At 31.6% G+C, this 576716-nt stretch overlaps 17 protein-coding genes and 1 long non-coding RNA gene across 31 annotated transcripts; 9 read left to right on the top strand and 9 right to left on the bottom strand.

The window, feature by feature from the left end:
- Positions 1-18397: 18397 nt before the first annotated feature.
- LOC130898152 (zinc finger protein Noc) lies at positions 18398-21512 on the top strand. Its single transcript, XM_057807224.1, has 2 exons — positions 18398-18631; positions 19943-21512. Exons 1-2 carry the CDS (start codon positions 18545-18547, stop codon positions 21191-21193), a joined length of 1338 nt encoding a protein of 445 aa, XP_057663207.1. The 5' UTR covers positions 18398-18544; the 3' UTR covers positions 21194-21512.
- A 113490-nt stretch (positions 21513-135002) lies between these two features.
- On the top strand, positions 135003-160167 carry LOC130898155 (uncharacterized). The gene is made up of 7 exons (XM_057807228.1): positions 135003-135151; positions 135946-136213; positions 138443-138636; positions 147360-147608; positions 156988-157171; positions 157832-158004; positions 159821-160167. Exons 2-7 carry the CDS (start codon positions 136006-136008, stop codon positions 160025-160027), a joined length of 1215 nt encoding a protein of 404 aa, XP_057663211.1. The 5' UTR covers positions 135003-135151; positions 135946-136005; the 3' UTR covers positions 160028-160167.
- Positions 160168-244421: 84254 nt separating this feature from the next.
- Positions 244422-358731, top strand: LOC130898153 (lachesin). Of its 3 annotated transcripts, XM_057807227.1 has the most exons (11): positions 244455-244556; positions 272207-272370; positions 273187-273284; positions 329418-329625; positions 353880-354038; positions 354115-354243; positions 355441-355578; positions 356417-356566; positions 357333-357380; positions 357551-357652; positions 358421-358731. In XM_057807227.1, exons 3-11 carry the CDS (start codon positions 273219-273221, stop codon positions 358552-358554), a joined length of 1134 nt encoding a protein of 377 aa, XP_057663210.1. In that variant the 5' UTR covers positions 244455-244556; positions 272207-272370; positions 273187-273218; the 3' UTR covers positions 358555-358731. The 3 variants fall into 3 exon arrangements, with proteins under 3 accessions (XP_057663209.1, XP_057663208.1, XP_057663210.1); XM_057807226.1 differs by lacking the exon at positions 272207-272370 and having other exon boundaries at positions 244422-244556; positions 355453-355578; XM_057807225.1 differs by lacking the exon at positions 272207-272370 and having other exon boundaries at positions 244422-244556.
- A 3096-nt stretch (positions 358732-361827) lies between these two features.
- Positions 361828-397117, bottom strand: LOC130898148 (histone-lysine N-methyltransferase 2C-like). Of its 5 annotated transcripts, none has more exons than XM_057807217.1 (36): positions 396972-397117; positions 396446-396714; positions 395997-396330; positions 395641-395939; positions 395358-395579; positions 394350-394460; positions 394121-394287; positions 393873-394063; positions 393683-393819; positions 391481-392689; positions 390910-391418; positions 390455-390856; positions 390175-390398; positions 389006-389239; positions 388028-388139; positions 385567-385749; positions 381900-382056; positions 381435-381817; positions 381221-381377; positions 380373-380560; positions 380021-380312; positions 379485-379960; positions 379219-379369; positions 378973-379145; positions 376556-376763; positions 376211-376479; positions 375993-376151; positions 375106-375433; positions 369477-374701; positions 369035-369305; positions 368748-368971; positions 368275-368686; positions 366319-367456; positions 365689-365818; positions 364565-364747; positions 361828-363713 (listed from the first exon to the last, which is right to left on the bottom strand). In XM_057807217.1, exons 2-36 carry the CDS (start codon positions 396702-396704, stop codon positions 363621-363623), a joined length of 15210 nt encoding a protein of 5069 aa, XP_057663200.1. In that variant the 5' UTR covers positions 396705-396714; positions 396972-397117; the 3' UTR covers positions 361828-363620. The 5 variants fall into 5 exon arrangements, with proteins under 5 accessions (XP_057663200.1, XP_057663201.1, XP_057663202.1 ...); XM_057807218.1 differs by having other exon boundaries at positions 381921-382056; positions 396972-397116; XM_057807219.1 differs by lacking the exon at positions 385567-385749 and having other exon boundaries at positions 396972-397116.
- Positions 397118-397438: 321 nt separating this feature from the next.
- On the top strand, positions 397439-412491 carry LOC130898150 (cilia- and flagella-associated protein 43). The gene is made up of 20 exons (XM_057807222.1): positions 397439-397504; positions 397637-397905; positions 397967-398129; positions 399550-399763; positions 400832-400951; positions 401070-401342; positions 401400-401642; positions 402561-402872; positions 403047-403419; positions 404024-404331; positions 404385-404584; positions 404640-404871; positions 406579-406998; positions 407287-407588; positions 407642-407836; positions 408670-408901; positions 409362-409634; positions 409695-409838; positions 410105-410388; positions 412285-412491. The coding sequence occupies exons 1-20, from the start codon at positions 397479-397481 to the stop codon at positions 412436-412438; spliced, it is 4737 nt and encodes a 1578-aa protein (XP_057663205.1). The 5' UTR covers positions 397439-397478; the 3' UTR covers positions 412439-412491.
- Positions 412492-413520: 1029 nt separating this feature from the next.
- LOC130898151 (gastrula zinc finger protein XlCGF57.1-like) lies at positions 413521-415462 on the bottom strand. The gene is made up of 2 exons (XM_057807223.1): positions 414852-415462; positions 413521-414797 (listed from the first exon to the last, which is right to left on the bottom strand). The coding sequence occupies exons 1-2, from the start codon at positions 415234-415236 to the stop codon at positions 413611-413613; spliced, it is 1572 nt and encodes a 523-aa protein (XP_057663206.1). The 5' UTR covers positions 415237-415462; the 3' UTR covers positions 413521-413610.
- A 1210-nt stretch (positions 415463-416672) lies between these two features.
- On the bottom strand, positions 416673-418846 carry LOC130898156 (gastrula zinc finger protein XlCGF57.1-like). Of its 2 annotated transcripts, XM_057807230.1 has the most exons (4): positions 418617-418846; positions 418098-418190; positions 417660-418011; positions 416673-417597 (listed from the first exon to the last, which is right to left on the bottom strand). In XM_057807230.1, exons 2-4 carry the CDS (start codon positions 418155-418157, stop codon positions 416897-416899), a joined length of 1113 nt encoding a protein of 370 aa, XP_057663213.1. In that variant the 5' UTR covers positions 418158-418190; positions 418617-418846; the 3' UTR covers positions 416673-416896. The 2 variants fall into 2 exon arrangements, with proteins under 2 accessions (XP_057663213.1, XP_057663212.1); XM_057807229.1 differs by lacking the exon at positions 418617-418846 and having other exon boundaries at positions 418098-418535.
- A 325-nt stretch (positions 418847-419171) lies between these two features.
- LOC130898059 (Fanconi anemia group I protein) lies at positions 419172-428308 on the top strand. Its single transcript, XM_057807096.1, has 15 exons — positions 419172-419331; positions 419383-419834; positions 419889-420464; positions 420667-420890; positions 420952-421153; positions 422122-422387; positions 422446-422765; positions 424479-424670; positions 424732-424904; positions 424988-425313; positions 426127-426320; positions 426837-427004; positions 427064-427238; positions 427293-427509; positions 427749-428308. Exons 1-15 carry the CDS (start codon positions 419239-419241, stop codon positions 428245-428247), a joined length of 4077 nt encoding a protein of 1358 aa, XP_057663079.1. The 5' UTR covers positions 419172-419238; the 3' UTR covers positions 428248-428308.
- Positions 428309-429891: 1583 nt separating this feature from the next.
- On the bottom strand, positions 429892-431287 carry LOC130898061 (U4/U6.U5 small nuclear ribonucleoprotein 27 kDa protein). The gene is made up of 3 exons (XM_057807097.1): positions 431185-431287; positions 430911-431121; positions 429892-430527 (listed from the first exon to the last, which is right to left on the bottom strand). The coding sequence occupies exons 2-3, from the start codon at positions 431111-431113 to the stop codon at positions 430272-430274; spliced, it is 459 nt and encodes a 152-aa protein (XP_057663080.1). The 5' UTR covers positions 431114-431121; positions 431185-431287; the 3' UTR covers positions 429892-430271.
- A 478-nt stretch (positions 431288-431765) lies between these two features.
- Positions 431766-463646, top strand: LOC130898062 (protein hu-li tai shao). The gene is given in 12 exon segments (XM_057807098.1): positions 431766-432097; positions 449088-449302; positions 449363-449597; positions 449653-449933; positions 451409-451934; positions 452243-452369; positions 455695-455808; positions 455997-456282; positions 457236-457358; positions 457551-457622; positions 459637-459676; positions 461913-463646. Coding segments are annotated over 11 exon segments (3660 nt in total). The 5' UTR covers positions 431766-432097; positions 449088-449097; the 3' UTR covers positions 463564-463646.
- LOC130898068 (serine/threonine-protein kinase 3-like) lies at positions 434528-435964 on the top strand. The gene has a single exon (XM_057807110.1). The coding sequence runs from the start codon at positions 434528-434530 to the stop codon at positions 435962-435964; it is 1437 nt and encodes a 478-aa protein (XP_057663093.1).
- Positions 463647-474280: 10634 nt separating the features above from the next.
- On the bottom strand, positions 474281-475603 carry LOC130898063 (uncharacterized). Its single transcript, XR_009059828.1, has 3 exons — positions 475544-475603; positions 474610-475308; positions 474281-474374 (listed from the first exon to the last, which is right to left on the bottom strand). It is a non-coding gene; the product is annotated as an uncharacterized LOC130898063 (long non-coding RNA).
- Positions 475604-479446: 3843 nt separating this feature from the next.
- On the bottom strand, positions 479447-487534 carry LOC130898279 (alkylglycerol monooxygenase-like). Of its 4 annotated transcripts, none has more exons than XM_057807456.1 (9): positions 487177-487534; positions 483922-484049; positions 483222-483373; positions 483057-483160; positions 482830-482992; positions 482214-482365; positions 482023-482157; positions 481804-481917; positions 479447-479919 (listed from the first exon to the last, which is right to left on the bottom strand). In XM_057807456.1, the coding sequence occupies exons 1-9, from the start codon at positions 487180-487182 to the stop codon at positions 479650-479652; spliced, it is 1224 nt and encodes a 407-aa protein (XP_057663439.1). In that variant the 5' UTR covers positions 487183-487534; the 3' UTR covers positions 479447-479649. The 4 variants fall into 4 exon arrangements, with proteins under 4 accessions (XP_057663439.1, XP_057663442.1, XP_057663441.1 ...); XM_057807459.1 differs by having other exon boundaries at positions 487354-487534; XM_057807458.1 differs by lacking the exon at positions 487177-487534 and adding an exon at positions 485337-485906.
- A 2399-nt stretch (positions 487535-489933) lies between these two features.
- On the bottom strand, positions 489934-503999 carry LOC130898278 (tubulin-specific chaperone D). The gene is made up of 12 exons (XM_057807454.1): positions 503285-503999; positions 502958-503226; positions 501766-502016; positions 501493-501712; positions 501293-501441; positions 501009-501238; positions 500684-500953; positions 498767-499088; positions 498064-498712; positions 494813-495008; positions 494431-494745; positions 489934-490444 (listed from the first exon to the last, which is right to left on the bottom strand). Exons 1-12 carry the CDS (start codon positions 503645-503647, stop codon positions 490166-490168), a joined length of 3513 nt encoding a protein of 1170 aa, XP_057663437.1. The 5' UTR covers positions 503648-503999; the 3' UTR covers positions 489934-490165.
- Positions 504000-504140: 141 nt separating this feature from the next.
- LOC130898277 (disintegrin and metalloproteinase domain-containing protein 10) lies at positions 504141-559349 on the top strand. 4 transcript variants are annotated; one of them, XR_009059868.1, is made up of 11 exons: positions 504142-504508; positions 540053-540313; positions 541173-541370; positions 544670-545010; positions 545063-545227; positions 545295-545681; positions 550304-551059; positions 552253-552534; positions 552590-552737; positions 554912-556225; positions 556368-559349. XR_009059868.1 is itself a non-coding variant. In XM_057807453.1 (10 exons), the coding sequence occupies exons 1-10, from the start codon at positions 504448-504450 to the stop codon at positions 555010-555012; spliced, it is 2685 nt and encodes an 894-aa protein (XP_057663436.1). In that variant the 5' UTR covers positions 504141-504447; the 3' UTR covers positions 555013-559349. The 4 variants fall into 4 exon arrangements, 2 of the variants coding, with proteins under 2 accessions (XP_057663436.1, XP_057663435.1); XR_009059869.1 differs by having other exon boundaries at positions 554912-556493; positions 556768-559349; XM_057807453.1 differs by having other exon boundaries at positions 504141-504508; positions 554927-559349.
- Positions 559350-561285: 1936 nt separating this feature from the next.
- LOC130897951 (membrane-associated protein Hem) lies at positions 561286-567190 on the bottom strand. Its single transcript, XM_057806942.1, has 2 exons — positions 567077-567190; positions 561286-567022 (listed from the first exon to the last, which is right to left on the bottom strand). The coding sequence occupies exon 2, from the start codon at positions 567014-567016 to the stop codon at positions 563651-563653; it is 3366 nt and encodes a 1121-aa protein (XP_057662925.1). The 5' UTR covers positions 567017-567022; positions 567077-567190; the 3' UTR covers positions 561286-563650.
- A 227-nt stretch (positions 567191-567417) lies between these two features.
- LOC130898310 (F-box/WD repeat-containing protein 4) lies at positions 567418-569879 on the top strand. Its single transcript, XM_057807510.1, has 5 exons — positions 567418-567772; positions 567823-568107; positions 568161-568466; positions 569047-569329; positions 569584-569879. Exons 1-5 carry the CDS (start codon positions 567570-567572, stop codon positions 569749-569751), a joined length of 1245 nt encoding a protein of 414 aa, XP_057663493.1. The 5' UTR covers positions 567418-567569; the 3' UTR covers positions 569752-569879.
- Positions 569880-570423: 544 nt separating this feature from the next.
- LOC130898067 (transcription factor ces-2) lies at positions 570424-575063 on the bottom strand. The gene is made up of 4 exons (XM_057807109.1): positions 574940-575063; positions 570890-571027; positions 570646-570833; positions 570424-570579 (listed from the first exon to the last, which is right to left on the bottom strand). Exons 1-4 carry the CDS (start codon positions 575061-575063, stop codon positions 570424-570426), a joined length of 606 nt encoding a protein of 201 aa, XP_057663092.1.
- Positions 575064-576716: the final 1653 nt, after the last annotated feature.

Here is a 576716-nt window from a genome sequence, read left to right as displayed (position 1 = left end):
ATACAGTCTCTAAAAACAAACGTCGACTTGTTTTTAAACAAATACAGTCTCTAAAAACAAACGTCGACTTGTTTTTGAACAAATACAGTCTCTTAAAACAACGTCGACTTGTTTTTAAACAACTACAGTCTCTAAAAACAAACGTCGACTTGTTTTCAAACAAATACAGTCTCTAAAAACAAACGTCGGTTTGTTTGTTCATCCGATATATCAATTTATTCAATAATAAATAAACATTTTTTTCTATACAGTGACTCTGAGTAGTATATCCAACAGAATCTTGTTGATTTCTGATTGAATTCAATCGTTCTACGAAGGTTTCTTCAATAAAACATAACAGAACAAAGTCAAGTTTGGTCAACAGGTAATTCAAATAATATCCTGCCAATTGTACGATCAGGAAATACCAAAGCTCATTAAAATATTAGTTATTAGTAGCTAGCACCACCGTCTTGCTGAAGTAAACTTCATCAACATCCTAGTTTTTACCATTTTGAAATTATTTCTTCAGGACCTTCAGCAGTTACCACTTTTCTTTGTAGTTGCTTCAAAATTTGATACCAAAACCGTCTCCTTGACCTCCATTATTACATTTAATATTTGCTCTGAATCACTCAAGTGCTTAATGTCTTTGTTTTATTTTTAGGACAATCCGTATATCTTTTATTACAACCGCAAAATGTCACACAATCCATTCTATATATATATATACTTATATATACGTGAAGTATCCGTCCGTTTGTATCGGTAGACACCGTCACTGTGATCGATCACTTGACAGCGTGGTTCGTGTCTGGTAATCAATCAGAGCCTCGTATCCAACGGTATCCTGCTCATTAACAACTCCACTAATCACTGCGTAAATTAGGTCGGTTGACGTGACTCGAAAAATATTTTCACGTCCATTTAATTTCGGTGGCAGTTGACACGCCAACATGCATTTTATCATTTCGGTAATAGCGTCGAATAAATGTCGATTATCTCTATGACTGTCTCGATATCCGTCCACTTTTTATATTTTCTATATAATTAACACATTTCTTTTATATATGAATCGATATCGAGTTAATTCATTCCACCAAAAATATATTTCTATTATACGTAAACGATTGTTTCAAATAACACAAATAAAACTACGAAATAATATGCTTTCGAAGCAACACCGGGATTCGTATAGATTATATCTGAAATGGTGAGCATGAAGGCGGTGGTTTTATCCACAATTCGAATCGGTTAAAGGGGTCAAATCAAGCTGAAACAATATCCTCATGACGGATAAAATGTAAGGTTAGGATAAGTTATTTAGTAACTGTTATTTCACATAAAGTAACAGTTACACGTAATGACGGATACAAAATAACAGCGTTTATTACGTAATGGCGGTTTTCATATGTGAAAATTCCTACGCTTTAAATCAAATATTTCCTTATTTTCCATTACGTACATCTACGTGGAATATTGAGGTACAAACCAACCATTTGAACCTTCTCAAAATACATCGCCATTGAAACTTCAAGTAGAGGTGTGTGTGTCTGTCGAAAAATGATGGTTTCACTAGAATCATGGTTAATTGCGATGGAAAATGGATTCAGCGAAAAGTTTTGTAGAATTATGAAGCTTCGGAATAGTTGTCTGGTAAGTCCTGGCGTCCCGCAAGGCTCTAAATTATCCTCTATTATATATCATTAATCCGTACGGCACATCAATACTTTTAATCCCTTAATAAATGGTGATAACGACGTGATAACAATTTTTTCTTTGTTGGCGTGTACCTCGACGGATTTAACAATGGAAATGAGTATCCGGGCGGAACGTTTTGGATCGAAGCAGCTCTCTCAAGCGGAGCTACGCTGCTCATGGAGATTAGGCACGCGCAATATCAATATTTTTAGACTTAGACTAGCGCCCATAGAAACATCTAATTATTCATTTAATTACCTGTGAATTACTAGTAGACGACATCTCTTGTGGACTTGGAAGAACATTTCGTTGTACCTTGATGAATATGTTTATTAATGATTAAAATAAGAGAAGAAACCATCGTTTGATTAGGTGAAACGTTATTTTTTATAATATACACGTGACGAATACGAGTGTTGGTTGCCGTTCCCATCGCTAATAGAAGTAGTATCACTAACAGAGATCTAGAATTGGATCGCAGTTAACAGAGGGTGTGGAACATTGATAAATGGATCTATAAATCATCTATGACTCCTCCCTGGAGTTGAGTGGGCAAATATCTATAACAGTTATAATTTAAAAGATCGTTTATCAAGATATTTATTGCAATCGTGAACCCTTCTACCGGATTAAATTTATGGCGACAGCTTTTATAATGATATTTGACGTTAAATCACGTGCTACAAATAATAAAAGACAATTGACATTTCAAACTATATGAAATAAAGCAAAAAGTGACAGCTAATTCTTATTTTATATGTGTTGAAAAAATCTCCTATTATCTTCGAAGTCATCTTCCTTTTTTCTGATACACACGCTAGAACTATTAGGTGCTTCAATGCAGCTTTTCCTCTTTGTCCAATTGAAACAAATCTACGAATGGAACATGTACTTTAATCAAGAATACAGTTGTTTTTTTGCAACGACTGTCTCTAAATACCAATGACAGTTGTTTTTGTGAAAAAACTGTCTCTAAATACAAATTACAGTTGTTTTTTTTAGAAAAAACTGTCTCTAAACACAAATAACATGTGTTTTTTGGAAAAGACTGTCTCTAAACACAAATGACAGTTGTTTTTTTGAAAAGATTGTCTCTAATGACAGATGACAGTTGTTTTTTTAGAAAAAACTGTCTCTAAACACAAATGACAGTTGTTTTTTTGAAAAGACTGTCTCTAAACACAAATGACAGTTGTTTTTTTGAAAAGACTGTCTCTAAACACAGATGACAATTGTTTTCTTGGAAAAGACTGTCTCTAAACACAAATGACAGTTGTTTTTTTTGAAAAAACTGTCTCTAAATACAAATGACAGTTGTTTTTTTGAAAAGACTGTCTCTAAACACAGATGACAATTGTTTTCTTGGAAAAGACTGTCTCTAAAGAAAAATGACAGTTGTTTTTTGAAAAAACTGTCTCTAAATACAAATGACAGTTGTTTTTTGGAAAAGACTGTCTCTAAACACAAATGACAGTTGTTTTTTTGAAAAGACTGTCTCTAAACACAGATGACAATTGTTTTCTTGGAAAAGACTGTCTCTAAAGAAAAATGACAATTGTTTTTTGAAAAAACTGTCTCTAAATACAAATGACAGTTGTTTTTTGAAAAAGACTGTCTCTAAACACAGATGACAGTTGTTTTTTTGAAAAGACTGTCTCTAAAGACAAATGACAGTTGTTTTTTTGAAGCAACTGTCTCTAAAGACAAATGACATGTGTTTTTTGGAAACGACTGTCTCTAAACACAAATGACAGTTGTTTTTCTAGAAAAGACTGTCTCTAAAGACAAATGACAGTTGTTTTTTTGAAACAACTGTCTCTAAAGACAATTAACATATGTTTTTTGGAAAAGACTGTCTCTAAACACAGATGACAGTTGTTTTTTTGAAAAGACTGTCTCTAAAGACAAATGACAGTTGTTTTTTTAGAAAAAACTGTCTCTAAACACAAATGACAGTTGTTTTTCTAGAAACGACTGTCTCTAAACACAAATGACAGTTGTTTTCTTGGAAAAGACTGTCTCTAAAGAAAAATGACAGTTGTTTTTCGGAAACGACTGTCTCTAAAGACAAATGACAGTTGTTTTTTTGAAAAGACTGTCTCTAAACACAGATGACAGTTGTTTTTTTGAAAAGACTGTCTCTAAAGACAAATGACAGTTGTTTTTTTGAAAAGACTGTCTCTAAAGACAAATGACAGTTGTTTTTTTGAAAAGACTGTCTTTAAAGACAAATGTCGAAATGGTTTTGAAGAAAGGCAATTTCTGACGAGTCTAAAATCAGCTATAATTACACTAGTGGAATTATCGAAAAGAGTTGGAAAATCATTTCTTTTATAATAGATTCGACGAAAATAATGATAAAGAACGAAAAACGTAATAAAAAACGATAAAATGGATAAAGAAGTTAAACCAGACAATGATGTATCCATCGACAAATCAGGAACGTAAATTACTGCGCACGATGACGTAATTCACGTAATTCCAATTTGTCACCTGTCAATTGGAAATTAGAAATAATAAGTAACAGAAAACAAATAAGATATGGAAATAAATAAGAAAGGAAATGATTAGAAAACGAACGAGATAAACTGAAACGAAATAAAACACAATTTTAAAGTATATGAAAACAAGAAAACCCCATTACGAAAATAGTATTAGAATTTTCAATTAAGAGTATCCAGGAGTTCAAGGATATTTTGAATTATATCACGTAGTTTACACATCTCGGTTTGATACTATTTTTATTTTAAAAACAATTCATCTTGTATATAACAATTTTTATATTTCAAATAAATGAAAATCCTATGTTGTAATACAATATTTAATAAAAGTGAAACGAGGCCATCAGAACAAAACATAACGGTTAATATTGTCTGTATGATATAATCTTAGAAAGCCATGCAATTTACAATGCTACCACTACAACGCCAATATCCCTTAATTGACTTCGATAATGGCACAGAACGTGGTCGATATCAATAGAGTTGGCCGGCTATAAAGACAAGTAGCCATGTTGACACGGTCGATGCCTACTCGGATGACACTATGCAACTAATCGTTATGTCTTGCTGCCTTAACCGTTATCGTCCAATCTCATTGGTGTTATACAGTGTTGCTTATAATATTTTCTTCTCTTTAGTTTTATTTGAGGTTACGTCTATTATTGCTACGAGAAAATTAAACAATATAACTCGTTATATATCGGCTGGATTTATACAATTTCTGGCGAGTAAACGTTGACGTCATACAAAATTTTTGACATTTGACATTAAGTATAATCGAATTACTATTAATCGAGATAATTAGTGTCATTTAATTATAACAGTTGATAGAATTGGATACCGTTTCCTTTAATATAACTACGTTGGAATTTATACCATTTCTTGAACTATTAGAAGTAACTGCATATGAACTAATTTGAATCTACGCAAGGGACTTAATTAATCCCCAACAACCCACGATTGCAAGGAGAGGTTTATAACCACTGACTAGTTTCGACGGTATTGCGTATAATCAAAGTGGTATAACAACTCTCGAAGACTGAAGACAACGTCAAAGAGATTTGCTATTTGGTTCTTGCAGTTAAACATTATGTATAATTGTATTTAGTGTAATTATAAACCTAGTTATCGAGAACATTTCGTTCATTTTCCGTCCTGTTTTCACTCGAGATGTGGTGGTTATTAGCCCCGAAGGTCATACACAGCCAATGTGAACTAAATTGAACCTACGCAAAGGACAAGGTTAATAGAAATAAAAATTTCGTTCATAATATTGTTAAACATCTGAAAGGTAGTTATTGTACACTTAGGAATGGTTTACTAGTATTTGACTCTAAAATAATATATCCAGGCGTTTTTCAAGAGATAAAACAACTATTTTCCGGACCAATGCATCGACGAATGTTGAATTACATGCGTGATGTCAATTGACCTTTTTGTCGCTAATCATCCCCAATAACCCACGATTGCAAGGAGAGGTTTGTAACCACTGACTAGTTTCGACGGTATTGCGTATTATCAGAGTGGTATAACAGCTCTCGTTCGAGCTTCAGACCCGAACTGAAGACGTAAACGTAACCGTGCCACCTGTTCTGTGTGATTTTCTGCAGGCGCACTTGACGTTCATGGTCCACGTCTGCCAGTGGAGTAGGTGTTGTAAATACAGTTCTAGGTGAGATTATGCTTGAAATCGATGGAAGAAGTATCGATAATTTTCAATTGTCACTGCGATTTTTGAAATACTTTCACAGTTCAAATTGTAATAGAGTATTGTCAACAAATCGTAGATACAAATTTTATATTCTAGTTTCTTTTTTGAGCATAACTAAGCATCGAAGACGTTAAATTATTTCCACATAACCAAACTGTTTAGTTGATGTTCGTGTAGAGAAAAAGAAATGTAGATATGTCATCATTAATGATAAGGATCGCGCCTGCCAGGTCTTTTCCTCTAAGACAAATGAAGGTGCTAGTTGACAGCAGGCTCATTTAGTCGGCAAGTTGTAATTATAAGGCGTGGTGATTGCCAAGCTGGCACCATTGGGCAAACAAGAAATGACTGATACTCACCAACAGATAAATTGTTAACGAGAATAGATGAATTATTTCTTAGGGATAGAATTTAAAATATTTCTTCGACTATTCAACTTTTCCTTTGAAATATTTTCATTTAGTAGTAAATTAAACTTTTTTATTTACATCAAGGATCGTATGTATGTATGTACCTCCACTACAGATTTATGGGAATTCATAATTAAGATTGAAGCAGTTGTTGCAAGAATTCACAGAAATAGCATTGGATGATATATCGAAAGCTTTCGATAGAGTCAACTTTCTAAATAAAGATCTTACTGTTTGTCGTCTGCAATTTTCAACGTATTCGTGTTTTATAAATAAGATTGATTGCTAATTATTAACAAAACTGTGATGATTAGATCTAAAGTTCATGACCAGACTTTACTGGCACCAAACAGCAACAGTCAAAATCGAAAGGTCCACATCAGAACAGTCCAAGACCAAACTATTGATACACTCAAAAGATCTGAGACTCCATGGAGAGATCAAAGCTCGAAATGAAGACACTTCTGGCTAACTGCAACCTTAGCCTGGAACTCCGGACGTAAATGCTTCCCTGTTCTGCTGAGGATATCTTGGACTTAATATAGGACAAACATAGAGGTCCTACTGCAAATGGGTCTCACGACAACCAAAGAGATAAAGTTGTAGTGCCTGAGACATAGAAGGAAGCCCAAGTCGTCGTATTATTTTATTTTTTAGATGTTCTTTCTTATAATGACCGGAGATTTACTAGTTTAAACGTAAGTTTTGTGGACGATTTGTGGGTTTGAACTTATCGTCTTAAACTAACATTGAAATAAACTTATATTTCGTTTTATTCACCGCAAGTTCTAACTAAACAAGTCTAAACGAAATAAATATCAATATTAATGACATATCATTCAAAAAAAGTTGTTTGTAGATGTTAAATCACTAATCAATGATTTAAAGATTTTGTTTTGGATTTGTAAATATTTTAAACAATCCGACTCTGTAAAATCGCCGAAAAAAAAGATCCGCCTTCATCGAACAAACGATAAACACGTTTTGAAATTTATTTTACGAGTATAAATAATAAATTACGACTCGTATGCAGGTTGCGAGTGTTAGAGGGATGGGAAACTTTTCAAGATTATTGATTAAACTACGAAGTAAATGGTTATTAACGATTTGATTTACAGAAGATCAATTTTAAGTTAACTTTCATCTTGTAATTTATTACCGAGCTCGAAATATTAAACTGTCATAAAGTCACATGACTATGACGTGAACGATCGACAATTGACAGTTGACAGTTAGTAAATATGAAGATAAACAAGTTTTGAAATTTATTTTACGAGTTTAAATAATAAATTACAACTCGTATGCAGGTTGCGAGTGTTAGAGGGATGGGAAACTTTTCAAGAATTTGATTTGCAAAAGATTAATTTTCACATTAACTTTCATCTTGTAATTTTTTACCGAGCTCGAAATATTTAACTGTCATAAAGTCACATGAATATGAACGATCGACAATTGACAGTTGACAGTTAGTAAATATGAAGCATTACAAGTTCTATTTGTAAAAAATTATTATGAAAATAGGAAAAGTTGAATTGCCACTATTCTTAAAGTGCCTCGAAAGTACAGTACAGTACAGAAATTCCAATAATTCCAAATTTAGAGCTAGAAAATCCGACTAAATGGACAACTTCAACCATTAGACCTTAAACAGTAAAGATAATTTTGCAAACGAAATCATTTTCAATGATGATATCCACGAATGATTCATCAGAAAGCAATACATCCACAACGGGTTACTAATTGATGGGCGTTATGGTCTGGAGGTAGTTTCCTATGCCTCATTCGGAAGGTGTGGATCTTATCGACATGTAGTTTCAACGAGACGGTGCCACATGTCGTACCGTCCGTGAATTTTGTTCTTAGTCGTGTCATTTCCCGATTTGGTGACCAGAATTAACCTCTAAGCTCTTGCGATTCACCGCCTCTAGATTTATGACTGTAGGTTCAACTAAGACAAAAGTTTATACCAATATAACTACAATTTTCGAAGCATTAACTTTGTATCAATGAAATACTAATACATGTATTCAATGATTGTCCCAAAAGTCATTTACAATCCACTATCTTGAACACTTTTTGATCTCAGATCAATACAGTGATGAATCGATGTAAAAAAACCGAATCAGTTTACGTGAACTGCATCAATATGTTAAATGAAATGTGCTTTAGGTCCAGAATGTTCAAACACGCTACCCAGTACCATTTAGTGAACTTTTTTGGTATCTCTTGTTATCCATCTGGTGTTTTTTGATCTTATGTACCCTGCAGAGGAGGAATTCCTATATCAGGGCCCAATCCTACCAAATTCCATCCAACGAATCTCTTTCTGTCTATCTTCTTACGTATCCATATCTTAACAATCCTCAATATGTTCAAAATCAGTCTTCGTTTCTGGTTATTCGTTATTTTTTTAGAACTCGTCAAACCGCAATAAATTGTGGTGTATATTCTCCATTTGGTATTTTCCAAGTGCTGACATCTTCTTATACAACTCTCTTATAGCTCAAAAACAATTCTTGGATGATTAATTTTCAAAATTTTTCAAGAAGATTGAACAAACTTCACGCAGGAAGTTGTATTGCCATTATGACCACTTCCTTCCCGTTTTTTATCAATTTTAGTCTTCAATATCAATCTCAAGCTTTCCGAAGAGACTAACCAACTTTTCTTTAAAGCTCGCCCAATGATGATCATTGAAGGTAACTTCCCATTGATCATTTTCACTATTATAATACTTAATAACGTAAAATCACCCAAAATAAAGCCAGAGAATGGAACTTCCTCCATTAAGATTGATTAGAATACTAAATCAAGTCTCCAATACCCCAAATAGTTCGCTAACCTCATCCAAAAGCTTGTATATTTACCATTAGAAGACGTACAGTTACTTATTACAGTTACAGTTACAGTCTGACCATGAAGTTTTTGTTGTACCTAAGCAGCATTCAATGTTGTTACCACAAAATAGTACAAATCATTCTGAAATCCAACGATTTTCGTCCCTAAATTGAAGTTCTGGCGCACTCCATTTTAATACCGATCGATTATCACAAGATGGCTGACTTAACCATCCTAAATGAGTGCTACGACTTGAGCGGAATCAGACTTAATCAAGACAATCAGGCTCACCCAAAATAAAGCCAGAGAATGGAACTTCCTCCATTAAGATTGATTAGAATACTAAATCAAGTCTCCAACAACCCAAATAGTTCGCTAACCTCATCCAAAAGCTTGTATAAATCGTTTTTCATGGATATTTACCATTAGAAGACGTACAGTTACTTAATTACAGTCTTACCATGAAGTTTTTGTTGCACCTGAGCAGCATTCAATGTTGTTACCACAAAATAGTACAAATCATTCTGAAATCCAACGATTTTCGTCCCTAAATTGAAGTTCTGGTGCACTCCATTTTAATGCCGATCGATTATCACAAGATGGCTGACTTAACCATCCTAAATGAGTGCTACGACTTGAGCGGAAGCAGTATCCATTTGCAATTTAATCAAGACAATCAGATTTTGTATATTTGTTGACACTATTTCTAATCCGACGTTTTCTATGTCTTTTCGGTTATTGTTGGTCTGAAAGTATACGTCTTGAGGTAAAAGTTGTAACTCGTACCAACGCACGGCAACGAAAAACACTAAATTAGCGATTTACCTTCGATTTAATTAGTTCCAAGTCTTGTTCCACGTAACCCGCGCTATCTTTCGGATTAAGCAACATGGTCCAAAATATATGTACACTGATTAAACAATAATTAATTAGATATACTACGAATAGTTAAGGGAAAGCGAGCAGGCCACGATAAAAGCACTAATGAGATTAGCCAAACGGTCACTGAAACAAGTGACTGCTTTTAATTGATAGTTCAGTGGAAGTTGTGAAGATAGCCATGTTGGAACGTGTGTGCTACGAAACGTTTTTTTATGGTGTCTACTGTATTTATATCGTCTGATAAGAGGTTTAGTGTCTTTTTACTTCATTCATTTATATATACGAGGGGCGCTACTCAAGTTTTTACATATGGTTTAAAAAACATCGAACTTATGAATCATCCACCGTACAAACCTTGTTTGGCACCAAGTTATTTCTTCTTATTTGTTTTTTTTATACTAGAAAAATCGGTTTAAGCATTCGAATCGCGTATTTTGGAAGTACCACAATCGTCGAATAGGAATATTAACGATAAAACTTAGCAGCCCTTGTATACGAGTTTAAATATCGCAACGTGTGTGTGGCAACGTGTTTGTGGATTCGACGCAGTGTTCCCAACTCTTATAAATTACCAACTCTTAAAAATTTATCTCCCTAAAACCCCAATTTAACGTTGGACTGAACTATAACGATTTAATGAAGTTTTGATTGCTGATTTAGATATTCTATGGGTAGATACTTTTGAAGAATCTGGTTCAACGTTTAAATCATAAAAAAAACATTGTCTCGAAGATTTAGGATTGAAGAGACGGTCTGTTCCATATCAGTGGGTTCGTAAATGTACCGATAATACCGAACGCGATGTTAGTTTTTTGATTCCAGCACCTGGAACTTCAAGAATAATGATTTTCAAAAAATGAAGCTACTAGACATGCTAAATGACTTCCTGGTGGTCCAGATTTGACTAGGAATATCTCAAACACGAAATCTACGTGATATATCAATCAGTTTCGTGAAGAAATTGCAGCAATTAGCAGCAGATTTACTGAAGAATGTTTACGCACCAACTGATCCAAAATTAAAATGAATATACTTGAGTTAATACAAGTTTTAATTTTTTTAAAACTATAAGTTTTGTAAAAAGTAATAGAAAAAGGTTTTTATCTGACGAAATAACGAATGATTCGTCATTTTATTACTCTCCCATTCACAAAAATAGACTATAGAGGATTCACAATTCGTTCGTACATTTTATTGCGCCACCCTGTACGTTATTTGGCCTATATATTGAATAGATGTAACGTTAATTCGAAATGTCATTAAGAATTATAGCGATCACAAATTTCTATGGACATTTTGGAGTCATTCCAAATCGTTTCGTTTTAGAAACAAAATTTAGGAGTTGCGCATTTTGTTAATATAAATCCGCTATCATAAATTAAGTTTTCGAAAATCGGGTATGACCGAGAATTGTGTCAGAAAAAAACTATTTTTTGTTTAAAGCGTCTTTTATTTGAAATGAAAACGATTTTCCAGTGGTTTTTCCTCCTCATTTGGTCGACAATTTGTTCATTATCGTATAAATAAAAAAATCGAATGTTGAATTGAATTAGTTGATAACACCACTGTCATTTATCCAGGACATAAGTCGAATTTTATTAAAAATAATAAATTCAGTTAAAAGGAACCAGCCAAATACAATTTTAACAAATTCGGAAAATAATAAGTTTACTTTTCGGTTTACTCTGTATATATAAATGAATATACGGCGTGTTTAAAGAAACGTATGTAGGGTTTGACATCTCCTGAAGCTTTTTTAGGATTTATTTATACACTAAAACATCCCCCTGTATGTAGGGGTTATAAAAAAGGTCGTATACGACAATGGTTGACATTTTATTGCCGCTATAAAACAAAATTATCATTTTACAAATATTTTTCATGTCAATCGATCGCAATTCCATCGAATTTAAATAAAACTCAGGTAAATATTGTTAAGAACTTTCCGGAAACTAGATAACTAACAGCGGGAGGTGTGTTGAATATCAAAATTTAGTTGTTAATAACAAAATTGTTGATAATGCCGTTTCTTCATGGTTACTTTTCAATTTATCTACAATATTTCGAAAACATCGATTCCCGAGAAGGTTTTCCAGCTTTTATTGAAAACTTGAAACAGTTTACTCACTCGTATTTTGCAAAAATTAATCGACAAACTTCATAGATAGTCAACAGCGACCATTTTCGAAAAAGTCTGTTTCTCTCAATCTACTTTTCACTGTACAACTACTTTGGATGTAGTAATCTTGTGGTTTTTCGAAAATAAATTGATAGTTTTTTACCGCCAAACCTCCTGGGGGATGCATATTTTTTCACGATTCACGTTTCACGAACTCCCAGGCACATTTAGAAAAAATTTCGTGCAGATTCTCCAAAATGAGCAAATGTTCGATATTATGTAAAGTATTTAACAAAAATTGACACGCATTTTTGGTATTAAGTTCAAATTAATTAAAAATTGCAATTTTCCACATAAAATTTAAGAATGGTTAGGTTATGTTAGGTTATGTTAGGTTATGTTAGATTATGTTAGGTTAGGAGACTATGTAATAAACATTTCGAGCTAAATACAGGGATTGAAGATACCGTCTTTAAACCTGAAAATGTGCGTTCGATGCACGCATTCTTGTAGTCCAAAATACGTCGAAATATCTTAAATTTAGCACATATAGTGCGGGTATTTTTTATTTGCGATTATTGCACGTTTTTCAACCGATAATTTCTAGTTTTAACCCACTATTTGAAACGAATTTCGCAATAATACGCCTTGATTAGGACTAAACTACAATCATAAACATAGTTTAATGTTAGTAAATAGATCAGATTGTAAATGCAAGTTGTAACTTGTCGCTGTCACCGACAAAATCTAAACAAATAACTGAAACTATTATTTTGAGTTTGTAAGACTTTTTGACTTGCTGGGTATATGGAAATTATAGTGTTTGTGTTAATGTTAACTATTTTTTATCAAAATAAACTTTTTGGTACGAGATGTACCAGTGTCATAACTGTGTGTCATAACAAACAAGGAGGCGAAAAAAATTTTATCGTAAATTTTGTGTTATTCGAGACCAGAAGTTTGAAATGACTTTCCGTAAATTAGGATGTAAGTCGTAAAATTTCAAAATACTTTAAGTAGATTAAGCAAATGGGTACTACTATAAATAAAGTACGGTGACTAATCCGACATAAAAAAAAACGGTTTACCTGTCGTAAGAATTTCAGGTTATGTTTGTTTAAGATCTATATAAGGTTACAAATCGGATAGAATATATCATAAAATTTTTAGTGGAATTTTTCTTTAATATTTTACCGGGTGTGTGATAGAAAAACACTTCAATTTCCTCACTTATTAATTTGTTATTTACTTTTTATCTTACTGAACGTAATAATTCAATAATTCGATCATAAAACAAAATAATATAAATACGAGAGATTTGTTGCCAGTCAGACTAGATGGAAATTAGGGGCGAACGCCATTAATAACCATCGATGGGGTATTGTTGAACCGTCAGTTTTCTATTATGCGAGGGAGCATCATCAATCTTTTCTATGTGAAACGTCGTGGCATGGCTACCGCGACCGTACGGCTCCGGCTCCGTATGACAAATGACATCTGCTACGCTCTTGACAGCTGTCTATCAACGTTTATAAATGATACGAAAATGATTTCGGCGAACTTGATAAAAACTAACTCATAACTGTTTTTATGAAAGGTAATATTTCATTGTATTTATACTATTTTAAGCAAATGTACTTAAAAAATGCAATTATACAAATTATATAATAAATGTTTCATAATTTACTAATTATGTTGTTGATGTACCGCCGCCATCTATCAACAATGTTTCAAACTTTCGTAAACATAGATAAATAGGTTTGTTCCATCCTGCTAATCTGTACTATTCATGGAACGGTTATCGGAAGCGTTTAAATGATATTTTCTACGCAATATCCGGCTATTCACGGTTCCGGTAACGGTTCTTTCTGTCAACAAAATATCGATAAGAGCGTTCCGAAAACTGTTCACGAACGACACCAAAGTTGTGCTGGAGTACAAAACAGAAACGTTCGTTAGACGTAATTTCTATTGTACAGAATCGTCAATGACGTTTGACGTTTTCGTTAAAAGTCATAGATCTCTGAATACGCCGCCACTACACCAACATTTACAATTACACTGTTTGACGTACAATCCTAAGGATGAAATACCAAATCTGGAAAAGGATTGTCCGGTTTTAAGAGCACATAGCTCATTTAAAACAAGGACGGAGCGGAAAAACGAGTATTTTCATGACAATGTAAAATTGTTAAATACTAGAATAGCTTAAATAAGGACAAAGGGCCAATTAATTTTCGAGGGAGAAGGTTTATTGGTGGGAAAATTTATTATAAAACAGGTAAATCGAATTATTAGGTTTTATTGTACCTTTAGTCACTAAAAACGATAATTTTGTTATCGAAACGCGCCTCGGACGGTGTAATAGTGAGTGTTGGTGTAAATAGTGTAGGTATTTAGTATAAATATTACCAGAAATGCCAACTTAATAGATCTTCCTCCTCCAGAACTGTATAATCCAAGAGAAAATGTGGAAATTGGTCAATATTACTGAAGTTGATAGTTTTTTTCGTAGTAAATTTTTATAATGGAATGAATAGAATAGAATTTTATTATTTTACGATCTTTTCCTGGCAATTTTTCGGCGTTCGTTCCCAGACAAAAGCGGTAGGTCCGAAGCATTTCATTCATCCCTTCGGACGAATCTGAACTACTGAAATTTATGCATCGCATAATCGAATTTCATTCTTTCCGGAGAATTCGACTACGCGGTCAAAGCGACCGCCAATAATTGGCTAGAACAAGATTCAGTTTTCGCAAAAAACTAGTCGGAATAATATAAATAATTCCCGGTTAGTGTCACCGACAGTCTGATTTATTAGACGTACTCAGACAGTGATGGAAGTCGCGGCGAATAAAGAATCAAAGGGATGATGCCGATGCCGACTCCATCTTAGTTCGCGGACTGTATCATAATGAGGCTCGGCTGATACAAGACTTATCGATAATATCGACATCTGCAATCAAAAGTACCCGTACGATTCAGCTTAACACACTTTCTGGTTTCATTCGGACCTTATCGCACACATTATAAGACGTTTTTTTTTTCAATCTAAAACAACTTTTTCTTTTGCACTACTTCAAACGACAACCCGCAACTTTTCTTTCTTACAAAGTGACTTTTTAGTGTCACGCCAATATGGAAATATAAGTAAAATACGTTTAATACAAGGTGTTGAATAAAAAAACTCAATTTTGTATTCGAGACGAGCCCAACTTGTATATTTGGTAGCCTGCAAATATTCGTGGCTGTACAAAATTTACTTGGTGCAAAAATTGAAGCCTCATGATGCTGATCAGAGGCTTGATATATATTTTTTGATAGTGTAGAGTATGACGAATTTAACGGTACCCTTTTTTCTATGTGTTATCGATCAAAATCTGAAGAAATTTTAGTTAAAAATTAGTTTCTTTAACGTGAGATCTTATGGCAGCCATACTTAAAACATTTAAAAATCACAATGGCCGCCATATATATACTTTTGATTGGTAAGCAACGGCCATATTGTTTCTGTCACTCGAGGAAGCGCGCGAAATTTAAACACATTCTGTTTACAATTTCTTTTTGATTTTCACAGTAACAAACAACTATATATATATATATTTATTCATATAAATACCCAAAAGATCTCTGCACATACTTTATAAGTAGATATTCGACGACGGAATGATAATTTGAATAATAACACGTGACAGAAAACATGTTTCTATTGGTTACTGCGGTTGTGACGTAGAAAGTATGTAAATACTGGAACGTAGTCGCCTTTGAAACGTCATTCTGTTGTCGTGAGTGAAGTTAATTGGTTGTTTAGTGCGATTTGTATTTTTGTGAGGGTTTCAAAGACTATTCTAATTGAAATGATGGCCGAAATAGGATTTATCTACCTAAGGTAGATGCAATCATAGTTGGTACGTTATTTGCTAATAATCAATTATTTACTTCGGGTAAAATACGTGCAGTAAAAGCAAATACGTAATTACTAATAATTAGACTGTTTAAATGATAACTTTGAAGGTTTTTTTTGTCGTTTTATGGGTAAATTTGTTACAAGTTGTTTAAATACCAATACCAGCCATTGGGCTACCTCGCAAATCCTTTTTAATAACTTGAAACCTTGTTTTCGTCGCTTGTGTTTGTGTTTGTACATTCTGGTACAATGCACAACAACTCTGCATAAACTGTATTTATTTCTAACCTCACTTAAGTCTGTTTACTTACTTTCTACGTCACACTCAGTCATGTGACAACAACCTTTACAAAATCGTAGTTAAAACAATATTTTTTTCCAACGGATAAACTTGTGGAATGCATTTTCTGTAGCAAGTTTTAAATATTATTAGAAATAACTAAATAACATTTCAACTGAACGGAATAAAAATGTGGAAAAAGAGAGGCTCGTAAAAAGTAAATAAAATATAGTGACACGTTTATATAAGTTATGACAGGAATAACAGGCATATCTATCTATAAAATAAAATAAATAAAAGGCCAGCAATAACGTAGACCAATTTTATGATCGACCGTTGTAATAATTCCTTGCCGCTTTCTTTATCTCTCCATCGGCGTGTTGTTCCATCGGTATTTGTTATTCTATTTCATATTTTGTATGCTACTGATTAGTTGAAGACTTCTTGGGTACAGAAATGTCGGTAAACTTCAAAGTGTCCAGAGGGTCTGTCATCGTCACCAGCTTCATGGGTGGTAGGAGCCGACAGTAGAGAAACGTGGCGTGGAGTTAGCGCTTTACGCCACGGCTTCACGGCTAAAGACACGAAAATAGGCCAGCAACTCGGTTATATATAAATATAAACAATTATTTAGGTCACTTTTATTAATAAATTGACAATTTAAAAATGTACCGCTTTAAAAAAGTTTGAAGTATTGTTTGTATTGACAAACGCGGTTAACTTATAATTTGAATTTGAAGGTTATGTAACTACATCTCGTTTGCACAATTAATATGAGTGAAAAATCGGAAAATCGCCTCTATAAAGTCGAATTTTGGGTTAGCTAGGCGAAAATATTCAGGGAAAGTTTTGAAAATTGAGGAAAACTGTGACTATTTTGCGAAAATACTGTGTAATTTTGATTTTTTTCAAATAAACGCGAGAAATTAACAACTTTCGCGACTTTCCTGAAAGAATTTCACTTGGCTAACCCAAAATTCGACTTTTTTTGGATCAAAAATCATTACAATTCCTATTTTTTTTTTACTGGATATCGTGTCTCGTTTTCGAGGTAATTATATCGATACCTATTTCCAAAAGTTGGGTTAGGTTTAAGCATTTTGACGAGAGAACGATCTCCGTGGCGCTGCAATCTGACAATTTAGCTTTATTAGAGGCTAGAATAAAACGAAAAAGAAGAATAGAAGTTTTCGATATCTCGCTTCGTTTTCGAAATATCGATACTTGAAATCACAACCAAACTTTAGTTCCATATTCGATTTATAGAACAGATGGCGTTTAATACTTTGTCTAGAATAAAGATTTTATCGCTTTAAAATCGACATGAATCTTGTAACTTAATAAACAAAAGGTTTTTTATTAAATTTTTACATAATGTATCTTTCTATTCCAATGAACGGATTCCATAACATACGGTAAATACAGGAAAGTTTTCGAAAGAATTGTCTGTTGTGTATAAAATAAGAAGAATATTTAGCAATAATTTGAACATTTCATCGTAAAAAATACGCTTTAAATGCTTTCAAAAGTGGGGTTAAGTTAGGTTAGGATATGTTAGGTTAAGTTAGCTTCGGTTTTTTAACTTCAAATATCGATATTTCGAAAACGAGATATCGAAGCGAAAAATTTTATTTCCTATTATCGATTTATTTTAAATCGATTTTAGAATATAGTATAACCAAATCGTAGCGCCTCGGAAATCGTACTCGTGCCCACATTTTGGTATTTGAATGATAAAATAGACGTTTAGAAGAAAATAATTAGATAATTTAACATAATTTATTTAAATCAATTAAAATTCTTGAATTTCCAAGTCAAAACAAAATTTAGGTCGTTTTAGAAAACGACGAAATTTGTACTTGTAGTAGATATATGAAACAAGCATATCAGATTAAAAAAAATATATATTATTTTAATATATAATATAAATAAATTAAAATGTATATAAAAGTAGACATAATTTTTTTTTCAACACTCAATTCATGGCCTACAAAGTTGCCACAAACAAAAAGACGAAAGGAAACGTATCACGCATGCGTTACCACCACCGCCTGACACAGCAGCCTCTGTTTCCAACCTGCATTCACTTCCAATTGAGTCGTTGTACAACGTTCGAAAGTTATATCTCCGTTAGTTATACATAGTTTTTTAAAATAGTGATTTTTTTTATTATTAATATTTGAAATTATCGATTATAGTGATAAATTCGTTGCAAATGGTTGTGTTGGAAGGTGGGAATATGTTGTCCTCAACGGGCAATCAGTATTTACAATTAGATTACCTTTCACCTTTACCTACAACGGTAAGTTTTTCTATATAATTTCATTAAATATTTTCAAAAATGTATTATTAGTATATTTGATAACGTAAATAGTGTTTCTGTATTAAAATAAATGTGAAAAAGCAGCATCGGAGTATCGGATATAAATTAGTTTGACTATCTCATTTTTTTAAGTATTAACTTTTTTCTTTTTTATTTCAATGCGTCTTTCTACTTCTTATTTCTTATTTATAACTTTTTTATTACGGTTTTATTATGAATTACATGTATTTAATGTACACGGGAGAAAGCTGTCTTCACGTTACCCGTCGGATAACATCCACGTCTATTAGGACGTTTTTTCGTTTGTTATTTTGAAATAAATCTTTTGTTTTTCTATTAGTATCGTCTCAAGTTTATAAAGAGGATCAGAATAACGTGTTTTTTTAAATATTTTCATCAATTTTTTTATATACTTAGGACATTTCGAAATTTAGTGCTTCTAAAATAATATTATTCATAAATACCTATAGGAATTTTGGAACAAGTCATTTCTAGGGGAATAAATTCGTATTTTTATAATAAAAGAATGAAATTCTTATTAGAATTATAATGAGAAACGTCTGAAATTAGAAAAAAACTAAATTACCGCAACTTTAAGGAATAAAAACGATTGTTTTTAGATATCTTCAAGGGTTATTTTTATTTAATCTGACAGCTGTCAATTATATAATCCGCAAAACTGTCATTTTCAGCAATCGAATGGTTTACAAACCAATTTATTAATGGAATTTATAGATATTGTATAAAATCGATTATTTTCAGATCTTCTCAATAATTATTTTCATTTAATCTGACAGCTGTCAATTTTAAAAACCTTAAACTGTCGATTTTCAGCAATCGAATGGTTTACAAACGAATTTATCAATTGATTTCATAGATATTCTATAAAATCGATTGTTTTTAGATATCTTTAAGAATTATTATTATTTCATCCGATAGTTATCAATTTTAAAATCTTGATACTGCCTCCTTCATCCATTTTACACTTTACAAATCGTATCATCAATTGGATTTATATATTTGCAATAAAATCGATGACTTTAAAATCATGTAAACTGTCGATGTCAATTTTAAGAACCTTGAAACTGTCATTTTGATCAATAGAATATTTTACAAATCGTTTCATCGATCGATTCTATATTTTTTTATAAAATCGATTATAAATAAAAGCGATGTTGCCAGAATTCTATATATTCCATTAATTTCGATGAAATCTATGAAATTTTATGTTTGTAAGTTTATTTTTATTGCAGTTTTCGTATTTCCTATAATATTTTTTTTTTGTTTCAGCTTGACGCAAAGAAGAGTCCACTGGCTTTGTTAGCTCAAACTTGCAGCCAGATCGGAGCGGATTCTCCTTCGACGAAAAACCTCATATCGCCGTTGGATAAAGGAAAGAAAAGCAGTGAAAGCGCCCGTACGTCCCCGAGTTCCGCTAAAGAAAAATCTCCGCGTATAACACCGAGTGAACAAAAACTAGCGTTCAAACCGTACGAAACTAACGTGGTGTCAAAAAAAACCGACGAAATCCGCCCGAGTTCTCATAGTAGTGTACAAGACGATAAAAAATCCGAACAAAGTGCGGGTAGAAAAACGGTTTCCCCCTCGAGGATTTCCCCTCAAACCCCGAATACCGACGGGGGAAAATCGTCACCGGAACGAAAAAGTTCGACCCCCAGGGGTGCGAGTCCGATTATCAGATCCGGTTTGGAAATATTACAAGGACATTCAAAGGAAACCCATCTTGCCGCGTATAAAACTAGTGCTTTACCTTCGAGTTTGAACAATCATTTAAGTTCGTTGTGTTGTCCTCCTGGTCTGGAACCGACTAATCCGGCGTTTAGACCCCCGTTTCCCGGCGGTCCGTTCAGTGCTCAACACGCCGCTATGTTCGCCGCCGGTTACCACCCGAGTGCATCGCCCAACCCTTATCTGAGTTACGCTCGCGTCAAAACACCCTCCGGCGGAGAAGCCCTAGTGCCCGTCTGCAAAGATCCCTACTGCACCGGCTGCCAATTCAGCTTGCAAAACCAACAAATGTTGATAAACGGTCCTTGTCCGTCGGGTTGCACGCAATGCGATCATCAAAAGTACAATTTAGCCATGGCTATGTCTTTGGTGTCCCCCGGGCCGGTGCCGCAGTCTTCCTTAGGTTATCCGCCGCAGTTGGGGCGACCTTACGTGTGTAACTGGATAGCCGGGGATACTTACTGCGGTAAAAGATTCGTTACTTCCGACGAGCTGTTGCAACATCTCCGAACGCACACCAGCGGCGGATCGGATCCGGCTGCTTCGGCTACGTCGTCTTTGCTCAATCACCATTCGCTGTTTTCGGCGTCCCTTCATAGGTCCGGGTATCCGAATCCACCTTTGAGTCCTTTGTCGGCGGGTAGGTACCATCCGTATGGTAAACCTCCGACTCTGCCTTCCTCGTTGGCTGCTTCTCCGTATAGTGCGTTCAATCCCACTGCCTTGGGGAGTTATTATTCCGCGTATTCAATGTACGGACAGAGATTGGGGGCGGCCGCTGTACTCCAATAGTGATAATTAAGTCGTCGACAGTGCGTATATACAGAACGTCCTTTATTTTTATATATTTTTGTTACGGGTTGTTCCATTTAGTTTAGCAATGCGTTTTGGACGTCCTGTATATATTTATTACTGGGGTTTTGTCCGTAACTCAAGACTGTGATAATTTGTATATAGTTTGTTGCGATTCGGAGGTGAATGAAGTGCAATCTGAAAAGAAAAAACGTCTTTTTATAGACATTTGAGATTTTTTTCCGATTTCGGATATTCAAGTTACTTAAAAAAAATGTTGAGTTCATATGATGCTTTAATAAAACGTTTATAAATGTAATTTGTGTTTTATTTATTTGTTTTTTAACCAATATTGTTCGCGGTATATCAAATCCAGTGATTTCCAGCTTCTTCTCATATTTTATCTTCCATTTTTTATCGTAGCCATTTTGTCTTGAATTCTTTGATCAAAAATTCATCCTAACGCGTTTTATATACTCTATCCTTTTCTACTGACAAGATAGGCAAATACAATATGGTATGGCGTTCAACAGAGATGGCGATAAATAACATCAAATAGAATTCATTTTGTCATTTTGAATCATAGAATAGTTTACGAATCGTTTTATCAATTGAATTCATAGATATGATATTACATTTATTAGTTCTCATACGGTGACAACTGTCAATATTTAAAACCTTGATACTAAAATAGTTTTAAAATCATCACAAATTTGTTTTATTAATTGGATTCTTAGATATAAGCTATAAAATCGATTATTTTATCTGACAGGTGTCAATTTTACAAACAGATATTTTCGACCATAGAATTGTTTGAAAATCCTTCTACCAACTGAATTCTAACATTTTTCTGACAGCCATTGATTAGTTTACAAGATGTTTTAACAATTGAATCTATATATTTTTTATAAAATCGATTATTTTAAAATGCTAGAAACTATTATTTTTGCAGTTCTCAATTTCAAAAATCCAGAAAATCTCATTTTCAGTAATCGAGCAGTTTCGAAATCGTTTCATTAATTCGATTCAACACAATTCATAGAATCGATTATTATTGAATCCCCTAAACAGTTATTTATATATTTTGTGTCATCTGTCAATTTCAAAACCCTTGACATTGTCATTTCCAGAAATCGAGTGGTTCACAAATGATTGTTTTTAGATCTCTTTAAGAATTATTATTTTATCTGACAGCGATCAATTCTAAAATATTGATATTGCCTCCTTCAGCTCTTGATTAGTTTCCAAATCGTATCATCAATTGGATTTATATATTTGCTTTAAAATCGATGACTTTATAATCATGTAAACTGTTATTTCCATTTTATCTGACAGCTGTCAAATTAAATCGATTATAAAATTTTAATTTCATATTGTCAACGTTGTCAATTGAAACGTTTTTATATTAATTTGACATAGAGCTGCAGTAGAATTTATATCACGTGACCTAATTTGACGTTCTAAACCAACATGAAATGACACTTTTACATTGATCTGTCACTGATTTGTTTTTAATTCGATTTTCCCAATAGAGGTTATAATTAAGATGGTGTAGAGTTGTTCAAGTAGACCTAAACTGCTTTTAGAGGAAGAAAGAACTTTTGTACACTATTGTTTATCTTTCTCTACTATATTATGATTGGTTTGCCATGACATTGAAGTTTCTGTCTCTTTCTATACATTTCCATTTCTAATTCTATGGTTTTTCATTGTGGTTCTTTAAAATTTTTTAGTATCATATTTCGTAGCGATTATTTTATTTAAATTAGTAATAATTAATTTGTAAATTCTAATTTATTGGAGATAAGACAAGAGTATAAACATTAACACTGAAAATAGAAACAATTTGATAGATATTTGTTATTAAAATGATGTAGTAAACTTAATAATATATATGTATTGTAAAATGAAAGGTTTTTTTTCTAAAGATCGAAGGTTATTCTGCAACTAGAAATTCCACATAAACTATAAAGTATTTCTTAATGTAAATTACAAACAATCTGTCAACATTTCTTTAATTAATACCAATTAATAATATCAAGTCGTGAATTTATTTGTGAAATAATAATTATGAACAGAAATATCTATAAATCAATTTTAATTACTTTGACGCAATAAATTAAATAAGTGGATATGAGGTTCGAACATTCATCTTTATTTATATGAAAAGTATATGTAAAATAATACGAGGGTTGTCTTTTAAGTTTCAAAACATCATTTACAAAGAATATTTAAAACTATATTCGACATACACCTGATTTCTAGAACCTTAAGAAAAACGAAAGGAACTCCAATTGTCTGCGTACACACTCAAACCACCACACGCCACCCCACGCCACGCCATCCCACCTGAAACGATTCAAAATTCTCAGAAGTAACGCGTGTTAAAACAAGTGAATGCCTCTCTCTTGCCTTTGCTTGTTAGTCCACCATGTTTGTTGGTTTTATGGTACCTAACCTAACAAAAATTTTCTTTTTCTCAATTCAAAAATTTCAAAAATCTTGACATTGTCATTTTCAACTATCTACTATTTTACAAATTATTTTAACGATTGGATTCATAGATATTCCATAAAATCGATTATTTCCAGATCTCTTTCAGAGTTACTTTCATTTAATATGACAGCTGTCTATTTGACAAACCTTCATACTGTCATTTCCAGTAATCGAGAGGTTCAAAAATGATTTTAACGATTGGATTGATAGATATTCCATAAAATCGATTATTTCCAGATCTCTTTCAGAGTTACTTTCATTTAACATGACAGCTGTCTATTTGACAAACCTTCATACTGTCATTTCCAGTAATCGAGAGGTTCACAAATGATTTTAACGATTGGATTGATAGATATTCCATAAAATCGATTATTTTCAGATCTCTTTCATAGTTACTTTCATTTAATATGACAGCTGTCTATTTGTCAAACCTTCATACTGTCATTTCTAGTAATCGAGAGGTTCAAAAATGATTTTAACGATTGGATTGATAGATATTCCATAAAATCGATTATTTCCAGATCTCTTTCAGAGTTACTTTCATTTAATATGACAGCTGTCTATTTGACAAACCTTCATACTGTCATTTCCAGTAATCGAGAGGTTCAAAAATGATTTTAACGATTGGATTGATAGATATTCCATAAAATCGATTATTTCCTGATCTCTTTCAGAGTTACTTTCATTTAATATGACAGCTGTCTATTTGACAAACCTTCATACTGTCATTTCCAGTAATCGAGAGGTTCACAAATGATTTTAACGATTGGATTGATAGATATTCCATAAAATCGATTATTTCCAGATCTCTTTCAGAGTTACTTTCATTTAATATGACAGCTGTCTATTTGACAAACCTTCATACTGTCATTTCCAGTAATCGCGAGGTTCAAAAATGATTTTAACGATTGGATTGATATATATTCCATTAAATCGATTATTTCCAGATCTCTTTCAGAGTTACTTTCATTTAACATGACAGCTGTCTATTTGACAAACCTTCATACTGTCATTTCCAGTAATCGAGAGGTTCACAAATGATTTTAACGATTGGATTGATAGATATTCCATAAAATCGATTATTTTCAGATCTCTTTCATAGTTACTTTCATTTAATATGACAGCTGTCTATTTGTCAAACCTTCATACTGTCATTTCTAGTAATCGAGAGGTTCAAAATTGATTTTAACGATTGGATTGATAGATATTCCATAAAATCGATTATTTCCAGATCTCTTTCAGAGTTACTTTCATTTAATATGACAGCTGTCTATTTGACAAACCTTCATACTGTCATTTCCAGTAATCGAGAGGTTCAAAAATGATTTTAACGATTGGATTGATAGATATTCCATAAAATCGATTATTTCCAGATCTCTTTCAGAGTTACTTTCATTTAATATGACAGCTGTCTATTTGACAAACCTTCATACTGTCATTTCCAGTAATCGAGAGGTTCAAAAATGATTTTAACGATTGGATTGATAGATATTCCATAAAATCGATTATTTCCAGATCTCTTTCAGAGTTACTTTCATTTAACATGACAGCTGTCTATTTGACAAACCTTCATACTGTAATTTCCAGTAATCGAGAGGTTCACAAATGATTTTAACGATTGGATTGATAGATATTCCATAAAATCGATTATTTCCAGATCTCTTTCAGAGTTACTTTCATTTAATATGACAGCTGTCTATTTGACAAACCTTCATACTGTCATTTCCAGTAATCGAGAGGTTCAAAAATGATTTTAACGATTGGATTTATAGATATTCCATAAAATCGATTATTTCCAGATCTTTTTAAGAGTTATTTTCATTTTATCTGACAGATGTCATATAAAATCGATTATAAACTGTTATTTTCATATTGTCAAATGTCAAATGAGGTCACGTGGTACAATTTTGATTGAAGCGTCATCTCAAATTGATGCAGCGTCCAAATCCAAACATTCTCCAGCTTTTTAAAGCGGGTATTCAACTTAGTGACAATCAACATACTATTGACTGATGTGGTGTATTTCAAAGTTTTTATATTAATTTGACGTAGAGCTCCAGTAGAATTTATATCACGTGACCTAATTTGACGTTCTAAACCAACATAAGACGTTCCTGCAGTTATTGATAGTGAAACTTATTCGAAAAAATGGATATCACCCGATTGGAGGATTTTTTATGATTTTAAAAAAGACGTAATTCAATAGTTTCGTGCAAATTTTGGTAAAAAACAACATCAGAGAAGACTGTTTAGCGGACTTTTGTTACGAACGAACGTCCTTCAGTGATGAAAATCGAGAAGATTGACCAAAATCGATTATAATTGTTTTAGGATATCATAGATCTGTAATAGAATCGATTCTTCATCACGACTATGCTATTTCCATTAAAACACGTTGAACAACTGAATATTTGAAGGAAAATAACATCGAATTAACGTCCATATTAATCCGATTTCAGCAAAATCGATTTTCGTCACGTCAAGAAGTTTTTCCAGATTCAAAATTTTAAATAAAAACAACAAAAATTGCGTCGATTATACAACGAATTGTAGGTGAAAAAGTACATCATAAAGAGTTAAAAATATATTATAACAATAATATAATAAAATACGGTGAATGTGGAATTTAATGGCGTGGAATTAATTTAGTTGGGTCGAATTTCAATTTAAATATGAAATATTTCAAAAAGGGGGCTGGTGGTGCAGTAGGGGATCCAGCAACGTTCCCAAAACCAAACTATTATTGTAATAAATATTAATATTATCATATTAATATGAATATTTCAAAAACAAATATGTTGAATGAGATTTAGATAACATTCAGTATCAGTTACTGTAAAATAAATCTCATCCATAATTTATATCATTTAAGTTACTTCCGACATTATTTGGTAAATATTAACTGTTCCTAATAATTTCTGTACAAATATAAAACGCGGGGACGACATTTTGCATTATTTATAAGATTTTTTTGATCAACAAATTTATTTTATTAAACCATTGGTTTCCAAACTAATTGTTTCATTGACCACTTTCAAAATGTTGCTTGCATCTCGCAAAAAAGTGAAAATTAGATCTATCTTTGGAAACTTACGTTTTGGTTGGGTTTCAATGAGGAATTAACAGTTTTCGAATTGATAGGGTTAATGATTCGATAATAAAAATCAACTAAACAAATTTTCAATTAAATTCGTACGGAATTGATGATAGTGGAATCGATAGAAATTTGTTCTCACTGTGTAGTAGAACAGATTTTAGTTGAATTGTCAATAAAAAAAAGTATGACATGGAATGCGGATTTTTTCGAATAGACTTTTCACGTTATGGCCGAAACCATCTTCCTCACTGAAGAAACAAGAAAATTCTTAATGACGTTTTGTTTAACAGATTTTAACCACGATACTAGTATCTTGTCTTTACTTTTTGGAAGATTTAAGTCATTGAGATCTTGGATTTTGGATTCAGATTCAAAAACGAATTCAGAATGTACGGATACAGATGAACTTCGTGATTTCGGACTGCCTTCAGAGAGTAGTCGCTTTTCCAATGGCTTTTCTGAGTTTAGTTGTATTTACAAATGGCGTTTTTCGGTTTTTTATGTCAAAAAAGACTTTTCACTATCCCCAATTTTGAAAAATGGCTTTTCCAAATCTATTTTCCTGACGAATGGTTCTTATTGTATTAGAAAATGGTTTTTCCAAGTTTAATTTCCTGACGAATGATAGTTTTTGGTTTAGAAACTGGTTTTTGAGAAAGTTTTTTGTCAAAAAATTGTTTTTCTATATATGATTCATTCGGAAATTCGTTGAAAAAGTTTAATTTTACAAGAAAATGAATTTTCTCAGTTTATTTTTCTCTTCTGACTTTAGTATTGCTTACAAATCGCGTCTTTCAGTTTTTTGTATCAAAAAAGACTTTTCACTATCCCATATTTTGGAAAATGGCTTTTCCAAATCTACTTTCGTGACGAACGGTTCTTTTCGATATAAAAAATGGTTTTTCCAAGTCTAATTTTCTGGCGAACGGTATTTATTGGCTTAGAAATTGGATTTTTCTAAAATTTTTTATGTCAAAAAATTATTTTTCTTGATATAATTTGTTCGAAATTTGTTGACAATTTTGCGGAAAAATGAGTTTTCTCAGTTTATTTCGCTTTTCAGCCTTTAGTTTTGTTTTCAAAACGCGTCTTTCAGTTTTTTTATGTCAAAAAAGACTTTTCACTATTACCAATTTTGAAAAATGGCTTTTCCAAATATATTTTCCTGACGAATGGTTCTTCTCGATTTAGAAAATGGTTTTTCCAAGTTTAATTTCCAGACGAATGATAGTTTTTGGTTTAAAAACTAGTTTTTGTGAAAGTTTTTTGTCAAAAAATTGTTTTTCTATATATAATTTGTTCGGAAATTCGTTGAAAAAGTTCAATTTTGTGAAAAAATTAGTTTTCGTAGTTTATTTCGCTTTTCTGACTTTAGTTTTGTTTTCAAAACGCGTCTTTCAGTTTTTTTTGTCAAAAAAGGCTTTTCACTATTTCCAATTTTGAAAAATAGAATTTCCAAAATTTATTTTCGTGACGAATGGCTCTTATCGATTTAGAAAATGGTTTTTCCAAGTCTAACTTCCTGACGAATGGTTTAGAAACTGGTTTTTCCAAATATTTTTTGCAAAAAAATTGTTTTTCTATATAAAATTACAGTTTTTTGTTAAACAAAAATGGTTTCTCTATCCCCAATTTTGAAAATGGCTTTTCCAAATCTATTTTCGTAACGAACGGTTCTTATCGATTTAGAAAATGGTTTTTCCAAGTCTAATTTCCTGACGAATGGTTTAGAAACTGGTTTTTCTAAATATTTTTTGCAAAAAAATTGTTTTTCTATATAAAATTACAGTTTTTTGTGAAACAAAAAAGGTTTCTCTGTCCCCAATTTTGAAAAATGGCTTTTCCAAATCTATTTCCGTAACGAACGGTTCTTATCAATTTAGAAAATGGTTTTTTCAAGTCTAATATCCCGACGAATTGTTTAGAAACTAGTTTTTTTAAAAATTTTTCGTCAAAAAATTGTTTTTCTTGATATAATTTGTTCAAAAATTCGTTGAATAAGTTCAATTTTGTGAAAAAATGAGTTTCTTTGTTTATTTCGCTTTTCTGACTTTAGTTTTGTTTTCAAAACGCGTCTTTCAGATGTTTTTGTCAAAAAAGGCTTTTCACTATCTCCAATTTTGAAAAATAGAATTTCCAAAATTTATTTTCGTGACAAATGGCTCTTATCGATTTAGAAAATGGTTTTTCCAAGTCCAATTTCCTAACCAATGGTATTTATTGGTTTAGAAACTGGGTTTTCTAATTTTTTTTGCAAAAAAATTGTTTTTCTATATAAAATTACAGTTTTTTGTGAAACAAAAAAGGTTTCTCTATCCCCAATTTTGAAAATGGCTTTTCCAAATCTATTTTTGTAACGAACGGTTCTTATCAATTTAGAAAATGGTTTTTCCAAGTCTAATTTCCTGACGAATGGTTTAGAAACTGGTTTTTCTAAATATTTTTTGCAAAAAAATTGTTTTTCTATATAAAATTACAGTTTTTTGTGAAACAAAAATGGTTTCTCCATCCCCAATTTTGAAAAATGGCTTTTCCAAATCTATTTTCGTAACGAACGGTTCTTATCAATTTAGAAATGGTTTTTCCAAGTCTAATTTCCTGACGAATGGTTTAGAAACTGGTTTTTCTAAATATTTTTTGCAAAAAAATTGTTTTTCTATATAAAATTACAGTTTTTTGTGAAACAAAAATGGTTTCTCTATCCCCAATTTTGAAAAATGGCTTTTCCAAATCTATTTTTGTAACGAACAGTTCTTATCAATTTAGAAAATGGTTTTTCCAAGTCTAATTTCCTGACGAATGGTTTAGAAACTGGTTTTTCTAAATATTTTTTGCAAAAAAATTGTTTTTCTATATAAAATTACAGTTTTTTGTGAAACAAAAATGGTTTCTCTATCCCCAATTTTGAAAAATGGCTTTTCCAAATCTATTTTTGTAACGAAAGGTCCTTATCAATTTAGAAAATGGTTTTTCCAAGTCTAATTTCCTGACGAATGGTTTAGAAACTGGTTTTTCTAAATATTTTTTGCAAAAAAATTGTTTTTCTATATAAAATTACAGTTTTTTGTGAAACAAAAATGGTTTCTCTATCCCCAATTTTGAAAAATGGCTTTTCCAAATCTATTTTTGTAACGAAAGGTCCTTATCAATTTAGAAAATGGTTTTTCCAAGTCTAATTTCCTGACGAATGGTTTAGAAACTGGTTTTTTTAAATATTTTTTGTAAAAAAATTGTTTTTCCATATAAAATTACAGTTTTTTGTTAAACAAAAATGGTTTCTCTATCCCCAATTTTGAAAAATGGCTTTTCCAAATCTATTTTTGTAACGAATGGCTCTTATCGATTTAGAACTAATTTTTCTAACAATTCATTGTCAAAAATTTGATTTTCTTCATATAGTTGGTTCAGAAATTCGTTGAAAAAGTTGATTGGGCGCAAAAATCAAACATTGCCAAATCACTGTAATTTCCTGAAAGTCAAATATTTCTAAATTCAACAAATCAAATCAATATTTGACTTGATTTTCGTAACGAACAATCGCAAATCTCCCTGTACTGCGTTATTAAATCTACCCCTTTTTTTATTAATAAGTTTATAACCGCAGTAAAACTTTTTTCTACAAGATATAACGAGAAGAAACGCCAACGAAATTTTTCGATATTTTCGATATTTTTTGGATACTTCTACCTGTCATTTTCAACTCCTTATTAGTCCTAACCTCGAGGAACTCCTTTTGCAATATCACATTTTCCATTTTAACAAAAGGATTTATGATCCTTGGTGGTATTTCCACCTACAGAATATCTTCAAATTTGATTTTGATGCCGGAAAATCGAATACTGAACGTATAACAAGTTGGAAAACTGTGAAAATTCGCGCAGATCAAATTGTTACATCATAAATTTCAATTTACAAAATAAAACTAAAATTACACGGGGTTGGGTTTTGTTAAATTGGGTCATTTTATGTTGATGTTATTGAAGTTTTTGAACAAATCTACCAAATACTCGATGTCCGCTTTTAAATTGATCAGATTTTCCTTCGAATCGAAATCTTCTCTTTCCATGAACTTTATCTGTTCAATTTTCTCTTTTATTTCGCTTTACTCGCCAGAGGTCTCTCTATTATATTGTAAACGTGATTCTTTTGTAGTTTTAACATTGTCGTTAATCTCTTTTTCAGTAAAGATTCGTCAATTCCCATTTTCTATGCAATAAACATTAATAACTATTTAAAAATAATAAATAAACAAAAATAATGAATCGTATGCTTAATTATCGCGTTATAGTGACACACATTCTTGTCGTTAGAGATGGAAACGGTGATTCCGAGTAGGCAGACGACGGCGGAATGAGAAGTATGAGAGAAGAGAAAATGATAAATGGGCATTTGACGTGTTCAGGTGATCCATCATAGACAAGAGATTGGAGATGCCAAGGAAAGGTCACTAACTGGCAATCCATCATCGGCCGACGACGCCGCTTTCACACCCAACTCGTAAACTGCCTTCGTTTCCATCATCGAGTCAATACGGGGGGATAGTAATTGTTACCTGGCGATTAAATATATGAGATAGTGTCTTGGAATTGACGGTTCGGTGAGAAAAGACGTGAACGAAGACTTTGTTTGGAGAAAAATCGATTTATAAAATCATTAGGGGTGTTTTGTCGTAGTGATATTTGAAATAATTGTTATTTGTTGATCAAAAATTGTAATAATACAATTTTATATATAGAATGAAGGTTATTTATTATTTTTAAGGAATAAATCATCTTCTGATTGTGAAGATTTATATTCAATACACCTTATTTTCATGCTATCCCATTAGTAACAATGTTAAACTCTAGTTTTTAAGAATACTTCTTCAAAAAACAAGAAAATGTTCAATTTATGTTAAAGAAAAAGATGTGATTATTGTCTGGGCTGATTGGAGTTTGTTTTTAAAAAAAACTCGACCCTTCTGAATTTACTTTTTTTACCAATAGCTACTATTTAGGTTAAAAAAATCGTTTATTGTCTTAATTTCTGAAAAATGGCTTTTCCAAATCTATTTTCGTATCGAACGGTTCTTATCAATTTAGAAAATGGTTTTTTTAAGTCTAATATCCCGACGAATGGTTTAGAAATTGGTTTTTCTAAAATTTTTTTGTCGAAAGAATTGTTTTTTTTATATAGTTTGTTGGAAAAGATCAATTTTGTGAAAAAAAGAGTTTTCTTGGTTTATTTGGTTTTTCTGAGTTCATTTTTGCTTACAAACGGCGTCTCTCAGTTTTTTTTTGTCAAAAAAGGCTTTTCACTATCCCTAATTTTGAAAAATGGTTTTTCCAAATCTATTTTCCTGACAAATGGTTCTTATTGTATTAGAAAATGGATTTTCCAGGTCTAATTTCCTGACAAATAGTTAGAAATTGGTTTTTCTAAAATTTTTTTGTCGAAAAAATTGTTTTTCTTGATATAGTTCGTTGGAAAAGTTCAATTTTGTGAAAAAAAGAGTTTTCTTAGTTTATTTGGTTTTTCTGAGTTCATTTTTGCTTACAAACGTCGTCTCTCAGTTTTTTTTTGTCAAAAAAGGCTTTTCACTATCCCTAATTTTGAAAAATGGTTTTTCCAAATCTATTTTCCTGACAAATGGTTCTTATTGTATTAGAAAATGGATTTTCCAGGTCTAATTTCCTGACAAATAGTTAGAAATTGGTTTTTCTAAAATTTTTTTGTCGAAAAAATTGTTTTTCTTGATATAGTTCGTTGGAAAAGTTCATTTTTGTGAAAAAAAGAGTTTTCTTAGTTTATTTGGTTTTTCTGAGTTCATTTTTGCTTACAAACGGCGTCTCTCAGTTTTTTTTTGTCAAAAAAGGCTTTTCACTATCCCCAATTTTGAAAAATGGCTTTTCCAAATCTATTTTCCTGACGAATGGTTCTTATTGTATTAGAAAATGGATTTTCCAGGTCTAATTTCCTGACAAATAGTTAGAAATTGGTTTTTCTAAAATTTTTTTGTCGAAAAAATTGTTTTTCTTGATATAGTTCGTTGGAAAAGTTCAATTTTGTGAAAAAAAGAGTTTTCTTAGTTTATTTGGTTTTTCTGAGTTCATTTTTGCTTACAAACGGCGTCTCTCAGTTTTTTTTTGTCAAAAAAGGCTTTTCACTATCCCTAATTTTGAAAAATGGTTTTTCCAAATCTATTTTCCTGACAAATGGTTCTTATTGTATTAGAAAATGGATTTTCCAGGTCTAATTTCCTGACAAATAGTTAGAAATTGGTTTTTCTAAAATTTTTTTGTCGAAAAAATTGTTTTTCTTGATATAGTTCGTTGGAAAAGTTCAATTTTGTGAAAAAAAGAGTTTTCTTAGTTTATTTGGTTTTTCTGAGTTCATTTTTGCTTACAAACGGCGTCTCTCAGTTTTTTTTTGTCAAAAAAGGCTTTTCACTATCCCCAATTTTGAAAAATGGCTTTTCCAAATCTATTTTCCTGACGAATGGTTCTTATTGTATTAGAAAATGGATTTTCCAGGTCTAATTTCCTGACAAATAGTTAGAAATTGGTTTTTCTAAAATTTTTTTGTCGAAAAAATTGTTTTTCTTGATATAGTTCGTTGGAAAAGTTCAATTTTGTGAAAAAAAGAGTTTTCTTAGTTTATTTGGTTTTTCTGAGTTCATTTTTGCTTACAAACGGCGTCTCTCAGTTTTTTTTTGTCAAAAAAGGCTTTTCACTATCCCCAATTTTGAAAAATGGCTTTTCCAAATCTATTTTCCTGACGAATGGTTCTTATTGTATTAGAAAATGGATTTTCCAGGTCTAATTTCCTGACAAATGGTTTAGAAATTGGTTTTTCTAAAATTTTTTTATCGAAAAAATGGTTTTTCTTGATATAGTTCGTTGGAAAAGTTCAATTTTGTGAAAAAAAGAGTTTTCTTAGTTTATTTGGTTTTTCTGAGTTCATTTTTGCTTACAAACGGCGTCTCTCAGTTTTTTTTTGTCAAAAAAGGCTTTTCACTATCCCTAATTCTGAAAAATGGCTTTTCCAAATCTATTTTCCTGACGAATGGTTCCTATTGTATTAGAAAATGGATTTTCCAGGTCTAATTTCCTGACAAATAGTTAGAAATTGGTTTTTCTAAAATTTTTTTGTCGAAAAAATTGTTTTTCTTGATATAGTTCGTTGGAAAAGTTCAATTTTGTGAAAAAAAGAGTTTTCTTAGTTTATTTGGTTTTTCTGAGTTCATTTTTGCTTACAAACGTCGTCTCTCAGTTTTTTTTTGTCAAAAAAGGCTTTTCACTATCCCTAATTTTGAAAAATGGTTTTTCCAAATCTATTTTCCTGACAAATGGTTCTTATTGTATTAGAAAATGGATTTTCCAGGTCTAATTTCCTGACAAATAGTTAGAAATTGGTTTTTCTAAAATTTTTTTGTCGAAAAAATTGTTTTTCTTGATATAGTTCGTTGGAAAAGTTCAATTTTGTGAAAAAAAGAGTTTTCTTAGTTTATTTGGTTTTTCTGAGTTCATTTTTGCTTACAAACGGCGTCTCTCAGTTTTTTTTTTGTCAAAAAAGGCTTTTCACTATCCCTAATTCTGAAAAATGGCTTTTCCAAATCTATTTTCCTGACGAATGGTTCTTATTGTATTAGAAAATGGATTTTCCAGGTCTAATTTCCTGACAAATAGTTAGAAATTGGTTTTTCTAAAATTTTTTTGTCGAAAAAATTGTTTTTCTTGATATAGTTCGTTGGAAAAGTTCAATTTTGTGAAAAAAAGAGTTTTCTTAGTTTATTTGGTTTTTCTGAGTTCATTTTTGCTTACAAACGGCGTCTCTCAGTTTTTTTTTCAAAAAAGGCTTTTCACTATCCCCAATTTTGAAAAATGGCTTTTCCAAATCTATTTTCCTGACGAATGGTTCTTATTGTATTAGAAAATGGATTTTCCAGGTCTAATTTCCTGACAAATAGTTAGAAATTGGTTTTTCTAAAATTTTTTTGTCGAAAAAATTGTTTTTCTTGATATAGTTCGTTGGAAAAGTTCAATTTTGCGAAAAAAAGAGTTTTCTTAGTTTATTTGGTTTTTCTGAGTTCATTTTTGCTTACAAACGGCGTCTCTCAGTTTTTTTTTGTCAAAAAAGGCTTTTCACTATCCCTAATTTTGAAAAATGGCTTTTCCAAATCTATTTTCCTGACGAATGGTTCTAATTGTATTAGAAAATGGATTTTCCAGGTCTAATTTCCTGACAAATAGTTTAGAAATTGGTTTTTCTAAAATTTTTTTGTCGAAAAAATTGTTTTTCTTGATATAGTTCGTTGGAAAAGTTCAATTTTGTGAAAAAAAGAGTTTTCTTAGTTTATTTGGTTTTTCTGAGTTCATTTTTGCTTACAAACGTCGTCTCTCAGTTTTTTTTTGTCAAAAAAGGCTTTTCACTATCCCTAATTTTGAAAAATGGTTTTTCCAAATCTATTTTCCTGACAAATGGTTCTTATTGTATTAGAAAATGGATTTTCCAGGTCTAATTTCCTGACAAATAGTTAGAAATTGGTTTTTCTAAAATTTTTTTGTCGAAAAAATTGTTTTTCTTGATATAGTTCGTTGGAAAAGTTCAATTTTGTGAAAAAAAGAGTTTTCTTAGTTTATTTGGTTTTTCTGAGTTCATTTTTGCTTACAAACGTCGTCTCTCAGTTTTTTTTTGTCAAAAAAGGCTTTTCACTATCCCTAATTTTGAAAAATGGTTTTTCCAAATCTATTTTCCTGACAAATGGTTCTTATTGTATTAGAAAATGGATTTTCCAGGTCTAATTTCCTGACAAATAGTTAGAAATTGGTTTTTCTAAAATTTTTTTGTCGAAAAAATTGTTTTTCTTGATATAGTTCGTTGGAAAAGTTCAATTTTGTGAAAAAAAGAGTTTTCTTAGTTTATTTGGTTTTTCTGAGTTCATTTTTGCTTACAAACGGCGTCTCTCAGTTTTTTTTTGTCAAAAAAGGCTTTTCACTATCCCTAATTTTGAAAAATGGCTTTTCCAAATCTATTTTCCTGACGAATGGTTCTTATTGTATTAGAAAATGGATTTTCCAGGTCTAATTTCCTGACAAATAGTTAGAAATTGGTTTTTCTAAAATTTTTTTGTCGAAAAAATTGTTTTTCTTGATATAGTTCGTTGGAAAAGTTCAATTTTGTGAAAAAAAGAGTTTTCTTAGTTTATTTGGTTTTTCTGAGTTCATTTTTGCTTACAAACGGCGTCTCTCAGTTTTTTTTTGTCAAAAAAGGCTTTTCACTATCCCCAATTTTGAAAAATGGCTTTTCCAAATCTATTTTCCTGACGAATGGTTCTTATTGTATTAGAAAATGGATTTTCCAGGTCTAATTTCCTGACAAATAGTTAGAAATTGGTTTTTCTAAAATTTTTTTGTCGAAAAAATTGTTTTTCTTGATATAGTTCGTTGGAAAAGTTCAATTTTGTGAAAAAAAGAGTTTTCTTAGTTTATTTGGTTTTTCTGAGTTCATTTTTGCTTACAAACGGCGTCTCTCAGTTTTTTTTTGTCAAAAAAGGCTTTTCACTATCCCTAATTTTGAAAAATGGTTTTTCCAAATCTATTTTCCTGACAAATGGTTCTTATTGTATTAGAAAATGGATTTTCCAGGTCTAATTTCCTGACAAATAGTTAGAAATTGGTTTTTCTAAAATTTTTTTGTCGAAAAAATTGTTTTTCTTGATATAGTTCGTTGGAAAAGTTCAATTTTGTGAAAAAAAGAGTTTTCTTAGTTTATTTGGTTTTTCTGAGTTCATTTTTGCTTACAAACGGCGTCTCTCAGTTTTTTTTTGTCAAAAAAGGCTTTTCACTATCCCCAATTTTGAAAAATGGCTTTTCCAAATCTATTTTCCTGACGAATGGTTCTTATTGTATTAGAAAATGGATTTTCCAGGTCTAATTTCCTGACAAATAGTTAGAAATTGGTTTTTCTAAAATTTTTTTGTCGAAAAAATTGTTTTTCTTGATATAGTTCGTTGGAAAAGTTCAATTTTGTGAAAAAAAGAGTTTTCTTAGTTTATTTGGTTTTTCTGAGTTCATTTTTGCTTACAAACGGCGTCTCTCAGTTTTTTTTTGTCAAAAAAGGCTTTTCACTATCCCCAATTTTGAAAAATGGCTTTTCCAAATCTATTTTCCTGACGAATGGTTCTTATTGTATTAGAAAATGGATTTTCCAGGTCTAATTTCCTGACAAATGGTTTAGAAATTGGTTTTTCTAAAATTTTTTTATCGAAAAAATGGTTTTTCTTGATATAGTTCGTTGGAAAAGTTCAATTTTGTGAAAAAAAGAGTTTTCTTAGTTTATTTGGTTTTTCTGAGTTCATTTTTGCTTACAAACGGCGTCTCTCAGTTTTTTTTTGTCAAAAAAGGCTTTTCACTATCCCTAATTCTGAAAAATGGCTTTTCCAAATCTATTTTCCTGACGAATGGTTCCTATTGTATTAGAAAATGGATTTTCCAGGTCTAATTTCCTGACAAATAGTTAGAAATTGGTTTTTCTAAAATTTTTTTGTCGAAAAAATTGTTTTTCTTGATATAGTTCGTTGGAAAAGTTCAATTTTGTGAAAAAAAGAGTTTTCTTAGTTTATTTGGTTTTTCTGAGTTCATTTTTGCTTACAAACGTCGTCTCTCAGTTTTTTTTTGTCAAAAAAGGCTTTTCACTATCCCTAATTTTGAAAAATGGTTTTTCCAAATCTATTTTCCTGACAAATGGTTCTTATTGTATTAGAAAATGGATTTTCCAGGTCTAATTTCCTGACAAATAGTTAGAAATTGGTTTTTCTAAAATTTTTTTGTCGAAAAAATTGTTTTTCTTGATATAGTTCGTTGGAAAAGTTCAATTTTGTGAAAAAAAGAGTTTTCTTAGTTTATTTGGTTTTTCTGAGTTCATTTTTGCTTACAAACGGCGTCTCTCAGTTTTTTTTTTGTCAAAAAAGGCTTTTCACTATCCCTAATTCTGAAAAATGGCTTTTCCAAATCTATTTTCCTGACGAATGGTTCTTATTGTATTAGAAAATGGATTTTCCAGGTCTAATTTCCTGACAAATAGTTAGAAATTGGTTTTTCTAAAATTTTTTTGTCGAAAAAATTGTTTTTCTTGATATAGTTCGTTGGAAAAGTTCAATTTTGTGAAAAAAAGAGTTTTCTTAGTTTATTTGGTTTTTCTGAGTTCATTTTTGCTTACAAACGGCGTCTCTCAGTTTTTTTTTCAAAAAAGGCTTTTCACTATCCCCAATTTTGAAAAATGGCTTTTCCAAATCTATTTTCCTGACGAATGGTTCTTATTGTATTAGAAAATGGATTTTCCAGGTCTAATTTCCTGACAAATAGTTAGAAATTGGTTTTTCTAAAATTTTTTTGTCGAAAAAATTGTTTTTCTTGATATAGTTCGTTGGAAAAGTTCAATTTTGCGAAAAAAAGAGTTTTCTTAGTTTATTTGGTTTTTCTGAGTTCATTTTTGCTTACAAACGGCGTCTCTCAGTTTTTTTTTGTCAAAAAAGGCTTTTCACTATCCCTAATTTTGAAAAATGGCTTTTCCAAATCTATTTTCCTGACGAATGGTTCTAATTGTATTAGAAAATGGATTTTCCAGGTCTAATTTCCTGACAAATAGTTTAGAAATTGGTTTTTCTAAAATTTTTTTGTCGAAAAAATTGTTTTTCTTGATATAGTTCGTTGGAAAAGTTCAATTTTGTGAAAAAAAGAGTTTTCTTAGTTTATTTGGTTTTTCTGAGTTCATTTTTGCTTACAAACGTCGTCTCTCAGTTTTTTTTTGTCAAAAAAGGCTTTTCACTATCCCTAATTTTGAAAAATGGTTTTTCCAAATCTATTTTCCTGACAAATGGTTCTTATTGTATTAGAAAATGGATTTTCCAGGTCTAATTTCCTGACAAATAGTTAGAAATTGGTTTTTCTAAAATTTTTTTGTCGAAAAAATTGTTTTTCTTGATATAGTTCGTTGGAAAAGTTCAATTTTGTGAAAAAAAGAGTTTTCTTAGTTTATTTGGTTTTTCTGAGTTCATTTTTGCTTACAAACGTCGTCTCTCAGTTTTTTTTTGTCAAAAAAGGCTTTTCACTATCCCTAATTTTGAAAAATGGTTTTTCCAAATCTATTTTCCTGACAAATGGTTCTTATTGTATTAGAAAATGGATTTTCCAGGTCTAATTTCCTGACAAATAGTTAGAAATTGGTTTTTCTAAAATTTTTTTGTCGAAAAAATTGTTTTTCTTGATATAGTTCGTTGGAAAAGTTCAATTTTGTGAAAAAAAGAGTTTTCTTAGTTTATTTGGTTTTTCTGAGTTCATTTTTGCTTACAAACGGCGTCTCTCAGTTTTTTTTTGTCAAAAAAGGCTTTTCACTATCCCTAATTTTGAAAAATGGCTTTTCCAAATCTATTTTCCTGACGAATGGTTCTTATTGTATTAGAAAATGGATTTTCCAGGTCTAATTTCCTGACAAATAGTTAGAAATTGGTTTTTCTAAAATTTTTTTGTCGAAAAAATTGTTTTTCTTGATATAGTTCGTTGGAAAAGTTCAATTTTGTGAAAAAAAGAGTTTTCTTAGTTTATTTGGTTTTTCTGAGTTCATTTTTGCTTACAAACGACGTCTCTCAGTTTTTTTTTGTCAAAAAAGGCTTTTCACTATCCCTAATTTTGAAAAATGGCTTTTCCAAATCTATTTTCCTGACGAATGGTTCTTATTGTATTAGAAAATGGATTTTCCAGGTCTAATTTCCTGACAAATGGTTTAGAAATTGGTTTTTCTAAAATTTTTTTGTCGAAAAAATTGTTTTTCTTTATAAAGTTTGTTCAGAAATTCGTTGGAAAAGTTTAATTTTGTGGAAAAATGAATTTTCTCAGTTTATTCAGCTTATCTGAGATTAGTTTTGTTTTCAAAACACGTCTTTCATATTTTTTTGTCAAAAAAGGCTTTCCACTATCTCCAATTTTGAAAAATAGAATTTCCAAATTTTATTTTCGTGACGAATGGCTCTTATTGATTTAGAAAATAGTTTTTCCAAGTCTAATTTCCTCACGAATGGTATTTATTGGTTTAGAAACTAGTTTTTCCAAAATTTTTTCTTCAAATATTGTTTTTCTTGCATATATGTGGCTCTCACTTTTATTTCTTTTATTTCTTTTTCTATTTTAGCATCTCAAACCCATTAGTAGTAGCTAACTTCAATCATCTGTCCTAAGCCTTGATTAACCCGTCTATAAAAAGTCCTACACCCAATTTTTTTCTCCATATTCCATCAAAATTTGTTGATTCAAAAATTTAATATACTGTTACGAACAATCTCGCGAAATGTGCCTTTAGGTCGTCCCTGTACGACTATAATGGAATTTTGAAATTCGGCGAATTCGCGCGGCGTCTAAAACATTTTTAAAACGCCTTTAATGAGTCCTTTCAGAACTTTTTATTATAGCGGACGGTTTATTTATAGTATTTCTTCTAAATAAATAATTACCAGGAAAGTCTATTCATTTCTTTTGTTTCTTTTTGTTCTAGAACTTCTTAGAATTCTATTTGAGGTATATAAATAAGTTTACGTACTGCAGTAAGTTAGTTTTAAATAAATAGTCGTTTTGAAAAGAACAAATTAGTGAAATTAATTGCACAAATATCATCTACTTTTTTTATAATAATGCCCTTTGAATGAAATAAATCGTTTCAAGCATTGATCTGTGAATGAGTGATTACTTCGAGATTTATGCGGCATTTTATTTTAAACGGTACCCCACGATTGAACTCACCGACTCAAAAGTAGTAACATACGTTTCCTCAATGATAAATATACAGTGTCGAGTTTGAAAACTGACATATACTGTTTTGGGAAACAAATTACGTCCAAGCATCCGCCACATTTTCAACGATTCCCCGACATACAGGAAGTTGGAATTTATGTAAAGTTCACGATAAATTAGTGTAAATAATAGTTTGGTATTTTCAAATTAATAGTATTGATGTTTGTTATTTGTCTTTATACAACATTAAAAGTGAAAAAAAAAACAAATACGAGGGTTAAAACAAATACGAGGGTTTCTAATTTAACAACTATATAAAGCAAGAAAGAGTGAAGCCCGATTGTATTCATCACGAATCACACGTGTGTGAATTAGGCTTAATTATAGTTATAAAACCAATTTATGGGGATTTATCCAGAGGAGATTTGTTGAGGGGAGCTCTAAATCTACTCTAAAGACCTTGGAAACCATGGGAGTTAAAATTGACCCACAAGCTAAAGGATGTTCAACATCGTGCGAGATCTCGGATCGACCGTTTAGAAAACCGCACTAGTGATGTAAAAAATTCCCGTACCGCGAAAGGGGAAGACGTAGCAGCTCTACGTGACTTCCAAGAAGAAGAGGAAGATCTACTGTATGTTCCAGGCATAGCAGATTGATATCGAGATGAAATTTTTTGTATAAATCACAAGCGCGAACTTTCAAACGCTTTTTTCGAAACGGTATCCACGATACTTCCAAAACTACTGCTCCGACAGTACTTTAGAAGTGGGGCACAGCCTCGTATATATTTCTTTTATGTGGTTTGATACATAAAAGTACAAAGACTCAACTTGGCTGGGCATATAATGGGAAGAAAACCAACTGGAATTATCAAAAGAATAACGCAATGGACCCCAATGTCGCCAAGGAGAATGGAGGGGAACTGGAGGACAAAATACTGGAACCGGAAGGAATAGAAAATAATAACTAAGCAAACGACAAACTATGAAGAAAACGAGGTGTAATCCACCTCAAAAAAGGACTTTGAAGCGCTAAAAACGATAATCTAAAGGATTGAAAAACTTGTTGATGAGTAATCCACCTCAAAAAAGGATTTTGAAGCGCTAAAAACGATAATTTAAAGGATTGAAAAGCTCGTTGATGAGTAATCCACCTCAAAAAAGGACTTTGAAGCGCTAAAAACGATAATCTAAAGGATTGAAAAGCTCGTTGATGAGTAATCCACCTCAAAAAAGGATTTTAAAACGCTAAAAGCGAAAATCCAAAGGATTGAAAGCCTTGTTGATGAGTAATTCACTTTAAAAAAGGTTTGTAAAGCGCCAAAAACGATTATTTAAGGATTTAAAGCCTTATTGATGAGTAATCCACCTCAAAAAAGGATTTGGAATCGCTAAAAACTATAATCTAAAGGATTGAAAAGCTTGTTGATGAGTGATCAACCTCAAAAAAGGATTTTGAAGCGCTAAAAAAGATAATCTAAAGGATTGAAAAACTTGTTGATGAGTAATCCACTTTAAAAAAGGATTTTAAAGCGCTAAAAGCGAAAATCCAAAGGATTGAAAAGCTTGTTGATGAGTAATCCACCTCAAAAAAGGACTTTGAAGCGCTAAAAACGATAATCTAAAGGATTGAAAAACTTGTTGATGAGTAATCCACCTCAAAAAAGGATTTTGAAGCGCTAAAAACGATAATTTAAAGGATTGAAAAGCTCGTTGATGAGTAATCCACCTCAAAAAAGGACTTTGAAGCGCTAAAAACGATAATCTAAAGGATTGAAAAACTTGTTGATGAGTAATCCACCTCAAAAAAGGATTTTGAAGCGCTAAAAACGATAATTTAAAGGATTGAAAAGCTCGTTGATGAGTAATCCACCTCAAAAAAGGACTTTGAAGCGCTAAAAACGATAATCTAAAGGATTGAAAAACTTGTTGATGAGTAATCCACCTCAAAAAAGGATTTTGAAGCGCTAAAAACGATAATTTAAAGGATTGAAAAACTTGTTGATGAGTAATCCACTTTAAAAAAGGATTTTAAAGCGCTAAAAGCGAAAATCCAAAGGATTGAAAAGCTTGTTGATGAGTAATCCACCTCAAAAAAGGACTTTGAAGCGCTAAAAACGATAATCTAAAGGATTGAAAAACTTGTTGATGAGTAATCCACCTCAAAAAAGGATTTTGAAGCGCTAAAAACGATAATTTAAAGGATTGAAAAGCTCGTTGATGAGTAATCCACCTCAAAAAAGGACTTTGAAGCGCTAAAAACGATAATCTAAAGGATTGAAAAACTTGTTGATGAGTAATCCACCTCAAAAAAGGATTTTGAAGCGCTAAAAACGATAATTTAAAGGATTGAAAAACTTGTTGATGAGTAATCCACCTCAAAAAAGGATTTTGAAGCGCTAAAAATGATAATCTAAAGGATTGAAAAGCTTGTTGATGAGTAATCCACCTCAAAAAAGGATTTTGAAGCGCTAAAAACGATAATTTAAAGGATTGAAAAGCTCGTTGATGAGTAATCCACCTCAAAAAAGGATTTTAAAACGCTAAAAGCGAAAATCCAAAGGATTGAAAGCCTTGTTGATGAGTAATTCACTTTAAAAAAGGTTTTTAAAGCGCCAAAAACGATTATTTAAGGATTTAAAGCCTTATTGATGAGTAATCCACCTCAAAAAAGGATTTGGAATCGCTAAAAACTATAATCTAAAGGATTGAAAAGCTTGTTGATGAGTGATCAACCTCAAAAAAGGATTTTGAAGCTCTATAAGCGATATTCATAATCCAAAGGATTGAAAGACTTGATGATGATGATAATGATGATGATGATTATGTTAACCACACTGATCCCTTGATTGCGTTGGCTAATTCGCGATTTTCATTGTTGATAATTCATAATAAGAAATAAAATTGATGTATTAAGAAATTATGAAACATCAAACTAAAATTATGTTAAAAATGGAAAAGATTACCCCTTAAAAAATATTTCCCCTGCATGAACATAACTTATTTTAACCCTTGGAAGGAAGTGCACCAAAAAATTTATGAAGTAAGTTTGGGGTGGACCCCATTTTGAAACCCATATTACACATAGTTTCGCAAATGCTTCAATAGATAGATTTTCCTTCAAAAAAAAAACGGAATTTTACAAAAAAAGTGCATGAAAAACCATTTACTGATTAGTTTTTTCTGAGTATAGAATAAGCCAATATTAATATTGGATTTTGTAACTTATTCACCCGGTATATAAATATTTTTATCAGAAGAGTTTTGTTAAATATTTAAATTTTTCTTTTTTTAATTACTAATTCGTATTCAGACCTTTGGAATATTAGTCATAACTTTTTTTTTCTACTAGTTTGACAGAAATTTTGATTTGATTCATGATTAACGTTTTCGTTAATTACGTGATAGAAAATTGTGTAGTAGAACCGAAAATTTGTCAATATCTGCATCTTTTGTCAACAAATATTATATTTACGACTTTTTTTGACCATAAAGTAAAGCTTTAGTCGGCGAAGATCAATCGTTTCTATTCACAATAACAAGACATTGTGAAACCATTCACGGAACACCCAATGTGGCTAATCGTCACTAAGTTTACATAGAACGGTCTAGTAATAAAATTATATGGGGTTATAAATAAATATTTTATAGACCCTGTTTGAAAAATTGAAATGTTTATACAAAGATATCGAAATTTATTTAGAAAAATACGAAAAGTTGTATTGGAAAAAAGTTTCAAAAGTTACTATTTACTTTTAAAGTATCTATAACCCTGACAAAATAAGATTAAATACTATCTGTATCTACTTTATTTTCGAAATAGACAATACATGTATCAAAAGAAATAAATTCGGAACAAATATTTTTACATCACTCAATAATTCGTGTGAATGACACACAGATAGCGCTGCCATTGTCAATTTCATTTGACATTTATGAAGTAGCAACCTTCAGAAAGCTACGTGTCAAATTTTATGACATTTCGATTAGTCAGATAAAAATGACAGTCATTTAAGTGAAGCTACTTTTGTTATCAAATATTATTACATCACTCAATAATTCGTGTGAATGACACACAGATAGCGCTGCCATTGTCAATTTCATTTGACGTTTATGAAGTACCAACCTTCAGAAAGCTATGTGTCAAATTTTATGACATTTCGATCAGTGAGAAAAAAATGACAGTCGTTTAAGTGAAGCTACTTCTTTTATTTTCAAAAACATTTCGTGTGTTAATTTATGATTGGTTCCTGATGAAAAAAAAAATAGTGTAAAAGCTCAGTAATAGCTTGAAAAGTATTATTAGGACTTTGCTTCATCGAAAAGAATCATTTGTTATTGGTTTATTGAATTTAAACGTAGTAGTAGAGAAATCAATAATGGTGGACGTTCTGATCTTACAATTGAGGTAGTTACTCCAGAAAATATCAAAAAATCCACAAATTGGTTAAATCTAATCGTAAATTGAGATTGCGTGATATAACTGAGGCTCTAAAGCTATCAGAAGGCAGCGTGTTTACAATTATGTATGAAGATTTGATCATGAGAAAGTTTGTTTCAAAATTTATTCATAATCGATCAAAAATAACAACGTGTAGATGATTCAGAGCAGTATTTGGCCATGTTTAAACTTAATAAAGCAAATTTTTTGCGTCGATTTATAACAATCGATGAATTACTTCACTCCAGAACCAAAAAGATTCTAATCTGAGTTAACTGCAGCCGGTGATCCACGTCCAAAGGCGCAACAGTCAGCTGGGAAGGTCATGGCTTCAGTATTTTGGTATGCCCATAGATTATCTTCAAAATCAATAGCGAATAGTACATAGAGTTGTTGGATCTTTAGGATGTAAAAAAATCAAGGAAAAACAACCTCAGGTATCCACTATTTCACCAAGACAATGCACAGAATCACAAGCCGATGCCAACGATGGTTAAATTGTATGAATTGAGTTTTTTCATCCACCGTATAGTCCAGATCTCGTTCCCAGTGTCTACTGGCTATTCGTTGATCTCAAAAAAAATGCTTGTCGATTAAAAAATTCAGTTTAAATGAAGAAGCAATTGCTGAAATTGAAGTGTACATTGAGGCAAAAGACAAATCCTTCAACAAGCACGACATGGAGAAGTTGGAGAATCGTTGGAATGATTATATTGATCTCGAAGGAGATTTTTGGCAAGAATGACTTATTGAATGATGTCTTACTCCATACAAATAAAAGTCGGAATCAGATGAATCGTACTCTGAACTTCCACGTTGTTTTCTTTTCCTAGTTTTCAGTGTCGAATCAAATCTTTTGGTTGGTTTTTTTTTTCATATTAATCCGTGTAAAGTTATTGATAAAATAATGGCGCAAACCCTGTATATTATTTTGAGTATAATCGCAAATAAATCGGCAGCGGCGGATGATAAATGGCATACGTCATGAAGACTGAACATCCATTTATTCAACCGGTTCTGCAACAATTGATGATAGGAGATAATTGGATGATTGGCCATCATTATTTCTTTACAACGCTGGAGTGTTCTTTGACGGCCGATACTGGCAACTGATGGCTGTTGATCGATAATGTTATGGTTGTTTTCCCTGCGGCGATATCCATCCTCTCCCTATTATAACCTATAGAATAATAATTATTTTTTCGATTTTGTTCATTGTATTTAAGGCACTATTTTCACGTACAGCGTGGAAGAAAAATCAAAGAAACGTGTTCAATACAGAATAATATTATATTTTGATCAATTATTCTATCATTTCCAGCGAAAGGATATTGGCAGGACCAATCTCAACCGATCGTATGGAATTAAATCCTTATAGATATTTGGGAGGTTAGCTAAGATCATAGCAGTTTAAACTTTGGAATCTACGGTACTAAATGCATCAGATGATGTGATGTTAAACTATTTTCACATCTTTTTCCGACAGTTTTTCTCTAAATTATGAGCTGTAGGACCTCTCATGATGTAGTTAAATGGAATTTTCTTCTTTTACTTCATGAAGTACATAGCTACGTCTTTTTTAATTATTCTCAGAATTTCTACTTTGATCAGGCTTCTAGTATTCGTTCGCAAATGGCGAGGATTCGAGCTTCTGCACCATACAACAGAACTTCATCTTCAAAACCGATCCACTGAGATCTGGTTGTATGGAAAAAAAACTGACTTTCAAATAGTTTCGTATTAAGTTAAATAAACAAAGTTTAGCCTTGAAATTATTGACGGAAAAAAGTGTGATGAATTTATTGGAGTGTCATTTTTAGGCAAATTACATTCGGAGAAGACAATTTTTTGAACAAACTGGACTCAAAAATGCCATTTTTAGGAACATTGAACTTGAGGAAATTAGATTTGCACGCAATTAAATTCAGTGCATGAATTTTTGCTTGAATTTGGATTGGAAAAAACGATTTTTAGGCAAATTAAAGTCGGAAAAGACAATTTTTTGAACAAATTGGACTCGAAAATTCCATTTTTAGGCACATTAAATTCAAAGAAATTAGATTTGTATGCAATTAAACTCTGTGCATGAATTTTTGATTGAATTTGAGAAGGAAAAAACTATTTTTAGGCAAATTAAACTCAGGGAAGTCAATTTTTTGAACAAATTGGACTGGAGAACTTCATTTTTAGGCACATTAAATTTAAAGGAATCAGATTTTTACGTAATTAAACTCGGTGCATCAATTTTGGTTGAATTTTAATTGGAGAAAACGATTTTTAGGCAAATTAAACTCGGGGAAGACAATTTTTTGAACAAATTGGACTCGAAAAATGTCATTTTTAGGCTCATTAAACTCAAAAGAATTAGATTTATACCTAATTAAACTCTGTGCATCAATTTTTGGTTGAATTTGAATAGGAAAAAATGAGTTTTAGGCAAATTAAACTCGGGGAAGACAATTTTTTGAACAAATTGGACTCGAAAATTTCATTTTTAGGCACATCAAACTCAAAAGAATTAGATTTATACCTAATTAAACTCTGTGCATCAATTTTTGGTTGAATTTGAATAGGAAAAAATGAGTTTTAGGCAAATTAAACTCGGGGATAAGCATTTTTGGGCAAATTGGATTCAATAATTTCATTTTTAGGCACAATAAACTTAAAGGAATCAAATTCGCATCCAATTAAGTTCAATAAATCAATTTTTGGTTGAATTTGAATAGGAAAAAATGAGTTTTAGGCAAATTAAACTCGGGGAAGAGCATTTTTGAGCAAATTGGATTCAAAAATTTCATTTTTAGGCACATTAAATTTAAAGGAATCAAATTCGCATCCAATTAAGTTCAGTACATCAATTTTTGGTTAAATTTGAATAGGAAAAAATGAGTTTTAGGCAAATTAAACTCGGGGAAGACAATTTTTTGAACAAATTGGACTCGAAAATTTCATTTTTAGGCACATTAAACTCAAAAGAATTAGATTCACACCTAAATAAACTCTGTGCATCAATTTTTGGTTGAATTTGAATAGGAAAAAACGATTTTTAGGCTAATTTAACTCGGGAAAGAGCATTTTTGAGCAAATTGGATTCAAAAATTTCATTTTTAGGCACGTTAAACTCAAAAGAATTAGATTTACACTTAAATAAACTCTGTGCATCAATTTTTGGATGAATTTGAATAGGAAAAAATGAGTTTTAGGCAAATTAAACTCGGGGAAGACAATTTTTTGAACAAATTGGACTCGAAAATTTCATTTTTAGGCACATTAAACTCAAAAGAATTAGATTCACACCTAAATAAACTCTGTGCATCAATTTTTGGTTGAATTTGAATAGGAAAAAACGATTTTTAGGCTAATTTAACTCGGGAAAGAGCATTTTTGAGCAAATTGGATTCAAAAATTTCATTTTTAGGCACGTTAAACTCAAAAGAATTAGATTTACACTTAAATAAACTCTGTGCATCAATTTTTGGTTGAATATGAATAGGAAAAAACGATTTTTAGGCAAATTAAACTCGGAAAAGACAATTGTTTGAACGAATTGGACTCGAAAATTAAATTTTTAGGCACATTAAACTGAAAGGAATCAAATTCGCATCCAATTAAGTTCAGTACATCAATTTTTGGTTGAATTTGAACAGGAAAAAACGATTTTTAGGCAAATTAAACTCGGGAAAGACAATTTTTCGAACAAATTGGACTCGAAAAATGCCATTTTCAGGCACATTGAATTTAAAGGAATTAGATCAGGATATATGGAAAAAAAACTGACTTTCAAATAGTTTCGTTTTAAGTTAAATAAACAAAGTTACCTTGAAATTATTGAACGGGAAAAAGTGAGATGGATTTATTGAAGTGAGAAGACGGAATGTCACGTGACGTTAAGACTCCAATCTAAATCGCATTAAGAAGAAGCGATTTCCTCGATGTAAAGCTACGCCTTTGTTCGATTACATATTACGCATAATGTCATTTTCTTTTCCACCTACTCGAATCTAACGAAATAAAATCTGCGAGGGTGTCGAGTTTTACAGCCGGATTCACACAGCACTTTCGCCAAGTAAATAACAACAAATAAAAACCATACGATCGATTTTGGTATTTTCAAATTTGATAATCGTCGTCTATTTGGTGGTTCCATTCGTTTTTCAGGATAGAAACAGGACTCCGCGTTCTGACTTCCATGTCCAATTTGTCCTGTCTACCATTCGAATGATCCTTCGATGATCTTCCAAGAAAAATTTGATCTGCCGAAGTGATTAGTAGAGATGGTCAAACATAGAAACTTTTAAATAATTATTATCACCAAGACAAAACGAAAAACAATCCATTCCAAATAATCAATAAATTATTGTTTGAAGCTTGATCAGTTAAGTAAAATTTTTGCATAAGTACTTTTCATAACTGATATACGAATGTTATTTGACGTTTCCTAATGTCAATGGAGTGACGTACTTCAAGGAATAAACGAAAAAATCTTCTTTTTTACATATAATTATTACTTCAACAAATGGGTTATCTGTGTTTCATAAATCATGATATAATTAAGGAAAATCCTCGTGCAAATAGAAGAAATTATAACTGCATTTCTACATAATCTGAAACCTGTTCTTAGAATCCTCACTAATAAATTATAAAAGCAGTAAAAGTTTAAATTATTGCTTTGTAATTTAATGTTTTATTTATACAATCATTTTTATGGCATAATCACCTCAGAATGGTATTTAAGATGAGTTTAATTCAGTTGTAAATGATGATAATTCAAAAACCTTTTATGGCCGTCATAAATTTTCTCGTTTTATTAGATTCTATTATATACTGGACGTTGCGTTTCAAACGTGCAGTAGTTTTTAGGTACTTTCCAAACATAACCTCAATGAAACAACTAACTTCAGAGTCATTTATTGGAAACTAAGTAAAAAAATTATTTTTTTAATAAGAAAAAATAAAAGTCATTAAAATCGTGTTTATGTGGGTACCAAGACACGAAAATTGATAAATTAACTGCATAAGAAGTAAGGTTATGTCTTTTATAACTCTAAATACCAAATAATTTCATATCGGAATTGAGGAAAATCATTTTTTAAGCAAATTATAGCTAGGAACAGCTAATTTTTTGATAAAATTAGTCAAAAAAGTTATTTATTTGTCACGTGATTAAACTTAGAGGGAGCTGATTGTCAAAATTTAACCTAGAATTATCTATTTTCGACAATATTGAACTGGAGCTATTTTATGACGAAATTTAATCAAAAAAATGGTATTAGATTCGAACAAAATTAAAATCAGTGCATTAAAATTCATTTTTAAGCAAATTAAAGTCGGGGAAGACAATTTTTTGAACGAATTGGACTCGAAAATGTCATTTTTAGGCACATTGAATTTAAAGTAATTAGATTTGTACGCAATTAAACTCTGTACATGAAGTTCTGGTTGAATTTGAATTAGAAAAAACGATTTTCAGGCAAATTAAGGTAAGGGAAGACAATTTTTTGAACGAATTGGACTCGAAAATGTCATTTTTAGGCACATTGAATTTAAAGTAATTAGATTTGTACGCAATTAAACTCTGTACATGAATTTTTGGTTGAAGTTGAATTAGAAAAAACGATTTTCAGGCAAATTAAACTCAGGGAAGTCAATTGTTTGAACGAATTGGACTCGAAAATGTCATTTTTAGGCACATTGAATTTAAAGTAATTAGATTTGTACGCAATTAAACTCTGTACATGAAGTTCTGGTTGAATTTGAATTAGAAAAAACGATTTTCAGGCAAATTAAGGTAAGGGAAGACAATTTTTTGAACGAATTGGACTCGAAAATGTCATTTTTAGGCACATTGAATTTAAAGTAATTAGATTTGTACGCAATTAAACTCTGTACATGAAGTTCTGGTTGAATTTGAATTAGAAAAAACGATTTTCAGGCAAATTAAGGTAAGGGAAGACAATTTTTTGAACGAATTGGACTCGAAAATGTCATTTTTAGGCACATTGAATTTAAAGTAATTAGATTTGTACGCAATTAAACTCTGTACATGAATTTTTGGTTGAAGTTGAATTAGAAAAAACGATTTTCAGGCAAATTAAACTCAGGGAAGTCAATTGTTTGAACGAATTGGACTCGAAAATGTCATTTTTAGGCACATTGAATTTAAAGTAATTAGATTTGTACGCAATTAAACTCTGTACATGAATTTTTGGTTGAAGTTGAATTAGAAAAAACGATTTTCAGGCAAATTAAACTCAGGGAAGTCAATTGTTTGAACGAATTGGACTCGAAAATGTCATTTTTAGGCACATTGAATTTAAAGTAATTAGATTTGTACGCAATTAAACTCTGTACATGAAGTTCTGGTTGAATTTGAATTAGAAAAAACGATTTTCAGGCAAATTAAGGTAAGGGAAGACAATTTTTTGAACGAATTGGACTCGAAAATGTCATTTTTAGGCACATTGAATTTAAAGTAATTAGATTTGTACGCAATTAAACTCTGTACATGAAGTTCTGGTTGAATTTGAATTAGAAAAAACGATTTTCAGGCAAATTAAGGTAAGGGAAGACAATTTTTTGAACGAATTGGACTCGAAAATGTCATTTTTAGGCACATTGAATTTAAAGTAATTAGATTTGTACGCAATTAAACTCTGTACATGAATTTTTGGTTGAAGTTGAATTAGAAAAAACGATTTTCAGGCAAATTAAACTCAGGGAAGTCAATTGTTTGAACGAATTGGACTCGAAAATGTCATTTTTAGGCACATTGAATTTAAAGTAATTAGATTTGTACGCAATTAAACTCTGTACATGAATTTTTGGTTGAAGTTGAATTAGAAAAAACGATTTTCAGGCAAATTAAACTCAGGGAAGTCAATTGTTTGAACGAATTGGACTCGAAAATGTCATTTTTAGGCACATTGAATTTAAAGTAATTAGATTTGTACGCAATTAAACTCTGTACATGAAGTTCTGGTTGAATTTGAATTAGAAAAAACGATTTTCAGGCAAATTAAGGTAAGGGAAGACAATTTTTTGAACGAATTGGACTCGAAAATGTCATTTTTAGGCACATTGAATTTAAAGTAATTAGATTTGTACGCAATTAAACTCTGTACATGAAGTTCTGGTTGAATTTGAATTAGAAAAAACGATTTTCAGGCAAATTAAGGTAAGGGAAGACAATTTTTTGAACGAATTGGACTCGAAAATGTCATTTTTAGGCACATTGAATTTAAAGTAATTAGATTTGTACGCAATTAAACTCTGTACATGAATTTTTGGTTGAAGTTGAATTAGAAAAAACGATTTTCAGGCAAATTAAACTCAGGGAAGTCAATTGTTTGAACGAATTGGACTCGAAAATGTCATTTTTAGGCACATTGAATTTAAAGTAATTAGATTTGTACGCAATTAAACTCTGTACATGAATTTTTGGTTGAATTTGAATTAGAAAAAACGATTTTCAGGCAAATTAAGGTAAGGGAAGACAATTTTTTGAACGAATTGGACTCGAAAATGTCATTTTTAGGCACATTGAATTTAAAGTAATTAGATTTGTACGCAATTAAACTCTGTACATGAATTTTTGGTTGAAGTTGAATTAGAAAAAACGATTTTCAGGCAAATTAAACTCAGGGAAGTCAATTGTTTGAACGAATTGGACTCGAAAATGTCATTTTTAGGCACATTGAATTTAAAGTAATTAGATTTGTACGCAATTAAACTCTGTACATGAATTTTTGGTTGAATTTGAATTAGAAAAAACGATTTTCAGGCAAATTAAGGTAAGGGAAGACAATTTTTTGAACGAATTGGACTCGAAAATGTCATTTTTAGGCACATTGAATTTAAAGTAATTAGATTTGTACGCAATTAAACTCTGTACATGAATTTTTGGTTGAAGTTGAATTAGAAAAAACGATTTTCAGGCAAATTAAGGTAAGGGAAGACAATTTTTTAAAGGAATTGGACTCGAAAATGTCATTTTTAGGCACATTAAATTCAAAGGAATTAGATTTGTATGCAGTAAAGCTCTGTGCATGAACTTTTGGTTGAATTTGGAATGGAAAAAACGATTTTTAGGCAAATTAAAGTCGGGAAAGACAATTTTTTGAACAAACTGGACTCAAAAATACCATTTTTAGGCACATTGAATTTAAAGTAATTAGATTTGTACGCAATTAAACTCTGTACATGAAGTTTCGGTTGAATTTTAATTGGAAAAAACGATTTTTAAGCAAGTTAAACTTGGGGTAGCCAATATTTTTAAAAAAATATGATTTAAAAGTGCCATTTTAGGCAAATGTTTTTCAAAAGAACTAGATTTTACAAAATTAAACACTGTATCTTATTTTTGTTTGAAAAATGTCTTTTCGATCGAATTAAGCTCAGGGAAGTCAATATGTTGATCAATTTAAAGTGAAAACAGACATTTTTTATGCAAATTAACTTCAATACAGCTAGGTTCTCACAATATTAAACTCGGTACATTTATTTTCCACATGAATCTAATTTGAAATGGTTATTGATCAAATTAAATTGAGAAAAGCCAATTTTTTCTCACCGAAAGCCACTTATAAATCATTTTTTGATCAAAAAACTTTATAAAAGACTTTGTTCAGTAACCTAAACTGAACAAAACATGATTAATTGAAGTTTTCATACGAATGGATTTGGAAAAGTCATTTTTAATGTAATTCAACTCAAAAAAGATTATTTTTGTAGAAAATAAACTCAAAAAATTGATTTTATGACAATATTAAACTTAAAAGTTTATTTTTGTGCAAATTAGATTGGGAAAATCCATTTATTCGACAAAAGTGAATATGAAAAACCATTTTTGTCGAACAAACATTTTTCGTAAACTTTATATTTAACTTTTCACACGTATTGAATAAAATCAACGCCACTGGATATAAATATTAGCGATTTTAGGAAAGCCAGTGTATCTATATCAAAATTTAATTATTTTTTCTGTCGCCAATACGCATCTTGCTAAACGTTATCCCACACCGGCTCATTTCCTATTCTAATTAGCCATAAATTAAATACATAAAGCAGTCGCCTTTTGATCTCGAAGAACGTAAATAAGCTGCAGCCTGTCACTCAAAACAAGAGTTAAGGTAGATGAACGACGGAACATTTCGCAATGTTTATTACACCGTTAAAATATTTCTTGCTAGAAAGCAACTGGAAAAATATCAGATCGCCAGTCAGCTACCCATAATAGTACAGGTAAAATAAGATTAAACCCGAAATTAAATTGGGCGGTTCCGATTTTCTTTTCGAAATTTTGCAACGCTAGTTACTCGAAAACTAAGAGGAATTCGAAAAAGACTTTTAGAATAAAAAATGTAGAGCATAAAATTTTCTACAAAAAAGGTCCCTAGTAATTTTTTCGTTGGATCCACTATTTCTGAGTAAATCTCCCTCAACGTCGAAAGCCGGAGCATCCGCTCGCGAATTCCAGGAGCACATGGAAACTGATCTAACTTTTCGAAAATGGTTTGAGGTTAGGAAAAAAAGCCAGGGAAACTAATTTATAGAGAATTTTGTGCTCTACAGTTTTGGTTCTGGCACTTTTTTCCGAATCCTACGTAGTTTTCAAGTTATTCGCGATTCAAAATATTTTTGAGCGTTGAATCACATTTTATAATGAAAATTTTGGGGTTAGGAGAAAAAGCCAAAGGAACTAATGTATAGAGAATTTTGTGCTCTACAGTTTTGATTGTAGCACTTTTTTCCGAATTCCACGTGGTTTTCAAGTTATTCGCGATTCAAAATATTTTTGAGCGTTCAAACCCATTTTATAATGAAAATTTTGGGGTTAGGAAAAAAAGCCAAAGGAACTAATGTATAGAGAATTTTGTGCTCTACAGTTTTGATTGTAGCACTTTTTTCCAAATTCTACATAGTTTTTGAGTTATTCGCGATTCAAAATATTTTTGAGGGTTCAAACCCATTTTATAATGAAAATTTTGGGGTTAGGAAAAAAAGCCAAAGGAACTAATGTATAGAGAATTTTGTGCTCTACAGTTTTGATTGTAGCACTTTTTTCCAAATTCTACATAGTTTTTGAGTTATTCGCGATTCAAAATATTTTTGAGTGTTCAAACCCATTTTATAATGAAAATTTTGGGGTTAGGAAAAAAAGCCAAAGGAACTAATGTATAGAGAATTTTGTGCTCTACAGTTTTGATTGTAGCACTTTTTTCCAAATTCTACATAGTTTTTGAGTTATTCGCGATTCAAAATATTTTTGAGTGTTCAAACCCATTTTATAATGAAAATTTTGGGATTAGGAAAAAAAGCCAAAGGAACTAATGTATAGAGAATTTTGTGCTCTACAGTTTTGATTGTAGCACTTTTTTCCAAATTCTACATAGTTTTTGAGTTATTCGCGATTCAAAATATTTTTGAGTGTTCAAACCCATTTTATAATGAAAATTTTGGGGTTAGGAAAAAAAGCCAAAGGAACTAATGTATAGAGAATTTTGTGCTCTACAGTTTTGATTGTAGCACTTTTTTCCAAATTCTACATAGTTTTTGAGTTATTCGCGATTCAAAATATTTTTGAGCGTTCAAACCCATTTTATAATGAAAATTTTGGGGTTAGGAAAAAAAGCCAAAGGAACTAATGTATAGAGAATTTTGTGCTCTACAGTTTTGATTGTAGCACTTTTTTCCAAATTCTACATAGTTTTTGAGTTATTCGCGATTCAAAATATTTTTGAGTGTTCAAACCCATTTTATAATGAAAATTTTGGGGTTAGGAAAAAAAGCCAAAGGAACTAATGTATAGAGAATTTTGTGCTCTACAGTTTTGATTGTAGCACTTTTTTCCAAATTCTACATAGTTTTTGAGTTATTCGCGATTCAAAATATTTTTGAGTGTTCAAACCCATTTTATAATGAAAATTTTGGGGTTAGGAAAAAAAGCCAAAGGAACTAATGTATAGAGAATTTTGTGCTCTACAGTTTTGATTGTAGCACTTTTTTCCAAATTCTACATAGTTTTTGAGTTATTCGCGATTCAAAATATTTTTGAGCGTTCAAACCCATTTTATAATGAAAATTTTGGGGTTAGGAAAAAAGCCAAAGGAACTAATGTATAGAGAATTTTGTGCTCTACAGTTTTGATTGTAGCACTTTTTTCCAAATTCTACATAGTTTTTGAGTTATTCGCGATTCAAAATATTTTTGAGTGTTCAAACCCATTTTATAATGAAAATTTTGGGGTTAGGAAAAAAGCCAAAGGAACTAATGTATAGAGAATTTTGTGCTCTACAGTTTTGATTGTTGCACTTTTTTCCAAATTCTACATAGTTTTTGAGTTATTCGCGATTCAAAATATTTTTGAGTGTTCAAACCCATTTTATAATGAAAATTTTGGGGTTAGGAAAAAAAGCCAAAGGAACTAATGTATAGAGAATTTTGTGCTCTACAGTTTTGATTGTAGCACTTTTTTCCAAATTCTACATAGTTTTTGAGTTATTCGCGATTCAAAATATTTTTGAGTGTTCAAACCCATTTTATAATGAAAATTTTGGGGTTAGGAAAAAAAGCCAAAGGAACTAATGTATAGAGAATTTTGTGCTCTACAGTTTTGATTGTAGCACTTTTTTCCAAATTCTACATAGTTTTTGAGTTATTCGCGATTCAAAATATTTTTGAGTGTTCAATCGCATTTTATGATAAAAATTTTGAGGTTAGAAAAACACTGAAACCTTTTTTGTACCGAATGTTGTGCTCCACATTTTTTGTCTAGAGAGTTTGTATCGAAATCCTCATAGTTTTCGAGTTTTCCGTAATTCAAAGTGTTTTTGAGTACATGAACCCATTTTACGGTGAAAATTTTAAGGTTTGAAACAAATACCTGGGATACTTTTTTGAAGAGAATTTTGTATACTACATTTTTTTACGTCAATTTTTTTCAAATTTCTAATAGTTTTCGAGTTATTCGCGTTTCAAAACCGCCAGCGCAATCAATTTAAGATTTTAACTCAAAATCGGCTAATTTGCCTGTACTATAAATAATTTAAAACGAAAGCATCACGAAAAATATCGGGGCTATAAGTAGTTTATATCAGCGACTGTCAATATACATTCAAAATAACGATTTTATCGACCATCTTGTTTATTGAATTCAGAAAAAAAATTGTTTCAAAATAGTCAGAAATAGTCCTAACCGAAAATGCATATTATCGACAAAATTGAACTCAGGAATTATTAAATTTGATGAAGTAGTTTTTTGGCGAAATTTTTTAACAAAATAAACTCAGTGTAGTCACCTTCTGTTGAAATATACGAGGATGGTCCCAAAAATACCCGACACAACAAAGAAAACACAAAAATTTTACAACGTGGCGTATTCAAACTTGAAACTATCGCCATCTCTAGGTCAAACCATGGACTAATCTCGTATATATTTGCGAGTAGGAACGTCATGTCAAAATATGAAAATGGTTACAAGCTTCGTGAGTATTTTATTGTTTTGCCTTAAATTTCCCGGACTATTATACCAATTTTAACCAGTTTTATTTAGTCTTAACGTATTAAATCTAGTGCAATTATGAACTTTAACTATCAATTAGGCCAATATTATTAGAAAAACCAATAAATAAGCAACAAATTATATTGACAATACATTATAAATAAATGAGGTTATTTAATATGACACGTAGCTTAACCTTATTTTTACAACTGTCAATATTTGTGACAATACGAACTGAAACCTTTCTAATAGGTGAAAACGAAAGTAATTTACAATCGAATAAAGTAGTATCAGTCTTATTTGTGGTTGTATAATGATATAAACTAAAAAAATCATGTGAAAAAACTCAAATTCTTTAATAAATCACTTCGTTTGTTATGGGTCCCCATAACTTAATATCTAATCATTTAAGTACCAATTTAAAAACAAAACTAGAAGAAGAGAAAAACCAATTGAGCTTAAAAGTAGTAGTTTCGCCTCTATCGAATATTTTAAGGGATTAAAACAAATATTTATCGATAGAAACAGATAAAAAACTAGATTCGTAAGCAAAAAAATCGACCACAGTCACTGACTTGCAATTTTTTTAGTAAAATCTTAAAGCTGATGGTTTTATCTTCAAAATGATATGAAATTTTGTATTGTTTAATCAAGAATTTTGTCTGAAAATGGGCACAACAAGTGATAAAGCTGCTCAAGAGCTCAGAAAAACGCTATAATTGAAGTTGTAAGTGACTGGAGAGCCTCCACTGTCTAAAATGTCCTGTCCGCAAACTCAAAACCAATTTACCACATTCGTGAGCAAAAAAAATCGACTGAGACCAAACACCTGCATCCACAAGAAAAAAAATTGAGCACGGAGATGTCCTTTGGTGTTCAAGTCCAACCAGAGCTCAAAGACACTCGAGGATTGAAGCTGTGAGTGATTAGAGAGTCAAAAGAAAACTACGATTTGCCAGACAAGATATTGATTGACCTGAAGACCAATGGGGCTCCGATCTCTCCTCAGACTAAAGCAGAATGTGCCTGTAAGGTAAAAATAGAAGAGGACGAATCTCCAGATGACCTGGAGAAAGATTCGCGATTAAATTTAGATCTTAAGGAAGCTAATCGTTCAAATATACTTTTTTTCCATTGATTAGAAGTTTCAGTCCTGATTGTTTCCACTGCAAGATTCCGACTGCAATCACAATAAACAAAACTGATCACGGAGATGTCCTCTGGTGTCCAAGTCCAACCAGAGCTCAAAGACACTCGAGGATTGAAGCTGTGAGTGATTAGAGAGTCAAAAGAAAACTACGATTTGCCAGACAAGATATTGATTGACCTGAAGACCAATGGGGCTCCGATCTCTCCTCAGACTAAAGCAGGATGCGCCTGCATGGTAGAAATAGAAGAGGACGAATCTCCAGAAGACCTGGAGAAAGATTCGCGATTAAATTTAGATCTTAAGGAAGCTGATCGTTCAAATCTACTTTTTCTCCGTTGATTAGAAGTTTCAGTCTTGATTGTTTCCACAGCAAGACTCCGACTGCAATCACAAGAAACAAAATTGAGCACGGTGATGTCCTCTGGTGTTCAAGTCCAACCAGAGCTCAAAGACACTCGAGGATTGAAGCTGTGAGTGATTGGAGAGTCAGAAAAAAGCTACGATTTGCCAGAAAAGACTTTAATTGAACTGACGATTCCGATCTATCCTCAGACTAAAACCTGCGTGGTATTGATAATCTACAGAAGATCTGGACATAAAAGGAAACTGGTGGCTTTTGGTAGAGGTTTCTAGATGGTTTAGATCATCATAGAAGATACTTTAGGTGTATACGTCGTGCTCTATTCAGTTCCAATGACGAAAACTGCAAAACTATGTCCATACACATACTACAGATTCTGTACGGAAGAATTTACAGGATGTCGTTGCTATGGATTAACCAGCGCGAACTTAAATCCTATCAAGGGATGATCTAAAGAGAAAATTTTAGACTAGAAATCTTGTACCAGTGAAAAAACGATTGGAAGCTTTATTTGATATTTTTTATCACGAAAATAACTCAATAACAACATAGATTAATAGATTTTAAATCAGGGAAAAGGTTGAAAGCTACAGATTTTTTTACTAAAGACTTTTGACCACGAATGTACACTTGAAAATTATAATTTGAGAAACTATGAAAATAAAAAGGAATAATGAAGTTAAAAAACAGAAGATGTGGACTGGAAAAAGGCTCTAATAGAAAATCTAACTCAATCTTAAACCTCCTGTCAAAAATTTGAATAGTAAAATTCGCTAGAACATGTCTATTAAAGTTTAAAAGAAAAAATAGCACCGAACGGACGTTCTATAAACAATGGGGTGTTCTCGGTCGTCATCATAAAACCCCGAGGCAGTTCATTATGTAAGGATGAAAAGAAAATTCAATCTGCGTGACGGGTTCCGCCCTTCTGGTCTGACAGCCCGTGATTAGACATTCAACAACATGACCCGAAACAGAATAAAATAAAAAAGGTATATCTCTGAGCTGTTACCATAGACATATATATATATATATCATTCCGAGTCGAATCGAATTTAAGAAATATACAGAGTGTATTTCGCAATTTAATCGATTTTCATACACAAAAATTGGATCGAAGCTTTCAAAAATGGCCGCGAAACCGTCGAGAATTATCCGCATCTACGAAGGTGATTCCAAAAGTACCCGGACTGACCTAGAAATTGCTGTATTTGAACGTTAATAATCTATACAGCATATTTTTTAAGTTTGAAGATAAAATGAGTTTCCTGTTACATTCTAGAAAGCAAAAATGGAGGACCAAAGACCAAAACATCATCCGTACAATCCAGACAAGGAATTCCTCGATACCGGCATCAGAAAGGTCCTGGAGAGGTGTCAAAAATATGTCAGAGGTTTTGTCTCGATCATATTTGAACCGCCCTCGTATCTATCATGAGTTTTAATGATTTTGTTCGTTTTTCTCTTGATTATAGCTTGTTCATGAACTTCAATTCAACTACTAACGATCCCATTGAAGTAATATTATTTCGAAAATCGTAATAAGCACCGATGATAAAAAAGACGTTCCAAATCCACTCTAATTTCTCTTGTGTGTTAATCACCTTCACCTTATAATCTTGCGGTAATAAATCACTTTGATTGTATCAATAAATCATGGGGGCATTTCCATAATATCATGATTAATATTTACATATTACAAAGGCATGCAATTAGGTGTTTATATGTTGTAAGAAATGAAACCAATAAATTTATATTCGCTGATCTTTATCAATGAAAAATTACGTATTATATCTTTATAAATCACTTGTTCCATTGAAAGTTCATCACAAATATCAAATTACTTACCAATTGAGATCATTTGTGACAATTATACAAGAAACTGGTGCGTCAAGTCGAACAAAAACCTTCACTACGAAAAAATATACTTAACCTCAAGGTCATCAATCTAGGTTCGAAAACCTTTAAGTGGAAAACGAAGGGAAGGTATCAGGGACTCAATCTAAATAGGTAAGAAAAAGAAAATTACCTTTTTATAGGTTTTGGAACGCGCCGAAGTGGATGGAAAGAAGATCTATCTAAGATAGAAGTCTCCTTGGGGTATTGCAGCTTCAATGGACACCAGAAGACACTGGGTTAGTTTGGGATTACCAAATCTGTGAATACTCAACAACCCCAGGGTAACTGCAAGAAAAGAGGACTCAATAAACTCTGCGGGTAGCAACTGGTTCAGATATTTATCGGAAAGTAGCTGTACTGGATGTTAGACTGATCTGTTAGGAAGAGTTTTTTTTGGACAAAGAGTGGAAGGAAAGAAAATTTATTCAAAGATCGATCTAGGAATACTAATAGAAGTCTCGTTGTGGTATTGCAGCTTCAATGGACACCAGAAGACGTTGGGTTAGTTTCTAGCAAACGAAAGCTCAATCCAATGCGAAACAAATCTAGTGGTTTGATTGGGATTACCACATCTATGAATACTCAACAACCCCAGGGTAACTGCAAGAAAAGAGGACTCAATAAACTCTGCGGGTAGCAACTGGTTCAGATATTTATCGGAAAGAGGCTGTACTGGATGTTAAACTGATCTGTTAGAAAGAGTCAAATCAGCACTTCGAGGATGAATTACTCTTCAAAATTCGAGTGTTTGCATTAGTGCTGTACGTGATAAGGTTGAGGAATTGATAAATTATCAGAAAATTTCAACCAGAACAGAAATTTCGATCAGAAATTCGCACGCTAGGAAGTTTGCTCGCGTTTCCGCGAATTGAGTTAGGAAACATTCAAAAAACCTTAATTATAATCCTGATTTGTCGCCATTAGTGCATTAAAAAAGGCACTTGACTAACCATGATTCTAAAGCAATGCAGAGGTTCAATCTTTCGGATGAAAAATCCTTTCGAAAGTTTCCGGAGGAGTTGCAAAAGTGTGTACTGTGACAGGAACTAAAAAAATTGAACCACCCTCGTAGTTACAACACTGTGGTATCAAATATGTCGAGAATGAAACTTTTGTTGAGTCACATAATTATGTTCAACTACAGCTAGAGCTTGAAAAAAACTAAATTCGTTGAAACAATTATATTAACTAGGACTCAAAGCTCTCCAATATCAATTGCAGATTATTAAAACCCTTACCGACGATTTTGTTTGATCTACCATATACGTATATACCTAATTTAATAAATTTGACTTGCTACAACTGAACATTAAGTTATAAAACGTAAATAGACGAGTAAAATGTACCTGGCGTTTGGTTTAAACAGGGTACCAGACGTGTACTGAGTTCTTTTTGTACAACATTCCTTTATTTTTTAGGGAAACGACTTTTTAAAGCAAAAACCATAAAGAAAAATGTAAAATAATAAAAAGGAAACTTGTTTTTCTATGGAATTATATCTAAAAATAGGGAAATTATCGTTTCATCAACTCCTGTATCATTTTTATTACGAATCTCGACTACGAAACGCAACAAAAAGAATGTTATGACAACAATCAATGTGTCAGATTAAGTATGAGTTGTAGCACGTATAAATATTAATATTGATGTGTGTGAAGGGATGCCAGAGACAGTTCCCTTGATGCTCGTAACTTCATGTCGACCATTTGTTTCAATCTCGCAAGACTTTAATGACTGCATTAGTCTGGTGACATCAAATATTACCGGGTCACGTTCCATCTCTTTCTCTTCCTCCCTTTCCGAATGTCGTTTCAGCCCTTCCACTTTAATTTAGACAACGTAAACTACGGAGTTTTATATATCTGTCAATTTTTAACAAACTAGTTTCACGTACAAATAAACCCGAACTTGGAAAATCATTTAGATCAAAGGAAATCACCAAAACCTTTCGTAGAGTACTTAAAATCTATTCCAGACGGTTGAGCTATCAATTCCTTGGTATATAGTGGACAGATTTGTGGTTTTTATATAAAATATTCTGGTTTAGTTAAGTTGAATCAATGTATGTGACCTGGTTCATTCAACAACACTTTCTTTTTAACCAAACGCGGTCGTTTTTCCTTGATTCCTTCGATGCAATGATCGCCATCTTAAAAAACCGACGCCTACTGATGGAAGCCTGGTAAATTCATAGGATCCCCATCAAAACTACCCCTTAAGTGTCCGAAGGCAGCATGGAAGAAAGGGAATTGGTTCTGGCCACTTGTTCCTGAGCTTGGGCACAATGATAGTTCAAAACAAGCTTGTCGATAGTCTCAATAAGCAGGAAACCTCAAAACTCTCCAAAAACTACTCCTGAAGAGTCCAAGGGCACCTTAATAGGAGAAATTTCGGCCAGATTTACCGAAGCCTGGTACAAAAATCTTGGACACCCTCTAGGACTCCTGGGAGGTAGTTGATTTTGGTCAATTGTTCTTAAACTTGGCACAATGATAGATCGAGATGCGTTCCCAAATTTTCCTCACCTCAAAGTGATCAAATTTGATCAGACTACTTGAATCAGGTTTGATACGAATCAGAGTCTATTCAAGATTTTCCTTGAGGACTTAACATCAGATGTGGATGGTTTATGCAGCAGAAGATGTAGATAAAGAGGTAGATGTTGATGATGAAATAATATTAATTACTTCTCCTGGAAGTTTTGCTCTCGTACCAGCCACATTATGGTACCTGGAGTGATGAATTTTCATGAAGTGCAGTTCATTGACGACCCAGTTAGGTTGCTTCAAACTTTCATTGTGCCAAGTTCCAGGGAAACTGTTCGAAACCTCTTATGGTACCCTTGAACTCTTCAGGGATAGTTTTTGAAGGATTGGTAGCGATTTGGGGCTTCGCGTCCATTAAGACTTTCAACTATCATTGTACCAAGTTTTTCGAAAAACTGTTCGGTACCCTTGGACTATTCAGGGATTGTTTTGGGACGGTTGGTAGCGATTTGGGGCTTCGCGTCCGTTAAGACTTTCATCTATCATTGTACCAAGTTTTTCGAAAAACTGTTCGGTACCCTTGGACTATTCAGGGATTGTTTTGGGACGGTTGGTAGCGATTTGGGGCTTCGCGTCCGTTAAGACTTTCATCTATCATTGTACCAAGTTTTTCGAAAAACTGTTCGGTACCCTTGGACTATTCAGGGATTGTTTTGGGACGGTTGGTAGCGATTTGGGGCTTCGCGTCCGTTAAGACTTTCATCTATCATTGTACCAAGTTTTTCGAAAAACTGGTGGAAGCCTAGTTTCCATAAATATCGAGTGGGGTGTTTTTGATGATTCTATAACTGTCTGTACGTCTTAATCGGCATATTTTTTAATACTTTTCAATATTTTATACAAAATGTTTCGTATGTTACCGCACTATAAAAAGTACGAGACATTAACGAATGTAGTCATTATGTTGTAACTTATGTTAATATTATTTATAATTTGTTTTATAACACTAATAAATACAACGATTTAAGTAAAAGCTAAGCATTCAACATCATTAATAAATGACATTTAAGAATTTATTAGTAAATTGCTTCATATGACAAACGTTGAACATAAAACATGTTTATTAGTCATTTATCAAGCGAGTTCGCTTTTGCTTTTCTCGTTTATTCCTATACGAACAAAGCTGGTTTAAAGTGATTTGCCACTAACAACCATAAATTCGTTAAGATAAAGGTGCAGCTTGACGCTAAATATGGTCAAAGTGTACAAGGTGTACAACTACCAAGGAGTGAAACATTTATTTGTCGTTTAATCCTTTAATGTCTTTGTTTTATTATCTTTTTTTATTATTTCTATTCACAATAATATAAACGATACTGTTTTAAACAGTATCACACTGTTTTTTACTTAGACAGTCACACAAATTTGTTTTTATTTAGTCAGAGGGCGCTCACTGTTCTGTACAACGCACCAACAAACTAATCACGAAGAATTTCTGAACGAAACTGTCAACTGTCAATGTCAAAACTGTCACTCACTGACAGACATTCTTAGAACATAAACTTTTTTCGCGTCAGTCACATTTTATCATTTTGAGAAAATTATAAATAATCTAAATTTGTATAGACTCAATATTTATATGGATGATTTATTTAAAAATTTCTACGTAATTTATCAAAAAATATCAGAAGATAAAGATTTTTTTGAAATGAGTGTTGGCCAAAAGTGAATCGATTTATTAGTAAACACTTCAGAAGAATTTGACAACTTTAATTTCAGTTATAATTGAGATTACGATTTAAAAAAGATTGTAAATTAGTAATTGTGCGAAAAAATATGTATTTAAAACAATTAATTAATAAAATATTGTCCATTTTTCTAAAATACTGTTTAATATTCTTCATACACTCGAATACACTTTATTTCTTTTAAAAAAAGGTTCGCAATAAAGAAACCTTCGGAAAAAAATTACCATAAATTGTTGGTTACACAATCAAACATTTCTAATTGAACTGCATACTGGCAAACATCGTGTTAAATACATATAAGGAAATAATTTAGTTGGTTAGCCTACAACTTATCAAATAAAAATTAATAAACGTCCGAAATGCAGATTAAAAACACTGGAGGGAAAAGATTTCGACAGAAATTGTACAAAGTGAAAGTAAAAAGTATTCTCAACATAATGTGTTATCAATGAGGTTAGGTTAGGCTAGAATACTCTGCGATTCCAAGTGCCACCAAAGCACACCATGTAAAATTAAATAACAATTTTAAAAACTGTATTATTTTGGCCTTTATTAAATAAAAAAAAACACAACTAGTTTGTCCTGAAATCGGAGTTATCCGGTGCCCTCTTGTGGTAGGTTAATCAACGACATTTTTCATAACCTCAATTTTTTCTTTATGTAAAGAAAACGATGTTATCTTTTATTACCTTCTGTATATCTATTAAACCAAAAATATTATCGAGAATATGTCAAAAAATTCGTTTTTGCTTGCACTTATGAAAGTTACGGATTTATTAACCATTGGGCATGAGCCGCCCCTGGTTTCCAAAGAGTTAGTGCAGAATTATTTAATCCTTCAAACAAACTACAAGAATATACATCATTATCCATTAAAAAATCGAATGTTTTATTTAGAAAACATACTTAAATATAAATTGATGATTTCGCAACTTTAAAGTCCTATAACTCAGAAACGACGGGTTTTTATGAGAAATTTTTCACGTCACAGTATTATTCTGACGTCATCTACTCACTCCAAATCGAAATTAATCTTTTATCATCGTTAATTTCAGTATTATCACTTATTTCGTGATCAGTATCTGATTCAATTGATAAATCTATCAATTATCACTGAAATTTGTTCATTAAAAGTGTAAAAAAAAATCTACGTTGTTATGAAATAATTTTCCTACGAGATTTTTTCAATGCGACATATTTGGAGTCGATGAAATTTAACTCGGACCAAGATTAGCGATGGCGATATTCGAAATATTCGCTACCGTTCGTCGAGGCATGTCGCTTACAGAACAATCAAAGTTTTGGTCTCCATATCACGTAGTTGACATTCCTCGAGGACATCCGCGTCTTCTTATTCTTCGGCATTGTCCCCTTGTCAGCCGTTATTCAATCAAGTAGCTGATGCTTTCGACAGCTACTCGTCCGACAGCAGGTTTCGAACTAAATAGCAAAAATTCCGAATATGGGTGATTTCGTTCTAACTGTGATTTTTTGTATTCAAAATTTCAAGATTTTAAAATTTAACTTTTCTAACTTTTTTATGCATATTATTCATCTATTTTACTGTAAAAATAAAACTCTAAGAGGAATTTACTACAACTTCAAAGTATCACGAGCAAGACACAAATGTCGGATTTTGAGTTCCACGGTACTGACTCATTTATCCACGGTACTGACATGGTAACTTAAGATATTAAACAACAAGTGCATCAATTTTCCTCAGTTTGATCATAAACATTAGAATTTATAAGGTAATTAGTTTAAATCATTTGTTACGACAAAAAAAATTAATAATTTATCGGTAAATTCTAGGAATGGACATGACACGGTACTGACATGGTAACTTAAGATATTAAACAACAAGTGCATCAATTTTCCTCAGTTTGATCATAAACATTAGAATTTATAAGGTAATTAGTTTAAATCATTTGTTACGACAAAAAAAATTAATAATTTATCGGTAAATTCTAGGAATGGACATGACACGGTACTGACATTCAAGTGATGTAGTATAAGTTTTCTTTAAGTGGCAAGTTATATTGTATAAAAATAATGTTTAAATATCTTAAGAATTATTCAATTAACACAAAATTTTTATTAATTGATTATTAATTAATGACTAGTACAAAAAAACAATACAGGACATTGAATATCACAGTTATAATGGAATCACCCATATGTCGAAGGAATTTTTCCTCAAAACGAATAATTTTTATTAATCGTAGTTTGATACTTGATTTTATAGATGTCGCTTTCTCTTATTTTGCATTTAGAACACCCCGCGAAGTAAATCGTTATCTTAATTTTGTAGATCTAAAAGAAGCATTCGAACCCGTTCAGGATCCTTACATTTCTTCTTATTTAACAGTAAAACTTTTTAATTGATTAAAAATAGACGTCCACGACGATTGGCTCTTCCATATCTATATATGACGTATCTAAAAACGTCGTATATACAGGGGATAGATAGAAAAATGTGCAATACTACTTTGTATCAGACATTAGTCTGGTCACCCCTTTTTTTGAGACACTCCGTATATTTAGAATCGTAGTATATTTATTGGTTAATCTCGTCAATAACTTTTCTACAATATATGGTCGAATGAATAAGTTTATTGAATAAAATAACAATAAAGAAGATACCGAAGTGAAAAATGTATTAGAGAAGATGAAACGGCGTGGACTGTAAATAAAAAAAAAACCGCGATAAGTAGACCAATAAATGTAGTTATGGCGACGGGCGAACAGCGCGAAGCGGTGGCCGTGTCAAGCGGGTAACAGCCAGGATTAATGGGCCTAGAGAGACGGCGGAGGATAATAAATTCCACCAGCCCAAGAATTACCGGCTTGCAACTTGCGAAATATGACAGACTAATAAATCCGAAAGAGCAACGGCGAGAAACTAGGAAGGAAATAGCGATGCGCTGTTATTTTTACACCAGTGATTTTTTCACGGCTACCAAAACGAAATTAATTAAGCGAATACGAGGGTTGTTAATCGAGTTCGGGGAAGAGCTGCGATTGGTTTGCCTCAAACAAACAACTGATGGTGTACCGTTCAGAATTGACCTAATGGAATACCATCGATGATTTCTAGTACAACAACCGATTATTACAAAAATGGTGGAGATTTATGAGTCTCACAACCATAAATGATTTAGTTTTTTCATTTTCAGACACTCGCCAAGTACAAATGACAGTTTTTTCGTTAAGACAACCTCTAAAAACAAAATAACGATTTGTTTTAGTATCTAACAATCTCTGAAGATAAATATCGACTTCTAAAGACATATTATGATGTTATAATCAGATGAATGCTTGGTTCTAACTTAATATTTAATGTTTTCACCACCACTTCACCAACAACTTCTATCTGACGCGCGTTTCGATAACCGTCTTCAGAGACTGAAGACACTTGGATTGAAATCGACGCTGAATAGTTGAATGATGGAAAAAAAATCACAGTTCCTTTATTTTTGTAACCCGTTTGCATCTCTATTCGAGTTGATTTACGCGCGCCATATATCTGACTTGTTACAAACCCCAAGTTGGCTCGCGGTGCCGGCCTCCAGCAATCTCTCATTATTTTTCGTTTTCAAGAAGTGGGTAGTTTGGATACGACCATATTTTTCCTGTGGCATAGCGAAACCGAGATAGTTAATGTGATTTATACGAGAACAGATAACTCAAAAACGACTTGCGTATGATAACGTCAACTTCAGAAGGAACTTATCTCCGGGGGTTTGTTAAATCTTAAACTGCGATGTAGTATATATTTTAGAACCGCTAGGCTTTCGAATGCTCGCCTCCAAAACGACGACGAGGAATTTATAAACGTGTTAATTAACGTTATCATTTCCGTACACACTTTTTTCGAAATTACGAACACTCCTCAACATAATTAAAAGTTTTCTTGGGCAGAATCGTGAGTTAGATCCAGCATTTCTGAATATGGAACATATTTAACACAGAAGAATCAGTAAGATAAGATTTTAGCTGAAAAGAAAAAAAATTGGATCATCAGCTTTCCTTATAAGAGAAAATATTTGTATCCTAATGATCCAGAAGTAATTTGGGATAAATTATTATAACTATTGTTGAAGATATTGTTTATTTGTTGTTGCTGTCAATCAAAACTAGAACCTCACGAAGCTGATCGTTCAAATCTACTTTTTTTCCATTGATTAGAAGTTTCAGTCCTGATTGTTTCCATAGCAAGACACCGATTGCAATCACAAGAAACAAAACTGGGCACGGAGATGTCCACTGGTGTTCAAGTCCAACCAGAGCTCAGAGAAACTCGAGGATTGAAGCTGTGAGTGATTGGAGAGTCAGAAGGAAACTACGATTTGCCAGAAAAGATGTTGATTGAACTGAAGACCAATGGGGCTCCGATCTCTCCTCAGGCTAAAGCAGAATGTGCCTGCATGGTAGAAATAGATGAGGACGAATCTCCAGAAGACCTGGAGAAAGATTCGCGATTAAATTTAGATCTTAAGGAAGCTGATCGTCCAAATCTACTTTTTTTCCATTGATTAGAAGTTTCAGTCCTGATTGCTTCCACAACAAGACACCGATTGCAATCACAAGAAATAAAACTGAGCACGGAGATGTCCACTGGTGTTCAAGTCCAACCAGAGCTCAGAGAAACTCGAGGATTGAAGCTGTGAGTGATTGGAGAGTCAGAAGGAAACTACGATTTGCCAGAAAAGATGTTGATTGAACTGAAGACCAATGGGGCTCCGATCTCTCCTCAGACTAAAGCAGAATGTGCCTGCAGGGTAGAAATAGAAGAGGACGAATCTCCAGAAGACCTGGAGAAAGATTCGCGATTAAATTTAGATCTTAAGGAAGCTGATAGTCCAAATCTACTTTTTTTCCATTGATTAGAAGTTTCAGTCCTGATTGCTTCCACAACAAGACACCGATTGCAATCACAAGAAATAAAACTAAGCACGGAGATGTCCACTGGTGTTCAAGTCCAACCAGAGCTCAGAGAAACTCGAGGATTGAAGCTGTGAGTGATTAGAGAGTCAGAAGGAAACTACGATTTGCCAGAAAAGATGTTGATTGACCTGAAGACCAATGGGGCTCCGATCTCTCCTCAGACTAAAGCAGAATGTGCCTGCATGGTAGAAATAGAAGAGGACGAATCTCCAGAAGACCTGGAGAAAGATTCGCGATTAAATTTAGATCTTAAGGAAGCTGATAGTCCAAATCTACTTTTTTTCCATTGATTAGAAGTTTCAGTCCTGATTGCTTCCACAACAAGACACCGATTGCAATCACAAGAAATAAAACTAAGCACGGAGATGTCCACTGGTGTTCAAGTCCAACCAGAGCTCAGAGAAACTCGAGGATTGAAGCTGTGAGTGATTGGAGAGTCAGAAGGAAACTACGATTTGCCAGAAAAGATGTTGATTGAACTGAAGACCAATGGGGCTCCGATCTCTCCTCAGGCTAAAGCAGAATGTGCCTGCATGGTAGAAATAGATGAGGATGAATCTACAGAAGACCTGGAGAAAGATTCGCGATTAAATTTAGATCTTAAGGAAGCTGATAGTCCAAATCTACTTTTTTTCCATTGATTAGAAGTTTCAGTCCTGATTGCTTCCACAACAAGACACCGATTGCAATCACAAGAAACAAAACTGGGCACGGAGATGTCCACTGATGTTCAAGTCCAACCAGAGCTCAGAGAAACTCGAGGATTGAAGCTGTGAGTGATTGGAGAGTCAGAAGGAAACTACGATTTGCCAGAAAAGATGTTGATTGAACTGAAGACCAATGGGGCTCCGATCTCTCCTCAGACTAAAGCAGAATGTGCCTGCAGGGTAGAAATAGAAGAGGACGAATCTACAGAAGACCTGGAGAAAGATTCGCGATTAAATTTAGATCTTAAGGAAGCTGATAGTCCAAATCTACTTTTTTTCCATTGATTAGAAGTTTCAGTCCTGATTGCTTCCACAACAAGACACCGATTGCAATCATAAGAAACAAAACTGAGCACGGAGATGTCCACTGGTGTTCAAGTCCAACCAGAGCTCAGAAAAACTCGAGGATTGAAGCTGTGAGTGATTAGAGAGTCAGAAGGAAACTACGATTTGCCAGAAAAGATGTTGATTGAACTGAAGACCAATGGGGCTCCGATCTCTCCTCAGACTAAAGCAGAATGTGCCTGCATGGTAGAAATAGATGAGGATGAATCTACAGATGTGAGTTACTGAACAGTCAGAAGAAGGAAGCTCCGGATTTTTGAGTAGATAAATTGAGACTTTTACTCACGAGTGTATAATAGTTCTAGTTATAGTTTTATAACAATTTGATAATGAATTTTTTTCGTATATTCGATATTAAATTGAGTTTTACAAAGAATTAAACAAATATTTTATTAGTAATTAACAAGTATTCACGTATTGTGTCACGGACATTGAAGCAGATTGAATAATTATCGGAATCTAGTTGGGGGGTCACCGGCGGATTACTAGCGTATGCTATAGCAGCGTTTGCTTTACATACAATGGAGTCGAGTTGATACGTGACTTCTTTTCATAGCATGTGTTTTTATGTGATACGGCAAAACAGCGTCCGGCTACAAACAAACATTCTCGGTTGGTCTGATGAATGAAAATATGTCCAAGTATATTATTACAGTCGATAAAGATATTAAATCGTTGAAAAAACTCGTCAATATTGAGTATATTAACGCGTAGGACTCAAAAAATCATATAGACCACACTAAACTAGTGTTTTTTTAGTTGCTGACGATTCTATAGCATCTTGAATCTCTAAAAACTTCTTACGATCCCAATAAATGGAAAATTCGTTGAGAAGATTTTCATTTCCAGGATGCTACACGAACTGGACTCGTAGTAAGTTAGATCCAGGATTGAATCGAGTTCTACAACCTTCTAGAAGTTGAAATCTGGAGACTTGAGGGGACCGATGTTGTTACATTCTTCATCTTCATCATATCCTCAAAGAAAATCGTCATCAGATTCAACAATTTATAATGATGGGCAAAAAAATGACGCGGTGGTGTGGGTTAAAAAACAAAACAGGAATTTTCTCGTCATTATGACAGGAAACTTGACAAGGAAAAATTAAAATATGTTTTTAGTTAGCTTGGTAAACGTTTTTTGTTAAGTTCCAAGACTATCAGGTGCCTACAAAATGAAATATCTGAACTTGAGATAATATAAGGTGTTGGCGAATGTATTAGCCATAAAAAAATTGTTGGATGGTTATTTCAGCTCCATCTGCTAGGTCCTCAAAGTAGCCATTTACTGGCTACATCATTGTTGGTAAATCTTTTACCACCGAGTCATTTTCTTACAACTGGGAGTAGAAAATGATCCCAGGGGGCTAAATCGGCATGAGTTCGAGATTTGTGAGCTGGTGCATGAAACAACACTTAGCCAAATGCTTTTTCGCTTGATTTCTTCGTTCAAACGTTGTAATCAGTTAATAGTTTTTCCTTTTTCGAGATAGTTATCGAAAATTATCCCACGCGCATCTCAAAAAATCGACGCCATCACCTTGAAACGGTCTTTACCTTATTTGGAGTCGGTGCTTCGTCGTCAGTCCATTGTTTTGACTTGGATGTGAAGTGATGGACCCTTCCATCCAATGCCGCACATTCGACGCGGCGCACAACTTCCTCATGTCCTCATGTCGACCACTACGACGCTGGTCTTCGCAGATCGGTCAAACTACTACCCAATATTTGCAGCGGTAGTTTTCAAGCAACTACCGCCATCTATACGTCAGACCAGGTACTTCTAGAATTTTTTAGTTACGACAAAAAACGAGTTTTTTAATCGCGATAACGATTTGTTTTAATAGTTTTATCGTTTCCCGGACTATTTGACGTTACTAAAAAAACAGTCGGTGTGTTGAATGAAAATATGTCGCCGAAATTTTACCGTTGAATATCAATGGAACCGATACGCGATTCAACTTACGTTTAAGTCCAAATAGAACGTTTATTGCAGACAGATTCGATTTTAAATTATATTTCTGGGTTATACAAAGTTTTTAATGGTATTAATAAGACTAATATCCATCCATATCATTAAAACAACATTATATCTACAAATTTACTATTGATACCGAGACGTGGAAAACTTTCGGGTTTTAGACGAGCGCGAATCCTTCTGAAAAGAAACCGAAACAAATTTCGACTAAAAAATATGACGTAATTTACGGGAATTGTCTAATAAGTCAGTTGTGTTACGAGTCGGTGTTAAATCCCGGCTGCCATTTACGCCGTTCTTAACAAGGTTTCACCATTAGATTTATCTTATTTAATCGTGTTTGAATTGTACAGCTGTTCAGGTCTACAAGACAGTACACTGCAATTGAAGTGGTAATACATTATGACTCTATACGACTAAATTGAAGAAGGATAAGATTTAATCTCGACAGACAACTTATAGACAATGTGATTGAGTACATTACAAATCCCAGAAACATGAGGCGCAATGTTAGTTAACAAAGTTTATCAAGTACGAAAAACTTGTGTCTTGAGAAATTGTATAAAGTGTTGCCTATATTTAAGGGTATATTACACATATTAATCTTTAATATATTATCGTGTTTTTGAAAGTAAATTTATGTAAAAATACGAAATAAACATTTCTGATTATGTACAAGGCACGATACAGATTTTTTTAAAATTTTTAACTGTGTAAATTTACTTGCCATTGTTTAACGGTACTTGCTTTAAGATCTAGACGAACCGACAGTCTCCATTTTGCAATTTGACAATAATGACAGCTTTCTGAATTTCAATTAACCGACGAGGCATTGATTACACTTTTACTTCGACTCAAATTAATTATCGAATTATCTGTCAAAACAAAACAAACAACAAAAGTGTACATTTGGTTTAATCGATAAATTCGAGATGACGACATTTCATTTAATAATTCTTATTGTCAAATGTCACTTATAAAGAACGTTGACAGTGGGAATTTTGACATTTACCAGCCTGTCATACGAGATACTAATCGGTGTTGCCATAATGTGAATAATTCTTTGGCGGGAAATTTGAAATACGTATTCCTGTCTTTTTATTCGTATCAAGTGAATCCGGTTTAAGATTCAATATTCCTATTAAACGTCAATTGGAATATTGAATCTCGAAGTTGATGTTTTTTAAAATATACAACAAAATGTATCAGTCTTAATTAATTAATTCCGAAGCGACGAATACGTAGGTATTCTGATATCTTCCAAATGGATCCAAAATGCCCAATATCGAGCAAAATTCTTAAAGTTTTCCCATCCATTTCCTGCCCTTAACTTCTTAATGAATTACCAGGCGAGGGATGTCCGAAATAATTGATCTTTCTTGTTTTTATGGTGTCCTGGAGGTCTGAGTATTATTGGTATGCTGGATCCAAGGGATTTAGAGGATTCTCCAATAGTACCTCATCTCGAACGCTTCTATCTTCTTCATGATGTCGGCTTTCAACATCCAGGTCTCAAATCTGTACAATAAAATGCTCGATACGTACCAGCGATGGTTTCTATAAGTGAGAGCTGGTTTCCATTTGCTCAATACCATCTCTATCGCACGTTATGTCATTGTTCAACCAAAATATTTGGACCATGTTGTTGTATTCGTCGATCGCAATTAGTTTTCTTGATGTTTCAATATTAACTGCGTCTCTTACGTTGTTTATAATTACTTCCTCTCTTGCCATATAAAGCATCGCGAAATATGTGCTCTGAATAAAGATTGAACCACAAAGGTCAAGGTTGAGAGAGGCAGTGGACAAAACACGTTGCTAAATGATTAGTCCAGGAAACGGCGGCTAAAAACGTGGAATTTCGTTAACCAACATCGATTTTTATGAAAATTTGGATTTAAAATGTACTTACCCCTTAATCAAACCCTTACCGAAAAATGCTTTTTTTAGTTTTTACGGGCGAGAACTACCACTTATTATAAAAAATTCAAAAATCTTCGATTTCAGCATCTTTTTGAGTGAAATACAGTTTAAATGAATTATTTCGAAAAAGTTTATGATTAATTTGACTCATGCAACCCCTCCAAAAGCCATCCTCTGAGGGTAGTGATATTCAAATCTTTACTTACCCTTTTCTACGAAATTTTCCCTGTGCCGAATCGGGATTATTATATTCTGAGGGCTGTAAACTAACCCTTATTACAAAAAAAATTAAAAACTAAGATTTTATGCATGTTAAATGTGTTATTCATAAATCTATTGACATTCTCAGATACATGCAACCCCCCCCAAATCATCCCCTAATCATATGAAAAGCTAAAAAATAATATCAACGATTCTTTTTTTATTCAAAATTATTCAAAAGTGTATTTATATTGAATTCCGAATAATATTTTAATCCTTATAAAACCCCCCCTTCAATGACTGAATATTTCAAAAAATTGTAGTTAAATTTTTGAAATCGTTTCTCTTTTATCAATGTTCCAAATTTCGTGCTCCGAAATTTTGAAAATAAACAACATTTGGTTTTTCGAAAATAACTCGCTCAATTTTCAAGTTAGGAACTTTTTTGAAAAAGCATTTTGTAGGGGATTTCAAGTACTTCAATTTCATATCAATCAAAAATTTTTTCAACCGCCGATTTCGAAAAGGGTGCAGCTAAAAGGGGTACCAATATTTGGTACGCGAATGTAAACTTTGAACTAATGGATCTCCTTCAATTTTTATGACATACAAATTTAGAAAAACTCGAAATTTTTGGCAAGAAAAACCCTACAATTAGTATTTGAAACATTTTCTCGTAACTTCCATAGTTTTTGGTTTATTTAAGAAATTACGAAAATGTAGTGTGTTCAATTCAATCAATTATTTTGTCTAAAATCAAAATTCAAAATTGGTCAAATCACATGGATCGTATCAATAGTACATAAATAAAGTTAATTGCGAGTGGATTACGACCAATAATTTCAATTAGGGTAGTTGTGGCGAGGGTATAATTATCACATATTTTCAAAGAAGGAAAAATTTTATTTTCGTTATAAATCAGTGAAATCTCATGCAAAAGACTTTTGACAAAGCTCGTTTTAAAGGCTTTTCTTTGTGCTTTGGGAAAGCTCTCTTGACTTTTTTCCAAAAATTTCATCAATTTCAAGTTATTTGAGGTTAAATGTTTCCAATTTATGGGGGGGTTAGTAATACTTCAACGAGCAATAACTCAGTTATTATCGACTCTATGGAAGTCTGTAAAAAACGAAACTGTTTGTTTTTTTATTAGCTACAATTTTGTTTATAATCATTTTGGTGATAAAATCAGAAATTTCTGAGTAATTCATGAGAAACGATAAAAAAACATGCGAAAAATTACCAATTTCAAACGTTAATAACTCTAAAAGCACCAACTTCACAAAAAACTTTGTAGAGTAAAAGTTTTATCTTCAAGAAGGGACCCGTCGCCCTTATTGATATCGTATTTCGCGATTAAGCAGCGTCATTCTATACCAGGGTAATCAGAAAGTTTGTTTTTATGAAAACTATTTTTCTTTGTTGCTTAATCTATGAATATCCATTTATATGAATCAATATTCTCCAAGAATTGTTAATGTTTGATGTTATATGCAAAGAATCGTTTCTAGTATACCGTGGAGAACAGAAAATTGCTCGTGGGTTTCTTCAACCAAGAAATCGCAGCATTTTAGCCACCTCAGTAGTCAGTTCAATATAAAAATGTGTTTAGAGCAACATATGTAGTTTGTGATTGAAAATCTTCTCTAAATTTATAGTCATATACGTCGAATAAAGTTGCTAGTTCATTATTAACATTAACAATAAAATAATTTCTAACAATTCTACACATTTCCTCATGCCCGTATATAGTTAAAGATTACGTTTAATAACAGTGTTTAAGTTGGTAATAAATCAACATTTTTTAGTAATTTTAACGTTCAAGAAGCTACTAAGCTCGTATTAATCTAGATAAAATCATTTCATCAAAATGCAAATATTTCCATTTAACGTGTGTATAAACTAGTGGTAGTTAAACGAATAACCCACATATTTTATATATCAACATGAAAAATTTATGAGGCTACGCGTATCTCTTCATTTTCCTTCGATGTAATGAATAACTGGGAATAATGAAACGAATTAACCTCTACGTATGCACGATAGGCCAGTAATTAGAACCAACTTTCCTCTATTAATAATTTATGACATTAATAATGCGTTTTAGTATTTGTTTTGCACCAACCGAGCTGCTAGTTCGTTAATCTGGAAAACGGCTGGACCGATTTGACTGATTTTGGATTAATAAATACGAAATTGGTCGAAATTAACCGAAAACAACAAAATTTCTGAACGCAACTATAATATTTGACATTTGACAACCAACTAACATGTCGATCGATACGTCAAACAAAGAGTGTATCGCTCTATCTTTGTCATTTTTAATTATAATATTCAATATTACACATTTTCGCTTCTTCTAAACCCCCCCTAGAAAAAGAGAGAGACAGATACTTTCTACACGTGAAAACATACACACTTATCTACTTTTTATATAACCCCCGTAGACGCCACAATCGTTAGTTATCTAATTTTAATAATCCCTCTGGAAACTTCTTCTTTTTATCGACAACACCCCCATCTACAATCCACCTGTCAATCTTATTTAGTGTCATAGAACATAAACACACTTTTTCACTTTTTGTATAACCCCCGTAGACGCTACTGTCATTAATTGCTAACCATCTAGACACTTCCGATTGAGGTACCTCCGAAGCACGTTATTTGAACGCTTCTTCGGGTTCGATGTTTTGACGTATTGTCGTGTTGGAGAATGATTTGACTTCTACGATTGGTTTCCCTGATTTTTCACTTCTGGTGAACAAATGCTGAAGTACCATTCGGATTTTACCCTAAATGCTGTTTCATTATGATTAATCAACGGAAATCATTAAAAATCATTGAACGAAAATGATCGTTTCTGAATACGTTCACCATCGAACTCTATGATGGTAAATGTCAGATTTGACGCATTCATATCAGTGTTGCCATACCTAAAAACTTAAGTACCAACAAAAATACAAACGGACGACGGTTCAACAACCTAAACTATTGATGATAATATTTATGTCATTATTTTGTATAACAAAAAATAAGTTTACGTTCTGGCCTAATAAAAAGAATAATTCATATATTCACCTTTGTAAAAGTTGTTGCGTCCAGGTGTGAACAACTCAACAGTAACTAATAGGTTCACTCCACAGGGTACAGAAATACTTGTTAATAAATTATTATGAATGTCTCGTAGTTGTCAATTTAACATTGTTTAATAACGCCACCAGATTTTCCAATTGATTTACACAAAAAATATTTTATTAAACATTAAATAAAATGTCAGTTAATATATAATAATGTGTAATTCTTTCTCCCGTAACTTGGCCTTTGCCTAGATGTATATACAGCCCTTAAATATATTATGAAACGTTTTAGGTAAAAGAAATATAATAACAAATGTTGTATTAGATAAAATATATTCGAAATATACGGTATGTCTTACAATATATTATTAAAGAGACTTATAAAAACAAACGTTTTTCGTATACGTCATACGTCATACGAGTGTTTGAGACGTCGGCCTTATTGTCGTGGTAAAAAATATTTTATTTTATTCCTGTATAGAAAATTGATTACTTCGATCGTTTTCCTGATCTTTCGTCGAAAAAACAAGTAAATAAAAAACTTATATAACCTTAATTTTAATGTAAATAACGGAATATTTGTATCTCAAGACAATATGGCGGCTGGTTGTGACGTCATACCAAAATCACCTATTGTTTCATTCTTTTTGTTCGTGAGTGAAGCCGCCATCTCGCGGTACAATGGTTGGTTAATAGCCCAGTCAAATTGGCCGAAAAAAAAAATGTTATCGTCAATATAAAATTAAGAGTTTGCAGTGGGCTAAGCAACAAGAAAATCGGGCGCACTCGAACCGATCCAGCGCCCGATCTAAATATAGATTGAGAAAATGTCTACGCCACTGGAGCTAGTAAGATGGTGATTCAGTCTTAACTAATTAACGGTGTACAAAAGTTGAAAGAGGCCATTACTTAGAGCACTTTATTGGGGTCTAAATTATCTTTCCTGTTATTGAATAGTCCTTGGATGCAAGTTTTTGAAATATTTGTTTACAGTTCAGAGAGGATTCCGTTTTTACGATGTGACATCTATGTTTCAGCTGTCATCAAACATATCTTTTGACTCGGGAGCATGTTTATAGGCCAGGAGATTTAAATCTATAAAAATTATGTATCGAATATTTTTTCAATAATTCGGATCAGCCTCAAAGTTAAGTTTTAGTAAAAATACGAGAATGAACAAACAAAACACATAAAATTTTCGAAAAAAAATGTATTTTTTTCAATGTAATCTGCTTTTATACTGTTTTTAAAATAAGAATCGTCGAGCTCCTCGAACTATCCATTAACCGTCGACATTACTTCTTCATTATTGGAAAATCTTTCACCACCGAACTATTTCTCCAAGTTTGAAAACAGAAAATAATCCCAAGTGGCTAAATCTGGTGAATAGGGTGCATGAGGTAGCAATTAATTCATTAGTCATTGCAATTATGGATGAGTTGGTGCATTGTCTTGTTGAAAAACCTACACCATGACCTTACCTGCTGATGGAACGGTCTTCGCCTTCTTTGGAGCCGGTTCTCCCTTTTCGATCCATTGTTTTGATTACTTTTTTTCACTTAAATGTGAAGTAATGGACCCACGTTTCATCTATTGCCAAACACTCGATGAAAACACCTTCAGGACGCTGGTTTTGTTCCATTGTGAGCAAACGCGGAACCCATCTTGCGCACAGCTTTCTGGTGTTAGGTTGAATTATATAAATACGAGGTTTTCACAAAGTTTTCCGTATATTTGACCCTAATATAATGTCTCTAATCGATCCACGATCTCTAATAAATTCTGCTGGACTTTGAGACGCAGCTGGCAAGGACAGCACTCAGAAATTGTAACATTCTGTCAGTATTTAACGGACTTTTCCAAAAAATTACAAAAACCGTCACATTCCAGAGGTGATATTTAAGGCTTGCTTCAAAGAAAACCTGGTACAAGCACTGTACTTACAAACAGTGTTTGATAACATACAATTTCGTAAAATTTCTACTAAATATTATTCAAAAACAAACACTTTAGAGTTTCTACTGCCTTAAGATTTATAATTCGAAGAGGATTATACAAAGAAGTAATTAAAAACTAATCTAAGTCGCGCGTGCCGAATCTCTAGGGAGCTGCGTAGCTCCGTTGAGATTTAGACGTTCGAGATCTGATCTGATCTGATCGCTTCGTTGTCCCCGAGCTTCTTTTCGTCTTGCTTGGATTCGTGTGAATGTCTACCAGGTATATTGAACAAGAAAGAGATTATAAAAAGAATTTGGAATTTTCTGGGTCGTATGTATCTGTAGTTGGTATTTTTAGATGCTAGGGCACTAGCTTAGTCGCCATAAATTCTTTTAGAAATAAAAATAATTGCAAAGCAACCAATTCATGTTTGTATTTGATTTTACTGACATTTTCTTCGCTTGTTATATTAAGTACAACTGTACGTTTGTAAGCCGATTGTTGTTTTACATTTTCGATGTTTTTTAGCATCCTTTTCAATGATTGTTCAACTGAATATACCGTTTTCTAACCTCAAAATAAAGTAATATAATAAATTCTTCGGTTGTACTTGTACAAGTTGTGACTGGCCTAATGTATGTCTCAGCTGTCATCGCACATCGCCTCTGGAACACATTAATACACGCCTTCTCAATATGTTAGCTCCGTGTTTTTCTAAAGCAACTCATTTATTTAAATTTATGGTGTGTGGCTTATCGTTTCTAATTTCGAACGGCCCTACTGACTCCACTAAATTATTCTTGGCATGTATAAATATGTCTATTTTAAAGTTAAAAACGCCGTAATAAATTATACGGTTTTTCAAAGATACCGACACATTTTGAAATAGTACGATCATCTCACGAGAAATATTAAAAACATTTATGGTTGATGTTATCCTCGAAGCGAGATTTTAGGTGATGATGTATATGCCAACATCCACAAGTGTTGAATTCTTTTTTTCTCTACCATTATTTAAAATAAGTGAGAATATTTGTTTACTACGAAAATAAGAAAATCTACAAATTTACTATTTATTTTATAAAAAATGTTGATACACAGAAAGCGCTGTCATTGTCAAATACATATGACGTTTACGAAGTACCAACTTCTAAAAGACTATGTGTCAAATGTCATGACATTTCGATATGTCAGAAAATAGTGACAGCTATTTAAGTGAATCTACTTCACAACAAACCAATTTCGTGTGGTAATTTATCATTGTTTCTTGATAAAAAAATACTGTACAAGCTCAGGAATAGCTTCAAAAGTGTTATCCGGATCAGAACGAACGATTTTTCATTGGTTTGCTGAATTTAAACGAGGTCGTACACGCCCCGATGATGGTGAACGTTCTGGTCGTCAAATTGAGGTTATTACTGATCGTATATTAAAATTGCGTGAGATAACTGAGGCTCTAAAGATATCAGAACGTAGTGTGTTTACAATTATGGACGAAGATTTAATCATTAAAAAGCTTTTTCTAATTGGGTCCCGCGTTTACTCACAGTCGATCATGAACAACAACGTCTTGATGATTCAGAGCAGTATTTGGTCATGTTTAAACTTAATAAATCAGATTTTTCGCGACGATTTATGACAATTGATGGAATATGGATCTTTCAATTCACCTCGGAATCAAATCGATCATCATTTGCAGTCAGTGAATCACGTTCGAAGCGTCCAAAGGCACAATAGTCATCTGGAAAGGTCATGGCTTCAGTATTTTGGGAATATTCTTCATCGACTATCTCCAAAATAGAGAAACAATCAATAACGAATACTACATAAAGTTATTGGATACAAAAATTAATGAGAAACGATCCCATACTTCGAAGATAAAATCACCGTTTCCCGAAATACTGCACCGAATTCACAAATCGATAGTAACGATGGTTAAATTGAAGATATTGCTTCTTCATCCACCGTATACTCCAGATCTGACCCCCTATGATTACTGGTTATTCGTTGATCTCAAAAAATTGATCGCTGATAAGAAATTCAACCCAAATGAAGAAACAAATGATGAAATTGATGCTTATTTCGATATTAAAGACAAATACTGCTACAAACACGGTATTTTGAAATTAGAGAAGCTTTGGTATGATTGTATTGATCTTGAAGAAGATTACATCGATGAATAAAACGATGTTTGAAGAAAAACTCGTCCTGAATTCGCGACCAATAGAGAAGTAAGGCAAGAAGTCTCAAAATCTTCGAAGCTCTTCACAACAATATCGAAAAAAATATTGGAAAAAGGCAACAAAGATCTAAGAAAGATGAAAAATACATTAATCGTTTAAAAGTCTCTGATAGCATTGTTAATAGCCCCGAAGAGCTGCAAAGAAATGAACTCAACACAACGGCAATTGAATAATCGTTGGATCACGAGATGAATTTCAACATGGTACCCAAGAAACATCATAAAACCCAAAAGGAAACCTAGCTTAACATGGGACTATGGTATATGAAGCTAATAAAAACAACTCGGACCCTATTAACCAACGATAGACATCAGTGGACTCAAATGAAGGACAAATACTCTTAAACATGTAAAGAAGACTTCATCCCATGCGACTATAGGTCTTCCTTTTTTTTTTATTTCAACCTAATTGTACTTCGTAACTCTCTTCACTGATTTCGAGCCTTCCATTCTATGTAAAAGACCCACAAACTTAGTAAATGAAGTCCATAAGTGACACAACCTTCATATCCTGTCGTTTTATTAATCAGGCAGTTGTTTATGCTGTTCAAGGCATTTTTAATTCTTTCGATAACGTCTACGTCTTCAAAGGCTGCTGTCGCAAGGTATTTAAACGTTTTCTACACACATAGTTTTTATATCCGAGCAATTTCTTTGAGGTGATTGAGCATTGGTAAAGCAAACCACCACTTTTTCTTACTACTTGTGTGGTTAGAAAAGTCTCTGACTCTAAATCGTGAGTGGAACAGATAATTTTATCATTACATGTTTCAATAAACTCCTTCTATTGTAATATTTTCAATCCAATCCGTTTGCTTCAACTTCAATCTCCAATAATCATAGTTTTATGTTGTTTCGTTCTTATTATGTTTTCCCTTGTTACTTGTACAATATTTTGTAAAGGGAAACCGATTCTAAATGAAACAAAGACCGTTCCAGGTCCATGGCGTCGGTTTTTTCGGGACTCTGACGATTCTTATCATAAAAAGTGCATCGTACACTGGGAAAACTGTATGGAGCTGAAAGAAAATCTTTGTTGGACCAGGTATTTGTTGAACCATCCTCGTATCCTTTAAGGGCGTCACCTCTGGATACAATATTATATTAATTAATGAACAAATAACTTTATCTTTAGTTCGGGATTAAAAAAATTGTTACAAATAGAAATTTTTTTTGGTCTGATCGACACGAAACCTACGGAGCGAATGCTGGTAATAAAATCCATCTCCGCCCATGGACGTTGTGGGTCGGTGAATGTAATTAATGATGTGTAAATTAAAAGCCTGTAGCTGTTTCGAAAAGATTTCTCCGAGGATATGCAAATGAGACATTTGTTAAGGTGCGCATTGTAAACTGCTCTGTCAACGTCACTTCCCAGATGAAATAACATTCGTTTCGTTTGTGTGTACATCTAATTACATACGATATTTTCTTGTCACTTTTTAAATGAAATATCAATATGTCCATTGGACTACTTTTACTGTATCGATTTTAATCGTTATTAAAGAATATTAGTCGGGAAGATCATTACACGATTTATAGAGAAAACGGCTGGACCGATTTGGTTGATTTTGGTGTTGAATTAACGCAATTATAATATTTGACATTTGACAAGCAATTAATATGTCGATACATCCTCAATGTCGATCGATAACTCAAACAAAGGATGCATCCTTCTATATTCGATGACATTTCAAGTTATGTGCAAATGTTTAAAATTTCCAGTACGTCTGGCCATTGCGATAAACATAAATAAATCGCAAGGCTAGTCGTTGGAAGTTTGCGAAATCAACTTGGACTTTAAATTGATTAACAGACTGTTTTATAACTGCGTGTGTCTGTTAATATACAAGTTTGAGACATTTGTCGTATCTATGGACAATATTTTCAATAATCAAAAGAGTACTTGAAACTTCTAGAAATTCAATAGACAAAGCAGTAATGGTAAATCTGTCTTCTTCATTAACCAGGTCATTTAAAACGACAGATTTGCTTCCTTGACCTCTTTCAACATAAACTTCCGATACTCATGAAGTTTTCCCCATAGAGACTACTCATTCTTCGATGGATTTCTGCAGCTTTCGGCCTGTAGAAAACGAATCACGCTTCGTAATTCACACTTGGGGGGAATATCAATAATAGCGGATACGTTTACGCGGTTGTAGCATAACGCCGACTGACGATTCAATGTTGACAATGACGGAATGTGTAGTGCGAGAGCTTCGCATTCTTCTAAAGCTCGTTTCCGCTTTTTTTGCCCGTGTAGCGTCTGCACGGAGCGATCGGAGGTTGAAAAAAAAAAACAATTACACTGTTTTTTCCGCACGTTTTTTTTTTGTAACAACTACATACGTGTTTCGGATAGTTGAAACTGAAAAAATTAAGCTCAAGCTTAAATCACTAACAGCAGGTCATCAAACTGATCCTTTTGTGGACCTTTAAGGATATTTTTTTGCTACTATTGCACATAAAACTCGTTCCTAATCACCGAAGACTTTTGAATGAAATACCGTTGATTCAAACGGATTTACCATTCGATTTTAATCGTTTACAATTTCCGGTACGTCTGGCCATTGCGATGACCATAAATAAATCGCAAGGCTAATCGTTGAAAGTTTGCGAAATCAACTTGGACTTTCCCTGTTTCGCGCAACGAAAATTAACTTTAGAAAGCCTTAAATTGATTAACAGACTGTTTTATAACTGTGTGTGTCTGTCAACATCAAATTGAAACCTTATAAATTACTAGTATTTCAAGAAAATAATTTTTTTTAAATTGATTTCATATTCTGTTTGTTTTAAGTTTATTTTCTACAAAAGTTTAGGTGTTTTATTTATAGATTGAGGCTGTACGAAGCTAGTATATTATAAAAGTCCTTAAAAAGAGCTGTTTCTCTCTATAGTTGATCAGTTTCTTTTTATTTATTTCCAATATAGAGTTTTTTCAATGAACTGCACCATTCGATTTCAATCGTTTACAATTTCCGGTACGTCTGGCCATTGCGATGACCATAAATAAATCGCAAGGCTAATCGTTGAAAGTTTGCGAAATCAACTTGGACTTTCCCTGTTTCGCGCAACGAAAATTAACTTTAGAAAGCCTTAAATTGATTAACAGACTGTTTTATAACTGTGTGTGTCTGTCAACATCAAATTGAAACCTTATAAATTACTAGTATTTCAAGAAAATAATTTTTTTTAAATTGATTTCATATTCTGTTTGTTTTAAGTTTATTTTCTACAAAAGTTTAGGTGTTTTATTTATAGATTCAGGCTGTACGAAGCTAGTATATTATAAAAGTCCTTAAAAAGAGCTGTTTCTCTCTATAGTTGATCAGTTTCTTTTTATTTATTTCCAATATAGAGTTTTTTCAATGAACTGCACCATTCGATTTTAATCGTTTACAATTTCCGGTACGTCTGGCCATTGCGATGACCATAAATAAATCGCAAGGCTAATCGTTGAAAGTTTGCGAAATCAACTTGGACTTTCCCTGTTTCGCGCAACAAAAATTAACTTTAGAAAGCTTTAAATTGATTAACAGACTGTTGAAATTGAAACCTTATAAATAGACAAAAAAAACACGAAAAAAGATTTTTTTTATTTGATTTAATATTCTGTTTGTTTTATGAACTGCTTATATCCACCGAACTAAACTCGAGATTAGAATATATTTTTTTTTATAGATAAAATTATATTGTACTAGACTGGATCTTGATAACGAAGCGTATTAATACGTTCACTAAAATGTAACAGGTTATAAATTTAGCGACACAGCTGCCACGCCATTTATCTTTAACGTTTAATAACATACCAATTTGTTAATATTTTATATTTAAATAGTATGTGCCAAATCGGATTCGTATAATTTATCACCGAAACGTATAACTACGAGTCATTTCGGATAATTCCTAACGCAAAAAATCATGAAATTAGATGTCAAATATACTCCCACTCAATAGTTGATGGACATAAATCAATTTAGAAAACTTTCGATTGTGTCAATCATAATATTTTAATTAAAAAATTGGGTTACAAGTTAGCTTGTAAGAGTTGATGTCTTCTGGCAAGCCAATAGAACGTGGAGTGCCACAAGGATCAGTACTAGACCCTTAAATCATGGTGAGATTTCGTAATTCTTTGTCTCAACGTTTGTGGACAACTCCTTGTCTAAAAAATTTATTTGCTGTGAGATCAGTTTCCAAAGAAATGGACTTATCCACCTCCTCAACAGTTTATTATGCCCCTATTGAATCGCATCTTCTCTTTTGGGGTACGATCGAATCTTCAAACTACAAAAAAGAACTGTTAGATATTTACTCGGACTAAACAACAGGGATTTCTTTAAAAGATTAAAAATTCTGACTCCTACTAGTACACTGCACGTTCAGAATTAGTTAAGGGCTCAATATTTTACAATCCAAAAAAAGTGCACAATCACTTGCCAATTGGAATCATCGTTTCCCGCATTCTGTTTTACAAATTGTAACAAAAAAAATAGGAATATAAAAATGTGGACCAAAAGGGAATAACAAGTTGAGGAATTTCCATAATAATATCGAATAATTCTTGATTCTACGTCTCGCAAATGTTTCATTATGATATTTATCACTAAAGTTTTTTAAATATTTATTTATACAATGTAAATATTTCAAATTTGACATAGTTACCTCAAAGTTTCACTTTTTGATGTTAAACGTACCGAAAATTAGTTCTATAGTACAGGATAAATTTAGTGAAGATCCTCTAAAATCGATTATTGTGCCAGAAAACATCCTGATACTTCTCATATGACATACAACGAGATTGATTGATTGATTCCACTAGCATATATTCAATACTGCATGTTAATTTAGCTGTCAAAAAGATCGCTCACAAAAAAACTCGCGTGCTTCAAAAGATCCTGCGATGAAGCGAACCAAAACCAAGAAAAGTTGTTCGCAGTTGGTACATCAGCGTTTGTTTACCAAAAGTACAGTCAAAACATCGAAATTGAATCGTTCGTCACTGAATTATTGCCGTAGAACAAAAATAAATTGAGAGATCAACGTTTTTGATGTACTTGAGGTTCAACGAAACTCTATTGATCTTAGTGGATGTTATTTCCTTTATTTTTTTACTTCCTGGTACGTTTTGTATGGCTGGCCGTCCTAAAACTAACTTCCAAATGTATGTAATCATAATTAATGACCTACAAATAAAAGTTTATTTGTATAGATAAAAAAAAATAAAAGAATAACGTGACGTTGTCTGACAAATGGAAGGAATTACGTTGAAAAATAAAGCGCCAACAAAGATTGATACGTTGCATATGCCTCAAAAGTTTATTAAAGCTGACAGTTGTGTTTCATCAAACTACCGTGGGACGAGGGGTCATAGAAGACAGACGCGGCACCTTTTGATCACATCAAAGTAGGATGAACTTAATTACGTTATTTGTGTATATGTTTTACGGCTTTTTCGCAACCCGGATCGAATTTATGAAAGAAAACTGCAATTAGAAAGAAGATAATGTGCATAATTTTCAATTGAAGCTAAACAGTTTTATATTTAATCTTATACGAGGGCCGTTTTCTTTTTCAACCTCCGATAGACTATAAACGAAAGACTAGTTCATATAAAACGATAATTTTATTACCAAAAGATTGATAATCTTGTACTTTTCGACATAATCACCTAAGAAATTGGGATATTTGACAGATTTTCAAAGAAAGTTGCCGTTTAGTACCAAACAGACCTTTCAACTTCTGGAAATTCCATAGACAAAACGACTCCTTCTCCGATGGATTTCTGCAGCCTTCAGCCTGTAGAAAACGAATCAAACTTGGCGGAAATATCAATAATGGCGGATATGTTTACGTGGCTGTAGCACAACGCCGACTGACGCTTGAATGTGTGCGAGAGCCGCAAAAACAATTACACTGTTTTTACCGCACGAATTTTGTGATGTTTTTTTATTTATTAACAATATATAATAATTAAGTTTCAATCACGTTTTTTTTGTGACTGCTACATCGTGTTTTATTCGAGAATGGGATAATTAAAACAGAAAAAATCAAACTCAAGTTTAAATCACTAATTGAAGGTCATCAAAATGATGCTTTAGTGGACCTTGTTGGCATATTTTTGCACATAAAACTCGTCCCGAAGGAAAATTTTGTGATAACTATGCTAAAAAATCACAATTGAATTGTATATGTAGTAGAAAAGTTACCCAAATACATCGAGGTGGAAGTTACCAAGAATTTCTTAAAATTTAGAGGTTGCTTGACATGATGCAATATTTCTTGATCAAAAGTATGCAGATTAGTTGACTTCCGTGAAAGTTAGTTTAGTTATTTTCATTGTTAAACCATGTACAAAATATTAATAACAATATATCAATTTTTCTTGATAAATAGACCTAATTTTAGGTGTCTTTTGATTGAAAATTAGATGTTATTTTATTTTGATGATCTTTCATTCTATTTTCTAAATACCGGGATGTCTGTCCCACGTAAACAGCGTCATAATCATTATAAGGTACTATATATAATAGTATTTATTTTGGTTTTTATTAAAAAACCATGAAAAATGAAACGTTTACAGGAAAAAAAGAATTTGTAGAATTGGAGAAAACTAAAATTTTGTTCTTTAACTTTTAACTCTATGTTATATAACTCGCTTTGTATGATTACGAAAAAGTTGTTGTATTTTTTCTATTATGATATTAACTCTTCTCTTCAAATTTTCATGTATTACAACGTTGCCATTGTACAACTACGAATTTATAAACTGTTATTTTGCAAAAAATAATTTACTCTAACTTTAACCCTGTATATTTGAGACAAATAAAAAAAATTGATAGAATTCAATATATACAGTCACTTAGACACACATTTTCTCAATTAATTCATGTCAAAAATATTTCGATGTCTCAAATGGTTTGGAAAATATGGAAATTTTTATACAGTGATGTCATATATTTTTTTAATATTTCTGGATTTTTAGACATAATAGTTGAAAATACACGAAAAATTCAATGCAAGAAGTAGAAAATTTTCTTTATCCTCAAAGTGCACACCTTTAACAACGCTACTGCTCAAATTTTCATGTATTACAACGTTGCCATTATACAATTATAAATTTATAAACTGTTATTTTGCAAAAAATAATTTACTCTAACTTTAACCCTGTATATTTGTGACAAATAAAAAATTGGTGAAATTCGATATATATAGTCACTTAGACACACATTTTCTCAATTAATTCATGTCAAAAATATTTCGATGTCTCAAATGGTTTGGAAAATATGGGTATTTTTATACATGGATGTCAAATTTTTTTTCAAATTTCTGAATTTTTAGACATAATAGTTGAAAATACAGGAAAAATTCAATGCAAGAAATAGAAAATTTTCTTTTTCCTCGAAGTGCACACCCTTATCAACGGTACTTCTCAAATTTTCATATATTACAACGTTGCCATTATACAATTATAAATTTATAAACTGTTATTTTGCAAAAAATAATTTACTCTAACTTTAACCCTGTATATTTGTGACAAATAAAAAATTGGTGAAATTCGATATATATAGTCACTTAGACACACATTTTCTCTATTAATTCATGTCAACAATATTTCGATGTCTCAAATGGTTTGGAAAATATGGAAATTTTTATACGCGGATGTCAAATTTTTTTTCAAATTTCTGAATTTTTAGACATAATAGTTGAAAATACAGGAAAAATTCAATGCAAGAAATAGAAAATTTTCTTTTTCCTCGAAGTGCACACCCTTATCAACGGTACTTCTCAAATTTTCATATATTACAACGTTGCCATTATACAATTATAAATTTATAAACTGTTATTTTGCAAATAATAATTTACTCTAACTTTAACCCTGTATATTTGTGACAAATAAAAAATTGATGAAATTCGATGTATACATTCTCTTAGACACACATTTTCTCAATTAATTCATGTCAAAAATATTTCGATGTCTCAAATGGTTTGGAAAATATGGGTATTTTTATACATGGATGTCAATTTTTTTTTCAAATTTCTGAATTTTTAGACATAATAGTTGAAAATACAGGAAAAATTCAATGCAAGAAATAGAAAATTTTCTTTTTCCTCGAAGTGCACACCCTTATCAACGGTACTTCTCAAATTTTCATATATTACAACGTTGCCATTATACAATTATAAATTTATAAACTGTTATTTTGCAAAAAATAATTTACTCTAACTTTAACCCTGTATATTTGTGACAAATAAAAAATTGGTGAAATTCGATATATATAGTCACTTAGACACACATTTTCTCTATTAATTCATGTCAACAATATTTCGATGTCTCAAATGGTTTGGAAAATATGGAAATTTTTATACGCGGATGTCAAATTTTTTTTCAAATTTCTGAATTTTTAGACATAATAGTTGAAAATACAGGAAAAATTCAATGCAAGAAGTAGAAAATTTTCTTTTTCCTCGAAGTGCACACCCTTATCAACGGTACTTCTCAAATTTTCATATATTACAACGTTGCCATTATACAATTATAAATTTATAAACTGTTATTTTGCAAATAATAATTCACTCTAACTTTGACCCTGTATATTTGTGACAAATAAAAAATTGATGAAATTCGATGTATACATTCTCTTAGACACACATTTTCTCAATTAATTCATGTCAAAAATATTTCGATGTCTCAAATGGTTTGGAAAATATGGAAATTTCTATACACGGATGTCAAATTTTTTTTCAAATTTCTGAATTTTTAGACATAATAGTTGAAAATACAGGAAAAATTCAATACAAGAAATAGAAAATTTTCTTTTTCCTCGAAGTGCACACCCTTATCATTAAAAGTTCAATCAAAACGAAACTTTCGGTTCACTCTGTATCTCCAAATCCTCCTCTAGGAACAAGTCCATAAATTCACATAATATACTAAGAGTCCTAATGAAGTGTGACAAAGATATTTTCCGATTTGAATAATAAATAATGAATACATGCACATTAAGTCTGCGACAACAAGCCACCACCCACAGTTGCCAGTTTATCTTGGTTGTCAGTTATTCACAGTCGGGGTTCGTCCGTGTGGCCGGTCTCCTAACCTAATATTAGGCCAGTAAATTTATAATCATTTAAAATCTGCCAACTTTTATACGCCGATTTATACGTTTCGTGAAAATAACGCGGATGTGGATAAATTCGTTGAATCTTGCCAAATAATTTTTATTATATTGTCAACAGAGATTTTAATACACTCTATACATCATCCATTAAACAAGAACATGTTTATTACGTAGATATTTTCTCCATTTTGATAACTGTGCGGAAAACAGCAGCCGCTTCCCAACACGATCGGCGCTAATGACGTAATACTTATTTGGAACGATTCATCTGCGGTCTAAAATAGTTTAAAACTTTGTATCGCGTGTATATTGTATTTTTTTCGTTAATAGATTGATTTTTTCGAGTCCATTAATGATTTAAATGATAAAAAAACTAGTATGGAAGCTGGTACGTTCGGTGCTGGAAGTGACGGGCCTATTCTCTGTCGGGGTCCTCCGTTGTAGGCTACTATCGGTTGGACGGTCGGGTGGTCTCGACTGAGAGATGGATGGGGCTCGCAGCGGGGAACATGCCTAACTCTTCGTAGGTGCAGCTACAACCTTTTAATTGAATGAGAAGTGACAGTACTAGAAGTTAATTTCGTCTGAATCTTTTTTATCGATACAACCATGATGACTAGATAATTGTATATTACATAAATAGTAATCGATAATTTTGTTTTTTCAAATTATAAATTCGAAATGAGTTCTACGATATATTCGTTTGAATAACGAGCCATCCAATTTCCTAAGCTCTTGGTACAACTACATTTGGCAACATCGCAAAATTGGTATGCTTCTTCATATTAATTCTACGAATATTGTACATTTTCTAAGTTTCGCAACACCGTTATACCGTAATTCTTATCCGATTCTTTGCTTTCAAATATCCGCTATTCTCGACGAAACCTCTTTTGGCAACGCTGCCATTCTTATACGTTTTTTAGTCTGCAAATATCCGTCATTTTTTACGAAGATGCGTTTTGCAACACCGTAATATGTTTGTTTGTTCAATAATCTCCGCAATTCTGGACGAAAGCTACATTCGGCAACATCGCAGTCCGTTTTTCACTTTCAAATATCTGCAAATTTCGACAAAACTACTTTCGGCAACGCTGCAATTCTTATACGTTTTTTAGTCTGCAAATATCCGTCATTTTTTACAAAGATGCGTTTTGCAACACCGTAATATGTTTGTTTGTTCAATAATCTCCGCAATTCTGGACGAAAGCTACATTCGGCAACATCGCAGTCCGTTTTTCACTTTCAAATATCTGCAAATTTCGACAAAACTACTTTCGGCAACGCTGCAATTCTTATACGTTTTTTAGTCTGCAAATATCCGTCATTTTTTACGAAGATGCGTTTTGCAACACCGTAATATGTTTGTTTGTTCAATAATCTCCGCAATTCTGGACGAAAGCTACATTCGGCAACATCGCAGTCCGTTTTTCACTTTCAAATATCTGCAAATTTCGACAAAACTACTTTCGGCAACGCTGCAATTCTTATACGTTTTTTAGTCTGCAAATATCCGTCATTTTTTACAAAGATGCGTTTTGCAACACCGTAATATGTTTGTTTGTTCAATAATCTCCGCAATTCTGGACGAAAGCTACATTCGGCAACATCGCAGTCCGTTTTTCACTTTCAAATATCTGCAAATTTCGACAAAACTACTTTCGGCAACGCTGCAATTCTTATACGTTTTTTAGTCTGCAAATATCCGTCATTTTTTACGAAGATGCGTTTTGCAACACCGTAATATGTTTGTTTGTTCAATAATCTCCGCAATTCTGGACGAAAGCTACATTCGGCAACATCGCAGTCCGTTTTTCACTTTCAAACATCTGCAAATTTCGATGAAACCACTTTCGACAACGCTGCAATTCTTATACGTTTTTTAGTCTGCAAATATCCGTCATTTTTTACGAAGATGCGTTTTGCAACACCGTAATATGTTTGTTTGTTCAATAATCTCCGCAATTCTGGACGAAAGCTACATTCGGCAACATCGCAGTCCGTTTTTCACTTTCAAACATCTGCAAATTTCGACGAAACCACTTTCGACAACGCTGCAATTCTTATACGTTTTTTAGTCTGCAAATATCCGTCATTTTTTACGAAGATGCGTTTTGCAACACCGTAATATGTTTGTTTGTTCAATAATCTCCGCAATTCTGGACGAAAGCTACATTCGGCAACATCGCAGTCCGTTTTTCACTTTCAAATATCTGCAAATTTCGACAAAACTACTTTCGGCAACGCTGCAATTCTTATACGTTTTTTAGTCTGCAAATATCCGTCATTTTTTACAAAGATGCGTTTTGCAACACCGTAATATGTTTGTTTGTTCAATAATCTCCGCAATTCTGGACGAAAGCTACATTCGGCAACATCGCAGTCCGTTTTTCACTTTCAAATATCTGCAAATTTCGACAAAACTACTTTCGGCAACGCTGCAATTCTTATACGTTTTTTAGTCTGCAAATATCCGTCATTTTTTACGAAGATGCGTTTTGCAACACCGTAATATGTTTGTTTGTTCAATAATCTCCGCAATTCTGGACGAAAGCTACATTCGGCAACATCGCAGTCCGTTTTTCACTTTCAAACATCTGCAAATTTCGATGAAACCACTTTCGACAACGCTGCAATTCTTATACGTTTTTTAGTCTGCAAATATCCGTCATTTTTTACGAAGATGCGTTTTGCAACACCGTAATATGTTTGTTTGTTCAATAATCTCCGCAATTCTGGACGAAAGCTACATTCGGCAACATCGCAGTCCGTTTTTCACTTTCAAACATCTGCAAATTTCGACGAAACCACTTTCGACAACGCTGCAATTCTTATACGTTTTTTAGTCTGCAAATATCCGTCATTTTTTACGAAGATGCGTTTTGCAACACCGTAATATGTTTGTTTGTTCAATAATCTCCGCAATTCTGGACGAAAGCTACATTTGGCAACATCGCAATTTTAATATGCTTCCCTTTTTAAAAATTATCCTCAGTGAAAAAATGTACGATTGGCAACACCGCGATCTGTTTCTTTGTTATTAATCACTGACGAAACTACGATTGGCAACACCGCAATATTTTCAAATTTTTACAATTCTGCACGGAGTTAGATTTGCCAACATCGCATATCTTCAAATAATGGCAATTCTGGACGAAACTATGTTTGGCAACACCGCATCATGTTCTAATGTCTTCAAATATTTCCAATTCTGAATAGAGTTAGATTTGACAACATCGCGTGTCTAATAAATTTCTTTGTTATCAAATTTTAACGAAAACTTCATTTGACAACAGCGCAATTTTCATGGAATTAGTTTTCCACGACTCTAAGGTATCTGGAAAATCTAACGCGATGCGATTTATGTCATTGTGAACCTAATCATATCTGGGTAACCAATATTTAGATTGATATACACGACGAATTAAACCCTTAGTGAAAATACTATTTAAGGGTGAGATAGAGTAGATAGTGGGGTGTATAAATGGATAAACCTATCCCTATAATAATATTTAATTTATTTTGTATAATAAAATTTTGTTGAGGTTTCGTCTACTATATATATTTATATATTAAAATAACCCTGTATATTAAATAAGATATAAGTAGGATATTTCTAATTTCATGTTGTGTTTTATGGGTTTGTTTATTTATCGTCATCTCTTGTATATATAAACTCCATCAATCATCGCATTTTTCGTTCTCCAATTCGATAAAAATAAACGATCGATGTTTAGTTTGAAAAGCGGTACCTTTTGAGATTTTTCCAGACTTCTCGATGCGGTGCATTCGATTATATATGTAAAGCTGCGTAAAACGGGTTGCGGATGACACGCCGTCGTATATTTTATTAAGAGGCTCACCTGTCGCAGCTCGTTCGGTTGTGTTCCCAAGCAGAGTTCGTGTTCTCGTTCTGAGCCCGAACAAACGAAACGAACGGATGTCGTGTCTGTCTCACGCGGTGACGGGTAATTATACTCTCTGACAGTGACATAGTGTGCGGCTTGCTGTTGCATTTTTAAAACTTCTAACTCACTTTTCCATGATAAACTGAGACAGGCAGTGGTCCGGATGATGAATTAAATGATAAATGTTATGATTGTTTCGGGGTGGGGCCCATTCAACCTTTCAACTTTTACATTTTTATTTTATTCAACGTGATTAGATTGTTTATGAACGGCGAGGATTAAGAGGCTAATAACTTTTAAATTCGAGATAACGAATGGATGTAGAGAGTTGTTTTGTTTTTTATTTACTTAATTAAAAATAATTAGTATTCAATACTAATTATTCAGAAAAAATTAAATCTTGTTTTATGTATATAATGAATTCGACCATTTTACAAGCTTAAAATATATTTATGCAAAAATTTTCATGCGAGTTAATATTATACACCCATCTCCAAAAGTCTTGGCTCCCTATGTATGTTTTTTGGCTCTAGAAAATCGAAAAATCGTCCGATTTCGATGAATTTTTTTCCAAAATTTTCGTTTTTACGGCGGATTTTTGAAAAAAAATATAGGAATGGAAAAAAATGAAAACTTTTATTGGTTTCGGGGTTTTAAATGTTCATAAAAATGCACAAATTCACGTATAATTGTTTATAACTTGTTTCCAAATAATCAAAAAAAGTTGTTGTATTTTTTTTCATAATCTACATAAAAAACGGACAAAATGAAAAAAAAATATACAAAAATGTTGATTTATCATATCTTTACAATTAAAAATAATGTATCCAATACTAATTATTCAGAAAAAAATTAATTCTTGTTTTATGTACATGATAAATTCGACCATTTTACAAGCTTAAAATATATTTATGCAAAAATTTTCATGCGAGTTAATATTATACACCCATCTCCAAAAGTCTTGGCTCCCTATGTATGTTTTTTGGCTCTAGAAAATCGAAAAATCGTCCGATTTCGATGAATTTTTTTCCAAAATTTTCGTTTTTACGGCAGATTTTTGAAAAAAAATATAGGAATGGAAAAAAATGAAAACTTTTATTGGTTTCGGGGTTTTAAATGTTCATAAAAATGCACAAATTCACGTATAATTGTTTATAACTTGTTTCCAAATAATCAAAAAAAGTTGTTGTATTTTTTTTCATAATCTACATAAAAAAACGGACAAAATGAAAAAAAAATATACAAAAATGTTGATTTATCATATCTTTACAATTAAAAATAATGTATTTAATACTAATTATTCAGAAAAAATTAATTCTTGTTTTATGTACATGATAAATTCGACCATTTTACAAGCTTAAAATATATTTATGTAAAAATTTTCATGCGAGTTAATATTATACACCCATCTTCAAAAGTCTTGGCCCCCCTATGTATGTTTTTTGGCTCTAGAAAATCGAAAAATCGTCCGATTTCGATGAATTTTTTTCTAAAATCGTCATTTTCGCGGCGGATTTTCGGAAAAAAATTTGGAAATGAAAAAAAATGAAAACTTATATTGGTTTCGGTGCTTTAAATGTTCATAAAAATGCACACTTTCACGTATAATTGTTGATAACTTTTTTCCAAATAATCAAAAAAAGTTTTTATATTTTTTTTCATAATCTACATAAAAAAACGAATAAAATTAAAAAAACAATTATACAAAAATGTTGATTTATCATATTTTTAAAATTAAAAATAATAAAAATTTGTCTTAAAATTGACCTTTTCTCACATATAATCGTTTATACCATTCTTATTAAGTAATCATTAAAGATATATGGATAAAAACATCCATAAAATCATTTATTTTGATCAAGTGTACAAAATTAAAAGTCAACTTTGAAAAATTTAAAATTTTCACCATTAAAAAATGGTATCTTACTCAGATTGACTGTTAAAGAGAATTGGGAGTGGTGCCACTCTTCCCTAACCTGTCCTAACATAACCTAACATAACCTAACATAACCTAACATAACCTAACATAACCTAACATAACCTAACATAACATAACATAACATAACCTAACATAACCTAACATAACATAACCTAACATTACCTAACATAACCTAATATAACCTAACATAACCTAACATAACCTAACATAACCTAACATAACCTAACATAACCTAACATAACCTAACATAACCTAACATAACATAACCTAACATTACCTAACATAACCTAATATAACCTAACATAACCTAACATAACCTAACATAACCTAACATAACATAACCTAACATTACCTAACATAACCTAATATAACCTAACATAACCTAACATAACCTAACATAACATAACATAACATAACCTAACATAACCTAACATAACATAACCTAACATTACCTAACATAACCTAATATAACCTAACATAACCTAACATAACCTAACATAACCTAACATAACCTAACATAACCTAACATAACCTAACATAACCTAACATAACATAACCTAATATTACCTAACATAACCTAATATAACCTAACATAACCTAACATAACCTAACATAACCTAACATAACATAACCTAACATTACCTAACATAACCTAATATAACCTAACATAACCTAACATAACCTAACATAACCTAACATAACCTAACATAACCTAACATAACCTAACATAATCTAATATAACCTAACCTAACCTAACCATCATCCATGATTACAACGTCTTCCTAATACACGGCAGCATATTTAAATTCTACGCAACTGATTTTCAGATCTTCCTTTCTCGATGTTTCTTGTTTTCCTTCTTTGTCTTTAGTTCTCGATTGACGATTATGTGGGAGCCCAAAAATCGCCGAATCAACCTTCGAGTTGATGTTCCTAACTTGTTTTATACACATTCCACCAATCTAGTTGACTGGGCATTAGTCAATCCCACTTTTTGAAAGGTTTAGACTTGGTATTCTTAGTTTACTTTAAGTTATCATTTTATAAATCATCTAAAAAGTTGAATTGTATTCATAATATCAGTCTTCGACAACCGTCTAACTAAACTATATCATAAAATCATAAAATTGAAACATTTTTTTACATACTTTATTCTAAAACTAAAGTTATATTTAAACTTAGCGCCTATTTTTCAATCTGTCATCCGTCACCGTTCACTATTCTGCGTAGTAGACGGTCGACGGTCTCGTTAGTGAGAGACACAAGCTATCAGTGGATAGTGACGTTCCGAATTTTCAAAAATTCATTATACTTATTAAGAAAAAACTATTTTCTTCTTATTATTTGACGAGACTATTTATATTGTAAACAACATATAATTTCTCAACATTTTTTAAACTAATTTTCAATACGAAAACTGACAAGATATAAAAACGAAATTCCCCTAAAAAACCGGGCGGCAAATTCGATTTATTCGAGAGCTTATTTCGGATTATTATTAATGGACTCGATTTATAATCGAAATAAACGTTGGCAGTCCCAACGAACTAACACTAATCCATCTTGTCAAGGGCAATCAAGTGATCGCGTAACGCAAAGTGACAGGATGACCACTGAAATATTCCTGTAAGCTTAAAACCTTTACCGGGACAGCTCGAATAACCAGAGACGGACTAACACAACATCTATCATGATAATAATAATAAACTACAATTCTAAAGTGAATTATAAAGGAAAAAATCATATAAATTATAAAATTAAAAGTTTATATACATTTGATTTACGAAGAAATCGTCTTTAGAGACGAAGGAAATGATTCGATGACGAAAACTCGTTCAAATTAGGTGGTAATCACATGGTACCAGATCAGGGCTGTAATTTGACAATTCTGGACGTTTTTCTTTGATTGCTTCATCCGGTTTCGTTAATTGTTAATAGTTAACATCATAATTGATCGTTTGGTTCCTTGGAAACAGCTCAACAAACTCACAATCACACAAAACTGACACCATGAGTTTTTTTTGCTGTTTTTCATATTTCAATGCGGTGGTTTCGGTTCCATTTTGTTTAAGGTGCATATCGCAAGTGTTTTTCAATTAATGTTTGCGATACAAATAACATTTAAACGAAATTAAATATTTATATTTGTGTTGTTTCTAGGCTCGCGCCGGTCCTGTTGAAAACTCGTCGAGACTAGGAAGTTGTGATTGACTGGCAGCTTCAATACGTATACTGTGACATGTATTAATGATGATGCTTTGCGATTCATCACTCTTGCAAGTCAAACATAGGCGTCAGTTGCCAGAATTTTCAGAGTTATCGTTCAAAATGAAAAAATTTATCTTATTAAAATATCGGTATTACAAAAATATTAATCACGAAAACATTCGAGATACGATGATTGATAGAATTAATTTGTAATGTGTACTAAATTCAAAATTTGTGACAAGATTATTCACTAAAAGTCACTGAACGTATGTCTTGTATAAATTTGGAAACTTCATCTGTCAAATCTGTCAAAATATTCTGTTTAGATACTTATACAATTAGATAACCTCTAAAATGTTTGTTGTACGTGAAATTATTTATTACTAAACTCTTATTAAACCTGAGATTATTAAACAGATTGAAATGTGTACTAAATTCGATATTTGTGAGAAGATTATTGACTAAAAGGCATTGAACGTATGTCTTGTATAAATTTGGATACTTCATCTGTCAAATCTGTCAAAATATTCTGTTTAGATAGTTATACAATTAGATAACCTCTAAAATGTTTGTTGTACGTGAAATTATTTATTACTAAACTCTTATTAAACCTGAGATTATTAAACAGATTGAAATGTGTACTAAATTCGATATTTGTGAGAAGATTATTGACTAAAAGTCACTGAACGTATGTCTTGTATAAATTTGGATACTTCATCTGTCAAATCTGTCAAAATATTCTGTTTAGATACTTATACAATTAGATAACCTCTAAAATGTTTGTTGTACGTGAAATTATTTATTACTAAACTCTTATTAAACCTGAGATTATTAAACAGATTGAAATGTGTACTAAATTCGATATTTGTGAGAAGATTATTGACTAAAAGTCACTGAACGTATGTCTTGTATAAATTTGGATACTTCATCTGTCAAATCTGTCAAAATATTCTGTTTAGATACTTATACAATTAGATAACCTCTAAAATGTTTGTTGTACGTGAAATTATTTATTACTAAACTCTTATTAAACCTGAGATTATTAAACAGATTTAAATGTGTACTAAATTCGATATTTGTGAGAAGATTATTGACTAAAAGGCATTGAACGTATGTCTTGTATAAATTTGGATACTTCATCTGTCAAATCTGTCAAAATATTCTGTTTAGATACTTATACAATTAGATAACCTCTAAAATGTTTGTTGTACGTGAAATTATTTATTACTAAACTCTTATTAAACATGAGATTATTAAACAGATTGAAATGTGTACTAAATTCGATATTTGTGAGAAGATTATTGACTAAAAGTCACTGAACGTATGTCTTGTATAAATTTGGATACTTCATCTGTCAAATCTGTCAAAATATTCTGTTTAGATACTTATACAATTAGATAACCTCTAAAATGTTTGTTGTACGTGAAATTATTTATTACTAAACTCTTATTAAACATGAGATTATTAAACAGATTGAAATGTGTACTAAATTCGATATTTGTGAGAAGATTATTGACTAAAAGTCACTGAACGTATGTCTTGTATAAATTTGGATACTTCATCTGTCAAATCTGTCAAAATATTCTGTTTACATACTTATACAATTAGATAACCTCTAAAATGTTTGTTGTACGTGAAATTATTTATTACTAAACTCTTATTAAACATGAGATTATTAAACAGATTGAAATGTGTACTAAATTCGATATTTGTGAGAAGATTATTGACTAAAAGTCACTGAACGTATGTCTTGTATAAATTTGGATACTTCATCTGTCAAATCTGTCAAAATATTCTGTTTAGATACTTATACAATTAGATAACCTCTAAAATGTTTGTTGTACGTGAAATTATTTATTACTAAACTCTTATTAAACCTGAGATTATTAAACAGATTGAAATGTGTACTAAATTCGATATTTGTGAGAAGATTATTGACTAAAAGGCATTGAACGTATGTCTTGTATAAATTTGGATACTTCATCTGTCAAATCTGTCAAAATATTCTGTTTAGATACTTATACAATTAGATAACCTCTAAAATGTTTGTTGTACGTGAAATTATTTATTACTAAACTCTTATTAAACAGATTATTTTTTTGAAACGATTTATCTGCAGGGAGATCTAATTCGTACGCTGGTTAGTGGTTTCTTCTTCTTTTCTTGTTGACTTAGGCTTCAGGGTGTGCAGGGTAGGCTAAAAACTTAGCTTTGTCATATTTCAGTTAATTTACGTAATTTAATCACCAATTTGGTAGATTTTGGTTATCAGGTTCTCCGCCACTGATTTCTTTTCATTTTTCTTTTCTCTCTTTCTATTTTCGTCTGTTTTCCTTGTCTCCTATTCCAGATCAAAGGCATCCGTGTTTATCTGTCGTGATCAATCACTCGTGACTGCTGGAAAGGAGCTAATTTATTATCTTTTCTTCATATTCGAAAATACTGTTAGACGGTTCATATTAGAGCCAAATCAAATAATAATGTTTCGTATAATACAACATGTGGAAAGGTGATTAATGATCGAAATTTTATCATAATTAGTCATGTAATGTCAGAAGTTTTTTTTCAACCGCGTAATTTGTAGGGGAATTAATTATCCTTGATACAAAGATTTAATAATATTGTTAATTTTACCGAGCAGTTCATGGTTAAACGTCTATAATAAAAAACGATTTTTTTTTTATTTATGTTTTAATCACGATTTCATTGATAGTTGCATCCACTTTTCGAATTTATTGTTTCTTTCCTCGATTGGAGCTATCCAATTTTGAAGCTTTCGAATCCTTTTTCTTCGTCAGATCAAGCTTTAGAATCGCAATCCATCAAGCGCTTCTTTCAATGGACCAATTTTTGAAAGGACATTCGCAAAATTTACTCTGTAGCTAAATACGACCTTAATCGAATTGGAAAAACCAACGAAACACGCTCGAGATGATGCTTCATCACCAAAAATCGTTTTATATTTGAGCTACCCTCGTATATTCAATAAAATAAGTGCGGTTTATACCGGTCGATATGAAATCTTGTTTATTCAGTTCTAGTATCAAATTTGGATCTAATTTAAATAAACTGCAAATAGGGACATCGAAGGGATAACGTTTAGTGGAATATTTCACACGTAATGTTTGAAAATCTTCCATAGATTTGATATTCAGCAAGCGAAGAGTATTACCAACCGGGTTATACAAACATATTTACCTCATTCTAAGTATAATTTAATAGTTTCAACAAGATCCACGTAAAATGCTTTATAATTGAACGGGTTTTAACAAGATTTACTTTGATTTTTCTTCTGGTAAGATCGTTACTTCATAATGAACTTTTCTAACAAACACTTACGACGACGATGATGACAGATACTTGATTATCAAGCTTCCCACCAGGTCTACTATCTAGATTTTCCCCAAAAAAAGGACGAACTAGGTGTGGTGGAATCATACAAAAACAAAAGTAATCATAGATCCTTTCCTACGGAGACCGAGCTGATTGAAAACCTCATTCGTATGCAGCAGTACTGATCTGTATTTACAAAACATGACCACATGATTGAAGCTGATTCTGGGATGCTATAATATATATTGAACTATCTGGTAGAGCTGTTGATCTTGGTCTTCAGATATAGAGAGATTAGAGACAATGAAATTGACGATTACATGACAAATCTTGAAGATGCTGAAGAAAATTAACCTTCCAGATTGGAATAATAAATAAACAAAGTTTCAATACATTTAAGAGAATCCACCTAATAGAGAAGCTTCGAAAGCAGTACCTCCTGGAGAATTATCCACTTTAGGAAGCCTCTATGGACTAAAGTCTTTCAGAAAATTCGAAAAAACCAAGTGCATCTGGTTTGAAACAGACCAAAGCCTTCATAAATATGACCAGCACGTTAAACACAAGCAAGATCACTAATTCAGCTTAAATCAAAGTCTTAATAACATACGGAGGCAAATCTATCTAGTAGAGAAGCTTCGAAAGCAGTAACGCTTTTGGATAGCCTCAATGGGCTAAAAGGATCAAGGAGACTGTAGTCTTGAAATTTGCCAAGCAATTAGGACTGACAAGGCATTCCTAGATGCCCCAACTTCTTTTGAACTAGCAATCTAAATTTGGAATTAGAACGCTTCGAAATTAATGCTTTTCAAAATGTTTTAAAACACACTTTGTGCTCAAATTATAACCAAATGACATCTGCAAGTTCTATGTAGCTTGTTTTAGACCTAGATCACCCATATTAAGATGGATAACGATGATGTTGTTTGTTCTAACCAAATTGACTGGAAATCGAACCAAGAATTGCCGAAGATAACAACAAAATCAGCAAGATTATAAAGACAACAAGGTTGTCACCTAGGTCACTTAGAATGAATGGATGAAGACTTTTTGAAACGAGTTTCATGGAAGATACCAGAGATCTAAAGGAGAAGTTGTAGACCAAGAAAACAGTGGAGGAAAGGAGTGGAAGAAGACCTTAGGATGGGAGAGAAGATCAAATCATGACATTTACACACTTTTCAATGAGTTACCAATCAGTACGTTAATAAAGACAACAAGGTTGTCATCTAGGTCACTTAGAACGAATCGACGAAGACTCTTCGAAACGATTTGCATGGAAGATACCAGAGAGCTAAAGGAGAAGTTGCAGACCAAGAAAACAGTGGAAGAAAGGAGTGGAAGAAGACCTTAGGATGGGAGAGAAGATCAAATCATGACATTTACACACTTTTCAATGAGTTACCAATCAGTACGTTAATAAAGACAACAAGGTTGTCATCTAGGTCACTTAGAACGAATCGACGAAGACTCTTCGAAACGATTTGCATGGAAGATACCAAAGAGCTAAAGGAGAAGTTGTAGACCAAGAAAACAGTGGAGGAAAGGAGTGGAAGAAGACCTTAGGATGGGAGAGAAGATCAAATCATGACATTTACACACTTTTCAATGAGTTACCAATCAGTACGTTTATAGAGACAACAAGGTTGTCACCTAGGTCACTTAGAACGAATCGACGAAGACTCTTCGAAACGATTTGCATGGAAGATACCAGAGAGCTAAAGGAGAAGTTGTAGACCAAGAAAACAGTGAAGGAAAAGAGTGGAAGAAGACCTTAGGATGGGAGAGAAGATCAAATCATGACATTTACACACTTTTCAATGAGTTACCAATCAGTACGTTAATAAAGACAACAAGGTTGTCACCTAGGTCACTTAGAACGAATCGACGAAGACTCTTCGAAACGATTTGCATGGAAGATACCAGAGAGCTAAAGGAGAAGTTGTAGACCAAGAAAACAGTGAAGGAAAAGAGTGGAAGAAGACCTTAGGATGGGAGAGAAGATCAAATCATGACATTTACACACTTTTCAATGAGTTACCAATCAGTACGTTAATAAAGACAACAAGGTTGTCATCTAGGTCACTTAGAACGAATCGACGAAGACTCTTCGAAACGATTTGCATGGAAGATACCAGAGAGCTAAAGGAGAAGTTGTAGACCAAGAAAACAGTGAAGGAAAAGAGTGGAAGAAGACCTTAGGATGGGAGAGAAGATCAAATCATGACATTTACACACTTTTCAATGAGTTACCAATCAGTACGTTAATAAAGACAACAAGGTTGTCACCTAGGTCACTTAGAACGAATCGACGAAGACTCTTCGAAACGATTTGCATGGAAGATACCAAAGAGCTAAAGGAGAAGTTGCAGACCAAGAAAACAGTGGAGGAAAGGAGTGGAAGAAGACCTTAGGATGGGAGAGAAGATCAAATCATGACATTTACACACTTTTCAATGAGTTACCAATCAGTACGTTTATAGAGACAACAAGGTTGTCACCTAGGTCACTTAGAACGAATCGACGAAGACTCTTCGAAACGATTTGCATGGAAGATACCAGAGAGCTAAAGGAGAAGTTGCAGACCAAGAAAACAGTGGAAGAAAGGAGTGGAAGAAGACCTTAGGATGGGAGAGAAGATCAAATCATGACATTTACACACTTTTCAATGAGTTACCAATCAGTACGTTAATAAAGACAACAAGGTTGTCATCTAGGTCACTTAGAACGAATCGACGAAGACTCTTCGAAACGATTTGCATGGAAGATACCAGAGAGCTAAAGGAGAAGTTGTAGACCAAGAAAACAGTGAAGGAAAAGAGTGGAAGAAGACCTTAGGATGGGAGAGAAGATCAAATCATGACATTTACACACTTTTCAATGAGTTACCAATCAGTACGTTAATAAAGACAACAAGGTTGTCACCTAGGTCACTTAGAACGAATCGACGAAGACTCTTCGAAACGATTTGCATGGAAGATACCAAAGAGCTAAAGGAGAAGTTGCAGACCAAGAAAACAGTGGAGGAAAGGAGTGGAAGAAGACCTTAGGATGGGAGAGAAGATCAAATCATGACATTTACACACTTTTCAATGAGTTACCAATCAGTACGTTTATAGAGACAACAAGGTTGTCACCTAGGTCACTTAGAACGAATCGACGAAGACTCTTCGAAACGATTTGCATGGAAGATACCGGAGAGCTAAAGGAGAAGTTGCAGACCAAGAAAACAGTGGAAGAAAGGAGTGGAAGAAGACCTTAGGATGGGAGAGAAGATCAAATCATGACATTTACACACTTTTCAATGAGTTACCAATCAGTACGTTAATAAAGACAACAAGGTTGTCACCTAGGTCACTTAGAACGAATCGACGAAGACTCTTCGAAACGATTTGCATGGAAGATACCAGAGAGCTAAAGGAGAAGTTGCAGACCAAGAAAACAGTGGAAGAAAGGAGTGGAAGAAGACCTTAGGATGGGAGAGAAGATCAAATCATGACATTTACACACTTTTCAATGAGTTACCAATCAGTACGTTAATAAAGACAACAAGGTTGTCATCTAGGTCACTTAGAACGAATCGACGAAGACTCTTCGAAACGATTTGCATGGAAGATACCAAAGAGCTAAAGGAGAAGTTGCAGACCAAGAAAACAGTGGAAGAAAGGAGTGGAAGAAGACCTTAGGATGGGAGAGAAGATCAAATCATGACATTTACACACTTTTCAATGAGTTACCAATCAGTACGTTAATAAAGACAACAAGGTTGTCACCTAGGTCACTTAGAACGAATCGACGAAGACTCTTCGAAACGATTTGCATGGAAGATACCAAAGAGCTAAAGGAGAAGTTGCAGACCAAGAAAACAGTGGAAGAAAGGAGTGGAAGAAGACCTTAGGATGGGAGAGAAGATCAAATCATGACATTTACACACTTTTCAATGAGTTACCAATCAGTACGTTAATAAAGACAACAAGGTTGTCATCTAGGTCACTTAGAACGAATCGACGAAGACTCTTCGAAACGATTTGCATGGAAGATACCAAAGAGCTAAAGGAGAAGTTGTAGACCAAGAAAACAGTGGAGGATAGTAGAATAAAATCAACAAAAAACATTATTTCTTGGTCACAGTTGCTTCAGTTTTGATTTAAACCATATTATTAAATCATTAATATACTAATAATATTATCGGAAATGAGCAGTTCAAGTTTCACTCAAACATATTCGTAGTTTCACTTTCTTGCATACGATTTATCAATAGTCAAATTATTATACAGGAAACAATCTATAATAAGTCACGTTTGCAATAATAGTCATGAATGTTTAACGCGATATATAAATCAAATGATATGAAAGTTGGACAGGTTGTGATGAGCTGCTGCTCGGGCGCACCCTAAGAACATACTGTAACAAGATTGATGTACTGAAGATCAAACAGTGACGTGCAGATTGTACGTAAATAAAATACGAACAAGATTCACTTGAGGAAAATGAAGATGAAGACTAAGATAAAGATAAATAATTTAGTACCACAAATTGTTCGATATTACATTCATTCAGAAGCTCGTGGAGAAACACAACCGGATCTAGGCGACCTGAATTGGCCCTGAGTGTGGAGGTGGAGACTGCTCTGGAGGATCTACCGAGCAAAATAAAATGCAGTTGAAGAGATTACCTGTAATCAAACAATTCAAACGCAGGTGACTTGAATGTTTATCACTCAGAACATCAGATCCAAAACTAATTAAAGCAACGTGCTAACCAGAAATCCAAACTCAGGATCTAGAGGATTTCCTTGTTTCCTTGGAATGTTTGCTTCAATTCTAATGATCCTTTGGTACAAACAAGATTTCAGAAGTAATCTGGAAACCTTCAAGGGCTTCGTCGACAACAATCCAAAAAACTATACCAGAGCTTACACTCTTGTGATTGCTTCTTTGCTTTCTTTTATTCTTTCATGGATTTAGTGGATTTTGAAAAAGGAATCTACTTAATAACGTTGCTCCTTCTTTGTAATAGGAGGTCTAACTGGATGATATGATAGGTCTTCACTTCTTGTAATGTTCTGAAGGTTACTTCCATGATTCGCTTTTCAACTTTCAGTAGATCTACTAGATCCTGATGAACTAAACGGCGTTTACTATTTGCTTCAAGTTGATATTTTACTCAAGAGCATCTCCACTTTGTAGATACCTCGTCTTAGTCTTGTCCACCAAGTAATTTTCGTTTTTATTTCAATCTAGATCCAAAATGATTCCTAGGTATTTGGTCTGATGTCCAAGTTGTCTTCTGATGGATTTTTCGAAGTAAACAACTTGAGTTTCAACCGCGTTGATGTTGATCTACCTAGTTGTCGATTCGGTGTATGGTTTACTGAAGTTTTGGTATTACCATCGTTCGCTGGATGCACCTGGTGGTTATGGTATGGTATTGATCACCTTGAGGATTCATTATAATGACTGGTATTGAACTGTACGAAAAAACTAGCTATTTTCCAGTACAAATCGGCGACAAAACATATCTGAATTCGTACATTGTTGTACTAGAATGATTGCTTGGTTATTTCCCACAATTATATTTATATTTCACATAAAAATGTTGTGGTAACATTGATAAGACGTTGATGTGATCTATATCTTTGTTTTGAACCAATTTCCCAAACAATGGTTGGAGATAAATTGATTCTATTCAAATAGATTGTGTCCAAGTTTCATTTTGTTATTATCAACATAACATAATATTTTAATGTTGAATTAAATCGAGTTGATATCTAAATTATCTACGATGTATTTCAAACAGGATATAAAACTCGTAAAACAGTAATAAAATATTCTCGGTGGTGCTGTAATTGTGCTTAATGAATATTTATTGGCATCTCGTCGGTGTGTTATGTTACATTATACGGGTTTTGTGCATGAGCAACACCAATAAAAACTATCTACCAGGGACGTCACCTCGAACATGTTTCATTCGACTTTATAAAACGATTACAGGATGTCTTCTCGAAAAAAACACGTTTCTAAAGCTATTAGACCACTAGGTTAAGTCTAAACTGGTTCCATCTAGTTGTTTGATCGATTAACTTCGAGTGTGACTCTAGAAAACTTGAAACTTTAAGACCAAGATGTGCTGTTGCATCTTTTTGTTGGAACCAAACACTGCGCTCTAGTTTTTTCCTTTTATTTCGATTTGGAAATACCATAATGGAGTCCAGAAGTACTGCTATAGGATAATAAACCAATACAACTTCCTCTGACGATTTATATCCAAGGATAAACTATTTGGAGGCGCTGGATGAGTTAGAAATCCAGTGGTGAGTACTGACAATCATCTCCTGGGAGTTGATACTTGTATAGGTGCAGTCTTCCTAGTCTTGCAGATGTTGCAGTATCCCCATTTCAAGACGTCACCTCGAACATGCTTCATTCGACTTTTTAAAACGATTACAGGATGTCTTCTCGAAAGAAACACGTTTCTAAAGCTATTAGACCACTAGGTTAAGTCTAAACTGGTTCCATTTAGTTGTTTGATCGATTAACTTCGAGTGTGACTCTAGAAAACTTGAAACTTTAAGATCAAGATGTGCTGTTGCATCTTTTTGTTGGAACCAAACACTGCGCTCTAGTTTTTTCCTTTTATTTCGATTTGGAAATACCATAATGGAGTCCAGATGTACTGCTATAGGAAAATAAACTAATACAACTTCCTCTGACGATTTATATAAAAGGATAAACTATTTGGAGGCGCTGGATGAGTTAGAATCCAGTGGTGAGTACTGACAATCATCTCCTGGGAGTTTATACTTGTATAGGTGCAGTCTTCCTAGTCTTGCGGATGCTGCAGTATCTCCATTTCAAGATGTCACCTCGAACAAGCTTCATTCGACTTTATAAAACGATTACAGGATGTCTTCTCGAAAAAAACACGTTTCTAAAGCTATTAGACCACTAGGTTAAGTCTAAACTGGTTCCATTTAGTTGTTTGATCGATTAACTTCGAGTATGACTCTAGAAAACTTGAAACTTTAAGACCAAGATGTGCTGTTGCATCTTTTTGTTGGAACCAAACACTGCGCTCTAGTTTTTTCCTTTTATTTCGATTTGGAAATACCATAATTGAGTCCAGAAGTACTGCTATAGGATAATAAACCAATACAACTTCCTCTGACGATTTATATCCAAGGATAAACTATTTGGAGGCGCTGGATGAGTTAGAAATCCAGTGGTGAGTACTGACAATCATCTCCAGGGAGTTGATACTTGTATAGGTGCAGTCTTCCTAGTCTTGCAGATGTTGCAGTATCTCCATTTCAAGATGTCACCTCGAACAAGCTTCATTCGACTTTTTAAAACGATTACAGGATGTCTTCTCGAAAAAAACACGTTTCTAAAGCTATTAGACCACTAGGTTAAGTCTAAACTGGTTCCATTTAGTTGTTTGATCGATTAACTTCGAGTATGACTCTAGAAAACTTGAAACTTTAAGACCAAGATGTGCTGTTGCATCTTTTTGTTGGAACCAAACACTGCGCTCTAGTTTTTTCCTTTTATTTCGATTTGGAAATACCATAATGGAGTCCAGAAGTACTGCTATAGGATAATAAACCAATACAACTTCCTCTGACGATTTATATCCAAGGATAAACTATTTGGAGGCGCTGGATGAGTTAGAATCCAGTGGTGAGTACTGACAATCATCTCCTGGGAGTTTATACTTGTATAGGTGCAGTCTTCCTAGTCTTGCAGATGTTGCAGTATCCCCATTTCAAGACGTCATCTCGAACATGTTTCATTCGACTTTATAAAACGATTACAGGATGTCTTCTCGAAAAAAACACGTTTCTAAAGCTATTAGACCACTAGGTTAAGTCTAAACTGGTTCCATCTAGTTGTTTGATCGATTAACTTCGAGTGTGACTCTAGAAAACTTGAAACTTTAAGACCAAGATGTGCTGTTGCATCTTTTTGTTGGAACCAAACACTGCGCTCTAGTTTTTTCCTTTTATTTCGATTTGGAAATACCATAATGGAGTCCAGAAGTACTGCTATAGGATAATAAACCAATACAACTTCCTCTGACGATTTATATCCAAGGATAAACTATTTGGAGGCGCTGGATGAGTTAGAATCCAGTGGTGAGTACTGACAATCATCTCCTGGGAGTTTATACTTGTATAGGTGCAGTCTTCCTAGTCTTGCGGATGCTGCAGTATCTCCATTTCAAGATGTCATCTCGAACATGTTTCATTCGACTTTATAAAACGATTACAGGATGTCTTCTCGAAAAAAACACGTTTCTAAAGCTATTAGACCACTAGGTTAAGTCTAAACTGGTTCCATTTAGTTGTTTGATCGATTAACTTCGAGTGTGACTCTAGAAAACTTGAAACTTTAAGACCAAGATGTGCTGTTGCATCTTTTTGTTGGAACCAAACACTGCGCTCTAGTTTTTTCCTTTTATTTCGATTTGGAAATACCATAATGGAGTCCAGAAGTACTGCTATAGGATAATAAACCAATACAACTTCCTCTGACGATTTATATCCAAGGATAAACTATTTGGAGGCGCTGGATGAGTTAGAATCCAGTGGTGAGTACTGACAATCATCTCCTGGGAGTTTATACTTGTATAGGTGCAGTCTTCCTAGTCTTCCAGAAGCTGCAGTATCCACATTTCATTAAATTTTGCACAAATTCCGTTCACTAGGTTTCTAGTAGCTGGAGATGTTTCAAAATGTGTTAGATACAGCACACACCAGGCTTCAGATTTGAGGTAGACAAATAAAAAGAAATATTTACGATTGATGTGTAAGATCTCGCGTTGTCGTGGTGGAAATTCAGTACCCTTCTGCGATTGGTGGATTTTTTCGACAATTTCTGGTAAACAAATGCATTTAGAAGAGCGAGGTACTTGGTGGGCGAGCAGCTTTTGTTGGATTCGACCTGTTTTGAAACTAAATTGGAATTTCATCTGGAAAGATCCAGGATTCGTCGCTTGGTACGATCTTATAGACGTCCTGTATAACAAAAGCTTTTGACAGCTCAATGTTCGTGTAATATTGAATGTATGCGAGTGAAATTGATGTCCAACGTTCATTTTTCTTCGCGATCTATTCGTTTTGATTAATCGTAAATTATTTCGCATATTTTTCTTTTCCTTTAGCAGCGAACGGCACTCTATTCGTGAAATAGGGAACGAAAAGATCTCGAAGACAAAAGGAAATGGGCTTTCAAGAGCATTAACGAGCGAAACTTCTGATGAAGCGACAAAGTGCTGATTTGTAGTGAAAGACTAATGGCTCTTTGACTTACAAGTTTCCGCCCAAAGAATTCTAAGCGACTACGGTCGCCAAATACACAACAACGTTGCCGGATTTAATGGGTATTCTTTCCTAAAAATAATCTATTAAAAAACTTTATTCAAACATCACTAGATGTAGTTTTAAACATTTTGACAAAACTACTAGCAACGCGTTGTGATGAAATTCGATAAACTAATAACCGACTGTCGTAGAGGGCGCCAGTTATATGAAATTGGCAACATCGGCGAGGTATTTCCGACTTTATCGTTTTAGATTTTTGTGTTTCCGCCCTCACGTACCGAGTTAATTCAATTGCTTGCAGGCCACTTGATTAAACGTAACGCGCTGGAAATCGCCCGGTGCTCCACTATGAAATGCCAACCGACTCCGCCCATATTTCTTTGATTCTTCTAATGAAGGCGCTAAGATTAATGAGGCGAACATTTCACCCCTCCATCCCATTGATCATAGCGAAATTCTCAATTTATCACATGATTTTCAATTCAAATTATGTCGTACTTGAACACGCTTCATACAACAAGAGTCGAACGAAGAGACTTTTCAAAAAGGTAAATTATTCAATAATATAGATGGAAATATATTGTTTCCTTCGGTTTTATTTTATTCTCCGAAGCGATAGAAAACTATACGGGGTGTCCCACGACGAGTTAAAACTATGTGTATAAGGCAAAATACTAATTTCTACGTTTGGGTTGATGAATCAACTAAAATATTTTCGAATATAGCTGTAACTTTGTTATTTTATATGAAACACCCTATATATTAATACATTTTTGAAATTTACGTAAAATTTTGGTATACTTTTGTCTAAAAAGTTTTCTAGAAAATGCATAACTTTTTGAGTTATTAATTTTTTTGTAAAAAATTTGACAGTTGCAGACCCTTATAAATTATTTTTTTACGATGATACCCTTAAAGATATGAAAATAGTTTCTATTCGGTTACTTTTAGCAAAGTCAGACGTATTTGAATCTACGTTGAAAAACTTTTCATTTTATACAGGGTGTGTATAAAAAGTGTTCAAAGTTTAACTTTATAAATATCAAATTTCTTTATTTTTTTAAATAGAACCACCCCGTTTTTTCTATTTTAATGCATTCAGGGGTAAAAAAATAAGGCAAATTCATGTATACTTTCTTTCTATACCTAAACCTTACCGTTATCCAGATATTAAATGTTTTTTGTAAATTTTTAGAGATGCAGGTGTGGTCTAACTTTGAACACTTTTTATACACACCCTGTATAAAAAGAAAAATTTTTCAACATAGATTCGAATACGTCTGACTATGCTAAAAGCAACTGAACAGAAACAATTTTCATATTTGTAGGAATACTCTCGTGAAAAAATAATTTATAAGGGTCTGTAACTGTCAAATTTTTTACAAAAAAATTAATAACTCAAAAAGTATGCATTTTTCGAAAAAAGTTTTTAGACAAAATTATGTCAGAATTTCACGGAGATTTCAAAAATATATTAAAATAGGAGTAAAACAAGTTCCACGTTGTATGAAAGCATATTAAAAATTATCATGAAGCCAAAATAAACAATAAATCATTCAAATTCATCATTTTGTCTCACTAAATTTCATATTTTTGTTGTATTCGTCCTGATAACGGGGTTCGAAATCCATGATGTTTTAATGGAAACGTTTTTTTTAATACTCCTCCATTTTTTTTCCAAAATTTGTTTATATGTATAAACAGGATACTTTGAAAGACATCCTGTAGATCATAGTTTCAATTCATATTATTAAATCTTAATTTTCAACCCTAAAGATCCAAAAATTACTTATCCAAATCTGTTCCAACATTTTTTTGAACACTGGTAAACAATTTTGGAAATTCTCCACCAGCAAAAAGTTTTTTATTTGTGAACAAAAATTCAGTTCGTAATGTCCTTGATCGTTGAATATAATGTTGAGGATTCGCAAGCTCGGTACTAAACTACAATTTTCAAAATTGAAATTGATATAAACTGATATTTGAAAAATTCCATGGAAAAACAAAATTTATCGTTTGAACATTCCTTAGTTCGAATTTTGAACTTTGCTGATGTCTTGTGGATCTATAAACGCATCCTGGAGATACCCTGGACAAAATCGCCAACGACGAAGTACTAAGGTCGCAAAAAAAGCTGTTGACAATTATAAAGATGAAAAAAAAACATTTTACGAAACCGCAAATAGCTACTGCTACATACATTAAAGAAGAAATTGATATAATCGAGACTTTTGCTCAGCAGAAAATTCAAAGAAAGAAAATTTCGATAACAATAATTTTGTATTAAAACAACCTTCAATTTTCTTATTAATTTTTTTTATTTAGAATTACGAATCAAATTTTTCTTGTAATTTATTATTATCATAACTATCATACAACAAAATTTTCAAGGAATTTTCACAAGTCTAATTTCCTGAAGAATGATATTTATTGGTTTAGAAACTGGGTTTTTTAATTGTTTTTTGTAAAAAAATTGTTTTTCTATATAAAATTTCAGTTTTTTGTATCAAAAAAGTCTTCTGATTATTCACAATTTTGAAAAATGGCTTTTCCAAATCCATTTTTTTGACAAATGCTTGTTTTTGATTTAGAAAATGGTTTTTCTAAGTCTAATTTCCTGAAGAATGATATTTATTGGTTTAGAAACTGGGTTTTTCGATTGTTTTTTGTAAAAAAATTGTTTTTCTATATAAAATTTCAGTTTTTTGTATCAAAAAAGTCTTCTGATTATTCACAATTTTGAAAAATGGCTTTTCCAAATCCATTTTTTTGACAAATGCTTGTTTTTGATTTAGAAAATGGTTTTTCTAAGTCTAATTTCCTGAAGAATGATATTTATTGGTTTAGAAACTGGGTTTTTCGATTGTTTTTTGTAAAAAAATTGTTTTTCTATATAAAATTTCAGTTTTTTGTATCAAAAAAGGCTTCTGATTATTCACAATTTTGAAAAATGGCTTTTCCAAATCCATTTTTTTGACAAATGCTTGTTTTTGATTTAGAAAATGGTTTTTCTAAGTCTAATTTCCTGAAGAATGATATTTATTGGTTTAGAAACTGGGTTTTTCGATTGTTTTTTGTAAAAAAATTGTTTTTCTATATAAAATTTCAGTTTTTTGTATCAAAAAAGGCTTCTGATTATTCACAATTTTGAAAAATGGCTTTTCCAAATCCATTTTTTTGACAAATGCTTGTTTTTGATTTAGAAAATGGTTTTTCTAAGTCTAATTTCCTGAAGAATGATATTTATTGGTTTAGAAACTGGGTTTTTCGATTGTTTTTTGTAAAAAAATTGTTTTTCTATATAAAATTTCAGTTTTTTGTATCAAAAAAGTCTTCTGATTATTCACAATTTTGAAAAATGGCTTTTCCAAATCCATTTTTTTGACAAATGGTTGTTTTTGATTTAGAAAATGGTTTTTCCAAGTCTAATTTCCTGAAGAATGATATTTATTGGTTTAGAAACTGGGTTTTTCGATTGTTTTTTGTAAAAAAAATGTTTTTCTATATAAAATTTCAGTTTTTTGTATCAAAAAAGTCTTCTGATTATTCACAATTTTGAAAAATGGCTTTTCCAAATCCATTTTTTTGACAAATGGTTGTTTTTGATTTAGAAAATGGTTTTTCCAAGTCTAATTTCCTGAAGAATGAAATTTATTGGTTTAGAAACTGGGTTTTTTAATTGTTTTTTGTAAAAAAATTGTTTTTCTATATAAAATTTCAGTTTTTTGTATCAAAAAAGTCTTCTGATTATTCACAATTTTGAAAAATGGCTTTTCCAAATCCATTTTTTTGACAAATGGTTGTTTTTGATTTAGAAAATGGTTTTTCCAAGTCTAATTTCCTGAAGAATGATATTTATTGGTTTAGAAACTGGGTTTTTCGATTGTTTTTTGTAAAAAAAATGTTTTTCTATATAAAATTTCAGTTTTTTGTATCAAAAAAGTCTTCTGATTATTCACAATTTTGAAAAATGGCTTTTCCAAATCCATTTTTTTGACAAATGGTTGTTTTTGATTTAGAAAATGGTTTTTCCAAGTCTAATTTCCTGAAGAATGATATTTATTGGTTTAGAAACTGGGTTTTTCGATTGTTTTTTGTAAAAAAAATGTTTTTCTATATAAAATTTCAGTTTTTTGTATCAAAAAAGGCTTTTCACTATCCCCAATTTTGAAAAATGGAGTTTTCAAATCTATTTTCCCGACGAATGGTTTTTGTCGATTTAGAAAATGGTATTTAGATAAAAAGATAAAAAAAAACATTTTACGAAACCGCAAATAGCTACTGCTACATAACATTAAAAAAGAAATTGATGTAATTGAGACTTTTGCCGAGCAGAAAATTCAAAAAAAGAAAATTTCGATAACAAAAATTTTGTATAAAAACAACCTTCACTTTTCTTATTAATTTTTTTTATTTAGAATCACGAATCAAAGAATTTATTGTTGTCATAACTATCACACAACAAAATTTCCATGGAATTTTCACAAATTTTTATAATGATTTGAGTTTTGTAAGAAAAATTGTGGTGGGCTATTATTAGTTTCAACAGAAATATGGGGCATAGTTGTTACTATTCAATAATTCAAAATGATCCATGATTTAGTAGAAATTATGAAATTAATATTATATCAACGAGCCATTAATATATTATAGAAGAGAAACGAACGTCAAACGAAATGATAAATTATTCGACATGTGTGTAATGGGAAAGTTTATCTGCATTCAACAGAGCTGTTCATTCATCGTTATTTTATATCTATATTCGGCTTGACATTGATGTATGGTACGTGCACTTATTCATTTTACGACAGGCCGTCGGGACGCCCGCGTCGGTTTTTCGCCATAGGCGTTGCTTGCGATACAAAATCTCGTTAACATTTAAACCAAAAAAAAAAAACATCTACATACAACATGAAAGTACGTAAAAAATCCCCAAACAGATGATTTATTAGAACATATTCAAAATGTATCCCAGGATATTCGTGATTATGTCAGTTAGTACTTTCCAGCTCTATGGTTTCCAAGAAAACCATCAATTACTGTCTTAAAACTGATCCAGGCTTTTTTCTCTTTATTCCTGATTAATTTTACGAAAATATCACAATTCATAATTGTGTAACAGTCAATGTAATATTTAAATTAATCGTTGAAACATAACCTAACTTAACCGAACCTAACCTAACTTAACCTAACCTAGATACTTCTCTAAAAAATGAAATTTAATCACAATCAGGGGTTGCTGTTATCGACCACCTCATCAAGAAAAATTCATGGAAGAGTTTTCGATAAAAACAAATCCTGCTTTTGATTTTGGATTCAGATTCAAAAACGAATTTAGAATGTACGTGATTTCGGACTGTCTTCAGAGAGTAGTCGCTTTTCCAATGGCTCTTCTGAGTTTAGTTGTGTTTACAAATGGCGTTTTTCGGTTTTTTATGTCAAAAAAGGCTTTTCACTATCCCCAATTTCGAAAAACGGCTTTTCCAAATCTATTTTCCTGACGTATGGTTTTTATCGATTTAGAAAATGGTATTTCCAAGTCTAATTTCTTGAAGAATGATATTTATTGGTTTAAAAACTAGTTTTTCTAAATATTTTTGGCAAAAAAATTGTTTTTCTATATAAAATTTCAGTTTTTTGTATCAAAAAAGGCTTTTGATTATTCACAATTTTGGAAAATGGCTTTTCCAAATCTATTTTCGTAACGAATGGTTCTTATTAAATTAAAAAATAATTTTTTCAAGTTTAATTTCCAGACAAATGTTATTTATTGGTTTATAAACTGGTTTTTCTAAATTTTTATGAAAAAAAATTATTTTTCTATATAAAATTTGTTCAGAAATTCGTTACAAAAGTTTAATTTTACAAGAAAATGAATTTTCTCGTTTTATTTGGCTCTTCTGAGTTTAGTTTTTTCAACAAATGGTTTTTTGTGTCAAAAAAGGCTTTTCACTATCCCCAATTTTGGAAAATAGCTTTTCCAAATCTATTTTAGTAACAAACGATTCTTAAAGATATAAAAAATGGTTTTTCCAAGTCTAATTTCTTGAAGAATGATATTTATTGGTTTAGAAACTGGTTTTTCTAAGTGTTTTTTGCAAAAAAATTGTTTTTCTATATAAAATTACAGTTTTTTGTGGAACAAAAAAGGTTTCTCTATCCCCAATTTTGAAAAATGGCTTTTTCAAATCTATTTTAGTACCAAACGATTCTTAAAGATATAAAAAATGGTTTTTCCAAGTCTAATTTCTTGAAGAATGATATTTATTGGTTTAGAAACTGGTTTTTCTAAGTGTTTTTTGCAAAAAAATTGTTTTCCTATATAAAATTACAGTTTTTTGTGGAACAAAAAAGGTTTCTCTATCCCCAATTTTGAAAAATGGCTTTTTCAAATCTATTTTAGTACCAAACGATTCTTAAAGATATAAAAAATGGTTTTTCCAAGTCTAATTTCTTGAAGAATGATATTTATTGGTTTAGAAACTGGTTTTTCTAAGTGTTTTTTGCAAAAAAATTGTTTTTCTATATAAAATTACAGTTTTTTGTGGAACAAAAAAGGTTTCTCTATCCCCAATTTTGAAAAATGGCTTTTCCAAATCTATTTTAGTAACAAACGATTCTTAAAGATATAAAAAATGGTTTTTCCAAGTCTAATTTCTTAAAGAATGATATTTATTGGTTTAGAAACTGGTTTTTCTAAGTGTTTTTTGCAAAAAAATTGTTTTTCTATATAAAATTACAGTTTTTTGTGGAACAAAAAAGGTTTCTCTATCCCCAATTTTGAAAAATGGCTTTTTCAAATCTATTTTAGTAACAAACGATTCTTAAAGATATAAAAAATGGTTTTTCCAAGTCTAATTTCTTAAAGAATGATATTTATTGGTTTAGAAACTGGTTTTTCTAAGTGTTTTTTGCAAAAAAATTGTTTTTCTATATAAAATTACAGTTTTTTGTGGAACAAAAAAGGTTTCTCTATCCCCAATTTTGAAAAATGGCTTTTCCAAATCTATTTTAGTAACAAACGATTCTTAAAGATATAAAAAATGGTTTTTCCAAGTCTAATTTCTTAAAGAATGATATTTATTGGTTTAGAAACTGGTTTTTCTAAGTGTTTTTTGCAAAAAAATTGTTTTTCTATATAAAATTACAGTTTTTTGTGGAACAAAAAAGGTTTCTCTATCCCCAATTTTGAAAAATGGCTTTTTCAAATCTATTTTAGTAACAAACGATTCTTAAAGATATAAAAAGTGGTTTTTCCAAGTCTAATTCCCTGACGAATGGTTTAGAAACGAGTTTTTCTAAATATTTTTTGCACAAAAATTATTTTCCTATATAAAATTACAGTTTTTTGTGACACAAAAAGGTTTCTCTATCCCTAATTTCGAAAAATCGAGTTTCCAAATCTGTTTTCGTAACGAACGGTTCTTATCGATTCAGAAAATGGTTTTTCCAAGTTTAATTTCCAGACAAATGGTTTAGAAACTGGTTTTTCTAAATATTTTTTGCAAAAAAATTATTTTCCTATATAAAATTACAGTTTTTTGTGACACAAAAAAGGTTTCTCTATTCCCAATTTTGAAAAATGGCTTTTCCAAATCTATTTTCTTGATAAATGGTTTTTATCGATTTAGAAAATGGTTTTTCCAAGTCTAATTTCCTGACGAATGGTTTAGAAACTGGGTTTTTCTAAATATTTTTTGCAAAAAAATTGATTTTCTATATAAAATTTCAGTTTTTTGTGACACAAAAAAGGTTTCTCTATCCCCAATTTCGAAAAATTGAGTTTCCAAATCTGTTCCAATGGTTGTGCAGGTACAGGATTTTCTTCTGTATGTGTTATTGAAGTAGATGTGGATAGTAGATCAGAATGAGTTATAATTCACCTCTGATTGGATTTACAATTAAAAAATAACAATCAGTGTAAAAATCACTGGGTTCCCTCCAAATTCTCAGCACTGCAAACTTCGTTATTCTATTCTTGGAACAGCCTACAATAAAACTTACCTAAACCTACTTCATTGTATTATAAGATAGTTAATACAATAAAAAAAAAAAGAAAAAATTGACTTGTAATTACAAGTAGAGCCCATCTTTTGTATTGATTTTTAACTTGTAGATTACAGTAAGCTAGATATGCTTGACAAACCTTTAAATTTGTACTTAAATCATATTTTTTATCTCAATTTAATAAATTGAACGCAAATTTCCATTGTAAACAAACGCGCGCACCTTTCTAATGTCCAAATTTTCAATTAATACGTTCCGTTTCGTGGATTTTCTTCAGCATTTCTGGAAAACTCGACTACTGCGCTGCTAGTCTTCGTCTGGTCGTCCAGTCTCGTCTAAACTTCACTACTCAATATTTTACTGTTGTTAACGAATGTGGACTCTCAGCCAGAGACCTTTCAAATGAAAATATTTTTTATAATTACGAATTTTGATTCTATTGGAAAGATTATTTCCATGTTCAACGCCTATGTACGTCGTGTCGTGGTGCGGAGTTGTGCGGCGTCACTCCCCACTGACATGCTGATTGATTACACCCGCTACATTTACTAAATAACACACTTTACTGCTTCATTATTGTTTGCGTCGACTTAACGGACTGTGTGGCAGATATAAATTATATTTTGTTCTATCCTCTCTGTTCGTTTTATGTTTTTCTATTCGCTTAATTGCGTCGTCGAGGACGTTTTTACCACTTTACAGGAATAAAAGGGAAATGATACGAATATCAACTACGTTTTTCATCTATAGATTTTCTATGGAAACGTTTATATCACGAAAAAATGGCTTACGAAGAAATTTTTGGATGTTTCATTTGGAAAATATGTTTAAGAATATTTGTAGAAGCAAAACTACAACAATTTATTTTCTGAAAATCTCTTGGACATTCAACAAACTTCCAGGTTGTCACCAAAATGTCGAAAACGTGTCCAAAACTTTTGGAAATTGTTCCAAAATTCTCAGCATTATCTAAACTGTTCTAGAACCTGAGTGAATTGACGCTACGGACGTTGAAGAACCTCGTGCTCTCGGAAAACTGTCCTCCATTCTTCTCAATGCTGTACTTTTCCCCACAGCCATTTTAATTCCTATTCTACGTCGTCCTGCTTTAGCCAGTATGCAAGTTTGTCCTCTCAACCTTCCAGTATCCATTCGACGTAACCATATACCATTTTAGTCTCGCATTTTTGATTTCTACTACCAGATTTTCCTCTCCATACAATGTTAAAACGTATGCGCAAATTCTATTTGGTCTTGGCTTGAACCAAAGATGCGCCGAGGTACTTTCTTCTCCCAAAAGTTGAGTCTCAACTGGCTTTAATACTGCACGGTAGATCTTTTTTGGACCTGCTGAATCAGCATCTTCTGCTGTAACACAGTTTCCTATATCTCCAGTGCAGTCCAGACAGACCCAAGGTATTTGGAGAAGACATAGATTGGTTCTTCATGGAATATCATCTTTAAACTCTACGTCTTTTCTACTTAGCAGATCAACAAAGTCTATTTAGACCACCTTCTGTCTTAATAGGTTGTGTAGGGTTCTTCCAGGGTTAGTCTACAGTCATCAAGTACATCCCTCTTGCTTCAGACTTCTCCTGACCTTCACCTAGTAGTTGGTGTTGCACGACCACGTCTTAGTAACTTGTCTAGCTTGGGGCATAGCAGATAACATAAGCTTTGGAATAGGACTTCTTTTAGTAGATAGTTAAAATATTTTTTTACCTAATTAACCTGGTTATAACTTCCGGAATGGTTGAAGGTAAAATATTGGTTTTTGTCCAGTCCAAACTTTATTTTATTGTTGTGTAAAGCTTGGGGTTGTAGAAGAGCAATGAAATCCGGAAACCACCTGAAGAAATTTTCGAGTGTGTCGCATTGAATTTTTGTTTTGAAATGTTACAAAAGCGAATCGCTTATCTCGGGGAGAGAGAGGCGCTTCGGAGCTCCCTGCGGGACACGCCGACTCGACTAGTGAGTAATAGCCGTTGCCACTAGGGTAAGAGACTGCTGTCTGCTCTTCCGCCGCCACGTCCGTTGGCCCCTAACCCCAACAATTTATCTTCTCGGGAGCCTTATCCGCCACCCCCGAACGCTCAACTGCCGGCACTCTCAATCTTTCTATCGCATCACTCACAGAACAAAGATATATTATCATAATTTGTAAGACGTAACTTCGTCTCTTTGCCGGTGATGAATGATGTCACAAAATGAGGAACGGAAAATGAACAACATTATTCACGGACAAAATTTTCAAGTCGGCATATTGCACTTTCAAAAAAAAAATCTCGTACGACAGTTTTTCGTGGAGGTTTTTCTTTGTTTCGTAGTTTGAAAAGACTTGAGTCGAAATAAATATTCATTTAATCAAAAATATTATAGTCAGAATAAATGCGAAAGTAATAGAATTATCACATAATACAGATTGTCTTCTGGAAGTTTATAAAAGAAATTTTCTTCTCCTCCGAACCAAACACTTCATATTTTTTTGGTTTTAAAAGCCAATTATTATTAAAGTTTTTGTTTTTTGTGAAAAATAAGGTTATTAGAAAAAATACAAGGTTCAAATTCAATCAACTAATCCCTTCAGTAGACTTTCAGGATGAAAATAAATCATTTATGGTCGTAATCAACATTCGAAAACACTTTGATTCCTTATTGCTCGAGGGTTTAACTTGTAAACTTATAATTGTATTTGATAAATAGAAAATTTTGCGTTAAAATTTACTAAGATATAGCAGGGCCTTACCATATCAATGCTGGAGTACCGCTAGGATCAGTTTTATCACCTTTGTTCAATCCATATTTACTTTCAACTTAATTTGAATAAATTAAATTCAAAGAACCCCTATTTTGATCAAATAGATCCGTAAAATACCAATTTTTGAACAAGTAGACTTGAAAAGCCAATTTTTGGTAAAAATTCAATTCAAAGAACCCCGATTTTGATCAAATTGATGCGTAAAATACCAATTTTTGAACAAGAAGACTTGAAAAGCCAATTATTGGTAAAAATTCAAATCAAAATACCCCTATTTTGATCAAATGGATACATAAAATGCCAATTTTTGAACAAGAAAACTTGAAAAGCCAATTTTTGGTAAAAATTCAATTCAAAGAACCCCGATTTTGATCAAATAGATCCGTAAAATACCAATTTTTGAACAAGAAGACTTGAAAAGTAAATTTTTGGAAAAAATTCAAATCAAAGAACCCCGATTTTGATCAAATAGATCCGTAAAATACCAATTTTTGAACAAGTAGACTTGAAAAGCCAATTTTTGGTAAAAATTCAATTCAAAGAACCCCTATTTTGATCAAATAGATCCGTAAAATACCAATTTTTGAACAAGTAAACTTGAAAAGCCAATTTTTGGTAAAAATTCAATTCAAAATACCCCTATTTTGATCAAATGGATACATAAGATGCCAATTTTTGAACAAGAAGACTTGAAAAGCCAATTTTTGGTAAAAATTCAATTCAAAATACCCCTATTTCGATCAAATGGATACATATAATGCCAATTTTTGAACAAGTAGACTTGAAAAGCAAATTTTTGGTAAAAATTCAATTGAAAGAACCCCGATTTTGATTAAATAGATCCGTAAAATACCAATTTTTGAACAAGAAGACTTGAAAAGCCAATTTTTGGTAAAAATTCAATTCAAAATACCCCTATTTTGATCAAATGGATACATAAAATGCCAATTTTTGAACAAGTAGACTTGAAAAGCCAATTTTTGGTGAAAATTCAATTCAAAATACCCCTATTTTGATCAAATAGATCCATAAAATGCCAATTTTTGAACAAATAGACTTGAAAAGCCAATTTTTAGTGAGAATTCAATTCAAAATACCCCTATTTTGATCAAATAGATCCATAAAATGCCAATTTTTGAACAAATAGACTTGAAAAGCCAATTTTTGGTAAACATTCAATTCAAAATACCCCTATTTTGATCAAATAGATCCATAAAATGCCAATTTTTGAACAAGTAGAGTTGAAAAGCCAATTTTTGGTAAACATTCAATTCAAAATACCCCTATTTTGATCAAATAGATCCATAAAATGCCAATTTTTGAACAAGTAGACTTGAAAAGCCAATTTTTGGTAAACATTCAATTCAAAATACCTCTATTTTGATCAAATAGATCCATAAAATGCCAATTTTTGAACAAGTAGACTTGAAAAGCCAATTTTTGGTAAACATTCAATTCAAAATACCCCTATTTTGATCAAATAGATCCATATAATGCCAATTTTTGAACAAATAGACTTGAAAAGCCAATTTTTGGTAAAAATTCAATTCAAAATACCCCTATTTTGATCAAATAGATCCATAAAATGCCAATTTTTGAACAAATAGACTTGAAAAGCCAATTTTTGGTAAACATTCAATTCAAAATACCCCTATTTTGATCAAATAGATCCATAAAATGCCAATTTTTGAACAAGTAGACTTAAAAAGCCAATTTTTGGTAAAAATTCAATTCAAAATACCCCTATTTTGATCAAATAGATCCATAAAATGCCAATTTTTGAACAAATAGACTTGAAAAGCCGATTTTTGGTAAAAATTCAATTCAAAATACCCCTATTTTGATCAAATATATCCATAAAATGCCTATTTTTGAACAAATAGACTCGAAAACCCAATTTTTGGTAAGAATTCAATTCAAAGTACCCCTATTTTGATCAAATAGATCCATAAAATACCAACTTTTGAACAAGTAGACTTGAAAAGCCAATTTTTGGTAAAAATTCAATTCAAAATACCCCTATTTTGATCAAATAGATCCATAAAATGCCAATTTTTGAACAAATAGACTTGAAAAGCCAATTTTTGGTAAACATTCAATTCAAAATACCCCTATTTTGATCAAATAGATCCATAAAATGCCAATTTTTGAACAAGTAGACTTAAAAAGCCAATTTTTGGTAAAAATTCAATTCAAAATACCCCTATTTTGATCAAATAGATCCATAAAATGCCAATTTTTGAACAAATAGACTTGAAAAGCCGATTTTTGGTAAAAATTCAATTCAAAATACCCCTATTTTGATCAAATATATCCATAAAATGCCTATTTTTGAACAAATAGACTCGAAAACCCAATTTTTGGTAAGAATTCAATTCAAAGTACCCCTATTTTGATCAAATAGATCCATAAAATACCAACTTTTGAACAAGTAGACTTGAAAAGCCAATTTTTGGTAAAAATTCAATTCAAAATACCCATATTTTGATCAAATAGAAGCTTAAAATGCCTATTTTTGAACAAGTAGACTTGAAAAGCCAATTTTTGGTAAAAATTCAAGTTAAAATAATCGAAGGTATAGCAGGGCCTTACCACATCAATGCTCTAGTACCGCAAGGATCAATTTTATCACTTTTGTTGTATCCCTTTTTACTTTTAACTTAACCTAAGCTATTTGAATATTGAAGATGGTACGTCATTCTCGTTCATGGATAAAAAGTGAGGTTACGCGATCCCGGTTGTTTTCTATGCTATCTAACAGAGCAGTTTATACAAAAATTACAACTACCCTCGTATGAAATGAAAACCGAAAAGATGCGATGACGTTTGAATGTCTCTAACGCATCATTTTGTTAAGCTAAATAAAATCTCGAAAATGAAATGTACGAGGTTAGAGATTTACCAAAAATTATAGGTTTTATGAGTTTTACTTATACCGAACGGCGTTCGATATAAATTTTCCTTTATTCTGGTTGTGTCATACGAAATGGGGCAGTTTCCCCGATACCTAATGGTTATTGCTTCTCTCCAACGGACATATTGCTTTCCATCTACTGCAACGTGTGCTGGCCATTCATCACTGAATATACCTACAGCTGCACCGATATTCCGCGGTTCCCTTTCGAATACTTTCCTTTCGTTTTTCCGGAAAATGCAATAAGAATCACCTTGCGATTCCAATGATATACAATATGAAACTGTAATTCGGTAACAATTCATATACGGGATGTCTCAATTTAACGATGCGACTCTATCGTTTGTTTCAATTGATTATCAGAGATGGCGGTAGTTACGTGATATTTGAAAGGTCTCAGTCCGACCAATATAAAAGCTGAACTGGATTTTGCTCTGGATAAGACTATTCCTTAGATATCGATAGTGAAATATTGGGTAGCAGAGTTTAATCGAGACGAAAACCAGCATCGCAGTGGTCGAACAAATGGGGAGAGGATTTTTCTTAAAAACGCATCTAAAAGAATCAATTTTTGATTAAATTGAACAGAAAAAAGCTAATTTTTGACAAAATTATATAAAAAGCCATTTTTCGATCAAACCAAATTCATATCAACCGATTTTTAGATAAATGATACTTAGCAAACTATTTTATAACAAAAATGAATTTAGAAAACCAAACTTTTAAAGAAATTAGACTTAGAAACCTTTTTTGACCGCATTGAAATCGAAAAGTGAATTTTTTTGTTCAAATTAGTCGTAAAAATCCAATTTTACATGACGTTGTATTCAAAGAAGCCAATTTTCTATGAAATAAAACAGTAAAAACCAAATGTTACTGAACCAATTTTTGTTAACACCAAATTTGAAAAGCCGTTCTGTACAAAGCAATTTTTTAAAAATTCATTCTTAAAAAACCATTTTACGACCAAAATGAACAAAAAATAACAAACTTTCTATATAGGGTCCATTTATAACCAAATTGAACGCCAATTTTTGAACAAATAGACTTAAAAACCAATTTTTGGTAAGAAATTATATTGAAAAAATCCAAATTTTGATTAAATTGAGTCGCAGAATGACAATTTTTTAACAAATAGGTTTAAAAAGCTAATTTTTGATGAAATGTAAAGTGAAAAATTCAAGTTAGTGACAAAATTATAATTATAAAGCCAATTTTTGGAAAAAATTCAATTCAAAGAGCGCCATTTTTGATCAAATCGAACCACAGATTGCCAATTTTTGAATGTTATTCGTAAAAGTCAATTTTTTGAAAAAAATATAACAATAGAACCAATTTTTGAACCACGAAAACCCAATTTTTCAATAAATAGGCTTGAAAAACCTATTTTTGGTAGAAAATTCGATTCAAAGAACCCCAATTTTGATTAAATTGAATCGCAGGATGAAAATTTTTGAATAAATAGGCTTAAAGAGATAATTTTTGACAAAATATGAACCGAAAGATTCAATTTTCTGACAAAATTATAATTATAAAGCCAATTTTTGGTTATAATTCAATTGAAAGAATCCCAATTTTTATCAAATTGTAACGCCAATTTTTGAATTTGATTAGGAAAAGCTCATTTTTTAAAAAAATTATTATCATAAAACCAATTTTTTAACCACAGAATCCCAATTTTAGAGCAAAGAGACTTGAAAAGCTAATTTTTGGTGAAAATTCAATTCAAAGAATCCTAATTTTCTTCGAATAGAACCATAAAATGCCAATTTTTGACGAAAAGTTTCATTTTGTGACACAATTACAATGATAAAACCAATTTTTGAACCACAGAAATCCAATTTTTGAACAAATAGACTTGAAAAGCCAATTTCTGAACAAATAGTCTTGTTAAGCCAATTTTTGGTAGAAATTCAATCCAAAGAACCCCAATTTTGATCAAACAGAACCACAAAATGCCAATTTTTGAACGAATTTTATTCAAAAAAATCTATTTTGTGACACAATTACAATGATAAAACCAATTTTTGAACCACAGATACCCAATTTTTGAACAAATAGACTTGAAAACCCAATTTCTGAACAAATAGTCTTGAAAAGCCAATTTTTGGTAAAAATTCAATCCAGAGAACCCTAGTTTTGATCAAGTAGAACTTCAGAATGCCAATTTTTGTATTTTATTCGAAAGAGCTCATTTTTTGGAAAAAATATTATTATAGAACCTATTTTTGAACCACAGAAACCCATTTTTGGAATAAATAGATAGAACTGATTTTAGAAAATCCAAGAAAATAAAAGGGTCCATTTATTACCAAATTTAACGCCAACTTTGAACAAATAGTCTTGAAGAGCCAATTTTTGGTATTAATTCAATTAAAAAACCCCAATTTTGATCAAATAGAACCATGGAATGTCAATTTTTGAACAAATGTTTGACGAAAAATTCCATTTTGTGACAAAATCACAATTATAAAACCAATTTTTAAACAAATATACTTGAAAAACCTATTTTTGGTATTTATTTTATAAAATTTCATTCAAAGAACCCCAATTTTGATTAAATTGAGTTGCAGAATGACAATTTTTGAATAAATAGGCTTAAAGCGGTACTGGATAATCGTCGACTGAAAGTGCGCGATGTATTAGACATAGTATGCATTTCAAAAAGTGAAATACGTCGCATATTAACTGAAAATTTGGTAATGAGAAGAAACCTGTGCACAAAATACAAAAACAAAAGATGTTTCCATCGGGTGAACCGGATGAAACGTGGCTCTACGTGGATCTCCACACCCGAATCAAAAGAACAATCAAAACAATGGATTGAACCAGGTAGAACCGGCTCCAAAGAAGACAAAGACTGTTCCATCTGCAGTCCAGGTCATGGTGTTGGTTTTTTTGGGATAATTTCCATTAATCTTGGAAAAGGAAAAACTATTTTATTTATTCGCGAAGAAATAAAGCAAAAACGGCCGTTGCAAGATATGATAAGGTTTAGAAATGTATGGTAATTGTAATTTAAGGCCGATTGGATTGATATAATGATTGTCCATTAAAACCGAAATCTGTGTATATAAATCAAACTCCCACAGTCAATAACTTAAAGCTGTACTACCCTTATAAATATATTCATAGTAACATCAATCTTTTTCGTTATTAAAAACGAGAAATCATAAATAAATTTCCATTTTACAAACGGAACGGCAACAAACTATAAAATACGTTGCCGAATTTAAATTTACAGTCATCCTCCGATAGTGTTGAGGAATTATACGCTCCGGCGGGTAAATGAGACGTGTCTACGTACATACATATACATGTCATCTAGACAGATATAAATAGGGAAGATGAACGGTTTCTTTTAGGCACTCGCTTACATTCGCCGTTTCTCAAGCATTACAAGCGTGAGGGTGATTTTTCACAGTCCGAGAAAGACTCGGGTGGAAAGCCAAGACGTACGGCCTGCCTCATCGCTCTCAAATTCTGTCGGCCCCATCTTTTTACTTCTTTTAGTACAGGCGATAACAACATTTTATCGAATTTTTATATCAAATATAGTTCAACGAAAAAAACGGGAAACGATAAAACTTCTCCTAACGATTCTTGAACAAATATTAATTTTTCGGGGTGTTATTTGTGTTTTATCTGTATCTAATGGGGATTTTTCTAAGCCCAGAATCCCATTTGTCGAGCTCGTGCAATGTTTCTAAATCTTCTTGACCTAAAATCAATTGATTTTAGGTCAACGAATATAAAATCCGATGTTCCTCGTCATTTTTTCTGTGTACTCGTTCCAACTTTTCCTCGCACTTTATCCAAAATTTAATAGATCAAATCTAGGAGTGATATAATTTTCACGTTTTCTTAAATATTGTTAAACATTATATCGTCCCTCAAACAATGTTTCTTCGTCCCAAATTCTACATTAGTTTAAGTATAATTTTTGAAATTTTCGCATCTTCAATACTTTCTCGTTAACCCTCGTATCAAAAATCAGGAACTTGTGATGGAATAAAAGCTTCTTCTCCTTCAATTTTGATCAAATTCAACCACAGAATGCCAATTTTTGCACAAATAGACTTAATAAGCCAATTTTTGATCGAATAGTCTTGATAAGCCAATTTTTGGTAAAAATTCAATTCAAAAACCCCAATTTTGATCGAATAGAACCACAGAATGCCAATTTTTGCACGAATTTTATTCGAAAAAGTAAATTTTGTGACACAATTACAATTATAAAACCAATTTTTGAACCACAGATACCCAATTTTTGGACAAATAGATTTAATAAGCCAATTTTTGAACAAATAGTCTTGATAAGCCAATTTTTGGTAAAAATTCAATCCAAAAACCCCCAATTTTGATAAAATAGAACCACAGAATACCAATTTTTGAACAAGTAGACTAGAAAATTCAATTCAAAGAATCCCAATTTTGATCCATAAGAACGAATATAAAATCCGATGTTCCTCGTCATTTTTTCTGTGTACTCGTTCCAACTTTTCCTCGCACTTTATCCAAAATTTAATAGATCAAATCTAGGAGTGATATAATTTTCACGTTTTCTTAAATATTGTTAAACATTATATCGTCCCTCAAACAATGTTTCTTCGTCCCAAATTCTACATTAGTTTGAGTATAATTTTTGAAATTTTCGCATCTTCAATACTTTCTCGTTAACCCTCGTATCAAAAATCAGGAACTTGTGATGGAATAAAAGCTTCTTCTCCTTCAATTTTGATCAAATTCAACCACAGAATGCCAATTTTTGCACAAATAGACTTAATAAGCCAATTTTTGATCGAATAGTCTTGATAAGCCAATTTTTGGTAAAAATTCAATTCAAAATACCCCTATTTTGATCAAATAGATCCATAAAATGCTAATTTTTGAACAAATAGACTTGAAAAGCCGATTTTTGGTAAACATTCAATTCAAAAACCCCAATTTTGATCGAATAGAACCACAGAATGCCGATTTTTGAACGAATTTTATTCGAAAAAGTCCATTTTGTGACACAATAAAAATAATAAAACCAATTTTTGAACCACAGAATCCAGGAAAGTAAAAGGGTCCGTTTATAAGCAAATTAAACGCCAATTTTTCAACAAATAGACTCGAAAATCCAATTTTTCAACAAATAGACTCGAAAAACCAATTTTTGGTAGAAAATTCGATTCAAAGAATCCCAATTTTGATCCCTAAAAACGAATATAAAATCCGATGTTCCTCGTCCTTTTTTCTGGGTACTCGTTCCAACTTTTCCTCGCACTTTATCCAAAATTTAATAGATCAAATCTAGAAGTGATATTCAACATTAGTTTGAATATAATTTTCGAAATTTCCGCATCTTCAATACTCTCTCGTTAACCCTCGTATCAAAAATCAGGAACTTGTGATGGTATAAAAGCTTCTTCTCGTTGTATAAGAGGCCGATTCTGTGCGTGCGTATGCAAATCGCGTAGTTGATAAAATGCAGATCGAAATTTTTGCGGGCTATCAACTATAATCATGATGTCAGGCTCACGCCCGACAGACATGTAAACCAGACAGTTAACTGACAGCCTGACTGCGCCGTACGGACAACTGACAGGAACAACTTGCTCGATATATATATATACATATGTATTCAGCTGAAGCCGCAACGCAACACGCTGGAAGGATGAATATTAGAATGGATCAGACGATGGGAGAAAATTTATTAAACGCACCTGCGGCACCCTACTACTATCTCTGCGGAACTATTAATGATCATCAACTATAATATATATGTTTGTTTTTGCCGAAGTCTTATGAAAATAAATTGATGATAAATATATTAAGTGGATATAGGGGCTTTAGCAATAAATCCTATTTAACATCTACATAATTATCTTGTTGATTAGCTCTGTATTATACTTAATATATATAATCTCTTATAAATAAATAATAAAATACTTAGTATTCGAGAACTCATTGAATTAGTAGCGCCATCTTCAAGTTAACCACACAACTAAAATATAAACGAAAATAATTTATGTTAATATAATTAATATGAAGTGATATTTATAAAAACTATTTATTGTTTCTATATTTTCATAAAATATATGAAATATATAGTGCTTGATATAATATTTAATGAATGATTAATAAAATATTTCAGTTGACATTAATATAATGTGTAGCGCCATCTCACAAAAAATAGGATAACCTACATCTATTATAAACGTCAAAATAAGCAGATTTCTACCTCTATACCATCTAAAAATGATAATATTTATGTTTATGGTTTCATAAATTTTCCCAATTTATCACAAAATTTTTGAAATATATAGTGCATAATATAATATTCGAGAGACGTTTAATAAAATATTACAGTTTACATAACTAGAATGTGTATCGCCATCTTACAAATTATAGCATAACCTATACCTAATTCGTGCGTCAAAATAAGCAGATTTCTACCTCTATACCATCTAAAAATGATAATATTTATGTTTATCGTTTCATATAGTTTAACATTTTTCACAAAATCCTTGAAATATATAGTGCATAATATAATATTGAATGAACGATTAATAAAATATTACAGTTTACATAAATATAATGCGTAGCGTCATCTCGCAAAAAATAGCATAACCTACATCTATTATAAGCGTCAAAATAAGCAGATTTCTACCTCTATACCATCTAAAAATGATAATATTTATGTTTATGGTTTCATAAATTTTCCCAATTTATCACAAAATTTTTGAAATATATAGTGCATAATATAATATTCGAGAGACGTTTAATAAAATATTACAGTTTACATAACTAGAATGTGTATCGCCATCTTACAAATTATAGCATAACCTATACCTAATTCGTGCGTCAAAATAAGCAGATTTCTACCTCTATACCATCTAAAAATGATAATATTTATGTTTATCGTTTCATATAGTTTAACATTTTTCACAAAATCCTTGAAATATATAGTGCATAATATAATATTGAATGAACGATTAATAAAATATTACAGTTTACATAAATATAATGCGTAGCGTCATCTCGCAAAAAATAGCATAACCTACATCTATTATAAGCGTCAAAATAAGCAGATTTCTACCTCTATACCATCTAAAAATGATAATATTTATGTTTATGGTTTCATAAATTTTCCCAATTTATCACAAAATTTTTGAAATATATAGTGCATAATATAATATTCGAGAGACGTTTAATAAAATATTACAGTTTACATAAATAGAATGTGTATCGCCATCTTACAAATTATAGCATAACCTATACCTAATTCGTGCGTCAAAATAAGCAGATTTCTACCTCTATACCATCTAAAAATGATAATATTTATGTTTATCGTTTCATATAGTTTAACATTTTTCACAAAATCCTTGAAATATATAGTGCATAATATAATATTGAATGAACGATTAATAAAATATTACAGTTTACATAAATATAATGCGTAGCGTCATCTCGCAAAAAATAGCATAACCTACATCTATTATAAGCGTCAAAATAAGCAGATTTCTACCTCTATACCATCTAAAAATGATAATATTTATGTTTATGGTTTCATAAATTTTCCCAATTTATCACAAAATTTTTGAAATATATAGTGCATAATATAATATTCGAAAGACGTTTAATAAAATATTATAGTTTACATAAATAGAATATGTATTGCCATCTTACAAACAAGAGCATAAGCTGTACCTACTATATCCGTCAAAATAAGCAGATTTCTTTCTCGATACTATTTAAAGAAAATGATATTTATGTTAATCGTTTCATATATTTTCACAATTTTTCAAAAATCTGTGAAATATATGGTGCATAATATGCAATATATTTGATGAACGAATAATAAAATATTTCAGTTGACATAAATATAATGTGTAGCGCCCTCTTACAAACAATAGCATAAGCTATAACTAATATATGCCTGAAAATAAGCAGATATCTTTTTCGTTACAAAATGAAATTAATAAAAACTATTCATCGTTCCAAATATTTTCTCTGTTATACAAAAAATATTTGAAATATATAATGAGTAATGTAATATTCATTGAGATAAAATAATTTTAGATTAAATGAATAAAATATGCAGCGCCATCTTTGAGATTGTTCTATAATATCTATAACATTTTGTCAGAATTGTATTAGCGAAAACTGCAAATAATCTCAACAGGTTATAAAACTTGAATGTATTTATAGCCTGGTCAATTTTCGCAAATTTATAGAGTGGCAAAGAAAAAAGTTGTATCAGAAAATTTTTGCCATAATGAGTAGTTATTGGTTCGCCTATATGAAAATACTGAGATTTTTTTTATTATATTTTCAATAAAGTAGTTTGTTATTAAAAAATTTTCAACTATAAAAACGATATTTCCAATAAATTCTAAATAATTCAAGATAATAATGTTTTTATTTCCTCCAGGTTATTAATATTTTTTATTTTCATAACAAATTTCGACTGGCCTATTTATTTTCAATAAATAAAAAATAAAGAGAAGAAATCTGCAGCGCTATCTTTGAAATAATTATACTACTTCAAACAAAAAGAATCGTTTTACAGGAAATTGCGAATGTCTCATCTCAGTACTATTAAATCTGGATAGATGGCGGCTAAAACATTTTGTCACGTTTAATAACAGAAAAAATTTAATACTTTCAGACAATTCTCTACATAAAAATTTAAAACTCAATGTGTTTCTTCGAATTAATTATACAATCAGGATTTTAAAAGTGTTATAGTTCAACTGAATTAAAATTATTGGGAAAACTTCCGTGAATAATTATTTCATAGATGGCGCTAACGCTCCATTTGATTCATTTCAATATTATTCAGATTACAAAATCTCTGGTGATTCTTAATTCCATTATATTTAGTTTTAACACGATAAAAACGATGTAATTTAATAATTTGTGGCTAAATATATAGAGTGATAACAGTATCTACATATATGTCTATTCGAAGTTATGTAATTATATGAAAGATGGCGTTTTGTATCTTTTGAATTATTCCTACGATTATAAATTCTTATGGAATGTTTGATTTTTATCAAATATCAGTTGATTATTGAGTTTATTGATATAAATATTATATTTTGTAAAAAAGAGGAAAAAACAATGGAAGGAAAACAACCACCATTTTCTGTAGGTATGTGTCATTTAGTAGTTACGTAATTTTATCTAGGATGGCGTTACTACCTTTTTTATTTGTTTTTTTTTTTTTTAATTCTAAGACTTATTTTATATATTATGAATACTGTAATAACGTAATTTCTCTAAATATTCATTAAACGATGTATCTATTGTATTTATTCAATGATAAACAAAATATTATAACTGTCATTTTCTGTATATTATGAAGTAATCTGCTTATTTAGATATACGTCAGTTAGAGGTTATGTAGCCCTCTAGAAGATGACGCTACAAACATTTATTTTTTTTTTGAAATACTGAGAATTGTGTCTAGACTATAAATTGTTTAGTAACTTGTAAATTTTTTGTGCGTTTACGGAATGGAATAATTGTTTTCTACTCATAACGATTCATATGAATTATTTTAATATGAACTTTGTTACCAGGTTATCTCATATGCATTATAATATATAATTTTAGATAAGACAGTTAGTAATAATGTTAAATGTTACTTTGTATTATATGAAGTACTATACAAATTTATGTAGTACTACATATAATTGTATAGTTTTTTTTACATATGTACTGATAACGATCGATGTATGTTCCATATTATACTTTATTAAAAATTATCGTTCGAGTGGAATTTAGCGAAGGTTTTTATTGAATATTCTCGTTTCCCACAATTAATTGAAAATGTGGACAATTAGGTCCGAAGGTTATTCTTATTTTATCTCTAACCATTCAAGTATGCAAAGCGAAATAATCTCATACTTCTGATTTATAAAAAAAAAACTTATTCGGATTTAGATAAATGAAATTTATAAGGAAGATTTGAATCGCGACAGTGTGTGAACAGCACGTCGCACAATGGCGAAAAAAAACAGACAAAAAAAATATCAAAACAGCAACGGGGGGCACATCGAAGATAGTAGTAACGTAATATTCGATCCTATGTCGGTGACTTGGTTGGAAAAATACGATAAAATAGTTTCTAGAATATGGAATAAAGTACCAACTAGCGTTGGAAAGGTTATAGCGACAGTTGCTACTTTTTTAGTTGGAATATCAATAAATGGTAAGTACGAATCTTTGTTCGGAACAAAAAAAATTGACATCATTCAATTTTGTGAACAAAAATTATATTATAAACGATTGTTTATACTTTAAAACGCGTATTCTCATATAGAAACATTTTAAAATAACATCGTTGCCAAATTTATCTTTTGTCTTAGTCTATAGGGAAATTAAGTTTCATATTTAGCCTCTTACAAATAAAGAATCGTGAAAAAACCTAGGTTTTTGTTATTATTATATCAGGTATCATTTTAGTCGAGATTTTAAATCGAGGTTTTAAACTTTCCTTGCGAAAGCTTGTATTTTATGTATATGTCTAGTTAGAAACTTCTTCAATATTTCGTTTGATTTATCACCTTTTAAAAATCGCAATTTTATTTTTTTGATGTGTAGGGGGGTCAGTGTCAAGCTAAAACCAAGTTTGCGGGGTCGCCACCTTTGTCCCACGGCCGCCATTTTGAAAATAGGGGTTGAAATGGTTTTTACGATATATCTCTTAAACTATTTATTTGATAAAAAAAATTTGTTAACATTTTTTGTTGCAAATTAAATTCTCTACAACTTTGGTCCAGTAACTTTTTGTCGTAGATCTATAAATAAAAAAGTTATGTATATATATATAATAAAAATAATTAATTAATAATTAATTATTAATAATATTGCAAAATTTGTATAATAACAACAAAATAAAAAAATAAAAATAAAAACAATAACTGATGACATATTATTAGTACACACGTATAATATAGGTATTGTTAAGAGTACTGAAAAATAGTACTCACTTCGGAGCGCTGTAAAACTTTAGCTATTGACTTAATGAAAAAATGATGCAAATAAAAGTTGTTCCTCAAAAAACGATCTACAAAAATGGACAGATATCATTTTTTCGTAAAATTATAAAAAAAAGTTACATCGAAAAATATAAATTTTTTTCTGGAATTTCTCAAGATTTTCGCTTATAACTTTTTTATTTATAGTTTTACGACAAAAAGTTACCGGAGCAAAGTTGTAGAGAATTTAATTTGCAACAAAAAATGTTAACAAATTTTTTTTATCGAATAAATAGTTTAAGAGATATATCGTAAAAACCATTTCAACCACTATGTTCAAGATGGCGGCCGTGGGACAAGGGTGGCGACCCCGCAAACTTGGTTTTAGCTTTACACCGACCCCCCTAAACATAAAAAAATAAAAAATAACGCAACCCCAATTATAACTTTTCAATGGACTAAAATTTTGTTTCCCATAGCTCGGAGATGCTAAATTTGATATGCTGGAGCTAAAAATCTTAAATTTACATCAACATACATAGATAATTATTGAAATTAAAGGCACTAAAATCCGGTATTATCAAGATTGAGAACATGTTTTTACAAAATCTTCAACTCGGAACATCAATTTACTAAACCACCTCGTTTAGGAAAGATTTTTTCGCAACGAAAATTACTTAAGTTTCCCCAAACATTCCGTTAAGCTAGTGTATATCCATTTCTTGTGAAAATAACTCGAATTGTTTGTGAATCAGTAAGGAATGACCAGTAACTTTTACAACTCAAAATATTGGAGCGTAAATTTGAGAAAAATAAATAAAGAAAATCTTAATTTCTCGATCTCAATCACCAAACAATACATCAGTGAAATAGTTTTTTTTTATATATTTTCAAATTGTATTTGGTGCCTTTGATGCCTCGTACTGGACGCTTGGTAAACCAAGACCAAGAATCACCACCTCGCGTCTTTTTAGAAACGTCCTGTTGCGATATAATTATTCAAATACCAAATATGAATGGCCGAAGCTGTCGGAACGCGTTTGTACACAATTTCTTCGAAATATGCGTACCAGACAGTCTGCGATAAACAGTGACGTGGCTAAGTGAGATTCAAATAGTCTTGGGTGTCAAATCTCGTACACATTTTTAATCTGAACGTTTTAACTTCCTTTTCCGATCAAATTTTTGGATATAGATCTAGTAAACTCAGTCAGGATTTTTCTTATACAAATTCTAATAAAATGTTACGAAACTTCTGCTTGCCAGGGGAATTTCTACGGTGTTTTTTTTTCTATGTAAACTACAATAATGAATATTATTATTTAGTTCTAGTTTCGAATTGATCTAATTTATTTTCTGTGCCGTAACTAGAGCTTGAAACAAGTTCGTAAACTAATTTAATGAACCCCTAAAGATTGTACCTCGAACTTTGCATTAAGATGTTTTATTTTTTATTTTAGGCGACTGGGTAAATTTGTTCGTACATCTTAGGAAACAACTAGGTTATGCCACTGGTCGATCTCTAAGCGAGACTTCGATAATGTGGAATAGTATTTCTATAGAAAATCTGAGATTAACAAACTTTTCCTTTTATTTTATTTCGTCTTGCGTTGTTTCTTACACGATGTATTTCGGAGTCGGAGGATTTCTACACGTAAGTTACAACAAAAATCATCGAATCAATTCTACTTATTATTATCAGTATCATTAATTTATACGAGAACCACTCTGTATATTTTGGTAGTTATTACATCTTTCAAACCTTTTCACAAGAAACAATTTCTTGGGGTTGTTATTTGTGTCTCGGATCTCTAGTTTCAATATCTAGTCTGTCTTGATAAGAATCGAAGATTATTTTTTGTAATGGATGACATTTTCTATGTATACACCATCACTACACCATTACTACACCAATACTACACCATTACTACACCGATACTCACAATATTACACGCGCGTTTCGATAACCAAGTTAACGTCTTCAGAGACTGGCGGTTTAAACAGTGTTTCGGTTCCAGAAATTGTATACATGTCATTTATTTTTGCCGGGAGGGTTGAAAAAATAAATAATACAATAAGGCAATACCTCCAGTAATTTTTTTAAAAATGTGTTGAAATTATGAGTCACTCGAGACAAAACTAAAAACGACCCCGAAAAACTATTTCCGGAATTTTAAGCCTACTTCTAGAAGGCGAATTTGTAAATATAGAAAAACTCAATGAGGAAATAAATGAAAATAGTTCATTAAATAAATCATGTGCACGAAAGTTCTTTCAAATAATATCAAGTTTATAAAAATCGGTTAAACAGAACCGGACTTACAGACATTTTTTCATAACAATATTCCCACTCTCCCCTACGTCTTATTTGAAGAGATAGACTAAAATTTATAAAACAAAAAATGCGGGGAATTTGTTGCAGAATTCGATTAAATCATGAAAAATACTATTTAATTGAGTATACGTTAAATAATTTTGCTTGTTAATTTCATATTATTAAATATTTTAACGACGGCGTTTCTTAGTTGTCCACCCCGTATAAAAACTCAAATTAAATATTGTAAATGATCGTTTCTTACATTCTACAATAGATTGAGTTATTAATTTAGCAAAATAGGGTAGTTATATTTATAATATTTCAAAAGAAATCTTAATATCTATAAAATATGAAACAACGCCCTCTAGCACTCACGTTCCTAATTAAATTGCTTAGAATTAACATATTTCGTATTAATACGAAAAAGTTTTTTCAAACAATATCAAGTTTATAAAAATCGGTTAAACAGAACCGGACTTACAGACATTTTTTCATAACAATATTCCCACTCTCCCCTACGTCTTATTTGAAGAGATAGAGTGAAATTTATACAACAAAAAATGCGGAGAAAGTGTAGAAGAAATCGATTAAATATTGAAAAATACTATTTAATCGAGTATACGTTAAATAATTTTGCTTGTTAATTTCATATTATTAAATATTTTAACGACGGCGTTTCTTAGTTGTCCACCCCGTATAAAAACTCAAATTAAATATTGTAAATGATCGTTTCTTACATTCTACAATAGATTGAGTTATTAATTTAGCAAAATAGGGTAGTTATATTTATAATATTTCAAAAGAAATCTTAATATCTATAAAATATGAAACAACGCCCTCTAGCACTCACGTTCCTAATTAAATTGCTTAGAATTAACATATTTCGTATTAATACGAAAAAGTTCTTTCAAACAATATCAAGTTTATAAAAATCGGTTAAACAGAACCGGACTTACAGACATTTTTTCATAACAATATTCCCACTCTCCCCTACGTCTTATTTGAAGAGATAGAGTGAAATTTATACAACAAAAAATGCGGAGAAAGTGTAGAAGAAATCGATTAAATATTGAAAAATACTATTTAATCGAGTATACGTTAAATAATTTTGCTTGTTAATTTCATATTATTAAATATTTTAACGACGGCGTTTCTTAGTTGTCCACCCCGTATAAAAACTCAAATTAAATATTGTAAATGATCGTTTCTTACATTCTACAATAGATTGAGTTATTAATTTAGCAAAATAGGGTAGTTATATTTATAATATTTCAAAAGAAATCTTAATATCTATAAAATATGAAACAACGCCCTCTAGCACTCACGTTCCTAATTAAATTGCTTAGAATTAACATATTTCGTATTAATACGAAAAAGTTCTTTCAAACAATATCAAGTTTATAAAAATCGGTTAAACAGAACCGGACTTACAGTCATTTTTTCATAACAATATTCCCACTCTCCCCTACGTCTTATTTGAAGAGATAGAGTGAAATTTATACAACAAAAAATGCGGAGAAAGTGTAGAAGAAATCGATTAAATTATGAAAAATACTATTTAATCGAGTATACGTTAAAAATTTTGCTTGTTAAATTCATATTATTAAATATTTTAACGACAGGGTTTCTTAGTTGTCCACCCCGTATATAAACTAATATTAAATAATGTAAATGATCATTTTTTACATTCTACAATAGATTTAATTACCAATTTAGCTAAATGGGGTACCTAGATTTATAATATTTGAATAGAAATCGTAATATCTAAAATATATGAAACAACGCCCTCTAGCATCCACGTTCCTTATTAAATTGCTTAGAATTTATATATTTTGTATTAATGGACGAAAGTTCTTTCAAACAATATCAAGTTTATAAAAATCGGTTAAACAGAACCGGACTTACAGACATTTTTTCATAACAATATTCCCACTCTCCCCTACGTCTTATTTGAAGAGATAGAGTGAAATTTATACAACAAAAAATGCGGAGAAAGTGTAGAAGAAATCGATTAAATTATGAAAAATACTATTTAATCGAGTATACGTTAAAAATTTTGCTTGTTAAATTCATATTATTAAATATTTTAACGACAGGGTTTCTTAGTTGTCCACCCCGTATATAAACTAATATTAAATAATGTAAATGATCATTTTTTACATTCTACAATAGATTTAATTACCAATTTAGCTAAATGGGGTACCTAGATTTATAATATTTGAATAGAAATCGTAATATCTAAAATATATGAAACAACGCCCTCTAGCATCCACGTTCCTTATTAAATTGCTTAGAATTTATATATTTTGTATTAATGGACGAAAGTTCTTTCAAACAATATCAAGTTTATAAAAATCGGTTAAACAGAACCGGACTTACAGACATTTTTTCATAACAATATTCCCACTCTCCCCTACGTCTTATTTGAAGAGATAGAGTGAAATTTATACAACAAAAAATGCGGAGAAAGTGTAGAAGAAATCGATTAAATTATGAAAAATACTATTTAATCGAGTATACGTTAAGAATTTTGCTTGTTAAATTCATATTATTAAATATTTTAACGACAGGGTTTCTTAGTTGTCCACCCCGTATATAAACTAATATTAAATAATGTAAATGATCATTTTTTACATTCTACAATAGATTTAATTACCAATTTAGCTAAATGGGGTACCTAGATTTATAATATTTGAATAGAAATCGTAATATCTAAAATATATGAAACAACGCCCTCTAGCATCCACGTTCCTTATTAAATTGCTTAGAATTTATATATTTTGTATTAATGGACGAAAGTTCTTTCAAACAATATCAAGTTTATAAAAATCGGTTAAACAGAACCGGACTTACAGACATTTTTTCATAACAATATTCCCACTCTCCCCTACGTCTTATTTGAAGAGATAGAGTGAAATTTATACAACAAAAAATGCGGAGAAAGTGTAGAAGAAATCGATTAAATTATGAAAAATACTATTTAATCGAGTATACGTTAAAAATTTTGCTTGTTAAATTCATATTATTAAATATTTTAACGACAGGGTTTCTTAGTTGTCCACCCCGTATATAAACTAATATTAAATAATGTAAATGATCATTTTTTACATTCTACAATAGATTTAATTACCAATTTAGCTAAATGGGGTACCTAGATTTATAATATTTGAATAGAAATCGTAATATCTAAAATATATGAAACAACGCCCTCTAGCATCCACGTTCCTTATTAAATTGCTTAGAATTTATATATTTTGTATTAATGGACGAAAGTTCTTTCAAACAATATCAAGTTTATAAAAATTGGTTAAACAGAACCGGACTTACAGTCATTTTTTCATAACAATATTCCCACTCTCCCCTACGTCTTATTTGAAGAGATAGAGTGAAATTTATACAACAAAAAATGCGGAGAAAGTGTAGAAGAAATCGATTAAATTATGAAAAATACTATACGTTAAAAATTTTGCTTGTTAAATTCATATTATTAAATATTTTAACGACGGCGTTACTTAGTTGCCCACCCCGTATATAAAATGATATTAAATAATGTAAATGATCATTTTTTACATTCTACAATAGATTGAATTATTAATTTAGCAAAATGGGGTAGTTATATTTATAATATTTAATTTTTAGATTGTAAATTCCGTGTTTAAAAAATTGAAAATTGCAAATTTTGAATCTCATTGTATTTATACGTACATACGCGTACCTATGTTATAAAATATGTCTTAAAACTTTATGATAGACCTTTGTTTGCTCGCTTTCAAGCGACACATGTTTATACTGAATCGTAAAAAAGGTAATTGGCACCCTAGCACTCTATCTTTTTATTTCACCCGTCCGAGTGAAAAATCTGCGTGGAAACGAGTGTATACCCCTAATTTTCGCCACTTCTTCTTTTCTTTTTTGTGTGCATAAACCATTTTTCAATTGGACGATGTTTGTGATACCATGAAAAGGAAATAAAACGCTCATATCCTCAAATTTATACCTACAAAACACTTTCGTTGTATCTCTGCTCATTCTATTTGTACAAAATTGTTTGGAATATTAAGCGGCGTATATTATTTAGTCAAAAAAAGTACTAGAGTACAGAGTTTAAGTTTAAATTATGAATTATAAGAATTGTTTGTTGCTTATTTGGACAAAAAATGGCTTCTCGATGGATTTTCTTCCTAAAATGGCTGCTGAAACATTAATTTGGACAAAAAATGGCTTCTCGATGGATTTTCTTCCTAAAATGGCTGCTGAAACATTAATTTGGACAAAAAATGGCTTCTCGATGGATTTTCTTCCTAAAATGGCTGCTGAAACATTAAATTGGACAAAAAATGGCTTTTCGATGGATATTCTTCCTAAAATGACTGCTGAAACATCAATTTGGAAAAAAAATGGCTTCTCGATGGATTTTCTTCCTAAAATGGCTGCTGAAACATTAATTTGGACAAAAAATGGCTTCTCGATGGATTTTCTTCCTAAAATGGCTGTTCTATAATCAAATCGTACAAAAAATGGCTTCCTCAAATTGTATTATGACATAAGGAAGTCTTTGACATTTGATTTGGACGAAAAATGGCTTCTTCGAACTTCTTTTTGCCTAAAAAGCTCTTTGTGCCAAAATGATACTTTCCAATTTTATTTCGAGTACAAGTGGCTTCTCCAAATTTTATTTTGTCCAAAAGCAGCTTTTTAAATTTTATTTGTACAAAGAATGGTTTTTCCAAATATAGTTTGGACATAAATGGCTACCTAAGCTTTTAGTTTATCCTGATGAGCTTTGTCCAATTTACTTTGGACATAAAATGACTTCTGAAATAAGATTCTTTCAAAAAATATTTTTTTCAAATTTAATTTCGTCACAAAATGGTGTCCTCAAATTTAATTTGGATCAAACATTTCTTCCTTAAGTTACATTTGGTTCTAAGGAGTTTTTTCAATTTAGTTTGGACAAAAAATGGCTTCCTCAAATTGTATTATGTCATAAGGAACTCCTTGTCATTTAATTTCGTCAAAAAATGGTGTCCTCAAATTTAATTTGGACCAAAAATATGTTCCTCAAAGTTCTTAAAGAGCTTTTTCAAATTTAATTTGAACAAAAAATGCTTTTCTCAAAATTTTTCTTTCTTAAAGAACTTTTTGACATTTAATTTGGACAAAAAATGGCTTCCTCAAGTATTATTTGGTGGTAAAAAACTTTTTCAAATTTAATTTGAACAAAAAATGCTTTTCTCAAAACTTTTCTTTCTTAAAGAGCATTTTGAAATTTAATTTGCACAAAAAATGGCTTCCTCAAGTATTATTTGATGGTAAAAAGCTTTTTCAAATTTAATTTGAACAAAAAATGCTTTTCTCAAAACTTTTCTTTCTTAAAGAGCATTTTGAAATTTAATTTGGACAAAAAATGGCTTCCTCAAGTATTATTTGATGGTAAAAAGTTTTTTTAAATTCAATTTGGACAAAAAATGGCTTCTCGATGACTATTCTTCCTAAAATGGCTGCTGAAACATTAATTTGGACAAAAAATGGCTTCTCGATGGATATTCTTCCTAAAATGGCTGCTGAAACATTAATTTGGACAAAAAATGGCTTCTCGATGGATATTCTTCCTAAAATGGCTGCTGAAACATTAATTTGGACAAAAAATGGCTTCTCGATGGATATTCTTCCTAAAATGGCTGCTGAAACATTAATTTGGACGAAAAATGGCTTCTCGATGGATTTTCTTCCTAAAATGGCTGTTCTATAATCAAATCGGACAAAAAATGGCTTCCTCAAATTGTATTATGTCATAAAGAGCTCCTTGTGAACAAATTTAGGAGATTCTAGTTAAAAAAAAACTTCTATTCAGTCCTGTATGGCTGTAAGTAATATTCATATTGCTAAGAGAACGAAATTATTAACACTGTCACACTGAAGACCGTACAAATACATTTGTCCCACTCTGTATACATTATCTATGCAGTTACGTCATAAAATTAAAAATTTATTAATAACTAGGAACAAAATAACTTATATAATACCTCGTATATAACTGAAATAATAACACTGATTCCACTATTTCAAAATCGGTTTTGTGTCATTTTTATTGCATGAAAGTTGCAAACTAAGTACAAAATAATAGAGAAAATTTGAGGTTAGGAATTTGTTTACTTTTACTGTTTTGTATACACTTGCATGCAATTTCTTGCACGTTGTATTGCATTATGTCAAGCGGCCTTTATAAGTTTGTCATTTTCATTTTTAAAACGATCACAAAATATTAATAAATTGCAGGTTAGGAATCTGTTTAATTTTACTATTAAAGTTTTTGTTAGTGGCAGCCATGATGTAATGACAAGAGACACGTGACGTACAATATATATGCAATATTTCGATCTTGCAAGATAAATTGCTCGACTATTTTTTTTTTTCGTTTCGTTTTTGTATTTTTGTAATAGTTGTAATTATTTACTAATAGGTTGTTGGTCATTTGGAGTTGTGATAAATATTTGAATTTTGGTTTACTCGTTTATATAACACGTTGTTATAATTTTCTAATCGAAATTTCGATACAAATCTCACCTAAGAGAGTGATAGATTAGATAAAAAGCGTACGTGTAAATTTCACTTATTAATCATAATTATTTTGGATTTTACTATCTAATCTGAACCCCCCATGCATTTGCTTTGTTTATTTACATATTTAACAGATGATTTCTGTGAATATTTAGTTGAATAATTTCCTTAAGTAAACAAATTGAGAATAGATGAAGAGCTTTGGTAAAAACTTTCAAAGTAGATTCGTAGAACTTTAGCGAGTTCAATAGTACAAAAACTGGTTTCCCCAAAGTTGATTTGAACTAACAATAAGATTTAAATTGCTTCTCTTGATTTAATTTGGACAAAGAATAACCCTTCTGAATTTGTATCGAATCAAAAATTGAGTGCTTCTTCGAACTTTATTTTGCCTAAAAAGCTCTTTGATCCAAAATGATACTTTACAATTTTATTTTGACTAAAAATGGCTTCCATTAATGTTATTTTGTCCAAAAGCAGCTTTTTAAATTTTATTTGTACAAAAAATGGTTTTTTCAAATATAGTTTAGACATAAATGGCTTCCTAAGCTTTTATTTTGTCCTGAAGAGCTTTGTCTGATTTAATTTGGACAAAAAATGGTTTCTCGATTAATATTCTTCATAAAATGGCTGTTTTAAAATTAATTCGGACAAAAAATGGCTTCCGCAAATTGTAATTTTTCAGGAAAAACTCCTTGACATTAAATTTGGACGAAAAATGGCTTCTTCGAACTTTATTTTGCCTAAAAAGCTCTTTGATCCAAAATGATACTTTACAATTTTATTTTGTTTAAAAATGGCTTCCATTAATGTTATTTTGTCCAAAAGCAGCTTTTTAAATTTTATTTGTACAAAAAATGGTTTTTTCAAATATAGTTTAGACATAAATGGCTTCCTAAGCTTTTATTTTGTCCTGAAGAGCTTTGTCTGATTTAATTTGGACAAAAAATGGTTTCTCGATTAATATTCTTCATAAAATGGCTGTTTTAAAATTAATTCAGACCAAAAATGGCTTCCGCAAATTGTAATTTTTCAGGAAAAACTCCTTGACATTAAATTTGGACGAAAAATGGCTTCTTCGAACTTTATTTTGCCTAAAAAGCTCTTTGATCCAAAATGATACTTTACAATTTTATTTTGTTTAAAAATGGCTTCCATTAATGTTATTTTGTCCAAAAGCAGCTTTTTAAATTTTATTTGTACAAAAAATGGTTTTTTCGAATATAGTTTAGACATAAATGGCTTCCTAAGCTTTTATTTTGTCCTGAAGAGCTTTGTCTCATTTAATTTGAACACAAAATGGCTTCTCGATTAATATTCTTCATAAAATGGCTGTTTTAAAATTAATTCGGACAAAAAATGGCTTCGCCAAATTGTAATTTGTCAGGATATTTAATTTGGACGAAAAATGGCTTCTAAAATGATAATCTTTCAAAAAAACGGCTTTCTTGAAGTGTGAGACAAGAAAGTTTACATTCATACTTTCATATTTATTTCAGTGGTACTATTACGTACGTCAACGTGACCGACCGTACGAATGGAAGTGCCAACCGACGAAATGGTTGAGTCCAGAACTTGAAAGACACGAAATAATATTGGGAACATTCTCACTAACATTAAACATGACTGTATCAGCCATTTTAGCAACTTATATTGCAAACGGCGGTTACTGCACCGTTTATTACCAAATAAGTGACTACGGATGGTTCTGGTTCTTATTACAATTCCCAATCATCTATATCATTTTGGTAAGTAAGAAGAAAACACAATCATAATGAAATTCGAAACATTTTTAGTAATATTCGATGTTTGGTGTTGGTAATATTGTCGTAGTTTTCAAACCTGACTGTCTATTTGGAATTAACGTCAAACTTTGTTATTATAATGATGTTTCTATGTACTGAACTCGAGTTTTATGACGTTTCAATTCGAAACATTTTTAGTAATATGCGATGTTTGGTGTTGGTGATATTGTCGTAGTTTTCAAACCTGACTGTCTATTTGGAGTTAACGTCAAACTTTGTTACTATAATGATGTTTCTATGAACTGAACTCGAGTCTTAGAACGTTTCAATTCGAAACAGTTTTAGTAATATTCGATGTTTTGTGTTGGTAATATTGTCGTAGTTTTCAAACCTGACTGTCTATTTGGAGTTAACGTCAAACTTTGTTATTATAAAGATGTTTCTATGAACTGAACTCGAGTTTTAGGACGTTTCGATTCGAAACTTTTTTAGTAATATTCGATGTTTGGTGTTGGTAGTATTGTCGTAGTTTTCAAACCTGACTGTCTATTTGGAGTTAACGTCAAACTTTGTTATTATAATGATGTTTCTATGTACTGAACTCGAGTCTTAGGACGTTTCGATTCGAAACATTTTTAGTAATATTCGATGTTTTGTGTTGGTAATATTGTCGTAGTTTTCAAACCTGACTGTCTATTTGGAATTAACGTCAAACTTTGTTATTATAATGATGTTTCTATGTACTGAACTCGAGTTTTATGACGTTTCAATTCGAAACATTTTTAGTAATATGCGATGTTTGGTGTTGGTGATATTGTCGTAGTTTTCAAACCTGACTGTCTATTTGGAGTTAACGTCAAACTTTGTTACTATAATGATGTTTCTATGAACTGAACTTGAGTCTTAGAACGTTTCAATTCGAAACATTTTTAGTAATATTCGATGTTTTGTGTTGGTAATATTGTCGTAGTTTTCAAACCTGACTGTCTATTTGGAGTTAACGTCAAACTTTGTTATTATAAAGATGTTTCTATGAACTGAACTCGAGTTTTAGGACGTTTCAATTCGAAACATTTTTAGTAATATTCGATGTTTGGTGTTGGTAATATTGTCGTAGTTTTCAAACCTGACTGTCTATTTGGAGTTAACGTCAAACTTTGTTATTATAAAGATGTTTCTATGAACTGAACTCGAGTTTTAGGACGTTTCAATTCGAAACATTTTTAGTAATATTCGATGTTTGGTGTTGGTAATATTGTCGTAGTTTTCAAACCTGACTGTCTATTTGGAATTAACGTCAAATTTTGTTATTATTATGATGTTTCTATGAACTGAACTCGAGTTTTAGGACGTTTCGATTCGAAACTTTTTTAGTAATATTCGATGTTTGGTGTTGGTAATATTGTCGTAGTTTTCAAACCTGACTGTCTATTTGGAATTAACGTCAAATTTTGTTATTATTATGATGTTTCTATGAACTGAACTCGAGTTTTAGGACGTTTCAATTCGAAACATTTTTAGTAATATTCGATGTTTGGTGTTGGTAATATTGTCGTAGTTTTCAAACCTGACTGTCTATTTGGAGTTAACGTCAAACTTTGTTATTATAAAGATGTTTCTATGAACTGAACTCGAGTTTTAGGACGTTTCAATTCGAAACATTTTTAGTAATATTCGATGTTTGGTGTTGGTAATATTGTCGTAGTTTTCAAACCTGACTGTCTATTTGGAATTAACGTCAAATTTTGTTATTATTATGATGTTTCTATGAACTGAACTCGAGTTTTAGGACGTTTCGATTCGAAACTTTTTTAGTAATATTCGATGTTTGGTGTTGGTAATATTGTCGTAGTTTTCAAACCTGACTGTCTATTTGGAGTTAACGTCAAACTTTGTTATTATAAAGATGTTTCTATGAACTGAACTCGAGTTTTAGGACGTTTCAATTCGAAACATTTTTAGTAATATTCGATGTTTGGTGTTGGTAATATTGTCGTAGTTTTCAAACCTGACTGTCTATTTGGAATTAACGTCAAATTTTGTTATTATTATGATGTTTCTATGAACTGAACTCGAGTTTTAGGACGTTTCAATTCGAAACATTTTTAGTAATATTCGATGTTTTGTGTTGGTGATATTGTCGTAGTTTTCAAACCTGACTGTCTATTTAGAGTTAACGTCAAACTTTGTTATTATAATGATGTTTCTATGTACTGAACTCGAGTTTTAGGACGTTTCAATTCGAAACATTTTTAGTAATATTCGATGTTTGGTGTTGGTAATATTGTCGTAGTTTTCAAACCTGACTGTCTATTTGGAATTAACGTCAAATTTTGTTATTATTATGATGTTTCTATGAACTGAACTCGAGTTTTAGAACGTTTCGATTCGAAACATTTTTAGTAATATTCGATGTTTGGTGTTGGTAATATTGTCGTAGTTTTCAAACCTGACTGTCTATTTGGAATTAACGTCAAATTTTGTTATTATTATGATGTTTCTATGAACTGAACTCGAGTTTTAGGACGTTTCAATTCGAAACATTTTTAGTAATATTCGATGTTTGGTGTTGGTAATATTGTCGTAGTTTTCAAACCTGACTGTCTATTTGGAATTAACGTCAAATTTTGTTATTATTATGATGTTTCTATGAACTGAACTCGAGTTTTATGACGTTTCAATTCGAAACATTTTTAGTAATATTCGATGTTTGGTGTTGGTGATATTGTCGTAGTTTTCAAACCTGACTGTCTATTTGGAGTTAACGTCAAACTTTGTTACTATAATGATGTTTCTATGAACTGAACTCGAGTCTTAGAACGTTTCAATTCGAAACATTTTTAGTAATATTCGATGTTTTGTGTTGGTAATATTGTCGTAGTTTTCAAACCTGACTGTCTATTTGGAGTTAACGTCAAACTTTGTTATTATAAAGATGTTTCTATGAACTGAACTCGAGTTTTAGGACGTTTCGATTCGAAACTTTTTTAGTAATATTCGATGTTTGGTGTTGGTAGTATTGTCGTAGTTTTCAAACCTGACTGTCTATTTGGAGTTAACGTCAAACTTTGTTATCATAAAGATGTTTTTATGAACTGAACTCGAGTTTTAGGACGTTTTCTATGAATGTTAACGGGCTTCAAAATGTGCTGCATATTTTCTTCACGCTTAATGAATCTTTCATTCCATTTATTGCCCTATAAATCAGCGAATTTAATAGTAGAAATTTCCGAATCACCTAGTATAGTCATTAAACTATAACTAAATCTACTACCCAGCCGGGTAGGTAATTTACCTGGGCATATCTTGTATTAAAGGGTCCGTAAAAGAGGTTAATACCCATGGGCGAGTTCGCTACGGACTTTTTTACGTTTAAGAGGTTACACTAATTTTTACGAGAATATCGTGCGACAGTCGTAAAAACGAGGTAAGTTCTTTTTAATATTAGATATGTTGCAAGTATATTTTTAAAAGCGACGATAGCCCAACGAGATAACCGCATAAAATGCGCTTCTTTTTCATATCCAGACCAACTTTATGAGTCGTAAAAGTAACGCTAAACTTATAAAACTATGGATCTAAATACAGATCGTCCGTTCCAACCGTCACTAACAATCTCTGTGGTTTACTTAAAACACGTTTAAATTCGTTTGTCGAAGTTTTAATTAACGCAATTTGTACGAGATGGCGCGCGCGGTCTCTTCCTTTTCAATAGCTGTTCTAAGTACACGATTTTACACCGTCGGTGTAGTTTCTTTCGTTAGCGAGTGCAGAGACGGAAGAATTCGATTCAAGGGACTCGGAAGTGTGAATGAAACCGCTTCAAGAATTGTCAAACGAAGAAGAAGTTGAAGAGGATCCACTGGAATTGAATTGAAGATATACTAAACGAAATTGACCGCAAATCAAACACAGAAGAAGGGATTATGTGATAAAGTTGAAAAAATCTCCCCAATCAAAGTGTACACACTGAAAATTCAGCATCTTTTTCAGATGATCAGAGATACATTTCAGAGAAGATGAAAGCGGTAATGGTAAATCTGCAAATTTTCCTTATACACTCGACTCATTCTCCGATGGATTTCCGCAGCCTTCATCTTGTATAAAACGAATCACACTTGGCGGGAGCACAACGCCGACTGACGCCTGAATGTCAACAATAGCGTAGCGTCTACACGGAGCGATCGGAGGTCGAAAAGTAAACGCCACTCGTATCAGAGCAGTTGTTTAAGTTCTTCGGAATCTGTCTGGAGAGATCAAAGTCATCCAATCCATAAATTAGGTAAAGTTTTTTTTCAAAGGCACCAAATAGATCACTGGAGATGAAAAATGATAATTCAAACGGAATGTGGAATATAAGAGACTTGAAAACGTGATTCTGATATAGTAAAGTCGAAAAGTTTGTTCAGGAACATACGATAAATGACCCTAATGTTGATATGAAAATATATAAAGTTGTAGGAAATAATTTCATTAAACTTGCCCATAAAAGACGAAAAGCATTTTCCTCTATTATAGAGTAAATTATAGCAGCGAAATTTGTGAAATTGCTCGTCTGCAAAAAAGCTTAAATTAGTGTATAATCACAAAATTATGTTTCCACTTTTACACATTTTATTAGTCTCTCTGCTGTTTCTTAAGATTCGTTTAGGAAAAAAAATTAGGCCTGTCCAAATGAAAACGAATCTACATCGTTGTTTCTACGTTTTTCAATATATGATGTAGACTTGAGGACCTAGGAAGTCATGCATTCCAAATTAAAAACTTTATTCCACACACAATTAAATGGAATTTAACGAATGCAAAATGCTGATGAGGTCCCCGCACCAAATACCGAACAACTCGTCGGTTTCTGTGGGAACGGTCGAGGTAATTAACAAAACCAGAAAAATAGACAATCGATAAACCATTTATTGAGTGAAGACCTAGAGGAAATGCCATAAGAAGTAGACGTTTTCTAGGTACGGTATTTTATATTTTTGTTTTCCGAACTCCCGGTCTAAAAACCCATTTTAGTAACATAAAAGAAGTAAATTGCTGGTCGTTGACATTCCCTTTCCTGAAAGAAAACTTTAAATTTTGAAAGTAATTAAACACCTCATAGAATTCTTCGGTAAAGTCGCACTAAAGCCTCTCCGTGCTTGCCGTTCTGATTACTTGCAAATGATACTTCAGCGAAGGCATATTGCACTCGACGAAATTATATACGAGACTTTGTTAGAGAAAAAAACGGGGTAGACAAAAGATAAAAGGAAACTGTCTACAGAGAATTTGATAAAATGCGATTGATGATGATGTACGAGGATTGTACGAAACTTGGACCAAAATCGCGTATGAATTACCATTGAGAAAAAATACAGTTAGAACAGTCAAGACAGAAAAAATACAGTTGGCCAGCTTTTGCTGATGATAATCTGATCCACAAGTGAAAAGGATTGAAAAACCATTCAGGATATTCATAAAAACACAAGAAACAAAAAAAAAGGAGAAGGACAAACCAGGAAATGAAGGAACTGTATGATGTATAAGATATTTAAGATCCAGACGATTTGGACAAAGAAAATGACTGGCAGGAGGAAAACTCAAGGATTAACACAGGCGTTTGGTACTGGAAGGTAAAGGCAAGGATATAGAAAGGAATTAAGGAAAAAATTATTACTACGTAATGTGTATAGATGTCCTGTGTGTAGTATAACATAAATACTCAATAACAATAAAACCGGACAATCAGATTTGGCCTTTTAATTTCATTCATTTAAATAAATTGATGTTTTCATTTGGTTGATTCATTTATCAAAAAAAAAAACTGCCACTAATATCGGATATTTCTCTATTTGATACGAGAAAGGACTCTGACCTCTTGAAGGATAATTTAGAAATGTTTTAGAGGATTCAAATCGGAATATTGAGCAGGCCAGTCCAGAACATTGATTCCCATTTACTCCAAGTAACAATTCTGGAAACTTTTTACCATTTTGATAGCCGTTATCGTAGAAACATAGTTTCAAAAGTTTTCAACATCTTCTTGAAGGGATGATAATCGATGTTCGCGCATGTCGTTGATACTGGGAAAAGAATAAAAAGTTATCAAGAACTAGGAATCCATGTGAAGAAAATCATTCCCACAACTAAATGTTCATGCTAAATCGATTGTATTGCATTCTGCGATATATTAATGGTGGGTCTACACGATACAGACTTTTCTTCGTACAGATATCTGCACAGACTATAAAGTAAAAAATTTTACCCAAACATTTGGATAGAATGTCTGTACAGACTTTTCATTACTTCAGACTTTCGTTTTTTCAAAGTTTCAGTCTTCTAAAAATTTAAATTTTTTAGCTACGATGAATACTTATGGTGGGTCCACACGATTACAGACTTTACTATAGAATTTTGTCTGTGCAAACTAAACAGTACAGACAAATGTCGGTGCGATCCAAAAGTCGGAGTATTTATCGTAACTAAGAACTTTAAATTGTATTTTCGAACGAAAAGTCTGTACAGACATTCTATCCAAATGTTTAGGTAAAATTTTTTACTTCCATTTCAAAGTCTGTACAGATATCTGTATGAAGAAAAGTCTGTATCGTGTGGACCCACCATTACATGCATTTTCCAACTTTTGGATCGCACAGACATTTGTTTGCACTGTCTAGTTTGCACAGACAAAATTCTATAGAGTTTTATGGAAGTCTGTATCGTGTGGACCCACGATTACATGCATTTTCCAACTTTTGGATCGCACCGACATTTGTTTGCACTGTCTAGTTTGCACAGACAAAATTCTATAGAATTTTATGGAAGTCTGTATCGTGTGGACCCACCATTACATGCATTTTCCAACTTTTGGATCGCACCGACATTTGTCTGTACTGTCTAGTTTGCACAGACAAAATTCTATAGAATTTTATGGAAGTCTGTATCGTGTGGACCCACCATTACATGCATTTTCCAACTTTTGGATCGCACCGACATTTGTTTGCACTGTCTAGTTTGCACAGACAAAATTCTATAGAATTTTATGGAAGTCTGTATCGTGTGGACCCACCATTACATGCATTTTCCAACTTTTGGATCGCACCGACATTTGTTTGCACTGTCTAGTTTGCGCAGACAAAATTCTATAGAATTTTATGGAAGTCTGTATCGTGTGGACCCACCATTACATGCATTTTCCAACTTTTGGATCGCACCGACATTTGTTTGCACTGTCTAGTTTGCACAGACAAAATTCTATAGAATTTTATGGAAGTCTGTATCGTGTGGACCCATCATTACATGCATTTTCCAACTTTTGGATCGCACCGACATTTGTTTGCACTGTCTAGTTTGCACAGACAAAATTCTATAGAATTTTATGGAAGTCTGTATCGTGTGGACCCACGATTACATGCATTTTCCAGCTTTTGGATCGCACCGACATTTGTTTGCACTGTCTAGTTTGCACAGACAAAATTCTATAGAATTTTATGGAAGTCTGTATCGTGTGGACCCATCATTACATGCATTTTCCAACTTTTGGATCGCACCGACATTTGTTTGCACTGTCTAGTTTGCACAGACAAAATTCTATAGAATTTTATGGAAGTCTGTATCGTGTGGACCCACGATTACATGCATTCTCCAACTTTTGGATCGCACCGACATTTGTTTGCACTGTCTAGTTTGCACAGACAAAATTCTATAGAATTTTATGGAAGTGTGTATCGTGTAGACTCATTATAAGAGATGAATCTATATCTGTCTAAATCACATGCAGATCTTTTTTAATTTTGGATTTTGGATGATATTTAACATCAAAGTTTATGCTACAACTTATAATTTTTCGATTACAACAACCTAAAAATCACCCCTCGTATTATTTTTCTTTTAAATATTGAAAATTGTAGTTACCTTCAACAATAGAATTATCCATGTGTGTATGGAACAGTCGATAAATTTTCCATTTTATGACATCAACTCGATTCATTTATTTGTGAATAGAGCCATTTCATATTCATTGATTTTAGAAGTTGGGTTAGGTTCGAATATAGGGTTAGGCCGATACGATTTTCAGTTAACATTGTTATAGTATCAAAATTCATATTGATAAAGTGTTAATGGTTATATAAATATAAATAAGTTGGTATTCAATCTCTTGCGGACTATAAAATCGAATCCTAACGCTATTCACTTTATTAATTGATATATTCATAACCAGAAAGTTGCTATTAAAATTTCAATAATTGTTGATTGCATCCGTTTGTTCTTTCCCAATTAATATCAACAAATAATCCAACGCGGTATCCCAAAAACAATGTCGACCCGATAAGATAAAAGATGTCGTGGTTTTACCGAAACTACTGACAACATTGTAATAAAATATATTTTGTAAGCTTGTACATCCCATGAATTTGTCTTTATATATGACTCTTATAGAGGGCGCTAATTACAACGTTTCATACTAAATAGTTACAGTACAAATTATTTTACAGTTTTCTACTTATCGTAGAAACTTTTTTTGAAAACGTACCTTCGGTTATTAGAGTTTTTTTGAAAATGACAAAGTTTTATGCGAAATTACGACAAATAAGAGAAGTTTTAGAACCAAATTGTTCATGGTATGAAAGTGAAATTTATCGAATCGATAGATAAACAACTTCTACGATATTTTGAGGTTATGTCACTATTAATTAACCTCTCAGAAACTGTTTTTATAGAAGTATATTGCCCTAAATTGGGACAAACATACCCAAAATTAACAACATTATGATATTTAATATTATTAAATTATTAAAACAATCGATTAAGGCTGCACGCGCGCGTTCAAAAGTCTCTAGAAAAAAATCTGTAGCCTTTTTTCTTTTTCTGACGTTAGTTTTCAGTCTTAGCTTCATAATGAGTAATATTTGTTGATACCCGAGTCCAATTCATCGAGGAACCTCCTTCAAATACCCCGTTTTTCCTTATTAAACACTGCGCGAAATTTTCTCTTGGTATTCTGAAGACTTGTCGTCAGTCCAATCAAGTTAAACTGCTCGGGTTAATTTTCTATCCATGTCTTCGTTACCAGTCTTTTGGTAACGAAGGTAAACATCGGAAACAACGGACTAAACTCATGGTCAGCGTACTGGTCACTATTTTCAGATGGAATTCTTGTGGATTATTGAGGGAAATGTGTATCGGTTGACGTTTGATGGATAAAAAGCGAAAAAAAAAATTTTTATCGAAACGAAGGTTCATTGGAATTGACCTTGATACGCTCCAGATTGATTTTTTGTTTATTATTTAGTAGAAAAGCTTCATCAGTGAGTTTGCAATAGCAAGGGTATCGCCTGAGTCGGTTTTTTTTCTTCTAACGAGTGTAGTTACTATAAAATATTATTTTTTTCGTTTACAGGATTACATAACGTATTGGATTCACAGGATATATCATTTCCCATGGTTGTACGTCAGATTTCACAAGCTGCACCATAAATATAAGCAACCAACTGCGTTTTCAGTTACTGCTATACATCCAGTGGAATCCCTTAACATTCAATTGTTATTAATAACACCGTTATTTACGATTCCGGTACATTGGTGTAAGTTTCAATAATATTATTTCGAAATTTTCAACGAATTCGTAAAAAATATCGATATTTTCAAAAAATTTCTGTCATAAATATTTAGAGGTTATTGTTATTGTTATTTAGAGGTTATGTACAATTCTTTAATAATGATATTTATTATTATTTCAAAAGTTTTGGCCAATGCAAAAATCTTTGTAACTCTATATTAACTACAACAAAGTCTTCAAAATAATTATTTATCAATTTTAGCGACAACAGTAGTTTGTCTTAAATTGATTCAAAATATACGTTTTTAACTGTAAGGAAGAGAAAGAAGTCGTTGGGTGATAGATCCGGTGCATAGGTTGGACGTCGTTGCACTGATCTTAAATCTGTGTCACATACGTACAAAAAAGCGCGCAAGATTGAAATTGAGCTGCATAAAATCATTTTATGCTTTCCTCAAGTCTTCTAAATAAGAATTCAAAGATTTTCGTACGGAAATCATCCACCAGCACTTTGGATGTTTATTATAAACTATTTTCATTGTTTAATTAATTTTGTAATTCATTTCTAATCAATCTGTGTGCAAAATATGATAAAAAAAATCGCTTCTTTATCTAGTTTTCGAATAATTCTAACCTCAAAATATCATTATTATTATTATCTAGTGAGTTAACGATATATTTTTAGTGTCTTACTACACGGTGGTAATTTACAATTATTACCATGGAATAATCGACCATTCGGGAGTAAATTTTAAGGCTTATTGGTGGCAGCCGTGGCAACCAGATGCCATTTTCCACGATAATCACCATCAATATTGTCACGTCAACTTCGGCTTCAATTTATCAATATGGGATAAGGTGAAAGAATATGCCATATAATTGCACGGACTGCTACTTTGGTTAAAAAACATTTAAAACGACTAACTATATATTCGATTTCAATATTTCTTTCAATTGAGGATAATCAGAGGAGTAGCAATCCATGTAATTGTATTAACTAAGAACTGAAGACGTTTATCTATGGTATATCGTACAATATTTTATCTCCCGATGATTTTTTGAGTTATTTATGGAGATTTTCTAATAGTTCGAATCCTTCAAAACAACAGTTGCTTTATTTTTCATCAAAATACGCAAAAGGATTGGAAAGGAAGGTAGATAGTAGCAAAACCAATTATTGGAACCACCTACAAGGGTTGAAACAGGTAAATACCCTTCTGGGAAACTATAACCAGAGTAGATCTGCCTGATGTAACACCACAAGTGAAAACACCTGAAGATACTAGACCTAGCAGAGGACGAAACCTCCATCCACACTCTCTCGATGTTTAAAACACTAAGAAGCTCCAGAGCACTACACCTGGATGCGTATGAAATAGAAGACGAAGATCCCTGAAGTTTAACATCGAGATTAGGAGTCGCTAAGGATCAGATCAAGTGAATATAATGGAAACTTTTCGAATAACTATGATAGTTATTCAATAAATATGATGATTTTTGGTACAAAGTTTTTGAAGGATTCAAAATTAGTTAAAAACAAAATGAGACGTCTGGTTATTCTCGTTATAACTTACCAACTATTCATATTTGAAAAACATCAACAAAAATCCTTGAATCAGGACGAAATTTCAAAAAAGAAGCTTTGCACTCTCGGAGCTCAATGTCTCTAATTAAAAGCTAAATGTTGGGGCTCCAAAAGGTCGTTAAATAACATTTCTATAGTGTCAAATGTTGATTCATCTTATTTGGATAGTGAAACGAATAATATCCAGTAGAAAAAATATATTTTAATTCGATTTTTTTGAAAATTTACGCCGTAGCTTATTAACGAATCTTCTCCGGTCTAAATATTCTTAATCAAGGATATAAAAGATTGATTAATTGTTCTTTAACTATAGATCTAGAGACTCCCAATATTCGCTTTGAATTTTCATATGAAATTAATGCGAAAGTCATTAAATATCCACCCTATTTGTCCGATTTGGTTATCTGCGATTTCTGGTAAGTCTTCAGCATAAACGTGGTCGACGTTTTACTATCAAAGATGAAGCATTTCATCACTTTTTTGAAATCGATTAGAAGAAAATTCAAAAAGTACCCACCATATTTTCCTGATATATCGCTCAGTGATTTTGATGAAAGAAATGTTGGTTGCTGTCATTTTTCTTAAGAAAGATAAAGATATTATCGTGTGAGTAACGTTGAAATTGCCAACCAATCAGGGCACTTTGACTTGAAGTTTTTGACGTCAATCAAACACGTCAAGTGTCAGTCACTCACTGATGACGTGGTCTACAGTTTCTTCTTCTTCGTCCGTAAACTCCATCTATGTGTACTTTATCTTTATCTTCATCTTTATTTGTATTTATCTTGGTGTGTTTTCCACGAAAACTATTTCGGTTAAGCCATTCAATCTGGTGTCATCAAAATGGTTGGACATTTACTCGTGACTTGCGTTTGGATTTTCACATTGTCTGTAGATCTTTGAGGTTAGGTATCGTTAGATTCGAAGTTGAAAGACCTAGTAGGACGAAGTTGATGGTATTCAACTGTATTTGGATACTAACCTGACGTATTACGTGCTAAAAAATTGACTACATATTACAGATAAAAATCATCGGGAATAAATCGATTTATATTTTGTTTGTTATGATAATTATTGTGTATTTCCCAGTTACATGGTACGTTTAGATTGAAAGATCGCGTCTACAGGGAAGACATCTTCTTCGGAAACGGTAAAGCGATCCAAGAAGTTAGCGAGGCGGAACTTTTGGAAGATATAAAAGAAAGACAATCCGAAAACCCTTTGGCCTATAAAAATAATAAATTGGATTACGAATTATCGCCAGCACAAATCAAAAGACTCAAATCTAAAAAATAACAGCTTAGGAAGTATTTAAATCGGATTTCAAGAGGGTTAACTCGTTGAGAAACACGAGCTAGAAATCGATTGTGAATTTGTTATTTTATGAAGAGAATTATTTATGGTATAGGCAATTTTAAGTAAATATTATTCAAAAATTGTTTAGTTTTTTTTATTTTAATATTTAAAATGCTCGGAAACTAACCCTTATTGTTTTAAATTTGCGATAACGACAGATTGAATAAAATCTCTTTTACTAATTTACATAATCTGAAAATTATTGATACCATCGTCAGCTAGCATTAATTTTGATGCACCCCGTACCAATCCATTTCAATAGATCTTGTCACAGTTTGACATCCAATATTATACTGGATTTTGTTATTAGTTTTGGCTTTTTGGATTTGTTTTCAGCTTTCAATCTCTCTTCCCGAACCTTTGATGCTGCCGAATCTTTTTCTTCATCTACATCATCTTTATCATAGTTAGCAGAAGTTTTAATGGTTGAAGCTGATTTTTAAGGGACTTGCACACTAGTTCTTCGTCTGAATGAGATTTTACATAATTGTAGCACCTTAACGAATCTTTTTCTTCATCTACATCATCTTTATCATAATTAGCAGAAGTTTTAATGGTTGAAGCTGATTTTTAAGGGACTTGCACACTAGTTCTTCGTCTGAATGAGATTTTACATAATTGTAGCACCTTAACGAATCTTTTTCTTCATCTACATCATCTTTATCATAATTAGCAGAAGTTTTAATGGTTGAAGCTGATTTTTAAGGGACTTGCACACTAGTTCTTCGTCTGAATGAGATTTTACATAATTGTAGCACCTTAACGAATCTTTTTCTTCATCTACATCATCTTTATCATAATTAGCAGAAGTTTTAATGGTTGAAGCTGATTTTTAAGGGACTTGCACACTAGTTCTTCGTCTGAATGAGATTTTACATAATTGTAGCACCTTAACGAATCTTTTTCTTCATCTACATCATCTTTATCATAATTAGCAGAAGTTTTAATGGTTGAAGCTGATTTTTAAGGGACTTGCACACTAGTTCTTCGTCTGAATGAGATTTTACATAATTGTAGCACCTTAACGAATCTTTTTCTTCATCTACATCATCTTTATCATAATTAGCAGAAGTTTTAATGGTTGAAGCTGATTTTTAAGGGACTTGCACACTAGTTCTTCGTCTGAATGAGATTTTACATAATTGTAGCACCTTAACGAATCTTTTTCTTCATCTACATCATCTTTATCATAATTAGCAGAAGTTTTAATGGTTGAAGCTGATTTTTAAGGGACTTGCACACTAGTTCTTCGTCTGAATGAGATTTTACATAATTGTAGCACCTTAACGAATCTTTTTCTTCATCTACATCATCTTTATCATAATTAGCAGAAGTTTTAATGGTTGAAGCTGATTTTTAAGGGACTTGCACACTAGTTCTTCGTCTGAATGAGATTTTACATAATTGTAGCACCTTAACGAATCTTTTTCTTCATCTACATCATCTTTATCATAATTAGCAGAAGTTTTAATGGTTGAAGCTGATTTTTAAGGGACTTGCACACTAGTTCTTCGTCTGAATGAGATTTTACATAATTGTAGCACCTTAACGAATCTTTTTCTTCATCTACATCATCTTTATCATAATTAGCAGAAGTTTTAATGGTTGAAGCTGATTTTTAAGGGACTTGCACACTAGTTCTTCGTCTGAATGAGATTTTACATAATTGTAGCACCTTAACGAATCTTTTTCTTCATCTACATCATCTTTATCATAATTAGCAGAAGTTTTAATGGTTGAAGCTGATTTTTAAGGGACTTGCACACTAGTTCTTCGTCTGAATGAGATTTTACATAATTGTAGCACCTTAACGAATCTTTTTCTTCATCTACATCATCTTTATCATAATTAGCAGAAGTTTTAATGGTTGAAGCTGATTTTTAAGGGACTTGCACACTAGTTCTTCGTCTGAATGAGATTTTACATAATTGTAGCACCTTAACGAATCTTTTTCTTCATCTACATCATCTTTATCATAATTAGCAGAAGTTTTAATGGTTGAAGCTGATTTTTAAGGGACTTGCACACTAGTTCTTCGTCTGAATGAGATTTTACATAATTGTAGCACCTTAACGAATCTTTTTCTTCATCTACATCATCTTTATCATAATTAGCAGAAGTTTTAATGGTTGAAGCTGATTTTTAAGGGACTTGCACACTAGTTCTTCGTCTGAATGAGATTTTACATAATTGTAGCACCTTAACGAATCTTTTTCTTCATCTACATCATCTTTATCATAATTAGCAGAAGTTTTAATGGTTGAAGCTGATTTTTAAGGGACTTGCACACTAGTTCTTCGTCTGAATGAGATTTTACATAATTGTAGCACCTTAACGAATCTTTTTCTTCATCTACATCATCTTTATCATAATTAGCAGAAGTTTTAATGGTTGAAGCTGATTTTTAAGGGACTTGCACACTAGTTCTTCGTCTGAATGAGATTTTACATAATTGTAGCACTTTAACGAATCTTTTTCTTCATCTACATCATCTTTATCATAATTAGCAGAAGTTTTAATGGTTGAAGCTGATTTTTAAGGGACTTGCACACTAGTTCTTCGTCTGAATGAGATTTTACATAATTGTAGCACCTGAACGAATCTTTTTCTTCATCTACATCATCTTTATCATAATTAGCAGAAGTTTTAATGGTTGAGGCTGATTTTTAAGGGACTTGCACACTAGTTCTTCGTCTGAATGAGATTTTACATAATTGTAGCACTTTAACGAATCTTTTTCTTCATCTACATCATCTTTATCATAATTAGCAGAAGTTTTAATGGTTGAAGCTGATTTTTAAGGGACTTGCACACTAGTTTTTTATCTGAAAGAGATTTTACATAATTGTAGCACTTTAACGAATCTTTTTCTTCATCTTTATCATAATTAGCAGAAGTTTTAATGGTTGAAGCTGATTTTTAAGGGACTTGCACACTAGTTCTTCGTCTGAATGAGATTTTACATAATTGTAGCACCTTAACGAATCTTTTTCTTCATCTACATCATCTTTATCATAATTAGCAGAAGTTTTAATGGTTGAAGCTGATTTTTAAGGGACTTGCACACTAGTTCTTCGTCTGAATGAGATTTTACATAATTGTAGCACTTTAACGAATCTTTTTCTTCATCTACATCATCTTTATCATAATTAGCAGAAGTTTTAATGGTTGAAGCTGATTTTTAAGGGACTTGCACACTAGTTCTTCGTCTGAATGAGATTTTACATAATTGTAGCACCTTAACGAATCTTTTTCTTCATCTACATCATCTTTATCATAGTTAGCAGAAGCTAGCAGAATGGTTGAAGCTGATTTTAGGGGAATAAGTACTTTCGCTTTTTACTGATAGAGAGCGTTGCTTCATTTTTTGCTGTAAGTTGCGGGTGCAGAAACGATTCACAACATTTTTTACTGCTGCAGCTCCATTTAACTCAAATAATCAACATTTGCGACCTTTTCTTGAAAAGAATCATAAATGGTGATGAAAATTTGGTCCTGCACAGTAACATAGATTATGGAGCAAACACTAGGAATCAACACAAACCACATCGAAAGCTCAAAAACATCTAGGAAATCTCATGATGTCACTTTGGTGTGATTGTGAGTTTTTTTAGCTGCTTCCAAAGAACCAAACGATCAATTATGATGTTTACTGTCAACAATTGATGAAACTGAATGAAACAATAAAAAAAAAACGACCAGAATTGTCAAATCTGAAAGGTTTAGTGATCAACCGTGATAATGTAGAGTGGCAACTCGAGGGAAACTATTGGACTAGGCTGGGAAGTGATGCCACATCCCCTATATAGCCCTGATCTGGCACCATCTGATTACCATTTATTTCGAAGTTTGCAGTATTTTTCGAATGGTAAAAGTTTCAATTGCATCTGGTTCAGTTTTTTGTCGATGAGGACCAAAAATCTGATAAAAGAAAAATGAAAAAAGGTCATAAGGCAAAATTAAAAATATATAATTGATTAAAAACTATTTTTTGTTTTATTTTATACTACAAAACCGAAATTACCTTGTTACAAACCCAAATATCCGATAATTCACCTTTAGAATTTTGTCGTATAGTAAAAAATCATCAGATTTCGTCGATTTTTTTTAAAATATTAGTTTTTGTGGTAAAAATATCATGTACACATACTTTTTCAGGTATAATTTTTGATAATTTTCTACAAGTAGAAGTATGAAGTTTATAAAAAAGGATAAAAATGATAAAACTCCCTGTCAAAATTGACATTTTCTAACATATTAACTGTATCATCAAATAGAAATGAATAAAATAATTTGTAACGTAAAGTTGATGTTCCTTTAGATTTAAATAGTTTCTTCGATATTCTTCAGGTGGTAATTCACCGGAAAATTCCTAGGAAAGTTATTAATAAACTCTCCTTACCTTTTTTAAGCTCAATGAAAGAACCTTGGGGTAAAATCACACCCTACAACCTCTACTTAAGCTTTTGGAGAAGCGTCTCGAGATATTCAGCCTCTCCATATAAAGCAAAAGTCTACTGAACTTTACCCAACTAACTAAACCAGTATTTTCACCCTTTGGATCATTACTGGACGGCACTTTTCTCCTTTCCCTCTAGCAAGGGACTACGAAGAAGTTACCTCCCCAAATATGAGTTGGGTTTGGATCAAAACGTCTCGATTCCGAATCACTTTTTCTACGTTTCTCTGCGGAAAAAAAACATTTTTTCCAGTGTATTTACTGTATTTAAGTTAATAAAATGAACGCATTTATCTTCCTCTCAGGTTTTCTGGTTTCAAAACGGTTCTGGTATGTGTGCAATAATTGGTAATTGTAAAGAAACGGCAAGTCAAAATAAATAAGTGACTTGTATGCGAAGTACAACTCAACTACAAGTATTTTTTTGAAACACCGGCGGAATTCAAATTCGGAAAATTAATGTAAATTCACGACGCGTTTCTAGCGAGATTCAATATTTAGTTGATAAACATTCACCCCTTTTTACTCTTTATTTAACGTACAGGATGATTTTGCAATAATCGTTTGAAATAATTTGTTTAAAATATGCATTCGACAATATATTTATGGTGTTATTTTGAACAGCCCGCTATTTCGGTAACTGTCACTTTTGAAACTGTCATTTTTTGACATTTGACAAGTAGGCACTACGCCATTAATGAAAATGGAACGATACACGCTTCAACAACGCATTGAAATTATTAAAATTCATTATAAAAATGGTGAAAGTTTGGCGGAGACGGTTCGTAAAACTAAAACGTTTTTGGGTCGACGTGAAGCACCTTCTCGGACCCCAATACAGAAATTTGTGGAAAAATTTGAGCTGTTGGGACAAGTTAGTGATATGAAGATTAAAACCCGAGCACGTCGCTCAAGAACAACTGAGAATATTGCTGCTGTAGCCCAAAGTGTTGAAGAAAACCCAGGTTTGTCCATTCCTCGTCGTTCTTAGGAATTTAGCCATTCCGCAAACGTCATTACACCGTATTTTGCATAAAAACTTGGGTCTTAAGGCCTATAAAGTTCAGTTAACACAAGAACTCAAGCCGGCCGATCATCAACAACGTCGTGTCTTTACTGATTGGGTCCTTGAAATGCATTTCCACCTTGGTGGTTACGTCAATAAACAAAATTGTCGAATCTGGGGCTCGGAAAACCCAAGAGTTATTGTTGAAAATCCTCTCGGTGAATGGATTGCGCTATCGAGAGACGATTAATGATTTTTCATGGCCGGAATTGGATGGTATTGATTTGGACAACGTTTACCATCAACAAGACGACGCTACGTGCCACACAAGCAACGAAACCATCTCGATCTTTTACGGGAAGAGGTGATCACAATTGGCCACCGAGATCTTGTGATTTAACACCTTGCGACTTTTTCCTTTGGGGCCACGTGAAAGATAAGATCTACGCCAACAGTCCAGCATCGATTCGAGACCTCAAAGATGGAATTCGCGAGGCTATCGAGGACATAGGGCAGCCGCTTTGCAATTTGGTTACCTTCCTCTTTATAATGAAATAAACATCCGATAATTTATCTCAAAAAATGGCATTTTTCTTTGAATATCAAAATAACACCTCTTATTGGAAAACCCTATAGTTGGTTATAGAAAGAATTTTAGAATTTGGGCTACAAATTTGGGATGACAAGCAAAGAGGTTCAATCTAAATCTTTCCGTATCGAATCCAGAATCTTCACCAGCAGCAGAAAGTTAACAAGACAATAAAAATCCATAAAACATTTAATCAAAATAGTCGAAGGAACATCTCCAAGCCGTCCACTACAACACTACAACCAGATTCCAGAAGCCTGAAGATGAGTTGGTCGAAACTTCGAACTAGAACTTCTTTTAACAAGGAGAGAAAATAAATTTTTCAATAAAATGGAATATATAAGAATTAGACATTCCACGTTTTGTACATTTTTTTTTTAAAAATATATCTTCTGGTAGCTTTTTCTTTTCCGTATTATCTGAGAAATCCCGACACGACTGTAGTGAATAATATCGTGGGTTTCCTTCACTGTCCATGATCATCGAAATCGGATAATATGGAAATTCTACATTATTGTTTGGTCTCGATGACTCGAGCTATTCAACCCAGAATTGATACACTGCAAAGTTGGTGTTGATTTAAACGACAGGGGTGCGATTTAACAAGTTGGCGTGATGATTTCTGAGGGCTAAGATAGAGTGTTGACAAATGGTTAGGAAACGGGAAATAAACACAATTTGGGGCGTTTCTCGTTAGTCAATTATAAACAGAATCATGTTACGTCGTATCAAATATTCCTGGCAGCTAAACAGTTTACAGGACGATCTGGTTCAGGTTAAGGAATATTATTCATATTAATTCAGAATAAGATCGAGAGATTTTCCGGAATTGTATTCACTTTATTATACCTGGTGGGAAATTAAGAACCACCGTCGGCTTCGAAAATTATTTTCGCACTTTAAAGTCCATAGTTAATCGAAAATATAAAATTGGGAAAGCAAAATTTTTCGAAATTTACTTTTTAATTAATTCTGAGTATATTTCATTTCACAAGTTTTAGTCTATAGCTTCGAATAATAGATGGGGGAGAGTGGGAAAGTTTGTTAATCGAAAATGTGACTTCCAAATCAAGAACCAATCAATTCTCACAAATTTCCACGCTATTATTTATTATATGACGAGTGAAACGCTTTCAGAAGCTTCACTATTGACACCAAATCAATTTTCATGTACTCCAACTTACGATTGCGGACTCAATTTTTTATCAAGCTCAACGCAGATCTCTATCGATTCTTTCGCGGACCCCTGGACCGACTGGACAACTTCTAAAATGACAATTCGGCTTTTCTATTAACTGACTTACCCTGATGTTGGGTATTCTGTATTTAACGTGCCCTCATCCCTCCTTTTGTTATTTTTCTTATTCTTGAAGCTGCAGTATGATCTGTTTCTGAGATACGGTAAATTTTATCTAAAAAAACTTCAAATCAAAGTTGCAGATCTCAAAATTCTCTACAAAATTGGTTTTTATGATTTTCTTTCTAGGAGGTACCATTCCTGATACATGATAACACAAATTTCCACACCACTTGTGAGTTTTAGGCCTACTCCACTAACTGTAATGACAATTTTTGGATAATTTAATTGTTGCGTTAACTATTATTTCGATTTCTTCAGATATTTTGATCAAATCCCATACTCTACTTCAACGGTCACGTTTTCCATTTCCTGGATGTTTATAAATTGTTCAAATGTGACTCGAATTATTGGCCTTTTCATTCAAAATCACAGGAAACTTCCTCTACTTTTCAATTGGACATTTGAGCAAGTTTGAGCTTGGCAATTGGTACACAGCAACAAATCAATATCTTCAACTACGATTGTTGTGATTGTTGCGTCAAATTTTTCTATTGCTGTTTCGAAACTTTGATTCAAAGTTTTTTTTGATAAAACTAATTTGTAATGGCAAACCCGAGCTCCCTCCACTGATATTTTGTTTCTAAATTGACCGGACTATTATATACCCGATTCGATCAAAGCTTTCACCTCTCAGTTATTGAGATCTACTTGAATGTATAATGCGCGGTTTGCTGTAAACTAACTACTTACTATCCTATATATATATTTAACTAGTTTTCATTAATAATTATAAGTATCCTTGCCCTTGATTCTTGGAAGTTTGCGTTTGAAATTGATATCTCAAAGGGAGCTTGTTGCAGGCTTAAAATATACCTCGATTCAATGGAATTAATCAAAATTCAAATATCAGATTTAACTATACAAGGATGATTATGAAGTTATGATGTACGAGGTCTAGCTATTAAGAACTGCGCGCCTAGATGGCGCACTAAACGGGGAGGGGGGTAAAAAACGACTAGTATGTTGGGTATTTAGATATTTTGTCTATGCACGACCCAATACACGTTTCCGTCACTATTTTAAACGAACATGCTATAAATTGTTGCAAGAGGCTTACGGGGACGATTCTCTATCTCGCGCGCGTGCTTTTGAGTGGTGTAAGCGCTTTAGTTAGAGCCGAAAGAGCACTGAAGATGACCGGCGCTCAAGTCGTCCTGTGACTGTTTCAACATGACAAAAGTTTGTGCGAAAAAATCTGACTCCTGACCAAAAACTCTTTCGTCTGCTCGGATTTACTTGAAAGTTTAGAAAAAGATCTGCTTTGAAAGGGACCCGATTTGAATTAATGGAAAAAACAGCAAAGCTTCTAAAGCCACTCACCAAAGAAGACTTCCAGCACCGCTTCGATCAATAGAAAAAACGTATAGAAAGGTTTGTGGCCCTTTTTCGTAACCAGTCTCGTTATTTAATAGCCAGACCTCGTATTATCGAGCTTCGACAAGAATATTTACAAAGACATGTTAGGAAATCTACGGGCAATGTGGCGATTTTCAAATAGCACTTTAGGCTCCAGCAAAACTGACATTTTTTAATAAAAAAAGGACTATAAAATAAATGAGAAACCAAAGAAGATATATATTTTATTTAGATGAAACTTGGATCAATGAGGAATCATATACCAAATAAATTTTGTCAAATTTCTCTATTGAATCAAGTCCACCAATAAGAAGAAGCGCAGACTACTAAAATCGTCCTAGAAGTGCCTGGTTTGACCTAGAGATCATCACTATCACATGTGACCTAGTTGATAGTCCGGATAATCGCGAATCCATATAACTGAGGGTCGGATAATCGCGAATCCGTTTTACTGATGGTCGGATAATCGCGAATCCGTATTAATGAGGGTCGGATAATCGCGAATCCGTTTTACTGATGGTCAGATAATCGCGAATCCGCATAACTGAGGGCCGGATAATCGCGAATCCGTTTTACTGAGGGCCGGATAATCGCGAATCCATATAACTGATGGTCGGATAATCGGAATCCGTATAACTGAGGGCCGGATAATCACTAATTCGTATAAATGAGGGCCGGATAATCGCGAATCCGTTTAACTGAGTGCCGAATAATCGCTAATTCGTATTACTGAATGACGGATAATCGCGAATTCGTTTTACTGAGGGCCGGATAATCGCGAATCCGTATAACTGAGGGTCGGATAATCGAGTTTCTACTGTACTTTAATTTGAAAGCCTTTAGCCCAACCAATATAAAAGCTGAACTAGATTCTACTCTGAAGTGACGACTCTAGAAATGTTGAAGGAAATCCACAAAGCGTGGGGATGATGGTCGACTGAAATTCCGTGAGTTATTAGACTGAAAAAAGTGCGATACTTCGCATATTATTTGAAAATTAGGGCATGTGAAAGCTGTGCGCGGGATGGGTTCCGCGTTAGCTGACAATGGAACAAAAACAGCATCGTGGAGATGTTTCCATCGAGTGTTTCATAGAAATAAATTCGAATTTCCATCCATCACTCCACATCCAAGTCAAAATAATGGACTGAAAAGGGAGAACCGGCTCCAAAGGAGGCGAAGACCGTTTCGTCTGAAGTTTACTCTGGTTATAGTTTTCCAGATGAGTTTTTAGCCCAATAATTGGTTTTCCTTCTATCTTCGCCTCTCTTGGATCATGTTTTGTTAGCAGACTAGGCGGTCGAAGATTTTCCAACAATGAAGAGGTGATATCGGCGGTTAGTGGCTATTTTCAGGAGTCGGAGGATTCTTATTATAAAAAGTGTATCTGAACTTATCGAACATCGTTGGGAAAAGTGTTTTTCCAAAATATTTGTGTTGATCCAGATACTTCTGGGAGCAACTTTAAAGAATGGTTCGAACAAACGATAAATCTTCCTCCTCAGAACTGTATAACAGTAAAAAATAATTGTAAATTAGTTAAAAATATGTCTTGCAGGTTCAAAATTTAATTTTGGTGTGAGTATGGGGTTTTAGATAAGTCATTATAGAGTATTTTGATTAATTCATAATTAAAATAATCACTTTTATTGATTATAATTATAAAAAGTAATCTAAAAACACGGTAGCGGCGGCGTTGATGTAACGATTCTTATAGCCAAGACAGCGCGCGTCACCCTCTAGTGCGGTGACGGTGTCGACGGCGGCAACCGGAATAGTTTGCGTGCCGCGAACAGAATGTGTTTCTTGCGTGATTTTATTCGATTCGATTTCTCAAAATAAAAACAAAAGAAGTTCATCTGTGTGCTTAAATTATATTTTACCGAAGTGTTGCGAAAACTTTTCACACATATTTCAATTCATGATACCGCGATTTTTTTAAACGCGCGTAGTAGTTTTTCGAATATACACAATCATCTACCACATCTCCAAACACCCTCAAATCACTTTAAACACCCTTAAAACATCTAAGAAATCTCTGTGGATTTCTTTTTAAAGTATTTAATCAACGAACGTTGTTCCATACGATTCATTTTGATGCTGAAATCATTTAGATATAAAAATATGTTGTAATACTTGATAAACTATATATATTATGAATAAAAAATGTAAAACGAATAATTTTTGATATACGAATAACTTTATAACGACTTTATACGGTTTGTATGAAACTTTGAGAGAGAGAGAGAGAGTTAAATAGATTTTCTGACATTATTAAATAAGATTTGCTACTGTATATTTGTTAAGGGTTATATTCAGCGTAACATTCATTTGCTTATATAATTTGCAAATGATACTACTCCAGTTAAATTGGTTTATTTCATGAGAGAGGATTATGCGTTATTTGTTAAAATGCGCATTCAAGCCAATTTGAATAACTTCAGCTATCATTAGATTTGATGATAGCAGGAACGTACCTACTCGAATAAATCGTTTACTAAATGAATGTAGAGGAAAAAATATGCGGATTTTGTTGCACAAAGGACGAAACCTCCAACTCCGAAGCACGACTCCTGGGAGCCCTTGAAGTAGACGACGGCAATTAAAACCATTTAACATTCTAGACTTTTTAAAATGATCGATGGATCAGCCGTAAACACAGGAGGATTCCATGGATCCTTTGGGTCGCAGTGTATACGAGACCCCAAATTTAATTATACGTACAAAGGACAAAACAGATTCTACAGAAGGTGTTTTGAAAATAAGAACGCAGAAATTAGATTCTGCTTGATGTTTGATACAAACAAAATGCGTCGCAACCAAGTCCAAACACGCTGTCCAGTACCCAAATTTGTCATTGGACAACTGATCAATCCTACATAGTGTCCAAAGCCTCCAAATCAAGCGGAAAGTCAAGGATTCTGGTTCTAAGTCCACCCGATCTCAAGGATCTCGAGAGGACCCAAGCTATGAACCGTCCATTTCAAATTTGCTGAGCTTTTGTGGTCTAGATTAAACGAATTTACTTTCTCCTGGTAATAAAAACTCAAAAATATCAGTTTTTGTAGGAGTTCCACATCAAATTTTCCATTAACATTATGAAAAAAATTAAAGAATCGCAAGAAAAGGTACCACCGAAGACAAACAGATGATACCGAAGAAGTAGTTGATTTGTATCGAATCAAATAGAGTTGGGTGCAGCGTTTTTTCCGACTGAAAAGGAAGAACCGGCTCCAAAGATGGCAAAGACTGTTTTTTAATTGTTTTTCATTGATTATATAGAAAAAAAAAAAGGAGAAATAATACATTTGATTAAGAAGAAAGTGTTGTTTCATCAAGACCATACACCAGCTCAGAAATTCGTTGTTGCGATGGCCAAAATTGATGAAATAAAGTTTGAATTGCTACCTATTCGCCAGATTTAGCCTCCTCGGACTATTTTCTGTTTCCAGACTTAACAAAAATAGTTCGTAGTCAAAGATTTTCCAATAATGAAGAGGTAATATCGGTATTTAATGGCTATTTTGAGTTAAAAAGAGATTTCGTTGAGAAATAAATACATTTTTCCCGAAAATTTTTGTGTTTTCTTTGCTATGACCATCCTCGTACATCCATATAAATTCACTTAATTCTTAAAATCACTGAATTCCATGCTAGAAAAACTACTAAACTTCTTTTCGGTCTATAAACTACATTCCAAGGACTATTCTCTGTTTTGATTTCAAATTTAAAAGGATTTAAAATAAAATCGACGATATTAATTAAATAAATTAAAATTGAAACACCAAAAAACCAAAAGAAGTTATATATCAAGTGCCTTGTACTAATTTTGACGATGTCTACATAGGGCAGACATCACAATATTTAGAAAATAGATTAAGAGCTCATCAATACGATAAAAAAAACAGAATTGATTTAACGAACCATGAAATATCGAAAAAATATATAAAAATTCGATTATACAGATTCAAAAATTCTTGGAACGGAATCTAATACATGGAAAAGAGAATTTTTGAACGAAAAAGCTATAAATGATGAAATAATTTAACAAAAATTAATAGTTCTATTTTGTAAATCATAAAACTACAAATAATTTAATATTTGAGATTGAAGGACTAAGGAAAAATTAATTTTTCTTATTTGAAGAAAATTCTAGTTGGATTTAATACACATTTCGATATTCAGGTGATTGATTAATTAATATTAATACGCAAATAGTCAGTGTCGAATATTTTGACTTGAATAAAAGTCGAGACGTCAAATTTTATTCATATTTTAAAAAATTATCAAAAAGAAAACTAATTTTGAGAAATAAGAGACCTAAAATCAAGAGCATTAATATATCAAAAGGTCTAAAAAATAATAAATTAAAGAAGTAAATTAATATTGAGTTAATAATTTTATAATTAGAATTTTAATTACAGTTGACGAAGACCGATTCGAAGTTACTACTTCTGCGTTAATTATTTCTTTTTAAAAAATAGGATGGTGCTTAAAAAAGTCGAAAAAACATCTTCTAAAATATATTCGTTCGAATAGGTTCGAATTTCATTACTGTTAACGTTTCAAAATCCTTTACGAAGTGTTTGACCACTATACGTTACGAAAAAATGTTTAATCAAAACACTTTAGTCGTGTGGGTATTTTAAACTCGATTTAAAAGAAAAACCTCACAAAATAAAATAAAATGACGCCATAGGAATAAAATCACGAGGAGATAAATCGGGTTACCACAACTAGTACCTGATTGAGATTGAGGTTAATTCAAAGATTCCATTTTTTGGGTGTGTGGCGTTGCACAGAATTTTGTTGGAACTAAATGACTCTCAAGCTGGACTCTAAACGATTAGAGTTGTTGTAAATTTCTAAAAAAAAATGATTACGGTTCTGTTTAAAATCCGGAGATTTGCTGATGCTGCAAGTGATTCTGGTTATTACGAGAAAATGAAAGTTTCAATCAAGTTTGCGATTTGTTAAGACGTTTCCAGAGAGATCGAGACACTGATGAGTTTGTTTTAAACAGACGAGACGCCAAGAATATATTAACTCATTTCGAAGTTGTTTTCTCAACGTTTTGACTTCAAATGTCAGTTAATTTTCTTTACGCCGATATTTAAAGCAAATATTTTACAATGGTAATGGAAATTTGCGCTTAGATCGACATAATCGAGATTAAAATCAACGAAAGTTTATTGTCGATTAGGCTCGAGAGATTTTCGAACGGAAATATATATATTTGTTTGATGAAAATATGGAATTTTTCCATAAAACTGATTACAACGTTTCTTTGTAACAACGAAAACAAACAATATCTAAAAACTTCCTCCGTATTCTGATGGTGACAGTGTATTTGTTCAAATTTCATCTTTGTACGTTGTTTTCGTACCTTTCATGAAAGATTAAAAGCGTTTGTCAGACTCCCTTTTAAGTTTGTCGGTCTGTGAAAAATATTTACGTAGTTGACCAAATCCGTTTTATCCTTTCATTCAAAAACGAACGTTCATCTAAAATGTTTAACGTTACACAACAGGAGTTTTGTTTTTGTATTTGTTAATCGGACCGCGAACTTTAACTGTTTTAAATTACCGTTACCCCGGCATGAACAATAAGTTTGTTAACGTAAAAGTGAAACTTTGTTATAGTCCGTTCATACCAATTCATCGAAAAATTAATACGTAATAATTAAACAACACAAACGGCGTCGTGTAGATGTTTCTATCGGGTGTTTGGCGATGTTTCACATAATTAAAGCCGAATTTTTGCACAGTTTCATAACCATGGACGAAATATAGGTCCATCACTTCACAACAAAACCAAAACAATGGACTGATAAGAGAGAACCGGCTACAAAAAGAGCAAAGACCGTTGTATGTGCAGGCAAGGTCATGCTGCCGGTTTTTTCGATTGCGCGTTGGATAATTTTCATTGAAAAAGGAAAAACTATCAACGGAGGGTATTATACAAACTTTTTGCAAAGTTTCAGCCAAGAAATCAAATAAAAATTGTCGCATTTGGGTAAAAAGAAAGTGTTGTTTCGTCAAGACGATGCACCAGCTCAGACATTCGTCATTGCAATGGAATAAAGTTTGAATTGCTACCTATTCGCCAGATTTACTTCCTTCGGACTATTTTCTCTTGCCAGACTTTTAAAAATGCGTTTTTTCATTGGGCCAGGTACTTCTGGGACCACACACATATTTTTATATATGAATTTGGCATACAAATTCGTTTTTTTTTATTTTGAGTACGAAATTTTGGAATTCCATAATGCCGGCACGATTTACGAAAAAAAAATGAACGTTTATGTGGGCGCGGAACTTAATATTTGTATTTGATTATAGTCCGTTCATACCAATTCATCGCAAAACCGAATTAATACGTAATAATTATAAACAACAAAAACGGCGTCGTGTAGATGTTTCTATCGGGTGTTTGGCGATGTTTCACATAATTAAAGCCGAATTTTTGCACAGTTTCATAACCATGGACGAAATATAGGTCCATCACTTCACAACAAAACCAAAACAATGGACTGATAAGAGAAAACCGGCTACAAAAAGAGCAAAGACCGTTGTATGTGCAGGCAAGGTCATGCTGCCGGTTTTTTCGATTGCGCGTTGGATAATTTTCATTGAAAAAGGAAAAACTATCAACGGAGGGTATTATACAAACTTTTTGCAAAGTTTCAGCCAAGAAATCAAATAAAAATTGTCGTATTTGGGTAAAAAGAAAGTGTTGTTTCGTCAAGACGATGCACCAGCTCAGACATTCGTCATTGCAATGGAATAAAGTTTGAATTGCTACCTATTCGCCAGATTTACTTCCTTCGGACTATTTTCTCTTCCCAGACTTGCAAAAATGCGTTTTTTTATTGGGCCAGGTACTTCTGGGACCACACACATATTTTTATTTATGAATTTGGTATACAAATTCGTTTTTTTTTTATTTTGAGTACGAAATTTTGGAATTCCATAATGCCGGCACGATTAACGAAAAAAAAATGAACGTTTATGTGGGCGCGGAACTTAATATTTGTATTTGATTATAGTCCGTTCATACCAATTCATCGCAAAACCGAATTAATACGTAATAATTATAAACAACAAAAACGGCGTCGTGTAGATGTTTCTATCGGGTGTTTGGCGATGTTTCACATAATTAAAGCCGAATTTTTGCACAGTTTCATAACCATGGACGAAATATAGGTCCATCACTTCACAACAAAACCAAAACAATGGGCTGATAAGAGAGAACCGGCTACAAAAAGAGCAAAGACCGTTGTATGTGCAGGCAAGGTCATGCTGCCGGTTTTTTCGATTGCGCGTTGGATAATTTTCATTGAAAAAGGAAAAACTATCAACGGAGGATATTTTACGAACTTTTTGAAAAGTTTCAGCCAAGAAATCGAGTAAAAATTGCCGCATTTGATTAAGAAGAAAGTGTTGTTTCATCAAGACGATGCACCAGCTCAGACATTCGTCATTGCAATGGAATAAAGTTTGAATTGCTACCTATTCGCCAGATTTACTTCCTTCGGACTATTTTCTCTTGCCAGACTTGCAAAAATGCGTTTTTTTATTGGGCCAGGTACTTCTGGGACCACACACATATTTTTATTTATGAATTTGGTATACAAATTCGTTTTTTTTTTATTTTGAGTACGAAATTTTGGAATTCCATAATGCCGGCACGATTAACGAAAAAAAAATGAACGTTTATGTGGGCGCGGAACTTAATATTTGTATTTGATTATAGTCCGTTCATACCAATTCATCGCAAAACCGAATTAATACGTAATAATTATAAACAACAAAAACAGCGTCGTGTAGATGTTTCTATCGGGTGTTTGGCGATGTTTCACATAATTAAAGCCGAATTTTTGCACAGTTTCATAACCATGGACGAAATATAGGTCCATCACTTCACAACAAAACCAAAACAATGGACTGATAAGAGAGAACCGGCTACAAAAAGAGCAAAGACCGTTGTATGTGCAGGCAAGGTCATGCTGCCAGTTTTTTCGATTGCGCGTTGGATAATTTTCATTGAAAAAGGAAAAACTATCAACGGAGGGTATTATACAAACTTTTTGCAAAGTTTCAGCCAAGAAATCAAATAAAAATTGTCGCATTTGGGTAAAAAGAAAGTGTTGTTTCGTCAAGACGATGCACCAGCTCAGACATTCGTCATTGCAATGGAATAAAGTTTGAATTGCTACCTATTCGCCAGATTTACTTCCTTCGGACTATTTTCTCTTGTCAGACTTTTAAAAATGCGTTTTTTCATTGGGCCAGGTACTTCTGGGACCACACACATATTTTTATATATGAATTTGGCATACAAATTCGTTTTTTTTTATTTTGAGTACGAAATTTTGGAATTCCATAATGCCGGCACGATTTACGAAAAAAAAATGAACGTTTATGTGGGCGCGGAACTTAATATTTGTATTTGATTATAGTCCGTTCATACCAATTCATCGCAAAACCGAATTAATACGTAATAATTATAAACAACAAAAACGGCGTCGTGTAGATGTTTCTATCGGGTGTTTGGCGATGTTTCACATAATTGAAGCCGAATTTTTGCACAGTTTCATAACCATGGACGAAATATAGGTCCATCACTTCACAACAAAACCAAAACAATGGACTGATAAGAGAAAACCGGCTACAAAAAGAGCAAAGACCGTTGTATGTGCAGGCAAGGTCATGCTGCCGGTTTTTTCGATTGCGCGTTGGATAATTTTCATTGAAAAAGGAAAAACTATCAACGGAGGATATTTTACGAACTTTTTGAAAAGTTTCAGCCAAGAAATCGAGTAAAAATTGCCGCATTTGATTAAGAAGAAAGTGTTGTTTCATCAAGACGATGCACCAGCTCAGACATTCGTCATTGCAATGGAATAAAGTTTGAATTGCTACCTATTCGCCAGATTTACTTCCTTCGGACTATTTTCTCTTGCCAGACTTTTAAAAATGCGTTTTTTCATTGGGCCAGGTACTTCTGGGACCACACACATATTTTTATATATGAATTTGGCATACAAATTCGTTTTTTTTTTATTTTGAGTACGAAATTTTGGAATTCCATAATGCCGGCACGATTAACGAAAAAAAAATGAACGTTTATGTGGGCGCGGAACTTAATATTTGTATTTGATTATAGTCCGTTCATCCAAACGATATAAAAAACTTTTCATTTCTTCATTATCACGATTCCATTTGATTTAAAAAAAAATATTTTGTTGTAGTCGCTTAAAGAAGCATTTCAATCAGAAAAATATAATTTATCGATCTATGTAAGAGGTGAGGGCGCTGTTATTGTCTCCAGAGACTTTTTATGGCAACTCGGAGGTTGCCTATTAACCTTTTACAGCACCCTCCACAACGATATTTTACAAAGTAAATATCATAGGCCAGTCGTTTCAATTATAATTTCATATACCGTAATTGTTTAAATTATTTATTTGACCTCAAGTTCAAAGTGTCATTACATTTGTTATAAATTTTTTTTGGTTATACTATACGAATATGGTTCCAGAAGTACCTGGTCTAGCCTAGAGATGGCGCGGTAGTTGCTTGTACTATACACTGTATTAGTTTTAGTGAATTTGTAAATGTATACAATAATTTTAATTGGAAAGGTCTTAGCCCAACGACTAGATTCTACTCTGGGGAGACTGCTGATTCGATATCAACAGTAAAATATTGTGTAGCTAAGTTTAGACGAGACTGTACGGTTTACGAAGACCAACAACCCAGAGGTAACGAAATGTTGAAGAAAATCCACGAAACGGATCTGGATAATCGTCGAATTTCAAGTGGGAAAACAAGCAGAATCACTACTTCTGCGACCATCCTTGTATTTAGGTCCTGTGGTAGATTGTATAATGATCTTTCATCGTTGAAAGTTATTTTATGTCTTATAATCAATTTGCAATTGCAGTAGCACTAAACAAATCTGCTAGTATGAGATGATTGACTGCATCTGATGAAACAGCTACAACGTTGAGATTTAGATAGAATCTAATTCTAGTATGGAAAATTTGGGGAATTAATTTTAAACAAAACACTGGTCGATTTTTTATATGAACTATGCGCTAATTACAGTATATTACAAGACTTAGTTCTTAATGAATTTATCGGCTTTTTTCCTGGTCTATTAACTCACCACTAACAATATTTTATAGAGGACTATTAAGGTATAATGAAGATATTTACATGCGTAATATAATTTTTGCCAGAAAGCCCAATAATTAGGTACATGGAAATTTCAGTATAACTTCTTCATTATTATGAACGTTTTTGAGAACGAACTAATTTAATGGCCGGAATTATATTCGCCAACTAGTTCCCTAATAAAAAAAGAACAAAGTCTTTTCGTTCTTTTATTTTTTATGATTGTAACAGACACGAAGTTTCCATGTAATTATTTCTTTTGTTAAATAATAGATTTAACTAATCATCACGGTTTTGTAAGACATCGCCGTATGCGCGTAAACGTTCCGATCAACGTCTGAACGCCAGACGCAGCGTCAACTGTCAATACATCTCAAACGCGAACGTCGACGTCTCGTCCACAACACTAGTGTTAGGCAAGCAGCGTAGAGCCAAGTCTTTGGTGGTAATTATATGAAGAATCGGATGATTTGGGGTGATATTTCTTCCACATCAAACATTTCCTCCTCGATATCATTCGTTTCCGATCCAGAAATTCAGTTCAATAACAACAATTGTTTTGTTCGATTGCTGAAAAAGTCGCGAACTGCAAATCGGATCCAAACCCCACCGTTTGCTATTTGAAAATGCGGATCACGGCGAACTTAAAGAGAAGGTACAATACAAGAAAATCTCCTTCTGGGGTATGTTTGGTGCGACTCAATTCGAGCGAATCTTCAATCTACAAAATATAGAGATTTACTTGTCTAAACAGTAAGTCTCTCTGCAAGGACTTCTTCTGACACTTCCTGAAGCATACCTACCTACTTAAAGTTTAGAATCAGTTAAGGGCTCAATATTTTACAATCCAAAAAAATGCACAATCACTTGCCAATTGAAATCATCGTTTCCCGCATTTCGCAAGACATATTTTGTTACTGATTTGGGTTTTCTTCTGTATAATGAAATTTTATTATATTTGTATCTTTATTTAGTTATTCGTTTGTTTCTTTATCAAATTTCGACATTTTGTGTTGACGCCATATGCGACGTTTACGCTGCAATGGTTCGAAATAATTAAAGACGCGGCGTAAAGCGTTCGAATTGCGTCCAAGGAGTCCACACGCCAACGTCAGCGTCTGAAAGCCGACGGCGTCTATAGGCAATTAGAAAAATTCATATTAAACAATCAAAAATATGAAAATTCGGATCGGTGATGGTTTCGGGATGTTTTGGAGGAAAAATGACTGGAGATCTGGTCAAAATTGAAGGAATTTTGAAAAAAGAGGGATTACAAATATTAAAGGAAGCTTCACCACGCTCTGGTCAACCCCTGAGTGAGCTCTTTCAACTTTACATCGTTGGAACATCCTGAAAAACAAAAGGAATCAAATAGACGACGATTATTTATCGAAATTATCTTTTTGCTATCTGCTTTTAGTATCAACAGTGCTGTTTAACTTTGTATCAAAAATTATTCTCAGAAGTAGTTGTATCCGAACCCAGGGGATGATTTACAATAACAAAAAACAAATCCTCGCTTACGTAGAAGATGTTTGAAAGGAAAACAAAAGGATATGGACTGCGCATAAATGAACAAGGGATCTGAATAGCTGCAACCAATCAAAAGCGACGACAGAGCAAAACAGAGTCGATGAAGTCCAGGAGTTCGAATACCTGGAAGTGACAGCGACAAACGGAGGAGGTGAAACCAGGGAAATCGACAAAAGACTTACGGAAGGTAACAAAACGTTTGGAACCCTAGGAGGACTATTAAGAGCCGCCAAATTACGAATTTACTGAGAGAAGAACAAACGCAGAGATCAAAGTACTGAATGGTCAAGCTGAGATGGGATATGTGGTTAGAGAAAGGGAAGATAATTGTTAAGGGATGGATGAGCGAAAAGGAGAAAATGGATAGAAGCATTCAGAGAAGATTTAGAAAGAATTGGAATAGAGAAGCAGCCGTGAACAAAAATAGAGAGTGAAGTAGACTCCAAGCTTATAAGATCTGTTAAGCAAAAACTATTGACTGGTAGTGTATACTTTATGGAAATATATTGGAAGTTTTATGATGAATTTGTTGGTTTAACATCGGTTGGAACAAATAAATTCTACTAAATTCTTGTTTTCTTTATAGATGCATGCGACTAATTTTTTTACGTTTCGTTGGAAGCGAGAGAAAGGTTTTGTAAAAGGTTAATAGACAACCTCTGGGATACCGTAAAATGCCCCTCGAGACAATAACATCGCCCTCTGTTTTTACATCGATCGATATATTTTAGTCCTCTGGTTTCTACTAGCTTGTTATCGCAATAATAGAAACGTCTGTAAAATATCGATTATGAATTAGATATCAGACTCGATTATTTAATCAAAAACATTTTTTTTGATTCCATTCTGATCTCACAGACCGAAAGTTATCAATTACTACGATAAAAAAAGGGTTAATACGTCTTTTGAAGGAATGGTACAAATTGTAGTATCGAAGATAACGGCCGAAGAGAAACCGGCTACCATAATCGAGCAGAAACCCATGGATTTTCTATACAACACGTCAACATGTTCGAAAAATCCATACAAGCGGTTTATTTACAGTATTTCTTTTAAAGAATTACGAAGAAAAACTATGTATTTTGTTTCTTTTTGTTCTAGAACTTTGTAGAATTTTATTTAGGTATATAAATGTGAAAGTGACTAATTTAAGTGATATTTATAAGTAAATTATTGTAAGTTAAGTGTAAAATGAGTTAAGAGCGCAAGACTAGACTAGAAAGAGTGTAAATAAAAATATTATAGTATAGTCGAGGAGCTGAATAACCTCATTGATTCCAAGTTGTTGTAACCATGGAAATCACTTGATTATTACTTCTACTGGTTCAAACCTGTACATAGTATGACCAGACAGGTTTCAATATCTGTTTCTTTTCTTTCTTTGGAATCTTCGGCGTCTAATTCTAAATTTGTGATCTTTTGGAACAAGTAGAAATGTTGGAAGATCGTCGACTGAAAGTACGACTTAGTAGACATTTCAAACTGAAAATTTGAACAGGAGAAAGCTGTGCGCAAGATGGCTGCCGCGTTTCCAAATACCGTTTCATTTGGAGGTTATGGTGTCGGTTTTTTGGGATTATTTTTGATCGAATTTGATTATGTGGAGTTTCTTTTAAATTAATAATATAGAATAAGTAAATAAATGTCCTCTAACACGGTCCGAATATTGTCTATTTGGCATTGAAACTTTTCACATTAGATTTGTGGCGGATGCCATAAAAAGAAATTGGTATTTTCGAGTTATGTGGAGACTTTTCTTTGCGTTTATTCTTCGGAAACTTCGAAATAGACCAATCAAAACACACAACAAATAATTTCGTCATCAACGTTTTGAACTCGACAGTGTTAGAGTTTACATAAGATGTACAAAGTTAATGAACCTCTTCGTCAAACACAATCTTCTCAATCTTAATCCCATCGATATATTTTCGAAATACTAACATCATTCAATAAAGAAAGATTGATTAGGAGGTAAAGTAACACCGTCTACTCGTACTCTAAGGTATCGAAATTAACTGTGTTGCCCCGCGTTGATCAAACAACACCCGACTGACAATCAATCTAGTTGGCGCCTTGTTGAGCTGCGGCGAGGGCAAGTGACTTAATAATAAATCATAACTTTTAATTACGTAACCTCCTCATATTTCATTTGCTAATGGAGGTAATTGGATGGATGAACTTTTCATTTGGAGACAAGTCATTTGTCGAGATTTTCCCTTCGGAGGTCTCAGCTTTGAAATTTCATTTAATCGTTCATATTATTTTTATGTTTAGAAAATTTATGCGACTACGATTTTAATTACCGAGTTTCGAAAGTTTCGCGGAAAATTTTTAACAAGCACAACGAGCTTAAATTACAGTAATTTCTGACTGATTTATTACTCGTATCAATCATGATTAATGTTTATTTTTTAAAAGTAATCAAACAAGCAGAACGTTGTCGTTTGTTGAAGACGATTCGCGTCTATAAATTTTCGTAATACCGAGAATCAGTAAAGGTTTTTTCTGCTGGTGAGCAAAATAGTTTACCATACCAAAATCGATGAATACCTCTCCTCTAACCAAATATAATCAGCGATTATTCTTAGTTTGAAGACACGACGTGGATAAGCCCCGTATTTCAATTCCGATATTGAGTATCCGTTATCGCAATCTGCGGTTAGACGCGACTAACATCACAGCGGTTTGTCCTTGAACGTCTGCCCCAACCGCCGCATCTTCTACAATGTCTTAAGAATGTTAAGGATCGCAGAGAACAAGCTATTTACCTTGTTGACATAGATAATATATTTTCGTCTAGTATATATGTTTTAGAGTGTATCAATTTTTCAATATTCTCCACCTTTTTTAACATACGCCGTGTTTCAATTCCGATATCGAGTATCCGTTATCGCAATCTGCGGTTAGACGCGACTAACATCACAGCGACTTGTCCTTGAACGTGTGGCCCAACCGCCGCATCTTCTACAATGTCTTAAGAATGTTAAGGATCGCAGAGAACATGCTATTTACCTTGTTGACATAGATAATATATTTTCGTCTAGTATATATGTTTTAGAGTGTATCAATTTTTCAATATTCTCCACCTTTTTTAACATACGCCGTGTTTCAATTCCGATATCGAGTATCCGTTATCGCAATCTGCGGTTAGACGCGACTAACATCACAGCGGTTTGTCCTTGAACGTCTGCCCCAACCGCCGCATCTTCTACAATGTCTTAAGAATGTTAAGGATCGCAGAGAACAAGCTATTTACCTTGTTGACATAGATAATATATTTTCGTCTAGTATATATGTTTTAGAGTGTATCAATTTTTCAATATTCTCCACCTTTTTTAACATACGCCGTGTTTCAATTCCGTTATTGAGTATCCGTTATCGCAATCTGCGGTTAGACGCGACTAACATCACAGCGGCTTGTCCTTGAACGTCTGCCCCAACCGCCGCATCTTCTACAATGTCTTAAGAATGTTAAGGATCGCAGAGAACAAGCTATTTACCTTGTTGACATAGATAATATATTTTCGTCTAGTATATATGTTTTAGAGTGTATCAATTTTTCAATATTCTCCACCTTTTTTAACATACGCCGTGTTTCAATTCCGATATCGAGTATCCGTTATCGCAATCTGCGGTTAGACGCGACTAACATCACAGCGGCTTGTCCTTGAACGTCTGGCCCAACCGCCGCATCTTCTACAATGTCTTAAGAATGTTAAAGATCGCAGAGAACAAGCTATTTACCTTGTTGACATAGATAATATATTTTCGTCTAGTATATATGTTTTAGAGTGTATCAATTTTTCAATATTCTCCACCTTTTTTAACATACGCCGTGTTTCAATTCCGATATCGAGTATCCGTTATCGCAATCTGCGGTTAGACGCGACTAACATCACAGCGGTTTGTCCTTGAACGTCTGCCCCAACCGCCGCATCTTCTACAATGTCTTAAGAATGTTAAGGATCGCAGAGAACAAGCTATTTACCTTGTTGACATAGATAATATATTTTCGTCTAGTATATATGTTTTAGAGTGTATCAATTTTTCAATATTCTCCACCTTTTTTAACATACGCCGTGTTTCAATTCCGTTATTGAGTATCCGTTATCGCAATCTGCGGTTAGACGCGACTAACATCACAGCGGCTTGTCCTTGAACGTCTGCCCCAACCGCCGCATCTTCTACAATGTCTTAAGAATGTTAAGGATCGCAGAGAACAAGCTATTTACCTTGTTGACATAGATAATATATTTTCGTCTAGTATATATGTTTTAGAGTGTATCAATATTTTCAATATCCTCCATCTTTTTTAACATACGCCGTGTTTCAATTCCGATATCGAGTATCCGTTATCGCAATCTGCGGTTAGACGCGACTAACATCACAGCGGCTTGTCCTTGAACGTCTGGCCCAACCGCCGCATTTTCTACTATGTCTTAAGCAGACCATCATAGAATCTAGAAAATAGAAAATTTAGCAGATAAGAACTAAAAATATACGTCCCGCAGGATCCTAGCAAAATATGCCACCAGAAACAGTACAAATTATAAAATTATGTCAGGGAATGTTGTATGAAGTTATTAAGGTCAGAAATCTCCAGAGGAGAAAAGTTATTTCAACGTTTCATGTGAAAGCCTTCAAAAGTTATTTTACACAACAGGTAGATCAAGAAATTAAAACTAATAACGGCATTGGAAAAATTATGGGTGTAATGACAAACAAGAGATTGCTACAACAAAATTCTTCATGGGAAGACCACGGAGAAGCTGACGAGAAATCACAGATAAGAAGATAAGGCAGCTAGAACTAGAAGTTGGTGGATAGGATTAATGACGATGAAGAAGATGTTGAAGAATATTTCAAAGCGAATACATAGAGTCTCTTTAGTCTCGTTTTTCGGTGATAAAGAATTGATGAGGATAATTAGAACCGATGAACGTAGATTCTGCTTGGAGGAAATCAATATTTCATCTCGATATGGAATAACTCGTTATCACAAACTTATGCTTACATAAAATTGTTTAAGCCACTAAATTGGTCACAATTACAGTGCCTGATGCGCGTTTCGATTACCAAGTTATCGTCTTCAGAGATTGAAGGTAATTTTCTTTAAGCTCGTACAGATATTGAGACTTTTGAAACTGGAAAACGAGCTGTGAATGTAAATACAGGTCGCAATGAAGAAATAAACGAATACTGTCGGAATTTAATCCCAACAATAATAATTAGTGTTATTTCGAGGAATATATAATGTGCCAAAGCAATTAACAAAATATAGGTAATATATTTATATTTATTCCTCTTTGTTTTTAGTTACTACATTATAATTATTACTAGTATTTGCATACATTAACTTACTATGTGGTTTTACTTGATGAATTCATTAAAATTGATACGAAGTTAATGAGAAATTCGTTTGCAATTTAATTTATTTTCATTGGATGGTTAATGTTTATTGAAAATGACCAGTCACAAATCAATTTTGTCCTGACCAGGACGGAAATTTGCTGAAAATTATTATGAAAAAATATCTTCAACAAGACGTACGGATTGTAATTTATCTAAAAAACTACTAAAAAATTATTTGTTACTTCATAATACATTATTTAAAACTCGATGTTGCTTGATAGACATTCTGTGAGTACAAGATATCAAATTTTTCAATATTTGACAGTTTATGGGTGGCCAAAACGTCGTTTATCATATTTGTTAACTCTCTTAAATAATAAATATTGTTTACTTAAAATTGGCATCAAGAGAAACGTAAAAAAAACAAGTCACATGACTGTATTAGTTGTAAATTGCACTATCTACCATCTCGTGGAAAAAATTAGTACTACAAAATGTATTTATGGAAATAATTAGAGACGTTAATAATTTTCATATTGCCTTTTATTTGAATTAGAGTTTTATTCCACTCGACGACGACCATTCTTGAATACAGAGACATTGATAGCATTTTTTCGATATATCCTGTATAATATTCTGTATGTGAAGTGGACACAATGATGATTTTTTGACATCGATTTCTTACCCTGCCTTTTAACCCCCTTGTGACATCGACATACGCCTTGTATATACCTTTTTAATCCCTTTTTGAAATCGATAGCATTTTTTTACATACACCCTGTATATAACCCTTTTGATATCGTTAGTATTTTTTCCGATACGATTTGTATACGACTTTTTGATATCCTCGTGACATAGATGGTTTTTTCTCACTCTGTATACGCTTTTTTAATTCCATTTTAATATTGATAGTTTCTGTCGACCCTGTATAACATGAATGACTGTATAGAACGTCTCCCAGCCCACGGTCTTTTTGACGTCGATATCAATATTTTCAATATCCTCCATCTTTTTTAACATACGCCGTATTTCAATTCCGATATCGAGTATCCGTTATCGCAATCTGCGGTTAGACGCGACTAACATCACAGCGGATTGTCGGTGAACGTCTGGCCCAACCGCCGCATCTTCTACAATGTCTTAAGAATGTTAAGGATCGGAGAGAACAAGCTATTCACCTTGTTGACATGGATAATATATTTTCGTCTTGTATATATTTTTTTGAGTATATCAATTTCTTAATATTCTCCACCTTTTTTAACATACGCCGTAATTCAATTCCGATATCGAGTATCCGTTATCGCAATCTGCGGTTAGACGCGACTAACATCACAGCGGCTTGTCCTTGAACGTCTGCCCCAACCGCCGCATCCTCTACAATGTCTTAAGAATGTTAAGGATCGGAGAGCAAAAACTACTTAAAATAATTGTATTATAATTTAATATTTTGGGTTTGTATGGTTGTACATGGTTTTTATGACTTGTACATCGAAAATCTTGAAGTAAATCAGATTTAAAAATATAAGAAAATTCGGGGGGAATCATCATTGATATATAATAAGGTAAAATGAAAAAATAAAGAAGTAATCTACTTAATTCTATATAAAGTCTATATTTTTGAGAAGTAATAAATCTCGTAAACTTTTTAATGCTTTCGTTGGTTAGAGAAGAAGAGATAAGTGATAGATGACTCGATCTGTCCTTGGTATTATCTATTAAACAGACATCGGATTGACGTTTTATATAGATTATACCAGTACGAGATTATTTTTTTTTCGTTTTATTTAGTTCTTTGGAAATCGAAACTTTTCTGTCTCTGTAAACCAATACATTTCAATAAACTTCAATGCTTTTAGTAAAATTAAACAATCACAAAGAATTAGGCAATTTATCGCGAGCGGTCTCAAAAATTTTTGATTTTATATAATGCGATCGATGCGGTGTCCTTTGTGGGTCCTGTCCATTCACAATCAAATGCCTGAACGTTTTAATCCAGAAAAATATTTAGGATAACGTCTAAAACCATTCCAGCATTTATTTTCAACGATCAAAGATCAAAAAAAAAATCGAGAGTGAGTAAATGCCACCCCGAGTATATTTTTTAAATTATACTTTCGAAAATTTTGAATTATATTAATTACAGAATGTATTTGAACTGCATACTGTCAAACATCGTGTTGGATGGACCTCCCTGATCAATCCCCCTATCAGGAAAGTGGATAGAGGCTCAATCCTGCATGAACCACATGTCGCTGCGAATGTTTAGAAGAATATGGGCGGGAAATCATTTTGGAGCCATTATTGGTATCGTTATCATTAAAAAAAGTACTTTCAATACATAAATACAATTTATGATATTTTTCTTCAGAATGTTTATTTATAGCGAACGGTTCATTGGAATGTACAACGATCTAGATATCTACGTATCTCCTGAACCATAAATATCACCGAACTAAACATAAACTAATTTTCTGTTAATTTTCCATCTTTAGATTGTACAGGTTGTCCTTGTGAAAGTTACGGATTGTTAAACAACCAACTTTAAAGACTTATAACTCAGAAACGAGGGGTAATATCATAAAAATACTGTCGCAGTATTATTTTCACGCCATCTATTTACTCGGTACCAACTTAACATTAACGGTAGGTCCCAGGTTCAAGTCGCGCTGATGCCATTTTCCATTTTCCTATTTATGTAGAGTGATAATTATTTTTAAGTGGCATTTATACATACCGGAGAGAAGAATTGATACATTTAGTGACACAAATTCGTCCGTTAATTTGTTCTAATTGAATATTCAAAATGACACTTGAGGCGTTCAACATTTTTTGCGACCTCAGTAGTTATTTTGTTAATTTCTTCAATTATCCTAACTTTTAAATCAGCTATATTGTTTGGTCTATTAAAATATACTTTAAACTTTAAATAACGCCGTAAAAAGTAATCGATAGTAATCAAATCGGGGGATCTAGTCGTCCATTCGATCGTTCCACGTCTTCCAATCCACTTATTGCATCAATGGTTGCCTAGCTGCAGCTGGGATGATGAAAACCAGCTTCCATACCATCTTCTAGGTGAACCTGGTGGTCAAGATGTATTCGGTTATTCTTCCTTTGGAATCTTTGCAGTTCTCGGTTCTCTAGATACTGTAAAAGATTTGTTTTTCTTCAAGGATATTTATCTTCATCTTATTTGAGATAATAACTCCTCTTCCAGTTTGCTTTACCTTTTCTTAATGTTAATCTTCGTTTTCTTCAGTATAGTTGTTACATCCTTCGATAGGACTCTATCAAATGCTTGGGTGAGATCTATAGGGTGAGTTCTGAATCCCTGCTGTTCTTCGGAGATGACACTGAAGATTTAGTGGAAAGTTTTTGTATAGCATTTATCAAGCTAATACCTCAATAATTTTGCGGATCGTTCTTTTCACTTTTTTTGAAAATTGGAATCGGGATACTTTCTTCGTCTTGTTGGTAGTTGATAGATCGAGCTGATTCTCATTTGGATGATTATCATCTGGAATGTAGACACTAAGAAGTTAATTAAAAAATCTAGATAACTAACCTAAATGTTTAAATGTAGAAAAAACTATTTGGTTTATGAACTGCGTACATTTTGTCCATTATCAATTCGCAGAATTCTTGTCATCTATCCGGATCATCTTCAATCCATGTGATGGGCTCAAAAAATCGATTTTTGTTTTCATAGATTGCTTTCTTAACATATTTAGAATACTGTAGTAAAATGATTTTTGAAAATTCGAAGTCGTTTTAAAGATACAGCAGGTAAAAGAAAGAGCTGCCCCCCTTTTTACATATATACATTTATACAAGCTTAGACAAGTTTCTACAGGCTTTAAAAGAGTTCCAAGAGGAAGAGGAAGGAATAATCTATGGACCAGGCATCGCCGATTGATGGTAAATTGTGAGTTTCATAGTTTTAAATGGACTTGAAACTCTAAACTGTGTTTTTCAAACTTTCCTCCGTCGTATCTCAAAAACGGCTTGACGGAATAACTTGAAATTTCCAAAATTTCGATTTTTTTATAGCAAAAAACAAACAAAAAACGCATGTCTACCGAAAGTCCAAATTTTTTTTTTGTTTTTTCGATATTACGAGGCGGGGGTGTTCAAAACGTTGTAGCTCAAGTTCTACACAACATTTTTAGCTTAAAACTCTTGAACTTAACTGATTAACTTGAGATAACATTCTCTAGAAGTAATTTGAACATTTCTACTTATTTTTCACATGTCCAGAGTGTCATGAAACTTTTTTATGAAAAGAAAAACACATACAGTTGAAACTGATAGATAAAATTATAGAAAATGTTTATTCGAATGTCGGTTTTAATGGTTTCATTCGAACATTTGCGTAATCAACCACGTGTTGAAAATTGTAGAGTTTCCCTAAAACTGGTAATTAAGTCACAAGTTTCTTGGTTGTAAGTTAAAACATAGAAATCAATTAGGAAAATTCAAGGAATAATTTCTATCCTATTAAAAGTTATATCGCCGCTTTCTGATATAACTTCAACGATAAGGAAATATATTATATCCTCTCTAGAAGTTTAGATACAAGTCATTCAAAATGCGTTAATCAAAAGTTGGTGTAAGAGTGATAGCTTCGAAATACGTGAATGCCTCTTCCATTTGTCAACATTCATCCAATGTTATTTGCTTCCCTGAAGCGTAAAGTGTATAAAGTTGGGAAAATCAGCTAAGTGGTTCATTTTTACTACTTGAAAAATATAAATAGTCAAGGTTTTATGCGATGAACGTGAGCCATATAAATTTTTCAACTTTTACGAAACGTCGAGGGAGATGTGCTTACAAGCACGTCTACAACATCAACGAAAATTTTCTTCCCAGATGATTAATGAATTAGATAATGGAATATACAACATACTATACAAGGATGATCCCAGTTGCTTGCACGACACCGCTCCTTCTCAAATAACAGTAAAATATTGGGTAGCAAAGTTTAGACGAGACCGAACGATCTAGGAAGACCAGCAAAGCAGTGGTCAACCAAATGAAAAAAATCCTGGAAGAGCGCCATCTATTAGACCAAAAAAAGCTTCGTAAATATGTTTCCATTGAGTTCTTTGACAATATTTCACGTTGCATAAACGTGGTACCATCACTTCATACAAAAACCATCAAAACATACAAAGGAGAAGTAGCTCCAAAGGAGGCGAAGTCGTGGTGTGGGTTTTTTGGGATGCGAGTGAGATAATTTCTATTAAATATGTTGCAATGGAAAAAACAGCGTCGTGAAGATGTTTCCATGGAGTTTTTGGTACCCAAAACAATATCTGTTTGTCTAGAAGTAGATGCTTAATGTATAGTTTTTCCATTATCAATTGCAGACTATTAAAACCCTTCCCGAAAATTTTGTTTGATCAACCATAGGCGTAGAGACTTCATTTTATAATTAACTGTAAACAAATCAGTGGTAACGTTGATCATAGAGGTGGAATGGAGATTTACAGTGAATAAAGTTGATTCTAACAATCACCCAAACGATAATAGGTAAAAAATCGACGCGATTTTCCATTTCTAATTATTTATAGATTCATCAAAGTTGATGCAACGACTAAAAGTTTCGTTTAATAGTTTCCTGAAAGCCTGGTGAATATAAAAGATGTAATTGTATTTATATTTTAATTTCCGTTTCGTCCACGAACGAATTAAGAGATGACAGAATGAATAAACGTTTTCTTCTTAACACGATACCATCGATTGTTCGTTCTACTGTAATACACCAATTTACGATACTCTAATATATATTTCTATCATGAAAATTCTATTTTTTTTTTTCGTTTTAGAACGAGATTACGGGATATATTCTCAACTATATAATTTTATTGTTTCAAAATATAGAGCTACGTCTAACTAGTGCTTATCGCCGACCACATGCTACAGACTTAGAGGTATACAAAAATGGAAATCAACTTCATATTGTGCGCAGCTGATAATAATAACAGTATGATAAAGTTCTAGTAGTCGGTATATTACCCATTATTATTACTTGTGTTGCATGTTAAATTGGTCAAGTCGAGCTGTCGAAGTATGAGAAACGAAGATTGTTAAAACAGATTACGTAGAAATGGCCATGGGTATAACATAAAAAAAATTCAACGGAATAAATAACTTTTAAACAAAATTATGTCATATGAAAACTGAAAAAATTATTAATAATGATATACGTAACATAATTTACCGATTTTTTCAAATAAATCGTTTTTTAGTCGACGCCATCTGGAAATTGTTCGTTCTGTATTTGTTTAGTTGCGTTTTGAGTGTTCCGTGTAATGAAAGTGACAGTTCCGTACTGCAAAACACTTTCGGAACGCTCCGGAGTACACAACTTTAACACTTGACAGTTGACAGTTTCATTTCGATGATTTTGCATAACCTTAAATTTTTAATTTTCTGAAATTATTTGTTTTAATCGAAATTTTGTCTAAATTACATTAAATAAACAAATTCAACGGAATAAATTTGGATTTTTAGCCGAATTGACGTATTGGAGAAACTTTTAAACAATATTATGTCAAATAAAAATACTTAATAATGATATACTGAGTGTTTACGTAACATAATTTACCGATTTTTTTCAAATAAATCGTTTTTTATTCGACGCCATCTGGAAATTGTTCGTTCTGTATTCATTTACATACCGAAAGTTGCGTTTTTAGTGTTCCGTGTAATGAAAATGACAGTTCCGTACTGCAAAACAATTTCGGAACGCTCCGGAGTACACAACTTTAACAGTTGACAGTTGACAGTTTCATTTCGATGATTTTGCATAACCTTAAATTTTTAATTTTCTGAAATTATTTGTTTTAATCGAAGTTTTGTCCAAATTACATAACATAAACAAATTCAACGGAATATATTTGGATTTTTAGCCGAATTGACGTATCGGAGAAACTTTTAAACAAAACTATGTCAAATAAAAATAATTAATAATAATATACTGAGTATTTACGTAACATAATTTACCCTTTTTTTTTTCATTTAAATGGTTTTTTAGTCGACGCCATCTGGAAATTGTTCGTTCTGTATTTGTTTACATACCGAAAGCTGCGTTTTGAGTGTTCCGTGTAATGAAAGTGACAGTTCCGTACTGCAAAACACTTTCGGAACGCTCCGGAGTACACACCTTTAACAGTTGACAGTTGACAGTTTCATTTCGATGATTTTGCATAACCTTAAATTTTTAATTTTCTGAAATTATCTGATTTATCCGAAGTTTTGTCTAAATTACATAACACGAACAAATTCAACGGAATGAATTAGGATTTTTAGCCGAATTGACGTATCGGAGAAACTTTTAAACAAAATTATGTCAAATAAAAATAATTAATAATGATATACTGAGTGTTTACGTAACATAATTTACCGATTTTTTTTTTCAAATAAATCATTTTACATGATCGATTGATATATACAAATATACAATTTGCATTTTTACACCACCTGTATATTTTAATAATCTATCTATGGTTTCCGAACCTAACCTATAGATGTCACTATATAAACTACAATGTTTTTAAAACCCACAGTATAACGTTCGTTATCACTTGGTTAACATAGATTACTGATCCTAGACAGATATCATATTTCGTAACGCAGATCCTCACAGGACACGAATCGTCCGGTTCCCTCACGTGAGACGCCCGATGACTTGTGTATCCTCTGCGGGATTGGGGATGTCCCGTGGGAATTCCAGAAGTGGGAAAAGGAAATATAAGCAACTTGCCTCCAATAACAGAGACTGTTGACGAAATGATACAAGACAAAGAGAAATGGAGGGATATAACCTACATAACCCAAGTTATTAAAAGACAAGGATAAGGCATGTCCATGTTACGGCCCACTGCAAGGAAGGCATTACCTTCCACCCTATCTCATAGAGCAAAAAAAAACGGTTAGGTTAGGTTAGGTTAGATTATGTTTAGGTTAGGTTAGGTTAGGTTAGGTTAGGTTAGGTTATGTTTAGGTTAGGTTAGGTTACGTTATGTTTAGGTTAGGTTAAGTTAGGTTAGGTTATGTTTAGGTTAGGTTAGGTTAGGTTAGGTTATGTTTAGGTTAGGTTAGGTTACGTTTAGGTTAGGTTAGGTTAGGTTATGTTTAGGTTAGGTTATGTTTAGGTTAGGTTAGGTTGGGTTAGGTATCTCCGGTAGTAAATGTTGCCCGTATTATCAATAGTCTATGTATGGAGTTTCATGATGATGGTCGTGGGGGTGGTTTATCATTCTCTTACCAAATTTGTTTATAAATAAAAGAAATGTTCAATTCAATTTTCTACACGTAGAAATAGATACATAGTAGCAGATCTACGTCTATGAAAATAACGACTAACTTGAAATACTCAATTTTGAATTTCCAATCGTTTTTATTTCCTTTTTGATTTACGATTCTTTTGAAAAGTGTTGCGTTCCAAATTTACGGTTTTGCGAAGGTAAATACCTAAGCAACTATATTTACCGTGCTTTTAAAACGATTTCCACATTAATAAGGTAATTAATTCGAATTTGATTACCAACATAACCTATTTACAAAAAAAAATCGCTACTTCTTATATAACATTCCAATGAGTATATTAGAGTAATTGTCGCCTCTATTTGACACTTAAATAGAAAATTTAACATTACAAAATCAATTAAGTGTCATTTGTTTTCTCTATAAATTTATTCTAAGACATTTTCGCTTTGGCTCAAAGTCTTTCCGAGAAGCTCCGGGATTATCTTTAACAAGTTTGCCGTTTCTCTGGTTTCGTGTTTGTTGCAAACACTTTCTTTCTTAATACACTATAAAACATAATCCGTTCAGAGGGAAGAATTCGACGTATATAAGACACGAACCAAGAGACGGTGACTTTTATGGTCAAAATTTACAATTAGCGCCATTCGTGTCTGTTACGTTTTAGTAAAACTTACCTTGGGAAAAGGATAATTTATCATTTTAATCGTTTCCTTGAATTTATACGAAGATATACAAGAACTGAAATAACTTATAAATATACGGTGTGGAACAGAAAAAAACAAAATTAACAGTAGAGTAGAAGATGTTGAAAATGTTCAACGTAAACTTCTTAGCAACGAACGTGATTCGTCTTATAAAGTTATCTAAGTTAAGAGGTTTAACTTTGTACATAATACTTTCGATATTTTCTACAAAAAGTCTAATGGAATCAGATCAGGAGACAGAGATAGCTATTGTATCTCTTTATTTGCATCAATGGTTGCCTAGCTGCAGCTGGGATGATGAGGACCAGCTTCCATACCATCTTGAAGGTGATTGTCCTGGTAATCAGGATGTATTCGTTTTTTTCCTTTGGCAACCTGTCATCCAACAGTTTGTCCACGTGGTTTCTCCATTTCCTTCGCCGATTTCTCATCCATCTCACTACATCCTAGATGTCACATATCTTTCTAATTTCATCATTTCTCCAAGCAGATTTTTCATTAACAGATAAAAGGCTTTCAAACACTAAGAATCTTTTATAATTTTACGAATTTGTGGGCCACCAAATATCTGGGGCATGAGTGGTTTTGTCAAGCTGAAGTGAAGAATCAATTTGGAGAAACAGAACTGAAGAAACTGATAAGATCCGGAAGAATACAGTAGCTGGGTCACATGAAGAGATTTTAGAGCAACAAATGGTAGACATAGATCGAGGAGGGAAAAAAGATGGTACGCAGAGGTGATGGAAGACAGAGGACTGGAAAACGAAAGCAAAAAATAGGAAAGAAACCGAGAAGATCTGCGTTAGATCTTGATGAATGTGAATCCGTCATAAAATCAATTAATTCGGCTTGGTTGGTCGACTATAAAGTATTTTCTTGAAGTGAGAGCTTGTCAGAATCACTAAAAATCGATTTGATGTGGTGATGTGGATGTGGTAGATTTTCCGAATGAAATATGGGCTTGGTAACAACTCCATAGCATTGGTGAACCAAATAGAAGATGACCACTGGGGTAAGACGATTTAACGGTTTTCGGAAAACACCAAGGCACCCATTTTTTATCTTGATTTGCAGCAGGAGCTCCAAAATAATGAATTTACGCTTTTTTGAAAGAATCTACAACGTTTTAAGCTAAAAAAACTATAATACTGTTAAAGGAATGTTGATTCACATAAAAGCCAAAAAAAAATCAATGAGTTTTCAAAATTTCATCTACCAAAAAATGTATGTTGCCAATTCATCAGTATAGTATATCGAAAATTCTCAAACGTATATTACCAAGAGCTTTCCTAAACTGTACGTCTGTTAATTTGAAAGTTGTTTATGAACGTGTCTTGTAGATCATAAAAAATGTAGAGCGAATTAGAGAAGTTGTTGAAGAGACTCTTGACAACTACCTTGAGATGTATCACGATATATATTTCATAATAACGTTAAGCAATGACATAATCCTAAATATATCAGTCAAATAAGAAATAAAATATTATTAATTGCTTTCCGATACATTTTTGCTTAAATATCAAACAGTTCCTACCGATAAATTTCGATTTTTAAGTGACAAATGCAAATTATATCCCTCATAATAAAACTACGGCTTAAATTACAATTAAGACAACTTTTGTGATTTTTCTAAGGCTTTCGATTGTGTTAATTACTTACCAACAGATGTTAGCTTGTGATGGTTGATACAACGATGTCTTCTTTCAATCCAATACAACGTGGAGTGCCTCAAGGCTCAGTACTGGGCCCTATGTTGTTTCTTAGACATCAGCGTTGAAATTTTTCTCTTTGTGATCGATACTAGTTTCTTTTCATAGCATATCTAGTGATTTAACCTTTTCTCTGTCACCTATTTTGTAACCGTTTCCTACCTGCAATTTCCACAATTGCTTTTGGTCAGGAGTCAGATTTGTTGTCACCAACTTCGCACAGATTTTTTGTCACGTGTAATTCCTCGTGTAAAATTTTTCTTTATTGGCGTTTAGTCCATCCAGATGCTTATTCGACGATCTGCACGCACAATTTGGTCACTATTTCCGAAGTGGAAACAGTCATAGGACAACCTGGGAGCTGGTCATCTTCAGTGCCCTCTCGGCCATCACTACACCTCTTAAAAACACGCGCACGAAATAGTGAATTGTCCCCATGGGCTTTCGATTGTATTAATCTTAATATTTATCAACAAATTGCAGTACTATGATTCAAAGGTTCAATCCACACCTCACCAAAAGATGTTAGCTGGTAATGGTTGATACAACGATGTCTTCTTCCAATCCAATACAATGTGGAGTGCCTCAAGGCTCAATACTGGGCCCTATGTTGTTTCTTAGACATCAGCGTTGAAATTTTTCTCTTTGTGATCGATACTAGTGTCTTTTCATACCATATCTAGTGATTCAACCTTTTCTTTGTCACTTATTTTGTAACCTACCTGCACTTTTCACAATAGCTTTTGGTCAGGTGTAATTCCACGTGTAAAATTTTTCTTTATTGGCGTTTAATCCATCCAGATGCTTATTCGACGATCTGCACGTACAATTTGGTCGATTTTGGTCACTGTTTCCGAAGTGGAAACAGTCATAGGACAACCTTGGAGCTGGTCATCATCAGTGCCCTCTCGGCCATCACTACACCACTCAAAAACACGCGCACGTGATAGTGAATTGTCCCCTTGGGCTTTTGATTGTATTAATCTTGATATTTATCAACAAATTGCAGTACTATGATTCCAAGGTTCAATCCACACCTCACCAAAAGATGTTAGATTGTAATGGTTGATACAACGATGTCTTCTTCCAATCCAATACAATGTGGAGTGCCTCAAGGCTCAATACTGGGCCCTATGTTGTTTCTTAGACATCAGCGGTGAAATTTTTCTCTTTGTGATCGATACTAGTGTCTTTTCATACCATATCTAGTGATTCAACCTTTTCTTTGTCACTTATTTTGTAACCTACCTGCACTTTTCACAATAGCTTTTGGTCAGGTGTAATTCCACGTGTAAAATTTTTCTTTATTGGCGTTTAATCCATCCAGATGCTTATTCGACGATCTGCACGTACAATTTGGTCGATTTTGGTCACTGTTTCCGAAGTGGAAACAGACATAGGACAACCTTGGAGCTGGTCATCTTCAGTGCCCTCTCGGCCATCACTACACCACTCAAAAACACGCGCACGTGATAGTGAATTGTCTCCTTGGGCTTTTGATTGTATTAATCTTGATATTTATCAACAAATTGCAGTACTATGATTCCAAGGTTCAATCCACACCTCACCAAAAGATGTTAGCTGGTAATGGTTGATACAACGATGTCTTCTTCCAATCCAATACAATGTGGAGTGCCTCAAGGTCAATACTGGGCCCTATGTTGTTTCTTAGACATCAGCGTTGAAATTTTTCTCTTTGTGATCGATACTAGTTTCTTTTTATTATGATTCTAAGCGAATCTCATAATGATATTGACTGTCCCATCTTCTATTGTTGTGCTAGAGTTAATAATAATGAAGTCTGAGCTATTAAATTTCATAGTTTGAATAAATTGTATTTATATATATACAATTTACCCTTTGGAAGTCTTTTTGTACTACATTTAGAATGAATTTTCCTCAACTAATTATTTTGAAAAACTTTTTTAGCGTTAATTAAAAGTTACTAGAAAGGTTAGAGAAAACAAAGCGTTCAAATTAATTGAGAACCCTTTATAATGTAACCAATTATAAATTAATCCGGCCAGGTGGTTCAAATATATTTTATATTTTAACGAAAATACCTTTTTCTTATAACGAATTTACGAGGATGATCCCAGAAGTATCTGGTTCAACGTAATCTCCCTTTAGCTCTAAACAGTTTTCCCAGCGATGTTCAATAAGTTCGATTTTATAATAAGAATCGTCGAACAATGTTGTCCATCTAGGAACGGAAAATAATCAGAAGGGGATAAGTCTGGCAAAGAGGGAGGATGAAGTAGTAATTCAAACTTTAATTCAATAATTTTGGTCATGATAATAACGGATGTATGATGTCTTGATGAAATAACATCTTCTTCTTACCAAAATACATGCTACAACCGAATATTGAATTATAAAACGTATATAGACGAGTAAAATGTGAGGACGTTTGGTTTAAACAGGGTACCAGACATGAACTGGTCACTTTTTGTATCTCGTTCGTTTTTTTTTTTGGAAAACTAGATTTTAAAGCGTATGTTTATAAATAATAATGGTATATAGAATCGTCTGAACTAGAGACATCATTTGATTGAATTATAAAGGGTTGTAAAGAGGGTTTAACACAGTTTTTCCAAAACTCTTGGCGGTCTGCTACTAGGAATTTCTACAACCTCTTTACTCAAGTCTGGAGACTGATTTTACGTTTGTCTATATTAACCCTATGGGGGTAGTCTGAGAAAAGTTCTAATTTTTACTTTTAATAACAGTAAGTTTTTGTTTTTTGTTACCGTTTCAAATAATTCTGCCGTCAATCAGCTGCACAGTATTTTAGCACATATCAATAAATATTTCTGTTTATTTTAAGAAATTTTTGAATTAAATGAATCTCAATAAACCACGCCACTGTTTATTGCAGATGTTTTGGTTGGAATATTTCGAAGAAATTATGTACACACGGCTTCGGCCAATAGAAATGGATTTATGTTTACGATTCGATGTTTTGATTGGTAAACAGTGAAGATGATGAGTCCACGTGGACTGACCGTTTGTTATATGTTTAAAGAAGTTTATACGGGGGGTAAACGTTATTTTTCATCACTTATTTTGGTAATTGATCACGCGATCGTTTGGGTATAGACCAAATTCGACGGAAGCATTTCATAAATAAAATAAATTCATAACGTAATGGCCATTAAAACAATATGCATAAATAATGCGGATGACAATGGAATATTCAATATTATACATGGAGAGATTAAAACGGGCCAGAATTCGTGCTACAATACAGACATTTCGCCATTGAATGGAATAGATGATTTAGTGGCCGACTGGAACTCGGGTGAAGAGTTCCGGTATGCGCGGCCCTCCTTTACTCATTTACACCACCTCTTGGGACCATTATGTTCTTGCGGCCACTCTACACGACTCCCACGGTCTATTGTTCCCGGCATTCATTAAGATTACCGATAATCACAACTGCTATAACTTAACAACTCGCTACTCTCCACCCCGGTGTCTAATGAAGTACTTAAATCGAAACTGAGGGAAAATCTGCTATTTAAATGAGTCGTAAATATTTGATAATAAAAGGGAATAACTAATTACATACATTCGTTAGACTCCCTCGCCAAATTTATTCTTCATTCTGATGGAAATTGTAAGTGAAAATACGGGAAATCATCCTTATTTCATTTACCACACTAAACTGAAAAAGATTACGAGGGTTGTTTATATTCTCAACCCTCAGTTCAATACTCGCTGAGGGATAGATCTGATTAATTTACTTATCGAGCAATGATCCTCAGCACAACTTGGTATAATTTAACTTTTTGAAGATGATTGTCTTGAAAAAAAACTTTATATGCCGATGTCTTAACTGCTTTTTCATTTCAACAGTTAATGGTAGATACAAGGGCCGTTTTTTTTCAACCTCCCATTGCTCCGTGTAGACGCTACGCGGGCAGAAGAAAGCGCTGACATTCAGGCGTCAGTCGGCGTTGTGCTACAGCTCTATAAGCTTCCAAGTGTGAATTGCGAAGTTTTCTACAGGCTGAAAGTCATAGTGGTGCAGAAATCCATCGGAAAATGAGTCGAGTGTATGGGAAAAGGATCAAGGATGCAAATATTTCGTTTCGGATGACTAGGTAGACAGAGTGGTTAATAAAACCACAGATTGCTTTCCTTTTTTTTCTGAAATGAACCAAAGAGAGTCGAGGAGTACTTGAATTCATTGGAGGCAACTTTTTTTCAAGAAGGTATTGAAAATCTTGTCCACAGATACGACAAATGTCTTCGGTGATTATGTCGAAAAGTGTACCAATCTTTTGGTAATAAAATTATTGTTTCAGATAAACTTTTCTTTTATTTATGACTCAACGGAGGTTGATGAAAAAACAGCTCGCTTACTTTTGGAAGTGACAGCTTCTTCTGTATCCCTGACTTCAATATTTCGATTTTCCAGCATCATTTAATCAACTATTTCGATGATATCATCACTTGCGGCTGTTTTGGTCCTTCCCGAAAACTTGAACGCTTAATCCAAGTAGTCCAAAACGTTAGGATCGTAAATTATGATGCGTATACATGTTTTGCATTTGAAAAATAAATATTTGGTAGCTCAATTTTCCTGTTTCCGGAAAAATCGGTTGTCAAAGAAAAACTAAGCGTCAAAAATTATGAAATTTCACTTGGTGTTGACACGAAGCTAGCGGGAGTGGCCACCAGGTCGGCGTTGTCATCGAGGGATGGATTTAGCTACTTTCTCTTGGTGTTTGCTAAGAATATTCGGTATAGCTACGAGGTAGAGTCTAAAATTGTCATTTTCGAACGCCTTCTACGGCTGGTACTTATAGTACAGCGTTTAAGTATTTAAAGCAGACTTTATGTATCGCAATATTTCAAATATCGTCTCGAGTCTCGTCTCGAAAGCGAGACTCACAAACGAGATTGTACTGGACAAAACTTGTCGATATTCTCTAAATCATTCATAGATTATATTAAAATGAACTACGGACTATTTATTTGAACCTGAAAATTATAATTTTTCAATCGAGCACTTCGTGGAATATAAAATCAAAGGTTTTGATTCCATATTTTCCTTTATGAAAAATTAAAAAGCACCACTACGAGACAAACACGAATACAAAACAAATATTTTTCACTAAAACAGAAATAAGCGTATAATCGATTATAAATTGTTTTTTTATACCACCAGAAATTGTGATAAATAGTTTTCTATTTGAAGAATTCTTAAATCGAAAAAGCCGGAGTGAATACAAAGAAATAAAACAGTAATTTATTAGTTTATGTTAATTCGGAGCAGTGGTTATAAAATTGTAATTGAAGAAAATTATTTTAGATACAAATATATGAATGAATTTCAATTTCAAAATCACGAACCGCTTGGTTCTAGATTAGTTCGTGAAAAAAATCGATGTGACTAAGCACATATCTAAAAATTTGTAACTGAAATAACATCCAACCCCAAAAATTACAATTAATACAATTAATATCAAGAACGGACTAACAATTTTCATTCTAAAAGTTGTCAACAATAATTTGATTAAATTTAATCTTAATGCTTTTTATTTTGAAGAATATTCTGGAATTTTCTTCACGTAACTTTTTTTTATACATTTTAGTTGTTCAATGATGACATTATCGATGTTAATCCTGTGATATTAATCAAATTTGATAAAATAATAAACGAAACCTTTCCATACGTTTTTTCCATTGATGGAAGCGGTGCTGGAAGTCTTCTTTGGTGAAGGTCTTTGGGAGATACGCCGTTTTTTGCTTTACCGCTTCCATCGACTCAAATCGAGTCCCTTTTAAAGCAGATCTTTTTCTAACTTTTCCAGGAAATCTCAGCAGACCCCTTGAAGCAAGAGCTTTTGATTAGGAATCAGATTTTTTGGCACCAGCTATAATAGTGATGGAAAGTGTTTTGAGACGTTCGCACTACTCGTTTTTTAACCACCTCCTCGTCTAGGGCGCCCTCTAGGTGAGTAGTCTTGTTAGTTAATAGCCAGACCTCGTATAGTGTAACCAGAAATGTTTTAATTCACTCGATGCTGCATGGAATCAATATAGTTTATAAGCAATTACATAGCATGTGTCTTTGATTGATCCTTGAAGCACTTGTCTTTCATTTTCTTTCTATCGAAATTTTGCTTCACCGTATACGAATTCTTGCTAATACCTTAGCTAAAAACACTGACAATTTCCTGGTTTTGTGACCAAACAACAAGCTGTACCACCTCGAAAGTTATTTGATTCGAGTCATTACATCTTTGAAGCTATCTCAAAGAATTCTCGAAATTTTAGGTAATCAAGTGTCTGATTTGATGTATTCCGAAAGACACGACTCGAAAAAATCTTCCTGCGGTCCATTTGACCTTCTGGAAATTCTGTAATTGGTTAAATATGTTAAGAGCCTGTTAGATCTGGATTAATGCAGTTTGATTGTTCGTTAAATGATTTATGGTACTTGAAACAAATTGAGGGAAGCTTCTAGGACGTCGTTTGAAATGATCTCATTCGAAAATGATTCGTTAGCAGCTTCAATTACTTGTTTGAATGTATGGAAAGTGGTACTATCTCATCGGAACTTCGTTCTTGAATAAAAACCTTGAAAATTTTGCTACTATGGACCAAAAAAAGTTTCGTAGCATATACTAATCCATATACGGTTTTCGGATACAGCTCCATTACGACTAAAACTTGACAAAATGGCGGACACCACGCATTAGAAAATCTAGAACGTTAATTACATTGGAAAATGGGATATCTCCACTATTTTTTCATTGTAACTGGATTGAGGATGAAGTTTTAATATTGAAAAATTATTAGTACAAACCCTGCAATATGTTTTTGGCAGTTATATACAACTGTATTATTAGTGGCTTTATATACGTTGTCGTCTTGTGACATTTAAATCGACGAAAGACCTTTCAGACGTGAATAATGTCACTCTAGACAATAATTTCCCCGATATGCTCTTAATGGTATTGTGAATGTCACTGTTTCATCACATCCCTTCGATTTTTATTATTTAATTTTCCGTATAACAAAAAAGTTTTTTAAAACTACGATGAAATTTGTTTCGAATCTATTACGACTTGTACTCGCTACCCGAGTAATATTTAACAAATTCTGTGCAAAAATCGTTTCAATAGAACCTGGAGGATCCAGAAGTAAGACAGGAAACAAAATGAAGGTTCAAGGACGATTCTTCAGAGTAAATTCTAAACTTTACTGTATAATACACCAAGAAGCGCTTCGTGCCCAAACACTTTCGGCCAAAATAGTTGAGATGATGAATTTGATGATCAAAATTGTTAATAACGTCTTTCCCATACAAAAGATACTGTACCAGTTTCTTTTTTTGTCAGATAAATGTCTTCTTAAGGTCCAAAAGATGAATTTTTATGAGTGTTAACGCTCTAGGGACAAAATAGAAGGAAATATTTAACAAATTCCGTGCAAAAATCTTTTCAATAGCAACTGGAGGATCCAGGAGTAAGACAGGAAACAAAATAAAGGTTCAACGACGATTCTTCAGAGTAAATTCTAAACTTTCACTGTATAATACACCAAGAAGCGCTTCGTGCCCAAATAATTTCGGCCAAAATAGTTGAGATGATGAATTTGGTGATCAAAATTGTTGATAACGTCTTTCCCATACAAAAGATACTGTACCAAGTGCTTTTTTTGTCAGATATATGTCTTCTTAAGGTCAAAAAGATGAATTTTTATGAGTGTTAACGCTCTCGGGACAAAATAGAAGGAAATATTTAACAAATTCCGTGCAAAAATCTTTTCAATAGCAACTGGAGGATCCAGGAGTAAGACAGGAAACAAAATAAAGGTTCAACGACGATCCTTCAGAGTAAATTCTAAACTTTCACTGTATAATACACCAAGAAGCGCTTCGTGCCCAAATAATTTCGGCCAAAATAGTTGAGATGATGAATTTGGTGATCAAAATTGTTGATAACGTCTTTCCCATACAAAAGATACTGTACCAAGTGCTTTTTTTGTCAGATATATGTCTTCTTAAGGTCAAAAAGATGAATTTTTATGAGTGTTAACGCTCTCGGGACAAAATAGAAGGAAATATTTAACAAATTCCGTGCAAAAATCTTTTCAATAGCAACTGGAGGATCCAGGAGTAAGACAGGAAACAAAATAAAGGTTCAACGACGATCCTTTAGAGTAAATTCTAAACTTTCACTGTATAATACACCAAGAAGCGCTTCGTGCCCAAATAATTTCGGCCAAAATAGTTGAGATGATGAATTTGGTGATCAAAATTGTTGATAACGTCTTTCCCATACAAAAGATACTGTACCAAGTGCTTTTTTTTTGTCAGATATATGTCTTCTTAAGGTCAAAAAGATGAATTTTTATGAGTGTTAACGCTCTCGGGACAAAATAGAAGGAAATATTTAACAAATTCTGTGCAAAAATCGTTTCAATAGCACCTGGAGGATCCAGAAGTAAGACAGGAAACAAAATGAAGGTTCAAGGACGATTCTTCAGAGTAAATTCTAAACTTTACTGTATAATACACCAAGAAGCGCTTCGTGCCCAAACACTTTCGGCCAAAATAGTTGAGATGATGAATTTGATGATCAAAATTGTTAATAACGTCTTTCCCATACAAAAGATACTGTACCAGTTTCTTTTTTTGTCAGATAAATGTCTTCTTAAGGTCCAAAAGATGAATTTTTATGAGTGTTAACGCTCTAGGGACAAAATAGAAGGAAATATTTAATAAATTCCATGCAAAAATCTTTTCAATAGCAACTGGAGGATCCAGAAGTAAGACAGGAAACAAAATAAAGGTTCAACGACGATTTTTCAGAGTAAATTCTAAACTTTCACTGTATAATACACCAAGAAGCGCTTCGTGCCCAAATAATTTCGGCCAAAATAGTTGAGATGATGAATTTGGTGATCAAAATTGTTGATAACGTCTTTCCCATACAAAAGATACTGTACCAAGTGGTTTTTTTGTCAGATATATGTCTTCTTAAGGACCAAAAGATGAATTTTTATGAGTGTTAACGCTCTCGGGACAAAATAGAAGGCAAGGTATAACAAATTCCGTGCAAAAATCGTTTGAATAGCAACTGAAGGATCCAGAAGTAAGACAAGAAACAAAATAAAGGTTCAACGACGATTCTTCAGAGTAAATTCTAAAGTTTCACTGTATAATACACCAAGAAGCGCTTCGTGTCTAAACATTTCCGGCCAAAATAGTTGAGATGATGAATTTGGTGATCAAAATTGTTGATAACGTCTTTCCCATACAAAAGATACTGTACCAAGTGCTTTTTTTGTCAGATATATGTCTTCTTAAGGTCAAAAAGATGAATTTTTATGAGTGTTAACGCTCTAGGGACAAAATAGAAGGAAATATTCAACAAATTCCGTGCAAAAATCGTTTGAATAGCAACTGAAGGATCCAGAAGTAAGACAAGAAACAAAATAAAGGTTCAACGACGATTTTTCAGAGTAAATTCTAAACTTTCACTGTATAATACACCAAGAAGCGCTTCGTGCCCAAATAATTTCGGCCAAAATAGTTGAGATGATGAATTTGGTGATCAAAATTGTTGATAACGTCTTTCCCATACAAAAGATACTGTACCAAGTGGTTTTTTTGTCAGATATATGTCTTCTTAAGGACCAAAAGATGAATTTTTATGAGTGTTAACGCTCTCGGGACAAAATAGAAGGCAAGGTATAACAAATTCCGTGCAAAAATCGTTTGAATAGCAACTGAAGGATCCAGAAGTAAGACAAGAAACAAAATAAAGGTTCAACGACGATTCTTCAGAGTAAATTCTAAAGTTTCACTGTATAATACACCAAGAAGCGCTTCGTGTCTAAACATTTCTGGCCAAAATAGTTGAGATGATGAATTTGGTGATCAAAATTGTTAATAACGTCTTTCCCATACTAAAGATACTGTACCAAGTGCTTTTTTTATCAGATAAATGTCTTCTTAAGGTCCAAAAGATTAATTTCTAAGAGTGTTAACGCTCTCCGGACAAAATAGAAGGAAATATTTAACAAATTCCGTGCAAAAATCTTTTCAATAGCAACTGGAGGATCCAGAAGTAAGACAGGAAACAAAATAAAGGTTCAACGACGATTCTTCAGAGTAAATTCTAAACTTTCACTGTATAATACACCAAGAAGCGCTTCGTGCCCAAATAATTTCGGCCAAAATAGTTGAGATGATGAATTTGGTGATCAAAATTGTTAATAACGTCTTTCCCATACAGAAGATACTGTACCAAGTGCTTTTTTTGTCAGATATATGTCTTCTTAAGGTCCAGCAGATGAATTTCTATGATTGTTAGCACTCTAGGAACAAAATAGAAGGGAAGGTATAACAAATTCCGTGCAAAAATCGTTTCAATAGCAACTGAAGGATCCAGAAGTAAGACAAGAAACAAAATGAAGGTTCAAGGACGATTCTTCAGAGTAAATTCTAAACTTTACTGTATAATACACCAAGAAGCGCTTCGTGTCTAAACAATTTCGGCCAAAATACTTAAGTAATCATCTAATTTGTTGCGACAAACCATACAAATAGATAATTTTTTTATGAATAAAATATTGGTACGATTATGGCCGTTCAAAATTTTGGCTTAAAAGATTAGCGACACCTAGTAGAGATACAATCATATACTTTGATGAAAATAACGTTCTATTCATTAGATCGCGACGTTAAATTCATTCTTTTGGATTTAAATATTTTGTTACAAAAGCATTCATTAAGCGTGTGAGTTGTTAAAGCGGAATCGGGTATCTGATTGAATGATTATCCCGATTCATTCGTTGAAGAATGCCGAATATGAGAGAGTTAGAAAATTATCAACAAACGTTTCAGCTTACACTCGAATGTACAATGAATGTATTTATGGAATGTGTAGTTATTTACTAAACGAGAGGGTTTAAATGAGAATTTCATTTTTAAAACTTGAAACAATTAATTGTTTTGTAATAATAGATTAGATCTAGCATAATCTCGAAGGTTTTGGACATGTACTACTAACTAAAACATGCTATTGTGCTACAATCAATACCATATTAGTGCTATATATTGCTAACTGTAGTAGCTATAATATAAATTGCCATATATATTGCTAGATATCACAAAATATAGCTAGATATTGCTAGGCGTAGCTATAAATCGACGAGTACTGTTATTTTATCGCTATATATCGCTATAAATTGCTAAATAAAGATGAATATCGCTAGATATTGCTATATGAGGTAGGATATATACATATTACTGCGTATTGCTGCTCTAATAATACGAGGATTGCTATATATGAGGTTAAATATCGATATACGTCGTCTAATATCGCTAAGTATTGTCAAACATTGCTAAATAGGGTTACATATCGCTATATACTGCTATAAATACCGCTGTTATTGCTGTATATTACCAAGTATAGCTAAAACGAAGTAGATATCTCTATATATCGCTAGATAGAATCATATATTGCTAGACATAGCTAGAAATTGATGAGAATTGCTACACTAATAATAAAGGTTGCCACATATTGCTAAATATCGCTAGATATTGCCAAGAATTGCTAACTAAAGGTAAATTTCTCTAGAAGTTGGTAGATTAGATATATATGGCTACATGTCGCTATGTATTGCTGCTCTAATAATATAAATGGCTATATAAATAGCAAAATGTTGCAATACGTTGACAGACATCGCTATTTATCGCCAAATATCGCTAAATATCGCTAGATAGAATCATATATTGCTAGACATAGCTAGAAATTGATGAGAATTGCTACACTAATAATAAAGGTTGCCACATATTGCTAAATATCGCTAGATATTGCCAAGAATTGCTAACTAAAGGTAAATTTCTCTAGAAGTTGATAGATTAGATATACATAGCTACATATTACTATTTATTGCTGCTCTATCAATATAAATAGCTATATAAATAGCAAAATGTTGCAGTACGTTGACAGACATCGCTTTTTATCGCCAAATATCGCTAAATATCGCTAGATATTGCCAAGAATTGCTAACTAAAGGTAAATTTCTCTAGAAGTTGGTAGATTAGATATACATAGCTACATATTGCTATTTATTGCTGCTCTATCAATATAAATAGCTATATAAATAGCAAAATGTTGCAGTACGTTGACAGACATCGCTTTTTATCGCCAAATATCGCTAAATATCGCTAGATAGAATCATATATTGCTAGACATAGCTAGAAATTGATGAGAATTGCTACACTAATAATAAAGGTTGCCACATATTGCTAAATATCGCAAGATATTGCCAAGAATTGCTAACTAAAGGTAAATTTCTCTAGAAGTTGGTAGATTAGATATACATAGCTACATATTGCTATTTATTGCTGCTCTATCAATATAAATAGCTATATAAATAGCAAAATGTTGCAGTACGTTGACAGACATCGCTTTTTATCGCCAAATATCGCTAAATATCGCTAGATATTGCCAAGAATTGCTAACTAAAGGTAAATTTCTCTAGAAGTTGATAGATTAGATATACATAGCTACATATTGCTATTTATTGCTGCTCTATCAATATAAATAGCTATATAAATAGCAAAATGTTGCAGTACGTTGACAGACATCGCTTTTTATCGCCAAATATCGCTAAATATCGCTAGATAGAATCATATATTGCTAGACATAGCTAGAAATTGATGAGAATTGCTACACTAATAATAAAGGTTGCCACATATTGCTAAATATCGCAAGATATTGCCAAGAATTGCTAACTAAAGGTAAATTTCTCTAGAAGTTGGTAGATTAGATATACATAGCTACATATTGCTATTTATTGCTGCTCTATCAATATAAATAGCTATATAAATAGCAAAATGTTGCAGTACGTTGACAGACATCGCTTTTTATCGCCAAATATCGCTAAATATCGCTAGATAGAATCATATATTGCTAGACATAGCTAGAAATTGATGAGAATTGCTACACTAATAATAAAGGTTGCCACATATTGCTAAATATCGCAAGATATTGCCAAGAATTGCTAACTAAAGGTAAATTTCTCTAGAAGTTGGTAGATTAGATATACATAGCTACATATTGCTATTTATTGCTGCTCTATCAATATAAATAGCTATATAAATAGCAAAATGTTGCAATACGTTGACAGACATCGCTATTTATCGTTAAATATTGCTATAAAGGGCTACATATCGTTTTGTATTAACAAATATTGCTAGATAGATGCAGATAAGACTACGTATTACCAAATATTTCTAAATAAGGCCACAATATATTGCTGAATATTATTAGAAGTTGCTTGTGAGCAGCTGTCGCATATTTGTAGATTTTCCAAAGTATTATTATATATTATAATGTATATAATTGTAGCTATATTTAGCAAATTACACTAAATAAAACGTGGTGTTGTGTAAACAATATAAATTGAAAGTTTCTGTCGGTTTAACTCGATTTCTTTCACTTTGATCGTCGTTTATTCGTTTCTCATAAATTAATTGCCAATTAATACTAAAAAAAATGAGAATAAGCAAATTATTTAGACGTCCCGACATTGGAAAAGGGGAGGAAAATAATATTCGATCAAGTTAACAGACATCTTCGATCGAAAGAACGAAATCGGTTTTGATCATTGACCTTTGGATGAAAATTTAATTTTTGGAACCGTCGCCGAACGATCATATCTGTGGATATAACGTTTAGATATTTTTTTATTTTTATAAATTGTAAATATCCCCAGACGGTGAACAAAAAGCTCGCATACACAACTACCTGATATACCAAACAAACTTTTCGAAGAAGTTCCCCGGCAGGTAGTTTTTAATCCGATATTTCCGAAAGAGCGAAAGTTTCCGCGATGATTTAGCGCTAGCCCAAGAGAATGTATTTATTGATTTCGGTAGTTGTGTGAGTTTTCCCTTTGGAACAGCCACTATAAATTATATTGTTATCTGGATCTATACATGACATGTCTGTCGCTATATATCTTGCTAACACATTGTTATTCATCGTTATCATGAAAATCTTTCCACCGGAAAAAGTATTCTAATTTGTTGCCTAATTAAGCTAAATTGAAAGCATTGATTTAAAAACACTCTAGCTAGGGTGCTATAGTTGAAATATAAATATTTATTTCCCGAACAATCCTATAGACTGCGCCAAATTCAATGGCTGGAACAAAGCGAAACTTTTTCGGTTTTCACTATATTAACAGTTAATTCAAAATGCAAATCGTGAGAGAAAGAGATAAATGGAATGCAAAGTGAATATCAAATATCTGCGATGTATTTAGAGCAATATGAAAATTTAGTTGGTGGATATTTTCCTCGTATGTTTACGAGTTTCTACTAAAATTTGTCATGGAAACTATAAATTGGCAGGTATTTTCCCGAAACATATTGTTCATTGAATGTTTCAATGAATATTTGGTTTTATTGTGTGAATATCAGTACCAAAATGGATGTTTTATCTTTCGTGTTTGGTGGAAAATATAATCGAACGTGTTTTTTTTTGTTTTAATTTTTCTGCCACATCTGTTGCAGATATATTTGTGAGTAATTTTGAAAATATGCTGCGTTTTATGAAAGTTACGTTGTCGCTTTAAAAAGTATATTATTTAGTGGTGGTTTTGTGTTATAGGATGTCTCAAAATTTGCACTCGTTTTCACAGCAAATAAAATAATGTTGGGGCACCACGTTAATTTGTATTTTTAAATGCAGGACTTTCCTATTTCACCTGCAACCGTCCTAATTGAATTCTTTAGAAAATTCTTGACTTAATTCATGTACAATGTCATAATAAAGAAGGCTGGCATTGCACCTCAAGAGTTTGTCCTATCTGGACATAAAAATATCACCATCAAGTATCGAGGTTGGAAATTATATGTCCTGGCATAGTCACGTGACAGATTTAGCCAAGGTAGCTTCACAAAAACTTGGAGTTTCTTTTACGACCAAAAACTTTTTATCTCGCAACAGTTTCTAATCCACTACAAGGCCCAGATTCTAAGACATCCAAGTTGAGAGGCTTAGTTTTGACATATCCTCAAAAAAATCTCATGGTGTCAGATCGGAAGATCCTGTTGACCATTCTATAGTTCAGTTTCTCTAATGCATTGGCATTTTTTTTTTGAACAAGCAATACTGATTTTCTTTTTACTAATTGTTCATTATTTTGATATATTTTGTTGAATCAGCAAGCAACTTATGAATTGAAATGGTTTATATTCCCAAAAATAAATTTTTGGAGGTTAATTTTATGAAAACTGGCTTTCATAAGATCAGTTTTATACCAGAAATCAATTTTCCTAATACAAAAAATGCTTTTCTTAAGTTTAATTTGTAAGGAAAGCAATTTTTTGAGTGGAATTCCATCGTAAATGGTTTTTTTAAGTGTATATTCCCAAAAATTAATTTTTAGAGGTTCATTTTATGAAAACTGGTTTTCATAAGATCAGTTTCATTCCAGAAATCAATTTTCCAATTACAAAAATTGCTTTTACCAAGTTTAATTTTAAAGGAAAGCAATTTTTGAGTGGAATTTCATCGTAAATGGTTTTTCCAAATTGGATTAAGACAAAAATGGTTTTTTCAAGTTCATATTCCCAAAAATGAATTTTTGGAGGTTAATTTTATGAAAACTGGCTTTCATAAGATCAGTTTTATACCAGAAATCAATTTTCCTAATACAAAAAATGCTTTTCTTGAGTTTAATTTGAAAGGAAAGCAATTTTTTGAGTGGAATTCCATCGTAAATGGTTTTTTTAAGTGTATATTCCCAAAAATGAATTTTTAGAGGTTAATTTTATGAAAACTGGTTTTCATAAGATCAGTTTCATTCCAGAAATCAATTTTCCAATTACAAAAATTGCTTTTTCCAAGTTTAATTTGAAAGGAAAGCAATTTTTTGAGTGGAATTTCATCGTAAATGGTTTTTCCAAATTGGATTAAGACAAAAATGGTTTTTTCAAGTTCATATTCCCAAAAATGAATTTTTGGAGGTTAATTTTATGAAAACTGGCTTTCATAAGATCAGTTTTATACCAGAAATCAATTTTCCTAATACAAAAAATGCTTTTCTTAAGTTTAATTTTAAAGGAAAGCAATTTTTGAGTGGAATTTCATCGTAAATGGTTTTTCCAAATTGGATTAAGACAAAAATGGTTTTTTCAAGTTCATATTCCCAAAAATGAATTTTTGGAGGTTAATTTTATGAAAACTGGCTTTCATAAGATCAGTTTTATACCAGAAATCAATTTTCCTAATACAAAAAATGCTTTTCTTAAGTTTAATTTTAAAGGAAAGCAATTTTTGAGTGGAATTTCATCGTAAATGGTTTTTCCAAATTGGATTAAGACAAAAATGGTTTTTTCAAGTTCATATTCCCAAAAATGAATTTTTGGAGGTTAATTTTATGAAAACTGGCTTTCATAAGATCAGTTTTATACCAGAAATCAATTTTCCTAATACAAAAAATGCTTTTCTTAAGTTTAATTTTAAAGGAAAGCAATTTTTGAGTGGAATTTCATCGTAAATGGTTTTTCCAAATTGGATTAAGACAAAAATGGTTTTTTCAAGTTCATATTCCCAAAAATGAATTTTTGGAGGTTAATTTTATGAAAACTGGCTTTCATAAGATCAGTTTTATACCAGAAATCAATTTTCCTAATACAAAAAATGCTTTTCTTAAGTTTAATTTGAAAGGAAAACAATTTTTTGAGTGGAATTCCATCGTAAATGGTTTTTTCAAGTGTATATTCCCAAAAATGAATTTTTAGAGGTTAATTTTATGAAAACTGGTTTTCATAAGATCAGTTTCATTCCAGAAATCAATTTTCCAATTACAAAAATTGCTTTTACCAAGTTTAATTTTAAAGGAAAGCAATTTTTGAGTGGAATTTCATCGTAAATGGTTTTTCCAAATTGGATTAAGACAAAAATGGTTTTTTCAAGTTCATATTCCCAAAAATGAATTTTTGGAGGTTAATTTTATGAAAACTGGCTTTCATAAGATCAGTTTTATACCAGAAATCAATTTTCCTAATACAAAAAATGCTTTTCTTGAGTTTAATTTGAAAGGAAAGCAATTTTTTGAGTGGAATTCCATCGTAAATGGTTTTTTTAAGTGTATATTCCCAAAAATGAATTTTTAGAGGTTAATTTTATGAAAACTGGTTTTCATAAGATCAGTTTCATTCCAGAAATCAATTTTCCAATTACAAAAATTGCTTTTTCCAAGTTTAATTTGAAAGGAAAGCAATTTTTTGAGTGGAATTTCATCGTAAATGGTTTTTCCAAATTGGATTAAGACAAAAATGGTTTTTTCAAGTTCATATTCCCAAAAATGAATTTTTGGAGGTTAATTTTATGAAAACTGGCTTTCATAAGATCAGTTTTATACCAGAAATCAATTTTCCTAATACAAAAAATGCTTTTCTTAAGTTTAATTTTAAAGGAAAGCAATTTTTGAGTGGAATTTCATCGTAAATGGTTTTTCCAAATTGGATTAAGACAAAAATGGTTTTTTCAAGTTCATATTCCCAAAAATGAATTTTTGGAGGTTAATTTTATGAAAACTGGCTTTCATAAGATCAGTTTTATACCAGAAATCAATTTTCCTAATACAAAAAATGCTTTTCTTAAGTTTAATTTTAAAGGAAAGCAATTTTTGAGTGGAATTTCATCGTAAATGGTTTTTCCAAATTGGATTAAGACAAAAATGGTTTTTTCAAGTTCATATTCCCAAAAATGAATTTTTGGAGGTTCATTTTATGAAAACTGGCTTTCATAAGATCAGTTTTATACCAGAAATCAATTTTCCTAATACAAAAAATGCTTTTCTTAAGTTTAATTTGAAAGGAAAGCAATTTTTTGAGTGGAATTTCATCGTAAATGGTTTTTCCAAATTGGATTAGGACAAAAATGGTTTTTTCAAGTCCATATTCACAAAAATGAATTTTTGGAGATTAATCTAATGAAAACTGGCTTTCATTAGATCAGTTTTATACCAGAAATCAATTTTCCAATTATAAAAATTGCTTTTCACAAGTTTAATTTGAAAGGAAAGCAATTTTTTGAGTGGAATTTCATCGTAAATGGTTTTTCCAAATTGGATTAAGACAAAAATGGTTTTTTCAAGTTCATATTCCCAAAAATGAATTTTTGGAGGTTAATTTTATGAAAACTGGCTTTCATAAGATCAGTTTTATACCAGAAATCAATTTTCCTAATACAAAAAATGCTTTTCTTAAGTTTAATTTGAAAGGAAAACAATTTTTTGAGTGGAATTCCATCGTAAATGGTTTTTTCAAGTGTATATTCCCAAAAATGAATTTTTGGAGGTTAATTTTATGGAAACTGGTTTTCATAAGATCAGTTTAATTCTAGAAATCAATTTTCCAATTACAAAAATTGCTTTTTCCAAGTTTAATTTGAAAGGAAAGCAATTTTTTGAGTGGAATTTCATCGTAAATGGTTTTTCCAAATTGGATTAAGACAAAAATGGTTTTTTCAAGTTCATATTCCCAAAAATGAATTTTTGGAGGTTAATTTTATGAAAACTGGCTTTCATAAGATCAGTTTTATACCAGAAATCAATTTTCCTAATACAAAAAATGCTTTTCTTAAGTTTAATTTTAAAGGAAAGCAATTTTTGAGTGGAATTTCATCGTAAATGGTTTTTCCAAATTGGATTAAGACAAAAATGGTTTTTTCAAGTTCATATTCCCAAAAATGAATTTTTGGAGGTTAATTTTATGAAAACTGGCTTTCATAAGATCAGTTTTATACCAGAAATCAATTTTCCTAATACAAAAAATGCTTTTCTTAAGTTTAATTTTAAAGGAAAGCAATTTTTGAGTGGAATTTCATCGTAAATGGTTTTTCCAAATTGGATTAAGACAAAAATGGTTTTTTCAAGTTCATATTCCCAAAAATGAATTTTTGGAGGTTAATTTTATGAAAACTGGCTTTCATAAGATCAGTTTTATACCAGAAATCAATTTTCCTAATACAAAAAATGCTTTTCTTAAGTTTAATTTGAAAGGAAAACAATTTTTTGAGTGGAATTCCATCGTAAATGGTTTTTTCAAGTGTATATTCCCAAAAATGAATTTTTGGAGGTTAATTTTATGGAAACTGGTTTTCATAAGATCAGTTTAATTCTAGAAATCAATTTTCCAATTACAAAAATTGCTTTTTCCAAGTTTAATTTGAAAGGAAAGCAATTTTTTGAGTGGAATTTCATCGTAAATGGTTTTTCCAAATTGGATTAAGACAAAAATGGTTTTTTCAAGTTCATATTCCCAAAAATGAATTTTTGGAGGTTAATTTTATGAAAACTGGCTTTCATAAGATCAGTTTTATACCAGAAATCAATTTTCCTAATACAAAAAATGCTTTTCTTAAGTTTAATTTTAAAGGAAAGCAATTTTTGAGTGGAATTTCATCGTAAATGGTTTTTCCAAATTGGATTAAGACAAAAATGGTTTTTTCAAGTTCATATTCCCAAAAATGAATTTTTGGAGGTTAATTTTATGAAAACTGGCTTTCATAAGATCAGTTTTATACCAGAAATCAATTTTCCTAATACAAAAAATGCTTTTCTTAAGTTTAATTTGAAAGGAAAACAATTTTTTGAGTGGAATTCCATCGTAAATGGTTTTTTCAAGTGTATATTCCCAAAAATGAATTTTTAGAGGTTAATTTTATGAAAACTGGTTTTCATAAGATCAGTTTCATTCCAGAAATCAATTTTCCAATTACAAAAATTGCTTTTTCCAAGTTTAATTTGAAAGGAAAGCAATTTTTTGAGTGGAATTTCATCGTAAATGGTTTTTCCAAATTGGATTAAGACAAAAATGGTTTTTTCAAGTTCATATTCCCAAAAATGAATTTTTGGAGGTTAATTTTATGAAAACTGGCTTTCATAAGATCAGTTTTATACCAGAAATCAATTTTCCTAATACAAAAAATGCTTTTCTTAAGTTTAATTTTAAAGGAAAGCAATTTTTGAGTGGAATTTCATCGTAAATGGTTTTTCCAAATTGGATTAAGACAAAAATGGTTTTTTCAAGTTCATATTCCCAAAAATGAATTTTTGGAGGTTAATTTTATGAAAACTGGCTTTCATAAGATCAGTTTTATACCAGAAATCAATTTTCCTAATACAAAAAATGCTTTTCTTAAGTTTAATTTTAAAGGAAAGCAATTTTTGAGTGGAATTTCATCGTAAATGGTTTTTCCAAATTGGATTAAGACAAAAATGGTTTTTTCAAGTTCATATTCCCAAAAATGAATTTTTGGAGGTTCATTTTATGAAAACTGGCTTTCATAAGATCAGTTTTATACCAGAAATCAATTTTCCTAATACAAAAAATGCTTTTCTTAAGTTTAATTTGTAAGGAAAGCAATTTTTTGAGTGGAATTCCATCGTAAATGGTTTTTTTAAGTGTATATTCCCAAAAATGAATTTTTGGAGGTTAATTTTATGAAAACTGGCTTTCATAAGATCAGTTTCATTCCAGAAATCAATTTTCCAATTACAAAAATTGCTTTTACCAAGTTTAATTTTAAAGGAAAGCAATTTTTGAGTGGAATTTCATCGTAAATGGTTTTTCCAAATTGGATTAAGACAAAAATGGTTTTTTCAAGTTCATATTCCCAAAAATGAATTTTTGGAGGTTAACTTTATGAAAACTGGCTTTCATAAGATCAGTTTTATACCAGAAATCAATTTTCCTAATACAAAAAATGCTTTTCTTGAGTTTAATTTGAAAGGAAAGCAATTTTTTGAGTGGAATTCCATCGTAAATGGTTTTTTTAAGTGTATATTCCCAAAAATGAATTTTTAGAGGTTAATTTTATGAAAACTGGTTTTCATAAGATCAGTTTCATTCCAGAAATCAATTTTCCAATTACAAAAATTGCTTTTTCCAAGTTTAATTTGAAAGGAAAGCAATTTTTTGAGTGGAATTTCATCGTAAATGGTTTGTCCGAATTAAATTCGGACAAAAATGGCTTCTATGAGTTTTTTTGTTACATAAACAAAAACAAAAATAGCTTTTACAAATGTTGTAACGAAAAAATTTGGCATAAAAAAACTTTCTCTAGTTTTTTCTGAAAAATTGCCTCACAGGATTCAATTTTGTTTCTACGAGTTCAAATTTTCTGGTTAGGAAAAAACGCTCCAATCCAATCTGTAGAGAATTTTATGCTGCACATTTTTTATTCCTTTACTTTTTTTCGAATTCTTCGTAGTTTTCGAGTTATTCGCGTTCCAAAATATTTTTAAGGTGGAAATTTTGAGGTTAGGAACAAATATCTGAGACACTTTTCTGTAGAGAATTTCGTACTACATTCTTTGTTACAGCAGTTTTTTGAGTTTCAGGTACCAAAATTTCGAAAAATTCGTAATTTTGTTAAGAGCTACAAGACTTATTCAGTATCCCAAAATCTGTGAGAATCTATAAAATCAAAAACGCACAATTTAATTTAAGATTAATGCTCAAAATTCCCTGTAGACTAAAACAAGTTGTAGCTTGAATTATTTGCATCAAAATAGTCCTAGAATCAAGACAAAAAAAAATTATAAAAAAAGATCTAAGAAGTAAAATTCGTATCGCGATTTAATTTGTACGGTAAGGAATAATTTCAGCATGGTCGAAATTGAAGTACACGCGTCCGTTATAAAAAAATCCATCAGCAATACCTAGAACGGCACAACCCTAATATAATTTGGATAAAATCGTGTAGCAGCAGTACCCTTTTCGAATTGACACGTAACGGAGGAAAATCGATAGAAGTGGCAGTCAGGCACGCGAATCCAAAGGTATAATGATTATGGTAACAACGTAAATATAGTTTATTCTACATAAATAGACGCCGTGATTGGTTCGTTAACGATTTATCGTCATATTCTCTTCAGTCACTAACCCGACTCATTCGCTTTATCGTGTTTGCTGGGAGTGCGATTAATCAAATAACCAACTTTCTGTTTGCTCTTTATTTCTACCCCACTAGGCTCTCAATTATTTATGTTCAATCCCATTCTCACCGCATGAAATAATACTTAAATACTAAAGTACACACACACACACAAAAATATCTTGTTTCGAAAAATTAACTCCCCATCTTCATATCAAAAAAACGACTCTAAACATCTTCGAAGTTTGACTTTTTTAATGGTGAACGTACTCAGAACTTGTTGTCGTGCTATTCGAGTTGGTTACCAACATAAAATGACAATCGACCTCAATCGGATTATTCATAGACAAAATCTGACAAAAGTAGACGCCAGTTCAACTGAATATTCACAAATTGACATGATTCGGCCTCTATAGACATGAAAATACATCAATGCATTGTTAATGGACAAGATCTGACAAAAGTAGTCGCCAGTTCACCTAAATAATCACGAACTTAGAACTTGTTGTCGTACGAGTGCTATTCGAGATGGTTACCAACATAAAATGACAATCGACCTCAATCATAGACCAAATCTGACAAAAGTAGACGCCAGTTCAACTGAATATTCACAAATTGACATGATTCGATCTCTATAGACATGAAAATACATCAATGCATTGTTAATGGACAAGATCTGACAAAAGTAGTCGCCAGTTCACCTAAATAATCACGAACTTAGAACGTGTTGTCGTACAAGTGCTATTCGAGATGGTTACCAACATAAAATGACAATCGACCTCAATCATAGACCAAATCTGACAAAAGTAGACGCCAGTTCAACTGAATATTCACAAATTGACATGATTCGATCTCTATAGACATGAAAATACATCAATGCATTGTTAATGGACAAGATCTGACAAAAGTAGTCGCCAGTTCACCTAAATAATGACGAACTTAGAACGTGTTGTCGTACGAGTGCTATTCGAGATGGTTACCAACATAAAATGACAATCGACCTCAATCATAGACCAAATCTGACAAAAGTAGACGCCAGTTCAACTGAATATTCACAAATTGACATGATTCGATCTCTATAGACATGAAAATACATCAATGCATTGTTAATGGACAAGATCTGACAAAAGTAGTCGCCAGTTCACCTAAATAATCACGAACTTAGAACGTGTTGTCGTACGAGTGCTATTCGAGATGGTTACCAACATAAAATGACAATCGACCTCAATCATAGACCAAATCTGACAAAAGTAGACGCCAGTTCAACTGAATATTCACAAATTGACATGATTCGATCTCTATAGACATGAAAATACATCAATGCATTGTTCATGGACAAGATCTGACAAAAGTAGACGCCAGTTCAACGGAATATTAACGAATTGATGTGATTCGACCTCGATCATTCATCGTGGTAAAAAAAATTGGAATCAAATCGTCAACAATGTTTTTCCTTGACTTTCGACGTGGATTAAACCAACAGCTTTAACCCGATCAACCAGCTTCGAATGTCACAAGTTCGAACCCAAGTTCTTCCGGTGAATATAAGCCCAAGCACCATCATGTTGAAGTTAATCATTGTCTGATCCATCTGAGTGAAATGAACGCTTGAATGATTTTTTTATTGTACCTTCTGAAACCGCTGCCCACGTTCTGGAAACCCAGCACGTTCTTTCCCGATTCTCGCGATGTTTTCTATTCGGAAAAGCTTGTTAACCTATTCTTTGAACGTGTCTTTCTTTTTAGTGTTTTTTGACACTCATTTTCATTGCAATGTGAAGACTCTTCTTGAAAGTTTATCCATTTTCCAGGCTTCAGCTCCAAGGATTTTATTACTGACAGCTTTCGTCTTGCATCTGTTTCTTTCTCGAATAATTCAAATAGTTCTTCATCTATTAGTAGTGAGAATATGAAACGTTCTAAATAGGACAATCTACACCTTGAAATCGGCTCTGATTAGTTCTAAAATGTGTCTCAGTTTTTTTTGTATCTATTTCAAAACCGCACGAGTAGTAAAGCCTTTTAGAAAATCGACATGTCCGATTGACATAGTGAATGAATACATTTATGTAGACATATATAACGTTATGGGGATGCCTCGCGTTTGTTTGGTTCAAACTTCAAAGGATCAAAGCCGTGGTAGCTCTTAGCCAATTGGAAAGTCGAGGCTTTTGCCGGATTCGCAACGTCTCTGACGAATCGTTAATTGTAATATTGCAGTTATACCCTGTGGAGACTAATCTTTGCTACTCAATACATTCCAATTAGTTTTAAATAATTGATTTGATATGGGATAATTTTAATATGTGATAAAAAATAAAAGAAACAGAAAGAAAACTTTTGAAACCTGAATGAATTCACGCCTAAGTTTAAAATAGTGCGGGCCATTCAATTTCAAAATGTTGTCAAACCTCCGAATTCTTTAATGCAGCTCCGATTTGACTGAAAATTTATAATCAAGTTCATCTAACCCTCCATATTAAGATCTACGTGTTCGCAAGGTGTTCAAATTGTTTTTAAGGGGTCAAAACCATCCCTTATCGAAAAATACCAATATTATAGTTTTTCCTACATTTTTTCAATTCAAATGTTTTTCGTTTATACAGCATAAATATCTTATCATATTGTATAATAGAAAATTCATATATTTTGGAGTATCAACCCTTAAAAATCTTTAAAAACTACCCTTTTTTGTCTAAATCGTTTTCTTGGTTCAAAATGTTTTGCCTCGAATAAATTTAATAGTTTTTACAGTTTATTGAAACTTAATTGATCAATTTACTTCTTAATCTATATATATCTATCTATATTTTGAAGTATCAACCCTTAAAAATCTTTGAAAACTACTATTTTATATCATTAAGAAGACTAAACAATGAACATTAAGGTACTAGGTAAGTTAAATTGATTCGGCTGCCATATTTTCGTTAGTTGTTACAGATATCGGTCGTTCGGAACGCGGCGCGTCGGCAACAGAGCCCGTTTTTAGGAATTTCCGGTACGTCTTCTAAACTGTTGAACGATTTGTTGAACACGGGTACGAAAATTGTTTTATGTACGTAGATACTACGAAATTAAAAGAACTTTTTCTTGAAACGTGAAGTTTTATGTGTTATTCAAAACTGAAACATGCCACGTTTTAATCTTTCTCGACAGCGTTGTCAGACTTATGAGCGTCGCCGATTTTTCGAGATTTATCCCGATCCCTTTACCAAAAATTCAGTTTTAACTAAAAACCAACCACTTCCGATTGTTTTAAAGTTAATTAGATTTAAATTTGGAGTTAAAAAAAAACCCCGAGATCTTGATACTTTTGAGGAAGCAATGGAGTGAATTTTGAAATGACTTTATGCTTTTCTGCCGTCCCACAAAGCCCCTCGATAATAGATCATTATTCTATATTCTCTGGTGTCCGATTTCGTTTGTTCAGATTCCAAGTTGATAAAGTAGGTAACCATTTATAATACTGTCAAATAAAAAAAAAAAGAAAAAAACGATTGCTACGAGAAAAGGTGAAAATAACTTGAAATAACCACGCTTACGTTTTAATGTTGAAAAATATTCTAAAAATATTTAACAATAATAGTGATTTTGATGTACAATGTCTTCAAAGTCTCTGAAGACGATAATTTGGTTATCGAAACGCGCATCAAACAGTATAATTGCGAGTTTTGGTGTAGTGGTGGTGTAAACAGTCTTTAGTCTCGTCGAAACGCGCGTCGGATAGTGTAATTGTGAGTTTTGGTGTAGTTGTGGTGTAAACAGTCTCCAGTCTTGTCGAAATGCGCGTCGGACAGTGTAATTGCGAGTTTTGGTGTAGTGGTGGTGTAAACAGTCTTTAGTCACGTCGAAACGCGCGTCAGACAGTATAATTGCGAGTTTTGGTGTAGTTGTGGTGTAAACAGTCTCCAGTCTTGTCGAAACGCGCGTCGGACAGTGTAATTGCGAGTTTTGGTGTAGTGGTGGTGTAAACAGTCTTTAGTCTCGTCGAAACGCGCGTCGGACAGTGTAATTGTGAGTTTTGGTGTAGTTGTGGTGTAAACAGTCTCCAGTCTTGTCGAAACGCGCGTCGGACAGTGTAATTGCGAGTTTTGGTGTAGTGGTGGTGTAAACAGTCTTTAGTCTCGTCGAAACGCGTTTCGGACAGTATAATTGCGAATTTTGGTGTAGTGGAGGTGTGAACTGTCTTCAGTCTCGTCGAAACGCACGTCAGACAGTATAATTGCGAGTTTTGGTGTAGTGGTGGTGTAAACAGTCTTTAGTCTCGTCGAAACGCGCGTCGGACAGTGTAATTGCGAGTTTTGGTGTAGTGGTGGTGTAAACAGTCTTTAGTCTCGTCGAAACGCGTTTCGGGCAGTATAATTGCGAATTTTGGTGTAGTGGAGGTGTGAACTGTCTTCAGTCTCGTCGAATCGCGTTTCGGACAGTATAATTGCGAATTTTGGTGTAGTGGAGGTGTAAACAGTCTTCAGTCTCGTCGAAACGCGCGTCAGACAGTGTAATTGCGAGTTTTGTTGTAGTGTTAATGTAAACAGTATGAACTTCGTCTGATAATTTCAGTATATCGATTATTGAATGTGCATATAACGAATTTGTTCAAATTTTAACAATACTCGATTAATAGTTAAATGTAAACGACGCGTTTTCGATTTGCTGAAGGGTGTTTGCTTTGATTGTTATACATATTTTATATATACATATAGAGTTGGCCACAGAAAACTACCCACATCGATATTTCACGGTATTAATCACAATTTGACACGTTTTTACGATGTAGACAGCTGTCATTTGTCAATAACTTTTTATCGGTACAAGAATTCCTGACTGAATGAATGTCTATGATTTATTTTTATATTTAAACCGACTTTGTAAAAAAATGTGTCAATTAACAGAAAGTACGACGCCTACTTCTAAAAAAAGGCATCGATATTATGTATTAATGAACTTGTTAGTGACTGTTTACAATGTAATTTGTCTAGTCAGTATGTGTCAAATGTCAAATGTCTTTATTGTCATGTGTCGTCCCCTTTACCAAAAAAATTCAACTTTTATATATCTGAGTTGTTGTTTTATTTGATCGACTATCCATGGGAAGGCAAATAAGTTAAAAATTACGTGGATAGTGCCAAAAGTACCTGTGTCAATGAAGAAAATACAAAAATATATTTGTTTTCTATAACGTAATGTCCTTTTAGCTCCAAACAGTTTTCCCAGCGTCAAGCTTCTCATTTTTTCAAGTGTGGAAACGGAAAACAATCCGAGGGTGCTAAATCTGGCGAATGGGGTGCATGAGGTACCAAATCAAACTTTGATTAATTAATTTTAGTCATTGCAATAACGGATGTTTTTGCTGGTGAAACGACACTCGCACTTTAGTTTCACCTTTTTCAATTTTTCAATTATCTGTGTGTGAAAAACTAGTGATGAAATTGAAGACAAAAACAAACAAAAGGCAAATTTTGACAATATTCCATATTTAGGATTCATCTTCAACAGTCCCACAAACGATCAGTCGACTAATAAGAAATATCGAGGGTTCCATGGACCAGTAGAGGTTAGGTTAGGTCCTAATGCTTCCAAGAGAAAACTGTCAGATGTCAGACACAAATCCACCATAAAGGTATGTAGAAAGATATCCACAGCGAAAGAATGGATGAAGGAAACGCAAATCGAGTGATGAAGAGTTAACGCGAGTTCAGGATGGAAACTTTCAACCTTTAAATTGAAGAAAAAGGGTTTGAGTGGGTTGTACTGGTGTAAAATAGTCTTACACACGTACATCGATGGTGGGGATACGCATTTTTTTCTTGTTCGAATAAAAATGGAAACGGAATGAAATGAATGATTTCTGAATAAACGTTTGATTCAATTTTTGTTTATCAAATTAAATAAATCACCTTTTAAACAGTTTTAATACCCCTATTATTTCAATAAAATATAATCAACTCGGTCATAATTCTTCCAATTTAAAAAAGTAAATAGTGTTTTTTCTGTCGCATGTTCTTCCTCATTAAATTCTTTAAAGAGTTATATCACACTTGCACATTTGCGTTGAAACTAGTCATTAAAGGAAAATTAAGTAAAAAAATGGCCTCCGATAAAATACTTGGAAAAAAATGTTCGAGTCGGATGGTAAAATGGTTGATTTTAGTTGAAATAAAACCTCGTTAAAGGGATTTGATGATAGGGGAAAGGAATGTCGATTAAATTACACTTTGTTTACTGTATAACCTTCGTAAACGTATTTTTTTTCTTAAAAAAATTGCCGCTGTGAATATTATCAAATCATATCAAACTATGAGGATGAAAATCCACCGCTGCTATCAAAAGTTACATAGACGACAATATAAATAACAAACTAGAACCTACTTCTTGTTTTTTTGAGGTGTAGTTCCACACAAATTTTCATTTGATTCATGAAAATATTGATTGTTTTTTAAAATATATTACAACATACCACAATTCTTATCTAATTATCGCCCAGACGATGAAGAATACATAAGTATTCCAAGGCTCGGAAATATATTAAGAATTGTATACTTTAGTGCTTAATTTTGCCACAATTCCACTACGTAAACGCTTTTATATTAATAAATATTAGATTCATCGATTTCAACAATCTATATTCAAGCTTCAATTTGAATATTGATTTTTGAAATCGATGAATTTGATGCTTTAAACAAAAAACAACAAAATTTAAATCACCGCAATTCTTAACTAATGAATTTTTTTAAATTGAATACATAAGTATTTGAAAGCTTGGAAATATATTTAAATCACCGCAATTCTTAACTAATGAATTTTTTTAAATTGAATACATAAGTATTTGAAAGCTTGGAAATATATTGGAATTTGTACACTTTGATGTTTAATTTTGCCACAATCCCACTACGTAAACGCTTTTATATCAATAAATATTAGATTCATCGATTTAAACAATCTATATTCAAGCTTCAATTTGAATATTGATTTTTGAAATCGATGAATTTGATGCTTTAAACAAAAAACAACAAAATTTAAATCACCGCAATTCTTAACTAATGAATTTTTTTAAATTGAATACATAAGTATTTGAAAGCTTGGAAATATATTGGAATTTGTACACTTTGATGTTTAATTTTGCCACAATCCCACTACGTAAACGCTTTTATATCAATAAATATTAGATTCATCGATTTAAACAATCTATATTCAAGCTTCAATTTGAATATTGATTTTTGAAATCGACGAATTTTATACTTTAAACAAAAAACAACAAAATTTGAATCACCTCAATTCTTTATTTATTATTTTTTTCACAATGAATACATAAGTATTTGAAAGCTTGGAAATATATTAGAGTTAGTACATTTTGATGTTTAATTTTGCCACAATCCCACTACGAAAACGCTTATATATTAATAAATATTAGATTCATCGATTTCAAAAATCACTAAATCAAAAACAACTAAATTTGAAATACCGCAATTCTTAACTAATAAATTTTCTCACAATGAATTTGTAAGTTTTGTAAAACTTGGAAATATATTGAAGTTAGTACACTTTGGTGTTTAATTTTGACACAATCCCACTACGAAAACGTTCATAATCTAACGTATCATACGTCGAAAGTCTTTCCCTTCCAATCTTTCCCATTTTTTGCTTTAGTTTTCCAATCGTGAATTCCTCTCGATCTCTCTTGTATCTTCCATCAACTCGTACCATCTTTTCCTTAGTCTTCTTCTTTTTTGTTTGCATTTCTTGTTGTATGACCATCATTTTTTGTTGCTCCAAAATCTGGCATTCTCTATATTTTACTCAACCACTCTATCCTTTTGGATTTTATTATTTTCTTCAGTTTGACATCTCCAAATGAATTTCGCACTTCGTTGTTTGGTTTTTTTCAGTCAAAATTCTGTCTTTTTTAACCCCCCAGTATCCTTACGAGCTTCTCCCTTTTCCTCTAGGTCTTTCTGGGGATTTTCCTTGAAACTGATAATCCCTTAGTCATCCTCGCTTCTAAATTTCCTGCTTCATCACCCTCATCCTTGATTAGCAACCCAAGATTGACTCTGAACTCCTTCTAAGGTCATCACATCTTCTTTTCACTTTTTTTCAACTGTTTCTACGAAGCTTTCGCAATTTTCTTCTCAAGTTGTTTTATCCTGTTTTGATCCTGCGTTGGTTTGGAAACGTTTCGATATTGTTTGGTTTGTGTTTATCTTCGTTTTTGTACGTTCATTTTGGTAAGACCGATAATGTTGAACAAATAAGTTAAAATCCGTCAAGGGTCGCTTCAACTCTATATAAACAGAACACAATGATTACAATCATCAAAGCGACATCCGACAATATTTAACCGATATTACAAGAATAAAGTAGAACTCAGAGAGAGATTCTACGTATCGAGTTCTTCAATTTAGTGGTAAATAGCCGCATATGACGTTTAATTTCAAGAGCGGAATCCAGTTTCGATTTATGTTTGTATCACTCATGCAGCCTCTTCCGGTACAACAGAAACAAAACAATAACCTTTCTGTACATTTCGGAATCCATATACTGTGCCATGATTTTGATTAATGTGTCATTTTCGTCCTGCCGTTATAGTCGAGGACACGATCCGAGATTAAATTCTTATTCAACAATAACTCAACCAGTTTCGATTCCAAAATTAATCTATATTCTTCAAATAATACGAAGATGGTTTCCGGAAGTACCTGGCCTGATCTAGAGATGGCGGTAGCTGCTGGAAATTATTAGAAAGTTGTCAAATACCGTTCCGACTGCAAAGACGGTTTTTTTGGGATTCGCGTGGGATAATTCTAATTGATTATCTTATAAAAAGGAAAAACTATCAGCGGATTTATTTATTACAATGTTTTAGCGAATAAATCTAGTAAAAATCGCTATATCATGCATCCTATTCTCCAGATTTAACCTTTCGTGTTTTGTTAGTCGTGCCAGGTACTTCTGGAACCATCCCCGTATAAAATTTTTCCAATAATATTAAGGAAAAATGTGCTCAAGTTTTTATTTGAAAAACAAACAGTTAACAACTTTTACCACTCCATTTCAATAACATCAAAAACACAATATATACTCAAGGGTTGAAAAACCAGACATATTTTCCATATTCATCACAGAATGAACAGGGTCGAACTACCCCTTAAGTCATAGATTAAATAATTGACTGGATATTTCAGCATTCTAGAAAAATTACTTAAACCGCGTCCTTTAGTCCTGTGGAATGTTCACGTGACCCAACGCGTGAGTAGCTTCATATTGAAAATTCCCTTTCTGAGCTTAAAAATAGTAGAAAAAGGACAGCTGAATCGACGAGATATTTCTTGTATAATGGTCGAATCCTCTTCAGCATGAATCAAAATGTAGAAACTGAAAAAAGGATTCCACCAAATGCTGAAAGAAAGATGGTTACAAATAGTACACGTTGGTGTTTAATTTTGCCACAATCCCACAACGAAAACGCTTTTATATTAATAAATATTAGATTCATCGATTTTAGAAATCAATTATCAAGCGTCAATTTGAATATTGATTTTTGAAATTGGTAAATATATTAGAGATAGTACACTTTGTTATATAATTTTGCCACAATCCCACAACGAAAACGCTTTTATATTAATAAATATTGGATTCATCGATTTCAAAAATCAAATATCAAGAGTTAATTTGAATATTGATTTTTGAAATTGGTGAATTTCATGTTTTTTTTAAACAACTAAATTTGAAAAATATCGCAATTTTTAACTAATTAATTTTCTGAATAATAAATATGTAAATACTTGAAAGCTCGTGAATATATTAGAGATAGTACACTTTGTTATTTAATTTTGCCACAAACCCACAACGAAAACGCTTTTATATTAATAAATATTGGATTCATCGATTTCAAAAATCAAATATCAAGAGTTAATTTGAATATTGATTTTTGAAATTGGTGAATTTCATGTTTTTTTTAAACAACTAAATTTGAAAAATTCCGCAATTTTTAACTAATTAATTTTCTGAATAATAAATTTGTAAATATTTGAAAGCTCGCGAATATATTAGAGATAGTACACTTTGTTATTTAATTTTGCCACAATCCCACAACGAAAACGCTTTTATATTAATAAATATTAGATTCATCGATTTCAGAAATCAATTATCAAGCGTCAATTTGTATATTGATTGTTAAAATTGATTAATTTTATGTTTTTTTAAACAACTAAATTTGAAAAATATCGCAATTTTCAACTAATTAATTTTCTGAATCATGAATTTGTAAGTATTTGAAAACTCGTGAATATATTAGAGATAGTACACTTTGTTATATAATTTTGCCACAATCCCACAACGAAAACGCTTTTATATTAATAAATATTGGATTCATCGATTTCAAAAATCAAATATCAAGAGTTAATTTGAATATTGATTTTTGAAATTGATGAATTTCATGTTTTTTCTTAAACAACTAAATTTGAAAAATTCGCAATTCTCAACTAATTAATTTTCTGAATGATGAATTTGTAAGTATTTGAAAACTCGTGAATATATTAGAGATAGTACACTTTGTTATTTAATTTTGCCACAAACCCACAACGAAAACGCTTTTATATTAATAAATATTGGATTCATCGATTTCAAAAATCAAATATCAAGAGTTAATTTGAATATTGATTTTTGAAATTGATGAATTTCATGTTTTTTCTTAAACAACTAAATTTGAAAAATTCGCAATTCTCAACTAATTAATTTTCTGAATGATGAATTTGTAAGTATTTGAAAACTCGTGAATATATTAGAGATAATACACTTTGTTATTTAATTTTGCCACAAACCCACAACGAAAACGCTTTTATATTAATAAATATTGGATTCATCGATTTCAAAAATCAAATATCAAGAGTTAATTTGAATATTGATTTTTGAAATTGGTGAATTTCATGTTTTTTTTAAACAACTAAATTTGAAAAATATCGCAATTTTTAACTAATTAATTTTCTGAATAATAAATATGTAAATACTTGAAAGCTCGTGAATATATTAGAGATAGTACACTTTTTTATTTAATTTTGCCACAATCCCACAACGAAAACGCTTTTATATTAATAAATATTAGATTCATCGATTTCAGAAATCAATTATTAAGCGTCAATTTGTATATTGATTGTTAAAATTGATGAATTTCATGTTTTTTTTGAACAACTAAATTTGAAAAATCTCGCAATTTTTAACTAATTAATTTTCTGAATAATAAATATGTAAATACTTGAAAGCTCGTGAATATATTAGAGATAGTACACTTTTTTATTTAATTTTGCCACAATCCCACAACGAAAACGCTTTTATATTAATAAATATTAGATTCATCGATTTCAGAAATCAATTATTAAGCGTCAATTTGTATATTGATTGTTAAAATTGATGAATTTCATGTTTTTTTTGAACAACTAAATTTGAAAAATCTCGCAATTTTTAACTAATTAATTTTCTGAATAATAAATATGTAAATACTTGAAAGCTCGTGAATATATTAGAGATAGTACACTTTTTTATTTAATTTTGCCACAATCCCACAACGAAAACGCTTTTATATTAATAAATATTAGATTCATCGATTTCAGAAATCAATTATTAAGCGTCAATTTGTATATTGATTGTTAAAATTGATGAATTTCATGTTTTTTTTGAACAACTAAATTTGAAAAATCTCGCAATTTTTAACTAATTAATTTTCTGAATAATAAATATGTAAATACTTGAAAGCTCGTGAATATATTAGAGATAGTACACTTTGTTATTTAATTTTGCCACAATCCCACAACGAAAACGCTTTTATATTAATAAATATTGGATTCATCGATTTCAAAAATCAAATATCAAGAGTTAATTTGAATATTGATTTTTGAAATTGGTGAATTTCATGTTTTTTTTAAACAACTAAATTTGAAAAATTCCGCAATTTTCAACTAATTAATTTTCTGAATAATAAATTTGTAAATATTTGAAAGCTCGTGAATATATTAGAGATAGTACACGTTGGTGTTTAATTTTGCCACAAGATGGTTACAAATTACAAAAAAATTTAACGATACCTCATCGTCTTCAAATATTCTTCAATTCCAATAATTTATGTATATTTTTCATGTTATAGATACCTCAAGTTTCATTATAAGATCAGATGTAATTTAATTTAATTGAATGATCAACAAGCGCCCTGACTATAATATCCACAGTTCGCGTATGCAGCATTTACGATTCCACCACGACAGTTAGTTCACTATACAAGAAAATTACGGCGCTTACATCATTTTTTCTTTTTTTTGAATGCATGTTCGAAATAATTTTCTTGGTGATATGTTACTGGGCGAAGATAATTTTTCATTTACGGAAAATTTGCTGATACAGACATATATATTCCACGAACGGGCTTTAATATCACAACACAAACCACATATGTACTTTTAGATTTCGTCGGTTCCATAAATTTTACGATAATAATTTTGATTTAAGCCGAATAAAAAATCTAATTTTATACTTTGGAGTCGTAGAGATAATCTAGTATGTTACTCGGTTATTATGGGCAAATTAATACTGGTGACTTCTAACGTTCAAATTTTTATTATTTTTTTATATATTAACAACTTTATTTTGTTTATTTTTGTTAGTAGTTTCGTTTTTTTTTTTTTTAGTTATTTTAAGCCCCCAAATGACGTTTATAAAAGATAATCGATTTTTCAACCAATTAAATCGAAAATTCTAACATTATTTTCGTTATATATCTTTAATATGTTAGGATTTAATTTAAGTAATTGCTATCAAGTAATTATTAATAAAAAAAATGGTTTGTTTTAAAAATTTTCTATGGCAAAAATAAACTACTCGTTTATTAATTGATTTTCATTAAATTCATTATTAATATCATTTGATTTAAATCATATATTATTCATAAATACTTTCTCGTTTCACTAATTCTTTTAATATACGAGGGGGTACCCAAAAATAACCGGAATACTCTTTACAAGTAATACATTTGTCCCAGCGGTGCTTCCACTATTCGAAACATTGTTTGAACTCATCAAATCGTCGTCCTTTCATGCGTAGAAATAAGATAAAGTCCCACGGAACCAGATCAGGCTAGTAAGGTGCGTGGGGCACCAAAAACTAGCCAACAGTGATGGCCGAGTGTGCAGGTGAAAGAACCGAGCTCCAAGATAGTCCCCTGATTGATCAATTGTCTGTATGCTCAATCTCTCGAATTTTTCCAACAATTTTCGGGCAGTTGATGGACGTGCAAAGCGAGGTTTGTCATCAATCGACATTTTTAAATTGAGAAAACCACTAATACACTCAAGTATCATCTTTGTAAGCAATTTTCAACATTAAAACAGTTTCAGTAGCGTTTTTACCGAGTAGAAAACAAAATTTTACGGTCACTAGTGACGAACAGAACGTGGTAGGTCAACGGCCCGCGCGGCACTGAACTAGCGACTACTACAAAAGCTCCACCCATGGCAATGCTATTCCGGTTATTTTTAAGTACCCCCTCGTAATCGAAAATTTAAAAAACTTGAAAAAGAAACGTAAAACAACCCAGTTTCTCGTACGGCTCAGAATCTCGGACACTAAGTTCGCAATTCCCTGGAGAACTAATCAGTTGGGTGTTGAGCTACGTGGTCTGTTCAGCTAAGTCCACAACACTTTCCAATCCACCACAAGATCCAGATTCGTTCATATTTGGAATATTGCTTGCTCATTCGGAGCATCGTTTCCAAGTTTCGACAATCAGAAACTTGGACATCTTAGAGCATAGAAGAAAGACTCTGTTTCAATGATACAACCACGCCAGATGCTATTTCGACTTATCCAACATAACCCCAGCTAGTGCAGTATTTGTAAGACTTCAATAAGCAGATGTGGTTCATTTTATTTGGACAATTGCAAGCTTATGGAATCAGCTACCAAAGCACGATAATCGATGGTTTGAAAACAATATTCTGAATACTGTGTTGATCAGATTTGTAATACCAGGAATGTCTTAAACAAGTTTTCTGAACGAACCATCAGTATATATCATTTTTTCCATTGACCTGAGTACATTTTAGATAATTTCAAAGTACTAGTTTCTGGTAAATGATAATGCTGATACAGCAGATGTTGAATAGTCTCCGGTGGTTGCTGACACATTCTGGATTTGTCGAACTGAATGAAACGAAAGGTATCAAGAAGTTTTCAATTTTTGGAAAGAGATATCTGCTAGTTAGTAATCAATACTGTTCTAATAGTAGATAACTTCAAGTGGTGGTTGTTGTTCTACGTTATCATTGTTGGTGTTGCTCTGAATATCTTCTAGCTCCGTTATTTTGCCATTTCGAGTTTCTACAGACGTTGCAGACGTATCTAGACTAGACAGTACTCAAAAAATGTATATCGGTGGTGTATTTCTTCAGTACTGATGGAATTGGGATCGATCTGCAATTTTTTCGTCTTTTTCGTTGTCGAAAGAAACCTCACAACAGTTTAGTGGACTTGAGGATTGAGGTACACTATCAAACGCTTTGTTGTAGTCAACGGAAGCGATGTGTAATTAATTCTGATTGAGGATATTCTTCTGGGAGCTCTTTAGGGGGGATATAAGTAAAACCCGGTGTTAAAAACATTGGAAAGCTTTTTTTTTGTTATTGTTGTTCAACTGAGTTTCTTAAGGCGGTTATCCCTACAACGAAAGATCGATTATTCCCACGGGATAGTATATAAGTTATTAAATAGATCTCACGAGCAGTAACTACGAATCGCAACTTGAACTAACCACTCGTGATTGCAGTCTAAAGTAAATAGACGATGGATGCGCTTAGCGCCGAAGTTTCCAATATCACTTCAATTACTTGCCTACGATGTAACTTCCAAACTATTGAATATTACTTGTTGTAACCGAGTTTATTCGCTTTCGGATGCTGGATGAGAGACATTAACGCTAACTTAATTCATGTGAAATATTATTATATCTTCCTATAGAAATTTATCAGCATTTATCAGTTTGTACTACAAATTCTATTTGTGCTAATACTTCAATATAAATCTCGAAGGTACTAGTTGATTTTGTGCGTTTCTATCTGCTCAAAACGGTCAAAATATGCGACAAACTCAATAAACACACTCAATAAGTCGTCTGACTCACTAACTCATTTTTTTGCCAAAAATGTAATCATTCCAACGTTTCTCTAACTTCTTGTGGTTCAATTTCAGTACTTGCTTCTCGATTTGAGCTGAATTTCTTATCAACGATCAATTTTTTGAGATCAGTAGTCATTTGGGACCAGATCTGGACTATATGGTTGATGTAGAAGCAATTCGAAATGTACTTCGGTTAATTTAACCATCGTTTCCATCGACTTATGAATCGGTATATTGTCTTGGTGAAATCAGTGTTTTTTTGTATTCGTTATTGATTATTTCTCCCTTTTGGAGATAGATAATGAACAATATTCCATACAAATCCCAAAATACTGGAGCCACGACCTTCCCAGCTGACTCTCGGACGCTTCGGACCTAGTCCACCGACTTTAGTCCACTTAGATGATGATCGATGTTGTTTTTGATTAACTGTGAGTTAAAAAAAACTTTCTTTGTTCAAATGTTCAGACATACTGCGTTCTGATACTCTTAGGGCCTCAATTATCTGACGAAATTTCAATTTACAATTAGATATAACCAATTCATAGACATTTTTGATGTTTTTTGGGGTAATTACCTCAATTTGACGACCAGAACGTTCACAATCACCGTATAAATTCAACAAATCGTTCTTTTCGATAGAGCATAGTCTGAATAACACTTTTGAAGCTATTGCTGAGCTTTTACAGTATTTTTTTTTCACTCATCATAAATTGTTTTGAATCCATTGTCATTTTTTGCCAAAAATACCATCATTCCAACTCTTCTCTAATTTTTCGATGTCGTGCTTGTAGAAAGCTTCAATTTCAGTATTTGATCTTCGATTTGAGCTGAATTTTTTAAGATCAGAAGTCATTTGGGACCAGATCTGGTCTATATGGTTGATATAGAAGCAATTCGAAATGTATTTCGATTAATTTAACCATCGTTTCCATAGACTTATGAATCGGTGTATTGTCTTGATGAAAACAGTGTTTTTTTGTATTCTTTATTGGTTGTTTCTCCCTTTTGGAGATAGTTAATTAACAATATTCCATACAAATCCCAAAATACTGAAGCCACGACCTTCCCAGCTGACTCTCGGACGCTTCGTACCTAGTTCACCGACTTTAGTCCACTTGGATGATGATGATTGTTGTTTTTAATCGACTGTGAGTTGAAAAAAACTTTCTTTTCATATATACTGCGATCTGATATGTTTAGAGCCTCAATTATCTCACGCAATTCCAATTTACGATTAGATACAACCAATTTGTGGACTATTTTGATGTTTTTTTTGACTAAAGACATAAATTCGTATCGAAATTTGTAATTACGAGGGATGCCACTTAAGTTTTAGAATAGACAAATAAAAACAAATGTATTTAATTGGATATGGATTCATCGTTTTTCAAAATATTCTCCATGGATATCCTTTTGCATGCGTTTGAATCAATTTCTCCATTCCGATTGGGGTACTTGTGATTTGAACGCATCAACCGCCTGTTTAGACGTCTACAAGTTTTACCAGAGTGTTTAAAAGAAATTTGATATCTTCATCTGATCGATATCTGATTATAGTGATAACGATCACGATAAAATCAAGTCTGAATAAAAAATTGTTACCGTCGTGAATGAAACCAAAAATATATGACAATTTTTTGAATCGAAAATCGTTTATGTTCTGGATATTGTCTTGTCAAAACCAGTAGATCCGAGAAACATTGACGCGAATGTTATACTCGAGTTACAAAAACGGGAGGCTGTTGTTGATGAACGAGAGGTGAAGGTGAAAGGAGTAAAAGCATTGTATTGTGAGACTACTAAATGGAGAGCATCGATGTTTGTTTTTATATGAGATAGATCGAGGGGGTTTTAAGAAGATTGGTGCAAAATAAAACGAGAGTATCGCGTATATATCTTGTTTTTGATATAAAACTCTCGATGTTTCGTGATTCGTAAGAATTCGAAAAGGTTTTAGAATATTCGTACAATACAGTATCGTATCCTGAATTATATTAGTCCAGTGAACAAAGGTTGAAATACGTTTTCAATTCTAACCATGAATTTGCGTAAAATTTTGGAATCGAGTTTTTTTTAACCTTCACTTCAAAATAAACCCTATGTCAATATTTGCAAATTATTGTGAGAGATAAAAACAACCCCTCATCGTCGAAATTCAATAAAATAAAAGTTGTGGCGTTTAGAATCTTGTTATAATACAGAATGTATTGTAAATTATATTAGTCCAGTGAACAAAGGTTAAAATACGTTTTCAAACACGGAATTCCAACAATTTCGAGCATGGATTTGCGTAAAATTTTGGAATCGAGTTTTTTTTAACCTTCACTTCAAAATAAATCCTATATCAATATTTGCAAATTATTGCGAGGGATAAAAACAACCCCTTATTGTCGAAATTCAATAAAATAAAAGTTGTGGCGTTTAGAATTTTGTTATAATACAGAATGTATCGTAAATTATATTAGTCCAGTGAACAAAGGTTAAAATACGTTTTCAAACACGGAATTCCAACAATTTCGAGCATGGATTTGCGTAAAATTTTGGAATCGAGTTTTTTTTAACCTTCACTTCAAAATATACCCTATGTCTATATGCACAAATTATTGCGAGGGATAAAAACAACCCCTTATTGTCGAAATTCTATAAAATAAAAGTTGTGGCGTTTAGAATCTTGTTATAATACAGAATGTATTGTAAATTATATTAGTCCAGTGAACAAAGGTTAAAATACGTTTTCAAACACGGAATTCCAACAATTTCGAGCATGGATTTGCGTAAAATTTTGGAATCGAGTTTTTTTTAACCTTCACTTCAAAATAAACCCTATGTCAATATTTGCAAATTATTGCGAGGGATAAAAACAACCCCTTATTGTCGAAATTCTATAAAATAAAAGTTGTGGCGTTTAGAATCTTGTTATAATACAGAATGTATCGTAAATTATATTAGTCCAGTGAACAAGGGTTAAAATACGTTTTCAAACACGGAATTCCAACAATTTCGAGCATGGATTTGCGTAAAATTTTGGAATCGAGTTTTTTTTAACCTTCACTTCAAAATATACCCTATGTCTATATGCACAAATTATTGCGAGGGATAAAAACAACCCCTTATTGTCGAAATTCTATAAAATAAAAGTTGTGGCGTTTAGAATCTTGTTATAATACAGAATGTATTGTAAATTATATTAGTCCAGTGAACAAAGGTTAAAATACGTTTTCAAACACGGAATTCCAACAATTCCGAGCATGGATTTGCGTAAAATTTTGGAATCGAGTTTTTTTTAACCTTCACTTCAAAATAAACCCTATGTCAATATTTGCAAATTATTGCGAGGGATAAAAACAACCCCTTATTGTCGAAATTCTATAAAATAAAAGTTGTGGCGTTTAGAATCTTGTTATAATACAGAATGTATTGTAAATTATATTAGTCCAGTGAACAAAGGTTAAAATACGTTTTCAAACACGGAATTCCAACAATTTCGAGCATGGATTTGCGTAAAATTTTGGAATCGAGTTTTTTTTAACCTTCACTTCAAAATATACCCTATGTCTATATGCACAAATTATTGCGAGGGATAAAAACAACCCCTTATTGTCGAAATTCTATAAAATAAAAGTTGTGGCGTTTAGAATCTTGTTATAATACAGAATGTATTGTAAATTATATTAGTCCAGTGAACAAAGGTTAAAATACGTTTTCAAACACGGAATTCCAACAATTCCGAGCATGGATTTGCGTAAAATTTTGGAATCGAGTTTTTTTTAACCTTCACTTCACAATATACCCTATGTCAATATTTGCAAATTATTGCGAGGGATAAAAACAACCCCTTATTGTCGAAATTCTATAAAATAAAAGTTGTGGCGTTTAGAATCTTGTTATAATACAGAATGTATTGTAAATTATATTAGTCCAGTGAACAAAGGTTAAAATACGTTTTCAAACACGGAATTCCAACAATTTCGAGCATGGATTTGCGTAAAATTTTGGAATCGAGTTTTTTTTAACCTTCACTTCAAAATAAACCCTATGTCAATATTTGCAAATTATTGCGAGGGATAAAAACAACCCCTTATTGTCGAAATTCTATAAAATAAAAGTTGTGGCGTTTAGAATCTTGTTATAATACAGAATGTATTGTAAATTATATTAGTCCAGTGAACAAAGGTTAAAATACGTTTTCAAACACGGAATTCCAACAATTTCGAGCATGGATTTGCGTAAAATTTTGGAATCGAGTTTTTTTTAACCTTCACTTCAAAATATACCCTATGTCTATATGCACAAATTATTGCGAGGGATAAAAACAACCCCTTATTGTCGAAATTCTATAAAATAAAAGTTGTGGCGTTTAGAATCTTGTTATAATACAGAATGTATTGTAAATTATATTAGTCCAGTGAACAAAGGTTAAAATACGTTTTCAAACACGGAATTCCAACAATTCCGAGCATGGATTTGCGTAAAATTTTGGAATCGAGTTTTTTTTAACCTTCACTTCACAATATACCCTATGTCAATATTTGCAAATTATTGCGAGGGATAAAAACAACCCCTTATTGTCGAAATTCTATAAAATAAAAGTTGTGGCGTTTAGAATCTTGTTATAATACAGAATGTATTGTAAATTATATTAGTCCAGTGAACAAAGGTTAAAATACGTTTTCAAACACGGAATTCCAACAATTCCGAGCATGGATTTGCGTAAAATTTTGGAATCGAGTTTTTTTTAACCTTCACTTCACAATATACCCTATGTCAATATTTGCAAATTATTGCGAGGGATAAAAACAACCCCTTATTGTCGAAATTCTATAAAATAAAAGTTGTGGCGTTTAGAATCTTGTTATAATACAGAATGTATTGTAAATTATATTAGTCCAGTGAACAAAGGTTAAAATACGTTTTCAAACACGGAATTCCAACAATTTCGAGCATGGATTTGCGTAAAATTTTGGAATCGAGTTTTTTTTAACCTTCACTTCAAAATAAACCCTATGTCAATATTTGCAAATTATTGCGAGGGATAAAAACAACCCCTTATTGTCGAAATTCTATAAAATAAAAGTTGTGGCGTTTAGAATCTTGTTATAATACAGAATGTATTGTAAATTATATTAGTCCAGTGAACAAAGGTTAAAATACGTTTTCAAACACGGAATTCCAACAATTTCGAGCATGGATTTGCGTAAAATTTTGGAATCGAGTTTTTTTTAACCTTCACTTCAAAATATACCCTATGTCTATATGCACAAATTATTGCGAGGGATAAAAACAACCCCTTATTGTCGAAATTCTATAAAATAAAAGTTGTGGCGTTTAGAATCTTGTTATAATACAGAATGTATTGTAAATTATATTAGTCCAGTGAACAAAGGTTAAAATACGTTTTCAAACACGGAATTCCAACAATTCCGAGCATGGATTTGCGTAAAATTTTGGAATCGAGTTTTTTTTAACCTTCACTTCACAATATACCCTATGTCAATATTTGCAAATTATTGCGAGGGATAAAAACAACCCCTTATTGTCGAAATTCTATAAAATAAAAGTTGTGGCGTTTAGAATCTTGTTATAATACAGAATGTATTGTAAATTATATTAGTCCAGTGAACAAAGGTTAAAATACGTTTTCAAACACGGAATTCCAACAATTTCGAGCATGGATTTGCGTAAAATTTTGGAATCGAGTTTTTTTTAACCTTCACTTCAAAATAAACCCTATGTCAATATTTGCAAATTATTGCGAGGGATAAAAACAACCCCTTATTGTCGAAATTCTATAAAATAAAAGTTGTGGCGTTTAGAATCTTGTTATAATACAGAATGTATTGTAAATTATATTAGTCCAGTGAACAAAGGTTAAAATACGTTTTCAAACACGGAATTCCAACAATTTCGAGCATGGATTTGCGTAAAATTTTGGAATCGAGTTTTTTTTAACCTTCACTTCAAAATATACCCTATGTCTATATGCACAAATTATTGCGAGGGATAAAAACAACCCCTTATTGTCGAAATTCTATAAAATAAAAGTTGTGGCGTTTAGAATCTTGTTATAATACAGAATGTATTGTAAATTATATTAGTCCAGTGAACAAAGGTTAAAATACGTTTTCAAACACGGAATTCCAACAATTCCGAGCATGGATTTGCGTAAAATTTTGGAATCGAGTTTTTTTTAACCTTCACTTCACAATATACCCTATGTCAATATTTGCAAATTATTGCGAGGGATAAAAACAACCCCTTATTGTCGAAATTCTATAAAATAAAAGTTGTGGCGTTTAGAATCTTGTTATAATACAGAATGTATTGTAAATTATATTAGTCCAGTGAACAAAGGTTAAAATACGTTTTCAAACACGGAATTCCAACAATTTCGAGCATGGATTTGCGTAAAATTTTGGAATCGAGTTTTTTTTAACCTTCACTTCAAAATAAACCCTATGTCAATATTTGCAAATTATTGCGAGGGATAAAAACAACCCCTTATTGTCGAAATTCTATAAAATAAAAGTTGTGGCGTTTAGAATCTTGTTATAATACAGAATGTATTGTAAATTATATTAGTCCAGTGAACAAAGGTTAAAATACGTTTTCAAACACGGAATTCCAACAATTTCGAGCATGGATTTGCGTAAAATTTTGGAATCGAGTTTTTTTTAACCTTCACTTCAAAATATACCCTATGTCTATATGCACAAATTATTGCGAGGGATAAAAACAACCCCTTATTGTCGAAATTCTATAAAATAAAAGTTGTGGCGTTTAGAATCTTGTTATAATACAGAATGTATTGTAAATTATATTAGTCCAGTGAACAAAGGTTAAAATACGTTTTCAAACACGGAATTCCAACAATTCCGAGCATGGATTTGCGTAAAATTTTGGAATCGAGTTTTTTTTAACCTTCACTTCACAATATACCCTATGTCAATATTTGCAAATTATTGCGAGGGATAAAAACAACCCCTTATTGTCGAAATTCTATAAAATAAAAGTTGTGGCGTTTAGAATCTTGTTATAATACAGAATGTATTGTAAATTATATTAGTCCAGTGAACAAAGGTTAAAATACGTTTTCAAACACGGAATTCCAACAATTTCGAGCATGGATTTGCGTAAAATTTTGGAATCGAGTTTTTTTTAACCTTCACTTCAAAATATACCCTATGTCTATATGCACAAATTATTGCGAGGGATAAAAACAACCCCTTATTGTCGAAATTCTATAAAATAAAAGTTGTGGCGTTTAGAATCTTGTTATAATACAGAATGTATTGTAAATTATATTAGTCCAGTGAACAAAGGTTAAAATACGTTTTCAAACACGGAATTCCAACAATTTCGAGCATGGATTTGCGTAAAATTTTGGAATCGAGTTTTTTTTAACCTTCACTTCAAAATAAACCCTATGTCAATATTTGCAAATTATTGCGAGGGATAAAAACAACCCCTTATTGTCGAAATTCTATAAAATAAAAGTTGTGGCGTTTAGAATCTTGTTATAATACAGAATGTATCGTAAATTATATTAGTCCAGTGAACAAGGGTTAAAATACGTTTTCAAACACGGAATTCCAACAATTTCGAGCATGGATTTGCGTAAAATTTTGGAATCGAGTTTTTTTTAACCTTCACTTCAAAATATACCCTATGTCTATATGCACAAATTATTGCGAGGGATAAAAACAACCCCTTATTGTCGAAATTCTATAAAATAAAAGTTGTGGCGTTTAGAATCTTGTTATAATACAGAATGTATTGTAAATTATATTAGTCCAGTGAACAAAGGTTAAAATACGTTTTCAAACACGGAATTCCAACAATTCCGAGCATGGATTTGCGTAAAATTTTGGAATCGAGTTTTTTTTAACCTTCACTTCAAAATAAACCCTATGTCAATATTTGCAAATTATTGCGAGGGATAAAAACAACCCCTTATTGTCGAAATTCTATAAAATAAAAGTTGTGGCGTTTAGAATCTTGTTATAATACAGAATGTATTGTAAATTATATTAGTCCAGTGAACAAAGGTTAAAATACGTTTTCAAACACGGAATTCCAACAATTTCGAGCATGGATTTGCGTAAAATTTTGGAATCGAGTTTTTTTTAACCTTCACTTCAAAATATACCCTATGTCTATATGCACAAATTATTGCGAGGGATAAAAACAACCCCTTATTGTCGAAATTCTATAAAATAAAAGTTGTGGCGTTTAGAATCTTGTTATAATACAGAATGTATTGTAAATTATATTAGTCCAGTGAACAAAGGTTAAAATACGTTTTCAAACACGGAATTCCAACAATTCCGAGCATGGATTTGCGTAAAATTTTGGAATCGAGTTTTTTTTAACCTTCACTTCACAATATACCCTATGTCAATATTTGCAAATTATTGCGAGGGATAAAAACAACCCCTCATCGTCGAAATTCAATAAAATAAAAGTTGTGGCGTTTAGAATTTTGTTATAATACAGAATGTATCGTAAATTATATTAGTCCAGTGAACAAAGGTTAAAATACGTTTTCAAACACGGAATTCCAACAATTTCGAGCATGGATTTGCGTAAAATTTTGGAATCGAGTTTTTTTTAACCTTCACTTCAAAATAAATCCTATATCAATATTTGCAAATTATTGCGAGGGATAAAAACAACCCCTTATTGTCGAAATTCAATAAAATAAAAGTTGTGGCGTTTAGAATTTTGTTATAATACAGAATGTATCGTAAATTATATTAGTCCAGTGAACAAAGGTTAAAATACGTTATCAAACACGGAATTCCGTCAATTCTAAGCATGGATTTGCGTAAAATTTTGGAATCGAGTTTTTTTTAACCTTCACTTCAAAATAAATCCTATATCAATATTTGCAAATTATTATGAGGGATAAAAACAACCCCTCATCGTCGAAATTCAATAAAATAAAAGTTGTGGCGTTTAGAATTTTGTTATAATACAGAATGTATCGTAAATTATATTAGTCCAGTGAACAAAGGTTAAAATACGTTTTCAAACACGGAATTCCAACAATTTCGAGCATGGATTTGCGTAAAATTTTGGAATCGAGTTTTTTTTAACCTTCACTTCAAAATAAACCCTATACCAATATTTGCAAATTATTGCGAGGGATAAAAACAACCCCTCATCGTCGAAATTCAATAAAATAAAAGTTGTGGCGTTTAGAATTTTGTTATAATACAGAATGTATTGTAAATTATATTAGTCCAGTGAACAAAGGTTAAAATACGTTTTCAAACACGGAATTCCAACAATTTCGATCATGGATTTGCGTAAAATTTTGGAATCGAGTTTTTTTTGACCTTCACTTCAAAATATACCCTATGTCAATATTTGCAAATTATTGCGAGGGATAAAAACAACCCCTCATCGTCGAAATTCAATAAAATAAAAGTTGTGGCGTTTAGAATCTTGTTATAATACAGAATGTATTGTAAATTATATTAGTCCAGTGAACAAAGGTTAAAATACGTTTTCAAACACGGAATTCCAACAATTTCGAGCATGGATTTGCGTAAAATTTTGGAATCGAGTTTTTTTTAACCTTCACTTCAAAATAAACCCTATGTCAATATTTGCAAATTATTGCGAGGGATAAAAACAACCCCTTATTGTCGAAATTCTATAAAATAAAAGTTGTGGCGTTTAGAATCTTGTTATAATACAGAATGTATCGTAAATTATATTAGTCCAGTGAACAAGGGTTAAAATACGTTTTCAAACACGGAATTCCAACAATTTCGAGCATGGATTTGCGTAAAATTTTGGAATCGAGTTTTTTTTAACCTTCACTTCAAAATAAACCCTATGTCAATATTTGCAAATTATTGTGAGAGATAAAAACAACCCCTTATTGTCGAAATCCAATAAAATAAAAGTTGTGGCGTTTAGAATTTTGTTATAATACAGAATGTATCGTAAATTATATTAGTCCAGTGAACAAAGGTTGAAATACGTTATCAAACACGGAATTCCGTCAATTCTAAGCATGGATTTGCGTAAAATTTTGGAATCGAGTTTTTTTATAACCTTCACTTCAAAATAAACCCTATGTCAATATTTGCAAATTATTATGAGGGATAAAAACAACCCCTTAGTGTCGAAATTCAATAAAATAAAAGTTTGAACTTAAAAAAAACATTTGTAGGATTAAAATAAAAACCGCATGATGCTTTAGGATCCTATTTTTGTTTTTCAACCCTTAATCAATGTATTCATATCACTTATCTTGATATTATATCATTATTTTCACATTTTCGTATTCAAAATATAAGATATGGAAAAATGATCAAAATAACAGCGAATTTCAGTAGTTTTCGAATGTATTCGTGATAGGGACACTCAAAAACATAAAATAGATGTACAAATATATATTTAGGTTAACAAAACAATATTTTTTTGACAAAACCGTGTTAACCTCGCTTTATTTTCTTTATTGCGTTGTTTTTTGCGTTTCCAAATACCTCGAAAAACAGTGGGGAAGTTCGATTGGATTGCTGTTGATTTCTCTGTATCTAGTTCGAAAAAAAAAATACCGAGAACATTAAGTATGCAAAAAGGAGTGGAAATTTGCGTTCCGACTGCGTTCTATCATAGTAAATTAATAAGAGTGTAAGATATCCTTTTAAGAAATCAAAATTCAAAGCTTGCGCAGTTCCTGATCCAAATACTACCACCGTCGGCGTCGAGACGCGCTGTTTTTGGCCTCAGTCGACATGCGGCAGGGGCTTTTCGTACAACTCTATGGAGCAGGTACGGTGGAATGTGGTGTTTCTCATACTCGCGATGGTGACTTTTACGACAACTTCACCCTTAGGTATGAGCATTTAATCCAATCACCCTAATAATTTCTTAGTGTATGCACGTTAATTAGTTGTAAGCAATTTTAGAAATGGAAAATTTCTGCTTTACCACTTTGTATAAACTTTATTTATGTCTGCGGATTAAAAAAATACGATTTGTGTTTATAATAATAATGTTTTCTAATGAATTATTTATAGTGAAATGATTAATTTTTGAACTCAATTCAAAATTAATCAGATAGCAACTTGTATGGAATCTATTGAATTGAAATTTTCTCATATTTTCTCACTTTTGGTGAAATTTCTGGAATATCACTCAATTTTTTCATAATAAACATCTTTTATTTTGAATTTTTGTCATTCTATAACAATTTTTTTCAATAAATTCTTTTGAATCTACGGTTTTTACCACGAAAACGTTTATACGAACTTCTAGACAAATAAGTTTCAAGAAAATTGTTTTTTTTTGGAACTATTACTTGTTTTGAATGATTTTAATTACACAGAACTGGAAAAAAACTTTTTAGTCGACGCCATCTGGAAATTGTTCGTTCTGTATTCATTTACATACCGAAAGCTACGTTTTTAGTGTTCCATGTAATGAAAATGACAGTTTCGTACTGCAAAACACTTTCGGAACGCTCCGGAGTACACAACTTTAGCAGTTGACGGTTGACAGTTTCAGTTCGATGATTTTGCATAACCTTAAATTTTGAATTTTCTGAAATTATTTGTTTTAATCGAAGTTTTGTCTAAATTACATTAAATAAACAAATTCAACGGAATATATTTGGATTTTTAGCCGATTTGACGAATCGGAGAAACTTTTAAACAAAATTATATCAAATAAAAATAATTTATAATGATATACTGAGCGTTTACGTAACATAATTTACCGATTTTTTTCAAATAAATCGTTTTTTATTCGACGCCATCTGGAAATTGTTCGTTCTGTATTTGTTTAGTTGCGTTTTGAGTGTTCCGTGTAATGAAAATGACAGTTCCGTACTGCAAAACAATTTCTGAACGCTCCGGACTACACAACTTTAACAGTTGACAGTTGACAGTTTCATTTCGATGATTTTGCATAACCTTAAATTTTGAATTTTCTGAAATTATTTGTTTTAATCGAAGTTTTGTCTAAATTACATTAAATAAACAAATTCAACGGAATATATTTGGATTTTTAGCCGATTTGACGAATCGGAGAAACTTTTAAACAAAATTATATCAAATAAAAATAATTAATAATGATATACTGAGTGTTTACGTAACATAATTTACCGATTTTTTTCAAATAAATCGTTTTTTATTCGACGCCATCTGGAAATTGTTCGTTCTGTATTTGTTTAGTTGCGTTTTGAGTGTTCCGTGTAATGAAAGTGACAGTTCCGTACTGCAAAACACTTTCGGACCGCTCCGGAGTACACAACTTTAACAGTTGACAGTTGACAGTTTCATTTCGATGATTTTGCATAACCTTAAATTTTGAATTTTCTGAAATTATTTGTTTTAATCGAAATTTTGTCTAAATTACATTAAATAAACAAATTCAACGGAATAAATTTGGATTTTTAGCCGAATTGACGTATTGGAGAAACTTTTAAACAATATTATGTCAAATAAAAATACTTAATAATGATATACTGAGTGTTTACGTAACATAATTTACCGATTTTTTTCAAATAAATCGTTTTTTATTCGACGCCATCTGGAAATTGTTCGTTCTGTATTCATTTACATACCGAAAGTTGCGTTTTTAGTGTTCCGTGTAATGAAAATGACAGTTCCGTACTGCAAAACAATTTCGGAACGCTCCGGAGTACACAACTTTAACAGTTGACAGTTGACAGTTTCATTTCGATGATTTTGCATAACCTTAAATTTTGAATTTTCTGATATTATTTGTTTTATCCGAAGTTTTGTCTAAATTAATGAAATAACAATGAATGATGATGAAAAAGAAAACATCGGCGGTCGTTCTTAATTCGTTGCCGGATGAAAACAGTACAATTTCTGTATGAAGTGCTGTGACCAGAAAAAGGCGAAAAGCCCATCAGAAAACGTAGTGCTCATTTTTCAGAAAAATCTAAAATCTGGAAAAGTTCAATAAAACAAGAAACAAAACAAAATTATTGGAGTAGTTTTAGATTTGCGTCGTCTAAAAAATATTGTGTGCGCCTCGGCTGAAATACTACTTTCAGTCTTGGCATACAAGTAATTATTTTTTAGTTCAGTTATTTCGTATCTATGGTCGATAAAATAAAAAAAAATTAGATATTAGTTTAAGTTTATCTGTAAACATCATTTCAAATTTTATCCTGTTATTTTCGTAATTTATTTTGGTGTTTTCTTTATACGACTAAAGGGATTATCAACAAAAACCATTGCCATAAATGGAAATATCTTATCCTCATTCATAAGATGTTCCAAACTAGTTTTTCATCAAGCTGTGTAGCAATCTCAGCGAGGATCAAACTGTACTTTCTTCCCGAGTAGAAAACAACTTTTATATTTGTTGAAAATCATCAAATCCTGATACTTTTTCTTAAAATGAGCTCAATAACCTATTAAAAGGTACTTTTTATGTTGGAAGAAAAAAGTTGTTTTTCTTCAAGCGATAAGAGGATGGAAAAAAATATATTTTAGCACCAAAGACTTTCGATACCCTTTTTATAATAATAAGAATCGTCAAGCTCCTCAAAATACCCATCTTTGACCAATCGAACCATTTTTTCAAGTATGGGAACAGAAAATAATCCGCTGGAGCTAAATCTGGCGATTATGGTGCATGGGGTACCAAATCAAACTGTAATTCATCAATTTTGGTCATTGCTATAACGGATGTTTGAGCTGGTGCATTTTCTTGATGAAACAACAAACTTTTTTTTTAGGTTGCTGCATCGAAATGCAGAGAAATTTATGGTGTTTACGATGTGTGCGTTTCCGTGATGAAAATTTTGTGTCTCTCCCTGAAATAACCGTAAAATTCTCCAATTGTTCGAGATAGATCGACATGTAAGCTGTCAAGATATCGCTGATTCACTGGGCATTAAACATTTAACAGTTAGGAATCATTCGAAAATGCCTCGAAATAGAATAAAACTCGATTTTTGTTTGCCGCATGAATTGGTCGCACGGATTTAATTAAACGTATTGAAAGCTCTAACAATGAAGCTTTTTTTGAGAGAGAGATTCATAATTTTGTGTTTGATAAGACCGAACCGTCTCTGCCAAACTTTCACCATTTTTAAAGTGAATTTTAATGATTTCAATGCATTGTTGAACGCACTTCCATTAATGGCGTAGTTTCTACTTGTCAAATGTCAAAAAATGACAGCTTCAAAAGTGACATTTACCGAAATAGCGGGCTGTTCAAAATAACACCTATTATTGGAAAACCCTTTATATTAAACTTCACCGGTATATTCAATTCTGTTAGTTCAACTCCTAGATATTGCACTCGTTGTAAATATTTGTCTTCTAAATGTTTATTCATTTGGTAATTTTCGTCTTCATTCTATTTTTCATCAGCAAATCCCTCCAAAAATGATTTTTGGTTTTTCTTTTTCGCCGTCGGTTTAATCCCCCTCCTTATCTTAATCCTTTTTGTCTTGTTAACGTGTCTAACCTTGAAACGCAGCTAAAGTTTACTACTCAGAATATACAGAGTGGACTTTTTGTAACTAGCTGTTTAGAAACGTACGTAGAAAACAAAGAATTATAGTTTTTTATTTGAATTTTTCAGACGAATTTTGAGGTTATGTGAAAAAAGTGTGAATACAAAAGTTGTAGACCGTTTTATTACCTACAATTTGGCTATTTGACTTTTCCCATAGGACTTATAGTTTTGTCGGAAATCCCCCTTCCCCTTGAAGACCTCAGATAGGCCGTAAATCATTTTTATTATATTCTTTTCCTTTTTCAACGGGTTTTATGTTACTATTATTTTTTTATTTTTTCAAAAATAATCGACCCTAGTCTGAACCGTATATATATCACTCAGTTTTAATGATATACTACGTGTTAATATTCTATTATCCCATTATAATTTTAATTTCTTAAATGCATTTCGAAACATTTTAATAGAGTTACGACATTTGCCATTTAATCTGATTATTTCACACGCGAACATTTTTTTTTGTATTATTTAGACTTATTAATATCACTTTGTCGGGATGAAAATAACTCTCATAATATACCAGGGCTAAACAAAAAAATAATATGTTAATATGATGAATATCAAAATTCAAATATTTTTTTTTGAAAATATAAAAATTGTTGAAAGGATTTAGCTTATTTTCTGATTTAAAACTAGTTTTTTTGTAGTAATTTTTGATATAAAAATGAAAATTAACGTTTCGACTCATTTAAATCTACATAGGACAGACATCTCGATATTTATAAAATAGATTAAATGGTCATCAATACGATAAATAAGCTTTAATAAATTTCGATCTATCCTTAAAAAAATATTGAGAAAAATGAATTCTAAAACAGAAGAGACTTAAAATCAGAAACATTTAGAAGCATTAACATATAAAAAGGTCTAAGAAATAAGAAATTATACTTATTTATATACGTAAAAAAGCTGTAATACATTTCATTCTTCGTTTTTGAGCTCTGTATCTGTAGCTCGCTTACAAAAATCTCCATGCAAGCATTAGTAACAAGTAACAACAAGTTTTACACATTGTATCAACTTGCTACGATACTTTCAGTCTAGTTATTTCGAAAAATATCTCAAAAAATGGAAGCTACTTACGATGGCGTCATTTTCAACAATCAAAAATTAACTTAAAAGCTAAAATTAGCTTGAAAAACACAAAAAAATTGATGGCTACACCCATCATATAGCCCTGATTTGGCACCGTCTGATTATTTTTCGTTCGCAAAGTTGAGTTAAGGAGTAGAGGCGATGAAATTAAGCAGGCGAGGCACGAATATTTTGACTCCAAAGTTACGTCATATTTTTTAGTCAGACGTTTTGAAAAGTGTGTGGAAATTGATGGAGAATATATTGAAAAATAACCGTAGATTGTTTTTTCGTCATTTCTTTATATGCTAGGCACTTGGTTAGATCCCAAGGCGTTCGGTACAAAATTTGGCAGTAATCCACGTCAAAAAAAGATTTTAAAGCACTAAAAGCGATGGACATAATCCAAAAGATCGATGATGGTAATGATATTTCCATTTTGGTGCTCGGTTAAAAGTTTAACTCTTGATTATTATGTAATAATTACAATTGTGATCTTATTTTGAAATAGACATCGTGATCTGAGGAGAAAATAATGATTGTAACTTCGAAACTGAAATAATTTATGTTGAAACTGAATCTTCTGAAGTAAATCACGACGATTGTTTCTAGAAAAGTAAAACAATTCTCGATATATTGCTGCAAAAGTGATTGGAGAATGCGTTGTTAGTGAAATTTATCTACTAAATCTCGAAAGATGAAGCTATTTAAATGCCTCATTATACGCTTATTCGAAATCAATGTAAACTACGATTGTATCCTCATTATTTTCTTCTTAATCTTTCGTTTCGTTACGTCGTATTTTTCAACTCTTCACATCAACAAATTATCAACTTGGTTCGAATAAAATAATGAGCCTCTTTTGACCTTTTTATTGGAAACATATATACACTCGAATTTTCAAGTACGAAAAGTTCCAATTATCTTGCGAGATTCTTGTTTGCGAAAGTTTTGTAATAATATTTACATTGTTGCCAGTGGTAATTGGTTAAACAAACTGTTAACTGAACTGACAATTATTAAATTTTCCTATACAAGGACTTGGTACAACGAAAAAATTTATAAGGACGAATGTATTACCAAAATCGTACATCGTTGTAACATTTTACAGAAATCAAGATGATTTCTACATTATAAACTGATGATTAATTCATAATTAGCGCAAATAGATCGAATTGTACTGCAACTTTCAACTGAAAAAACCAAATACATTTTACTTTCCAGAATCCTACTCTCCCAGAGCTAAAGCTAAGTACCTAACAATGATTTTCGACAAAAAACTCAACTTAACATTCCAAAGAGGTATAAGCCTTATAAAAAACAATCGCGAGCCATTACTACAACTACCAATATTCCTTCACGCTTTTTATAGAATTTCCTTCACTAAAACTAACAAGGACCTGAGGAGGATGGCTCTGATCAAGATTGCCTCGTAAGATCCTGATTAGAATTACCTTATATGGTTTTTATCAAGATTGCCTCGTAAAATCCTGATTTATATGGTTTTTATCAAGATTGCCTCGTAATATCCTTATCAGGATTGCCTAGTAATATCCTGATTTATATTGTTTTAATCAAGATTGCCTCGTAATATCCTTATCAGGATTGCCTAGTAATATCCTGATAGGTTAACCTTATATGGTTTTTATCAAGATTGCTTCGTAAGATCCTGATTAGGTTTACCTTATATGGTTTTTATCAAGATTGCCTCGTAAGATCCTTATCAGGATTGCCTCGTAAGAAAATGATTTATATGTTTCTTATCAAGATTGCCTCGTGATATCCTTATCAAGATTGCCTCGTAAGATCATTATCAAGATTGCCTCGTGAGATCCTTATCAAGATTGCCTCTTAAGATCCTTATCAAGATTGCTTCGTAAGATCCTGATTATTACTTTATATGGTTTTTATCAAGATTGCGTCGAAAGATCCTGATTAGGATGACCTTATATGGTTTTTATCAAGATTGCCTCGTAAGATCCTTATCAGGATTGCCTCTTAAGAAAATGATTTATATGGTTCTTATCAAGATTGCCTCGTGAGATCCTTATCAAGATTGCCTCGTAAGATCCTTATCAAGATTGCCTCGTAAGATCCTTATCAAGATTGCTTCGTAAGATCCTAATTAGGTTTACCTTATATGGTTTTTATCAAGATTGCCTCGTAAGATCCTCATCAAGATTGCCTCGTAAGATCCTTATCAAGATTGCCTCGTAAGATCCTTATCAAGATTGCCTCGTAAGATCCTTATCAAGATTGCCTCGTAAGATCCTCATCAAGATTGCCTCGTAAGATCCTTATCAAGATTGCCTCGTAAGATCCTTATCAAGATTGCCTCGTAAGATCCTTATCAAGATTGCCTCGTAAGATCCTTATCAAGATTGCCTCGTAAGATCCTTATCAAGATTGCCTCGTAAGATCCTTATCAAGATTGCCTCGTAAGATCCTTATCAAGATTGCCTCGTAAGATCCTCATCAAGATTGCCTCGTAAGATCCTTATCAAGATTGCCTCGTAAGATCCTTATCAAGATTGCCTCGTAAGATCCTCATCAAGATTGCCTCGTAAGATCCTTATCAAGATTGCCTCGTAAGATCCTTATCAAGATTGCCTCGTAAGATCCTTATCAAGATTGCCTCGTGAGATCCTTATCAAGATTGCTTCGTAAGATCCTGATTAGGATTATTTTATATGGTTTTTATCAAGGTTGCCTCGTAAGATCCTCATCTGGATTGCCTCATAAGCTCCTGATCAGTATTGCCTTATAAGATCCTGATTAGGATTACCTTAAAGGATTCTGATCAAGATTGCCTCATGAGATCCTTTACAGGATTACTTTACATATTCGTAATTAGATTTTGCTTGCATAGTTTCAGTCAAGATTGCCTCAATAACTTGCTGTTGTTGACTAAATGAGAATTTTCTACTTATTTGAAAAAAAAAATATTGACAATTTAATTACTAGGAGAATCGAATCGAAAATTGTCAAATTTGACGTGTGAATTTATAGCTAATTCTTGACTGTATTATCTCTTATCATCGTTGTAAAAGGCTTTGTAAGAATTATTGAATCGTTTCGTTTGCCTGTCAACGAAACCGGGGAATTTGCATAATAAATCAAAAATAAATTATAACGAGGCAAATTTAGATACGTCCTATTATTATTTTTTACTTTTTTGCTGTTCAATTAGACTGAAAAACTTGACAGTCGACTTTATCTTAGTAACTATGGTAGATATCGAATCTCTGAAAAGATAATAACGGGAAAATTTGTTCTCGAAACATGGTTGAATGTAGAAATTTGTTTGTATACCAATTATTCAAAATAGAATTCAATGAAATAAAAAATAAACAAAATAATGTATCGTTATGAAAATATTTTCAACCTAACCTAACTTCTTTTGAGCACTTTTATATGGGCGTTTCCGTTCTTCTTCTTTTTTTTTAGCACTCGTCTCTTAAATCATCTCCAGGTACTTAAGTTTCAAGATAATACAATTTTCTTTGGTTTAAGCTCGTTCTAATTTAGTTGATTGTCTTTAATTCAGCTACATCTTCTTCACGAATGTTTCAAACAGCTAATATATCATCTGCGATGAGTTCTGAGTAGTTTTTTCTTTTCCTTATATCAGATACTCTTCATTATAACAAGCTAGAAGCTTTCCTCGAAGTGGAAATACATTTAGAGACATTAAACGATGGAAAAATAAATTCTGGTAGGCCAAGAACGATCAGAACCAACAGTAAGCTTGAGGAATTTGGTAAGACAAACAGCTACGTCTTCTTCTACGTACTTGGAGGATACCTAAAGAGCAATGGTTACATTCCCATCATAAGAGACAAGTCCAAGAGCTCTTGCCAGACGATTTACATTATTTCAATCAATCAATCACAATCTACTTGGAAGATTTAATGGATGGAGCTCCATCCCGCTTTAATTTTAGGAATCGATGGATTGGTAGAGGTGTAGAAGCTCCGATTCATTGACCTTCTTGGTGATGCGATTTTAACAGTTTGGTGATATCTTTAAGTAAAAGTTTAATGAACTCATAGCTGACTACCAAACGTTTGGAAGACAGTAGCTGCGTCAAAATCGTAAGAAACGTCAAATTTTAATACAGAAGAGACCAAAAATCTTGATGGATTAAAATTTTGTACTGAGCAAACTCCAAATGTTCTTCAGTTTTCCATCTATCCATCTTTCAGGTACATACTTTGGTCTAAATGAAGCAGATGGTTTGTTTGGAGTGTATCCCTTATGTTATTAGATCAAATCGAGTTTTATTTCGATTTATTGATTCTCATTTTCCAAGTGATCCACCAACCAGTTGTTTCGATTGTTGTTTTTCATCGCCACGTCCAAATATTTTTTATATACGATATTTTTCTCGTTCAATTTAATTAAAAATTCTTCCCGCATTCTTGTGATATAGTTTCTAGTAGCATTCTCATTTAATTACAGGGTTATCGAAAAGTTTCGTTACCTTCTGTTTCAATTATAACGAAACTGAACTTTCTAAAACTCCATTGATAAATTTATTGTAATGGATACTTCGGAAATTTGCTTCTTTGATCCATTATACAAAGTTTGTTTTACAAACTTAGATGAAATGAATATCTACTTTGGTGGCTGTACTTTGAGCAAGAGAAATTTATATCAACGCAATTCGTATCAGATCCATTCTTCATTTTGTCACTCAATATCGAAAAGCCCCCGGGTTCCATTTTTGTAATATTACGTTCAATAATAGGTAATTCAGATATATTTGACATACCAGATGGTTTTGCTTAATATAGAATGTAATTTTTGTAAATATTTGGCTTTTGTTAGGTCTTTTCCACGTCCTCAACAATTCCATTTCCATTAATAGCATTTTTCTATTAAGGAAAAACCCTGATGGAGCCTCTAGCCCTGTTCGTCTCTCCTAGCATCCAAATTTATCAAAAATAATTTAAAATCGCCACAAATTTTACAAGAAATGTGGAAATCAAACGCAGTTTCATCGACGACAGCATAAATAACAAGTAATAACGACTTCCATTAGAAGTACTACTTATTATTTGACAAAACTTTAATTCAAAATCAAAAACTTTATTAGAATGTAATTTTTGTAAATATTTGGCTTTTGTTAGGTCTTTTTCACGTCCTCAACAATTCTATTACCCTTAATAGCATTTTTCTATTAAGGAAAAACCCTGATGGAGCCTCTAGCCTTGTTTGTCACTCCTAGCACCCAAATGTACCAGAAAAAATTCAAAATCGCCACAAATTTTACAAGAAATGTGGAAATCAAACGCAGTTTCATCGACGACAGCATAAATAACAAGTAATAACGACTTCCATTAGAAGTACTACTTATTATTTGACAAAACTTTAATTCAAAATCAAAAACTTTATTAGAATGTAATTTTTGTAAATATTTGGCTTTTGTTAGGTCTTTTTCACGTCCTCAACAATTCTATTACCCTTAATAGCATTTTTCTATTAAGGAAAAACCCTGATGGAGCCTCTAGCCTTGTTTGTCACTCCTAGCACCCAAATGTACCAGAAAAAATTCAAAATCGCCACAAATTTTACAAGAAATGTGGAAATCAAACGCAGTTTCATCGACGACAGCATAAATAACAAGTAATAACGACTTCCATTAGAAGTACTACTTATTATTTGACAAAACTTTAATTCAAAATCAAAAACTTTATTAGAATGTAATTTTTGTAAATATTTGGCTTTTGTTAGGTCTTTTTCACGTCCTCAACAATTCCATTTCCATTAATAGCATTTTTCTATTAAGGAAAAACCCTGATGGAGCCTCTAGCCCTGTTCGTCACTCCTAGCACCCAAATGTACCAGAAAAAATTCAAAATCGCCACAAATTTTACAAGAAATGTGGAAATCAAACGCAGTTTCATCGACGACAGCATAAATAACAAGTAATAACGACTTCCATTAGAAGTACTACTGATTATTTGACAAAACTTTAATTCAAAATCAAAAACTTTATTAGAATGTAATTTTTGTAAATATTTGGCTTTTGTTAGGTCTTTTTCACGTCCTCAACAATTCTATTACCCTTAATAGCATTTTTCTATTAAGGAAAAACCCTGATGGAGCCTCTAGCCTTGTTTGTCACTCCTAGCACCCAAATGTACCAGAAAAAATTCAAAATCGCCACAAATTTTACAAGAAATGTGGAAATCAAACGCAGTTTCATCGACGACAGCATAAATAACAAGTAATAACGACTTCCATTAGAAGTACTACTTATTATTTGACAAAACTTTAATTCAAAATCAAAAACTTTATTAGAATGTAATTTTTGTAAATATTTGGCTTTTGTTAGGTCTTTTTCACGTCCTCAACAATTCCATTTCCATTAATAGCATTTTTCTATTAAGGAAAAACCCTGATGGAGCCTCTAGCCCTGTTCGTCACTCCTAGCATCCAAATTTATCAAAAATAATTTAAAATCGCCACAAATTTTACAAGAAATGTGGAAATCAAACGCTGTTGCATCGACGACAGCATAAATAACAAGTAATAACGACTTCCATTAGAAGTACTACTGATTATTTGACAAAACTTTAATTCAAAATCAAAAACTTCATTAGAATGTAATTTTTGTAAATATTTGGCTTTTGTTAGGTCTTTTTCACGTCCTCAACAATTCCATTTCCATTAATAGCATTTTTCTATTAAGGAAAAACCCTGATGGAGCCTCTAGCCCTGTTCGTCACTCCTAGCATCCAAATTTATCAAAAATAATTTAAAATCGCCACAAATTTTACAAGAAATGTGGAAATCAAACGCTGTTGCATCGACGACAGCATAAATAACAAGTAATAACGACTTCCATTAGAAGTACTACTGATTATTTGACAAAACTTTAATTCAAAATCAAAAACTTCATTAGAATGTAATTTTTGTAAATATTTGGCTTTTGTTAGGTCTTTTTCACGTCCTCAACAATTCTATTACCCTTAATAGCATTTTTCTATTAAGGAAAAACCCTGATGGAGCCTCTAGCCTTGTTCGTCACTCCTAGCACCCAAATTTACCAGAAAAAATTCAAAATCGTTACAAATTTTACAAGAAATGTGGAAATCAAACGCAGTTGCATCGACGACAGCATAAATAACAAGTAATAACGACTTCCATTAGAAGTACTACTTATTATTTGACAAATCTCCAATTTAAAATCAAAAACTTCATACAAAGTGTTTCAAAAAAAGTAATAACGTCTGTAGGATAGTTAGAAATTTATTTTTATAATAGAGGGCGCTAGTTACACGGTTCGTACCGAGTAGTTTTTAAATATTAAGCAAAATTTTCTAAAAAACTTTTGATAAAACTGGATACTGTGTATAGTTTTAGAAATATTTTGATTTGAGTAAACCCCGAATATTTTTGAGGTTTCTATCTATTCTAGAGACGGAATAACCTCTTTTTGAAACACCCTGTACGTTAAATTGATATTCTGCACGTAATGAATAAAAGTCTGTTGAATATTGATTGATGAATTTCATTGGAAAATAAAAAAGAAGATTGAAATGACTCGGCGAATCGTTTTCAAAATTTTTTTTTCAAGAAATCTAACAAACAAGTCTAAAACAACTTTGTTAAAGTAAAGTATAAAAAGGATTTTCATATACTACGTCAAATATGATTAATACACAGACTAATTCAGCCGAGAAAATATTATTTGAAGTCGAATTACCGATGTTGATAAAAAATGAAATGGATTTATCAACTTTTGAAATTAATTTATGTATAAAATTTACAAGTACGACCGTTTTTAATACAAAAAATAATACGACTACCCTGTTTAATAACTGAGAGGGGAAAATAGAAAGCATTTTCCAGTAAATATGCCCTCAAATTATTGCGAAATGCGGGAAAGTATGATTCCAATTGGCAAGTGATTGTGCACTTTTTTTGCATTGTAAAATATTGAACACATTCTATAAAGACATCGATCCATACAAGCTGACTTCTGTTGATGATGTATGACTTAAATCGTGCGAGAGGTGTTTCCCTGAAACCGTAGAACTGTGAATCAAAATATTATGATTAACTCGATCAAAAACCTTTGGCGAATCACAAAAAGTTGTTGCGGTGGAGTGATGGCTGTTTAGACCAGAGTATTGGAAAGTATTGATCAACTTTTCGAATGGTAGAAAGTATCAAGGAGAACAGAAAATTTTTTCGAACAATTATCAATATCTTTGGGTATATATTTCATAGTTTAATCCACTATATATCAGTACGTTTATAACAGTGTTAACATGATTTTTTCCTTCACGTTTCGTCGAAGTATGTAATTTTCTCTGTAAAATTCTCATTGTCATTATTTATAATCAATTTCCCAGAAAGTGATATTGATTTCTCGATAAGAAATTAATGGATTAATCACAGATTCCATCGTAGAAATCGATTCGTCATTCGATTATACATAAAATGTTGGAATATTGAAATAATTTCGTCAGTTGTTCGCAATTTTTTGTGGTTGTAGTTGAGAAAAAAGCTGTGTACACATCTGACAACTTCTACAGATCTTACCAAATGATTTTAAATTGTATCTTTAGAACGTACAAGTGATTTCGATGATACAACGTTAGTTTGTATCGCTTTCCAAGGAAATGGAGTCTGCTCCTCTTCATTGTTAAGAAATCTTTAGCCACCATGTCATTTTACCAAATCTAGGAATAGAAAATGATACAAGGGGGTTAAATCTAGTGAATAGGGTACAATTCAAACTTTATTTCATCAATTTTGTCCATTGCAATAACGAATTTCTGAGCTGGTGTATCGTCTTGATGAAACAACACTTTCTTCTTAGCCAAAAGCTGCAGTTTTTGCTTTATTTCTTCGAATAAGTTCACATAATCATCGTCGTTGATAATTTTTCTTTTTATTAAGATAATCAATAAGAATTATCCCACGCGCATCCAAAAAAACCGACGCCATGGCCTTGTCTGCAGTTGGAACTGTCTTTGTCTTCTTTGGAGCCGGTTCTCCCTTTTTCAATCCATTGTTTTGATTGTTTTTTTGTATCGGATGTGAAGTGATGGATCCACGTTTCATCCATGGAAACATCCTCAGCACACTCAGCATGTACAGCACTTTTTGAAATGTCTATTAAGTCTGCTAGCTAGTTCTTCAACATTTCTGGATTCGTCACCTGATTTGGTCGATCACTTCGTTTAAACTCGGTTACCCGATATTTTACTGTGTACTTTCTTAAATTTTTCAAGCAGCTACCGCCATCTGTAGATCAAGACAAGTAGTTCTTAGTTATAAGTTAACCTCTAAGTTAAACTTCACTCGAAAGCTTTTATTTTATACAGTCCGAATCATTTGGGGGTTTGGTACTTGAGCTAGAGGATGGATTAGTCAAATTAGGCCATAAATTATTTGAAAATTTGAGTTTAAGGTACAATATAACCTCAAAATATCAATATGATCAATATGATCGAAGTACGATATTAAAATAAAGGAAAATCGTGAAGATTGAAGATGTTTAAGCTTGTGTGTGATAGTGGAAATCATTTAGAATTATTTGGAAAATGTGTGAGGTAATTTGAGCTTACCTATAATATCTTTTCACTTAAATAAACTTACACATTTTTCACTTTTCGCTAAACCTTTTCTTGCCTCAAGTTTTATTATAGCGCCGCGGAAATATCCCAAGAATAATGTATTAAAGCACATGAACGGCTCCGTTATTTGAACAAAACGAAAATCGCTTTACCGCAAACATTTACATAACTTCCCACTCAAATTTTTATTCCGTTTAGGATTTAATGAGATATGAAATAAGGGGACGATATTAAATCCTAAACTAAAGACTGAAGATTTAATCTCGTTCACTCAATTAGAAAAATATTGAAAACTTAACTTTCTATACTATCTTTTGGTTATTCGAAACGCGTTTCGGTATCAAATGATCGTCTTCAGAGACCGAGGTTTTAGTATAAATTGCATAAAAATATTTTCTTTGTTACTTTAAATAAAACACCCTGTATATTAATACATTTTTGAAATCTACGTAAAATTTAGATCACTTTTGTCCAAAAACTTGTTTCGAAAAATGCATATTCTTTGAGTTATTAATTTTTTTGTAAAAAATTTGACCAATGCAGACCCTTCTAAATTATTTTTTTACGAAGATACCCTTGAAGATATGAAAATTATTTCTATTCAGTTGCTTTAAGCTAAGTCAAAAGTATTTGAATATATGTTGAAAAATTTTTCATTCTATACAGGGTGTGTATAGAAAGTATTCAAAGTTTAACTTCATAAATATCAAATTTCTTTATTTTTTTACATAGAACCACCCGGTTTTTTCTATTTTAATGCATTCAGGGGTGGAAAATAAGGCAAATTCATATATACTTTCCCATAACTAAACTTTACCGTTATCTAGAAATTAAATGTTTTCCACATCTAATAAAGAAATGTGATATTTATGAAGTTGAACTTTGAACACTTTTTATACACACCCTGTTGAAAATAAAACATTTTTCAACATAGATTCAAATACGTCTGACCTTGCTAAAAGTGAACAAACAGAAACCATTTTCATATCTTCGAGGATAATCTCGTAAAAAAATAATTTATAAGGATCTGCAAAGGTCAAATTTTTTACAAAAAAATTAATAACTCAAAAAGTATACATTCTTCGAAAAAAGTTTTTGGACAAAATTGAACTAAAATTTAACGTAGATTTCAAAAATGTATTAATATACAGGGTGTTCTATTTAAAATAAAAAAATTATACAGTATTTTGCCATATACAGATAGTTTTAACTCGTCGTGTGACACCCTGTATAATTATTACAGGTAAAAGAGGATTAATCCCGAAATTAAATTGGGCGTTTCTGATTTTTAGTTACTGAATAAGCCTAGCAACGTAATTACGGGCACGGGTTTTCGAAATTTTGGAACCTGTAACTCAAAAAAATTTTAAAACGCGAATAACTAGAAAACTAAGAGGAATTCGAAAAAACTTGTTAGGATAAAAAATGTAGAGCACAAAATTTTCTACAAAAAAGGTCTTCAGTTATTTTTTCGTTTGAGTCACTATTTCTGAGTAAATCTCCCTCAACGCCAGAGCATCAGCTCGCGATTTGTGTGCCAATTCTTGGTTTCAAATGAACTTCAAAAAACGCGATCGTGAACATTCTCGGTTGATTTTTTTGCTTCAAAATTCCTCGTACATTTCGAGTTATTCGCGATTCAAAATATTTCTGAGTTTCAAGTCCAAAAATTTCCAAAAATTCGTAATTTTGTTAAAAGCTGTATTACTTATTCAGTATCCCAAAACCTCCCCGAAATCTAAACAATTAAAACCGCCCAATTCAATTTAAATCTTTAGCTCGAAATCGCCTAATTTTCCTGTACTAATCTTGAGCTAGAAAAAACTTGTAGTTCCACAGGATTAAAAGAATCAATTTAGATGCAAAAAATTTATTTAATTCTCTTTGATTTCAAAAGTTTTCTTAAATTGAGTAAACTAGTTTTTATCATTTTCTATAAAATGATATTTTATGAAGTCTCCTACCAAAAAAAAAATGTCGGAGGTCAAAAACGCACTATACAACATCAGCTTCATTGCAAAATGCATTAGACGCTGATCCCACTTATGTTCAGCAGCTGCACCAATTCGTTTTAGATTTCTTTCTATGTAAATCAGCTTATTTTCCAAGAATCTAACCAAGAAATGTTTTGCATCATGGAAAGTAACCGTGGAATCATTTCGACGCGGCCTTTTTTATTCGACAGGTACCACAGTAATTGGTCCAGCTAAATATGAATTTTGATTATCGTGGAAAAGCAGAGAATTGAAATTTTTCAATACAAACAAAACCCTTTAACCCAACGCAATTACAAAGTTCCAGGTTAGTGTGTCTGACCTCTGACAAGTTTTCGGTTCTCTTTCTTTTTTATTTTGTTTTATTGACTCATCTGACTCACTGCTAGCCGTAACCTTTACCTACCATCAGATGTTTGTTCTGTTCAATCCTATCATGTTACATAGTAGAGATACAATGCCAAAAGGTCAATAAAAGAAGTCCAGAATCCGCCAGAACTTTGCCCACAAGCAAACGTTACCTTCAGAAGAAGATTTGAAGAGTTAAACTTTCAGGATTCGCAGTCTATACCAAAATTTTGAATAAAAAGTGGTTTTTTCCCTGTACCTTTTTTTGTGTCACAGCATTATTGCCACGTATAAATATCAATCGAAATGACAGTGTTGCCAGTTGACGAAATAAAAAAATTATTATCGGTTTCGATTCGATCAAATAACCTTTTCAGGATAATCAATTATAATTCGAAATAAAAATAATTCTTCAACTAATAAATCATTGAATTAATAGTTCGTTGCACTTATATCTGATAGTAAAATCGATTGTTATAGAAGTATAATTTTTACGTAATCGATTGTACTGTTGACATGTTGTGAACGTTACCGCGATTGACTTGACTTATGAGGCGTGCTGAATTGGAATAAGGTGCGTTTTTACGAGTTGACGCCGGGCGCCGCTTTGTCATCGCGTGGTTTCGAAAAATCCGGTTCCCCGACTTCGTATTTCCATGGAATCTTACGTATATTTATAGGAAAGTTCGAACCGTTACCCTTCATTTCAATGTTCGATACAGTATACACTGTCAAAATTTCGCCAACAAAATCATTTTTAAAAATATCGTAAATACTTGATTAGTGTGATAAAGTTCAGTGTCTCATTTGTCCTTTGTCCTGGTGTGATAACTTAAATGTCCTTATGATGAACTCAAATTGTTAGAAACGGGAAGAAATCGTAAAAACACGCCAGACAAGAAGCCTCGATGCGTTCTAGATTACAATAGAATCAAAAAAAGAGTAGATTTTAGTGACCGAGGTAAATCTGTACCATATCTGTAGTTCAAGAAGGTATTGTCGAAAGCTTTAGCCCGAGAAGAGAAAAAATTAATGTTGGAACGATCCAGGACACCAAAAAAAATGTTCAGGGTGTTACGAGAAATTTAGGAAAACCATGACCCCTGAAGAACTTCGCGCATGTTGTATAGTTGTGGATAGTTCCATCGCGAGGTTAATTAACCTCATGACGCAATTGATAGTTACTCCGCGAGTTTAATTAGCCCCGTGACGCACTTGTTGATAGTTACAGCGTGAGTTTAATTAAACCCCGTGACGCACTTGTTAATAGTTACAGCGCGAGGTTAATTAGCCGCGTGACGCACTTGTTGATAGTTACAGCGCCAGTTTAATTAAACCCCGTGACGCACTTGTTGATAGTTACAGCGCGAGTTTAATTAGCCCCGTAACGAACTTGTTGATAGTTACAGCGCGAGTTTAATTAAACCCCGTGACGAACTTGTTAATAGTTACAGCGCGAGTTTAATTAAACCCCGTGACGAACTTATTAATAGTTACAGCGCGAGTTTAATTAAACCCCGTGACGCACTTGTTGATAGTTACAGCGCGAGTTTAATTAAACCCCGTGACGAACTTGTTGATAGTTACAGCGCGAGTTCAATTAAGCCCCGTGACGAACTTGTTGATAGTTACAGCGCGAGGTTAATTAAACCCCGTGACGCACTTGTTGATAGTTACAGCGTGAGGTTAATTAAACCCCGTGACGCACTTGTTGATAGTTACAGCGCGAGTTTAATTAAACCCCGTGACGCACTTGTTGATAGTTACAGCGCGAGTTTAATTAACCCCGTGACGCACTTGTTGATAGTTACAGCGTGAGGTTAATTAAACCCCGTGACGCACTTGTTGATAGTTACAGCGCGAGTTTAATTAACCCCGTGACGCACTTGTTGATAGTTACAGCGTGAGGTTAATTAAACCCCGTGACGCACTTGTTGATAGTTACAGCGCGAGTTTAATTAAACCCCGTGACGCACTTGTTGATAGTTACAGTGCGAGTTTAATTAAACCCCGTGACGCACTTGTGGATAGTTACTGGATTTTTTTATTAGCACTGAACGTATTAATAATATCAATATTTTTTGGAATCTATGTTCAATTTTAAGCAATTTTCGAGCAAAAAAAGTAATATTTAATAATTACTTTAATTATAAAAAACATGATACAGGGAATAGGTTGAAGATATATTTCAAATAAAGACAAAAGCTTTGGATATTTCCCTTATTTCTACAGGTAGATTCTAAGTTGTTTGTAATATAATTGGACCAGTAAGTTTGGCCGAAGCTATTCGGAATTTCACCGAGCATTGTTTTCTAAATAAATTTCATCATTCATATACATAAATATAATTTGAGATCATCTTCTAAAGCTTTAGAATCTTCGCTTTTCTCGATAGTATCGAGTTCATTCCATTTATTTTTATTTTTTCTCGGTTTTAATCTGGTTTTTGAAGGAACTTTTCAAGATTTAATGACATTAAGAAAAGCATATTAGATTACTAATATCATTACTACAAACTGATTTGAGGTTTCTCGTACGAACTGAATAATATTTTAAGAAAGTTAAGTGAAGACATACAGAAACTTTAATTTTTCTAAAACCCACTCAGAAATTTAAGGAAATCGATATTATTCAATTTTCAAAGCGGGTCTGATAAGTAATTTCAGTTTTCATATGTGAAAATTCTTAATTTAAACATGTCGTACAAGAAAATCAGTACAACACCAACTTAGCACCAGATTATCGGACAAGTAGAGATGTGTGAAGAGCTCCTACTCAAATATGATCCCTATTGATCCACTTAGACCTGATGGTGTATGTGAAATCAATCCAAATGTACATAAATTTTCAGTATATGAGATTTTATCCAAGAAGTATCCAGATAGTAAGTGTACTTTCAACAAAATAACATGCGAAATAAAATCAAACACCTTGGTGGTATTGAACTTGTACTATATCCAGCATTTAGTCCAGACTTTGCACCGTCGTATCATCATTTAATCAGATTCTTGGCGGGATTTGTGGAGAAAATTTTGCTTTATGATCGGAGAGACCTCAATTAAAGTACAATCGGTGGATTTTGGATCATACGATGACAAGACATAGTCTGTAGTACTAGAACTGATCTTATGACCGTTCCAGAAGGATCGAAAATTGACTGGAAACATTCTTGAGCAGCATACACACTGGAATAATCAATATTGAGATCACCACGTAGAATTAGTTTGTTTTCTAGAGGTTTCAGGACTCCAGTAAGATCAGTAGTTTGTGATAGAAAGTATGCATTTCGGGAAAGTCGTTTTGTAAATTACTTCTATTGAATCTGGGCAAGAACTTATGTTCGGTGATGGAAAATTAAGTTGTTTCTAATAAAAGATACAGTTAATTTATTTTGTGTCTTGGGGATTGAATATTAATAAGGAAAAGGCCGAGCATGGTCAGTCTTTAAGAGGGTGCTTGCTTATCTGATCGCGTCATTTTGTTAATGTAATTGTAATATTAAATTGACTCTATTTGCGTGGATATTTTAGAGAACTTCGTCTCTGTAGATATCTTGTTATTTGAAGGTCTCGAGAGACATACATTCCATGTTATTTTTCTCGGTAAGTCAAGCTAGAACTGAACGAGAATAATGTAAAATATTACGCCCTTTATTATCTGTATAAAACCCACAAACCTTTTTTGTAAAACGTGTTCGTATTAACGGACATTTAGTCATTGAATAAAACGTGAACATGTTGTGAATATTACGTCATTCGAAATGAGTTCCGGACGTCAAACATTTCATGAATTTTTATCCGGAAAAGTTAAATTTGTTTAATTTTTAATGGTTATTGACATGAATAGAGTTTGGAATCATATTCGCTGTTAAATTTTCCAATTTAAAACAATATTTATAATACACAACATTTTCTATAAAGATACTTGATTTAAAAAATGTGTAGGGGTAGAAAATAAAGCTGAGACATAAAAAAAATCGTGGCGAAATCAGAATTTGTATTTAAATATATTTCTTTTCCCCTAAGGGGTATTAAAAATAAGCAAAATAAACCCAGATCCATTGAAGGTTTACGTATATAAATTCGATCTTTATCTTACCTAAGGAAATTCTTGGTTATCGTCAAAAATTACGTGTTCAAATGTAACTAAAAACAGTTTATTCTTTATTCCCGCAGTTTCAGCAGAGTTTCGCTTGTAATTAACAAATACCTCACCAACAGAAATCACCTTGTAAGGGTTGATGTCTTCTTGTAATCCAATAGAGCGTGGAGTGCCCCAAGGCTGATTACTAGGCACTATTTGTGTGTGGGGCGACTCAATTTGAGTGAAATTTGAGCTATTAGATATCTACTCGGACTAAACTGCGAGATTCGCGTTCAGAATTAAAGGCTCGATATTTTACAAAGCAAAAAAATGCACAATCACTTGCCAAGTGAAATTAAATCGATGTGATCTTTTCCCGTAGTAATTTGAGCCCATATTTATTGGAAACCGCCTTCTACTTTGTTAACTAATTATTTATAACAATAAATAACTAAGATTTATGATAAATTTCTGCTTAATGTCTCTTCATCACGTGTACAACGATCTAAAAATCTACATAATCCCTTAAACCATTAATTTTATCGAGTTAAACTCATAAAATTGTTGAAAAATCGATCGAAAAATTGATTATTGCTATCTTTAGATTGTACAGGTTGTCCCTGTGAAAGTTACGGATTCTGTACTGGGGGGATTACTCTGGAAGTAGCGTACAAAGGTCTTGTTGGACTAGCCTTGAAACAGTACAGTGCAGTACCTTTTAAAACAGTTCAAAGATCTGTAGCTTTTGCACAGCCTTCGTTAATGGTTGAACAAACAGTTAACGGTATGAAATAAGTTGAAAATTTGAAATATTTCGTATTTTGCAAACCTATGAGACTGTATCCCTTCGGATACATACCCAACTATACCATTTTTTTGTCTTTCCAATTTGGAAATGAATGAATGCGCGGAGTTACTTTTTTAAGTTATTCCGAACGATTAAATCAAATTAATTGACTTGTGTCTGTTTAAAATTGAACGTAACAATTTTCTGTAATTCCAAATATTTCATATGACTATAGATAAGGTAGAGAAAGAAGTAAAAAATCTCGTTCGTTAATCCTCTTCCTCCAAAGTATCGGTAAAAAATCCTCGACCAATTTCGGATACAACGTTTTTCACAGCTAAAGGAAATTACTTTTTATTCATAACAATGAACAACTTTCTAAAGGGTTTCAAGGGAGAGGTTCGTTTTTTCTACCAGTTTACCCGAATTCGGAAAGAAACAGTTTTTATACATTTGAAAGAGTGAAATGTGGCAAACGTCTATTCGCCCTAAACTAGATAATATCGACGTTATGTCGTTGGTATATATCCAAAATATATGTTTCTATGTTTAAAAATTATGTAATCGAATGAAATTACTTCCTATAACAAAGTTTTCTTGAGTAATCCTTCTTGAAAATAAAAGGTATTGATTGAAATTGATCCTAGATCGAAATGATTCGCGTATAAGTGAGTACTAAGCCTTTTCTCGTTTCATAGACCACTATCAAAAATTTTAATCGATCCTGTGGACCTCTTGCAGTTTCTTCACTGCGAATTTCCAAATCTCGAAAAAAAGTAAAGATTAGGTCTTTCTATAAGGAGTTGTAGGTCAATTTCAACTACGAATTAACAGTTTTCGGAAAAAAATTAATCCTAAAATAAATTGAATATAAAATAAAACAATTTTCGAAAGTCTGGAAACAAATTCCGTCACTGTTAAACACTAATATCGATTTGTTTTACTTTTAGAAAGTCTGGAAACAAATTCCGTCACTAGTAAACACTAATATCGATTTGTTTTCCTTTTGGAAAGTCTGGAAACAAATTTCGTCACTGTCCAACACTAATATCGATTCGTTTTTCTTTTAGAAAGTCTGGAAACAAATTCCGTCACTGTCCCACACTAATATCGATTCGTTTTCCTTTTGGAAAGTCTGGAAACAAATTCCGTCACTGTCCAACACTAATATCGATTCGTTTTTCTTTTTGGAAAGTCTGGAAACAAATTCCGTCACTGTCCAACACTAATATCGATTCCTTTTTCTTTTTGGAAAGTCTGGAAACAAATTCCGTCATTGTCCAACACAAATATCGATTCGTTTTTCAGTATGAAAGTCTGGAAACAAATTCCGTCACTGTCCAACACTAATATCGATTCGTTTTTCTTTTAGAAAGTCTGGAAACAAATTCCGTCACTGTCCAACACTAATATCGATTCGTTTTTCTTTTAGAAAGTCTGGAAACAAATTCCGTCACTGTCCAACACTAATATCGATTCGTTTTTCTTTTAGAAAGTCTGGAAACAAATTCCGTCACTGTCCCATACTAATATCGATTCCTTTTTCTTTTTGGAAAGTCTGGAAACAAATTTCTCCACAGTCCAACACTAATATCGATTCGTTTTTCTTTTAGACAGTCTGGAAACAAATTTCTCCACAGTCCAACACTAATATCGATTCGTTTTTCTTTTAGAAAGTCTGGAAACAAATTCCGTCACTGTCCCATACTAATATCGATTCGTTTTTCTTTTAGAAAGTCTGGAAACAAATTCCGTCACTGTTAAACACTAATATCGATTTGTTTTCCTTTTGGAAAGTCTGGAAACAAATTCCGTCACTGTTAAACACTAATATCGATTTGTTTTCCTTTTGGAAAGTCTGGAAACAAATTTCGTCACTGGTAAACACTAATATCGATTTGTTTTCCTTTTGAAAAGTCTGGAAACAAATTTCGTCACTGTCCAACACTAATATCGATTCGTTTTTCTTTTAGAAAGTCTGGAAACAAATTCCGTCACTGTCCAACACTAATATCGATTCCTTTTTCTTTTTGGAAAGTCTGGAAACAAATTTCTCCACAGTCCAACACTAATATCGATTCGTTTTTCTTTTAGACAGTCTGGAAACAAATTTCTCCACAGTCCAACACTAATATCGATTCGTTTTTCTTTTAGAAAGTCTGGAAACAAATTCCGTCACTGTCCAACACTAATATCGATTCGTTTTTCTTTTAGAAAGTCTGGAAACAAATTCCGTCACTGTCCCATACTAATATCGATTCGTTTTTCTTTTAGAAAGTCTGGAAACAAATTCCGTCACTGTTAAACACTAATATCGATTTGTTTTCCTTTTGGAAAGTCTGGAAACAAATTCCGTCACTGTTAAACACTAATATCGATTTGTTTTCCTTTTGGAAAGTGTGGAAACAAATTTCGTCACTGGTAAACACTAATATCGATTTGTTTTCCTTTTGAAAAGTCTAGAAACAAATTTCGTCACTGTCCAACACTAATATCGATTCGTTTTTCTTTTAGAAAGTCTGGAAACAAATTCCGTCACTGTCCCATACTAATATCGATTCGTTTTTCTTTTAGAAAGTCTGGAAACAAATTCCGTCACTGTTAAACACTTATATCGATTTGTTTTCCTTTTGGAAAGTCTGGAAACAAATTCCGTCACTGTTAAACACTAATATCGATTTGTTTTCCTTTTGGAAAGTCTGGAAACAAATTCCGTCACTGTTAAACACTAATATCGATTTGTTTTCCTTTTGGAAAGTCTGGAAACAAATTTCGTCACTGGTAAACACTAATATCGATTTGTTTTCCTTTTGAAAAGTCTGGAAACAAATTTCGTCACTGTCCAACACTAATATCGATTCGTTTTTCTTTTAGAAAGTCTGGAAACAAATTCCGTCACTGTCCCATACTAATATCGATTCGTTTTTCTTTTAGAAAGTCTGGAAACAAATTCCGTCACTGTTAAACACTTATATCGATTTGTTTTCCTTTTGGAAAGTCTGGAAACAAATTCCGTCACTGTTAAACACTAATATCGATTTGTTTTCCTTTTGGAAAGTCTGGAAACAAATTTCGTCACTGGTAAACACTTATATCGATTTGTTTTCCTTTTGGAAAGTCTGGAAACAAATTCCGTCACTGTTAAACACTAATATCGATTTGTTTTACTTTTAGAAAGTCTGGAAACAAATTCCGTCACTAGTAAACACTAATATCGATTTGTTTTCCTTTTGGAAAGTCTGGAAACAAATTTCGTCACTGTCCAACACTAATATCGATTCGTTTTTCTTTTAGAAAGTCTGGAAACAAATTCCGTCACTGTCCCACACTAATATCGATTCGTTTTCCTTTTGGAAAGTCTGGAAACAAATTCCGTCACTGTCCAACACTAATATCGATTCGTTTTTCTTTTTGGAAAGTCTGGAAACAAATTCCGTCACTGTCCAACACTAATATCGATTCCTTTTTCTTTTTGGAAAGTCTGGAAACAAATTCCGTCATTGTCCAACACAAATATCGATTCGTTTTTCAGTATGAAAGTCTGGAAACAAATTCCGTCACTGTCCAACACTAATATCGATTCGTTTTTCTTTTAGAAAGTCTGGAAACAAATTCCGTCACTGTCCAACACTAATATCGATTCGTTTTTCTTTTAGAAAGTCTGGAAACAAATTCCGTCACTGTCCAACACTAATATCGATTCGTTTTTCTTTTAGAAAGTCTGGAAACAAATTCCGTCACTGTCCAACACTAATATCGATTCGTTTTTCTTTTAGAAAGTCTGGAAACAAATTCCGTCACTGTCCAACACTAATATCGATTCGTTTTTCTTTTAGAAAGTCTGGAAACAAATTCCGTCACTGTCCAACACTAATATCGATTCGTTTTTCTTTTAGAAAGTCTGGAAACAAATTCCGTCACTGTCCAACACTAATATCGATTCGTTTTTCTTTTAGAAAGTCTGGAAACAAATTCCGTCACTGTCCAACACTAATATCGATTCGTTTTTCTTTTAGAAAGTCTGGAAACAAATTCCGTCACTGTCCAACACTAATATCGATTCGTTTTTCTTTTAGAAAGTCTGGAAACAAATTCCGTCACTGTCCAACACTAATATCGATTCGTTTTTCTTTTAGAAAGTCTGGAAACAAATTCCGTCACTGTCCAACACTAATATCGATTCCTTTTTCTTTTTGGAAAGTCTGGAAACAAATTTCTCCACAGTCCAACACTAATATCGATTCGTTTTTCTTTTAGACAGTCTGGAAACAAATTTCTCCACAGTCCAACACTAATATCGATTCGTTTTTCTTTTAGAAAGTCTGGAAACAAATTCCGTCACTGTCCCATACTAATATCGATTCGTTTTTCTTTTAGAAAGTCTGGAAACAAATTCCGTCACTGTTAAACACTAATATCGATTTGTTTTCCTTTTGGAAAGTCTGGAAACAAATTCCGTCACTGTTAAACACTAATATCGATTTGTTTTCCTTTTGGAAAGTCTGGAAACAAATTTCGTCACTGGTAAACACTAATATCGATTTGTTTTCCTTTTGAAAAGTCTGGAAACAAATTTCGTCACTGTCCAACACTAATATCGATTCGTTTTTCTTTTAGAAAGTCTGGAAACAAATTCCGTCACTGTCCAACACTAATATCGATTCCTTTTTCTTTTTGGAAAGTCTGGAAACAAATTTCTCCACAGTCCAACACTAATATCGATTCGTTTTTCTTTTAGACAGTCTGGAAACAAATTTCTCCACAGTCCAACACTAATATCGATTCGTTTTTCTTTTAGAAAGTCTGGAAACAAATTCCGTCACTGTCCAACACTAATATCGATTCGTTTTTCTTTTAGAAAGTCTGGAAACAAATTCCGTCACTGTCCCATACTAATATCGATTCGTTTTTCTTTTAGAAAGTCTGGAAACAAATTCCGTCACTGTTAAACACTAATATCGATTTGTTTTCCTTTTGGAAAGTCTGGAAACAAATTTCGTCACTGGTAAACACTAATATCGATTTGTTTTCCTTTTGAAAAGTCTGGAAACAAATTTCGTCACTGTCCAACACTAATATCGATTCGTTTTTCTTTTAGAAAGTCTGGAAACAAATTCCGTCACTGTCCCATACTAATATCGATTCGTTTTTCTTTTAGAAAGTCTGGAAACAAATTCCGTCACTGTTAAACACTTATATCGATTTGTTTTCCTTTTGGAAAGTCTGGAAACAAATTCCGTCACTGTTAAACACTAATATCGATTTGTTTTCCTTTTGGAAAGTCTGGAAACAAATTTCGTCACTGGTAAACACTAATATCGATTTGTTTTCCTTTTGAAAAGTCTGGAAACAAATTTCGTCACTGTCCAACACTAATATCGATTCGTTTTTCTTTTAGAAAGTCTGGAAACAAATTCCGTCACTGTCCCATACTAATATCGATTCGTTTTTCTTTTAGAAAGTCTGGAAACAAATTCCGTCACTGTTAAACACTTATATCGATTTGTTTTCCTTTTGGAAAGTCTGGAAACAAATTCCGTCACTGTTAAACACTAATATCGATTTGTTTTCCTTTTGGAAAGTCTGGAAACAAATTTCGTCACTGGTAAACACTAATATCGATTTGTTTTCCTTTTGGAAAGTCTGGAAACAAATTCCGTCACTGGTAAACACTAATATCGATTTGTTTTCCTTTTGGAAAGTCTGGAAACAAATTCCGTCACTGGTAAACACTAATATCGATTCGTTTTTCTTTTAGAAAGGTATACAGTGCCTTTTTAGAAAGACTCACTAAAAACTAAAGAAAAAACAACTTGGAATTTTGAAGCTTTGTAATGAATATGAACAAAGACAGATAGAAATTATTTGAAATATTAGGTGACGATGATGTACAATTGCTGAAATTTCGTCTTAAATTCAAGTGAATTCTCATAAATTCTGTAGTTGAGTACAAATTACATTTTTGATAAATTTTCCCATCATATTATGATAATTGTCTGCTAAGTAAAAAATTTTAATCGAGTAAAACAAAAATAAAAACAGCTAGATTTGATATTTTCGTAAGAATAATGTAAGTAAAAGTTTTTTTTTTATATTTCAGTCAAATAATTCGTGGCGAACTTTTCTAATTATCAGTCGGGGGTTCTTCGAAAGTCGGGTCCTGTTACTCAGGTGGCGAAAAGAAACTAGCGGAAAGTCCCCGGCTACGTAAAATTTATTGGGAGATTTTGTCGCTGTAGACTTTTTTTGTGATTAAATTTTAAAGTAAGTTGGATACTTTGAAGTACATGACCAAATTCAAGTTATGCAACGGAATATCGAACCACGTATATTAACGTACCTTTCCCAACTTCTTAATCCACTTCAAGTTCTTAAAAAGCCGCAGCCGTCAATTCTACGAGGCCATTTCCCATTTTTAGAGGTTATTTTCTTCAGACGAACAAAAAATATCAATTTATTTCAATGAAATATGTCTAGACCTCTTTAATTTCGTGCTAATGAAAAATGATAATTTATAATTGTTATTGCAATTTTTTTGACTTTATTAACGAATGAAAATTAATGAATTCAAATATCAGCATGTTTCTCAATCAAAAATTCGAGTTTCATCAACATTTAATAACAAACTTGAATATACACATCGTTGCAATTCACTGACGCTGCTTCTATGACATGGAACAATATCTTTTATTGACAGCTGTCACTAAATGATATCATATAGGTAACGCACATGACAACTAACACGTTTTATGTTTAGAACAGCTGTCATTTCTCTTGAAGTTTCTCAAAAAATCAAAAAGGGACTTCAAATCGCAATTAATCGCTTCGAAATAGTTCAAAGTTCAGAAATAATTGGATCTAAATACGCTTGGAGACATAATTAATCGTAAATAACATCATTCGAACGATCGACAATAATCGATTATCGATTTTCAAAGAAAGAGATGATACAACTATCTGATAACGATTGAGGGATATGTTTTTAGTAAAAATTATTGAAAATTCGCTTTTAAATTTATAACTATTCATATATATAGTGAACAATATGGAATAAATTGACGTAATTATTTGATTTTACAGAGTTGCCAAGCTTTAGATCGCCCGTATCGAATATGACAGTAGCTGTCGGTAGAGAAGCCGTACTGAACTGCGCAGTAGACAATTTAAGTCCATACAAAGTAAGTACGTATATTTAGGATGTATTTGACGCTAATACGGACCTGATTTTTGCTTATAAACTTATAAATTAATATCGTCGTGATCAGTTCGGATTTCTCAACCAATTATTTCCCAAAAAAAAAAAAAAAAAGCAAATGAAGTCACGCAAGAATTTTAATGTGATGGTGTTTTTATGACAAATTAATTACTGGACTTTTCGACCGAAGTTTCTCTTGTGCCTTAATCAAAAGTTTTAATTAAAAAAGTTATTTAAAAAAAAAGATATAATTTAATGATTTTATCGATGCAAAAATTTCGGTAGTAATGCTAGTAGATATTATACGGATTGTCCTATCAGAATCACAGCTTGTTAACCACTAGTTACAGAAAATTTGCTTCTCTACTACTCGTAAAATTGCTCAAGACGTGGTAGACTTCGTGATGGCAACCATTTCGTGACAGATATTTTATTTTCTTTATTCCAGCGAAGTCTATTTATTAACGTAAACTTTTCATTCGACATAAATGCAAAGAAAAAAATCCATAGGTGTTAAATCGTGCATCAATCAATTTCCAACTCATGGCAGAGATCTATTGGACGAGTATGAAGCTGCTCAGTCCTGTCGGCAGTATTTTCTTTGGTTATAACCACTGAATTTGTGCAGTTTGGTCACTAAGAAGTCATCTAACATTTCTGAATTCAATGTAACTTTTTACCTTCAAAAAAAATAATTCCTCCTTGACGAAATCGAATCTATGACCAGTATCCAATCTTTACACCAAGTGATTTTGTGAACCTGCAGCTCCAAATCTTCTGCTACGTAATATTCCTTGTTCATGCCATAACTTTTCCAGTCTTTCCACGCTTTGAAGTTGGCGTTGAAGTTAAATCTAGTGGATTTAATAAGATGGAGCGATTAGAGGTTATATTGGAGGTGAATTGAATGATTTCGACTATTAATTGATGAAATTTCGGTTTGGTTTTGGAATTAATTCAATCTAATCTAGAGTATTATTGAAAATTTAACCAGAAAAACACTGAGATAGTTTGTAAATAGGTCCAGATAACTGAATTAAAGTTTTGGAGTTGTTGCAGTGGAGACAATTGAAAAGAATGAAAGATAGGTTATGTCATAACCTCTAAGTCATACAGCTGTATTCTACCGTGATTTATAGACATATATTAAATCGTTGAAACAGTTTTAAATTAGTGTTTTAAAAAATAAACTCGTTTCTGAGCAATTACTTCCATTTGGAACGTACAGAAAACAGTTCATTAAAATCCAGCTGGAGCTTACAATTAAAAACTCTAATACTTCCCTTCCTCGGGCTCGAGAGAAGATTTATTTTCACGAGACTCAGGTGAACTTTCCCGTCATGTGGGTTAGAGACCGTTGCGTCCGGCCAAGAAAGCTTTTAACTTTTATAATAATCCTAATACTACATGTGGTGTTAATATTTATAATTAATATCTACGTTTTGCTTTTAATTTCTCATATTTTTGTATCCACAATCATTTAAATACTTAATATTGCGAACGTAAAAATGATTGTATACACGTTACCACATGTTCGTTTCATGTGACAAAAATTAACGGTTTTGAAATAAAAAAACTAAGGATCGATCTTCTCTCTTTGTTCACTACACTTCACTACACTTCACTACACTTCACTACACTTCACTACACTTCACTACACTTCACTACACTTCACTACACTTCACTACACTTCACTACACTTCACTACACTTCACTACACTTCACTACACTTCACTACACTTCACTACACTTCACTACACTTCACTACACTTCACTACACTTCACTACACTTCACTACACTTCACTACACTTCACTACACTTCACTACACTTCACTACACTTCACTACACTTCACTACACTTCACTACACTATTTCTGAGGGTACCAATAGTACTTTTTTTTGTTTCTCTTGATTTATTCTCGGCCAAATCGTTCTGGTTATCCTGCAATTACTTTTGATCTACAATATATCCTGATTCCTGTATTAATATCATCTTTAATTCCATCTGTAGTAAACACTATAACTGTTACTTCGACACCAAAAGTTCCCTTCCACTTCACTACTTTTATTTTCACTTGAACTAAGGAAAAAACTGAGTTGATGTTTCTCACAAAGAAACGAATACAGTTAAGACTGTTATCTGGAGTCGCTGGAGCAAATATTAACGGACTAGAGCTGGAGAAACCAAAGGCTACTGATGGCGATGATTCACTCATCTTGTATGGGGCCAGACGTCTTGAGAATAAACCCATGACGATGTGTATTGAGTAACGCGAGATCCTACTAGGACTGTCTCTTTATAGGTTGTTCTAGTTGCGGCGGGTATCATCCTCGTGGACCTCCTGGCTTTCGAGCGTAAGATACGGCAACCGTCGAACGTTCTATAACAATACAGACGTGGCAACAACGGTGGAAAGAAGACGCGACGACCTTAGACTGTAGACGTAAATGTGAACTTCTACATTACACAGCTTCTTACTGTCAACAATATCTCCACAACACCTGAGTGTACGTATTATGAACACGTGTAACCACTAGAAGAGTTTGATGCTGGGCAAGGTAGGACGGTATCAAAAGAACATGAACAGACCCATCAACCAGAGATAATATTGGATGGAGATGACAGAAGATGGTGGTTTGGTAGGGAGTCCAACATATCCATGTCTCGTGGTGGATCTGTTGCTTGGATTCCGATTCTCCAGGCAACGCCCAGCTGGAGTTTTAAGAAACCGATGAAGGTAAAAAGGTATCTCAAGAACTGCGTTGGTTAGGGCATATAGCCAGAATGGAAGAGAACAGGTGGATGAAGAGAAAGAAGAAGAGTTTGTGGACGTAGATGCATGTAAAAAAGATTTACACAAGTTTGAGGTTGCTGAGTTGTTTTATATATAAAAAACCTGAACTATATGATAAATTGAATGAAATAGAAGTTTCGAAATATCTTTTTCCTTGGCTTATTTTATTTAAAAATAAATTTCCTCTTGTCAACTCATGTCTAATATATTTTTCTTTCGACCATTTAGTCTGTTTCTTCAATTATCTTTGATTAAGAATCATATTTCAACTTTTTTCGTTTTCATTTTCTAGCTAATGAATTTTTTATTTGACGCAAGGAGCAGGTTGCATTTGCATTTTTGAATAACGTAATACGACGGACTACTTTTCTTGACAATAAACTTTTCTAAAAACGTAAAGATAATTCTCAAATGTTTATGACAGTTTAATAGTCGTCTCTCTCTTTATTTATTTTCTTTTTGATTATCATTTCTACCTCTAAACGTCCCACGTAGCTGCGTAAGACAACTCAATGGAAAAATTAGAATCAGATACGAGCTCAACGCAAAATGAAAGCTTCATGTAAAAGAATATGAACGGAACCCGTTTTTATTCGTTTTGAAAGTGATTTAAACAAAATAATATTCGAAATTTGAATTTTAATATTATTTGTTCTCGAAATATTTAATGTTTTGGTAATCCTATGTAATGTTATTGAGCAAACTCGTTGAGCCCCGATGCGATCCAAAGGTTTAAAAATGAACTTTCTCCCACAGCCCAGGGCGGCACTAGGTACTGCATTACATATTTTATTCCAAGCCTTCCCCACGACCCTAGGGACTACACTACATATTTTATTCCACACCTTCTCCACGGCTCTAAAGACTACACTACATATTTTTCTAGAGGTGTAGATTTTGGTCCAGAAATACTCAATCCAGCTTCTCACGCTAGCTTCGAAACGTCCAACATTTGGTCCATTGGTTTGTCACTGTTTTCGAGCTTCACCAGCTCTAGAATTCTTAGATGAATTGCCAGATTTCCTGGCTTTAGTTTCCCTGTCTGTATTAGCTTGTGAAAGAAAGGTTTGGTAGAGCTTCTAAGAATGTGGTGGGGCAGGTTGACATACCGTATTACCTTCCACAACCACGTTTATTGCGCGTCAAAGCCGTTGTATTTCAAACAAATTTGCCTAAATGGAATTTCCGGTTATTGTTAGTTGTAGTAAATCAGAAAATAGGGGATCACGACCTTTACCTACCTACTCTACGTTCAGAATTAGCTATGGGCTCAATATAATAAATTGCAAAAAAATGCACAATCACTTGCCAATTGAAATCAAATTGGTATTTGAAGGTTGAGTTCTATTTCTTGCCCCTCGTCGATGGCACTTCGTATTAATATACGGAGACCACACGAATTGTACTGACTGCGCCAATTAGAAATATCAATTTCGAAATTTTATTTTCAAAAAACATTAATCACATCAAAAAGTCACAATTTTACAAAAGTTCAAAGAATCCGATTAATTTCAACAATTGAATTAACAAATTTCGTTAAAATTGTATTTCCAACATTTCTTTTTTATATTGAAATAAATTCTGATGAGGTATTTAAGTAAAATAGTCTTTTTATGGTTTAATTGTTAACGTCGTGTGGATTTTTTCGATGAGACCGCACGAATTCTACTGACTGCGCCAATTAGAAATATCACTTTCGAAATTTTATTTTTAAAAAACATTAATCACATAAAACAAGTCACAATTTCACAAAAGTAAAATGAATCCGATTAATTTCAACAATTGAATCGACAAATTTCGTTAAAATGGTATTTACAACAATTCTTATTTATATTGAAATAAATTCCGATGAGGTATTTAAGTAAAATAGTCTTTTTATGGTTTAATTGTTAAATTCGTGTGGATTTTTTCGATGAGACCGCACGAATTCTACTGACTGCGCCAATTAGAAATATCACTTTCGAAATTTTATTTTTAAAAAACATTAATCACATAAAACAAGTCACAATTTCACAAAAGTAAAATGAATCCGATTAATTTCAACAATTGAATCGACAAATTTCGTTAAAATGGTATTTACAACAATTCTTATTTATATTGAAATAAATTCCGATGAGGTATTTAAGTAAAATAGTCTTTTTATGGTTTAATTGTTAAATTCGTGTGGATTTTTTCGATGAGACCGCACGAATTCTACTGACTGCGCCAATTAGAAATATCACTTTCGAAATTTTATTTTTAAAAAACATTAATCACATAAAACAAGTCACAATTTCACAAAAGTAAAATGAATCCGATTAATTTCAACAATTGAATTAACAAATTTCGTTAAAATGGTATTTACAACAATTCTTATTTATATTGAAATGAATTCTGATGAGGTATTTGAGTAAAATAATCTTTTTATGGTTTAATTGTTAAATTCGTGTGGATTTTTTCGATGAGACCGCACGAATTCTACTGACTGCGCCAATTAGAAATATCACTTTCGAAATTTTATTTTTAAAAAACATTAATCACATAAAACAAGTCACAATTTCACAAAAGTAAAATGAATCCGATTAATTTCAACAATTGAATTAACAAATTTCGTTAAAATGGTATTTACAACAATTCTTATTTATATTGAAATGAATTCTGATGAGGTATTTGAGTAAAATAATCTTTTTATGGTTTAATTGTTAACGTCGTGTGGATTTTTTCGATGAGACCGCACGAATTCTACTGACTGCGCCAATTAGAAGTATCACTTTCGAAATTTTATTTTTAAAAAACATTAATCACATAAAACAAGTCACAATTTCACAAAAGTAAAATGAATCCGATTAATTTCAACAATTGAATCGACAAATTTCGTTAAAATGGTATTTACAACAATTCTTATTTATATTGAAATAAATTCCGATGAGGTATTTAAGTAAAATAGTCTTTTTATGGTTTAATTGTTAAATTCGTGTGGATTTTTTCGATGAGACCGCACGAATTCTACTGACTGCGCCAATTAGAAATATCACTTTCGAAATTTTATTTTTAAAAAACATTAATCACATAAAACAAGTCACAATTTCACAAAAGTAAAATGAATCCGATTAATTTCAACAATTGAATCGACAAATTTCGTTAAAATGGTATTTACAACAATTCTTATTTATATTGAAATAAATTCCGATGAGGTATTTAAGTAAAATAGTCTTTTTATGGTTTAATTGTTAAATTCGTGTGGATTTTTTCGATGAGACCGCACGAATTCTACTGACTGCGCCAATTAGAAATATCACTTTCGAAATTTTATTTTTAAAAAACATTAATCACATAAAACAAGTCACAATTTCACAAAAGTAAAATGAATCCGATTAATTTCAACAATTGAATCGACAAATTTCGTTAAAATGGTATTTACAACAATTCTTATTTATATTGAAATAAATTCCGATGAGGTATTTAAGTAAAATAGTCTTTTTATGGTTTAATTGTTAAATTCGTGTGGATTTTTTCGATGAGACCGCACGAATTCTACTGACTGCGCCAATTAGAAATATCACTTTCGAAATTTTATTTTTTAAAAACATTAATCACATAAAACAAGTCACAATTTCACAAAAGTAAAATGAATCCGATTAATTTCAACAATTGAATCGACAAATTTCGTTAAAATGGTATTTACAACAATTCTTATTTATATTGAAATAAATTCCGATGAGGTATTTAAGTAAAATAGTCTTTTTATGGTTTAATTGTTAAATTCGTGTGGATTTTTTCGATGAGACCGCACGAATTCTACTGACTGCGCCAATTAGAAGTATCACTTTCGAAATTTTATTTTTAAAAAACATTAATCACATAAAACAAGTCACAATTTCACAAAAGTAAAATGAATCCGATTAATTTCAACAATTGAATCGACAAATTTCGTTAAAATGGTATTTACAACAATTCTTATTTATATTGAAATAAATTCCGATGAGGTATTTAAGTAAAATAGTCTTTTTATGGTTTAATTGTTAAATTCGTGTGGATTTTTTCGATGAGACCGCACGAATTCTACTGACTGCGCCAATTAGAAATATCACTTTCGAAATTTTATTTTTAAAAAACATTAATCACATAAAACAAGTCACAATTTCACAAAAGTAAAATGAATCCGATTAATTTCAACAATTGAATCGACAAATTTCGTTAAAATGGTATTTACAACAATTCTTATTTATATTGAAATAAATTCCGATGAGGTATTTAAGTAAAATAGTCTTTTTATGGTTTAATTGTTAAATTCGTGTGGATTTTTTCGATGAGACCGCACGAATTCTACTGACTGCGCCAATTAGAAATATCACTTTCGAAATTTTATTTTTTAAAAACATTAATCACATAAAACAAGTCACAATTTCACAAAAGTAAAATGAATCCGATTAATTTCAACAATTGAATTAACAAATTTCGTTAAAATGGTATTTACAACAATTCTTATTTATATTGAAATGAATTCTGATGAGGTATTTGAGTAAAATAATCTTTTTATGGTTTAATTGTTAAATTCGTGTGGATTTTTTCGATGAGACCGCACGAATTCTACTGACTGCGCCAATTAGAAATATCACTTTCGAAATTTTATTTTTAAAAAACATTAATCACATAAAACAAGTCACAATTTCACAAAAGTAAAATGAATCCGATTAATTTCAACAATTGAATTAACAAATTTCGTTAAAATGGTATTTACAACAATTCTTATTTATATTGAAATGAATTCTGATGAGGTATTTGAGTAAAATAATCTTTTTATGGTTTAATTGTTAACGTCGTGTGGATTTTTTCGATGAGACCGCACGAATTCTACTGACTGCGCCAATTAGAAGTATCACTTTCGAAATTTTATTTTTAAAAAACATTAATCACATAAAACAAGTCACAATTTCACAAAAGTAAAATGAATCCGATTAATTTCAACAATTGAATCGACAAATTTCGTTAAAATGGTATTTACAACAATTCTTATTTATATTGAAATAAATTCCGATGAGGTATTTAAGTAAAATAGTCTTTTTATGGTTTAATTGTTAAATTCGTGTGGATTTTTTCGATGAGACCGCACGAATTCTACTGACTGCGCCAATTAGAAATATCACTTTCGAAATTTTATTTTTTAAAAACATTAATCACATAAAACAAGTCACAATTTCACAAAAGTAAAATGAATCCGATTAATTTCAACAATTGAATCGACAAATTTCGTTAAAATGGTATTTACAACAATTCTTATTTATATTGAAATAAATTCCGATGAGGTATTTAAGTAAAATAGTCTTTTTATGGTTTAATTGTTAAATTCGTGTGGATTTTTTCGATGAGACCGCACGAATTCTACTGACTGCGCCAATTAGAAATATCACTTTCGAAATTTTATTTTTAAAAAACATTAATCACATAAAACAAGTCACAATTTCACAAAAGTAAAATGAATCCGATTAATTTCAACAATTGAATTAACAAATTTCGTTAAAATGGTATTTACAACAATTCTTATTTATATTGAAATGAATTCTGATGAGGTATTTGAGTAAAATAATCTTTTTATGGTTTAATTGTTAAATTCGTGTGGATTTTTTCGATGAGACCGCACGAATTCTACTGACTGCGCCAATTAGAAGTATCACTTTCGAAATTTTATTTTTAAAAAACATTAATCACATAAAACAAGTCACAATTTCACAAAAGTAAAATGAATCCGATTAATTTCAACAATTGAATCGACAAATTTCGTTAAAATGGTATTTACAACAATTCTTATTTATATTGAAATGAATTCTGATGAGGTATTTGAGTAAAATAATCTTTTTATGGTTTAATTGTTAACGTCGTGTGGATTTTTTCGATGAGACCGCACGAATTCTACTGACTGCGCCAATTAGAAGTATCACTTTCGAAATTTTATTTTTAAAAAACATTAATCACATAAAACAAGTCACAATTTCACAAAAGTAAAATGAATCCGATTAATTTCAACAATTGAATCGACAAATTTCGTTAAAATGGTATTTACAACAATTCTTATTTATATTGAAATAAATTCCGATGAGGTATTTAAGTAAAATAGTCTTTTTATGGTTTAATTGTTAAATTCGTGTGGATTTTTTCGATGAGACCGCACGAATTCTACTGACTGCGCCAATTAGAAATATCACTTTCGAAATTTTATTTTTAAAAAACATTAATCACATAAAACAAGTCACAATTTCACAAAAGTAAAATGAATCCGATTAATTTCAACAATTGAATCGACAAATTTCGTTAAAATGGTATTTACAACAATTCTTATTTATATTGAAATAAATTCCGATGAGGTATTTAAGTAAAATAGTCTTTTTATGGTTTAATTGTTAAATTCGTGTGGATTTTTTCGATGAGACCGCACGAATTCTACTGACTGCGCCAATTAGAAATATCACTTTCGAAATTTTATTTTTTAAAAACATTAATCACATAAAACAAGTCACAATTTCACAAAAGTAAAATGAATCCGATTAATTTCAACAATTGAATCGACAAATTTCGTTAAAATGGTATTTACAACAATTCTTATTTATATTGAAATAAATTCCGATGAGGTATTTAAGTAAAATAGTCTTTTTATGGTTTAATTGTTAAATTCGTGTGGATTTTTTCGATGAGACCGCACGAATTCTACTGACTGCGCCAATTAGAAATATCACTTTCGAAATTTTATTTTTAAAAAACATTAATCACATAAAACAAGTCACAATTTCACAAAAGTAAAATGAATCCGATTAATTTCAACAATTGAATCGACAAATTTCGTTAAAATGGTATTTACAACAATTCTTATTTATATTGAAATAAATTCCGATGAGGTATTTAAGTAAAATAGTCTTTTTATGGTTTAATTGTTAAATTCGTGTGGATTTTTTCGATGAGACCGCAAGAATTCTACTGACTGCGCCAATTAGAAATATCACTTTCGAAATTTTATTTTTAAAAAACATTAATCACATAAAACAAGTCACAATTTCACAAAAGTAAAATGAATCCGATTAATTTCAACAATTGAATCGACAAATTTCGTTAAAATGGTATTTACAACAATTCTTATTTATATTGAAATAAATTCCGATGAGGTATTTAAGTAAAATAGTCTTTTTATGGTTTAATTGTTAAATTCGTGTGGATTTTTTCGATGAGACCGCAAGAATTCTACTGACTGCGCCAATTAGAAATATCACTTTCGAAATTTTATTTTTAAAAAACATTAATCACATAAAACAAGTCACAATTTCACAAAAGTAAAATGAATCCGATTAATTTCAACAATTGAATTAACAAATTTCGTTAAAATGGTATTTACAACAATTCTTATTTATATTGAAATGAATTCTGATGAGGTATTTGAGTAAAATAATCTTTTTATGGTTTAATTGTTAACGTCGTGTGGATTTTTTCGATGAGACCGCACGAATTCTACTGACTGCGCCAATTAGAAGTATCACTTTCGAAATTTTATTTTTAAAAAACATTAATCACATAAAACAAGTCACAATTTCACAAAAGTAAAATGAATCCGATTAATTTCAACAATTGAATTAACAAATTTCGTTAAAATGGTATTTACAACAATTCTTATTTATATTGAAATGAATTCTGATGAGGTATTTGAGTAAAATAATCTTTTTATGGTTTAATTGTTAACGTCGTGTGGATTTTTTCGATGAGACCGCACGAATTCTACTGACTGCGCCAATTAGAAGTATCACTTTCGAAATTTTATTTTTAAAAAACATTAATCACATAAAACAAGTCACAATTTCACAAAAGTAAAATGAATCCGATTAATTTCAACAATTGAATTAACAAATTTCGTTAAAATGGTATTTACAACAATTCTTATTTATATTGAAATGAATTCTGATGAGGTATTTGAGTAAAATAATCTTTTTATGGTTTAATTGTTAACGTCGTGTGGATTTTTTCGATGAGACCGCACGAATTCTACTGACTGCGCCAATTAGAAGTATCACTTTCGAAATTTTATTTTTAAAAAACATTAATCACATAAAACAAGTCACAATTTCACAAAAGTAAAATGAATCCGATTAATTTCAACAATTGAATCGACAAATTTCGTTAAAATGGTATTTACAACAATTCTTATTTATATTGAAATAAATTCCGATGAGGTATTTAAGTAAAATAGTCTTTTTATGGTTTAATTGTTAAATTCGTGTGGATTTTTTCGATGAGACCGCACGAATTCTACTGACTGCGCCAATTAGAAATATCACTTTCGAAATTTTATTTTTAAAAAACATTAATCACATAAAACAAGTCACAATTTCACAAAAGTAAAATGAATCCGATTAATTTCAACAATTGAATCGACAAATTTCGTTAAAATGGTATTTACAACAATTCTTATTTATATTGAAATAAATTCCGATGAGGTATTTAAGTAAAATAGTCTTTTTATGGTTTAATTGTTAAATTCGTGTGGATTTTTTCGATGAGACCGCACGAATTCTACTGACTGCGCCAATTAGAAATATCACTTTCGAAATTTTATTTTTTAAAAACATTAATCACATAAAACAAGTCACAATTTCACAAAAGTAAAATGAATCCGATTAATTTCAACAATTGAATTAACAAATTTCGTTAAAATGGTATTTACAACAATTCTTATTTATATTGAAATGAATTCTGATGAGGTATTTGAGTAAAATAATCTTTTTATGGTTTAATTGTTAAATTCGTGTGGATTTTTTCGATGAGACCGCACGAATTCTACTGACTGCGCCAATTAGAAATATCACTTTCGAAATTTTATTTTTAAAAAACATTAATCACATAAAACAAGTCACAATTTCACAAAAGTAAAATGAATCCGATTAATTTCAACAATTGAATTAACAAATTTCGTTAAAATGGTATTTACAACAATTCTTATTTATATTGAAATGAATTCTGATGAGGTATTTGAGTAAAATAATCTTTTTATGGTTTAATTGTTAACGTCGTGTGGATTTTTTCGATGAGACCGCACGAATTCTACTGACTGCGCCAATTAGAAGTATCACTTTCGAAATTTTATTTTTAAAAAACATTAATCACATAAAACAAGTCACAATTTCACAAAAGTAAAATGAATCCGATTAATTTCAACAATTGAATCGACAAATTTCGTTAAAATGGTATTTACAACAATTCTTATTTATATTGAAATGAATTCTGATGAGGTATTTGAGTAAAATAATCTTTTTATGGTTTAATTGTTAAATTCGTGTGGATTTTTTCGATGAGACCGCACGAATTCTACTGACTGCGCCAATTAGAAATATCACTTTCGAAATTTTATTTTTAAAAAACATTAATCACATAAAACAAGTCACAATTTCACAAAAGTAAAATGAATCCGATTAATTTCAACAATTGAATTAACAAATTTCGTTAAAATGGTATTTACAACAATTCTTATTTATATTGAAATGAATTCTGATGAGGTATTTGAGTAAAATAATCTTTTTATGGTTTAATTGTTAACGTCGTGTGGATTTTTTCGATGAGACCGCACGAATTCTACTGACTGCGCCAATTAGAAGTATCACTTTCGAAATTTTATTTTTAAAAAACATTAATCACATAAAACAAGTCACAATTTCACAAAAGTAAAATGAATCCGATTAATTTCAACAATTGAATCGACAAATTTCGTTAAAATGGTATTTACAACAATTCTTATTTATATTGAAATAAATTCCGATGAGGTATTTAAGTAAAATAGTCTTTTTATGGTTTAATTGTTAAATTCGTGTGGATTTTTTCGATGAGACCGCACGAATTCTACTGACTGCGCCAATTAGAAATATCACTTTCGAAATTTTATTTTTTAAAAACATTAATCACATAAAACAAGTCACAATTTCACAAAAGTAAAATGAATCCGATTAATTTCAACAATTGAATCGACAAATTTCGTTAAAATGGTATTTACAACAATTCTTATTTATATTGAAATAAATTCCGATGAGGTATTTAAGTAAAATAGTCTTTTTATGGTTTAATTGTTAAATTCGTGTGGATTTTTTCGATGAGACCGCACGAATTCTACTGACTGCGCCAATTAGAAATATCACTTTCGAAATTTTATTTTTAAAAAACATTAATCACATAAAACAAGTCACAATTTCACAAAAGTAAAATGAATCCGATTAATTTCAACAATTGAATTAACAAATTTCGTTAAAATGGTATTTACAACAATTCTTATTTATATTGAAATGAATTCTGATGAGGTATTTGAGTAAAATAATCTTTTTATGGTTTAATTGTTAAATTCGTGTGGATTTTTTCGATGAGACCGCACGAATTCTACTGACTGCGCCAATTAGAAGTATCACTTTCGAAATTTTATTTTTAAAAAACATTAATCACATAAAACAAGTCACAATTTCACAAAAGTAAAATGAATCCGATTAATTTCAACAATTGAATCGACAAATTTCGTTAAAATGGTATTTACAACAATTCTTATTTATATTGAAATGAATTCTGATGAGGTATTTGAGTAAAATAATCTTTTTATGGTTTAATTGTTAACGTCGTGTGGATTTTTTCGATGAGACCGCACGAATTCTACTGACTGCGCCAATTAGAAGTATCACTTTCGAAATTTTATTTTTAAAAAACATTAATCACATAAAACAAGTCACAATTTCACAAAAGTAAAATGAATCCGATTAATTTCAACAATTGAATCGACAAATTTCGTTAAAATGGTATTTACAACAATTCTTATTTATATTGAAATAAATTCCGATGAGGTATTTAAGTAAAATAGTCTTTTTATGGTTTAATTGTTAAATTCGTGTGGATTTTTTCGATGAGACCGCACGAATTCTACTGACTGCGCCAATTAGAAATATCACTTTCGAAATTTTATTTTTAAAAAACATTAATCACATAAAACAAGTCACAATTTCACAAAAGTAAAATGAATCCGATTAATTTCAACAATTGAATCGACAAATTTCGTTAAAATGGTATTTACAACAATTCTTATTTATATTGAAATAAATTCCGATGAGGTATTTAAGTAAAATAGTCTTTTTATGGTTTAATTGTTAAATTCGTGTGGATTTTTTCGATGAGACCGCACGAATTCTACTGACTGCGCCAATTAGAAATATCACTTTCGAAATTTTATTTTTTAAAAACATTAATCACATAAAACAAGTCACAATTTCACAAAAGTAAAATGAATCCGATTAATTTCAACAATTGAATCGACAAATTTCGTTAAAATGGTATTTACAACAATTCTTATTTATATTGAAATAAATTCCGATGAGGTATTTAAGTAAAATAGTCTTTTTATGGTTTAATTGTTAAATTCGTGTGGATTTTTTCGATGAGACCGCACGAATTCTACTGACTGCGCCAATTAGAAATATCACTTTCGAAATTTTATTTTTAAAAAACATTAATCACATAAAACAAGTCACAATTTCACAAAAGTAAAATGAATCCGATTAATTTCAACAATTGAATCGACAAATTTCGTTAAAATGGTATTTACAACAATTCTTATTTATATTGAAATAAATTCCGATGAGGTATTTAAGTAAAATAGTCTTTTTATGGTTTAATTGTTAAATTCGTGTGGATTTTTTCGATGAGACCGCAAGAATTCTACTGACTGCGCCAATTAGAAATATCACTTTCGAAATTTTATTTTTAAAAAACATTAATCACATAAAACAAGTCACAATTTCACAAAAGTAAAATGAATCCGATTAATTTCAACAATTGAATCGACAAATTTCGTTAAAATGGTATTTACAACAATTCTTATTTATATTGAAATAAATTCCGATGAGGTATTTAAGTAAAATAGTCTTTTTATGGTTTAATTGTTAAATTCGTGTGGATTTTTTCGATGAGACCGCAAGAATTCTACTGACTGCGCCAATTAGAAATATCACTTTCGAAATTTTATTTTTAAAAAACATTAATCACATAAAACAAGTCACAATTTCACAAAAGTAAAATGAATCCGATTAATTTCAACAATTGAATTAACAAATTTCGTTAAAATGGTATTTACAACAATTCTTATTTATATTGAAATGAATTCTGATGAGGTATTTGAGTAAAATAATCTTTTTATGGTTTAATTGTTAACGTCGTGTGGATTTTTTCGATGAGACCGCACGAATTCTACTGACTGCGCCAATTAGAAGTATCACTTTCGAAATTTTATTTTTAAAAAACATTAATCACATAAAACAAGTCACAATTTCACAAAAGTAAAATGAATCCGATTAATTTCAACAATTGAATCGACAAATTTCGTTAAAATGGTATTTACAACAATTCTTATTTATATTGAAATAAATTCCGATGAGGTATTTAAGTAAAATAGTCTTTTTATGGTTTAATTGTTAAATTCGTGTGGATTTTTTCGATGAGACCGCACGAATTCTACTGACTGCGCCAATTAGAAATATCACTTTCGAAATTTTATTTTTAAAAAACATTAATCACATAAAACAAGTCACAATTTCACAAAAGTAAAATGAATCCGATTAATTTCAACAATTGAATCGACAAATTTCGTTAAAATGGTATTTACAACAATTCTTATTTATATTGAAATAAATTCCGATGAGGTATTTAAGTAAAATAGTCTTTTTATGGTTTAATTGTTAAATTCGTGTGGATTTTTTCGATGAGACCGCACGAATTCTACTGACTGCGCCAATTAGAAATATCACTTTCGAAATTTTATTTTTTAAAAACATTAATCACATAAAACAAGTCACAATTTCACAAAAGTAAAATGAATCCGATTAATTTCAACAATTGAATCGACAAATTTCGTTAAAATGGTATTTACAACAATTCTTATTTATATTGAAATAAATTCCGATGAGGTATTTAAGTAAAATAGTCTTTTTATGGTTTAATTGTTAAATTCGTGTGGATTTTTTCGATGAGACCGCACGAATTCTACTGACTGCGCCAATTAGAAATATCACTTTCGAAATTTTATTTTTAAAAAACATTAATCACATAAAACAAGTCACAATTTCACAAAAGTAAAATGAATCCGATTAATTTCAACAATTGAATCGACAAATTTCGTTAAAATGGTATTTACAACAATTCTTATTTATATTGAAATAAATTCCGATGAGGTATTTAAGTAAAATAGTCTTTTTATGGTTTAATTGTTAAATTCGTGTGGATTTTTTCGATGAGACCGCAAGAATTCTACTGACTGCGCCAATTAGAAATATCACTTTCGAAATTTTATTTTTAAAAAACATTAATCACATAAAACAAGTCACAATTTCACAAAAGTAAAATGAATCCGATTAATTTCAACAATTGAATCGACAAATTTCGTTAAAATGGTATTTACAACAATTCTTATTTATATTGAAATAAATTCCGATGAGGTATTTAAGTAAAATAGTCTTTTTATGGTTTAATTGTTAAATTCGTGTGGATTTTTTCGATGAGACCGCAAGAATTCTACTGACTGCGCCAATTAGAAATATCACTTTCGAAATTTTATTTTTAAAAAACATTAATCACATAAAACAAGTCACAATTTCACAAAAGTAAAATGAATCCGATTAATTTCAACAATTGAATCGACAAATTTCGTTAAAATGGTATTTACAACAATTCTTATTTATATTGAAATAAATTCCGATGAGGTATTTAAGTAAAATAGTCTTTTTATGGTTTAATTGTTAAATTCGTGTGGATTTTTTCGATGAGACCGCACGAATTCTACTGACTGCGCCAATTAGAAATATCACTTTCGAAATTTTATTTTTAAAAAACATTAATCACATAAAACAAGTCACAATTTCACAAAAGTTCAAAGAATCCGATTAATTTCAACAATTGAATCGACATATTTCGTTAAAATTGTATTTCCAACATTTCTTTTTTATATTGAAATAAATTCTGATGAGGTATTTAAGTAAAATAGTCTTTTTATGGTTTAATTGTTAACGTCGTGTGGATTTTTTCGATGAGACCGCACGAATTCTACTGACTGCGCCAATTAGAAATATCAAGATTATTCTAGATATAACCAGTGATTCGTTTTTTAGAATATGCAAAATTTCCAAAATAAGCATATAAAAAACAAATCAAAGAGATGGTTTTCTATTACGACGCATTCTACAAACAAAAAACGAGTTGATCCTCAAATTTATTGAAAAGTTTCTCTTTCAGACGTTTCCAGCGACAGTTTTCAGGCGTTACTTAAAACAAAGATAAACGTGGGATCGTCATATGAACGACCATAGTAAATATGCGAAACTTCAAGTTTTATTCAAATTTTTTTAATAAATGTGCGGCTTTATCTAGTATTCCAAAACATTTTAAATAACTATATTTTTTTCTCTAACCGGTTTTGTAATGTGTGCAGAGTAGGATCTCCGATTGCATATCTTCAGTGCCTTTCTGCATAATTTATTTCGTTTTGTTCTTTTATCGGGCATGTTTTAAACACTGCGAAAATAGATTACTTATCTCGAAAGTAGATTTAGAATACAATGAAGTAGAGAAAAATGAAATAAAAGGAAAATAAATGTGCATTATAAAACAAAAGCCCATTTGTCCGGAAAAATTCCATGAGGTCTTTTGGAATTTATTTCAATATAATTACAAGGAATTTGAAAGGAAAAAATAATTATCCGTTCTACGTCTCGGCTGTCTGTATTTCTGATGAAACATGAACGTTGTTCAACTAAAAAAAAAACGCTTCTTTCTATTCTTTTTTTTCCCCCTTTTTTTTGTAAATATAAAAGAAACAACTTTATAAGCTTTGTTTTAATTATACTCGATAGAATAAATTGAGTGCTCAAAGATCTCTATTTTAGAAACAATAAAAACTCCTCTACCGAGTAAATGGTAACTTTTATTTAAAAAAAATTACGAGGGTAGTCTCAGAAGTACATGGCAAGTTTGAAGACGCCAAGTTGTTTGGTGATACAATATTTTTTATTTTAAAAAGCATTAGCTCAATCTTTATTAAAACTGAGCTAGATTATACTCTGGGTGAGTCCGCATCTGGTTCAAATGAGACAGACATAGCAGACAATTCGAAAAGTGCTATACAACATCCGACGAAGCCGTTTCATAACTTGGATCCATCACTTCACACCCCAAGAAAAAGATTCATACAAAACAATAAACTGAAAAGTAAAAACCGGTTCCAAACGTAAAATAGCGATCTGTCTATTCAATTTATAAACTAAACACTTGAAATCCGAATTGGAATAGTCAACAATATCTTTTCCTAGGGAACATTCCTGTAGATCTAACGCCATTTTCTGATATTCTGATTTAATTTTCCCGCCATACGGACTTTTTTCAAAAAACGTTTTTCCGATGGATAATCATTCCCAACTTGGTGAAGATAATTCGAAAAAAGACCCACGGATTCGAATGGAATATTGACTCGCAGCCCCCAAACAACCTAGATTTAGTTCCTAGTGAATACCATACCAAAATTACATTGATTTGAATGTCAATAAACATGTTTTTCATTATTTTATAGACAAGCCTCGTATAAGGAAAATTATTTTGTTCGTTTTGGGTAGTTACCATTCATAATATGGGTTATTAAATCTTAAATACGAGGGTGAGTATGAATGGCGGTTCATTGAAAGGAAATAATTTATTATAAACATGAAAAGATGTAATATGTATCGATTTTTTTTTTCATTAGAAACATACTCCATTAGTACTTTTGAGTTCAAGCGATTATAAAGTAGTCGAAACTTTATTTGCTCGAATAATTCGAAAAGGAAACATAAAAAATCAATAGAGCATCGTATGGTGAATTGAATAAAACAAGTTTTCGCTTTTTAGATCTTTCTGTATGGTTTTCTTAATGAATCCGCGTCATATTGGAGTTCTTTGGAGTATTCCTGCTAGACGGTCTGTGATAAGCAGTTGCGTGACTTAGTGAGGTTCATTTAATCCATGAATAAATAGAAAATAGTTTTAAAAACCAGGTGAAAATTGACGTTTCGACGAGTGTTGACATCTCATTGAGGCGTGTAACTTTTTTGACATTATATTATTATTAGATTTATATTCGGTTACGAGATGCGTGTGAAAAGTAACGATTCGTTTAAAAAAAAAAATATTTTTATATAGTTTCGCAACAAGGTGATTAGAGGAAAAAATAATTGCAGTCGTAACGTTATAAAAGCCATTTTCAAAAACAGTATTCGAGGATAATGTTATTATGGAATATGCCGACAGGTTTATGACATTTTGCGAAAAAAATCTGCATAGAATGTAGGCGAAATTACAAAGAGATGATTTATATGATTCATAAAAAGTGATACGCGAGTGAATTTGTTATCAACCTTTTGTATTTGATCTAAATATCTAATAACAAGTTTTAGTTTCAACTTTTTGAATTAAATTATTCAATAATGCGTCCCAAAAGTTTAAGATCATCCGTATCCCTATTAAAAACTCTACATCAACCCCTTAAAATGAAACAAATCTTATATTAAAACTATTAAAATCAATTTTTATTAATCCTAGTGATATATATTTACATTCTGCAATATTTTCGAAACGACACGTTTTCTGTATACAATATCAAGTCAAATAAACACGACACAGTAGATAATGACGTAGTGAAATGCTTCCAAGATGGTTATAGATCCCTCCAAGGTACTCTTAACGGAATTTATAAAACTGTCGCTTTATTTCTCTACGGATTTCGATGCGGTTGTCGCTATTGAATGAAAAAGAAAAAATAAATATTCTATCTACTAGTTTCTGTATTTCAAACAAAACAAAATGTGATAAAGACATATCCAGACAAATAATCGCTTACCTCACACGTTTTCTATGAAGGTCATTCTATGTATTATGGATGTAGCAAATGAAAGCGACAACACTAAATGTCTCTAAGTATTTTAATATGCCACGAAACTAGAAGAGATCTTGTTCAAATCCGCAGGTTTCAATTGAATTGACATTTTTCTGTCAGTTCAAAAGATAAATAAAAATGGACAGTGCCTCTAGTTGTCAAATTTCTGAAGAAATACAAAGTTAAATACAAAACATCTACTATAACACCGATAAAGTCATGACGATGAAACAATGGCAACATCTAACAAACCGTCAGTCCACGTGGACTCATCATCTACACTATTTACCAATGAAAACATCGAATCGTAAACATAAATTCATTTCTATTGGTCGAAGCTGTCGGAAGACGTATGTAGACAATTTCTTCGAAGTATCCCTGCTAGACAGTCTGCGATAAGCAGTGGCGTGGTTTGATGAGGTTCATTTAATTCATAAATTCCTTTAAATAAATAGAAATATGACGTTCTTTAGACCATGGGCGATTGAAGACAATGGAATTGCACAGACTGGTATGGATTTAATAATAAAAAATACAGCAAGTTATTTTAAATATATTCGAATGTTTAAGAAAAGAAATCATAATAAGAGTATGTGGTATCACCCTCTTTACAACCCTTCATAATTCAATCAAATTATGAATCGAAAAGTTTTTTTCCTTTTGTTTTATTTGGAAAGAATTCATTTTGTTTTATTTTTTTTTTTGCTTTGAAACTTCGTTTTCCATAAAATGGGGTACAGAAAGGACTCAGTTCATGTCTGGTATCATGTTTAAACCAAACGCCCTTACGGGCAGGTACATTTTACTCGTCTATTTACGTTTTATGATTTAATATTCGGTTATACTTGACTTTCCATCGTCTTTGTTTCTTCAAAACTTTAACAAAAAGATATACGTATGTATTTTTTATATTTTTCTTATTGTCAATGTTAAGTACAAGTTCGCAAATCAGTTCCTTAAGCCGACCATGTCCAGCTACTATGGAATATCAAAAATTTGGTGAATTCGCATTTTTTATGAATAGCGGAATTCGTTTGATGTTTATTTGTATATTTATAAATGTAATAAATAAAAAAAACGTTACAGTAGACATCATTTATTGATATTTTTTCATTTAATAGAATACGAGGTGAGGACAAGAAGTTAACTGAAATGTATCCGAAGAAATATATATTCATGGACCCCGTTTTACTTATAATATATTCCATAAACTAGTATAAAAGGATACAGGAATGGTTGTTAATATTAAACCTGTTGGAAGGACCAAATTGCTATCCTGTAAAATTGAAATAGACTAACGTATAATAAAACAAACCCTCGGGTAATAGTTACTTCGAAGTTGAATCAAAAGCATAATTATTATGATACGACCGCTGAACTGACCATGGGTTTAAGTTTACCAAGGTCGCTAAGTGGAAAGAGGGAAAATTACAGGATTGGTTTCAGACTTATACTGAATATTTCTGAAAAAAAATGAAAAAATTACATGAACGTTGAATATTTGTAATGTCTCGAGTTAGATTTCGGCTTTACTATGCTGAGGATGGAGCCCTAAAAGCTTTAAAAGCAATGATACGAGGAATTTTTCAAAACAAGGATCTAAAAGTGACGATACTGAATCAAAATTTAAGAAAAAACAGCGACTACTCCAAAATTATTGACATTTTTTGGCCAGGTAATCAAATAAAAAACTTAAATTAGACATTAAGTAAACGAAAAAACAGCAAAATCTACAGATTGAGTTGTATGTATGGAACGCCTCAATTATTTCGGAAACATCCTGTATATTTTTAGCTTTTCGTAATCCTTGAGAAACACTTATCATTTTTCATCCAATGTTTCCTATACCTTAACGCTATAATTTCGGAGTTATAACTATATTTGAATTATCTCGACCGAAGTTAAAATAATACATTTAGGTGGCTACGACAGGTAAAATAACAAATTTGACGTTTCAATAAATAATTATTGTTGAAGTTTATTGAAATCCAAGTAAGTATTTTCAATTACATTTGACAAAAACTTCAATAGAAAAACAAAAAAGTTTCAATAGGAAAATTAACTTTTCGATCTGTCTATAACTTGACATTGACAGCTGTCAAAATTATACTGATTAATAGATAAACTACAGCATGAATATCAACGCAACTACGAAAATTCTATTCATAACTTTAACTTATTTTCGAGAAATAACAACGGAGAAATTATTGTGACTCAACAGGTCGAAGCGTCCAAAGTTCCAATAGAAAAATTGACGTTTCGATCTGTCTATAACTTGACATTGACAACTGTCAAAATTATACTGATTAATAGATAAACTACAGCATGAATATCAACGCAACTACGAAAAATCTATTCATAACTTTTACTTATTTTCGAGAAATAACAACGGAGAAATTATTGTGACTCAACAGGTCGAAACGTCCAAAGTTTCAATAGGAAAATTGACGTTTCGATCTGTCTATAGCTTGACATTGACAGCTGTCAAAATTATACTGATTAATAGATAAACTACAGCATGAATATCAACGCAACTACGAAAAATCTATTCATAACTTTTACTTATTTTCGAGAAATAACAACGGAGAAATTATTGTGACTCAACAGGTCGAAACGTCTAAAGTTTCAATAGGAAAATTGACGTTTCGATCTGTTTATAACTTGACATTGACAGCTGTCAAAATTATACTGATTAATATATAAACTACAGCATGAATATCAATGCAACTACGAAAATTCTATTCATAACTTTTACTTATTTACGAGAAATAACAACGGAGAAATTATTGTGACTCAACAGGTCGAAACGTCCAAAGTTTCAATAGGAAAATTGACGTTTCGATCTGTCTATAGCTTGACATTGACAGCTGTCAAAATTATACTGATTAATAGATAAACTACAGCATGAATATCAACGCAACTACGAAAAATCTATTCATAACTTTTACTTATTTTCCAGAAATAACAACGGAGAAATTATTGTGACGCATGAGGTCGAAACGTCCAAAGTTCCAATAGAAATATTGACGTTTCGATCTGTTTATAACTTGACATTGACAGCTGTCAAAAATATACTGATTAATAGTTAATCTGCAACATGAGTATCAACGCAACTACAAAAATGTTTACCTGTCTTTAAAATCCGTTTTTGGTTGATTTCACTAATTTTTTCCTAATAAAGTCCAAAATTCCTTTCGTTTAGGCACATATACATCTATACAGGATTTAAATACAAAAAACGGAGCTCGCTAAATGTTTCCTGTTCGAAGATTTCGTTTTATAGACAGACAGACGGGAAAAATGCTGATAATGGCGTAATTTATATAAAAAAAACAATTACTATTCAATATTTTTACATACAAAATAATAATTTTTCGTTGTTCTTGATCTCGCGCAATATTATTTAGTGAGCGTATCGGTTCTGGATCATCCTTTCATGTCCCTCACGCATCTTGAATTGCTATTAATTTATGTAGAGGCGAAATGGAACGCGAGAGGAAGTAGGAGAGGTCTAACTTTGTTAATCTGCAATTAAATTATAAATGGAATTGGGAATAAGGTAGTTTAGTGAGATGAATTCAAAATTTCTAAGTGGAAAAAACGACGCAGACAACGATGTTAAAATTTCAAATTCTACAATTCCTAGTCTCCAATAAAGATTTATACGACTTTTAAACACCCATATTATATCGAATTACGTACTCTGTATATAATTTGAGAAATTTTCGTGTTCCTAATTCAACATATGTTCAAATTGAACCTCAGATTTGTTAGTTTGGGCAAAATATCTAAAAAGGATCATTTCTCTTTTATATAGAAGAGGTTTCTCTCAGGCAGACTGGAGAATTGCTTGAGCTCAAACTATACAAAGAAAAGAGACAAAATAAGGAAGAATAAATCTTGAATCTGCTGTACATCATCAGCTGTCGTAAACATACATCAGAGCAAGCAAGCATCAGGCATTCGACAGGATTTGTCATGTCAACCTTCTAAGTGAGCAAACATCGTACAGTTTGTCGTCCTAACTCACTAAGTAGGTTTCTTAAAGACCGATCCATCCAAGTCGCTGGACACAAATTTAAGGTCAACATTCAAATCCGAATACCCAAGCTGCTGTTTTTACAAAGAAACCTGGCACTGCGGCTAAGGATTTGGTCTCAAAATCGCTAGTTAGGTGTTGTAGTTTGAAGCAATATGTCTTAGCATAGTCCCTTTGGTCGAATTAGATAAGGTAGCTTCACCAAATTTGGAGTACTCTTCATGAATACTCAGCAACAGCTTCTAGTCCTCTACAAGGCCAGATCTTCGTAGAATTGCTCGCGCATTTGGAGCTCTGCTCCCATGTATACCCTCAGGATGTTCGAGTCAATCCAGAAGACTTCTAGGCGATCCAAAGTTGACCAAAACATGGATAACTTAGATTATAGAAGTAACATCGCCGATCTGACTCTGTTTTCCTGATATTATTGCAGCAGATGCTCTTCGGAGCTGTCCAACAGAATCTCAATTGGAGCAGCATCTGCAAGACCTTCGAGTCAATACAGAAGACTTCTAGGCGATCCAAAGTTGACCAAAACATGGATAGCTTAGATTATAGAAGTAACATCGCCGATCTGACTCTGTTTTCCTGATAGTATTGCAGCAGATGCTCTTCGGAGCTGTCCAACAGAATCTCAATTGGAGCAGCATCTGCAAGACCTTCGAGTCAATACAGAAGACTTCTAGGCGATCCAAAGTTGACCAAAACATGGATAGCTTAGATTATAGAAGTAACATCGCCGATCTGACTCTGTTTTCCTGATAGTATTGCAGCAGATGCTCTTCGGAGCTGTCCAACAGAATCTCAATTGGAGCAGCATCTGCAAGACCTTCGAGTCAATACAGAAGACTTCTAGGCGATCCAAAGTTGACCAAAACATGGATAGCTTAGATTATAGAAGTAACATCGCCGATCTGACTCTGTTTTCCTGATAGTATTGCAGCAGATGCTCTTCGGAGCTGTCCAATATAATCTCAATTGGAGCAGCATCTGCAAGACCTTCGAGTCAATACAGAAGACTTCTAGGCGATCCAAAGTTGACCAAAACATGGATAGCTTAGATTATAGAAGTAACATCGCCGATCTGACTCTGTTTTCCTGATAGTATTGCAGCAGATGCTCTTCGGAGCTGTCCAACAGAATCTCAATTGGAGCAGCATCTGCAAGACCTTCGAGTCAATACAGAAGACTTCTAGGCGATCCAAAGTTGACCAAAACATGGATAGCTTAGATTATAGAAGTAACATCGCCGATCTGACTCTGTTTTCCTGATAGTATTGCAGCAGATGCTCTTCGGAGCTGTCCAACATAATCTCAATTGGAGTAGCATCTACAAGACCTTCGAGTCAATAGAGAAGACTTCTAGGCGATCCAAAGTTGACCAAAACATGGATAGCTTAGATTATAGAAGTAACATCGCCGATCTGACTCTGTTTTCCTGATAGTATTGCAGCAGATGCTCTTCGGAGCTGTCCAACAGAATCTCAATTGGAGCAGCATCTGCAAGACCTTCGAGTCAATACAGAAGACTTCTAGGCGATCCAAAGTTGACCAAAACATGGATAGCTTAGATTATAGAAGTAACATCGCCGATCTGACTCTGTTTTCCTGATAGTATTGCAGCAGATGCTCTTCGGAGCTGTCCAACATAATCTCAATTGGAGCAGCATCTACAAGACCTTCGAGTCAATACAGAAGACTTCTAGGCGATCCAAAGTTGACCAAAACATGGATAGCTTAGATTATAGAAGTAACATCGCCGATCTGACTCTGTTTTCCTGATAGTATTGCAGCAGATGCTCTTCGGAGCTGTCCAACAGAATCTCAATTGGAGCAGCATCTGCAAGACCTTCGAGTCAATACAGAAGACTTCTAGGCGATCCAAAGTTGACCAAAACATGGATAGCTTAGATTATAGAAGTAACATCGCCGATCTGACTCTGTTTTCCTGATAGTATTGCAGCAGATGCTCTTCGGAGCTGTCCAACATAATCTCAATTGGAGCAGCATCTGCAAGACCTTCGAGTCAATACAGAAGACTTCTAGGCGATCCAAAGTTGACCAAAACATGGATAGCTTAGATTATAGAAGTAACATCGCCGATCTGACTCTGTTTTCCTGATATTATTGCAGCAGATGCTCTTCGGAGCTGTCCAACAGAATCTCAATTGGAGCAGCATCTGCAAGACCTTCGAGTCAATACAGAAGACTTCTAGGCGATCCAAAGTTGACCAAAACATGGATAGCTTAGATTATAGAAGTAACATCGCCGATCTGACTCTGTTTTCCTGATAGTATTGCAGCAGATGCTCTTCGGAGCTGTCCAACATAATCTCAATAGGAGCATCATCTGCAAGATCTTCGAGTTAATCCAGAAGACTTCTAGGCGATCCAAAGTTGACCAAAACATGGATAGCTTAGATTATAGAAGTAACATCGCCGATCTGACTCTGTTTTCCTGATAGTATTGCAGCAGATGCTCTTCGGAGCTGTCCAACAGAATCTCAATTGGAGCAGCATCTGCAAGACCTTCGAGTCAATACAGAAGACTTCTAGGCGATCCAAAGTTGACCAAAACATGGATAGCTTAGATTATAGAAGTAACATCGCCGATCTGACTCTGTTTTCCTGATAGTATTGCAGCAGATGCTCTTCGGAGCTGTCCAACATAATCTCAATTGGAGCAGCATCTGCAAGACCTTCGAGTCAATACAGAAGACTTCTAGGCGATCCAAAGTTGACCAAAACATGGATAGCTTAGATTATAGAAGTAACATCGCCGATCTGACTCTGTTTTCCTGATATTATTGCAGCAGATGCTCTTCGGAGCTGTCCAACAGAATCTCAATTGGAGCAGCATCTGCAAGACCTTCGAGTCAATACAGAAGACTTCTAGGCGATCCAAAGTTGACCAAAACATGGATAGCTTAGATTATAGAAGTAACATCGCCGATCTGACTCTGTTTTCCTGATAGTATTGCAGCAGATGCTCTTCGGAGCTGTCCAACAGAATCTCAATTGGAGCAGCATCTGCAAGACCTTCGAGTCAATACAGAAGACTTCTAGGCGATCCAAAGTTGACCAAAACATGGATAGCTTAGATTATAGAAGTAACATCGCCGATCTGACTCTGTTTTCCTGATAGTATTGCAGCAGATGCTCTTCGGAGCTGTCCAACATAATCTCAATTGGAGTAGCATCTACAAGACCTTCGAGTCAATACAGAAGACTTCTAGGCGATCCAAAGTTGACCAAAACATGGATAGCTTAGATTATAGAAGTAACATCGCCGATCTGACTCTGTTTTCCTGATAGTATTGCAGCAGATGCTCTTCGGAGCTGTCCAACAGAATCTCAATTGGAGCAGCATCTGCAAGACCTTCGAGTCAATACAGAAGACTTCTAGGCGATCCAAAGTTGACCAAAACATGGATAGCTTAGATTATAGAAGTAACATCGCCGATCTGACTCTGTTTTCCTGATAGTATTGCAGCAGATGCTCTTCGGAGCTGTCCAACATAATCTCAATTGGAGCAGCATCTACAAGACCTTCGAGTCAATACAGAAGACTTCTAGGCGATCCAAAGTTGACCAAAACATGGATAGCTTAGATTATAGAAGTAACATCGCCGATCTGACTCTGTTTTCCTGATAGTATTGCAGCAGATGCTCTTCGGAGCTGTCCAACAGAATCTCAATTGGAGCAGCATCTGCAAGACCTTCGAGTCAATACAGAAGACTTCTAGGCGATCCAAAGTTGACCAAAACATGGATAGCTTAGATTATAGAAGTAACATCGCCGATCTGACTCTGTTTTCCTGATAGTATTGCAGCAGATGCTCTTCGGAGCTGTCCAACATAATCTCAATTGGAGCAGCATCTGCAAGACCTTCGAGTTAATCCAGAAGACTTCTAGGCGATCCAAAGTTGACCAAAACATGGATAGCTTAGATTATAGAAGTAACATCGCCGATCTGACTCTGTTTTCCTGATAGTATTGCAGCAGATGCTCTTCGGAGCTGTCCAATATAATCTCAATTGGAGCAGCATCTGCAAGACCTTCGAGTCAATACAGAAGACTTCTAGGCGATCCAAAGTTGACCAAAACATGGATAGCTTAGATTATAGAAGTAACATCGCCGATCTGACTCTGTTTTCCTGATAGTATTGCAGCAGATGCTCTTCGGAGCTGTCCAACAGAATCTCAATTGGAGCAGCATCTACAAGACCTTCGAGTCAATACAGAAGACTTCTAGGCGATCCAAATGTGACCAAAACATGGATAGCTGAGATTATAGAAGTAACATCGCCGATCTGACTCTGTTTTCCTGATATTATTGCAGCAGATGCTCTTCGGAGCTGTCCAACAGAATCTCAATTGGAGCAGCATCTGCAAGACCTTCTCGACGGGCAGGTTCGCCTGCAAACGCCTGAAATTCATTTCTTTGAATAAGAAGTTCAAGATGAATATCCACAGACGTCTCCACAAGGCAGGCACAACTAAATAATTCAATCTACAGGGTGTTTCGAAGAAAATCTTGATTTAAATTATTTTTTCGAAGATTATCTCAATATAATTATAATTACGAGACGAAATTTACCGAACGGAATATAAAATTTCAATAAACTCTTCGGGATTATATATCAGAGTGGAGCGGTAATATTTTTTTGGTTCGGCATTGCGATATATAAATGTTTCAGGATCTCCATTATTATTCTTAGAGTATCATGCGATAAAACATCCACCCATACACCCATTTAAAATCATTTTATACCGACGGTTTCTCCTCTTTATATGCACCAACTGCTAAAAGTTTTCCGAGAAAGTAATCGAAATCGGAAGAGCGAATAAAATCGGATTTAATCTAAGCAAACCTTTGATGTATTTCTCGACATCTGTTCTCATTCTCTCTTATTACCTTCAATTAATTAAACTGAAACGTTCCTGCTCGAATAACGAGTTATTTCATCAGTTTTTCTATCTAATAGAAAGCGATGAATTTATAACAAACTCACTACATAAAATTAATCGTTAGTTTAATAAATAACAACGATTCGATTGATTTAAATCACCTCCAAAGTAAGTTATCACTAAATGGATAAATAAAAATCGAATAAAATACCTTCATTTGACTTAATTTGATTACTGGTATTGAACAAGTTGATTGTCTGCAACCTAATTTAGCTAGTTTAGTCTTCACTGTTCCTACCTGTACCGTGGTCTACCTGAACGACTCCTGGGTGTTAAATATATACCTTGACCTATCTAATTTAATAATTAACATCATACCTCATGTTTAAATGGACAAGGTCCTTCGGCTATGAAAAAAATCATATTTTCAATGTGAATGGTCAAAAAAGTTATTTTTAACGTCGTCCAAGTGATTCGACAGGAGTCTACACAAAAGTTCTTAGTGATTTTTGGGAAAATGGCAACTTAGTTTTATCAAAAAAGTGATTTTTCTAATCCTTATTTGGATATGGATTTTGCGATTTTAATTTTCTCAAAAATTAACTTCTAAGTGATTAGTAATTTGGAGAAAAGAAAATTTTTGTAGAAAAAGGGATTTTTCAAATTCAAATTGAACCAAATATTTGTATCCCAAATTTAATTTTGTCCAAAAATGGGTTTTTTTTATTTTGGTGGTTTTCATATTGGATAAAGTGGTAAAATGATTGTCCAAATTCTAATTTGAATGAAAATAAGTTTCGCTATTTTGATTTCGATAGAAATTGACTTCTAAATTTAATTTGCACAAAAAAATGGATTTCACAAGTTTTTTAAGTAAAAAGGGACAAAATTTGATCTAAAATGGCTTTCCACCCAAAATTTGAACAAAAAATATTTCTAAATGGAATTTCAATACAAAATGAATATTCAAAATCTTATATTTTCCAAAAATGGCCTATCTTACTCAAATTTGATCCAAAAATGCCTATTTTGAATCTATTATGAACCAAAATAAGTTTTAAAAACTCAATTTTGTTGAAAAAATAGATTTTTCATGCCTATTTTGGACAATAAACGAATTTTCCTAATGTAATGAAAATCAAAATAGTTTTTCCAAATTATAATATGGACATAAATGGCTCTTCAATCAAAATTTGAACAAAAAATATCTTCTAAATTGAATTTCAATAAAAAATGGATCTTTAAAATCTTATATTTTCCAAATATACCCTATCTTACTCAAATTTGGTCCAAAAATGCCTATTTTGAATCTATTATGAACCAAAATAAGTTTTAAAAACTCAATTTTGTTAAGAAAATGGATTTTCCATGCTTATTTTGGACAATAAACGAATTTTCTTAATGTAATGAAAATCAAAATGGTTTTTCCAAATTCTAATATGGACATAAATGGCTCTCCAATCAAAATTTGAACAAAAAATATCTTCTAAATTCAATTTCAATAAAAAATGGATCTTCAAAATCTTATATTTTCAAAAAATGGTTGATTCCAAATTTGGATTGGAGAGCCATTTATGTCCATATTAGAAACTTTTTTACTTTTAATTACATTGAGAAAAATCATTTATTACCCAAAATAAGCTTGGAAAATCCATTTTTTCTACAAAATTGAATTTTTAAAACTTATTTTGGTTCATACTGGATTCAAAATAGGCATTTTTGGACTAAATATCAATAAGATAAACTATTTTTCGAAAATATTAGATTTTGAAAATCCATTTTGTATTGAAATTCAATTTAGAAGATATTTTTTGTTCAAATTTTGATTGGGGGGCCATTTATGTCCGTATTAGAATTTGGAAAAACTATTTTGGTTTTCATTACATTAGGAAAATTCGTTTAAAGTCCAAAATAGGTATGAAAAATCCATTTTTTCAACAAAATTGAGTTTTTAAAACTTATTTTGATTCATACTGGATTCAAAATAGGCATTCTTGGTCCAATTATCAATAAGATAAACTATTTTTCGAAAATATAAGATTTGGAAAATCCATTTTTTATTGAAATTCAATTTAGAAGATATTTTTTGATCAAATTTTGATTGGGGGGCCATTTATGTCCGTATTAGAATTTGGAAAAACTATTTTGGTTTTCATTACATTAGGAAAATTCGTTTATTGTCCAAAATAGGCATGGAAAATCCATTTTTTAACAAAATTGAGTTTTTAAAACTTATTTTGGTTCATACTGGATTCAAAGTAGGCATTCTTGGTCCAAATATCAATAAGATAAACTATTTTTCGAAAATATAAGATTTGGAAAATCCATTTTTTATTGAAATTCAATTTAGAAGATATTTTTTGTTCAAATTTTGATTGGGGGGCCATTTATGTCCGTATTAGAATTTGGAAAAACTATTTTGGTTTTCATTACATTAGGAAAATTCGTTTATTGTCCAAAATAGGCGTGGAAAATCCATTTTTTAACAAAATTGAGTTTTTAAAACTTATTTTGGTTCATACTGGATTCAAAGTAGGCATTCTTGGTCCAAATATCAATAAGATAAACTATTTTTCGAAAATATAAGATTTGGAAAATCCATTTTTTATTGATATTCAATTTAGAAGATATTTTTTGTTGAAATTTTGATTGGAGAGCCATTTATGTCCGTATAAGAATTTGGAAAAACCATTTTGATTTTCATTACATTAAGAAAATTCGTTTATTGTCCAAAATAGGCATGGAAAATCTATTTTTTTAACAAAATTGAGTTTTTAAAACTTATTTTGGTTCATACTGGATTCAAAATAGGCATTCTTGGTCCAAATATTAATAAGATAAACTATTTTTCGAAAATATAAGATTTGGAAAATCCATTTTTTATTGAAATTCAATTTAGAAGATATTTTTTGTTGAAATTTTGATTGGAGAGCCATTTATGTCCGTATAAGAATTTGGAAAAACTATTTTGGTTTTCATTACATTAGGAAAATTCGTTTAAAGTCCAAAATAGGCATGGAAAATCTATTTTTTTAACAAAATTGAGTTTTTAAAACTTATTTTGGTTCATACTGGATTCAAAATAGGCATTCTTGGTCCAAATATCAATAAGATAAACTATTTTTCGAAAAAATAAGATTTCGAAAATCCATTTTTTATTGAAATTCAATTTAGAAGATATTTTTTGTTGAAATTTTGATTGGGGGGCCATTTATGTCCGTATTAGAATTTGGAAAAACTATTTTGGTTTTCATTACATTAGGAAAATTCGTTTATTGTCCAAAATAGGCATGGAAAATCCATTTTTTAACAAAATTGAGTTTTTAAAACTTATTTTGGTTCATACTGGATTCAAAATAGGCATTCTCGGTCCAAATATCAATAAGATAAACTATTTTTCGAAAATATAAGATTTTGAAAATCCATTTTTTATTGAAATTCAATTTAGAAGATATTTTTTGTTGAAATTTTGATTGGGGGGCCATTTATGTCCGTATAAAAATTTGGAAAAACCATTTTGATTTTCATTACATTAAGAAAATTCGTTTATTGTCCAAAATAGGCATGGAAAATCTATTTTTTTAACAAAATTGAGTTTTTAAAACTTATTTTGGTTCATACTGGATTCAAAATAGGCATTCTTGGTCCAAATATCAATAAGATAAACTATTTTTCGAAAATATAAGATTTGGAAAATCCATTTTTTATTGAAATTCAATTTAGAAGATATTTTTTGTTGAAATTTTGATTGGGGGGCCATTTATGTCCGTATTAGAATTTGGAAAAACCATTTTGATTTTCATTACATTAAGAAAATTCGTTTATTGTCCAAAATAGGCATGGAAAATCTATTTTTTTAACAAAATTGAGTTTTTAAAACTTATTTTGGTTCATACTGGATTCAAAGTAGGCATTCTTGGTCCAAATATCAATAAGATAAACTATTTTTCGAAAATATAAGATTTGGAAAATCCATTTTTTATTGATATTCAATTTAGAAGATATTTTTTGTTGAAATTTTGATTGGAGAGCCATTTATGTCCGTATAAGAATTTGGAAAAACCATTTTGATTTTCATTACATTAAGAAAATTCGTTTATTGTCCAAAATAGGCATGGAAAATCCATTTTTTAACAAAATTGAGTTTTTAAAACTTATTTTGGTTCATACTGGATTCAAAATAGGCATTCTTGGTCCAAATATCAATAAGATAAACTATTTCTCGAAAAAATAAGATTTGGAAAATCCATTTTTTATTGAAATTCAATTTAGAAGATATTTTTTGTTGAAATTTTGATTGGAGAGCCATTTATGTCCGTATAAGAATTTGGAAAAACCATTTTTATTTTCATTACATTAAGAAAATTCGTTTATTGTCCAAAATAGGCATGGAAAATCCATTTTTTAACAAAATTGAGTTTTTAAAACTTATTTTGGTTCATACTGGATTCAAAATAGGCATTCTTGGTCCAAATATCAATAAGATAAACTATTTCTCGAAAAAATAAGATTTCGAAAATCCATTTTTTATTGAAATTCAATTTAGAAGATATTTTTTGTTGAAATTTTGATTGGGGGGCCATTTATGTCCGTATTAGAATTTGGAAAAACCATTTTTATTTTCATTACATTAAGAAAATTCGTTTATTGTCCAAAATAGGCATGGAAAATCTATTTTTTTAACAAAATTGAGTTTTTAAAACTTATTTTGGTTCATACTGGACAAAATAGGCATTCTTGGTCCAAATATCAATAAGATAAACTATTTCTCGAAAAAATAAGATTTCGAAAATCCATTTTTTATTGAAATTCAATTTAGAAGATATTTTTTGTTGAAATTTTGATTGGGGGGCCATTTATGTCCGTATTAGAATTTGGAAAAACCATTTTTATTTTCATTACATTAAGAAAATTCGTTTATTGTCCAAAATAGGCATGGAAAATCTATTTTTTTAACAAAATTGAGTTTTTAAAACTTATTTTGGTTCATACTGGATTCAAAATAGGCATTCTTGGTCCAAATATCAATAAGATAAACTATTTCTCGAAAAAATAAGATTTGGAAAATCCATTTTTTATTGAAATTCAATTTAGAAGATATTTTTTGTTGAAATTTTGATTGGAGAGCCATTTATGTCCGTATAAGAATTTGGAAAAACCATTTTTATTTTCATTACATTAAGAAAATTCGTTTATTGTCCAAAATAGGCATGGAAAATCCATTTTTTAACAAAATTGAGTTTTTAAAACTTATTTTGGTTCATACTGGATTCAAAATAGGCATTCTTGGTCCAAATATCAATAAGATAAACTATTTCTCGAAAAAATAAGATTTCGAAAATCCATTTTTTATTGAAATTCAATTTAGAAGATATTTTTTGTTGAAATTTTGATTGGGGGGTCATTTATGTCCGTATTAGAATTTGGAAAAACCATTTTTATTTTCATTACATTAAGAAAATTCGTTTATTGTCCAAAATAGGCATGGAAAATCTATTTTTTTAACAAAATTGAGTTTTTAAAACTTATTTTGGTTCATACTGGATTCAAAATAGGCATTCTTGGTCCAAATATCAATAAGATAAACTATTTCTCGAAAAAATAGGATTTCGAAAATCCATTTTTTATTGAAATTCAATTTAGAAGATATTTTTTGTTGAAATTTTGATTGGAGAGCCATTTATGTCCGTATAAGAATTTGGAAAAACCATTTTTATTTTCATTACATTAAGAAAATTCGTTTATTGTCCAAAATAGGCATGGAAAATCCATTTTTTAACAAAATTGAGTTTTTAAAACTTATTTTGGTTCATACTGGATTCAAAATAGGCATTCTTGGTCCAAATATCAATAAGATAAACTATTTCTCGAAAAAATAAGATTTCGAAAATCCATTTTTTATTGAAATTCAATTTAGAAGATATTTTTTGTTGAAATTTTGATTGGAGAGCCATTTATGTCCGTATAAGAATTTGGAAAAACCATTTTTATTTTCATTACATTAAGAAAATTCGTTTATTGTCCAAAATAGGCATGGAAAATCCATTTTTTAACAAAATTGAGTTTTTAAAACTTATTTTGGTTCATACTGGATTCAAAATAGGCATTCTTGGTCCAAATATCAATAAGATAAACTATTTCTCGAAAAAATAAGATTTCGAAAATCCATTTTTTATTGAAATTCAATTTAGAAGATATTTTTTGTTGAAATTTTGATTGGAGAGCCATTTATGTCCGTATAAGAATTTGGAAAAACCATTTTTATTTTCATTACATTAAGAAAATTCGTTTATTGTCCAAAATAGGCATGGAAAATCCATTTTTTAACAAAATTGAGTTTTTAAAACTTATTTTGGTTCATACTGGATTCAAAATAGGCATTCTTGGTCCAAATATCAATAAGATAAACTATTTCTCGAAAAAATAAGATTTCGAAAATCCATTTTTTATTGAAATTCAATTTAGAAGATATTTTTTGTTGAAATTTTGATTAGGGGGCCATTTATGTCCGTATTAGAATTTGGAAAAACTATTTTGGTTTTCATTACATCAGGAAAATTCGTTTATTGTCCAAAATAGGCATGGAAAATCCATTTTTTAACAAAATTGAGTTTTTAAAACTTATTTTGGTTCATACTGGATTCAAAATAGGCATTCTCGGTCCAAATATCAATAAGATAAACTATTTTTCGAAAATATAAGATTTTGAAAATCCATTTTTTATTGAAATTCAATTTAGAAGATATTTTTTGTTGAAATTTTGATTGGGGGGCCATTTATGTCCGTATAAAAATTTGGAAAAACCATTTTGATTTTCATTACATTAAGAAAATTCGTTTATTGTCCAAAATAGGCATGGAAAATCTATTTTTTTAACAAAATTGAGTTTTTAAAACTTATTTTGGTTCATACTGGATTCAAAATAGGCATTCTTGGTCCAAATATCAATAAGATAAACTATTTTTCGAAAATATAAGATTTGGAAAATCCATTTTTTATTGAAATTCAATTTAGAAGATATTTTTTGTTGAAATTTTGATTGGAGAGCCATTTATGTCCGTATAAGAATTTGGAAAAACCATTTTTATTTTCATTACATTAAGAAAATTCGTTTATTGTCCAAAATAGGCATGGAAAATCCATTTTTTAACAAAATTGAGTTTTTAAAACTTATTTTGGTTCATACTGGATTCAAAATAGGCATTCTTGGTCCAAATATCAATAAGATAAACTATTTCTCGAAAAAATAAGATTTCGAAAATCCATTTTTTATTGAAATTCAATTTAGAAGATATTTTTTGTTGAAATTTTGATTGGAGAGCCATTTATGTCCGTATAAGAATTTGGAAAAACCATTTTTATTTTCATTACATTAAGAAAATTCGTTTATTGTCCAAAATAGGCATGGAAAATCCATTTTTTAACAAAATTGATTTTTTAAAACTTATTTTGGTTCATACTGGATTCAAAATAGGCATTCTTGGTCCAAATATCAATAAGATAAACTATTTCTCGAAAAAATAAGATTTCGAAAATCCATTTTTTATTGAAATTCAATTTAGAAGATATTTTTTGTTGAAATTTTGATTGGAGAGCCATTTATGTCCGTATAAGAATTTGGAAAAACCATTTTTATTTTCATTACATTAAGAAAATTCGTTTATTGTCCAAAATAGGCATGGAAAATCCATTTTTTAACAAAATTGAGTTTTTAAAACTTATTTTGGTTCATACTGGATTCAAAATAGGCATTCTTGGTCCAAATATCAATAAGATAAACTATTTCTCGAAAAAATAAGATTTCGAAAATCCATTTTTTATTGAAATTCAATTTAGAAGATATTTTTTGTTGAAATTTTGATTGGGGGGCCATTTATGTCCGTATTAGAATTTGGAAAAACTATTTTGGTTTTCATTACATCAGGAAAATTCGTTTATTGTCCAAAATAGGCATGGAAAATCCATTTTTTAACAAAATTGAGTTTTTAAAACTTATTTTGGTTCATACTGGATTCAAAATAGGCATTCTCGGTCCAAATATCAATAAGATAAACTATTTTTCGAAAATATAAGATTTCGAAAATCCATTTTTTATTGAAATTCAATTTAGAAGATATTTTTTGTTGAAATTTTGATTGGGGGGCCATTTATGTCCGTATAAAAATTTGGAAAAACCATTTTGATTTTCATTACATTAAGAAAATTCGTTTATTGTCCAAAATAGGCATGGAAAATCTATTTTTTTAACAAAATTGAGTTTTTAAAACTTATTTTGGTTCATACTGGATTCAAAATAGGCATTCTTGGTCCAAATATCAATAAGATAAACTATTTTTCGAAAATATAAGATTTGGAAAATCCATTTTTTATTGAAATTCAATTTAGAAGATATTTTTTGTTGAAATTTTGATTGGAGAGCCATTTATGTCCGTATAAGAATTTGGAAAAACCATTTTTATTTTCATTACATTAAGAAAATTCGTTTATTGTCCAAAATAGGCATGGAAAATCCATTTTTTAACAAAATTGAGTTTTTAAAACTTATTTTGGTTCATACTGGATTCAAAATAGGCATTCTTGGTCCAAATATCAATAAGATAAACTATTTCTCGAAAAAATAAGATTTCGAAAATCCATTTTTTATTGAAATTCAATTTAGAAGATATTTTTTGTTGAAATTTTGATTGGAGAGCCATTTATGTCCGTATAAGAATTTGGAAAAACCATTTTTATTTTCATTACATTAAGAAAATTCGTTTATTGTCCAAAATAGGCATGGAAAATCCATTTTTTAACAAAATTGAGTTTTTAAAACTTATTTTGGTTCATACTGGATTCAAAATAGGCATTCTTGGTCCAAATATCAATAAGATAAACTATTTTTCGAAAATATAAGATTTGGAAAATCCATTTTTTATTGAAATTCAATTTAGAAGATATTTTTTGTTGAAATTTTGATTGGAGAGCCATTTATGTCCGTATAAGAATTTGGAAAAACCATTTTTATTTTCATTACATTAAGAAAATTCGTTTATTGTCCAAAATAGGCATGGAAAATCCATTTTTTAACAAAATTGAGTTTTTAAAACTTATTTTGGTTCATACTGGATTCAAAATAGGCATTCTCGGTCCAAATATCAATAAGATAAACTATTTTTCGAAAATATAAGATTTGGAAAATCCATTTTGTATTGAAATTCAATTTAGAAGATATTTTTTGTTGAAATTTTGATTGGAGAGCCATTTATGTCCATATTATAATTTGGAAAAACTATTTTGATTTTCATTACATTAGGAAAATTCGTTTATTGTCCAAAATAGGCATGGAAAATCCATTTTTTAACAAAATTGAGTTTTTAAAACTTATTTTGGTTCATACTGGATTCAAAATAGGCATTCTTGGTCCAAATATCAATAAGATAAACTATTTTTCGAAAATATAAGATTTGGAAAATCCATTTTTTATTGAAATTCAATTTAGAAGATATTTTTTGTTGAAATTTTGATTGGAGAGCCATTTATGTCCGTATAAGAATTTGGAAAAACCATTTTTATTTTCATTACATTAAGAAAATTCGTTTATTGTCCAAAATAGGCATGGAAAATCCATTTTTTAACAAAATTGAGTTTTTAAAACTTATTTTGGTTCATACTGGATTCAAAATAGGCATTCTCGGTCCAAATATCAATAAGATAAACTATTTTTCGAAAATATAAGATTTGGAAAATCCATTTTTTATTGAAATTCAATTTAGAAGATATTTTTTGTTGAAATTTTGATTGGAGAGCCATTTATGTCCGTATAAGAATTTGGAAAAACCATTTTTATTTTCATTACATTAAGAAAATTCGTTTAAAGTCCAAAATAGGTATGAAAAATCCATTTTTTAACAAAATTGAGTTTTTAAAACTTATTTTGGTTCATACTGGATTCAAAATAGGCATTCTCGGTCCAAATATCAATAAGATAAACTATTTTTCGAAAATATAAGATTTGGAAAATCCATTTTTTATTGAAATTCAATTTAGAAGATATTTTTTGTTGAAATTTTGATTGGAGAGCCATTTATGTCCGTATAAGAATTTGGAAAAACCATTTTTATTTTCATTACATTAAGAAAATTCGTTTAAAGTCCAAAATAGGTATGAAAAATCCATTTTTTAACAAAATTGAGTTTTTAAAACTTATTTTGGTTCATACTGGATTCAAAATAGGCATTCTTGGTCCAAATATCAATAAGATAAACTATTTTTCGAAAAAATAAGATTTCGAAAATCCATTTTTTATTGAAATTCAATTTAGAAAATACTTTTTGTTGAAATTTTGATTAGAGAGCCATTTATGTCCATATTAGAAACTTACGTAGCTAATTAGTAGGTCTAATAAGTAATAAGCCTTGTTTGAAAATTAATACCAGATCCTCGAAAATTTCAACTTACGTCTAGCGAACATTTTGATGACGTTACATTAAAGTCAGAAACGCGAGAGCAGACACAGACACGGATATTTAAGACGAAAAGCACACAGTCAAAACTTGAAATGGCCGATTCAAGCTTTCGCTTCGTATTTGCATACAGAAAATCTTATATAAGCTCTAGTAATGGGACTTTTTCAAAAAATAATTCGAGTTCTAGTATAACTTTCCACTATTTAGGTCAATTATTTTCATTTATATTCCTATTCAAGTCGATATTAACCGTAAATATCTATCGATATTATACACCGAGTGACTCTTAATGAACTTGCGTGTTTTTTAGTTTATTTTTTTCGAAATTACAATCCATTTATTGTTAATTGCAGTTGTCTTATTTTTTTGTCTCTTTTGTGGCGTTATCTATCTGAATAATCACCCCATCTCTACAACACATGGATGATTCTGCATAAAACTGAAACTTCCCTCACATTTTAAGCGTTTCTGAAATATATAAAAAGCAACTCACGGCATTTTAATGGCTGGTAATTCAGGTTGAGTTTATTTCTGAACATACCCTTATACAAACTCCAACTACCCTTTACTTTATAACGTAAAATTTGATTTCTGGTATATTTCCATAAATTCGGCTGTTAAAACTGCCTCATCTTTTCAGAGACGACTTTTAATCGCCCATAAACCTCTACATAAACTAAGAAATTTGTGTTGTACAAGTTTTTTTAGGGTTTATCACGAGGTTAGTCTTTAAAACCGTCACATCTATAAATCTAAACGATATCAACTAGATACTTAAAAAAAAAAGCAAAAATAAGGGTGAATAAATAATATTGTGGAAGCATTGACTATAAAAATGTATGAAGTACCTAGCCTGACCTAGAGATGGCGGTAGTTGTTAGTACACAATCTATACAGCATATATTTCGAGTTTGAAGACTCCACGTTGCTTAGACTTGCTTGGAAATAATCAATAGCGAAGACTAATTCGACCAATTACTCCAGAAATGTTCAGGAAAATCCACAGAGCGGTACTGGATGATTCGTCGACCGGAAGTGCGCGTTCTGGCAGACATTTTGATACGAGAAAGCTGTGCGCAAGATGGATGCCACACTAGAACAAATGTTCGGCAATGTTTTATCGGAATTTGAATTGTTTTTTTATTTAATTTATCACAAAACAAATAATCTAGCCCCGTATAATAAATATTTGAATTGTTTTATATTTTATGTCATTCAAATATAACCAGAAATATATAAAAATCCATGATATGCTCCGAGGGAAGATTCATAATGGCAACGCCGAATTTGTTGGTGAATTACATCAGCGTCTGTAGAAGTTTTTTGTAATAATATAACAAAATTTTGTATCAGTAAGAAAAAGCTTTGTATTATTACTTGTTTTTATTCTTTTCTCCAAAGTTTTTTCTTCGTTTTTTTATGCTTATTATATAGCTTCAATCAAATTTATTATCTCGGAGACATTAAACACGTCTACCAAATTAAGTTCGATGTAAAAAAGAAGAAGTTTTGTACTCGACAAAACAATGATTCGTCTGTTAAACAAAGAAAACGTTAAACATTGATATGAAAAAGGATTTTTTGGTTTTCAACAGAATTTAAATCATCATTTAGTATAAATTATTAAGCGCAAATGATTTTCACAGATTTCATATTTACGAGGACTGTTCAAAAACGTTTTGACTTCGATCTAAAAAGACTTAAATACAGTACGAAGTTGGGAATGAATGTCCATCGGAAAATCGTTTTTTGTACACTAAAAAAGTGTAATTTGCACTTAAAGTGTGAATCAAATGGAAAATCGATGTTTTTAGGCTACAAAAACAAAATTTTACGTTATAGACAGTTGGCTGGGACAGAAAATGGTAGAAAAAAAGCCAAGCTACACGTCAGTTTCGCCAAATCTAGCTTAAAAACGTTCCTAGCGTCCACCAATCGAATTTATTATCTCGAAAACATTAAACACGTCTACCAAATTAAGTTCGATATAAAAAAGAAGAAGTTTTGTACTCGACGAAACAATGATTCGTCTGTTAAACAGAGAAAACGTTAAACAATAATATGAAAAAGGATTTTTTGGTTTTCAACAGAATTTAAATCATCATTTAGTATAAATTATTAAGCGCAAATGATTTTCACAGATTTCATATTTACGAGGACTGTTCAAAAACGTTTTGACTTCGATCTAAAAAGACTTAAATACAGTACGAAGTTGGGAATGAAAGTCCATCGGAAAATCGTTTTTTGTACACTAAAAAAGTGTAATTTGCACTTAAAGTGTGAATCAAATGGAAAATCGATGTTTTTAGGCTACAAAAACAAAATTTTACGTTATAGACAGTTGGCTGGGACAGAAAATGGTAGAAAAAAAGCCAAGCTACACGTCAGTTTCGCCAAATCTAGCTTAAAAACGTTCCTAGCGTCCACCAATCGAATTTATTATCTCGAAAACATTAAACACGTCTACCAAATTAAGTTCGATATAAAAAAGAAGAAGTTTTGTACTCGACGAAACAATGATTCGTCTGTTAAACAGAGAAAACGTTAAACAATAATATGAAAAAGGATTTTTTGGTTTTCAACAGAATTTAAATCATCATTTAGTATAAATTATTAAGCGCAAATGATTTTCACAGATTTCATATTTACGAGGACTGTTCAAAAACGTTTTGACTTCGATCTAAAAAGACTTAAATACAGTACGAAGTTGGGAATGAAAGTCCATCGGAAAATCGTTTTTTGTACACTAAAAAAGTGTAATTTGCACTTAAAGTGTGAATCAAATGGAAAATCGATGTTTTTAGGCTACAAAAACAAAATTTTACGTTATAGACAGTTGGCTGGGACAGAAAATGGTAGAAAAAAAGCCAAGCTACACGTCAGTTTCGCCAAATCTAGCTTAAAAACGTTCCTAGCGTCCACCAATCGAATTTATTATCTCGAAAACATTAAACACGTCTACCAAATTAAGTTCGATATAAAAAAGAAGAAGTTTTGTACTCGACGAAACAATGATTCGTCTGTTAAACAGAGAAAACGTTAAACAATAATATGAAAAAGGATTTTTTGGTTTTCAACAGAATTTAAATCATCATTTAGTATAAATTATTAAGCGCAAATGATTTTCACAGATTTCATATTTACGAGGACTGTTCAAAAACGTTTTGACTTCGATCTAAAAAGACTTAAATACAGTACGAAGTTGGGAATGAAAGTCCATCGGAAAATCGTTTTTTGTACACTAAAAAAGTGTAATTTGCACTTAAAGTGTGAATCAAATGGAAACTCGATGTTTTAAGGCTACTAAAACAAAATTTTACGTTATAGACAGTTGGCTGGGACAGAAAATGGTAGAAAAAAAGTCAAGCTACACGTCAGTTTCGCCAAATCTAGCTTAAAAACGTTCCTAGCGTTGGGAATTTTATTTTATAGACAACCCTCGTATTAGCGCCCATTTTCTGTTTGATTTTAGTTTGAATAAACCGCAGTTGAAGATAAAGAAAGTGCTTTTCTATCAATACAACGACAAAATGACGAATTGCACCAGATCTGACCACCATCTGACTTTTTCGTGACTTTCTAACCTCAAAAAAGTCTATCACTATCATCAGCAAGGGCTCAGAGCTTTAAAGCATCACCTGGCCAAGTTAAAATAATAATAAAACATTCCGTAGCCAATGAATCATCTCCTGCATAAATAATTGCAATTGAAATATCAAATATCAATGTTGGAATCAATTAACATCGCCGAATCCATCATGATACATCTGCAATATTTTGTTTACCTCTCAGGTAATTGGATCACATAATTGAGGTATACGTAGTTGTATTTTGACCCGCATAGTTGTTTGTATACGAAACGAGACTTCGACTTTCTGATTTAAATAAAAAGTCCATTGGAGAAATTGGTAAAAGGCCCATCTTGATCAATTTGTCTACTGCAACGTTTCTAAACGTGTCAAGGTGTCCACGAAGAGTTTCAAAGTGATGCGTGGTCCTCCTGAAAAAGCACACATAGATTAGTGCGGTGAAACTTCATCCTACATGAAATAAATAAGTTCTGGTATTATCTATTTTCATAGTAGTTCGTCTCATCAGCACAAAGCAACAAGCCATGATAATCATCTGAATTTAGACGCTTACCAGCGCGATCATTTCAAGTGCTGACTTTTTCAAATGTCCTCGATATGTCCAAAGATTACTGACGCATACATAAAATGATTTTTTATGTACTAGAAGAATCACAATTGAAAATGAAGTCGTTCAAGTGAAGGATGGTTTCTGCCACAACATGATAACTAACTTTTTGTGAACAAAAATTGAAAATAACAAATCAGAAGGTGTCATTTGTCATATAACTCACGAAATGATGGTTTTTTTGTACGAAAAAATCGATTTCTATGCTTTTTTACGTAGTGTATGTGTGAACAAAAGTATAAACATAAAGTTTCTGTAAAAAGTTGGTTGGAAGATGCTTCACGTCGACCCAAAAATGTTTTAGTTTTACGAACCGTCTCTGCCAAACTTTCACCATTTTTATACTGAATTTTAATAATTTCAATGCGTTGTTGAACGCATTTTCATTAATGGCGTAGTTTCTACTTGTCAAATGTCAAAAAATGACAGTTTCAAAAGTGACATTTACGGAAATAGCGGGCTATTCAAAATAACACCTCTTATTGGAAAACCCTTTATAAAAACAACAAAAATTAAGAAAATACATTTTTTCTTAATATTAGATGGATTTTTCCAGTTTTGACGAATTTAAAAAATTATTATGAATAAATGAAAAAACTTTTACGACGGAATCTTGTTCAATATTAATATAAGAAGAAATTACAAAAGAAAAAAAAATTTATTGACCTATTTTTTAAATGTTTACAGGAGATTTTATGAAAACTCAAGTTTTCGAAAAATTAATTATTTAACAATTAAATAACTCGAACAAAAATCGAATTAATAATTTTTTTGCATTCCTTCAAGTGTCTAGATGACACTATAATTTATTCAGATCTTTAAATTAACATTAAATGTTATAAAAAAATTATTTTCTTTTGCATGCTTCGACGACGACGACAACAATTTTCCACGTTAAATTAAAATTATAAATATTAGAGCTACGATTCCGGGAGTCAGGACTTTTTTAACTAAAATTTCCTCCTCTTTCGAGATCTTTCTTTAAATTCCATCTATCTTTTATATTTTTGAAAATATAGCTAAAAAACGAAAACTCCCTTTTTGTCTATTTGTTTTTTGTTTATAACAAATGGTAAATTTTGTTAATTATTTAGATTAGGTTAAACCCCTTCGATTTCGTTAAAATTTTAGTATGTTATAAAGAAAATCACGCTGATCAAGAATATATATAATATAGGGCGCGGAAATCATCCCTTCAGGTACTTTTTTCGGTTTAAAGAATCAAATAATTGTAATGATTTTTCAGTGATTGTAATAGTTAAATTAATTATTTAAAGAAATAAAAAGGGATAATATAAGACAATGTAAGAAGTTGGTTTGAAGTTTTAACTAACACCCTCTCTCCCCCTACACTTTTTTAAATAATCATGTAATAAAATGTAACGATTATTGTCTATGGTTTAATAAAAATCGATGGTTTAGATACATCTGATATATTTGATGAAAAAACTCATCAATTCTTTGTTAGGTTAGGTTAGGTTATGTTTAGGTTAGGTTGGGTTAGGTTAGGTTAGGTTTAGTAGTTAAATATTACATCATATTTTTAAGAGAAAAATAATGTAAAAACCATTTTTTCATAGAGTAAAACGCAAATAATTAAATTAAAACAAACAGTTTGTATGGACACCCATTGACATCGAGAATAATTCAAGTTAGAATCGTCTGTTGTATGACAATCAACTATTATTGAAATTTAAAAATTATTTGAATGATTTTTTGGTAAATAAATGGAATCAATCTAGTTTAATAGGACTTCTACTATCGAAGAAGTGGAAAAACATGTTTTCGTCCGTTTTGTTTCTGATTTATAGTCACTACACTATAACCCATGGTGAGTTAACTAAAAAAAATGGCATCTCGCACTTAATTGGATAGAGAAAACAGGGTTGCCATATTGACAAACTGTTCAGTTAAAAGAAAAAGTTTGTACACAACCAAATATCATCACGTACCGATTTCATAACATAAAGAAACAATTTTTCTCAAATTTAAAGACATATTGATAATAGGTATCATCGAAATATAGTATACAACGGCTGTAGAAATAATTCTTAACCCTATTGTTTGAAAACAATAAAAGTAAGTTGGTAAAACCGTCGGTAAAAATGATTTATATATTTAGATGTCAATGTCAATGTCAATGTCAATGTCAATGTCAATGTCAATGTCAATGTCATATTTACATCAGCGTTGCCATATCTCAAAACTCAAGTAGCAACCTGTTTATACGAATGATAATTGCAAGTATTGGAACGAATTTCGAAAATAGAAACGCTACTGTATCTAAACGGGAATAAATTGTATAAATTAGATACGTACTGATTCTAAATTCACTATTTCGAATGGGAATACGAAAATATTTGCTCGCAATTAGAATAATTATAAGGTAGAAGTGAGTTGTACGCTTTGTCGTATTTATATCATGTACACCTGAGTCTTTTTAGAAGTAATGAAAGAAATAAAGCACCGGTACTCATATAAAACTTCAAAGGCGAACTAAATCTGTAATTTGTTTGGCGTAATTAAAAACTAACATGAGATTTTTAAATTATGTGTGTGTCTACACTTCGCTAGGTTCAAATATGAGTTTTACGCACCTTAAACATTGTCAAAAGAATAATTTTAATGAATTTTTTTGTTGATAAAATATAGTAAAACAAACGATAATGATAAATTAAAGATGAAACAGTCTAAATATATTCATTTCGATAATCATTTGAGAAGTTAATGAACTAATACGGAATAGTAGGTTAGAGATAGCGATTAGAAGTATCCCAAAACATTTGGCAACAACGCAATATATATATAAGTTCAGAAAATCTGAATTTATGCGACGTTTTTCAAATTCAAAAAATAAATTATATTAAACAACGTAGCAATTTCAATTTCTTGATTTTTCTCTAGATACGTGAAAAATAATAATATTTGACAACAGAGCAATATCAAAAAACTATGTTTTACAACACCTAAGCCTAAATTCCTTTTAGCAACATAGCAATTCATAATTTTTGTTTCGTCTTACATTTTTCTCAGAATTTAGGAAATAAATAACGTTTGACAACAATGTACACTTCATATATTCCAAAACAAACTGATTTCCCCGAAGAGTGTATAAACATCAGGTTTGGCAACAACGTAATCTGGGAATACGTCTAATAACTCAACGCAAGTTTTTTATTTTGATTATTCCCTAGATAAAGAACAAAAATAAAGTTTGACAACATAGGTTTTCCTGTAAATTTCCTTTATAAATAGAACCTTTTCCTGTTTCCCCCAGATGCCTTGAAACATTAACTTTGACAACATTCCTTTAAAGCAAAGTTTCATTTTTAATGAGCCGTTGAGAAAATTTAATTTGGCAACAAAGCAATTCCTATATTTCTGGAATGACTATACGTGACAACACTGTAATCTCCGTAATTCTCTGTTATCTTAATACACAGAGACAAATTATAAGAGAAAACTACAATTGACAACACTGTAATTTCCTTATATTCCAATTCCGATCCTTTAAACACTGGGAATGACGTTTGACAGCAAGTCTAATTTATGTTATAGAAAATAAACTCACTTAAGTAACGTTTATCTTAAATTTTCCCATGTCTTCGAAAAAAAAATACGTGAGGCAACCTAGCAATTTCCTAGATCTTAGTTTTGATCGTCTTTACGTTTTCCAACAAAAATAACATTTGACAACATTGTAACTTATCCAAATTTTCTTAGATCTAGAAGCAAAGTTATATTTGACAACTACGCAGCTTCTAGATGCATTTGGCAACACTGTAATACCAGTATATTCGTATGTAACGAATTTTCGTTTTTTCAGTCGCCGAGAAAAATTACGTTTGGCAACAAAGTAAATTTTATATCTTATTTAGAAAATATCGCCCGAGGAAAGACAACTACGATTTACAACACTGTAAACTCCGTATATTTCATTATAGCAACTCTGTTTGACAACATTGTAATAACGATCAACTTCTTAGTAAGTTTTTTGTCAAATCAATCCACCAATTTTTGTTATACGAGGGTCGTTACTTAAGTTCTGTGATAGACAAATAAAAACAAATATTCATAGTCTCCATTGGAATCAATACATCTTGAAAATCAACACAAAAAAAGAAGAGGTGCGTTTAGCAACATCATTTTTGTAATTCTGAATCCTGTTAAGTATCAGATCATTAGGTTTGGAGCGTTTCCAAAACTTTCACCATACGTCCACACTGGCTTGAGGATAGCCTTATATACCAGTAACTTGTTTTCAATGGTTAATTCTACCAATTAGATCTGGTGGAATTTAAGTCCCAGTTGCTTCCTTTTAGTAACTGGTGGACAATCTTCTCTTTTCGTTGTGGACCTTACATGGTTTCATTTGCTTTGACTTGTCTATTCTTTCAACCAGATTTCCATTTGATTAAGATTATCCTGGAGATATTAAGATGCTTTTCTAAAGTTTGGATGTGAAGCAGTGTCATCTACGAAAGCTGCAACTTTGGTATCCTTACTGGAAAGTAATTCTGCGGCATGCAGAAGGTAGAGGATAGGTTCCAGGACGCTTCCTTGCGGTACTCCAACTGTAATGGGATATATTGATCTTGCTGCTTGATCGGGAATAGCCTATCCGACTTTAGGAGGGAAAAAAATCGATGTGGTGATTTCTCTTCAACAATTAAGTAAAATGAATGAAAATCATTTTTTCCACTAAATCTCCTTTGTATTGAAACGTAACGTGCAAAATATGTTTTCATTCGAATACGTTCGATGCCGACGAGTTTATTTTCTCGGTTTTCATTTTTGATACGAGCATTATCGAAAATTCACTAGCATTCAAACGATTCCGAAAGAATCGTAATAAACATGAACAAAAAAATTTTATAACGAATTCGTGTTGGTTGAATACAGAATTATCGAATTGCGTGTATTCATCGTCGTCATTAGTCGGTGAAACTTTACGACCTAACTCTGTATTTCCAAAAAAAAAACTAGTATAAATTAAGTAAATGAGAAAACACACGGTATTCGATGTATAATTCTAAATCGTCCAAAATACAACGTCAATATTTGGATTTATATCAAACAACTGGACAACAAACATGTTGTGTAGCTCAGTTCTATTGATTAGTTATTATTTGTTTTCATTTTGGATCTGATTGTGTTTCATCTCGAAGTATATGTCATTCCAGAGCACATACTTTAGTATATTTTCAATTCACTAACACTACACTTAACATCTAATTTATTTAAAAATATCGTTTGATTAACTGTTTTTATTCTCCTGTTACTATTAATTCGTTAACTACAACCAATTTATATAAGAAAATAACATTCTAGATGTATCGGATTTTCGGAAATCTCTAGAACGCCGAAAACAAACAAAAAGATCTTCTTGGAAATCGTTTCTATATACAAGGCGCAATCGCATCTGATTGTTTTTCATCTCGAAGTAAATGTCATTCCTGAGCACATACTTTAGTATATTTTCAATTCACTAACACTACACTCAACATCTAATTTATTCAAAAATATCGTTTAAATAACTTTTTTTATTCTCCTGTTACTATTAATTCGTTAACTACAACCAATTTATATAAGAAAATAACATTCTAGATGTATCGGATTTTCGGAAATCTCTAGAACGTCGAAAACAAACAAAAAGATCTTTTTGGAAATCGTCTCTATATACAAGGCGCAATCGCATCTGATTGTTTTTCATCTCGAAGTAAATGTCATTCCTGAGCACATACTTTAGTATATTTTCAATTCACTAACACTACACTCAACATCTAATTTATTCAAAAATATCGTTTAAATAACTTTTTTTATTCTCCTGTTACTATTAATTCGTTAACTACAACCAATTTATATAAGAAAATAACATTCTAGATGTATCGGATTTTCGGAAATCTCTAGAACGTCGAAAACAAACAAAAAGATCTTTTTGGAAATCGTCTCTATATACAAGGCGCAATCGCATCTGATTGTTTTTCATCTCGAAGTAAATGTCATTCCTGAGCACATACTTTAGTATATTTTCAATTCACTAACACTACACTCAACATCTAATTTATTCAAAAATATCGTTTAAATAACTTTTTTTATTCTCCTGTTACTATTAATTCGTTAACTACAACCAATTTATATAAGAAAATAACATTCTAGATGTATCGGATTTTCGGAAATCTCTAGAACGTCGAAAACAAACAAAAAGATCTTTTTGGAAATCGTCTCTATATACAAGGCGAAGTAAATGTTATTCCAGAGCACATATTTTAGTATATTTTCAATTCACTAACACTACACCTTGACATCTAATTTATTCAAAAATATCGTTTGATTAACTTTTTTTATTCTCCTGTGACTATTAATTCGTTAACTACAACCAATTTATATATGAAATCAACATTCTAGATGTATCGGATTCTCGTAAATCTCTAGAACGTCGAAAACAAACAAAAAGATCTTTTTGGAAATCGTCTCTATATACAAGGCGAAGTAAATGTCATTCCAGAACACATACTTTAGTATATTTTCAATTAATTCATATTCTTTATACCGGGTGAAAAACTAAAAACTATCGTTAATCATATCTCAATCTTGTACATCATTTAAGCATTATACCGGAAATACTACGAAACCTTAGGAGTTAGAGCTGACAACATTGCATTTATTAATAACAAAATCCTTCTGTAGTAGAATATGTTGAAAGAATAGAGTCTCGCAATCACCTTTTAATTCCAATAAGTTCAATACTGTTTTTATAATAAAAATCATCAATCTCTTCAAAATAGTCATTTACTACTGACATAACCTCTTCATTATTGGAAAATCTTTGACAAACGAACCATTTTTCAAGTCTGGAAACAGAAAATAGTCCAAGGAGGCTAAGTCTGCCGAATAGGGCGTCATGGCTATTGAAATAACGAATTTGTGAACTGATGCATTGTCTTGATGAAACAACACTTTCTTCTTAACCAATTGCGGCCGTTTCTGCTTGATTTCTTCGTTCAAACGTTGCAATCAATACTCGCCCTTAATAGTTTTTCCTTTTTAAAAATAGTCAATAAGAATTATGCACAAAAATTGACGCCATGACTTTGCCCGCACGCTATTTACTTTCTTTATAACCAGTTCTTCCTTTTCAGTTCATTCTTTTACCCATTTCTATCCCTTAAATTCATCCTATGAACGCTCCATAGGATTCAAGTCCGGGCTACGAGTTGGCCAATCCATAGTAGCAATTTCGACATTATGTAAAAATATATCGTTTTGTTTAATAAAAACCAACTTGGTTATTGCTTCCATTGGAATCCCCAGCCAAACCATCCAGGAACCACCCCTAAAATCTACGTTTTCTTTCTTGCAATACTGCACGAATCTCTTCAACGTACACACGGTGAACTGGGGTTAATTTGGGGCCGGTATCTGATCTTTTTGACTCAAGGTTAGTTGCTTTAAGGCTTTTTCTAATTGTCCAACAACTCCTCGCGCTTCTATGAGCTCTTGTTGGACTTAAACACCAGCGAGGGTCGGAATTCTCATCGATGAATCAATCTTCTTGGATTTGCAGCTTTTTTACAGATGTCCTGGTAACGGTAAACTCTGAAACCAACAAATTCACAACATATTGTTGAACTGTAAGGTAAAAACATCATCAATATTTCATAAATTCACTTCGCTATATTAGTTTTTCATATTCGCCGTTCGACTACGGTATTATTTTCAAATCTCTGTTATTAAAGTCAATAGTCCTTTAAATTTCGTATTACCAACCGGTTTAAACGTAAATTTCAAATTACCCAGAGTAGTTACACGAGTTTCTATTGGAAAAATATAAAATTTTAAGTAAATATTATTTCGAAATGTTGAATTTACGTTCCATCTCAAATCTCGTAGACTGAATCCAATGTTGTTTTATGAAAACAACGATTTCTAATGGTTATTGATTCGCTATCTGTATATATATACTTACCCTCTGAAAAATCTTATAGGCACACAAGTAGAAGCGGATGGAAAATAATGGATTCCCTTCATAAAATAAGTATCTCTTTATTCAAAGAAAAAACGGAGAGTTCTAATTCGGTTTTTGTTACTTGCTTCCGTTAAATTGATAATATTTATCGATCCCTTCATATTTCCACAGTTTTGATATGTCAAAAACGATATATTCAATTTATTTATTCACTATTCACTTACACTACACTTGACATCTAATTTTTTTAAAAAAATCGTTTGATTAGCTTTTTCTATTCTCCTGTTACTATTAATTCGTTAACTACAACCAATTTATATAAGAAATTAACATTCTAGATGTATCGGATTCTCGAAATCTCTAGAACGCCGAAAATAAACAAAAAGATCTTCTTGGAAATCGTCTCTATATACAAGGCGCAATCGCATCTGATTGTTTTTCATCTCGAAGTAAATGTCATTCCAGAACACATACTTTAGTATATTTTCAATTCACTTACACTACACTTGACATCTAATTTATTTAAAAATATCGTTTTGATTAACTTTTTTTATTCTCCTGTTACTATTAATTCGTTGACTACAACCAATTTATATAAGAAATTAACATTCTAGATGTATCGGATTCTCGAAATCTCTAGAACGCCGAAAATAAACAAAAAGATCTTCTTGGAAATCGTCTCTATATACAAGGCGCAATCGCATCTGATTGTTTTTCATCTCGAAGTAAACGTCATTCCAGAGCACATACTTTAGTATATTCTCAATTCACTAACACTACACTTAACATCTAATTTATTTAAAAATATCGTTTTGATTAAATTTTTTTATTCTCCTTTTACTATTAATTCGTTAACTACAACCAATTTACATAAGAAAATAACATTCTAGATGTATCGGATTCTGGAAATCTCTAGAATTCCAAAAACAAACAAAAAGATCTTCTTGGAAATCGTTTCTATATACAAGGCGCATTCGTATTGAGAATATATTGGAACGGGACCAGTTTCATGATTAATATTATTTGGGGAATTCGATATTTACGTCCATAAAATCAATTGATACCACTACACTTAAGAAGAAGATCTAAAGTACGAAAATTACAGAGTAATATGCTTATCTTCAGTTGGTTTATAAATATATAGGAGAATCATAAAGACGAAGATAAGGAAAATACAACAGGGGAAGAGTTACATAGATTCATCGATTTGAAAACTGCAATCGACTCAATAGATATAAAAATGGTACGAGATGGTATGGAAACTAGAATGAATTCGAGGGTAAAACGAGGAAATAGAGAAAAAATAGAAGAAGAAGTGAATATATGATTAAAGACAATGAAAGATCGTTAAAATCAAGAAATGCAAATCGTTGGTTGTAAATCAAAAGAAAGAACGAGAAGATTTAGTGAAGAAAGGACGAGGAATAGATAGAGGAAACAAAAAGACGACATAAAAACAAGGAATGAAGACCCAAGAAGACTGCAATCCTAAATCTGGCAGCAGGTTCTATTGAACCAGATTCTAAGGTTCTTGATCAAGGATTTATAGAGTCAAATTTTTGCTCATATCTTCGTTCAAGGTCCAGGACTCAACTCGATAAAACAATACACAGAAAACGCAGCATCTAAGCATTCTTATTTTCGTTTCAAGGAAGATATTATGACTTTTGAAGAAGATACTCAATCTGGTTAAATGTCTTTTCATTAACTGGTTGTTAATCCACTTCCAATTTATAGTTGTACCAAGATTGTTTCCATTGGAATTCGATATTTTTCTATATTCAAACCATATTACTAACTGTGACGAATGAGACTGTCCATCAGGCTTTCTAAATCTTCTATATTGTCAATAACTTTTATAGTATCATCTGCATAACTGATGCTGTATCCTTTTAGCAGTATAATTTATCGGTTTCGCTAAATATACGCACTCTGAGTACAAATTGAAGATGAATGAAGATGATTTGCAGCCTTGACGGACACCTCTTATTATATATTCACTTTTTATGTGTGTTCTATTTCGATTCTAACCTAAAATTTAGCGATTAATGTTTATGAATAATTTCCTCAAGTGATAATAGGCCCTCATTTATTGAATTATCAACAATTTACACCTGTCTTGTACGATTATAACATGATTTATAGGTAATGTAGAGAACCGGTTTCATATATCACGAAAACTGGACGGGGATAGATAAATTTATTACGTCGCTGTCAAACATTATTGTAAGGTAATTCCTATATTTCAATCCCTCGTATCATCATTTATATTTCGTGAAAATGATTTCAAATAAACACCGACGTAATTATGATGAATTTCAACTAAAGTCTCTGGATACATACATCATTTTACTAACAACAAAATGGAGGTTTACTAATAATTTTAATAGAGATGGGGAATTTTAACAGTTACGTGTTAACTGTTATTTGTTGTATTCTCCACATCGAACGGAAACGGACAGAGATTAATCGGCGGGAATTTCAATTCGTTTACCTCTAAAAACTTTTTGCATTCCAGTTTGTACAATTACTTAGTGAGCACCAAATAACCAGGATTTAATCCTAATAGACAAAGTTTATGACATGAAACTTGTCCGAAATATTACATAAACAAATAACCTTTGTAAACAAAAAAAAACATGGAAATTTAACCTATTTTAACAAAGTTATGTTCATAGTTACATTGTGGGCGGCGATTGGGGCTTCAGACAGGTTCGTCGTGCCAATCAGACGCTTCGACTTGAAGCCTTTGATGTTTTTTCTATAGATATAAACTTGACAACACTGGAAAATTCGATTAATTTTACAAAAAAATATTGATTTTCATAATTATATTTACGATTTTTGTTTTATTTCGAAGCAATACCAAAATTTGTAAAAACTACTTGGTGCTGTGCAATTTAGTGAGTCAACTAAACAAATTCTAGACATCTGGTGCTGTCTATACAAAAAATTAAAACAGATAAGTCAATAGGAGCGTAGAAAATAATTAAAAATTAATCTAAAAATTGAAAAATCTCAATAAAACTTTGTTTATAAAAACTGAGTTCGCGTAATTTTGAAAATTTTCGACGTTTCGGCTCCCACTTTGAAGCCATTATCAAGGGAAGAGTGGGGAAGATCGAGGCATTGGAATCGACGAAAAAAAGGGGGGATTCGTTGCGTGGAGTGGACCGAGGAATCGGATCACTTTTTACCAATGAACGATTAACCACCCCACCCCCAACGCTCTCTCGTGATAGTGGGAGATGAAATTTTCAAAATTCCCATCTGTGATCGTAGTTTTCGTAGTGGGACTGTGGCAAAATTAAACACCAAAGTGTACTACTTCTAATATATTTTAACATTAATTAATGTGGAATTTCTGTGCGTTTTACGGAATATATTTTGATAAATTAACGTCAATATTTTTACCTGTATAATTTTAAATCAGAAAAGACCTAAAATCAAGACGATTTAGAAACATAATCATATCAAAAGGTGTAAAAAATAAGAAATTAAATTAATATTTATTATTATTACACTTTTATATATACGTAAGTATTCGAAAGTTCGGAAATATATTAGAATTAGTACACTTTGCGGCACTCCGGATCATCCGTGATGACCATGGTGACACCACTTTCATGGGGGGTCTAAATTTGAACTCTAATTAGTACCAAAAGTTCCAGGATAGTTTATCTTGATGGTAAAACATTAAAAACCCATAATTTCAATCACTGTGATGGAATAAATTGATTCTTCGATGTTTGTATGAAATATTACAATTTAGTCCAGTCAAATTAGACTTTTCACAAAACAAAATTGATTTGTGGATGCCACATGTTTGTTTTTCTCATTCAGTACGATATACTGCAGCTTAAAATCCAAATTAGTAGCTTCAAAATTACAAAAATTTGTAGTTTTTTGGTAGAGTATTCGTCAATTCATCTGTGATGATGTAAATTTTTGTTCATTTTTAAGAAATCTTCTAAGTAGTATAAAAATTATTTTGAGACAATTTGACTGTACTAAACTAGGCCAAATATGGCTTATCGGTTGTAAAAAATTCTTGTTAACTAAACTCGTTATTAATTCGTTGTTAAATCGGTTTAAAACTTGACCACTTTTACATATTAATGTGACACGGGACGTTTATATAAAGTGAAGTTTGCAGGGTCGAAATTAAATTAGAAAAACATATTGTTAACCAAAAATTATGAATATCGCTATGTGGTCGGTTTAATATCCATTATTTTCCCGTAGTATTTTCCATATTAAATCAAATGAATTAATATTCGTTTTCAATAAAATACGCAAACCTAATTTACAGGACTGGATTAAGGATTTTGACGCCCCTAAACCAAATTATTTTTCCCGCCTCTTAGTCTGGTTGAATTTACTTCGTTAAAAGCCTCTACGAAAAATCAAAATTTGTGGAATTTACTCGGTTCTAGTCGTAACAAAATGGTGTTTGACGTTCTTCAACATTCACCACAACATATAGACCAAATAGCAGTTATATTTCTTGCAATATCAATTGCAGACAATCATAATTCAAGATTATGACTCTAGTCCAGACGATTCTTCATGGTTTTTGCTTCAAAATTTCGTTTTCTGGATAAAAACGAATGGGATACAAAAAAAGTGCTCAGTACAAGTCTGGTACACTGTTTAAACCAAACGCCAAGTACATTTTACTCGTCCATTTACGTTTTATGATTTAATACGGTAAATCAAACAAAATTGTCGGTAATTAGATATTTAGTTTACTTGACATGAATCATTACATGTTTGACACATGCTAATTTACGTTCATACTCGGTATATTTTGTATTTTTTACAGGTGGCTTGGTTAAAAGTGGATACTCAAACTATTCTCACAATTCACAATCACGTTATTACCAAAAATAATCGTATCGGAGTCTCGAACAGCGAGAAAAATATTTGGCATTTGCATATCAAAGATGTTAGAGAATCAGACCAAGGATGGTATATGTGTCAAATAAATACTGATCCTATGAAAAGTCAAATCGGATATTTAACAGTTGTCGGTGAGTACATTTCGTGGTAACCCCGTATCTAGAATAGTATTTTCATATATTGCAATAGAATTGTCTACGAATATGTTTGGGAAATCGAATATGCCATAGAAAATTGTCATTTTTTGAAAATTAGTATCGTTGTTTGTGTTATTGTCAATCAAAAATATACCGGATGGACAACTTCATGAAAAAGAAGTTATAATACAAATTGACCTGAGAAACACGTGAAAATTATTTTTCGAAATTGTATATATAATATTAGCAAAGCAAAATTTTTCAAAATCTACTTAATTAAGTGACACGTTATACAGGGTGTCCCACGACTAGTTAAAACTATCTGTATATGGCAAAATACTGTATAACTTTGTTATTTTAAATAGAACACCCTGTATATTAATACATTTTTGAAATTTACGTATAATTTTAGTATACTTTTGTCCAAAAATTTTTCTCGAAAAATGTATACTTTTTGAGTTATTAAATTTTTTGTAAAAAATTTGACCGTTACAGACCCTTATAAATTATTTTTTTACGAAAGTACTCCTAAAAATATGAAAATTGTTTCTGTTCGGTTACTTTTAGCAAGGTCAGATGTATTTGAATTTATATTAAAAATTTTTTTATTTTATACAGGGTATGTATAAAAAGTGTTCAAATATTAACTTCATAAATATCAAATTTCTTTATTTTTTTAAATAGAACCACCCGGTTTTTTCTACGTTAATGCATTCAGGGGTAAAAAATAAGGCAAACTCGGAAACAACTAAAAGTTGGAATAGGATTAGTACATATAATTTGATGTGATTTTTTTCACATACCTTGACAAGATAAAGAAAAATACTTTTTTATTTCTTACTGCTTGTATCAACGACTCAAAATAAAAATTTAATATCTGGATAAGGTTAAGGTTTAGGTATAGAAAAGAATAAATGAATTTGCATTATTTTTTACCCCTGAATGGAAAAAACCGGGTGGTTCTGTTTAAAAAAGTAAAAAAAATTGATATTTACGAAGTCAAACTTTGAACACATTTTATACACACCCTGTATAAAATAAAAAATTTTTCAACATTGATTCGAATATATCTGACCTTGCTAAAAGCAACCGAACAGAAACCATTCTCATTTCTTTAAGGGTATTCTCGTAAAAAAATAATTTATAAGGGTCTGCAACTGTCAAATTTTTTACAAAAAAATTAATAACTCAAAAAGTATGCATTTTTCGAAAAAATTTTATTCGCAAAAATATACTAAAATTTTACGTAGATATCAAAAACGTATTAATATACAGGGTGTTCTATTTTAAAAAAATAGAGAAATTTGATATTTATGAAGTAAAACTTTGAACACTTCTTATACACACCCTGTATAAAACGAAAAAGTTTTAAACATAGATTCAAATACGTCTGACTTTACCAAAAGCAACCGAACAGAAACCATTCTCATATCTTTAAGGGTATTCTCGTAAAAAAATAATTTATAAGGGTCTGCAACTGTCAAATTTTTTACAAAAAAATTAATAACTCAAAAAGTATACATTTTTCGAAAAAAGTTTTTGGACAAAAGCTAACTAAAATTTTACGTAGATATGAAAAATGTAATAATATATAGGGTGTTTTATATAAAATAACAAAGTTACATAGTATTTTGCCATATACAGATAGTTTTAAATCGTCGCGGGACACCCTGTATACTTTAATGGAATTTTTTCATAAATATCTTTTTAAATAAGAGATTTTGACACGTTTGGATCATCTATTCCTAATCATTACAGACAATTCCAAAGCTCTTAACAGATAATTACCCGATCAACATTACAAGAAAGAACAACCCTTAATGCAAATTATTTTTAATAAATCAATCACCTCTAAACTAAAATATATATTTGAATCCCAAAAAGCGCATTATTGGTTTCGTGTGAATCTACAAATTGTCGGTGTGATTTTGATACGAATCGTGTAACTTACGCCCTCTATGAGAGTATTTATTGGATGTATGTCATTTCGGTATTTGGTCGTTCGGAACCGTCCAGAACGCGTTCCGTTCGCTTTTTTACATCAGTGTTGCCATATCTCAAAACTTAAATAGCAATCCTCGTAGTTGACTTAAATGACATCTAGTAGACATCTTGTTGTCAATGTCAATGTCAATTATTTTGAAGTTCTGATCGAGACGCTGCAATTTGTCAATATTGTTAAGCTAATAATAAATTTATCGAAGCATAAATTTTATTTTTTGTTATGTCTAGTATCATTTCTTTAAACGATTTACAAAAATTTGTTATCAGACGCCATTTCTGGCGAAAATACCTACTCGTTTGATATTATCTGAAACGCTGATGACGTAAATGTATATTCTTATACTGATAATAGACATTTGGGGCATTATTTCCCGTTTTGCGTGGTCTTATGTAGCCGGCATTCACAGACGGCTATCTTAACACAATCTTACATCGTTGCCAAATTGCACAATACATAAACATTCCTGAAATACGTCGTTTTTATCATTCTATCAAATTTTGGATTTGATACGTCTGATATATAAAGTTATTTCAAATAAAGGGAGACGAAAGGAAAAAAATTTAACTGCCAAAAAAGATTCATCCACAAATATGGATATACAGTATCTTCAAAACACTCAATAGCGAAATGAAATTTGGCATAAAGGATTGGAAATTTAGCTTTTTAGATCCACATAACCCAAAAAAATGTAAAAAGAGACATAAAGCAAACTTATTGGAATTATATTGCAATTAAATCAAGTAATACTCTTATTAAAAACACTCCCTGAACTAATAGAAGAATTTTGTTATCATTATCATGAAATTTAGGACGAAGACACAGCGAAATAAAGAGACGTGTTGACTCATGCGTACACAAGTAATCATAATGAACCTATAGTACAAATAAGATACCATTAGAAGATAGTTATTATGTTTTTGCCCTTTACAAGCTTTTTAATTCAATTCCACGCACGATAGGTAGCGAGCACACCAAAAGAAACTTATTATAAACTAAAAAAAAATCACTCAATTTCTAGGACAATTACTCTTTCTGTAAAATGTAGTATAAGGTTTGTTCATCAACAAACATGGATGTTATGTATATATACATAGATACTAATAATTCAAACGTTAATTAGGATTGTCATAAAATCCCAGAGGCATGCACCATATGGTTCAATAACCAGATAACCTGGTGAATACTCAAATGGATTCACCCATCACGAAGTGATTACGCAAACTAAAGATACAGTTCACGTTAGTTATTTGAACAAATCATCGCGGATTAAAAGAAGAAGTCGTTTTCAATTAATCGTACAGTTGTCAAAATGTACGGTCACGGCGATGTCTTGAATCTATCACGTACTCACGAAGTGTCGCGACTTCCAATCTTTCTAAACGCCTTTACTGAAATTAGATAAAGAGAACGAGAAAACACCCGAAAACCATTATCAACCGTAGGAGTTTTCCAGAGCTAATAAGGTATATAGTAATAGAGTTATGAAAATTGGTTCACTTTAAATTATCTGATGAGATCAAAATGGTGTTGCAGCCGAATTAGATTATCCCAACCTCAATATCAAAAATTAACAGACCCGGATGCAGGAAGATGAATGAACCCTATTTCAATCAATATCATATTTATAATAAATTCGTTCGGATTTCAATACTTAACAGAGTTTCTAATGGAAATTACTTTATAAGATAAGATAAACATTCATAAACTAAATTCCTTTATCCTAGGGCTCTGTCATCTTTTCCAAAACGCTTACAGGAGAACAGGAAGCTCTTGGGGTGCAAGAAAACTCGAGCATATCCAAATTCCGTTAAATCGGAGTTGCCGTGCGTCAAATATTGTCTCGGAAGAACAGAGCATCTGCAGAAAGCAATTTCAAATGGAGCATCATCTTTTTGACGGTGTTTCACAGGAACCACCACAGTTTAACCTACTGTAAGCACGCCAATGAGCAAAAAGCCGTTACAGTCCGTATCTACAACGTCTGTTTGAGTCTCATCCTTACCAGGAATCTCCTATGGTTATGAAATATAACTCTGTTCATAAACTTCGAATTTTGTGTTTGATAGCACACAATTAAACATCAGGTGCTTAATCCATAACTTTAAGAAGTAGACAACTCACAAACCCGACAGATTCTTTCTGTCTACATTCCAGTACAAATTCAAATATGAAGAGTCCCCGGAATACCTTGCTTGCAGCGGAGCAGACAAGTTTTTTTGAATTCTGAAAGCTGAAGATTTGAAATATACCGACAGGAGCAGGACTTGCTGAACCAGGAGGACGTAGGGATAGTAATCAAAAAGAAAAATCAAATCAGTTGACGGAGGTTTCCACGAGAGAATACAAGCTCAAAAAATATTCAAGTGAGCTGCACACTTCTACCTGTAGGTTGATAGATCTTCAGGTTTAACTCACAGAACACAACCGAGACCGGTCCAAAAGAGTATACGATCGCTGGAAGGTACCTCAAGGCTTCGTTCTAGGTTCGCTACTATGAATGTTAACTTTTTAGTACAAAATTAAGAAGATATTTACATTTTTCATTACCTTCGAGCTTATTAACCAATAGATGGACACGATAGACTAGAAACTAGCTGAACACAAGACTGAGGCGCAGTGCAAATTACTAGGGAAAAACAGATATAAGTCGAAGTGCATTAAATAACATCTAAGCTTCATATTCATTCGTTCAAACTTCAAATAGCGAACACAGCATTTGAGCCTTTAAAGCTGCGATAGTCAGAACAGTCTTGGTACTGCTAATGTTCGATATAAGAGATCCGAAGCAGAAAAAGGGCTGCTGTAGTGACCATTGTACTCATCTACGACATTCCGATATGAGTTGATGCATTAACACTCATCAAGAATCACGAAAAAAGGAATTGACAGAGTATATTTGACTGAGTGTTTCGAAAGTTGCAAACGCAGCTTGTGTTATGGCTGGAATCCTAATTATAAGCTCAATTGCTGAAGATATAAGTGGCGAAAAGGTTCTATCGAATTAACCCAAGCAAAATTCACGAATGAAGAACGGAAAACCGGCCTACAACGTTGAATATTGACTAAGATTTGTCAGGGGTGATTTCTGAAATACCTGTATCGTTTTAAGAACCATACATCTCGCTTATCTTCGTTTCGAGTCGTCCCGTAGTATTTGAGAAACTGTGTTGAAGCAGAAGCTTCGTCCAAAGACCTTGATTAGCTATGCTTTCATCGGAAACAGTTTGAGTCATTTGCTACTGAGGTTTTTCAAAAAAATTCCGCTGTTTAGAAAGGAATCGAGTAGCTGGTAAAATAGGCAGTTGAAAAAGACTTTAAGAGTATAATTATTAGAACGAATTTATACCTTCTCTAAAAAAAAAAAAGCCTTTCTAATATTAATATCACCCCAATTCCAGTTCTAAAGATACACAATGAATATTTTTTAATAATATCATCATAAATAATTATTAAATATGCATTAATATCGTGTCAGTTTTATTTTGTTATCATTATCATAATATTTAGGACGAAGACACAGCGAAATAAAAAGACGTGTTGATTCAATACTCTTATTAAACATCCCCTGAACTACTAGACGTTTCATTTTTCCAATATACCACTTTTGGTTACTAGAAACGGCCTAACAAGAACTTTTTAAAGATTTTTTAGCTCTTCTAGATGATTTCCGGCACGTCCATTCGTCGGTACTACAGTTTTTCCGTATCTATTATAATTTTATATTTCATATTACTCATTATATTGTTTATTTCATCAATATCATCATGAATAATTATTAAATATACATTAATATCATGTCAGCTTTATTTTGTTATCATTATCATAATATTTAGGACGAAGACACAGCGAAATAAAAAGACGTGTTGATTCAATTTTCTTATTAAACATCCCCTGAACTACTAGACGTTTCATTTTTCCAATATACCACTTTTGGTTACTAGAAATGGCCTAACAAGAACTTTTTAAAGATTTTTTAGCTCTTCTAGATGATTTCCGGCACGTCCATTCGTCGGTACTACAGTTTTTCCGTATCTATTATAATTTTATATTTCATATTACTCATTATATTGTTTATTTCATCAATATCATCATGAATAATTATTAAATATACATTAATATCATGTCAGCTTTATTTTGTTATCATTATCATAATATTTAGGACGAAGACACAGCGAAATAAAAAGACGTGTTGATTCAATTTTCTTATTAAACATCCCCTGAACTACTAGACGTTTCATTTTTCCAATATACCACTTTTGGTTACTAGAAACGGCCTAACAAGAACTTTTTAAAGATTTTTTAGCTCTTCTAGATGATTTCCGGCACGTCCATTCGTCGGTACTACAGTTTTTCCGTATCTATTATAATTTTATATTTCATATTACTCATTATATTGTTTATTTCATCAATATCATCATAAATAATTATTAAATATACATTAATATCGTGTCAGCTTTATTTTGTTATCATTATCATAATATTTAGAACGAAGACACAGCGAAATAAAAAGACGTGTTGATTCAATTTTCTTATTAAACATCCCCTGAACTACTAGACGTTTCATTTTTCCAATATACCACTTTTGGTTACTAGAAATGGCCTAACAAGAACTTTTAAAAGATTTTTTAGCTCTTCTAGATGATTTCCGGCACGTCCACTCGTCGGTACTACAGTTTTTCCGTATCTATTATAATTTTTTATTTCATATTACTCATTATATTGTTTATTTCATTAATATCATCATAAATAATTATTAATGATACATTAATATCGTGTCAGTTTTATTTTGTTATCATTATCATAATATTTAGGACGAAGACACAGCGAAATAAAAAGACGTGTTGATTCAATACTCTTATTAAACATCCCCTGAACTACTAGACGTTTCATTTTTCCAATATACCACTTTTGGTTACTAGAAATGGCCTAACAAGAACTTTTTAAAGATTTTTTAGCTCTTCTAGATGATTTCCGGCACGTCCACTCGTCGGTACTACAGTTTTTCCGTATCTATTATAATTTTTTATTTCATATTACTCATTATATTGTTTATTTCATCAATATCATCATAAATAATTATTAAATATACATTAATATCGTGTCAGCTTTATTTTGTTATCATTATCATAATATTTAGAACGAAGACACAGCGAAATAAAAAGACGTGTTGATTCAATTTTCTTATTAAACATCCCCTGAACTACTAGACGTTTCATTTTTCCAATATACCACTTTTGGTTACTAGAAATGGCCTAACAAGAACTTTTAAAAGATTTTTTAGCTCTTCTAGATGATTTCCGGCACGTCCACTCGTCGGTACTACAGTTTTTCCGTATCTATTATAATTTTTTATTTTATATTACTCATTATATTGTTTATTTCATTAATATCATCATAAATAATTATTAAATATGCATTAATATCGTGTCAGTTTTATTTTGTTATCATTATCATAATATTTAGGACGAAGACACAGCGAAATAAAAAGACGTGTTTCTATATTTCCCTCAATTAGTTTGTTTTTATGTCGTTCTCTGAAGAAATTTTTATGAGAAACAGTTCATAATTTGGTTTTCATGTGAATTATTTCGATCCCTAAGTATATGGAATAATGGGACATAAAAGAAGTTTTCCTCATGTTTTCTAAAGTTTAATAAAAGTCAGCATTATTGAAGAGATCAAAAACAAATAGAAAAACCAAATTATTGCTTAATAATAAGGACAGGCGATTAATCATAAAACGGAATTTTCCTAACAACGCGAAAGTTGAAAACAATTATTCACTTTTCCATATTTGGAGTCTCAAGAGAATTTTAATAGCGAGGAACAGTCCAATTACTGAGTTTTGCTGACTACCGACATTTAACTTTATAAAATCTTGCTTAAAAATACTGAGCAAAATCTCTATAAATCCCTTATACAAAACTGAATAATACAAAATGCTGGAAAGTAATTTTATAAATGATTTTTTTCTGTGTACCATCAATAACCAAAGGGATTGCAACAGTAACCTTTTGTATGTGCTCAACAAATTTATATATATTTATATAAATAGGAAGGGATAGGCATCGCTTTCCCAAAGCAAACTACCACTAAATTTTCAACAAATTCTGTGTAAACCTCAAACCCACAATAGTCTATAAATTGCGGGAGGTTTCTTTGTAACAGACATCCACGAAGAACGAAGCCAACTTAGGCCAATCCACAAACAAATTTATTACAATATCAAACATAGATACATTGAATAATTACTTCATAGATAGTTTAAGAATTCACGTTTGATTTAAACGATATAAATCACGAATCCAAAACTAGCTTCGCAGTCGTTTTTCAATAGTATTATTAATCATATGAGATACACGTACGTGTTCTGCGCGGTCTTTCGATTAGGTAAAATGACCCACGTCGTTGAGTGGCTGTATAAACGGCAACGCGTATATTTTTTAGAATATCAATTGCAGATAATAAAAACTTTTGTTTGATCTACTATAGTTAAAAAGGCAATCGAATCATTATGAATTGAGCGGTGTTGTTAATTGTAGTACTAGTTGAAAAAATAATGTGTTTAGGTTGTCTTGTGACATTGACGTGGTTTTTTGATTTTTATTATATTCTTGGTATCGAAAATTTACCACGTACAATAAAAAATACATCGGGATCATATTTACACTCTCGCAATGACATTTAATGCTGCTCTACAATTTATTTGGTGGTATTTCTACAAATTTTTCTTTTTTTCTACAATTTTTTCGAGATAAAAACCAACTTTATTGATTTATTTCCGATTTCTCAGATTTTTTTTATTTTTCTAAAGTTTTTTGTGTTTAAACCTGTTTTGCAATTTATTTGTTGATATTTCTACAAATTTTTCTTTTTTTCTACAATTTTTTCGAGATAAAAACCAAATTTATTGAATTATTTCAGATTTCGCAGATTTTTTTTTTATTTTTCTAAAGTTTTTTTGTGTTTAAACCTGTTTTGCAATTTATTTGTTGATATTTCTACAAATTTTTGTTTTTTTGCAACTTTTTCGAGATAGAAACCAAATTTATTGAAATATTTCACATTTTTTTCAAGTTTTTTTGAATTTAAACCTGTTTTACAATTTATTACGTGATATTTCTGCAATTTTTTCGAGATAAAAACCTACTTTATTGAATTATTTCAGATTTCGCAGATTTTTTTTTATTTTTCTAAAGTTTTTTTGTGTTTAAACCTGTTTTGCAATTTATTTGTTGATATTTCTACAAATTTTTGTTTTTTTGCAACTTTTTCGAGATAGAAACCAAATTTATTGAAATATTTCACATTTTTTTCAAGTTTTTTTGAATTTAAACCTGTTTTACAATTTATTTGTTGATATTTCTACAAATTTTTGTTTTTTTCTACAATTTTTTCGAGATAAAAACAAAATTTATTGAATCATTTCAGATTTCTCAGATTTTTATTTATTTTTCTAAAGTTTTATTGTGTTTAAACCTGTTTTGCTTTTTATTTGGTGATATTTCTACAAATTTTTATTTTTTTGCAACTTTTTCGAGATAGAAACCAAATTTATTGAATTATTTCAGATTTCTCAGATTTTTATTTATTTTTCTAAAGTTTTTTTGTGTTTAAACCTGTTTTGCTTTTTATTTGGTGATATTTCTACAATTTTTTGTTTTTTTCTGCAATTTTTTCGAGATAGAAACCAAATTTATCAAATTTTTTCAAATTTTTTAACCTTTTTTTTTGGTTTTTCTAAAGTTTTTTTTTGTATTTGATGCTGCTTTGCATTTTATTTGGAAATATTTCTACAAATTTTTGTTTTTTTGCAACTTTTTCGAGATAAAAACCAAATTTATTGAAATATTTCACATTTTTTTCAAGTTTTTTTGTATTTAAACCTGTTTTGCAATTTATTACGTGATATTTCTGCAATTTTTTCGAGATAAAAACCAAATTTATTAAATTATTTCAGATTTTTTATCTTTTTTGGTTTTTCCTTAGTTTTTTTCGTATTTAATACTGCTTTGCAATTTATTTGGTGATATTTCTACAAATTTTTGTTTTTTTCTGCAATTTTTTCGAGATAAAAAACCAAATTTAATGAATTATTTCAGATTTCTGTTTTTTTGTCTGATTTTTCTAAAGTTTTTTTGTATTTAAACCTGTTTTGCAATATGTTTGGTGATATTTCTATAAATTTTTTTTTTTTTCTGCGATTTCTTCGAGATTAACCAAATTTATTCAATTATTTCAGATTTTTTTGGTTTTTCTTTAGTTTTTTTTGTATTTAATACTGCTCTGCAATTTATTATGTGGTATTTCTACAAATTTTCGTATGTTTCACAATTTTTTCGAGATAAAAACCAAATTTATCGAATTATTTCAGATTTTTTATCATTTTTTTATGACAGATCCAAATATTTAAATTAGTGCAATCGACATTTTCGTTGTAAGCATCCGCAAAAATTTTAAATGTAGTAATCATAATTAAAACAACGGGAGAAAGGACTAATACAACTAATTGATCATGAGCTTGGAAGGTTTTGTGACGGTTTTATTCGATAGCACGCGAAAAGCTCAACCGAAAGTAGATTTTCCATCGAGCTCATGGTAACGGTGAGATGTAATTACTATGATACGTTTAATGGTATACGACAAAGGAACACGGCAGATTGAATAAAACAATTCCGCAATGGAAACAACGAGAAAAGAGAGTAATCAAAATGTAGTGACAGAAATCGAGTCGACAGAAACAGGCCACAACTCAAGAAAATTATCGATACAATTTTATGATATTGGAATTATTTATTAATAATTTCGTTTATAAAATGTACTTTTATGTACTTTCTTACTTATATTCTAAGAATACCCTGATCTGTTTATCATCTAAAGTAAAATCTATGATAACCTCTAGTGCCTTAGCTGCTATTCTAACCTATAAATTTTCAGTTTCATTAATGTGGACTTAAACCAAATCAAACCTTCGTTATTAGCAATATAAATAGACTTTATTATTGTGGGATTGTGGTAATCAAACACCAAAGTGTATTTTATTTAATATCCACTTCAAGCTTTCGAATAACTACGTATTTATCATCAGGGAATTATGGTCAAATATATTTTTCACAAAATTTTGAAATCATTATTTTTGAAAAACTATTAAAATGACAATGAGACATAAATATTTATATGAAAATTGCAAGAATTGAGCTTTCGCATACACTTCTGTTCTCAAACTTCGAGAAGATGTTCGCTGGGCAGAAATTTTGAATCTATGAAAAGATTATCACCGAAACTGTTCTCAAACTCCGAGAAGATGTTCGCTGGGCAGAAATTTTGAATCTATGAAAAGATTATCGCCGAAACTGTTCTCAAACTCCGAGAAGATGTTCGCTGGGCAGAAATTTTGAATCTATGAAAAGATTATCACCGAAACTGTTCTCAAACTCCGAGAAGATGTTCGCTGGGCAGAAATTTTGAATCTATGAAAAGATTATCGCCGAAACTGTTCTCAAACTCCGAGAAGATGTTCGCTGGGCAGAAATTTTGAATCTATGAAAAGATTATCACCGAAACTGTTCTCAAACTTCGAGAAGATGTTCGTTGGGCAGAAATTTTGAATCTATGAAAAGATTATCGCCGAAACTGTTCTCAAACTCTGAGGGGATGCTCGCTGGGCAGAAATTTTGACTCTATGAAGAGATTATCGCCGAAACTGTTCTCAAACTCCGAGGGGACGTTCACTGGGCAGAAATTTTGAATCTATGAAGAGATTATCGCCGAAACTGTTCTCAAACTCTGAGGGGATGCTCGCTGGGCAGAAATTTTGACTCTATGAAGAGATTATCGCCGAAACTGTTCTCAAACTCCGAGGGAACGTTCGCTGGGCAGAAATTTTGAATCTATGAAGAGATTATCGCCGAAACTGTTCTCAAACTCTGAGGGAACGTTCGCTGGGCAGAAATTTTGAATCTATGAAGAGATTATCGCCGAAACTGTTCTCAAACTCTGAGGGGATGCTCGCTGGGCAGAAATTTTGACTCTATGAAGAGATTATCGCCGAAACTGTTCTCAAACTCTGAGGGGATGCTCGCTGGGCAGAAATTTTGACTCTATGAAGAGATTATCGCCGAAACTGTTCTCAAACTCTGAGGGGATGCTCGCTGGGCAGAAATTTTGAATCTATGAAAAGATTATCGCCGAAACTGTTCTCAAACTCTGAGGGGATGCTCGCTGGGCAGAAATTTTGACTCTATGAAGAGATTATCGCCAAAACTGTTCTCAAACTCCGAGGGAACGTTCGCTGGGCAGAAATTTTGAATCTATGAAGAGATTATCGCCGAAACTGTTCTCAAACTCTGAGGGGATGCTCGCTGGGCAGAAATTTTGACTCTATGAAGAGATTATCGCCGAAACTGTTCTCAAACTCTGAGGGGATGCTCGCTGGGCAGAAATTTTGACTCTATGAAGAGATTATCGCCGAAACTGTTCTCAAACTCCGAGGGGACGTTCGCTGGGCAGAAATTTTGAATCTATGAAGAGATTATCGCCGAAACTGTTCTCAAACTCTGAGGGGATGCTCGCTGGGCAGAAATTTTGACTCTATGAAGAGATTATCGCCGAAACTGTTCTCAAACTCTGAGGGGATGCTCGCTGGGCAGAAATTTTGACTCTATGAAGAGATTATCGCCGAAACTGTTCTCAAACTCCGAGGGGATGCTCGCTGGGCAGAAATTTTGACTCTATGAAGAGATTATCGCCGAAACTGTTCTCAAACTCCGAGGGGATGCTCGCTGGGCAGAAATTTTAAATCTATGAAGAGATTATCGCCGAAACTGTTCTCAAACTACGAGAAGATGTTTGTTGGGCAGAAATTTTGAATCTATGAAGAGATTATCGCCGAAACTGTTCTCAAACTCCGAGGGGACGTTCGCTGGGCAGAAATTTTGAATCTATGAAGAGATTATCGCCGAAACTGTTCTCAAACTTCGAGAGGATGCTAGCTGGGCAGAAATTTCTAACCTAGAAAGAAGTTATCGCCGACACTGCTCTCAAACTCCGAGGGGATGCTTGCAGGATAGAAATTTCAAACCTATAAAGAGGTTAACGCCTAACATTTTGAGGTTAGAGACAAAACGTACAATAAAAATATGCATGTAGCTATTCGTAGAGCTAGAAAAACTATATATTGAGCAATGAACATTGAAATGAATGAATATTGAAACGTGTATTAAACACTATAATCATTTGAGTTGTTTACTATGAATTAATAGATTTTTTGTGTTACCGCTAATGTTCAATAATTTCAGCAATGACAATCTGTATAAAACCTAAACTTTTCTTCTCCACTTCCAATTACTTTGGATTAGTGGATATTTTCGAGAAATTTCACGAGGCAATTGGACGCCGCCGCAACTTTTCAAAGCATTTCAAAGTTGTGTTTCAATCTATAATTACATATCCAGAAGTAGTATCATTAGAAAAAGTTTTTACGTACATGTCAGTTTTCTGGAGATTTTTCTCGACGTTCTATATTGATTTTTGCTTTCATCTATCTTTCAACTATCCCTATTAATAAATATTCACTTTATACTTTTATAAATTGGGAGTTAAAGCAGCACGGACCTACTTTTCGAAGTTTTCTTTTTGGTAAATTGAATAGACGCTACCCCCAACAAAGACGAACATCCGTCAAATTCCTTATTAATAATTCAGTTGATGAATTATAAATTTGTAAAATGCAAAATACTGTATTATAAATTTATAATAATCGTTATTGATAACCTTTATAAAAATCTCTCGCTTTTTTTTGTTTTAATTCAAAAAATAAAAATCCAAAAATATAGTGCACAATAAAAATAAAACAAAAAAATAACTTGGTCTACAAATTTTTATAAATATCATATTTATCTGTTCTATATATAAAATTTTTACTTGCTTATCAGTTTTTACTGTTACGAGGGTTGTAACTTAAGTAACTTAATATGGAAACAAACATTTTTAATTGAATATTGAGATCAATACATTTTTCTATGCGTTGTAACCAATTGTCGAAGTATTCCATTCCATTCAGGTGTAGAAAAACGTTTAGTTTTTGATCTGCGTGTACTAAACAAGGGTTCTGCGGTGGATAAACCATCAATTCGATGTTTTGACTGTCCGAAAACGTTTTTAAAGTGTGGCGAATGATTCTTTGTACCAATCGACATAAACTTTTGTTGGTGATTGTCAAATTATGCGGCATCTATCTTTTTGACAGCCAAATTTTCATTTCATTACAACCCTCGTATAAGTTTTGTTTTTAATTTGTCAAAAATTCTACATTATTGCAAACACAGCTCGGAGCCTTCAAAATTCAAGTCTTTTTAGCTGATATCTCTTCCATTTTTGTTTCTACAAAAAATACAGGAAATCTGAACGATTTGTTGTCTTAAAATTTTGAAAATTCGAAATGACAATCATATTAACATCCTAAAATGTACCGTCATGATCTTGCCTACACATGGAGCTGGTTCTTCCGTTTCAGTCCATTGTTTTGACTGTTCTTTTGCTTCTGGACTGATGTGATGGACGGAAACATCTTCACGACGCTGTTTTTGATCCATTGTAAGCAAACGCAGCACCCATCTTGCGCACAGCTTCCTCATGTCCAAATTTTTAGTTAATAAGCCTTTTTTGAAATGTCTACGATCCTCCAGTGGAGTCGTCACCACATTTGGTCGACCTCTGCGATGCTGGTCTTCGCAGGTCGTACTAAGGAGCAGTCTCGGTATTAAAAACTGAAGAAAATTCAAGTATAAATCTTCCAATATCAATATCAAAAGACAGTTAAGCGAGGAACAATCAATAAACTTCGTTCAGCATCTAAACAAATCGTCAGTCCACGTGGACTCATCATCTATACTATTTACCAATGAAAACATCGTAAATATAAATTGGCCGAAGCTGACGGAAGGCGTATGGACACAAGTGAGTTTAAATAACTAAAAGCAGCTTAAGAAACATATAAAAAAAAGTGAATATTGATATGATACGCTATTTTTTTTAACTAACAAGAAACATCTACGATTTATTCGAGTTTATGTTACAAAAGCGTCGTTATTTACTTCAATCTCGTTATTTTGTATACATACACGTTCTCAAAATCGATATTTATTACTTTGAGCTCGGTTTTTGTCGAGATTAAATTTTTTAAAACGGATATTTCATAACGCCGAACGTCAGTTAATGAGTACATTTGCCCAACGGGTATATTACTAAAACAGGGCCGTACCACGTTGAAATGGGCAATCCAAAAATCGTCTTTATCAAAAACTAATTAAATATCAAGTGCGAACACACATAAAAAACAAAAAACAAATATACGAATTGACTAAGGGGATTGTACAATTAGTTGAAACAAAAAATTATGTGAGAGCTAAACTAGAGGTATCAAATGCGTTAAAAACAACAAAAGAAATGAAGCTAAGACTAAAACGATCATAATAAGTTCAAAAGAGAAGATTCACAAGATAAAATTATGAGAAACAAAATTCCTCCAAGACATTAACAGAATATGGAGGGACATTATCATCATCCATGAGTTTCGCCAAGCCTGGACCAGACTTGCAAACTAGCCTTGGGACTATCTAAGAAACCAAGTCTGGCCCAGGCCTTGTAAACCAGTCTTGGGTCTCTCTGGACAACCTGGGCCTGGCCCACGGCTGTAAACTAAGCGAGGGGCATTGTTACCATTCCAGAGTAGCGCCAAGTCTGGACCAAGAATGGTTTCCAAGTCAGGACCAGAGTTGTCTTACCTTGGTCCAAGTATGGGCCTATACTGGGCCCATAGTAAAATCCTATATGGGTGGTTAGCTTCGTTCAAGCGATCTAGCAAAGGAAAAGGTCAGTTAGCCATTCGAAATGTGCTTCGTCATCATTTTAGTCAAAAAACAGTAACGAAATATCATGAATTTAACCATGAAAGTTTTACGTGATTTTTGAAAATTACAAGAACTGAAAAACATTGATTATACTCGATACAAATTATTTAATGTGGACTAAACTAAACCAGCATAAACAGAGTAAAGTTTTTTTTTATTAAAAGGAAAAAAATTATGCTATAACGTCCGTGGATAATGGGAAAATTAATTACAGTCGTCAGATATTTGAAAGAACCCTGGAAGGTGGTTCACCATCCTTCCTGGTGGATCCAAACGCACATTTTTACACAGTGGATCCTATTTTGCCGTAGGTTAGTGATAAATAATCAAATTAGTTCATTATTCGGGAAAGCTCGTGCTATAAAAATGTTTTTACAGAAGAATATATCATCGAAAACGAAATCTACAAAATGAACCAAATAAGGAAAGCGAAATGTTTCGAAATCGTTCGTGAATGTAGAAGGAACCCACGAAATGACTTAATTCCGACTAGCCCAGATATAACTAGCCCATAATCAACTACCCAAGTTACTGAAAATTGCTTCCCCGTATCGAGTAGACAACTAACAATTTTCCCAACAATATCTTTATTTTTGGACAGTTTTTCGTGCGTCAACTTTTGCGCCAAAATTCACCTTCCAACGTTAAATATTTTTAGAAGCGTGAAAAAATATTGTCGCTGATCTGATCCGATCAGATTCCAACCACCCGGTTCCAATTTCGTCCCAATGTTGGGTATTCCTTTAACGAGGGTCGTACGATATGTAATACGATGAATCTTATAATGTGTCGTAGTAAACGCTACATCTAACGCCCTCTCGTGTACAATGTGAAAAATACTGAATTATATAACTTCGGAATAATCAATTTTTATAAATATATCATAAAATCTATGAACCAGTTATTTGGAATCGAGTACAGACATTAGGACAAAGTAAATATGTACTTTTTGTTCAAAATACAAATAATTTTTTTGTTGTAGATGATTTAGTAAATATGACAAACAACAAAACAAAATTTACAGTTTTTGAATCCGATCTAATCTATTTTCATATTATACAAGGTTGATTAACTATGTGTGAACTATTAATGATAATGTATTTACTTCCATAATTCGGTTAAGTTCATCCATAAATAACCGCATAGTTAATGGTAGTTACTAATTAAATTATAACGAAGAATATTACCCTCCGAAACACGGTTTCGAATGTGTTCAATTTCTTATGGTGATTACGAAATATGATACAAAATACCATAAAAAAAACGTTATATCAAATTGTCGAGCACTACGGGACGAAATTATGATGGTAAGTAAACAATAGGAAGCTCAGTTATACCGGATGTCTTCCGATATGAGCATTTAGCTCATTTAAACTATAAACCAACCGATAACAAGATGAAAAACAACCGGATTTGGAGTGATTTTGATAAAAAAGTACGTTGGACAGACAAAGAGATCCATTGAAATCCGGTTTAAGCAGCATCTAGTTCATTTAAACTATAAACGAACCGAAACAAGATTAGAAACAACCAGATTTAGAGTGATTTTGATGAAAAAGTACGTTGGACAAGCAAAGAGATCCATTAAAATACGGTTTAAGCAGCATCTAGTTCATTTAAAGTATGAACGAACCGAAACACGATGAAAAACAACCAGATTTGAAGCGATTTTGATAAAAATACGTTGGACAGACAAAGAGATCCATCAAAATCCGGTTTAAGCAGCATCTAAGTTCATTTAAAGTGTGAACGAAACGAAAAAAGATGAGAAACAACCAGATTTGGAGTGATTTTGATGAAAAAGTACATTGGACAGACAAAGAGATCCATTGAAATCCGGTTTAAGCAGCATCTAGTTCATTTAAAGTGTGAACGAAACGAAAAAAGATGAGAAACAACCAGATTTGGAGTGATTTTGATGAAAAAGTACATTGGACAGACAAAGAGATCCATTGAAATCCGGTTTAAGCAGCATCTAGTTCATTTAAAGTGTGAACGAAACGAAAAAAGATGAGAAACAACCAGATTTGGAGTGATTTTGATGAAAAAGTACATTGGACAGACAAAGAGATCCATTGAAATCCGGTTTAAGCAGCATCTAGTTCATTTAAAGTGTGAACGAAACGAAAAAAGATGAGAAACAACCAGATTTGGAGTGATTTTGATGAAAAAGTACATTGGACAGACAAAGAGATCCATTGAAATCCGGTTTAAGCAGCATCTAGTTCATTTAAAGTGTGAACGAAACGAAAAAAGATGAGAAACAACCAGATTTGGAGTGATTTTGATGAAAAAGTACATTGGACAGACAAAGAGATCCATTGAAATCCGGTTTAAGCAGCATCTAGTTCATTTAAAGTGTGAACGAAACGAAAAAAGATGAGAAACAACCAGATTTGGAGTGATTTTGATGAAAAAGTACATTGGACAGACAAAGAGATCCATTGAAATCCGGTTTAAGCAGCATCTAGTTCATTTAAACTATAAACGAACCGAAACAAGATTAGAAACAACCAGATTTAGAGTGATTTTGATGAAAAAGTACGTTGGACAAGCAAAGAGATCCATTAAAATACGGTTTAAGCAGCATCTAGTTCATTTAAAGTATGAACGAACCGAAACACGATGAAAAACAACCAGATTTGAAGCGATTTTGATAAAAATACGTTGGACAGACAAAGAGATCCATCAAAATCCGGTTTAAGCAGCATCTAGTTCATTTAAACTATAAACGAACCGAAACAAGATGAGAAACAACCAGATTTAGAGTGATTTTGATGAAAAAGTACGTTGGACAAGCAAAGAGATCCATTAAAATCCGGTTTAAGCAGCATCTAGTTCATTTAAAGTATGAACGAACCGAAACAAGATGAAAAACAACCAGATTTGAAGCGATTTTGATGAAAAATACGTTGGACAGACAAAGAGATCCATCAAAATCCGGTTTAAGCAGCATCTAGTTCATTTAAAGTGTGAACGAACCGAAACAAGATGAGAAACAACCAGATTTGGAGTGATTTTGATGAGAAAGTACGTTGGACAGACAAAGAGATCCATTAAAATCCGGTTTAAGCAGCATCTAGTTCATTTAAAGTATGAACGAACCGAAACAAGATGAGAAACAACCAGATTTAGAGTGATTTTGATGAAAAATACGTTGGACAGACAAAGAGATCCATCAAAATCCGGTTTAAACAGCATCTAGTTCATTTAAAGTATGAACGAACCGAAACAAGATTAGAAACAACCAGATTTAGAGTGATTTTGATGAAAAATACGTTGGACAGACAAAGAGATCCATCAAAATCCGGTTTAAGCAGCATCTAGTTCATTTAAAGTATAAACGAACCGAAACAAGATGAGAAACAACCAGATTTGAAGCGATTTTGATGAAAAATACGTTGGACAAGCAAAGAGATCCATTAAAATCCGGTTTAAGCAGCATCTAGTTCATTTAAAGTATAAACGAACCGAAACAAGATGAGAAACAACCAGATTTAGAGTGATTTTGATGAAAAATACGTTGGACAGACAAAGAGATCCATCAAAATCCGGTTTAAGCAGCATCTAGTTCATTTAAAGTATAAACGAACCGAAACAAGATGAGAAACAACCAGATTTAGAGTGATTTTGATAAAAAAGTACGTTGGACAGACAAAGAGATACATTAAAATCCGGTTTAAAGAGCATCTAGTTCATTTAAAGTATAAACGAACCGAAACAAGATGAGAAACAACCAGATTTAAAGTGATTTTGATGAAAAAGTACATTGGACAGACAAAGAGATCCATTGAAATCCGGTTTAAGCAGCATCTAGTTCATTTAAAGTGTGAACGAAACGAAAAAAGATGAGAAACAACCAGATTTAGAGTGATTTTGATGAAAAATACGTTGGACAGACAAAGAGATACATTAAAATCCGGTTTAAGCAGCATCTAGTTCATTTAAAGTGTGAACGAAACGAAAAAAGATGAGAAACAACCAGATTTAGAGTGATTTTGATGAAAAAGTACGTTGGACAAGCAAAGAGATCCATTAAAATCCGGTTTAAGCAGCATCTAGTTCATTTAAAGTATAAACGAACCGAAACAAGATGAGAAACAACCAGATTTAGAGTGATTTTGATGAAAAATACGTTGGACAGACAAAGAGATCCATCAAAATCCGGTTTAAGCAGCATCTAGTTCATTTAAAGTATAAACGAACCGAAACAAGATGAGAAACAACCAGATTTAAAGTGATTTTGATGAAAAAGTACATTGGACAGACAAAGAGATCCATTGAAATCCGGTTTAAGCAGCATCTAGTTCATATAAAGTGTGAACGAAACGAAAAAAGATGAGAAACAACCAGATTTAGAGTGATTTTGATGAAAAAGTACGTTGGACAAGCAAAGAGATCCATTAAAATCCGGTTTAAGCAGCATCTAGTTCATTTAAAGTATAAACGAACCGAAACAAGATGAGAAACAACCAGATTTAGAGTGATTTTGATGAAAAATACGTTGGACAGACAAAGAGATCCATCAAAATCCGGTTTAAGCAGCATCTAGTTCATTTAAAGTATAAACGAACCGAAACAAGATGAGAAACAACCAGATTTAAAGTGATTTTGATAAAAAAGTACGTTGGACAGACAAAGAGATACATTAAAATCCGGTTTAAAGAGCATCTAGTTCGTTTAAACTATAAACGAACCGATAAAAAGATAAAAAACAACCAGATTTGGAGTGATTTTAATGAAAAAGTACGTTGCACAGACAAAGAGATCCATTAAAATCCGGTTTAAGCAGCATCTAGTTCATTTAAAGTATGAACGAACCGAAACAAGATGAGAAATAACCAGATTTAGAGTGATTTTGATAAAAAAAGTACGTTGGACAGACAAAGAGATCCATTAAAATCCGGTTTAAAGAGCATTTAGCATGAACTGATCGACAAAAACTGAAAATAAACAATTAATAACTAACGGTTATATAAATTGGAGTTGGGAGAGATTAACTCCAAACAAGAAGATGCAACGGCACATTCTTCAAGAGCTGTTTTGAAGAAACACTTCCCAGAACTCTATGACAGAGCTAGAACTAGCGACAACTTCCTTTTCATCAAAGCATTTCTTGGAAAAAAAAAATCTAAAAATTATATTGAATAATATTGACTAAAAGACCTTCTAATACAATTGAAATATACCGGGTGCAATATGAGCATAGTCACCTGGACAGGTTACCGGGAAATATAGGAAAGAGCTGGGAGAACCCATGCATCAGGACTTACTCACCATGGAAGAGCTCTAAAAGGATTTCTGGGATACGAATTTGATATCTGACCGGCGCAGGTACTTAATATGTCATAAAAGCATTAAAACGAAGTTTCTCAGTCTCCTAATTATACTAATAACGCTAGAAATTGTTCAAATGAAGACTCGGAATAAATGATATTTCTCCGTGTTTATGTTTAATCAATACACGCGTCAGTTTAACCTGTTAGTCATTTACGAAATCATCAAGGTGTAAATGGAAGGTACATAATTTACATATAACTTTTGATAATCCGAATTTACGGCCCCAAATTCAGAAACAATCATCGTGATGACATTCCGTAGATACACGTATACACCTATCCAACCGTATGACATATCGTATTCGTCGCAATAATATTATCTACGAATTTGTAACCGGAATTAATAGATTAATAGGGTTGGTTTCGATACAGATGTCGTCTCAGGTTGAGAACAAAACACAAAGACGTATTATCTTATTATTTAATCGTTTGGATGTATATATGTATTGAAATATTTCAATTAATCAATATTTCTATCAACGGTACTTCGAATATCATAAGTATTCGAAAGCTCGTAAAATATATCAAAGTTAGTCCACTTTGGTGTTTAATTGCCACGTTCCCAATAACAAAACGCACAACAATCCAAGGATATATCAAAAAATGTTTGAAAGTATGAATTAAAACTAGTTTCTCATTTTTCTCGATGAAATATACGAGGGTATATTGACAAATTCTTATCCTACTATAGAATTTAATTGTCAAAATATTTTATTACTCAACATATTATCCATTTAATTGGATACATTTATTACAGCGAACCTGCAACGTCTCTAGACTTTTAAAAAGAAAATTTACGACCTTTTAAACTTTTTTTCAGTTGGAGAAAGAGATGATAGTCGGACGGATCCAAATCTGGTGAATAAAGAGGGTGTTTGCATGGCAAAATGAGATTTGTGTGCCGGGGCGTTGTCCTGCAAAAACAAAACACCTTTGAATAGCTTTCAGCGTGTTTTCTCTTTAATTTTTTCCCGTAGTAATGTCGAATAGTAATCTCCAATTATTGTTCTACCCTTATCCAAAGAAATCAATCATGGCAATCCCAAGCATGAACTTTTCTAGCATATTTTTGGACACGAAACTTCTTAGGTCTTGGAGAACCAGAGTGTCGCCATTCCATCGATCGTTGCTTTGTTTCTGGAACGTAGAAATGCACCCTTTTGGTCTGATAAAATCAAGACACAGAAACTGGCCGCCTTCCCGATCGGTCATCGAAAATTTACCTCTGATGAAGCTTGCAGTTCAATTTATCACGAAGGACATCGATCACCAAGGGTATTAACCATATCTTCGTAAATCTGCTTACCTTTTAACCCTTTTAAATACAGGTGGTGGACATATTTTCTCTTTTAATTTATCGCGTAACTCTATTTTACTTTTTTTGGCGTCAAACTGTACACTTACACTTCTACTAAGTTATTGTTCGTGGCTATGGTAACAAAAATTGAAAAGTTCGGCACAAAAAATGGGGATAGAAATACACAGAAAACCTCCATTGAAACGTTAACAACATGTTGTTTGTACAAATTAATACCACAAACCGATGTTTTTAATAAATAAATAAAAAAATAAATACGTCTCCGTCCGTTTCGAGCTTCGGCTATATAAAGTTATCATATAATGTTAGTTCTAATTCCCTTTGATCATCTCTCGACTTGTTTAAGCTTCGTTTCCCCTTGGAAAATATAACGTGACTTCGTTTCTGGCACTGATCACCGTTATAATGACTTCGAACTAAATTCGCCAGTTCGGGGGAGGTTTAGAGGGATGTGTGGTACAGATTAAGCTCAGGTAGTTTTCCTAACGCTAACGACTGGACTGCCTTGAACTTTACCTTAATGAGAACACTCATTATCGCTAACTATCGATATATATATATATATATATAAACAAGCGTAAAAAATAACGTTTCTGAAAACAGAGACGGTTCCAGATCACAACAACAACGGAATAAAAATATTTTTCATAAATATAATCCGTTTAAAGGTAAGTCACATTCTATAACAATCATTTTAAAATAAATCGGGACCTCGCTGGTGTTTGAGTCCGTCAAGAACTCAGAGAAACGCGACGAGTGGCTGGACAATCAGAAGAAGCCTTAAGGCAACTAAACTCGAGTAAAAAAAACCAGTTGCTGGTCCTAGATTAACCCCAGCCCAATGAGTAACCTGTCTACGATTTGGGGAAAGATTCGAGCAATATTGTGACTTTTGGAGGAGGAGTTTTAATGCCCGTGAACATACTGTAGACTCCTGACGGCCAGCGCGTAGCCCGGACTCAAATCCTATTGAACATTTATGGAATTAACTGTAGCCAACACGAAATCGGGCTAAATATTGATAAACCAATGTTTTTGTGATGCTGTAATCAGGAAAAGAATGAAAGATACACAGATTTTTTGCTACAGACATTTGACAGGTACATCTGATCTAATAGGAGCGTTCTTTTGAATGATAATCAATTGGGAGTGTTTGTTTGATCTCAAAAATAAATAATAGATAACAAAGTTAACCTTCTGATCGTTCAACATGAAATTTTCTCTTTGTTACAATCCAATAATAGTTTTTTGCTTTGATTTATATACATACGGTGGCGTTTTGGAAAAGATTCGGCGTTTACAATTCATACTACCCTCGTAATAACAAGCTATTAATCGTAAGAGTGTTTAAAAACGAAAAAAAAAATTTATTTAAAAAAAAAATATTTTCGCTTCCCTTTCGTGTCACGGATCCCTCCGGTTTTAATTGGTTTATCATAATTGTGATCGGAAATTATGATTTACGTGTAATGCTTTCAACTTCTTAACTTGAAAATATTCCGTTTTCATTTAATCCGAGCACGAAATTTATTTCAACACTACGAGATTTTTTTTTCTCATATGTTAATAACGTAGCTGACTAATTGCATTTTTTATTTGTTAAACCGCTCATTATATAAACCGGAGTTTTATTAACGGTTGGTTTTAAATAATGAACTATTTCCGTTTTGGCCTAGTACCACCGGATATACTCGACTATCCGACAAGTACGGACATGGTTGTGGACGAAGGTTCCAATGTGAGTCTTCAATGTGTAGCAAAAGGTTCTCCAGAACCATCAATAATGTGGAAAAGGGAAGATGGAGAGGTGATTCGTTTTCAAAATGGAACAGAAGGTATAAATAAAATCATATAATTCGAATTTGTTGATTGTTTTCGTTGTTACGCACTGTATAATATATTTTATTTCAGTTCTTAACGCAATCGGACCAGTTTTAAATATAACAAACGTCAGAAGAGAACATATGGGGCCGTATCTTTGTATAGCGACGAATGGAATACCGCCATCTGTCAGTAAAAGGATAAAGCTTGTAGTTCAATGTAAGCTATATTATCGACTATATTTTTTACTATGCTTTTTTAATAAGAGATGTCGCTTCACTAATTATTTATTATTAATTTTCTAAATTATTCCAAATTAAAATACCTACATCGAAAATTTTCAATACCTCACATTATTCTGGAAATGCGTTCAATAAAACATTAAGGTGAAGTAGAAAAAAAATTAAACTTTATCTGATATCAAACATCTACATTTTTTATTCTAATATTTGCTTTCATTTTCACGTGCCACTATAATTTTGCGTTAAGCGATATTTATAAATAGGTTTTTGGTTTATTTTTTCTCACGGTTACGAAGCGAAATATACGAAATAGTTGTAGGGAAATTTCTCGTAACACGCGATGCACTATTCAAATACTCAATTTGGTCTTATCAAACGAATAAACAGAAAAAGAAAAACCTCTAAGGTACAAAATCTATTGTTCAACTATCAATTAAAATTTCCATAACATACTATAATAATCAAAAATCATAATACGAATTCTATTCATAAATTACTTTTACAACCAGTTAGCAGACGTGACAGATAATTTACATCGTTGCCGCGTTGTCATTTTTTCCGATTACTATCATGATTACATTGAATTCAACCGATAAGAAATAAAGAGTAAACCTCAAAATTTTGCAAATGGTATATATTCTAAATTACATAAGTTTGAAACGTTAATTTTGACGCAATATAAAATGCAATTAAAAACTGGCAAACAGAAGAACGTTATATTCTGACATTTCGACAATAATTGATCTTGCAACAGCGCCCACAAACGGTTAGAATGTAATTTATCTTGAAACCCGAGTAATCATTTTACTTACACTTTAGATATTTAGATTTTGTTTAGTGTAATTGTGACTATAAATGTCAAAGTTACGAATTTAATCTAAAATTTACTTATTAATACGTGAAAAATTTACATATTTTATTGATATATTTAAACATAAGCTATATAATTAGGTTTGTTTCGTACCGTTATGTAGAATTAATACAGAAACTATAAAAATAAAGGTTCAAAGCGAGAAATGACCTTGAGTTTTTCACATATTGAAATAATTGAGTAAATTTCACCCCTAATTGGATATTGTAATCATTGAAATTCTTTCGATGCTTAAGCACCCACCCTGTATATACGTTTTAAAAACAAAATAAGTTTCCAATTTTTATGTCTGTTACGTTTAAGTTGCTCCTTCAGTTTGGATACAATATCAGTTAATAGGCGCTTACGATGACCAGCAAGTTACCCTAGAGTGTTTCTCCCAAGCTTTTCCAAAGTCAATAAACTATTGGACCAAAGACAATGGAGAAATTATTCCACACAGTAAGTAGAATCGTTGTAAGAACTATACCGTAGGGAAATGATGGAAAGGATACAAAGCGAAACGGATTTTAGTCCAGTTGATATTGCAAACGAAAAGATTTTAGTGGAACTAATTATAAAAAGTCACAAAAACATTTGATAAAATAACATCTATATGTATAAACTGTTTTCTGTGTCCTATCCTGTATAATATCGTTAATTTTAATTCGTATTATTACGTATGAGGGTTTTTTAACAGTTTCAAGTATTAATCAAATATGAAAATTAAAATTATACTATAATTTATTTATTTTATGTATAGAAAGAAAAAGTTATACACGTAAAACTATAATAAACATAATTATAGTTGCGTAATTATTTCGTTTGACGATGCAAGCGTTCATTCACCTTTGAAGTCACACAGTTGCCAAATCTCGACGTGTGCGGATGTTTCGTTTGTTTTTTCGAATATGCTAGCCTTAAACATTTGTTTCATTTGCTTAAATTAATATTTGAATGAAAAATCATATTTTTAACGTATCTCCAATAATTTCCTTACTTTGATAAAGTTGGAAAAAAAGCGATCGGACTAATTAAAGATAGTTGCAAGTCGCAATCTCGTGGGAGATGACAGGAATAAAGGGCAACCGGGTATTCAGCCATTCAAACGAGACAAGAAAGTATAAATTTACAAGTTGCATCGCTGTAACGAGCCCATCGATTTTCTATGATCGAGTGTTTAATAGTAGGTACGGAGACATGAGAACTTTGAAATTAGATTCTGCTTTTGATTTATTATAGGAAATATTGTAACTGACTTTAAACCTTGTTAAACGATTGAATTATTATCGTTTTGCAGGTAATAAGTTTGTTCCTGAAATTATCGAAGATGGATTCAAGGTTCATATGAAACTCAGGATCAACTTGTTAGAACCAAAAGATTACGGTGTTTATAAATGCATATCGAAAAATTCTTTAGGGGATATGGAAGGAACAATCAACGTATATAGTGAGTTTTTTCTAATTCATTAAACTACATTTATCTAAGATTCGTAAGATTCTCTTTGGTATTTTTATAATTGCTGAAAAAAAAAACACGCTTGGCAACCACGTAAAAACTTTATATACACAAATCAGTGTCATGCGCGAACGTACTAATGCCGTAAGTTGTTATTTTGATCTTAACTTTGGCGGCAAATTTGAAAATACGTTCATCTATAGGCTTTAGAAGTTACCTCACATCAAAATTGTGGTATTTTGAAACACGTAGTAACTATATTAAAATAAGCAAAAAATAAGTAAACTTTTTTGGGCTTTGAGTCCATATGAGGATATATAACTTTTGAGAAATTAGTTATATCTGATCTCTAACTAACTCGATTAAGACTCCATTTTGTATTATGTCATGCATGGCGCGTCTAATGTTGCCATTAATCATTTAGGTGTTGGATTATGTCTTAATTAATGAAATTTTCTCAAGAATACTATTATAGTTATCTATGGTTTCACTTATATTCTGGAAATAAGTGCTTTTAAAATATTTTCTAATTTGTTAATTAAAACATTTTCCTATTTTTTATCAGTTCGAAAAATTCAAAACAAATAAAATTATAGTGAACTATCTAAATATAGGTAATCTGTGGTTATACAACAATCATTTGAACATTTGCGCAGACTCTGGCGCCTTAAGATAAGGTTATATTATACTCTAAAAATTATGTATACATACTTCTATACCTATTTTTACAAATGAAAATATTTCTTTTTAATTTCAGGAATTCCTAATCCAAATCAATATTTACACACCAATAAAAAGCAACAAGGTAAGATGCCCAACAATTATTTTAATTAGGATATTTGTATTTAGATACCAATTTCTGTAAATAAAATAAAAAATTGCACTTCTAACTAAATGCTGATTAATAATTTCTTTTTATTCATTTCATTTTTTTGTTACGTTGTCTGAAAGGTCACACGAATTTTTTTCTTTCAGCTTACGAAGACAATATTTCTTTTAGCGGCTCCAGTCACAAGTATCGCGATTCAGATTTAAAAAGATCAAGAAACGATACGTCGAGGAGAGTTAGTTTAGAAGGTGAGATAATAGAAATTTCTTTATGGTGAATTTTAAGTTTGAATACGTGGTGAGTGATTTATTATAACCTTGTAAATATTGTTTTTTCGATCAATTTCTATGAGAATGAGGTTAAATCGCATCAAATCCATGTCACTGTGTATTTGTATCTTTGCTCTAAACTCAAAAACTAATGAATATACTTTCATGCTAATTTCACTGATATACTAATTCATGAGAAAGTATCGGGCGTGTTTTTTGTCGAGGTTTGTGTGGATTGGTTAATATATGACGATAATTGTTGGAAGTGCCACAAAAAATTGATTCAATGTCAGAAGAAGTTCAGTCAGTGTCAGAAAAAGTTGATTCTGTCATAAAAAGTGGAGTCAGTGTCAGAAAAAGTTGAATCAATGTCATAAGCAAACTGAGACATTCATTCGGGTTATTGTATTATTGTATTCTAACCTAAAATGGATTTGTCATTACAAAAGTGAAATAAAAATAAATTCGTAAATTTTAACCAATCAATCACTAGGTACTAACCAAAAAAAAGTAAATCTAACCTAAAACTTTTCAATTTACTCTCAAATGTAATGAACTGGGTTATTTCCCTAAAACAAGGTGCCGCATTGGGGAAATATCTCGATCTGATTCGAATAAAATTAAATGGGACGTAGAATTTGAGTTCGAATTAACTGAGATTTCATGCAAAATGTTCAAGTTTTTTAAGTAATCATAGCGGATGCGACAAACAAAACAAGCCGTTATTGATTTTTTGCATTATTTTAGGTATTGTAGATCTTCAAAGTTACCATAGTCCCAGCTCTGCTCATCGTTTCTCTCTACGGAATAGTCTAATAAAATTAGCATCACTTGTATCTATAATGCACTACGTTAAATTAATCCATTCGAACATATCATAATTTCTTTTTTTTTTTTGAAACCGGATCATAAATTAGGACTGTGGGCTATTTTTGTACGCTTGAGATTAGAATAGACTTAAATTTAATAAACAGCTCGAGGCATATCCTTAAGAAAAGAAAATCATTGTATATATTTTGAATGTAATTACATATATTTAAGAAAATAAATTGTATAATTATTTCGTTTTTATATACAAACCTTCTTAAACTCCATACCATTTTTTGAAGTTTGACAACGTTGATCAACTGTGACCTCGTAATTCATATCCATCAATTTCCATTAAAGTTACCAGGTAAGTTTGATGAAATTAAGACGCAGTGTTGCCAAAATGATTAGATTTCCATGTTTTTTAAAAATTAAATATATAATAACAATAATTGGGAGAAAAAATACCATATTTATTAAAACACAAAACATACAATTATCTTTGTATACATAGTGTATTTTGAATCGGTAAAGCAAAGCGAGAACTTCAGCGTTGCCAACCAAAATTACGAACGTCGATCTCATAATCTACGTATTTTCTTTTAATTTGTACTAATTATGAGAATAACATGATTCTTTAGATTGAAAAAGCATATTTACTTCACTTAAAGTCTAGCACAATTTATGCAAAACTTTTTAACATTGCCACTGAGCAGTGCAAATGTCGAGCGTCTTAATGAAAAGTAACATCAGAGACGAACAGATACATTAACGGCATTACTTTTCACGAAAAATGGATTAAAAAGTAACAGCGAGTCTACACATTAAAATGTATCCCCCTTTTTCAAATAAATTGTATAATTAAATCGCACCTACCCTTATTTCTTTATTTCATACAGAAAACTATTTCGTTTGTTTATATAGTTTTCATATACAATTTTTGATAATTTCAAGTAATTTTCTAATCAGATCCGGCAACACTGGTGAGAGTTATTATTTGACACGTAAAAATGCAAACAATGCAGCCAACGCATTAATGTTACTTCGCAATTCGATATATGATAATTTCTAGATTTGAAACGAATTAATTTTAGTAAACATACAAGATGAGATTGATATTTTATTCAATTTAGAAACTCAAGTTATGATAAGTTACGTTTACTTAACCTCAAAGTATTTATTACGATTCCATAAACAAACGAGTAACAGAATTGCATTTTTATTTCAAAGTATGTACTGCCCTTAGTTACCAATGACCTTCCTTATTCAAATATAGTTTTGAAAGTGTAATATATTAAGAACTTATAAATAACTATCGTGTCGCTTAGATAATTTATAGAATAAAAGAGAAGAAGAGATTCAAGTTGTCATTGAAAATAACGGAATGTACACCGCTGGAATCTTAACTTAGTTGGGTGAATAATCTAAGGATTGAGCTCATCATTACAAATAAAAAAAAAGAAGAAGGATTGTACACGTGTTACTGTATCACTAATTACTAATAAAATTACGAATTTACTTATTCAAATGAGTGAATATTGGGTTTACCTAATTTTATATTAAACACGACAGAAAATATTTGTTCAAAATGGTTTTCATCAGCTCTGTCTTGGTTATCTCGATATCGGGAATAGTGCAAAAACTATTCGTTTTCAACACATTTTTTTCTAATTTTTTGGAAGTCAAAAGTTTTATGAACAATGAGTTATGATGCTGAATTTGAAGTCGTTAGTCTATTTTTTGGCACATCGTTTTGAAAATCTTACATACAGGTCTGGAAACGAGGGTAGCGGTGCGGGATCATATCACGGGCACTAAATTACCTCACTCTGTAACCGCCAGGTCTGTGTTAAATTATGTTAATCTAATAATACTGTATAGTTATTTTTTATTAAGTAATGAATAGTTATAGATAAAACTAATTAAATGTAGCGAAATAGTTGTAAAAATGATGTCAACATTTTCATCTCTGCCCCACCCCACTGCTAAGGGGCAGTATGCTCGAATATAACAAACAGAACTGGAATAGTAGTGTACGGACCAAACACTCTGTAAGCTTGGGCACTGAACTGATATCATCATCTTGTCCAATAGACAAGCAGCTATTAGAGCTTTAAGCTACAATGTCATAAACTTCGAAATGAATGAGCTAGACAAGAGGAATGGATTCTGGGATACACTGGAGTGGAGAGAAACGAAATAGCTGACAGACTTGATAAAGTAGAAGCAAATAAACCCTTCACAGGACCTGAAACCTTTGGAAAACAAGGTAGATGGTAGTTATTGGAACAACCTACAGGGGTTGACTCCTGGAGAACTACAATCAGGACAGATTTGTACCAGTCTATACAAGAACAATCTACGAATACTAACAAGAGTCTTTTTGAAGCATTGCCGTCTCAAGCAAAGTTCAGGTTCTGTTATACAGAAGAAGAAACCTCGATTGACTTACTGTCAAACTGGAACACGAGAATTTACAACTTGGGGAGTATAAGACACAAAATAGAGTAGATGACAGGAGTTTTGTCGAGATAGTGACGCCTCAATGGATGTCTTGAAGACGCTAGGTGGTTGAGTACAGAAGATGCAAGATGAGTACCACAAATAAAAGAGTTGTGAAGAATGAAATATTGGTGAAATGAAATTTGTTTTTTTTGCCTGTATCTTAATCGTTTTTTAAAAAGTACCTAAAAAGTTGATTGTATGAAAAATGGATCAAAACCACATCTTGACTTCTTGAAAAGTAGAAAGACAGGAGACTTGTTGGGGCACTGCCACCTCAGTGAACACCTGCAGACACTAGGTATGCAAATTCTTCTATCGTTATTCCTTAGAAATGTGAGAGACTAAGAATAACCAGAGGTTACACCTCGAGGTGTATTAAATAGAAAATTTTGGCGGTTAGATTAATACTACATCTTGAACTTTCTAATAATGAAAGACAAGAGTCTTGTGGAGGTAGTGCCGCCTCAATGAACGACTTGAAGATCCTAGGTAGTTAGCAGAGAAAGCAACTTGTGGATTCTGGTATATAGAAGATGAAATCTCTATCCATATTCTTTCGAAGTGTGAAATACTGAGGATCCCAAGTGGTGAAGCAAGAAAAGGTAATAAATATTTTGAGTAACAATTTTATTTAGAAAGGAAGTACCCTAACCATACGTCTGATCACTAAGCAATTATTAGAGCTGTAAGTCATAAAGTCCAAAATATTTTTATAATGCCTGGAAAAGCTAAATGAGTTAAGTAAGAAGAATGAAGTTAACCTCTAATGGATTCTGGAATGGAGGGAACGCATCATAGTTTGTTTTATGAGGGATCGAAGCACTAGGATGGAAAAAAAACAATTTATTAATATTCCATTTTCTATATTTACATATTTTACAGATACAAATAAAACTTGTACAAATAAACACACTACTATGTATGTATGTTTTTTTTTATTTTTAATAAAGAATTAATCTAATAAAAAGTGAATTTTGTCACTCATCTAGAATTAAAAAAAAAAGATAAAACAGTAAAAACTATATAAAAATCAAATTATCCAATCAAAATAAAATTATCTTCTTTCAAAAAAGAATATTTACAAAAACATTACCTATGCAAAAAGTTTTTTTTTTCTTAAAAAAAATAATTACAATATTTTTTTGTTTATAAAAACTTATAAAGTTAATATTGCACGGCAATTCTTAATTAGTTTACCAAAAATGACCTTTATTAGCACATACATTCAGTAAAGTTCAATACAAACTTTGTATAAATATACAAGATGAATATTTTTAGATAGTTATTAATTATTTTTGACCCTGTATAAAGTTTTAAAATAATCAACTTGAAGAAAAAAATATTTGGTTGCATATAAATTAGTGATCCAAGATAATATGCAGATGATATTGTAGAAATTAATGAAGAAATGAAGGAAACTAAACAGTTGAAGTGAATAATTTTGTGAAAATCGCAAAAAACTTCCGAATTTTCTTATTAATATTTTTATTTTACTAATTTTCAGCTTATAGAGAATTTATGTAATTCTAATGTCTAAATTGACCGGGGTATTAGGAGACATTAGGATCAAGCAAAGAACGTGAATGGGCTCGATTGAGGTATAGGAAAATTAGACGGAATTAGAGATAGAGAAAACAGTTTAAAGAAATTGAGAGTCGTTCGAGTAACGTTTCCAATATAAAGGCAACCGAACAAAATGAAAAACATACTGAAAGAAATGGAGAAAATCAAATGGATTGAGGTTTAAAATAAAATTTATGCTCCAAATTAGTTTTTGATTAGTTTAACGTCATTTTTGGCAACGAAATCACTCGATCTACAATAGAAATAAAATTTTTGTATTCTTTTTTTATATATATATATATATTCAACAACGGCGTTTCCATTTCTTACATTATTTACAATATTCGCGCAGTTATTGTTTATAAAGAAATAAATAAATAAATTGCTTATATATACAAACATCTAATGTTAGAGAATAACAATGATTCGAAGATCGGTAGTTAAAATAATGAGAAAATTTCGAGAAAAATCGTCAAATTTCCACCATTTAAAATATGTATAAATCAAAATTCTTCTTGTATAAACCGTCAGAAATGTAAAAAACTATTTTCCTTACGCCATTTACTAATCGAATGTTTAACGGTTTTTCTTCTAATTTTCTTATAAAACTACCCACCGATCGACCTAAATAATAGGGACTAGTCTCCAAAAGCTAATATTTAACGTATTTACTCACGAAATGATAAAATATTCCTATTTGGTCCCTAATTATTGTATATCAAAATACCATCTCACGATAAATAATCCAAACGACGTTTCCATTTCAGTATAATAGTCCAAATGACAAAAAAAAATCGTTACGGGATTTATTTTTTCTATTATTCGAATGGCAGTTACACATTTTTTGTTTTTTATTTGGTAAATACTTTTTTTTTTAATTAAATTCCAATGAAAAATAAATTCCAAACGTTTTTTTTTTCGTCAATCGTTTTTTGCTATTTATTAGTGGAATGTATACAAATCGCAATCGATAAAAATGGCACTATAAACCGTCGTATATCGACATACAAAAAAATTATTTACGTAAATAGATTATTTACATTGTCATAATTAATAATATTGCAACAAAGCCTTAATTCATCCATTTGCGACAATTCGGTGCTCCGCACATACAAGAAATCTTATTCTGATCATCCTCTATATCGAATTTGTAGTCATAAGATAACTGAAAACAAAAAATTCACATAAATATTTGTGCAAAATTAAAACATATTAGTTCGGCGTTTTCTACGTCGTAGTAATCCATTTATCGGTATTACCAATAGTTGAATTGATTACATGCCATTAGGACATTAAGGAGGAGGTTCTAAAGGTATCTTGGGGTCGAAGGATTATTGTTTCTATGAGGAAACTGTTCGGGGAAATGTATATTTGATTGAGGGAGCACATAGCGCCGTCTACCTCCAAATAAACAAAAAATAGTATTGTAGAATGGGGCTTTATAACTGTATGTCTATATAGTTCATTTAAAGACTTTTATCTTGCTAATCCACCTTCAACATTATGAAAAATAATTCCATGTTGTATTAAAGATTCAAAGGATCTGAGAACGGTCAGTATTTACAGCAAATATATCAATTCAGCTCCTTCTTTAGAATTTCTTAATAGCACTTCAACCATGTGAAGGTTTCGTCCACTACGTAGCAGAAACATTCACGTTTCTTCTTCTGTTAAGCCTGGTGTCTCCATATTATTGATCTTTGTTATATTTGACTGTATCAACCCCTAAAGGGCACAACTATCCAAGGAAAGTACTTTGAAGAACATTAATTTTTCATCGTACTATTGATCACACCTCGTAATTTTAATTTAATGTTAAAACAAAGAAATTGGCGTTAATTTTGGGATACCTTAAACAAATTTATTATTTGAAATAATTATTTTAAAAATAATTTATGAAATTTATATCTATTCTGAACAAAAATGTTAGGTTAGGTTAGGGCGGTTATAAAGTCGAAAACTATGTTAATATTTTGAATGAATTAAAAATAGTAAAATGTACAATTTTTGACTTACCTCTTCCCCTCTTAGTATTCTTCTTTTTGAAAAAATGATTATTTTGACATCTCTGTCTACTTCGACCGTTTCAGCTACACAATTCGGGTTACATGAGTGATTGATGTATCTCGCCAGGCCTCCACATAAAGTGGCATCTACCACTCGTTCTTCGTCCAATCGGAACATGTATATTCCTCGATTCTAAAAAAAATTATAAATAAAAATTAATACACTTATTCATTCGTTTGAATGATAAAAATATCTTCTAATAGTACAAACCAATGACCACGCAGTTTGTTTTAAATATTTGCTAACAAAAACTCATCGAGTACCAAATCGGGGCAATATGGTATCAACTCACCCTCATGGTGATTTAAAAATTCAATCGGTTTAGCTGTGATTTAAAAGATTACATTCTTTCCTCTAACATTTCTCCAATAACTCCTGTTGCCACATGACTGATAAAACCGAGGCAACATTTGCTTCAACGTGCTTTTTGGCTCATCTCGAAAGATCCATACATTTGTTTGCTGTTGTACCTTCCTGATGTACCAGTACACGAACATGATTCTTGTTAATATTAACCTGTTTTCCTTCTTTTCTTTCTCTATTGTTCTGTAACTGATACCATAAAAGAACTCAGAAGGGTTTGTCCTCTCCTAGTCTGCCGGCTATTTCATTTATCTCCAGTCCAGTATGTCCCGGAACCTTATTTAGCTCATTTAGATTGTCCAGTACAGATGTACCAACCGACGAGAACCTTCAAACTGATTGGTATCCAACAGAAACATACCCATGTAGTTCTAATCAACTTAATTTTTTTATTCAAGTACCAGCATAGCATCAATGTGGACATAAAGACAAGATTTTTGTACTGGTTTCACCGATTTCGTCCTGGATTGAATATCATCCATATTTGGATGTATTTAGTTCATGGATGCATTTATACTATGCTAATCCACCTTGAACATTATGAAATATAATTCCATTTTCTATTAGAGATTCTTCTACATATTGTAGTTGAGGTTATGTTCAATAATGCAAAGTTGGTTAGGTTGGTAATCCTATTTTTTGAGACAAACTGTATAATTAAAAAGTAGGCATAAAATTTGATATGCATAAAATAACAAGGGAAAACTCACTTTAGCTTCGTATTGTTTTTCTCTACATTCTGCTAATTCTGTTCTTATAAGTTCTCCTATGTACTCAATGACCATGGTATGTTTTTCTAGGTCTCTGGCGGCGTATAAACCCAAACCTTGAATTTTTGATCTGAAAATAATAAAAATTCGATTGGTTAGGTTATTCTTCTTTCCTTTATCGTTGTTCATCGGTTAAGTGATTTTTTATCAACAAATGTACTAACCAAATGATTACTTATCATTTTTTCTTGAACAAATAACTTTTTTGGACCCCTTCATCTCAGTTTTCCATCGACAAGTGAATTTTTTTTTTATTTTTAGTTTCATTTTTTCATAAACAAATTATTATTATACCTTTTCAACTCATTTAATTATCAACAAATGTAAAAACCAAATGATTACTTTTAATTTTTTTCATCGACAAATAAACTTTTGGACCCCATGTCTCTATTTTTCATCGACAAATAATTTCGTCTAATATCTTCATAGATAAATGATTTTTGTTAAAGTTTATTAAGCCAAGCATCAATTTTAGCGTATAATGATATTATACAGTGTGTTCAATTATTTTTAGTTTAGATTTTGCCCGAAATAAAGTGAAAAACCACGGGAAAATTTGGAAAAACTTACCTCGCCAAATAAACATTATTTCTCCATTCTTGTTTCATCTTTTTATATTGCGAACTCTTGGAATGTACAAACTGTTTACTATAAGGACACGACAATTCGCCCAAAGTCGTCGTATTCGGAACGGATCCGGCAGTGGAAGGACCGAAAATAGGTCGGACCGTAGATAATACCGTCCTCTGAGTATGGGAACGTTTCCAATGCATCTGATTCCTCAATCTGGGTTCGGTTCTAGCACAACCGGTAGGATTTATAGCCAACGGCAATTCTAATAAAGGATTTCGACCGTATTTGAATTTGTAATCGGATAATGTATCGATACCGGGCATACTTTCCAATACCCTAACTATAGCAGGTTCAGTTAGACCGAACATATCTTCACCGGTAGTGAATTTCGGAAACATTTGAAGACAATCGTTTTCCCTTCGAAGCGACGCCACTTGATCCAATATCTTTTGCCAAGCTCCTTTCGGCGTCGGATCCACGAATTCGACATCTTCTTCGGGCGGTTCTTGGACCAAAACTCTAAATTCCGGTCTACCGAATACTTCGTGGATCGAACAAATATATTTACACCGTTTATTCAGTTTCTTCATGCTCCAATAGAATCTTATTATTTTATAACCGATGGGGTAGATGTAATTCGGCGTATGAAAATTTTTTAATTGATGCGGCAGTAACTGTCCCACGTTTAGGAATATCAAATTACCGACTCTGAGTAGATCGTCGGTATCGGTGTGATGCATAACGGCGGCGACTTGTCTATTTTCGTCCCTGTTCACGTAAACTCTCCTCGATACCGATAACGTAGTCAATTCGTTATCTTTTTCGTTTTTAGGAACGTGCGCTACGCAATATACGGTTTTGTTTTTGTAAAATACGCATTTATCTTTTACGGCGCAAGATAAATGATAAACGCTCGAACAACGCGTTTTAAAACATCTTATAGTCGCTCCTAACGTGTTACAATGTATACATGTGGTTGTTAAACTTGTACGCAGAGCGTTTTCTACGTTCATTAAAGCCCCGTTTACGGTCTCGTACACACCGTCGGACCAAAGTCCGCAGTTCAAGTGCACCCATTTATCTACTTCGAAATTTAGTAGCCGCGCAGGACCGTCAGCTACTCCATCACCAATACCTGAAAAAAAAATTATAATTAAGAGGAAATAGTGATAAGCAACACTAATACTAGGTAAAATCAACACTCAGTATAATAGAAAGAAGAAAAAACATAATGGAACTACCATAAAAAGAGAGAAAAGACACTGTAGTAAATGAAAAAAAAGATAACTTTAACTTTAGACAGTAAAGTATTTTTCAATTTCAGCCAAAAATTTCCTTCCGACGACATTTTATAACGTGTGAATTGCCGACGCCATTTTGAAACTGATGTCATAATACCAGTAGTTCATTTGTACTTAATGCAAATTAAGAATCTACAAAGCAACCATTAGACCGTAGCAAAAATTATAGTTTCACTAACAAAGGTAGCAGAGAATCATCAAAATATTGCTAGAAAAAATCAAAAAAGTTAAAATATATGACGATTAATGAAGACTAGTAAATAAGACATAGTTAATATGTCAAGGTTGAACCTGTTCTGACATAATAATTTCCCAGACAGAGATACAACCACTTGTGTGTGACTTATCTCACCACTTCCGATGGGAACCACTAGGATCTGTTATTCATACAGTTAAGTGGTACAAAGTGTTTTAGACACTTGAAATTCCAATAACGTATCGATTACTTACTTTTATTTTATATTGATGTGACTTTAAATGACCTTAAATATCCATTTTCATAATATAACCAAGACGCTAGAGTCAAGATTAACATAACAATTTGTGTAAAGATAAAGATAGAAGATATTAAGAAGCTTTGTGGTGTTATTCACCTCAAGACAAACTCCAAGGACGCAATTGAAAATGGTGGATAATAATGATGAATTTTTACCTTGACAAAACATGCACTTTCTAATATCCTCCGGCATAAATTGCGGCATTACCGTGATCTGCATTCTATACAACAGTTCCATGATCTCTTTATCTGTAGGTATCTTGTGTTTCTGATTGGGTTGTAAACAACCCGGAGCCCAAAATTTGTACCTGACGTTTTTGTATAATCTAGCAGGAGGTTTATTGTAAGTCGAACAATCGAACATTCGTCCGCCGACGTTTTTCTTTTCGGTATTATTGAGGTAACCGTAATAATCGTTGGTATCCATCGATTCGTATTCTTTTTTCAATTCTCGGTTCCCGAAGGATAATCTTTGAGACACCAACGATTTATTATCCAACGATTCCGCATTTTTATTTTTAGTTTCGAAATTGTCTTTCTGCGATAGATGATTGATGATTTCGGCGGCCTGTCAAAAAAATTAAAACATTAGCGAATGGGAAAAAAATTATTAAGATTTTAATTTTTACTTTATCTTCTGATATAGACGGTGATCTGTGCATAAGGGCGAACTGCATGTAACACGTGGAGCTGCAAAAGAATAATTCTTCTCCGTCGCTTAATAGTTCGGAATCTTTGGCTAAGAAAGGTAGATCGGAGACTTTTCTTCGTATCATGTTGCTCAAGATAATAACGTCGCAATGTTTACAGAATTTGGTAGCGCCGTTGAGGATGCTTTGAATATCAATTGGAGCTAAAAATATTTAAAAATATATAATAATTTTAATATACTATGCGTTAAATAAATTGTAATTACCTCCTTCTTTTCCGTCTTTGCCTTTCGTTCTGTACAAACCCAATTTTTGACTCGGCGGTGTCGTGGTCCTTTCTACGATTTGGTAACTGGTAGGTGCAGGTATATGTAGGATGTTAGCTAAATCTCTTAGTACCCCCATGATATCTTCAGCAGCAGATGATGTTAATGTTAAAGTTACTGTTACGTGACCGGAATCTTTGGTCGGTACGAATGGTTTATTTTCCGATTTGTTTTTCGACGTTACGGGATCTGTATTGATATTTTCTTTGTTCTAAATGAAAAAGAAAATAATTTAGAAAAATGTATCGATTAAAATAATCTATGGTATCAAAATTGAAAATCGAAAAATTACATTTCGTAACTGGTAATAAAAATATTTATTCCGACATTTTGTTATTTGTAAACAAAAACAGAATAGATTTTAAAAAAATGTTATACTTACATCACTGGCATTTTCCTTGACGTACGTTCCACCGACGGGTTTCAGTCTAATCGGTACCGGTCTAATCATCGGTACGATCGGCGATAATCGATTCTTCGATCGATTCATTTCTCTATCGACGTCGTTTTCGTCTTCCTCTTCGCTATCGCTAATCAATCTCAATCCCATAAATTTACAAGGCGGTTCGATTTCGACGCATTCCGGACTCGAACTACTCAATATACTATCCGGCGTATCTTCTCGACAAAACATATCGAATTTTTTATGTTCCTCCGTATCGAATCTAATCAACGGGAATTCTTGATCGTAAAAACCCCGATGAGTCGATGCCGGTAATTTTTCCGGTATCGGATCCAAATCGCCGTACGGTTTCGTCGAATAAAAGTCCGTATAACCGGGTAATTCGGCGTGTCCGTACGTACCTTCCAAATCGCCGAATTGAGTCGAATATTCTTTGGTATCGATTTTGGACATATCCCCCGAACCGAATAACGGTACTATACCGAAATTTCGATTCAATATCGGTTCCGATACGGTTATAGGCGGTAACTGTCTCAATTGAGCTAACACCCCATCGATATACGTATCGTAATCTTCTTCTATTTTCGAATATTTCCTCGCTCTTTTCTTCGGTTGACCGGTCAATTCTTTATTCAATATCTGATTTTGTCGTCTCTTTTGTTGGTACATTCTTCTCTTTTGTTTTTTTAATTCCTCTTTATCTATTATCGCTTTTTCGGCGGCGGTTTCTATATTTTCCATTTCTTCTTTGATCGGTATATCGGGTCGACTGTAATCGGATATTTCGGATTGTTGGGAAGATTCGTCTATAAATTCTTTTTTAACTTCGTTCGTAGGTAATAGAGGACTAGGTTGTGGTGGTGGTACCGATACTTCTTTTTTAATCGACGAAGTAGTTTGCGGTTCTTGATTATTATTCAACGATCTAGTGGTTAATAAATCATCCCTGCTAGGAGTTCTAGTAGGCGGTAAACACTTTTTATTATCGAATTGTTGTCCAGTAGTAACGGTAGGTGTAGTCGGTTGTTGTTCTACTACGCTCGGACTCGATACGAAAGAAGTTTCTCGAATGGGAACTTTAGAAACCGAAACGTTAGTAGTACCGATAGGAGGTGGGGATTGAGTACTGGCGCAAGCCGTATTCTGTAATAATTTTTTCAATAATACGTTTTGAGAATCGTCTGTTTTATTTACCATCGGTGTAGATATGGCGGATAATTTACAACCGGTTATTTTATTATCTTCCGTTATATTATCATCGATTTTATCTTCTTGTTTTATTTCTTTAATATCATCGACCGATTTACTTCTAACTACTTTAGTCAATTGACTGTGTAATAAATTAGTAGTCGAATGTTGTTGAAGTCTGTTACTATTCGGAACCGTAGTAGTCGCGTTCGTTTGTAGCAACGTCGCATTACTAACGGTTTTGGTTAAACTACCGCCGATTAAATTAGCCGCACTAACGGTATCCGTAGTGGTTTTAACCGCGTTCGGTTTAACTGATGTTACGTTAGACGTTTGATTTTGTATCGATGTCGATATGATCGGTACTACTACGGTAGGTTGCGCTTGAACTAGTGAAGTAGTGAACCCGGTTTTAGGTAAACTGATCGGCGAGCCTAATAAACTAGCGGCGGTTATAGTATCCGCCGTCGATTTGGTCATCATATTAGCGGCCGGTTGATTTTGTAACATCGCCGTTAACGTTAATGATGGTTTTTTATTATCGCTTTGCGTAGTTGTGGGTTTTTGTATCGAAGTATTCGGTTGTATGGTAACCGGTGGTAGTTTAGGATGATCCGGCATCAATTGTATTCCCCCTATCGTTCTATAATTAACGGTGGAAGTAATGACTTGGGATGTGGTGGATTTTACGGGACTATTTCTCGAAGTACTGTTCGAAGAAGTGACTTTTTGTTTTAAATTCGGCACTATTACGGTATTCATGGTGGTTACTACCGGTGATTGTCTTCCCGCTTGTTGTATTACTCGTGAAGCTACTATCGGTTGACTAGCGGTAGGTGAAGAGCTACTACTAATTTTATGACCGAAATTTTTTACCATTGATTGTACGTTAGTAGGGGAAGAAGTAGAAGTAGTTTGTAGGGAAGATAATAAAGTTCTTAATTGTTGTGAAGCGTTAGCCATGTTCGTAGTTAAATCGGTCGGTTGTGATAGTGGAGATAATTGTGGTACCGATGATTTAGTCGATTCCGATTTATTAATTTCTTTTTCTTTACTTTCTACGTTATTAGTATCGGTTTTATTTTCTTCTAATATAGCCGGCGGTTCTGCTGTTATATTTTCTATCATATCCAAAACGTCTTCGATAGAATCGAATTCTCTACGTCGATTTTCCAACGCTTGGAAAGCTATGTTATCCAACATTTGTTCTTGTGAAGGAGTCGGTGAAGGAATCGATATAACTACTGATTTCGTATCGTCGATTGAATCGTACGAATCGATCGTTTCCGTTGTTGCCGTCATTTTCATTCTAGTTTGACTTTCTTGGATTATTTGAGCTGTCATTTTAAGTTCGGGGGTGTTATGGATTATAACCGGGCTGGGGATTCTTCGTTTAGTTACGAATTCTTTCGAAGATAAATTCGTAACTTGTAAATGTTCAACTTTTTTCGATTGTTCCGGTTTAAATAGCGTCGATTTCATTTCTGATGTTGTTTCCGGTCTTGTTTTATCGTCGAAGGAATCTTTGGATTTATCGTCGTCGCAATTACTGCTATCCGGTGAAACTGAATCGTCTTCGAATATTTTTTTAGGTAAAACGTTATCTTTAGATATCGATAAAGTTGATGACGACGAGGATGGTTTATCGATAACTTTAACGTTAGACAGTTGACGTACCGCGCTCGCACTTATAACCGGTACCGTAAAATTGGATGGTAATATCGACGCCATTTGGGAAGTACTGGCGCTCACTATAGTTATCGCCGGTGATACGGTACTAACTATTTTCGGTACGTTTAAAACGTTTCGTCTCAAAGCCGAATTATGAGTTAAAATAATGCTGGTAACTTTTTGCGTTTGTGAAGGATTCGTTTTCGTCGTTGTCAAATTGTGAATAATCGGTCCGGTGACTAGAGCTATCTTAGCCGGTGTTGCCTTTTTGCTTTGCGTTGCCGTTGTTTGCGCTATACTTTTGGAATAATTTAAAAACCCGGCGTATTTGTGAAACTCGTTTATATGCTTAGCAGTCACTTCTTGTTTGGACAAACTATTTTTTCTCGAGCCTTCGTCGATCAATTCTTCGAAATCTTCTTTTGTCGAAATCGATTCTTCTAGAGTATTATTACTCTGATCGGTCATATCTTCGTAATTCATAATGTCCGGAGACGGTTCGTTATCTTCTTGATCGGGCGATTCGGGCGTATCGAATTTTTTCCCTTTACTCTGCATTATGTATTCGTCGTCGCTTGTAGTCGGACTTCGGATTACAATATGCATATTATCGTCGTTGAATTCTTCGTCTGCGGTTTCGTCTTCTTCTTTCTCGGAAAAATGTTCCCCGGCGGATAAATCTACTACCATATTACCGGGAAACAATAGATATTCGTCGGCTATTTGATCCGATTCCAACGGACTCGATAATCCTTCGGCCAAATCTTGTTGAGATAACGTTTCGATTTCCACCATATCTTCGTCGTTTTGAGCAGCCGAACTTAGAGAAACTTCCGCCGATAATACGGTATTAGTATCATCGTCGTAATCCATCATGTCTAATTGTTTACTTTCCGGACTGTGCATCACTATAACCGATTCCTTCGAATTCGATTCGAGTATTTTTTTCGGAAAAGTTTTTTGTTGAACTCTGCTAGTTGTTGCTAGGGGCGGAGTTATCGGAGGGGTCGAGGAACTGTCGTCTAAATCGTTGTAATCCGTACTAACGAGCGATCCTATTTTCCCCGGCGGTATCGTTTTTCTTTTGAGTATCGATACTTTGCTCAAATGCGGTTCCTTTTTCATTTTCTGTAACATATTTTCCTGGTTAACGATTTTATCTTCGGGTTTGTTGTTGAGCGAGGTCGGTGGTGTTGGGATACGTTTAGCTCCTCTTCCGAATCCCCACATAGGCGCACCTCCTCTTAAACCGAGTTTGAAGTAACGAATTTTAGGTACGTCCGGTGGGGTAGGTATCGGATTACATGGGTTGTTGGGGTTGCCACCTCCTGTTTGTGTATTATCTCTTATATTATTATCGGTTACTTCGTTATTAAAATTATCGTTATATTGCATTGAAGGGTGATTGTTATGTAAATTATCTGCTGCCATTAAATGATCTATTGAATAAGACATTCTCGGTGAGGGATTTTCTACGCTTAGAGGACGATCTGGCATAGCGGGACTACTATTAGCGCTTGGTGGTCGCCTTATACTATGCGGTGATTGATTTTGATTCACCATGGGACTTCTGGCCATAGGACTCGGGGGTTGATTGTGATTATGAGTCATCGGACTAGTAGGTGGTTGATTTATTCCTTGGTGAAACGCCGGACTTCGTCCTACGGGAGAATTCGGATTTGGTTGATTAGAGGAATTGAATGCCACCATGGGACTTTTAGGAGGCATTTGCATAGGTGAAGGTGGCATAGAATGCGGTGACATTATCTGTTGATTTATCATAGGACTTTTCGGTGGCATAGGAGAATGCGGTGGATTGTTTTGTTGTTGCATTCGAGCTACTTGTAATTGAGCTATTTGTTGCTGCTGTTGTTGAGCTAATTGTTTTTGTTGTTGTATCATCATCTGGTGCTGTTGCGGTGTTAAAGGTTGAGGTTGTCCGATAGCTTGTCCTTGTTGCCTTATAAAATTTCTATGTTGCAAAAGTTGCGTCGTCCTTTGAGAATGTATAACGCCCGGATCGCCTTGATTATTTTCCAATATATTCTGTTGTTGTTGTTGTTGCTGCTGCTGCAGCTTCTGTAGCTGAAGTTGTTGATTGACGTTCATTTGTTGGGAAGTTGGACTGTTTAGAGGGGAAGGCGTCGCCGATTTTTGTTGGTAGTTTTGTATGGGTGATTGCATTCGTACTCGTTGTTGCAATACCGTATTACTGACAAATCTCATTTGGGACATTCCGACAGGACTAGTCACCACTCTTCTGTGTTGGGGAGAAGTCATTCTAGACATTGGAGGTGGAAGACAAACTTGCGAAGGAGATTGGACAGGTCCCGGACTTTCTTCACCTACAAAATTTAAATAATAATATCACAAACTGTAAATACGATAGAATAAGTAGAAATAAATGTGTTAGAAGACTGTCTTTTACAAAAAAATGTCAGCCTTTACACAATCAAACTGTAAAATTGTCTTTAGAGACTATATTTTATTAAAAGAAACCGTCATTTGTCTATATACTGTCTTTCTTCAAAAAAAACCATCATTTGTCTTTAAGGACAGTTTTTTCTTCAAAAAGAAACCGTTATTTGTCTATATACCGTCGAATACACAACCACTGAATATTCTAAAGTGTACTAAACTGCTCTTTTTTGAAAAACCTATATGAGAGAAACAAAACTTGGTAATGGATTTTTCTTGACCTGTAAACAAAAATAACGATAATTATTTGTAAAAAAATGTTATTACTCACTTTGGGAATGTGGTGTACCTATTCGAGGTGAGGGTTGCATAGGTGAAGCTTGCATAGACGACGCCTGTAAGGGTGACATGTTATTTGTAGTTACGCTATTCGGACTCTGTAACAGATTGTGAACTGAACCAGATCCGGGCGACGACGAAACCAAAGGACCAGGACTATTCAACGGCGAATTATGTTGTGTCAAAGGTGATAAAGATGGCGATAGCATAGGAGATTGCGACGTACTCGGATGATGAAGAGGTGACGTCGATGGTGGACCTAGAGGCGATTGTATTTGCTCCTGTCTAGGCTTCGATGCGGGATGCTTGTTTCTGTATTCCTTCATATAGACCAATAAGGGTAATAACGAATTACGTAAAATTGTTTAAACTGTATAGACATTGCTACTTTTTGTAGGGGGTGCAACTACTGTCAGCCGGTGGTAACTAGTTTTGGAAAATATTGTAAAAAACTAACAAAGCACCTGTCCAATATTTAAATCCTTAAATCGAAAAAATTTCATTTTTATATACTTCGAAGGTCATTAAGTCCAGGGACATGTTCACAACAGTTACGAAGAAGTGAAGAAGCCACTATACCAACCTTCAGCTATACGAAATTACAGTGTGTGGTCCTTCGGGCCTTCCAGGTGTTATAACCGGCTCGAAGGACCACATGGTGTAATTGTAACAACAAACAGCAGGTGCATTATTAGAAATATGATTAGATTAAACTGATCTATGATTTTAGTGATCAGTCTCTGAGATTTAGTGACCTATTTATATATTTGGAATTACTTTGTATGTGCGAAATATTTGTTTTTATGATAAAAGAATTGAGGTGAATGTATAATCTGTGCAACCTACATAAAGAGCAGTGCCTATAGTTTAGATAGATACCTGTATCAACATTCCGTGTTGTCGACTCTGTTTTCTACTCGATTCCAAGTGTTTTTGCAAAATGGCCTGTTCAGCTGATATTCTTTGTAGTTCGGCGGCGTCCGTTTCCGTCAATTGATTTCCAGATTTCCTCAATTGTCGCTGTTTGCTGTTCAACGACTGAAAAATGAAATTTTATCAATAATAATTAACTAATAATCATTAATTTTTTTGTTTACCTTTCTAGTTTTCCTTAATTTTTGTACTTCGGTTTCGTAATATCTCAATTGTTGAGATAGTACGTTGTTTTGGTGATTCAGCCACTGTTCGTACAACATTTGGGTCTGTTTGTCTTGATCCGTTACGATATTTTCGGGAGGTAGAGGAGGAGCTGGTATTAAATTAGCATTAAACATCTGGACTCTTGTCGTTACCTCCATCGTAGGTTGTGGTGCCGGTGCCGGGATTTGTCGGTTTGGTAGTTGTTGCCACGGTTGTAGAGGATTACCTTAAAAACATTTCAATAAATATCTACCACAACGCAAAAGGTAATCAGTATACTAGGTTGAAATAATTAGTGTTACCTTGATTGATATTAGAAGCGGCATTATTTATCGGTCCTGTATTGAAAACATCAGCTTTGAGCCTTTCGAAATCCTGATCGCTGAGTAAAGCAGATTCGTTCTCGTTGCCTGTAGATGAGGTAACTTCTTGATTAGACGGTTGGTTCTGTAGTTTTTCTTGTTCTCTCTTTTCTTGTTCTAGAAGGTCTTCTAACAAGAGCGGCTGTTCCTTTTAAAGTAAAAAAAAATTATAGATACTCATATATTTAGAACGATAGATGGTATTAAAAACATGCGACAAGCAACACATCAAAGTTTCCCAAAAGGTTTGAGAATGAGGAATTACTAATGTGTCGTTTTAGAAAAAATTTTGTGCATTAAGGGTATAAGCTGTTAATAATAGCGGTAAAAAATGTGATAAGTCCAATTTATAACTTTGATGCTTCATTTTTTATGAGTTTGTTATTCTAAATATTGAAAAACATTTTTCGTTTACTAAAAAATCCGTTCTATTCATTAGAATCGGAATCAATCGGTATTAAAACAATAGTGAGAGTTTTTAAAAGGTAAAAAATGGCACTTATCACTTTTTTTCTGATAAAAATAAAAAAATGGCAGCAATTTTCTTGTATCAATATCCAGTATTGCCAAGTTTTTAGTCTTGTCAGAAGTATTGGAAGAATGCTATTAGAATGTTCCTAAGTGAAAGCAAAGGGGGTAAAAAGTGGTGCTAAAGATGGATGGTGGATAATAAGAGATGAATTTAGATATAAAGAGACAGTGTTTGTGTGTATCCAGATCTCACCTCGAGGAGAAGTGGTCGCCGCTGCAAGTGTGGATGCATGGAAAAACCCTGCAGTGTACTGGGATGAAAATGTCCCATTGGGAGAAGACCAGGCCCCATTCTCAATCCCGTCTACCACACACATGCAATTGATTATATTTATAATACATTTTAACTTCTAATAGCCTCCATTTTATATTATAATAAGTCTTTTTGCATTTTTTTATAATTTATATATATTTTTTATGATATTTTTGTTAAAATATATTTTTCGTTGTAAATTGTATTAATAGGGGGGAAAGCGTTAAATGAGTTGTAAATTTACTGAATTATTCACTATTTAAAAAAATTAATCAATCTGTTATTGCATATTTTGAAATTTCATAAAATTTTCAAAAATTATCAACAAAATTTTTATGATATACAGTATTTTACAGATGGGAATCCAAATGGAGAAAACGTTTATTCCAAATTACTGCTTTTTATATACAATTTCATGTAAAATCTCACTTGAATACAAAAAATTGAAACATTATCATTTTCTCCAACTTGAAAAAAATTTTTACACGTCTTGGATGATTCAGTTATTGCTTGTATCTCTAATTTGGATTAAAGTAGCCCTAAACTGCCCATATTATATTATTTATAATGGTAATTTCATGTTCCAAACCTAACTCGGTACATTCTAGATTCCTCTAGATTACGAATTTTCTAGAAAACGAAAAGCAGGACCGAAATAACAGAGTTTTTGTAAAAAAATCATTTGGGATGAAAAAAAAATAACTTTGTTCCAGAATAATCAAACAAACAAATAGCAGGACAGGACTAGATCGATTGCAGTGCAAGAAAATTGTTTCGAAACATGATCTAGAACATATTCACTTTGTTCAACCAATTTTTGATTAAAATCAATCCTATAATGAAGATTTTATTTAGCCAGGCTCGTTTAGCAGCGTAAATAGGAAGCAGGACCGGACTAGCTCGATTGAAGTGCGAGAAAATCATTTCGAGACATGGTCTAGAACATATTCACACAAATATTCACTTTTTTGAACCAATTTTTGATTACAATCAATCCTATAATGAGGATTTTATTCAATCGAGCTCGGTAAGCAACGTAATAAAAAGCAGAACCGGACAGGCCGGAACGTTTTGCGAAAAAATCGTCATATACACTATTTTTTTAGAAAATTGATTTATATAATTAATTCCATAATAAAGTTTCTCTATATAAACAATTTTAGAATGTAAAATATCATTTTTTACTAACTTTGCTCCATTAGAAAATTATATTTGTCTAACAATTACTCCGTCCACAAATCCTCTTGTATTATTTACAATATTGTAAATTTTGGTTTGAATGGACTATATTTTTGTTGAATGGTTAGAAAAAGTCAAAAATTTCATTTATACATATATCATTGAAAAAAGCATTTTGAGTCCCCATCCGTAAACACGTGGCACATACTATTTTTAATAATTTTCAATTATCATTATTTAAAATTCTGATCTCATATATTTGGTTAATATTAATAAAGGAAACCACCACAGTATTTTATTAATATATACAAAATTATTATTAACAATATACAGTTAAAAACCAAAAAACGACGCCTCATGCTCAAAACCTAAAACCAAAACATCGAAATCTCACCTGTTGTTGAGATTGAGCGGGATTTCCGGGGTACGGAGGCGGAGGTCCTGGATAAGGCGGAGGTGGAGGCGGCGGAGCCGAAGAAGCTACCATCCTAGGACCGACCGCTCCAACTTGAACTGCTACACGAGGCGCCGTATTATCAACACGCATTTGGAGCTTTTGATTTTGGACTAAAAAATATATTTTAGATTATTAATCGGCCAAAAATCATTCAGTTTAACCAGAAAAATTAAATTTACTCACATTGTTGTAATAATAATAATCTCTGTTGATAACTTGGCGGTATTTGTAATTGTACGGTATTATTCGGCATGACAATACCGACAAAACCATCAGGAGTTTGCATTTTAGAACCTGGAGGCATTGGTCTACCCTGGGCAGCAGCTTGTTGTACCTAAAATAAAAATTATTATTCTGAAACAATCAGAACGGTATGTTTTCGCTTTTCTATCAATACCACAACAACAACAAAAAAGTTTCTCTTCTTTTGATGATATTATTCTACTTACTTGGTGCACCATCTGCTGGTGAATTTGATTGGGTGTTAGATGCATTGTGGGCGGTGCCGACACTTGGGGTGGATGTTGCGGCTGTTGTTGAATGGGAGCCGGAACCGCGTGCTGTGTCGCAGTCGGTTGCTGTTGAGGTAGAGCCAGAGGTGGAGGTGGTGGAGGAGGTAGCGTTGGTTCCGATTTTTTAACAGACGATTGCGATTCTTCATTTTTAACTTCGATGGTATTAGAATTCGTAGTTACACTCGGATTCGTAGATTGAGTCGAACCGCTCGATATTTTTTCTTTCTTCACCGGTTCTTCTTCCAATTCCAAATCCAAGATATTCGTTTTTCCTCCGGTTAATGTTTCCAATTCGGGATCGGCGTATTCTAATATATTGAAATCCGCGCCCATTTCCGCTAATAGTTCGTCGTCGTCGTCTCCAAGACCTCCTAAAATTTCACTGACTCCTTGGAGTTCAACCATAGTACCTTAAACAGAACGAAAACGTTAAAATCTTCAAACAATCATATTAATAAGTGAATATTTACCAGTTTCTTGTTCTAATTTCTCGAGTTCTGCTGTAACGTTATCTGGAATACCTTCTTCACTCGAATTACTTTCAGTTGCGCTAGTTGTAGGAGCTGCTTGAACTACTTGAGGTCTTTGAATAACGCTAGCTTGGTTTAGGACCATACGAGGTGCTCCTTGTTGTTCGGGACCGCGAATCTGAGCATTAGCTTGTCTTTGTAACAATTCGTACTGTTCTAAAGTAGCTGGACGTGCAGCTGCCGATGTAAAACGCACAAATTGTTGTTGGATACCAGTTGTTAAACGCTGTTGCTAAAAAAAAAACATCGTTACAAAAAAATATTATAATAGTACAATATTTAATCAACGTACCTGCTGTTGTAAAATCAATCTCATCCTAGGATCAAGTCCTTGCATCCTGGCATCAATTTGTCCTAATCTAATTTGTCCTGGAGCTGTTCTACCTTGTAAAGAAAGAGCTCCTCTGGGTCGTACTACGCTAGGAGGTAAAGGTTGTCGGAATGTCGTGTCAGCTGTTGAGGCAATAGCAATCGGAGTACCTGGTCATGATAAAATAAAATTAGATTCAACAGAAATTTATTTTTTCTAGATCATTAAAGTTTCAACTATTTCTTTTTCTTATAAACTAGTCATCTGGTTCTAGATCAAAGCTTCGTCAAATAATGTCTGTTCCGTGCTTTTGATTTGATGGTTGAACCACAATGATTACACGTATCTCCATTTCCATTGCGTGGCCGCCATTTTATCTTAGTTATGCTGTCCCATAAATTTCAACTACTAAGTATCCTTCCCATCTCCTTTTTGTGTGGTTTAGAAGAATGTGAGGGAAGTTAATGGTCGCTCCTATACTTTTTGATGGTACTTTCTGCTCTTCAAGTTCATTGGGGTCTTAAACTCGACTGAGAACCGTCCACGTCTCTGTTTTCCCGGTTCAATATCTTAAAATATATTCCGATGGTGCTCTAATTAGATTGTATCCTCTTATTGACGTTTTTTACTTTTCTGAGGCTCTATCATTATCGATTATAACCTGTAAGGTGGTCAAAGTTGAAGTTTCCAAAATTGTAACTACCTCAGGCCTCTTAGTGAACCACGACCTATTTAGGTCGAGGTTATATGTACCAACATTCATTGAATCCTTCAGAAAGAGGGAAAAGAAGAATAGCCTAACCCATTTGAATTCATTACTATATACTTACCGGTACTAGTTGAAGCTTCCCCTTCTTGTTCTGCAGGTGGCCACATTCTTTGTTGTTGAACTTTCCCTGGTAGTAGTTCGTCCAACTTTTTGACTTGTTGCCGTTGCAAAAGGTCTCTTAATTGTCGATTGATGTTAATCTCCTGATTAGGGAAATTCTAAAAAGTTATATCGTAAATTACACACCTCGAACAAACGATAATAAGATTAGTTACCTGTAATTGTTGTCTAGGTATACCGAACTGGGGTCTAGAAGCAGCGGATTGGAGCGCGAACTGGTCCGTAGGTAACCTAGTGGGAAAATTAGGTTTGGGTGTATTAGGAGGTTGAATAAATAAATCGTTACCGTCGGGAGTAGCGGTTTGACTTACGTCATGGGGTGATTGGGAAGGTGTCGGATGCCTGATTCCGGTTTGAGGAACTTGAGAAGGAATAGGAAACGTTGGAGATTTCATCCCTAAGAATTGTCGAGGACTAGGCGTCGGCGTAGCCGAAGGACTCAATTCTTGCGGCGTGTTAATCTGCAGAGGGCTCTGTTGCTCGGACAAGAACTGTTGATTCGGATCCGAGGAAATCTGTCTCTGGACGCGAGCTATAGCTGAAATGAAAAAAAAAAAAAAAAAATTGTAAAAATTATAACGTAAAACAAGATTAGAGCTTCTGTTTTATCAAAAACTTACGAATATCTCCTCGTAGCGTACCTTGTACTCTTTGTTCATGTATAATATTCTGCTGTTGTTGTGTTTGTTGTTGTCTTATAGCTTGCAGTTGCTTCCATTGTCGTTCCTGTTCGGCTTCTCGAGCCGATTTCTGTTGCAGCGCCATCTTTTCTTGATCCTAAAATTAATAACAAAGATACTTAAGGTATTTATGTCGATTATTTTTTGTACGCATTTTTTCATAGCTACGAACAAAGCCCAACGATTAAGAGAAAGTAAAACAACACCAAACACCACTATGAAAAGAAAACAATTTTAAATAAACAACCAAAATATGGAAGGAAAATAAGAGACATGCTGTAGGGACAGTACTTTCGGTAAGCGCAAGAACAGTCGCAAGGTCAGTGAGTTGATTTAGTAGAGTATTAAAATAAAATTACATACTAACTACTTATTACTAATTTTTAATAAATATATTTTTCCTTTTCTATAAAATTATATCAAAGATATTGTAAAGCATCTCGTATTTGTATGATTCGATTATAGAAAAAAGTGAAAAGTTGAAATTTTGGGTGAATATTCATATTTTCTGGTCCTTCGAGCCTTCACTTTTTTCATATCCGGCTCGAAAACCCAAACAGTGTAATGACGAGTATTGTATAAACAAAATAACACATCAATCATCAAGTCGTGTGACATTTTTGTACCAAAAATCGATTTTATTCATCGATCTAATCTCATTCAACAGCAATACAATTAGTCCAACGCTTCTCCAACTTCTCCATACTGTACTTGTAGAAATTGTTGTCTTTTGCCTCAAAATAGGCTTCAGTTTCGGCTATTGCTTCTTCATTTGAACTAAATTTCTTATTGTCAGTCACTGGGGACCAGATCTGAACTATACGGTGGATGAGGAAGCAATTCGTTCACTTTAACTATCGTTACCACCGACTCGGTGGATTGTTTTGGTGAAACAGTGGTTTTTCCTTTGACACATGACGCCGTTTTCCCTTGATTTTGCATCCAACGACTCTATGTAGTATTGATTGTCTTTTGGAGAATTCCACAATATTGAAGCCGTAACCTTCCCAGCTGACTGTTGTGCCTTTGAACATTTCGGACGTGGTTCAACGGCTGCAGTCCACTCAGATGATGATCGTTTCGATTCAGAAGGGAAGTGATGGATCCGTGTTTCATCCGTTGTCACATATCGACGATTTGTTACGTGTAAATATCTCCAATCATAGCTCTGAATAATCAACACGTTGTTGTTTCACTTAAATACCTGCAACTAATCGAAATGTCTTAAAATTTGACACATGGTTGGTACTTCATAAACGTCATATGGTTTTGACAATGGCAGCGCCATCTGTGTGTCAGTCACAAGACTTAACGAGTTCGAAAAATAACTTTTGAGGTTATGTATAAATGAAAAAGTATTAAAACGGATATTTTATGACATTCTTTAGATAACATTAGAGATATTTATATAAAGGATCACAAATATCAATATTTATAAGACGATAAAAGATTAATAAGACAAAATTTTTGTATTTTTAGATAGGTAACCGACGCGGTTGACCGGAATCATGTTAGAGTCTCTGAAGATGATAAGTTGGTTATCGAAACGTGCGTGTTTCCCGAGATGCAAAAACAATTGCTCCCGAAATTCATCTTTTTACAGAAAAATATATTTATTTGAATTAATTTGTTGTTGTTTTTTTTTACAAATAGGTTAATTTTACGTATACAGAGTAGCTCTGTTATCTGATATTTTTCTGGACGCTGGATAAGGATAGAAATGGGAAAAAAAGTATATAAATTTAAAATAAAATATTTTATCAGCGGCGAGTGCCCAACTTTACTAAGAAAATTTAAATTAAAAAAAAAATCATGCTCACAAAAAAAAAAAACAGTCCGAATTCATCGAAATTATAATGAGCATATAGTATCAAAATACAAATCTCCTTAAAAAAAAATGATGCATACTGATAAGCAGGTTTAACGGAGGACATTAATAGAAAATATCGATTTTTAAAATATTTTTCAGTTTACAATCCATTTGGAAAACAAAAAGATATACTGGGTGCGCGTTGCAGTTGACGTTCCAGAAACATGTCAAAGAGCGCCACCTAGCTGTTCTTCACCCTATCCGAGTACCGGTTATTTATATACGTTAATTGACGCCGAATACCACTTCCTGAAGAAGAGTCTCCAGATGGAAAAACAAATGAGACGTCGGTGCAAATGTTTTGGACGGAATCCGTTACCAGAAAATGCGTTCAAGACTGGTTTCACGCATTTTAGCAACGACAAGGAAACGACTAACGATGAGCTAAGATCGGATCGTCGACTGATTACAATTGAGCACAGTTTGTACCAAATATTTGTCCCACACATACTGTTAAGAGTATTAGAAATCCAAATGTAGTGACCAGGATCGTAGAGGATTAAACCCGGTGCTACCGGATTCCAAGCGGCAACGAACCAAAAAGTATCAAAGGTTGCATTCGATGAAGAAGTACGTACCCAAAATGTTCGGTTTTAGTTAGTAGTTATTTTCCGTCAACCACATTATTCCCCTGACCTTGTGCCTGCGGACTTATTTCAATTTATCAAGTGTCGACGGCTATCCAAAAACGCACACCGATCGAATCCCTATCGAGGGAAAACTTAACCATGAGCCAAGGTTAAATCCACCATAGGCAAGCAGAAACCCAGGTTTAAATGAGCTAATACGAAACATGGTGGTGATATATCCGCGACTGATTCGTACCATTATCCGCAAGGATTTGTCCCGCATATGCGTGTCATGTTGTATTCGATGAGGAAGTTTTAGGTCATTTTGCAATTTCAGTTATTAATCTCGGATCATCCACATTATTTCCCTGACTTGGAGCGTGCGGATTTATTTCAATTTAGGTTTGAAAAAGGTGGCGTTTCGCGGGCGTGCCATTCAAGGACTCGCATCGATCGAATCCTACTTCTATAAACGTTGCCCCAAATTTTCCAAGGTACTTCCAAGGGATTTTCCTCTAGATCGATTTTTTTCATAATGAATGAATTAAATGAATTAAAAATGAATATTTGAGGGTTAATTGATCGACCAATTATTGGTAACAGTAAGGGATTGGTGTGTAATTGACAATATTGTCGGTTCGATTGGGGGAAGTACCGACAATTAAGGGCATCGTGTCCTATTTAAAGCATTTAGAAAAATTCAAATTGAATTTAGTGTTATATCGATGTCGACCGTTAGACCTACTTTCGGAAGCATATCAAAAAACGAAAAATTGAAAAAAATAAAAAAAAACTCAAAAAAATACATATGTCCACACCGAATACTAATTCTCACCAATCCCTGTGGTTCGTAATTTTCCTGACAGAGCGAGGGAAGAGTACGCATTATTTCTGAAGGTGTCAACACCCTAATTTGCTGATCTGACGCACTATTTTGTTGAGGAATTAACCTTGGGTGAGGAATACCCTCGTTGGGTTGATAATGGGGATTGACGGTGACATTTGGCGCGGGACCGACGTGATCACCGGGACCGGCAAAATGTCCGTGTACGGTGAATTGTTGATGGGTGGTAGGAGAAGAGGGCGGTTTCGGGAGTGTCGGTGGAGGGGTAACAGACACAGAGCTAATGGAAGCTGGTGTTAGTGTTGGCCTCGATTGAGTGCACACCTCTGTTATGGAAGTCGGGGGAGCGGTTGATACCGCTCCCACGGACTGCTGCGTTACTGCCTGAAGGGTGGTCGCTAGGGCTGGGGCGGCATGGACTGGCTTGATCACGTTCGGGGATGTGGTGTTGGTGGTAGTGGTGGTGGTGGTGATGGTAGATGCGGTAGAATCCTTGGAGGTCTGTGACTAGAGTATTGATATTCATTTTAGATGTCTTCCATTTAAAAAAAAAAATCAATTTTAAAGCATTTTCGATTAATCAATCAAATTTTTATTTAATAACAAAAAAAAAAGAGCGAAAATGCCTTAAATTTGACTTATGTTAGTATGAACCGAGTATTTTTCTGTTCGGTTTATGCAGACATTGCAAATATTAATTTTACATAATTGAGAGGAGAAAATTTCAATTTTTTTTCAATATAAGTTTCGAAAAAGAATTGAAGTACATCTAAAGTGAAGAAATTTAAAAAGAAAAATCAACGAAACAACATAAAATAAAGTAGAAGCGCAATGATTTTGGGGTCAATTCAATAAAAAGTTGCCAATATTGATTTTTTTTTTAAAAAAACTAAATTAACATTTTTAGTACTAAAAATTTATTTTCGCTTCAACAACTTTTTAATGAAATGCATATATAAACAATGGGATCAAATTTAAAAAAAAAAAAAAATAAAAAACACTCAGTTGTTAGTAACAACCCGTTAGCCATAGAAGCTCAAAGATGAGCATGCCTCAATGCGTTATCCACAAAAAAAAATTTTTTTAATATAATTTAATACAAAATTTCGTCGCCATAAAACAGTCACTGAATAAATTTTAAAAAATATTTTTAAAAGAAAAGAACTAAATTTAATATAAACAGAAACAAATTATTTATTCAGTAACTAAAATATACAATGTGTTTCAAATATATTTTCAATTAATATAAATCTTGTCTCATTATTCATCTCAATTTTTTTTTTCTCAAAAGGGACTTTTTGGTTGAAATTTTCGAAAAATCAATTTCTTTAGTAGGGTTTCTTAATCTACCCTAAAATTTTAAAGAAAAGCCCGTGCTGCCATTAAATTTGGGTCAGCTACCTGCGCTGGTGAACCCCCGAGGCTCTACACTTTTTGAACCTTCCCTGTACCTGCCACAGTGAAAAACTATTAACAATTTCAAATTATATAAAAAATATTCATTCAAAAACGTATTTCCTTGTTTTTTTTTTATGTAGTTAGTATGATAGTGACCGTTCTTCCACATTTTCGTCTTCTTATTTTCTTTCTGTAACTATTTCTTTATCAGGAACATATTCCTTTTAATCCTTCAGTTATTTTTTATTGACATTACACATTCCCAAGTTTTTGTTCTTAATTCTTTCCTCTTTAACGATTAGTACCCGATTCCTAATTCTTTGACCTCTGTCATATTCCGCTTTGCCCTAAAAGTTTTTGATACTTCATGTCTTCTTCTTATCGGATCACCTTCAATCGAATACTAAAAAAAAAATCATTAAGGCCCAATACACACAGATCAACTCAAAAGAAACTCTTTTCTGAGACAAATCCCTTTGTCCAGTTTGAAATGAGTTACGACTTTGGTAACAACACGAGCAATGATGAGCTGAGAAAGGTTTAGTGGCACGTCTGAGGTGGCTGGGACACGTGGAGAGGATACTCATGAATGGACTTCCTGGAGGTTCCTGAAGGAAGACGTTGAGGCGGACTTAATCCAGTTGGGGATTCGTCTTCAGGACAGAAAGGACTTGCAGTCTCTGGTTCTCAAAGGACTGTAGCTTCGGTTATAGAAAGAAGTAGGTTTCGATCACAATTGAGTCTAAGGTGTGCGTAGTTGGTGACTCGAGTCACTTTTGAGTTTAGTTTTTTTTTTAAGTTGATCCACTTGTTTGGAACCTCATTCTTACAGTCATTACTTATCAATTTAGAGGTAAAAAATTCTCAGAAATATCACAGAATTCACATTTTACAAACATCGAATGACATAAATAGGTAATTCGGAATCAATAATTAGCCATTAGTGTTAGTTAAAGGGTAGTAAAAATGGATTGTGACATTTTGTCATATCACAAATAGTTTTGGTAATAAAAATCCAAGGAGCTCCAAAACTTGTCACCTTATCTCAACTCCGAATCGAAATATGTTTATATTCAATTATTTAATTTGAAATTGTAACAATTCAGATACAGTTTTTTATTTAAAACACATTGTATATTTGACATAATAGAATTTTTAGTAAAAGTTTGGAATTTAAATTTGACGTTACATATTTCTCAAACATCCGGTATAATTAAAAAAAGGATAACAAAATCTACAGGGCAAGGAGTTTTTTTTTAATAACAAGAAACAAATAATGATTTATTTACACCTACTAGGGGTGACTAATTGAAATATTAGTTACAAAAAAAATTATATTGCTTGATTGATAACTGATTTTGAAAAAAAAAATAAATAATAAATTTACCTGTTGAGCTTTTTTCATCCTCAACTGACTCCTGTTGTCTCTTGCGTGTTGCAAATAGGGCGCTTTTTGTTCCTGACTCAAAGTCCTCCATTTTTTAATTATCTGTTTATATCTATAACAAACGATTAATCGATTTTTATATATTTTTGTGCAGCAACATTCCAGAACAGTGAAATTTTTCAAATTTTTCTGTATTGACAACACTGTAATCCATTTTCCAGGGTTCTTGAGGACACACGGATTCCATCATCGGTGCCATTAAGAGACTCTTCAACCATATTTTAATATAAATATGTACCACAAACAATTTTTCAGAATTTAAAGGTAGAGGAATTGTTAAAAGTTCGAATTTTCTCTTAATTTGTCTGAGGACAAAACGTCGCTTTTTTTCCACCATTTTTTTAAACCAAAAAATTGGAAAATGTAAGTTGGAATTGGTGAAGAAAACTACAGTTATGATAATTAATGAAGAATATAGAAGAGAAGATACAAGCAGCAATAGAGCACTTGGTGCAAATAGAAAAATTCTTAAAAAAAAAATAAAAAGCAAATACGACCCTCCATGACTTATACTGCAGAAACAGTATGACAAAAGAAAAGAAGAACAAACAAAAAAAATAGAGGAAAAGGTGGTAAACATAATAGAAAAAACAAGAATAAGTTGGCTGGTACAATTACGGAGAGCCGGACAGGAATCAGGGATAAAAATTAATGATGGAGTAGAGACGAAGACAAAGTTCGAATAATTGGTTGAAATAGAGATGCATTTGGAAACAATGGGGGTGCTAAATTGGAAAAAAATGGCTATGGATAAGCAGAATTGGTAAAGTACAGTGGTGGGTCTAGAACAATCAGGAAACATCTAGACTATTCGAATCATAAGACGATACAATAAACTTAATAGTACAGTACTGCCAGATAGTATAGTTTCAAATAAATATAAATTGGAATAAAAATTTTGATTAGGATCTTACTTACCTGTCTGACCAATTTGGAAATTCCTTTTTCCATTCAGGATGGTTCATATTGGCGTACAAAACTGCCGAAATTGTGGCGCCATTACCCAAACTTTCATCGGCTTTCATTTTTTCTGATGAACGTTGATTGTAGGTCGATGGAACTCCTACATTAGTACTATCGATTTCCGGCGTTTCGGGTACTCCTACCCAAGCGTTAGGCGATTCGGTAAAAGCCGGACTGAACTGAGGACTACTGGGAATAAATAAAAAAAAAATTAAAACTCTTTATTTAGATAAAATACACTCCTCTGTAATAATTATTAAACACACTCCGTATTTCCAGTTGTCTTTCCAATCCAAATCATCTCTAAAGCCTGTAGTCATAGTCTTTAATGTGCTGGAGATCAAATTTAAATTCCTAAATCGTTTTTTACCACATTCCTCATCTTATTATTCCTTGTTCGTAAAGCAAACAACTTCCTACACCTTTCTTTTTAGATCCAGAGTTTCTTGTCCGGATGAAGAGGGATTCCAAAACTTTCCACAGGATATAAATTTGTCGGTTTTTGATCTGGTTTGGATTTATTTACAAATATAATTTCTTTTATTCCTGTGCAACTTAACCAGGTTAAGAAAAATGTTATTTTTGCCAATTTAAGTTAATCATGGGAGCTTATCACATCTTATCCATCAGTTTCAATCACTGTTAGCTTATTTCTGCTTATAAAAACCTCCAGCAGGGGTCTAAACATAGAATATTTAGCACCTATTCCAAGGACTTTTAACGGCAACTATTATGGGGGGTGGTGTATTCTCTTCCATCATAGGTAGACTCATGATGTAGTTCTTTTTGATACTTTCTCCAATCATTTCATCAACGGAACATTTGCTGATGAGCCGGATCGGGCTAGCCTATATTCAAATGATGAATTCTCTTTCTAAATCTTGCTTCTTAGGTAGCCTCATGTTATAGTTCTTTTTTATACATAATTTCATCACTGGAAAGATCTGGTGGTGAAATCTGAACATAAACATTCAGATCCTTTATAAGACACTTCGCTCTATGGTAAATAAAGAGTACAACACACGTAGAATTAGGAAGTCACCTATTTAGATCATAGATATGGTACAAGAAGTGTTTTTAATCGAATGAACAATTAAAAATTTTGCTGTGTGGATTTTACTTACTTGCTGTATTCCGAATGATATGGTGACGGTGGTGGAAATCCAACAGGCGAATTCAAATTGACTTGACTAACGTTTGGTAGAGTTTTGGGACGTACCGTCGCCGGTGTTATTATAGGATGTTGCGTCAAGTTCTGTTGAGGGATATTATTAGCGAAAATGTTATTATTCTGAATAGAAAAGTTGCTGCTTTCTTGTGATTCTTGCGATTCGTCTGTTAATACACCCTAAATAATATATAAACGTATAATTAAGATTGTAATCGATAAATTTTTTGACATACTTTAAATATATCTTCAACGTCTTTGCTATTTATGTTCGATATCGAATCAAGGTTAAAATGAGGTCCTAAAATATCACTCAATTCATCTTTGGTCTCTTTTGAATTACCCGAGCTTCCCAAAGTATCTCCAAGTTCGCTGTCTTCCTGTAAATTGGTATCTAAACCTTCCAAAGATCCAGTGTTCTTCGTAAGTTCTTCTTCGTCTTCCATAATACTGTTCACTAAATCGGCATCAAGTAAATCTCCCGGTAGAGCTAAAACATCTTTAAGATCTTCCGTATTATCATCCTCTTCTTCTTTAACGAAATGAGATGGTTTAACGTCTTTCAGACTATCTTTCATACTAGTTATCGCTTGCTTATCTTGTTTACCGGAAACAGCTGCTACCGCCATTAGTTCATCCTGTAAAAAAAATTATTAATCTTTAAATTGAAAAAAAATTTTATTTTTCTTACTTGTGATAGATTAATAGATCTGTATTTATTAGATTTTTCATCGTCGCTGCTACAACTGTCGACTTCCTTTTTACAATCGACCGTTTCCAAAAGTTCCTTCCCGAAAAATGCTTCTTGCAAGTACGACGGGAAAGTTTCGGCCAATTTACTCTTCGGTTTTCTTCGAATCGGTTTCCTTCTGGGTTTATCCCCTTCGTTTTGTAACGGTTGGATTGTTTCGCTCGAAGTAACACCACAACTCTGTCCGACAGTCGGATCGATGTCGTCGTTATCTTGACCTGTTCTGATACCCCTCATTCTAACTAAAAATCCACCGATTCCGAGTTTTTGAAGATTGCGTTGTCTCTTTCGTCGCAGCACGCTAATTCCACTTTCCATGGTGAATACGGTGAAACCTTCCGGAGTCGGTCCGTCTTCTTTAGTCCAAATCATACCTTCTTTATACAATTCTTGCGGTTCGTCTTTGACGTCGACCAGTTCTAATTTGGCGCTGTCCTCCAAACCGCTAGCTACAATTGAAGGTAAATGTCAACACTTTTTTTTTTATTTCATCGATTTTTATTTTACTTACTTCCGTTTCCTCCTGCGACGACAGATTCAATCGTAGCCATGATTCCAGCTTCCTTATCCTGTACCGTAGGTAATTTCTTTCTCTTCTTCCTAGATCCGTGATGTTCAAGAGTTAATGCTTTAATGAAATTATTACCGATTTCGCTGAGGTAAACACCGTCCAAATAGTAACTGGTGCTTTTCCCCATTTCAGGACTTTTCGTAGGAGTCGGCGGTTTAATGGCAAGCGGAGGCGGTATTAAATGAGGCGGAGGTACGTCTCTGGGTCGACACAAAAGACAATTATAACCTTCTTCGGCGCATTTTTCGGCGTCTTCCTCAGATTTAATACAATCACAAGTACCGTGAAGCCATCTTTCACATTGAACGCATTGTATTATCAGATCTCCTTCGCTGTACGGTTCGCTACAACTGGGACAATTGAGGTGCGAAGCGCAAGGTCCGCATAACGTCGAACTATTCATCCAAGTACAATTAAAACCGGGATCGGTAGCTCCGCAATTTTGACACATGGCACACCATTTACATTTCCAATTACCCTGAGGCACATAATCGAGCGGTGGATCCATGCAATAAATATGGAAAGAAACGTCGCAGTCGTCGCATAGTATCAAACGAGCTTCGTCGTTACGTTGACCGCAACCTTCGCACACCGTACAATCCAAACACCTCCAACCTTTTTGTAGTACGACTTTAGTCACTTTCACATTAATACAATACGGATGGTAACACTGGCCACATTGTACACAACATATGAGACAACCTTCTTGATCCATTCCCACCGCACCGCACATCACGCATATATCTTGCGTCAAAGTGAATTTATCTTTGGCCGAACACAACACCAATCGATTTTCTACGCCCGGTTCGTCTTCGTTTTTACCGTCGGCGACCGGTCTTTGAAGACCGACCCCGGGCACTCCGAATATTCCGCGCATTTTCGCTTTCTGTCCCCGTTTCCTGTTGAAATCTGATAAGCGAACGCGTTTCATGAAACCCATTTTACCTGGCGGTACTTTACCAGTACCTTTCGGTCTACCACCAGCAGGAAAAACCATACGCTTCTTGGCTATTTTGCTGGCGTTGTACGGTTTCCCTTTACCTAGACCCATGCTGCGGGCGAATTCGTCCGGTGATGGTAGATCGAATTCCGATGTGTCGTCATAGAAAGATTCGTGTGAAACGGACATATCAGAAGGATCGTCGATACCTAAAACAGATTTTTTTTTTCAATTTCAATTCATATTAAAAACTCGGGTAACTATCTAGGTTAGGTTACACACCTCCGATTCCGTTAAAATTTTAATATGTTATCAAGAAAATTACACTAAACAACTAAACAACAATATTTAAATATGTAGGTCGCGGAAACCATCCTTTCAGATAATTTTTTTCGTTTAAATAATCAAATAATAATCAAACCTAACCTAAAAATTTTCAATTATTATAATAATTTTAATAATAACTTAACCTAACCTAAAAAATATTACAATTATTTGATTTTTCAAACGAAAAGAGTACCGGAAAGGATGGTATTTTTCGTTTAAAAAATCAAATGATAATAATAACCTAACATAACAAAACCTAACCTAAAAATTATTATAATTATTTTAATAATAACCTAAGCTAAAAATGATTACAATTACATGATTTTTCAAACGAAAAAAGTACCTGAAGGGGTGGTTTCCGCGCCCTATATATAAAAATATTGTTGTAATGTAGTTTTCTCTATAACATACTAAAATTTTAACGAAATCCGAGGGGTGTAATCTAATCGAAATAATTACCAAAATTTATTACCATGATGAATATAATTAAATATAATAAATATTTTTGACTGAATCACAAATTATTTTGAATTACCTTTAATCAATATTGTTTATAATTTTTTTTATATAAATAAAAAAACTTTCAAATAAAAACTAGTTCGATTTGAATAAAATGTTATAGTACAGGAAATAACAACATAATTAATAATAACAGCAATTTTTGTTTTAGATACAATAAATAACCAAAAAAAAAAAATTAATAAAACTAAAATTATTAAACGTACCTTGAAAATTTTTAAAAACTATATTAACGCAACACGAATTAAAGACCGAAAAAGACAAAATTATACTTGACATTCTTGTTACAAATTTTACCATAATTTTTTGAACAAAATAGACGCAAACAGAATAAGTTGAAGGATTTTATGACTTACTTGCTCTTTTAGTTGTTATCAGTCTACCGGTAGCATTTTTACAATGCAGACACACGTATTCATATTCCGGGTTCGTTTCTTTTTTTTGATGATAAGTTGTAACATCGGCTTCGGCATCGCAAGTACCATGAACAAATCTAAAATTTAGGAATTGTAAAATCAAAATATCAATTTTTGTAATCGAACTCACTTTTTACAATTCGAACATTGTACCATTTCTCTATGAGCATGAGCTCGATAAGCTTTGTGGCACAAAGGACAAGAAAATCCCTTGTTTCTTTGTTGATAACATGAATCGCAGACGGTGTAATGTGCGTGCCATCGGGAAGATAAACCGGCACCGGGTGTTCGTGCTCCACAATCTCCGCAAACTCTACAACACTTTACGAAAAAAAAAAATAAAGAAAAATAAATTTCGAGATATATTATAGATCTTACCCTACACTTCCAACCGTATTTTGGAATCGAAGTTACTGTCGGCCTTTGACATCCCGCGTGGTAAACTTTATCACATTGTTCGCAAGACATTAATTTTGATTCGTCTCCTACTGTTCGACAAACTTGACAACATCTACATTTTCGACATTGCCAACCAGCCCTAACACCTAAAATATAATTTAAAAAAAAAAGTGGAAGTGAATTTAGGAAACAAAATATGAATAGTTACCTGGTAATTGTGCTAAACCGACACAGGTACCGTGATAATGTGCCCCACAACCGGAGCAATACATTAAATTAGCTATATCTCCCATGGTACGGCAAGTGTAGCAAGCTGTTGCTGAAATTTACCAATGACATGTATAAAATAAACGATTAATGTAAAGTTAATTATTGAAAACATGTCGGATGAGTTTTTTGATATTGCGGCTACAACTTTGGTTCACTGATATTATATATTATATAGAAATTGTATTAGAAATAAGTTCATTTTAGACTGCCCCCTGTCCTCATAATTAGGAATTCTAAAATTCGGCGAAGGCGCCTTCTTTATATCAATTTTTAAAACAATCAGTTTATTTACATTGAATAATTTTTTAAAAAGTTTATTTATTTTGTTTCTTCTTGTTCCTACAACTTTTGGAATTGTTTGAAACATATATAAGGAGTTTGTGTAGCGCAGTTTAGTTCAGTTCATAATAAATAAATAGTCGTAGTGAACAGAACGAATTGGCAAAGCAATCGAACAATTTAAATAAATTAGTGATAAATGAGTAAATAATAAATACATTTTCGACACCCTAGAAAGGATAAAACGAAAAATTCATCTACGATATGTCCTTACACATCTTTATGGTCTCAGTCATCTCGATCAGCTTCAATTCACGGTTATCCAAAATTATTTTGTTATTACTTTTCATGTTTTCGTCTATGACATCCTCTTTGAGACATAAACTGCTTATATTGTCCTCAGCGCTCATTTCATGATGATGAATGATTTTTTAAGCAACAGTTACTTCACTCAAATTGCTATAACTCACAAACTAATTGATACGAAAAGATACAAATTTATAAGAGTTAGTGTTAATTGAAAATTAAGGATTCAATATAAGTAGCGCCATCTATGTAGTTTTTCAGTCCACCTAATAGTGCTTATCATAAGAGATACAATTTGTTGTTTGGAATTGTAATTGGGAATAAATTTTAAGATATAGAATTGAACTTATAGTAAACTCACCTTCCGTAAGCATGGCTACTTGTCCTAAATGATTGGAACAAAAAGTTGTAATAGTAGAAATTTCCTGAAAGGCACCGGCGGCTGTAGCACAAGGGTAATGGTAAATTTTAGTACAACCATTTACATTACAAGTAACACTAGCTCCGTAATGATTACAGAAAGAACACTTTTTGGATGAACTCTGTAAAACAACCGGACCTACATTCAACAACGCCAAATTATCTAAAATAATAATAATAATAGAGGTAATAAATCACTTTATTGAAGGGGAATTTTGTATTACCCGCTCTCTTAACTCCATTCGACCAAAGAGCACAATTCCTATGGACGTAAAATTGCCCGTTTGGTTCAAATAAACTGTTCAACTCACAAACTTCATTATAACCGATGATAGTTAATTCATCGATGTATTCGCTGTTCATAGATGGATGTCTACATTTATTAAAACTTTTTTGACGTCTACAAGTCACTGGTCCTTTAGGGCTTTTATCTCCTATGTCTTTACCGGGTTGTTGTAGAGCTCGTTCTAAAATTTGTTCAGCTGCAACTTTTTGTGGCGAAAACCCCTCTGGGCAATTCAACCTAATGAATTAAATAGTTTTATTTATCGCGTCGACCAACAAAATTAGTACACTTCACCTCAACATTTCTCCTTGCCCCAACTGACTCCGTTCTCCTAAATTACAAAAGGCACATACTTTTCCTGGCCAATGCTCTGGGAAATATGGGGGTTCATCCATAGCTGGAATCATCCTTTCACGATCAGGAAATAAAAATGAACCTGTTTCGGGATCTAAAAAACCTTCATCCATCGACGATGGTGTAAATAGAGACAAATCATAATCAGACCTATCTACTTGTCTTATACTTCGATTTCCCATGCCTCTTCTACTGAAGCCTGGCGGTCTCGGTTTGCGCACTCTAGATATACCTGAGCTACCTCCCCTTGAGGTTCTTGGCGCACTCGGTTTTCCTAAATAAAATTTAAGCTTTCTCTTATAAAATCACAATAGAAACAATTCAATCAAGATTAATAACCTAAACATTGAAATAACAAACAAATTGTAATTTTTGTCATGAAATCTTACCTCCCTCTCTTCTGGGTCTACCACGTCCTCGCTTAACATTTAAGGGCTTGCCTGAAAAATTAAAAGGAGGAGGGAAATCTTCACTAATTGGAGAAGAAGCTACAGAATTTGTTGTTGAACCCGGAGCCGACGATAACATAAACGACGGTGATATAGAATCGTCTATGAGATCTTCTTCGTCGTCCTCTAGGTCAGAACCTTCAGGTTCATCTAGATCCATTAATTCGTCGGGATCCAGCCCCGAGGTTAATTCCTCCATTGTGTAACAACTGAAATTACATGATAATCAACTAACTCTCCATAATCATCACCGAACATATACACTAAATGCACAAAACTAAATTTAGTATAAATTTAAATATAAAATCTTGTGTTGAAACCCTTATCCCCTAATTAGAAATACATCAGCGCCATGTCAAATTTTACGCGAAGATGCCGAAGATATAAAACTCAAAAAAAAACTTTTTAAATAAAATACACGACACTATCAAGTCTGTAAAAACTCTTGATATAAATTTGAACTCACATTGTTAGTTAAATTTACATCATAAATTCTTCTAAAACATTAAACAACATAAAACTTCTCCAGCTAAAAATGAAACACCACACTCGTCAACGACTATAACCGAGAAGTACCGAACAGCAAACGAACTACATAACTGAAGGATTTGACATTTGAAAGAATTTTATTTATAATTTTGAATAAATAAAAGTAAATAAACAAATGCATTTATTATTTCAATTAATTAATATTAATATTCATACTATATATATATATGGATATTACAACTGCCAAGTTTAGAAAAAAATTTATTAATAAACTTTTTCAAATTAGGCAATCCATTTTACAATTATCTGTATGGTCCACGTAATTGTAGTATGACCTTTTTAAATTAAGTATCCGAGCAACATAAAATTTGAAACAAATTTAATTGAAATTCTTTATCAATTTTGGGTGTAAATCCTTTTATATCCATAGCAACATAATTGATCAAACTACGTCAAGTTGACAAAGTTGTTAACGCGAAGAATTATGAGAAGTACGGATAATACAGTTTTGTGAGTAATTACTACGAAATATTCTAAATAAAATATCAATTTCGATACTTATTGCACATTAAGTGATCCAAAGAGAATAATTTATAGGGGTGTTGATAAAATAATCAATGACGATTTGAAATTAATTTCCAGATGGGCTAAAATAGGGCAAGTTAAGTTTCTGGGTTTAATATCTAAAGATGTTCTTTGTTATGGTAACGGCTGTGTTGCAAAGTTTTACCATCTCAATACCAAAGATGAAAAAATGATGGTGGCAAATTCGCCAAACGGAAACGGAGACGGTATTAACGAAGTTAGAGGACATAAAACTCATTATGTTTTCGCGTATGCAGAAAATTGCAACAACGCTCGTATATTCGTAAAGAATTATCCCAATTTCGAAACTATTCAGATATTTCGTGGTAAGTAAAAGATTGAATTACGGGTTGCCTAAAACAAGTTTATGATTTGTGATATTTCCAGAGCCGGCTTCGGAAGGATACATTAGTATAACATTCGCAGAAACTTCCTTGTTGATTACTTTAGGGGAATTGCCCAAGTTTACGATTACTGTTTGGAATTGGAGAACCAATAGGAAATTAGCAGAATTGGACACTGATATGCATACGAGAGATCAGCGTATAAGGTAGTTTTTTTATAAATATTGTCGTTAATTTAGAATGAAATTGTGCATAAAATACGTACTATAAGGTTTGTTTTTGGTAGCTGCACCGGAACTGTACTGAACTCGATTAGTGAAGACCAAGAACGATACAGTGCAGAGTAGTCCAGAGCGCAATGGAGCATTTGTTGATTGTTGTATTTGAGGTTATTTGATGTGACACTAGTTCTGATACAGAGAGCTTTAGTGTACACTTCCTGAACTAGTTCTGCCAGTGCAGCTACCGAGAACAAAGCTATAGACACACTTTTGAGTGCGTAAATCTGTTGAAGTTTTTCGGAAAGTGAGAACTTTGAAAATGTATTTGGAACTCAACGCAATAAAATGATATAATTAGGCATAATTACCGAGAATTCTTTTCAAATGCGAGGGTGAATCAATAATTTTGTGAATATTATGCCAGTTTACGAAGTTTACTTTCTTTGAACAGAAAATTAATTAATTGATTTATTTTTGAAAATTAATCAATTGTTTATTGAATATATTGCATCTATTTTGCGATTTTTAAATAGATTTTTTTCAGATTAACTAATAATAGTTGTGACAAAAGTCCTAATTCGGCTCTGTCATTTCATAAAAACAGTCACAGAACAATTCGTTCTTTTAAAACGTTCGCATCAACTTTTTATGTAGAGTTCAATTATACAAAAATAACAGTGATTAAACGCTGTTATTTTGATAAAATAGTTCCACTACTTTTTTTAAACATAAAATTCTTGAATTCATATATTTTTGAAAATGAATCACTTTTTTATTTAATATATCGCGTCTATTTCGCGAGATTTAAATAGATTTTTTCAGATTAACTAATAATACCTACGACAAAAGTCCTGATTCGACTCTGTCATTTCATAAAAACAGTCACAGAACAAATAATTTATTTAAAAGGTTCACATCAAATATTAACTTTTTATGTAGAGTTGAGTTATACAAAAAGAACTGTGATTTAACGCTGTTAATGTGGTAAATTTTTTTAAACATAGAATTTTTGAATTGATATATATTATGAGGAATTAATAAAATCGATATAGTTTTCTCTAACGCAATAGCGCCTAGAAAAGTTACCTTTTAACTCCTGAATTTTGATAAAATTTCCGCTAGTATAAAAAAGTATTATGAGTAGTTCGTTTCCGAAGAACTTTTTTCGACTCATGTAACTCATTCACATTCGTCGAAGAAAGACTACTTTACAAAATTTTGGCGCGGGTTCGACAGCGACATCTACAGAAAACGCTGAAAGCTTAAAAATGCTTTGTTACCGGGGAGCTAACGAAAGTAGTGAACCATAATCTTTTATCCGTAGATTTATTTAGTTTTTTCGAAAAATAATGAGAACTGAATAAATATAGGTCGTGTAACAATTTTTTTTAAATAATCTGTTTAGATGCAACTGGAACAAACCCGTTCATATGGTTCAATTCGGAACGGGAACAAATGAGGTATATTTTTGGGATTTGCTAACTTGTTGCAAAGAAGTGAGAATATGTCAACACGCTGTAAAATGCGGTCACATGGAGAACTTGTCAACTTTCGCGCATGCTATGTGGACTACAGAAGGAGGAGTTTTCATGTGTGATAAAAATGGCAGCTTATATACCGTAAGTAACTAAATACGATTAATATTAAACGTGTGAAGCTACATAATTACGTAAGCAAAAATTCTTGAATTGATATATTTTTGAAAATGAATAACTTTTTTTAAATAGATTTTTTTCATCTTAACTAATAATAACTGTTACAAAAGTTCTGATTCGACTCTGTCATTTCATAAAAACAGTCACAGAACAAATCGTTCTTTTAAAACGTTGGCATCAACCTTTTATGTAGAGATGAATTATACAAAAAGAGCAGTGATTAAACGCTGTTATTTTGGTAAAATAGTCCCACTACTTTTTTTAAACATGAAATTCTTTAATTGATATATATATTTGAAGATGAATCACTCTTTTATTGAATATATCGCGTCTATTTTGCGAGATTTGAATAGATTTTTTCAGATTAACTAATAATACTTGTGACAAAAGGCCTGATTCGACTCTGTCATTTCATAAAAACAGTCACAGAACAATTCGTTCTTTCAAAATGTTCGCATCAACCTTTTATGTAGAGATGAATTATACAAAAAGAACAGTGATTAAGCGCTGTTATTTTGGTAAAATAGTCCCAATACTTTTTTTTTAAACATGAAATTCTTTAATTGATATATATATTTGAATGAATCACTCTTTTATTGAATACATCGCGTCTATTTTGCGAGATTTGAATAGTTTTTTTTTTCAGATTAACTAATAATACTTGTGACAAAAGGCCTGATTCGACTCTGTCATTTCATAAAAACAGTCACAGAACAAATCGTTCTTTCAAAACGTTCGCATCAACCTTTTATGTAGAGATGAATTATACAAAAAGAACAGTGATTAAACGCTGTTACTTTGGTAAAATAGTCCTACTATTTTTTTTTGAACATAAAATTCTCTAATTGATATATATTTGAAAATGAATCACTTTTTTATTGAATATATCGCGTCTATTTTGCGAGATTTTAATAGATTTTTTCAAATCAAGTGGTAATATCTATGACAAAAGTCCTAATGCGACTCTGTCATATCATAGAAACAGTCACAGTACAAATAATTTTCTTCTTCTTGTTTATTATTTACATTTAGATCGATTTGGAGTATAACTTAGAACGAGTAGTGGAAAACTCGATCGAAGGGTCAACGTTGCCAAGTTTAACGTGGTATAAGAACGGAATTGTGGTGTCCGGTCCTGATAGCGTTCTTAGGGTGAGAGCACCATTAGATAAATAATTATTTTCATCGAAATTTTGATTAATACATATATAAAGTGAGAGTAATTTTTGACGAGACCCTGTATATTATCCATTTTTTTTGACGTTTTCAGCACTATACGAAAAAATCGGGTACGTGGTCATGCGATTGGACCATAAATTTAAAACAATCTCTGTACAGAATATTGTCAGTTAGAAATGACTATCTGATCGGCGCCGATGCCGACGGGGAAATAATAAAATTGAGCGAAAACGAAGAATCTTATTTGTGCGATTCCTCAATGGCGGTCACAGACATCATTATCGTTTATCCAATGGGAGATTACATGGTGGCGTTAAGAAAACAAATCATACTTACAGTGTTTGAAGTGGAAACGGGAGCTCAGGTTGAATTATTAAAAATTATATTTATATGTTTATCAATCGTTTTCGTTTATTTTAAGATATCGACGATGCCTTTGAAATCGGTAGCGTTAGCTTTGAATTCGAATCCGGTGTATCCTTATATGGCGGTGAGCTGCAAAAACGGCGTATTGGAACTAGTATCGGTGTATAATCCGGAAAAATTGCGTATCATGTGCGATTTTCATCTAACTCATAATCCTATTCAAAAAATCAAATATTTCGAAAAAGGAAGAATTTTGGTGACAGCTTATTTAGATAAAGGAGATATGTTTATAATCGAGGTAATGAAAAACGATACGAACCGAATTTAACCGATTATCAGTTTTATAGTGTTGGTTGATCCAAAAACAACTGTGATCTAGCCATGTTATTAGAATAAAATTAAAATCCTATCGTAAACGATATTTATTTTTAAACTCAATATTATTGAATTAATTGTTTTTAATAATTTTTTTACTTAATATATCATGGCGATGTTAAAATATGTTTTCCCAGAACAAATTATAACAACAATAACAAAAGTCCAGATTCGACTCTGTGAATTCCTGAAAACAGTCACAGAACAAATCATTCTTCTAAAATGTTCGGATTGATACTTCTATATTTTTAAACATATAATTCATTAATTGATATATTTTTGAAAATGAATAACATTTTTATTGAATATATCACGTCTATTTCGCGAGATTTAAATGGATTTTTTTCAGATTAACTAATAATACCTACGACAAAAGTCCTGATTCGACTCTGTCATTTCATAAAAAAAGTCACAGAACAAATCATTCTTCTAAAACGTTCGCATCAACTTTTTATGTAGAGTTGAATCGTACAAAAAGAACAGTGATTAAGCGCTGTTATTTTGATAAAGTAGTCCCACTATTTTTTTAACATAAACTTCTTGAATTAATATATTTTTGAAAATTAATCACTTTTTTTATTGAATATATCACGTCTATTTCGCGAGATTTAAATGGATTTTTTTCAGATTAACTAATAATACCAACGACAAAAGTCCTGATTCGACTCTGTCATTTCATAAAAACAGTCACAGAACTAATGATTAGAAACTCTAGTACATCTGTCACTTTATCGATATATTCGATATCAATGAAAATAAAAAAACATTGACGTATCGATTATATAGATTAAAATAGAGTCTTTATGAATTTTTAAATAAAAGTAATATTTTTCTATTTTAGGGTCTTCCGGGAACACAAATGAGAATAGTAGCACACGTAGAAGTAAATTCACAAGTAGCCGATTATAGTCTTGTAGCTTCTAAACATTGTTATCGATTATTCGTATTACCGGTAACGTCGAAACATCTCGCCGGAAACAAAATCATCAGATATTGTATTGTCGATAACGAAATATTGAACGTTAAAGAATATTATTTCGATAAACAATTATATGCTTACATAAAACCAACTATAAGACCAGATAGAGATAGGGTTTTTTATGGTATACCGTTCGCTTCTAGAAATGTACACGAATTGGAAACAAAAAGAGGAGTATATATTTTTTACTGAAAAATTTATCGAAAAAACAAATCTGACAACCTAACCTATATAATTATATGTCAAATTAAGTTACACTGTCATTACACTACACTTTATTATTATATTGGAAAAAAAGTGGTAGAACTTTCATAGAACTAAACACGTGTTTCAATTTTTTTATTTTAGGAAGATTCTGTGAAAATAATCCGTGAAATAAAAAGCGGTCATCAACTTAGATTTTTCGAAATGAGAATTTTGGATAACAACACGTGTACGACGTGGGGATTTGACGGTTTCGTTTTCATAAGAGATTCGAATTTCGATAGACAGTATGCGGTGGTTGTGGCACACCATCGATATCAGGGAGGCGTTAAAGAAGCGTACGTCGATCCTTTGGGTAGACACGTTATCACGTTAGGACGGGACGGTGTAACTTGTTGTACGAAACTCGATAACGAAAACATCGATGAAAGTCTAATGCGCGATATGAAAATGACCATAAATTCCGATAAATTCGCATTGATGTTTAAGAGACCGACCCTGGGTTTTAAACCAGAAGGTAAAAAAAAAAAATTACTTATTCTATAATATATAGTATATAGCCAATCTTTTCACGAGAAATTTTGACAAGTTATATAAGAAACAACATGAAAATTCTAATGATTAGTAACGACATCTATAAAATTCATTTCGAAATAATATTTGACGTATAAAACGTTAAATCTTTTATTTAAGTTTCGTTTAATTGAAAAATGTGATATTGAGAATATTTTTAAATCAAAAAGATAAATTTGAGAAATAATTATACGTTTTAACATCGTTATATGAAATTTAAATTTGGCGCCATTAATAAAATTTGTTAGTAATTTGTAAGGTTGTGTTGATAGTTGAGGTTAACACTCCCAGATGGCAGAAAGAACAAATAACATTGTGAACAAAGGCACGATGGTGAGGGAATCTAGTTACCATGGGCGTACTATATTTTTTTTAATAGGGGTTAATTATTTAGATCAATTATGCAGTATTATTAAAAAATAAGTGATTTCGTCGATATAAAACGAGGATTTTCTTTTTAATTATAGCTTTCAATTCAATTTGAACAATTTCAATTATTAATGTTTGTGTTTAGATTTAGGAATTTCGACGATAATTATGAATTTTAGGTCAGTATGCAAACAAAACGTGGATAGAAGTTTACGAAATGGAAAAGAGCATTAAAGAGGCCGCTCTTTGTAAAGCGGAAAAATCCGAAATTTGGGAAGAATTTTACAGTATTAAATCATCTTTGAATTACTTAGTAACTAATAATATAAACGGACCGGAATTGGAAAAAATCGATTTGCAAGAATTTTTTCTGGATTCGAACATGTACAATCAGAAAAAACAAAAAAATCGCGAGGAATGTAAAAAAACTGAGATATATTTGAAAGCTTTGATCGATGCTCAGAACGTGGTAACCGAATATGTCAAGGTCAGTGGAAGGACGTTCAAAAAAGGCAGATTATAAGTTGAAAAGTTTTTTAGAAAACATATTGGGAACCGATGGGAGTGAAAGGGAAAGTAGTTAGAGGTATTTTCCAAAGAACCATAGCAACAATTTACACTTTATTACCGTACAACGAAGCAGCAGCGAAAAGATTAGCTTGGGTCGAAGAACAGAGAAAAATCGAAGAATTTTTATCGGTTCATAGCGTCTTCGAACCTTGGTTGAAATTAACTCCCGAGTGAGTCAAATCCCATCGATTCTTTTATCGATTATTGTCCATATTAATATTTCAGAGAATTAATGAATCAATTGAAATATCGTCATAAATTCACTAATCAAGATTATAATACGATGCAAGCGAGAGGAATTCTCGATGAAACGATTTCCGCTCAATTATCGGTCGAATCCCAAATCGCCCTCGTAGGTTCCGTCGGACAATTGTACATCGAAAGAAACCCGTGGCATTATAAACAACGGCAACTGGTGTCGTTTTATCAATGCGATCTTCAACAAGCTATCGCGGAGGTTCGTATATATCCGAAATAAAAATCGGCAAAAAAAATTTTTTTTCACGTTTACAATTTAAAAAAAAATTATTATTTTCCTTTTATCACTTTTAATTTATCACCTTGTACATTAAAAAACGTCCTACCTTCGATAGAAAAGTACTTTTATAGTTTTATTCATTCTTTTAGTATTTTTTTCACGACCATCGTATAACCCCCTAGTGCACCGCACTGGAAGTTAAACCGAACACCTGCCATAACCAAAAGTTTTTTCTCTTTCCTAGCACTACACAAATTTCACACCCGTATATTTGACGAAATTAATTCAATTTTATTATATTAAAAATCAATAAAACAATTTATTAAAAACATTATATAATTAAATGATAAAGTTAGTCACTTGTACAATGTGGACGAATAAGAATTATTTTCGCTTCGTTTCAAATATTATTGCGTCATTGCCAATTTTATCTGTCTAACAATTGATGGTTAAAATTTCTCAAAGTAAAACAAGAATTTAATATATCTCATAACAGTTTTTTTTAATACATGAATATAAAAAAATGTTTTTAATAAAATTATTCATTTAAAATCACAAATTTGTGTTAATATTAATTAAAAAAATAAATATTGAGATTATGAAATGCCTTGAAAGCACGACAACGTTGTAATCTTATGTTGGATATGAAGGGGAAAATAAGCGTCAACATGCGCAAACGTACTAATGCAGTAGACTGTCATTTTGGTTTAAGCTTCGGCGGCAAATTTGAAAATACGGTAATCTATGTACTTTAGACGTTACTGAACTTATTTAAAATTTTTTAATATTTTCAAACACGTTACTTACAAAGTGTAAGCGGCATCACTGTAAATTTACCAGTGTGTTCAATTTAGTGGTGCTAGATTTTTACGAAAATAACTATTATATAATTCAAAAGAAAAAAGTATCTTGATTTACATTAATACAAGGAAACATAACCTATAACTATCAGAATTGCAAATGGGTAAAGTAAAGTGAAGTAGGTGTACTTAATGGTAAAAGGAAATATATTCAGGCTTAAATATTTTGATATTTTACACGTTTTCACTACACACGTTCACCAACTGACACTTATAAACTAAAACTGCGCCAAATCAACTGTAACGATAAACATAACAGCGTTGCCAGTTGACGCATAATTACTACTTCAACGTAAAATTATAAACATTCATACTATTCATTTTATCACTATTTTATGAGAATAAACCGTTTTTGATATGAAATATCTGTTATAACATAATTTTTGTGAAAATCTGATTATTTCGACATACCTGTGGTATAATTTCATGATAGAAACTTGACAACGCTGTAACTGATACTAAGATTAAAATGAAGGCTTCACTTCTCCCCTCCATATCTCTGACTTACATCAGTATCTACATGGGATGATGTAATTATTACATTGTTGTCAATAAACCGCCATTCAAGGAATATACGATGTTTTTTTATTTATACATTTAATAAATGCTATTTTGTGGTAAATATAAACAATTTTGGTACTTGCGTGTAAAGAATAATAAAATAAATCATTTTAATGAAGATATATTTTCTTTTGGTTCGCGTATAGTACAATTTAAACAAATGGAGTACATTTCCGTTATATTATCAATCATCCTAACCTACTCTTGAACTGTACTTACTAACAAAATCTTCTATGAAATGAAATTTTGTTTTTTACGGTAACAGCAAGAAGTGATAAAACTGAAACAAACTTACAACATAGCATTCAACAAACTGGTGGAATTGAAACAACGTGAAATGGAAAGTATCAAGGACAAACACGAAAGATTACGTCATATTGTAAGAGAGTATAATTATTTCACCGAAAAAAAAGTCTGTTTCGATATAGAAGACCCGGAATGGACTCAAGAAGAAGAGCCAACTACAATACTTACAACGGTAGATAACGAATTAACCGTTACGCCGTATATAAGTCCTAGCGAACAAGCCATATTGGACGCGAAAGCTGCAGAAGAAGAACGTATACGTTTAGCTCTTTTAGCCGACGATTTTAAGGAGAGGGCGTTGATGGCTATGATGAATGGAGTTTTGGAGATTAAATGGGAGGATGAAATAAAAAAAGACGTACCTCTACCGAAATGTATGGTGAGTTTTTCATTCTGAAATCGGTCGTATCATTAATTAATTTCACACTAAAAATTAGATATTTCATAATTTCTCACGAATATATTTCACTTCTACATATTTTATTTAAATTTATTTTTCTTGATGTATTCATTATTTTTGGCGCGCTAGCAGCAGACTGTTCATTTAGTTGATCAAAGTTCAAGTTGGCTGCGATAGATTTCACCCGGCAACACCGGTGTTGCCGATTTTCAATATATTTACGTACAAATAACACGAGTCGGAATACAATTGATTTTTGGTATGTAGTTGGAAAAAGAACCTGAAGATTTTAACGAAGAGGATCTCAGAGCCATTCGGGAGTACGAAGAAAAAGTTGTGGCTCTCAATATCGAAAGGGAAAAATATAAAAATATATTAGAAGTTGATTTTACCAAGATAACGACGTCGTTGAGGGATTCAATACGAAAATTCAATCAGAAGACGAAGGATTGCGTCGAATATAAAATGTACATAGATTCCGGTATGAATCAAGAAAATTTGAGGATAAATAGAGCGAGATCAATTCAAAACGAAAGACTTAGATTATTCGATAAAGAAGAAAGTATCAAGTAAGTGTACGAGTATACGAGGAAAAATTTTTTTGTTCAAAATTTATTTTCAGCCATTTGATAGCGGAAAATGATTTGATAATAAGCCATCTGATCAACACAATTAGAAATTTAACAGAAATTTTAAATGAATGTAAAAATAATTTAGAAAACTTTCTATTGAAAGAGAAAATTTTGGAAAAGGCTTTTAGGCGGGATATACAAGAATTTTCTGCAATTGTACAAGAACATGCAATAAAACTTTATAGGTTAGTTCATTTTTATCGTTTTCTCGATCAAAGCTACGAAATTTATCACATCTTCAATATGCACTACTTTCTATTAAATTCCTTGCTTAATCCAGCTACCACAAGATATTACAACAGTGTTGCCAGATGTAATCGATTTCCTTCAGAATGGAAGATTTTGTACTAAAATCTTTACTACTAAAGAGGTTCTATAAAAAAAATTTGAAAGGCTATTTTATTACTCTACTCTCGTTATTTTTTCTTATTTTTATTAAAAAAAAGTTTATCTCGTGATATTTCTATTGTTTCGTCCAACCATGATTATAAATCAGTTAAAGGAGGATCGTCAAAAAACTTTGGCAACGTTGCTGTAGAAGTTTGTTGTTTGTCGATTGTAGAGCGGTGTTGCCAGATTTGAATAATTTTCTCAATATGAAAAATATTGAAATTAAATTTGAGATTTTTCATCCGAATTAGGGGAATTTGAAATTATATTTTACAAATGCTTTAATAATTTTAGAAACAAATTTCATTTCAATTCAATTGCTACTCTATTGTCGCCAATTACAAAACGAGATTTTTCAATCGACTTTGAACGATATTAAATTAAAATTGCATATTAAGCAAATATTCCAATTTTTTTACGAACAATATTCTCATCAAATTTAATTACTGCTATAATAAATTATTTCGTTGTACTAACCGTCAATTATAACTCAGATTAATAAATTCGTGGAAAAAATCTGGCAACATTGTGAGTGAAGACTGAAATTAATGTTTGTGAGTTGTGATTAGTGGCGCCCTCATTGTTCGTAACACTTCTTACTTTTTTTATTAAAACGCAAAAATTCTAGGAAAAGACCCAGAGCTAATTTCCGCGGGATAAATACCGTGGCAGTTTTAATGGAATTGGCAAAATGCGTTGTAACCCAAGAAAAATCTCTTATATTAACGAACGAGTGTTACGATTATTTAAAATCACTCGATATTCTCGACGAATTCGCCGGTTTGCCACCGGCGATCGACGAAAACATTTTCAAACTAATCTGTAAACACAGAAGATTGAGAATAGAATTTGAAATCAAGGTAAACGAAATTACAAAATGACATTTTTTAATTCATATTTTAATATTTCGTCTTACAGTACGTGAAAAATAGTGTATTAAATAGACTACAGGAGTGTTGACGTCACACACCGTCATTGTTAGGGCAGGGCAGGATCACTTTACAAAGTTAAACCGCTTTGACGATCCTATATGTTATTTTATCGTGTTTTCTTTAATAAATTTTGCAAACAAATATCTTATGACACAAAACACATTAGCATCTTATACAACAGTAAACTAATTAAACACTTTTTAAATAACTTTAACGACTTCACAAACTTTGTTTGAAAAGTAACCTATAACAATATGGCGGTCGCGACGTCACGCTTCTATTGTCTATTATTTCAATCGACAGGGCCGGATCTAGTGATAAAAAAATAACATAAATAAGTATATTATCTCATTTGATCATTATTCTGTGCGAATATTTGGATTGTTAGGCTAGAGGGACACAAATGGAAGTGTCAGATGGCGAGGGGGCTATAGCTAATTGTCAGAAGAGACTTGCAAACAAAAAAGAGAAAAATTTGAAATGGATCGCCAGCATAAGAAAATGTAGAAGTGATTACCTTTACCTTATGCACAATATTCAAATTCAAATTGTTTTACGGAGAGGTTTAGTTGAAATTCCACTTACGGGAGACATGAAAGATTTCCAGGACGCCATATTGGTACCGAAAAAGGAGGTGGAACAAATAAATCATCTCATAAAGGTGAAATTTTAAAATATTTTATAAATAAATAGCGAATTTGAATATTTAATGTGGTGTTAGGATGCCGGTGATACGAAATTGAAGACCATTGTACAAAATATGGCGTTTAGAAGAAGAATAATGGCTACGGAATGGGAACATAAAAAACTTCGTATGACCATAAACGATTTAATCGAACAAATGAACGATATTAACGGAACTAAAGTAAGATATTTTAAAATAAATAATTTTTTTTTCATATACACCAATTTTGTAACACAAAATGCGGGGACGTCCCGTATATTTAAAAACGAAATTCTCAAATTTGATCCTAGAATTTCGGAAAAAATTTCTTATCTACTAAATCGTTATCGCTGATTACGAAAATGGCGATGATAATTCCATGCTATATACCAGGGTCTATATACAGGGTGATTCGAATATTTTCGCTATTGTTTAAATATGTAGAGATGGAAAGTGAAATTTTGTAGTTTTTGCGAGACATGCAGACCTACCTGAAAGGAAAGAGTATGGGCAGAAAAACGGATATCGATACGTTAGAACAAGAAATGGAGGTTATAGGTGCGGTATTCGAAAATAATATGAGAGAACGTAAAGAAAAATTGATGCAAGTGAAAAAACACCTGCGGACGTATCGTAATCACAACAAAAAACTCGACAATTCCATTCAAAATTTGAATATCGATATTTGTGCACTTCGATTGAAGCACGACGAGAATTTAGATGTAACCGAAGAACAGGCTATGAAAGCAAAGTGAGTCTCGACGTTTTATTTATAACGAAAATAATTTTTCATATAATTTTTTTTTATTGAATTCTCGTTTGGTATAAAAAAAGTTGAACTGCAGTTCATGAAAACGAGGCGGCAACACTGTAAACAAACGTAGAACCTTATTCTTACCAGGGGCGTTTTTTTTATTTTTTTTAAATATGGAAAAACAATTTTTTTAACTGAAACTTAGTTAAAAGAAAACAAAACGGCAACGCTGTAAGCATACGCAAATCTTATTCTTACCAGTGGCGTACACTTAATTTTTGAGAAATATGAGAAAAATTTTTTTAATTGGAACTTATTTAAAGGAAAACAAAACGGCAACGCTGTAAGCATACACACAACCTTTTACTTATCAGGGGCGTACTTGTAATTTTTGAAAAATATGAAAAAAAATTTTTTAACTGAAACTTATTCAAAGAACGACAAAACGGCAACGCTGTAAGTATACGCAAATCTTATTCTTACCAGAGGCGTACTCGTAATTTTTGAGAAATATGAGATGAAATTTTTTAATTGAAACTTATTTAAAGGAAAACAAAACGGCAACGCTGTGAGCATACAGAAAACCTTATTCTCACCAGTGGCGTACACTTTATTTTTGAGAAATATGAGAAAACATTTTTTAATTGGAACTTATTTAAAGAAAGACAAAACGGCAACGATGTAAGCATACGTAAAACCTTATTCTTCTTACCAGGGGCGTACTTGTAATTTTCAATAAATATGATATGATAAAATTTCTCAACTGTAATTTATTCAAAAGTAAAATCAAAACGGCAACGTTGTAAGCATACACCAATCTTATTCTTACCATGGGCGAACTTTTAATTCTTTAAAAATATAAAAAACTTTTTTTAACTGTAACTTGTTCAAAGGCGAAAACGGAACGGCAACGTTGTAAGTATACACACAACATTTTTCATATCAGGGGCGTACTTGTAATTTTTGAAAAATATGAAAAAAATTTTTTTAACTGAAACTTATTGAAAGAAAAACAAAACGGCAACGCTGTAAGCATATGCAAATCTTATTCTTACCAGTGCCGTACAATTAATTTCTGAGAAATATGAAAAAAAAAATTTTAACTGAAACTTATTGAAAGGAAAACAAAACGGCAACGCTGTAAGCATACACAAAACCTTATTCTTACCAGTGGCGTACAATTAATTTCTGAGAAATATGATAAAAAAATTTTTAATTGGAACTTATTTAAAGAAAGACAAAACGGCAACGCTGTAAGCATACGTTAAACCTTATTCTTACCAGGGGCGTACTTGTAATTTTCAATAAATATATATGATAAAATTTCTTAACTGAAACTTATTGAAAGGAAAACAAAACGGCAACGCTGTAAGCAGACGCAAATCTTATTCTTACCAGTGACGTACACTTAATTTTTGAGAAATATAAGGAAACATTTTTTAATTGGAACTTATTTAAAGGAAAACAAAACGGCAACGCTGTAAGCATACGTAAAACCTTATTCTTACCAGGGGCGTACTTTTAATACTTTAAAAACATCAAAAACTTTTTTTTAACTGTAACATGTTCAAAGGCGAAAACGGAACGGCAACGCTGTAAGTATACATACAACATTTTTCATATCAGGGGCGTACTTGTAATTTTTGAAAAATAAAAATTATTATCGCCTAAAAATAGGTCCCCAAAATGAATCTCTTCGTTTTACGAACAAACAGTTCGAAAAACCGAACCGGAAGTCATTTTTATTTATTTCTTCCTATAAATATAGAAATTTTATATTTGCAGTGTTGCCATTACCTCGATAATATCTTCTAGTTACTGCATTTCGTAAACTAAACTTGAATCTGTTTATTGGAACAAATATAACGGAGATTGAATTCTGTTTCATTTTAGAATGGAAGGAATCGTCAAAAGGGCTGAATTAGTACAAACAATACAAAAAAATCACAGCCAAATATTGGTGCTCCAAACCGAATTAGAACTATTAAGATTACGAACCTATCCTACTTTCAAATATAAATTAATAAACACCGAAGAGAAACCGTAGTATGCTTGAAAGTATTAAAATATTAAGTTGGCAATAAAGAATACGTTAGAGAGAAATTGTGTTTTTTATTTATCGCAATTTACAAAAAAAATCACCGTTTCGTCTTCCAATTCCATCATCAGTGTTATTTATTTCAGTTTGTATCACAAAAAATCTACAAAGGAAAGACCAAAACATCTAATAACCCCGTATATTGATATATGAGCCGTAATATACTATTGGGGTGATTTTTCTTCTTCACTATTTATTATTTTATGTTGACCAATCTAGTTCTCGTTTCTTTTTTTCATCGAATTAAATCACAAATCTTTTGACGTTCGTATTTATATTTTAAAATTTTGTCTGGAAGATTCGATTCCGAGAAATTCCCCGCGCCCTCGTCAAACTTTCGTTTCAATACACAGGAACGGCGAAAATACGTATTTTCATATTAAAAAATTTGATAATAACCTTCAAAAGGAAATAAAACTTGAAAAAAAAAAGCGAAACCTAACGATTTTTTCGTAAAAAAATTTGATTTCACCTTCTATTATAATTCATAAACTTGAAAATTGCAGAGCCTAGTAAGTGGTTTCTTTACACCGAAATCCGGTCCTGTGCAATTTCAATAAAACAAATTGGTGACACTAGTTTGTTACAATATTTTTTTTATTGATTATTGATAAAAAAGTTGCTGTCTTTTACCTTGTGTTTTCATCAAATTTAAGTTGAAATTTAAATGTAAAAATATAACATCAAATATTATTATTATATTATAACTTAAATGGTCGATAGAGCGAACAAAGTGAGGTTAGGCAGTAAATATACGTTATTATAGTTATTGTAATAATCATAGACAAATTAATGAATAAAAGACTTAACAGATATTCTTTTTTAAATAACAATAGATTAAAAGTATTCTTCAACACACTGAAAATGCTTTATAACTGTCTACGTAAATTTTCAACATTTTCTTTAAAGTTCCTATCAAGGATCGCTTTAATTGGCTACTTAATCATATAAATAAAGGCCAAGTTAATTGGAAAAGAAGATTATTCTATATAACCTCTTTGAATAATTCAATATGAATAATAAAACTAATATAATTTCGATATATTTTATTTAAATATCTCATTGAAAATCACAATTTTTCACATTTATTTACAAAATTTGTTATGTAACAAAGAATTAAATTACGTGGTAACAGGTTTCCCCTCGCAAATATGTTTATGCAAAGACCTCTTATGATGAAACCCCTTCAAACAAACGTCACAATGGAAAGGTTTTTCCCCTGGATGAATCGCATAATGCTCCCTAAGAGCCCTTTCTGAAGCAAAAGTTTCCGGACAAACTTTGCAACCAAAAGGATTTTTTCCGTGCGCTCCTAAATGCCTAACATACGCCGCTCTTTTCGTAAACTCTTTATAGCAAATTTCGCACACGTACATTTTAAATTCGGCATGTACGGAAGCGTGAAGATTCAATTCCCTTTGCGTGGGAAACTTTTCGGGACATTTCAAACATTTAAAAGGATTTTCGCCGTGTTCAATTAGTAAATGACGTTGCAGTCTAACTTTGTATAAGAAAGTTAGAGAACAGAAATCGCAGCTGACATTTTTTGTTTTTTCGTGGATTTTGAGGTGTTTAACAAGTTTCTGTCTCTCTAAAAATCTTTGAGAACACAAATTGCATTCGTGTGGTTTTTCACCCGCGTGGTTCATTAAATGCAATCTCAACGCCCCTTTCGAGGTGAATTTCTTTTCAGTGGGACATATATGGCACTTGAACTCGTGTTCTCCGCTGTGTAATCTCATGTGAGATTCTAATGTTACTTTTCTCGTGTATTCTTTGAAACACAATTTGCATTTGAATTTTATACCTTCGTGTACTATTTTATGTCTTAATAAACTACTATTTTGATAAAACTCTTTGAAACAAACGTCACATTTGAATCGTTTTCCGTATATATGATTCGTCATGTGAGATTTGTATTGACAAGATAAAGCAAAGTCTCTAAAGCAAATGTCACATTTATAAGGCCTTAGTTTACTGTGTATTGCCGCTTGATGCCTTTTTAAAGTGGATTTTACCGAATATTGTTTAAAGCAAATTTTACATTCATAAGGTTTCAAATAATGTAATTTGAAATGTTCCCCGTATATCTTTTTAGAGGTAAACTCTTTAAAACATATTCTACAAGTAAATACTGACTTATTTGGGTTTATAATTTTTTGTTTTGATTTTACATGATAATTTCGATAATGATTTAAATATTGGTACCCTCTTTTGCATATTTTCCCACAGTTGTGGCAAATTACGCAATGTCTTTTTCCGAAATGAGAGCTGAAGTGAGTTTTCCTTAACGTTGAGGTTAAACAAACTGCAACATAATACATTTTATACTATTTTCAAAAAATATATAAACGTTACTTACTTTTAAAACACACCGGGCAACTATATTTTCTTTTATTTTTCTTGTTTACACGTTTCACGTGTTTTAGAGCGATACTACTACATGGATTTTCATCCGATTTAATTTCACTTTTAATAGTGGGTAAATCAAATTCCTCGTTTATTATTTCAGTATTAACAGGAGCTTCGTTGATTTCTTTTTTAATATTAACTAAATCACTCGTACGTATATAAAGGTCATCTACTGATTCTACATTTTTATAGTCATCTACATTAGCAGTCTCGAATTCTATTAGATTTAATGTTTCATTATGGAACCCAGGTTCAGTTTTCACTTGTGAAAGATTTAACGGTGGGTTTTCATATTCCAAATCTGTAATTTCATCTTTGATAGCTATTAGAGACATAGTAATAACATAGATATACGTAATTTTTTAATATCAATTTACAAATGTTGTGACTTAACCCCCATGTTGTTTACATGCTCCAGCGTTGCCATCTACAAGCGTCAAAACTCACATATTATAAAGGTGTAGTCACATGGAGAGGATAAACGTTTCGAAAAAGATCGAGCATAATAGAAACAACCAATGAGTGTTGTTTTTTAAAACTCCATTGTACTATATTACCGAAATATAAAACCGATAATTGCTTTTAGATGTCAAACACTAAGTATATTAGTCTTAACAGTATCAAAATGTCACTTTTAAATTATATATTGAAATAAATTACCATAGATGATTCGAAAGCGTAGAGGGTCATAGTTCATGTCATATTATGACTTCCAAAAATGAAAATTTGGTTTTAATTCGATTTATATTCTTATCAAGGAATGGAATTAGTAAAAAAAATAATAAAAAACTATTTTTAATTGAATTCCTAGAATAGTAATTCTTCTGGGGGAGAATAGAGTAACTGTGTGCTATAACTTTTCAATTCGATGTTTTTATAGGAATAGACCGCCTAATGTTATAAAAAGAAGAAAAGTGCGTGACAAAAAATGTCAATTAGAAATCGTTAATTCGATACTATAGATCCGATATTAATAATTTGCAAGGTGATTTGTTAGGTCTTATATTTTCAATTAAATTTAAATAAAAACTGAATAAACTGGAAATATTTATAGTAGAATTAAAAAAAAGTGAAGTGTACGGAAAAAGAGCAAATAAATAACGGTTAGATTTGTATAAGCACTCGTTTATTTTAAAAGCATAGTGAGTGATTTGATTAGGACATATAATAGATAGAATATCAGAAGTTATATGCGTAGAACGAATGCTAAAAGGTGAAGAAAATGGGGGAAAGGAAAATCGAAGAAAAAGCTGATGGGGGAGGCCAAAAGAGATTTGAGAACAGTAGTTTGTGAGAGATTGGTAAAATAAGTCATAAAACTAGAAAAACGATGGAGACAGTGAAAGATCTAGAAGCCAAGAACCGAGGAAAGAATGGTTGGAGAAGATATTTAAGTACAGTGACTGATGGATTGGCGAAATGAAGCGAAAATGGAAAGAACGTGTGAAAAATATCGACTATCCTGTTACTAATAATAAATAAAAGAAACTAATCAGAAGATGAAGTGTACAGAAGAATTTTGAAAATTGTATAACCTATATAATCAATGCACAGAAGAAGAAGGAGTGATAAGTACTAAAATGTGCCAAAAAAGAAGTGACCAAGGAAAAAATGTCTGGACGAGATTGGAAGATATTTAAGAACAGTGTGACTGAGGGATAAGCAAAATTTGAAGAAATAATGAAATATATCAAAACGAAGGGCCAGATAGGCTTGTAGGGATGATACATTCTTTCGGTTACTAATAATAATAATAAATAAAACAAACAAAAAATTACAGTAGTTTTATTAGTTTTAAATAAGATGTGAACAAAAAACACAATTTCCAAAATAAAAACTGAGACCCACCGAATAATACGTTTCTAATTTCACTAAACGGTCATTTAAGGTCATATTTGAATTAACCTAATTAAATAAAAAACTCCTTACAGCACACTTATATTATCCTTAGAGCACTAACACACCTACAATTACAAATTTAGTAAACATCATAACCTAATTATCATTTTTTATATCGACATAAACTTCTTGTTCCGTACTATCAAAAATCTGTCCCTTTTCCAAGTTAGTACCATTCCCGTTTACCCTACAATATGATTTGATGTGTCTATTGAAAGAACTCCTGTCTGAGAAGGATTTCGAACAAGTAACACAATGAAACGGTCTCTCCCCGTTGTGATTCCTCGAATGTATGATGAGGTGATGTTTAAATGAAAATGTCTTTTGACAAACCGTACAAGTATAGGGTTTTTCCCCAGTATGGGTCTTCAAATGCATATTGAGGGTGTCTTTTCGAGAAAACCGTTTCGAACACACGTCGCAACTGTAGGGTTTTTCCCCTGAATGGCTCCTGTGATGTATGGCTAGATAATATTTTTCAGCAAACGAATGACCACATATTCTACATAAATACGGTTTAGCGCCCGTATGGGTTTTTAGATGTCTATTCATGGAACTACGATCTGCAAACGGTCTTAAACATGTTACACATTGATAAGGTTTGATACCGGAATGAATTTTGAGGTGACCTATTAGATGATGTTTTAGATTAAATGATTTAGAGCAGTATTTGCAATGCCACGGTCTGATTCTATCTTCTCCTTTTGCGAAAGGTTTTTCTTCTTTCATTAAACCTAGTAGGGGTTCCTCTTCTTCGTAAGATTGACTTCCTGTTTCGTTAATTAATTGATTCCATCCTTAAATTCAAATTTTATTCACACACCAATCTACTAGCTACTTAAAATATTTTATTTTTTACCTGGTTCGCAACAATCCGTCGATGTCATAGGTAGAAGTGTATCTCTGATATCTTCAGATACTTCTGTTGACTCTTCGTCCAAATACAATTTTAAATGATCGCCTACAGCTTCGTGTTTTACGAAACCGGATATTGGAGACAAATTTTGATGAATAGATTGTGATTTAATACTACTTTGAATTTCGGGTTTTATTTCTTTTATTGGTACATTTGGTCGAAGTAATTGTTTTTTTAAGATATATTGTTTAAGGGCTGCGTCGTTTGTCCTACATAAATCAACATAAACCGCAATATCTTTGAGTTTTTGGATACAATCGTGACAGATGTAATTGGGTTTATCACCATGTAAAAACTAGAAATTAATATTTCCTTCTTTTGAAAATACATTTCGAGATATTGAGATTTTTGTTAAAAATATATAAAATACCTAATAATTACCTGAATATTTGTTACGTCTTGAAAAACTTTCCATATATAGTGTTGACTTTCGAAAAACATTATGTTTCTAGGATCAAAACATGCTCTACAAATCTGTGGATAATTAAAAGACATATCTTCTTCTCTCATTGTACTCATATTATAATAAAGATACAATATTAAGAAAAAATACTTATATACATTTACTTTTCATAATTATCAACAAACCCTATATGAAAATATGGATAAGATAATCGATGACAGAAATATTTCGAACGAATCGATAAATGATTAGAAAATCATTAGTTTTAAGAAATTAATGAATGTATATTAAAAAAACAGTAATACTTGTTTAGCATAATTATAGGAGTTTTTAGAAACTATGATAGAGTTAACCATATCATGATCTGAATGTTTGGAAGTAATCTGGATCTCGTTCACTGTAGAAAATCGAAAGAACTAGTTTTAGCTCGATTGTATTGTTACGCAATCAGCTGACGGGCTATATAATTTTTTTGAAGTTTAACAAATAATAATTACCCTTATAACGTTATCTATGATTAAATCTTATGAGCAGCGTAGTTAATATACTTGCGATTTTTGTATTTTTTGGGATTTCGAAATAAAAATATCTCATTGGTAAAGAAATTCGTTGTAAAATACTTGTGTTGGTAAATCGCTAATGACTGCTGAATGATTATCAAAACTATGATGTTATAAATTGACGCACGAAACTAAAATAATGAAAATAAAAGTTAAATTAAATTTGTAATTTCCAACGAAATGGATCGCGACGTTCGGAAACATAATCGATTTCCGGTAAAGAATTGGTTGCCTATCCTGATTTATGACGTACCTGTTGTCAAAATACAATAGATGATTGAAAAACATAGAGTCGTATATTCTAGTTCTTTAATACGGTATCAAAAAGGATATTATTCTCATTGATATCCCTAATATAAAAAAACATAATTTTTTTTTAATAATTGTGTTTTTGTATGCTCTGGAGTACGGTCCTCTGGACGATTTCTGAGTGTTGTTTGTTGGAACGAACCTATATTAACACTATAACAACTCTATTTTATCTATGGTTATGTATATTTTTAGCGGTTTTTTATCTGATTGTAAACATTAATTACTTTTAAAGTGAACATTATTAAAAATGATGACAATTATTGAAAAGTTTAACGAATTAGGAAAAAATCGAGATCAACAAGGACTTGAATCGTTGATGAATGGACTAAATGAAATTGAGGTAACTTCGTTTTTAATATTTGAAACATTTAAAACAATTTAAATATTTTAGTTAGTTAATCTCATCAAAAAGGATATATGCAGTTCTAATTTCACAGAAACTTGGAATTATATTTTAAAATCATTCAAAAACACTCCACAAGATCACAACAAAAGAATAAATTTAGTTATTAATTTACTAAACGAATTTGAAAATAGGGATCTACCCCAGTCTAGAGTAGAAGCTATTTTAAATCGTCTAAATCTTGAATTACCCCATTTTAAATCGAATGATCTGGCCAAAATATGCAGTTTTTGTTTGGAGCAAATTCAATCGAAAAAATCTATAAAATTCGTTTGGAAAGATTTATTACCAGGATTATTAAATGTATTAGTTGATAGAGGAACTTTTACTTATGAAGATTTAGATTATACAGGGGTAGAATATAAGACGGATTTTATAAATACAGTTTGTATGTCGTCTTGGTCTCCAACTATCATAACTCCATTAACAACTTTGTTTATGTAAGAAAAATAGAGTTTTAAGTTAGAGCAGTTTAATTTAACGCTATTTTTTAGTGATATGCCTCTAACTAAAGATGAACATTTGAAAGTCGTAAACAAATTAGGTTCTTACATAGAAAAACTCACACCTCAAGAAATTCCCACTTTTATGTATCAACTGCTTCGTTTATGTAAACAACAAAATGGAAAATCGGTTTTTCTAAAACTCTACCATTATTTTAATTTGAGAATACACCAAAACGCGAATAATATGAGCGAAGATTCGCCTGATTCGATGTGTTTCGACTTGATAGCCACAGATAACAAAGACACAATTGAATCGGAAAGTACGGTTTTGTATCATATACATACTGCCGCTTCTATGGGATACGAATGCATTAAAGAATACTTGAATTCATTGAAAAACGCAATAAAAGCTCCCGAATTTATATTAAATCCCTTCCAACTAATGATACTTTTCACTATTTCCACAATTCCACATTACGAAGAAACAGTTTTTGAAATAATAAGACCTTGTATAGTGAGATCTTACAATGAAGATCAACGGGCCACTCATTCAGCTTGGTTTAGAGAAATGGTACAATCTAAAAATAAACCAGAAGAAGTGTTGATGCAGGTCATACACTCTAGGTAAGTGTAAGTTTATTTCGTCTTTCCAACAGAGCTGTTTTTCATATCCAAACTTCGATTTTCTATGGGATTTCACATACTTTTTCTACATATGTGGCTACAATTTTAACTGCCCATGGATTTTCTCATTTTTTTTGTATATTTGAGTTTACAATTCGATAATAATTGTGGTGATGTGATAATTAATGAAATTTGTGTGAAGTTTACAGGATAGAGATTTGGTTATTTCGGGTTTGGTTAATTTCGCTTTCGTTCTACTTGAAGTGGGATCTGCTCTTGGTAGAGACGTAATAGCCGAGAAACAATGGAACTTGGGAAATATGATTTTGTTAAAAATAATTAAAAGAAAAAGTAGCATCGCTTCGAATATTATCAAAACGCTTGGTAATCATATAGTTTCTAGGCAAAGTGTTTCTCAATATATAGGTAAATATGTCCAACTGAAATATTATTCGTATATATATGGAGGGATTTTATTTTTTTTTAGAATGTTTGTATATTTTGAGTAGATCTATGCCTTTGGTGATGTTAGAAAATCAGAGTTGTATAATCGAATTGATCGATTGTCTTGTACAATTACAAGCTCGAGTAGCCGATCAATTACTAGATGCTTTAATTCCATTGGTGAAAGTATCGCCGAACGTTAGGGATCATCTTATAATTTATTTGAGAAAAGCTCTTTATTCTAGGTAGGTTCCAATTTAATTGTTATCGAAGCTTAACATAACCTCCAATTTAACATTTCCTCAATCTCCATGATATATCAGAAATCTGGCAACGTTGTGAATACATTATAACAAACATTAATTAAGATTGAGGTTAGTAGTGGGGATTTTCGATTAACTATATAAAAAATGAAAAAACTAGCATTTAATCACTTGTAAAGGAAGTGAATTTAAAAGTATTTCTATCAAAATAAAATTGCAAATACAAAACTTCACTCAACTCACAGCCACGAGTTTTTTATTTGGCGCTGTTGTCACGTAAACAATTTTAAATAAATACATTTATTCATATATTCAAAATATTTCTTAAAAGTATTCATATAAATAATAATTTCAATTTATATGAATCAGTAGAGAAATTGTGATATATAATTTTGATTATCATTTATCTCGTAATTGACAATTGACAGTTCAGTTTCGATTTGAAAAATTTTTCCTGTATTCATGGTATGAAAAAACGCCATTTTGTTGAACTGTTCTGAAATACGCTGAGTAGTACGTCATATATCGACGCCATATAGAAAGTAGTGTTAAAATAATTGATATGCCACGTACCTAACAGCATTAAAATATGGCGTCGAGTTCATGACGTCATTCCCATGTGTATTTCGGAATATAAGTTTCGTGTCATAAAAGGTGAACGTACTAAACACGCGTTGTTGCCAGATTTTTTTTCTTTAAACGAATTATATATCTTGTTATAAAATGTGTTCAAATTACATACTATTTTCAGTTTTAGTTAGTGAATACTAAAAAAAAATTGAAAAATAGATTAATAAGTAATTTGATATACATCGTAGAAGGTTTTTTTTTTTTTCGAAATTCTAGGAATAAATTTAGAAATTTTTTAATATACAGGACGTTCTTAAATATCTACTAATTATTGAATATTTCTGGTAAAAAATTTATATTTTCGATTTAATTTTTCCAAGATTTGTAGATACCAGAAAAATCGCAGTGAATGGCTATTTGAAACTAATAAAGAATTTGAAAATTTCGAATATGGCCGCTCTCAGCCAAAACAGCATCGGTTCATTTGCATCTGGTCACTCGGTTTTTACTCAAATATCAATAAACAAAAATACCCAAAGCGTCACGGCCGGTAATTTTAGCAACGAATCGTTGTGCTTAGAAATATTGACTATACTCAAAAGATGTTTCATGCAACAAGAAAACGTCAGAGCCAAATTCTATCAAGGTAATATCGATACATCGAAACATTAGATTTGCATTATAAAAGTTAATTAATCATCTAGGTTTGTACGATGTAGTTTGTCTAAATCCTCAACTGTGTATCCCTGTACTGGATTTACTTTGGTTCCATTTTAAAAAGTACTACGTTATGGAAGAGGACCAATTGCCACCATTAGCTTTCGATAAAATCGTAGTTTCGAAAGAGGCTCAGATGATTTTGGAAGAACCGCTCGGAAAATTGATACACACTATCGGTTTAATTGTAACGAAAATTTCGGAATTAGAAGAAGAAAAACAAAATATAACTGTCGTTAAATTTCTTACCGTCTTAGAATCGTTATGTAGACGAATGTCCAATTGCGAGTTGATTCATTTTGAGCTGGTAAGACTATTTACTGTTATATTATCGTGATCATTGTTCATCGCTGTATATAGAGCTTATTTATGTTCCAAGTGCCTTCAATCTTGATCTTTCTTGAATTTGTCTCACCTAATTTTCTTGACTAAAGCCACAAAAGTCCTGATGGTGTGCAGAAACTTCGAATTGGGGTTGTAACCCAAAGATCCTAAGGTGTGGTTTGGGGTACCGAATACCACAAGGAACAATCACTCGAAAATGCAAAGATTGGGTTGCATTTGTGCAACTGGGGCTTGGAAATCATGTCCAACAGTTACGCTACAAATTATTCTAAACCTCCACAACTCCGCACATGATTTGGGTAGAAAAAACGTCACCTAGAATGTTCAGAGACGGAATCACCAGAGAAAAACCGTCCCAAAATAATGACCAAAACTTAGGACATGCCTCAGGATGATGCATCGACACAATAGATCCTTTGGAACGATCCATCTCTAATTTTTTTTGTATACTTGACATTACGAGAGTTTTTTTTTATATATATAAGTTGTTATATTTTGTAAATGTGATTGGTAATGTTTATTTTAATCAATTTATTTCAATATCACTCATTTGGGTTTAGTTTTGATAAAAAACAATAGAAAATTCACTTTTTTTTACATATATTCTTATTGTCAACTATTATACTCAATTCACTTCCTAATTTATTGGTCCCTTATAATTCTTGATTCTTGATTTCAACTATTATATATTAATTCATTGAATCTTTTTACGTAATTTAAGATTTAAAAAGTTTTTTCTTATTAATTTTACTTCCAAATTAACACTAATTGCCTTCTCTTCCACTTTTTTACATATATTCTCATTATAAACAATTACAATCATTCTAATTTACCCCGTATATACATTCGCATCTTCTTTTAACTTTCAATTTCAAATTTTTACGTTTCCTAGTTCATAATATTTAAATTTTGATTAACTTTATACACCAATAAGTTCATTAAATCTTTTTGTATTTTCGTAATTCTATCACTTCCACATCACTTTTTGACTCTCCATCCAAATTAACAAAATTATAGTTTCTTCACGTCAGTTTTTTTATGTTTATAATTTTATTTTGTGATAACTTCCACTGCCAAACATTTATTTCCAAATTTTCATAACCTAAGTTTAAACGAATGACTGTATTATTATTGCCATAAACAAATGTCATCATTCAGATTGCGATCAATTTCTATCATTCTTTTGATTATTACTCTTAATCATAGATACAATAAATTCAATAGAATCTACAATAGATAAATAAATAAAAGTTCAACATTGAATTTGCTTGTCAAAACAAAACATGTTTTACACCGTTGCCATGTTGTAAGTTTTAACATGAACTTATGTAATTAGTTTCTAATATAAATTATAATTTACTATTTATTACTTACAACATAAAACACAAAATTATTACGTTTTCTTTAAATAATTATGAAAATAACATTTTATAACTTATACAGTAATTAATAATAAAAATTTGAAAATACTAACCTAAGGCATAATTTCAAAAGAATAAATTTGGCAACTCTGATAACATGATGATATCAATGCATGGAATTATGATACACGAGTATTGGTTTAACTTGCATTTTGATATTTGTAAGAATGTCAGAATTAACTTTTAATTTTTCTATGTAAATCAATGAAAAATAAGTTAGGTTGGAATATGTTTATTTTTTCTTTTTTTTTTAGGATGACGGTACTGATTTGTTAGATATTATACCGGAATCACAGAAAAAGTCACACATTTTAAAAGAAGCTATGAGTACTTACGAAGCGCTTTTAGGTTACAAAATCTTTTCATGGAATTTACATTCCGATAAACAGAGTCAGACGGTGAATAGTTTATTTCAAGGTTATAATAGACTAATTCACTTTTCGAAAGTAAGAATTATTTTCAATATTTTTTCTTTTGTCGAGTTTTGGAATTGATTATTTATTTTAGTCTCTTTCCAAACCTAAAAAAGCGGAATCCAAAAAGAAAAACGCGAATAAGTCCACTCAACCTACTCAAACTCAAAAAAAAGATTCGCACAAATCTACGAATAAATCATTTAAAATTCCTGATACCGTTTGGGATTTCGAAATCGCCAAAAAAGCTTTAAATTTATTATACGAGTAAGAATAATTTATTACAATTATCAATTTTACCATGTTGCCAATTTTCAAACCCACAATTCTCATTTTTGATCAAATTTTAGACCGAAATTAACGTGGGTGACAGCTTCAGAAGCTAATGTAATAAAAACGAAAAAAGAATTACACCAACACGTATTAGTGGCGACGCTATTTTTGATACGCGAGGTTAAACGACGTAAAGATTTGGAAACTGGAACGAAAAAAATTTATTACGACCACATAGCCGAAATAGCGTCGTTACTTTTCAGAGGAATCGTCCGAAGAATGAACGAATTCGTCGATTTCGATTCGGCGACGGCGGTTTTAGCTTTGGAATGTTTCGATTTGATTTTGCATACGATTAATGTTAATTACAAATCGAATCTGCAGCCATTTTTAAGTAAAATCGGTAAGTGAATCTCTTTTAAAAATTATATTTAATACTTTTTATCGGGTTAATAATAATTTTTTATAATTTAAAGCTAAATAAAATTTTGTATGTATATCAATTGCTGAAAAATACTAATTACTATTAATATGAACATTATTAAAAATTTCCCTATAATCCCTGAAAAAAAGTTGAACGTGACAACATTGGATGTTTTTTTTTAAATTAATGTCAATTCTTTCCTGTTTATTATAGTTTATGTTTAATTATTTTAAAATATGGGTTTTATGTATTTATTATTAATAATTACCTTTGAAATATGTTTTCAAAAGTTTCACTAATTCTTAAAAATTGCAGATATTATCTCTTATTCACATTTTTCCATTCCCGCCAATATTATTTTAAAAATTCATAAACTTGGCGCTCCATTCTCCGTCCGCCGTCGTTAGATGTTCATATCCGATTTCCGGTTTCTCAGTTTTCTTAATTGCATGGTGGTGGATGCACGCTGATCGAGTCCAATATCAAAAGAAAACATTCCAACACCAATAAAATCGACCCCACCTCGGTCTTGCTGACCAAGATTTGCCTCATTTTAGGTTCTTTTCTAAAAGTATACACGTCCCACAAATACTCAAAATTTTATTTAAATATTTAACCCCATCTATGTCCCAAAACCAAATGTGATTAATATCATGTGACCAGTGAAAACAAATTTAATTGGTCACGTTTGTTTTCAACACTCAACGCAGCGTTGTCAACTCTTAAGCTTTTTTTTTGTTATTAAAATTTTTTAATCAATAAATGATGAATGTAAATTATTATAATTTCCAGTTTCTGATGATAAAAATGAAGATATAGTAACATCGTTGACGGTTATAGTCGAAATTTATGAAAAAATGTTTGAGAACGGCGAAGAAGAAGCCGTCGACGATCCTGAATTGAAAAAAATCTCATTGATAGCCGTCAATACTCTATCTTCTCTAATGAATCTATCACCTAACATCAGTACCTCTCTATCAGTACAGGTATTAAAATATTTCTATTCATTTATCTAATAAACTTACTAACAATAATGCCACGTTGTCAATTTTCCCATTGTCGATTTCTGTTATTTCTTCGTATCGTATCGTTAAATACTAAGACAGATCCGTAACGGCCCATTTTGTCATAGTGATATTTAAATTTAATTATACAGGGGACGGTTACGAAATTAATTATCTAGTGTTTTTGTTGGTAGTTTGAGTCGTTTTTTTTAAAAAACTTTGTAATTTTAATATTAAAATTTGAAAAAAAAAAATGTATTTTCAGTTGTTGGATTTGTTAAACATTTGCCACGTTGTCAATTTTCAAGCTGTCGATTTTCGCTACTTTTTCGTATCGTATCGTTAAATACTAAGACAGATCCGTAACGGCCCATTTTGTCATAGTGATATTTAAATTTAATTATACAGGGGACGGTTACGAAATTGATTAATTAATTATCCAGTGTTTTTATGATAGTTTGAGACGTTTTAAATTCAAATTTAAAAAAAAATTTCCAGATGTTGGATTGGTTGAAAAATTTCGCGTACAACAACACCCTCACAATGAAAAATTCCTCTTCTTTTATTAATTTATTATTCGAGATTCATATGAAATACAAAGTTAGTTTGACTTTGTTCGAGAGTATTTCGGTTAGTCTTGGCGACGTTATCGGAGTTATAACAGAAGTAAGTAATTGTGTCTATCACACCTCTACACTTGGTGAAAACGTTTTTATTTCCCTTAGGAAGAACACGTTCGGGAAACTTTCAAGATCGTAAACGAAGCTAGCGTGAATAATATATTATTATCGTTATGTAATTCTCTGAAGACGGTCCTGGAAGATATCGATGCAGTCGTGGGACGATTGAAATCGGAATATTACATCATGAGCTACCCCGGAGAAGAAACTAACGATAATAGTAATTTTTTTTTCTTTGAATATATTTTTTTTTTGTTGAAATTCGAATTTTCAGGAAAGGAAAATATGAAAACGAAAGAACGCGGGGTTTGTTGTCAATTGTGTTTCGTCGTAACCATTCTAACGAATCTCACTAATCTTCTGATTTCGCCCGGAAATTTATCGGAAGCCATTTTTAAGAACGTCATATCCTTATTCGGCACGCTTAGTTCTTTGACTAAATATTTTAATACAAGGTCGTCGAAAATCAATCTAGTTTTCCAAAGTGCGAGGTAAGTTGTGATTATAATGCAAAAACATCACATTTCGAAGAAAAAAAACTACGTTTGTCAACACCGCAGTTGCCATTAGGAAACGCCGCCATGTTGTCGTATCTGTCAGTTATAGTTATTGTTCTATGAATCGGAGCAATATCGATACGATTATTACGCTGTTGCCAAATGTAGGGAAAATTTTTTCTAGGGAAATCAATAAATCGAATCTTACTTGAGTATTTATTTATTTATTGTAGATTTGAGAGGTTAGTGAAGCTGGCCGGTAAACAACTAGCGCCGGCTATTTACAAATTTATTCCGCACTTGGAGGAGAATCAAAAAGAATCGACGAAAGCTACGCAAGATAACAAAAGGAAAACCGCCGACGCGAGCACATTGAAATCGAAAGTCCTCCGCGAAACTAGATTATTACCGAAAACTATCTACGAAATGGAACAATTCAGCAAATGCATTATCCAATTATCCAATAAAACCAAAGTTGATATGTCGAAATATATGGCGCAAGGAACCGTGAGGGACTTTAGAATCATGAGATTGAACGAAGCCCTTAACGGAGAAAACGAAGGAAACGAATCGGTTATCGATGTAACCAAATCCAGTTTGGACGATTCCAAAACTAGTAACGACGAATCCAGAACGAGTCACGAAGAATCGAAGATTGAAGATAATGAGAGAAGCGAAGAAAGTGTAGATGAAGAAACTGATCAAAGACCGAAGAAGAAAGTTAAACGATAAAACGTTACCTTACTTGTATTTTGTTACTTTGTTTATATAATAAATATTAAATTTTACCGATTACACTGTTTTATTTTATCAAAAAGAATCAGAATAATTGGATCTTATACTAAATTTTTATCATATCTAATAATATGCAGGAGGACCTTACGGCAGGCAACCAGGTGTACAGTTTTGTGAATAGGCTAGGCAACCAGTTGTACACTTAATGTGGAATAGTTCGGCAACTAGTTCTACACTTAATGTTTATTATGCATCCTATTATAATATATTAGTTTGGCAACCAGTTTTACACTCAAAGTGATTTAATTCGACAACCAATTCTACGCTTACTGTTTGTTAATTATGCATCCAGTTATACTCTACGTTTATTATATAGACAACCAATGATACATATAATATATTAGTTTGGCAACCAGTTTTACACTTGAAATGAATTAATTCGGCAACCAGTTCTACACTCAATGTTTGTTTATTATGCATCCAGTTATACTCTACGTTTATTATGTAGACAACCAATTATACATGTTACAATGTATTAGTTTGACAATCGCTTTTCCACTTGTTTTATATTTCACGTCATTATTTATAGTAAAACAGTAAAAAACAAACATTAATATTACACTGAGAAAAATGAATGTTGTTTAATCTCAATTATAATGCCATAATTTTGATTAAAGAAAATTATTAAATGTAAAAAACTGTATGTTTCAGGTGTTTTTAATGATTTTCTTGATGATATCTCATTTTCCACATCGAAAATGAGATATTTCATAATTCCTTCAATTAAATATTAAAATTTTAATGGGATGCAACCATAGTTCATTTTTCCTAGTTTACTTTTTTGTGCCATTCCCACTCAAAATTTTCGGTTTTTCAACAGCCAACCATATGATTACGTATCCATGAATATTAAGTACACCAGGACCCAAAGGATCTATTAAATCTTCCTTTTTTGCTGCAATATATGGGATCTTTGATATTTACAGTTGATATATTAATCCCTCTCAGAAATTTCAGGATGTGACTACCAGAGATTGTCATATTCTATTTTTTACGCTCCCATGTGTAGGCCTCAGGAATTCCATAGTGTCTCACACTTCGAGGGAATGTATATAAACGTTTCCTCCTCAGCGCAACAGGATCTGTTAAAACTAGAGTCTTCAGGTGTTGATTGAGGCGACAGTATCCCAATAGGACTCCGGTTTGTATTCGTATAGTTTCCCAGGAATGTCTTTGCCTGTCTAAACCCTAGTAGATTGTCCCAGTAACTGATTTCACCCCTATTTTTTCCAGTATTTTCTCTATATTTGTTGTTTATACCACAATATGGTTAAGGTCCTGTAAACCGTTTATTTGTCCCTAAGTTTATAGCTATTCCGTTTCCCTCTACTCCACGATTACTGTGTACATCCACAGTTGGATCATTTGGATTACAATTCCTCAATGAGAAATTTATACACTCAATTAGGGATTTCGTGGTGTCAAATAACATTTCTAGATGTTTTAATGTCAGTTATTTGTTTTAAACTTATAATTTTACTTCATTTAATTCTTTAATTTTTCAGTACTCATGTAAATCTGTCAAATAAACTGCTTTTTATACACTTTTCTAAACTATTTTGATATAAAACAACTCAAGAATCAGTCTTTTCAATTTTATTTGTTAAAAAATATAAATTAACAAATTAAGATATTAATTATTATACATAATATGAGAAATAGTATCAATTGAACAAACCGTAAGTGTTAACTATTGTATAAAACAATTTAACAAATTTATTAAAATGTTTTTACCGTGTACTTATGACTAAATTGAATTATATAGTAACAAGTTTTCAAAACAAAAACCGAAATGAAATATATGCATCAATTACGACTTACTATAATATTTCAATTAAAAACCTGAAAATATCGGAGGTATAAATATGTGTTATATAAAAACTGTAATAAGAGGTTACTAAGATGAGGTATCGGTTGTTCAAATTCAAATAAATGCCCTACAATAACATCACATGGTCTTATTAAGCTACGAAATCTAGAGGTCTGTTAAACCCGCCTTTCCGATTCATGTACTGTCTATATTTTCTTTTTAGTATAACATGTACAGCTCCTACATCGTTACCACCAACTTTTTTACCTTTAGTCGTATCAAAATTACAAAAACCCATTATCCTCATCATTTCCTGTTCTTCTGCTGTTTTTCCTTCTAAATCTGCTGCTGTCACTACCGGTCTATCTGGTAAAGAATTTCGTTTCGTCCGTCTATCTGCCGGTGACCTACAAATATTGATATGGGGCGATAAAACTACTAATTTCGGCATGAAAAATAACTGGAGCTTCTGGTTACCGTAGATCATTAACACCAATTAATAAACATAGGAAATCAACAAGCTATATAAATAGTTGTTAACCTAAATGTATCATAAAAACATTTTTTTTTACAATTAGAAGTATATTAAACTTTATTTCTACCAAATCATTTTAACCACTGTTATCCTGTAGACTAGCCTTAACAAAACATTTATAAATTTTGTTTATTTTTCCAAAACTAGCAAATAATAATTAAATTTCGACGAAATGAAGGGAATTTAAAATATTTATACCTGGGAATAAACTTTAATCTCAAATTTTATGAAATTTAGTACGAAAAAACCACTTACCTAGACCTTGAACGTGAATATCTCCTGTCACCCCTTTCAGAAGAATGGCGTCTCCTATCCCTGTCTCGCGACCTATCCCTCGATCTCTTGCGTCTATGTCGTTCCTTATCCTTGTCCCTATCTCTGTCCCTTTCTTTATCTCGTTCTCTATCTCTTTCCCTTCTTCTACTAGGACCAGGAGATTTTGACCTACTTCTTCGCATTTTTCAAACTAAAATAAAGTAAAAAAAGTAATTTTTTAAATCACAATTAGCATAAAATAGTTTAGAAATACCTTGTTACTGAAGACAATTCAAAAACTTTTTTTTTGCTTAATATTTTTATGAATTTTATTTTGACATCTAACCACTACATAAAAATGTCGGAAAATACTAAATTTAGTTGCAGTTTTTTACGCGGAAGCGCTGATGTCCAAGTAACGTTTTAAGAATACTATATTAGATTCTGACACTTATAGCTAGTTGCAAAAAGGTTTAAAATCGCTTGAAGCATCCACGATTATGGAATGGAATAAAATCATGTTGCCATATTTCGGCATAAAAGTTTTTTTTTCTTTATTGACTCATTTTAAATAAAGAAATAACTACATTTTTTATCAAAATTGAAAATATATTTCAAATATAATTTTAACTGTAAAGAAAAACGTATCTAATAATTCCATTATTTTTATAAGAATTCAGTTGATCAAATGTTTATTTCATTAGAATCATAATTAAAATTTGTAATCGTTGATTATTATATTTTAAATAATCAGTTTATTATATTCATTTTTTTTATTGAAGACTTTTACTATTTTTACTATTTTTCGCGAAACGACAACGTAGCAATTATTGAATTATTTTTGGTTTTCAATTGCGCCAGCGCAACAAGGCAGCAAACCGTCAGAGGTGTTTGGTGTTTCTAGATAGAAGAGTGGTGTATGGAGGAAACTGGTGTTGGTACGCGGACCGAATGACTTTTATGTGCTAATTTATAGATTTAAGTGTTTTATATAAACTTAAAAACGAATGCCGCATCAATTTATTATCTAAATTTGTGATATCGTTGGATCGTATGAGGCGTATCCTCTTATAGCATCAGTGATTAGTTTTAACACCTATCAAATTATTGGCGAAGCAATCGCCGATCGAGTCCCCGGAGAATCGTCGAAAGCGGCGAATAATCATTCTGCTTTAAAAAATAATACGGTAAGTTTTTTAATTGAAATATAATTATAACGAGATTGCCGTTGATCATATATGGCTTACGTTATTTACGATTTTAATTTTGACAAGTTATATCAGGGGTGTGTCACTTCACCTGTCCGTTCATCCGCAATATTCGGGCCCCATTTCTATTGTTTGTTACAATATAGTCATTTTTAACTGTTTCTATGAGGAAAGTAATCGATTCAATAGTCTAGACGGGAAAATTAGGCCACAGACTTAATACTTTCAACTTTTATGATTATATATATAGTTATATCATATTTACTAGTTTATTGAGGGTTAAAAATCGATGTTGAGTAAAATAAAATTGTACAATAATTAAATAACGATATATTTATTATTATAATTTCGTTTTTAACATCATATTAGTTGATTTATATTGAAGGGAATTTTTGGTTGGTTCTTTTTAAATTGACTTATGTATAGACGATGATCTCATCTTCACTCATGAAAGTTGTTTAATGTGTACAGTTGCACAAAGGTGTTGGTAAATTTTAAAATGCTGTTATATAATTTGTGTAATAGATTTTTTTTTAATTATCGGACGCGTTGATAACCTTTTTATCGAAAAACCAATTTACGAACAAAAAGTAAATTGTTTTGTTTAAAATACTTGGAATGTTTTATCTATGTTAGTGAAATCACCTAATTAACAAAATAATTTTTTACTCGAGTTTTGATTCCTCAAGTGTCACAGTGTTATCTCATTCCACTATGTTTTTGAGGTTAATTTAAGTACATATATTTTTCCATTGATTTCAGTAAATTACTTAGTAGTAGTCGTACAAAGTCGAGATTATTTTTTCTAATTTCGAATAATCGAACGTTGAATATTGGTTTTAATTATTAGAATTGATAAAGGACATTTTGATTTCTATTCTCGATTCAATCAATTGAATATTAATTTCAAACATATGACCTTGAATTGAATACGAAATTAATTTTTCAATAAAAACATTATTGAAGTTTCGCTTCACGAAAATAATGTGAATAGCCAGAATCACATTTTTTACACCGATGGAATTGTTGAGATTTAGTTCTATGATCGTAATTGTCACTAATCATGCCACACGGTTACCAACTTATGAATTGTAGTTTCATCTAATACTCAGATAATTATTTCGATGGAATTGTTAAGATTAAGTTCTATGGTTGTTGCAAGTGTCATTATCTATGAGCGTTTTGAAAACCAAGTTATAAAAACGCGAGGAAGACAGTGTGGTTCTAAATGTTAAGGTAATTTGAAACTTGACTTACCAGTATTATATTATTTTTTCCACCAATAAAACTTTTGGCGCGAAAATTAATTCGTTGGCGGGAATCTTCACTATATAGTTTTCCCGCTAAAATTAATTTACGCGGGAGAAGGTTTATTGGTGGGAAAATTCAGTATAAAACAGGTAAGTGAAGTTATCAGGTTTTTGTTACGTTGTGATTTGTTTTAGATGATGAGTTTTAATATACTCAGAGACAAAATTAATTGATATATAATCTTATCTCAAATACAAACTTATTTTTCATTAAATAAATAAGATATATGTATATATATACAAATAGATAGACGTTATCTATATGCGTTTTTGATAATTTTTTTGAATCATGTCACCTGATTTTTTATAAAAAAAAAATTACCTTAAAATAGCACAAATTTTTCCCTGATTGGAAAAAATTCGTTTGAAGTCCCTTCCAGCTTTGTCTACCAACGAGTAGAGTTCTACATTATCGACCTGAAGGGACTAAGGACGCGTTTTTTCACGTGGTTTTAGATTAAAAGATTTATATATCGGAATTTCAAAATGATTTATTACAAATTGTATTGAAGACTGGTTTCCTACAAGTTTTTTTGTAACCTCAATAGTTGCTTCAAACTTTTGTTGCCAGTTATTTTAATAACGGAACGCCTTTGGCAGATTGCCAGGACATGCATCACGGCCTAACATTCCTCTGGTATTTATCGTGCTTCGCCTAGTTTCGCGGAATCCTGTGAAGGATGGGTGGATCCAGAACCCATCCTTGATGTAACCATCGCGTCAGCTCGCAACACCTCCAACTAAAAAGGCGCGAAATCACCGGATACCATCATCTAAGACACCATGGTCATCACGGACGATCCGGAGTGTTTTTGGTGCGTGGAGAAGGATGAAACCGTAGACAACGGAAGCGCCTGGTCGGTTTAATCTCCTTCAGGGTATCTTGGAGTAGATTTAGGTCGGCATTGTATTTGGTTTCGAATAAAAACCATTTGGTTGTGTCGGGGTATAACCAAAATCGGTTTTGATCTGTCGGAAGCGATTGTAAATATCGATAATAAAGTTTTGTGTTCGAGTCTATAATATGAAATTGAAAGAAAAACAGTTCGTCTCTTGATATATTGTTTGGAGCTTCATCTTTCCAGGTACCTACCCGGTCATGGCGGCGAACAAATTAAAGATGTTGTCCGAAGAAAGTTTGACGCGCCAACCCGAAGAAGTTTTCGACATAATATGCAAGTTGGGCGAAGGGTCGTACGGGAGCGTGTTCAAGGCTCTCCACAAGGAATCCGGCAACATAGTTGCGATAAAACAAGTACCGTTAGATACCGATCTTCACGAAATTATAAAAGAAATATCGATAATGCAACAGTGCGATAGTCCGTACGTGGTTAAATATTACGGAAGTTATTTCAAAAATACCGATTTGTGGATAATCATGGAATATTGCGGAGCCGGATCCGTTTCCGATATAATAAGATTGAGAAAGAAAACTTTGACGGAATGCGAAATCGCCACCATACTTTCCGATGCCCTCAAAGGTTTGGAATACCTCCACGCTAATAGAAAAATTCATAGAGATATAAAAGCCGGTAATATTCTATTAAATACCGACGGACACGCCAAACTGGCCGATTTCGGCGTAGCCGGTCAATTAACCGAAACCATATCGAAACGAAACACGGTTATAGGTTCGCCGTTTTGGATGGCCCCCGAAATAATATTGGAAATTGGATACGATTGCGTCGCCGATATTTGGAGTATCGGTATAACCGCTTTGGAAATGGCCGAAGGGAAACCGCCTTACGCCGATATTCATCCGATGAGGGCCGTTTTCATGATACCCACCAAACCGCCGCCGTCTTTTCGAGATCCCGATAGATGGACGGCCGAATTTATAGATTTCGTCAGCGTGTGTTTGGTGAAAAACCCTTGCGATCGAGCTTCGGCTACGGAACTTATAAATCACGTGTTTTTACAAAAATCGAAAGGACCCGCCGTTTTAAATCAGATGATTTCGGAAGCGTGCGAAATAAGAAAAAATCAAAAATACACCAGAATGCCTTTGGTCGGATCGATACTCGAACAAAACGAATCCGAAGCTACTCTAGTACCTAACAAAGTGCCCAGCCAAAGCGGTACTATGATTACCGTACAATCCGATTTAGGTACTATGGTTGTTATCAACAGCGACGACGACGAAGATATCGAAGGAACGATGAAATCGCCGGAAACGAGAAAATATAAACCGCCTTTTTTGGAACATTTCGATAAACCGAACGCCGACGGGGATTTTTCTTCGGCGCGACGAGGCGTCGCGTCCTCGTCTTCCGCTGGTCCGTCCGTAGCGCAGATGGTTTCCTCACGCGGTTACACCGAAGAACCGTTGGACGTCAAATTGGAACGAATCAGACCGGCGGATTGCAATTTCAATTTCCTTAAAGATCTCGGCTACGAGGAATTGAAGGAGAGATTCGAATTGTTGGATACCGCCATGGAGAAGGAAATCGAGGAATTGCAAAGACATTATTCCCTTAAAGCCCAACCGTTAGAAAACGCTATACACATTAAGAGAGAGAGAAATAGAAATTTTTAAATTTATCGACTGTTTTATTCACGACCGCGTTAACAAATTCCAGCGCCCGTTTTTTGTTTACTTTATATGAGCGCGACAAGTTAAAACTTGCGAGAACCGACTGATTTCTTCGTTATACGACCAAATGGTCTTCGGATAGGCCCGCGACGTTACTAAAGGCCGATGTCCCTCGTAAACCCGATCGGGAGCTTCGGCTCGAACCCTTTGTCGTCATCGGGCAAGTCGAGAGGCTTGTCCAAGTGTTCGTATGACTACTAGGCGTACACAGAAGACGTGGTCGACGGTTTCGTTAGTCTCCACGCACCAACAGGCCCTTTTTAGTTGTCTCTATCAATCTCTACCGAGCTAGACTTGCAAGCTGGGTTCTGGTCCTTAATCGTGGATCGTAGACGTGGCTTCGATGCATAACGGAATGTTACAGTTGAGGTTATGTTCAATAACGTAGAAAAATATAATTTGAAGCGTACGCTGTACGGATTTTAATATTTTTCCAGCAACTACCGCCGTCTAAGGTGCATTTTAATCATCTACGATCTGGATAATTAAAAATCTTATTGGACACAATGGATTTTCGTAAACGACGACTTTTTTTTTACAATACAGCGTCGCTTAAATCGATTGGATAATTCATAAAACTATATAATGGAATTTACAGAAGGAAGAAAGACATTTAGTAGGACAAACAAGGCATTAAACTGTTTATATGGACGTATTAACATGTCGATGTTCTCCCTAAAGGATGTAAACGTAATTCGGTGTGTCTAGCGAAGTATATTACGAAAACAACACCCTTTCGTTTTACCCTAATTGGGTTAAAAATAGTTATCCGTTCTGGATGGCATAGGGAACGTTTAAATAGAACTATTACACACCTTTGGGTGAAAAAAAAAATGATATAAATAAGCCCTTCCCTAAATGGAAATTCCACATAACATATAAATGAATTGGTGTACGCTAAAACACGACGACGGCTGGACGGATTTGACTAATTTCGGTCTTGAGAAGTCCGGAGAAGGTTTAAATAGTGAAAAAATATAAAAACGCTCGGAAATATATCGAGTATGAAATGTCAAAAGTCGTCAACATCTGGTAATTACGGATACTAAAACCACCTTCGTCGAATTTCGTTTTGGAATGATGCCAAACAACAAATTCCGTGACTTTTTTTTTTTTCATTAAACTCGCGGGGACAAAATTAAACAACGACTAAATTAAATATATTTTTTGTTTGTTTTGGAATCGATCACATGCTAAAGTTCGTTTACCTTAAATACTATGATTTTTCCGGAAAACACTCTTATTTAGCGGAATATATGGAATCATTTTCTCATTTGACGCCATCTTGACGTCGAAGTTAACCAACTTTTTAAGCGCCGAACGTCAAAAACATAACCTCACTTCTCTAATTTAGTTTGTAGTTGCAAATACCCTGAAAAATGACTTTTTTAATAAAAAAACTGGAATTTATAGCCGCTCATGAGTGTTTATACAGCAAACAGTCGGTTGTGTACAAGAAAACTCAAATTTAGCGGAATATAAAGAATCATTTTCTCATTTGACGCCATCTTGACGTCGAAGTTAACCAACTTTTTAAGCGCCGAACGTCAAAAACATAACCTCACTTCTCTAATTTAGTTTGTAGTTGCAAATACCCTGAAAAATGATTTTTTTAAATAAAAAACGGGAATTTGTAGCTACTCAGAAGTGTTTATACAGCAAACAGTCGGTTGTGTACAAGAAAACTCAAATTTAGCGGAATATAAAGAATCATTTTCTCATTTGACGCCATCTTGACGTCGAAGTTAACCTACTTTTTACGCGCCGAACGTCAAAAACATAACCTCAATGTTCTAATGTAGTTTGCAGTTGGGAATACCCTGAAAAATGACTTTTCTGAGTGAAAAGCTGTTGGGATTTGTAGGTGCTGAGTGTTTATACAACAAACAGTCGGCTGGGTACAAGAAAACTCAAATTTAACGGTGGTTTTTCTTTTTGTTTACGTCAATTTCTAACTTGGTTCTATATCCGGTATCAGAACCAAATTAAAGTCATTTTGCCTTGTTTTTTTCGTATAACCACCACCGGGGAATTTTCATTCTCTTGTATATAATGATTTGGGGGCTCTGCTTTGATGGAAATTATATTTTTTTTTGTTAAAAAGGGCCATTTTTGATATTTTTGTAATTGCGTAATAGTTATTTGTATGCCACGGACTTAAATTTCATTTTATTTATTGAACAATATAATGTACTTAAATGATATTTGCAATGTTTTCATTCAGACAAAACTTCGGATAAAAGATTTAAGGTTACGCAAAATCATCGAAATGAAACTGTCAACTGTCACATTTAAGGAAGTTATTGTTGTGTACTCCAGAACGTCCCGAAAGTGTTTCGCAGTACGGAACTGTCATTTTCATTACACGGAACACTCGAAACGCAACTAAATGAATACAGAACGAATAACTTTCAGATAAAATAGTCTTTCTGGGAAAATAAACCAACGGTACAACATAACGTTTAAAAAGTACTAAATAAACTTGTTGGTATAATAATTTTTTTTCCGTTCTAACTGTAACTGAATATAAGAAAGGTTAAACGGTAGATGTTATTATACTAGGCCAGTTTGTAGAGATTTTAAAAGAAATAAAATTGTGACGAAGCGTTTTACCTAATTTTTTTCAAAAATATTTCATAATTTGAGATAATTCAGAAAAGATTTACTTGATTTATTTGACCTCAAGAGAATTTATGAAATAAGGGAGACATTCGACATACGGGGTGTAGTGAAATAGGCGACAAATCGACGTACGATGAAGAAAAAATGTATTAGTGGATAATTTTATAGTACAGTGAAAAATCGACCGATTTAAATCAATTTTCTTTAAAAATTACGGCGATAAAAAACTTCTGTTAGTTTAGTTTTAAAAAACCTCATTGGAAACACAAAATATTTTCCTTTTTGTGTGTAGATTAATTCGTTTAAAGCAAAATTTACAATTTTTTTTTTTTGAATTAACCTCGCCCAATGTTCCCTCTAACCCAAGATAAGATTTCCACAAAGCAAAAAAGGCTCCAGAAGTCCGGATACTCTCTACCAAGATTTATTAGAATCCGAAACACCCCTTCAAGGCATATCGATGACCTGGTGAACCGCCACCAGTCCGAATCGACGACCCACAAGTAATCTGGTGCTTGAATTTGCAAATGGCACTCAAAAAATAGATAATGGATGCACACGATTCGTATAGAACTGAAAATTGTACGAATTTGTCTGTTAAGGGTGTTGTTTAGTGATTTAACATCTCGATGTAGCTTAGCGGAAACCCCACGCGTAAACCGACTTTTCGGACGGATTTAAATGGTTCCAAAAGTCCCGGTATCTGGGCCAACACGAAAATTTTTGTAAAAAAACGTCAATAAATTCTCGAAATAGCCTTTAACTGCAACATCACCTCTTCATTTTTAATATTTAACCACGAAGGTTTTTTTTTTAGTCTGGGAATAGGAAATAATCCAAGGGGGGGCTAAGTCTGTCGAGTTGGTGCATTATCTTGACGAATCGACACTTTCTTCTTAGCCAAACGCGGCAGTTTTTGCTTGATTTCTTCTTCTTCTTGATTATTTATTCTTTTCCAAGATAATTTTTGAAAATTATCCCAAAAAATCTACACCAAGACTTTACCGGCAGATGGAACGGTGTTTTGAACCAGGTCCACCCTATTCAGTCCGCTGATCGAAAATTATGATTCAGAATTTCGTATTTGAATATAATTTCAAAAAAAAACACGAAAAAAACTCGGCCATCCACGTTATAAAATGTTAAAGTGAAATATTTAGCTTTGGCGTTGAAGTCTGATGTTTATTTTCTAGATTGTACCCAAATTTCCAGTGTTTTTCACCCTCTCCCCTTTTTTATTTGTTCTATCAACCGATACATACGAGGGTATTGTCATAGAGTTGAATGAACTACTGGTTGACGTGTCAATAATGATAAACTTGAAAATGTGTACGAGATACCCCACTAAATCGAAATATAATTAGTGACTAGATAAAAACTATGCGTGTCGAAACTACACAATAATTTAGAATCGTTAGTTTTTATCGGAGTGGAGATAAAAAAGGATTTAAACGATATTTTGGAAACAGAATTCATCAAAAATTTATTCATACGTATGTGACGTGATATATTTTTAATACTAACATGAATAAAAATGAATTTTTTGATTATTATTTTCTTTCAAGAATAAATTTCTGAAAAGATGAATCTGATTTTGTCGAAAATTCGTCAAAAGTTATCCTTGATTAGACAAGATAATCCCTAAAAAGGTTTTTTACCGTCACCCTATAACAATTTTCCAAAATATTTCAGAAAATATTGATTTTACAGAAAAAAGTTTCAAATGAAAAATGAAGCTCATAAAAAGCTCTACGAAAAAGATTATATACATTTTTTACGTAAACCTATTATTTTGGCTGTTATGATTCAAAATATCTCGACAAGAGTTAAATTTCATGACCTTAATCCAGTGAATCTACTCTTAAGTGTATAACAGCTAAAATAATAGATTTACGTAAAAAACTTAGAAAACCTTTTTTGTAGAGCTTTTTAAGAGCTTCATTTTTTGTTTGAAACTTTTTTCTGTAAAATTAATATTTTCGGAAATATTTAGGAAAATAGTTGTAACGTTAGGTCAGAGAAGAATAGAGTCTTCTATAACAATTTTCCTAAATATCTCGGAAAATATTGATTTTGCAGAAAAAAGTTTCAAATAAAAAATAAAGCTCATAAAAAGCTCTACAAAAAAGTTTATATACATTTTTTACGTAAATGTATTATTTTAGCCGTTATGATATAAAATATCTTGACAGGAATCAAATTATTAAATTTACCCCAGTGAATTTCCTCCAAGTGTATAACGGCTAAAATAATACATTTGCGTAAAAAATGTATAAAAACTTTTTTGTAGAGCTTTTTATGAGCTTTATTTTTTATTTGAAACTTTTTTCTGTAAGATCAATATGTTCGGAGATATTTAAGAGAATTGTTATAGGGGGAACAAGGTTTTGGCGCTAAAAAACCCTTTTAGGGATTATCTTGTCTAATCAAGGATAACTTTTGACGAATTTTCGACAAAATCAGATTCATCTTTTCGGAACTTTTTTCTTAAAAGAATATGTTATAGATGGCTTTGTCGGTAAAGATCGTTTTATTTTATTGTTCTCTAATCAAGGGGATCCTAACCTAAAGTTACAACTATTTTCCAAAATATCTCCGAAAATATTGATTTTACAAAAAAAAGTTTCAAATGAAAAATAAAGCTCATAAAAAGCTCTACGAAAAAGTTTATATACATTTTTTACGTAAACCTATTATTTTGGCTGTTATGGTACAAAATATCTCGACGAGAGTTAAATTTCATAACCTTAATCCAGTGAATCTACTCTTAAGTGTATAACGGCTAAAATAATAGATTTACGTAAAAAATGTATAAAAACTTTATTGTAGAGCTTTTTATAAGCTTCATTTTTCATTCGAAACTTTTTTTTGTAAAATCAATATTTTCGGAGATATTTTGGAAAATAGTTGTAACTTTAGGTTAGGATCCGCTTGATTAGAGAAGAATACAAGGGCGGATCTAGGGTCGTGACAAAGGGGGGGTCATCAGTATTAGGACGAGTCCCCCTCCAAAAACCATGGTATTTTAAGCCTTTTACCCACAAAATATAAGTTAATTACGTCGTTTTTGACAGAATAATGACGAATTTTACGCAATTTTTACTTTAAACCTCAATTCCTTATCGACTTTAAAACAAAAAACAAAGTTAATTAATCAGGGTTTAGGAGGGGGGGTAATGACCCACCATGACCCCCCTGGATCCGCGCTTGGAAGAATAAAATAAAAGGATCTTTACCCACAGAGCTATCTATAACAATTTTCCTAAATATCTCAGAAAATATTGATTTTACAGAAAAAAGTTTCCAATAAAAAATGAAGCTCATAAAAAGCTCTACGAAAAAGATTATATACATTTTTTACGTAAACCTATTATTTTGGCTGTTACGATGCAAAATATCTCGACGAAGAGTTAAATTTTATAACCTAACATAATTTTCTTTAAAATTAGAAACTGACATTATTTATGGGACATCCTCTATATATCCCAGACAATCTGCTAATTTTCGTTTATGTGGAAACGTATTAAAAGCCGAGAAGTAGTAAATTTTCTATCAAACACCCCTCGTATTTCAAAGGAAATTTAACGGTTTGATCATAAAAACATCGATTCTCTCTTTTGACATAAACGCAACTACATGTACTTTATTGGTCAGTTGATGTAATTATGAGGACGTCGTTCTAGTTTTTATAAACAACAACAAGTCTGTTAATTCTGTTTTCTAACGACTTTTTCGTAATTTAAAATTAGAATAATTTGTGTAGTATTTCGATTATCAATTGCAGAAACTGTTTATATAAGAAACAATTAAAATCACGATCAATTAAGTCATTCGACAGCGCCATCTGTTGTTCTATATACATACTACGCTTACAGAACTTCCAAGCGAAATATCATAAAGAAATTTCGAAATTAAATATAATCCTCGTATAGAAATAACCTTTTTTTTCTGAAAAGTAGGTTTTATATAACAAATGACAAGTTAACGATGAAATAATTGCGCGCAATTTGTTGGAACGTAACTGATGCATTCAGATATTAACAATTAACCCACTGTAGACTATATAGTTTCAAGTTTCGCTGATTATCACGTTCCTAACGTAAACATTTATCTCGTACAGACGTGGTTTTTATATATATATATATGCATAATCCATTTCAAATACAAAGATCGAGGAGATTTTATTAACAAATAACGTTATATAAAAATGTCTCGTTATTTTAAGTATTATAAAATGTCAAAAGTTGATGATAATCGTACTTACCGATGTAAAATTAAATAAAAAGTTATATTAGTACTAATTTTAACAATAAATACACATTCAATCCAAAAAAATCGCCAAAAACAACACAGTAAACAAAGCTCACTTAACCTCAAAATGCGATAATATCAAATCATCAATTATTCACGTCAATTATATCGTTATCTCTTTCTACTATTAATAACTATCACGCATGTCTTATAGTTGGTCTTGTGTAGAAGACAATCGATTTTATGTATTCGATATATTCGATAAATCGTAGGTAATTTATTATATTTCTATAGTCTTAGATAAAATTTGGTATTTAAACTGTGGTAATGATCATAACAAATACAATACAAATTTAATTTGTTAACCTCGTTGTTTTATAATTTGAGTGGTGCCACCCTATATAATTATATGGATGAATCATTATGTCTTCGGTAAAGTAAATTTTTGAGAAACAATAACTGGTTCCGCCATTCGAACTCCCACGCGATATTAAACGGTCAAGAGACATGAACTTGTATACAAAAAGGTTTAAAGCAAATTCGTGTATGTAATTTCGTTGTTTTAGAAATATTTTTTAATTTCAATAATTACGAATGATTTATATTCATCTCTCTATAATTAGAGTTTTAGTATTAATATTATCTCGAACGTCACGTCGGCATTTATAATTAAAAAATCTTCAGAAAATAATTCCGTTATTATAAAATTGTAGTGTACGTGTATATAAATAGGCCATGAATTACGTAGAATCATTCTCTAACAATTATAATCGATTTCGTTACTTTCATAATGTAGTTTGAATCAAAATGGTCGTAAAAAACAACCTAGAAATTTTTATTGAGCCTTTTATATCAAACTGTATAAAAATTTACATAAAAATAATTTTATTTTGACAATGACATTTGTGTGTAATCGAATTGATGTGAGTTGATGAATCGATTTAGAATCGATTCGGTAACGATTTAAGATTTTATTATATCCTAAATAATTTCAGAACCACGAAATTTCTTTATTTATTTATCAAAATAAAAATAAATACCCAAATATATTGGTAATGAATATATTCGGTTAGATATGGTGTGGTGGTAGCGTCGGTAGCGGAAAGTCGAGAACGTTTGGAAGGCAGTGGTCGTTCGTTTTACTCGGTATTACACGAAACGATAGATACTGATGGATATCGCATTGTTCGATGAAGGAACAGGGTCGTTGACATTTCACTTGGATCATTTTTTTTACAGTTCTTTCTATATCTTCGTTAACTCATGTTTGGATATTCTTTTTACATTCCTATTTTTCTTACTTATAAGTTGATTTAAGAAAACCAATTAAAGATAACCTCGAAAATAAAAATAAAAATGGAAACTATTTTTTTGAATTGATATCGAAATACTGATTTTTCAACGATTTTATCACAGGATAACAATTGCAAATTGAAACCGCTTCCCGTTATTTATCATATTTGGTTGTAATACGTAAACATGGATAAATAGATTTTATTTTTCTGTTTACTTGTTTGAATAAACAATCATTAGTTAAGTTATCCACTAAACTTAATTTTAACGTGTAAATTTATTATACGAGGTTCGATGCAAAAGTATTAAATCCACCGTTGAATAAGAAATCGTTAATTAATTAACAATCATTTTAAGGTGAAAATTAATTTTTTTTTTATTTTTGAATATAACGAGAAAAAAATATACGAGGTTCGATTCAAAAGTATTAAATCCTCTTTTGAATAAGAAATCGTTAATTAATTGATGTTTATTTTAAAGTGAAAGTTTATTATTTTGAATATAACGAGAAAAAATATACGAGGTTCGATTCAAAAGTATTAAATCCACCGTTGAATAAGAAATCGTTAATTAATTAACGATCATTTTAAGGTGAAAATTAATTTTTTTTTATTTTTGAATATAACGAGAAAAAAATATACGAGGTTCGATTCAAAAGTATTAAATCCTCTTTTGAATAAGAAATCGTTAATTAATTGATGTTTATTTTAAAGTGAAAGTATATTATTTTGAATATAACGAGAAAAAATATACGAGGTTCGATTCAAAAGTATTAAATCCACCGTTGAATAAGAAATCGTTAATTAATTAACGATCATTTTAAGGTGAAAATTAATTTTTTTTTTATTTTTGAATATAACGAGAAAAAAATATACGAGGTTCGATTCAAAAGTATTAAATCCTCTTTTGAATAAGAAATCGTTAATTAATTGATGTTTATTTTAAAGTGAAAGTTTATTATTTTGAATATAACGAGAAAAAATATACGAGGTTCGATTCAAAAGTATTAAATTTCAGCTCGATGCTCCAATTATTGTGGCATGAGTGATTTTTTGAACATGCGATTGTTTTTTCTTAAAAATTTGAACGAATTTAAAATCGAAAAAGTTTTGTAATGCAAAATATCAACCAAAACTTTCTTTGAAAATGATATGTAATGAAAATGTTTCAAACTGTTAAAGCTCCAATGCAAAAAAAATTGTGAGGTTATGAGTTTTCGAATTTTTTTTATGCCATAAGTTTTATCAACTGATAATAATGTGTTTCGTATTTTTTTTATGAATAAAAATAATCGACGGTTTAGTCTGTATCGACACAAGTCGAATTTGAAATGCGTCTACCGCAAAAAAATCGGCGACATTCAGACTTTCACGTTCGTGATCTAATAAAAAACGCAGTTAATGTACGTTGCCTTGGTAACGAAGCAACACGATCTTTTATCGACCCTTCAAACTATTACTGTTGCCAGATCACCGGAAAATCCGAAATTCTCGGTTTTTTCCATTCCAGACCTAATTTTATTTATGATTGGTTATCTTTTTATTCAAATTTATTAGTTTTTCACGAATTTCGTTTATCTTCTTGAACAAATCGTTATTATTCGACTGTAATCGTAAAAACTTCACATTTTGTCACGTGATTTTGACGTATGACGTTAGATTTTTGACTTCTGTTTATTGATATCACTTCGAACCTGCTCATATTCTTTTTCTTATTAGATTTTGTTATTTTGTTATTATTTTCCTTAATATCGACCATAAATACCGGATTACAAACAAAACAACACAAAAATATCGTCAAAACAAAAAGTAGTACATACGTCAAAGTGAATAACGAAATTTTTAGGTTAACAGTAGCGACGTCAAGTTTAGAATTTGATACGAACGTCAAACGTCACCAACGAACGGCAATGGCCTCGTCGAAAATCATCACGTGAACATTTTCGTGATTTAATTCATCAAAATAAATGTTTCAAATATCTAAATAACTCAAATAGCACATTCTGAGTGTCAAGTTTATGAATAGGGTTTAGAATTTGATACGAACGTCAAACGTCACCAACGAAATAGCACATTCTGAGTACGTTCACCATGAAAAACGTCAAACTTTATAATGACAATGTCAGCTTTGACATATTGACATCAGTGTTGTCATATTTCAAAACTTAAGTATCAACCCTCGTATTTAAAAACACCTCGTATACTGAAATTGTATATAAAAAATTTTATTTGTGTCTTTTTTTTTTCGAACTTACTTAATTCAGCATACGGATCCGATTATAATACAGATTTTTGAAATATTACAACTTATTTTTGGAACTAGTTTATAAACTGTTGGTGAATAATCATTCAGTGTAGATATTTCTTTTCGTTGCAGTGATATATACGAAAAATTCCATTTCGTTTTATTGCTTTCGGGTTTTTATCTATTTATTTCTATTAATAATCATGACCAAATAACTAAACAATAATATTAATAAAAGATAAACATTGCTAAACTATTTTCATTACTCATTAGGATAATTACTTCAAGTGATACCACTGAGCTTATTTTATTTTCTCGTCAGCATCAACTTTAGTTCATAGGCTTCTTCCAAACACGTAAATTATGCAATACCATGGGTTATTTATTCGTTTTATGGTTATTTTTAATATTTTTTATCCGTTCTAGCTCACTATAGAATAGAGTAGGTTTAAAGGTCACTTGTTAAATTGACTATTCAACTCGTGACCTCATCATTTCCCTCTCTCTACGTGTGTGTGTGTGTGTATAGATGATTTCGTTTCACAAACAGTGTTGCCAGAGCTAGTACAATTGTACAATTTTAGTGTATTTTATATGCTAGTACATTTTTCCTTTTTTCTAATACATTTTCCCTGCGTTCGCAAATATAAAGTTATTTTATATTCTCGTTTAATAAAATAAACTAGAAATTGTACTAGATTGTAACAATAATTAGAAAACAGAGCAAGTTGATTTATATTTAGATCGTGAGATTTTTGTACTGCATTGCTAATTTTATCGGTAAACTTTATGTAAATTTTTCAACCTTAAAATAATAATTGACACAGTCTATAACATTTTTGGAAAAAAATTTAATTTAAACTTATGTTTATACATCTTTCTATAATTTTATTAAAATTATTTGAAGTTGGTACAATCTACTACATTTTCTAGTTCAATTTTTACATTCAGCTTTTAAATTGTGGCAACACTGTAGCTGCACTTTCAGTCTACGTAACCGAGGTCATTAATAAAATGTATAATTTTTGAATTGCCCTCGAATTATTAATAAAAACATATGAATGGATAATTATAGTAACCTATATTCGAATAATGTGAAAATATATTAGCCTCTACCTAATTGTATAATTATTTCCTCAAAGCTAACCGTTTAAAATGTAAAGAATTTTGAGGTTAGGTACCAAATAACAACTAACATGTTTATTTATTTCACTGTTAACAACTTTAATTTTATATAATTCATTAATTTAGCTCACTGAATCAACTAAATAAAATAAGTAGTGATTAGACGTATCAGTTTTAATATAAAAAAAAACAGATTGTTAATGCAATCATCACTTCTTTGATAAATACAGGAAAGTTCAACCTTTTTTTTTATAGAAAACTGTCTGTTGTTTAGTTTATAAGATAAATAACAATAATTTGAAGATTTCATCGATAATTTAATATGCCGTTTCGAGTTTATCAAGCAAGAAGTATGCTTCGATTTCGTTTTCCATTTGTTCTCAATTTTCGTCTCCCCCTCCCAAATAAACTATCCTAACCTTAACAATTTCATATTTATAGAAATTTTTGTTTATAATTTTCAAATTTATTGTATAATAACTTTTGAAAACGAAATGTAAGTGTTGTAAATAGTAAGTATAAAATTGTGACCTGGGGTAAGTTGAACTTGGCAGTGTGAGTCATCCAACACAGATAAAAAAGGAAACCGGTTTTGCATATATTATAAATATTAAATAAATTATTTTAATGGACTGCATAAATACCAGATAGTTGTTCGCACGATACGTTCCGCCGGCATCGAACAAATCATTTTTTATTGCAATTGAATTGATTAGATAAGTAAATAATTAAAGATAAGATAACATTTTTTTGTTTATTTAGTATACTCACCATTGTTTAATAGATGGCGCTACTACGTGTTCTACAATTTATTAATTGTATTTAATTGGACCATTTCAGAATGATGTCATTGACAGTTCGGCCATATTTAATGGGCGGCACACAGTCTCATTAGAATATTTGTAAATTTTGGCGAGTTTTTCATTTTTAAATTATTAATCTCAAGTAAATTATTTAAAAAAGCCTCATTATTGTTGTGTTATGAATTGGTCATTGGGTGCTGAGCGATGTAGTTTATCATTTTTCCATTTTGGCCAACAGAGTATTATCTAATATCTAGTAATATCTAATTATCTATAATTTCCATTTTTTGATCGTATCAGCACTTTTTATAACTGCTTAAGGTCATATAATTTAGAGGGTGTCTCATAAGTAACGTTAAAAGGGAACCAGCATTCGTTGATTATCGAACTCCCTTGGGGAATTAACCGAAATTTAAACGAATCGTCGATTAGAGGTTTTTGCATCTAAGCTCGAAGAATGATTTTATCAAGGTCTTGAAAAACTAGCTGAACGTTAAAAACATAACATACAATGGACTATATTTCGAATATGAAAGCAATGAATATTGCAAACCGATATTATGTATGAGACACCCTTTATATTCACTCTGACAAAATGGCCGATTTGTCAAAGTCACGTGTTCTAGAATGGTCTATAGACGGTGCTGTGATTTAAATTAAAAGTAGGGTTATTGTTTACGTTGAACTTAGTGTATATGAAGAATTTATTTATTTGTTTATTGTTATAGATCTAATAAAATGACGGATACGAGCCAGGCGGAGCAACCGCCCCAAACCAACGGTATTTCCGATTTAGAAGACGACGAAAAAGCCAAAATGCGACCGGTTGATATAGACGCAGACGTTAGAGAAATGGAACGTAGAAAAAGGGTCGAAATGATCATGAATAGTAAATTATTCAGAGAGGAGCTCGAGAGGATTTTAGATTCGCAGTTAAAAGATGGTCTGTGATAATATTTTTATTATCTATAGAATATGAAAACTGTTTGATTCGGGTTTTTAGGTTCTGGTCCAAGCGGTCTTTTGCAACAAATCTCCGATATGGTAGGAGTGAATAGACAAGGCGGTAACGTCTTTAAAAGCTCTAGTTGCGTGATACCCGTCAATGATATTAGAGGAATCGAAGCTATGGGATACGCCAAAGGTGAAAAAATACTCAGATGTAAGCTGGCCTGTCTTTACAGGTTAATAGACTTGTACGGGTGGTCCTACGGCTCAAGTACACTCATCACAGCCAGGTAAATTCATAATTTAATAAAACATAAATTTTTTAAATATTTACTTTTGTTTTAGATTGAATCAAGACGACGAACAATTTTTGGTAAATCCTTACGGTATGTTGTTTCACGAAATGACAGCTTCGAGTTTAATCAAAGTTGATATGCAAGGATCCGTAATCGAACAAGGCACAACAAATTTTTCCGTTAACATAACGGCTTATTCGCTACACGCTGCCGTACATTCCGCCAGACCAGACATCAAATGCATCATCCACGTACATACGCCTTCTGTCGTTGCTGTTTCTTCGCTCAAACAAGGACTCATGCCGTTGAGTCAAGAATCAGTCGTTATCGGTAAGAAAAACTCTTTTTCTAATCAAACTATGAGGTCTTGAATCAATAACACGGATTGGTACAATCGGTATGGGTGCAGAAAGGCCAAAACCACTCCAATAACAAACAACAATCTAAGGACGTGACAGGACTATCTATCCCAGCAAGGCTTATCAAGGATTTGCACAATTACTTTAAGAACCCTTCACGATGTGGAATAAACATGGAACGTACAATAAAACTTATCGGTTCAACAAAAATGACAAAGGGAAGCTTAAAAAAGAAAGAAGTAACTGTGGAAGTGAAAAATTGTGCAGTTATTTTCCTCCGGACAAAAAACTGTCTATCCCAACAAAGGATTATGAAGGATTTGTGCAATTTCTTTAAGAATCCTTGACGTATCAGAAAAATACGATTCTGCAAAAGGCAAATACACACAAAAGATGCAGTAGATGGTATGACAGAATTTGGAGAAGTCCCAAGAATGTAAAAGCTAGTCGAGGATGTGAAATAGACATGGAATGGACAATAAAACTTATCGATTCAACAAAAATGACAAAAGGAAGCTTAAAAAAGAAAGAAGTAACTGTGGAAGCGAAAAATTGTGCAGTTATTTTCCTCCGGACAAAAAACTGTCTATCCCAACAAAGGATTATCAAGGATTTGTGCAATTTCTTTAAGAATCCTTGACGTATCAGAAAAATACGATTCTGCAAAAGGCAAATACACACGAAAGATGCAATAGATGGTATGACAGAATTTGGAGAAGTCCCAAGAATGTAAAAGCTAGTCGAGGATGTGAAATAGACATGGAATGGACAATAAAACTTATCGATTCAACAAAAATGACAAAAGGAAGCTTAAAAAAGAAAGAAGTAACTGTGGAAGCGAAAAATTGTGCAGTTATTTTCCTCCGGACAAAAAACTGTCTATCCCAACAAAGGATTATCAAGGATTTGTGCAATTTCTTTAAGAATCCTTCACGTATCAGAAAAATACGATTCTACAAAATGCAAATACACACGAAAGATGCAATAGATGGTATGACAGAGTTTAGAGAAGTCCCACAAATCTAAAAACTGGTGAGGATGGGAAATTGACATGGAATGGACAATAAATCTTATCGATTCAACAAAAATGACAATGGGAAGTTGCAAAATGAAAGAACTAACCATAGAAGGTTTGATAGAAGTGAAAAAAGAGAGAATCACTATCAATAGCTCTAAAAGGATCAATAAAACAGGCTGTAATCGAAAGGACCTTTTAAGGAATATCTGTGCAGTTTGTGACATAAACAGTTGACATAGGAAGAAGTAAAAAAGCCCTAAAAGAAGCGATAACCAAGATAACAGAAGAAACAAAAGAAATAATTGGAAATAAATGAAAGAGAAATCAAGTACATGACAAGCTCTTCTTCCAAGTTGTATGTTTTTGGATTCTGATACTTTATTTCTGATAAAAAGTTTGTTTTTTTTTTAAAAGAAAATTCTTTTCAGGCGAAGTGAGTACACATATGTACCTGGGCGGTATACTTGATCCGGAAGAAAAAGACAAATTAGCTAGAAACTTAGGACCGATCAATAAAGTGTTGTTGTTGACTAACCAAGGGGCGTTATGTTGCGGAGAAACGATCGAGGAAGCCTTCTTCAATGCCAGAAATACCGTACTGGCGTCGGAATCGCAGCTCAAATTACTTCCAATCGGTATTGATAATTTGATATTGATAAATGACGAAGTTAGAAAAAAAATTTACGATTCGGCGCACAAAGCACCAGAAAGCACACCGAGACCCGATCAACCTTCCATTCTCGAAGGAAAAGTTGAAAGAAAATGGCGAGTAGGGGGCGTCGAATTCGAAGCGCTTATGAGAATGTTGGACAACGCCGGTTTCAGGACCGGTTACATTTACAGGCATCCGTTGGTTAAAGGGGAACCGCCGAAACCAAAAAACGACGTCGAAGTACCTCCGGCAGTTTCCTCCCTCGGATATTTATTGGAAGAAGAAGAACTATACAGACAAGGGTAAGTTTTACCTTATTTTACCGAAAATTTCTTGTATTTTTATTTGTGTTTCTACGTTTAAACATCAGACATCAATTAACCCTTATATATATCAAGTTTTTTTCTATTCGTTCAACCCTCGTATATATTGAGTTGTGTATTTCGTTTCTCTTCTATCTAATCAACCCTCGTAAATATTGAGTTGTGTATTTCGTTTGTATTCTGTTTAATCAACCCTCGTAAGCATGTTTTGTGTTTATTTCTATTGTCTGAAGCCCCCGTATTTGGTATTGCGATTTTGATTTAGTTTTGATTTTTGTTTGAATTAGACTTTGGAGAAAACTGGAAGGCGGTAGAAAAGGACACGATCGCAGTAGATGGTTGAATTCGCCCAACACGTATCAGAAGGTTGAAATTTTGGAAACCGGCACGCCGGATCCCAAGAAAATCACAAAGGTAGAATTCATTAAATTCGAAAATAAATAATTACCAAATTATTAACAAAAATATAAAGGATTATTAATAATTTGATAACATTCCCTTTTATATAGCTCCGCTTTTTATGTTTATGATGCTCTAAATAAAACACTTTGTCGGGTTCTTCTCAAATCGTTTTGAGAACATTGAGTAGATTAGTACTATATGAAAAGATTAAAATTATTATCAGTAGTGAGTTATAAAAAATATAATTAAAAAAAAATACACTTTTTTAAATATTTTTTATTGATATTTACAAAAAAATATTTACATTTTTAATAATTTCACTCACTTTTTTTTTTTTTTAAATTTTGTGCAATCTATTTAAATGCAATTAATTTCTACAATTATATATTTAATAATTATTATTATATTCAGTGCCATGTTAATATATTTAAATCGCTGAAATTACTTCGACTTCGATCTACAATAAAATTCCTTAATTCAAAAGTTATGGTGCAAATGACTTAAAGTGAATTATCTCTATAAAGCAACGTGCATTAGAGAGTTCCGTGTTAGCGTCGTTTGGTCATAATTGTAACAAAATTAACAAAATTTGTAGTATTTAATTATTTTTTTTTATGAAACTCCGCTACATTTTTATGTAATATTCCGATTCTAATAACTAATTTTCACTATATAAATATATTCGATTAGTGGTATAATTAATAATTGGTGTTGGTGTAATTTCGGTGATTCAATTAACATTTATAATTATGTATCGTGAATAGAAATATCTATAACATGAATATTTGTGCAGCTTTAGGTCGCTTTATTAATAAAGCTATTTGTTGTATATAAAATTGTATTAATATTTCCTAAAAAATTAATTAACGAACATTTTATGGGTAATTTGGAATTCGTTCAATTTAAAAAAAAACGAAAAATATTACAGCTACGAATTTTATCATTTTTTTGAACGGTACAATGAAAATATTTGTTATTTCGAAGGTATTAATTAATGAAACTAAACAAAATTTATGAATATCGTATGAAAAGCATAAATAGAACAATCAAAGCGATTTAAAATAACTAAAAATTAACTTGACACGGGGAGTTTTAATTGAATATACTAGGATTGTGTGAAATTAATGCAAAAACAAAAGAGAGCATGAATAAAAATCGAATTTAACTGAAAAATTAACTAAAAGTGGCTAATATTGATAAATATAACTAAAAAATTAACTGATAGTAACAAAAATTGATTGTATATAATAATATTCAATTCAAATTTATAGAAATCATGTGGATACAACTTAAATGATTGAAAATAACTAAAAAACAGTTCGTATCTAACTAAAAATCGAATAAAAGCAACAGAAATTGAGTAAAATAGCTAAAAATCATTCCAAAGCAACTAAAATTGATAAAATATATTAATATTTGATAAGAGTTTATAGAAATCATGTAAAGACTAAACTGATACATTTAAAAGTATTAAAAATAACTAAAAATAGTTAATATTTAACTAAAAATTCAATAAAATCCTTTGAAATTTAGTAAAATTGCTAAAAATTAATCACAAATCTTGATATTCGATAAGAATTTATGAAATTCATGTAAAAACAAATTTGATACAACTGAAATAATTAAAAATAACTAAAAATAGTTAATATTTAACTAGAAATCCAATAAAATCCTTTAAAATTTAGTAAAATTGCTAAAAATTAATCACAAATCTTGATATTCGATAAGAATTTATGAAATTCATGTAAAAACAAATTTGATACAACTGAAATAATTAAAAATAACTAAAAATAGTTAATATTTAACTAGAAATCCAATAAAATCCTTTAAAATTTAGTAAAATTGCTAAAAATTAATCACAAATCTTGATATTCGATAAGAATTTATGAAATTCATGTAAAAACAAATTTGATACAACTGAAATAATTAAAAATAACTAAAAAACTGTTAATATTTAACTAAAAACAGTTGAAATTTATTATCATAACTAAAAATTGACTGGAAATAACTAGAAAACGATTTGATATTTATAAAAATTATGTAAAAAGTTTATTGGAACGATGAAAATTACTTAAAAAGATTTAAAATCATAAAAAATACTAATTTTAAATTAAAACAAGAAAAAATGGTGAAAATTATGTAAGAAGTCTATGGAAACAATTGAACTTCGTTGGAAAATAACTAAAAATAATAATAAATGTAAAATAATTCAAATTTATTGAAAATAACTGAAAACTAATGGAGATTTAACAAAATTAGTTGAAATTAATTAAGAAAGTTTGAATTTTAATTAAAACATACAAAATTTGATAGAAAATATCTAAAATGCTTTAATAAACGTTTAGAATTTATGGAAAATGTTGAGAACAAACGAAAATGATTGAAATTTATAAAAAAATTAGCCAAAAATACGAATTTTCAACTAAAAAAAGTAGGGTTGACATACGCCATGTATAATACTTGAATAAACGATTAAATTGCATCAAAAATAGATAAAAATTAACTAAAAATAATTTAAATTCAAAAGAAATTAACTAAAAATACGAATTTGTAACTGAAACAAACAAAATCGAGAAACATCATATATAATACATAAATAAACAATTCAAATTAAAAAAAAAATTAATAGTTGTTAAAATAATAATTTTTCACAAGCAAAATCGATAAAAATCATAATAAAACAATTTAAATCCAATGAAATCAACTTAAAACATCTAATATTAATAAAATGAAAGTGTATAAACATTAAAAGTGAAACTAAATTTCCCAGTAGCACATAATCATTTTAAAAAATTAAAAAAAAAACAAAAAAAAATTCAAATTCAAGTATTTTGAACGAAACAAACTAATTTCTAACTTCAAAACTATCCATATAACAGCAAATATCATTCCATTAATTACAAGTATTGTTAATTATCTATAATTAAATGTCTTAAAACAACTTTAATTAATTTTTTTAAATAAATAATAATTTCGGTGAGTGTGTGTGTCAAGATATTGTTTGTACTACTGTCGAATTCGTAGCCGGTGGTGATATGGACAATGCTTTATTCAGTTTCCCATAACAACACCATCATTCAAAAATATTTTTCCTAATTTCACGTTGAAATTATTCGTTTCCATCACGTTGTTAATTCATTTTAAAAAGCATGTTCCATATTTGCGAATTAGACAAAACCAGCACATTTATCGCTTTATGTACTAACATATGAACAACATTTTGGCACGCAACATCATATTTTATATAAATTATTATCTAATCTAAATACTACTTAGTGTTTTATAACTAATTACTATTATTATTATTATAATTAATGTGCTGGTTTTGTCTTTTCAGTGGGTAGCTGAAGTATCCCCAAGCCATTCGAGCACGCCAGTTAAAATCGATTCTGCCCTTCAATTCGTTCCAAAAGGCACTAATCCAAAGGAATTCAAACAAAAACAACAACAGGTACGTAAAATATATAATAATGGCAGTTTTCGTAATGGAATTGTGGTCAAATTAAACACCAAATTGTACTAACTCTGATATATTAAAGTTAGTACACTTTCATGTTTAATTTTGCCACAATCCCACTACGAAAACGCTTGTAATATATAGATATGTATATACACGAATTAAAATTTATTTTTTAAAAGATAAAAGACTATAGACGAGCTGACAAAATATCCGCCGGTCCCCAATCGCACATATTGGAAGGAGTGACATGGGAAGAAGCGAAGAAAATGCAAGACGCTACGGTGACCCAAACCGGCGATCACGTAGTACTTATGGGAGCCGCTTCCAAAGGTATCATTCAAAGGGGTCATCAACATAACGCCATGGTATACAAATCACCTTATGCCAAAAATCCTTTCGATAGCGTCACCGACGAAGAACTCAACGAATACAGGAAGGTGGTAGAGAAAAAAGCTAAAGGAGAATGTAAGTTAAATTCCGATAAAAAAAATTTGATATTGACAACTTACATAATTAAGTTGGAAAACACAATAAGAGTTGTCGTAGTGGGATTGTGGCTAAATTAAACACCAAAGTGTACTAACTCTAATATATTTCCGAGCTTCATCGTCTGGGACTGAAATTATGGTTAAGTACAATCCATGGCGTTGGATTTTTTTTATAGAATTTGTTTTTTCGAAATTTAAAAGAAATATAAAAATTCAATGTCATTCGAATACTATAACAACCATAATGAAAAGCCACAATATTTCTGTCGAGGGTCAATTTGAATATCGATTTTTGAATTTGATGTTTTTTTTCTTAAAGGAAAAACGAAATTTAAATTTTTATTATTGTTATACATTTATACATATTTCTTATATTGTACTTGACAGTAATTTCAGTCCCAGACGGAAGAAGAATTCTTAAGTAATCGAAGACTCAGAAATATATTAGAGTTAGTACACTTTAGAATTTAATTTTGCCACAATCCCACTACTTAAACGATGAAATGGCTCAAAAGAGCTTCTTTGATCAACGTCATAATGCACAGATATAACTATATCAACAAAAACCTTCTTCTGAGACGATTCAGACAGAAAAGACAACACTAACCCTCACAACCCTTTTCCTCGTGGTACTTAGTCGACTTAACACCACTATTAACAATAATCATTTTGATTCATCATGATCAAAATATAACCAGTTGGTTCTACAGAGGAAACGGAGTGTAACACACCAACACTATGTCTCGATAACCAAGTTATCATCTTCAGAGGCTGTTTAGAGAGCCTCTGAAGATGATAACCTGGTAATCGAAACGCGAGGAAAACAGTGTGATCGTTAAATTTGTGGTAGTGGTAGTTTAAATAGTGTGTTCATAACTTGCGTAATTGTATAAGGAACTATTTAAATGTGTGTCTTGTGGTACTTTTTAGATGATACCGATTACAGTGAGTCCGAAGGCCTTTCCTCTGCCGCTTTGAATAAAAGGATGGAAGATATCCAAATTAGATCTCCTACATCGGTGACTAGTGAAACGGAAGAAGAAAGTCGAGACGGTGAGTATCAATGTGATAATTGCAGACACCTGTACGGGAAATTATTTTTCTAATCACAACTATTGATAATAAGAACCGGTAATTCGATTTTTTTTTTGATTTAACATAAACATTTAATTTTGTATGGTGATTTTCCTTGAACTTCCTTGGATTGGTGAAATAGTTTTGATGGTTTTTATAATTTTTTTGCAGAGCCTCAAATTTTGCGAATAGAAACTAAAACCGTACCCAAACCTAGTCAACCTGAAGTTGTACTAAGCGATGGTGAGTGTGGTTTTGTGAAGTGGTTATATATGTGTGTCGTTTATTAGAAAGCTTTTCATTTTGATTATTTTTTATAAAAATTTGACAGATTTTATGCAAAATTTTCATAAATATCAATATCTGGAACAGCAACAAAACTTTTTTTTCTAAAAATACTTCAAATGAAATGAGATTTTTTGACGTAACTTTGACAGTTGACAATTGAAAATATTTGACACTTTTCGTGCAAATTATGTATCGATATATTTCTAATAATTTCGAAATTTTGAAAATATTCACAAATATCAACAGTTGGAACAAAATACTTCGGTACAGCAAGATTTTTTGACATAAATTTGACAGTTGATGTTTTAAAATAAGATTTGACGCTTTTTGAACAAAATTATTTTCAATTTATCACTAATATTTTGAAATAAATCAAAATAATCATAAATATCAACAGTTGGAATAACGACAAAACTTTTTTTCTAAAAATATTTCAATTTAAATGAAATTTTTTGACATAACTTTGACAGTTGGCAATTTAAGAAGAAGAGATCAAATTTATTACGAAGGTTTTCCAAATTTTGATAATTGATGTTTTCTTTTTTCAAATTATTTCGATACTTAGAAATTGTTAAGCATAATTTTGACAATTGACAATTTGAAAAATATTTGACAGGTTTCATTCGAGATTTTTTCTGTATTTTAAAACCAAAAAACGAATTCCTGTCAAAATATTCAAATAAAACGACATTTTTCGTCATTAATTTGACAGTTGACACTTGACACTAATTTTTTTTTATGAAAAGCTTTCGTTATACGATTGGAATTCTTTATTAGAATTTAATTTAAAGTATTGGCATGGTAGATTTTCAGTTTTTGGACCCATTTTTCGAGTATTAATAAAAAGTTAAACAAATGAATAACAATTTCGATTTATTAATACTAGAAGAGTATTTTTTTGGAAATTTCACTAAACTTGAAAAAGTAGAATTGAAATTTCTGTTGCACGTAATAAGAATAGGGTACTTGCATTTTTTTTTCAATTATATTCATTTTTTGTTTATTTTACAAGTTCTCGATATGAAATAATGTCAGAAAGTAAAATAATTCATTGAAAATCGAAAAAATTTCAAATTTTTAACTACACAAGGAAACGATTCTCATTGGTTTTCAGTTGTGACGTCATAGGTTTAATAAAAACATTGATTAGACGTCTGCTTGATGATCACGAGGTTATCGTCGCCGGTAACGCAGCGTGTGCTGTTATAATACAGTTTTTTTTATTTACTATTGAAAAATATTTGGCAGGTTTCATACGAGATTTCTTCTGTATTTTGACATCAAAAAAAGAATTCCTGTCAAAATATTCAAATAAAATTTGGCTTTTCGACATTAATTTGTCAGTTGACACTTCAAAAAGTCGTTATTTAAATATTAATATATTTACTTTGAAAATTGATGAATTTTTGAAATCTATCTCGATGTAACGAGATTGTTAAGAATTATTTTGACAGTTAACTCGTTATAAAAATATTTGACAGGTTTCATACGAGATTTTTTCGGTTTTTTGACATCAAAAAAAGAATTTATGCCAAAATATTCAAATAAAATGAGACTTTTCGACATTAATTTCACAGTTGACACTTTACAAAATATTTGACAGGTTTCATACGGGATTTCTTCTGCAAATTGACATCCAAAAAAGAATTCCTCTCATAATATTCAAATAAAATGTGACTTTTCGATATTAATTTACTTTATTTTATAACTATGACGTCATTACGGCTGCCTTACTGAAATGTTTAAACTACCTACAAAATTTTTGAATTTCCAATAATTTTTTCTTCTCTATAAATATTGATCGAAGATTAAAAAACTATTTTTTCTCAAACCGTGCAAGTATCCTAATTGTGTATCGTTTGTTTTCGTTTTGCACCGACATTTTCTAGTTTATTTTTCTGCATGTAGTTGAAACTTCACCGGTAGAAAATTTCCTTAAAGCCGAACGCGTATCCGCAAACAATTACAGGGGTGAGTAAAGCAAAGAAGTGAAATTTAGATCCTCACTTTGCATTAGTTATCGCTTTGTGGCATCTAACAAGCGCGAGTTTGATACATTACTAATAAAATGGGAAAACCATGTTATAATTAATGAATCATCTAATATTGAATAAAAAAAATTCATACGAAGGGATATTTCAATATTTTATAATGTTTTACTCTATTACTTGAACACTTTACACTACACTTAACTAATTTATTTAAATTCTTCGATTACTTTTCTATTTCCGTCTGTTCACTGCGACTATTTATTCTACTCCAAATTTTAGAATTTCACTACAGTACTTGTTCGTAACAATTAAAAAATTGATTGGAAAAAATAAATAAAATGAATAATTATATTTAAAAATATGGTTTGATTTTTGTTTAATCTCCTCGATTACTTTATAACGATTTAAGTTTGAGCGTTTAGAGACTGCACTAGATAGAAAATATTTAACGGTGATTTACCGATAGGTGTCGCTCGTTTAATGCTTTCCACATAAATAAATGTTGAATTTTAGTAAAATAATCATTAATTGTAACATTGTTTGATTCGGTTGTGATTTGTTTATGATTAAAATCCGTGTTCCGAAGAAGAAACAACTCACTGTCCCTCTCGAATAACTAACCTCAATTAGAGATTAGTCAACTTTTTGAGGTTAAACGTATTGGCATTAGAGGTTAGGTATCTTTTTGAGGTTATACGTATTGTCTTTAGAGTTTAGTCTTTTTGAGGTTATGCATATATTTTTTTATATCGACATACCTACTTGCATGTATGTGGTAGTTGATATCGGTATATTATATACAATGCGATCCAAAAGATCCACATTCTGTTTCTCTAAGTGCGATACTGGGAAACCCAGGATTTACAACTTTAACCAGTAATTTTCGAATATGGGTTGGTTATAGCTTCCAGAATCTTCCGTGTCACACTTCGAAAGAATGTGTTGTGTCCATTAGGGCGACTGTGCCCCGATAGGACTCCTGTTAGTATCCGTAGATTTATCAGATCTTCTCTGGTTATAGTTTCCCGTATCAGTATTTGTAAATTATCCCAATTATTGCTTTTCCTACTAACTACCTTCTTTTCCAATGCTTGTTCTGTTCCAAGTCCCACGAAGGGCTTGCCTGCCCTCTTCATTCCGGTGTATTCCGGAATCCATTGCGGGGTAACTTGGATTTTATGTTATTGAGGCCTAAAGTTCTAATGGTTGCCTGGGTATCGGGCAGGATGATGATCTCCTGCTTGTGCTAGTTCCTCTCTAGATTGAACTGGACGCAATTTTCAATTGCACGAATTTGTGCTACTCAGGCTTTCGAAGTGTTTGGTACTGGTCCCATACAATCCTCTTTCAGTTCCGTCTGATGTTTTAAATCCATCCATAAACCATTTAATGGCATTTCTGGTTTGGTGTTTTGATCCCACTTACTTCTACAGCTTCTCTTCTTCTTTTTTGATGCATGTTCTAAGTTTGGTCATTATTCGGTCACGCTTTCTAGTACTAGGCGGTAAATTTATAACTGGGTAATGAAGGTGATGTTTTCGTGGGATCGAGGCAATAAAATCCCGCTATGAAAACCTCGATTAAATCTAACCTCTACTAGTTTTTGTCCAATAGAAAATTTTGTTTCTTCTATGGAAAATAAGTTCTGTCGTTCGATAACAGATGGCGGTATTAGATTCGTCGTTCATCTTTACGAAAACGTGTAAAATTTTAAATGAAAATCGATTTTTTTTACCACAAAATTGTTTCGAATCCGTTGTTTTCAAAATAACCCCACTTTAATACCTGTCACTTTTTTGTGACTTATCGAAATGTCATAAAATTTGACGCGTAGTTGGTACTTCGTAAACGTCAATCGAATTTGACAATGACAGCGCCATCTGTGTGTAAGTCACGCGATTTATCGAGTGATGTAGTACATAATTTAGTGTTTTTTATCGATTTTATACCGGAAATTGATAAGTAAACGTCGTATATTGAATTAGAAAATTGTTTTTCTGTCATCGAACGACAAAAACTTTGGTATTTGAATCGGTGGAGGTCGAATAATCGTCTTTATATAACTTTGGTAATAGGTATTAGGTAGACTAACGCTTTCGGTTATTTATAATTTATTTTCAACAAGAATTTTCCATTTTTAATTTTTTTTTACTCGCTAAAAAAGGTTTTACAGATCGTTTTAAATAATTAGAAAAAAATTTACGTAAAATCCTGAACCGGTAACGTTATTTTCAGGTTACGAATACGGAAATGGACAATATTATCGATCGAACAGTCACGGGGGGTTCCCGAAAGGTTCTTATATGGATCCGAATCCGGTTCATTATCACATCGTTAAAGAAAAACTCGTAGCGATACGACGACGTCCTTTAATCGTATCGTTAACATCCGACAATAATAATAATCGAAACGACAATCAAGAATCATCGGTTACGATCGATTTGGGAAATTCCAATTCGATTTCTTTGAATATGTCGTTGGATACTTTACGAGGATTCATAATACCGTTCGCTTCCGCTCTAAATCTACGTTGTGTTCCAATTTACAACGATCGAGGATCGCAAACTTCCTATTTAAGCGAAGTCAATTTGTATTCGAATCGGTTCGTTACCGAACGCGATGAAACGACGTCGTTCGAAAGGAAAATATTGGACAACATGCAAAAACAGATGTTGGACGATAAAACCGATAGCGAATCATCGGAAAATATCGTCGAATTTAACGAAAACGATCAACGCGATAACGAAAGTTTGATCGAAATAACGCCGGAAGTAGTTAATTTAGTATCCGGTACGGAAATCGATGATTTTATGGATAAATTACAACAAATGACGCATAATCATTTGGAATTAGCCGAAGACGTTCTAAACGGAGCTAAAGATATATTGAAAAGGATCTCGGAGGATAATTCGATGATTATCAGTTTAGACGAAGGCATCGAAGATTGTACTATAACAAACAAAACTTTCGAAGACGATATCAGTACTTTTACGGTTAAAGATATTAATTTAAACGAAAACACCGAAGAAATTATCGATAATATAACGGATTTAGTGGTCGAATATTTGATCGAACAATGTTTCGAGGTAAAAGAACTTATTTTATTCCCCGAATTGTTGCACGATCCCAAATTGGATAAACTACTGGATAAAATGCTTACTACTTATACGGAATTTAGTAAAAACGATCCGAACGATACCGATAAAAACGTTTTACGCGTCAACTTATCGACTGGTATATTAAAAAAATTGGAAATCGACGAAAAATTGAATAATTCCGACGATTCTGCTACTTCTAATACCGTATCCGATAAAATTTTCACCGTATCCGAATTTTTGAACGATATTTTAGATCGTTTTTTCGATAAATTGGAAAACTGTAGGGAATTTACAACTTTTTCGAAACCTTTAAGCGAAATTTTGCATTCCACGCCGGAAATTTCGCCGAAAAAATTCCTCGACGACGAAGTTGTAGTGGAAGTTACTACTTTTAAAAAAAAATCTCCTACTAAATCGGGTTCCGAGGTATTCTGGATGACGGTATCGCCGAAGGTGTCCGATAAAAAGGAAACCGCTTCTCCGGAAGTTGTATTGAACGTGGACGATATTCCTTTGAAACCACCGGAGGATTTCGAAAGGATTCTATCGCCTATTCCCGAAGAACCGAGATCGAATTTGTTCGGTAGTTGTTTGACCGAAGAGGATTTAGATTTCGATGATAGTTACGTTAATATCGAAGAAGAAGAAGTTACTACGGTTTTGAGTAACAAAGTTAATTTTCATCGGAGTCTAACTGTTAATAGGAGCGCGTATATTAAAGCGAAAACCGTTTCGATGAGGCGTAGTTCGGAAAATAAGGAAAACGAAAGCGGGGATTGGATGGGATACGAAGACGCCAGATTTTAATTCGATTCCGTACAGTTTTATTTTTCAGAATTTTGTATTGTTTTAGTTATTTTTTTTTTAATAAATTTAAGATACAAAAAAAACGGTTGTTTTTTGATATTTAATCATTTTTATAGGGAAAATTAAGTTGACTACAGATTTTTAAAGAAGATTATTGTTCGAGGTAACATTTTATTACTAATTAACTTTTTGTTTTGTGATACGTTTTGTCTAACGCTGTGTTTCGGATCTTGTTTTTTATTGGCTCTGCTTTGTAGGTGAAAATACCGTAAATGGAGATCAATCGGATGCACACATGAGCACCTTATCCCAAAGTAGCAAAGAGGTACGTAAACTAAGTGCAAAAAAATAACAGTGACTAAATAAAATCACTATAATTGAATTAATCTTCTTCAAAAAATCTTTCCGGAAGGTTTTTCGTTTGTATTTTCACTCAAGAACCGTATCTAGTGCATAAAAAGATTTTTAGCGCATTAAAATTCAATAATGGCACTACTATAATGAAAAAAACATTGTTTTAATTTTTTCTCCCCTAATCATCCCTCAAACCCACCTTTGTAAGCAATAAAAACTTTATTTTTAGTTTTCCAATTTTTAATTACAAATTTTCTCGTACTATAACCGATAAGAATTTTATAAAAAGTGCAAAAAAATAACAGTGACTAAATAAAATCACTATAATTGAATTAATCTTCTTCAAAAAATCTTTCCGGAAGGTTTTTCGTTTGTATTTTCACTCAAGAACCGTATCTAGTGCATAAAAAGATTTTTAGCGCTTAAAATTTCAATAATGGCATTACTATAATGAAAAAAACATTGTTTTAATTTTTTCTCCCCTAATCATCCCTCAAATCCACCTTTGTAAGCAATAAAAACTTTCATTTTTAGTTTTCCAATTTTTAATCACAAATTTTCTCGTACTATAACCGATAAGAATTTTATAAAAAGTGCAAAAAAATAACAGTGACTAAATAAAATCACTATAATCGAATTAATCTTCTTCAAAAAATCTTTCCGGAAGGTTTTTCGTTAATATTTTCACTCAAGAACCGTATCTAGTGCATAAAAAGATTTTTAGCGCTTAAAATTTCAATAATGGCATTACTATAATGAAAAAAACATTGTTTTAATTTTTTCTCCCCTAATCATCCCTCAAATCCACCTTTGTAAGCAATAAAAACTTTCATTTTTAGTTTTCCAATTTTTAATCACAAATTTTCTCGTACTATAACCGATAAGAATTTTATAAAAAGTGCAAAAAAATAACAGTGAGTAAATAAAATCACTATAATCGAATTAATCTTCTTCAAAAAATCTTTCCGGAAGGTTTTTCGTTTGTATTTTCACTCAAGAAGCGTATCTAGTGCATAAAAAGATTTTTAGCGCTTAAAATTTCAATAATGGCATTACTATAATGAAAAAAACATTGTTTTAATTTTTTCTCCCCCAATCATCCTTCAAATCCACCTTTGTAAGCAATAAAAACTTTCATTTTTAGTTTTCCAATTTTTAATCACAAATTTTCTCGTACTATAACCGATAAGAATTTTATAAAAAGTGCAAAAAAATAACAGTGACTAAATAAAATCACTATAATTGAATTAATCTTCTTCAAAAAATCTTTCCGGGAGGTTTTTCGTTTCTATTTTCACTCAAGAACCGTATCTAATAAAAAAAAGATTTTTAACGCCCAAAATTTCAATAATGGCATTACTATAATGAAAAATAAACATTGTCTTAACTTTTTATCCTCTTATCGTCCCTCAAACCCACCTTTGTAAGCAATAAAAACATTTTTTTTAGCTTTTCCATATTTAATTACAATTTTCTCGTACTATTACCAAAGTGGCCAAAAAAATTACAGTACGCTGTTCAATAGAAAACTAAATAAAATCATTATATTTAAATTAATCTACTTCGAAAGATTTTTCCGAAAAGTTTTTCATTTACATTTTCTTTTGGCATTTTTCTAGGATCATTCAATATCCGAAGGGTCGCCCAAAAAAGACAAAAAGAAGAAGAAAGGTTTAAGAACACCTTCGTTCCTTAAGAAAAAGAAAGAAAAGAAAGCGGCACGTGAAGCATAGGTAAAGTTACACAAAATACGAGGTGTGATATAAAAATAATAGTTGATTCAATTCGCTACTTATAAGTTCTTTGACATCTAATTTTGGTTTTCGAAAAATCACGATTTTTAATGGAAAATTAGTTTTAAAAGACTAGTTCCACATCAAGGTTATAGTTCATTCGAAATGGAAAAACTTTAAACTGAGTTTTATAAGGGAGTGTAAAAAAGTTTACTAAATGATAGAAGAAGAATATTTATATGGACATAAGGGTAAAAATTTAGATGGAAAAAGGGTTGTAAAAAGATCAGTTGAATATCTGGCTTAGTTCATTAGAAAAAGAAAAAAACTTCCACTGAATTTTACAAGTGGGGGTTTAAAAGTTAATGAATCGTTGCACGAAGAATATTTATTTGGATACCGGAGGAGAAATTCACAGTTTTGGAAGGAAAATTAGTTTTGAAAAGACCAGTCCAACATTAACCTCATAATTCATTCGAAAAAGAAGAAAATTTCTACTGTATTTTACAAGGGGGGGTTTAAAAGTTCATGAAATGATACACGAAGAATTTTTATGTGGATACCGGAGGGGAAATTCAAAGTTTTGGAAGGAAAATTAGTTTTGAAAAGACCAGTCCAACATTAACCTCATAATTCATTCGAAAAAGAAGAAAATTTCTACTGTATTTTACAAGGGGGGGTTTAAAAGTTCATGAAATGATACACGAAGAATTTTTATGTGGATACCGGAGGGGAAATTCAAAGTTTTGGAAGGAAAATTAGTTTTGAAAAGACCAGTCCAACATTAACCTCATAATTCATTCGAAAAAGAAGAAAATTTCTACTGTATTTTACAAGGGGGGGTTTAAAAGTTCATGAAATGATACACGAAGAATTTTTATGTGGATACCGGAGGGGAAATTCAAAGTTTTGGAAGGAAAATTAGTTTTGAAAAGACCAGTCCAACATCAAGCTCATAATTCATTCGAAAAAGAAGAAAATTTCCACTGAATTTTACAAGAGGGGGTTTAAAACTTAATGAAACGTTGCACGAAGAATATTTATTTGGATACCGGAGGGGAAATTCAAAGTTTTGGAATGAAAATTAGTTTTGAAAATACCAGTCCAACATGAAGCTTAGAATTCATTCCAAAAAGAAAAAAAATTACACTGTATTTTACAAGGGGGGGTTTAAAAGTTCATGAAATGATACACGAAGAATTTTTATGTGGATACCGGAGGGGAAATTCAAAGTTTTGGAAGGAAAATTAGTTTTGAAAAGACCAGTCCAACATCAAGCTCATAATTCATTCGAAAAAGAAGAAAATTTCCACTGTATTTTACAAGGGGGGTTTAAAAGTTCATGAAACGATACACGAAGAATATTTATTTGGATACAGGAGGGGAAATTCAAAGTTTTGGAAGGAAAATTAGTTTTAAAAAGACCAGTCCAACATCAAGCTCTAATTCATTCGAAAAAGAAGAAAATTTCCACTGAATTTTACAAGGGGGGGTTTAAAACTTAATGAAACGTTGCACGAAGAATATTTATTTGGATACCGGAGGGGAAATTCAAAGTTTTGGACGGAAAATTAGTTTTAACAACACATAGTTTATTCCAAAAAGAAAAAACTCTAGTCCAAGTCTTACGAGGGAGTGTTGGAATATACGAAGTAAGAGAATTCCAAAAATAGCTTAACTGCTTTCTTCTTTACGTTGAAAAAAGTTGTACCATATCTGTGTTGATTATCAAATTTAGTACCATGCAATCGACGATTAAAAAAATTGACCTTGACATTTATAAGGTCACAATATAACAAATAAAATTTTGGAAGAAGCCTTCAATAGTGTATTTTTCGATCACACCTCGTTTAATATTTAAAAAAAAATTATACGTGAAATGTATCTTCATTCTAATGACAACAATATTTAATTTCTTTTCCGTTTAGTTTTTTGTTATTAAAATTTTTTTATAGGTCGGAATAAAAAGAATTTTTTCAAAAAAAAAACCGCCTCCATCGAGACTGCCAGCAATTCAGTTTTAGTTTAGTATTAAAAAAAATATATATAAATTTGGTGCGGCTAAGATTTTTGCACTATATCTGTGACATTGAACTGCATTTTTGTCGAGTTTGAAGAGAAAAAAAAATATATTACAATAAATTATATTTAAGCTTTATCTGTACAGGAAAAACCATAAAAGATTTTTTAATATTAACTTTCAAAGTGCGAGATAATAGTGGTTTAATATATTCTATATGGAAATATGTGTAGAAAAAAATAGACGATTCAAAAATGAAAAAAAATTAGCTCCGTATACAGGGTTATTCATTATAACGCACCCTTTATAAACGTCACTATTTTCTATAAATAAAAAAATTGAAAGTTACTCGGTAATGGCGGGATTTTATTGAAAATGTTGAGGAAAGTACAGGGGCGTACCAATTTTAAGGGGTACAAGAAATTGATCTTTTAACCTAACCTCAAAATATTTTGAAATATAAGTATGTATATTTCAAATATAGTTGTGTATAAAAAAATTATTTTCTTGTTAGAATTAGTACCACTACATTAACACACTGTAAAACGCGCGTTTCGATAACCATCTTATCGTCTTCAGAGACTAGACCAGGGTTGATAATTTTTTAACCGGAGAAAAATTGTGATGGTTAAATCAAAATAACTTGAAGAAACAATAAATATTTCAAATCAAATTAATTACGGCGTATTTGGTACATAAAAAAGTTAGTTTTTACCATATTTCGAGAAAATAAAGAAGTTTTTTTGTAAAAGATAAAAATAAAAACCAAAATCTCGATTATTTGAATTTTTCGCATAAATTTTGAGGTTATGTGATAAAAGTGTAAATACAAAAGTTGTAGATCTTTTTATTACCTACAACTTTTCTATTAAACTTTTTTTCATACGACTCATAGTTTCACCACGAAACGAGATAAATCGTTTTTTACCCTTAAAAACTCACCCCCCTTCATCTCCTTCTCGACATAAATCATTTTTCCACCTGATTTCATTATACTTTCATCCTACTTATCTTTTTATCCACTTTTCATCATTTTTAAAGGCTTCCACCTTAATTTATACCGAAGGTAACCTAAAAAAAAATGAAGACTATAAATTGATCATCGAAACGTGTAATTGTAAGTATCGATGTAGTGTGGAAACGGTGTGTTCACTCCAGAATCACAGTTTGAGGCGCTGTTCAAAGGAAACTGTTAATTTTCACTCTACAAAGACGTTAATTACGGTAATTGTCCGTGTTTACCGTGTTCCACGATATCTCTCGATCAAAAACGTTGAAATCTTTAAAAATTTTCAAAAATATCGTTCCTACTAGATCGCTTCCTCAAAGTACATCGGCCTTTGGTAACGCCCAGTTGGGGCTCAACGGCCCCTTGGCCGCCCACCATCAACTATGAACCGTTCCCACTAGCATCCGAAGTCGAAATAGGAAGGGTCGGTTGAAATTGTTTTTATTGATCACAATATACTAATTATATATATTTTTTCATTCCTTATCAATGAAATACCCGGTTGACGAATGGTACGTTCCAAAATTTTTGCTTAAACGTCTTTGTAATTACCCGGAGTACAACCTTCGATGTCAAGTTTATTCATGGACCGGGTTTGGTTACCAACAAACCCAAAATTTTGACCAAATGAAAGTCAAATTGAAAATAAATGAAGAAAAAAAAATAATATAACACAGAAAAACGGAAATTTTTCTTTATTACATCAATCGATGATAAAATTGGTTTAATTAGGATATAAGTTTCGACGGTAAACGTTGTAATAACAGTATTCCGGAAAATTTTATCCTTTTCAATGATTTAATAGTCGGTAATGGCGAGAAAATCTTCAATATTACGAAACGGTATTTTTTCTACGACCAAAAACACTGATAAACGGTTAGAAATGATAATGATTAACCCTGTACATATTTGAAACACACTTTCGTATCTACCCGGTATAAATTAATAATTAAACTCGTTAATTTAGCGTTTTCGATATGGTAGAATCCAATTATCGAGATCCTAATCTAATCTAAAGTTGAACATAACCTAACTTATTTAGAAAATTTGTTTTTCGTTCGGTTTAAAACTTGTAAAGTTGATTATTTGTGACAGTATGTCTTTCCCCTCATCGTACAAGTCCCCCCAAAATAAAATTTTTGTAATTTATTCCAAAAATCCAACATTTGGGATATCGATAAATGGATTCTACGACTTCGAAAACGTTAAACTAATGTGTAATAAATGAATGAACTTTTTTAGGTTATGGACATTTTTCTTTATACACTTTTATTGCTAATTTTTTTCAGTTTTTTGAATTTTCTATTTTTACCGAGTATACAAATTATTTTTATTTATGTAAATTTTTAGCTTTTATCTTCGAGTCTTTGCTATTGTTTTGTTATATTTAGAAATAATCAGAAAAAAAATGTGCAAATAGATTATTATACATTATTTTTTTTTTTCGTTTTTATCCTTTTACGTACATCGAAAAAAACGTTTAAAACTATTTAATTACGATCTTTATCAAAAATTAAATACAAAAAATCAAAATTTATCAACAAAAAAATTCAAAAAAAAACCTTGAAGAGGAAAACAATTGCATCTCTATCTACTATCTCGACGATTATTGAATTGCATCCGACCTATAGTTTCGATATCTCCTCTGACCAGTTTTAATTTTGTTGGGACTCTTCAGAAGCGTGTAATAATTTTTAGTTTGCAAGCTTTAATACGAACCGCTACGTTGTTAATGTATTTAAAAAAAGTCAAACCTCTATCCAAGATCACCTTATTTTCGTCTTATTAACATTTTAAACGATATCAGAGGTGAAATATATGCATTTAGTATATTAACTGAGCTTTGAGACTGGTATTAACTAATTATTGGAAGTTTGAGTCGCTAAAAAGCTGATGTTCCAGATTTTCTGTGGTAGTAGCATGTTCTGAAGGGGTCCAAATAGATTTAAATCGGTCAGTTTCGAGTCTTTATACAAATCAAAATAATGAGATTTAGATTTTCATATTAGACTGTTCTGAAGGGATCCAAATAGATCTAAATCGGTCAGTTTCGAGCTATTATACAAAAAAAATGATATTCTAGATTTTCTTGGTATTAGACTGTTCTGAAGTGATCAAAATAGATCTAAATCTGTCAGTTTCGTCGAGTCTTTATACAAAACAAAATGATGATTTGGATTTTCTTGGTATTAGACTGTTCTGAAGGGATCCAAATAGATCTAAACCTGTCAGTTTCGAGTTTTTATACAAAAAAATTGATTTTTGATAAGTTTTTTTCGATGTAATCGTTTTGGTTTGTATAGGGAACAGGTGGCACAAGTTCAATACTTTTTTTTTGTATAGTATCTTCTCTTTTTATAAATTTAAAGAAAAATAAAACAGCTTTTCTTCTTATATCTAATTATTTCATACAGGGCAGCTTGTTTTTATGAAAATTCGTGGTCGAATCCTCTTCTTTGTTGTAGTCCAACAAGACAAGACGGATTTTGAAAATTCTTCTCTTTTTTCGTCCCATATATTGAGTATATAAAAAAATCTATCACATTAGAACTTTTATTGTTATACAGGGTGGTAAAACTCGAAATTACCAAACATTTAATTCGATTTAGTTCCAATAATAATTCCAATGTCAAAGTAAATAATCAACATGCCTTAAAAATGGTTTTGGAGACCTAAAAGATCAATAAATGTAAAGAAACGTGCATAAAAAATTAATTATAGCTTAAAAATTCCGAGAAACGGTAATTAAATTCATTCAGGAACGATCTAGAAGTTTCTACAACGTTCTAGAATGATCCAGATTGATGAATTAGGTATCTAAAACGAACCAGAACGATCCCAAATATTCAAAAAATGTACTGAATCGTTTCTAGAACGACCTAGAATAATACGAAACAACCTCAAACGACTTGAAAAAATCTAATATAGTCTAAAACGGTTTGGAATGACAAAAATGTATCAGGACGATATAAATCGACGTATACAGTTCAAAAAACCATCTAGAAGTTTCTACAACGCTCTAGAATGATCCAGATTGATGAGTTAGGTCCCCAAAACGAACCAAAACGATCCCAAATATTCAAAAAATGTACTGAATCGTTTCTAAAACGACCTAGAATAATACGAATCAACCTCAAACGACTTGAAAGAATCTAATATAGTCTAAAACGGTTTGGAATAACAAAAATGTACCAGAACGATATAAATCGACTTATACAGTTGAAAAAACCATCTAGAAGTTTCTACAACGCTCTAGAATGATCCAGATTGATGAATTAGGTCCCCAAAACGAACCAGAACAATCCCAAATATTCAAAAAATGTACTGAATCGTTTCTAGAACGACCTAGAATAATACGAATCAACCTCAAACGACTTGAAAGAATCTAATATAGTCTAAAACGGTTTGGAATAACAAAAATGTACCAGAACGATATAAATCGACTTATACAGTTGAAAAAACCATCTAGAAGTTTCTACAACGCTCTAGAATGATCCAGATTGATGAATTAGGTCCCCAAAACGAACCAGAACAATCCCAAATATTCAAAAAATGTACTGAATCGTTTCTAGAACGACCTAGAATAATACGAAACAACCTCAAACGACTTGAAAAAATCTAATATAGTCTAAAACGGTTTGGAATGACAAAAATGTATCAGGACGATATAAATCGACGTATACAGTTCAAAAAACCATCTAGAAGTTTCTACAACGCTCTAGAATGATCCAGATTGATGAGTTAGGTCCCCAAAACGAACCAGAACGATCCCAAATATTCAAAAAATGTACTGAATCGTTTCTAGAACGACCTAGAATAATACGAAACAACATCAAACGATTTAAAAAAATCTAATATAGTGTAAAACGATTTGGAATAACAAAAATGTACCAGGACGATATAAATCGACGTATACAATTCTAAAAACGATCTAGAAGTTTCTACAACGTTCTAGAATGATCCAGATTGATTAATTAGGTCCTCAAAACGAACCAGAACGATCCCAAATATTCCAAAAATGTACTGAATCGTTTCTAAAACGACCTAGAATAATACGAAACAACATCAAACGATTTAAAAAAATCTAATATAGTGTAAAACGATTGGGAATAACAAAAATGTACCAGAACGATATAAATCGACTTATACAGTTGAAAAAACGATCTAGAAGTTTCTTCAACGTTCTAGAATGATTCAGATTGATGAATTAGGTCCCCAAAACGAACCAGAACGATCCCAAATATTCCAAAAATGTACTGAATCGTTTCTAAAACGACCTAGAATAATACGAAACAACATCAAACGATTTAAAAAAATCTAATATAGTGTAAAACGATTTGGAATAACAAAAATGTACCAGGACGATATAAATCGACGTATACAATTCTAAAAACGATCTAGAAGTTTCTACAACGTTCTAGAATGATCCAGATTGATGAATTAGGTCCTCAAAACGAACCAGAACGATCCCAAATATTCCAAAAATGTACTGAATCGTTTCTAAAACGACCTAGAATAATACGAAACAACATCAAACGATTTAAAAAAATCTAATATAGTGTAAAACGATTTGGAATAACAAAAATGTACCAGGACGATATAAATCGACTTATACAGTTGAAAAAACGATCTGGAAGTTTCTACAACGTTCTAGAATGATCCAGATTGATGAATTAGGTCCTCAAAACGAACCAGAACGATCCCAAATATTCCAAAAATGTACTGAATCGTTTCTAAAACGACCTAGAATAATACGAAACAACATCAAACGATTTAAAAAAATCTAATATAGTGTAAAACGATTTGGAATAACAAAAATGTACCAGGACGATATAAATCGACTTATACAGTTGAAAAAACGATCTGGAAGTTTCTACAACGTTCTAGAATGATCCAGATTGATGAATTAGGTCCTCAAAACGAACCAGAACGATCCCAAATATTCCAAAAATGTACTGAATCGTTTCTAAAACGACCTAGAATAATACGAAACAACCTCAAACGATTTGAAAAAATCTAATATAGTGTAAAACGATTTGGAATAACAAAAATGTACCAGGACGATATAAATCGACGTATACAATTCTAAAAACGATCTAGAAGTTTCTACAACGTTCTAGAATGATCCAGATTGATGAATTAGGTCCTCAAAACGAACCAGAACGATCCCAAATATTCCAAAAATGTACTGAATCGTTTCTAAAACGACCTAGAATAATACGAAACAACATCAAACGATTTAAAAAAATCTAATATAGTGTAAAACGATTTGGAATAACAAAAATGTACCAGGACGATATAAATCGACTTATACAGTTGAAAAAACGATCTGGAAGTTTCTACAACGTTCTAGAATGATCCAGATTGATGAATTAGGTCCTCAAAACGAACCAGAACGATCCCAAATATTCCAAAAATGTACTGAATCGTTTCTAAAACGACCTAGAATAATACGAAACAACATCAAACGATTTAAAAAAATCTAATATAGTGTAAAACGATTTGGAATAACAAAAATGTACCAGGACGATATAAATCGACTTATACAGTTGAAAAAACGATCTGGAAGTTTCTACAACGTTCTAGAATGATCCAGATTGATGAATTAGGTCCTCAAAACGAACCAGAACGATCCCAAATATTCCAAAAATGTACTGAATCGTTTCTAAAACGACCTAGAATAATACGAAACAACCTCAAACGATTTGAAAAAATCTAATATAGTCTAAAACGATTTGGAATAACATAAAAATGTACCAGAACGATATAAATCGACGTATACAGTTCAAAAAACGATCTGGAAGTTTCTACAACGTTCTAGAATGATCCAGATTGATGAATTAGGTATCTAAAACGAACCAGAACGATCCAAAATATTCAAAAAATGTACTGAATCGTTTCTAAAACGACCTAGAATAATACGAAACAACATCAAACGATTTAAAAAAATCTAATATAGTGTAAAACGATTTGGAATAACAAAAATGTACCAGGACGATATAAATCGACGTATACAATTCTAAAAACGATCTAGAAGTTTCTACAACGTTCTAGAATGATCCAGATTGATGAATTAGGTCCTCAAAACGAACCAGAACGATCCCAAATATTCCAAAAATGTACTGAATCGTTTCTAAAACGACCTAGAATAATACGAAACAACATCAAACGATTTAAAAAAATCTAATATAGTGTAAAACGATTTGGAATAACAAAAATGTACCAGGACGATATAAATCGACTTATACAGTTGAAAAAACGATCTGGAAGTTTCTACAACGTTCTAGAATGATCCAGATTGATGAATTAGGTCCTCAAAACGAACCAGAACGATCCCAAATATTCCAAAAATGTACTGAATCGTTTCTAAAACGACCTAGAATAATACGAAACAACATCAAACGATTTAAAAAAATCTAATATAGTGTAAAACGATTTGGAATAACAAAAATGTACCAGGACGATATAAATCGACTTATACAGTTGAAAAAACGATCTGGAAGTTTCTACAACGTTCTAGAATGATCCAGATTGATGAATTAGGTCCTCAAAACGAACCAGAACGATCCCAAATATTCCAAAAATGTACTGAATCGTTTCTAAAACGACCTAGAATAATACGAAACAACCTCAAACGATTTGAAAAAATCTAATATAGTCTAAAACGATTTGGAATAACATAAAAATGTACCAGAACGATATAAATCGACGTATACAGTTCAAAAAACGATCTGGAAGTTTCTACAACGTTCTAGAATGATCCAGATTGATGAATTAGGTATCTAAAACGAACCAGAACGATCCAAAATATTCAAAAAATGTACTGAATCGTTTCTAAAACGACCTAGAATAATACGAAACAACATCAAACGATTTAAAAAAATCTAATATAGTGTAAAACGATTTGGAATAACAAAAATGTACCAGAGCGATATAAATCGACGTATACAGTCGAAAAAACTATCTAGAAGTTTCTACAACGTTCTAGAATGTTAATTTTTTCCAATTACGTCGAATGGATCTTTGAATCAACATAATCTGTCATTAATTGACATTAAAACTACTAATAATATAATACCCTGTAAATCGAATTAAAAAAAAACTTTTTGAACCACCCTATATAATTACAAAATTTCCATTGATACATAACTTTTATGCAGATTATATTTTCGAAATAATCAAGTATATTGGGACTTTTTCTACACACAGTATTTTAACTCATCATTTTCATTGATTTAATTTTGTACTATAATCTTTTTAAATACCCCTCGTATCTCACTGTCGATTTTTTTAGCACATACTTCTCGAGCACCCTCATATTAATTACACATCTGTATCTATTTCAATCGTGTTTTTTTTTAAATAATATTTCAAAGCAATCTTCAACTTTTTTTGTATTTTAGTTTTTTTTAAATAAAATTTCAGTCATCTGCAAATAAAAATTGAAAAAAAAAATGTATTTGAACATCCGGTTACGGTTGCAAAAATAGGAAACGTCTGATTTAGAAAATTGCACAAGATTAATAAACAAAAATGTATGAACTTTATACACTGCCCCCGTAGATTTTTTTAACAAAAAAAAACCGGAAAACTTACACAAAACTACAACAGATTAAAAGGAGTAAGAGTGAAAACGAAATAGGTAAGTAAATTTGCATGTTTGTTTATTTTTTTTTATACAAAATTAACAATAATTACGATTAAAATAAAAAAGGATCATAAAAACTAATGGAAATCGTTGGTTATGTTGCACCTCTACATTTTCAATAAGTATTTTTCGAAAAAATTACGATTCGCTTCCCTTTAAATACACTTTTCACTAAAACTGGTCCTTCGAGCCGGATTTTAACTACAAGGCTCGAAAGACCAGATAAAATCGATTAAATTCGACCGAATAATACCAAAAATAAAGTAAAACACTTTTTCGAATTTCATTTTTTGTATTTTTGTGTAAGTTTTTGATTTTTCGTGTACAGTATAATAATTATAAGGTTCCAATAGAAACAAATTTGGTTGTGATCAACGCAAATTTTACTTAATTCAAAAAACTGCGTAGAAGAAGCTTAAAATTCGGTGTTAAACGTGGGGCTTTGGTACTACCTGTCTATTAAACACTTTTTCAATAATACAAGGTGTTTCATTAACATTTAACAATGGAAACATCTCTTAATTAACCCAATCACGACACAGGTTGATCCTGGTTTATACGGTTATCCATTATTCTAAACTTAATTAACTACCTAATCCCTTCTTTTAGGTTATGTTTCCCATCATTCTAACCATTTTATCCTGTCTCTAATGGTATGAATCAATTCTCTTGTGGTTCTTATCCATGTCCAATTTTAAATATTATGGATCCACGACATCTTCTTTCTGTCCAATTCCATTCTTCTCTCCATCAAAAGTTGAAGCAAATCCTAACGCCGATGCACGTTCTCCTCTTAGTTTCCTCAGAATTTCTTCTTGGGTTTCACTTGAACTCTCAAAATTCTTCGGTAGATCCCAATTTATTCATGGTGTCCAGCATTCTATACCATTTTTTGAAACTTATTTTGAGTTTGAGGTCAAAGTTCATGGAGCTTCTTGCTTTTTCTATCCAGTCTTCGCACAACCCAGAGTCCCAGATAATTTAACTCTGTTACCTTCTTCTTAAATTCTTTGAAATATTTTTTTGAAGCCTTGTGCTAACAGTACAATGTCCAGTCATCACTCCAAAAGTTTGCATGAATCTTATTGATTGATCTTTGACCAAATCACATCTTTTAAAAACTCTATCGGTGGTAACACCAACTGCCTCTTCGGTATCTTCTTCATAACGTCCAGGTACTCAGCAATAACCACGAAACCCCCTTCATTTTCTTCTTTTTGTTTTTAATGTTACTTGTATTTCATTAACAATCTGGATATTTCATCCAGTTTTCAGTATATACAATTCAGGATGTCCAGTTCCTTCCAAAACAGACCTTCAATCGGAGAATGATTTTTGAGGTTATAATATTTATGAAGAATTCTGTAGTACTGCTTCTAAAGCAGTACTTCAGACGGCTTTCCAGTACTGCGCTTGTGAATCATCCCTTAGGTACCATTAGGTTGATCTAGTGTTTGTATTGATGGTTTCATCTAACTAAATTTTTTAAGGGTAGTTAAAAGTGGCATTAATGAAACTTCTTGTTATTTGGACAGTTTTTTTTTATAGAAAATAGTTTAGTAGCTATCAAGAACCGCTTGACAGTATATGGTAAATAAAAATTAATTAAAGAAAAAATAATAACAATTATTATATATACATATTTTGAATACGAAGTCTGTTGATGCAAATTTTTTAAAAAATTTCATCCATATGATATTTTGTTAATATTTTATTACGATTTTAATTATTTTTTCAAATCCGTATATGATATTTTTAAGTGTTTATTATATTTGTATTAATTCATAATAGTGGATAATATATTATGTTATACATAAATATGTTTTTTATACCTCAATACCTCATTTCAACTACAGTTATAGGAAAATATCAAATATTAGGTATAAATATTTAAGCGTGGCAACAGTGTATACAAGCATTTGACAGTATACAACTGTTTCAAATCAGGCGCGAAATTTGAATCCAAAGAAAACTTGTATCGCTGATTCTCACAGCAATAAATATTTAGAAATAAAACAAAATATGAAAAAACGTTTTATAATTGAATCTATTCTAAATTTTTTTGCGAAATTTGTTTATTTTTTCATTTCGGCAATATCTCAATTCAACTCGACGACAATATGAAAATATCAGAGTATTAAATACATCTATATAAACGTGGCAACAACGTTTACTAGCATTTCACAGTACACGATGATTCAAATCAGGCGCGAAATTCGAATCCAGAGACAACTTGTAACGCTGATTATCACAATAATAAAAGTTTTGAGAAAAATCCATTAAAAAACTTTATATAATTAATATGATTATTTTTATTCTAAATTTTTTCCGAAATTTGTTTTTTTTTTCATTTCGGCAATATCTCAATTCAACTCGACGACAATATGAAAATATCAGAGTATTAAATACATCTATATAAACGTGGCAACAATGTTTACTAGCATTTCACAGTATACGATGATTCAAATCAGGCGCGAAATTCGAATCCAGAGACAACTTGTAACGCTGATTATCACAATAATAAAAGTTTTGAGAAAAATCCATTAAAAAACTTTATATAATTAATATGATTATTTTTATTCTAAATTTTTTTCCGAAATTTGTTTTTTTTTCATTTCGGCAATATCTCAATTCAACTCGACGACAATATGAAAATATCAGAGTATTAAATACATCTATATAAACGTGGCAACAATATTTACTAGCATTTCACAGTACACGATGATTCAAATCAGGCGCGAAATTCGAATCCAGAGACAACTTGTAACGCTGATTATCACAATAATAAAAGTTTTGAGAAAAATCCATTAAAAAACTTTATATAATTAATATGATTATTTTTATTCTAAATTTTTTTCCGAAATTTGTTTTTTTTTCATTTCGGCAATATCTCAATTCAACTCGACGACAATATGAAAATATCAGAGTATTAAATACATCTATATAAACGTGGCAACGATGTTTATTACCATTTGACAGTACACGAATGATTCAAATGAGGCGCGAAATTCAAATCCAGAGAAAACTTGTAACACTGATTTTGAAAGCGATAGAAATTTAATGAAATTCGAAAAAAAATTCTAAGAAATGTTAGAAGGTCAATGAATAAAACCAGTACAAAAATTTGAATAAATATATTAACAATAAATATTAAGTACATTTTGGCATACTATCACTAAAATTCAACAACGATTCGATAAAAAAACAAAATGGTACGTTTTTGTAAATACTTTTCTTTCAATGAACCGCCGTTGTTATCACACAATAAATATCAGTCGAACTATAACAATATTCCGTTAAAAAATAAAAAAAAAACAAACAATCATTTCGTTTTTATTTTCAAAACTTGAAGGACTTTGATGCTTTGAAGGAACCAAAAAATCGCCGATATCAAAAAGAAAACTTCGATGCTGGTTAATAAATTGTCGTCGATTTTTGAAAAGTTCACGCGTTGTATAGCCGTGACCAAAAGCATGCAACGTAGCAGTTCGAAAACGCATGCGTAAGGACGGTTATCGAACAGCATACCGATCGTCGTCAGAGACGCGATTATGTAAATCACGAACGAAAGAACTGTCAACGGATTGAGGTTCTGTAAGAAAATAAACAAACAAAATGATAAAATAAAAAATGTAGAGAGAAATATAGGAGGTAGGAAACAGAATGTAAAAGATACTGGAAAAACAGATCAAGCTTTGAAACATGAAAAAATGATCTAAAATAATCTAGAACAAGGAAATAAGATTTAAAATAACCTATAAAATGGGAACAGGATCTAAAGGACACAAAACGGAATCTAAAACAATTTCGAAAAAAGAAACTAGATGTGAAAGGTATAAAACAGATCCAATAGGATCTAAAAGACACAAAACTATCGTGAAAAAGAAACCGTGGTTTAAGAAATAGTAATTATTATTTAAAAGGTACTAGAAAAAGAAAACAGGACCTGTAAAAGGTGAAATATAATCTAAAAGGGACGACAAAATAGGACCTAAAACAATTTGGAAGTAAGAGCCTGGATCTGTAAGGTAGAAAACAAGATGGAAAAGGATCTTGAAAACGAAATCAGGACTTGGAAGAGATCAAATAGGATCTAAAAGACGCAAAACTATCTACGAAAAGAGACAATGGTTTAAAAGATAGTAAATAGAATGTAAAAGATACTAGAAAAAGAAAACAGGATCTGAAAGAGATTAAATATAATCGAAAAGGTATAAAACAGGATCTAAAACAATTTGTAAGTAAGAATCTGGATCTGAAAGGTAGAAAACAGAATGGAAAAGGTACTCGAAAAAGAAATCAAGACCTTGAAGAGATCAAATAGGATCTGAAAGACACAAAACAGGATCTAAAACTATCTACAAAAAGAGATAATGGTTTAAAAGGTAGTAAATAGGATGTAAAAGGGACTAGAAACAAAACAGTAACTGAAAGAGGTAAAATATAATCTAAAAGGAACAAAATAGGATCTAAAACAATTTGAAAGTGAGAACCTTGATCTGTAAGGTAGAAAACGGGATGGAAAAGGTATCAGAAAAAGAAATCAACACATGGAAGAGATCAAATAAGATCTAAAAGACACAAAACAGGATCTAAAACTATCTACGAATAGAGACAATGGCTTAAAAGATAGTAAATAGTATGTAAAAGGTACTAGAAAAAGAAAACATAATCTGAAAGAGGCTAAATATAATCTAAAAGAGAGAAAACAGGATCTAAAAGAAAGGGAACTTAAAAGAGAAAACAGAACCTCCCATTTATTCAGAAAGAGAAAACACAATATAAAAAAGTTAATGAAGAGAGAAAGAAGCTAAAAAATACTGAGAAACCAAACTAAAATCTAAAAGAGACAACACAGGATCTAAAGGTGAGAAAAAACATCTAAAAAAGTCCAAAAAGAAAATACAAGATTAAAAGGGAGAACGAGAGTAGGAAAAGATAAACAGTTTCTAAAAGAGAGAAAACGGATTATGAAATAGTTTTGAATAAGGTGAAAGGATCTAGAATGAGAAAAGGAAACATAAAATAGCATAGGAAGATAAAATAGGATGTAAAAAAGTCCAAATAGAGAAAAGATGATATAATAGATTTGAAAGAGAAAAAAAGATCAAAAGGGAGAAAAAATTATCTGTTATAAGGGAAATAATATGTTCTGGAAAAAGTAAATGAAGGGATTGGGATAGAAACAATAATAAAATTAAATCATGGAAAAGTAAACAGGATCTAAAATAGTTTAGGAAAAGATAAACGGTAACTGAAAGAGAGAAAAGAGTATCTGGAATAGTAGTTAATAAGACAGGATTTGAAAAGTAAGAAAATAAGACCCAAAATAATCTAGGAAGAGAAAGAAGGATCTAAAAGAGTCTAAGAAGAGAAAACAGGACCTAGAAAGAGAAAACAACGAATAAAAAAAAAGATTTAAAAGAATATAGGAACAGAAAAAGAATCTAAGACATGAGATTTGATTATTACTTACCAAATGCAGAGTTGCCAGTTGTTGGTATCCGTATACTACCAAACAAAAGTGTATAAACAGATAAACGTTGCACCATAACGGTAACTGGACGTCGTATTTTTCTCTTTTAGTCACCTGCGAAGAATTTAAGCGATGATATAATAAAAAAACTATCAAAAACAAATATATGGAAAGAATTTCGATTTCATTATACCCTACGAACAATTTATGGAAACTTACCTTCACTTTATCTTCTTCTAAACCTAATCGAGGTTTGCCTGGTTGCCAACTCGGACCATAAAATAAAGCGGCGAGCTTCTCCTTCAAAGTAGTCATTGCGTTAAATCTCTGAATAACATATTCAGTGTAGAAAGTCTGAAAAAAAAAATCAATAATAAAAAATCTTCAATAAAAAATAACAAAAAACTCACTTGTAAATGTAACGGATTAAAAGATGGCTGATTAAAGACGAGACCATAAATAATTTCTTCGTCCTTCTTCTCGCTAGCAAAAGTCCCGAACAAACGATCCCAAATGATCAACACACCACCGTAGTTTTTATCCAAACAGTAAATATTACTTCCTATAAACAAACAATCAATAAATTTCTTTAAAAGTAGTCAGATGCCTCGGCGCAATCAGTGGGAGCAACTTTTTAAGATTAAATCGCTCGAGGGGATGAAATGTCGGGTAGTAATAGTTATTTAAACATTAAAACAATGGAAAACCTCACACAATTAAATAATTAATATTTCAAGTAAAAAAATGATTGTATGTAATTTTTCTTTAAAACTTTTTTGTAGTAATCAGTAATAAAAATAAATATTTTATTATTAGAATGAAGGAAAAGTTTTATCTCGTATAAAATATTTTTTATTACTCGCATTACAGATAAGAATGTTTTATTATTTGTTCCCAGATAAGTACAAGATGACCTAATAACATCGTTACTCTGTATAAACTAAAAATTTCATATTTTTCCTTATATATTATAAAAAAATAAATCATTGTAGGACTTTAATAACGTAAATAATAGCGAGTACTCACCATGATGTACTCTGTGATGTTGAGGAGTATTGAATAAGTACTCCAATGGCCCAAGAGTAGTAATAGTCTTAGAATGAATCCAAAATTGATACAAGAGGTTGAATTGTTGATGTGTTACAAAATGAGCTGGTGGGATAACGAAAGCTAATGGTAAATAGAACAACTGAAAAAGAAAAAACAAAAAAATATTTAAAATTATACTAATTTATATGAATATAAAAACTTACGAAGCCACACCATCCCTGGAAAATTGATTGTCTCAGACCAACGGCTAAATTGAATTCTTCAGAACTGTGGTGTACTTGATGCTGTGCCCATAAAATATGTACTTCTGTAAATTATATTCGTATTTATATCAAATTTGGTGAATTCGAAATTAATATAATACTAACCATGACATGCTCTATGAACCCAATAATAACAAAAATCAACTCCTATAGCAGCTAAATACCAAGTCACCGGATTATTCCAAGGTAAATCGATTATACGAAAATTTTGATATAAATAGAAATAAGCGTAACTTTCCGCACTTCTAAAAACTAACCTAAAACACAAATTAATAAAATATATTATACATAATAGTAGAAAATTAATAATTTTTGACCTTACGTTAACCGACTTTCGAATGTTTGTTATTATTTTTAAATTTGACAGATAACAGAACTTATACAACGTTGTCAGATTTAAAATAATTTTATAATGTATTTATCAGTATAAATATAAAATTCATTCTATGATAAAAAATTATGGAAATCTTAAATAATTTCTGTTTATTATTGTATTTGTTAGTTAGAAATTATATAATAACTAGCAACGTGACTTAATTCTTAGATTTTTAAAAGTTATTTCGATAACTGTTTAACCATAATTAAATCACATTATTCTCACATTATATATCATTGACCTCACGTAATGTTAATTGCTTTAAAGAATAACGAGGAACGGAAAGTACTTATATGAAGGTAAAACTAAAAATAGCCGGCGTATTAAAGATTTTTTTCTTGAAGATCACTTCCTATAATAAAATACGGAACATTTCCGGAAGATTTAAATACGAACTAAAATAAAAATAAATAAAGGTTAGTTACATACTTTCCTGAATGTTGAATAAGACCATGAGAAAAACTTGTTAAACTGTCATTTAATCTATATATCGGTTTGTTTTCAATCCAAAGAATTATATTTTCTATAAGCATAAACAAGAGGAAGTACGGCCATGCCTGGAAAAAAAATGAAAGTACTGTATAGAAATGTGTAAATGATTTCCGGTCAATGTCAAATCGATTATTTAGAAAACTAAAACAGGAGAGATGAATATATTTCATAGCCAAAAATTTATTACATAAATGATAATAAATTAGTGAAATTGTTACTAGCATTTTGTAATAAAACCACTTATTTTGTTTATTTTATTATTTTTACAATAAATATCAAATTTCCCGCTAAAATTACGTAGGGCGCGAAACCTATTCTGTTGATATACTTATCATAACCTTAGTTTATCTTCACCATTTAGTTAACGAATATCAAATACATCACAGGAAAGTGTAAAATGTGTAATAAATATTTAAAGCACGTGAAATTTGTGAGAACTAATAAATATCGGATAATCGTAGTGTCAAGTACGTAATTATTTTTACACTTTTGTATTGTTTGCTAATTGAAAAATCAACGTATACCGTTTATTGTTTTTTTTTCTATTATTCTATTTATGTATAACGTTATAAATATAAAAATAACGGTGAAGAAATTTTCTTCTGATGCTACAGTCGATCTTTCGAATTGATTTATGTGAAAACGAATATCCGGTTGCTTTTAAGAGATTCGAATAATTCTAATATTTACTTACGTTTTTAAAAAATTGCGGAACTGCTTGCGGATCATTATACGTAGTTTCGGAAGGATTCACTATATAGAACATCCGTCCTAGTCCTTTGAAAAAATCTACGACCGCGTTTCCGTTTAAAAAAGTATCATAATTCGTTGGATCTGGTTCAATGAAACGAATATAAACGGAAGTAATAGTTTCCGAATCGTTAAAACGTAAAAATTTACTAGAATTCATCTCCTCCGCACAGTATTATTTAAAACGTAAATTAAATATTCGTAAACATATATAAATGAATTGGATCAGTTCCAATTATCAGTATAAAAATAAGTTTGAAACGATTTTTAGACAACAATGTTGGAATTCAAGTCAAGTGTGATGCTTTATATTATAAGGAGGTTGTAAACAGTATGTTAGAGGGGGGCGTGAATGTTGATATTTTGTATGTAAATAATCCCGATTATGAATTTATTAGTTGTGTACGTTTTTTGCCGGTAAAAACTGTTTTTTTATAATAAACACGACGCGTGTATGAATTATATCGATTGTTTATACGTATTTATTTATTATATTGTGAACATATCATTGTTTTTAGGACATTTTTCAATATTGAATTAACCAATTTTTATATTTAGACGATTATGTGTGAAAATTTGACATAATTAAATACATCGCTTACCTGTGGCGTAGGTGATTTACGACATTTCAAATAATATCAATAAGCACAATCGTTATAATGTTATATAAATATAATATACAACGCCGAAGACTGATACGACACGGCTACCAACGTTTAGAATGTTATTTTCCCTGAACGGAAATGATGATTTCACTTACACTTTGTATACTTAAATTTGTTTCAGTGGTCTACCACAAATGTTGAAAATTAAAAACATAAAAGCCGTTTATAAAATAATGACATTTGTATAAAGATTGTCTAACCAATGATCCAGAATAAAAATCCACAGCTTTAGATCAAGTAGGGCATAGGTAAATATTATAAGTGGATACGTCACATCCGACAATCATGTATACAACTACCATGTTGCCATTTACAAAATTATTCATTTAGCTTATAACGATTGTTTATACGTATATATTTATTATATTGTGAACATATCATTGTTTTTAGGACATTTTTCAATATTGAATTAATCAATTTTTATATTTAGACGATTATATTTAAAAATTTGACATATTTAAATACATCGCTTACCAGAGGCGTAGGTGATTTACGTCATTTCAAATAATATCAATAAGCACAATCGTTATAATGTTATATAAAGATGTATTTTTAATAAGTATTAAATTGTAATGATTTTTAGATCAATATTACTTCACTAAAATTATAATAAATTGTTGTTTTTCTTTATATTTCAATGAATGATATTTTAAAATGTGGTTTAGATAAAAGTTTCGACCTTGTTCCGGAACACTATTTACTATTTCGAAAATGGGTCAAGAGTTTCTCGGAAGTAAAAAATTGTTTCAATATATTTTGACGGATCGTTAAATAAGATTTCACAACTGTCACAATTTGCACGTGATGATTTAAGTGAAAAGTTCTCTATCCTTCGAGATTTCAGCTCGGTTCTGTGCATTCTCAAGCATGCGCAGTATAGATAAAATGTCTGGAATGAGAGAGAAAATGAATATTGTTGGCACCGTATTACATATATGGATTTCCATACAATTACGTTTCGTGTTATTATTTGCGCAGAATCCAAATATGGTGTCAGTATTAATCTACCACAAGAATATTTTGAGATATGTGAGGTTATGTACTACAAAAATTACGTTTTCCGTTTTTTTATGATGAATATTTCGTTGCTTATTTACTTTTCGATCTCTACTAGATAAAAACACAATAATTAAGATGATATATTATTGCTACGGTTATTGGTATGCATACATTATCTATAAACATCTAAAGTAACAATACAAAATATTACATCACTAGATGTATGATTTGAAAAACCTGATTTTTGATTTAAATAATTTTTTGTCGATAAATGCAATATCTTAAAAATAATCGTCAGCCATTGCGTTATTTTGTAGAAGAAAAAATAAAATCATTTATGAATATTAATAACTATCTATTAACATAAACAATTATCATGGATATAACTTTAATCTTGATCTAAATTCACCTCTTCAGTTTATTTTTATCTATGAATGTTGGAGTTATGTCTAAATTAGTTTTAAATCAATCGACCGGACCCCGTACAATTACTCAGCAGAATGTTACGGCGGGTTAATAAACTCAACACGTTAAGAAACCTCGAAATCAACAGTAATGAAAGTGAAAAAAGTAGGTGTGTCGGATGCAATGAACAAAACACGTTGTCATTGCCAATGTCGTAAGGATTTTTTTGTTGTTTTTAATAAATGGTACAAAGTGCAATACAGTTTATTTCACCATTGGCAAAGTAGTAACTAGAAATTTATTAACGGGGATTTGAAAGTTGAAAAATATTGAAAACTGCGATTTAGAATACAAACAAATCATTGAAACTTACCGACATAGGTGATTTCAGTAATCCAAGACTTCTATTTGACGACTTTGTATATTGACACTTAATTAAAATTACTTGAGATGATAAACAAAGTTTTTATCTAGTTTTACGTATTAAATATAAGTCGCAATTATGATATTATAAGGTAAACGCAAAATATAGTTTTACATTGAAATATACCTATTTTGAGAGCTCCTTTTACACTTTGTTTTCAAGTTTTGAAATACTATATTTTCATTAAAGAAAAATACAAATTTATTAATAATCATATATTTGTTGTGACTCTTAGGTTATAATTAGTTTCGCTGTTTTTGTTAATGTTGGCGTTATTGGATCAAGGTTATACGTCGTTGCCAGATTGTGTAAAATTTAAGATTTATTATTTCGTTTACATTTCAACAAATAAAAGCTTATTCTTTTCAATTTAATTTGCTTAATTCAACTCTCCTTATCACAAAGCAATTTATATTTCATGTAAATATAATGACTTGCTGATTCTAATACGCCACCTCTGGTTTTTTATATACTTGTAAGATAACTAGTGAAAAAGCGATTTTATAACGTGTTTATATCTTTGTCGATTACTGGAATAAATACGCAGACATTATGTAAATCATTTTTTATAAAAAACATTCTTTATCATTAAATCATTATTATTCGATTGAAAATGTAAACATTTCTTGACTAATCTGTGATTCAATAACGCGTCTAAGTAAGTTTCTAATTTTTCGGATGTTTACTAAATACATATCAGTCGTAATTTATAATAATTATTCTTGTTGATAAATAAATAAACAATCAGATCAATATTTATAATTTCAATTCTTTTCAGGTTTTTGCTACCTTTTCTAGTTTTATGATCTTTTGACAGATGTACAACATTGTTGCCACTATAATTTTTTTTCCAAATTGTTGTCATAAAATGATAAATTAATAGTTCTGAAAATAAAATAATAATAAATAAATATGTTATTATTAAAAAACGACGAACATAAAAATAAGAAATTCTGATATCTGATACAATTGTCCTATTTTGATATCAATAAATCTTACAACGCCGAAGACTGATACGACACGGCTACCAACGTTTAGAATGTTATTTCCCCTGAACGGAAATAATGATTTCACTTACACTTTGTATACTTAAATTTTTTTCAGTGATCTACCACGAATGTTGAAAATTAAAAACGTAAAAGCCGTTTATAAAATAATTACATTTGTATAAAGATTGTCTAACCAATGATCCAGAATAAAAATCCACAGCTTTAGATCGAGTAGAGCGTAGGTAACTATTATAAGTGGATACTTCACATCCGACAATCATGTATACAACTACCATGTTGCCATTTACAAAATTATTCATTCAACTTCTAACCAATTTTTTATTAATTTAATAAAGTATGTAACGCTGCTGGAATTAAATATTATATACATTATAAATTGTACTAAAATTCTCTATACAGTGTAATAAGGAAGTAAAACAAATTGAATCACGATGATAGTTTTATTTAAAATGCCTTATTAGTTATTTTGTACAGGAGCGTACTGAATGTATTTCAGTGAATTATAAAGTTCTAATTTATTTTAAAAAACCAGTTGTGTGTAGATTGTTCGTATTTTGAAAAACAGTGTATGTGTGAATGGGACATCAAAGTAAGAGAAAGTCGAGAAAAATTGTCGCATTTCCAAGGAAATGAGGGATATATTTTTATGGGACATTATAGTAAAAATAGGAAAAATTTATCCCATTTTTATAAAAAAAGCGAAATATTTTTCGAAAAGTAGATTCTTGTCAATAGGGTTTCAGTTAGAGATGAAAATTTTTGAAATTGTGGCGTTAAAGCAAGAGTATTAGAAGAAAATGAAAAATTTGTCGGATTTTTAGAGAAAAAACGACATTTTCACAAAAAGCAGATTTTCGCCAACGCAGTTTTCTTTGAAGATGCAATTATTTGAAATATGGGGCACCTAAAACAAAAAAATAAAATCGTGGCACCTTTAGTTGTTGCATTTTTAGGGATAATAAATATAATTTGTTAAAAACTAAATTTAATTTTCACTCTTCAGCTGCATATACTATGATAGCGCCTTTTTTAGTTTTTTAAACTATATTTATTCAATTGATACCGTATAATCGTCGCGCTGCTTATATACTTACTTCTCGTCGAAACTTGTATCGAGCCGTAACGATGTAGATGGTAAGGTTATCGAAGTGCACAAATTCCAACATGAAGATCGGGGGTTCGAATCATATGTAGCATTTTTAAGGACAAAAAACAGACTTTCCCCAACAGAATTTCCGTTAGGAATGAAATTTTTTGAAGTATTGGGCACTAAAGTGGTGGGTATCTAATAAACGAAAAAAAAAAAAATCGAGCAAAATTTAATTGCCGCACTTTTAGGGAAAAAACGACATTTTCACAAAAAGTAGATTATCGCCAACAGGGTTTCCGTTGGGTATGAAATTTTTTCAAGTACATATTGGGCAGCAAAGTGAGGGTTAGCTGATGAACGAAAAAATTGCTGCTTCTATACCTACATCTCGTCGAAACTTGTATCGAGCCGTAAAGGTGTAGATGGTGAGGTTGTCGAAGTGCTTAATTTCCAACACGGAGATCGGAGGTTCGAATCTTCTGCGACATTTTTATGTAAAGGGTTTCTATTAGAGATGAAATTTTTGAAGTATGGGGTAACAAAGTAAAAGGTTTTGAAATACAATGGGAAAAATTTAATGAAATGAAAAAAAAAAAATAGTAAAAATTTTATAAAAATTATTTATTTGTTACAATTGAAATAAAAAAGCGTACATTATAAAATTAATCGAAAGCCTTTCGAAACGTTTATATTTATTTAATCAAATTAATTAATAAATTCACATGTCCATACAAAAAAATCCACCGATTAATAAATTAGTTTCGAAATAATTTGAGACAACCTCTATAATCGGTTCCTTTTTCTAAAGGATCTCTTATTTTATCGAATAACTGGTACCTTAAGTTTTCTTTTTGGCAGGCACCGGTACCCGGATACCCATCAAATTGCACAGCTCATTTCTAATAGGGCGAATCCGTTCGACGGGTTGCTCCCAATCTGTAGAACTCAAAACGGTCATAACCGTCTCGATATTATCGGGACTGATTTTAGTGTCTTCGCCGTAAACTAATAGAGCTTCGTAAAATTTGCTGGAAGTCGTCCTCCTTATGTAAGGTTGTCGGTGACAAAGGAGAATACTCAATTGGACTAAAGCTATATCACAGACAGCACCTTTCATCTGAAATTAGGGAAATATTTTAAATCTGGCAACGTTGTTTTAAGACCATGACGTATTTCCATTTTGCGTAACAGCACGTCGATAAAGTAGAAATCGCCGTACAACGTTGCCAGAATTGGAAGTTTCTCTTTAATGTTAACCAATTTACAACGTTGACAGAATTGGAAGTTTGGAAGTTTCTCTTGAATGTTAACTAATGTATTAATGATAATATAAAATTTAATTTTTAGCAATTATTTAAATGGTATAAGACTTTTTAAAATAAATACGAAACGCCGTTTCCATTGTGCTATTATCAAGAAAATGGTCAAAAAAGTCTGACAACACTGCTACATATATCTTGTTCAATGACTGTAGAGAGCAACGTTGCCGGAATTAAAGAAGTTTCTTGAATATCGACTATTTTAATTTTTTTCGAAATTTTGATTAAAACATTACAATGTTTTATGGTATTTTATTATGGTTTAACCGTCATATAACGTTATGACACGTATGAAAAATGTTTGTCGTTCATTAACATTAAAAAATCGTTAAAAATAATCTGGCAACATTGTTGTACAAATAATGTTGCCGGAATAAAAGGATGTCCTTAAACATAAAGAATTTTGTAAAATTGAAAATTGAAAAAAAAAATTTCTTAAAATTCATAAAAATCGAGGAATTCAAATTAAGAAAAAGGAAAAATTGCAGAAAAATGATAAAATTCTAGCAAAATCTATGAAAAAAGAAGAAATTTTGGAAAGGGTGAAGAAAAAAGAAGAAATTATAGAAAATTTAAAGTAAAAAAAGAATAATTCAGTAAATTCAAGAAAAAGGAAGATTTTGAAGAAAAACTAGAAAGATCTGAGAAATTTGAGTAAAATCAAGAAAAAAGAAAAAAAAACCGAGGAAAAAGAAAAAAATTTATTAGATTCAATAAAAACAGAAAAATTTTATAAAAACAGAAGAAAAGGGTAGAAAAGATGAAGAAGCGGAAAATTGCAGTGAAACCCAGAAGAAACAGTTTCAAAAGAAATCAAGAAAAAACAAAATTTTCTCAACATTAAGAAAAAACAAGGAATTTGATTCAAATTAAGAAAAAGCAAAAATTTTAGTAAAATCAATGAAAAAAATTTGAAGGGGGGATAAGAAAAAAGAAGAAATTATTGTAAAACTGTAGATAAAAGAAAAAATTTCAATAAATTCCAGAAAAGAATGAAGAATTTGATGAAAAAATGAGAAGAATGAAGAAAAAAGAAAAAATTATAAAAACTGAAAAAAAGGGAAGAAAACTTTTGTAAAGGATGAATAAAAAAGAAGAAATTATAAAAAAATTGGGAATAAATAGAAAAATTTCACAAAAATTTATAAAAAAAGAAAGAATTTCAAGAAAAACTGAAAAGGTATAAGAAATTTTGCAATAAAATTTAGTAGAAGGGATGAAGAAAAAAGAAGAAATTATGAAAAAATTGGGAATAAATAGAAACATTTCACAAAAATCCATAAAAAAGAAAAAATTTTGTAAAATATGAAGAAAAAAGAACAAATTATAAAAAAATTGGAGAAAAGAAAGAATAATTTGAAGACAAAAGAAAAAAATTTATAAAAACTGAAGAAAAGGGAAGAAATTTTAGTAGAAGCGATGAGAAAACGGAAAATTTCAGTAAAATCCATGAAAAAAGAGAAGAAATTTTGGAAACAATAAAGAAAAAGAAAGAAATTATGGAAAAAATTGGAAATAAAAAAAGAAAAATTCAGTAATATCCATGAAAAAAGAAGAAATTTTGGAAATAATGAAGAAAAAGAAATAAATTATGAGAAATTTAGTAAAATCCATGAAAAAGTGAGAAATTTTGGAAAAGACGGAGAAAGAAGAAGAAATTATCGAAAAATTGAAGATAAAGAAAAAATTTCAGTAAATTCCAGAAAAGAATGAAGAATTTGATGGAAAAATGAAAAGATGTTTTAGTAATATTAAGAAAAAAGAAGAAATTTTGTAAATGATTAAGAAAAAAGAAGAAATTACAAAAAAATTGGGAATAAATGGAAAAATTTCACTAAAATCGATGAATTAAAAAAATTTTGGAAAGGAAGTAGAAAAAATTATCGAAAACTTGGAAGCAAATGAAAAAAATTCAGTGAAATCCCTAAAAAAAAGAAATTTGGGAACGAATGAGGAAAAAGAAAGAAATTATGAAAAAATAGGAAATAAAAGAAGAAAAATTCAGTAAAATCTATGAAAAAGGGAGAAATTTTGAAAAGGAAAAAAAAAATAAGAAATTATAAAATAATTGGGAATAAATGGAAAAATTTCACTAAAATCGATGAATTAAAAAAATTTTGGAAAGGAAGAAAAAAATTATCAAAAAGAAGAAAAAAATCAGTAAAATCCATGAAAAATGGAGAAATTTTGGAAAAGACGGAAAAAGAAGAAGAAATTATCGAAAAATTGAAGATAAAGAAAAAATTTCAGTAAATTCCAGAAAAGAATGAAGAATTTGATGGAAAAATGAAAAGATGTTTTAGTAATATTAAGAAAAAAGAAGAAATTTTGTAAATGATTAAGAAAAAAGAAGAAATTACAAAAAAATTGGGAATAAATGGAAAAATTTCACTAAAATCGATGAATTCAAAAATTTTGGAAAGGAAGAAAAAAATTATCGAAAACTTGGAAGTAAATGAAAAAATTCAGTAAAATCCCTAAAAAAAAGAAATTTGGGAACGAATGAGGAAAAAGAAAGAAATTATGAAAAAATAGGAAATAAAAGAAGAAAAATTCAGTAAAATCTATGAAAAAGGGAGAAATTTTGAAAAGGAAAAAAAAATAAGAAATTATAAAATAATTGGGAATAAATGGAAAAATTTCACTAAAATCGATGAATTAAAAAAATTTTGGAAAGGAAGAAAAAAATTATTGAAAACTTGGAAGTAAATGAAAAAAATTCAGTAAAATCCCTAAAAAAAAAGAAATTTGGGAACGAATGAGGAAAAAGAAAGAAATTATGAAAAAATAGGAAATAAAAGAAGAAAAATTCAGTAAAATCTATGAAAAAGGGAGAAATTTTGAAAAGGAAAAAAAAAATAAGAAATTATAAAATAATTGGGAATAAATGGAAAAATTTCACTAAAATCGATGAATTAAAAAAATTTTGGAAAGGAAGAAAAAAATTATCAAAAAGAAGAAAAAAATCAGTAAAATCCATGAAAAATGGAGAAATTTTGGAAAAGACGGAGAAAGAAGAAGAAATTATCGAAAAATTGAAGATAAAGAAAAAATTTCAGTAAATTCCAGAAAAGAATGAAGAATTTGATGGAAAAATGAGAAGATGTTTTAGTAATATTAAGAAAAAAGAAGAAATTTTGTAAATGATTAAGAAAAAAGAAGAAATTACAAAAAAATTGGGAATAAATGGAAAAATTTCACTAAAATCGATGAATTGAAAAAATTTTTGAAAGGAAGAAAAAAATTATCGAAAAGAAGAAAAAAATCAGTAAAATCCATGAAAAATGGAGAAATTTTGAAAAGGATGAAAAAAAAATAAGAAATTATAAAAAATTTGGGAATAAATTGAAAAATTAAATTAAAATTAAAAAAAATTTTGGAAAGGAAGTAGAAAAAATTATCGAAAACTTGGAAGCAAATGAAAAAAATTCAGTGAAATCCATGAAAAAAAAAAAGAATAAATTTTGGAAAGTATGAAGAAAAAGAAAGAAATTATGAAAAAATTGGATAAAAGAAGAAAAATTCAGTAAATTTATGAAAAAAAAAGGAAGAATTTGAAGAAAAACCGATCTAAGAAATTTGAGTAATAAAATAAAAATATTAAATTCAAACTGATTGTTGATTTTTTAAATCGACGAATTTAATATTTTTTTTTAATTAAAAATTAATTAATTCCCGGAATATGAAGAATACAATAAGTATACGAAAGCTCGGTTATATATTAGAGTTAGTACACAAACACATATTTGTATAAAAATAAATAAAAAAAATAAGAAAAACTTACCTGAATAAATTGACAAAGTACGTGAATACCGTCGATCAATTTATAAATATCTTTACAACCGGAAATTTCTTGTTGTATCAATTTCAAAATGTCCCTGACGAATTCGGAATTTTCCATAACGGTGACGCATTCGATACACCCGGAATCGAACAATTTATCCAAAAATCTGAACAGGGGCACAGTTATTCTATCGATTTTTTGATAATCGACGAATATTTTCAAAATGACGTCGCATATTCGACGAATCGGTTCCGGTCCTTTCGATTTATATTCTTCTTTCAGGTAGGCGAAAAACGACGAACTGGAATCTTTCACCTTGAAATATCATCGGAAAATGTTAATTAAATTCGGAAAACGATCCCCGATTAATTCGTTTATTTACCAATGTTTCCGTTAAACCGCCGATACTACAAATTAATCCAACCATGACGTGGTGAACGAATCCCGGAAACTGGATTAGTTGGACGAATTTCGGAAATGTCACCGATGACGAATTCCAATTTAATTCGTCGCAATCGGTTTTTACGAAAATTTTCGTTAATTCTTCGCGATGCGGTAAATTCGGAACGGGAGGATCGCTACAGTGAAGAAATTCGTCAAAAATATTGAATAATTCGAAGGGGGGTCTATGACATATGAAGAAATTTCGGAAAAAATAAAAAAAAAACTCAAAAATAAAAAGAAATTTTCGGAAACTCGAAATACAATTATAAATATTCATGGGATAAGAATAAATTTTGAAAAAATTGAGAGGAAAATTAGAAAATTCCGGAAAAATTGAATATAATTGAAAAATTTTCGCGGGTAAAAAGAAATTGAAGTAAAAATGGAAAAATATGTGGAAAAGAAGGAATTTCAGTGAAAAACTATGTTTCACATAATTAAAAAAAAATCGAAAAAATAGAGAATAATTAGAAGAAAATTTGAAAAAATTTAAAATGCAAAAATTTTAGAAAAGAAGAAATTTCATATGAATTAAGGAAAAAAGAAGAAATTTAATAAAAATTGGAAGTAAGGAAAAAAATTGGATAATTCGGGGCCGGGGTGGGGGGTCAGGTCTATGACATAAGAAGAAATTTCGGAAAAAATAAAAAAAAAACTCAAAAATGAAAAGATATTTTCGGAAAAATGTGAGAAAAAAAAAGGAAACTTGGGATATAATTATAAAAAAACCAATAAATAAGAATAAATTTTGAAAAAATTGAGAGGAAAATTAGATAATTCCGGAAAAATTGAATATAATTGAAAAATTTTCACGGGTAAAAAGAAATTCAAGTAAAAAAGGAAAAATATATGGAAAAGAAGAAGAAATTTTCATAAAAAAATATTGTAGAAATCATGAAGAATTAATAAAATAGAAAATAAGGAGAAAATTCGGAGGAATTGAAAAGAAAAAAAAAATCAGAAAAAATTGAGGAAATAAGAAAGTTTCAGTAGAATCGAAAAAAAAAAAATTAAAAGAATAAAAACAGAAGATATTTCAGAAGGAGTCAAGAAATTTCATTAAAATCGAAAAGAAAATAAATGTCAGTACAACAAAAAAGGAGAAATTTCAGTAAAATTGATGGAAAACGAAGAAATTTGGGAAGAAAGAAGAAGAAACTTTGGAAAGGATGAAGGAAAAAGAAGAAAGTTTGGGAAGGATGAAGAAAAAAGATAAAATTTCACTAAATTCAAGAAAAAATTATTTCAAATAAAAAAACTGAGAAGATATAAGAAATTTCAGTGAAATCAAGAAAAAAAGAAATTTCAGACAAATTGAAGAAAAATTTTTATGAAAACTCAAAAAAAGGGATGAAAATACAAAAAAATTCGGACAATTTCAATCAAATCGATGAAAAAACAGAAATGCTGTAAAAGATGGAGAAAAAAGAAAAAATTAAAAAAAAAATGAAGAAAAGAAAAAATTTGAATAAAAACCATAAAGAAAGAAGAAATTTTGAAACGTATGAAGGAAAAAAGTTAAAATTTTAGATAAACTGAAGAAGAAAGTAAGAAATTTGAATAAAATCTCAAAAAAAAAGAAATACCAGAAAAATTGCAAGAAAAAAGAGAAAATTTATTAAGACAATAAAAAAAAGAAAAAATTTTCATAGATATTGAAGAAAATGTAAGAAAAATTAGTAAAATCGATGAGAAAACTGAAAAATTCAGTGAAAATCAAAAAAAACTTTCAACAAAACTGAAGAAATGAAGAAAAAACAAAATACAAAAGTAAAAAAAATAGAAATTGTAAAAAACTGCAGAAAAAGAAGAAGAAATTTAAATAGAAATCGAGAAAAAAATGATGGAATTTGTGTAAAATCCATAAAAAAAAAGTTCAGAAAAATTGAAGATGAAGAAAAAAATTTCAATAAAAGCCACGAAAAAAGAAGAAAAATTGAGGAAAAATTAGTAAAATCGATGAGAAAACTGAAAATTTCAGCGGAAATCAGAGAAAATATTCGACAAAACAAAAGAAATTTTATTGAAAAAAGAAGAAATTTTGGAAAAGATCAAGAAAACAGTAGAAATTGTAAAAAAATCTGAAGAAAAAAATAATAAATTTCAATAGAAAACAAGAAATAACAAAATTTTTACAAATTTTAGAAAAATTAAGGAATTTTTTCAAAATCAAGAAAAAAGAAGAAATTTGATTAAAATCCGAGGAAAAATAAGAAATTTTCAGAAGTATGAAGAAAAAAAGCAGAAATTGTGAAAAACTGATGAAAAAAAAAGAAGAAATTGAATAGAAATCGAGAAAAAAAGGAGAAATTTCAATAAAAGCCACGAAAAAAGAAGAAAAATTGAGGAAAAATTAGTAAAATCGATGAGAAAACTGAAAATTTCAGCGGAAATCAGAGAAAATATTCGACAAAACAAAAGAAATTTTATTGAAAAAAGAAGAAATTTTGGAAAAGATCAAGAAAACAGTAGAAATTGTAAAAAAATCTGAAGAAAAAAATAATAAATTTCAATAGAAAACAAGAAATAACAAAATTTTTACAAATTTTAGAAAAATTAAGGAATTTTTTCAAAATCAAGAAAAAAGAAGAAATTTGATTAAAATCCGAGGAAAAATAAGAAATTTTCAGAAGTATGAAGAAAAAAAGCAGAAATTGTGAAAAACTGATGAAAAAAAAAGAAGAAATTGAATAGAAATCGAGAAAAAAAGGAGAAATTTCAATAAAATCCGAGGAAAAAAGAAGAAATTTTGGAAAGTGTGAAGGAAAAAAGCAGAAATTGTGAAAAAAAAGAAGAAATTTCAATAGAAAACAAGAAAAAACAAATTTCAGAAAAATTAAGGAATTTTTTCATAATCAAGGAAAAAGAAGAAATTTCAATAAAATCCGAGGAAAAAAGAAGAAATTTTGGAAAGTGTGAAGGAAAAAAGCAGAAATTGTGAAAAACTGATGAAAAAAAAAGAAGAAATTGAATAGAAATCGAAAAAAAAGGAGAAATTTCAATAAAATCCGAGGAAAAAAGAAGAAATTTTAAAAATTATTAGCAACGTCTATTTAATTCCATAAAAAAGAAGATCTTTTGTAGATACTTCATAATTTTAGGTATATATACACAATAAACAAAAAAATATATCTGAACGTACCAGTAGAAAAAAAAATGTTTATGTCATCAATTTTTGTTAAAACTTACTTGAATATAAAACTATAAAAAACTTTAGCCGCCAACGCCCTGGTCCTATCAATTTTTTCCACGGCTTGTTGCGCTATACCACCCAATACCCGCCCCATCAATTCCGGCGTCAATACCTTCGGATATCTATCGCTCAATAGAAAAGTAAGCGATTGTAAACCCGTAACTGATGCTTCTCTCATCCAAGCACCGATATCGCCCCTTTTATCCTGCGTATAATCCTTCAAACCCTCCAAAAAACTGTTGTAAATACTTTCTATGTGACTATCCGTACAATCCGTCCCGATACTATCCGACATAGTCGCAACAACGGAAGTAAGAGCTTTAACGGCGTCTCTTCTACATTCCGCCCATTTCGAAGTATTCGAGGTGATAGCGGCGCATTCGATCAAAATGTCAACGATCGAATCGAAATTTCGTTTCAGTATCGGTTTAGGTAACACCCCCAAAGCTAAACAATGACCCATTCTGCTTTGTTCGTTGGTGGTTGTTGTCAATTCTTTGACGTATTGTCGAACGATTTCGTCGCAACGTTCCTGTTTATCCAAATAGTATTCTTGTAATAGAGTAGACAGAGCCGTTATGGCGCTTAAACGTATACCGATTACTTCGTAGGATAGACAATCGTTGAGTAATTGTAACCAATCGTCTAAAAATAATTATTAAACGAAAATTATTTTGTTGGTAATTTATTAATTATTACCTATTATTGAATCTTGATGAAAAGGTAAACGAGCTAACGAACATTTTTCTATAAAATCAGAACAAGCTTGTTTCATCAATTCACCACCTAAACCTCGGAAATACAATTTTTCCTTAAATTTCGGTATCAATAGTTTCACTTTTTCTAATATATCGTCTCCTATTAGAGAATTTATAGATTTATTGGTTTCGGAGGCAATTTTTGACACCGCATATAAAATTTCTCCTATCGCAAGTATACTACCATGACGAGCGTTCAAATCTATCGAATTAGTTTTTTCTAATAATGACGGAACCGTTTTTGATATAATATAATCAGGATTCTGAAAATAAAACGATTTAAAATAATTTTATATAGTCACAAATATCTACAACTTTTCTTATTACCCCCGTATCTATAATAGTTGAAACCAATTGGACTTTTTTGATGAAAACGTCGTTTCAAAGGCATGAAAAATTGAGTAAAACCTATTATTTTTTTGAAAATAAACTATGTATGTATATATTTTGAGGTTAAATTTACTAAGTTTCGTTTTCTTATGGTTTATTGAAATTATATGAAAAAATATTTATCGAATTAGTTTTTTTTCTAGTAAAAATGTAATCGTTTTTGATATAATATAATCAGGATATTGAAAATCAAACGATTCAAGATCATTTTAAATAATCACAAATATCTACAACTTTTTGAATTAACCCCGTATCTATAATTGTTAAAGTGACGAAATATCGAAACAAAATAAAATTTTTTGGTAATAACGTCGTTTTAAAGGCATGAAAAATTGAGTAAAGCCTATTATTTTTTTGAAAATAAACTATGTATGTATATATTTTGAGGTTAAATTAACTAAGTTTCGTTTTTTTTTGGTTTATTGAAATTATATGAAAAAATATTTATCGAATTAGTTTTTTTCTAGTAAAAATGGAATCCTTATTGATATAATATAATCAGGATAATGAAAATCAAACGATTTAAGATCATTATAAATAATAACAAATATCTACAACATTTTGTATTAACCCCGTATCTATAATTGTTGAAGTGACGAAATATCGAAACAAAATAAAATTTTTTGGTAATAACGTCGTTTTAAAGGCATGAAAAATTGAGTAAATCCTATTATTTTTTTGAAAATAAACTATGTATGTATATATTTTGAGGTTAAATTAACTAAGTTTCGTTTTTTTTTGGTTTATTGAAATTATATGAAAAAATATTTATCGAATTAGTTTTTTTTCTAGTAAAAATGTAATCGTTATTGATATAATATAATCAGGATAATGAAAATCAAACGATTCAAGATCATTTTAAATAATCACAAATATCTACAACTTTTTGAATTAACCACGTATCTATAATTGTTGAAGTGACGAAATATCGAAACAAAATAAAATTTTTTGGTAATAACGTCGTTTTAAAGGCATGAAAAATTGAGTAAATCCTATTATTTTTTTGAAAATAAACTATGTATGTATATATTTTGAGGTTAAATTAACTAAGTTTCGTTTTTTTTTGGTTTATTGAAATTATATGAAAAAATATTTATCGAATTAGTTTTTTTCTAGTAAAAATGGAATCGTTTTTGATATAATATAATCAGGATATTGAAAATCAAACGATTCAAGATCATTTTAAATAATCACAAATATCTACAACTTTTTGAATTAACCACGTATCTATAATTGTTAAGTGACGAAATATCGAAACAAAATAAAATTTTTTGGTAATAACGTCGTTTTAAAGGAATAAAAATCGAGTTTGGTGTTTAATTTTGTGACAATTCCACTACGAAATTTCTCACAATCTAGCTGGCAGATTTCGTGGATTATGAACATTTTTGTAGTGGGATTGTGGCAAAACTAGACACTGAAATTTAATAAAAAATTAAATATAGGATTTTTTTTTATAATTTCTCACCTTCGGTGTAATATTGAACAACGCCTTTGCGGTCAATTCCCTTATACTAGGATCCCAATGATCTACTTTCCTAACAGTCAAATGATCGATCAAAGCTTCCGAATATTCATCAAATTGCGCAATATAAACGCTTATATTTAAAAAGGCGTTACTTCTGACACTAACGGAAAAAAAATCAGCAGCAGTTAATATATCGATACCGTGTGGAAAGCTGCCTTGTCTACCGACGTTTTCTTGGAACGCCGCTGAAGCTGCCCTACGACAATTAATCTGTAAAAAAAAAATAATTATATATAAAATATTTATTATTGATTTAATAAATTACCTCTTTATCGAAACAAGTCACAATCAATAGAGTACTAGCTATATTGTTTACATAAGGAGCCAGTACGGTACTTTCGTAAGCTCTAGAAAAAGACCAGCATACGTAACAAGCTGCGTCTCTTATATGAGAACCTACTGAAGAATATCCCCTCGGTTCGTCATAAACTAATGCTTTCAATACTACCGGTACCACTTGCGGTAAACGTTCCGGTAAGAGAAGACCTCTTCTACCTTAAATTAAATCCGAAAATTATCCCGCATAAATCGATATTTACCTCAACTTACCTAATTCCGCTAAAGCTAAACATCCACCTTGCCAAGCACCGTCGGATTCCCTAGGACTGAACAACTCCAAAACGGAACCTACTACTTCGTCTGCTAAATCCTTAGGTAACCTCCCAGTTACTCTACCAACTCCTTTCGCAGCCGACCACCTAGGATATTATTAATCTGATCTAGTTTTTACTTTCTGAAAGATATTTTACCTGACTACACCGTCAGAGTTCCTCAAACCTTGAATCAACTGATCAATAACTTCTTCTATTTCATCGGGTACCTCTATGGTATCTTCAACATCTATTTCTTCTTCGATATGATTCGAAGTTGAGGATACAGTACTATCGCCGGAACTCAAGTTAGCAGCCAGAGATCTATTACCCCTTTTGTATCTCCAAGTCGCTATTCTCGGAGCAAGAAACGTTAATCCTAAGAAATATATGTAATAAAATCTAATAGTTAGATGAATTAATGAATAATACCAATTCTCTGGATAATTTTGTAGACGAGTTTTTGAATATTAGCTCCGGAATTGTTTCTAAATTCAGCGTTCACTACCCACTGTAATAAATTTCTTGTATATGGTAATAAATCTTCACGTTTTCCGTGTTTTAATATTGTCGCTACACAAGCTAAGGCGCCGTATATAACAAATACGTTGCTATCATTTGATGTACTCAATTGTTTCGCCCAATCCAGAAACGAACACAAATGTTTCTCTTTAACATCACTCCTACAATTGAATACTTTCATTTTACCATAACTTCAACCCTGTTTTTCGTTAAGTAGCATCCCTCAACTAATATTGGGATCGGGTAAATTGTTAAAAATTCATTTTTACACTAATAGATTTTTGGCAAAACGAAATATGAGAATTAGAAGAAGAGCTGTGAATTTAAGATATAAAATAAACAATAAAGGTAGTCTTACAGTAACAGCAACCACCTAAAGGGGATCTTACAGCAATAACAATGACCTAAAAGTACTCACATTAAGAATTATGATGTAAAATTAGACCTACAGAAACAACAGTGGTCTAAAAGTAGTCATACAGTAACAGCAGCAGCCTAAAGGTGGTCTTACAATAACAGCAATGATCTAAAGGTAGTCTTACAGTAACAGCAACCATCTAAAAGGGATCCTACAGTAATAACAATGACCTAACTGTAGATTTATAGTAATAAGAATGATCTAAAAGTTCAGTAACAAGAGAGGTCTAAAAGTAGTCATTCAGTAACAGCAGCAGCCTAAAGGTGGTCTTACAATAACATAAGTGGTCTAAAGGTAGTCTCACAGTAACAGCAGCAGCCTAAAAGTGGTCTTGCAATGATACAAGAGGTTTTAAAACAACAGCAACGGTTTAAAGGTAGTCCTAAAGCAACAGCAGCAGTCTAAAGGTGGTTTTATAGTAATAGAAATGGTCTTATAATAACAGTAGTGGTCTAAAGGTGATCTTACAGTAACAGCAGCAGCCTAAAGGTGGTCTTACAACAATAATAATGACCTAAAGTGGGTCTTACAGTAACAGCAATGGTCTAAACTTCATTTAACAAAGCCTAGTGGTGAATATAAAGAACTATTACTGTGGTAGAACTCGAGCAGATCAATTTTGGGAAGCAGCTTCACAAAAAACAGAAATATTTGATGAAAAACGTAAACATCATCAATACATACCTAGTGATAAACTGATGTGATAAGTAAGCAGCGGCATCTCGGCATTTATCAGGCACTACAGCGTATATTTTAATAATTTTTAATATTCGATCCATAACAGTTGGTTTTTCAGATTCTTTGGGATCATATCCGTCAAATCTCGACATATGAAATGGAATCATCACAATTATAGATAACCATAATAATAAAATATATCGTGTTGTCCACGTATCGGCATCGTCGGGAGTTTGAGCTTCCAAAAGTTGTAATACAGGCTCAAAATCCGTTACCTAAATATCGCAATATTTGTGTAAAACTATATTATTTTAATAAGAATTTGATACTTACTTCATGTGGTAAATGTCTTATTACTACTTTGAATCCTCTAACATTAACAACTACGAACATAAATTTGAAAGCCAAATGTTTTAGTTCTACGCTATTATCTGGATTTCTCACAATGTTTATAAATTTTTCTAACAATTCGTTAATGTGAGAGTCTATTAAATGTGGTTGTTCGATGTATTGGTTAAGTATAAAAGAAAACTTTTCATGTGTTCTTTCCACTAATGAAGTATCGCTGTTTACAAGATTTTCCAGGTTATCTATCATTTTAAAAATTTCTTCCTGCTCTGAAAAATATTCTAAAGCACATCCCAAACCGAAAGGTTCTTCCTCTTTTTTAGTTTCCTGGTTTGTCTGTGCAGACATTTTTTATAATTTAATTATTTCTGCAATGTCTTTTTATAATATATTAAATACGTTTCTCTAAAATCATTTAACGTTACTTTGACATTTGACTAATACAAAAACAAATTTGTCCAATGAACTACGTTTGTTTATAGTGCACTAATGTAGCACGACTGGTATAGTTCTTCCTTTTCTTATCCATTATTTTAATTGATCGTAAATAATATTGCTCATAAACTATCGCAACAGAATATACAAGTTTTTTTTATCTAAATATTGTCGATTCTTTAATTTTTAGGTGTCAGTTCGTAGCTTTAGTGACCTGTATTTATCGTTAATCGACGTGATAGGTTACTTTTAATTCTTGGTAACTGATTATTCATTAAACATGAACTTGTACATTGACATTGCATTTTTAACTGATTCTGCTTCTGAGCAAAAGAGAGCGCTACTAGTCAAACTCACGGGATGTTTTTAAATAAATTATTATTTAATTATATTTATTTAATAGTTCATTTACACGAATAAAAAAAGATGTATGTGACAAAATAAGTTAGTTCATATAAGAACAATAATGTCATGCGTGTATTCAATTTCATTTATTTTATCAATCATTTCCTCTAGTTATTCTCGCTTGCGCAGTTTTCAACACGCAAACCCAAAACATTTAGTTGTTTGGTGTGTTGTGTGTTGTTCTCTGAATCCGTTCTTCGTCCGTGGTCAGCTGTAGCGTATTTAGAAATGGTAATATGGGATAAAAGTCGTTTTGGGTGTGTTTTTCAATAGATTTGTGTACATTATCGAATTGTGAAGTGGAGACAATGTTTAGTGATTGTGTTTTTGTGTTATGCTTACTTATAGTTCTACCATTTATTGGAAGTGGTGAGTAAACTCGATTTTTTTACGTAGACGTTTCCACCCCCTATCTTGTTGACGTTATATTGTAACCTATCTTTATTCTTTGTGTTGATAAATCCGCCAATTTCATTTATAAAAACCACTATGATGATATGGTTTTCCTGTTTTCGATTTCGAATTATTCAATTTCAAGGCTTGTACAGGATATTCACCTATTTATTGTTCTACTTGGGGTATCAATCTACACAAAAAGCCATTGTATCGAAAACAATAAACATTATGTTTAATATATTATATATAACTATAAATTCATTGCTTGTTATATTTAAATAACTGCAAATATTTTATTAATTTCATATTCATATAATTACGACCTTATTTTGGTAAATATAAATATAAAATTAAAAGACGAAATTTTAAATTATCAATATAGAAGAAGAAAAAGTTCGTAAAATAAATTTTTGGTTATTAATCTGAGTTTGTTGTTTGTTTTTAATAATGTGTGAATAACAGGATATAACATTATTTTATAAAATCTTGTATTCCCAATAAATATATTGATTAATTATTTATCTCTGAATATTTTATACCTTGATAAAAAATAATAATTGAATATTGTTGCTTCGAGGTCCATGTATTGCAGTTTGCCTAATAGATCAAATTCAATTAGGTTTTTTTCGTCTTAATTACTCATTAATTCAATTTGTTATAAATTTTAATTGAGTATTGTTGTTCAAAAACACCTTAAAAAATCCTAAACACGTTATATTATACCGGGATAGTTAAAGTTAAGAAGTGAAATCTTGCCATTTACTTAATAAAAAAAGCCACAAAATTGTTGGGCCACAAATAGAGATGGGGTGTTAGAGATACCATCGTGAATCTAGAGATGGGAAGTAATTAGTTCAGAGAGGTTAGGTTAGGTAAATGATTACGAAGATATAAGTAAGAATATGACCAGAAAATGGTAGATTGTTTAAACCAAAATAAAGACTAAGTTAAAAAGAAAGTATATATAATTATATTAGAGGAAATAATGGAAAAAATGGAGATTGGAAAACAACGAGTGTACCATATAACGGAAACCGTTATTTATCATTAATTTATAAGAAGAAAGCTATTATTGCGTGATCAAAAAACTAAAATAAAATCATAATTTTATTCGTATACGAGGTTTATAAAAAAATATGAATCTTAATGTCGTAAATTATTGATTAGAACTAAAAACTTCGCTCAAAGTTACTTTTAAATAAATAATTATCTTAATCTTGTTTAGTTCTTATTAAAATTGGTGTGTTTGGACTGACCTAACCTAATATTCTAACCTAAAATGTTCCTAAAGGATGGAAATTACACTCCATATGGTGTAGTTATAAGGTCAATATAAAAATTATTGTACTAATGAGATTTTATTGGTTTTTAAATTAAAACAAACACTTTTTATTCAAATCCAAATAGTTTTGTTTTTTTTTTGTACCCATTTGAATTTCTATAGTAGAAATGTAGGTCGAAGCAGTTGTTACTTAACGTATTGTTTTGTTAAATAATTTATGCATATTTATTTTTTGTTGTGTTATTACAATACAGACATGTTCAATAAATCATTTTTTACCCGCTAATTTTATGTACCTAATGATTGGGACGTTAATTCCCTGAAAACAGTCAATAGAATTGTATTATAAAGCATATTTCTTAGAATTATCCATTCCGAATAAAAACAATTTCTGGGTACTTTTCTTCTTCGTTTTCTGTGTCGATGTAACCTTGAGAATAATAAAGTGATTCATAGAATTATCAATTTCTTGTTAGGTTATCGTGTTTAGTTAACTGGAAAACTCATTTCTATTTCAATAAATTATTTCTGGAAATTATTTTACAGTATATACATAAATGATTCAATTTTTATGTTTGTAACGATTGTTTTGAGAATTATTTACGAAAATGACACGTTTTCTCTATCTTTTTCCAATTAACCCTTGTTTTTATAAATTTCTAGTTGTTTCAAGGTTATTAATAGCTTCAAATTACTACATCTAAAAGCATATACCAAATCCCTTTTCATTTTTCTGCGTTCCTGATGTTAGTCACATTTTAAAATATATTTATGTAAGTAAGAGGTGTGAAATTTTTCAAATATTAAATTATAATCCTAGAACTTGATTAGAATTATCAAAACGATCTAACAAACTGCTTAAAAACACGAAAAGTTCACAAAAATATCCGGTTTAACAAATAAAAATGATTTTGTATCCATTCCGAAGTCACTAAAAAATAGGACGAATAGCCCTGGTAGCTGAGGCCTTCACAACTTTAAAAAGAAGAAGAACTATGAAGTGATTGACAATTTGATTCGTTTTTCGTTGTCATCTTTCAAAATTTTACGAAAATATATATAAAATCCAACTAATTACGTATACTCGAGAAAAAGTACACAATTAACCCTCGTTTTTATAAATTTCTAGTTGTTTCAAGGTTATCAATTAGCTTTGAATTACTACATCTAAAAGCACATACTATTTAAGGTATATTTTGTTTTTATTATATATAGTGTGACCAATTTTGATTGTATAATAATACCTCAGAATATGTTTAGTATTTCTTTTCGGGGCAAAGTAAAATACTTTGCAATATGGCAGTGTTGTCATTCAACAAAATAACAGTGTTGCCATTTAACAAAGTACCAGGGTTGCCGTTTAACAAAATGACGTCATATTTCTCAATTGGTACCCTTGTAAATATAGGAATAATTTGAAATCGTATATAATTACTAAAAGCTTGATATAGAATAATAATTTCACAAATTCGTAACTATTATCCTTGCCAGGATCTATAGAATAGAATAGAATTTAATTTCACAGTGACCAGAATAAGATCATTAATGAATTTTTAGTAGTAACCCTGTATTTTATCGATTAATAATTGATCAAGTCGACCATTCATGCTTTTTGTTTATTTTTACGAAATCGTTGAAATTGCGGTTTCGAATTTTCTCAATTTACATAAGCAAATTTGTTCCATTTTACTGTGAAATTTTTAACTATGACACATTTCAAAATTACTTTCATAAATTATTACTAAACGATAATAATAATAATAATATATGCAGAACCAAAAGGAAAATCCAAAATTTAATTACAAATAGACGAAATAAAACGTGAATCACCCTATACGTCAATTTCGTAATTTGCCAGATTACAAATATATAAATTTGCCACATTCTATTTCTTATCGAATTTTTTTCAAGGTTATGATTCTAGAATTAATTTATGTCATGATTCAGTGATTTTGCATGACTAACTAACCAACAGAGACGTAGTGTTATTAATAGAATAACCATGAAAAAAAAAAGAAGAGTTAATTGTGCCCTAGTGAAGTAAAGAAACTCCTTGTTTAACATGGAACATCAAGTACGGTCAATTGACATAGAATCGCATATTACATTTCAATAATTTTCTATGGTTATATTTACATTATTGTCATATCTACTTTTACGTTATATAAATCTAATTTGTCAGTTTTTTAGACATCCAATAGATATATTATTAATTATATTCGGTTTTAAACACTAGAAGTTTTAAAAACGTCGTAACCTAACTTCTATGTATAAACCTCACTTGTGAGAGGAAGTGCATATTCTCGTTTCGTGTGACGTCACCGATCAAATACATTAAACTTCGTTGTCTTATTATTTATTATAGTGGCAGATTTTGTTTCATACAAATAAATAGAAATGAACGTGTTGATTAAAAAAAAACGTGATACTAATGAAGAGGAATTCCACTCGATGTCATTAGTTCTAAATTCAATAATAGTCGGTTCGTAAACCCGACGCGTCTAGCCGCACAATGACAGCGATGTCATTATCTGTGTAATGATGCATACATCGATAGGGTTACGACAACAGACATGTAAACCACCACGAAAGATCTAGAATTATAATTAATTGAATAGTTATTTTATTTATTTATAATAATGGTTGGTTTAATAGCTCAATATAATACGATTTTGTTTCTTTATTTCTTAACGGTTTATTAAGGAAATTGGTATCTTGATTCTATTTGGAAACGACTATTGTTTCAATCTGAAAATCTATCGGTTGTTGTTTATCAGTAGAAGCGGAAGTAGTATAATACTTACATTTGCCGTTATTCGTTTCCCCGTGAATAATCGCGTATCTAAATCACTTTTTATTTTTCTGCGTTCCTGATTCCTATTTATGTAACTAAGAAGTGTGAAATTTTTCAAATATTAAATTATAATCCTAGAACTTGGTTAGAATTAGCAAAACGATATAACAAACTGCTCAAGTATACTTGAAAACATGAAAAATACACAAAAATATCTGGTGTAACAAATAAAAATTATTTTGTATGCATACAGAAAAACAGGCCGAATAGCCCTGACAGCTGAGGCCTTCACAACTTTAAAAAGAAGAAGAACTATGAGGTTATTGATACTTTTATTCGTTTTTCGTTGTTATCTTTAGTAATTTTACAAAAATATATATAAGATCGAACTATATTCGTAAAAAGTACATGAAAGATCCACAAAAATATACATTTTAACAAATAAAAATAATTACGTAGAGCTGTGTATGCATTCAGAAGGATTATTTGCTTTTAGTAAGTGTACAAATTCCAGTACTTTCCATGGTTAAATGCTCACAACCAAAAAATAAAAACATCTGTGTTAATTTATTATTAATTCCGCTTCTTTTTCGTTTATTATTATGTAATTATTAAAAGTAAAAGCTACCTTATCAAAATATACAGTGTTATTCAAGAAATAAATTATTTATATAAAATTACATTCAACTGTATTGAAAATAAGTTTATTGAATTCCAAATTAGTTAAAACTGTCGTGTATTGATATAGTCCATTCGAACAAAACCGATTACCCAACTGAGACTAATACTATTTTATTTTAAAAACGTTGTATCTTTATAAATCAAGCTCAAACTTTGAACTATAGAACTGTCTGTACAGGGTGGATAGAACTGTATATACAGGGTGAATCGTTAACGAAGCGTGCGTTCTTATTTATATGAACAATATTTAATATCAAAATGGGTGACGGACATTTATATACAGAATGTATCTTATTTACGTAATTTATTCACGCTTAGTTCACTTATGACTCAAATCTGGAACTTTTTAAAAATATTTTTAGGTAGTTAGTTGTTGATTGTATGTAAACTCATATTTTAATTATAAAGTTTCTCTAGAGCGTTTGATTTGAAGAAATTGACCTTAAAACTAGATATAATTGAGGTAGAAAAATTCTATTTACCTACCTAATACTTCAACAGATGGCACCGAGGTGAAAATATTCATTTACTTTCTCGTATGTATTCAAAAATCACGATTTAATCGATATTGAAAGTAAGTATTACATTAAACAAGGTCAATAATTTGAAAATACGAGAAACGAAAGTAATACACACGTACAGTAATTATTATAAGTCATTTAATTATAGTAATGAGAAACTATAATGGAAAAAAAATAGTATTACGAATACTTACAAGAAAATCTTAAAAACGGGCTCTGTTGCCGACGCGCCGCGTTCTTAACCACCGGTAATCTGTGTAGAGGGGATTCAGGATTTCTCAGAAATGGTAATTCTTAGAAAAATAATCTCGAAGACCATTTTTGTACAAAATTTCGAGATCTACAACTTTGATTTGAGGTTTTATTCGATAAAACTCACAGTTTTCGAGAAAAATCCTAAAAATCCTAAAATTTTGACCTCGAATAACTTTTGTAGCTTTCTAGTCGTGTATGTCTTTTTTGACTCAGTAGTAAATACGGCAAAAAAGTATTCCGTGGAAGATTCCAGGAAAACGGCATTCTCAAAATAATGTTTGTTGGTCTTAAATGAAATATTTCCGTTTCCGTTCGCGAGTATCCCTAAAAATTAATCCGAAAGATGGTGAATTGGCGCTAAAGTAGGTCAGAACTTAAAGGGTGGACCTAAACGGCATAACTGCGTTTGCTACAAAATCGATTTTATTTCAGAACGACTTAGTTACCTTTGGAATATTGAAATATTGAAACGAATCGTCGAGCTGAAAAGGGAGATGGATTCATATATGATTATATACAAATATACGGATACGTTTCTATGTAAAATATAATTTTAGAGAAATATCACAACGTTCGATGTGTTTTTAGATGATTTCTACTACTTCTTCAGCTTTTTTTTATTTGAAAATTCGTAAAACTACATATTATTACATAAATGGACATAATAGCATAATCTTTCGACCAGTTTTGATTTGTTTGGATCTCATCAGAACGGAGTAACTGAAAGTTCGTAATCCCGGAATCAAAACTGACGAATATTGCTATTATATTATATTATAGTATCAATGGGACCTTCTTATTTATAAAAAATAATAATTTAGAAAAAAAATTACTAACGTGACGCTAATCGACCTTCTTGAATATCGAAAGTTCAATATTGCATCAAGACACTCATAATCCTACGACCGGTTTCGATATTTTCGGATCTCATCAGACCAAAGTACTGTTATTATCGACATTTACAATCCAAATTGGAAACAATTACTTTTTATTTGCTGATAAATACGAATGGAAATTTCGTGTGGTATATTTTTAAATTTCTAGAAAATCGTAATTTCGAAAATCGAATACCAACAACTAGTTTCGTTGCTAAATGCCAAGATGGAGATTGAATTATATATTTTTCGAAGACGTCTCGCATTTGTATTAAAAAACACTGAAGTTTTCGACCGATTTTGATCTATTTGAATCTCATCAGACCCAAGTAATGTTATTTCCGAAATTTACAATCCAAACTGGAAACTATTACTTTTTATTTGCTGATAAATATGAATGGAAATTTCGTGTGGTATATTTTTAGATTTCTAGAAAATCGTAATTTCGAAAATCGAATGCCAACAACTAGTTTCGTTGCTAAATGCCAAGATGGAGATTGAATTATATATTTTTCGAAGACGTCTCGCATTTGTATTAAAAAACGCTGAAGTCTACGACCGATTTTGATCTATTTGGATCTCATCAGACCCAAGTAATGTTATTTCCGAAATTTACAATCCAAACTGGAAACAATTACTTTTTATTTGCTGATAAATATGAATGGAAATTTCGTGTGGTATATTTTCAGATTTCTAGAAAATCGTAATTTCGAAAATCGATTCCCAATAACTAGTTTCGTTGCTAAATGCCAAGATGGAGATTGATTTATATATTTTTCGAAGACGTCTCGCATTTGTATTAAAAAACGCTGAAGTCTACGACCGATTTTGATCTATTTGGATCTCATCAGACCCAAGTAATGTTATTTCCGAAATTTACAATCCAAACTGGAAACAATTACTTTTTATTTGCTGATAAATATGAATGGAAATTTCGTGTGGTATATTTTCAGATTTCTAGAAAATCGTAATTTCGAAAATCGATTCCCAATAACTAGTTTCGTTGCTAAATGCCAAGATGGAGATTGATTTATATATTTTTCGAAGACGTCTCGCATTTGTATTAAAAAACGCTGAAGTCTACGACCGATTTTGATCTATTTGGATCTCATCAGACCCAAGTAATGTTATTTCCGAAATTTACAATCCAAACTGGAAACAATTACTTTTTATTTGTTGATAAATATGAATGGAAATTTCGTGTGGTATATTTTTAAATTTCTAGAAAATCGTAATTTCGAAAATCGAATACCAACAACTAGTTTCGTTGCTAAATGCCAAGATGGAGATTGAATTATATATTTTTCGAAGACGTCTCGCATTTGTATTAAAAAACGCTGAAGTCTACGACCGATTTTGATCTATTTGGATCTCATCAGACCCAAGTAATGTTATTTCCGAAATTTACAATCCAAACTGGAAACAATTACTTTTTATTTGCTGATAAATATGAATGGAAATTTCGTGTGGTATATTTTTAAATTTCTAGAAAATCGTAATTTCGAAAATCGAATGCCAACAACTAGTTTCGTTGCTAAATGCCAAGATGGAGATTGAATTATATATTTTTCGAAGACGTCTCGCATTTGTATTAAAAAACACTGAAGTTTTCGACCGATTTTGATCTATTTGAATCTCATCAGACCCAAGTAATGTTATTCCCGAAATTTACAATCCAAACTGGAAACTATTACTTTTTATTTGCTGATAAATATGAATGGAAATTTCGTGTGGTATATTTTTAAATTTCTAGAAAATCGTAATTTCGAAAATCGAATCCCAACAACTAGTTTCGTTGCTAAATGCCAAGATGGAGATTGATTGATATATTTTTCGAAGACGTCTCGCATTTGTATTAAAAAACGCTGAAGTCTACGACCGATTTTGATCTATTTGGATCTCATCAGACTCAAGTAAAGTTATTTCCGAAATTTACAATCCAAACTGGAAACAATTACTTTTTATTTGTTGATAAATATGAATGGAAATTTCGTGTGGTATATTTTTAAATTTCTAGAAAATCGTAATTTCGAAAATCGAATACCAACAACTAGTTTCGTTGCTAAATGCCAATATGGAGATTGAATTATATATTTTTCGAAGACGATTCGAATTTGTATTAAAAAACGCTGAAGTTTTCGACCGATTTTGATCTATTTGGATCTCATCAGACCCAAGTAATGTTATTTCCGAAATTTACAATCCAAACTGGAAACTATTACTTTTTATTTGCTGATAAATATGAATGGAAATTTCGTGTGGTATATTTTCAGATTTCTAGAAAATCGTAATTTCGAAAATCGATTCCCAATAACTAGTTTCGTTGCTAAATGCCAAGATGGAGATTGAATTATATATTTTTCGAAGACGTCTCGCATTTGTATTAAAAAACACTGAAGTCTACGACCGATTTTGATCTATTTGGATCTCATCAGACTCAAGTAAAGTTATTTCCGAAATTTACAATCCAAACTGGAAACAATTACTTTTTATTTGTTGATAAATATGAATGGAAATTTCGTGTGGTATATTTTCAGATTTCTAGAAAATCGTAATTTCGAAAATCGATTCCCAATAACTAGTTTCGTTGCTAAATGCCAAAATGGAGATTGAATTATATATTTTTCGAAGACGTCTCGCATTTGTATTAAAAAACACTGAAGTCTACGACCGATTTTGATCTATTTGGATCTCATCAGACTCAAGTAAAGTTATTTCCGAAATTTACAATCCAAACTGGAAACTATTACTTTTTATTTGCTGATAAATATGAATGGAAATTTCGTGTGGTATATTTTCAGATTTCTAGAAAATCGTAATTTCGAAAATCGATTCCCAATAACTAGTTTCGTTGCTAAATGCCAAGATGGAGATTGAATTATATATTTTTCGAAGACGTCTCGCATTTGTATTAAAAAACGCTGAAGTCTACGACCGATTTTGATCTATTTGGATCTCATCAGACTCAAGTAAAGTTATTTCCGAAATTTACAATCCAAACTGGAAACAATTACTTTTTATTTGTTGATAAATATGAATGGAAATTTCGTGTGGTATATTTTTAAATTTCTAGAAAATCGTAATTTCGAAAATCGAATACCAACAACTAGTTTCGTTGCTAAATGCCAATATGGAGATTGAATTATATATTTTTCGAAGACGATTCGAATTTGTATTAAAAAACGCTGAAGTTTTCGACCGATTTTGATCTATTTGGATCTCATCAGACCCAAGTAATGTTATTTCCGAAATTTACAATCCAAACTGGAAACAATTACTTTTTATTTGCTGATAAATATGAATGGAAATTTCGTGTGGTATATTTTCAGATTTCTAGAAAATCGTAATTTCGAAAATCGATTCCCAATAACTAGTTTCGTTGCTAAATGCCAAGATGGAGATTGATTTATATATTTTTCGAAGACGTCTCGCATTTGTATTAAAAAACGCTGAAGTCTACGACCGATTTTGATCTATTTGGATCTCATCAGACCCAAGTAATGTTATTTCCGAAATTTACAATCCAAACTGGAAACAATTACTTTTTATTTGCTGATAAATATGAATGGAAATTTCGTGTGGTATATTTTCAGATTTCTAGAAAATCGTAATTTCGAAAATCGATTCCCAATAACTAGTTTCGTTGCTAAATGCCAAGATGGAGATTGATTTATATATTTTTCGAAGACGTCTCGCATTTGTATTAAAAAACGCTGAAGTCTACGACCGATTTTGATCTATTTGGATCTCATCAGACCCAAGTAATGTTATTTCCGAAATTTACAATCCAAACTGGAAACAATTACTTTTTATTTGTTGATAAATATGAATGGAAATTTCGTGTGGTATATTTTTAAATTTCTAGAAAATCGTAATTTCGAAAATCGAATACCAACAACTAGTTTCGTTGCTAAATGCCAAGATGGAGATTGAATTATATATTTTTCGAAGACGTCTCGCATTTGTATTAAAAAACGCTGAAGTCTACGACCGATTTTGATCTATTTGGATCTCATCAGACCCAAGTAATGTTATTTCCGAAATTTACAATCCAAACTGGAAACAATTACTTTTTATTTGCTGATAAATATGAATGGAAATTTCGTGTGGTATATTTTTAAATTTCTAGAAAATCGTAATTTCGAAAATCGAATGCCAACAACTAGTTTCGTTGCTAAATGCCAAGATGGAGATTGAATTATATATTTTTCGAAGACGTCTCGCATTTGTATTAAAAAACACTGAAGTTTTCGACCGATTTTGATCTATTTGAATCTCATCAGACCCAAGTAATGTTATTCCCGAAATTTACAATCCAAACTGGAAACTATTACTTTTTATTTGCTGATAAATATGAATGGAAATTTCGTGTGGTATATTTTTAAATTTCTAGAAAATCGTAATTTCGAAAATCGAATACCAACAACTAGTTTCGTTGCTAAATGCCAAGATGGAGATTGAATTATATATTTTTCGAAGACGTCTCGCATTTGTATTAAAAAACACTGAAGTTTTCGACCGATTTTGATCTATTTGAATCTCATCAGACCCAAGTAATGTTATTCCCGAAATTTACAATCCAAACTGGAAACTATTACTTTTTATTTGCTGATAAATATGAATGGAAATTTCGTGTGGTATATTTTTAAATTTCTAGAAAATCGTAATTTCGAAAATCGAATCCCAACAACTAGTTTCGTTGCTAAATGCCAAGATGGAGATTGATTGATATATTTTTCGAAGACGTCTCGCATTTGTATTAAAAAACGCTGAAGTCTACGACCGATTTTGATCTATTTGGATCTCATCAGACTCAAGTAAAGTTATTTCCGAAATTTACAATCCAAACTGGAAACAATTACTTTTTATTTGTTGATAAATATGAATGGAAATTTCGTGTGGTATATTTTTAAATTTCTAGAAAATCGTAATTTCGAAAATCGAATACCAACAACTAGTTTCGTTGCTAAATGCCAATATGGAGATTGAATTATATATTTTTCGAAGACGATTCGAATTTGTATTAAAAAACGCTGAAGTTTTCGACCGATTTTGATCTATTTGGATCTCATCAGACCCAAGTAATGTTATTTCCGAAATTTACAATCCAAACTGGAAACTATTACTTTTTATTTGCTGATAAATATGAATGGAAATTTCGTGTGGTATATTTTCAGATTTCTAGAAAATCGTAATTTCGAAAATCGATTCCCAATAACTAGTTTCGTTGCTAAATGCCAAGATGGAGATTGATTTATATATTTTTCGAAGACGTCTCGCATTTGTATTAAAAAACGCTGAAGTCTACGACCGATTTTGATCTATTTGGATCTCATCAGACCCAAGTAATGTTATTTCCGAAATTTACAATCCAAACTGGAAACTATTACTTTTTATTTGCTGATAAATATGAATGGAAATTTCGTGTGGTATATTTTCAGATTTCTAGAAAATCGTAATTTCGAAAATCGATTCCCAATAACTAGTTTCGTTGCTAAATGCCAAGATGGAGATTGATTTATATATTTTTCGAAGACGTCTCGCATTTGTATTAAAAAACGCTGAAGTCTACGACCGATTTTGATCTATTTGGATCTCATCAGACCCAAGTAATGTTATTTCCGAAATTTACAATCCAAACTGGAAACAATTACTTTTTATTTGCTGATAAATATGAATGGAAATTTCGTGTGGTATATTTTTAAATTTCTAGAAAATCGTAATTTCGAAAATCGAATACCAACAACTAGTTTCGTTGCTAAATGCCAAGATGGAGATTGAATTATATATTTTTCGAAGACGATTCGAATTTGTATTAAAAAACGCTGACGTCTTCGACCGATTTTGATCTATTTGGATCTCATCAGAATAAAGTAACGTCAATTAGTGTCAATTGCAATTTTTAATTGCGAATTACACCAATTTATATATATATTCTTACTCGTGAATAAATATAAAATAAAATTTAATGAAATACGAAGTACCTGAGGTAGTAAAAAAATTCATTCAAAATATCGCTTTTATATTGAGTACATATAAAATGAAATAGAAGTTTAGTTTTCTAGAAGTTTATAACTTTGAGTTGGCAACGCTGCTTTATATGACACATTTGAAAGGTGACAGTTCCATCATCATAAATAAGCACTAAAGCAAATTATATCTAAAAATTATTAACCTAAATCTATAATATCTAAGGTCACGTAACGATTTATATATATACATATATGTGCGAAGTTTCCTAGTATGACTGTTATTGACAACAGAGGTCATTGATCATTATTTCCATATCCCTCCGCGTCTCTTTGTATACTACTCAGAATAACACACAAAATGTGGATTCTGTTGTCTAGATTATAAACGTCGGCACGAACACCATATGTATACATAAATTCGACTCATCGAAAACGTTTGAACTTTGAACTACATATTAATATCTAAATAAGCGACTGCGACAAAAATCAACGATACGAAAATTGTTCGGAATTTAAAGATTGAATCATATTATTTCATTTATTAATGAGGTTAGGTTAACTGACCTCTCTTTTAACTGTGTTTCATATAGATTATATAAAAGTAGCACGAAATCGATTCGAATAATTTCATACAGGGTGGACGATATTTTTTTTTCGTTTCCAGTTCATAATTAACTTCGTATCTATAAAACTCACAACCCAAAACAAAAAATTATGATCCCAAGCAGGTAGAGAGATGTATACGGGGAAAAAAATAATTTTTGTTATGTTTAGATTGTACAGGTTGTCCCTGTAAAAGCTACGGATTGTTAACTATTAAAATATACTGAAATGTAAGTTCTGTTTTCGCGATTTTATAACTCGAGGGGTATTCTACGAATAGACGAAGACAGATTTTTCAAACGAGTTGCATGGAAGATACCGGGGGGTAACAGAAATATAAAGTAGGGATCTAAATAAGTGGGGAGAAATCACTGTGGGACCCAAATGGTCTTTCTGGTTAGTTTTTTGTGAACATTAACGTTTTTATTTAATATTTAAAGACCTCCGGTGTATACCGTGACGAAATAATTACCATAATATGTAAAAAAGTCGTTAAATATTCGCAAATTTTGAAAATAACCCGCATAAAGCGTCGTGGTCGTTTGTTTGGTAATAGATAATACGGAAAGCGTAGTCACGCAACGGTAAGCAACAATCAGGAAGTGTATTTTCGACCAATTGTATACACAGTGAACCAACAAATTCGTCGGTATTATAAAGAAAAGGAGGATCGAGGATCGCGACTACAGTATACAAGTTTAAATACACGATCGTTTCGGACTAGAGGTTATTACATCGCTCTGATGAGACTCACCAATATCGAAACTAGTTAACGTTTGCCAGCAATTAGAAATATCCGCAGTAATGCTGATTAAACGTACTGTTTAGCTTTATCCGACCACAAAATGGAATGCTGATCATTTCGACTCGCAAAATTCCAATCTGCGATCGAAATTATCATCGGAAAAGACGCGCGGGATAAATTCTAGATCCGGAACGCGACGCGTCGTTAACAGAGCCCGTTTTTAAGAATTATTTGTACGTTTTCCATACTGTCTTTTTAATATTTATCGACAGCGTTGTCAGATTTGCGATATCGTATATTATCTCGGTAGAAATTTAAAATTAGTTAACAAAGTAACTTTCATATTATATTCCGCTTTGTACAAGAGAGAATTGGACTATTAATATTAATGAGATAATAAGATTCTGTGCACGAGACAGTTGTAAATGAGGGATTACCGTCCAACTACCGCTTTCGGTATATATATAATGTAAGCTATCTAGTTGGAATGCCAAACAACCCTTATTATTTCTGAATTTGCGTAACCAAAAGCCGCGATCGGATTATAATCTCATCGGCACGAAAGGATTTTGAAGTTATACTCAGGCACTAAGCTTTCGGAACATCCAACTAATTTAAACAATTTCTGATGATATAGGAGACACGTTTTTATCCAGATTCGGTTCCATGTGAATTCTCATCAAAATTTCGGCCGTTTCGGACGCTTATTTTCAGTTCGACGATCTAATACGTGAGTCGTTTTAAGGAATTCGATGTAACCGAAAGTCGGGGTGCTCAAATCACCGGGTGTAGTATAAGGGAGAGTTTTATCGTATAGAATCATTCCGTTCCACCCTATTCACCGGATCTGTCGCCTTGTATTCATGGAAATTGATCGTATAAGCCGGAAAAAGCATAGTTGCCGGTTTTGTATACTCGATTCCATCCGGCGCCTGGACTAATGTTCAAGTGTCAAGTGTCAAATGTCAAATTCTGTTGTACATTTTTTGTTTCGTGGTATTTCGTCGGAGTGTATATTTAAGAAGCAAATGAAGACGAATAAAAAATATATCTCTTTGTCGAGTTTCCTTTTGAACACGTAAAATTTCCAGGAAAGACGAAAAACAGCAATTTCCTAAGAATCTCATTAAAATTTTATCGGCGCAGATCTGTTTTTCCGCGGCGGTGTAAAGAGAAAGAAAATAAAAATACTGTTAACTATAATTTTATCGGAATAATTTTAAAGATCGTTTCGAAAAGTACTTGGAACAATGTTAGATTACGAGGGGATACATTTTATGGATAGAAACTTTATCAGTGGCGGCTCGTGGTTATATATTTCGGATATTTCTAATAGTAGAGGTGAAATGGGATTAAATTCGAAATTAAATTGGGCGCTTCCGATTTTCTAGATTCTCAGAGGTTTTCGATTACTTAATAAACCTAGTAACAAAATTACGAGCACGGGTTTTCGAAATTCGAAATGTTTTTGAGTACATGAACCCATTTTGCGGTGAAAATTTTGAGGTTAGAAAAAATGTTTGAGGACCAATCTGTAGAAAATTTTGTGCTCTACATTTTTTGTTTTGGCAGTTTTTTTCGATTTCCTCATAGTTTTCGAATTATTCGTGATTCAAAATATTTTTGAGTGTATAAATCCATTTTAAAATGAAAATTTTGAGGTTAGGAACAAATACATACAATACTTTTTTGTAGAGAATTTTGAGCTCTACATTTTTTGTTTGGACAGTTTTTTTCGATTTCCTCATAGTTTTCGAATTATTCGTGATTCAAAATATTTTTGAGTGTATAAATCCATTTTAAAATGAAAATTTTGAGGTTAGGAACAAATACATACAATACTTTTTTGTAGAGAATTTTGAGCTCTACATTTTTTGTTTGGACAGTTTTTTTCGATTTCCTCATAGTTTTCGAATTATTCGTGATTCAAAATGTTTTTGAGTGTATAAATCCATTTTAAAATGAAAATTTTGAGGTTAGGAACAAATATATACAATACTTTTTTGTAGAGAATTTTGAGCTCTACATTTTTTGTTTGGACAGTTTTTTTCGATTTCCTCATAGTTTTCGAATTATTCGTGATTCAAAATATTTTTGAGTGTATAAACCCATTTTAAGGTGAAACTTTTGAGGTTAGGAACAAATACATGAAATACTTTTTTGTGGAGAATTATGAGCTCTACATTTTTTGTTTTGGCAGTTTTTTTCGATTTCCCCATAGTTTTCGAATTATTCGTGATTCAAAATATTTTTGATTGTATAAATCCATTTTAAGATGAAAATTTTGAGGTTAGGAACAAATACATGGAATACTTTTTTGTGGAGAATTTTGAGCTCTACATCTTTTGTTTGGACAGTTTTTTTCGATTTCCTCATAGTTTTCGAATTATTCGTGATTCAAAATATTTTTGAGTGTATAAATCCATTTTAAAATGAAAATTTTGAGGTTAGGAACAAATACATACAATACTTTTTTGTAGAGAATTTTGAGCTCTACATCTTTTGCTATGGTAGTTTTTTCCGATTTCCCCATAGTTTTCAAATTATTCGTGATTCAAAATGTTTTTGAGTGTATAAATCCATTTTAAAATGAAAATTTTGAGGTTAGGAACAAATACATACAATACTTTTTTGTAGAGAATTTTGAGCTCTACATCTTTTGCTCTGGTAGTTTTTTCCGATTTCCCCATAGTTTTCGAATTATTCGTGATTCAAAATATTTTTGAGTGTATAAACCCATTTTAAGGTGAAACTTTTGAGGTTAGGAACAAATACATGGAATACTTTTTTGTGGAGAATTATGAGCTCTACATTTTTTGTTTTGGCAGTTTTTTCCGATTTCCCCATAGTTTTCGAATTATTCGTGATTCAAAATATTTTTGATTGTATAAATCCATTTTAAGATGAAAATTTTGAGGTTAGGAACAAATACATGGAATACTTTTTTGTGGAGAATTTTGAGCTCTACATTTTTTGTTTGGACAGTTTTTTTCGATTTCCTCATAGTTTTCGAATTATTCGTGATTCAAAATATTTTTGAGTGTATAAATCCATTTTAAAATGAAAATTTTGAGGTTAGGAACAAATACATACAATACTTTTTGTAGAGAATTTTGAGCTCTACATCTTTTGCTCTGGTAGTTTTTTCCGATTTCCCCATAGTTTTCAAATTATTCGTGATTCAAAATGTTTTTGAGTGTATAAATCCATTTTAAAATGAAAATTTTGAGGTTAGGAACAAATACATACAATACTTTTTTGTAGAGAATTTTGAGCTCTACATCTTTTGTTTGGACAGTTTTTTTCGATTTCCTCATAGTTTTCGAATTATTCGTGATTCAAAATGTTTTTGAGTGTATAAATCCATTTTAAAATGATAATTTTGAGGTTAGGAACAAATACATGGGATACTTTTTTGTGGAGAATTTTGAGCTCTACATTTTTTGTTTGGACAGTTTTTTTCGATTTCCTCATAGTTTTCGAATTATTCGTGATTCAAAATGTTTTTGAGTGTATAAATCCATTTTAAAATGAAAATTTTGAGGTTAGGAACAAATACATACAATACTTTTTTGTAGAGAATTTTGAGCTCTACATCTTTTGCTCTGGTAGTTTTTTCCGATTTCCCCATAGTTTTCGAATTATTCGTGATTCAAAATATTTTTGAGTGTATAAACCCATTTTAAGGTGAAACTTTTGAGGTTAGGAACAAATACATGGAATACTTTTTTGTGGAGAATTTTGAGCTCTACATTTTTTGTTTTGGTAGTTTTTTCCGATTTCCCCATAGTTTTCAAATTATTCGTGATTCAAAATATTTTTGATTGTATAAATCCATTTTAAGATGAAACTTTTGAGGTTAGGAACAAATACATGGAATATTTTTTTGTGGAGAATTTTGAGCTCTACATCTTTTGCTCTGGTAGTTTTTTCCGATTTCCCCATAGTTTTCAAATTATTCGTGATTCAAAATGTTTTTGAGTGTATAAATCCATTTTAAAATGAAAATTTTGAGGTTAGGAACAAATACATACAATACTTTTTTGTAGAGAATTTTGAGCTCTACATCTTTTGCTATGGTAGTTTTTTCCGATTTCCCCATAGTTTTCAAATTATTCGTGATTCAAAATGTTTTTGAGTGTATAAATCCATTTTAAAATGAAAATTTTGAGGTTAGGAACAAATACATACAATACTTTTTTGTAGAGAATTTTGAGCTCTACATCTTTTGCTCTGGTAGTTTTTTCCGATTTCCCCATAGTTTTCGAATTATTCGTGATTCAAAATATTTTTGAGTGTATAAACCCATTTTAAGGTGAAACTTTTGAGGTTAGGAACAAATACATGGAATACTTTTTTGTGGAGAATTATGAGCTCTACATTTTTTGTTTTGGCAGTTTTTTCCGATTTCCCCATAGTTTTCGAATTATTCGTGATTCAAAATATTTTTGAGTGTATAAATCCATTTTAAAATGAAAATTTTGAGGTTAGGAACAAATACATACAATACTTTTTTGTAGAGAATTTTGAGCTCTACATCTTTTGCTATGGTAGTTTTTTCCGATTTCCCCATAGTTTTCAAATTATTCGTGATTCAAAATGTTTTTGAGTGTATAAATCCATTTTAAAATGAAAATTTTGAGGTTAGGAACAAATACATACAATACTTTTTTGTAGAGAATTTTGAGCTCTACATCTTTTGCTCTGGTAGTTTTTTCCGATTTCCCCATAGTTTTCGAATTATTCGTGATTCAAAATATTTTTGAGTGTATAAACCCATTTTAAGGTGAAACTTTTGAGGTTAGGAACAAATACATGGAATACTTTTTTGTGGAGAATTATGAGCTCTACATTTTTTGTTTTGGCAGTTTTTTCCGATTTCCCCATAGTTTTCGAATTATTCGTGATTCAAAATATTTTTGATTGTATAAATCCATTTTAAGATGAAAATTTTGAGGTTAGGAACAAATACATGGAATACTTTTTTGTGGAGAATTTTGAGCTCTACATTTTTTGTTTGGACAGTTTTTTTCGATTTCCTCATAGTTTTCGAATTATTCGTGATTCAAAATATTTTTGAGTGTATAAATCCATTTTAAAATGAAAATTTTGAGGTTAGGAACAAATACATACAATACTTTTTGTAGAGAATTTTGAGCTCTACATCTTTTGCTCTGGTAGTTTTTTCCGATTTCCCCATAGTTTTCAAATTATTCGTGATTCAAAATGTTTTTGAGTGTATAAATCCATTTTAAAATGAAAATTTTGAGGTTAGGAACAAATACATACAATACTTTTTTGTAGAGAATTTTGAGCTCTACATCTTTTGTTTGGACAGTTTTTTTCGATTTCCTCATAGTTTTCGAATTATTCGTGATTCAAAATGTTTTTGAGTGTATAAATCCATTTTAAAATGATAATTTTGAGGTTAGGAACAAATACATGGGATACTTTTTTGTGGAGAATTTTGAGCTCTACATTTTTTGTTTGGACAGTTTTTTTCGATTTCCTCATAGTTTTCGAATTATTCGTGATTCAAAATGTTTTTGAGTGTATAAATCCATTTTAAAATGAAAATTTTGAGGTTAGGAACAAATACATACAATACTTTTTTGTAGAGAATTTTGAGCTCTACATCTTTTGCTCTGGTAGTTTTTTCCGATTTCCCCATAGTTTTCGAATTATTCGTGATTCAAAATATTTTTGAGTGTATAAACCCATTTTAAGGTGAAACTTTTGAGGTTAGGAACAAATACATGGAATACTTTTTTGTGGAGAATTTTGAGCTCTACATTTTTTGTTTTGGTAGTTTTTTCCGATTTCCCCATAGTTTTCAAATTATTCGTGATTCAAAATATTTTTGATTGTATAAATCCATTTTAAGATGAAACTTTTGAGGTTAGGAACAAATACATGGAATATTTTTTTGTGGAGAATTTTGAGCTCTACATCTTTTGCTCTGGTAGTTTTTTCCGATTTCCCCATAGTTTTCAAATTATTCGTGATTCAAAATGTTTTTGAGTGTATAAATCCATTTTAAAATGAAAATTTTGAGGTTAGGAACAAATACATACAATACTTTTTTGTAGAGAATTTTGAGCTCTACATCTTTTGCTCTGGTAGTTTTTTCCGATTTCCCCATAGTTTTCAAATTATTCGTGATTCAAAATATTTTTGAGTGTATAAATCCATTTTAAAATGAAAATTTTGAGGTTAGGAACAAATACATACAATACTTTTTTGTAGAGAATTTTGAGCTCTACATCTTTTGCTCTGGTAGTTTTTTCCGATTTCCCCATAGTTTTCGAATTATTCGTGATTCAAAATATTTTTGATTGTATAAATCCATTTTAAGATGAAACTTTTGAGGTTAGGAACAAATACATGGAATACTTTTTTGTGGAGAATTTTGAGTTCTACATTTTTTGTTCGGGCAGTTTTTTACGATTTCCCCATAATTTTCGTATATATTTATTTGCTAGGCCGTCGTATTTTCGGCGATATTTTCTAAATAAACGTGCGTACTCATTATTTTTATAACTAAATGCAAATACAAATCTCCGCTTAACGTCGACAGCTCTCTAGATAAATTATTTCTGTTGATCCCACATGTTCAAACTCTCATCTAGTCGAACAACATCGACAATTCCCAACATTTCAACAATGCAGTTTCCTATTTCATGCCTGCGTGCGTGGCTGTCGGTCGAAATAACAGACAAATCCAGACCGATCGATTTTTGCAGACAACGCCACCTGTACTTTTTATTTCGTTTGATATTGTGTGTTCAATGTTTGATATTTCGAATCGAGTAATTCGATTGGTTCCAGCCGTGTGCTGATTCCTGTGGATATTGATCTCGAACTTCTGTAGGCTGTAATGTTCGGGAAAGGAAACGAGTCCCAATCAATTGACGTTCTAGGTGTCTGCAGGCTAACTCTATGTCCATGAGCCATCTCTACCTGTAGAGCAGGTGCTGCTAAAACTACTTTAGACTGTCCAAGTTTCTCGTCAGCTCCGGGTGGCCTATAATTGAGCCAAGCATCTTCAGGGTATGCTTGGAAGTCGAGCTCCAAACGTGCAAGCCAAGTTCACCCAGAAATGGATGAATTTGGGCCGTGTAGAAGATCAGAAGCTGTTGCGGATCTCATAGTTTTTTGGTCTTAATTGGAGCTCCAAATGTGCAAGCCAAGTTCATCCAAGAATGGATGAATTTGGGCCGTCTAGAGGATCAGAAGCTGCTGTTGAGTACACAGTTTTTTGGTCTTGTAAAGGGCTCCAAGTTTTCGTGGAGCTGCCTTGGCTAAATCGGTCACGTGACAACACCAGGTCATATTGCTTCCATAAACACAGAGAAAAACCAAGTTTTGTAGACCACCAGATAGACTCACGTAAAGTTTAGAGTTCTAATGCCTTATTCACACGTTGTTGATTTGTCACGAACATCAACGAACCGAACATGGCGGTTGACGAACTTAAGGCAGTTCTTACTTTCGGGTTAACAAATTTTTAATAGAATTTCAAATAAAGTGGAATAAAAATAAGAAAGCGCAGACGATGATGGTTGATAAAAATTTGCACGCGAACGATAAAATGGAATAAGTACGTCAGTAAGATCCCGCGCTTTACTGATCGCTGTCAATCGCGCGGTCAGTGTTTAAGGTGGTAATTTTGAGGTTAGGAACAAATACCTGGAATACTTTTTTGTGGAGAATTTTACGCTCTACATTTTTTGTTCGAGCACTTTTTTTCGATTTCCTCATAGTTTTCGAGTTAATCGCGATTCAAAATATTTTTTATACAAAAATTTATTTTCCTATAGAAAATCCCATTTTAAAGTGAAAATTTTGAGGTTAGGAACAAATACATGGGATACTTTTTTGTGGAGAATTTTGCGCTCTACATTTTTTGTTCGGGCACTTTTTTTCGAATTCCTCATAGTTTTCGAGTTATTCGCGTTCCAAAATATTTTTGAATGTATAAACCCATTTTAAGGTGGAAATTTTGAGGTTAGGAACAAATACATACAATACTTTTTTGTAGAGAATTTTGAGCTCTACATTTTTTGTTTGGGCAGTTTTTTTCAATTTCCTCATAGTTTTCGAGTTATTCGCGATTCAAAATATTTTTGAGTGTATAAACCCATTTTAAGTTGGAAATTTTGAGGTTAGGAACAAATACATGACATACTTTTTTGTGGAGAATTTTGCGCTCTACATTTTTTGCTCGGGTAGTTTTTTTCGATTTCCTCATAGTTTTCGAGTTATTCGCGATTCAAAATATTTTTGAGTGTATAAACCCATTTTAAGGTGGAAATTTTGAGGTTAGGAACAAATACATGGGATACTTTTTTGTGGAGAATTTTGCGCCCTACATTTTTTGTTTGGGCATTTTTTTTTCAATTTCCTCATAGTTTTCGAGTTATTCGCGATTCAAAATATTTTTGAGTGTATAAACCCATTTTAAGTTGGAAATTTTGAGGTTAGGAACAAATACATGACATACTTTTTTGTGGAGAATTTTGCGCTCTACATTTTTTGCTCGGGTAGTTTTTTTCGATTTCCTCATAGTTTTCGAGTTATTCGCGATTCAAAATATTTTTTAGTGTATAAACCCATTTTAAGGTGGAAATTCTGAGGTTAGGAACAAATACATGGGATACTTTTTTGTGGTGAATTTTGAGCTCCACATTTTTTGCTCGGGTCGTTTTTTTTTCGATTTCCCCTTAGTTTTCGAGTTATTCGCGATTCAAACTATTTTTCACACAAAAATTTATTTATACATAATAAATTTGAAACAATAAATAAACAATTTTATTCAGTAACGTCATTTTTTAAAATTTTTCATTCATATATGACCGAAAACTTCCAAATCATAAATTATTTTCTTGAATAACAACCCAAAAAACATCTCATCCCACATTTTTTCCCACTAAATTTTGGGGGAAAATTCTTTAGTTGGGAACATTGCGTGCGGATAGATCGTTTACCGACACCGTTGCCGAACTCTGCCGAACTCGCTATTTGTTGTTTGCCATTGTTCGACAAGCATGTGGATGGGGCTTAAGGCTTAAAAACTTTAAAAGTACCAAGTTTAGTTAATCAATTTTACGACTTCAAACTTTGGTTACTTACAGATCCCCGTAACTTGCTTAAAAACCGTTTTATCAAAGGCAGTTTCCAACATTGTTATCTAGTTTGAACTTTGTAAACATCACCACAAGCCGATGGAGCACACTCATGTGACATTCGCCTCGAGGAGATCCAAACAAAGTTAAAGAGAACCCCTAGTCGCGTCGCCGCCCCCCTGTTTACCATCCAGAAATATCGCTTTCGGCGGAGCGAACTTAATTTAGCGCCGGACCTAATCGGAAGCATATTCACGAAATTTCTAACCGTATCTTACGAGGGCGCTTCAAATATAACTTCTCTGCCTCATCGTCGATCCGAAAGCTTCTTTCAGTTATCCAAATATGTAGTAATCGCAGGGTGATAAGTCCGGAACGAAAGGGGGATGTTCTAGTATCCCCAACGTGTTTTATCGCCCGATAATCGGGTTCTACGTGGGTTTTCAGAATGTTAAAGTATATAATAACCAGACCAGGATCCGATTAAACTTATTTTTGAACAAAATCATTTTATTTTCGTCACCAGGACCGGATTAAGGCCGAAATAACGACGGGGCTCCCTTAAGGAATTCGGAAACGCGGAAAAATGGCCGAATCGTCACAGTCCGTTGGTACAGTGTGTCTTTTTTTTTAAATGTCAAAAAATTGTCACAATTTGTTGATAAAAGCTTGTAAAAACTAAAAATATAAATTAAATAATGTGGGAAACTATGATTTCGATTCAATTGGCAAGTGATTGTGCATTATTTTTGCATTGTAAACTATCGAGCCTTTAACTAATTCTGAACGTGGACCTTTTGGAAATTGGAGAAGCGTGCTTAGAAGGTTTTGCCTTAATAATTTTAGAGATTCAATGTTTTAGAAACGTTGAGACGAAAATTAGAAATCGCACCGTGATTTAATGGTGATTAATGCCATAGATATGGTCCTTTGAAGTACCGTGATTGCTCCACTCCAAAATTAGTAGTAATTTATCCAAAATTCGTCGAAAAAAAACCTTTTTTTAGTCGATATTATGCAAATTCCTACAATATGACATTATTTTTGAATCTTATCTTTCAAATTGTCTCATTAATCTGTTACGTCCGCCTTCCTAGACCCCAATGAATTGTTTGATATCAAATCGCCCTTTCCCTTAGTGGCGCATTGTGTTCAAAGAGAGGATTAATGCTAAATTGCATGATAATAAATTATCTATGTTAATGGTTGTTTTTTTGTTAGTGACTCCGCAACCGATCACCGTCAACAAACACTCCGATCAGAGCGGTAGAATAAAAGCAACGGATTTGACCGTTCCACGTTGCTCTAATTGAACGAAAGCGTTTTTTCGACAAAAACAAGCCACCATTTTGTGAATTTTATCGTCTCGAAATACCCCTACAGTTTCCTTATCCAGATTTCGGACGATATCCACGAAATTAATCCCGTATCGAAAATCGAAATTATATAAAACTCGTTGCAATCGAGAAATCGATTCAATCGATTCTCTAGCGATTGACATTTGACAGACCAGCGGGACTCGAACCGGATACTGAATGTTGTTTTGGAATTGTAAAAGTTCGATTCGACGGAGCAACAGCCACTACTATCTTATTCTAATAACAGGGGTTAAAACAACCCCCGGGTTTTACGAAAGAGACACGGAATTTACCGTCACGGAATGAATTTTTAAAGTTTACTTTATTTTTCTAGTGGATTCGAAGAGATTTAGTACGGGAATGGAAAACCGTCATAAATTTGAATTAATCCACAACAGGTGGCGTAATTTCGAAAAAAACAAACTTGTGCTAATAGAAATTTGATCGGTGATTATTCAGAAAGATAGAATTTTGATAAAATTTCGAAAAATAAGGCACGAAAAACAAACGGAACGTTGTACGAACCGAATGAGATATATAGATGTGTATAAATCGCCACACCTCGTATATCTTAATTTCTTAATGGACATTGAACGTTGAAAAACGACGAGTTTTATCTAATTCCAATTAGCCCGACAACAATTCGCCCAAGTAGGCCGCCACTAGAAGAAAAGACGACGGAGATTAAAGGGACAAAGATTAAAGGAAGAAAAAGAAAAAAAAAAGAAGCCGAAAAGCCCATGAACTCACGTGAATGGATAAAAATAAAGTGCTCGAGTTCCTGACAGTTTGTCCCTTTTAACGTTGAATGGAAAAGATCGGGCGACAGAAGTTTTGTCAATGACGTCGCCTTCGATAAAGGACTACCGATTAATTCCGTTATATAAGGATAAAACGGTTTGAAAATGTTGAAATCCTTCATATTCTGCAAAGAACCGTCATAAAATTGTCAAATAGTCCCAAAAATGTAATTATATTAATTGAAATTGAAAGATTCCTAGTTATCGTTTCGTTTCTTGTGTTTACCAGCGATAAAGGTAAAGGCAAAACCTTCGAACGCCCTTCCAAGTCCAAAGAAATATCCTACGTAGACTCCGGAAGTGTGTGTACCAATTTCGAACATGTACAATTAAATTTTTTCTTTACGTAATCAATTAGGAATGTTTCAATACCTCCTGTATCATATCCTGTAGATATTTTCGATAAATAATCACAATTTATGATGATTTTCTTCAGAATGTCTCTTTATAGCGAACGGCGTTTTATTTAAATATCTCGTTGTCCTTGTACGAGTTAAGGATTGTTAACCATCGGGCATAATCCGACCCTGGCCTTTTTGATATTTATTTATTCCGTCAAACGGCATTATTTCGACGGAACACCCTGTAGAAATAGAATATTGGGGCCCAAAAAAATCCAAAAATTAACAATCCCAATAATTTTTTTTTCATTTTAATTATTTTTGTACGTTTTTATGATAAAAATGAGGCGTCAGTTTAAAAAACAAAAAAATGAATCCTGACATAACCTTAATAATTTGTAAAAGTTGTTTAAACTATGAAAAATAACAAAAAAAAATATTAATTTCGAATCTTTATATGAACAACTTGTATATATTTCCAATTAAAATTGATTGGACGTTTTAATACGTAGTTTACATAGTTATTAAAAAAATTATTATTGGACGAATATTTTCCTATTATTTTTTTATTTTATTGCAAAATTAAATATTTAATCGTCAAATATTGAAGCCAGTACGGTCCTGCTTTTTATTCACGTCGGCTAGACTCGAGGTCTTTACCGAAACAATAGGTGTGTGACGTCATAATCAGCCGCCATATTGACAAACATTGCGTTATATAAATTAAAATTTTATTAGAAAAAAAAAACATTCGAAACAATCAATCGTATACACACGAGTGAAATAAAGTTTTTTTTGTACTCCGTCGCCACAAAATGGTTGACGTTTTAAGTCACGATCTATACATCGCTTAATATTGCAACGTTGCCATAATTTACCGATTTAGCGGCTGTTTCAAATATATTCTAATTAATTTTAGTATATTCTAAAAACATTACGCCATTGACACACAGTTGGAGCTGTCGTTGTCAAATCCATATGACGTTTATGAAGTACCAACTTTTAAAATACTATGTGTCAAATGTCATGACATTTCGATATGTCAGAAAATGGTGACGGCTATTTAAGTGGAGTAAGTTATTTAATCATTGTTTCTTAATGAAAAAAATACTGTACAAGTTCAATAATGACTTCAAAAGTATTATTTTGAATCTGCTCCATCGGAACGAACGATTTGTTTTTGGTTTTACTGAATTTAAACGTCGTAGCGCACACCCCGATGACGGTGAACGTTTTAGCCGTCGAATTGGGTCGATTACTACAAAAAACATAAAAAAAAATCCACAAAATGGTTACATTTAATCGTAAATCGAAATATCGTGAGTTAACTGGGGTCGTAAAGATATTAGAAGGCAGTATTTGGTCATATTTAGACGTAATAAATCAGATATGTCAAACACGGTTCCATAATTTCACTCCGGAATCAAAATAATCATGAACTGAGTGGACTGCAGTCGGCGAACCAGGTTCAAAAGCACAACATTTAGTTGGGAAGGTTATGACTTCGGTATTTTGGAATTCGCATGCAATATAGTTTCATCGACTGTCTCCAAAATGGAGATACAATCAATAACGAATACTACATAAAGTTTTTGGGTCGTTTGAATGCAAAAATCGATGAAAAACGGCCTAATATGTCGGGAGAAAAAACCATTGTTTCACCAAGACTATGCAACGATGGTTATATCGAACGAATTGCTTCCTAATCCACCGTATAGTCCAGATTTGGTCCCCAGTGACTACTGATGTCAAAAAAATGATCGTCGGTGAGAAATTCAGCTGAAATGAAGAAATTGAAGTAAAAAATGCGTTTTTTTCTTAGTATCATTGAGCGACGTATATTTTTTTGTCAACCGTAGACGTATAGGTATAAATTGCTTGTTTGACAATAAAATTTTTCAAGTGGAAATCCGGTATACGAACGGCGGGTTTTCGATGGCGCAGACAGTGGAAAAAAAGGAAAACGGAAAGTATACAATCAGGGCATTCAGTCCAATTAACTGGAAATTAAATTAGCGTCGGCGGATGCGCCCTGTCGATTCTGCGAACGGAAAAACGTTTAGAGAAGGATTCCGAGAGGATAACGCGAATGTTTTTGTTTTTATAAAAAAATCATACAAAGGAAATAAACAACACCGAAGGGGAATGTTGTGCTGACGCGACTCGATTTAATTAAAACCAACAATTTTCATAATTTATTTTGTTAAATTTATAGTTTTGCGGTCCCCTCGTTTTTTTTTTGGCTCTGGAAAATCGAAAAATTAACATTTTTGAGTGTTTTTCTAAATATTCCTTTTTACGACAGATTTATGAAAAAAATTATGGGAAATATGTCAACTGGATATTTCGTTTAGTTTAACGACTTTAATTGTGATTATAAACGAAGTTCATCATATTTTTTTGTTATTCTACATAAAAAACGGAAATTTTGGAAAAAAAAATTCGAAAAATGTTTTTTTATTCATTTTTTATCTCATTTAATGATTTCTTATGATTTTCTGACTTTAAATGTCATCATAAACGGTCTAGAAAATTTTTAAAAAATCGTCAGATTTCGTTGAAATTGGTAATCTACATAAAAAACGAACATTTTGGAAAAAAAAATTCGAAAAATGTTTTTTTTATTCATTTTTTATCTCACTTAATGATTTCATATGGTTTTCTGACTTTAAATATCATCATAAACGCTCTAGAAAATTGAAAAAATCATCAGATTTCATTGAAATTGGTAATCTACATAAAAAACGGAAATTTTGGAAAAAAAAATTCGAAAAATGTTTTTTTTATTCATTTTTTATCTCACTTAATGATTTCATATGGTTTTCTGACTTTAAATATCATCATAAACGCTCTAGAAAATTGAAAAAATCATCAGATTTCATTGAAATTGGTAATCTACATAAAAAACGGAAATTTTGGAAAAAAAAATTCGAAAAATGTTTTTTTTATTCATTTTTTATCTCACTTAATGATTTCATATGGTTTTCTGACTTTAAATGTCATCATAAACGGTCTAGAAAATTGAAAAAAATCGTCAGATTTCATTGAAATTGGTAATCTACATAAAAAACGGAAATTTTGTTAAAAAAAATTCGAAAAATGTTTTTTTATTCATTTTTTATCTCATTTAATGATTTCTTATGATTTTCTGACTTTAAATGTCATCATAAACGGTCTAGAAAATTTTAAAAAAATCGTCAGATTTCGTTGAAATTGGTAATCTACATAAAAAACGAACATTTTGGAAAAAAAATTCGAAAAATGTTTTTTTATTCATTTTTTATCTCATGTAATGATTTTTTATGGTTTTCTGACTTTAAATGTCATCATAAACGGTCTAGAAAATTGAAAAAAATCGTCAGATTTCATTGAAATTGGTAATCTACATAAAAAACGGAAATTTTGGAAAAAAAAATTCGAAAAATGTTTTTTTATTCATTTTTTATCTCATTTAATGATTTCTTATGATTTTCTGACTTTAAATGTCATCATAAACGGTCTAGAAAATTTTAAAAAAATCGTCAGATTTCGTTGAAATTGGTAATCTACATAAAAAACGAACATTTTGGAAAAAAAATTCGAAAAATGTTTGTTTATTCATTTTTTATCTCATTTAATGATTTTTTATGGTTTTCTGACTTTAAATGTCATCATAAACGGTCTAGAAAATTGAAAAAAATCGTCAGATTTCATTGAAATTGGTAATCTACATAAAAAACGGAAATTTTGGAAAAAAAAATTCGAAAAATGTTTTTTTATTCATTTTTTATCTCATTTAATGATTTCTTATGATTTTCTGACTTTAAATGTCATCATAAACGGTCTAGAAAATTTTAAAAAAATCGTCAGATTTCGTTGAAATTGGTAATCTACATAAAAAACGAACATTTTGGAAAAAAAAATACGAAAAATGTTTTTTTATTCATTTTTTATCTCATTTAATGATTTCTTATGATTTTCTGACTTTAAATGTCATCATAAACGGTCTAGAAAATTTTAAAAAAATCGTCAGATTTCGTTGAAATTGGTAATCTACATAAAAAACGAACATTTTGGAAAAAAAAATTCGAAAAATGTTTTTTTATTCATTTTTTATCTCATTTAATGATTTCTTATGATTTTCTGACTTTAAATGTCATCATAAACGATCTAGAAAATTTTAAAAAAATCGTCAGATTTCGTTGAAATTGGTAATCTACATAAAAAACAAACATTTTGGAAAAAAAATTCGAAAAATGTTTGTTTATTCATTTTTTATCTCATTTAATGATTTTTTATGGTTTTCTGACTTTAAATGTCATCATAAACGGTCTAGAAAATTGAAAAAAATCGTCAGATTTCATTGAAATTGGTAATCTACATAAAAAACGGAAATTTTGGAAAAAAAAATTCGAAAAATGTTTTTTTATTCATTTTTTATCTCATTTAATGATTTCTTATGATTTTCTGACTTTAAATGTCATCATAAACGGTCTAGAAAATTTTAAAAAAATCGTCAGATTTCGTTGAAATTGGTAATCTACATAAAAAACGAACATTTTGGAAAAAAAAATTCGAAAAATGTTTTTTTATTCATTTTTTATCTCATTTAATGATTTCTTATGATTTTCTGACTTTAAATGTCATCATAAACGGTCTAGAAAATTGAAAAAAATCGTCAGATTTCATTGAAATTGGTAATCTACATAAAAAACGGAAATTTTGGAAAAAAAAATTCGAAAAATGTTTTTTTATTCATTTTTTATCTCATTTAATGATTTCTTATGATTTTCTGACTTTAAATGTCATCATAAACGGTCTAGAAAATTTTTAAAAAATCGTCAGATTTCGTTGAAATTGGTAATCTACATAAAAAACGAACATTTTGGAAAAAAAATACGAAAAATGTTTTTTTATTCATTTTTTATCTCATTTAATGATTTCTTATGATTTTCTGACTTTAAATGTCATCATAAACGGTCTAGAAAATTTTAAAAAAATCGTCAGATTTCGTTGAAATTGGTAATCTACATAAAAAACGAACATTTTGGAAAAAAAAATTCGAAAAATGTTTTTTTATTCATTTTTTATCTCATTTAATGATTTCTTATGATTTTCTGACTTTAAATGTCATCATAAACGATCTAGAAAATTTTAAAAAAATCGTCAGATTTCGTTGAAATTGGTAATCTACATAAAAAACGGAAATTTTGGAAAAAAAATTCGAAAAATGTTTGTTTATTCATTTTTTATCTCATTTAATGATTTTTTATGGTTTTCTGACTTTAAATGTCATCATAAACGGTCTAGAAAATTGAAAAAAATCGTCAGATTTCATTGAAATTGGTAATCTACATAAAAAACGGAAATTTTGGAAAAAAAAATTCGAAAAATGTTTTTTTATTCATTTTTTATCTCATTTAATGATTTCTTATGATTTTCTGACTTTAAATGTCATCATAAACGGTCTAGAAAATTTTAAAAAAATCGTCAGATTTCGTTGAAATTGGTAATCTACATAAAAAACAAACATTTTGGAAAAAAAATTCGAAAAATGTTTGTTTATTCATTTTTTATCTCATTTAATGATTTTTTATGGTTTTCTGACTTTAAATGTCATCATAAACGGTCTAGAAAATTGAAAAAAATCGTCAGATTTCATTGAAATTGGTAATCTACATAAAAAACGGAAATTTTGGAAAAAAAAATTCGAAAAATGTTTTTTTATTCATTTTTTATCTCATTTAATGATTTCTTATGATTTTCTGACTTTAAATGTCATCATAAACGGTCTAGAAAATTTTAAAAAAATCGTCAGATTTCGTTGAAATTGGTAATCTACATAAAAAACGAACATTTTGGAAAAAAAAATTCGAAAAATGTTTTTTTATTCATTTTTTATCTCATTTAATGATTTCTTATGATTTTCTGACTTTAAATGTCATCATAAACGGTCTAGAAAATTGAAAAAAATCGTCAGATTTCATTGAAATTGGTAATCTACATAAAAAACGGAAATTTTGGAAAAAAAAATTCGAAAAATGTTTTTTTATTCATTTTTTATCTCATTTAATGATTTCTTATGATTTTCTGACTTTAAATGTCATCATAAACGGTCTAGAAAATTTTTAAAAAATCGTCAGATTTCGTTGAAATTGGTAATCTACATAAAAAACGAACATTTTGGAAAAAAAATACGAAAAATGTTTTTTTATTCATTTTTTATCTCATTTAATGATTTCTTATGATTTTCTGACTTTAAATGTCATCATAAACGGTCTAGAAAATTTTAAAAAAATCGTCAGATTTCGTTGAAATTGGTAATCTACATAAAAAACGAACATTTTGGAAAAAAAAATTCGAAAAATGTTTTTTTATTCATTTTTTATCTCATTTAATGATTTCTTATGATTTTCTGACTTTAAATGTCATCATAAACGATCTAGAAAATTTTAAAAAAATCGTCAGATTTCGTTGAAATTGGTAATCTACATAAAAAACAAACATTTTGGAAAAAAAATTCGAAAAATGTTTGTTTATTCATTTTTTATCTCATTTAATGATTTTTTATGGTTTTCTGACTTTAAATGTCATCATAAACGGTCTAGAAAATTGAAAAAAATCGTCAGATTTCATTGAAATTGGTAATCTACATAAAAAACGGAAATTTTGGAAAAAAAAATTCGAAAAATGTTTTTTTATTCATTTTTTATCTCATTTAATGATTTCTTATGATTTTCTGACTTTAAATGTCATCATAAACGGTCTAGAAAATTTTAAAAAAATCGTCAGATTTCGTTGAAATTGGTAATCTACATAAAAAACGAACATTTTGGAAAAAAAAATTCGAAAAATGTTTTTTTATTCATTTTTTATCTCATTTAATGATTTCTTATGATTTTCTGACTTTAAATGTCATCATAAACGGTCTAGAAAATTTTAAAAAAATCGTCAGATTTCGTTAAAATTGGTAATCTACATAAAAAACGAACATTTTGGAAAAAAAAATTCGAAAAATGTTTTTTTATTCATTTTTTATCTCATTTAATGATTTCTTATGATTTTCTGACTTTAAATGTCATCATAAACGGTCTAGAAAATTTTAAAAAAATCGTCAGATTTCGTTGAAATTGGTAATCTACATGAAAAACGAACATTTTGGAAAAAAAAAATTCGAAAAATGTTTTTTTATTCATTTTTTATCTCACTTAATGATTTCATATGGTTTCCTGACATGATAAATCCACATTTTTGTACAAATTTTTTTTTCAATTTGTTCGCATTTTTGTGTAGATTACGAAAAAAAATCTTCATTTGATTATTTTGAAAAAAGTTATCAACAAATATACGTGATTGTGTGCATTTTCATGAACATTTAAAACCCCGAAACCAATATAAGTTTTCATTTTTTTCTATTCCCATATGTTTTTTCAAAAATCCGCCGTAAAAACGAAGATTTTACAAAAAAAATCGGATGCTTTTTCGATTTGCTTGACCCAAAAAAAACGAGGGCTCCGCGAAAGTATAAAATTACCTCTATTTTTAATTACATCCAAATTTCCTCAACATAAATACCAAAATGAAAATGTGGCAACGTCAGTATCTTAAAATTCAAATCGTATTTCGTGACTGACGGTTCATTCATTAACGAACAAACGCCCTCTGACGTAAGGTGTCAAAACAATTTCCAGACTAATTTTTTGCTCGGTTTTGATATCGGGACACCCGGTATAAGTTCATTCACTTTATCGCCGTATACCAAATATAGATGTTCGTCATCTTTAAAACCAACAACGTCAATTGAGTTCAGTTAACAGTGTTTCCATGGAAGGTATTTTCAAATCAAATAAACGACATTTGAAATACTTTTAATCATGATAAACACCATTTATTGTTTCGCTCATTGTATTATAATCGATACCTAGTTATCGTTAGTATAAATATAAACAATTTTTTTTATCGTTTGAAATTATTAAGATTAGTCATATACATATACAGGGGGTTTCAGTTAAATTGTTTGTATATAACGTTAGTTTTTTGAACACCTTGTCCCGATAGGAAATTTAAACGAATCGGAAAAAGTTTTGTATAAAGTGAGGTTATAATTTTTATACTAAATCACGCGTGTTCTATAAAATACTATAAAAAAAGTTTTTTTAATGAAATGTCTAGATTAGTACCGATATAAAGTTACAACGATTTTCCAAAATATCTCCGAAAATATTGATTTTACAGAAAAAAGTTTCAAATAAAAAATAAAGCTCATAAAAAGCTCTACAAAAAAGTTTATATATATTTTTTACGTAAATCTATTATTTTAGCCGTTATACACTTGGAGAAGATTCACTGGAGTAAGGTTATAAAATTTAACTCTTGTCGAGATATTTTGTACCATAACAGCCAAAATAATAGGTTTACGTAAAAAATGTATATAAACTTTTTCGTAGAGCTTTTTATGAGCTTTATTTTTCATTTGAAATTTTTTTTTGTAAAATCAATATTTTCGGAGATATTTTGGAAAATAGTTGTAACTTTAGGTTAGTATCCCCTTGATTAGAGTACAATAAAATAAAACGATCTTTACCGACAAAGCCATCTATAACATTTTCTTTTAAGAAAAAAGTTCCGAAAAGATGAATCCGATTTTGTTGAAAATTCGTCAAAAGTTATCCTTGATTAGACAAGATAATCCCTAAAGGGTTTTTTAGCGCCAAAACCTTGTTCCCCCTATAACAATTCTCTTAAATATCTCCGAACATATTGATCTTACAGAAAAAAGTTTCAAATAAAAAAGAAAGCTCATAAAAAGCTCTACGAAAAAGTTTATATACATTTTTTACGTAAATGTATTATTTTAGCCGTTATACACTTGGGGAAATTCACTGGGGTAAATTTAATAATTTGATTCCTGTCAAGATACTTTATATCATAACGGCTAAAATAATACATTTACGTAAAAAATGTATATAATTTTTTTTGTAGAGCTTTTTATGAGCTTTATTTTTTATTTGAAACTTTTTTCTGCAAACTCAATATTTTCCGAGATATTTAGGAAAATTGTTATAGAAGACTCTATTCTTCTCTGACCTAACGTTACAACTATTTTCCTAAATATTTCCGAAAATATTAATTTTACAGAAAATAGTTTCAAATAAAAAAGAAAGCTCACAAAAAGCTCTACGAAAAAGTTTATATACATTTTTTACGTAAATGTATTATTTTAGCCGTTATACACTTGGGGAAATTCACTGGGGTAAATTTAATAATTTGATTCCTGTCAAGATACTTTATATCATAACGGCTAAAATAATACATTTACGTAAAAAATGTATATAATTTTTTTTGTAGAGCTTTTTATGAGCTTTATTTTTTATTTGAAACTTTTTTCTGCAAAATCAATATTTTCCGAGATATTTAGGAAAATTGTTATAGAAGACTCTATTCTTCTCTGACCTAACGTTACAACTATTTTCCTAAATATTTCCGAAAATATTAATTTTACAGAAAAAAGTTTCAAATAAAAAAAAAAGCTCATAAAAAGCTCTACGAAAAAGTTTATATACATTTTTTACGTAAATGTATTATTTTAGCCGTTATACACTTGGGGAAATTCACTGGGGTAAATTTAATAATTTGATTCCTGTCAAGATACTTTATATCATAACGGCTAAAATAATACATTTACGTAAAAAATGTATATAATCTTTTGTGTAGAGCTTTTTATGAACTTCATTTTTTATTTGAAACATTTTTCTGCAAAATCAATATTTTCCGAGATATTTAGGAAAATTGTTATAGAAGACTCTATTCTTCTCTGACCTAACGTTACAACTATTTTCCTAAATATTTCCGAAAATATTAATTTTACAGAAAAAAGTTTCAAATAAAAAAGAAAGCTCATAAAAAGCTCTACTAAAAAGATTATATACATTTTTTACGTAAATCTATTATTTTATTCGTTATACACTTGGAGAAGATTCACTGGAGTAAGGTTATAAAATTTAACACTCGTCGAGATATTTTGGATCGTAACAGCCAAAATAATAGGTTTACGTAAAAAATGTATATAAACTTTTTTGTAGAGCTTTTTATAAGCTTCATTTTTCATTTGAAACTTTTTTCTGTAAAACCAATATTTTCTGAGATATTTAGAATGGTGATTGTCATTTCTGAACTTTTGTTTTAGCCGATCGACTGAACGAGTACATCCGCCATTATGAAACCCTCGACTACGACACGGAACCAGTACATAGGGCACACTCGAGGGCGAAACGTTCGCTCATCTCCGACGATTACGTTCACGTACAATTCAAAGCTCACGGTCACGATTTTCGAATACGGTTGAAAAGAGACCTCCAAGTTTTCAACGATAGACTCGAAGTGCACGGTCCTCAAGGAGAACCCTTAGATGTCGATACTTCCCATATTTATCATGGACATATTTTAGGCAAGTAAATTTTGTCATTTCTTATCACAAATTGTAAAAACGATACCGTATCTTGATTAAAACGAAAACTACATAAATTCCTGTGGATTGTTTCCTTTGGTGGCTTAACGATTTAGTTTTCGTTGATTTCTTTAACAGATTCATTAAAATTTTTGTCCAATATCCTCGAAAGTGTAACTGCAGAATAGTTTATTAGAATTTCAGCTAAATCTTCAGTGTTTGTAGACTAGACTATGTTTCGAAAACTAAATACCCTAAAAGTTTCAACCTTTTCGGTTGAGACGGGGCGAAAGTCAGTTTCTTAAACGTTTTAATATCGAATTTTCCATTCAACGAAGTTTTCGTAGATTTATGATTGATGATATCCGAACAGAGATTTACTCCTACTTTTCAATATGTTCTCGATGTAAACTTCGACGAGAAAAACTTTTGAATACAACAACTTTTGTAGTTAAACGCGTGATAAAATCACCTCACGTGCTATTTTCTATCAAAAAATAATAAAAAAACTCGATTTAGATAAAAAACTATCAATCCACATATTGTTACGTCCAACTCGTCCACGACATGTACCGTGAAACTGGCACTGTTCGGTTATAACGGAAGTCTAAAATTTGACAAAAACATTCATCACACCAACCTCTCCGTCGCGGCTCCATGATCCCCCCAGTAGCTGCGCCAAACAACGTGGCGTCTTCAAATCTTGAAACTACCGCCATTTCTAGGTCACGCCAGGTACTTCTGGAACAATCCTTGTATAATAAATGCGTTATTTGTCTTTAGAACAGGTTAACTGTTGAATCTTCGACAACGTAACCGAAAGATTTGTGTGTGTATCTTATAAAATGTGTTGCTGCAGGTGAAGTGGACAGCGTCGCCTTCGGGTCTGTAATCGACGGCGTGTTCGAAGGCAAAATAATGTTACCAAAGAAAGGTGCTTACTACGTAGAAAAAGCGCGCCACTATTTCCCTGATTCCGATCGTTACAACAGAACATTCCACAGCGTCATATACCACGAAGATGATGTCGAAGATCCGTACGCCCATTTACGGGAAGGTGAATACAATTTTTTTACTAAACTCGATATATATTACAAACATTTGTATTCGTTTAAATTTAAGCGAAATAGTTTTTTTAATAAATGTCGTACGAGGGTTGTTTGAAAAGTTTCCGATCTAACTCTAAAAAGACGTTTCTTTACTGCGAACGGAAATTTGAGGTTAAGAAACATGGAAGGGTAGCCGGAGGGGTGAAAATGATTGGTGAAAACCTGGTCGCTTTTCAGCAATCTCTCCAAGGTGATTAATCCACGTTTGAATTGAACTAGTCAAATTAAAAAGTAGATCTGGCGAAAACAGTGGATGATTAACCTCAATTTAATGGTCCTCCAGAACTAATTGTCCAACTTTTTGGATAAAATCATCGATTTTGGACCGTCACGAAGGTTTTTCATCAACCAAGGTGATTAATCCACGTTTGAATTGAGCTAGTCAAATTAAAAAGTAGATCTGGCGAAAACAGTGGATGATTAACCTCAATTTAATGGTCCTCCAGAACTAATTGTCCAACTTTTTGGATAAAATCATCGATTTTGGACCGTCACGAAGGTTTTTCATCAACCAAGGTGATTAATCCACGTTTGAATTGAGCTAGTCAAATTAAAAAGTAGATCTGGCGAAAACAGTGGATGATTAACCTCAATTTAATGGTCCTCCAGAACTAATTGTCCAACTTTTTGGATAAAATCATCGATTTTGGACCGTCACGAAGGTTTTTCATCAACCAAGGTGATTAATCCACGTTTGAATTGAGCTAGTCAAATTAAAAAGTAGATCTGGCGAAAACAGTGGATGATTAACCTCAATTTAATGGTCCTCCAGAACTAATTGTCCAACTTTTTGGATAAAATCATCGATTTTGGACCGTCACGAAGGTTTTTCATCAACCAAGGTGATTAATCCACGTTTGAATTGAACTAGTCAAATTAAAAAGTAGATCTGGCGAAAACAGTGGATGATTAACCTCAATTTAATGGTCCTCCAGAACTAATTGTCCAACTTTTTGGATAAAATCATCGATTTTGGAATGCCCCGAAGGTTTTTCATCAACCAAGGTGATTAATCCACGTTTGAATTGAGCTAGTCAAATTAAAAAGTAGATCTGGCGAAAACAGTGGATGATTAACCTCAATTTAATGGTCCTCCAGAACTAATTGTCCAACTTTTTGGACTAAATCATCGATTTTGGACCGTCACGAAGGTTTTTCATCAACCAAGGTGATTAATCCACGTTTGAATTGAACTAGTCAAATTAAAAAGTAGATCTGGCGAAAACAGTGGATGATTAACCTCAATTTAATGGTCCTCCAGAACTAATTGTCCAACTTTTTGGATAAAATCATCGATTTTGGACCGTCACGAAGGTTTTTCATCAACCAAGGTGATTAATCCACGTTTGAATTGAGCTAGTCAAATTAAAAAGTAGATCTGGCGAAAACAGTGGATGATTAACCTCAATTTAATGGTCCTCCAGAACTAATTGTCCAACTTTTTGGATAAAATCATCGATTTTGGACTGCCCCGAAGGTTTTTCATCAACCAAGGTGATTAATCCACGTTTGAATTGAGCTAGTCAAATTAAAAAGTAGATCTGGCGAAAACAGTGGATGATTAACCTCAATTTAATGGTCCTCCAGAACTAATTGTCCAACTTTTTGGATAAAATCATCGATTTTGGACCGTCACGAAGGTTTTTCATCAACCAAGGTGATTAATCCACGTTTGAATTGAACTAGTCAAATTAAAAAGTAGATCTGGCGAAAACAGTGGATGATTAACCTCAATTTAATGGTCCTCCAGAACTAATTGTCCAACTTTTTGGATAAAATCATCGATTTTGGACCGTCACGAAGGTTTTTCATCAACCAAGGTGATTAATCCACGTTTGAATTGAACTAGTCAAATTAAAAAGTAGATCTGGCGAAAACAGTGGATGATTAACCTCAATTTAATGGTCCTCCAGAACTAATTGTCCAACTTTTTGGATAAAATCATCGATTTTGGACCGTCACGAAGGTTTTTCATCAACCAAGGTGATTAATCCACGTTTGAATTGAACTAGTCAAATTAAAAAGTAGATCTGGCGTAAACAGTGGATGATTAACCTCAATTTAATGGTCCTCCAGAACTAATTGTCCAACTTTTTGGATAAAATCATCGATTTTGGACCGTCACGAAGGTTTTTCATCAACCAAGGTGATTAATCCACGTTTGAATTGAGCTAGTCAAATTAAAAAGTAGATCTGGCGAAAACAGTGGATGATTAACCTCAATTTAATGGTCCTCCAGAACTAATTGTCCAACTTTTTGGATAAAATCATCGATTTTGGACCGTCACGAAGGTTTTTCATCAACCAAGGTGATTAATCCACGTTTGAATTGAGCTAGTCAAATTAAAAAGTAGATCTGGCGAAAACAGTGGATGATTAACCTCAATTTAATGGTCCTCCAGAACTAATTGTCCAACTTTTTGGATAAAATCATCGATTTTGGACCGTCACGAAGGTTTTTCATCAACCAAGGTGATTAATCCACGTTTGAATTGAACTAGTCAAATTAAAAAGTAGATCTGGCGAAAACAGTGGATGATTAACCTCAATTTAATGGTCCTCCAGAACTAATTGTCCAACTTTTTGGATAAAATCATCGATTTTGGACCGTCACGAAGGTTTTTCATCAACCAAGGTGATTAATCCACGTTTGAATTGAACTAGTCAAATTAAAAAGTAGATCTGGCGAAAACAGTGGATGATTAACCTCAATTTAATGGTCCTCCAGAACTAATTGTCCAACTTTTTGGATAAAATCATCGATTTTGGACCGTCACGAAGGTTTTTCATCAACCAAGGTGATTAATCCACGTTTGAATTGAACTAGTCAAATTAAAAAGTAGATCTGGCGAAAACAGTGGATGATTAACCTCAATTTAATGGTCCTCCAGAACTAATTGTCCAACTTTTTGGACTAAATCATCGATTTTGGACCGTCACGAAGGTTTTTCATCAACCAAGGTGATTAATCCACGTTTGAATTGAACTAGTCAAATTAAAAAGTAGATCTGGCGAAAACAGTGGATGATTAACCTCAATTTAATGGTCCTCCAGAACTAATTGTCCAACTTTTTGGATAAAATCCTTGGTTTTGAACCATACCGAACGTTTGTAGTCGGTCCACGATTATCAAATAGAACCTAAGAGTCCGAGAGTTTAGATTGAGGTCGTAAATTATTCAGATAACCCTCTTATATGGTATCGGTTATAATCAGAAAGTGAAATTTAGGATTAAATGTTATATCAGGGCATTCCGCCGGTTGCGGCATTAACGACGACGTCATCCAATGGATGAATAAAATACAATATTCGGAAACAGAAGATTCGCCACCGCCTCCAACGACGCCATACCAAAAACCAACAAAACACCAAAAGTACAACAAATCGAACCGATACAAAAAAGATAAATCCGAAGAAAAATCGCCCAATTTCGAAGACGTACTCAATAAATATTCCAAAGAAGCCAATGAACGAAGCAACACCAGACACAGAAGAGCCACCAGAAGAGACGATACCAAAAATACTTGCTCATTATACATACAGACGGATCCCCTTATTTGGAGACACATCAGGGAAGGCTTTCCCGAGGTTGGTACAATTCTTCTTCTTTATTATAAAAAATTGATCGCGTTTTTTCCAGCATTTGGATCCGAAGAAACAATCCGAAGTCAACGAAAAAACGAAAGAAGAAATTCTTTCCCTAATCGCCCATCACGTGACCGCCGTCAATTATATATACCGCGACACGAAGTTCGACGGAAAAAACGAACATCGCAATATCAAATTCGAAGTGCAAAGAATCAAAGTTAGTACCACCGTAAAAATGATTTTTATTTATTTCGAAAAATAAAATAAATTAATTAATTCTCCAGATCGACGACGACGCGTCTTGTAGATGTTACCACAGGGGTTGCGGCGAAATGAACCAGTTCTGTTTAGAAAATATAGACGTGAGCAATTTCCTCAACATCCACTCTTTGGGTAACCACGAAGACTTCTGCCTCGCCTACGTATTCACTTACAGGGATTTCACCGGGGGTACTTTGGGTTTGGCGTGGGTGGCTAGCGCTTCGGGCGCATCCGGCGGCATTTGCGAGAAATACAAGACTTACACCGAGACCATCGGCGGTATGTACCAATCGACGAAGAGGTCTTTGAATACCGGTATCATCACTTTCGTTAATTATAACAGCAGGGTACCGCCCAAGGTGTCGCAACTCACTTTGGCTCATGAGATCGGACACAATTTTGGATCGCCGGTAAGTTGGAACGATTTTTGATGCGCACTGTATAAAGTATTGAGCAAATTTAATAAAAAAAAACAAAAAAAAATTATAGAAAATTGTGCGCGCCATGCAATTGTGTTGTTGTTTATGTGGGACAAACATCATGATATTCGTATAAAAGATTAAACGTACATCGTTTCGAAAAATGAAATGACAAATATGTAAATCTGAGAATTTTTCGAAATTTGAATTATTTTTGACAAATTTTCACTTCGTGCAGTTTCATTTTGTGTTTTTTTTTTGAAAAATCGCGCCGAAAACCCGGAAAAAATTGGATTAAAATCATTTTTGATGCTGTTTATGTTGGACAAACATCATGATATTCGTATAAAAGATTAAACGTACATCGTTTCGAAAAATGAAATGACAAATATGTAAATCTGAGAATTTTTCGAAATTTGAATTATTTTTGACAAATTTTCACTTCGTGCAGTTTCATTTTGTGTTTTTTTTTGAAAAATCACCCCGAAAACCCGGAAAAAATTGGATTAAAATCATTTTTGATGCTGTTTATGTTGGACAAACATCATGATATTCGTATAAAAGATTAAACGTACATCGTTACGAAAAATGAAATGACAAATATGTAAATCTGAGAATTTTTCGAAATTTGAATTATTTTTGACAAATTTTCACTTCGTGCAGATTCATTTTGTTTTTTTTTTTTGAAAAATCGCGCCGAAAACCCGGAAAAAATTGGATTAAAATCATTTTTGATGCTGTTTATGTTGGACAAACATCATGATATTCGTATAAAAGATTAAACGTACATCGTTACGAAAAATGAAATGACAAATATGTAAATCTGAGAATTTTTCGAAATTTGAATTATTTTTGACAAATTTTCACTTCGTGCAGATTCATTTTGTTTTTTTTTTTTGAAAAATCGCGCCGAAAACCCGGAAAAAATTGGATTAAAATCATTTTTGATGCTGTTTATGTTGGACAAACATCATGATATTCGTATAAAAGATTAAACGTACATCGTTTCGAAAAATGAAATGACAAATATGTAAATCTGAGAATTTTTCGAAATTTGAATTATTTTTGACAAATTTTCACTTCGTGCAGATTCATTTTGTTTTTTTTTTTGAAAAATCGCGCCGAAAACCCGGAAAAAATTGCATTAAAATCATTTTTGATGCTGTTTATGTTGGACAAACATCATGATATTCGTATAAAAGATTAAACGTACATCGTTTCGAAAAATGAAATGACAAATATGTAAATCTGAGAATTTTTCGAAATTTGAATTATTTTTGACAAATTTTCACTTCGTGCAGTTTCATTTTGTGTTTTTTTTTGAAAAATCACCCCGAAAACCCGGAAAAAATTGGATTAAAATCATTTTTGATGCTGTTTATGTTGGACAAACATCATGATATTCGTATAAAAGATTAAACGTACATCGTTTCGAAAAATGAAATGACAAATATGTAAATCTGAGAATTTTTCGAAATTTGAATTATTTTTGACAAATTTTCACTTCGTGCAGTTTCATTTTGTGTTTTTTTTTGAAAAATCACCCCGAAAACCCGGAAAAAATTGGATTAAAATCATTTTTGATGCTGTTTATGTTGGACAAACATCATGATATTCGTATAAAAGATTAAACGTACATCGTTACGAAAAATGAAATGACAAATATGTAAATCTGAGAATTTTTCGAAATTTGAATTATTTTTGACAAATTTTCACTTCGTGCAGATTCATTTTGTTTTTTTTTTTTGAAAAATCGCGCCGAAAACCCGGAAAAAATTGGATTAAAATCATTTTTGATGCTGTTTATGTTGGACAAACATCATGATATTCGTATAAAAGATTAAACGTACATCGTTACGAAAAATGAAATGACAAATATGTAAATCTGAGAATTTTTCGAAATTTGAATTATTTTTGACAAATTTTCACTTCGTGCAGATTCATTTTGTTTTTTTTTTTTGAAAAATCGCGCCGAAAACCCGGAAAAAATTGGATTAAAATCATTTTTGATGCTGTTTATGTTGGACAAACATCATGATATTCGTATAAAAGATTAAACGTACATCGTTTCGAAAAATGAAATGACAAATATGTAAATCTGAGAATTTTTCGAAATTTGAATTATTTTTGACAAATTTTCACTTCGTGCAGATTCATTTTGTTTTTTTTTTTTGAAAAATCGCGCCGAAAACCCGGAAAAAATTGGATTAAAATCATTTTTGATGCTGTTTATGTTGGACAAACATCATGATATTCGTATAAAAGATTAAACGTACATCGTTACGAAAAATGAAATGACAAATATGTAAATCTGAGAATTTTTCGAAATTTGAATTATTTTTGACAAATTTTCACTTCGTGCAGTTTCATTTTGTGTTTTTTTTTTGAAAAATCACATCGAAAACGATACGAAAAAAATCATATAAAAAGCCACAATAAGTGATTTATTTATATAAAAATTATAAATTTGAAAATTTTTCAAAAAACTAAATCATTTTCAAACCCTTTTTTGCCAAATGTTTATTCATACGGTTCCTTTTAGTGTGTTTTTTGGAAAATTACGTCGAAAAACCAAAAAAAAATTGCACTAAGATTATATAACGTCATTTTGATGTTGTTTATGTAGGACAAATATCGTAATATTTGAAAAAGGATTAAAAAGATATCGATACGAAAACAAATCATACAAAAAGCCGAAATAATTGGTTTAATTATACAAAAATTATAAATTCGAAGATTTTTCAAAAAGCTAAATCGTTTTTGAACCCTTTTAGTAAATTTTGACGAAAGATTGAGTTTTGTTTTAAAAACTAAAAACGTGGAAGTTTACAAACCGTTTGGATATTTTTGAAAATTCAAGATTTTCTGAGTCTTTTTTACGAAATTCTGGATGTTTTTGGAAAATTGTATCAGATTGGTAACTCATTTATCGAAATTTTTAAAACATTCAAGAAGTTTTTGGAAAATTTAAACATTTTTTCAAAATATGGTAAACTCTAAAGTCTTCTTAAAGACGTTCTGAAAGTTTGGGCGTTTTTCTTAGAAAAATTTTTCGCAACGTGGAAATATTTCATCAAAATCTGGTAACCTTCTGAGTATTTTGGATGTTTTTTGATCGTATTTCCCAAATTATGGTAACTTTCTGATTCCTCTTGACTAAATTTCGTTTTCTCTGATATATTTGGGCGATTTTCGTCAAATTCTGGTAACCTTCTGAGTATTTCTTGTAACATTCGAACAATATCTCTATTACTTCTTATCTGAGTACTCTCTCTAAAACGATTTGTATGTTTTTGGAAAATTTCACCATATTTTTCCACATTATGGTAACCTTTATCAAAATATGGTAACCTTCTGAGTAGTTTGGATATTTTTCCCAAATATTGATAACTTTCTGATTCCTCTTGACTAAATTTCGTTTTCTCTGAGATATTTGGTCGATTTTCGTCAAAATCTGGTAACCTTCTGAGTATTTTGAATGTTTTTGGATCGTATTTCCCAAATTATGGTAACTTTCTGATTCCTCTTGACGAAAATTTTTATTTCTGAGATATTTGGGCGATTTTTGTCAAAATATAGTAACCTTCTGAGTATTTCTTGTAACATTCGAACAATATCTCTATTACTTCTTATCTTTAAGTACTTTCTCTAAAACGATTTGAATATTTTTGGAAAATTTCACCATATTTTTTCACATTATGGTAACCTTCATCAAAATATGGTAACCTTCTGAGTAGTTTGGATATTTTTTTCCAAATTATGGTAACTTTCTGATTCTTCTTGACAAAATTTCGTTTTTTTTTTAAATATTTGGGCGATTTTTTCAAAATGTGGTAACCTTCTCAGATTACCTTGGAAATTCGAACAATATCTCGAAAATTCCATAATTTTCTATCTTCCTAGAAAATTTAAGCAACTTCTTGAAGGTTTGGTAACTTTTAGATATTTCTGGAAAATTTAGAAAGTTTTCAAAACCTGGTGACCTGAATTTTCCTGGAAAATTCAAGCGGTAATAAAAAAATTTAAACAATTTCTCAGAAGATTAAAAACGTTCTGAATATTTCTGGATAATTTCTTGACAGTTTTTTCAAATTATGGTAATCTTTTCAAACTCTCTGACGACGTTGTGTGTTTTTATTAAATTTCATAGTTTATTTGAAAATTCGAACAAGTTTTTGGAAAACTGAACAATTTTTTCAAAATCTGGTAACTTCCTAAGATTTTCTGGAAAATTCGACCAGTATCTCTATAGTTTTCTACTTTCCCTTATTTTTGGAAAATTTGGGATTTCTCCAAAGCTTACCAAATTTTTCAAAATGTGATAAACTGAATTTTTTTTTTAAATTCGTGAAAAAAGTGATAAAGTCGGCAAAGCTCGATATTTCTGGAAATTAAAGTAGTTTTTTCAAATTTAGGTAACCTTATTCGATTATTTTTGTAAACGTTTTGAATTTTTTTTTAAATTTAAGAAATTTTTCAAAAACTGGTAATTTCCAAACAAAAAATTGCAGTTATTCTGAAGAGATCAAATAATATCTCAGAATTTTCACAGTTTTCTGGAAAATCGAAGCATTTTTGCGTTTACGTTTTTTTTTTTTTATTTTTCTTAATAGCACGACTACCCGCCGGAATGTCGACCTGGCGGCCCGAGCGGTAACTACATAATGTTCGCTTCTGCGACTAGCGGCGATCGGCCGAACAACAGCAAATTCTCCAGCTGTAGCATAGGCAACATCAGCAACGTCCTCGACGCCATAGAAGACAAGAAAAAAAGAAATTGTTTCACGGCTTCGGCTGGCGCTTTTTGCGGCAATAAAATCGTCGAAGCCGGAGAAGAATGCGATTGCGGATACGACGACAAAGAATGCAACGACCAATGCTGTTATCCGAGAATACTCAGCATTCGAGACAAAGAATCGAATAGATCGGCGGTGGGGTGTACGAGAAGAAACGGCACAGAATGCAGTCCGAGTCAAGGACCTTGTTGTAGCAGCGAATGCAAATTCATATCCGCTTACCATAACGAAGAATGCAAAATGGAATCGGATTGTTCGAGATCGTCGAAATGTAATGGAACAAGCGCCGAATGTCCGGCGCCGACACCTCGACCCGATAAAACCAGATGCAATAACGGCACTCAATTATGCATCAAAGGCGAATGCACTGGTTCGATTTGTTTGGAATGGAATTTAGAAGCGTGTTCGTTAACCACGCAAGATCACCCTAATATCGATAAGAGGAAATTGTGCGAATTGGCTTGTCAAAATGGTACCGATATATGCAGGAGTACCAGCGAATTTTCCGAAAAAGTCGGATTACCACCTGGGGGTATCAGTCTGAGACCGGGATCGCCTTGCGATAACTTCCAAGTAAGTAAAAGAAAAAAAATTTATTTTCGCTCCTTAATCGCACTAAAAAATTCACTTTACACACCCCCCTATTTTGAAATTCCTGTCACCAATGTTCTAGAATATCGTAGAACCTTCCAAAATGTCTAGAAACCACTGATTCTTCTTCTAAAATAATAATTCTATAATTGCCCGATAGATGTAGCTGTATAAACTTATTTTGGTGCCGTTAAATGGCGTGCGACTGTTTACCCGTTACAATATTCCGATATTCAGATCCAGTTCTAACGCGAAGGATCTTTTTGGCGAATTTTCTTCTTCTCCTACCGTTTTAAGTCTACATATTTGTCTAGATCGTCCTTGATCTCTTTATTTATTCCTAATTTCTTCTTTTTTATTAATTTTTTGTCACTTTGGAGGTGCATGTTTGACTATATCATGCTCGGATCTCGATTGCAGCATGTCATCTCCCCTTTAACATCATTTACAGCAAATAATTTCTTACTGAGTTTAAATTTCCACTTTCTAAGTTCCCTTTTACCTCATTAGGTCCACGTATTTGACTTCAATGTCTTTAAATTTCGCTTACAGGTTCAGATCTCCTTGTTTATTCCCAATTTCTCCTTTTTGTGAATCCAAATTTTCTTGTTCCAGTCATTTTTCCTCACAGATTTCAAATTTCCACATTTGGAGTACTCCTCTACCATACTAGGTCAACTAATCGGACGAAATTGCCTTCGGATCCGTCTTGCAGCATCAGATTACCTCGTGGATCCAATTTTTCTCATTCCGAGTCATTTTCCACGTCAAAAGGGTCGCATATTTGATTAAATCATTCTTGGATCTCAGTTGGAGCATCCTTTTTCCTCACAGATTTCAAATTTCCACATTTTGAGTACTCCTCTACCGTACTAGGTCAACTAATCGGACGAAATTGCCTTTGGATCCGCGTTACAGCATCAGTTTACCTCGCGGATCCAATTTTTCTCATTTTGAGTCATTTTCCACGTCAATAGGGTCGCATATTTGATTAAATCATTGGATCTCCTTTACAACATCACATTTCCTTAGTGATCCCGGTTTCCCGCCAATCCTCCAACCCATTTTTCCTTGTATAAACGTTCATGGAGCTCCAGCTACACTGTAGTTGGAACCATCTTCCAAAGAATCACCATTTATGTGCACCAATTTGAATTTTGACTAAATTTTCTCAGGGTTATTGCGATGTTTTCTTAAAATGTCGCGCCGTGGACGCGGACGGACCGTTGGTACGTCTAATGAACCTTCTCCTTAACAAAGAAACGTTAATAAACGTCGCTCAATGGATAACCGAATATTGGTGGGCCGTGCTCTTGATGGGTATTGGTTTTATCATATTCATGGGACTGTTCATTAAATGTTGCGCCGTACATACGCCCTCGTCGAATCCAAAATTGAAAAAAGCTCAACGCATCACCGATACATTGAGGAGGCCCATGAATACTCTGCGAAGAATGGTAAGTGAGCATGTAGTAAGTAAAAAAAAAATATTTTTCCTAATTGAAATTTTAGAGATATAATCACGGAGGTCCTCATAATTCGGGAGGGGCGAATCCTCCATCGAATAGAAGTCGTCGAGACCCTTCTAGTCGACCTTCAGCTAGTCAAGGACCTAGACCGGGCTATGGTGAAGGTAGGGGACATTATCATGCTCCCAAAGGTAAATAAATACTACTATCGATCATATTTTTCTTTTTAGCTTTATTTGTATAAATTACTTTACTTTTTCTCGACCATTTTTGTCATTTTTAGGTCTACAAATTTGATTAAATTGACCTTGGATCACGTTTATTGCTTCCAAGTTCTACTTTACCGCATCAGGCCCACTTATCCGACTATACCGTTATTGAGTATCGGTTACAAACTTACTGAATTAAAATTTTTCCTTTGTCGACCATTTTTGTCATTTTTAGGTCTACAAATTTGATTAAATTGACCTTGGATCACGTTTACTATATTCTATCTTCTTATTAGGCCCACATATCCGACTATACCGTTGATGGGACTCGGTTACAATATTACTGATATCAAATGTTTTCTTTACCGACAATTTTTGCCATTTTTAGGTCTACAAATTTGATTAAATTGACCTTGGATCAAGTTTGCTGCATTCTATCTTCTTATTGATACCAAATTTCCATTTCCAAGTTCTACTTTACCGCATTAGGCCCACATATCCGACTATACCGTCATTGGGTATCGGTTACAAACTTACTGATTTCAAATGTTTTCTTTACCGACAATTTTTGCCATTTTTAGGTCTACAAATTTGATTAAATTGACCTTGGATCAAGTTTGCTGCATTCTATCTTCTTATTGATACCAAATTTCCATTTCCAAGTTCTACTTTACCGCATTAGGCCCACATATCCGACTATACCGTCATTGGGTATCGGTTACAAACTTACTGATTTCAAATGTTTTCTTTACCGACAATTTTTGCCATTTTTAGGTCTACAAATTTGATTAAATTGACCTTGGATCAAGTTTGTTGCATTCTATCTTCTTATTGATACCAAATTTCCATTTCCAAGTTCTACTTTACCGCATTAGGCCCACATATCCGACTATACCGTCATTGAGTATCGGTTACAAACTTACTGATTTCAAATGTTTTCTTTACCGACAATTTTTGCCATTTTTAGGTCTACAAATTTGATTAAATTGACCTTGGATCAAGTTTGTTGCATTCTATCTTCTTATTGATACCAAATTTCCATTTCCAAGTTCTACTTTACCGCATTAGGCCCACATATCCGACTATACCGTCATTGAGTATCGGTTACAAACTTACTGATTTCAAATGTTTTCTTTACCGACAATTTTTGCCATTTTTAGGTCTACAAATTTGATTAAATTGACCTTGGATCAAGTTTGTTGCATTCTATCTTCTTATTGATACCAAATTTCCATTTCCAAGTTCTACTTTACCGCATTAGGCCCACATATCCGACTATACCGTCATTGAGTATCGGTTACAAACTTACTGATTTCAAATGTTTTCTTTACCGACAATTTTTGCCATTTTTAGGTCTACAAATTTGATTAAATTGACCTTGGATCAAGTTTGTTGCATTCTATCTTCTTATTGATACCAAATTTCCATTTCCAAGTTCTACTTTACCGCATTAGGCCCACATATCCGACTATACCGTCATTGGGTATCGGTTACAAACTTACTGATTTCAAATGTTTTCTTTACCGACAATTTTTGCCATTTTTAGGTCTACAAATTTGATTAAATTGACCTTGGATCAAGTTTGCTGCATTCTATCTTCTTATTGATACCAAATTTCCATTTCCAAGTTCTACTTTACCGCATTAGGCCCACATATCCGACTATACCGTCATTGAGTATCGGTTACAAACTTACTGATTTCAAATGTTTTCTTTACCGACAATTTTTGCCATTTTTAGGTCTACAAATTTGATTAAATTGACCTTGGATCAAGTTTGTTGCATTCTATCTTCTTATTGATACCAAATTTCCATTTCCAAGTTCTACTTTACCGCATTAGGCCCACATATCCGACTATACCGTCATTGGGTATCGGTTACAAACTTACTGATTTCAAATGTTTTCTTTACCGACAATTTTTGCCATTTTTAGGTCTACAAATTTGATTAAATTGACCTTGGATCAAGTTTGCTGCATTCTATCTTCTTATTGATACCAAATTTCCATTTCCAAGTTCTACTTTACCGCTTCTAGGCCCACATATCCGACTATACCGTCATTGGATATTTAATTTATTAAATATAACCTAGAATTGTCTTGATAAATTTACTAACAAACTTGAAAAATTAATACTTTTAATGTTTATAATACAATAGCGTATTCCCCACTAGCAACAGCGCCGCCTGCGCAGAATTACGGTCGTCAGAACCATCCTGAATTGTACGCAGGCGCATACGAGATGAGAAACAAAGTCTGACATGAAGAAAGCGAGGATGGGGAACAGCAGCAAGGTTCCCCGCCGCCCGATTATCCCGGTACTCCTATCGCCGATGTATCGGCGTCATTTCTGCTCGTACATCACGCGGAAAGGGGAAACGGGGGGAAAGATAATGAAGCCGGGGGGAAAGATAGTGAAGCCGGGTCGACTGTGTAGGTTCGGTACCGTTAATTTCGATGTTTTCGCACAAAAGCGATTTCGTGTTTTTTTTTCTCTCAACACTCGGTGTATTTTTGAATTTGATCTAATATACGGGGGTTTTCGAAAAAAAAAAAAAAGAAATCGCCTTCATAACCGAAAATATCGAAATGTACAATTCAATGACTGTTGATTAAAAATTTGAAAAATCTTTCGGCCAACGCGCTCTGTGATCAAATAAAAAAAACAAGTTACGCGGGAACTTTTTTCAAAGTGCGCGGGAAAACTTAAAAATTTAAATATATTGAAAATATCCGAATAAAGAAAAGAAAAAAAAACGGGTGCATTTGTATTGATAGTCACCGTTAATTTTTAAGGTTGATTAAATTTTTTCGAGATTTTAATAGCGATTTTTTAAATTGTTTTTTATTATTAGCTTCCTTCGAACGAAAGGCTGATGATCAACCATATTTCAATCGACTAGAGAAAATTTTATCTTTCAAAACATTCATTATTGTCCTTTATCAACTGTCAGCTGTCACTCGGTATTTCTGAACAGACATTATCGAGAATATATAAAATTTTATGAATAATCATGAGCGGAATTGAATGGAAAGCATCGAAATAGTAAACAATGCAAATTTGACAACGTGTGTAATGTCAACTGTCAACTGTCAGTTGTCCTATTTAAGGAAACATTATCGAGAATATAAACAAACAATTTCCTTAATAATTACGAGCAGAATCGAGTGGAATGTGTTGAAATTGTAAACAATACAAATTTGATAACGTGTGTAATGTCAATTGTCAGTTGTCACTCGGTATTTATAAGGAGAAATTATCGAGAATATATACAAACAGTTTTCTATATGATTATGAGCATAATCGATTAACACAAATTTGACAACATATATAAAATGGCCAAATGTCAACTGTCAGTTGTCACCCGTTAATTATAAGGAGACATTATCGAGAATATTTGAAATTTGCTGAATAATTATGAGCAAAATTGAATGAAAACCGTCGAATTTTTGATTAATACAAATTTGACAAGGTATGACATGTCGAATGTCAACTGTCAGTTGTCACTCGTTAATTATAAGGAGACATTATCGAGATTATTTAAAATTTGCTGAATAATTATGAGCAAATTGAATGAAAACCGTCGAATTTTTGAATAATACAAATTTGACAAGGTATGACATGTCAACTGTCAGTTGTCACTCGGTATTTATAAGGAGAAACATAGACAATTTTCTAAAGAATTATGAGCAGAATCGAATGGAAACCGTCGAATTTTTGAATAATACAAATTTGACAAGGTATGACATGTCGAATGTCAACTGTCAGTTGTCACTCGTTAATTATAAGGAGACATTATCGAGAATATTTAAAATTTTCTGAATAATTATGAACAAAATTGGATGAAAACCTTCGAATTTTTGAATAATACAAATTTGACAAGGTGTGACATGTCGAATATCAACTGTCAGTTGTCACTCGGTATTTATAAGAAGAAACAGACATTTTTCTAAAGAATTATGATCAGAATCGAATGGAAACCGTCGAATTTTTGAATAATACAAATTTGACAAGGTATGACATGTCAACTGTCAGTTGTCACTCGGTATTTATAAGGAGAAACCTAGACACTTGTCTAAAGAATTATGATCAGAATCGAATGGAAACTGTCGAATTTTTGAATAATATAAATTTGACAAGGTATGACATGTCGAATGTCAACTGTCAGTTGTCACTCTATATTTATAAGGAGAAACATAGACACTTGTATAAAGAATTATGATCAGAATCGAATTGAAAAAATTTGACAAGGTACGACATGTCGAATGTCAACTGTCAGTTGTCACTCGTTAATTATAAGGAGACATTATCGTAAATAAAATTGTTAATTGTCAAAAGGAGACTGATCTAAATTGCTCTAGACCATATAAAAGGAACGGACGATTCTACAAACATCTTTTTGTACAAAAAAAGAAACGACAAAAGAAAACTAATGTAGAAGAAAATATGGTAACAGTTTGGAAATGGTGTCCACCATATATTTGGTCATAAAAGATCGAAAAGTTGATTTTTTTTATTTATACAATATCGAAAAATCGTATATTCCATGATTTGTTTCCAAAAACTGATTTGTTTTCGAAAAGTACATAAAAAAACGAACAATTTGAAAAGAAAACAATTGAATATCGTAGTTAGGAATTATTAAGAATTTTGAAAAAATTTTTATCGCATGAATTATGAAAAAAGGAAATCCTAACCAAAACTAACCTAAAAATTTCTAAAAAAACTCTCGTCGATTGAAATATAACTTTTTTTTGGAAAATTTATATATTTTTCGTACCCGTGGAGGAATTTGGCAGAGTTTTTTTTTGTAAAACTTTTTTTAATTGTTAAAATTCTGTAGAATTCGTTCACGGTTCCTTTTAACGAAAACATTTTAATGTTGCATTCGAACTGAACTCTGTCCAACTTTTATTTCCTTTTTCTTTTCCTGGTTAATATGTACCGTTGAACTGTAGTGCAATAACGTATAATTTAAAAAAAAATGAGCTGAAGAAACAGGAAATGATGGAAACCGAAATAAAAAATACAGTGAGGGACGAAAATTTCCGGTATATGAACCGAAAAATTCAAATATCGTTTTGATTTCTTTTGGATTGGGGTTCGGTGACTAGACCAATTTGTAAAATGCCACATTGTTTTGTTTCTTATTGATATTTATGAAGATGTTTGTACATTATTCGATTTTTACTTAAACGTATTGATGTAATTCCAAATATTTTCACTTTTGGTTTTTTTTCTCTAAAAAACTATATACGGGATAAGAATTTTCACCTGGAACAATTTTTTTTTGGTGGAATTTCATTGATTTTAACAAATTTGTACCTATCAAACTTAACTTCACACCCCACCCTACCGCGTACCCACTTTTTTCCAAGTAATACCGAAAACGTTATAGCTGACGCCATCTATCGAAAATCCTTATAATTTTTTCGATTTTCGAAACAAAATTGAAGAAATAAACTAAGTTTTCACACTAAAAATCTTTTTTCGCTAATTTTTCACACTTTTTCACTAATTTTTACCTATCAAATTCAACTATACACTCCTATACATTATCACCTACTCACTATAATAACGAAAACGTTGTAGCTAACGCCATCTAATAACAATCGTTCGAACCTATAAATTTTCCATCCAAATTTAAAGAAGTAATCATCACATCAACTGTCAAAAATTAAATTCGCAACACAATGTTGCCAAATTTAGGAAAATTTGATATTTTTCGTAATATCAAAATTTATGTTTCTGATTTTAAGTCCCTTCTGTTTCACAATTAGTTTTATTCAATAATTTTGAAAAGATAGATAAAGAATATTAAAAAAAAATAATTTTGAAACCGAAGAGACTTAATATCAAGAACATTTAGAAACATAAACATATCAGAAGATCTAAGAATTATTTAAAATATGGCAACACAGTAATATTCTCCCAATAATAAACGTGACAGTAGTGTAAACAGTAAACTGTCGAAAAATAAAATAACTAGTGTTGTCCACAACAACATAAACTCATTAAATTGATATAAAATAAAATATTAGATAAGTAAACTAACTAGAAGGTTTAAATAATTAATATTACGGATGAGAAGTTGATTTTCAATACTTTTTAATAAAATTTTTGTTACTATCATTGGATTTAATATTATCTGTGATTAAATCACTGTTATATTCCACACTCGCATCACTAACATTGGTTATTCTACTTCTACGAGGGTATTAAGATAAAAACATCATTCTTTTATTCATTTCCATGGAAATTATTATTCTGTATATGGTTTTAAGAGAAATTTATTCGTCATTGAAAAATATTTGGGTAATATTAGATAATTTGGATTAATATTTTTAATTGTGTATTGAAATTTTTGTAAAAAAAAATTAGTATTACCATTTTTCAGATTTACAAGGATGTAACGAGATAAAAGAAGGGGGTAATCTAATTTCTGATTAAAATTCTTTGTCCGAAAAAAATTGCTATTTTTATATTAACCAAATTTTGACATTGTCTTTGTACCATTGTTAAATTATCTGAAGATGTGATAAAATTAATTTTGATTATTTCAAAATAATTGTGTCTCGATAAAACCAAAAGAAAAATTATCTGTGAAGAAGTACAGACAAAATAATAAATGATTCAACTTTTATTTATTAAAAAAAAGTTGAACGAGATTAATTTAAAATTAATTACAATAAATAATCAAAAATTCGTATTATAATATTGATTATTATCCAATTTTAAAAAAATTACGGGTAATTTTGTTCTTATCTGTATTTTCTCTTCACAGACAAAAAGACTCAAAGATAATCTATATTTGATGCTAACCTCTGTATTGATAAATATTGTAAAAATTAATATATGTACATATTCGATTAAATAGCTGTTTTCATACGAAAATTGAATTTTTTTTTCCTTTAACCTAATTGAGAATTTCCCATATTATTTTCTACTAGTAATGCAAATATAATTTAAACTATGGCATCACCGCAATCAACTCAATCATTTATGACATTAGGTACGTTTGGTAATGCTAATCACGGAACAAAGAGCGATTTATATCACGTGATATACGGTTGTACAGATTGTTTGAGATAATTGCCGAATAGTAAACGAATAACGAAAAAAACTTAACCTATAATAATTAAAGTCAGCTGGTCAGAACAGTATAGATGCACAAATTGGCTTTTTAAATGCTTATTTGCTGTATATTAATGGAGGTAGTAAATATTATACTCTATGGATTTTTATGTATTGAAAATAGAACAATTGAAATGTCAAACGAAACGTCAAAAGTCAAAACAATTCTGATAGCTTTCAAGATCCGGAGCAAAGAAATCTTACTCAGAGTGCTCAAAAATGTATATTACCGAAATAAAGTAGATTGTCGAACGATACCTAACTGTCAGTGTCATTAGATTACATAACAGAACGCAGTAATTAAAATCATAGATCTGTTACATTTAGAAGGTTCACTACAATCGTGTCAAAATGTGTATTAGCGAACACGAATCGAACAGTCAGATCGAAATAAAGTAGATTGTCGAACGATACTCAACTGTCAGTGTCATTAGATTACATAACGGAACGCAGTAATTGAAATCATAGATCTGTTAAATTTAGATGGTTCACTACAATCGTGTCAAAATGTGTATTACCGAACACTAATCGAACAGTCAGATCGAAATAAAGTGGATTTCCGAACGATTCCTAACTATCAGTGTCATTAGATTAGATAACAGAACGCAGTAATTAAAATCACAGATCTGTTAAATTTAGAAGGTTCACTACAATCGTGTCAAAATGTGTATTACCGAACACTAATCAAACAGTCAGATCGAAATAAAGTAGATTGTTGAACGATACCCAACTGTCAGTGTCATTAGATTACATAACGGAACGCAGTAATTAAAATCATAGATCTGTTAAATTTATATGGTTCACTACGATCGTGTCAAAATGTGTACTACCGAACACTGATCAAACAGTCAGATCGAAATAAAGTAGATTGTCGAACGATACCTAACTGTCAGTATCATTAGATTACATAACAGAACGTAGTAATTAAAATCATAGATCTGTTAAATTTAGATGGTACACTAAAATTTTGTTGTGTATTATCCTCTTCTAACTTTTCAAAACGCGCCTCAGTGTAAATACTGGTGCAGCTAGAATCTAAGATCGACTTAACCCAATCATAATCAGAATATGTAAGTAGATCTGCTGACGTGTCTAGTTTTCATTTCTATGAAAATAGTTACTGCACCATATTCCACATGTCAAATTTCAAACGTTGCCGGAATGACTAGTATGGAGAATAAAGAAATGTTAAACATGGAGTATATAGAAAGATTCTTTTAATTAATATAATAAAGCTAATTAAATATAGGGTAAAAAGGTAAGTTATAACAAAATTGGCAAATGTTTTTCTTAATTTTTTCCCAAATTTAACTCGACAAACTTCATAAGAAAATTTACAACATTTTTTAGTCGTTTATTCCAAAAATACAATAAATAGGACAAAATAAAACACAGCTATGGTTACAAAAATTTATATAAAAATTGTACCTGATACATTTAATAAAAAAAATTACAATATTAAACTAAAAACAATAAAATTGCATATTCTGTTACAATTAATGTGTTATATGGAATATCTGCTTTTTAACAGTTTTATTTCGATATATATATTCAATATTCTTAAAAGTTATATTATTAAAAACGATATTTTTATTTATTAACGTTATATAAATATCAAGTAATACCAAATTTGTACTAAAAATAATTAGAAACAAAATTATAAGCTCCATCAATAACTTTTAGTTGAGGTCGATTCATTGTCTTACAAAAAAAAACTTATTTAAATTAATGTATCCTCCTAATAAAAATAAAATTGGAAAGAATTTCGTGTTTTTCAAAATTAGACAGTGGCGTATCTAGGTATGGGAAATAAAAATAAAATTATAAGATATTGGAACGATTTTCATGATTAAACAGTGGCGTAGCTAAATATGGGAAATAAAATTAAAAGATATTGGAACGATTTTCATTATTAAACAACAGTGGCGTATCTAGGTATAGGAAATAAAAATAAAATGATAAGATATTGGAAAGAGTTTCATGATTAGACAGTGGCGTAGCTAAATATGGGAAATAAAAATAAAATTCTAAGATATTGGAACGATTTTCAAAATTAGACAGTGTCGTATCTAGGTATGGGAAATAAAAATAAAATTCCAAGATATTGGAACGATTTTCATGATTAGACAGTGGCGTATTTAGGTATGGGAAATAAAAATAAAATGATAAGATATTGGAAAGATTTTCATGATTAGACAGTGGCGTAGCTAAATATGGGAAATAAAAATAAAATTATAAGATATTGGAACGATTTTCATGATTAGACAGTGGCGTAGCTAAATATGGGAAATAAAAATAAAATTCCAAGATATTGGAAAGATTTTCATGATTAGACAGTGGCGTATCTAGGTATGGGAAATAAAAATAAAATTCTAAGATATTGGAACGATTTTCAAAATTAGACAGTGGCGTAGCTAAATATGGGAAATAAATATAAAATTAAAGGGTATTGGAAAGAGCTTCGTAATCGTGATTAGACAGTGGCGTATTTAGGTATGGGAAATAAAAATAAAATGATAAGATATTGGAAAGAGTTTCATGATTAGACAGTGGCGTAGCTAAATATGGGAAATAAAAATGAAATTATAAGATATTGGAACGATTTTCAAAATTAGACAGTGTCGTATCTAGGTATGGGAAATAAAAATAAAATTCCAAGATATTGGAACGATTTTCATGATTAGACAGTGGCGTATTTAGGTATGGGGAATAAAAATAAAATTCTAAGATATTGGAAAGAGTTTCATGATTAGACAGTGGCGTAGCTAAATATGGGAAATAAAAATAAAATTCTAAGATATTGGAAAGAGTTTCATGATTAGACAGTGGCGTAGCTAAATATGGGAAATAAAAATAAAATTCTAAGATATTGGAACGATTTTCAAAATTAGACAGTGGCGTAGCTAAATATGGGAAATAAATATAAAATTAAAGGGTATTGGAAAGAGCTTCGTAATCGTGATTAGACAGTGGCGTATTTAGGTATGGGAAATAAAAATAAAATTCTAAGATATTGGAAAGAGTTTCATGATTAGACAGTGGCGTAGCTAAATATGGGAAATAAATATAAAATTAAAGGGTATTGGAAAGAGCTTCGTAATCGTGATTAGACAGTGCCGTATTTAGGTATGGGAAATAAAAATAAAATGATAAGATATTGGAAAGATTTTCATGATTAGACAGTGGCGTAGCTAAATATGGGAAATAAAAATAAAATTCTAAGATATTGGAACGATTTTCAAAATTAGACAGTGGCGTAGCTAAATATGGGAAATAAATATAAAATTAAAGGGTATTGGAAAGAGCTTCGTAATCGTGATTAGACAGTGGCGTATTTAGGTATGGGAAATAAAAATAAAATTCTAAGATATTGGAAAGAGTTTCATGATTAGACAGTGGCGTAGCTAAATATGGGAAATAACTATAAAATTAAAGGGTATTGGAAAGAGCTTCGTAATCGTGATTAGACAGTGGCGTATTTAGGTATGGGAAATAAAAATAAAATTCTAAGATATTGGAAAGAGTTTCATGATTAGACAGTGGCGTAGCTAAATATGGGAAATAAATATAAAATTAAAGGGTATTGGAAAGAGCTTCGTAATCGTGATTAGACAGTGGCGTAGCTAGGTATGGGAGTTTACGAGGCTCCCAAATTTTATCCTAGAAGCGAGGATGTAACTACGTTCAGACACCTAGGGAATGTATGTTGTACATGGACCTGTCGCGTATTTTTTTTTTATTGAAGATAATATACACAAAAAATTCACATATTCTGTTCCAATTTGTATACGTCGTGATAAGCATTACGGATAAGGGCGTAGGGGAAACAAGATTCCAACAAATCCATAGTAAGAAACGGGGATTCCTGTACTATTTGATCCAACAATAAATAAACGGATTCTCGATTCCTTATAGCTTCTTTATCGGCTTCCTGACCTAATCTCAATAAACTAGAAGAAGCCAAAGCCAAAAATTCTTTCATTCGATCTTCGATATCGCCCAAACCGCATGTGGTAAACAAAGCCCCGAAAATATGATTCACGGCTAAGGCCATACAATGAATATTATTCGTATGTCCTTCCAAGGACGCTCTATAAAACGATTGATCGGATTTTGCCAGTTTGGGTATCGAAACCGCTACGAATACCATTAAAAGACAAACGAGCAGATGCTCGTTTTCGTTTTCGCCTTCTTGTTTTTGAAGTTTCAACGCAGCTATTAGAGTAGGATCGACTTTACAAGGTAAACCGGCGGCCGAAGTCATTTCGCTAACTATTTTCATCGGATCCCCGCTGGGTAGGTGATGTCGAAAATCCAATATAGAACTAACCAAAAACGGTATACGCAATTCCAAAACATCGGTCAAACAAGATTGGGCCAATTGTCTAAAGCTCAATATAACGCCGACGATCGTCATCCTTTGCAGTACGTTATCGACGTTCGTTAATTTTTTAAATTGATCCTTCATCACTTCCGGTTTATCGAAATTGGTACGTAACGATAAAAGAACGTCCTTATTTATTTCGGCCAGTTTTTTAAGTTCGATCACTTGACTAGCTATGTGCCACATTAAAGTTTCGCTCAATTGCTTCATACCGTAAGGTCCTATTAATTCGGCTAACGCTCTTAATTCGTTAACGTCCGAATATTCTTCGGGATTGAACGGTATGGATCCCTCGACGGTTAAACTGACGAAAGAACGTTGATTCATCGAAAAAACTATATTGCCAGCGCTGACTTTTCTCAATAACACTTCCGAATACCATTGGGTGTATATGGAAGCTATTGTTTTCTCACCGTGACTATCCATCGGTTGAGTTTGTTGTAAAAGACAATTATTAAATACTCTAGTTATATCTATGTGTACGTAATTTTCGACTGTTTGTAGTACGTTCATATAGGACCTGACGGAAACTAGTAATTCGGACGGTTTGGCTATTTCGTTTGTGTCCGGATTGTACATCACCATTCCGACTAAAGCTTTAGCGAATCTGTTCTCTAAATGTTGATGCAAATATTCCCTAGGAGCGAACGTATATTCCCAAACGTTTATATTTGAAAAATAATTGATGGCGTAACATAATTCGGTTAAAGCCATGTGTAATTTATCCATCGTAGTTAAATTTTCTCTAGTTTTCCTATAACTTTCCTTACCGGGTTTTTCGAATTCCGCTGTATTCTTTTTATTTTTCTCTTTCTTTTTTCTATTAATCTGTTGGGATATCAAGTGAGCGCAATTCTTCGGTAATAACTTATCGCTCATTTTACATTGAGCGTCGCATATAGCGGTAATTATATTTTTAGCTTCTTTGGCCATTTCGTCTAAAAACATATTCACCACCGAAAGGCTTCGTTCTCTAATATGATGTCGTTCTTCGGGACACAGTTCGTGTGTACAATGTTGGAAATGACTACAGATCGAAGGAAAAGCTACTATGTATCTATTTTGGGCTGGAAATTCCAAACACATGTGAAACTGATCCTCAAATATCCTATTATAAAAACAAAATATCGATAAATCCGATGTTTCTCTTAACATCTCATCTAAATTATCAACCATTTTAGTATGAAATTGTATTGAATCAAGTAACTGCGCTAGATTTTTATTATCAATTAATCTCAAAGGTGATTTGGACGTCGAAGTATAAGCTTGTAATCTAAACCAATCCAAACGAAAAGCGAAAAAATTAAAAGTTTCATTTTCTTCAACTTGTTTAACAGATACACTAGATATAGTATTACACAACGAAGATAATATGATACCTTCATCTTCGGGACAATTTTGTAATTTCTGCATAATATCTTTCAAAGTTAAAGCATCCCAATGAGATAAATACTGAACGTAGTACCTCTGCATAACTTGACTATACTTTCTCACTAATACCCTCAAATCTTCCATGTGGAACAATAATTCCGGTAAATGCCTATCGACTAAATCTTCTGTAGATTTCCCTTTTGTTTTATGTGTCGGCGGGTTATCATTATGTCTTAATAACCATAAAACTTCGTCTCTACCGTAACATAAACCCATAAAAATCATTAGGGCTTTCGGTCCTAATAAACCAGGTTGATCCATAAAAATCAAACCTAATTCCTTAAGGGCAGTTCTTAGGAATTTTCTTCGTTCTCTATGATTATAACCAGCTTTTTGAACAGCTTGAGTATAAGCGTCTTTAACCTCGGATATTCTTTTACTATAACCTTTCAAAGTATCAAAAAACCCCAATACATATTGATGGATATAAATAACTTCATCGCGGAATAAAGGAATCACCCAAGATGATTCTAGAGCGTTTAAAAACAATTTATTATAATGATCTTGCTGTAATAAATTATGCATCAAAAGTAAACCGAAAATTATCCATTTCTCCATAGTATCCAAGGATAAAAACTCGCAAGACATTCTTTCTGAAAGTACCGGTTTTAATAACATCGAAGGGTTGCCTACTAGGGTTAATTTCTGTTCTGAACGCCATTTATCTGCCGAAACGTTTCTAGGTGCATAGATGGGAATCAAAGATTGCACTGCTTGAGCTAGGAGTTTAGAATGTGGTACGAATTCTTCGCACAATTTTTTAAACGGAACATCATATTCTGTGATCATGTTTCCTAGTCGAGGAAAACTCTGATCTTGCGAACCGTGTACAATTTCATAAGCGGCGTTAAATAAGCCCAAAACAGCTTTGCGATCTTCGACTCTTGATAATAAAACCATAAGAGATACATAAGTTGTTACAAGGTCTAAATAATGTTTTGTAAGTTCAAAATTAACAGATATATCTAAATCTACCTGAAAAGCGTCCATGCTGGTTAATAATTCGCAAACGTGATCTTTAAAATCCAACAAATCTACAAATGTGTAGTAATATAAAGATAAAGATTTGATTATTTCGTTTTTCAAATTTTGTATTGGCGTAAGGCTTTTAACGTCTATATTAGGAAATCTTCTCACAATACTTTTAATAGAAGATTCCAAATTCTTATCGGAAAGAAATCCCGGTTTAGATTTGGCATCTCCGCAAGCTTTCTTTATATTATATATCCTCGTTAACATTCCAATTCCACGATCATTTAAAATGATCAATTTTTCGGCAAGCTTCCGTTCTGATTGATTCAGTTGACGAGACATTTTGTTCTAAAAAGAAATTTCATTTAAAAAAAAATCGACGCGTAATTAATTTTCAATTACCTCTATTTTGTGTGCCTTTTAATTAAAATTACATTTCATCCAAACAATTTTTTTATTTACATTACAATACGAAACGTCATACTGCAACTGTCATTTTACCAGCAGGGAGGTGCCAAATGTGTGAAGATGGCGCTTTAGTGACACATACGAAGAATCATCGAAATCTCATAGTCGTACTAAAATATTATTTTATTTTAAATATTATAAATTAATAGTAACATATACTTAATTAAATACACATTATAAATATAAATGAATACGAATTTAAATAAACGTTACTATTATAAGTCGTTTTATTGCTTTTATAATTTTTCTCTTATAATTTTTGCACGTCAATGAATAGTTCGGGAACGTTGGCTGTATCGACAAATGAACGAACTTCAAATGTATACGATTATCATATAAGTATTTACTTTTTTTCGTTGTAAAATGTAGTTTTATGATAATAAATTATGATTAAGAAAAAGAAGTTTAAGAAAAAAATCAAATTAAAATGACTTCGGGATTTTCTTTAGATCAGCTATCAACAGAATTACTTATCAAAATTTTTTCCTATGTAGATATTAAAGATTTGTGTCATTTAATTGTGACCTGCAAAAGATTTAAAGAAATTATATCAACATGGGATAAAGTGATAGTTAAATTTAAACGTCTTCCGGCAGTTACAAATCAAACGAACGAAATATTTCTTTCGAGGTAAGAATATATAAACATTATAATATGTATATGTTTAAATTATATTTTAGGTGTTTCAAACGACTAAATAATTTAGATAAACTGAGAATTTCGAAAAATTGGCAAATGGCAAGATATTGCGAAAGTAATTTATTGTATAGTAGAAAAAAATATATTCCGTATCTTAAAATATCAGATAGGTTTTTATGGATGAGTCGTGGAGATGAAATAAAATGTTATCAGAGAAACGAAACTGGTATAATTACTGAAAAATCATTTTACACCTTGAAAGGCGCAACTAATGCCGATATCGTAAATTTTCAACTAAGAAATAATCTAATTGTAGGTGGTTTAAGGTAATTTCATATCTAATAATAACAAATATTGTTTATTTATACAAATTATATAGAGATGGAACTATGAGGATACACGACTTGAAAAATCGAAATGCTATTTACGAACTCGACAACTGGCATCATACAGATATAAATTCTGTAGATATTGATAGATTTGGATGTATAATTGTGTCCGGAGAAAGAAATGGTATAATAAATATTGTTAAAATACTTGATGGTCAATTAATAAATGATTCTTTAACAAAAATCGTCTGTCCCGATCGTATATGGAAAATTAGTTTATCAGACGAAAATAAATTAGCTGTGGGTACCTCGGGAAACGAACATCCTAGTTCTCTATTTATTTATGATATAACGAGGTAAATAACTGAAATAAAAATATAAATACTTCCAATAAGTTCCTCGGTTTAGAATTATAATAAATTTGCGTTTTCGCCCGCGCAAAATTCATTTATTCAGCTCAAATATGGCGGAAATTAGAACTTCCGGTTTTAGCAATAATTTGATTAGTTGACTTCCGGTTTGGCGGAAGTTCGTCATGATTATAAAAATAAAAAACATATTATTTCTATTCAATTTTTTCTGTCAATTAAGGTAAAATAATTGAAGCTAAAGTAAACCTAACATATCGTAACCTAACCTAAACTATAAAATACAAAAACAATAAACAGTTTCCAATACGAATGTAAATAAAAACTTAACCAATTATTTTTGACTTTTTTCTTAATGCACCCTCTTCAGTTAAGCCCCTAACTCTTAAAAATGGGCCGCCAAAAAGAAACAATTTATGTAATTTGTAAACTTAATGTTTTTTTATTATGATACTAAACCGGGCGGATACGGAAGTACAGCCATTATGTATTAATAAATATGTCAAATATAACAGACTTTTTGAGTGCGTTTTTTTTAATAATTTAGAAAAATCTCCTTATTTTATAGACAAAATAAGGACCACGTTGAATTATTTAATGAAAATAGAGTGGTTGGTAGTGGAATTTTAGATATTCGGTGGGATGGTCCACAAATATTGTGGACTTGTGGTTACGATAGTGTTTTAAAAAGATGGGATCTCAGAACAGGCAAAAGTGAACAAAACTTTTTTGATCCCTTCGGTTCCGTATTATATTGTTTAGACTATGATTATGTTAATACAATTATGACTGGTGTTAACATGCACGGTAGAATCGTATTATGGGATATACGACAAAGGAGAGCCGTACAGGTAAGACAATTCCTATTGTGTAATAACATTTTTTTTTAAAAAGTTGGAATGTTTATTGATAATTATACAGTATAATCGAAAAGTTTCACAAACTTTATCTATTATGTATGTTGTTTACATAACCTAACACGTTTGACGCGATGGTATGGAATATTGTATACGAGGGTATTACTACAAATAAATATTGTTCAAGTTGAATAAAATGTGAATTTTATTAATAAACGAGCTGTACGATAGGAGAATTTAATTTTTAGATGTATTATATGGAATCCTGTCGAAGAGGATATAATGGAAGTTCGCCTGTATATAGTTTGGCGTTTGATTCGGAATTTCTGTTTTCTACCACCGATAAACATTTGAATGTACTGAATTTTTCTTCGTACGACCAAACACATTCGAATGATTATACGTTTTTCTTTTAACGAAATGTTTTATCAATTTTAAGTATAATTTTGATATTTATTAACGCCAAAGTGACCAAAATAATAGTAATAGCCCATTATTATACTTTTTACAACGAATTAAAAATATTTTATACATTTACTATTTGTTTTTTTTTATTTTCTCTCAAATTATAGATACTAGCTTCATAAAGAGAGCTAGTAATTACTACTACTAAATTGGGATGACAACAGAATACACCGAGAAAAGTGAGAGACGTGAAAAAATATGTAATTTTCGATTTACTTAAGTTAAATTTAGAACTATGTGTAAAAAGTAAGTAAATAAAGTGGAAAATCACGTACCTTTTGAGGTTATTTAGGTATAAGCTACAAGAATTTATCCCTTTTTTATCTATTTTCATAGAAGTTATTAATTACCAACCTATAAATTAGTAGATTATTTACTTTTTAATTGCAAAATAAGTGAATTGTTCATATTTTATCGAATGTGTTTTGAAAAATTTGAAACAGTATATTAAAATATGATACGTACTTTGTTCATTCACCCTGTATTCATACCACGTATATTTTCTTGTAGTAAACATCAAAAACGAACAAAAATTAAATTTCAATTAGTTTATAATAATAATTTAATAGAAATTATGTACACATCTAAATTAAACAAAAATATCACAATTTTAAAATTTATCTTCAAGAAATGCAGAGTTGTGGATCCCTCGACCCAATTTCTATGGCTTTTTTCTGTAACAGCATCTGTCTCAAAGATGAAGATTCTTCTCTAAGAGTTAAAACTTGAGCTCTTAATATGGCGTTTTCGTGTTCCAATATTGTGGCCCTCAGAGCGATCTACAACAAATCGCATTCATAAATAGTTAAATTTCGAAAAGATTAAACAATTCGCGTGAATTTTACCTGATCTTCTCTCATTTTTCTGGCATCTCTCGACTTTTTAGCCGCTTGATTATTACGTCTCCTCCTCTCATAATATTTGTCATCTTTTTGTTCGTCCGGTATAGCTTTCTTTTCACCTCGTTGTCTTCTGTTATTAGATGAATCGTATAAAGGTGAATATTGAGATATATCAGGAGGTGTTCGAGAACCTTTAAATGATATACTCAAATACAAAATTGTTTTTCAACATTTCAGCTGTACTTACGTATTTGTTCTGGTAAAAAATGGAATGACGGTTGGTATCTCAGTATCGAAGATGGTGTTAAAAAGGATTTGCTTGTATTTTCTGTAGACGGGCATCGTATCGACAAATCTGGGTTTAAGAATGATTTAAAATGAGGTTCTAGAAAATATAAACATTCAGTAAATTGGCGCCATTTATGTTTTGATTTATTAATATGAAGTTAGCTATGACATTTCAATATATTCTTCTATTTTCATATTAAATTATTCATCTACAACCATAGATAAATATATATTTAATTAATCGTTCATATTAAATAAATTTATTACTTTTTCGTAAATTCGTTGTTTATTCTCATTAAGAATTTCTAAAGTGTGAATTTATAAAATTTTTCAGAACCAGGTACCGTCCGTTCGACTTGAAACCAGTTCGTTTATTTGATTTCTCGGTATTTAAATAGATCCAGACGATTTGTGCACGTTCGGATTGTTTTATCTGACCACATTAATTTATTTCAGAAACAATAATATCATTTCGGAAACATTACCTGGCATGAAAATGAGGAATCACGCCTTTAAGACGTCATGCAAGAATGTTTTTTTTCACGAAAAAATTAAAATGGTTATTTTCTTGTTGCATGAACTACAAGCAGAAGTAAATTTTTTATACACGCGAAGATTATTTTCACATGGAAATACACGTTCCGTGATTTATAATTTATATTAAAAAAATAAATTCAAATGTATATTCAGTCTATATAATATACAGAGCGTAGCTAAATTATCGAACGATACATATACTTTGAAAACAATTTTTTTTATAAAAATAATCAAACATGTTGATTTTTAGTTTTTAAGGCAAATTTTTGAAATAATATGAGATTATGATGATGTCACCAATTTTAAAGTGGTGACGTGTTTGTAAATATTTCTGATTTAAAAAATGGGACTTGTAATACCTTATTTGAAAGGTTTTTTTTACACTTTAATAAAAAATGACATAGTTAGTCAATTTTGATTTATACTGATTGGACAAAAATTCATTTTATTCTTCAATGAGAGATATCTGTCATACAAATTCGATTCTTTCTATGAATAATCGATTCATGTAGATTAGAATACTTTAGATTCGATACAAATCGATTAGTTTTATGAAGATTCGATTCGTGTAAATTTGAATCTTGTAGATTCGTTATTTTTAAGATCGATTAATTATGTAAATTAGAATAATATCGATTCGTTTGATGAAAATTCTATTTATGTAAATTAGATTCACATAAATTCGATTCAAATCGATTCGTTCTATGGAAATTCGATTCAACTAGATTAGAATCATATAGATTCGATTAAAATCGATTCGTTCTATGGAAATTCGATTCATCTAGATTAAAATCTTATAGATTCGATTCAAATCGATTCGTTCTATGGAAATTCGATTCAACTAGATTAGAATCATTTAGATTCGATTAAAATCGATTAGTTTTATGAAGATTCGATTCGTGTAAATTTGAATCTTGTAGATTCGTTATATTGAAGATCGATTAATCATGTAAATTAGAATAATATCCATTCGTTTCATGAAAATTCTATTTATGTAAATTAAATTCACATAGATTCGATTAAAATCGATTCTTTCTATGGAAATTCGATTCATCTAGATTAAAATCATATAGATTCGATTCAAATCGATTAGTTTTATGAAGATTCGATTCGTGTAAATTTGAATCTTGTAGATTCGTTATATTAAAGATCGATTAATCATGTAAATTAGAATAATATCGATTCGTTTCATGAAAATTCTATTTATGTAAATTAGATTCACATAGATTCGATTAAAATCGATTCTTTCTATGGAAATTCGATTCAACTAGATTAAAATCATATAGATTCGATTCAAATCGATTAGTTTTATGAAGATTCGATTCGTGTAAATTTGAATCTTGTAGATTCGTTATATTGAAGATCGATTAATCATGTAAATTAGAATAATATCGATTCGTTTCATGAAAATTCTATTTATGTAAATTAGATTCACATAGATTCGATTAAAATCGATTCTTTCTATGGAAATTCGATTCATCTAGATTAAAATCATATAGATTCGATTCAAATCGATTAGTTTTATGAAGATTCGATTCGTGTAAATTTGAATCTTGTAGATTTGTTATATTGAAGATCGATTAATCATGTAAATTAGAATAATATCGATTCGTTTCATGAAAATTCTATTTATGTAAATTAGATTCACATAGATTCGATTAAAATCGATTCTTTCTATGGAAATTCGATTCATCTAGATTAAAATCATATAGATTCGATTCAAATCGATTAGTTTTATGAAGATTCGATTCGTGTAAATTTGAATCTTGTAGATTTGTTATATTGAAGATCGATTAATCATGTAAATTAGAATAATATCGATTCGTTTCATGAAAATTCTATTTATGTAAATTAGATTCACATAGATTCGATTAAAATCGATTCTTTCTATGGAAATTCGATTCACCTAGATTAAAATCATATAGATTCGATTCAAATCGATTAGTTTTATGAAGATTCGATTCGTGTAAATTTGAATCTTGTAGATTCGTTATATTGAAGATCGATTAATCATGTAAATTAGAATAATATCGATTCGTTTCATGAAAATTCTATTTATGTAAATTAGATTCACATAGATTCGATTAAAATCGATTCTTTCTATGGAAATTCGATTCATCTAGATTAAAATCATATAGATTCGATTCAAATCGATTAGTTTTATGAAGATTCGATTCGTGTAAATTTGAATCTTGTAGATTCGTTATATTGAAGATCGATTAATCATGTAAATTAGAATAATATCGATTCGTTTCATGAAAATTCTATTTATGTAAATTAGATTCACATAGATTCGATTAAAATCGATTCTTTCTATGGAAATTCGATTCATCTAGATTAAAATCATATAGATTCGATTCAAATCGATTAGTTTTATGAAGATTCGATTCGTGTAAATTTGAATCTTGTAGATTCGTTATATTGAAGATCGATTAATCATGTAAATTAGAATAATATCGATTCGTTTCATGAAAATTCTATTTATGTAAATTAGATTCACATAGATTCGATTAAAATCGATTCTTTCTATGGAAATTCGATTCATCTAGATTAAAATCATATAGATTCGATTCAAATCGATTAGTTTTATGAAGATTCGATTCGTGTAAATTTGAATCTTGTAGATTTGTTATATTGAAGATCGATTAATCATGTAAATTAGAATAATATCGATTCGTTTCATGAAAATTCTATTTATGTAAATTAGATTCACATAGATTCGATTAAAATCGATTCTTTCTATGGAAATTCGATTCATCTAGATTAAAATCATATAGATTCGATTCAAATCGATTTGCTTTATGAAGTTTCGATTCGATTCTCGTAGATTTTCATCGATTTGTTTCATGAAATTTTGTGCATTCTGTCTATTATAACGATTTTTGTCATTGATCATGGAAAAATCGGAAAATTATACGATTTTTAACAAGAAGTAATTTAGTGGGATCGTGTAAACTTCAAATTTCGTTTTAAATTGAAAAAAAGTTCCATATTAGCTCACAAAAATAATAAAATTTGTATGGTGATGGCAATTATTACAAATTATAAGTCGTTTGTGTTAAATAAAAATAATAATGAGTCAGTTATGAGTTGTTGAGGACGTCCCTGGACAAGAAGTGAACAAACTTATGATGCAAATAAAGAATGATACAAATTCCTGGTTTTTCCCGAAAGTGAGGAAACTTCAAGAAAACAAAACGTTTCGAAGTATTTTTGGAATAGTCCCTACAAAATTTTACTACAAGAAATCTCACAAAAATAATTCGATTCGTGGATGCATGTAGATGAGAATTTTTTCGACATACCTCGTAATTGAAGTTCATAGAAATAACTAGTTTACAAAATTCATGGTTTATGGTTTGCAAGAAATCAGAAATTTGATAAAGGATTAACCCAAACAATATAAAATTAAATATATTTCTATAAAAAAACTTTTGAATTCGTGAAAATCCTAAAAATATTTTCTACCAACCTTGAGATTGTGCCGATAATAAATAATTGCAGTTCCTCAACAAGCTGTAAGTGGAAAAAGCCGAAACCGGCAAAACGGAATTTTGCGTATCCGTAAACCGAAAATTTGGACTCTGCGAATCCATATTTCGAAAATTCACCCCGTGTATATATATATATATATATATGTGTTATTACGCTCCCTCGACGAATACTGACAATCTAATTATTCGTGCAAGAATTCAATTGTGTTATTATTGAATATTAGATTACACAAAGTAACGTTACTACGATCTTTATTTAGTACGGTCAAATTTGAAAATCAACCTGAATTAAATAAAATATAACTCATTGAATCAAATATCAACAATGTTCCTACTGTTGCCAGATTTTAGAAGTAATATAGAGATCAAGGAAATGTAGAAAAGTAAGGTTATGTCGATATGTATTATCCAATAAACTTCATTTTATACGTAAATGTGGAGATGGCGCTTTAATCGATATAACCGATGCAAATTCATGTATAGGCAACCCGTAATCGTGACTTATATACCCTTCCTTGATAAATTTCATTATATCAATATTATCCTCAACGAAATTTGAAACTAAATTGTCAATTATAAGTTGTTATTATATATCAACAATATTTCCAAACGAATGATACGTTCAATAATTTGAATGACATTTGACTTTCAATCAAGTGCATTCTTTTGCTGATTACTTCTGTCCATAGATAAAATAATTGAATAGAGTCCGCCACAGACTAACTATAAAAGGTTAATAATCGTAATAGCACTACATTTTAAACCACAGAATATAATTCAACCTTTTTTATCGATAATATGAGAGTATAAATTGAAAGTATCAAAATGATTTAAAATAACGTTTGGCAGAGACAGTTTCCTACTTTTTATGTAGTCGAAAATAATCGATTATCATTCATAACTTGACGTAATCCTCGAAAAAACCATTCGAGCTACCACACTGGTGATTTATCGCTGTTTTGGTACCAGTACACTTAATAATCGATTATTTTCGAAACATTTGAAATATTATAACCGATAATACACGATAAGAATCGAGATTAATAACAGCACATTTCGATTGCGTCTTGCGAACTTATAAAATCTAACTGTCAATTGTCAGTTGTCGCTCATAATTATGTATAATATCTTTAATATTATATAACGTTCAAAATAATATAGAAATTATGATGTTTGATTCAATATTTATTTAAATTTCGAACTGTTTGAGGTTATATTACTTATGAGCTATAAAAAATGAGCAATTTCCTGAACAATAACCTACAAAACACGATTCTTATAATCGAAATCAGAGGTACTATAACACCAGGTTTACTAAACTAAATTATTCCCTGATCAGTGCCTTAAATGCCTGTACTATAAAAATTAACGTTGCCATGAATCTATTAAAACACTAGCGAGGCGTTTTCTTTATTCTTTTTCCCCGCCTTCGTTGTCCTGCGCATATTATCAAGAAACATTTTCCATTTCTCATTGGTTCATTGCGGTAAAAAAAACACCGAACATTACAACATCAACAGCGTTTTATTTAACTCCACCCCAAGCACAGAAAAACTGGAATGTTTATGTTTTGATTATAAAAGGACAAAATTTGTCAGCCGTCAATTATTATACCGCAATATTTGGAGGGGAGAAGTTGTTTTGTATAAGTTAGGTTAGGTTGAGATTTCTTTATATGAAATGAATGATCATACATCTTGTTTAAACAATAAACCACCGTGTATATTCAAATACAAACAACTGCCGAGGTATATT

The sequence above is a fragment of the Diorhabda carinulata genome, chromosome 9, assembly GCF_026250575.1.
Source record: "Diorhabda carinulata isolate Delta chromosome 9, icDioCari1.1, whole genome shotgun sequence".
NCBI lineage: Eukaryota > Metazoa > Arthropoda > Insecta > Coleoptera > Chrysomelidae > Diorhabda > Diorhabda carinulata.
The sequence above is the reverse complement of the archived record's forward strand: the minus strand, read 5'-3'. Positions and strand labels throughout refer to the sequence as shown.

What these genes read in the sequence shown, in the direction of transcription:
- LOC130898152 (XM_057807224.1), top strand. Translation starts at nt 18,545, where the DNA reads ATGGTTGTGTTGGAAGGTGGGAATATGTTGTCCTCAACGGGCAATCAG. An exon ending in TTTCACCTTTACCTACAACG is followed by an intron (nt 18,632 to 19,942) that starts GTAAGTTTTTCT and finishes TTTTTGTTTCAG; the next exon opens with CTTGACGCAAAGAAGAGTCC.
- LOC130898155 (XM_057807228.1), top strand. Translation starts at nt 136,006, where the DNA reads ATGGCGAAAAAAAACAGACAAAAAAAATATCAAAACAGCAACGGGGGG. An exon ending in CAATCATCTATATCATTTTG is followed by an intron (nt 147,609 to 156,987) that starts GTAAGTAAGAAG and finishes TTTCGTTTACAG; the next exon opens with GATTACATAACGTATTGGAT. An exon ending in ATTTATCAATATGGGATAAG is followed by an intron (nt 158,005 to 159,820) that starts GTGAAAGAATAT and finishes TGTATTTCCCAG; the next exon opens with TTACATGGTACGTTTAGATT.
- LOC130898153 (XM_057807225.1), top strand. Translation starts at nt 244,484, where the DNA reads ATGGAGCAGGTACGGTGGAATGTGGTGTTTCTCATACTCGCGATGGTG. An exon ending in CACCAATAAAAAGCAACAAG is followed by an intron (nt 357,381 to 357,550) that starts GTAAGATGCCCA and finishes TTTTTCTTTCAG; the next exon opens with CTTACGAAGACAATATTTCT. An exon ending in GAGGAGAGTTAGTTTAGAAG is followed by an intron (nt 357,653 to 358,420) that starts GTGAGATAATAG and finishes GCATTATTTTAG; the next exon opens with GTATTGTAGATCTTCAAAGT.
- LOC130898148 (XM_057807217.1), bottom strand. Translation starts at nt 396,704, where the DNA reads ATGGAGGAATTAACCTCGGGGCTGGATCCCGACGAATTAATGGATCTA. An exon ending in AATACGGTTGGAAGTGTAGG is followed by an intron (nt 394,064 to 394,120) that starts GTAAGATCTATA and finishes TTTTTCGTAAAG; the next exon opens with TGTTGTAGAGTTTGCGGAGA. An exon ending in AACACGGAATGTTGATACAG is followed by an intron (nt 375,434 to 375,992) that starts GTATCTATCTAA and finishes GTCTATATGAAG; the next exon opens with GAATACAGAAACAAGCATCC.
- LOC130898150 (XM_057807222.1), top strand. Translation starts at nt 397,479, where the DNA reads ATGAGAAGTACGGATAATACAGTTTT. An exon ending in GTCCTGATAGCGTTCTTAGG is followed by an intron (nt 400,952 to 401,069) that starts GTGAGAGCACCA and finishes TGACGTTTTCAG; the next exon opens with CACTATACGAAAAAATCGGG. An exon ending in CATGCAATAAAACTTTATAG is followed by an intron (nt 407,837 to 408,669) that starts GTTAGTTCATTT and finishes CAAAAATTCTAG; the next exon opens with GAAAAGACCCAGAGCTAATT.
- LOC130898151 (XM_057807223.1), bottom strand. Translation starts at nt 415,236, where the DNA reads ATGTCTCTAATAGCTATCAAAGATGAAATTACAGATTTGGAATATGAA. An exon ending in TTGCCCGGTGTGTTTTAAAA is followed by an intron (nt 414,798 to 414,851) that starts GTAAGTAACGTT and finishes ATTATGTTGCAG; the next exon opens with TTTGTTTAACCTCAACGTTA.
- LOC130898156 (XM_057807229.1), bottom strand. Translation starts at nt 418,235, where the DNA reads ATGAGTACAATGAGAGAAGAAGATATGTCTTTTAATTATCCACAGATT. An exon ending in AAGACGTAACAAATATTCAG is followed by an intron (nt 418,012 to 418,097) that starts GTAATTATTAGG and finishes ATTAATTTCTAG; the next exon opens with TTTTTACATGGTGATAAACC. An exon ending in GACGGATTGTTGCGAACCAG is followed by an intron (nt 417,598 to 417,659) that starts GTAAAAAATAAA and finishes TTTGAATTTAAG; the next exon opens with GATGGAATCAATTAATTAAC.
- LOC130898059 (XM_057807096.1), top strand. Translation starts at nt 419,239, where the DNA reads ATGATGACAATTATTGAAAAGTTTAACGAATTAGGAAAAAATCGAGAT. An exon ending in ATGCAGGTCATACACTCTAG is followed by an intron (nt 420,465 to 420,666) that starts GTAAGTGTAAGT and finishes ATTTGTGTGAAG; the next exon opens with TTTACAGGATAGAGATTTGG. An exon ending in GTACCTCTCTATCAGTACAG is followed by an intron (nt 426,321 to 426,836) that starts GTATTAAAATAT and finishes AAAAATTTCCAG; the next exon opens with ATGTTGGATTGGTTGAAAAA.
- LOC130898061 (XM_057807097.1), bottom strand. Translation starts at nt 431,113, where the DNA reads ATGCGAAGAAGTAGGTCAAAATCTCCTGGTCCTAGTAGAAGAAGGGAA. An exon ending in TATTCACGTTCAAGGTCTAG is followed by an intron (nt 430,528 to 430,910) that starts GTAAGTGGTTTT and finishes CAATATTTGTAG; the next exon opens with GTCACCGGCAGATAGACGGA.
- LOC130898068 (XM_057807110.1), top strand. Translation starts at nt 434,528, where the DNA reads ATGGCGGCGAACAAATTAAAGATGTTGTCCGAAGAAAGTTTGACGCGC.
- LOC130898279 (XM_057807455.1), bottom strand. Translation starts at nt 484,894, where the DNA reads ATGAATTCTAGTAAATTTTTACGTTTTAACGATTCGGAAACTATTACT. An exon ending in CTTATTCAACATTCAGGAAA is followed by an intron (nt 483,374 to 483,921) that starts GTATGTAACTAA and finishes TTTGTGTTTTAG; the next exon opens with GTTAGTTTTTAGAAGTGCGG. An exon ending in ACATCACAGAGTACATCATG is followed by an intron (nt 482,366 to 482,829) that starts GTGAGTACTCGC and finishes GTTTGTTTATAG; the next exon opens with GAAGTAATATTTACTGTTTG.
- LOC130898278 (XM_057807454.1), bottom strand. Translation starts at nt 503,647, where the DNA reads ATGTCTGCACAGACAAACCAGGAAACTAAAAAAGAGGAAGAACCTTTC. An exon ending in TCACATCAGTTTATCACTAG is followed by an intron (nt 502,017 to 502,957) that starts GTATGTATTGAT and finishes ATTCAATTGTAG; the next exon opens with GAGTGATGTTAAAGAGAAAC. An exon ending in GCGGTTTAACGGAAACATTG is followed by an intron (nt 494,746 to 494,812) that starts GTAAATAAACGA and finishes TGATATTTCAAG; the next exon opens with GTGAAAGATTCCAGTTCGTC.
- LOC130898277 (XM_057807452.1), top strand. Translation starts at nt 504,448, where the DNA reads ATGTTTAGTGATTGTGTTTTTGTGTTATGCTTACTTATAGTTCTACCA. An exon ending in TCAGGGAAGGCTTTCCCGAG is followed by an intron (nt 545,011 to 545,062) that starts GTTGGTACAATT and finishes CGTTTTTTCCAG; the next exon opens with CATTTGGATCCGAAGAAACA. An exon ending in TGAATACTCTGCGAAGAATG is followed by an intron (nt 552,535 to 552,589) that starts GTAAGTGAGCAT and finishes TTGAAATTTTAG; the next exon opens with AGATATAATCACGGAGGTCC.
- LOC130897951 (XM_057806942.1), bottom strand. Translation starts at nt 567,016, where the DNA reads ATGTCTCGTCAACTGAATCAATCAGAACGGAAGCTTGCCGAAAAATTG.
- LOC130898310 (XM_057807510.1), top strand. Translation starts at nt 567,570, where the DNA reads ATGACTTCGGGATTTTCTTTAGATCAGCTATCAACAGAATTACTTATC. An exon ending in AACGAAATATTTCTTTCGAG is followed by an intron (nt 567,773 to 567,822) that starts GTAAGAATATAT and finishes ATTATATTTTAG; the next exon opens with GTGTTTCAAACGACTAAATA. An exon ending in GACAAAGGAGAGCCGTACAG is followed by an intron (nt 569,330 to 569,583) that starts GTAAGACAATTC and finishes TTTAATTTTTAG; the next exon opens with ATGTATTATATGGAATCCTG.
- LOC130898067 (XM_057807109.1), bottom strand. Translation starts at nt 575,063, where the DNA reads ATGGATTCGCAGAGTCCAAATTTTCGGTTTACGGATACGCAAAATTCC. An exon ending in ATTATCGGCACAATCTCAAG is followed by an intron (nt 571,028 to 574,939) that starts GTTGGTAGAAAA and finishes TATATTTTCTAG; the next exon opens with AACCTCATTTTAAATCATTC. An exon ending in TTTTTTACCAGAACAAATAC is followed by an intron (nt 570,834 to 570,889) that starts GTAAGTACAGCT and finishes TATCATTTAAAG; the next exon opens with GTTCTCGAACACCTCCTGAT.